General features: G+C 40.3%; 33 protein-coding genes and 2 non-coding genes across 62 annotated transcripts; 13 read left to right on the forward strand and 22 right to left on the reverse strand.

Moving 5' to 3' along the window:
- Positions 1-7,270: 7,270 nt before the first annotated feature.
- sp5a (Sp5 transcription factor a) lies at positions 7,271-10,380 on the reverse strand. The gene is made up of 2 exons (XM_046404997.1): positions 9,911-10,380; positions 7,271-9,535 (listed from the first exon to the last, which is right to left on the reverse strand). Exons 1-2 carry the CDS (start codon positions 9,959-9,961, stop codon positions 8,459-8,461), a joined length of 1,128 nt encoding a protein of 375 aa, XP_046260953.1. The 5' UTR covers positions 9,962-10,380; the 3' UTR covers positions 7,271-8,458.
- Positions 10,381-13,498: 3,118 nt separating this feature from the next.
- Positions 13,499-75,161, reverse strand: myo3b (myosin IIIB). Of its 6 annotated transcripts, none has more exons than XM_046404304.1 (38): positions 74,871-75,160; positions 74,474-74,510; positions 68,900-69,083; positions 67,110-67,244; positions 66,056-66,160; positions 65,684-65,783; positions 64,981-65,057; positions 64,116-64,261; positions 58,623-58,688; positions 56,035-56,190; positions 53,152-53,236; positions 52,940-53,056; positions 52,534-52,638; positions 52,302-52,385; positions 51,993-52,195; positions 51,817-51,915; positions 51,621-51,735; positions 51,412-51,538; positions 50,678-50,888; positions 49,721-49,868; positions 48,350-48,503; positions 48,130-48,218; positions 46,983-47,112; positions 40,255-40,334; positions 39,472-39,492; positions 38,287-38,364; positions 37,321-37,526; positions 34,520-34,631; positions 34,168-34,330; positions 33,622-33,702; positions 32,101-32,197; positions 30,728-30,782; positions 30,485-30,568; positions 29,692-29,815; positions 20,565-20,665; positions 20,141-20,187; positions 19,592-19,746; positions 13,499-13,633 (listed from the first exon to the last, which is right to left on the reverse strand). In XM_046404304.1, exons 1-37 carry the CDS (start codon positions 74,935-74,937, stop codon positions 19,638-19,640), a joined length of 4,098 nt encoding a protein of 1,365 aa, XP_046260260.1. In that variant the 5' UTR covers positions 74,938-75,160; the 3' UTR covers positions 13,499-13,633; positions 19,592-19,637. The 6 variants fall into 6 exon arrangements, with proteins under 6 accessions (XP_046260260.1, XP_046260263.1, XP_046260264.1 ...); XM_046404307.1 differs by lacking the exon at positions 74,871-75,160 and adding an exon at positions 74,693-74,852; XM_046404308.1 differs by lacking the exon at positions 33,622-33,702 and having other exon boundaries at positions 74,871-75,161.
- A 651-nt stretch (positions 75,162-75,812) lies between these two features.
- On the reverse strand, positions 75,813-113,107 carry ubr3 (ubiquitin protein ligase E3 component n-recognin 3). Of its 2 annotated transcripts, XM_046403332.1 has the most exons (40): positions 112,441-113,107; positions 111,324-111,463; positions 110,889-111,041; positions 110,275-110,430; positions 109,517-109,557; positions 109,207-109,273; positions 108,997-109,127; positions 108,513-108,741; positions 107,671-107,850; positions 106,537-106,670; positions 106,316-106,402; positions 106,171-106,236; positions 105,968-106,057; positions 105,746-105,874; positions 105,565-105,617; positions 105,329-105,462; positions 104,326-104,411; positions 104,108-104,249; positions 103,102-103,198; positions 101,903-102,044; positions 101,462-101,566; positions 101,197-101,367; positions 99,757-99,789; positions 98,372-98,817; positions 97,034-97,122; positions 94,278-94,427; positions 93,248-93,381; positions 92,197-92,307; positions 91,569-91,769; positions 91,173-91,309; positions 87,903-87,988; positions 84,796-84,901; positions 82,941-83,041; positions 81,695-81,819; positions 79,806-79,913; positions 79,460-79,585; positions 79,024-79,203; positions 78,227-78,436; positions 77,983-78,122; positions 75,813-77,791 (listed from the first exon to the last, which is right to left on the reverse strand). In XM_046403332.1, exons 1-40 carry the CDS (start codon positions 112,872-112,874, stop codon positions 77,674-77,676), a joined length of 5,568 nt encoding a protein of 1,855 aa, XP_046259288.1. In that variant the 5' UTR covers positions 112,875-113,107; the 3' UTR covers positions 75,813-77,673. The 2 variants fall into 2 exon arrangements, with proteins under 2 accessions (XP_046259288.1, XP_046259289.1); XM_046403333.1 differs by lacking the exon at positions 99,757-99,789 and having other exon boundaries at positions 112,441-113,106.
- A 339-nt stretch (positions 113,108-113,446) lies between these two features.
- Positions 113,447-115,769, forward strand: mettl5 (methyltransferase 5, N6-adenosine). Its single transcript, XM_046403335.1, has 7 exons — positions 113,447-113,732; positions 113,819-113,933; positions 114,011-114,195; positions 114,767-114,849; positions 115,076-115,127; positions 115,198-115,247; positions 115,649-115,769. The coding sequence occupies exons 1-7, from the start codon at positions 113,633-113,635 to the stop codon at positions 115,688-115,690; spliced, it is 627 nt and encodes a 208-aa protein (XP_046259291.1). The 5' UTR covers positions 113,447-113,632; the 3' UTR covers positions 115,691-115,769.
- Positions 115,328-121,458, reverse strand: ssb (small RNA binding exonuclease protection factor La). The gene is made up of 12 exons (XM_046403334.1): positions 121,277-121,458; positions 119,852-119,918; positions 119,661-119,764; positions 117,988-118,162; positions 117,295-117,402; positions 117,105-117,208; positions 116,857-116,928; positions 116,728-116,770; positions 116,495-116,635; positions 116,226-116,412; positions 115,975-116,097; positions 115,328-115,868 (listed from the first exon to the last, which is right to left on the reverse strand). The coding sequence occupies exons 2-12, from the start codon at positions 119,909-119,911 to the stop codon at positions 115,789-115,791; spliced, it is 1,197 nt and encodes a 398-aa protein (XP_046259290.1). The 5' UTR covers positions 119,912-119,918; positions 121,277-121,458; the 3' UTR covers positions 115,328-115,788.
- Positions 121,459-122,057: 599 nt separating this feature from the next.
- klhl23 (kelch-like family member 23) lies at positions 122,058-126,563 on the reverse strand. The gene is made up of 4 exons (XM_046404664.1): positions 125,566-126,563; positions 124,169-125,395; positions 122,963-123,115; positions 122,058-122,884 (listed from the first exon to the last, which is right to left on the reverse strand). Exons 1-4 carry the CDS (start codon positions 125,570-125,572, stop codon positions 122,574-122,576), a joined length of 1,698 nt encoding a protein of 565 aa, XP_046260620.1. The 5' UTR covers positions 125,573-126,563; the 3' UTR covers positions 122,058-122,573.
- A 123-nt stretch (positions 126,564-126,686) lies between these two features.
- phgdh (phosphoglycerate dehydrogenase) lies at positions 126,687-133,495 on the reverse strand. The gene is made up of 12 exons (XM_046404665.1): positions 133,243-133,495; positions 131,179-131,330; positions 131,037-131,102; positions 130,888-130,942; positions 130,601-130,699; positions 130,349-130,481; positions 130,104-130,252; positions 129,812-129,964; positions 129,177-129,315; positions 128,659-128,786; positions 128,339-128,561; positions 126,687-127,125 (listed from the first exon to the last, which is right to left on the reverse strand). The coding sequence occupies exons 1-12, from the start codon at positions 133,378-133,380 to the stop codon at positions 126,971-126,973; spliced, it is 1,590 nt and encodes a 529-aa protein (XP_046260621.1). The 5' UTR covers positions 133,381-133,495; the 3' UTR covers positions 126,687-126,970.
- A 1,229-nt stretch (positions 133,496-134,724) lies between these two features.
- cfap210 (cilia and flagella associated protein 210) lies at positions 134,725-138,137 on the forward strand. Its single transcript, XM_046403567.1, has 9 exons — positions 134,725-134,921; positions 135,539-135,747; positions 135,861-136,034; positions 136,119-136,324; positions 136,553-136,709; positions 136,789-136,928; positions 137,053-137,245; positions 137,376-137,540; positions 137,663-138,137. Exons 1-9 carry the CDS (start codon positions 134,873-134,875, stop codon positions 138,014-138,016), a joined length of 1,647 nt encoding a protein of 548 aa, XP_046259523.1. The 5' UTR covers positions 134,725-134,872; the 3' UTR covers positions 138,017-138,137.
- A 1,232-nt stretch (positions 138,138-139,369) lies between these two features.
- Positions 139,370-145,660, reverse strand: ppig (peptidylprolyl isomerase G (cyclophilin G)). Of its 3 annotated transcripts, none has more exons than XM_046403571.1 (13): positions 145,525-145,660; positions 144,814-144,897; positions 144,222-144,296; positions 144,016-144,123; positions 143,714-143,758; positions 143,538-143,625; positions 143,397-143,426; positions 143,166-143,305; positions 142,850-143,027; positions 142,245-142,430; positions 142,063-142,153; positions 141,766-141,905; positions 139,370-141,553 (listed from the first exon to the last, which is right to left on the reverse strand). In XM_046403571.1, exons 2-13 carry the CDS (start codon positions 144,872-144,874, stop codon positions 140,563-140,565), a joined length of 2,133 nt encoding a protein of 710 aa, XP_046259527.1. In that variant the 5' UTR covers positions 144,875-144,897; positions 145,525-145,660; the 3' UTR covers positions 139,370-140,562. The 3 variants fall into 3 exon arrangements, with proteins under 3 accessions (XP_046259527.1, XP_046259528.1, XP_046259529.1); XM_046403572.1 differs by lacking the exon at positions 145,525-145,660 and adding an exon at positions 145,309-145,445; XM_046403573.1 differs by lacking the exon at positions 145,525-145,660 and adding an exon at positions 145,099-145,243.
- Positions 144,758-151,567, forward strand: fastkd1 (FAST kinase domains 1). 3 transcript variants are annotated; one of them, XM_046403569.1, is made up of 15 exons: positions 144,758-144,903; positions 146,560-147,076; positions 147,162-147,230; positions 147,447-147,572; positions 147,665-148,063; positions 148,161-148,271; positions 148,736-148,867; positions 148,953-149,439; positions 149,520-149,634; positions 149,710-149,838; positions 149,951-150,082; positions 150,173-150,286; positions 150,785-150,929; positions 151,025-151,139; positions 151,249-151,567. In XM_046403569.1, the coding sequence occupies exons 2-15, from the start codon at positions 146,742-146,744 to the stop codon at positions 151,330-151,332; spliced, it is 2,493 nt and encodes an 830-aa protein (XP_046259525.1). In that variant the 5' UTR covers positions 144,758-144,903; positions 146,560-146,741; the 3' UTR covers positions 151,333-151,567. The 3 variants fall into 3 exon arrangements, with proteins under 3 accessions (XP_046259525.1, XP_046259526.1, XP_046259524.1); XM_046403570.1 differs by lacking the exon at positions 144,758-144,903 and adding an exon at positions 145,524-145,659; XM_046403568.1 differs by lacking the exon at positions 144,758-144,903 and adding an exon at positions 145,918-146,433.
- Positions 151,568-152,167: 600 nt separating this feature from the next.
- Positions 152,168-156,287, reverse strand: klhl41a (kelch-like family member 41a). Its single transcript, XM_046403574.1, has 6 exons — positions 154,485-156,287; positions 154,252-154,409; positions 154,057-154,164; positions 153,773-153,958; positions 153,042-153,188; positions 152,168-152,911 (listed from the first exon to the last, which is right to left on the reverse strand). The coding sequence occupies exons 1-6, from the start codon at positions 155,568-155,570 to the stop codon at positions 152,800-152,802; spliced, it is 1,797 nt and encodes a 598-aa protein (XP_046259530.1). The 5' UTR covers positions 155,571-156,287; the 3' UTR covers positions 152,168-152,799.
- A 112-nt stretch (positions 156,288-156,399) lies between these two features.
- On the reverse strand, positions 156,400-160,428 carry bbs5 (Bardet-Biedl syndrome 5). Of its 2 annotated transcripts, none has more exons than XM_046403576.1 (12): positions 160,065-160,428; positions 159,649-159,731; positions 159,489-159,554; positions 158,886-158,935; positions 158,477-158,604; positions 158,259-158,394; positions 157,887-157,982; positions 157,491-157,553; positions 157,266-157,400; positions 156,990-157,073; positions 156,725-156,748; positions 156,400-156,633 (listed from the first exon to the last, which is right to left on the reverse strand). In XM_046403576.1, the coding sequence occupies exons 1-12, from the start codon at positions 160,124-160,126 to the stop codon at positions 156,532-156,534; spliced, it is 1,029 nt and encodes a 342-aa protein (XP_046259532.1). In that variant the 5' UTR covers positions 160,127-160,428; the 3' UTR covers positions 156,400-156,531. The 2 variants fall into 2 exon arrangements, with proteins under 2 accessions (XP_046259532.1, XP_046259531.1); XM_046403575.1 differs by having other exon boundaries at positions 160,252-160,387.
- A 497-nt stretch (positions 160,429-160,925) lies between these two features.
- col28a2a (collagen, type XXVIII, alpha 2a) lies at positions 160,926-176,051 on the reverse strand. The gene is made up of 35 exons (XM_046404941.1): positions 175,865-176,051; positions 175,097-175,671; positions 174,690-174,710; positions 174,494-174,553; positions 173,409-173,462; positions 172,618-172,662; positions 172,504-172,530; positions 172,377-172,421; positions 172,228-172,272; positions 172,010-172,063; positions 170,919-170,987; positions 170,721-170,789; positions 170,520-170,588; positions 168,741-168,809; positions 167,794-167,862; positions 167,617-167,685; positions 166,565-166,633; positions 166,388-166,459; positions 166,220-166,288; positions 166,059-166,130; positions 165,774-165,842; positions 165,558-165,626; positions 165,386-165,454; positions 165,217-165,285; positions 165,037-165,105; positions 164,779-164,847; positions 164,482-164,550; positions 164,320-164,400; positions 163,960-163,995; positions 163,840-163,876; positions 162,859-163,416; positions 162,412-162,728; positions 162,046-162,301; positions 161,500-161,691; positions 160,926-161,399 (listed from the first exon to the last, which is right to left on the reverse strand). Exons 1-35 carry the CDS (start codon positions 175,998-176,000, stop codon positions 161,392-161,394), a joined length of 3,726 nt encoding a protein of 1,241 aa, XP_046260897.1. The 5' UTR covers positions 176,001-176,051; the 3' UTR covers positions 160,926-161,391.
- A 2,494-nt stretch (positions 176,052-178,545) lies between these two features.
- LOC124067521 (ATP synthase subunit beta, mitochondrial-like) lies at positions 178,546-181,916 on the forward strand. The gene is made up of 10 exons (XM_046404937.1): positions 178,546-178,731; positions 179,294-179,467; positions 179,580-179,754; positions 180,037-180,158; positions 180,256-180,440; positions 180,589-180,747; positions 180,848-180,970; positions 181,068-181,280; positions 181,374-181,575; positions 181,667-181,916. The coding sequence occupies exons 1-10, from the start codon at positions 178,626-178,628 to the stop codon at positions 181,762-181,764; spliced, it is 1,557 nt and encodes a 518-aa protein (XP_046260893.1). The 5' UTR covers positions 178,546-178,625; the 3' UTR covers positions 181,765-181,916.
- Positions 181,915-185,015, reverse strand: zgc:172182 (coiled-coil domain-containing protein 89). The gene is made up of 7 exons (XM_046404938.1): positions 184,894-185,015; positions 183,127-183,593; positions 182,771-182,901; positions 182,552-182,688; positions 182,378-182,454; positions 182,194-182,293; positions 181,915-182,095 (listed from the first exon to the last, which is right to left on the reverse strand). The coding sequence occupies exons 1-7, from the start codon at positions 185,008-185,010 to the stop codon at positions 182,009-182,011; spliced, it is 1,116 nt and encodes a 371-aa protein (XP_046260894.1). The 5' UTR covers positions 185,011-185,015; the 3' UTR covers positions 181,915-182,008.
- A 90-nt stretch (positions 185,016-185,105) lies between these two features.
- lrp2a (low density lipoprotein receptor-related protein 2a) lies at positions 185,106-232,206 on the forward strand. Of its 2 annotated transcripts, XM_046404935.1 has the most exons (79): positions 185,106-186,042; positions 190,824-190,931; positions 191,363-191,485; positions 191,892-192,008; positions 192,381-192,491; positions 192,606-192,719; positions 192,868-192,984; positions 193,569-193,712; positions 193,795-193,914; positions 194,382-194,510; positions 194,992-195,161; positions 196,833-197,056; positions 197,545-197,751; positions 197,915-198,117; positions 198,335-198,475; positions 198,741-198,944; positions 199,547-199,739; positions 200,094-200,219; positions 200,405-200,535; positions 200,750-200,887; positions 200,994-201,275; positions 201,595-201,834; positions 202,315-202,434; positions 202,846-202,962; positions 203,088-203,468; positions 203,819-203,833; positions 204,193-204,441; positions 205,075-205,286; positions 205,994-206,178; positions 206,286-206,514; positions 206,684-206,861; positions 207,011-207,139; positions 208,011-208,177; positions 208,450-208,593; positions 208,771-208,880; positions 209,249-209,426; positions 209,569-209,782; positions 209,890-210,129; positions 210,336-210,524; positions 211,191-212,123; positions 212,247-212,412; positions 212,493-212,651; positions 212,755-213,044; positions 213,134-213,334; positions 213,792-214,034; positions 214,122-214,247; positions 214,892-215,011; positions 215,581-215,712; positions 216,370-216,571; positions 216,661-216,956; positions 217,525-218,191; positions 218,853-219,023; positions 219,112-219,335; positions 219,542-219,719; positions 220,327-220,523; positions 220,642-220,887; positions 221,115-221,243; positions 223,024-223,143; positions 223,902-224,018; positions 224,329-224,445; positions 224,566-224,703; positions 224,868-224,990; positions 225,128-225,256; positions 225,978-226,109; positions 226,223-226,354; positions 226,473-226,616; positions 226,713-226,878; positions 226,966-227,094; positions 227,195-227,418; positions 227,534-227,713; positions 228,499-228,618; positions 228,799-228,889; positions 229,050-229,117; positions 229,577-229,694; positions 229,803-229,923; positions 230,137-230,247; positions 230,708-230,824; positions 230,909-230,980; positions 231,063-232,206. In XM_046404935.1, exons 1-79 carry the CDS (start codon positions 185,769-185,771, stop codon positions 231,231-231,233), a joined length of 14,193 nt encoding a protein of 4,730 aa, XP_046260891.1. In that variant the 5' UTR covers positions 185,106-185,768; the 3' UTR covers positions 231,234-232,206. The 2 variants fall into 2 exon arrangements, with proteins under 2 accessions (XP_046260891.1, XP_046260892.1); XM_046404936.1 differs by lacking the exon at positions 203,819-203,833 and having other exon boundaries at positions 185,107-186,042.
- Positions 218,546-218,709, forward strand: LOC124067683. The gene has a single exon (XR_006844791.1). It is a non-coding gene; the product is annotated as a U1 spliceosomal RNA (small nuclear RNA).
- Positions 232,207-232,358: 152 nt separating the features above from the next.
- On the reverse strand, positions 232,359-236,832 carry rdh1 (retinol dehydrogenase 1). Its single transcript, XM_046404939.1, has 6 exons — positions 236,727-236,832; positions 235,410-235,445; positions 234,931-235,261; positions 233,579-233,837; positions 232,705-232,868; positions 232,359-232,620 (listed from the first exon to the last, which is right to left on the reverse strand). Exons 1-6 carry the CDS (start codon positions 236,727-236,729, stop codon positions 232,397-232,399), a joined length of 1,017 nt encoding a protein of 338 aa, XP_046260895.1. The 5' UTR covers positions 236,730-236,832; the 3' UTR covers positions 232,359-232,396.
- Positions 236,335-240,629, reverse strand: dhrs9 (dehydrogenase/reductase (SDR family) member 9). The gene is made up of 5 exons (XM_046404940.1): positions 240,472-240,629; positions 239,259-239,575; positions 238,042-238,300; positions 237,783-237,946; positions 236,335-237,594 (listed from the first exon to the last, which is right to left on the reverse strand). Exons 2-5 carry the CDS (start codon positions 239,569-239,571, stop codon positions 237,377-237,379), a joined length of 954 nt encoding a protein of 317 aa, XP_046260896.1. The 5' UTR covers positions 239,572-239,575; positions 240,472-240,629; the 3' UTR covers positions 236,335-237,376.
- A 3,764-nt stretch (positions 240,630-244,393) lies between these two features.
- On the forward strand, positions 244,394-256,415 carry abcb11a (ATP-binding cassette, sub-family B (MDR/TAP), member 11a). 5 transcript variants are annotated; one of them, XM_046404778.1, is made up of 31 exons: positions 244,395-245,424; positions 245,507-245,527; positions 245,683-245,726; positions 247,235-247,317; positions 247,431-247,443; positions 247,547-247,595; positions 248,063-248,304; positions 248,385-248,469; positions 248,602-248,735; positions 248,829-249,000; positions 249,114-249,238; positions 249,348-249,522; positions 249,637-249,750; positions 249,881-249,991; positions 250,075-250,200; positions 250,296-250,499; positions 250,595-250,765; positions 250,880-251,063; positions 251,734-251,742; positions 251,847-251,916; positions 251,998-252,085; positions 252,177-252,344; positions 252,458-252,562; positions 252,673-252,834; positions 252,962-253,165; positions 253,248-253,489; positions 253,584-253,740; positions 253,821-254,018; positions 254,122-254,328; positions 255,074-255,220; positions 255,340-256,415. In XM_046404778.1, the coding sequence occupies exons 1-31, from the start codon at positions 245,224-245,226 to the stop codon at positions 255,538-255,540; spliced, it is 4,212 nt and encodes a 1,403-aa protein (XP_046260734.1). In that variant the 5' UTR covers positions 244,395-245,223; the 3' UTR covers positions 255,541-256,415. The 5 variants fall into 5 exon arrangements, with proteins under 5 accessions (XP_046260731.1, XP_046260734.1, XP_046260732.1 ...); XM_046404776.1 differs by lacking the exons at positions 251,734-251,742; positions 251,847-251,916; positions 251,998-252,085; ... (8 more) ...; positions 255,074-255,220; positions 255,340-256,415 and adding an exon at positions 246,811-246,940 and having other exon boundaries at positions 245,373-245,424; positions 250,880-251,095; XM_046404775.1 differs by lacking the exons at positions 251,734-251,742; positions 251,847-251,916; positions 251,998-252,085; ... (8 more) ...; positions 255,074-255,220; positions 255,340-256,415 and adding an exon at positions 246,811-246,940 and having other exon boundaries at positions 244,394-245,424; positions 245,507-245,726; positions 250,880-251,095.
- Positions 256,416-257,091: 676 nt separating this feature from the next.
- Positions 257,092-259,506, reverse strand: LOC124066660 (glucose-6-phosphatase 2-like). The gene is made up of 5 exons (XM_046403258.1): positions 258,632-259,506; positions 258,441-258,550; positions 258,239-258,353; positions 258,034-258,155; positions 257,092-257,936 (listed from the first exon to the last, which is right to left on the reverse strand). The coding sequence occupies exons 1-5, from the start codon at positions 258,847-258,849 to the stop codon at positions 257,425-257,427; spliced, it is 1,077 nt and encodes a 358-aa protein (XP_046259214.1). The 5' UTR covers positions 258,850-259,506; the 3' UTR covers positions 257,092-257,424.
- Positions 259,507-259,621: 115 nt separating this feature from the next.
- Positions 259,622-264,274, forward strand: spc25 (SPC25 component of NDC80 kinetochore complex). The gene is made up of 7 exons (XM_046403260.1): positions 259,622-259,766; positions 260,929-261,100; positions 262,003-262,068; positions 262,261-262,407; positions 262,512-262,637; positions 263,220-263,318; positions 263,976-264,274. The coding sequence occupies exons 2-7, from the start codon at positions 260,950-260,952 to the stop codon at positions 264,098-264,100; spliced, it is 714 nt and encodes a 237-aa protein (XP_046259216.1). The 5' UTR covers positions 259,622-259,766; positions 260,929-260,949; the 3' UTR covers positions 264,101-264,274.
- A 982-nt stretch (positions 264,275-265,256) lies between these two features.
- Positions 265,257-270,258, reverse strand: nostrin (nitric oxide synthase trafficking). Its single transcript, XM_046403254.1, has 16 exons — positions 270,190-270,258; positions 269,919-270,004; positions 269,737-269,820; positions 269,465-269,527; positions 269,281-269,362; positions 269,125-269,187; positions 268,140-268,238; positions 267,911-268,036; positions 267,720-267,818; positions 267,501-267,626; positions 266,994-267,102; positions 266,745-266,833; positions 266,517-266,642; positions 265,838-266,081; positions 265,666-265,758; positions 265,257-265,585 (listed from the first exon to the last, which is right to left on the reverse strand). Exons 1-16 carry the CDS (start codon positions 270,214-270,216, stop codon positions 265,449-265,451), a joined length of 1,653 nt encoding a protein of 550 aa, XP_046259210.1. The 5' UTR covers positions 270,217-270,258; the 3' UTR covers positions 265,257-265,448.
- Positions 270,259-271,579: 1,321 nt separating this feature from the next.
- cers6 (ceramide synthase 6) lies at positions 271,580-289,873 on the reverse strand. Of its 2 annotated transcripts, XR_006844636.1 has the most exons (12): positions 289,435-289,873; positions 288,244-288,349; positions 288,013-288,143; positions 282,315-282,372; positions 279,718-279,768; positions 279,513-279,605; positions 276,281-276,409; positions 275,926-276,032; positions 273,626-273,782; positions 273,444-273,467; positions 272,346-272,567; positions 271,580-271,979 (listed from the first exon to the last, which is right to left on the reverse strand). XR_006844636.1 is itself a non-coding variant. In XM_046403256.1 (11 exons), exons 1-11 carry the CDS (start codon positions 289,602-289,604, stop codon positions 272,403-272,405), a joined length of 1,191 nt encoding a protein of 396 aa, XP_046259212.1. In that variant the 5' UTR covers positions 289,605-289,873; the 3' UTR covers positions 271,580-272,402. The 2 variants fall into 2 exon arrangements, 1 of the variants encoding a protein (XP_046259212.1); XM_046403256.1 differs by having other exon boundaries at positions 271,580-272,567.
- A 1,597-nt stretch (positions 289,874-291,470) lies between these two features.
- stk39 (serine threonine kinase 39) lies at positions 291,471-314,403 on the forward strand. The gene is made up of 18 exons (XM_046403255.1): positions 291,471-291,793; positions 293,603-293,715; positions 294,034-294,142; positions 294,621-294,759; positions 295,200-295,255; positions 295,775-295,884; positions 296,110-296,211; positions 296,581-296,714; positions 296,862-296,910; positions 297,417-297,482; positions 300,602-300,724; positions 301,379-301,408; positions 301,821-301,877; positions 302,636-302,697; positions 308,657-308,709; positions 308,906-308,974; positions 309,302-309,366; positions 312,551-314,403. The coding sequence occupies exons 1-18, from the start codon at positions 291,688-291,690 to the stop codon at positions 312,623-312,625; spliced, it is 1,518 nt and encodes a 505-aa protein (XP_046259211.1). The 5' UTR covers positions 291,471-291,687; the 3' UTR covers positions 312,626-314,403.
- Positions 314,404-314,792: 389 nt separating this feature from the next.
- On the reverse strand, positions 314,793-355,150 carry b3galt1b (UDP-Gal:betaGlcNAc beta 1,3-galactosyltransferase, polypeptide 1b). The gene is made up of 2 exons (XM_046403259.1): positions 354,578-355,150; positions 314,793-317,390 (listed from the first exon to the last, which is right to left on the reverse strand). The coding sequence occupies exon 2, from the start codon at positions 317,153-317,155 to the stop codon at positions 316,169-316,171; it is 987 nt and encodes a 328-aa protein (XP_046259215.1). The 5' UTR covers positions 317,156-317,390; positions 354,578-355,150; the 3' UTR covers positions 314,793-316,168.
- A 634-nt stretch (positions 355,151-355,784) lies between these two features.
- Positions 355,785-390,799, reverse strand: xirp2b (xin actin binding repeat containing 2b). 4 transcript variants are annotated; one of them, XM_046403882.1, is made up of 10 exons: positions 390,670-390,799; positions 387,040-387,332; positions 370,997-371,161; positions 370,231-370,359; positions 369,535-369,624; positions 369,192-369,249; positions 369,008-369,096; positions 358,628-368,177; positions 357,428-357,557; positions 355,785-357,280 (listed from the first exon to the last, which is right to left on the reverse strand). In XM_046403882.1, the coding sequence occupies exons 3-10, from the start codon at positions 371,045-371,047 to the stop codon at positions 356,878-356,880; spliced, it is 10,500 nt and encodes a 3,499-aa protein (XP_046259838.1). In that variant the 5' UTR covers positions 371,048-371,161; positions 387,040-387,332; positions 390,670-390,799; the 3' UTR covers positions 355,785-356,877. The 4 variants fall into 4 exon arrangements, with proteins under 4 accessions (XP_046259838.1, XP_046259836.1, XP_046259840.1 ...); XM_046403880.1 differs by lacking the exons at positions 387,040-387,332; positions 390,670-390,799 and adding an exon at positions 373,497-373,642; XM_046403884.1 differs by lacking the exons at positions 370,231-370,359; positions 370,997-371,161.
- Positions 390,800-390,928: 129 nt separating this feature from the next.
- Positions 390,929-409,140, forward strand: csrnp3 (cysteine-serine-rich nuclear protein 3). The gene is given in 11 exon segments (XM_046403885.1): positions 390,929-391,066; positions 391,987-392,030; positions 404,466-404,634; positions 407,027-407,286; positions 407,475-407,771; positions 407,975-408,871; positions 408,874-408,925; positions 408,928-408,963; positions 408,966-409,023; positions 409,025-409,046; positions 409,048-409,140. Coding segments are annotated over 9 exon segments (1,878 nt in total). The 5' UTR covers positions 390,929-391,066; positions 391,987-392,030; positions 404,466-404,471.
- A 1,599-nt stretch (positions 409,141-410,739) lies between these two features.
- galnt3 (UDP-N-acetyl-alpha-D-galactosamine:polypeptide N-acetylgalactosaminyltransferase 3 (GalNAc-T3)) lies at positions 410,740-419,585 on the reverse strand. Of its 2 annotated transcripts, XR_006844672.1 has the most exons (12): positions 419,290-419,585; positions 418,421-418,960; positions 417,520-417,692; positions 416,777-416,926; positions 416,324-416,558; positions 416,118-416,235; positions 415,750-415,950; positions 413,895-414,026; positions 413,567-413,668; positions 413,319-413,471; positions 412,822-413,218; positions 410,740-410,876 (listed from the first exon to the last, which is right to left on the reverse strand). XR_006844672.1 is itself a non-coding variant. In XM_046403886.1 (11 exons), exons 2-11 carry the CDS (start codon positions 418,915-418,917, stop codon positions 413,105-413,107), a joined length of 1,875 nt encoding a protein of 624 aa, XP_046259842.1. In that variant the 5' UTR covers positions 418,918-418,960; positions 419,290-419,585; the 3' UTR covers positions 412,638-413,104. The 2 variants fall into 2 exon arrangements, 1 of the variants encoding a protein (XP_046259842.1); XM_046403886.1 differs by lacking the exon at positions 410,740-410,876 and having other exon boundaries at positions 412,638-413,218.
- Positions 419,586-420,684: 1,099 nt separating this feature from the next.
- ttc21b (tetratricopeptide repeat domain 21B) lies at positions 420,685-431,544 on the reverse strand. The gene is made up of 29 exons (XM_046404124.1): positions 431,358-431,544; positions 430,765-430,894; positions 430,568-430,678; positions 430,299-430,465; positions 430,024-430,146; positions 429,517-429,674; positions 429,005-429,089; positions 428,763-428,861; positions 428,440-428,632; positions 428,236-428,333; positions 427,663-427,863; positions 427,391-427,520; positions 427,155-427,312; positions 426,610-426,834; positions 425,917-426,155; positions 425,383-425,455; positions 424,681-424,791; positions 424,454-424,592; positions 424,062-424,168; positions 423,632-423,820; positions 423,301-423,411; positions 423,118-423,199; positions 422,848-422,998; positions 422,606-422,767; positions 422,321-422,516; positions 421,711-421,935; positions 421,420-421,540; positions 421,262-421,329; positions 420,685-421,179 (listed from the first exon to the last, which is right to left on the reverse strand). The coding sequence occupies exons 1-29, from the start codon at positions 431,379-431,381 to the stop codon at positions 421,102-421,104; spliced, it is 3,954 nt and encodes a 1,317-aa protein (XP_046260080.1). The 5' UTR covers positions 431,382-431,544; the 3' UTR covers positions 420,685-421,101.
- Positions 431,545-435,354: 3,810 nt separating this feature from the next.
- Positions 435,355-463,158, reverse strand: scn1laa (sodium channel, voltage-gated, type I-like, alpha). The gene is made up of 27 exons (XM_046404125.1): positions 462,508-463,158; positions 458,179-458,495; positions 457,700-457,818; positions 457,042-457,131; positions 456,827-456,955; positions 456,419-456,510; positions 455,358-455,597; positions 454,645-454,708; positions 454,403-454,544; positions 452,691-452,897; positions 451,150-451,419; positions 449,977-450,348; positions 448,089-448,212; positions 447,722-447,960; positions 447,449-447,622; positions 446,996-447,352; positions 446,358-446,834; positions 443,755-443,887; positions 443,489-443,643; positions 443,124-443,297; positions 442,799-442,921; positions 440,908-441,183; positions 440,688-440,744; positions 439,829-439,966; positions 439,583-439,687; positions 439,194-439,464; positions 435,355-439,081 (listed from the first exon to the last, which is right to left on the reverse strand). Exons 2-27 carry the CDS (start codon positions 458,440-458,442, stop codon positions 437,904-437,906), a joined length of 5,970 nt encoding a protein of 1,989 aa, XP_046260081.1. The 5' UTR covers positions 458,443-458,495; positions 462,508-463,158; the 3' UTR covers positions 435,355-437,903.
- A 1,384-nt stretch (positions 463,159-464,542) lies between these two features.
- On the forward strand, positions 464,543-468,744 carry slc38a11 (solute carrier family 38 member 11). The gene is made up of 12 exons (XM_046405135.1): positions 464,543-464,579; positions 464,655-464,775; positions 465,510-465,584; positions 465,690-465,824; positions 465,963-466,028; positions 466,178-466,284; positions 466,365-466,444; positions 466,621-466,691; positions 467,507-467,668; positions 467,760-467,872; positions 468,200-468,331; positions 468,438-468,744. The coding sequence occupies exons 1-12, from the start codon at positions 464,559-464,561 to the stop codon at positions 468,675-468,677; spliced, it is 1,323 nt and encodes a 440-aa protein (XP_046261091.1). The 5' UTR covers positions 464,543-464,558; the 3' UTR covers positions 468,678-468,744.
- Positions 468,745-469,029: 285 nt separating this feature from the next.
- Positions 469,030-469,215, reverse strand: LOC124067688. Its single transcript, XR_006844795.1, has one exon. It is a non-coding gene; the product is annotated as a U2 spliceosomal RNA (small nuclear RNA).
- Positions 469,216-469,675: 460 nt separating this feature from the next.
- On the forward strand, positions 469,676-490,732 carry cobll1b (cordon-bleu WH2 repeat protein-like 1b). Of its 2 annotated transcripts, XM_046403139.1 has the most exons (14): positions 469,676-470,130; positions 470,362-470,442; positions 483,262-483,450; positions 484,500-484,704; positions 484,788-485,013; positions 485,144-485,188; positions 485,280-485,374; positions 485,509-485,745; positions 485,861-485,990; positions 487,177-487,399; positions 487,490-487,575; positions 487,731-489,178; positions 489,981-490,121; positions 490,215-490,732. In XM_046403139.1, exons 1-13 carry the CDS (start codon positions 470,090-470,092, stop codon positions 490,086-490,088), a joined length of 3,114 nt encoding a protein of 1,037 aa, XP_046259095.1. In that variant the 5' UTR covers positions 469,676-470,089; the 3' UTR covers positions 490,089-490,121; positions 490,215-490,732. The 2 variants fall into 2 exon arrangements, with proteins under 2 accessions (XP_046259095.1, XP_046259097.1); XM_046403141.1 differs by lacking the exons at positions 469,676-470,130; positions 470,362-470,442 and adding an exon at positions 476,822-477,043.
- A 35-nt stretch (positions 490,733-490,767) lies between these two features.
- On the forward strand, positions 490,768-517,980 carry grb14 (growth factor receptor-bound protein 14). 6 transcript variants are annotated; one of them, XM_046403142.1, is made up of 15 exons: positions 490,768-491,018; positions 494,519-494,733; positions 496,129-496,258; positions 509,489-509,645; positions 511,198-511,319; positions 511,471-511,545; positions 511,679-511,816; positions 513,011-513,121; positions 513,230-513,325; positions 513,637-513,699; positions 515,153-515,269; positions 515,705-515,774; positions 515,870-515,957; positions 516,348-516,441; positions 516,610-517,980. In XM_046403142.1, the coding sequence occupies exons 2-15, from the start codon at positions 494,546-494,548 to the stop codon at positions 516,754-516,756; spliced, it is 1,596 nt and encodes a 531-aa protein (XP_046259098.1). In that variant the 5' UTR covers positions 490,768-491,018; positions 494,519-494,545; the 3' UTR covers positions 516,757-517,980. The 6 variants fall into 6 exon arrangements, with proteins under 6 accessions (XP_046259098.1, XP_046259101.1, XP_046259102.1 ...); XM_046403145.1 differs by lacking the exon at positions 490,768-491,018 and adding an exon at positions 491,054-491,150; XM_046403146.1 differs by lacking the exon at positions 490,768-491,018 and adding an exon at positions 491,075-491,128.
- Positions 517,981-560,407: the final 42,427 nt, after the last annotated feature.

Consider the following 560,407-nt stretch of genomic DNA (forward strand, 5'->3'; position numbering starts at 1 on the left):
GGTTTGAATGGCAAAGACGTAACCTACGACATTATGTGACACTGAAAGGACGGAAAACCGAAATCCACAAGGTGGCAGTGAGAAACCAAGAATGACTCCTGCAGGAGCACAGCACAAATGGGCCATTCCAGAAATACCTCATGGAGCTAATTATAAACCGAGTCATTAATCTGGAGCACATCTCCATCACACGTGTACACACAGGGACCCTGAGTGGACACATACAAGACAGCCAATCACAAGCAAACACCCATAAATCTGTGGGAGGTTTGTGATTCCATGTATCAAGAATCTGATTAAAGGTCACCGTGTCATGTAGTGACACTGCTGATAATAACACTCATAACTGTAGAGGGACAGTGTGTGTGAGTGTGTGTGTGAGAGGGTGTGTTGTGTGGTCAGCACTGGACAGCTCCACCCTCTGCTCATGCTGCCGTCCGGTCCCGACTTCTACAGATTCCCAGGGCTGGATTAGGATCAACATTCAGCTTCAGTCCCCCTTGACTTCCTGGTTCTTCCCTATGAGGGGCCTCCAGAACTGCTGTGTGTTAGTTAGGATTTGGTGATTAGGTATGTGCACCATGTGAGCACAATATTGAACGATAAAATAAGGCATAAATATATATTCTGAGTAGGGCCGCTTTAGAAGATGAAGCTAGTTAAAATGCAGGGTCTGCCTTAAAGGAGAGGCTCATGTATTTTTAAATTAATCTTAAAACAATGCTCACGTTTGCATAATGTTCTTTGAAAGAGTTAGCAGCTGCTGCCTTGAAGAAATTCCTTCCAAACATGATGTTCTGTTTTTTTCAGTTTGGAATTTCCTTTTTATTATTCATACACTGCAGTTTAGCACAGAAACACTGTGGGTGGAAACAGAAAGAGGGATTTTTATTTATTTATTTTACTAAACAATAAGTCTGGAAGATAACCCTGATGAAGACGCCTTTGCCTCAGCTGAAATAAAAATTGTATAGTAGCATAAAATGAGGACTAGATTTTGTGACAGCAATCAACAAGTCTTTCAACAATCATACAGGAATGTCTTTTAACCAATATCCTTTAAGGCTCTTATCATTTCAGTTTATATTGTGCTTCTCAAATTTGTAATAAATCAAATTACCATATAGTGTCACCCTGGTGTTTTGGGGCCTCTGAGAGTCTGGGGTCTTCGGTGGCAGTTACTCACTTTGCCTGTTTGATAGTCCAGTGTTGGGTACAGTCAGTAGTCTTCACCACGGAAGCATTTCAACATGCCACGCATGTATTTTATACCTGTCCTCTGTCATGAGGTCACCTTGTAGTGACAATGGCACACAAGAAGCTTTTTCTGTTTTTGTTGTTTGTTTGTTTGTTTTTAATTATCTGCAAAGGAGGTGTGTAAAAAAAATATAACAAAAGATGCAAAAACCAAAGGGAAAAAAAAAGGGGTGGAGCTGTTTTTCCACCAGTAGCTGTATGAAAGTGTCCACAAGATGGGGCATAATCCAAATGCAGACAGGGAGAAAGACAGACAGGATTGTGGGGGGGGGGGGTTGACATCAGGGAGACAGACTATTCCTGCATATGTGTTTTTGTGATGTTGGTTATTTTCACTACAATCTGCATACAAAATCTGACTTAGACACATCTAATCGTCCAAATTGCCTGTACTTGAAAATAAGCCAGTAAAAGAAACAAGAAATCTCCTTGAGAGAGACAAACGTTGCCCGACGCTGTGCTTGTTTCTCCAGAATCCAGCACCTCTCAGCTCTCATGTGGTGTCTCATCATGTCAATGGAGTCGCCCTCATCTTACAAACTTTTTCATCTTTTCACCCCTTCAACCGGAGAAGCACTAGTCATGAACATATGAAGAAACTTGAATAAATAATCCAATAACAACACACATCATTGGGTTTAAAAACAACGAGATAAATAAAGTTCTTAATGTAGGAACTGCATGTTACTCCACAGACAGCTATTCTAAAACTCCTCTAGCAGACGCCTGCTGTGAGAAGATGCATGCTGCTGACGTTCGACTCTTAACCGAGACTTCAGCACTGAGGATTAAGGATAAAATGGACTAACGCAGCACTGAGAAAAGCTCTGTCTGATCTTGTTAAAGCAGGTGAAGCTATGATAACATCAGCAGCCATCATCTGGGAGCCTTACAGGGCTGTAGCCAGAAATTTTAGAGGAGCTGGGGCCATGAGTCCAAGCTCTCACCTTTTAATTTTTTTTACTTAAAAATACAAAGTAGGACCAAAGAAAGAGTGAGGAACAAATCAGGGACAATACTGATAACCTGTGAACAGTTAATGAGTAGTAATGAGTCCACAGAGAAATCAAGTGCTGTGCTGCTCATCAGGAGCGCCTATAAATTAAATTCCTGTTTCATTGTTTGAATCCTATGGATGAGACAAAAGTCTCTATCCAGTAGGTCTTTGATTAGGCACATGGGACAAATTAGCCCTCAAGGCTTTCTCCCAGAAAGCTGTTTTTGACATTTGTTTAACATTGTGAAAAGGTCTATTATAACCTGAACTGAGATGATTCCTTAAACCTAACCCCAGTCTCCTGGGTGTAAGTTTGGTCTACAATCCACCCACCCACAGCCACATGCTGGTATTGTACACTTTGCATTTCTTTATAGTACATGTTTTCGGATAGAAAGACCTTTCTAGTTATAGGCTGACAATAAGTTTAGCGTAGAGACATAAAAGTGGTATTAATCTTCTAATCTTTGTAATATTTCCCGTCACTGTAGAATGTAAACTCCCCTTGTTGCTCTAACCCGCATCCCTTTGAACAAGGTTCAAGCTCAAAGAGTGTCAAGGACAGAGCAGATGCTGAGGGAATAAAATCACGTCCACAGGGTGTAGCTGCCGGTTCAAGTACTTCCACTGTGTTGTGTCATCGAGCCTACACTGTGGAGTCACGTAAATGCTTATCTGCATGCACATGTATTCAAAAAAGAGAAGAAAACTAACGTGTTTTAATTACATTTTAATCATTGTGCACTGATGTATAAAAACATGAAGCCCAGTGTGAGGTTGACTGCTGACTCCTTACACACAAACCTCCATTCAAGAGTCACCATTTTAATCAGAACTGGCATGAAATTTGCTCTTTATCACAACACTTTTATATGTCTACATATAACAATTCAAAGTTAGAATCTAATTTAACAATTTTTCATGGTTTAAATACCCAATACCCCCATTTTCCTTAAAAGCCAATTAAAATATGCAAAAGTGCAATCCTTTAATTTTCTCATAAAAATGTAAATGACTGAAAATGGCTAGTTAGAATCAGAAGAATTATTGAACAATGGAACTTAAATCTCTCGATGTCTCCGTGAAATTATAAAGCAATGACATCCCTTTCTAACGTAACACGTGTTCATTACATAAACCTGCCAAAAAGTCTTGCACTCTTTAGTTGTCGTGCTTTGCAGATGATGAGGCGACATCATCCTGGTTTCTCTACAACGCGAGGTTTATTATCTTGTTTATTATCTGAATTAATCTGTTGTGTAGTCCCAACCGCTGGGTGTATTCTGGTTATTCATAAGAACCTTCCATCGCCTTCTCACAGCTAGAGATGCTTCAAGATAAATTCATAGTTCAGTCTCAAGAGTATCTGCATAGCAGTTACAGGTGCCAGGTAGCAGGTATCATCTATATGCAGGTAAGTCCAGAGTACACAAATTGGTTTGCTGATTCAAATTGGTCATTTTAAAGAGTCACAGTCAACAGCACTATAGTTCACTAAGCCAGAGACAAAATGTGTTTGTCCTTGAGTTTTCTGATCATTACTCGGTTCTTTCTCAAACTTTCACAAAACACTTTAGAAAGTTCCATGAAAGTTTGGTTTAGGCACAAAAACGTCTTGGTTAGATTTAGAGAAAACTCAAGGCCTGTGTTAAAATAAGTACTTTATTCTAGGTTTGGGAAGCAATGTGGTTTGATTAAAATGACTACTCCACAGACGTTAGGAGACTTTTGTCGTCATAATAAACATGTTGTCTGATTTGAAAAACCAACAGGAAACACACAGAAGTCAGATTTTTTGCTGTTCCTCCCTACGTAGACTTTGTTACCTGACCTCCTCTTTTGCTCCCATTGGGTCTACTAGAGGGTTTTGTGATTTGAAGACCAGTGAGGGGAGCTCCACTGCTAAAAGCTGCTGATTCAGTCAGTGACAGTAATGATATTCAGTGTATCAGTTCTGTGTTAATGATTTGTTCACACGCATACTGAACATCTCTTGCCCAAGGCCTAGCATAGAGCCAATTTCCCCAATTAAAATGCCTCTTTCTGGGGCCAGCAAGACACATTAGTTTGATCTAATTGGCAGGTTTACCAAGCTGCTTCAGGGTTTGTCACTCTGCAGGTCAAAAGAGGGACTCCAGGAATAGACCTGGTCTGGGCTTTTTCATATGAGCCACAGCACAGATGCCATAACAGAGAAAAATAGCAAGAGTTATAGTAGAAAATTAACCTCAGATCCACAAGTGATGTGCCAGGAAAAATTTTAGGATGAAAGATTCTGTATTTTGTGTTTGTTTGAGTTGTGTCTCACTGTTTTGAAGTGGGCAGGTCTGAGATTGGAAAAAGGTGATGTCACTTATTTCAGTCCTGTCTGATTAAAGAGTCCATCCCATCAGTGACTCAACCTGATCCCCCAAATTCACATGACTGCAGTGAATTAATTCTTTTTGTTTTTTTTCATTTGAGGGTCTTAAAATCAATTTATCATATTATTATATGACCATTATTTGATTTCTCTAAAAGAAATTTGCTCCATTGTCAACAACAGTGACTTCTCCTGCCATCCACTAACTTAATTTTGACCCAGTATTTAGTGTAATTTTTAAAGCTAAAAAAAGGTTAAGCTCACATTTTACCCTAAATCTGTCAGAAATGTACAAAATGATTTGCGTATCCACATTGAAAATGGAGCTGTAAATACACTTCATTTATAATCAGTGAGTTTAAAAAGAACCATATTTTAGTCTTGGTTGAAAACCCAACAGCAATATAAAAAATAACCCCAAACTGGGTCAAAATAGCCCAGTGTCTGAGTGATTCTCTACCCATAATACCCAGATGAGGTAAACCCATTATTGCATTTGCACAATACTGACCCAAACTGGTCAGTTTGGACCCAGTGATTGTTAGTTATAGATGCTTCACAGGAGTTGAAGTTGTGGACATAATTAAAAATTTTAAATGTTTATTTGCTCACAGCTACATTACATTGTGTTTTAAACGTATTTACTAACACTTTATATACTGCGCAGACGAGCTATGAACGAGAAGCTGAAAAAAGCGTCACCCTGAAGGGACTGACATACAGAATGAGATCATTAGGAACAAGCCATAATGCTTACGCTAATAATATTAATGAAGCTTTTCTTCCTACTGGACAGTTGAGATTAAACGTTTTTAAATCCTACATGGACAGGCATTTGTGATAGGAATTTCTGAAGTTCTTAATTCTTTCATTCATTTTTTTTTTAGAAAATAAACTTAAGCCTCAACATATGATATCCTTCACATGAACAATTAAGCATCCTGCAATGTTAAAGAATAATGACTCTATCTTGGACAATGAAGCCATTTGAGTCTTCCGTTGGCATAATTTTTATAATAGGATCATAAACTGTGAATAAAGACTTCACAGTTCAAATGGTCATGTCTTATCATATTACTGTAGGTTTTTGCTCTTTCTGTGATGAATTTATGTTAAAATTCATGTAGTTTCTTCCTTAGGATTTAGAGGAACTGGATACAACTCCCACAATCCCACAGGCACTTATAGCACAAAGTGGGTAGCAGCACATGTATAACAAGGCTGTACATACAAAATAGGACAGTACAGTACAGTACAGTGCAGTTCAGCATTATACGTAAAGTCTGGTCAGCATACCGTGACTGATAAGTAAAAAGGAAATCTGACTTGCTGCCATTTACAATAATTACCTTTAACAACACTAGCAATCATTATATGACTTTGCTTCTTAAACATTTCTTTAATTTGTAAGCAGAAGAGCAACTGACATAATGTATACGGGGCATCTAGCTCAGACTCCCCTCCTTAATTAGCCTTTTAAATTCAAGTTGAAATCACTTTGGGATTGAACATGTGATCCCATATTTTGAATTCTGACGTGCAGACCACCAAACTGGCAAAACAATTTGGCTATGATTGTGGCGAACTCTATCACCATACAACCAGGAAGCCAAGAAGCTGTCAGATGAAGGTCAAGCAATGAGAGCAATAATAAAATTGACTAATACAAGCGCCCTCAAATACGTTGAACCTTAGAGGACAGAATGCGTGTCAACATGTATGGAAAAAGTCTTTCTCTGTCTGTAAATGTAGCTGTCTTCATAGCATGGACCTCTACTGTAATCTGTTACATTTGCCATATTTGCTTGTTCTTAACAGCCACTGAGGCGACTTGCAAAAGGGGGCGCTGTTGAGGCAGCAAACTGACAGTTCTAAACGCCAGCGAATGGCAGCAGCGGCTGTTCTCTTCATAAGACATTTTCAGTGATCTCTCATAAGACAGACAGGAGAAGAGAGTCACTGCTGGCAAGCAGCGATGCTACTCTCCGCATTACTGAGTTATTGAAGTGGATGTTTGGATCATCATAACTATCCTTCAGTTCCGTTAGATGCTGACAAGTTCCTCCCTTAACTCCATAAGGTCACTTTAAATCCACTGTGGGAGAAAATCAACATAAAATACTCATCAGCAAGAAGCAGTTAGTTTACTGCATTGCTGTGGCGCAGCAGTGATCAATATAACATGACACTTAGGGTAGGTGTTAGTATGTCATAAATGTGCAATTTGTCCTACGTTTGCAGTTATTTCTTTACTCTGAAAAAAAAAAAAAAGGATTTAAACAATTAGTTTGTCTGGAAAACTGGACTGTCCCACTGACACTCTGAGCGACTCTGTCAGACAGGTGAGACAATAAACTTTCTGCACATCCTGAGTATACAACATGAATCCAGTGACATAGCAGCCTCAGGGCAAAGTGCTCCTCTGTTAATGGGTCTCATCTCAGCCCACGACTTCAAGTCCTCAGAGGTAAAATGCAAAAACTGTGGCATAAAACTAACAGACCACATCTATTAGAGTGCATTAACAAATTAAGAGCATCCCTACAGTTGAGTCTAATGGCAGAAAATGTGAAGTAAATGTGTGACATTCCCCAAACAACTTAATGTAATTTTTTAAAAATTTTGTTTATTCTGAGGGTTCTGTTTTTTTTTTAATCCAAGAAAAAGGAGCACATTTTAAGTAAAACCTTTCACGTCATGATTTTAAGTTAAGACCTCCACAGTGAAGAGGCAGAGTTTGGTGTTTAATTAAATTATGTTTCAGAATATTCGCACCTTTGAACCGCTCAGGTCTACAGACGATGGAGACGAACCTCCATCATGTATCGGTTTTACCTCAGGTGGCGGCCAAATTTCAGGGATCACACAGAAATATTTCACTGTTTAAGACTGCATTGTAAATGTTTAAATGGTGGATGCAAATTATTTCTGTGAAGACAAGTCAAGTAGAATCCAGTCCAACTCAACTTCTGTCATCTCTGTGTTACTGAATACTGCTTCACTCATGTTAGAGGTTAAACAACAACAGCAGCAGCAGCAGCAGGGGAAAACATTGACTTTTCATCTTCACTTTAGCCAAATATTTAACATTGTTCTGTTATGGTGGGTTATGCATTTTCGACCATCACAACCAGCTGGAAACTTAATAATTTGCACACTTTTTCCTAGAAGTCCTCCAATGAGTTAAATTATAGATTCTACGAAACAAATTCTTTGGAAAATAATAAGTTTGTTTTACTGTTGTGAAACTTTGACAACAATCCACATGGCACACTAATCCAGCTAATACTGAGTATATTTCTTGACACATAAAACCTTGTCGCCCATAGGACTGAGATATTAAATGAATTATTCTGAGTTGAGGAAAATGTTATAATCTTTATTCTCACACAGTATTTGGGTCATATCAACAATAGCATATCTTTTCAAGAGCATGCTTATAAACACCCCATAAGGAGCAAAAAACGGACACTTTCATTCAACAAAAGCTATTAAATATAATGTACAGGGGAGTGAAATCTTCCACCGAAGACAATGATCAAAACACAAGTTGAAAACTTGTCTTCTTGATATGATATAGACAGTGAATTCAAACTCATGAGCTTTAACTTCTCCACGGTCCCAAATTAACTTATGAAACTTTATACATACACAAAAATGTGCTACACAGACCAGCAATGTTAGAAACTATTGTCAGGATGTAAGAAATAAACCAATTAAAAAAATAAAATAAAATAAACAAAATACCCTATAAAAATGCAGCTCACTGTGTACTTCAACTAATGTAGGACTGACTGTATTGCACTAGTGATTTCTACTATTTAAAATGACTACAAGTTGTGTTACAACATATTCCTGGTGTCCTCCCTTTTGACGTGCTCAAGTGTCTTGTCGTGGCACTTGCTCTTTTTGTTCTGGTGAGTTTTGACATGTTTTGCCAAGTGGTCACTCCTCATGAACCTCTTGCAGCAGTCCGGGCAAACAAAGCGCTTCTCCCCCGTGTGAGTCCTCAGGTGTCTCTGCAGCTCGTCCGACCTGGTGAAACTCTTGCCACAGAACAGCCAGTTGCACACAAACGGCCGCTCTCCAGAGTGCCACCTCAGGTGCGCTTTGAGGTGAGAAGTTTTCCCGTAAACTTTCCCGCAACCAGGTATGTGACAAATGTGCTGTTTCTTCTTCCCAGGCTCGTCGCTGGACGTGGAGGACTGGCAGTTCGGACACCTGCACCTCCTGCACCGCCGCGCAGTTGCAAGAGGTGACTTGGTGTGCAGCAGAGCCGCGATTTGCGTCTGATATTGCGCAAAGTCCGTATGTCCCAGAACCAAGCCCCTCTGCAGCTGGAAGCGGTGGGGACCCAGGGAGGAAGAGTGACTGACATGGTTCCCCTGCTGGAGGCTCCACCACGGAATGTCCTCTCCAGGGTTTGGGGACAACTGTCTCTGCTGCTGGTGCACAAGGCCGGAGGGTCCCGTGACAAAACTTGGCATTGCAGGCGGAATGGGAGTTGGGGCTGCGTAACTGACAGCGGGGACGTATGTGGGAGGGCAGGTAGACTGCAGAGACTGCATGGAGCAAGGTAACATCTTCACAGGGGAGAAGTCATAGGGGTACGAGGGGTCCGCCGGAGGGGTGAGGGGCAGTTCGTGGTGCGAGCTGAAGGAGCTCTGGATGTGTGCAGACAGCTGGGGCTTGGAGGATAGTCCGAAAGTAGAGTTGCTGGCCAAACTGCTCTGAGGGGTTCCCTCGTTAGTCCACGGGTGAAATAAACGCGAAGGGGAGCCCAGAGTCGGGTCGTAAGGGACCTGGAGGAAGTCTGTCGGGTTTGAACCGTGGTGATGCCCGATCCGGTTACAAGTGGCAGCCAGAAGAGCCAGCGGAGAGTGCTTACAGTTCTCTGGAGAGGAGTTTGGAGTGCGATCCTGAATAACCGAGACACACATTTTCTATGTTACAATCATTACCTGACACAGTTTATGAGGCAAAAAACACAATTAACGCGCCATGTTTTCGTATCAAAACAAGCGAGGAAATGGTTTGTCAAAACAGTTTGAATTTCGTCTCTAAATCGTTCCTGAATGTGACAGAAAAGTTGGCGTCATGTTGTAGCGGAAAATGCGCAAAAACAATCAAAGCAATAGTTCATTTTGTTACATGACGCTGGACTATCAAGGTAGCACGACTTTTATCTTTGCTGAATTTAAATGACTCGCAGCCAAAACGTGAACCAACCCGGACGAGTAAGTTTACCAGTTATTAAAGTCGTCAAAGTAAACAAAGTAAAGTTGCGCACAAACCTGAAGAAAAGCCTGGAGTGTTTCATTCCGCAGTACGGCCACGGCTGCCATAGTAAACGTCCTCCTCCCTCTCGATGAAAACAAATAAAAATAAAAGCTCTAATTTAGATAAATGTGTGCATTCGTAGTAAAATATCGTGCCGAGCAGGTCTCCACTCTCCAGTGCTTCCTCTCTCCGAGATATCCTTGGTCTATCTGAAGAGTGAGGGATCACTTCTTAGAATTTGATAAGGACTTTGGTGGGCCGCCAGCCAGTCAGAAATAAGATTTATTACTTTGAAGTTTGCCGCTGCCCAATCATCAAAGAATAGCGGCTCTTTGAGAGGGGAAAGCAAATCCTTTGAATCCACAAAGCTCCTATGGTGTGTTTGTTGGTCTGGATAAAGGAGCTGATTATTAGGGGGGATGGGAAGGGAGGAGATAAAGGCGGGACAATTAATGAAGTAATCACTATGTGGGAAATGTATATACACAAATAATTGGATTTTCTTGATCAAAGACCCCCATGCCGCCTGGAGACCCCCGTATTGGATGCTGTAGTCATCTGATCCTCTTTTTGTAATTAAGGATTTGTAGCAGAACCCTATGTGACAATGTGACATTGTTATCTCTGGAGATCTCCAAGAGCGTCGCCTGACTGTTTGATGGAGGAAAGAGACCGAATCAAGTGACTCAACACAAAGTTCTCATCTCTGAAGAATCTGCGTCTCTTTTACATTTCTAATTTGAATTAAAAATTCTTTGTTGTTGCTTTGAACTGCAACACGGCATTAAACACTTAATTATGCCCTCTCTGAATTATTTAAATACTTCTTTCTCCTTCACTCATATCATTCGTTTGTTTTATCACAACCTTAGTCCTAATTTTGATTTTTTTTTTTTTACCCCCCCCAAATGGTCTTTGTTGAACATCAAAATGCAAGCTTAGAGCCTCAGGGTATATCCCCGGCAGTTAATTCAAATTATAACATGTTACTTAACATGACCAAAAAAGGGGAAATCTCTGTTTTAAATCGTGTGACAAAAGCAGCACTTGAAACACTGATGTCTCAATTATGTTTCCTTATGAACTTGTCCTGTCAATATGTCTGGGGAGGAAGCTCACATTCTCATGCACGTAAGCATCCAAGCTAAACAGAGGCATAATGTGAGGGAACACAAAAGCTAGACTGGAACATTTTATTTTGTCTTTTTTTTTTTTTTGTCCCCCTCAGAACATTTAATGAAGGCAAAAGTATGCAGTTTTCATTAGATAATATCCAAACTTTTGTGGCAGAGCAGTAGAAATGGAAGTTGTAGTTTTCTGTATCAACTCTCTGATCTTTATCTGGCTTCCCTGCAGAAACAATCACTGTCCTCTCAACTAGTTTGGAGCGGCAGATTTTGAATTAGATCTGTTCCTTTGAAGGGATTAATGTTCCCAGTCCTCTCCCACGGCTTTACACACAGTCATGAGGGAAAGGGGGAGTCCTGCTGGGCTGCACTGGAGCCATGTTGAACCACAAAACTGGCTACAGGAGTGGTGTAGTCATACTGTTGACTGAGAAAACGCGTGGAGATTAACCTTGTTTACATCAAGTTATGGCTGATGAATTTTAATGTATATGTGGAGAACAGGAAGTTCACTGCTTTGAGCCACGTTGTATTAAATTTGACACATGCAGTGTGTGTGTGTGTACCTATTGGACTTGCAAAGGTCCCATTATATATTCTTGAGTTTGTTTTTTTTTTCAGGATAAGGAACACCTGTACCACCTGTTAAAACGGCACCCTATATAAGTTATAACTAATTACTTTACTAGCTGTTAATATATCATTTACTAAGGCTTTATGAGAACCAAACATTAGGATTGCCAAGTTGTGAATGTTTATCCTCCTCCAGGATAACATGGCAACATGCATGATGTTGCCAGGATTTCTGTAAAAAAACATTTAACGACTTATTGAAGTACTGCAGGCTTGACAGCTTAATTACAAAGTAGAAATTGAAGAGAATACGTGTTCATTGATGTTATACTCACATTTATAACTACATTGTTACTAAACAGAAAGGATAAACACCAACTGATTTTTTTTTTTCACAACCTGGCAACCCAAAACTTATTAAACATATTCACAGCTAGAAAGTGAAAGCAAAATATTTTTAGTGTGATGTACTTAACTGGTGTACGTGTGTTCACTTTATACATTTTGAGATAAAGGATTGTGACACAATGGGGCTCGAAGCAGGTGAAAAACGAATTCACTGACCAGCCCAGACGTCACCACAGCAAACACTTGTCTTGTCCAAAAGTTTGTATTTGTGCAGGAAAAGTTCTTTCAATGAATTTTTGCTTCCAGGTTTAAGTGTCAGATAAATGTCAAATGTTCTAATCTTCTCTCTTATGTCAAACCTGACAGCTGTTCCAGGAAAGGGGGAATCCACCCAAAAAACAGAATTAAGATTTTTCTACGATCCTGAGAGGCAGCAGTGATTTATGGATTTTCACTTAAATCTGCTTTATATGTGAGCTGTCATGCTATGCAAAGGAAAATTTCCAACATATGTGACAACTGCATGAATTTTGTGAACCATCAGCATTACCAAATTATTGATATCTTCCTTTGAGATACTCGGTTCAGCCCTACATGCAAGTTCTTACATTTTAATGCATCTCAATGGAACTCCAGCTGAGGGATGGATGTGGCTGAGGAGGACTTTGATATAGTTTGTAATAAATTCGTGACCGTGTGCTTGACACAATGTCCGGTCCCTGAGGTAATTTACTTGCTTCAAACCTTTACCATCCCATGGCCATGCCTCAGGTTTTACAGGGTAACCGCGGCAGTGGTTTGGCTAAAAGAAATTTTCCTGCGGCATGTGATGGGAAAACTAACTCGGAGGAACCCCCATTACAGTAGTTTTCTGCCCGTGTACCTCAAAGGTATGAAAGTAGAAGCAGCCTGCACCATCTGTGTATTTCATACAGTACTTTAAAACATACAGCAAGAGAGGTTATCAACAGTAATACTGTTAAGAGGCGGAAAAACTTCATTCAGGCATTAGCAGATTATCCAAAAAGAAGAAACAAAACTTGCACTGTTGTTCTATAAAAGGCAGGAAAATGAAGCAGGTGTTTTTCTAAATATATAAAATTCAGCTCAGCTTCCTATTTGGTCAGAAATCTGAATTTCATGTGCTTGAAACAAAATGAAACATTTTCTTAAAGTTCAACAACTGACAAACAGGTGCTTTGATTCCCAAAAACGTGCCCTTTCATTTCCTATCGACTTTGCTTTTTAACGCATAATCTGAAAATTATAGCAGATTTGAGACACTTTGTGTTCTAACCTGACTGTGGATTACGTCCCAGAAACAACACAAAAAACATTTGAAATGTGTTGCTGAGATCATCGCAATTAAAACAACAGCAGATATTACATAAATCTAAACTGAGACCAAAATATAGCGAAGTATGATCCCATGGCAGTCACCATAATGCTGTGGTAAGCAAATTATATTTGTGTAGTCGCTGTGTAGTCTTGCATAAGATGTGAAAAGGACCACTGATTATAGAGTGAAGAAAAAATGCAGTCAACAGTCAAAAGTCAGCAGTTAAAACACGTTTATTTGACTCATATAAAACAGCAGTTTACTAGAAATAAATAAAATGTACAATAGATGCCAAGCTTGTTGCTGAGATCGTTTTGGTTCAGGTCCAGATCAAAGTTGAAGAAGGCAATCTGCAGAAGAGAGAGACATGAACTGCATTCACAATCACATTCAAAATACTTTTCACTATTGTTGTTAGTGAAAAGATATCAGAGATGGGGTGGGTGGGGGAGTGAAGGGGGAGGGTGGGGAGAGAGCATGTGTGAGAGTGTGAGTGTGTGGGAGAAGGAGAGAGAGAGGAAGAGAGAGAGGGAGGGAGGGAGATGAGGTGGGGGGTGGGGGTTACGCTCGAGGCTACTGGGTACTTGAGCCGCTATAATGGTGTCTCGTATGAGAAAACATCTGTGAATTTCCTCAGTGATCTACAACAAAGTATAACTCAGAGCAGTCACTCAGCCGACCTTTGAAGTTGCTGTCTGACAGAAAGCTGCCATTGTTCGCAGCCCCCAACACACAGAAACTCCAACTTTGGTCTCGCTAATTTTCCCTGCAATGTGATACAACTCTCTTTTTTTTTCCCCTCTCTCTGTCTTCCGAGCCTATGAAGCTGCGGATCTCTGCATATTCAAGGGCAAAGAGCAAAGCCTTGGCAATGTGCAGGGTTGGCCTGGGGTCACGTAGGGCGGCACAGGTCATTTTACCTTCTCTCAGCCCACCCTGGATGCGTTAATCCAGCCCCAAATAGGAGAAACTCTCCCCCTCCATGATGATGTACAAAGTTACAGCCTGCAGTGCAGGAAAAATAGCAATAAAAGGATCCCATCTCCAATCATCATTTGTGTCGTGATGCCGTGAATGACACAGCTGGTTTCCCTTTTTTTGAAATCTACTTAATTTTTAAAATATTCTTTCATTTAGTGACTACTTTCCAGGTGCTATTGCGCCAGAGAACTTGAGCAAGTCAATAAGAGCTGCTAAAGGCTTTACACAGTGATGCAATTGTGGGAAATCTGAAATGTTGTCATCTTGTGCGCTTGAAGCACACACAACCTGTTGAAATCCCTCAAAACACAAAAACAAATAGCAAATATTTGCAAAACGCTATTCATGATACTTTTAAAATATATTTGTTCACATTTGTGACTTTCCTCAGTATGACAACAAGACTGCATGTTGTTATGGACTAAATAATCCGTACAAGTATGTTAATTGGAGTACATATTTAAACAAAAAAAATGTTCAGGAAAGAAAAGCAGTGAGAGTGGAAATAAGAGAAAATTGCAAGCCATTACATTTGTTAGTGAAAGACCCCTCATCTGGAAAAGAATTATGCTTCTAATTTAGCTGAAAAATATATGAGAGCAAGCAGAAAAGCAAAGAAAATACCGTGATTACACTCTAATATGACAGAGGTTGTGTCTTCATAGTCAACCACACAAATATTTCCGAGCTGCTGGACAGTGTTTAAAACATACATATCAGACTGTACTTTATTCTGACCTCAAACAAAAGCTTGTCTGTTTGAGTACCAGGTGATACGTGCCTGCTCCTCCTGGCAATGGCAAAAAGACAAGCTTTCCGTTAGGCATCCCAAACTGAAACAAGGACGTGGTAATTCTCACACTGTTACCCGTCCAGCGTTTATTCAATGGCAGCTGGTCCCACCATCTGGGAAACCAGCACCGGGGCAAAACAAAACAGGTTACACCTTTGGCCATGCCAAGTCTGCAAGTGTCCCACTCCGTCGACAAACTGAGAGGGGCTAATCACAATTTCACGCTCTGATTTGTCAAATCCCATCCCAGCACCGGAGGCACCGAGAAAACTTTTAAGTTAATAAATTTCACGGCGTACAGGATAACAGCTTTTCCATACTGTTTCTGTTGTTCTGTGTGAGCCTTTTCTAGCTTTGCCCCTCTTTTACACAAGGAAGCAGCTGAATGGTTACATCTCTCTTATGCAAATGAAAAGGAAGCTGCAGTTCTGACCAAAACATTTGGTCTTCACCAAGATTAGCAGTCTGGAACAAACTCTCATCTCCTCATGCATGCATTTTCTATTCATGCAAATGTTAACAACAAAACAGTGCACAGAGCATCCACAACAAACTGCAGGTGTGAGGAAGCTGAAACAAAAGCCACCGTAACCCTAATGGCATCCCTTGTCATTAAGGGACCTTTGATGTATGTACTCAACAGACTCTTTTATCTCCTTCTTCCTCTTTGCCTCTTACTCTCCACGTCTCTACCCGGCTCAACCAGTTTCTTTATTAATGCCGTCTTTAGGGAATGTTCTCTCGCTCAGAGCCCTCGACACACATCTGACATCTGGGCGACGCTCACGTTATGTCGCTTTCTTTGGCACCAGTCGTTAGCCCGCAAAGAGCATCACAATGCTAAGTTTGCAGCTATTCTGGGCGCCTTGTTCGTCCTCTGTCCTTGAAGTTGGTGGGAACAAAAAAAAACCTACTCCAAAAACAAAGGTTGGCATTAATTCTTTACTTATAAAACTGTGATGTGCAATCATAATATAGTGTGATATATTCTACCGTGGTGGAAAACTGACACATCTGGATATCAAAAGCACGTAAACTGCATTAAAACAGTATTTGAAAAGGCTGCACACGAAATACAGGTATTCAAACTCTCCCTTTGAACTCAGAGGATATAGAAACAGGACAATGTTGGCCTAATCGTGTTCTCTCTTTGAAGTGAGACATCACTATTAGGTGAAAAGGTAAGTATGCTTCTTTAGAAAATAAAAGCTTTTCATCATTTGTTAAGACTGCAGCTCGAGTGATTTTCATAAAGGTGGTTTAAAACTTTGGATAACGGTGTTTGAGGCTGCCTTGGATGTAGCTTAAATGAAAGCGCTGCACATGAAGCAAATAGCTAAAATGGCAAGAATAACACCAGCAGCAACGTTAGCCACATTAAAGCAGTCGTCTCTTGCGCACCAGATGTTGTCAGATTTAATGAGCAAAAGCAAGAGGGAGCTGGATTTACGAAGAAGTACTAAAGAGAACACAGGTGTCAGGGCTCGAATGCTAACTTGACGCCGCGTCTGTCCCTCGGCATCCTGCCTGCAGACCCCAAAAACACAACCAGGATTCCATGCAAACACAGGATCCTCAGTTCATTAGGTCAGAATGTCTTCCACGAGAGTGACGACAGGATTTCATAACATTTGCCTTTTGCAACACATAATCAGCTAACCAAGGCAATTACCTACACACCTCCGCTCACCTCCTCTCATATGCTAAAGCAGGCAATCAGCCAGGGAGTTAATTTGGCAGAGAAAAACAGGGGAAGAAACACCCACTCTGGAACCATTTGTCACCACAGTCCAACCTTGTTATTCAAACTAGCGAGCCTATTTGAAATTCCTCTCTGTGGTAAAAAAACAGGGCCAAAATAATCAAGGGAGCATGATCACACTTAATTGATTCAGTGTACTTTTAAGATGCACTACGGGGTGCTGGGGTGACCTATTTCAGACTGCTCTTCAGAGGAGCCAACTATCCCAGCAAGGGAGTAATGCACAACGAGGATTTTAATTATTGCAGGATCTGTGGCTACGACCGGAGGTGAAATGCTTCTGAACTAACTGTGACACCACATTAGAACACCGCCAGTGGTCCGGGGTATTACTCTTTGAATTTTCTTCAGAGTTAAATATGACAATAAATTGAAAAGACTAGAATATTATTACTGATGCATCTTAATTATGTGAGCTAATTTCATCACGGAAACAGCTGATTTGTCGACAGATCACTGGAACCAAATCTCGGGATTTATTGACACGAAACAAAATGACGTAAACACAATTTTTAGATAAATATTGTATTAAAATGTCAATATATAAGGGCTGCTTTTGTGTGTTACATCTTTTCATAGTCTTGCAGAGGCAGAGCTGGAATGTAAATAAGTACTTTTACCCAAGTTGTGTACTCACCGGTTAGTAGTTCCTTTGCAGATTAAGTTATTAAATACAAAGCCTGTGATGAGGTTTTAAATTACAATGCAAGCTGAAATTAGCTCCACTTCAACCAACTGCCACTGCTAAAATGCTGTCTACATATAATGCATCAGTAATAATAATCCAGTCATGAGTAGATAACAGTGTAACAATGACAGGAGCCAGTTTCTGCAGAAAAAAATCAGTACTTTAAGTACACTTCACTGCCTGTACTTAAATGACATGAATGCTGGACTTTCACTTTAAAGCAACAGATCCAACTGTTCTTCCACCGCTGTGTGGAGGTCGTGTCACTTCCAGGAGATGTTAACCTTTACAACAGTTTTGGTTTAACCATAATACCAGCACACACACTGTGGCTGTTCAACACAATGAACAGCGCAGTTATGGTTGGAAAATGACAGGGTTAAAACCACAATGATGTCAGGGGACAAAACTGACAGAGCTGAAGCCAAGTATCATCTTAAATTTCACATCTTGTTTTAATTACATTTGGGGTCTCTGAGGAAATGTCTTATATTTTCCATCTATAAAAAATGGAGAAATAGCACATATAACCAGTGATGTTTAGGCGAAGAGTCAACCATCTCAACCTGAGTCTGACCCTCACAGCACTCAGTGGGATTTGATGAACCAGGGTCTCTTTAAGCCAACCAGGATTCCTGTGAACCAGAACCTAAGTGAAGCCAGTCTTGCTATCGAGGCAGAGCTCTAATGTTTTCCCCGCTGAGTGTAAGGAGGATGAGATCCTCAGTCATACCACCCTACTCTTCCTATTAAGATCAAAATCTCCTCTCAGGCCCTCGGGTGTCAACAAAGGGAGATGCAGTAAATGATATGCAAATTGAAAAGAAAAAAAAAAAAAAAAGCTCCACAAATCAACTCGCCAGCCCTGCATTTCCGACACTTCACATCTTAAAAGAAAATTCCTGTATTTAGGGTGAAATTCAAAGTGAGGTCTGGCTCTGGCTCTGTGAGGCTATGTGTGGTGATTCCAGCACAAAGCCCCTCTAACTACCGGCAGCTCGCACTGGGAAAACTCGTAGGGAGAGTCTGGGCTTTCAGAGGGATTTGTCTCTGCGGATCCGTCTTAGACAATAGACATAACTCTGGAAAATGGGCAGATGTTTCCAAGTCAGGTTAACACCACCGAGTTTAGAAACTGCCTGCAAGATGAGAGGCTCCCAGTAAATATGCAGCAAAGCTGAAACCATAATAGACAAGTCAATCGACAGAAAACAATCAATGCTCATTTTAAATTTAAATTGTTATTGTTGTCGTTTATTGAGATAAAAGGCCACACGCTTTAAAAATCCCATGATTTGTTTTGCTTCTCTTCAGTTTATAGCGTTATAGGAAGATGTTTTGACAGAGGGTCAAACACAGAGTGAAAAGAAACCGTGTGAACACATTTCTTTTGTCTCACGCCTTTCTCATTATTTTATAGACTAGAGAATAAGTGAATAAAATAATTAGTAGATACATGGATAATAGGAATAATTGTTTGTTGCAGCCCTGGCATCAAGTTTCAACATCCGACTCAACAACATTAACACTTTAAATGGGTGCTCAGCATTTATGTGTTTTATTGTGACTTTGCAAATCAGTTTTTCCTCCCTACTTAATGAAACCTCCCCTCCAACCACATGATGGTGTTCACTTTGTGTTACGTGTACCATCATGTACTCATTTATTGATGCAACGTCTGTACCATTCCACAGCAGGTTTTAAGCTGAATAATAACATCTTGTTTAATATAAAACATGACAAACAAATGTTTGCCACATTGACAAGCAAGAACAGCACCAAGTACAGGTCATTAGATACACAGGAAGATGGCTGTGGCCCCTCTTCCTGCAACATGTATCTATATAAGCTAAGCTGGAATGGAGAAACAGTGGTTGCTTAGGTTAAACTTCTGTAACAATATCACTGATGAGTAAGTCGTTCCTGTAAACTCTTTTGGACCACTTTGGATTAACAGCTGAGGGCATCGCCTGCACGGGTCGCTTATTCTGCATTGCTGCTACTTGCTCCACATACGGCAGCACATCCAACAGCGAGGATGTTCTTTGGAGTGTCTGTCTACATGTCTGGTGCGTCTATCTTACCAGCTGACATGGCTGTAAGGCTCAGCTCTGACTGACGAGAGGCCCACTAGAAAGGGTGGGAGGGGGGGGCATTCGTGTAGTCTTCCTCGGGGATTGACTCCACAGTTGACAGTAATTTGTAGTACTCATCTTCTCCATCCAGCACTTTGATTTGACTGTGATGGGAGAGAAGATGAGAAAGCGGTGAGAAGTAACCGGGATGCAGAACGGTCTCGATGTGAACCACAAGACGCTTGGAGTAAAAACAATATTTGCAGATGCAGCGATGAGGCAGGCATTCATGCGTTTTCTTAAGCGTACCAGTATGAATCAGGATGTCGTTTATAGTACAAATACAAGTCGGACCTTCAACAATTAAAATTAGCATGCTGACAAAGCCCTTATATGTAAACCCCCTCTCTAATGACGCAGAGCATCTGCTCATAAAAAGCCTGTTATTTTCGGCTCTCCATTTACATTATAAGAAAACAACTCCATTTCTGGATTCTCCTATTCCACAAAGGGCCTGCTCTGTTTAGAGTTGCTGTAAGTAGGAAAGCAGTTATTTACCCAAGTTTTCTCGGCTTCCTCTTGCTCCCCTGGTAATCCAGAGTTCTCTGAGGAAAGGGCCAAGAGCACACAGTCAAAAGATGAGCAGAGAGTCATTAATTTTTAATTCAAAGTGATTTTGTGTTGAATGCGAGCAGATGCTGATAATATCAGAAGTCACAGCATAATTTTTTCTGATCAAAGGGCTCAAGTGAGTCTGATGAAGCATGCATCTTGCTCAGCTTTGATAAACCACATCAATTATTCACCGTGAAGGCAGACATCCTGACATGAAAGCAACAGATAAAGAGCATAAGCACATGTTCAAGACAAGAGGCAGAGAAGCGTGGGGGTGGGGCTCCAGGGTCTGGCACAGGTAGGTTTAATTGTATTATCATGTGGAACCAAAGTCAGACAAAGGCCTTTATCGGCACTTTGAACTCACATTTAGCTGGTTGTAGTACAGGCTGTCTTCGGGGCTGTTGAGCAGCTTGGGCTGCTGGCCCCGCCGGCGAGGAGTTCTCTGCTGCAGCTTCATCACTGGACCTGCAACAGAGGAAAAATGGGGGCAGTGATCCAACCGTGCAAAACAACAACAAGCACCGACATGATACCCACGGTGATGACAGCAGCAGCAGCAGAAAAGAGATTCTGCCCTCGACTTCGTAAATCTGCACCCTCGTGTGACAAAGTGGCAGGAACATTTTAAATTTACTTTGGTTTAGGTTAAAGATTATGCAATGTCATCGATGAGCTGACTCAATCACAGCTTAAGATTACATGAATCCACACATATACACCACATCTAATTATATCTCTCCTCACAGGTGCACAGCAGACGACAGTTTAATTTGCTAAATAGCTGTAATGGCAAGAGCTGAGACTGTGGTGTGTGGTATTGGATGCACTTTCACTTTCCTGTGAACGTGTTCACACTGAGGCTCAGATCTGATGTTCATTCACACTAGAAACCAGTGGAAACTAATGTAATACAATATACCCATGACAGCTGTGAACGTATTCACAAATCATGTACCTGGTTTAAGTGTGTTTTCTAGGACAGAAAACAACCACATATTGAGATGAATACATAGAAAATTCTCCTCCAGTAATTTTCTAACAGTCATGGAAAAAAAAATAACAGTGTCAAAGAGCAACGGCACTAAAAAGTGTTAAGTGTTAATAATACTTATTATTTGTCAGTTGAGCCAAGAGTTATAATAACATTGTCCGGATGTGTAATAATGAAATGTGTTGAGCATTTTTGTCAGGGCCTGAGAGTAAATCAAGTATATCAATAATACTTTCTAATAGGAACATAACATGTAGGAAGTGTATTTCTTTTATGGAGGCATCAAACATTTGTGTCAGTGAAGAGTCTGCTGATGTATCATGATGATGATGATGTAGATATCATGTAGAGTTCAAAAATAAAATAGTATTCTAATACCTGCTGCCATTTAAATACCAACCTACAGCCAGCAGCCAGTTAGCTTAGCTTAGCATAAAGCTGTCAGGGGAAAATGGGAATTTAGAGCATAAAGAAAAAAATATTTAAGGACCCAGAAAGCTCACAAATAAACATGTTACATATTGGCTGTTTTTCCCCAAACAGCTACAACTTTTTGCACTTGCTGGTAGGTGAATTTTGTTAGCACTGGACAGATCCAGGCTAGCTTCCCCCTGTTTCCAGTCTTTATGGTAAGCTAAGCTAACAAGCTGCTACATAAATAAGGTATGGACGTGAGAGTGACATCAATCTTCTCATCTAATTCTCGGAAAGGAAGCAAACAAGCGTATTTCACAAAACACAGAGCTGTTCCTTCAAATGATCAAAATCAGAATTTATCATGGGTTTTGGAGGTTTTAAGATATCTGTGTCTGAAATTTTTGTTGCCACCCGATACAACAGAAATTGATTCGCAGTGATATGGATTGTCGTAATTTGACTCTTTAAACTGACAACCACTGGCTGACCTGTTAAAATCTTGCACGCTTGAACAAGGACCAGCTGAAAATCCTACACTGACTTAGCAGATGTACAAGAGTCTAGATGTTCACCCTCCTACTTCCTACTGAAACCAGTGACATGACAAATGTGAGCCGCGGATAATCTGTTAAACAGAAGGAAGTCATTTACACATCCAGATTACCACCCATTCAATGACTCCTTCTCTATTCTCTGCTCCGTCTCTTCTGCAGATGACCAAACATTTGGAAGTTTTACTCCGTGATTATTCAAAACAATGTACAAAAGAATAAATGATTCTTCACAGCACAGAAAGTAAAACATTACTGATGACTTACTAAACATGAATTATTATTCAAACATAAGAAAACTACGAAGGTTTATTTTCCTCTTCTGCTACAGCACACTAAGGGTTTCAAAATTTATACATTACAAAAGTGTGTTTTAAAGCCAAGACACCTTTACAAGGAAGCATCTATATTTAATGTCAGATAACGTTTCATCTTCTTTGCCTACGTTTCGGGTGAGGCAGGACATTTCTTCATCATCTCTTGCTACTGCGGCTTCTCTACCTTGACTAAAGCTGCATTTGCTTTTTCCATCTTAACACTACTTTGTACTCACTTTGAACAGACCTCATCACATCTCAATCCTATACATCAAAGAGCAAAGCCCCCTCCTTCAAACCCCCCACCCCACCATCATTCCTCGGCTTTCTTGATGTTATTCAAACCAGCACAGGTTTACTAAAGTCACACTTTGTAAATGCCCAGAAAGTTCCTGTCAGTTCTGATATTAGCTAACTTTTACCGTGAATCTTATCTATCTGTGCCTCAGAGGTGTTAACCGTCCACTGTGTGAATCCTTGTCACCCCTGAGTATTTTTCTAGGATATTTGGATAGATCTCATGTATTGAGGGAAAATATCTGTGGAAAAAAATAGCTGTGTATTTTTCCTAATCAAGTAGTCTGGTTAGGCTGCATCAAAAGCCTGCAGGTTTAAATATTACATTGTGATGAACTGCACAACGTTGCTGCTTAGAGCTACTGTATCTTCAGACGTGTTGTGGTGAAAAGAAAATAAGCCAGCACAGAGAGAATGTTTGCACCTTATATTTCAGTTAAACAATGTCTGTATGTAGGACATTGTTCTGCTAATGATGCAAAAATGGATTTGATAAGCAAATGTTTAATTCCCCTGAAATTGCATCAAAGCACTCAATCACAAATAATAAATCTTAATGTCCTTGAAGTTCCAAAATTGAATCATATTGGAAAATAGACTGCACACTCTGTTCATGTGTTTTGTTTGTCTGGAGAAAATGAAGAACTGATGCTCTACTCTTGAATGCATTCAGTGGCAGCCTGACAGTATCTGAAGCCAGGTTTACAGCTGGCATTAACAGGCGTCTTGGGTGATCCGATCGCAAGAGGACAGCAGTAAGTACAGGTGTGACTGCACCCATTAAACAGCATTAAAGAGATCCAATCACTCAGACCACATCTGAAGGTGGTCTGGGCTGCATATGACCACATTCTTTTGGCAGCATGTACATGAAATGTGTCTGGGGCTACACTGAAGGGCTGCCTACTGAACTGATGAGACAGCAAGAAGCCACAACAACAGGCAAAATACACTCTGGGACATATGAAACATGCTGTCAGATTTCTATTTTTCTTTTTTTTTTATTGTTTGTTTTTGTTTGAATATTAAGTGTTTGGGCTCTCTTACCTGTCAAGGTATGCAGTGCATGTTTGTGAACAGACTGACTTTAAACAAAAAAAAAAAATCATGCAATTTTGAGAGCTGTTGATTGAGGAGAGAAACTTAAAAACCTTGTCATCCCTTTGTGGAAACTTGGCATTAAAAGCAATACATCAAGTTGTTTCTTTCCTTGTCAAATGCATTGTGCCAGATTATTGCTTCATTGCTGTGCTGGCCTGCTACACACACACACACACACACTAATAAACTCAGAGTCTGGCTCTGTCCTGCTTTTATGAAAAACTGGCCATATCGGTTCACTCAGCCCTGACATTTGTCAGACTGACTGGTGACATAAGAAAAAAACAAATGAACCCTGCGAGGTCCACAACAAGCTTTGCTTCTATTAATGTACACAAGATACATTTGTGAATGTTGTTGGTACAATCATATTTTGCTTCATACTACGTACACCACATACATAGGCCTTAAGCTTGTAGAAAATAATTTAAAATGCCAACTACAAAAATTTGGTTAAGAGCTGAATAAGATGTTTTCCTAAAAGTCACTCAGTTGCTGCAGCTGTGGAGTCCAAAAAAACATCACGCTGGGCTTCAGCATCACCGTTTATCCATTCTGACCTGCAGCGATTAGAGCATGTAGCAGATCAGAGGATGGGTCAGGCCTCCCATCTCCGTGCCTCTGTTTGGGAAATCACTGCCATTTGATCGGGGCCAGCCCCAGAGGAATGTTTCTCCTGCAGATATATTACAGGCAAGGACGCTGCCAAACTGGCTTCTGGCACAGGAGAGCGTGGCTTGGACATGGGCAGGGAGAGCTGGGAAGGGGTCAGACAGTGGCTCACACCGGGGGTTTGCTAAATGATCGTGGGTAATGTCTGCTGTTTGGGGTGGGGAGGAATAATGGTCGACTGGGAATACAGAGGCAGCATGGCTCATACAATATTGATTTCTCCGTATCAAAAGAAAGCCAAGCAGAGTTTGCTCTTCTTGGTGAGAGACTTACATATTGTACATGTTTGCTTCTTGAGATAAAAAGGGCTGGAATTCTTTTTGAGATAGGTATTTCTTTCATTTTCAAAGAGCAGCAGATGACTCGTATTACATCTCTAAATACCACTTTGAAATCCCCTGAAAATCAGAATGCTTCACAGAAACAACATAAAAGAGCTGCTAAAAGGGATTTTTAGTGGAATAAATTAGAGATGTATCGATTTACTTTCCAAATCACGTGCTGCAATCACCTGACTTTTCCCAGACCACAGAGAACCACTTGGGCTTTGTTTATTCAGATGGAGGCACCAAAAGGCATGGATTATAAGGAAAAATCATCAGCAGGGGCCTTTGATGTCTAAATGAGGCATGTGCAACGCAGACCCCTCTCTTTACCTCACAACCACCTCCTCACAAACACGCACGGGTGCATGCATACAAACTTGTGCACACAAACGCATGCATGCGTGCACACCAACACGGGCGTTATTCCTCAGCTGCAAACAAAGACTCCAAACAGATATCTGAAGCTGAAGAGGACTTCCAGAACTTCTCAGTAGTTCTGAGATTTATTACCATTCTCGTCATTCTGGACATCATACTTAAAGAGCAACTCATGTGTTTTAAATTATAAAACAAACTGGTCAAGTCCTGCAGATAATGCTGAAGAAAAAGTAGTTCCTGCATCTGTTTTCACTAATGCAAGCAGAGGATGTTGTTACTTACAAGCAATTTTTCACACTGAAATCAATCATTTCCCCTGACAGCAGATTTGGAACTTTGACTCCAAAAGAAATGTTTGTGTGCAGAAAAAAAGAAATCTCTGAACTTTGTGCAAGTCAATCATTTGTCTAAGTCATAATACTTGTACTTTGTAACTGTGACCCAGCAGGAGGAGTAAAAAGTAAGCAGTGAGGAAGAGGACATGAATGACAAGCAAACCAAGCCAAAAATAAATTAAATATGCAACTGAATGACATTAAGCTTTTTCTCTCTTAATCAGCGGGATCCATAATAATTTCATTACAGAAAATGTGGTTTAACTATATAAAACAGTATTTTGAAAATAATGACAAACTAATAAAAGAAAAACTTTCTTAAACTACATCAAATGAGTCAATTCACATGTGAAATTACAGAGAACTTGTAGCATCATTTTCCACCTTGATTTTACGTCTGAGGAGATTATTCTGTTGGAATTGTGATGATGAGTAGTTTGGAAGTACATCCTGTTAACTACTCCCACTGACATTAAGAGGATTACGTAGGTAGCGTCAGACAGAGGCAACTCCTTCCGTTAAGTTGAGTCTTTCCTATCCCTTCCAAATCTCTGCTGCCGCTACACTGAGCCTGTAATTTGCCTAAAACTGAAGGCATCCGGTTGAGACGCTGCGATATGTGGAGACAGACAGATAAATCAAAAGGCTGAGAGACAGCGAGAGGGTGGGAGCGTATTTGTGTAGAGAACACGAAGAGGGTGGATCATTTGTCTGGCAGATGCATGTTGATATGGTGATGCTACTGATGCTTTGGTGGTGGTGGTGGTGGTGGGTTGTGGGTTGAGGAGCAGCACCTGGTGGCTGCAAACCCTGTGGGAGGAAATGTGGGAAGACGTATAAGAGCTGAGGGAGCGAGCGAGCGAGAGAGAGGAGAGGAAAGTGACATGTTGTGGCGAGTGTGGGTTTGACCTCAGTGTGGGTAAAACAGCGTCCGCATCTCCAATGAGCTCTCCCAGCTATAAAGCACAGAGAGAGCTCAGGGCGACAAACAAAATCAATTCTTATTGACTGCACCATGTTAGGCACTGAGGGGATGTAACTATAACCAATAAGTCAAGATGAACTTCAACTATTCTTCGCACCCTTTTCATTTTTCTCTTTTCTCATCCCTTCAAACGACCTGGTTAAACACCTTCCAAGGCGCAGAGGTAATTGGACTCTGTGTTGTGGCTCCACTTCATCACCGTCTCTCTCTTGACATGTATGTTTACCACAACTATAATCTTCAAAAAGCCTGTTAACATAAGTAGCTCAGCTTTCATAAACCATAAAGTCAGCTCTGACTGATCCTCAGCACCATCCTGTTTACCACGCTGAGGAGCATAAGCAGCACTCTGATCGTATCAGCTGCTTGCTAGCAAAGGCTTTCTTTCTGCACATACGTCTCTGTGACTCATTTCCAAACATGTTGAATTAATATTCAGGCTCGGGAGACAGGTGACAGGAGGTGACACTGTGTTGAGTGTGCAGCCTACATGACTACACTGTGCATGTGTAACTTTTTCACTGACAAAACACGAGAATCAAAGGTTTGTGCTGCAGACATCTAAGAGCGCCTGGAGTACAAAGCGCTTTAACGCTCTCTTCCCACCATAAAATGCAACACTGAGGGTATTTTGCTAAAGAGCGAGAATAGCTGCATAGCCTGGTGTCAGATATTCAGTGAAAGAGACATCTATTTAAATCATCTCACTCCCTGGCCTGCTTTGTTTCACACATGAAAGAAACAAACTGTGCTGAGCACGTCACTTGCAACACTAGGCTTTGCTAAGTCACTCAGAAAAGACCCAACGTCAGTCAAACACATTGAGAGGTTCCAGGTCATGCCCTGGTGTTTTGGCATTAATGGGAGCAGGGTGCAGAGTGTGTGTGTGCGTGTGTGAGTGTCTGGAGGGGTGGAGTAATTCGATTTCCATGGCTAATTTTCTGTTTTTCTCCACTGGTGTCCTGAAACACTCCAGGTCGAGCTCCTGCCCGAGAGAACCAACGCGATCACCAGAGGCGACAGCAGGATGAGACACAGGAAGGAGCCTGGTCTCCAAACATCTGGCAGGGCAAGGCTTCCATGACTCGCTCAACCTCGGGATAAAAAAAAGAGGCCCTCAGATCTGCAGGGATCAAAGTGTGCCCTGGGTGCCTGAGCCACCGTGGCCTCCCCTCAACATATTCAAATGGGGTTTCCTGAAAGAAGTTGGAGCCATAAGCAGACCTTGGAACATAAACGAGGCAGGAAAGAAGCCAACAATGAATACCTGAATACATGTGCCCTCCACACAAAATAGGTAAAGCATTAGTAAAGCCCACAGCGGAAGAGCATTTTATGTTGTCACATAACCGAACTGTCAGACATGAAACACATTTACTCAGGCACCCGAGGTGAAGTCATTCAGTTTAGAGACTCTTCAAATTACCTAATAACAAATAGAGTGTAACAGAATGTTTGAGTTCAATGATGCAAATGAGATGAACTAAAAGCATTTAAACTGGACTAAGTTAGTTCAGTGGCTCCCTAAGTGACTAAGTGGTTCCCAATCTGAGGGTCCAGACCACCCAAAGGGGTCCCAAGATAACTAATCACTGCAAAAATCTCCTCATTTTTGCTTCTATCTTGAGCTCTTAAAGTATTGTCTTTTAAAAACAAGTGTAATGTTAATTCAAGAGAAGCAACCTGCTTCCTTCCTTCTTGTTGTAAGACACAGAAACTAATTTTTTAGAACATTCTTGTAAAAACAAGTTTATTTCAACTTGGAAACAAGCTGAAATTCTCATTAATTCTGAAACTGACTGAAATTCCTTTAGGGTGGAGATTTTCGAAAAAGAAAAAAACCCCACAAAATTAGATAATTGTTATTATTCAGATTTCTTTTGACATTTTTATTCATATTCAGATCAAAACCAGACACTTTGACATCGCCATGCCTCTAAAAATCATAAGAATATTAACTCTACGTATACAGAGGTCGGATAAAAGCCAACAAAGGTCTGTACAAAGTTGAGCATTGTGCTACATTTCATGGTTTCAAAGCTTTTAAGCAATGAAAACATTTAAATAGTGTATATTTACACTAATTTTAAGATAAACGGGATTGTAAGAGCAAAGGAATGTGGTTTTTACACATCAAATGAAACAGCCATTCTCATCCTCAGGTATTTGGATTTCCAAAAAACCAAAACAACAACAAAAAAAAACAAACAAGAAAATATTCGGGCTGTTCTTCAAAACTCTGACCAGAAGCTCTGTAGAAGCTGATGCAGGACAAAACATACATTTAAGCAAAATGCCCTCATAGTGGCATTAACTGCAACATTTCCCTCCATAATCACTCTTACATTATAAATTCATCAAACACCGCCTCCCTTCAGCAGCAGTGATGCCTGGGAGCGGGGGTCACCTGTATGCAGCATTACTGAATTAGCCGCTATCTAACCCAGACCTGCTGTGGCGTGCTGACACTAATCCCGGGCCCGCTAGAGAGTCCTGTCTGTGTTACATTATCATGTCTAATCCCCGTAATCTCTCAGCCGCGCCGCTAAATGCTATTTCACCTCCGTCTCTTACCTCATACCCCTCTAATAACATTAATGAAGGGCCGGGCACCCATTACCCAGGCTACCCCAGTGGTGACGGCCGTAATCGGAGGCCCCCTGCACAGCCACCCACTCAGCCTTCTAGGCAGCAGGAATTAATGTAATTCATCGCCTGGGGCAAAAAGCAAACCAAACATATGTTCAACAAATCAGGGTTTGTGTATTTTCTTGTCACCGTTACTGTGCAGGTCTATTAGAGTCACTGATGAGATCCTTAGTGAAGGGCTCGGCGTGCAGGAGAATGAAAGCTTTGAAATTCTCGTGCCACTTCCAAAGCCCCCCCACTTGCCATGAGACATTTATGATGAGCTGACCTGGGTTATTAAAATACCACAGAAATGATCACTCATAATGCTTCTCTCTTTTTGCTGTCAACAAAGAATGGCAGCACAGGATTGGCTGGGATGAAAGGTTGAAAGGGGCCCTGTATTAAAAATGGCACTTTATCCATTAAAGCGGGATTTCTGCTGTCTCTTTGTGTAATTACCTGCACCCGCCAGCTCTGTGCTCGGGCTTACCTTGTTTACACTGCATGTCTCGCAGCCTAGCTGTCTCCCTGCAAGGCTTCGTTACACTGTCTTCTGCTCTGCCTTTGTCTCTCTTGATGTCTTTCACTTGTCTGTCTTGGCTGTCGAAGCCAACCTTGAAAGAGGAGGCGTAAAAAAAAAAAAAAAAAACACACCCAGAAGAGCAATGTCAGTGAAAGCACAAGTTCCAGCAAGCCTTGTAATGTGTTGTTGTTGTTTTTTTTTTTTTTCAATTTAGTCATGTAGAAGCTGTATTCATTTATTTACAATTTACAATTTGGCACTCATATAACTCAAACCCATTAATGTGCTTTGCAATGTTAATCAAATGCTAATGCAATTGCATATCCCCCTTTACTAGCCCTACCTCCTAGCAAACAGCACCACACTGACTTAATTGTGAGGGTAAAAAACAGCTCTCATACAGACTTCCTCTCATATTTAATTTTATCTTTGAATAAAAGAGCTATAGGAAAGTATTAATCTGCTTAACATTTCTAAGTACATCCTCCAAAGGATTTTGCTTTTTTAATCTTACATATGCTCAGCAGAGTTACTGGCAAAAACTGTACATTTTCCTCATTTCATCCTTTCAACATCAAATGGTGAGCAGCAAAAATTGGATCAGACTTCAAAGACTGTGATGTGCTCCAAGTCACGGAGTGGCTCTTCTATTTCACATATTGAATCCGAGCAGGATATCAAAGTGCTACCAAAGAACCTCAGGTCTTTACTAAAAAAGGGGTCTAACATCTGTAGAAAGAGGAGCGCAAAGACAAATCACCTCAGGGAAGAGTGAGCATTTATTCTCAGCCGTGAATTTCCAGCCTTTTGATTCTCTCGTTCCCGTACCACCCTGTCTTCTCCGCTGAGATGGAGGTTGGAGCAAGAGAACTCTTTTGTCTCAAGGACTCAAAAAATTCCCAAAGAATAATCTGGGTTAAAGCCGCTTTGTAACGGAGGAACATTTTTACATTCACGCTAAAGCCAGGCATAAGAAAATGCTCATCGATATTCTGTTACTTACATTTCCTCTACGTATATGATCTGCATGTGCCTCTTTGCTCTTTGGGCTGTTAGACCTGTGAAAGTCAGAAGGCTTTTTAAATGAAATGAACTGCCACAGAACAACACACACAGTATCTGGTTATTACACAGCAATGCAGAGATGAGGATGACTTGTATTTGTCTTAATAATAGCTCTGGTTTCTGATTATGCAATTTGCATGGGGCCAGACAGAAATACGTTTCTGTGTTGCGTAAATTAAAAAAAAAAAACAACCAACAACAATAAAACAGAACAACAAAAAGACACAACATCTGCAAACACAAAGCTGCATGCCAGCTGCAGTCATGCTTCGAGTCTAGAAAAACAAAATCTCATCCAGTTTGGACTTGGTGATGCAACTAGAGGCTCTGCTGTTGGGATGCAAACACAGAATTCATGCGTGGCAGAGAGGAGGGATATCAAAAGGGAAAAGAACAGCATGTAGGTGAGAACATAGATCTTACAGGAGGAAAATGGGCCAAATCATGTCAAAATAAATCTATATGGAGAGATTCCAACACTGATTAAACAGAATTGTTAAGTGGAGGTTTGAAGTTTTTCTCACCAAGGAATATGATTGTAAACACGGAGAGAAAAATCCCAGATGAGGCTCCGCTCGGTTTGAGTATACAACAAGCAACACTTTCAGATGTGTAAATCCAGAATTTTGGAGTTTGAGTCTGGAGAAAGACGCACAGCGTTGACCAAAACTCATCCAAGATTTTGGATTTTTTACATGTGAGGATCATTTAAAGCTGTGCACTGATCGTCGCATCGTTTTTTTTAACACCCAAATGATTAAAGAATATTCCTCTTTGGCACACTTTTAGTAGGTAATGTCAGTGCTAACATTTAGGGAACTTGTTGTTGATGTATAGAGTTGTGAGCAAGAGAGAAACTAAGCTTGGAGCTAAAATCCACCACTGACAACACATATGCTGCTGTTCACTCAGTGGCTGCTCTCCTGCTTAGCACATACTTTCTTAATGACTGGCCTGCCCATATGCTGAATAAACACAAAGTCTTCAGCTCGTACATCTGGAGACCAGTGCAGCGCCCTGCCCCATTTGTGGTCAGACAAGTGTGCTATCTCGGTGGAAAGATATTTATTACGTTTATAAAACTGAAAGAGGTGGTGCTCAGGGAGGAGCTTTCTCTCCTGCTTGAAACAACACAACATCACAGGCCAAGAAAACTCGACTAGCAGGGACTAATATGAGTGATGGGTATGTGAGATGTTTTGCTCAAGACGCTGTCTCCAATGGTGGACACATTTTGGGAAGTATTTGAAGCTTATTGTACTACGCTGTAATAAGGACAGACCCTGAAGGACAAGAGATGTCGAGGCTCACCCCCTGTGCTCCTCCTTGGTGGTCTTTCCTGTAGCCTCAGGGTGACATCTGTGCCTCTGGGGTCCATGGTCCCGACGCACCCGATGGCCCCTGTAAGCTGCACAGGATAGGAATGTCAGACGTGCACTCTCATTTTCAGAAAACCACTCTCGTCTCCCTGTTATTACTTAAACAGCATACATGTAGTCCACTGAGGCAATTATTGAACATAATTGTTTCAATTAACACAATTCCCAGCAAGTTATTGAAGCAATCAAACAGCCCTGTAATAAAAAAAACTGCATTTGCTTGAAGAAAGTAAGATGTGTTGAGTGCAGCAGCGGGAAAACATCATCTGATTATTGAGACATCCTGGGCTTGGACGGATGGTAAACGCGGTCTGCTGACTTACTCCATCAACGTGCTTTGTGTTTTCCTTGTAAAATTATATGCGCAGGAAAAGAAAGCTCAAGTACATTGTTGAGCCATGGTTCTATTTTGCATGGTCTAATCTGATCGATGGTGAGCATGTCCCCCAGGCCCCGCTGAGATCTGAGAAGCCACCAGGCTCATACATTTGAAAGGCATCTGTTTATTTTCAGAATGCAAATGCAGCCCACCTCAAAGGCTATAAGCTGCGGAGAACACACAATGTGAATGTGCTGGAGTGCTCCGCCGGGGGGCTGAGGCCCCACTTATGTCAGGTTCAGGTTCTCCCCCGCCTGAACCCCAGCGGCCACACACAAACACATCTCTCTAAAGAGAAAGAAAGAAGCAACAGAGAGGCTTTCCTCACACCAAAACCATGTTTACCCATTCTGCAGCATTATTTACAAGGGTTTTAATGGAGGACATTTACACAAGGTGTGCAGGCGACTGAGATGCTCCATGTGCCAGATGAGGGCAGCCCTTAGGAGAGCTGGGGGTAACAATGCCAAATCTCCTCCCCCGGCCCTCCTCTCTCCTGCCCCTTTTGGCACCCTCCCTTGTCCTCCAGTGAGAGGCTCCAAGGAGGTGGGGGGGGGGGACCGGGAAGGTTAATGTGCCCACTTTGATCTTCGTCAAGGCACACTGAGTAAGAATTAATTTACATTTCAGATGAAAAGGTTGACAGTATAAAAAGGCATCTTGTTTCTGGTATGCGAGAGCTGTGTAATAGGCCAGGAATTTGAGAGAGGAAGTCGTGAGGAAACAGAAGGGATAAGCCCCTCTCTTGCCTTTACTGGGAAAGAGATGAAAGGAAAAAAGGATCTCAGTATGCACTGTTCTTCTGAAACATGGGGACCAAATGCTGCCCAAACTTTCAAAAGCCTTTCTTTATGCATTATTAATTAATTATTACTGTTTCGTAGGCCACTCATTGAGATCAAAAAGGTGTTTCTCAGAGATGTAAGGTTTTCAGGCCTTTATCCCTTTTCCTTTTGAAAAGAAATGAAAAAGTGGCGTGCATTTCCACCGGACACGGGACCACATGACAAATTCCAGAGGTCTGCACCTGCATAGATGTAGAACTTAAGAGGAAAAACGTAAACATTTCTTTACCTGACTGAATGCGGATAGCGGCCTCTTCCCGCTCCTTTTTTATTTGCTTGAGGTTCTGGCGAGCAACATAGCCCCTCCAGGCTAGAGACAGAAACAGAGACAGTGTGTCTGTGTGTGTGTGTGTGTGTGTGTGCGCAAGAGATTGCTGACCTGCCTCCATGAAACAAAATAGACTGCACATACTACACAAGATCCCACTTCAAAACACTGCTAAACCAGGTGGCAGAGGGATGGATCTCTTTGAACTCTCTGAGGTCTTATTGTCTGCTCTGAAGCATTGCTCTTAACCCTCGTAGGTCAAGCTGTGGTTATCAAACTCATCTCTTTTATGGAGACTCACTGGAACATAATAGACTAGAGGTCATTAAGAAACCAACGGTCACATTCCCACCAAATTTGCACCTGTTTCATCATTAAGCGATAAAAAAAAAGAATCAGAATTAAATCAGAATTTGCACTTTATGGAATTCAACTTCAAACTTTATTGTCAGTATATTTTTACAGTTTGAATACTTCCTTCTTACTCTTTTATCAATACCAGTGTACCTGACTGGATGATGATGGCCCCGCGGCTTCTCTTCTCCCTCTCTTTTCGGTAACGTCGGGCGGCCAGCCAGCCTTTAGTGTAAGCTTGCATTACCACAACCCGGGCTATCACCTCCCTCAGCAGCAGGTTCAGCTGCTCCACATGGTAGTACCTCAGAAAAACCTGCCAGGATGTTAAGCCCAGGTTAGAATATCCCAGTATCTCAGTCTAGATGTTGTTACTGTCATTTAGTAGAAAGTTTGGACTGTTTCCAGTACATGGTTTTTGGGTGCTTACTTTAATATAGGTAAGATGTATAATACAAAGACAGATTTCTTTGACGTTTCATGATTTTTGTAATGATCACATTACCTTTGTCGTCCCCAGCACCCAGCCTTCCAGTTTGGCTCGCTCCAGTATGGCAACAGCGTTCTCTTTGCTAGTCTCAGGCATCTGGTGAGCCCGAAATGCAAGGTAGTAATATCTATGAAGGGTAAAAACAACGAAAAATGTAACCTAATGTAGTTATATGACCTCAAGAGCAGAGTCGTGTTGGAGCTGTTGGTGTAATCAAGTGTTCACAAAAATGCACCACACTGTGAAAAGGTGGAGTAAAACATCAGCGTTAACAGTGGACTATTTGTTGTCAGTAAAATATCACTTTGCAGCAAAAATCTCACATGCAGCTGATTTATGACCTCAGCAATTAAAGGCTAAGGTCACCTTTAGCAGCAATTAAACTGTCTGCGCGGCTGGACATGAGTGAGGGCATGTGAAAAGATGTGAATATTGATGTCATTCTCATTGCCGTATGCTTAGTATTAGGCTACAGTCAACAACTAAGCTAGCTTAGCTTAGCATAAAGACCTGAAACAAGGGGAAACAGCTAGTCTGGCTCTGTCTAAAGGTGGGAAAATCCACGTACCAGTTAGTTGTCTAATTAACACGTTGTATCTCAATTGTTTAAAATGTCCAAAAAACAAACTGTAAAAAGCACCAGCTGCTGTCTGTTGCTGCATATACAGTATTTATTGTATGTACATGACATCTTGAATTTCCCTCGGGATCAATAAAGTATCTGTCTATCTATGAGTGTCATATCAATCTTATCATCTAGCAAAAGCAACAAAAAGGAGAATTTCTCAAAATGGCAAACTACTCCTTCTAATTTCTGCTATTTTTGTCCACTTTTGTATGCAAACTGTGAAATTTGGGATTACAAGAGGAACAAAAGATAATGACAAGATATAAACAAGATAATCTACAAGTATTCTGATCAGAGGACTCAGTTTTGGAAACAAAGTGCACTAATTTACTGATTCTAGGCACGGAGCTTCTCCTCAGTTACAAAAAACATGTAATTTAACCCAACATTGCTCAAGAGGAGAGACTAGAAATCTTAACACCTTTTTCCACAAAAGTCCTGGAAGCATCGCCACGGCTGGAAACTCGCCTGCTCAGTCAGTGCAAAAGAATGAGCCCGACTGAGACATGAGCCTTCAACAGAGGCCCTTTGTTGGACCTCTTCTGAATGGATCGTCGTCTCTTATTTCAGTGACCACAGAAAACGTCCATCAGCTCGGGGCCTATCGGTGTTCATCAGCTCCACTGCATGTTTATCACTCACATTGTCTGGATCCGTCCACTGATCCTCTTGTTGTAGTTTACAAAATACCAGCATAGGACAAAGTGGCTCTAACTGTTTGCTCAGGGACATCAAGGCTCCAAAACGACTGGTTCATCTCTTGTGTTCTGGCGTTGGTCAAAAAGAAGAACAACAACAAGAAGAAGAACTTCTTTGAACTCCCCTCCCCGCCTCAGTCTACAGCCTTTCATTCTAATTCCTGTTGATACCTGTTATTTCTTTGATGGTAAATACAAAGCACTGCTTGGCAACATCAGACGAGCCTTTGATATGAGAGCACAAATTTAAATCAGTTTTCACTAAAGGTGCAGTTTAGCCGCTCGGCTCTGTCTGCATGACTTCTGCCTGGCTCAGGTAGGATGATATGGACTCAGTAGCAGGGTTAAAATGTAGTCTGAAGTGGTAATACACCCTCTCATTCACACACTTCATGCACAGGTGTGGTAGAGAAAACAATAAAATCATCCTTCAAGTTCATGATGGTCTTCCAATAAACAACAGAGCTGTTCTCATGCCATTTTCCCTTCCCATGCGGATGTGCTTGAAGGTCGTAGTCATACTGGGTACCAGTATTTCGGGCAGTAGTGACACATTTTCAATACTGCTATTGGTATCAGAAAAACCCTAATAATCAAAGAGTCCTTAATATTGGCTTCCAAACTAGGACATGCCAGAAAAAAAACCCACACATGGTCACTGAAAGTTTTAGGTCACCAAAATTAAGCACATTTTTTAAAGTTTCCCTAAAGCTGTGAGACTAACCAACCATCTAAAAGCTTTTTTTTCTCCTATGGGCCACAAGCCCAAGTTAATTAAATTTTATATCATCTTAAAGTCTCCACATTAGAGGTGGCTGGAATATTTTTCAAAGGAAAATCAATCAAACATAAATTTCCTTGCATTTTCCCACATTTGTTTTAGTATGTGGACTTTTTTTTTATTAATTTGACCCTAACAAAGTGGATTTGCGGGTATACACTTTTTTAAACATGGGGTTGGACATTTGAACAGGAGTGTGTAGCGTGTATTAACAGTTATTTTATCCTGTCCCACATTTTCAAAAGCAAAAACAACACCCTTATGTAAACACTCACTAATGATGAAGCCTTGTTTTAATTGTGTTCTAATATAACACCAATGGGACATGGAGACCACATTCGAGCTTTTCCAGGTCACTGAGTTAAAGAACAAACTCTTTATGAATAGTAAAAGGAAATCCATTAAAATGCATCACCCCTTATAATCACAGTTCCTCCCTGTTTGAATTGTATCCATATTTTTCAGACTGGAGTATTCACTCACAGTTAAAAGAGCTGTAGGATTTAGTCTCGCACTATCACTAATGACTGCCAATTAGTCAGCCTCTTGCTCTGCTCGACTTGTACCCCTATCTAATTAAAGAACCCGTGTTTTTGTGTGATGCAGAGCATGGCTCACTTGTTCTGCACTATCTCTGGGGTTGTGTCGACGCTCAGCACGTGTGTGTGCGGCAGTGTCGAGGTGCCGCCTGTCTTGACACAGCTCTAACCTGTTGACAAATTCTTCAAACGGGATGCGGTGGGAGTAGCCTTGTCGGCGGATGTTCACCGTCTCCAGGATCCCCGTGTAGCGCAGCTGCACCATCACCCTCTCTTTAAAGAAGCACAGCGCCTGCCTGTCATCATTGGGTTTGATGCAGCGCACAAAGTGTGGCTGACCCACCACCATCTTAGACAGCAAGTCCATCAGCGAGTACTGCAGACACACAATGAGACACCCATCCAAACAGTGAGCAGAGTCAACACAAGAAAACCAGACAGCAGTTTTTCCTATGAATTCATATCATCAGTCCAGTGGTTCAAATTCGGTGATGATGACTCAAACTTCAAACATCCAACTTTGTTCCAGATGTTTGATGACAGAGTACACGTTGCACAATAATTGATAATGTTAATCAGGCCCGACAGGATCTGGTAGACTTCTCATATAACAGACGCAAAGAACTGAAATAGCAGAAGATTAAAAAACAAAATGCAACACAGCTACAGACTTTTCATGTTTTTTTTTTTTGGATCACCAGTTGTAGTGATGTTTAAATTGTGAAACTGAAATAAAGGCCTGTCTCAAGTCAATGTGGCTGTCTGAAGAAAGCCTAATAAAAGCATTGTCTTTTCAGTTAAGTTCATTTTTCATTTAAAGCTGCACTAATCAGCGATTTTATTGTAACAGTCAATCAGTATCTGTAGATATCCTGAGCTCCATAGAGCATTTTAGCATCTTGAAGCACATTGTTTTTGGTTTTGCTGTCTGCAAACCTGTCATTGTTAGCTGCTTTAAATTAAAAAAAATCTCTGATAAACCCACTGGCTGCTACAGCTACTACTGAAAAAACAAAAAAAAAGTAGATCAGTTTGTTTGTGTCGACACAATTTTCACTTTAAAACTGAACAGAGGAAATGTTCAAACTGTTAATTGCTGTCGGACAGACGGGCAGCATAGAAGAGAAAACACCCACACGAAAATAGGACGCCACGGTCTGTCTCCTCATGTTGGTGGTCTCTTCAGGGTGACGCATCATCTCCATGGTGTCCACCTGAACACAAACATTCGCAATGAACACGCCGCATTGATAAACAAGCCAGGAGCATCGCTGCAAATGCAACAGATTCAAATGAGATGCAGTATATTTGCAACCTGATGTCTTCGGTGAACTCTGTAGAGATAAAGGTATTATTACAGCAGGTCTCCTTCCTCTAAATGGGCCAGTTGGGAATACACAGCTGTGCTAACTGTGCCGTCTGTATAGCATAGCCCCATAAACACTTAAAGCTAACAATCCAGAGAATAATTCTGCACTGCTGTGGGGCATGGGAAAATTGCACCGCATTCTGAGTAATGAGACAAGCCGTCACAGAGCAGACAGTCATCCCGACGACGACGGATTAACGAGGACGCAGTATAAGCTTTCTAATGGCCTTCGCAGTTCATGGCTTCATCAAAATTAATGATGCAATAGAAATTTTATGGTAAGTCTGCTAGGAAAAAGTGCATATCGTAACACCCTTGTACAGTGAAAGAAAGGTGCGTCAAACATTCTCTGAGTTACAGGAAGGGACGAATCAGATGCTTTATTATTTTAAAAGTACAAACGGTTCTCTAGGACTCCACTATCCTAATAACCCACGGCTCTACTTGAACTTTATCTGTCAGTTTCTGTCAACTTTTCCCCCGACTCTGATTGAGAACATGACGGCATACATATTACATCAGTCACACTGAGCTGTTATTAACAAGCTCTTATCTTGTTCAAGAATAACTGAGTAGGTGCTCAGAGGAAGTTTGACAAAGTAGGGTTTTAATTCCACAGTTAGTTTGGTCTGTGTTTGTGTCCCAGATTAAGTATTTCTATAATATAGAAAGAGACATCACAGAGCATTTGTTTACAGTAATGATGCAGAATTGTGGCTGCCTGAAAAGAAATAGTTCAAAAGAAATGATTCACGTTCTCCGAAGCCAGACTGTGACTGATGTTAGATGAGTGAAGCTGCACACAGTTCAAAGTTAGTGAAGCACAGTTTCAGTATGGATTCCAGTGTGGTGACCAGCTGATTTCAGCCATTTGTCTATTTTATTTATTGGTCTGTGATTTAGAAATATATTTAGATTTAGAAAGTTGAACTATTTTCAACAGAAATCTTACCTTCAATAGGTATTTGGGAGACTTTGAGTACAGCACATGTTGGCGAGTGACATGGAAATAAAGGAAGAGAGAGTTGGGTATACAAGAAGTAAAGAAATGAAATTCACCTTTAAGGGGTTTTCAACTGAAAATCATAATGTGACAACGTATTTGCACAATGGACAAAATTTTTGTCAGCTACACATTTTACAAACATTATGATTTGACCTTCCCCTTAAATAAAGTCAAGTACGGTAGCTCAGAGATAAGAAAGTTAGAAAGCGATTAGGAAACGTTTTGGATAACAGTTTTAAAGTAACACACAAAAAGCATGAGGAACCTCAGTATGAACTTGATCAGTGCAAACATTTTCAGTGTACATCTCAGTCAAGCCTTTGAGTTTCTCTCCATCAAAAATTATTTTGGAATATAACACTGATGAAACCATCCCGGAGTGCGCTGAAGCAGCGATTTGAGCTGATTTTGTGAGGGCCCACAAACGTTTTACAATACTCTAGTGCCCATTAACAACAGAACAAGAACAATAGTTAGTAAGTCTGAATAACTACTTTTATGTTGTAGACACTGAATGCCAGATGGCGATGCTGCATCACCACAAGCAAGACAGCAAACATAAGAGGGTAGTCAATTAATGTGGCTATGCTTCGCGGCACAAGTTTGTTTTGCTTTTGTTTTTTTTTTTAAACTGGGTTTCTTATGGTGCAATGCCTGTGAGCAGCATATAAAAAAAAGCCATTATGTTCTCAGATGTGATGATTTGTGCTACAGGAGCACGAGCCTCACCTTGGTGCGTCCTGAACCGAGCTGCGGCGGCAGAGACCTGGACGCAGCCGTGACCCGGGCTCTGGACGTCGCCAGATTTCCTGTTCAAAACCAAACCACAAAGCAGTCGGAAGCAGTCATGTCAGGGGTTATTTAAAGCTTAGAAAGAGTTTGAACAGCTGTGTGAAATACTGAGAGTGAACTATCAAACACGGAGACGCAGTTAACACTCTGAGGTGATATTCTTATTCAACACGCGAGATACAGGAAAAACAAAGTGAACAGATAGACTAGTTGCTTAACAGTGGTGTTCATACTGCAGCACGGCATAAAAGACAGTTCAGAGGGAGACTAAATCTGAGCTGAATCCCATGGACTCAGGAGTGCAGCTGCGTGCACAGCAGTCCAACAGCCCCACACACACAGCGGAAAGGATATGAACATAGCATATGCAAGACAGTCTGAACATTTCAAAGTTTCTGCACAAGATGTCCAAATGTTTTCTCTGGCTATATCTTCAGAGGCTAAACTGTGATTAATAGCAGTGAAAGAAGCCTTTGAAGCAGGATTGGTGACATCAAAGTCCTAATCCATGGGTGGCAGGATTTTTATAATGAGTGGGAAGTATCTTAACACATTTCAAAGGGTTTACTCCATGAATAAACAATAGCTGCACAGATGTGCCACACACACCTTTAGAAAAATACGTCTGCAGACACAGGAGGCAGCATTACCCAAGCAGCCGTGTATGGCAAGGAGGAAAACCTTTGTAAGTTTTTTAAGATAAAGCTGAAGTGACAGGCCAACAATTCTTCAGTTCTAGATTTTCTACCGCACACAGACGAACTTCTAAAATGCAAATACGTAGTCGGCTTCGGCTATATAATTTCAAGACTCAGTCGTTAAAGACTTGGTCTGACAACGAGCCAAAAACGTAAAGACTGGATCAGTGCCTGCCTGCCTTCCTCAGAGGAGGCTGCGCTATCAAGTGTGTATTAGAAGCATCAATCAAACACTGGAGAGATCAAAATCAATTTATGACGGATTAATTAAGAGCCAGACCACTTCTAACTTTAGACAAAGAACGTCCTATTTGTGCCAAAGGTTTAAAAGTGAGCCAAAGCAATGTGGCGTCCCATGGGACAGACAAATACACACACACACACACACTGCTGTAGTCAAAACAAGCCAAAACATATGATGTGAGAGCACTTCAAAAGGACTCAAACAGTCTTTTAAGCTCGTGATGGTACCGCTTTAAGCATTTGACAGTTATCTTCTAATTTTTATTTATTTATCTGCTCGTTTATTCTGCTATTAATACATTTTGCATCTGGTAAATAAACAAAATTCAAGACATTCGGTCACATTAACATATGCAGTTATATATTTGTTAATAATGTGCTTGGAAAAACATCCACAGACACTGAAGAAAAGTGTAAAATATGACAATGTGGACGGATGAGCAGGTAATTGTTCGTTATGATCACATGTTTGTGAGGGGGGCATTGTGTCTAGGATCATGGCGACAGATTTTACAACCTCAAACGCCCCGTTGGCACAATCTACACACACACACAAAACCCCACAAAAAAGTAGGATCTTTGAGAAGAGGAGCCGTTAAACTGTGTCGGGTATATTACCAGCACACAGGCAGGGAGGGCCCCGCTCCAATTAGCCCAGAGTAAAGCTGGATGGATTAATTGGAGTGGGTCTTGTGCAAATGAAGTGCGCTCTCTCCTCTCCCCATTAGTGCTGCTGGGCCAGATCATCTGAGCACATTTGTCATGATGAATTAGCGGCTGCGAGTGGAACGGGCTCGTGGAGTGTCACTGTGCTTTCACGCCTCTCACTTCCATGACACCATCAAGGGGAGATGAAGGGGCTGCGCTGCGATGAGAGAAACTATGACAGTTGTACCTAAGCCTTGCAAATGGACACTCGCTGCTTTCTTTATGTATTCCTTGGCGGGTCGTATTAATTCATTCTTCTGGCGGGCTTCATATCCCCTCCTGACTAGATGATTAGAGCACGGGTTAATAGTCAGCATCCTCAAAGATTTCTGCCTCCTGAGACATGAAACCAAGGGAACACCTGTGATGTCCGGCCTGAAAGAAGACCTCCTAATTTAGATACAGTAGGGAACTTGTCTAATGATGTGGATTATAATTATTCAAATAAGAGACAGAGGAAGCAAGAAAAGGGAAGATTTGTTCTTCACCGGTAGATTCAGTTAAAGAAAAAGGCCACGTGTTTTTAGTTACAGCTGGAGGCACTTCGTACTTTTGTCAGTGCTCTCAGATAAATGTAGGATGAAAATAAAATAAAGAGAGTTTTAACATGAAAGCTTCATAATTAAAGGAGGAGAGCATTTGAGGGGAATATTTCCCATCAGGTCATTCAGTCTTGAGAGTCTTGAGAAACAGGCGGCGGAGGAGCGTCCCACTGATTGTTTCTGCTTCACGCATGTTGCTCTTGGCATGGACTTCCAGGACAAGAGTGAGGCAGTGCAGTGTGTGAGGAGAGGGGTGGGAGGGGTGGCAGAAAGAGAGAAAGCCTTGCTTGGCATCTGTGCGTTCACTTTGAAAATTAAGCCCAGCAAGAATCCTGTAGGAAAAAAAAAAAGCTCAAGCTGGCAGTTGTATTGGGGTTCTATTGACAAGAATAGTCAATGTGCTTGGGATTAAAAAGCAATCCTGCGTTCAATATGACACCTCCCTACACGCTTTTATGAGTCCCAGTGTGCGCCTTGTACTTCAGAAGCTGTGGATCGAGCTGTCGACACGGGGGACAATCAAAGTTGTAAGAGAGAGCAGCCTTCCCGAGCTGAGTGAGCACAGGCTTGCTGGATATCTCCGCCGCTCTCCCGCTCTCTTTTTGAAAACATGTGATCTAGAAACTCAACTCAGCAACCAAGCAAATGAGATTAAAGCACCCATAACCCCTCGCCACCCTCCCCACCCTCCATAACCACCACCGTTTATGCCTAGAGATGGCTCTGGGGGCTGTTGATTTAAATGCCATCCACTACTGTCAGAGCAGATCAATCATAAAAAGCATGGTGTAATTGGCTTTTAGTGACACAACACAGTGTTGCATTTATCAAAGGATGTAGAACCATGTGACTTAGGAGAGCTGGCTCCTCGCTATTGATGTGCGGGGCCGTCAAAAAAATCCCACTGCTGACTCAAAACATTCTCCCAATACTGCGATTAGGGGAGAAATTTAACAAAAGTATTACTTGGTGAGTGTCCTCTCTCGGTAGTGTGTGGAAGTCTGGTGAGAGACTGTGGTGTCTGCCCACTGGGATGAAAAAGGCTTCTGCTGGGAGAGAACAAAGAGCCAAATGTGTCATATCGCCGGGAGAAGCCTGTCATCTCTGCACAGGAGGATCTCCTAACATGAAGGGAGACGGAGGGAGAGGCTGAGAGGACGGGGGAGAACTGCAACTGTGGCTTCGTGTGAAGATGTAAAAACCAACGTAAATTATTTGACACACATGACCGACTTGAACTTAGACAACACTTGAAATCTCACAGGAGAATATTGAGCTTGTTTTGTTAACTCGCACAGTTTTACCGGCCTACAACACGAACAGGACTTTCCTGGAGATAGAAATTCATGTCAGAAAGCTCGTCACTCACAAGACATGTGAGGCTTGACACTGTGGACACTCGAGGGACTATACTGTGTATTATACTGTAAGTATACAGCAAAGTTTCACCCTGCTTTGCATGAAAAACTAAATACAAACAATGACTGGAGAAGAACTGGAATCCCCCACTGCAGGAAAAGTTCAGTGTTTTATACATGTATGATGTTAATCAATTATCATTACTGATGCACTACTGTAAAATTAACAGCGATTAAATTAAAGCTGAATTAATTACTTTGCTGTTGGATGGTGCATCATATCTTAAAAGTGAATCATGTTTTATTTGTAGAATCTTCATTTGTAAAGTCAACACCGGTTCCTGGCACATAAATGTAGCACAAAATTTTCACCTCTGATATGTAGTGAAGCATAAGTGTAAAAGTGCACAAAATGGAAATACTTAAGTAAAGTACAAGCACATGAGTACAGTGCTTGAGTAAGTACACAGATAAATCATGGCTGTCTGTCTTTTTTTATGGCTTTAGCAGAACACACAGATTAACAGTCACAGAATAAATACATACAATCTCAGAGAGGAGAGGAGGACGTTAAATGACCTCACCACAAAAAGTCATTTTCATACTAAAGTAGGACAGAATACATGACTCCAGGTGTAACATATTTTCCGCTACATACATACATGTAGCAGTACATCAGACACCTCTACATACGTGGTGCCACTGCTTGAGTTTAATCACATGAATATTTCAAGTGCTCAGCTGGTGTGCATGCTAATAATTCAAAATGACAACAAATTGCAGCAGCACAGTGCAGGTCTTGCTCATACCAATGATTCTCTTTCTACATACATTATAAAGTGTTCAAGCCCTGGAAAAGATAAATAGCGCATATCAATAAGAAACAAGGAAATAAACAGGAAATATGTTTTTACACTCCACTGTCTGTGAACTTATCACAGGGAACACATCACACTGCACATCCTCCATTTTCATTGTGATCTGACAAAGGACTGGCAGTTTTGAGGTGCTGTGCTATGAGCAGCGAGGCCAGGCAGCCCTGCGGCTACACACACACACACACACACACACAGACCCATACTGTGACCACAGGCTGCCCAGACCCTGGCAGGCCCTTCTGAGCCCAGCCAATTCAAACACTGTGAACCCCCTGATCTGGGAAAGGCCCTGGCTCTGATGAATTTGTCCATGCAAATACATCCCATTTCCTCTGACAAAACACCACCACATGTCCAAGCCTCAAGGACCCACATTCTGCAGGGCTCAAGTGGCCTCCCTATTCACAGCCTCGGAGCTTTTTACTTTCTGGGGCCCTCTTAGTTTCCTACTGTTCTCCAAACACAAACCGCATCGATACTCAGACCATCTCGTTCTCAATCTGGTCTGTGAGGTGAACAAGTAATGTACTGAAATATTAAATTAATGTGGATTGTATGTCTGCGTTAATCTTTAACAAAATATAACATGGCGAAAAAAAATCTGGGAGAAATTGTTCCTGTATTTTGTGTACCTGCAGAAACGGGAGCGTTTGCTGCATTTATGTGAGTAGTTTGACATTTCAGGTACATTATTTACTTCAGTGTCAAGCTGCAGGTCTACAAGAGTGCCCCCTAGTGGTGACACTGTGAGGAGGCGACCCAGAGTGTGAAACCACCCTGGTGTAAAACAGATTTCCATCAGATCCCCCCAGATAATGGTAATTTCACAGATAACAGTGAATCTATAATGTGAAGTAAAATGCAAATTAAATCCCCCCACAAATTTTACCCCGAAGAATAGATTTATAATTTTCTTATGCTATACTGTATCTCACTTTAAACTGCAAACTCCAGAATGATAAGCCGGAGCAGAGCGTTTCATAGCTTTTATCTAACGAGATGATCTGCAGTTTCTCAAACTGCAAGAGGAAAATTGGACCTCCAACTCCAAAGACATAACAGAGAGTTGACTGCAAGCCTAATGCAGTTATACAGCATCGAAACGTACACGCAAAAGAGCCTATAACTGTGAGCATTGGTCGAGCCCTTTAGGATAAAAAGGCTTAATCTGCGCACCACTCTAACAGTTTATTTCTCCGACAAATCATCACATTTACGTGATCCACCAGTCTGAATGGCAGGACAGACAAAAGTGCAGTGGAACAAAAAGGAGATAAAGAGGCTCTTAGACCTAAATGACACTATGTCAGCAGCAGTAAACATTACAGCACATCTTAGTATCTATTCAGCGCCTTTGTGCACTGAAATGAAGTGTTCCTTGAATTTGTTTTTATAGTGTGTACTCCTCTGAAGCTGTTAATTGCAAAAGGGAAGTGGCTGAAGGCTCCCTTGTGCACAACCTTCAATTGAAGTTTACAGAAACACCACACAGATTTCTACCAGAGTCTCGGCTAAGGTGTCTTTTGTGAATTGAAGCTTCTTTTAATGCCACTGGGACTGAAAGCAGGCATTTACAGGTCCCTAAAAAAAAAAAAGAAGTGAATCACATAAAGTGGCTTAGCTGAAATAAAGCAGGAAGTGGGAATCTGATAATTTAACACATCTATTAGCATTTCAGCTAAGTCAAGTGACCAGGAGGCCGCAGCCACGGCAGCTAATGACGAGCACATTACTCTACCTTCATTTAACCAACAGAAAAGAGGTGGGAAGAGTTGCTTTTGTGTTCTCTAAATACTATTTCTTCATCCCCTGGGTATTTAGAAACCTTATCATAAAAATATCCCGCTGCACCCACAATCTGCAGATAGCATTCAGCAGTGGGAAACCAAGAGGGACAGCTTAGTGAAAATAAAAACAGAGCGCCGTGCAAAGAGCTGAGCCTCTCAAGAGATAATGGAGACTGCAGATTTATCCGAGCACGGCACACGGAGGCTTGAAATGAAGGGGGACCAGGCGATGCCTGGGAGCCGCGTCTCTAAGAAACCCACTTACCTGAACACTTATGGAAGCAGTAGACACCAGCACAATACAGTCAGAACCCTGCATCGTTAACAATAGTTTGTCTCAAAGAAAAGTTTCTATTTCCATTTCTATTGTGGTTGGTGGTAGCATAATGTTAGAATATTCCTGTTAGTGGCTAAGACGTTCTACAGTGCTGAGGCCTCTATCACAGCATACCTGTTTTAGTTAAAGGGCTGGAAAACAGCTGCTGCAAAAGTTTGTTCTCCGATGTTCTCAGAACCACAACGATGTCTGCAGGAAGAGTGTCCCTGTTTTTCTCCAAAAACCCGTCCACACTGTACATCACCTGCAGGGTGGAACACAAGACATACACAGAATTGGTCTCAATGTTATTCCCAATCTGATTTGTCATTATTCTTGTATAGGGCTCTGCAATATTGCTATATTATTGACTTTTTGTGGGGGCAGTGGTTAGCACTGTCGCCTCATAGCAAGAGGGTTCCAGGTTCAAATCCCGGTCTGGGCCCTTCTATGTGGAGTTTGCATGTTCTACTGTGTGGGTTTTCTCCGGGTACTCCGGCTTCCTCCCACAATACCAAAAACATGCACATTAGGTTAATTGGCTACTCTACATTGACCCTAGGTGTGAGTGTGTGTGTGTGTGAGTGGTTGTCTGTCTTTGTCTTTTGGCCCTGCGATTGACTGGCGACCAGTCCAGGGTGAACCCCCTTCTCGCCCGTAGTCAGCTGGGATAGGCTCCAGGCCCCCCGCGACCCTTATGGATAAGCGATATAGAAAATGGATGGATGGATATTTCTGTGTGTATAAGGAAATGACACATGAGATCACATACAAAAATGATGTTAGTCGCAATTGACCTTTTTCAGACTGACATTTTGAATTGCTGAATTCACTTTAGCTGCTTCAGTTTCTGACCCCTTGAACAAAACAGAGTCAGTGTTCTCAGTAACACCTGTGATTTTCTTACCATGACAGGTGAAGAAAGGCCTTTGAGATGTGTTTAACTATTCTGCATTACATCAGAAGAAAACTGCTTCACACACATGTAATGCGCAAAATTTTCAAAGACTAATTTTGTTACATTTTTAATCATGGTTCACTTGGAATCATCCATTTAAACAACACATGATCATATCGTCACAGAACCTCCATAAACATGATCAATTATTTATTGCGCAGCCTAATCTTGAATATTCAAGACGTAATTCTAATTTGAACAGGATTTGAAACTGCTGGCCTGAAAATGGGGGACTGGACTAAATCACATGCTCCACCTTGATTAAGTTGTCTAAACACTGTGCATAGCATTAAAATTCCACACATTCAAAAACTCATTTCATACCTTTCCTGCATAATGCTGAATCCCGAAACAAAGCTCCACACGTTTTGGTATCCAAAAGTACTTGCAGCGCAAGTTGTCCTCAAATTTATCTGCAGGCAAGAAAAGAAAGATAAGAAAGCAAGTTAAAGATACAAAAAGATGCTCTGAGCAGCACAGGTAGAAAATGTAAATAAGTATGTTATTTGTTTGTTTGTTTGAATAGGAGCAGCTCCAGTCTTACCCACTAAGGTCTGGTCAGTGGCTTGAGGGAAGCGGCTCTCCTCGTCCATCAGGGACAGCAGACCCATGGGCTTCTGCAGGAACATGTCCAGGATGGGCCTGTTGTCCTCGTACTCCACCAGGCTGGCATCCACCCCCTCGCTCTGGTATTCCATCTAATTAGAACCAGTGAATGTAGCATAATCTAGTTAATGATTTCTCTAAATGACCCAATTAAACAATCTGGGCTAAATATGATTTGTGCATGTGTGCGGGGAAAAGATGAGTTTCTAATGAACAAAACCAAACAGCTGCAGCTGGCTGTGTGTGTCTGTGGCTGAAGTTCACAGCATAATAGAGTCTTTTACTGAATGCATAAAACAGAACAGCTCTGAACTAACAAATAGAGCCACTTACTTATTCATAATTTATTTCACTTTGCAAATAACCCAGAGTCATATCATATTATTGCATCTATTTAATTTCAGATCAAAAAGTTGTTTTAAATATATATTTTACTAATAAAGTGGAACCAATGGATCTAAACCGTCCTCATGTTTAAGTCATTAACTTAGAATAATCAGTTTCTGTGTACAGTGAGACTGAAGACATCCACACCAAAAAAAAAAGAAAAATCCTCTTTCCACTGAGCACCAGTCCTTCATCAGGGGCAGCTCGTGTTTGTTGTTTGTGGAAGACAAACTTTTCCTCAGGCATTATTTTCAATGATCACTGCTGTAATTCATGTGTAAAGGGTGCATGTTGTTTCCAATAACAGTGTCTGGTCGTGGGTCGAGAATACATACGATCAGTGATTATGTGTGAAATCCTGCCCCAAATCTTGTTTGTATCTGTAGGATTTATGCATTTAAATGTAAAGCAGGTAGAGTTTAGTTGTAATAAAAAGTGCATTAGGAATAAAATTGCCCTGTTTTACCTTGATTTTTCTTTTTCAAGTACTGTTGCAAAGTTGAGGCAAACTAAAAGGCATTATGGCAATATGGTTCTTGATTAATGTCTCTTCATTTCCATCAGGGGAAACAAAGACTTCTCGCACTTCAGGGTAAACAACTTCATTAAATCAATTAAGAGAGTCATTTGGTAGCGCACAAACAGTACAAACAATCCTTTAAACATCACAGCCGGGCTAAAAGCACAGCGTTCATGTTGAGAGCATCTCTGCCCTGATGGATATGAAAAACCATAAATATTATTAAAATGCCTGATCTCCTTGATGGTGTTTTAGAGGAACTTGTTTTGTTCAATGTGTTTCACTGCGGAGGCGTGTTGTTTTGTGGATGCATTCATTCCAAGCACGCTGCAATGACATCTTAAGCATGACGCATTTGCACAGACATACTGTCAATAACCACAGACTTTACATATAACTCACCTGTTCAAGGGCAAATATATGCTGGTTGAAGTAAAACTGGATCTGCTCGTTTGCAATATTGATGCACAATTGTTCAAAAGAGTTCTTCTTAAAGTTTTCAAATCCAAAGATGTCCAGGATTCCCACATTCATCCCGCTCTCTGCGGCACTTCAAAGCAGGAAAAGGGGACAAACAAACTTATTCTTCCATGTAATGGAACAAGCAAATCCCCAGCAGCCATATTAATTGATAAAACTTTAATGATAATCCACGTTCAACCCAAATACAGAGTGTTGATCTGGACAGCCTATGAGAAATAATAAACATGAGCTTTCAAAAAGAAAGAGCTTCATAAATGGTTTTATTTCAGTCTCTATTGATTTAACCTCGAGTCATTTTCAATATTTTCACAAACAATACTCATTTCTACAACGCAGCATGAAGACGTAACACCGTGCTTTTCATATTCAGCGCTCGGAGCTGCTACTTTTCATGATCAGTCATTACCCAGTGTATGCAGAGGTCACCTTTAGCCTGTGCTACCGGGTTATTAATGGCAATAAGGAAACGGCAGAGATGACTGGAATGCAGACAGGAACTCCGGCTTTTGTACATCTCTGAGAGACGACTCCTTGACAGCCGACGCTCATATTTATGAAGGAATTCTTTTGGATCAATGAACAGCCTCTTTGCAGTCTCTCTGAAGTCTTTTTAATCATCTGAACATTATTTTCTCTGCACGCAACTCTGTATCAAAAATTTATTAAAACTTTTTTTTTTTTTTTTTTGCTCTGCATTTACTTGTCTTGTGCTTGCCCATTGATATTCTCCTCTGCATGTTTGCATCTACCTCTGCAGACTTCCACAAAGGTCATCAGAGCTTTGCACAAACCCTGTGTGATCACTTGAGATAATCGGAGAACCGAGGGTAACAGTGCACGTCCACACAGATGTCCGTCACTAGAACACACACTCACCAGATATTCATGTCAGGCTGCAGCAGGGAGTTGATGCGGTTGACTATCCAGCTGAAGAGGCGTCCATACAAGGCCTTGGACATGGCGTCTCGGACATCGGCGGCTTTGTCCACGGTGTTGGTGCGGATGATCGTCTCGCCCCTGGTGACCACACACTGGGAGGTCAGTGCCTCCTGGAGTTCCTCAGGGCCGATGCTGAGGAGAGACGCAGCTGAGAGACAAGATGAAAGATGCTTTTTAAAATTTAAAAAGTAAATGCAAAGGGGTTCTTTCTTTTGGATATACTATACTTTCAGCCACATGAAGAAATTGTGATGTTTATCGCCTTTTTTTCTGGGTAAAGATATGACTGATTCAGTCTTTATTCTATGTACCACACATGAATGTCCTAACAAAGGCTTATATGGCATTCAGTACATTGTTGGTATGGTGAAACAACACGTCACTAAATATCAAACTATCAAACTAAACATAAATCATCTTATCTCTCATCTTAAAAACATAACACAGACGTGTAAGCACATTTCTCAAAAAGGCATCCTCTTATGCACAACTCAAGCCCCTTCAAAAAATCATCCACCCAAAAAGAAAATCTGCAGAGAAAGAGAGCGTTTAAACCAATTCACAGAGAAGAATTAAACATAAAACAGATTCTTTTTTTAATCTAATCTAAATCACAAAACAAACTAGGTCCTCTTCTGCTTGTTTCCTTAGCTAAATGTATTGTATCTCACCGTTCTCTAAGGCCTCTGAGTTAGGCACTTCACTCTTATCAGTCTGATGTTGGGATGTGATGGCAGCAAATTCAATATTGCCTGTGTTCAAAATGGCTGAGAGAATTCTGTAAACAGAGTTGAGCTCCTAAAAAAAAAAAGAGAAAAAACTATTCAAAGCAAGTAAGCTCGATCCGTGACCAAATGTTCTATGTTTGTTTGAATATTACCTCTTCGGTAAAGCCGATATTTCGGAAACACTCCTGAATTGCGTCAAACTGCTCCTTGTACAGTTTGCTGGAGACGATGTCTTGCATCACTTTGTGGTGCTGACTGTCAATATACCTGCAGATGCACATTATCAGAGTTAAGGCAAAGATGGCAGAATTACTATAATATATGTCCAATACTAACTGATGCGCTAACCTGGGGGGCGTCCTGTCGGGTAGCCTGTAAGTCTTCAGCTTGTTCTGGTGGTAAAGTCCTGCATATATGTAATAAAATATGTGGAAATTTTTCTCTCCCCTGAAAGAAAATTAAACCGAGCAGTCAGAAATATGACAAAAGGACCTCCAATCAGACCAAGCCTGAGCAGCACATACGTAGCCTGTTTGATGACTCGGGACTTCTCCAGGAGGTACTCGGATATCTTGGCCCCGATGACCGCGCCAGTGGGCGTGAACTTCATCTCCAAGTATTTGCCAAAACGGCTGGAGTTGTCATTGATGGCTGTGCAGGCGTTTCCAAAGGCCTCTACAAGAGGGTTCACCTGCAAGATCTTCTCACGCAGTGTCCGATTATTTGCCTGGGAGTAACAACATGTTTCTTTAAATAAATTAAAGTAAAATGTCAAGATGGTTTAGAGTTTAGGCAGTATTCAGCAATACTATTAACAAACATTGTTACTATACCTTTCCCAAGAAGGTAAGATGCTGAACAATCAAATGGGCGCTCTCTGTTTTCCCTGCACCGCTCTCCCCACTGATTATTATACACTAAAACAAAGAGAAACAACTCACTAAAGGTGACTAAAAAGTCACTAAAACACCATGCAAGGAAATCTCTTTCTCAAGACCATCCTGACCACTTTACAAACACAGGGTACATGTTTCCACTCCATCAGATGATTTTTCTACAGAATACCTGGTCTTTGCAGAACGTCACCATGCTTCTATAGGCTGCATCTGCAGTAGCAAAGATGTGTGGAGGGTTGTCAGCCCGCTTCACGCCGTGGTACAGCTTAGAGAACTAAGAGAAGGCACCATTTTAGTTTAGCATGTTGCTAATCGGTGTTAAACACAAAGTGTGTCTCTCTGGACCATGAATATCTGTACAAAATTTCATGGGAATCCATCAATAGCTGCTGAGATACTAAAGTCTGTACCAAAAGTGGACCAGCTGAACAAATGACTGACAAGTGATGCTATGGAAATAGTACTTTTAAAATTTTTGAGCCAGATTTTTGCACTGATATTTTGTGAATCAGATTTTCATCATTTTTTTAATTGTCAAAATGACGTACGGGGGTGACTGGGAGACTGGTCCATACCTGGGGAGAGTAGATGCTGAGATTCTGGAAAGGATTGAGAGCGATGAGGATGTCACCAACATAAGTGTACACTTGTAGCTCATCATACCTCTTCTGGAGATGGCTGATTATTGTCTCCTGTAGAAAAGAAAAAAAAAACCCCACACAAAGCATGAACAAGATTGTACCTTGAACCGATCAATGCATGATGAGATAAACACATTAAATCTTACCTCATCTAAGAACTCCAGGTTTACCAGATCATCATCGGGACAGCTCTCTATTATGAGGGTTTTACGAGTATTGATCCGCTCATGCCTGTATGAAGCCAAGGACATGATAATACCTCAGAAAGCTGTAAAGTGACCACCAATTGAGAGGCAGTAGTTTGACTGAGCAGATATAAGACTCAGTCACTTCCATGGTTTGTGTGAATCCCTTAAAGCTCTCCCAGTGGACAAAGCTCCCATTATCACAGGCTGTGATTGCACTTCATCTGTGTTTTGACCTATCACTCTCCAGTGAGCCCCAGTGGGCAGAGGTCAACACAGAGCCAGCTGGCTCCAGGGGACGGTGGTAAAGCTCGAGGGACACCAGAGAGAGTGTGTGTGTGTGTGTGTGAAAGACAGCAGGACAGGGCTGCTTCTGTTGCTTTATGTGTTGATATAACTATGTGCACATATGAACTTCTATGAAATTTAAAGGACAAAGTAAGTGATATTCCATACTTGTCTTATTATCATCAAAGCACATGAAAGACCAAAATCCACACTGAACTGATCCTACTAACATGTAGCCAAAGCCTCAAATAGCCTATTCGTCATATGGCTCTGGGCACTGTGGTTTATTTGGTTAGTCCCACACACACACCATCCTGCTGCTGTCAATACCCACCAGGATTGGGTTGGATCTGGGTTGTATCAGCTATTTCGAAATCATTCACTATGCAGCAAGTTTCAAACTAGTGATTTACTAAATTGTGGCTTTACTATGCGTAAATTTGCTGCTGGAAAAAAGATCTGTTTTGCCTTCCAGTGTAAAACTATCAATTAGCTTATGTAAACAGGAACTGTAACATCCATACTGAAACATCATGGGCAAAAATGATAAGGACACATTAGAAAAACATTTAGACCTGAATTTGTTTTACTAAAACATGCATAAATGGTTGATAATGTTTCAGAGTTTAGAATGAGGAGAAAACATCCCATCAAGATAACCTAACCAACACACTTTCATCTATTCATCTCTTTTTTTTTTCCACTATACAGCATTATATTGAGGTGTCAGCTCAGATTGTTCACCATATATCACCTCTTTCACTCTTAAATATAAACAGGAAACATATGGGCAAGCTAACATTAATCTTTACAGTTTGGTCCATAGTTACACCAGTTAACAAGTCTAAATATTCAGTACAACTAATCTTCTAAAATAACTGGTTTCTATGGTTTTCACTTTTGACAGTTACATTGTAATTAGGCTACGTTTAAGCATAAACATTTCAGTATGATTTGTGTATTGATCCTCAGCTAAAAATGGTCCACAACAAAGACACAATTCACACCTTTTTAAGTAATGTTTGTTCAATGTTACACTGCCCAGCTGTGCTTTACTTAAAAACAGAAAATTACATATTACATATATATTACATATATATATATATATATTAATGTCTTCAGTTGACACTTGCAGGCCAGCTGAGTGCCTGTCAGGAAATAGTGAAAGACGGACTAACAAATTGTTGGTTTTGGTCGTTTCATGGGATTTGTTGACAATTAACAAAAAAAAAAAAAACACCAAAGATGAAAAATCATCCAAACAGTTTTCTGGTTCAATCCACAATACTGCCAAGACAATAAATCTCATTCACGAGATGTATCTATATTCTATTATAATAAATAATGAATCATATCCAGAATAAAAATATTCAAGCTTCAGGTCAGGAATTGTTTCCTCCTCTGCCTTCGTATTCATTTTGTATTCTGAATATAGTGTAAATGCAACAGTGCAGAAATAAAGTCACACTCAATATGTGGTCCCTCTAAAGTGAATACTCGTCACCACGTCTCTTTAGAGGAGGACTTCAGACCTCTAGTTTCTACCTCTCTCCTGCTTTGAAGTAAATCACACTATTCCACCTACGGCAGCTACTTTTAAGTTCTCTATGTCTTTATTCTTATCTGGAGTCATTGTGTGCTGATCTGTGGCATGAGAGACTAAACCGGGCGAGCCCAGTTCTCGCCCTACAAGCTCCTAATCCCATTATCCACTTTCACTGTGGACAGGAATTCGGGATCAGGCTCAGGCACCGACTCTGCACACTCTCGGGAGTAAACAGAGCTGGCACAACATCAAGACTCTCAGTCAAGGGCAGGCTCAGCGAACTCCTTTATAATGAAGATTAAGCATTACCAAAGTCAGTATTTATACGGTAAATAACAGGAGACTTTCTGATCTGTCATTCCCTGCCATGACAGAGTGCACTCTTCATCATGACGCATTTTAAGATAAACTAACATCACTGTCTGTGTCTCTACAAATCTATTTATCCATTTATCTATAGATATTTCTCTGTACAATATATAAGGAACTTCTGTAGTTCTGCTAATATAATCTGTAAAGAAAACAATCCTAATTAGCTTATTGAAGACCGAGCAAAGCGAAGGCAGTACAGATGAAACGCCACCTATTTTCAGACGTAAATCACATTTGAAAAGAATATTGAGGATACTCCATCATTAGTTTAATCACACGGGTGGGAAAGTGCGTTGTACTCCCCACAAGAATGGCTGCCACATACACTGGCCTAAATGGCATTTATGAATCTAAGGTTAGTCAGCACAATCACTCCTTCTGAATTAGTCACACTCCCCTCAGTTCTCTTTAATCACATACTGTAATGTCCATTACTGGGGCTCACCATCAGCTCTGAGCTTAAGAAGATGAGATCCTGCCCCCTACTGGACAGAAAAAATATTGCCACTCGGTCAATGTCCATGTGCTGCAACAGGGATCTCCAGTGACAGCACACAAACAAGCCCACCAGCTTTGTCACTGCAGCATATTATTTCCTCTTCGTCTTCAATTTTCGAATGACAAATCAAGAGACTTACTTGGTTTTAGTTTTGCAGCCTGCTTCTTGCTGCTCCTGAACGAGAGCAGCCAACTGCTGTCGGAGTGCCACATCTTTGCCGTGGGCCTGCTTGATGAAGGGATGCTCCAGGAGGTGGGTTACAGACGGACGTGCCTCAAAATCCTTTATCAGACACCTTACATTCACAAAAACAAAGAAAACTTTGTACACTTCAGACAGACAAAGACGAGAGTGAAATTCACATCAGGTTAAGGTGCAACTTGTGCAGTCACCTGAGCATTGTGGAGAGCTGATTTGCCTGGACCTCTTCTGACACAAGTGCAAGTGTTTTAATGTCTAGGTCACTAATCTGTCGTTCTCCGTCTGAGTACCACATGGTCACTATCACCATGGCCCCAAGTCCAAACAAGCCCAGTTACGGTGCAGCAGTAAGTCCTATCTGTGATGTGCAGCGTTTGCCAATATGTGATGTGACTCTGCTGACTTAGCTGCTGATACAAATGGTTGCAAAACACAGCACACAACCAGGAGAGCAGATTTTTTCATTTCATTTCTGACGGTTTTGATATATTGTGAGATAAAAACGATAAAATCATAAACTTGCTCCCACACCGAACTCGACGATACATCAACAATGCACATTTGTACTCCTCAATTACTTGCACAGCTCAAGATTTTCAACGCCACAATGTGTGTGTGCGTGTGTGTGTGTGTGTGCACTACAACACCAGCTCCTGCAGTCAGAAGCGAGATAGCAGAAAAACAGCAATCTAATTCCTACCAGCTAATCTACAACGAAATTCTGTTTCTTTTATCAGTTTGTTCGACTCTGAAAGTTAATTCCTTGAATTCATTAGCGTCAGGACATTAAGCAGAGGTTGCTGCTATTAGCAGGGCTGTGCTGCCGGGATGCCGAACGGCAGGCCACTTTGTCACAGAAGTCAGCTCTTTGGCTGCACAAGTGCAGGCACCGGTGATGGATTCATTATCCTGAAAAACACCCCTCTACCTCAGTTTCCCTTACACACACACACACACACACACACACAGGCCTGAAAGGGCTTCACAAACAGCCTGCAAAGCTTGATAACATTGTCCAGCCTCCCCACATTGAAATCAGCTAAGCTTTGTTTGGGAAGATTATTTCTGATATGATATCACACAATCCATTAACACAGATTACAGAGCTGCTGTCCAAAATGCATCCCATGGAAATCATTGAAATTACACAAAAAACTAACATCACTACAGCATGTGTTGGCTGGTTAAATGGGTAATATGCCTTGACTCTGTCCTGACCAATCAATAACTTAAAGTGACACAAACAAAAAGACCTTCAAGGCAGATGGTCTGTTTGTTTTTTCAGTTACTCCTTTTTAGTTATTACATTTCACCACAAACCTCCAACATAAATGTTAGCCAGAAACATGCCCACACAAATAATTCTCCAAACAAATTGAATTTTATTTTCTCATTATGGTTCAGACTCACACAGCTCCGCACGGTAGATATTAAGGTTGTATATTCTGAACAACCATTACAAGCCACCGTGGACATTATTAGCTTTGCACAGCGGAGCAAATGATAAGTTATCTGGACCCTCAGATAGACCTGATAACTCAGGTGAATTAGTTTGTTCCTCTGTGGCAGATTTACACAAATGAAAGCCAATGACCAGCGAGTCAAGAGGGTTGATAGAATCTGGCTATAAAATATCAATTTCAATCCCCTCCATGTTTACATGCACATTCCCGCCTGCTGTTTGTTGTACTATAGCTAAGGCTGTTCCTGATTCAAAAGAGCTTATCTCCACGTGCGTATTATCATTTCATACTGTACAAGTGTTATATAAACATTTAATTGGCTTATGAAATTTTTAAGAGTATCTGCGCGTACAAATGACACCAATAAAGCAATATGAATATTTATCCTCTTGATCGTGTATGTAAACATCAGGTGTTTAATGTCACTTTCAGTGACAGATTCAAACGTCTTGCAGCAGATCTAACATTAACATCTTCTAAAAAGGTTTAAATAGAGTTACAGGTCAAGAAAACCATGCTCACAACCAGACACTGATTGATATATCTGCTGATAATATTAACAATATTGTATCAAACATTTCACAAATTCTGCATTACCGCATAACACACATCACTGGCCATTGATATGTTATTAAGTGTGACATGTGGGCAAGTAAGCAACAATAAATTTCCAGAAATAAATGATTTGCAGGCCGCATTGCCTGCATTACATAGACTGCATTACATAAGACTGCTAAAAGAAAAAAAAAAAAAAAACCCTCTCCCTAAACCACCCAACTCTACCTCCACATCTGCACCAGACATATCCTACCATTTCCCTAACCAAAACAAATTCTTCATTTACTAAATATGAGACATTCTTACCAACACAGTCTATTTATGTTTTGTCCATGTAAAAATGATTGAATAAATAGCAGCTAAAGAAAAAAATGTGAATCGGCCTCAGTTTTTCAGAGTTGATCAGACTATGTGTGCTTTCTCAACACTTTTTGGAAAATAACAGCTTTTTCAAAAAGTATTAAGACAGAAAAAGGTTGATAGGTTGAAGTTAGAGGACACTTACTGGCCAATGAAGTGGCTGAAACTTCTGCACCACTGCTCTGGATTCCGTAAAGTAGGAGAGGGATTTCTGAAACAAAATCACCCACACAAAAGTTAGCATAATATTTGAAGAACTGTGACTTTAGAAAATGGATTCAAATAGCATTCACGATGATCATCACTAAGAAATTAATGCCTGTCAGCTCATCTCCCGAGTCAGCTGACAAATGATCGCCAGCAGGCAGAGTGTGACTGTCAGACTCCTGTGAGAGTTTTTGGTCCGAGGACGAGCTGGTCGGGGTCCAGGTCTGTCGCTGCCACAGAAAAAGTGACAAATGATAACAGCTCCTCCACTGTCTGGCAGCAAGCATCTGCCATTGGGAGCCAAAAGTTATGGGAGCTAGTTATACCTCTGTCAGCAGCATTTATGGAGGCCATCCATAATGAGGCTAATACTTTTCAAGTGCTCATGATGACAGGAGGCAGGTCTGTATGGTGAGCCAAGGCTGGACGGGCCTGACTACAGTCATCTTCTCAGGGTGCTGCCGGTCTGACAGCTGGAGGCCGAGCCTTTTGTCACTGTCAGGCAAACAGTGACAAAACTGATCGAGACATTTATTAACCGTTTTAATTAGTCTACACGTGTTGCTTCACAATGTCATCAGACAAGAAGAACACGAAATCTCAATAGCAAAAGGGAGGAAAAAAAACATGAAAACTCACTTTGTTTATTGCAAACAAACCAGAGGCATCTACACATTAAACAACAGCATAATTTGCCATATTTTTAAAAAGATTTTTCTCCTTTTTTTTTAGGATGTTGGGATACAAAATCTGTCATTTTCCGCAGCACTAAGTTTGTCGAGTCTTTGATAAGGATTCAGACAGGCAATCCTTTCCAAAGTGCAGATCAAAGCCAGTAACTGACTGCTTCAATGCAACCTCTAATATGAGCCTGAAGACACGTTCTTGCCTTGATGTTGTACCATATTGCTTATACATTACAAAGTCAATATAGCAGCTCACTGCTGATAACACTGTCAAGGGCGCTCATTGTGCTTAGCAAATTCAGGCAGTTTTTTTTTCTCTTTCAGTATTTGTGAGAGTGCTGGCTCATATTGTAAACACAAATGGCTTATTCAAATCTAGGTCCAGGCAGAGCTTGTACTGTCAGACGTTCCTCTGAGTGGATTGAGGCAAAATCACAGGGGTGTCAACAGCACTCGACGGCTAAAACTAAGCCGTGACAAAAATCAGGCCAATGCAATGTTTGAATTAGATATTTCATACGCAGAATTCATAACTCCTCCATTTCCCACGTGATGTGAAACACTGTTATTTTTCATTCAAGAAATTCTTCAGTGCTACACTTAAGTCAACATTATCAGTGCATAATGTCACACAGAGGATTGTTACAGCGTCACATGGACCACTTCAAATACTTCCATTCAGCTCTCTCTGAAACAAAGACTGTAAAGGGTCAAATTTAAAAAAAAATTATAATTCAAAACTACACTAAAGATTCATAATAACTTGTAAAAGATTCATGTATTTTTTTGGTTGATAGACACACAAAAGCAAAAAACGATGTCCTAAAGCAGAAACACAGTGGCCTTCATGCAGGCTTGAAAGAAAATCAGGGTGCAAAAATAAAGACTTATTCAGCCAATGGACCACCCGCTTAAAATTTCAGCTCATCCATCACCGCAGCCACTTCTTTACGCATACATGCATGAACACGGAGAACTACTGCTACATTTATCATGTCTTCGGCAGCCACATCGCCAAATGCTGCAGTCCTGGACACCACACAGAGCAGTGAAATAACAGCATCAAAGGTGGAGATGTTAAGGCCTTTACTCGTGATAAGAAAATCATCCAACCAGACAGCAGTGATTTCTGGTCAGGGGGTCAAGAATGCATTGGTGTCTGACGATGGGAAATCTGTAACACTGAGCTGTATGGTTGCATCTCTCTAACTAAACATACATGTTTTATACATGAAATGGAAATCAAAGGCTTTTAAATGTTGGCTGGGTTTCACAGGAGCAAAGAGCAATTTGTTGAGAGAAACACTGGCAGGATATGCACAGTTTCCAAATGAGCATTATTAATATAAGGTCGACAAGTTTTCAATCGTAATCACCCAAAAGTAAAATGTTTCACTGTTCAGCTTTGCCAAATACTCTCAAAAAGGACCTACAAACACATACGGAGCAAATGCACACGATTCTGAAATTATTATTCACGCTTGTTAGTATGACTCTGGGGATTGTCACTTGGTCAGTCCACCACTTTGCTACTGGCCATATACAGCCTCTGGACCTGGCTGAAATCTAGAGTTTTTGGTGATCCCCTGGCTTTTATATGGATTGTCATGAAATCTGATCCACTTGTTCATGGACTGTGATGAGTAACATCATTTGGCTCATTAGCAAGTACCTGCAAAACTAATGACATTCCCATCAGCCTAAACTGCGCTTTGTGTTTTGTGCTAATTAGCAGGGATTAGCATGCTAATACGCTGAGCTAAGATGGTGCTGAACGTCAGTTTGTTAGCATTTTCATTGCGAACATGTTAGCATGCTAACAGTGGCATTTACCTAAACCAGAGGGCTGCTAGTATAGCTGTACACTACTTGTCTTGTTGATCAATAAAAGATTTTTGAACAACAGTTTTTCTCAGGAGAAAATCTGAAAATCTGTGTCAAATGCAAATACAAGACATAATTTTGGTTCACTCCAATTGTGATTTTTTTTTTAACCTCTTGAAAAAATCCTTTGTGTCAGAAAAAGTGTTGATATTTGTCACCCTCAGCTGTTCTGCTTCAAAGATTTAAATTGAGGCTTTTTCCATGAAGACCTGTCTGACTGGTCTGAATTTCTCTCCCTCAGTTTCATGATTTGATTAGCCTTTCTTGCCTCTGACAAGCCATCATTTACTTCCGCCTTCCATCGCACTCGTTCTGGCCTCCACTCAGACAGATACACGCACTGTTAAATACGTGGCTAATATCTACATGGATCTGGCTGAATAAACACAACCTTGGACGTCTTTGCCAATTGCCTATAACCTTTACAACACATTTTACACACACTTTGCTTTGACTTTACACGGACACACCAGGCTTATACAGCACAGAGAGCACTGGCGCAAGCAATTAACCTTCCTGCAAATTAAATATCACAGAGCATCTTTGTCTTTGAGTATCTGTAATTAATTTTGCACTTGATGATTTTACAACTTTACCCTCCGACATGCTCCATTACTTTCATCTATGATCACCATGGACATCACATATCTGTCATTTGCACTGGATCACACTCATTTACTTCTAATCGTAACAAAGACCAAACCCACAAACGGCTTTGATTCAATTTAAAATGAACAAAATTGAAGCTAAAAAACAAAAACAGCAGAATGGTCTATCTGAGCTTTACCCATATGCACGGATTGACGATGTGTCACAGCCCATCTGGTAACAAATATTTCTGAAGCACAAACAGACCACGCACCAAGGTGACCCTAATTCATGGAGCTCATCAGCGTCCCCTCTGACAGATATCAGAGCTCCTCTTATCGTTTAAAGCCGCCTGCTGGGACAAGAATCATTTCCACCTGTGCAGGTTTCTTGTAGCACAACCCAAACTGTGACATAATGGTTATCTGCCACTAGCCCCTGCAGTCAAAGCAGCAATAGCACAGAGTGTTTATTTGGTCCTCACCAGGACCCATTAAATCTTTAGCTTGACAAGAGAGACTGTCCAGCGAAAGCTTACAGCAGTATTCTCTGAACACACAAAGATGAATAACAACCGGCATCACACACAAGTGAAGTAGTGCCATGACAGAGGGCTGACTACATGCTGCTTGAACAGAAAACGCATAACATGAAGCATATTTTCATTGTATATCTAATGTTATTTATTGTATATTTCCTCTTTACTATGTAGACGTGTTTCTGAGAAGAGGAATGATAAGTTGGATGATATACACATGATGAACCACACGACAGTGAACCCTTTAGCCTGGAAACACATTATTGTGCCCAACTGTAAAATACCAGAATGGTGAAAATGCTTTTGGCATATTTTAGTGCTTGCATGGTTTAATAAAACATGTTTTACTCAAGGACAATACTTCAGAAAAGGCTCCTCTGGTAATGGTTTGTGATGTATGAAATAGAGAAAATCGAGAACTTTGCAATCATCAAAACCCGCAAAAATAAATCTCTCTGACTTCATCGTGAATCATTCTCACTGCCACTAAAGACCCAAAGGTGAAACACATTTCCCTATTTAGAAAGTAATTCACACAAGAGTCATACAACGTTTCCTCGTTATTTTGTCTGTCGCGCTGCAGCGACGGGAAAATATATTTGAGATAAATGACATGTTAACAGAATGATTTCATGGTTCGATGCATTCGCTGTGATTTATACCATAACCGCCAAGCCTTTAGGTCCCAATTCATCCCAAAAGGGCAAAATATCTATTTTGATTGGAAGAGAGACGGAGGAATGTCAGTTAAAGATATATGTCCAATTCCATCAACATCTTTGTTATCCCCAAAGTCAAAGAGTCTCAGAAATCTGCAGCAATGAAATAGGATTGGACACTGACATGGGATGCATATGCCCCCTCTTATTATGGCTCCTGTTTGATAAGGAAACATGCTTGTTACTTGTCAGAAACCACTCATCCAGTTCCAGCTTGCTCTTTCAAAATTTAAAACATAAGCTACATCTACTCTACCAAAAAAGTAACATGGTAGGTGCACGTCTGAGCAAAAACAAATTCTGAATTAGCAGCATTCATTTTACAGAGGTATGCTGCTTCTTAGCTGTCTTTGCACCCGTAATTATTTTTGAATTCTGGTTGAATTTGGTGCTGATGAAATGCTGCGTTAGCTCCATAATTTCTGCCACACATGCTATCCCCTATTCCTCCCCTGGCTTGGCAGGGAGGAGATAACATTGTGACGGGGAGGAGGTGACAGCCTCATCTCAATGTGAATGGAGCTAATCACCAATGCAAATTGCAATCAGAAGGGCATATCTCTACCTAACTGAGAGATAATTGCGCGATTGTGCTGATAACAAAAGGTCAACCGCGTGTAGCCACTAAGCTCTCAAGTGATCATCAGACACACACTGTCTCCAGCAGTGAATATTTTTACAGATTGAATCACTGCATTAATTTTAAGGCCAAACACTATCGCATTTTTTGATGATGAAGATTTTAACCACTGATTATTCAGCAGATGCTGCCTTTTAGATTGGAAACAAAATGCAGTGGCAACAAGAAGCATAGATCAAACCACAAAGATCCAGTTTAACTCTTTTCTAAATTTAAAGTCACAATAAAAAAAAAAAAAAATCAATTTGTCAAGTAAGCAGCTTTTAGCGAATTCGGGTTGCCATTGTCCTCCTTGACATAATGGAAAGCAGAATCCAAGTGTCCTTTTGTGGGCAGCTCTGAGCTGTGTGGTAGGAGCGCCCTCTAGTGGACTCACCGGGGGATCTTGAACAAGGCTTTAACAGGATGCATCTCAGCCAACGGGGGGTCTCCATCTGCCAGCTCAATGGCCGTAATGCCGAGCGACCACACATCACAGCGGGCATCGTACGAGTAGTCGTACTGCTGTTCACAGGCTATGACCTGGCAATATAACACAACAGTGACATTAATTTAGACTGTTAGTCCTAAAATCCATGTTTTCTCCATACACATGAGGAAATCTGCCAGTAAAGTGAGATTAATTCACTTTTACCTGAACACTGGATCAAATTCTTAAAACAAAGCAGTTTATCAATATCACCTTACAAGAAGCTCGTAATAATTTAAAGGACATTATGCTCAAAAGGATCATAAAGTTGAAATGTTATATCACTCTATTTCTTACTGCCTAAAATCTAGCAGAGTGACAAACATCATATATTTATAGATTATTTAGATACTGAAAGATCAGGTCAGTTCAGTTTCCTCCAGTATGAGCTTCTCTTTTCCACAGTCAATAATTACGACTGACACTACGTTTTACAGCAGAGTTTATTCTAATTGCCCCTGAGGTCCCTCCCTACAAGCCCAATCAGCGCACCTCATTTCTGCCAAGAAGTATGCCGAGGGGCCACAGACTCCCAGCTATTAACCTTGAGGCGACCTCGCGAGCTGCACCCGTGGAGGGGAATACACAATGACACTGGGGAGAGTCTCACAGAAATAACTGAGCGTCTCTCTCTCTCTCTCTCTCTCCGTGGTGCATGTGATGGACTTCGCTCATTTAAAATGTCCCATTAGGCACTAAAACATGTGTGTTATTTCACTAGTGCATTATTACAAACGAACACGTGTGTGTTAGCTGAAGCTTAGACTCTGACCTCAGGAGCCATCCAAAATGGAGTCCCGACTGATGTGTTCCTCCTCAGACGTGCACTGGTCAGTTGAGCTGAGACACCTTGAAAAAGAAAACAACATTCAATCACGTCTTATAAAAAATTAAGATTTACGTATTTGCATGTTTATCAGGGTACATTTTCTATGGATAAAAATATAATTTATGAAAGAGATTAAACATTTGAATTAATCAATAAAACCTGGCATATAATTTAGAGTGGCAACCTGCCAACAGTAATAATAATGGGCTATAATCACTTCAAATTATGTAGGACAGATTTTTATCAGCATGAGTCCACTTCATCTCCATGTCACAGAGGACATAAACATGCCTAGGGCCGTCTGTGAAAGTCATTTGCCATAACAGCTTTCTTTTAATATGCAAAGAATCAAATAATGCAATTTAAATGAGTAATAATAGCCTTGGGTTAAGGCTACGGTCCATGAAATAAAAAGATGTTAAAGAACTAAAGTGTAAGGCATATAAAGTCCTGTGCTTTTGTTTGATTTCACAAACAATGTTGCAGGGTCACTGACGCTTCCCTTTGATATTAATGAATTCTTATTTATTTAAGAATGAACGTCAGAGAAAAGCTTAAGCTGAGACACATTTCTCAGACCTTGGTACATTTGTCTCTTTCTAGCAGTCCATGAACTGGTTAAATTGCCTCCTTTAAAGACCATTACCAAAGTCAACCAGTTTGACTCCTCCTTCAGTTGTCAGGAGGATGTTGTTGCCCTTGACGTCACGATGGATAATCCGGTTGTTGTGCAAATGCTGAAGACCCTTTAAGATAGAGGACAGAAAACACAAGGTGCTTGGCATGAATCATGATCACCTTATTAGTCATTTGTCATTAGTATAAATTAAAAAAATGATGAATCAAAGGTTGAGGAGAACAAACTATATAAAAGAACTCCCACAGCTGTTCAGAAGGAGAGACATTCATTACCGCCTGTCACACTTCCCCTGCTGAAAATAAATCCTCTGCAAGCTCTCTGCATATTTGCATCCCACCTCCTCCCGAACATTAGCAGCTTTGCAGTGGGCCATCTTACCAACAGGGCACTGTATAAGATGTATGCGATAACGGGCTCCTGCAGACGCTGGCCTCGGATGAGCAGGCCTTTGATGAGTTCTGTGACAGAGCCGCCGTTGCACAGCTGGGAGGGAGACAGAGAAACTCCACTGACTCGTCCATCACTCACCGCTCTAGATTATGATACATGGGGAGAGCTAGCCCACACGCACAAGTTAGAGGAAGCAATGTAGCATCACATGGCAGCGTGATAGCATTCACGTAAATCGGTGACAAAATGGGGACCACTTGAACACTGCTTCTACATCTTAAATATCAAAGGGTTTCACTTGAGCAGGAGTTTTACACATTTGATATAATTTTTCAGGCTCACAGAAACTAGACCGCTGTATTTGGATGACAAGAGTTAAAGGTACCCTGTGGAGTTGTCTTATAAATAAACAGTGATGTTTACATTCGGTGTTACTCACCAAAACAGCTGTAGAGATGTCTGCCTTCTCTCAAATATAATGAAACTGGATGGCACATCATTTAGTGTGTTAAGTGTAGGCTTACCCAGCAAATGTTCACATGTTTCCAGCTGAGGAAAAACATCCTCAAGAGACTAGCTAATAAGCTAAGAATTGACTGAAGAACAACAACAACAAAAAAACCTAAAAGAGATGGTGGCAGAGCACAGGTGAAAACGTCATTCAACAGATGGGAGAGAACTGAGGGGTTGAAAAGGACTCAGAATTCATGCTCTTCCTCCTTCACAGGTATGTAACATGTGGAATGATGATAGCTTCAGCTTTCTCAGCTAAATTACTATTAGGAGCAACCAAATCTGTTAGACGTGGGTTTACACTTGTTCTACATGCACAAATGGTGCTAAAACTAAGTTATTTTGTTTTACCGTTGTCATATTACATTTCTGTGTAATATAATATCCAGTCTTTAATGTGCATTAGCAAATGGCATGCTGCAATAAAGGGGAGTTTGTAAGGATGCAAAGATGCATCTGGGAAAAACCAGTCAACTGTGATCCAGGTCCTGTATTGACACAGAGACAGCAGACATTATGAAGAGCTCACCTCAAGCACAAGCCAAAGTTGTCCACCCGATAAGCTGTCCGACTTGTAGAACATGCCGTAAAACTTCACCACATTAGGGTGGTTGGACAGGGACCTCAAGATGTTGTATTCTGCCTCAATCTCCTCATCCACATCCTTTAATCGGCAACAGAAAACAGGCAAGGTTGGAACACAGAATGGCCAAAGAGGCAGTAATTCAAAAGAGAAGCAAACAACATGGTGAAATGTAATGACAATAACATTCATGACCAAATATGTCAGTTTCATTCTGACACTGACTATAATTAGACTCCTACAGACAGGGTTATAAACTCCGTGACAAAAGAAGGGATGGGACCGAGTGCTAAACTATTTCTGGAAGTGCTTTTCTATCAAAGTAAATCTCAGAGGAAGGGAAGAGCAACAGTCAGAGAGGCTGAATTTCTCTTCCTGGATGTCTGAGTGATAGTGTCAGCAGTCTAATCAGGGAGAGGAATGAGAGAGGAGGCAGCTTCATCTTCGTGGCCATCAGGGGAGCATCGTGGTGAATAGCTCTGCCAGGATGGGGATTGTTCCATTGACACAATCACAGGAACGCCTCACACCAAGTTTCACTCGAACAATGCGGTGCCAATGCAGAGTCTACAGCATCCTTATCACACAGACGAATGAATGGACATAAGGGGAGGATACAGTCAATGCAGGAGCTACACTTTCTGGGAAGGGTGTGTTAGACTTAACGTGACAGGACATAAATGAAAAGGGGAGACGTTGATATATATCACTGGATCTGTACAAGTACAACTGCATCAAGATGGAAAGTAGGAAAAAGTACTGGCAACTTACTCTGTTTGAATGGCTCGCATGCTGAGACAAGTAAAATTGTTAAAAAGAAAAAGAAAAACACAGTGGTTTTGGTCTTTACTTTTCTCTTCTGTCACAATATTATGAGTTCTTGCAGTCATGAAAAAAACTGTCAGAATGAATGTCTGCGGGGCAAACCCTCACCAGCACTAAAAAAGGAAAATTTACAGGGAGAGGGGGGGCACCCAGAGTTTTGTTAGACCTGTGTTTGAATGATTCAATCAAGCCAGCAAAACAGTACACACACTCAGTCTGACGTCTGTCAATCAAGTTTCCAATTAAATGACATAATGAATCCCAAAGAGAACAGAATATTAGACAGTAAACAAGCACACAGGCTCAGTTAGAGAGATGCTAATTGAGAAGAGTCTTAAAGTTACAGAGAGTTTTTTTATATATGTAGTTTTTAAACAATTTTCTTTTGAGTTGATTAATCGACTAATAATTGCAGCTCTAGTCTAGGTAAAAAATGGAGTGATTCTGACATTGTCATCCATAGAGCCAAATTGCTGGCATGGCCAAAAATATCGATGCATAAAATTACATAACATTCCTCAAATCCTTGCTTTTCTCCCCCCCTTTATTTTACTTTTATTTAATTAGTTGATTGTTTTTCTTATTCTGGTATTAAAAAATGAATCAAATAAAAGAGAAGAAAAATAAATGTGGTTTTGGTCTTAACCCATGCAGCCTTTGATGATGGGTCGTTAGCAGTTTTTTGGAAGGGCTACAAGCCAAAAAGATTGGAAAGCAGTGCATTAAACACCTGAATGAATGAGTTTCTGAAAACTCTGATGGATTATATACTCAGATGCACTACGTCAGAGTAATAATCGTATAATGAAACCCAAGCTTGTTCTGTATCACAGTTTTTCAATGCTGGCAGGGGAAAGATGGTGCTAAGTCTGCAAAAGGCTCCACAGTAAACATGCTTTTATCTCACTTACATTGACTGGGTCTAGCACTTTCACTGCTGCCTGACTCCCATCCTTCTTGTTGGTCACTCTGTAGACTTTGCCGTATGTTCCTTTACCAATGGTCTCCACTATATCCCAGTCACCTGACGGATCGCCCAGGTTCTCTATGCCAATCATGCTGGACTTGTAAGGAAACAGTCCATACAGTGACCTCCTAGAGAGTAAACACAATATACGTAATCAAACATAGAATGTATTCATATCAATCACAAAGCAATGATGGAAAATGAACTCTTGCTTGAAATACTTGTGGACATTTAATAGGAACTAAGAGAAATGTTAATCCGTTTCTAATACCTGATACTTGGTCCTGCAAAAAGAGAACTTCCTGTGAATAACTTAACAACGGAGTCTCACAAAAGACCAGACGGACTTTTACACTGTCGCAGCAACACGTCTCGCTGTGGACATCACACAGAAGGAAGTAATTAAAAGGAAAAAGTTTGTAGCACACTGCAGTGCATTTATCCCCGCAGGCCTTCTCATTCAGCTCAGTGAAACGACTATATGTCCACCAAGGGAGCCACTTAACAGGTTTAAAGCAGAGGAAATCAAAGTAAAAACAAAGCAGACAGCTGTAGGTGAAGGCGACATTACTCTACTTACATGGCAAGTGTTATTTTCCTCTGACTCATCGGGGCTGAGAAAAATCACAGCTAAAGAGTCTCTAGTGATCATAATATAACAACACCAGTAGCAACAGCAATTGCTTCCCCAAGAGGACGGCAACAAGTGGCACTTCACAGAGACACTGAATTAGCTCTCTCCATGGGGACCTTGTCACTGCCCACTAAGAAGTGCAATCTCCTCAAGATCAATTGGATTGGTCAGAGATTAACTTGACAAGTGTCGTCCTGAATGAGCAGTGAAGCGGCACCACACCTCCGTCCAAACTGCTGTGAAACGATTATTACGTAAAAGTGTTTTATAAAGTGATTTACGTGTCTTCAGCCTAGAAGGCTGTTATAAGGACTAATATTCAACAGCCGTGCGAAACCCTAATATAAACCACTCTTTAAGTCCACAAGTGATGTTTCTGTGACCAGATACAACACGCAAAGAGCAAAGATGCAAAGCACTAAATGTCAGAACAGCATGATGGATTAGAAAGTGAGGTTGCCATGTTGGGATGCATATATCCTTTTCTTGCAAAATGACACATATTTGAGATATAAAACATGATGGAGAGGAATGTTTGTGTAAGATCTCGCGACGGCTCCACTTGTCATAAACGTGTTGTGCATCACAGAGGTTGTGTGACCCTGAAGGAGGAAAGTTGACATCGGCAGACTGATGTGAGTAAATGTGAATGATGTTTAAGCCTCGCGAGCCGCGTGAGGACAGATTTATAAATTGTTGTGCATGCAGGCTGACGGCATCCGGGTAGATATTGGATGGATCTACCGCTACTCTGTGGAGACGTTCAAACATGCAGCGCTGAGATCAAACTGATATCCTTCACTGCGTCCTTCAGGGAGCAGCATGTGGTAGTAGCACCATCCACAGCATCTTTTGTAAACATGTATTGTTACGACACACATTCAAATAAAAAAAAAAAAAATCAAGGTAACTGCTGAATCATTCACCTAAAATGATAGTTTCATCTTTAGTCTAATAATCGATCAGCGATGGTTCCGCAGTTGATCGCCCATCTTAAACTGTCCGTGAATAATGCACCACACCCGCCTTATTAATCAGCAAGATCCAAATCTGTTAATCTGCCATTGATGACTGTCGCTCTGTTTTGTGTCTGAACTGCTCTGCATCTACACCAGGCTTTGATCACATCCCCGGTCACCTGTTACCAAGACACCTTCACCCGCCTTGGTGACAAACAGCTCATATTCCTCTACGGCAGCTTTTTGACTCTCAAGACCGGCTGCAGCAGATACTTCCTCTAACATATCAACACATCTTATAAGGTTTGAACCTCTGACATGCAGCTGCAGATGACACGAGACTGATTATTATCTTTAGTGAATTACTGTCAAGTGCACGAGTGCGTTGTTGTGCAAGTGTTTTGCAAAAATTCAAAAACACGAGCTCTTAAAGTAAAACTGCAGCCAGAATCTAACATCAAATAGTCAAAGTCAGTCAATCACGATCTTAGGCTACACAGCACACGTAATTTCACCCACAATTTGAACATCAATCATATAAAAAAAAAACTTGACAGCAATAGTCTGCAACCACCAAACACTAATAAAAACTAATGTGGTAATTTACCGGATTGCATCTATTCATTCTTCAGAATAGTTTTCAAAAGATCAACAAAGCTCAGATCATAAAGCCAAAAGTGTCACATACCTGTCTCTGTGAAAGTGTCTGTCTCTCCCACACACCAAAAGGCTCCAGACTAATTCATGCTAATCTATAGGGATTAATAATTCACCAGTAATCTGTGACCTGATCTGCAGCACTGTTAAATATTCAGGTGGCAGATGTATCCACTCATAATGGTGTCTGATATGAAGCATCTCAGGTTGCACGCAGGTTACCAGGAACTCCACGGTAGTTGCTAGGTCACATGACTCGCAGTCCGTCTCCTCTCTGTACACAATGTTATTTGCACATTCAGCTGCATGCATTTTGTCTGACAACTGTGTATTAGTTTCTTGTATGTGACAAGTGACAAAAGTTTAATGAGCACCTCTGCCGCTACTGTGCACCAGTGCAAACTATCACGGGTGCGCTGTGGCAAAAAGAAAAGCACTGAGCTGAGGACAATCTGTCCATTAACATCAAACACAAGTCCAGAACTGCACAGGGAATTTCCATATTTAGATTCTTCATCCTGAAATGGCCTCCTTAAATATAAAACAGATATACAACAGAGTCCATATGACTTAAAAAAATAAGACATTATTCCTCCTGAAAAAACACAACAATGGATGTTGCTGTTGCCACGAGTTTAAAGCCCAGGGGATCCAATGAAGCGACAGTCTCACCAGCCGGAAACAGCATTAATATGGACAGAACTTGCTCCAAGAGTGGCTCACAATTTCATGTATGTTTCAAAGCTGTGGTTCCTAAAGTTTTGTTTTTTAAATCTAACCCCCCCTTTGGAAGCCAAATATAAGATAAAATAAAATAAAAGAAGTCAGTCCTTCCCATCCCTGCATCAATCCTTGGCACATACATAATTTATTATGGGGAACTAGTCCCAAAAGGAGAATTTCATTGAAATTTTATTATGAGAAACACAGACAGGTTTTTATGCATGCTTGCCTTTAGTGTCTGCTGTGCAAATAAAACATTTATAGGTTTTTACACAGAAAACCTACTATATACCTTCTATATAGTGACAGTGAAGTAAAGCAGGAGGTTCCAAACATGTGGTTTAGGTCCCCCTAAAGAGGTCATGAAATAAGTCTGACGGGTCACAAGTTGATGACAGCAAAAAAAAACCCAAAACATATTGTTGTTACATAACTAATATATCCATTTACATAATGTTTTTTGCTTATTGATGATTACTGGATAATTCTCCTCCTCTCTACCTTTAAAAATGGACCATTAATCTTTGGTTAACCTGGTTATAGTGCGTACACATATGCAGCCTGTGAAGAGGGGTAGTCAGGAGACACAGCACTGTTTTAAGGTGTCGTAACCAAAGAAGTTGGAGAGAGAAGAGAGAACGACAGGCTTCTTCATTATTTCTTGACTTCTGACTTCTTCTTAATATTTGAGAGGCCAGTCTTGTCTTATGTGCCTTATTGTCATAAAGTAAAGAAAAACCCCAAACGCTGTTCTTTTAAATGAACAGGAGAGTCGTCATAGCTGCTTTAGAACTGGACACCTCGGGTCCCGGATCACAACGCTCAGGTTACCCTTTGTTCACCTCGCTGTGTCAGAATACCTGAAAAGGAATACTGTATCTGGTGACACTGCGAAAATCAACAAACTACACATAAAACTGGGATAGCTGCATGTTTATGAGCTGACTTTGTGATGAGAATACAGATGCTTCTTCAGCTAAACATCATTCTACCCTCAATATTTGTATTTATGGCACACCTACATAATCCCCAGCTTCAGCGATGGTTGGAGGTGGTAACAGCTTTAGATGATGTCAACAGCTGCAGCACAGGGGCCGTCTTTGTCACCAGAAACAGTGCAAAGTAAAAGTGGGTAATCTAATTTTCTGCTTCCGTCAAACTCGCACAATCCCACCCTCTCTGGTAAGGCCTTAAGGGAAACTTCACTTGGTAAACCATTTGGTAAGTCTGTGTGGAGAGAGGGAGAAAAAAAAAAACTCTGAACTATAATCCCTTTTAAGGGGATATGAAGAGGCTTTGCAGTAAACCTCCACCAGCCGGGCCGAAAGCACTGTGCCCTTGTTCTAACCCTGGACAACCAAAGACTCACGCGACCACAAACAAACACTTTTCTTTTTTTAATAAGTTTTGAGCCTCATAAGCTTAGCAGTGCACCTGCATGATTAAAAGGTCTCCAAGTGACGATGTTGGATACACAAAACAGCAACCTAATTAACCAGAATCCAACAACATCATCAAAATAATCAGCCTAAAAACCTGAACAACTGTCACAAATGACTCCCTCGTAATCACAAATATCACAGCTGTTTCAGCAGCCGCTTGCACAGTGCAATCCTGTGCAATGCAATGCAATGCAAAGCAATGCAATGCTCCTGTTTGTGTGAAGGAAACAAAACTGAGTGTCATACAGTAAAGTGGATTAAGGCTGCACAATCTTGAATCACATCTTAAGATTTATGGGTATTTTTTTTTTTTCACCAAACTGTTGTGTCATTCAGACAAAATTGAGAATTATAAGTCCACATTTCAGTATTATAAGAGCACTTCGACTCCACTGACGCCTCATATTAGTTTATCTTTCAGTGTTTATCACTGAATCAACGCAATGGATTCACCTCGTTTCACATTTCTGCTGTCATTTTCTGCGGTCACCTACTTCACTGCCACAGGATTTGTTTTTCAAATGCAAGACACTTTGATTACTGTCAAAGTTCCTTATAACATGCAATATGTTAAAAAATTGTGGCCTAATAGTCACATTTTCCACTGTAGTTTAGTGGAGTTTTGATGGTTGAATCTAAAAATTACTGACACTTTTGAAATGTTTGATCTCCTGAAAATAACTTTGTGGTTAATACAGAATAAAAACAATTAAATCCAATCATACTCATCATTTTGTCTTGATGAATGTAAGATTTTCTGTAAAGTCAGACTTCATTAGACGTATTTACCCTGATACTCAGTAAGTAAAATGAAAGATCTGACAAATGTAATGTACAACGACTTTTACACAAAATGCACTTATTTCTTCACTATTCGAGGAGATACACTTTGTAAACAGATTTGATGAGAATTTAATTTAGAAATGCAAAAATGATTAACTGAGGAGTACAACTAGATTTTGCAAATTGATAATAACAATAAAAAAAAAGACAAAAACAAAACCAAAAAACCAAATTCCAATACTTTTGTATGGTCACCCACCACAAAGCCAGGTATTTTAAAACAGAGCCGAGGCCTTCTGCTGAGGAAACGTGAGTCCTACCTGCACTTTGCCGCCTCCGCGTTTCCATCTCCAAAATCTGCAAATAATAATAAAAAAGAACAAAAAAAGAGGAAACTTTTTCAGACATCAGCTGATCACTGATCAGTCAGGTACATCCATCTCTGTTTGTCTGGATCCACACAGACAACACTGGACATGAGCCTGACCCAACACCTCATTGTACTGGCATAAACTAACATATCTTTACGTGCAGCTTACCGTCCATAGCAACACGTCCGAACTGATTTCCCTGTTTACTCGGTGAACGGTTTTAATTATTAACAGCACAGACACCGGAGCGCGCTGTCCTACACACCACAAGCTCCTGGCTGACCAATAACACCTCATGGAGCCTTTAATGGTCTATTCATGCTCTCTGTAGCAGCAGTGTACCTACCTGGACAGGAAGGAAAAGGGGAAACACCCCATGATGCTCGCCGCAGCAGGGCCTGCAACACCAGCATCTCTTAGCAGGAAAGTATGCAGCCCTGGTTTGACCCGGATAAAATCCCACACTGAATTTTTTTTTTTTGTTTCTCTTTGGGTTAATTGGCAGAAAAGAAAGGCTTTGTGCGGCCATTGGTCATTAACCAGAGGGGCCTCCCTCGTTTGTGAAACCTCAACCCAATTATCCTCGAAATGCTCAGTCACATGGCAGTGATATTTCTTTGTGGGACTGTGAAGGGGCCAGTGGACCGCTACGTAACGGCGAAGACTAAATCAGCAACAGGGCTTACTTGTGTACAATCTTATTTTTTTGCATTTCCTCGAGTTTAAAAGCAATTTCTTCTGCAAGATGTAAATGACAAGCGATGAAAAATTAAGACTTGGCAGCCAGCTCGCTTCTATACCGACATACACTAATATGAGTTGAATTTCTAAAATATTTTTATAACTTTACACCTGCTGTATTCTAGAGACTAGTCACATTATTCTTCTAAAAGGTCATAGTGGTAGTTATCTGACGAGCTCCAGTGAACTGAGACCCCTGGTGGACAATCTGAGGTGGATGCCTGAAGCTCACCAGTTCACATTTCCTGATTACAGCACAGGACAAAAGGCTATTATAGAAAAAGTAATATTTAAGGTTTATGGTGCCGAGTTGATAGCAGAGTTATGAAATCTTCTAGTCTGCCCAGCACAGTCAGGTTTCTTGGAAATGACTTCAGTTACATCTGCCAGAGACAAAAGGATAGTGCTATCAGCTTCCTCTGACAGCACAGAAGGATGAGGGGATTGATATTTGACAGAAGAACCCATTCCTACTTTAACAGGACCAATACACGATCACAGCTCTCATTTGGTGTACGAGATATTGCTGACAAAAAAAGGGACACAATTCAGCGTGATTATATTTTATTCACATATGTTACATTTTGCATTAAATGTCCAAGTCATACTTTCTGGTCAAACCCAGAAAGTTTGAGTCAGCACCTACAGTAATGTACTGTATTCTCACTTCATTCATACAGGAGAACACACAAGAGCTTTCAGATACAATTTACACCCACTACTCGTTGGCTATTCGGTTGCGGTCATTTACAAAGTGGGTACTGCAAAATAAAGAGGAGGAGAAACTCAGTAAACAGAAAAGCAGCATGCATGAATTCAAGAGGAAATGTTTCAAGTGTTAACTTGCTCCTTAGAGTTTCCTCGTTGCAGCACGGCGTGGCTCAGCATTTGAAAACCAGAGATCAGCAGTATGCCGTTTATCACTTGAAAAAATGAATCTTGCAGGCACGACTGGATAAATTTCTCTCGTCCAGAAAAAAACAGATGATGACCAGGAAATTAAGTAGCTAAGACACTTAAATAATGGTGGCTTAAAGGATGTCATGCACAGTGTGTAACAGATACTCAAGCCTGATAATCTTATAATGTTGGAATGCAACTATAAATCACAACTAGATGAAGCACAAGTGAGGGATAGTCATCACAATAAATGTTCTACACTGCAGTTAGGACTCCACAATCAAAAGCATAAAGGGAAAAACTTCTTCTTTTTGACAGCACAGAAAGATGTTGAGTGTTGAGAGTGAGAGTCTTCATATACTTATACTTCATTGAGTTCATCTTTCCTGCTCTCATATGGTGCTCGGTTTTGCCGCTGCAGCCAGACACCAAATCTGTGCGACGAAATTTCACTTCCTTACAAAAGGTACACGACTTAAATTCTGTTTGACTTCAGCTTTTGGGTGGAAAGATGAGACATCAAATCTGCGATTATTTATTAACCGGTTGTAGCTTCAGCTGTCGTAGAGTTGGCGTTTGTGTTTCTTCTTCGGAACCAACCACAAACAAAAAGCGCACACGGGGCAGGACTACGAGAACTGTGGTGAGCGTAATGAGATGACCGCATACCCCCTTAAACATGAAAGCGAGTTTGAGTCAACATTCCCAACCATCTACCAAAAACTCAAAGCACAACCTTAGAAAAAAAGTCTTCACAAAAGTTAAAATTACTTATTTGAACAATGAGCAGCAGCATTTATTTAAATATCTAAAACTTATTTTAAACAGCAAAAAAAACAAAAAAAAAAATTCCTGAGGATGGATTGCAACTAGACCCATAAAAAGAGCCTTTGCTTGTTTGCAAAAAAACTCTAGTGTTGATGGGTGGACTTGTCCTGCCTACCATCACATGTCAGCAGACAATGAGTGCACATTGCAATAACATCGCTACACTCATCAGGAGCTTGAAACTCATGCCAGCACAACAGAGCACATTTCGATAAATAAAAGGGATATGCATTAACATCATCATAAATGGTGCAAAAAGTAACCAAACTTTGCAGGGACATTCAGCACTTGATAGATTTTTTTTTGTTGTTGTTGTTAACCCAAATAAATGAGACAAGTTTCAAAAACCTGTTGCAAACCAATTGAATTTTTTTTTTGGGCAAAGTTGTGCTTTTTAGTTTGACCTCATCGAATTCTGTTTATTTTTTTTAATTTCTTTTTTTCCCTGTCGAAAACCACACAATAAATCACTTAAACACACACACGTGTTAATCTTTAGGCATGATTGTACACCAAACTTCACATAAACCAAGGCTGTGGCAGCAATACCCTCACTGGATGTTTGTGTTTATCACGTGAAGAGTTTCCAAACATTTTGATCGAGGCAGACACAAAAGCCAGAAAAGAAAAAAATATCCTCTTCATCTTGGGTTGCTGTTGTCAGTGGACTGTGGAAGATCTTAGAGTCCATTATAGTGAGGCCCCCAACGTTTATTAATGTGATCAAAGGTGTGTGAAACCCACTGCTGCTCCAACACTCGATACCTCTCATCACATAAGAAGAGAGGTTTGCCACGGCTGTTGAAAGGCCAGAGGGGAAAAGAAGAGTGAGAGCGCTGTTTGTCTTCTCTGCAGCCAGTAAGTATTTAAATATTAATAAAGTATTTACACAGAAAGTATGTATAGTGGAAACTGGGACCTTGTTCAAAAGGTATTTTAAATGTTTTAACTGCATAAGCTCCCTGCACAACACTGCTGTGTGTTCATACCGTAAATCGCGGTCCTCCTCTCCGTGGGCATCGAGGTAAACAGAACCCCACAGGCAGAAACGATGTCCACGAATGATGATGATAACCGAGGCATTTATCAGCAGAAAGATGCCTGTAGCTGCGCCACAATGTTGGGAGTGCTGCCGGTGACAATAAATAAAACAAGATGAATTTAAAAATGCTCCCGGCACTGTCAAAGCTCTGTAAATTCGGCTTGCAATTCGGTGTGAAAAGAGTAACTCACCAAAACACATTCACAGGTACCCTGTTGTTTGCAGCACACGCCTTTGAGACAGACGAAGGCGCCACAAACAAGGCAGAGTGCAGGGTCTTTTGGCACCTTTTTGCAGGCAGTGCAGGCCTTCCTGTGATAGTACTGGAAGATGATATTGTAGTTGTCAGGTAGCTGGAGAAGGCGTGGGGCTGCCCATTGAGGATCCTGGACAAGTAAGGTCTTTAAGGGAGAAGAAAAGACAGAAGGATGTCAACTATGCAACATTTAAGGCATACATTAACTGAGCACTGCAGGCATTGATACAATCTGTCCTCCAACTCTTCCCAAACTTCCTGATCATATAAACTTTAGCCCTTTTAAAAAGAAAAAAAAAACATCACCAGGTTAGGACTGTGACTAAATTCTGACTGTCACACATGTCCAGTTATGAAGTCATGAAGACTATTTATTTCCAACTCCAAAGTCGATTAAAACCCAACTTCTCGTGTGACAATTTATGTCCAATTTAAATTCAAAATAAGACACACAGACTAACTGTTAAACCAGAGTAATCACAAATGCTTTATAATTTTAAATGTTTGGAAGTCTCATGCACACATGAGACGCTTCAGATACTGATAATAGCCCTTATCAAGACCAATAATACATGACAAAAATGTGTAAGCTGAGTATTTCACTGCAGCAACACACCTGGCAGGGTTCAAATACGTTTAAAGAATAAAATCCAGTGGGTTTCAAGAGACGACTTGTTATGTGACTGTCAGAATATACACATGTATCCTGCAGCCTGGCATTCACATACGTACCAACGATTGCTCAGCCTGCGTCTGAGAGAGCCCTGTGACCTCAGCGCACCACTGTGTCACCAAGTCAAAGGCGCTGACCGGCCACTGCAGGCATGAGGCGCCGTTCACAATGCCGGAAGGCTGCGGACTTGACGGCAAGAGACCCAAACACACAGCCAACGACGAGAACTCCGCCTCCTCCTGAGACCACACAAACGACAGAATGGCTGGTGAGGTCACTTCTCTTCGCTTTCATTAAAACCCTGTGATTCACGCAGGAGTTGAATGAACTACACTCTCATCTACTGACAAGCTGAAACGCCTCATGTTTCTTCTGTTGAGACGTCATGGGAAAACTGACAATAACGCACACAAGAGGAGCAGAGGTTCTTGCAGCTAGGACACAAAGGGGTAGGGTAGCTTAAGCAGGTAGAACGACACTTCTGCTAAACCATACCAGGCAGCCTGTCAGGTTGTCTCCGTAGAGGTGATGCTGCAGAAGGCAGGAGAGGCGAAGGAAGGGCAGGCAGAACTGCTGGAGGCTGAACTCGATAGACTGTGGGGACCACACGCTGGAGATCAACTGGAGAGGGAAACAACAGTAACACTTGATCAATAACCCGCCAACAGCTCGCTGATAATACTGTGATGTATATGCTCCCTGGAGATTAGTGGAGATATCAGACACCGTCTCTCGGGGTAATGGCCAATTCATTGTTTGAGAGAAAACAAAATAAGAGCTGAACAAAAGGGGAGCGAGAGCGCCGTCCTGAAGGCAGTTGTGTTCTGAAGTGATGTCTCACCATTGGGGTTTCCTCAGAGTTCACTTTGTAGACACTCCTGTCCTTAGAGAGCTCGGTGATAACGTGACTGAGCAGCGCTTCAAAAGACTTCTCAGCGTTTGCAGCATTCTGTGACAGAAAAAAACATAGTGTCAAATATATGTAATTGCAATAAGTAATCAGACATAAATGGCACAGATATTCACTTTAAACTGCCCTACAATCCTTTTGAAGGTTAACAGACCATCAAAAGATTATGAGACTGGATGCAGTTGGTGAAGAGTATATTTTAGATGGCTATGAAAAAAAAAACTCTTTCCATACTGTTACAGTTCCTCCCAATGCTTAACTATGTCCAGGCTCAAAAAGCCTTTAAAAAGTCTATAAACTGACTCAGTAGCATAACGGCTAAAGATGTTTAAAATTTGGTGGACAGCGTTGTCTAACACACAAGTCCAAAATCTATCAGGGGAGTTCAACGGCTGTTCAGGCGATATCTGGCACACGATTCACAGCACTCTGATACTCAAACAAAATGCTCTTTAGTCATTTGAATGGTTTCACAGATGGGTCGCTGCCTTTTCTAGCAGAGAACATGGATCATAGCCTGCAGAGCTTCACAGGCTGATAAGATGATCAAATGACCCTTAAACAAGGACATTAGTAGCATATGAAAGTCACACATTAGAATATAAATGCAGACCACAATACTTCACTTGTGTGTCTTCCTGGTCCTCTTTGTACATCTCAAATGCGCTGCACTGTAGAATACAATGACTTATGCACAACGAGCAAAAGACAATAATTCTTTCCTTACAATATAACATCTGATAAGAGGTAGAGACATTACAGACTGTGAGTTCTGATAAAAATTCAACTGGTTTGGCTAGTATTTTATATAGAGGAGAGGCTGCAAGCGTTTATCAAGCTGAAGGTAGAAGAATTTAAAACAGCAGTCTTATATCGTCTGCTGTCCTTTGTCATAGATTTATAGGGGAGGAATTCCAAGTCCATGGATTTCTTTTCTTGAGGCTCTGATCTTTGTTCAGACTGCATATTTTGCAACAACTTCAGCTTAATTAAAATGGCATTCGACCAAATATGGATGCCGATGTCATTGTGGTTTTGAAATCCATCTTAACCACGGCTTGTGAGTGCCTCGGCTACTGTTCATGACAGTGCAGCAGGAAGATACAAATCCACACCTCCATTATGGATGGAAACACCCTAAAGGGAAGGGTTTCAGCCATTTGTCTTTTGACAATCAAGGCAGCTACTCACTAATACAGATTTAATAGACTGAAGACAGACAGCCAATTAATGCAACACTCTCCCACAATCACAATTTTCCAGATAATGAAGATCGATACTCTCAACTGTGGGAATCACGTAAATGAAACTGGAAAGAGCTCAATTCATCTCAATACTAACTTGTGCAGCATGATTTACTGCCTTTGTAGACTGTCTGTAGGGAACAATCAGAAGATATAACAAGTTCAACAAGCACAGGATACGTGCAGACTCCTCACACACAGTGAAAAATGTGAAAGTGAGAGCAGAAAATAGAGTGACAGTTCCAAAAATTTCTAACAAATGGAGAAGTTGTTGATCTGTCATGGGGTGTCATTATCTTTACAGTATGACCTTATTTTTGTGACCAGTGTTTAACATTATAATTAAAGCTCCACAGATATGCATTGGCTAAAGACACCCATGCAGGCAATCCACACAAGAAGCAAGAATAAGAATAAATGAAGTCATCACACTAAATCATCATCAGGTGCTCTCTTTCCTGACCTTCATCATTAAAAAAACAGAAGATGTAGTGTAAATACCAGAAAGTAACTCTGGCACCTGCATTTCATTGTGAATCAGGTCTCAGGCTAGTCTACTGTAATTTTGACTTTTACCTTCTTAAGTGCTCCAGCTGTGCTCCAGGCCTGCCTTTCTTCTGGGCTGAACTTGGTTGACAGAGCAGCCAGAGCCTGGATGAACTGAAGGTTGTACAGCATCTTCACCACACAGCTAAAGTGCTCTACACACGGAGAGAAGGCGACCATTCAAATACATACAGATTATTCAAAGAGATAACATTACTTCAACATGTGAGCATAGGTTGCTTTCTTTTTAAAAAAACAAAGAAAAAAAAGCTCTTCAAGCATCACAAAGTGCCAGTTGAAAGGAGCTGGCAGTGATTCTCACAGGGTTTTGTATTTGGTTTCTCAGTTCTGCGAAGAGAGTGTGCAGGATAATTAGCAAAGTGTTTCAGGTGGAAAATATAGCCTGAAGTATATTTAAGTTTGGTTTAAAGAACAACAAAGAGCGTCATTTGTTTTCTTCTATAGCAAAGGGCTGCTGACAGCTCCACTGTCCCGGTCACTGTGACAAGTGTCAGGACACACAATTAAAAGGGAGAGCTAAAAAAGGAGGCAATCACCTTATAGCAGTCAAAAGCAAATGGACTGAGCAAAGGTATTGTAACCACATTTATCATGCTATGTGCATCTCACCCTGTTGTGCAAAAAACTGATAAATAAAATACATTTCATTTCACTGTCTTATAGCTATTACATTTTAATTAAATGAACACATCGACTGGAACAATGCTGTATCTTGGCTAAGGCTATAAAACACCATGATCTTGAGAACAAGCTGACAATAAAAGGTAAAAAAGCCCTTAACAAAATTGAAACTAGACACAAAACACTAACCCACTACAACTTCTAATGAATCAACCCTTCCCATGTTCTACAAGTCCTGACTGCCCCCACATGCAGTCAACCAAATTCAGTCATCATCAGTGAAATAATCTGCCTGCAGTGATGTGTCTCCCATTACGCATGACCACAATGTGTTGGGCCAGGTCTTTAGGTGGCCCTGCGCCTTTTCTAGTGAAGAGCTAAGATGGAGGAGATGCGGTGACAAGCCATAACTGTAGGGCACAAGAAGGAGGCGCAGCCCTCCCATCACCAGGGTCGAGTCTCTCTGATCCTCACAGGCAAATAACGGCATGAGGAGCGTAGATAAGAGATGTGAAATGCTTCTTTCCAGCTCTCAGCCCTGATTACTGCTGATAATGGGGCTGTCCCTGTGGAGCAGCCACCGAGAGACTCCCTGCTCTCTTGTGGTGTCATGATGCAGATGCAGGAACGGTACCTTTTCGCAGCGGCTGTGGCATTGTTAGCACAAAGATGATCAGGAGGGATGGGACATCGCGAAACAGCATAGGTACCTCAGGTCTCTCTTCATCACAGCCACTGCAAAACATGCAAAAGAGCTTTTCAATAAACAGAAGTACAGTATGTAGTTGGTCCCATGTCAGATAGCTACTGTGATGAGAAAAAAAAATATCATGAGAGACAGATGTATTTATTTACAGCAGAGGAGGTCAAAAATCCTTGTACTATCACAGTAACAATCGGACCATTTCTTCCTCTCTAAAGTTCCAGCTTAATGGTTTTTATTCTCCCATTGCAGTTGCCATGAATGAATAAATTCAAACTAACAACCCATCATTCCTTGCTTGTGTATGATGAGCTTCATAATTCAGACAGCAGAATTCACTCTTTAATAACTTAAATGATTGAAGTGATGGAAATGTTTCAGTGAATACGATGCCAGACGTGCTTAAAGATTCAAAGACAAAATTTATTTTAAAATCCAACAGTGACAGAGTCTCTGAGAGCAAAGAATTCACTCTTATTTCTTGCCATCATAATATTTCACTTGACTGTATCTCTCTCAAATACCACACAAACAGTCTCTTCCTGTCCTCTTTATGTTCACAAAGCTCTAACAAACATTTATGTAAAAGGCATTCCAAAAAGCCATGGCCAATAAATGCATATGACACTCATAAAAGCTGTATGAAAGCAGCAAAGTTACATACTACTGAAAGGACTTTCAGAAAAATTGTGAGAGCAAAGGTCCGGCTGTGTACAGAGTTTTAAATTTGCTTAACAAACACATGGCTCGAGAACGGTCGTTCCTTCTATTTCCTGACCAACTTCCTAAATGCAGCCCCAGTTACACGTTCACGTTGTGTGCCATCTCCATTTAAACGTCTTCTGTTCAGCGAGGTTCCATCCACTCTACTCTTGAAAGGCCTCGGGGGTTTTCAATGAGAGGAACTGCACTTAAAGAATAATGCCTTCCATTACCAAAGCACTCACCAGTTAATTCCACTGTGCATTGGAGAAAAGCCTCAGAGGACGGAGCTTTCAGCCGCTGCATACAAACCATACTTGCACACTTTAAAACCTTCATACATCGCTCTTTGGTTTATCCCAAGGTTTGAAACTGTCTCTCTGTCCTATTTAACTAGGCTACACGAGGTTTAGAACCCGAGGGTGTCAGTGACAGCGCTCCCGCCTGAAAAACCTTAACAAAGTATTTTTAAACACCAAATGGCTCCTCTGAGAATACTGTTAAGAGTACTTTAACAGTAACAGGTGTAAAAGCTGTCTCACAACACTAACAGGGAGGAAAGGCTGTTCAAGCTCATCCTGTACTGTTGGGCACAACAGCATGTTCTGACATTCTGCAGTGATTTGAGACAGATAAAGACAGTGTGTGTGGCAGTAACTATGTCTTTTGTATTTTGCTAAATACAGGTTTCTGTTGGAGTTAGCTGAGACCACTTGGAGCAGAGACGTCTTGCTCGTGTGGTGTTGGTGCGGTGCACTCATTCTCAGCACAGTGAATTTGACAGGGTCGTTTTGCTCTCCGTGGAGTGCCCGGTAATTTGCCAGATGCAGCAATTATCGGTATCTATGGAAACCACGCACGGTTCCTTTTCTGTTTTTAGGTCCTCTTTGTGTGGAGGAAAAGCTGTTGGGGGCAGGAGGAAATGGTGGTGTTTAGCGAGTGAGAGAGAGAGAGAGAAAGATAGGACAAAGTGGGATTTTGATTGCATGTTTACAAGAGGGAGGAAAAGTGTGAGGGGAAGAAGAGACTGGAGATGTATGAACAGATTTATAGATTTACTCTTAGCAGAGAGAAAGCCACTCACTCTGACGCTCTGCTTTGTGAAATCTGAGTCAGCTTAGTCCAGGGGTTGTAGGCTGAATCAATGCTGTACAGACGCATGTGCATGGCCAGCACATGAAACAGCTGATCTGAAAGGGGGAAAAAACAAAAACACATTGTTGTTAATTTCCAACAAGGTCTGACAGTAGAAAAACAAACAGCAAGTGCCTGTTAATCTCAGTGCCCAGCAAGCAGCATAGACTGAACAATGAAAGCAGTTAACTTGAACGGACTACAGGCTGGGCTTAGGGAAGAAAAAAAAAAAAAAAAAAAAGCGGGCCAGGCCAGATGGATACATGGCAGCGCTCGATAGCCTGGAGCAACTCTTCAGTCAGGTCACACCTGTTCGTTGTGAAACTAATGAAACATGGAGACAGACCCCCTGCACACACATGTACACTCTAGCTTTTAATAGCAGGACACTTCACAGGCTCAGTTGTCTTTAGACCAAACCTGTGACAAGCACCACAATCCGTGACATTGTGGAAAAATCCAGCAAGTTGGCCCACTCATTTTACCTGTTAAGTAATGTATTCCAAAATGGATAAATGTCCTTGTCTTTCTTTTAAGTCCAGGAATAAATTAACCTACTTATTCTAATTATGAACCCAGTTCAAGTCCTCTTAAATTCCAGAAATTACAGTTGCATAAGAGGTGTAGATTTAAATCACATATGAACCACAACCACTAAATATATCATTTCCATCCAGTGTAATTTTAGGTCAACGCAACAACCGTCTGCATAACCTAAACATTTTTGTAAAGACCAGCACTAAGCCTATCTGATGTTGTTTTACAGGAATTTACAATGCTGTAATGCAGCATAGTGATTCAAATCATCAGCTCTGCATTTTGACTTGTGTGAACTGTCAATACTTGGAGCAACACTGCCCTCCACAGGTAAACAGAGACACAGCACGAAGAAAGCTGTGCCAGTCCTTCGTTACGTCCCATTTGTCTTCTATGGGTTGTTTCCTCTCTTTCCTCACTACCACTCAGCTCTTACCAGGAATTAACCTGGAAGAGGTAAGGAAAGGCAGGGAAAGTAAATGAGAAATAGAAGAGAGGTGAATAAAATCAGGGCTGTCACACAACATATACAGACGGTACAGATTCATTACAAGCTTCAGGTCTCATATCTGACCACAGCCGTTTGTCCTGAGAAGAGTGACTGGTGTCCTGACATGTGAAAACATTTGCTGAAAGGTTTTCTTTTACAAAGCGGCGTCAAATCTAATAATAAAGAACATTATTCTGCTTCCTACCATACAGAGACAACTGGAGCACAAAGGAAAAAAGCAGATAGTAAAATAGAGGAGACAGTGACCCTTCACTTTAGTTCAGGATATCAATCATCTGCATTCTGGTCATAACTCGTGATAATCATGATCAGCTCTCATTTTCTTATTGTTGTGATTACAGAGTGTAAACACTTTGATATTTCTGGATTGTCAATATTTTCATTCAGCTGACAGACACGCAGTCTAGAAAATAAGCCTTTTTCAGAGCAAACTTTTGAATGTGGGTAAAGTATGTGTTCTTACAAACATTAAACATGACTGTGTGTGTGTGTGTGTGTGTGTGTGTGTGTGAGTGAGAGAGAGAGAGAGAGAGAGAGAGAGAGAGAGAGAGAGAGAGAGAGAGAGAGGGAGAGAGAGAGAGAGAGAGACAGCCAGGACCCTGAAACCGAAGTGGCAAAATGGAATTCAGCCAGCATTAATTTCATTATTTAAACATTTTTCTACTGTGAAATATGGAAAAACTCGTCTTGCTGAAAATGTACTCTTTTGCACTGTGCACAGCACTAGAAGTGCATTTTGATGTGTGTGCATGTTTCATTTACTACAAGTCTGCAAAACTGAGGTCAATGTGATTTGCCTTGCAACTCCCTGCACAGTGGCAGCCACACAGTCATTGTGACTGTAAGTATTTGCAGTTAAATAAGAACACGCTTTGGCTGTACATGCCATTCAGACCCTGGACTCTCTAAGAGTTGATTCAGTCCATTTCAAGGGAATAGAAGGCAGCTTGCCTCTTTGGTCCATCGTATCCTCATCAGCTGAACGGAAGAAGTGCCTACTGGGAAACAGGCTTAGGAACCCCATGAGCCCTCACAGTTAGCACACGTCTGCCGTTTTCCTTCAAATCCATTTCCCTAAGAAGAACCAACACTAATGTACTGCAACCGAGTAAATTTGGACGTCAGCAGGGCTACGCGGTTAATGTAGCTCACAAACAGCAAAACCCCGGTGTGAAATCTCTTTTCAGTCACTCAAGGATGACAGGCCATTTCACTGCAGCAGCCACAACTTTGACAGAATAATTAAACAAAGGAAATGGGAAGTCGTGTGTACAACAAACTTAGCCATGACACCTTCATAGTCACTTTCTGTTGCAATATGCGAAAAACATTTGAACAACTGATTAAACCTGAAGATGAGTGAAATCGTATTGGTTGATGTTCATCTTTTTCTTTGAGGTTCAATTTAAAATCAGTTTTCATCTTCCCCTAGACGCCTGCCCTTGTCAGCTGTCACACAATCAACTAAAACAGCACTTGACCCCTTTTGTCTGCTTCATTTACCCTGACTGCTCTCAACAGCTCACCTGGGACAACATCTGTCTTTGCCTGCCACTGCTAATCGACCCTTTGTTTTTTCCCTTTTAATGGTTCCGCTGCAACATGGAAGAATTGGTTTGATCTCTCAAGTCAGACAGTTTATTACACAGAGGCCCATGGGAAATGATGTACAGTCACCTGCAATAACACACGTCACTGCAACGGTCAGCTTAAACAACAAAATACATGTGACATATCACCATGTTAGATTATTTTTCAATAAGCCCTGAAAACAGTGCAGGTCACAAACAGTTCTTGCAAACAGTGCAAGAACCTGAAAAAAAAAGATGAAGGGACCACAAAATTTTGCACATTTTTAACTTTGTGTTCAATAATCTTTATTGCGTTATCCCACAGATGAAGTAATATGAGGCCATGGGCTTTCCTCTATATTGGACTTAACATACTGCATATCATGACTGAAGAGCAAACTGTATTTTAACACATAAAAGATAAGAACAAGTACTCACTGAGACATGAGCGTTTTGCAGCTGCACTGGCCCCTCCAGAGCAGAGGTTTCCTCCCCGGTGCACAAGTTCAAGCTCCAGGTTGGTCCTGAGGAGACACGAGTCAGGACTATTAGTACGCAAGCAAGTACACATATGCAAACAGTCTAACAAGGGCACGTAAAACATACAATCAGACAGGTGACAAGGTGACAAGAGCGGTTAGTGGTGTAGAAATCTGTTGTGGGGACGGGTCTGCAGCATAATTTAAGCACACTTTTCTGGCCCTATTAAGATATTTTTTAAGTCCAACTCAAATACATGCGAGCAAAGTAGGCCCTCGTTTAGGTACGAGCTCCTGCTTTTTGTCTTGATTTGTCAGAGTCCTCCTCTGCACCAATTTCACCCTCCTGCATGTTTCATGAATCTTTGACATGCAGAAGAATGCAAAGTGTCATCCAAACGCTGAAAAATATTGTTGTAAAGAGCACGATTTGCAACAACCAAACGAACGCAAGAGTATAATATGAAACGATACTTCTTTTTTTTTATATTGCTACACAATATACAGCATCATATCACACAGCCATAGCAAGCAGCATACATAACATTATACAAACAAATTAATATACAGCAAAAGTGAGTCATCAGTCAAAATCTGGTGGCCAAAGAAGTAGGTGGAAGCAGTTACTCAGCTAAATTACTTAGTGGACACAAGTGTGCAATGAAGTTGTGCATTAAATGGAGCGTGGACAATGTTTATGTAGCATTGTTCGCTGTTACATCTGTCATATTGCAGGTTATATGGGATGAGTCCCTGAAACAAAAAAACAAAAACAAAAAGATATATTTTGGGTGCAGTATTCCTTTAAAAAAAGAGCCATTAAAACAGAGAGTGTGCATGTGTCGGAGAGGGAACAGTGGTATTGGGATAAATGGCAGAGTGTCATCATATTCAGCATTTGGTTATGCCTGCCTCTTTTTCCAGTTTGATTAGGAAGATGAAAGATGCTGCCTAGTCAAGCCATTTGCCATTTAATGTGCCTGTTTTGCAGCAGCAATTCCATATCAAGTAAATGACAGCTTTCCAAGACTGATTCTGCACAAGCTGGACCATTAGCATAAAAGCTGTTCCCAAGCACAGTTCATGCATAATCCCCCAATGTGAATTTCCCATGCATATCCAAACACTTTTCACTTCTGATTTTTATGCTAAAATAGTAAAAAAAAAAAAAAAAATCAACTAAAACCTCTAATAAAGTACATAGATGGTGAAAACAGATAGGTATTATGAGAATAAGACTGATCAGGGTCTCTTTTTATGTCTCCACTGTCCATTTCCTTCTATGGGCCAGGGAGGTGGGGGCAAATCCTTGGGTTTCTTGGAAGAAAAAGCAATTTCACATAGATAATGCAGCCACGGTGAAGCTCCATCTGGCTTTTGCTGATAAGAGTGCCCCTGTGACAAAGGAATTTTCCACTCCTCAGGCAATTTGCGCTGTTCATTGAACTTCAGAGAGCCAACAGGCACCCAGACGCACTCAGGGGATCTTTCTGCTCAGGGTGGAGGGCTGAGGGAACTGGGTGGGCAAAAGGTCTTGATGGTTACGCTATAGGAAGGGCAGAGTTTCTGGAATAGGAGTGGTGAGAAGTTAGAGACCCCAAGGTGAACTGAAAGCCAGTCATTTCTCCAACCTGTGACCAGCTTGTGGAGAAGATACAAAATCCTGAGAAAGGACTGAGTCATTTTTTTCAAGATTATGTTTCTGGCCTTTTCACCAGAGGATGGGTGAAAGGTGACATACAGTTAAAATTCCTGTCCAAAATCGAACTGTGACACTGCAGATGCACCAAGTGCATTTTCACCCATTTGCTCAGCCAAACACAACAATGTAATGTAAAGGAACTGTGTTAAGGACCACTTAAAAAGACCAGCTGTCTTAAAATTCAGTCGGAGAAGGTGAAATAAATCCATACTCACACAGACCTAATAAGTGAAGACTGAGCAAGAGCCAATATCATTTTACTGTGGCCTAAAGTGATGAAGCTGCTAATGCTGCTTTAGAAGGGCGCTGTTTTTATAACACTTGCTGGACCAATGCAGCAGCATAATGACAAATATAAAGAAAACAAAGCAACACCTTCACAGCTCCCTGGACATATTTGGGGAAAAAAGCAAAGCAATCCATACATTTGGTGCAAATATTACGCAAGAACTGCAGTATTGAATTTCACTTCCATTTCAAAGCACCTTTCTGGAGTAAAACAAAGTCAGACTCTGACACTGAGAAAGGACTCTACTCTCTTTCTCTGCTCTCTTTTAGCAAGGACAATCATTGTTATTCAGAATGAGAAAGTGGCATTCAGAGAGAAGTAAAAGAGCAGGCAGACATTTATCCCACTGGTCTCAATAGTCAGTGATGCATGCAGTGTGTAAAAATATATGAGCTAGTGCAGAAAGAGGACCTCCAAGTTCGAGGACCACAGACACAGAGAGACAGACCAATGTGACAAAGGTATTTATGCACGTACACATGCACAACAACTTCCGAGGCAGTATTTTATCAAGATCCTAGAAAAAGGGCAGGACAAAGCAAAGGAGCCCATCAGATTATGAAAGTGGGTGCATAAACATCCCAGCTTGACACTACCTTGCATGTGACCATTTATGATAATTATATATATATATACCCATCCATTAATTTCCAGTCACTTATCCCAGCCTGGACAACACTGGCAGTGGGCTAAACAAGGTAGACTCTGCTGGAATATCCTGAGGCATTCTAAGGCCAAATGGGCTACAAAATCCTTCCAGCATGTTCTGGGCCTGTTCTGGGGTGTCGTCCCAGATGGAAATGCGTGTTGTGTTGTGCAGCAGATTGCTGTCTGGATCAGTGTGACCATCTGCTCTGTATATAATACAATGTCGGTATTTCTATACAAGATTTGATTGGCTGTATCGAAATAAGGTCTCCATCTGTGTAGGAATACCTAACAATCTAATTTCCCAGGAAGGCTGGACAGCATGACAGTGGAGTACATCCACCAGGAAACTAACATATCTGATTAGTGTTCCCTGTGATAGCCCTACCAGGAGTTGTTGCCTCCATCAACACACTCTCACAGGGTCACATTAGCACAACACCACCAACAAGAAGAGGCAGTGATTCTCAGTTTATCATTCACTTTTTCCTTGTGCTTTTGCTCTTCATCCTCACTTCATAAGCCAAATTTTCAATATACAACCAAACCCAAGTGACTACATGGTGTTTTAATTGCATGCATAAACTCACCTGGCCACCGAGTACATGAAGAGGAAATCATTATCGGGGGAGCCGGGGTTCTTGCCGTAGTCCATGTATTTCTTCTGAGTGGTATTCTTGATGTCTTTAATAACAAGCTCCATTTCTTTACTCAAGTTGGATTCCGTCTTAAGAATAAGAACACAATTAAGTCAAATATAATTCTACAGTTGACTTTGGGGAGCTAACCCAAACTAAGAAACACATGTGCTTGTTAAAAAAAAAACAACTAAAGATCTGTCACAAAAAAAATATTGCACGAAAGTTTTGAGCAGAAATTAATAACAATTAAATCAAGAATCCAATCAGTTTGCTAACAAACATATCCAGTAACAGTACCTAACTTTGCTTTTTGAGATTTACGCCCGAGCTTATTGTAAAACTTACAGGGAAAAGGCCTATTTTTTCCTGAAGATCTTCCACCTCCTTTACAAGCACACACATCTTCTTATTTGTGGGTGTGTGCCAGGCACCAGCCTCTGCGCCCCGCCCAGGGCGACAGGGAAGGACACTGTTGGCAAACTGTCGACACAGTGGGCACGTAAATTCGCCCTTGTCAACAGAGAAGCCCTGAAGGACCTGGTCATTCTGGAGGGAAAGAAACAGACATGTGAAAGTTAAATTTAAAGTTTAAATACAAAACTTTAAAGAGGCAACTGAAACTAGACTTTTTAGAATTAAATTTATATGCAACAGACAAGTTTGCTTCATTTTGGAAAATGTGACCCAAAATCTTTAGTTCAAACTGAATCTACACAACCACAACATCGACAAACAGAAGATCTAGAACTCTAGAACAACGATTTTCATACATTTTTTTATTTAGTATCAGTGGTGGTAGGAAAGGTCTAGTACTCATTTTTGTATTTGTTTTGATGAAATTTTATATTCACATGACTGATTTAAATAATAAATAAATTGTCAAAATTGCCTTTAATTAATTTTCTGTCAAATAACTACTACCACTACTGTAATTAGACAGCTAATCACTTCATAAGGTCACGCTTTCACTTACCCTCAGAGACTCCATGTATGACTTGTGGCAATCTATATGCAAAGTGTGTCCACAGGTCTGGACGTAGACGCCTCCATCCCAACCTATTGACACAGACTGCAGACAAGAGCTCTGCAGAATTCACAAGAGAAAAATTACATCAATTAGAGTATACAGACACGTCTTTAGGCATTCAGTCTCCTGGAACTTTTGTTTATTTGTGGTGCTGATGAACAAATAGATTTTTTAACTGAATTAACAAACTGCAATAAACATCACACAGATGAGATATTTTAAGGGCTGCATCTTTTTATGGGCAACTAAACTCCCTAAGAGAATTGGCAGCATTTTATAGCATTTTATAGATGATATCCAATTCAACTAGCGTCATCACTTTTGGTTTGGACTTGTTTTGGAAGCTAATCAATATGTAACTTTGGCATGAGAAGCAAAGGAAAAAAAACTGAATTTACAATAAAGACTTTTAGGTTTGAGTGACAGCCATTAGCTGACCCATAATGTGACTATGACAAGAATTAAAGAAATGTATTCTTTAACAAGGACCATCTAACATCCTATAGTCTCTTAGGGCGGGACAAATATGTGAGTAGTTAATATGGAATGAAGAGGTGACTGTTAATGAGAACTCTTAATTATTAAGCAGAACTACTTAGTATGATGTATCACTTGAAGGGACACTTGTTCATGCCACTTGGTGGCTGGCTCGTAGTTAATCCTAAACAACTAGTAAACAGTATGTCGATACGCACATCTTTATGAACTAATAATTATCTAATGATTCATTAATTTAAGATCTCCCAGTCTGTACTTTAATAACTCATCATTATCTACCTCTCTGTCCTCAAAGCATAGTTACTTAGGAAATACCGATAATTAGGATTCATTAATTATCAGGTCTTTCCTTATTCGTTCCTTACTCCTTTCTTAGTAACTACTCACATTTTTGTGTACCATACAGTGAAGTGTTAAACAGACAGAATGAATACAAGTTAGTGCTTTCAGCCTTTTCCCTCTGAAGTGTAAAGCTGCTGATATGGTCGGAGACACTTACATCTTTGAAGAATCGCTGCATCAGCGTGAGCCTGACGTCGTGGGCCACTCCACACGTGTCTGCGGCGTAAATGTGCTCGTCATCACTAGTCGGTAGTTTCTTAGCCTCTTTGCTTTTGCAGCGGTGCCCGAGCACTGAAAGCCGATCACAGAAGTCAGTGTTGAATTATGAGTTGACAGAAAACATTAACATTGATTGTTAATTATTAAATATTTGTTGAATGATAAGTCAGATTTTATAATATCTGAAAATATTAATTAATGCCTCCCATTATTTCTCAAATCCAAAGGTGACTGCTTCAAATTTTATTTTTATGCCACTCGCATCCAAAATAAAAGACATCCAATTAACAACGATGTAAATCAGAAAAAAGCAACAAATCCTCACAAGCAATGGATTAAGAGAATGTTTGGCATTTTTGCTTGATAAATGTTGACAAACATAGATGGGCATTAAGCATTCATCCATAGACTAATCAATCAGTCAGATAATCATTTCAGTTATATACAGTATGCTTTACAGGGGCATCAGATTCAGATCTTTATGCTTTTCATGATAAATCAGACACACACTGGCATTCAACAAAAATGAAATCAAAATAAAAAATGTACAGCTTGAAATTAAGGTTATTAGTCACCAAACAGGACAATGGGATTGTGTGCTATTATGGATCCACTTTTGGTCATTGGTGATAGGTTTGAAGAGATGCTTTTTGACAATGAGGTCAGAGTCTTCTGAACCGTTTTACAGTGTGACTAATTGCCAATCAAACATGCCATTTATTTGGATGAGAGTGAGCGATCCTCCTCTGTCCACACTGGAAAGAAATTACCTCTTACAATGACAGGCCCAATGTACAAGGGAGCAGGGATCAAGATGAATGATAAATGAGCCAATTAACACAACAGTTAACCCACCAATTGAGAATTTGGTGGGTTAACCGTTAACCGTGCTATGAATAAAAAACAACAGTAGTTAAACAAAGGCGTTCTGTAGATTATTAATTTCAGCATGCTTGGACATGGATTACCTGAAGATGCTTGGAGGAGAACCACCAGGCCAATGGGTCTGTCCTCGGTTGAAGGTCCACTCTGGCCACAAATCACGCAATCATAGAGAACCTCAGACTCCATCACTTCAGACGCTCCCAGGTCCATGGCTGCCTCAGTGTCAGGGGATTCTAACAAGAAATAAGTAGAAAGTTTACAAAAGCTTAGCCACACTAACTTTCAAACTTTTAATCATAACCATGAAATACACTGCAACAGCTGAAGGTAGTAATTGCTAAAAACCTGGAATATCACTGATATTCAGTTATCTGGAAGCATAACATTCACATGTATGTGAATGAAAAGCATCCTCCTCCGTGACAAACAAAAACTTTTAGAGGTAATGTGGTCTGAAATGCTTTTCTTAAGGTAAATCCGAAACTGAGGACCATGGACTGTCAGTCATATCTTCGACTTGAGCAACAAATACCACACTTGGTTACATAATACTACTGGTTTCTGATTTAGATGGAATAGCCAACTCTCAGAAGATACTGCTTTTGGTGCATTCAGTGATTCCTTTGCAATGATTCCTTCCTACAGTTAGAGATAGACTGTCTTAAATGGGACTCGAGAACTAAGGTACGCAACCTCTGTGAACCTACGTAAATTCTCTTCTACCCCTAACTGCATGACTGGCTGAGAAACATAAATTAATTACTGATGCAAAATTAGTTTTAAATGTTAAGAATGGTGTTCAATTTGTGCAGTAAATATTGCAGAGAAATGTCAAGCTGTGCTGGAAATTGATTTATTGCTTTTTGGGAGAATATGTTCTCAAGAGAGGTCACTGTGTTCCCGGGGAAATGAAGGATGCATTAGATGTCAACGCAACAGCTTTGGCCTCAGGCCATCCAAGCACACAGAGCAACCAATATGTGCACATGCGCAAAAGTGAACGCACACACATGCGAACAGTAAAGCAACAAGGACAAACAAATTGTTGGTGTGTCGATGTTTTATGCTTTAAGGTACATGTTGGTTTTGTAACTCTTCAAAGATAAGCCTGTTCTTAAACAATACCGGTAAGGTATACAGGTTTGAAATCATTTGTTTTGGCATATACAACATAGAATTTGGTCTGTGGCACATCACTCTGGATGATTCGCAGCAAATTACAATGAAAGCTCTTCACAGTGTAGTGTCTTTATTATGCTCAGCAGCAGGAAAAGACATGTTGCTGTTGAAAACCTGTCATTTTTTTCCCAACAAAAGAAATTCCATTCCCCTCCATTTCAGTGGGAAGGAGGCAGAAATCTCAGAAATATCCCAGAAGCTTGGTGAATAAAACTTCTGCACGACTAATTAATGAGCGGAGGCAAGTGAGACATTATTTTTGAAGTCATGTGAGAGTATGAATCCTTAACCATCAGCAAGTTTTATAATGATAAAATCAGTCCGTCACAGATTAAGTTCCTCATCAACATTTTATAACCCCCCCCCATATGAGCTGCACAAGCTATGTAAAAACATACCACAATCAGAGAGAAAAGCAGACTTGAAGAGAACTTCCTCTATTGTGTTACATTTCCTGAAGAAATACCCAATAATATAGTGAAGGCAAATTCAAAAATATCTACAAACTACAGCTGCATTGATTTGTTATAAATACTCATCTCACCATCCCATTTAAAAGCAGTACAGGTGATGCAAAGCCAAAGCCTTCAAAGCAGTGAGCTTTGAAGTAAAGCAACTAAAGTTACTGCTCAGCAGGAAATGTGCAGAAAGAGGTCAGAATACAGTCCTGCCATAATAGTCTGTCTGATCACAGCAGCCATTATTCATTCACTAACCATGCTGTGTCAGGGTGGGCCCTGGGAGTCTAGCCCGCCATTAGTGCTTTGATCCTATATGCCCTCAGCCAGAAGCCACCCACACTCCCACAGGATCTCTCTCCTCTGAATTTCTCCTAACAGGCCTGCAGAGACCACAAACACAGACTCGCCCACTGTCACCTTGCCCCGATGAAAAAGGCATTGCAATGATAGGTCTGTTTGAGCCTACAGCGCTTTTTTCAAGGGCTACAGTAGCAAGATGCCCTTCAAACAGAAAGTGCTGATATGTGTTCTGTGCTTTTGTAAGGCCTCATACACCGCTTTGAGATAATCCAAGTTTGGTTAACATGTTCTATCATGAGTGGCTAATGCAGCCGTATAACGTCAAATTGTGCACACTCGGTCGTCGCTGAAAGCTCTGTGCACATTGACAATTTTCATTCTAAACTTCATGTCAGTTTTGCTTGAATACACACAGGAGAAGGCCTTGAGTACACAAAAGACTGCCCAGACAAATTTGTTTTTCTCACCAAAATTAAACTGATAACACCTAAACAAATATTTTACTCAATATGTTTAACCAGTTGCACACAGCGCTTATTTCCAAACTGGTCTGATTAGAAGCAAATTAAAAGTTTTGGTGTGCTTGTTGAGTACCTCCACCACATACCTCACCTCAAGCATCTTATTCTCAGCTTGTCTGTGTGGCTATGCAGCATTATGTTACAGTCAAACAAATACTCTGATTTACAATTATGTTATGGTAAGAATACTAACGATTCTGTTGAGCCACATGAGCCTAACTACTTTTCTGCTTATGCAGAGCATCCTGCCATGACAGGAGGCAAAGTCTTGGCAAGCAGAATTTGGCAAGTGACAGCCATCAACGATGTGTTTCAAAAAGACCATAAAACTAATGCATAAAGTTGGCAAAAAAGACGAGCTTTGATGAGTTCTCCTACCAACATCCATGGCTGTTTCCATGAAACTCTTCTGCCTGGAGGCAAATTCAGCAAGCAGCTTCTGCTGTCTTTCTCTTGCTCTCTGACGTCTGAGGAAAGGACAGATGAAAGACAACTGGATGAAAATGCAGCAATGTCAACAACAAACCAGAATTTCACTTGAGTTCAAAGCAAAAGTGTGCATATACATGTGCGTGTAATTATACTGTAACCAACTACTGAAATGAGACGGTTTCATTTAATCTTAACTTCTACCAGTGAGACTGGGTTGAAAGAATTAAATCGTTTCCACGAGAAAAGAAACACTGAGTAAGAGAAAACATTTCTTACACTGACAACAAGCAGTGCTCCTCATACGTTCCTGACAAGTTCCTCCTACATTCACTTCACAAATGCATTACAGTATCCTGGGAATAACGTGTCATTCATGTCACCCATGTCCAACAGACTCTTCCATCTGGCATGACCTACTGATATCTTCACAGCTGCTGCCTGATTCCACCAAGACTGTGTTGTTAAAGTTGGAAATGCCGATTATTAAACTAATACGGTGGGTTGAGCCCCACTCTGCAGACTTACAGGGTGAGAGCTGACTGTAAATTAAGTCTCTAATAAGAGGACATAAACAAATGTTGACAGGAGCTTCACAGCTCAATAATTTTCACTGATGGCTTCGGGGGTGCAGACAACCAGCATGAGGAATGGGCAGCGGCTTTTCACTTCTCACTGCCACTGACCGCATTGCTGCCTAACGGTTGCCATGGAAACACCACTAGATTCTACCTTTACCTTTGTCTGTGGGGTGAAGCCGACCCCAAAAACAGGCAATTATTAAATGTTATAGCCCATTCCATCATCATTAGAGGTAGAAAATGGAAGACACAGGCTAGTGGGCGAAAGTGAGATGAAAAGCCACAACCCAGAGGTTGCCAATGGACCCCATTTTCACAGTAATATAAAAATGCACCACAGTGCTAATGGCAACACATATGATAAGTATGTTAATTATTTTTCTTTTCCAAGTTAAACAGCTGGTATATCTGTACAAGTGAATTAAAATTTTGTGAATTTAACATCTGCTGGAGCCACATATTGGTGGTGATATACAGTATACTAGCTTCCCTCCTCTCTGTTCTCCTCAAACAACCTTAATGAAATTTCTCAGTCAGAGAAGTAAGCATACAAGCCTTTGGTTTGAGCTGTTTTCATCGTGCCCTGCAGTGACTGGTGCAGCTGTTTAAAGATATATAGTGACAGTCGAAGATAACGAAGAATTATCACTTCTTTTGTTTTACACAATATTTGACTCAAATACTTTGCATTGTCCGTGCATGTTACCTCTCTTCTTTATCCATAGTTTTCTTGTCAGAAGGACTGTTCTTCTTTGGTGGAACAGGAGGACACACTTTCCCACAAATGTCCTGGATCGTACGCTTGATTTGGCAGCTGCGCGTGGCCGCCTTGGTGAGGATGCGCTCAATGGCCGTAATGCCATCTCCGTGAGCGTGACGGGTAGTGTCCATATCCTCCAGCAAGGATGCCGAGAGAGAGTTCTGCTTGGACGACAGCTTTTGGTGTAGCTTGATGAGAAGAGACAGCATACTTTCCCGGATTTCGAGGATCTCCGTCACCAGCTGAGGGGGTGTGCCTGGTGGGACCCACCGTGTTGAGGAGCTCTTGGGCCTGACAACTTGGGTGGCTTCAGTGCTGCTGCGGTTGATTATCTCCTGGAACTTCCTTCTGCGCTCCGCTACAAGGCTGAACACCTGAGCTTCACGCAGGTTCTAAGAAATCACAGAACAAAAAAAAAAAACAAAAAACATTTTTGACACTATTTTATTTCAATGAAAGTACTTATTTTTATGTGAAAGATAAACATTATCAAACATTTGTTTTGTAAGGACGAAGAAACCTCACGTCTGGCAGTGTTAATGCCATGCCCTGCAATATGGACAGACAATAAACACATTTGGTGCATAAATTAACAATGTCATACACACACACACACAAATATTCAGAGAGACAACCTTTCAAGTATCAAACCCACATCATGGTAGCAAAATATGCAAACAAACAGAAAAAAAACATTCAAATTCCACCTGCATCTGAGTGCTGTGGAAGATCTGTGTTTGAGCACAAACACCATCTCCTAAAACTGCATCACTAATAGTCTGATGGACTTTGATGAATTGGCGGGGTGCTTCATTACCATAGCCAGACGGGAACTATACACATAAAATTCTAATAAATGTCCATAATAAAATTTCAGCTGACATTTCACGAATACCTTTGCTGATAGCACTCATAACAACCATATTCCAGGGAAAATTCAAATCATCCTGATGTTAAAGCACACAAGGCATCTGAAGAATTGCCATGACCTGACCTGACAACGAAAAAAAACTTGAGCTGCAGTGTTAAATAAACATACATCATCCCAGCCCAGTCAAGGAAACATCAATCATACTGACATGCGGTTAAAAAGCATTTACCCAAACCTGCATTACACATGTAATTAGTTTCAGCAGTGAGGAGGGAGGGAAACTGCTGAAGCACAGCATTATACACATGCCTTAACACACAAAGGCAGATGTCCTTTGAAAAGCACAAAACAAACATGTGCAAAGAGACCCTTTCATAATAAAGATAAAAAGTAGACAAATACAGCTGCTAGTGGCATCAAAGCCATCAGCCTTTTTATAAAAATGGATGTAGATAGCTACCTCTCTCCAATTCCCTGTAAGACGCCTGGAGTTCTGTGGAGCAGGTAAAGCAAAATGAACAGTAATAAAGAGGATATGAAAGAGGAACATCAAAGTCCAAAAAAAGAAAAACAAAAACAAAACAAAAAAGCAAGGAAACAAAAAAAACACAATGTAAAGATGATAAACTGTATGCATGTCAGGGCAGAACTCAAAGAAAATATGAAAGAAAACCAATATTGTTGATTTCTGTTTTGTTTTTGCTGGTGTAATGAGCTTAAGTTATGATGCTATCATATTAAGTGTTGCACTTAGTATGGAAGAGTCAGGAGAGAACCAAAGTCGCAAGTATTTATCAGGGGATCATGAACATCTGTGCCAAATGTCATAGCAATATAAATTCAACACATGTTGAAACATGGATGTCAGACCAGAAATGAGTTTTTACCCAATGTGATCCTGAACTTTTTCCAACAACACTTTAGGATGTGTACTTATTGAGAACAAATCCCTGCACTGTAGGAAACTAATTAGTACTTGTTTGGTTAGTGAATTATTCAAAGCAATAGTTTGACATGCTTAGCAAAGAAACAGCTTGCCTAACTATATGTCCAAAATTTAGCAAAAAATGAAAAATCCGTCTACCCCTAAACTTACTCATTGACACATTACATCTGTTTGGTTTAATCTGTATAAAACTTCAAAGTAAAAAACTCCACTCCACTGGCTGTCCTGTGATGTCACTTCAACCTCTGATGGCAAGACCAAGCTGTTAGGCAGCAGGGGGAGGAGATGCTGTGGCAAACTTTAATTTTGTCTTTTCACAGTCTTTAAGTGTTAAGTGACACTACAGTATCTTTCGATTCAGTCAATACATACAGTGTGAAATGTGTGCTTATGAGACTGTATGTTTACAATGCTGTTGGTACTCGTGGTATTTTCTTTACTTGCTACACTGAGTCATCAGTTCAAGTTGGAACATGCCATGTGCCTTCGAACTATCCAGGGATTGGAAACCACAACTGATCAATATTACGCTGGTCCACAGATCACTGGGGGACAAAAAGACACTTAAACAAAACTGACAGCAACACAGGTCTGGCATGCTCTACGGCTCATTGAGTGTTTATAGCTAACCTTTAAACAGACAATCATTCATTAATGCAATCCAGCAGATACACCACAACACTGGCACTGAAGTATGTTTTGAGTACCTGATGGGCCAATAGTCCAATAATCATTGGCCTTTTTGCTTGGATTGCCTGAGAAAAATATCTGGGTCTTTTTAGACACTGAGCCACTAGCTTAACTCATTGCTGTTTTGTACTGGCAGGAAGCATACAGTCAGTAAGTGATTATAGTCACCAGAAGTTTCACTTCGAGTTGTTTTTATTACAGTGACATCACAGCGTAATTAACGGTATTGTTGACATATTGCCGATAGCAGAGCAACCTTTTTACCTGGCCATAAGAAGAAGCTTCAGTGCTGGTGCTGGCTGGGGTCTCTCTCTTGACTTCAGGAGCTGTCTCGGGAACCCGAACCCTAACAAAGTTAATGACGTGGTGCAGATTGGAGAGGAGGTTGGTGCCAGGGAACCAGCTGTCGTGGCAGTGCTCCTCGATGCAAGGCTCCTGAAAGCATAAGATCCTTTAAGTGACGGGTGGACACTTTTAAGTCTACACAGGGAGGAGGAGAGTGGTTGTAACTCAAACACACATATCTAACCTCATCTTCCTTGTTGTCTTGAACCTGGTTGTCCAAGCCCAGCTCGATCAGGTACAGCACCATGCACAGCACATGCTCGGACATGTTCTGATGATCCATCCATATCTAGAACATATCAAATTAATATTTTAAGCTGAAGAACACGTAAAACCTTTGGTGTAATTAGCATTTTGAATTTCCCCCTCACAACTCTGTCAATGTTCTCACAGCTAAACAACTGCTCACTTATCAATGCTTTGTCTTTTTGTTTGGGTGCTTCATTCACTCCTAGAGGTCTGTTCATTTTTGTAATGCAACTTGTAACATGTCAGCACCAATGAAGCACCAAGTCATATTACAAGTGTTCCAATTAAAGATGGCTTCTAATTTAGCTCAAGGAATAAATTGAGATGCATGGGCATTGCTGTATTATACCACAAGAATAGTTGTTGACAGGCTCACCTTGTAAAGGAGAGTGAATATCACAATGTGCAGTGTCTTGCAGTGCAATAGCTTGATTAGGCCTTTGTAACACGGATGCAGAGGAGTCCTCTCCTTGTATGGTGGCCATGGGTTGCCAGTGTGGATGCCTGACTGTTTTAAACTAGGTGACATCATCATCAACAAGAAAGGAAAAAAAAAACAGACATATCTGTAAGACAAACAACTCAGAGAGTATATCACACCCACTAGCGTAACCAGCTAGCTTACATGTAACACAAGGTGGACTTTCCATATTAAGCAAGACAATGAGAGAAATAACACTTTGATGAAGTGACACTTAATGTTGTTCAATTCACTGCACATAAGGTTTTAGTCTATGCAACAGAAGAGCCGATGGGCAGCGCAGTCGCTCACTCTATTAGTGATGATGGGATCATTGTTATATAAAACCAGGGCCAGCCTGACAGGCAATCCATCATATTCAAACAGTGTGAATGAGAAACATGAGGCGGCATCAGACTCTGAAGGTGGCAATGGCAGCTTCAATATGTTTCAAGGAGAAATAAAGTACCTTAGTTTCACCCGGTTTGTAACACCAAAACTGGCCTAGAAAAGCACATTCTGTATGTGAAAGTAGTATCCATTATCCATTCTTTCAATTACAGCTAAACCAAAGAAGTCCAGGCCAAAATCCCATTATAAAAAGGTTATCTTCCAAACTACTAATTTAAACACTGAAGCACTCAGTGAGGGACCCTTTTATTACAATTAGCATCTTCACACATTCCAGTGTCCTTCAAGAAAATTAACCCCGAGGTATCTCCTTCAGCTTCGCCAACACATTTGTCTTGGAAGACGTCTGTGCCACAATCAAACAAGAAAGATTTCCTCAATTCTATTACAATTTAGAGTGTAGTATTGATTTTTCTCGACAGCTATGTAATTGTAATCAATTTGAGCACCTGGTAGGCCTGACCTTTCTTATCATGTGCTGTCAAGTTCAGGTGAGTGAAGTGACCCTACGACACCATACAGAGCCTGATGCAGGTTGGTTTTTACACTCCCAACACAGAACAGACTGCTGTCATGTGCAGAACAATGTCATATGATGTGCAATGACAGAAATGTTTTAATGAAAATCACAGTTTTTTTTAAATACTTAAATATTACAAATGGACCTCACGCTTGGGAAAATTAAGACAACTATGTTGACTTACAATGCTGAGTATCTGTCCATTGCTGACTGGACGTCACGCCGATACACTGTTCTGAGAACAACCATGATGGGGTCAAACTCCTTCTCCCACACCTCGGCTAGATGTGAAAAAGGAGAGAGATGTTTGGTAACGTCTAATACTCACAGAGGCATTGTTTCACTTTGCTCTCATTTTGTCTTCTCTGTCTAGGTGGTGTAAGCCTGCCCCCAAGTGGCCTGTTGAGGACTCATGACACAGACTCAAGGCACTCAGGTTATATAAGCTTCATGCTCATCATTTTTGCCTCATTTCTATTCACAAATCAGAATAAAATGCATGCTCAAAAATAGATATCTATTACACAAGCAAGCTTAAGTTTAAGTTTGCTTCTATTATGTGTTAGACTAAACCCAATAAGAGCAACGCACCAAGGACTAGTTATTAATAAACTTGAAAATTTGTTGAAAGATGGATTTATAGAAAAAGGAAAACAATGCAGTGCTCTTCTTAAAGGAGAAAAATGTACTCTTTTGTACACATGCACATATTTACTTGTATTGAGGCACAAATTATGAACTTTTGCTGGATTTATTAATTATTTGTATTGACTCCAGGTTGTGAAATACAAATAAAATGCAACAAAGAAAGTACTCATGTGAGAAAGTACAGCCCAGTGATTTGCTTAATATCACATGGCACACATTGTGGGTTTTTTTTTTCCCTCAGTTGCCCCATTTTCTCTCAATCTCAAATGCTCAATCCTCTAAACACTGCAGTGCTTGTTACTGCTACTGATGGCCAGTGGAGGGCAACAGACAGACATATCCATGTCCTGACTGGAGGATCACAGTCATCCAGATACAAACCCCACTGTGGAAATGACAGCAAACTTAAAGGGGTTCAGCATCTCAGCTCATAAATTTTATCATCCAAGTGACATCATAGTGATTTTACCAGACGCTTCTGTGATACACCCAACAGCACTTTTCAAAAAGGTTAACAGGTTACTTTGCCACAAATATCCTACCTTTAGGTGTGTACATGCCCTGCTGCATGGAGCCTCCAGGCTCAAACACCGGTGCTTTGAAGTCAGCCACAGCAGAAAGCACCTCCTCAAAACTACAACTTCCTGGTACAATGCCGCTCTTTGGGTTGGGATTCTCAGGAATCTACGAAAACACTGTTAAGGAACAACATTATCATGACAGACTGAATTTAGTTCTGTTTTTAAGTACTGAAGGATACGAGGTCTAACAGCGCGCTGTGTGTGCGGTCATTCATACACAACTGCGAGACCATCTCAGCCCGAAGGATCTCATCATCCGTCATTCCTGTGAGAAGCACAACGTAAAGACAAACTGATAAAAATTATAACCATCAACACAACTCAAGAGAGGAGGTTGTTGGCAAATATTATTGTTTATATACCAAGTGACTTTTAGTCAGTTCAGGGAAGAGTCTTCTGAGACAATGGTTCATTTAAAAGAAAGCTTTAGGCTTTAGGTTATTAAGAATGATGGGTCAGTGTCATATAAACACTTTAACACTGTCATGAAGCTGGATCACAAGTTTCCTTCGATGGTTGATACCCTTTGGTTGATATCCATCGACAGGAGTGTAAGTGTGGACGTGTTATGGAATTTTTAGACAGGATTCAGAGAGCCTCTTTTTCTCTCCAGCACGAATCAAATACTTTTAAATTCAAGTTCAAATAGCATCGTCGACCACAGCAGCATTTTCATAGGTGCCGTGTAATCATCCTATTACCACTTTAGGCTGTAAAAAGCCATGATGATACATCAAAAATAACTGGGTCAAACTTGACATTTTGAACTGTCATAACAGAAACAAAAACACAAATGTTAGTACTAATGATGGATAAGCTACACACTGGCTAAATTTGTCTTGCCCCTTACAACTTGGTAAGCACAAAGCGATTCACCACTTCAGAAATCCAAGTACAGCCAAAAAAAAAAAAAAAGTTTTGAGACTAGCATTTTGGGATAGACCCACCGGATATTTTACTAAATACCCAAAAACAAAAATGATGTTGTCATATACTGTCACATAATTTCTATTTGATTTAATACTGAAGTTGCAGCTAATGATAATTTCCTGCAGCTGACCACTGAAGTGTACAGCAAACACATTATGAGCTTTATGGAAGTTAAATTTGCTGCATACTTAATATACAAGTAGATTTTTATTCCCTGTGGCTTTTGATAGCTTCCTCTATTTTACCACTTACCCAAATGAATGCGAAGGCTTGTCAATATGACCAGGAAGGTCAGTGCTCCTTCAAGCATCGGCCTCTCCTGCTCAGAGTCTAACACAGCATTCTGATGCTGAGACGCCATGGTCAAAAGATCAACCACTTTGAACCTGTGTGAGAGAAGACAGTGTATACGATGCTTCTAGTATGTGTTGACATAAAAACATAGAAACATACTATGAATGCATGTGTGTATGCATGCATGAGTGTACCTCTCAAAAACACTTGAGATAAAGTAGTCAGGGTCTAGTCTTGATGCACAAACCTGAAGGAGAAATTCAAAAGTTAATATTAACAGAAATTAATAATTAATTTAAAAATTATTGTTAAAACAACTGCAGTATATGAGTGATACTTAACAGGGAAGGCTGTTCACAATAAAGCAACACAAACCTGGAGTAGATAGATGTCTGGGTCAATCATGGAGTTGCAGAAGTGTGACTGCACATAAGTCATAGCCTGTCCCTTGATCTGCAGGCCATTCCTGACCCACATGTTGCTGTGGATTTCCGACAGGCATGCCTACAGCCAAACATGACAATATTCAAGTTAACATGCAGCTACAGACCTGTGGGGAGATGTATACATAAATACAAACAAGTCATAGCGTGATACCTGGATTTGGAGTGGATGCACCATGATCTTCATCAGCATCTCTTGGTCAGGCAGGAGGCTGTCCAGGTCCAGGCCTTGGCACTTCACAGCCTGAAAATTTTCAACCATACAATTAGCTTTAAAACTCATCAAAAAAAAAAAACACACACACACAAAAATATACTGCAGAGTCAGGTATTAAGAGATGAGAGCCACTGACATACCCTACTGAGGAACATGGCATAGTAGCGGTGCAGTGGCAGGTGAAATGTCACTTGATTTGGAGCAGGCTGTAAGACATATAAGAGCCGTGAGAAACAGGAGGAGAAAGCTTGCTTGTAAACACACTGGTTTGGCATTTTAATCTACCTCATCAATGAAGCCAATGGCATCAAACCAGATCTGCAGGGTCTCCAAGCAGTAGCGCACCACAGTTTTAGTATATTCCTGTGTCTCCTGCAGAGAGACAATGTTAAAAATTCATAAGGCATCACACAGGAAGTGTAGACAGCACTGGATGCTTGAGATGCATGTTCCATTGATCATTCATGATCATCATGTGTGTGTGAGAGTGTACAGACAAGACTTACCTTGACTTTGCAGTGTGTTAAGAGGCCCCACATTGGTTGTGCACAGGCCTCAAGTTCTGCTGCAAACGCTGCATAGTACGTCTGAGACTCAAATTCCACATGTTCATTCATCTCCCGCTTATTCAGGTTCATACCTATCACAGCAGGAAGTGATTTAAGAAGTCACCACATGTTACATGGTTTCTTAATGCTCATGAGCAAACAAGGAAAAAAAAATATGAAAACATTAAGTGTAGACCTTTTAACCTTTAAATATATTTTTTCTATGCACAAAATTCTCTTTGTATGTATGAGTGCATGTATGTGCTAGCATATTAGTAATTTCAATTCCCATGAACCAAATATGTCTAATGATAGCCAAACAAATCCATATTAAACCAGACTTTAAAGCAAAACCTAGGCAGCAGACCTGCATACAATGTAATAGCAACACTTGTGCACATAAAGTCAGCAAGAGGATACTCCAGTGCAATGTGCAGGACTTCGTGTTATTTTTAGGGCTGTGGTGGACAACACATGGCAAATGAGCAGCAGTAACCACAATTCTAACTACAAAGAGACGTACAACCCATAATCCATTTTTCCTACGAGGCATTATTATTATTACAGAACACATAAGGTCCGCCTCTGTCTGTACCCACAAAAAGTTAAAAGTGGTGAAAATCACTAGCAGACTGGCTAGCCAGTGAGACAAATGAGTTTCAGTCAATATTAACTACATCACTTTCACCACTGTTGGTTCTGTAGTCTTCCTAATTTCATATTTTCAGAGTGATACACTTCAAACGACAAACTGACTTGCAAAATCATTTCCAAATTTGGGGGGGGGGGTATTCCTATGGGATCCTATAGCAACAAGTTCAATGATCATTTGTCTCAGGAATAAAAGTTAAAAATGAATTATCTAAAGTGGATACAGCACAGCACCCAGAGTTCTGCATTCAAAGTTCGCATTTATCGAGGAAAAACTTTCCAAAATTGATGCACGAGTGACAAATTACTTTAAATGCCAACAGCTCGTCAGGTCAAAATGTCCTTTGAGTAAGCTCACTGAAGCCCCAACAGGCATGTGGAGCAATTTGTCCTGCTCAGGTTAAAAAGCTCTCTGCATTCACATATCAAACTATGACTTACCTTGGAAAAACGACACAAAGCTCATCCACAACATCAGCAATGAATGGTCCTCCAGGAACTTTTTCGCTACACTTTGGTGTGAGAGGATGTTAATAAAATCACTAACTAGCGGCCAGTAGGTGTTGTTCTTCAAAAGAGCCTCACTGCAGTTCACCACAACATGGCGACTGTTCTCTTCATCTAAAGGAGAGGAAAAAAAACAAGGCACAAGGAAATATACAGACATCAACTTAGTTATTTCAACCAACACATGAAAGACAATAACAAGTTACACAACTCAACACCTGGCTGCCAATACAACAATGTTGTCTGCACAGCATTTTAAAAAAATTTAAAAAAAAAGGGACTGCACTCAAAAATTAAAAATTCAAGCTTATTTCACTCAGAACCTGCACAATGCCAGAAAGGCCAGAGGGATGAAACATCTGTGCATGTTTTTTTTTCAGCACTGAGAATGATTAACAAATACAAAGCAAAATTAACTACTGCATTTATTCTTTAATTTCATTACTGGCTCATAAAAATAATGACATCCTGGTGTGATGTCATCTATGCCTGATGGTCCATTTTATGAGGATGAATCTTTTGAGTAGGTGCATAAGGTTCTAAGCTAAAGTTCAGTTTCACCATGCGTACTGCCAACGAAGTTAATGATCAGTCTGCAAGATCAACAATCACTTATAAAAACCTAGTCAAAATATCTCATGTGGTGCACGTAGGGTGTGGTGTGGTGATCCAGAGTGAGTATCATGTCAGGGATCTGCTTTGTTCTTCGCACACAATGTGTGAAGATCGATGAGGTGCATTCAATCAAAACAATTCGACACAACTACACAGCTTACCCTGAAGTTCACTTTTAATAAGGCAACTCTCCATCATGTAGAGGAGGACTGTGACCATGATGTCCAGCAGCTGGCACTCCTCTGTCACATGTCGAGCCAGTTCCTCATTGCTGAACAGCTGCACACTAATATGTACAATGCGGTTGGACATGGTGTCCGATTCGTGGCTTTTCATCAGTGTTTTCATGATGAATGCATAATGCTGAACAAATGTCTTCGTAAAAGTTATCTGGCGAACAGGAAGAGGAGAAAAAAAGATCAGAACACAATTAAAGGCTTACTGCAACGATGTTGTGACTTTTAAGAAGGATTCCATTTGCTTTCAAAACCTAATACATGTGACAAGGATTATTTCAGTTACCAGAGAGTCGATGCCATGACACACAAAAAACTAGATTACAACTAAAGACCAGACATGCATCTATAAGCGATAGGAATCTGTCGCATTGTTTGCAGATGAATATTAACCCTGAAGAGATAATACCTTGTAATCTTGATCTGGCAACATGTTTAGTAGGAAGGTGACCATCTTCTGAGGAAACTCATATTTTATTGTCCAAAACAGCAACTCCTCCAGAAAGCACTTATGCTTCAGAGATTCAATAATACAAGGGTCTGAGGGCAGAAAAGGCACACAATAAGGCAGGCAGTTCATGTGATGTATGGTAGTGCATTGCATTTTCTCTACATTTACCTTTGGTACTGCTGCTCAGCTTAACCCTCTTCCTCTGACCAACAGACTGTCCTGCATCTTGGTCCTCCTGGGGGGAAACCAAAACAATATGGTTTTAAACAAAACATTAAATGGCAATGAGCAAAAAAATAATTAATCAATAACCATTTGGGGAAATGTTCAATCATTTAATTACGTAAGTATCAAGTAAAAATATATCATCCCAAACATAAACTGAATACAAATCAACTTAGACTCTTTGGATTCTAAACTAAATTTAACTTGAAAAAGGTTCAAATGTGTAACGTATTCATTGTGTGATGGCACATACTTCTTTATTTGACTCATCTGGGCTCCCTGGTGCAGTGGTTCCTAAGAAAACCAAGAAAAACATTTGACACAAGTAGTCACGAGCAGCATCTTAAGCCACTGGACAAGCACATGCAGATGATGTCCGAGATGTCAGTTTGCAAAACCGACAATTTCTTCAAAACAGCAGAATTCAACATGGATTAAAAGTACTTTCTAATCCCTTCTTAATGTTGAAGGCAACATTTAATTGCTCTACAAATAAGTGCTGAGGTAGAGCAGCAACGATTTCTCAATTAACTGATAAGTCAGTCACAAGAAAATTAGTTGCCAACTATTTTGATAATTGACTAATCATTTCAGTCATTTTTCAAGCAAAAATGTCAAACATTTGTTGGTTAAATGTAAGGATTTGCTGCTTTTCTTTGTCATCTATAAACAGCAAAGCCTTTTGGTTTTGGACTGTTGGTTGGATAACAGAAGCAATCTGAAGTCGTCACTCTGGGCATTTTGATGAGAATTTTTTTTCCATTTTCTTCGAGAATTTATAGACAAAATGATTAATCAGTTAATTGTCAAGTGGTTCAACTGATAAATCGACAATGAAAATTTTGCGGTCTGTGCTCTTTGACAATTAAGTTTATTTATCTTAACCAACTGTTAAGTTACGTCAACCAAACATTGGTTACAACAAGTTCACAGGATTGTGGTGTGATGGAAGTTTAATGAAAATACATTTCATGAAAATATGTTTCATATAATATGTAATGGTTTTCTTACCCAATAGGACCATTGCTCCTGTGCCTCCTTCAGCACCGGCAGCGACATCAGCAGTAGCACCTTGGGCTTTCTCCTCCACAGACACAAGACCTGAATTCTTCAAGGCTGACAAATACTTGTCATAGTTCTTTTTAGCATACAAATTCTCTTCTTGGCCTGCAACAGTGAAGCAAAACAAAATTTACAACAATTACAGTAATGTCAAATATGAATAAAACTTGATCACAAGCAATTGTGCTTGTATTTAAAGTAGAGGACATCTGGATCAGGTATTCTGCTCCTTGTGTAATTTGAATGGATTGGATGAAAACACAAGCCAAAAGGATTTCTCCTTTCCATTACTTTATGGTTTCTCTGTGAAAATTAGATTTCAAATAGGTGCATTTTTATTTAATTTTAAGTTTTGAAAATCTTCACAGATGCTTAAATAAATCAGAATTCGTTGTTTCTCTGTGGAAAGTGATTGAAGTGTATGAGCAACAGGTGACAATGAAGAAACATCAACAAAATAACATTACTTAAGTCATTTAAAAAATATTAACCAAAACTAAGAAAAGTGCTTTGTCATTATAAACCTATAACAGCCTAACACAAACTCTAGTGCACATATTTACCCATGCTCAACTCCTTGAATGTTTGCTGATTGGTCAAGATCTTTGTCAGTACAGTCCTCATTGCTCCACCCATCTTTGTGAGCTCCTCCAGGAAGGAGATCTGGGGCTCCAGCTGCTGCAGAACTTTCTGTAGATCTCTCTCAGTTGAGGTGTCTGGTAAACCAAGATAAGAGATATAAGCCATCAGACTCGGTACATTATCAATGCAATTTTGAATGTAAACAGTTGAATAGCGTGGGTATCTGCCTTGCACAACAGATCCATGTCATGTATAAAATGTTGACATAAAAGTAAATGAAAGAGTATGGAAAACAAATAGTAGACAGTAAACAGTAGGTTTCTGAGGTTTTTCAAAGACGCAGCTTTTGCTTAAGGCCAGTGGGTCAAAGTAAATTATCTTTGGAAAGAGAATAATGGCATAATGAGTGTTCTCACCTGGTTCAATGTATCCATCTCTCAGATACTGTATGATACACAGGATAAAGCGAGGAAGAACCATCTCAGACATCAAGAGAAGGTCTCGAGGTATTGAAGGGACATTTTCCCCTGTCCTCAACCGATGCCGTCTGCAAAACCTGTCAAAAAAAAAACAAACATTGTTGGAGACCTCTCACAAACTATTTTTTTCAAATTTTGCTTGTTTTTAATAGAAGCAATATGTTATAAATGCAAGTTCAATGTTGAGTGTCATTGAGGATAAACATGGCTGAGATCAGGTGAGAATTCCAGGGAGCTCAAATGCTGGAGGTATATTTTATCTCCACACTGTGTAAACTATAGTCATCAATACTTAAAATGAATGAGACAAATCCATCAGCTGCAACAACACTCCAAATAAACATACTAAAACTGACCTGTTTATATATGTCCCTGCAATACTAGGACCAGCAAATAAAGCCGCTTGTCAATGACAATATTTGATATCACGATATTTTATTACAAATTAATCACATAAAAACCGAGACAAAAGCTTGTGTATAGCTTTTGACTCAATAGTAGATATGTTTTCTTATTTATAAACTATGATTGTATATTACGGTTTCTGAGAGGCCAAACCATCATCAAGAATGAAGATACATGATGAACACTCAGATACAGGACAGAAACATTCATCCTAGAGCAATTAAATTAAAAATATAGCTAGCACTACATTGTAATTCGGTAGTAATTGAGAACACGCTTATATCACCATAACTGAGCGCCGTGACCATGTTTAAGCAGTCGTATGCCGCTAATCTATAAAGAAATGACAGCTGCTGGTACAAAAACTACTACTGTCATTAGCAAGGCTCGCTAAGTCTCTGGGCAGAGCTGCTTAGCCAAGGGTTTCCCTTTAAACAGATGACAGAAGCACCGTAATTTAAAATTATTGCTGACTGACAGTAATTCCTAAGCATACCTCAAACAGAATTTATCTGGAAACTGTTAACCACTACACAAATCGATCATTTTTATTAGTTAAAATATCTCACTTCCCACCAAGACCTGTCAAAACAATACTGATACCGACAGTTAGCATAGCCAGCTTAGCTAGCAGCTAGCTTAGACTTACCCAGTCTCTCGCATGACATTACTGTCTCCACAGTCACAGGCCCCACCAGCCTGGCTTCTGAACATGTTGAAATCATGGCCCGTGTGGTCTCCGTTATTGAAACATTCAGCACACAATGACATGCACGGGGAGATGCCACAGCTCCGGCATCGATATGCCACGAAATTAGCCGTCCAAACCAAGCCGCACAGAGTCGCGTTGTCATAGGACCGGACCGTTTTGCAGAACTCCTCGAAAGCTTCGCCTCCTGCAATTAGACATTTACACCAGTCAAGAGCTTCTGTGTCTGCCGCTGGTTTTTCGGGATTTAGCACAACGTCGAGCAGCTCCTGAAGTTGTCGGACTCCGGAGCTATTGTCAGTCCGATTTAAGTCTGCCTTCAAGTGGGCGGCAGTAGCTTTCTTGTCCCGGCGCAGCAGTGACGCCGCCATCATGCACTCTGGCTTGTTGTCCACAAATTTATTTTTGTTGTCTTGTTTCCATGTTCTCGGGCTTTCTCGCGATGTGACCCGTTACGCGGTTGGTGACTGACGGATATTTAAAACGTAATCAACACTCACAACGTCTACAATGAGTGAAAATAAGTCCAATCTAAATATTTGATCTAATCACATGTAGCAAAGGCTAATGCGTGTAGCTTGTTCAACCAGCTCGGTTCATACACACTCACAAGTCCTGTTTTGTTTTCTCGTTTCTAGGTAACTGATTCCTCGTTCGGAAGTTTCCACCATCATAAAACTGATGACATAAATTTATTATCTTTGTGCATCAGTGCAAGACAGTGCTGTGCGGAGAAGTCCATAGCATTCATGTGTGTGGTTTTTCTTTACTAAATTATGATTAAATTGTGGAATTAAATGGAATTCTCACACTTTTATAAGACACTTTAATTTGCATATGTTTAATTTCACTTTTTATTTGTTATTGTGTGATTTTGTTCATATTTTATTCTTATTTGCCTTTTTTCATTATTGTTATTAAAATAAACGTGAAGAAACGCAGGAGGAACTACCAGCACGTTGTCCGGAATCACGGTCGGATTGTTTTGGTTGATGCACACGGTCTTGCGGAAGTCGTTCTCAGCCGTGCTCAAAACAAATACAGCGATTTTGGCCGAACATAACTATTTGGAATAACTTCTCGGGGTTGTCGCACAGGGGAACGCGGGTTTAGAACATCACATCCGTTAGTAATGAAACTAAAAGAGTTAGAGAGTTGTCTACAGCAAGTAGATGTATTTGAAGAGCCAAAAATCCTTCTTGAACAATATCCAACCAGTCCCCATATTGCTGGTGAGGTGACAACGTGTGATCATAGTGAAGTTTTTTGGAAATCGCGCGTTGTTCTCATTAACTTTCTACTACCTTCCTCCCCACAGCATGTATGCTTTATACCATCCAGAATACGTTTGATGACATCGAGGGTAAACTAGTGGCTGATCTGGGATGTGGCTGCGGTGTCCTCAGCATCGGGGCTGCGATGCTCGATGCAGGGTGAGCGTAATTGTCCGTCCTTATCGCATTGTTTTCAATCATGTGACCTTCATCCTCATTCACTTTCTCCTCTTCAGTTTGTGTGTCGGCTTCGACATTGACAACGACGCCCTGGAGATATTCAGAAGAAATGTAGAGGAATTTGAGATTTCTAACGTGGATCTGGTACAATGTGACCTGTGTTCTCTAAAGGCAGAGGATTATGCCAAAAAGTTTGATACAGTAATAATGAATCCACCATTCGGGACAAAACACAATCAGGGTGAGTTTATACGTGCACTCCAGTGATTTAATGTTTCCATGTTTACAACCTTTGAACATCAATGTCATTGGGCAAATTTGAGTAATTGCATGACTGCAGAATGCAGCTAAAAAAAGGACTTTACACATCTCCTGGTCTTCCTTGGTGAATTGGGTTTCCAGAGTATTTTATTTTAGTTAATATAATTTGCACTGAAAATGTTGACCAGTATCTATTAAACGTGAGTTTAGCAGGACATCCAAATGTATTTTGTGCTCAGGCTTTCTTGTATTATCCTCTGCAAAGTCAGATATCATCACTTCCTGACAAATTTGACTTTCAATGTCATAATCACAATGTTGAATTTTTACATTGAAGATATTTAGAAGTGGTAAACTAGTGGTCATCAGGATAACTCCCATACCACCTGAATGTGACATTATAAAGCACTTTCTGATGCTATCAGGTTGCCACAGGCTGATTAGTTCCCTTGTGACATGTTCACTGATCTGGTGTACAAAAACGGTGGAGTGCCCCTTTAAGTGGAGCCCATGAAGTTACACATAACTTTACATTTTATTCTATATTCAAGGCATGGACATGAAGTTTCTACGGGCAGCTTTGATGATGGCAAAGACAGCAGTGTATTCACTACATAAAACATCAACACGAGAGGCAAGTTCAGTATCTATGCAACTCACATTTACAATATTTTGGTGTTAAAGAACTAACCCATGGTCAGAGATGAGGTGATTATTAGTTACATTTGAGAATTTCCCATTCAAGCTGTTATTGCAATTCCACAACACTTAAGATTCAGGTCAAATCTCATGACTTTGTCATGTTTAGATCTCTGGTGTGCACAAATGCTTCACGTGCACTTCATCTCATCTCATTACAGCACATACAAAAGAAGGCTAATGACTGGGGAGTGAAGATGGAAGTAATAGCAGGTGAGAACAATACAGTACAAGTTCTCGCCAACTAAAATGTTCGAACGCTGACTATGTACTCCCTTTACAGAACTAAGATACGACTTGCCAGCATCTTACAAGTTCCATAAAAAGAAATCGGTAAGCTAATACACTGCATCTCGCTACAGTCGGAGGGAATAGATATTTTCCAGAAGAAACTCACACAACAGTCAAATAGATCTTGTCAAATTAGTTTTAAATGTTTTATTTGCTATTCACATATACAAACTTAAAAATAGCAAAGCATGTGATGTTATCACTCAATGTAGGAAATCTACAAGGAAAAACAATACAATGACAGATTCTAGATGTCACAGGTCTTGCAAAATCAAATTATTGTCCAGGTGAAATTAAATTACTGTCAAAGAGCAGATTTATGCAGAATATGATAAAACCAAAGACATCTTAAGAAGAAAAAAAAGTACACAATGTGAGAGGCACAATATACAGGGACTTAAAAGGCTGAAAACTGATGCCAAGCTTTGTCAATTGTTCTCTAGGTTGACATCCAGGTGGACTTCCTGCGATTCGCAAACGCCTGACGCTTTCACTGGAATGGACTCAAACTGCCTCTGCATTTTTACTGTTTATAATAAATGTTTTCAAAAAAAGAGAAAAAAATCTAGGTGTGATTTTGTGACTAAGATCCATTTTCAGTTTTGGCAACCTTTGCTGCAGGACCATCAGCTTCTTCTAGTTCTCTCTTTGGGGCTGCAGGTGCTAGAGGAAAATCACAAAGTAGATAGAGCATAATTAACAGCTTTGTAAACAATAAATATCTTGCTATCAAGCCAAATTCTGAAGCTCCAAATTATGGAGAACTCACCATCATCCTCATCATCACTGTCAAATTTTGTCTTTTTGCCCTTGTACTGAGTTGCACCATGATCTCTTCCGCCTCTTCCCCTTCGGCCTCCTCTTCCTCTGCCACCTGATCTTCCTCTGCCACCTTTTAACAGTGACAAGATGCATCAGTACTAAATCTTAAATACAGTAAGTTAAGCCCTGATAGTCTAAAATAGTTTAATGATTTCCATATACATTTTGATCAGCTGCTAGTTCAGCAATAAATTTTACCTCTGCCTTTGGACCTGCTGTAGGACTCTTGTTGAGCTTCGATAATCTTCTTCAGTACCTCTTTCTCCTCATCTCCCTCAAGTACCTGCCATGTAACACTGCCGTCCTTGACTTTCAGTTCTCCTCCGTTTGCCTCTTTGGCCTTATCGAACGCTTCCTTGGCGTTCCCATCGAAAAGGAGGGTGCCCTTTCAAAAGCCAAAAGGCACAAGTTTAAGTACATCGCAGCTCTTTAGGGTGTGAGGCGTGATTGGTGGACAGTTTACTTACCTCTTTGGCTCCTCTTGTAAAATCAACCCACTTGATCTTTCCATGGCCAGAGAACAATTCATGGAAGTCCTCTCTTGAAACGTCTTCAAGCTCTCCTGAAAACTTCAACAAGCAACCTGTCTGTTCGTCCAAAAGCAGGTCCTGCAACATAAACAACCATTAATTATTATTACTGTGACGAGAGCTCCTCTCAGTGAGAGAAACTATTCTTGAGAGCGCTTAGGGAATCTTACCATTTCTTTCTCTTCTACGTGTTTCTGCTGCTGTTCTTTGTCCCTGAATAATTATTTTTTGGGGTCAGTAATTTTTCATAAAATGAACAAAGTGTTTTTAGGACAGAAATGTACTGCTTGTGTACTCACTGTTTAGCTTTTGCTTTTGTCTCTGCTTTGAACTGTTTTCTCTCTTCTGCTTTCTTTGCATGGTAATCTTCTCTGCAGAACAGCAATGACATGATTGATATATATATATATATATATATATACACACACACAAAGATGTTCAAAGGTTTCTCCAGTCCAGGATGAATTAAACAGATTCCAAAAAAACATTTAGGTCACTGTGTGAAACACTGAGGATAAATCTTCATACAAGAAGCAGTACAGCTCACCTTGATAACACAAGCAACTCGTTGTCTTTGAATGATTTGATGTCTGAACGTTCTAGGAACTGCTTAGAGGACTCCTCTGTGTCGAAACAGATAAACACTGATCCCTGTAAAGAAATTTATTGAAGTAACTTCAAAAAATCTCCCCAAATTCACTGAAAAAACAACTGGAATTAAAATATATTCAAAATACCTTGAACTGCTTCTGCAGGTTTCTCCTCATCTGAATGTTTTCTATGGTGCCTTTCCCATTCAGCCACTCCTGAATCTCGTCAAGGGTGGTTTCGAGAGGAAAACCTTTCTAGATGAGGAAATGTGACATTAGAATGTCAAACAAGAATAACAGTCTACTTAAGATAATAAATTAAAATCTAAATGTGCGTAATGGCATTTTTTTATAGATTTATATATAAATATTATATTATTTAGCACAAATACAGGGTGTTGCAATATGTTTGCTAGGGAGAAAAAAAAAGACTCATCTATAGTTATAAATAATGAGAACATACACTTGTCAGTGTCTTAGGTGTTCCTGCTAAAACTAATGCATTCTAATACATCAGTCCTGGGCTAAACTTAAATTCATGAGGGTTATAATGTTATATCTTTGTTGTAAATGCTATAGATAAGTGCTAAATCCACTGTATGGGAAATATCAAAGAGGATGGGCTAAAACTAAAACAGCTCTGTTCAGTACCATAAATTGCATCCTCCAAAAATTGAACATGCATAAAAGATTTGCTGTTGTATAAGACTGCATTGGGTTTAGCAGGGTGTACCTAATATAATGACAAATGGGCTTGACTGACATCATGTAACTACAAAGGTAAATTTATACTTTCAAATAAGAATTGAGAATCAGTGTGCAGGCAACCAAAATGCTTACAATGTACACAGATTTGTGTTTGACAGCGTCTTTGTATTCATCGTTCACTTCAGGTAAGGGTTTGTTTGGGGACCTCCTGACTTTAGTCTTGTCTTCACTGATTTCCAAGAGGCCGGTCTTTGACTTCTGGACAGCTGCAACGATGACGCTGCTTTCTGTAGTTAAAGACTTCAGTCTGGGAAAAAATTACAAATGTTTCAACAAATACTCTGAACAACAAGGGAAGAAAAAAAAAATCAATATTAATCCTGTTGTTAGACCACGTGTAAATACTAATGATGAACATGCATTCTTCATCTCAGTGCAGTGACACAGCATAAAGATGGAAACACTACTTGGCATCTGAAGTCTTAATAAGGGTCTTGCCCGTCTCAGATAGCACAGATGTCATTCAGATGTCCACAATCACTCACAGTGAAGAATTTCAGTATCTACAGGACTCAATTTTTAAGGGTAAATGGTAAAAAAAAAATCTAATCACACTGGCAACTAAATTGCCACTTCAGTCCTCTTTCAGGCAATTAAGCTTGATTAGAAAATAAAACAGCTGACTCACATCCACTTCTGTCTCCATAACTCACTGCATTTTGCCAAGTTTTCAATAGGAGGGTCTCCGAGTCTAATGGCCCTACATGAATACCTCTCAGATTCAGCAAAGTTCTTCTTTGTTTATGTTGTGAGCCTGTTGTGGCTAAAGGTAATCTTGCCGGTCACGAGTGAACATTAGGGGTCAGGGTGAGGACATTCACTAATCTTGCTAAGCTTGTCATGAGTCATACAATGGGTCCACAAAGAATAGTCCTCACCATCTTTTTCTTCTTGCTCAGTCACACAACCTCCAGACTCCTCCCATCAGCCAATTAAAAACTCTACACCGGCTTTCAGTTGATTGTCACTATCTTATTATTGAGAAACCTCAGTACCTGATCTTGCCACTGCCTTTGAAATGTTCACAATCATTTGGCAAGTGTTTAAAGCCTGCATTTCTGAGATATGATATATTTTGGTCTGCAACAACCATCGTTGTTTTCAAAATTATTAATGAGAAAACAGAAACAGATAGTTATTACAATAGTCTAGTGGAGATAACACTTAGGACTCACTCTCACACACTCAAGGTTGAGGGTGCAGTGAGAATAGCAGAGAGCCACCCAAACAATACAGTAACAGTAGGGTTATTGCAGGTAAACACTAACATAACCCACAAGCAACTACAGATCCGTCCCGTTAATTCAAGGCCTCATCTTTCTCACTTTAAGATCCTCATGCACATGTATGGTGCAAAAAGTCAGCTACAACCTTCTAGAGGATGGTAAAACATGGGACTCGATGGGCACTGATATAGTACATATAGTATGTATGTAAAATTGCAAATTTGAAGTAGACCAACAAGTATGTTCTTCATGATTATGTCAGTGATATTGTAAGACATTACTTACAATTATTTTAAGTAACTGTAAATAATGTCAGTGATATTGTAAGTCCTCCATCTCTCCACGCTGGGTTGATGAGTTGTAAAGTTTGATTGCCAAATTTTCTTCCCAGCTGATTTGAATCTAATTTGATTTTATGCAAAGGATAGATATGAGCATATTAATGACTGAGATGAAGACAAAGTAGTATTAAAATTGTTTCACAGCAGTTGATCAGAATGCGATAAAGTATAAACAAACCTGTTGAATTTAAGCATCGTCTCTAAAGTCACCCAGCCATCATCAAGCTGGAGTTGTTCTTTGAGAAACCTGTCTCTCGGAAGATTGTGATCCCCAAAGTAGTACTGGAGGTTGGAATGAGACACATTTTCAGAAATGAATTTAACTGACTTTTACAAAATACAAATGTGAATATTAAAAATCAGGATTACCTCTATTTGTCGTGCAACTTTCATCTCAAGTGGAGACATCTCTACTTGATTCTCTGCCATGATTGTTCTGTGTAGAAAAACGGTAAACAAAATTCCTTGTAATTCCTTGTAACAAATCTTCAGTGGACAGGACACATTTATGAAAATTCAAAACACTGTAGTAATTAGTATGTATATAAGTATATCTATTATCTGTTGATAAAATAATTTAAAATATATATAAATAAATTTAAAAATGCACTTCTTTTGCTCTGATGCAGTATCTTCTCTCAGTCTACTGCCACCCATCTGAGGTCTCAATATCCCATTAACTATATTGTCTAATTGGTTACGTGTCATGTAATGTAAAGTAATCAAAACTGAGGAAACTAGTAGTCACTAGTAACTATGTTATCGAACAAATATAGTGGAGTAAAAAGTACAATATTTGCCTGTCCACCTGCTGTTCATTTGCACTGTCTACCTCACCCACTTGCACTATACTCCACCCTGCACTACCTTACTTTTGAACTACCTCCAGAAAAATATTTATTTCACTTATTTTATTTTGTGTTACCTTACTCTATTTTATTTTTATTTTTTATTTTATTTTATTCTTCAATTATATGTTACTGTTATGTTCTATGTATGCACCAATCACCAAGACAAATTCCTAGTAATGTGAAACCTCTTCACTTACATGGCAATAAAGTCTTTTCTGATTCTGATTCTGATACCAACATGTAGTAGAATAGAAGCAAGCCAAAACTTAAATTTTACTTTATTACATTCCATCAACGAACAATTGTAATTTAAACAAACTTAAAAGAATCCACTTGACTTTATTCTTTTAATTGTTTGTCCACGGTTTAAGAAAAGTGTCCCAACCCTGGCAGCATCCAATGTAGTTTAAATTAATGAAATCTTAAAAACTGGCCGTTCTTTTACCTCCAATATACTGGAGAAGACTCAGCTGTGTGGATATTTTCAACATATTTGCAGATTATCTGCAGGGCAGTATACCTGAGCAATTTAAGAAGCCAATTCAAAATTAACAAAATATGAAAATGAAACAATTTTCATAAATTCTGCTAACATGCTGCTAGCTTGTTAGCTAACAAGCTAGCATAAGCTTAGATGCCGCAGCTGTTTGTCCATACACTAACTGTCAAGTCATGTAGCTCATTGAGCCAAGTCACACTGACAGGACACATTTTATTCAGTGTGATATTAGTTAACCATAAATTATTTTTGCTCGTAATGTTTGATGATCTAGTAACACTCTACGTAACTCCATTCTAGCAAAAGCATGCTGTTCAAACATGCTAGACGCGAATGTCTGCTCTGTTCCTTTTAAAACCTGCAGAATATTTCTTAGTTAATTATAGGTCATATTTGGATAAACCATAAAAGCCCCTTCACACCACCCTGAAAAGTCATACTTACGATTTATTGAGTCGTTGCTAGCAGCACTTTTAGCTATTCAAACCAGAAGTCCACACTTTGTTGCTCCTCGCACGTTGTAGTGTGGAACTGCGTGCTACGGAGTAACCCGAGGACCAAAAAGAGTTGGTCTCAACGCGAGACAGTTAGAGTCTGAGCAGCTACAGTGTCCACATGAGGACGGCTGTGTGTGAGATGGAGGTCACAGCCAGCCCCAGGGTGTCGCTGTGTTTTAATCTAACTGCAGGGCAGCAGATAGTGCTGATAGTGATATGATCTGCCATTTACGATCTAGCAATTCTACCATTTTACAACTTCTACAAATTTTCTTTTTAAAATGTATATATTTAGTTTGTTTTTATCAGGTTTTAAGTGGGCTTATTTTTAATTTAGGTTTTTCCTGTGTGCGTGTACATTGAGAGGTTATTGCTGCCATATACTTTGTGCTTTGGCCAAGTCTATTCGCTAAAAAGCAAATAAATAAATGAATAAAAAATGCAGGTCATTATTTTGTTATTTTAACTCGTGCAGTGGCGTTTTTTTCTGAATTTGCTTTGGGGAGATGAACACCTTGTGGCAGAGCAACTTAAATTCAGTGTAGAACGAGCACACCTGTGATATTAGATTCCTTTTAGTCAATTTATATGGTCTCTTTTTTATTCTTATTAAATCAAACTCATACATATTGGATAGCACCTTAATATATCAAATTAATAACTTCTGAAGTCTAACAATAAGCCTTTTAATGGCTCTGTTGTTGAAAGTTGCCTTGCCTTTACACTAAAACCAACATGATGAACTTTATGTGACCGCTTTAGTGTCACTGTTTACATAAGGATTGTCCAATGTGCACCATTTGGACTTCACTCATTAATTCAGGCAGAGATCACATTATTAGAGCAGTGATTTATTCAATCAAGTAGCAGCCTTGGAGTGCCCTATAGTGCATCAGTAGTCTGAGGTGGATTCTGTGTTTATATATTAAATGGACTGATTAATACTAAAATATCTTCTTTCATTTTTCAGACTTTCCTTTCAATCTATTAAAACATAAATACCTAAAATAAGCTTAAATGCTAATTGTGAAGCCCCTGAGTTTCAACTGAAATTGCTTGTTCTTCATTATGTTCACAGTTTGGCCTACGTGTAGCTGTCTAAAGGCAATTACCTGGCGCACAACACAGGCTAACTTAACATCTTGTGTCATAGTGTAGCCTACATTTGCACACACTGACAAAATACAGTTCACCAATTGATCTATTTGGCACAAAATGACAACATTTGTGATAAGGGTTTGACACTAAACACCGAAAACACAAACACATCCATGTGACCTGGCCGGGCCGGGCAGAGTCCCCACAATCTCCCAAGAGTCCAACTGTGGGTCATATTTCTCAATGCTCTGCAGATAAGTCCCCTTTGAGTAGGAGTATCCCCCTGTTACATAAATACAACCATTTATTACCACAGCCCCACACTCCATCCTCCTCTCCTTCATCACTGATATTGATCTCCATTCATCTTTGTCTCCATTGTAGCAGTCTGCGATAGTCGTCTGTCCGCCCACCAAATACAGCATGTCCTCCAGAGACACAGAGCACAGCCCGTACTCTGAAAACAGAGTATTTCAGATCAGACTACAGTATTCAGCATATTTTAATTCTTGTCTCTTTTTTTTTGTTCTCGTACCTGGATGGGGACTTTTTGTAATGATGCTCCACTCGTTGACATCCGGCCGGTAGACTTGGATTTTCTCATAGGTGCAGTTTCCTCTGTACCCATAGTGACCTCCGCTCACATAGATTTTATCTCCCATTACACAGGCAGTGGCATTTCCTACACCTTCAAAGGAAACAGAGGTTAAAGATAATATTTGATCAATCACTCACATCTATAAATGTAAATGACTAAAAACCCGCATTTATTGATTTTATGACCATTTGGCAGCAGCACGACAAGCTGTATAAACACAACACTGACACATTATTGCTTAATATTGACTCTTTGTTCAGGTTTGCTCTCCACCAACTCCTGAGAAAAAATATCTGGCTATTTAGCTGCTAAATTCTCCACTATGTTAGGCTCACTAGCTACCCAACTTTGTCTGCCTGCCTTTTGGTGTTGATTTTTTTTTTCTCCACTAAGATGACAGCAGTGAAAATGAACTAAAACAACAAAGTTGTGGGCCATCAAATCAAACCAGTGAGCTGAAAGATGCTAAGATGCTCTGTAAGCCTGAACAGCACAACAGCAAAGTTGGATAATATTTCTGTGGGCTCATCACCACAAGCAACTGTTTTCACATATAACTATATGTTTCACTATGAAAATACTGTTTCACGGAGTTTGAAAAAATGTGAAAAAAATGTGAAAAGATGCATTACTTTGAACTCAGTTCCACCTACCCAGTTCAGCTTTAACTACATTCAGGACATTACGACAAGTGAATGGTAACTTAGCTCAGACAGAAGACCACTAAGAGAATCTCATGTTAAGATTTTTTAATTATTTTTTTTGACTACCATTTCCAAGGTCAAGGAATAAACTCTGAATTTCAATGTTTTCAGAAAAGCATTAATTCATTGAGGCTCAAAGTTCGTTCTTGACCTTCTAAACAGCAGCTGAAGCTAAAACTTCCTTTCCTTCAGCAGATGGATGGCTGAGAGTCAATCTCTGCTTTTAAGTCAGCATGGTCAATCAGTCCTTAAGGTGCTCAGAAAAAAATCTGCATTTTCATGATAACATCTAATGATGAAAATCAGGTGACATGACTGAGAGCTCGAGAACAGCTACCAAACTGACCCTGAACGGAGAACGATTTATAAACATCAATGTACTGTTTGTTCTTCCTCTTCAGTTCGTCAGCGCATATACTCCACTTCATATTTTGCATACCTTGGATCATTTTGGCCACAGGGAACCATTTCTTTTTCAACGGATCATAAAATTCTGTCTCCGGCTCTGGAGCTCCTCCCCTGTAGCCTCCGATAGCATATACGCAGCCATGCAACGCCACAGAGCAATGGTAGTATCTAGCTGTGATCATGGAGCAACCTTCTGTCCATTCATCATAGTCACAGTTATAAACTGACACTGTGTCCAGAGCCTCAACAGTGTTTGTCCTGTAACCCCCAGTCACATAGATATTTGCTCCAAGTAAACTGACGCTGTAGCTCTCCCTTGCATGGTCAGGCATATCTTTTCCTTGCACCCAAGTGTTGCTGACAGGGTCCCATATGTGAACCTCACAAAGAGGGTGCCAGTAGTATCCACCGATGACGTACATGCTGGCAGACATTTTTCTGTTCGCAGACACCTCTTTGCCATTGGACCTTAAAGCCTGAATGATCAGAGATTTAAATTTGCCTTCTCTTTTCAACAAGCATTGTCTGTGCGCCTCCACGGTAGCCTTGAAGTAAATCTCATCCAGGTCCATATGGATGAAGTGCAGCAACTCTGCAGCATGCTGAATACGATTATCCAAGTCATGTGTGACCCATTTGGCTATGGCATCTATCAACACCTCATCCCTCTGCACAGCGAGGGTCACAGCCAAAAGGGATCTCATCTTCTCGTGGTCCAGCTCCAGGAACTCCTCCTGCAGCATGAGCTCCGTTAACCTGCTCAGCATCACTCTGCGGGCCTCCCTCTCCAGCCCGGGGCACAGGTGCAGCTGGGCGAAAGCGTGCATCCCCAGGCAGTTGTCCACATCCAGGAGGCGAATGAGAAACTCCTCACAGGCCTGCTTCACAGAAACAAACTGCAGGAGGTCTGCAGCCTCCAGCAGGCTCTGCACGCTGCTCTCGGTGATGCGCACCTGAGCCGTGTACACATAGTCCACCAGAGCACCCAGGACAGCACAGTCCACCCCGTTCAGTTTGATGACGCTGTTTGACCTCTCCCTCATATCCGCTGTGAACATGACTTTGAAATAAGAGCTGCGGGCCGACAGCAGCGCCTTGTGGCAGTGAAACACCTGTCCGGACTCGCCACACTGCAGGGTAACGTCGGCAAACAGACCACTGATGTAGAAATGCCTAAGAGCATCCAGGACCTCTGCTGCATGGTCACCATCACAGAAGTCGTATGTGTAGATTTCGGCCTGCTCATGCGACATGTTACCTAGAGGAAATGCATGGAAACGAGTCCAGTTACACCCCGTGCTGGAGAGAAAATCAGAGCAAAACTGTGGTTCCCGTTTATAATAAACTGCACCGTTACGCTTCGACCCTCATTTACTACTCAATTCGAGAACAGGAGGCGACAGTCAACCAGAGAAAGCACAGGCTTACCTCTCATCCTGTTTCCATGAATGCACCGTGCTGACCGACACCGACACTCCACAGTGTCCTCTCTTTGAACGCTCCTCTCCCAAAACACATGAACCTCAATTTAGCTCATGCAGGACGGTCGAACTCAACCCTGTCCTATTTTGGTATTTATGCACAGCGGCCATCCCCCCTCCTCCTCCTCCTCCTCGTCTTCTTCGTCCACCCTCTGCTGCAGCACGCTCAAGTGTCCACCAGCAGGTCCTTGACAAAAACCAAGCCAGTCATTCAGAGGATTTTTCTCCCAGGGGCTAAATATAACCCTCCATCCACAAAGTCTCGTGATGCGCATTAGTTGAACCCAACAGGCGGGGAGGCACCTCTCACACAACACATATTTTCTGCGAAAGAGCATCGCCTTCGCCGGTACGGCACAAGAAGCCGCTGCGCTGCTCACTACTCAAGTGTTTTATCGCCCCCATTCTTGTCGTTGCCATGGCATTTTGAACCCAGTTTCAGTGTGGCCAAGGCTTTACCTAATCCTAACATGGATTAACAGCACAGTGCACAATATTCATCCCTGCTCAAAATCTCAAAGATATGACTGTGAGTGAGCTGGTCTGCGCAGAAAAGTAGTCTTTAAATACTTGGATTTAAATGCATAAAACACTGATGGAAACTGGTCTCTCAAATCCTTTACCAGTCAGCATTGTGCAGTCACAGTGAAAACTAGACTCTGGTGTTCGTGATATGCATTTAAATGTTAAAGAATAGTCATCAGCCCACTTCCGAGGGGTACATTTGCGCAGTTTGTAAGCTGTTGCTGTTGGTGGTCTGAGTTGCATTATGTCTCAGTACTTCATAGTGCAGGGTATTTTTACTGCAGCTGCGTCATATTTTAAGAGCTTGTTCTGCATGAAAAATCTGCACAGTTCCCACCTGTCTAAGAGGTATGAGGTATTATGTTCCCCTGTACAATGTAATCTACATTACTAAGTATTGTCTGAAATATAAACACAGGGCTGCATGTAAATAATGTATTGGACGGCATTAAACTGTAGGGAACATCTGGCCTTAAAATTTAAGCAGTTCAAAAAAGTCTCGAGATCACTGAACAAAAACACTGAACTATCAGTATTTTAAAATTGTTTTTAGTGTTTTTGTTAAGTGTACTTTATTTTAGGTCTTTAAAACAACAAACTGAACAGCACAGGACAGTGAAAACATTTCATTCAGTTTTACTTCAACAAAGTGCACGTAAAGCATCTAAACACTGGAATGTTATCAAAACGCAAGTTTTAAACTGCAAGTGTTCAACTTCTAAACAAGTTGTTAGTTGTAAACGCTAAGGACCAAGACCGATCAGTTATGTCAGACACTCTTTGAGAATGTTTAGATTTTCAGATGAGCGTTTGGCGGCTGCTGTCGTCTAAATGGCGAGCTGTGCTGCCTCCTTCACCAAAGGCTTCAAGGCGCTGAGGTCTCTCAGCAGAGAGGACACCCCCACGCAGTACCACAGATCCCCAGTGCGGTCTGCAGGAGCACTGAAAGACTCGATCTCCACCCCCTCTGTGGCCAGCAGTCCTAAAAGAGACAATAGGTCACCTCTCATCCAAACAGAAAGCACACAAAGAAAAACAGTGGGAAAAAAAAAATCTGGTGTCCAGCTTTTGCCCTGCTGAGAGCAACAGTGGCTGCAAACCGGTTTGCCACTGACCACTTGTACCCTAACAAATGCTGATATCTGCCCCTCTATTGCTTTGAGGTGAGATACAGTTTGTCCTCACACTCTGATGACATCACATACAATTCACTGGAACTGCCTGGTCCTCACTGAAGCTTTATTTAATTAAATATTACATATTCTTCCGACAGCATCAGCTTTCCATTGCATGGCTTGACGAATATTCTGGTGTATGGATGGTCATAAAGAGGGATAACTGAATTCTGAGTTTAAACTTGCTGACTTTGTCTCAAAAGGCTGGCAAAGAAGGGAAGGTGGATTATTTAACAAGTATTTCTCCTGATTTCTCCAGTATTGTACAGAAGATGACACTCAGAGATTTATGAATTTTGCTTCAGACATGAAGATCTGAAACTCTGATGATCAAGATTATTTTTTTTTTATTTTTAAACTTTTTGTAGTATTGTCTGAAAATGAATGTGCAATATTCTTGATCTGGCTTACCGTAATGTCTGGAGTATAAGCCGCTACTTTTTTCACACACTTTGAACCCTGCGGCTTAAACAATGATGCGGCTAATTTATGGATTTTGCCTCCAGACAAAAGTAACATTGAGAGCGACAACAAAAGAGAGACTGACAACGTGGACACCTGCGGCTCATAGACAATTGCGGCCTATATATGTACAAGTATTTTTTTTCTTTTTTAATTTAATGGATGCGGCTTATATTCAGGTGCGCTCAATAGTCTGGAAATTACGGTACATGACTTTGTGACATCTTCTTCATCCTTGCAGACTGAGCAATCGTGAAAACTTTATTCTTATTTCATGCTCAGTGAATACAAAATGTTATTTATGCACTATTATGTCAAATTACAAACCCTAAAAAGGTCTACTGAGACTGTTATTGCTCCTTGGCACAGTGTGTGAAAATTCTGAGGCTTGAAAGCGGACTTGAATTTCTTTCATCAGTTGAAATATCACTAATACGTTTTCATGTCTGATCCATCGAGCATGTACCCGTCAGTTATGACCTTGTTCTAACAACTTCGTTGCTGTAGGATCGACTTTCCCCTGAACGAGCCAAACTGCATCCCTTTAATGTGTCTTACCAGCCACTGAGGATAGGAGCTGAGGGTCTGGGGAGGCCTTGAAGAACAGCAGATTCCCGGTGAGACAGACCGGCTGTCTGAACACGCTGTCGCTCAGCTCCAGTAGGACTGGTGCGCCGCCTTGAAGCGAACCACTGGCTTTGTAACTGCAGCCACCGGCCACGATCTCCACCTTACACACACCACTGGCTGCCCCGTCAGTCGCACAGTGGGACTGGTTTACCTGAGGAGTCATTTCACACGTATGAAGGGATTATTATCTGAAAGAGGCACACATGTTCTTGTCATGCGTTGTTTGTGGGAATGACTTGTTGTTGTACCGAGATTCCAGACTCCTTGGCAAGGCTCAGTACATTGATGAGGTTGGAGCAACAACCAGATTCATGATTCAGCAGTCCGACCAGCACTGATGAAGTCATGTAACCAGTGGACGACTTCATGCAGTCACCTGGTTTGAATAAAAGAAACATAATGTTAACTGCCACTAACAGGAAGTAAAACATTTTGAATCAAAACTGTTTCAGAAAAACTGTTAAAGGCAGAAAGTGTACCGGTATGTCCTTTTTAAAATTTATTTTTCTAATTTATTTTCTGCAGCATTGTAGTCTATCATAGAGCAGACACAGTACAGGACAACTATCCCTTAACCTTAAATAAAACTCAGATATTGTTAATAATTTGATATGATGTACTGTTGCCCAGCTTCTATTTAACAAAGCACCTGTTTCACAAACAACCACTAGAGGGCCAAAAACCCACCATTCCAACCCCATCTTCCCATATGATGCTCGACTTCAGGTCTCTGGTTACACAAAACAGGCCAGAGCTTCAGTTTTACCTTGGGTAGTGATTTGAACTTGGCTGTAAGGTTTCTTAGTAGTAGTGCAAGACTGCAGCACAGCTCCAACAGCTTCTCCAAGCTTGATTAGTTGGTGGGATTCCTGGGAAAATGTGCTCGCCAAAACTGGTGCATTCACCTACAGAAGGGAGAAGAACCGAATGAGATGTGAATCCAAATTCCAGACATTGTGAGTCCCTTCTCTGAAGTTCTTCAATTTCAGCCTCCATCACCATCCAGTACATAAACATTTTCCATTTCACATTTGTTTTGTTGACTTTACAATGCTAACAAGTTTGATCATATAACCACAAGTATGGCATGACAGCACTAAAACAAACGTGACTGGCATTGTCACATGCCTTATCTATTGCATTTTGAGGCTCTCTTACACGCCTTTGATTTAGAATTTAGAATTCATGCTTTAGTTTGAACACTTTTAAACATGAAGATGACTTGACTCGACACCTCAGCCTGTGAAAACAGTTCTCTGTGGCTTGTACTCCAAGAACTTAATTGTAGGTTCACTATTAAATTCCTCAAGTGCCCCTTTAATGTGCTTTGCAACAACAACAAAACTCAAAGATTACAGAGTATTTTGTTTTAAAGCAATAAGACCACTGAGCAGAACTTACTGCTCCAATCAGCTTATTGCCCTTCACCATGTCCACAATCTGCACAGCAATGTCCTCTCCACAGCGAGCCTGAGCCTCCTTCGTACTGGCTCCCAGGTGAGGACAGCTGATGACATTAGGATGGTCCACCAAGGAGCGGTCCTTTGGAGGTTCCTGCAGCCAAACATAAACAGGAAGTAAGATGAAGACCATTGGATCTCTTTTGTTAATATTTATTAATCGGTGCTTACGAAATTTGAAAAACAATGAAAATGACAGATTATTTGTGCCGGGCGTGCCCCAATAGTAATACCTCAACAAACACATCAAGCCCTGCTCCTCCACACTGTCCAGACTCCAAAGCTCTGAGGAGGGCAGCCTCATCGATGATGCCCCCTCGCGCACAGTTCACAACCTTCACTCCTTTCTTGCATTTTGCAAATGACTCATCATTGAGCAAACCTTGGGGGGAAAAAATATGAAAATGAAAAAGAAATTCAACAATTTACTATTTGTAATGGCTATATAATCTTAAGTAATCTCCTTAGTAAAGCTCACCGGCAGTAGAGGGCAATAGAGGAGTGTGGACAGTAATGTAGTCACACTGGGGCCAAAGCTGCTCCAGAGACATCTGCTCCACCCCCCAGCTGGCTGATACCTCGGGAGGAGTGATTGGATCGTAGCCGATAGTCTAGAAAAACAAGAGAAAAAACAAAAGTCATCTTTGTTTATTTCATCTAATAATTAACATGGAATTAAACCCCTGAGAAATGTAAGCACAGTCTCTTCATTTCTAATGTCTTCACTTACCCTCATGCCAAATGACTGCATTCTTGAAGCGACTTCCTTTCCTATTCTTCCCAGTCCAACTATTCCGAGTACCTTGCCATACAGCTCTGTACCCATGAACTGTAAAATCAGAAACAAAACAATGACCCTGTGTACGAAATCCAAACCTGCACAGATCCAAGTGTCCCATCTGATTATTGACGACTGGCTGAACAATGGAGCCGACCATGCAAGAGTAACTGCTTTGTGTGCCAACTGCAAACACAGTCCATCAGGCAGCATAGGGGCAAACTACAATCTCTGCTCACCTTTTTACGATCCCAGTTGCCTTGCTTCATCGACATTGCAGCTTGAGGCACATTTCTGAAAACAGAATGGTATAATCGTGCCATTTGTTAATACTACTTAAGCAGCATTCAAAAGACAATAGCTCGTAACAAAACATGACTCATCTTGCCTTGAGAGGCTCATCAGCAGGGCACATGTCAGTTCAGCGGCACTGATCGTGTTACCACTTGGCGTGCTGGAGAAAACAGTCTCCGGTTAATGAACAGTATGTTAAAATGAAACCAATGCTGGCTACCAGACTGGAGACTTACTTCATGACAATAATACCCTTTGTGGTGGCAGCATCAACATCCACGTTGTCCACACCAGTCCCGGCTCTCCCGATGATTTTGAGATTATTAGCAGCATTGATAACATCAGCTGTTACCTTTGTTGCAGATCTAACCACAAGACCATCATAGTCCTAGGATGGAGAGAAGAGCACATATTTATATCTGTTGTTAATCTACTGACCATGCAAAGTGGTCCCATTGCCCCCATAATCACTGTGTTGCTTTGTGGCACCTCAGCATTTTTCTTTACCACTGCAGCATAAAATAAACTCACAGTATAAGGGCCTTAAAATTGATGATAATTATCTCACCTTCAGAGGAGCTTTGTGTTTCAATGCTTTGAATTTTGCAGTTCCTGTGTACATACCGTAGTACAGGGTTAAAGCTATTTGGGTCTCTGACGTTGGGGTGCTTTCACACCTAATGTGTTTGGTTATACCAATAAAAGGCATGTATCCTCTGGAATTATTATGTCATACCATATGAAAACCTACATGAGGTCCAGCTGTAGCCTTGACTAAAAAGGCACATAATAGCATAAGCTACTTTTTCATGAGATCTTTCTGGACACAAGAGAAGATAAATAAACTCATAAAGTGCAGTAATCAAAACCCGTCTGTAAATATGACTTCATGTTTATCCCTCTTTGTTCATTTCTAAAAATCCAACGAAAATGAAGTGGACCAGAACTAAATGGCAACAATGTGTAATTTTTACCTCGATCTTTCCAAATGATCTTGCTGTGTGTCTGAAATGAAGGTAACAGACACACACTGTGTGGTTTCCAGAGGTGGAAGAAGTACACATCAGATAGTTTAGTAAAAACAAAAAAAAAAAAAAAAAAAAGCCAAAACTACAATGTAGAGACACTGTGCTGCATTTTACTTGAGTAAAAGCACAAAAATACAAGTATCAAAATATATAAGTACAAAGAGAAACAGTGCCCATTATGAAGAATAGCCCGTTTAAGAAAAATATATAATAGGATTATACTGATGCAATAATGTGGTGAACGTAGAGCGGGTTAAGCTGAAGCTAATTTTAGTTATTTTCTATACTTCATCTGCAGGGTAGCAATTGTGGATGTGCTCAAATCCATAAGTATAACATTTGCTTCTGAAATGTAGTGGAGCACTAGAAGAACAAATGTAAAGTACCTCAAAATAGTAGTCTACAGTAGTTGACTGAATCTACCAGGGCTGAAGAAACGGTCAGTATTATCAAATTCACAATGTGGCTGAGAGCAATATTGAAAATGCAGAAAGTACAATTTTTTTGATAAGAAAGACAGTAAAATGTGTCACATTACAAATAATTATGCAACACAGAAACCCCAGGATACAGATTATATACTCCACACATTAAAGAACGCTCTTGTCTGTGAAATGCAAAAAAATGACCATTCACATGAATAGTGTGACTGTCAAAATAACTGCAATAAGCTTTACTTTGCAGATCTTTCAGACATAAAATGTACTTGAGCCTGACATTGTGTTAGTCCATCCCTTACTGCTAAACACTTCAGTCCATCCGCTATGATTGAGTGCCACTGCACTGCTTCTAATCAGCCAAATCTAATTTGCTCAAAGGCAAATATTTGTCCCCGTTAGACGCATGACCTCCGCATTTGGTTGGTTATCATAAAGAGCCAGTGTGGTCCATGTGGCTCTCAGACAAACTGATGGAGTGAACTGGCAAAGAGAGGGGCGAGTTGCATCAGCTTCTCAATGGGCGGTGCTAGCTTAACAACTCTCACACCTTAACCCGGCAAATACGTGTCAGACCAGAGAGGCACAGAGCCCAAAATCAAAGTGCACGCACCCGGCGTTTAAACTGGTTTAAAAAATAAACACAAGTGCTGCTTTTAAAGACAAACGAGGCGCCCAGTCATACGAGCTTTCTTAAAGATGATGCAGGCTAAAGCGGCTAAACTTGGGGGGAAAATAACTGCAAAAACTCCTGCATGCTGAGCAGAAAAGAGAAAACGATCCCAGGTGCACGTGAAAGCAATTATGTAACACACCCACAGTGTGCCAGCCCTACCTTAATCTCCGCGATTAATTCTTCCTTTTTCATATTCTGTTTTTCCGTGACTCGGATGCCATTTTCCTCCAGAATCTTCTTGCACCGGGGGTCAACACTTTCACTGATTAAGACATTCTTAACGAAGATAGGGGCCATCTTGGGGCTTTCTCCTCGGGTTACTGCTTCGCGGGTAGGCAGCTGGTAAGTGGCTAATGCCTTCGTCAAGTGAAGAGATGGAAACGGGATTTTTTTTTTCCCTCTGTTGGTTTTGAATGGTTATCTCGGATTTAAGACGGCCCCTTTTAAAGTAAACCCGCCTCTCGTGCATCTCCCGTTTTGACGTATAACGTAAAGATACTGGAGACCAGTTCGGGAAAATCAGCAAAACCGGTTTGATGTGAGGCCGTCAGCTCTGAAGTACTGAAGTATTTTCGCAAGAAATGTACTTAATAGATCAGAGATTTACGTAGGTCTGTCATTGTGCAGGCTGATACGGGATTTGTTATTATAAGAATTATATTACCTTTAATACTTTAGGAACATTTTCCCGATTATATTTAAATACTTGATACAGGGGTTTTATTTGTAAATGAGTATTTTTGACATTGTAGTATTAATATTTTTTCTTATATGTATTTTACCTATATTTTTGTATCTTATTTTAAAGACTCATGCTATGTTTATCATATTGTTTATGTTAAAAACTTAACTGGCAAAGTAACTGGTGACTATGTAAAGTTAATTGAGTAAAACCTACTAGGCCTATGTTTAGCTCTTAAATAAGATGGAATAAAAATATGAAGAAGCATGAAATGGAAATATTTCAGTAGTGTCAGGTGACAAAGAGAAAGCTTTCCCCTAGAGACACGATCAACATAAACTCACACACTGTATATCCATATGGAATTATTGAAATGAAATGGAATATAATATACAATGGCTGTTTTGTTGAGGGGAAAAAATCAATCCCGCAAGGAATAGCAAACTTGTTTGTATCTTTCTTCAGCAAGTCAGGTCAGGCAAGTCCATTTTTCAGTCTTAATGTAACCGACACTATTCACCACCTGACTTATTCGGCTGCACATGACAGCCCCCTTATCTTAGTGTGGGCTCAGTAATAAGACATGTCTGGAACAATCACACCATTATATCTGCTTTTAAAATGCAAGTCATTTGTTCCTGTGTAGAATTCATATAATTATTCTTAGATTTCACCAGTGTCAGTCAGCTATGATTGGCTGTTTACCTTCTAAACAGGAGTACAAGAAGAGCAAGGAAGTATGAATTATATTCTATTACAAACCAAAATATTTTTTTAAGTTACTCAGTTCACATACAGAGTAGGCAGTTTAGTCGCATGAATCTAGTTTAACCTGCTGGAAGGACATTTTAACTCCATACTCAACAGAAAGCACAAACCCTATAGATAAAAAAAGATAAAAACTAAAGCGCCACCTGTCGTCGAACAGCAGAAAGGCCTCAGACGTGTCCAAGCGTTGCCTAGATACCATACAACAAATACTAAACCTGACGAAGCCATATGTAACCAAGGAAACTAATCAGGTTTTTATTGTATGTGATCCAGAAAGAGCTAAAGCTAGCTAGCTCGTCCTAATCACAATTTCTTTCATTAATATATCGAATACAAATGGAATCGGTCGTTCAGTATGGCAGACGAAGAGGCTCCAGTAAGAGAGGTGAGAGCAGTTAACCACCCACACGGTAAGCTAGCAGTCATGGCTAACAGGCAATATAAGATCCTTCAAAAGAAAACTTCCTGTACGCTGGATATATTTGATAAGCGGGGTGTCACTCTACAGCAGTATTTTTTATTTATTTATTTTTATTTATTTTATAGGGGCATAGCCATGATTTTAGAAATTCAAGAGTCCAAAAAACATTTGGCTATAGCCATGAAAAGAGCCTGAGAATTTCCATTTTTCTCTAATTTTACTGCGATGTGTATTTTTATTTGATTTTATTTTTTGCCTAAAAACTGGCAAATTTAAATTAATTTAGTTAAAACAAAAGGACTGAAAATAGCCTTCAAACCTACGGACATTTGCATTGTTCATATAGTATGCAGCAATAAAAACTATCCACACATATCATACACAACAATAAACTGAAGACTACAACACATACTATAAGTGTAAAATGTTAAGTATGAACGTAAACTGCTCCTCGAGAAAAACATGAAATATGTGACTATTGATTTATTTTATTTTTACATATATACACATACACTCACACACACATGTACACACATATATAGGAGGTCTTCTTATGATCATTTCTTCCTTTTTTACAATAGCATCTTCAGCTGAGGAAGCCTGCTGGATGATCCAGCCACCAGACCTCCGCCAAATCACTGTGTTATCCAAGACTGAATGGCTGAGGGTTCAAGATGAAATGAACCAGGTTAATAAAGAGAAGGAGAGCATGAGAGAGGCAGCGAAACAGAGAGAGAGCCTACACTTGCAGTCAGAAGAGGTTGTGAAACGGTGGTCCAATACCATTGCTGTAAGTTGTAAATTTAAAGTATTACATTTAGGTGTGTTTGTGAGGTTGCAAAAAGCGTAATGTACTGCTGTCAACCAAAAGGTTAATGCTCTGCGTGGTTACTTTTATCAAAGGGTCAAAGGCAAAAAAAGCTGGAGGCAAAGAAAATTCGGGATGAGATTGAGGAGGAGAAAAGGAAACTGATTGATAAAGAAGAGGCCGCATATCAGGAGCAGAAGCGGAAAGAGGCCATTGAAAAAGCCAAGACTCAGCTGTATTACCAAACCGACCGTGTTCGAGGGTTACATGTCGGTGTCACTTGAAAATTATTATCACTTCTATGTGTTTAGCTAAAGTTTTGGCATAATTATTGACTATTCCTACTTCTACAGCGTGGGCTCTTGTTGTCAGAGGTGCTGAAGGAGAGGGAGGCTCAGATCGAAATGAAGCAAAGACTCAAGAGTGCCTCTAAAGATGTGGACAAAGACTTCATGGATATGGTGAAGACCAGAGAGGATGAAGCCTTGAGACAAAAACAGGAGGAAGAGCTTAAGAAAAAGGTTGAGAGAGAGGCTGTTGCAGAGGACCTGAAACAGCAGTAAGTCTCACTGTTGCCAGGTTCATCACAGGGTTATAGATATGAGGGTGCCTATTTCACATATTTTTCACATATTTTCATTACTGTAGCAGTAACTGTCAGTCTGATGATGATGATGTCAGTGTATGGTCTCCTGCTTGCAGTGGGCACAAATGAGCGTCTAACTTCCAAATGCAAACTGGAAAAGCAGACTTGACTAAAAATTTGCTTCACATTCCTCCTGTTTAGAATCAAGGAAAATGAGATGATAAGAGAGCAACTGGAACAAGAGAACAAGAAGCATGGAGAGGAAATTCAACGTCTTCACGAGCTGTATCAGTGGGAGCAAAGAATGGAAGAAGAAAGACAGTCAAAGCAGAAGAGAGACCTCATGCGATCTCATCTGGTATAGTCTTAGCAGCACTAGTTATCTCTTCATATCCTCATGACACATATGTTTATGATTATCTACTCTGTATTTACAGGAACATCTAAACAACAGGGACCTCATAAGAGCAACAGATGCACAAAAACAGGAGGCTGAAGAGGAGCAAAGGAAACTTTTTCTCTCTGCTAAACAAAAAATGATGAAGTTACGCAAAGCCAGAGAAACAGAATTGTTCAGGTGAGACCCAGCAGAACAGTCAGCACATAAGCCAAACAAATCCAGTTACTGGTCTTGACACCACAAGCATGCAGTAACTAGGAATCCCTGGTTATCACCTTTGTGACTGTGTTTCATTCTTCAGGGAGGCCCAGATGCGCAGAGAGAGCATCATGAGCAAACTGTCAGTCACACAGCAGGAGCTTGCAGCTAGTGAGGAGCAGAGGATCGCAAAGGCTGTCGCTGAGCAGGACGCAAAAAAGGCACAGCAGCAGAGGGAGGAGGAGGAGAAGAGGGCTGCAATGCTGAAGTCGATCATTGAACACAGAGAATTCAGGGTAACACGACTTCAGCTGTTACTTTTCAGTCATTTATGTGGGGGTCATAACACACAAAAACATGTTGAATTAATCCAGCTGCAGCTAATAAATGTTTATCGCACCCGTAACACAAAGTGTGTTTCGTCAGAGACAAGAAAAGGAGCAGAGGGACAAAGCAGCAAAACAGGAGGCCCAAGACAAACTTCAGGCCAAGAAAGAGGCTGACAGAATATTTTCTGAGAAACAACAAGTGAAGGCTCAGCAGATCAAAGAAGAAAGGAGAAAATTACAAGACTTCAATGCCACACAAATGGTACTGTTGAAACCGTTCTCGAACATATTACAAAAATGAGCAATTGTTTGGTGGTAGTTATGGTCTTTGTTCTCAGAAAAAGATAAAATAACTGACGTTTATGTTTCATCCTTCAAATACAGGCTGAGAAAAGTGCAAGGCACAAGCAGCTGAGAAAAGAAGAACATGAGTTTGAAGAGCAGAACGCTAAACTCATCGCTGAAGAGGAAAACCACTTTCAACAGTATTCACAGCAAGTCATCGACGCAGCGGCAGAGTCTCAGCGAAACGTGTTTCCGCTTTACAAAGCTGCAAGGGACGGCATCGGAGGAGGCCTTGGTCCCATTTCTAGCGGAGCCAAGCCCATCTACCTTGTCCAGGACTGTTCTGGTGCTGAAATGCCCAAGTATGTCTCTGTTGTCACCCAGAACATTAGAAAGCTCAATGAGGCTGTAGATATTCAAGAAGCAAAGAAGAGACTTGGATTTTCATGGTGACAGTTCATTAACAGCTGGTCAGTTTTTTTTGAACATACTGAATGTCTTAGTAACTTCTTTTAGCAATCACTCCCTCATTACACTACTCTAGTGAATAATAAATTGGGATTTTGAACACTTATAAACTGTCATTATGTTGCATAATCATTTACAGGTGTAGTGCTGCATGACTTTTATATTTACAAAATACACTGCATTGCATTGTGGGATAAAACGTGTCTTGGGGAATCTGCTGGCCTGATTGAAGTATCTTCATGTGTTTAAGGCAATGACCTAAACTGCAACAACCCTCGCATTCGTGTGCAGCCGTGGACCCATCTCAGTCTCCATGCCACTGCTGTTGTTTGGCACCTCAGAGTGCATAATTTACATCCTCTTGTAGTACATCATACACTGTGTAGGAAGCTTTTATACTATTTCACACATTCTGTTGTGAAACTGGCCAACAGCCCAAAAAAAAAAAAAAAAAAAACCATAGCAGAGAAATTGTCTCCGCTATTTCTGCTAAGTTGCGAGGTGGAGCCTCCACGGATCGAACATGTTTTTTCCAAATTTGGAGGCCAAGTCAACACCACAAACCTGTTGTGTGTCACAGTATCCTGCTGACAGAGGCCACTGCCATCATGGAATACGGTTTCCATGAAGGGGTGTACTTGGTCAGAAACAGCGTTCAGGTAGCTGGTACGAGTCAAAGTAACATCCACATGAATGACAGCACCCAAGGTCTCCCAGCAGGACATTGCTCAGAGCACGACATTGCCTCCGCCAGCTTGCCTTCATAGTGCATCCTGGTGCCATGTCTTCCCCAGGTAAGTGATGTGCACATGCCCAGCCATCCACCTAATGGAAAAGAAAATATGATTCATTAGCTCAGGTCACCTTCTTCCATTACTCCATCCAGTCCAGTTCTGATGCTCACATGCCCATTATAGGCACTTTTGGTGGTGGACACAGGTCAGCATGGGAACCCTGACCAGTCTGTGACCTAACAGTGTGTTGTGACACCTTTCTGCTGGACCGAGCATTTTATTCAGCCATTTGAGCGACTGTAGCTCTTACTGGATCATGCATAAGTGAACCTTAGCTGCCCATGACCCTGTGGTTGGTTCACTGGTTTTCCCTCCTTGGCCCACATTTGGTAGGTCCTGACCACTGCAGACGAGGAAGATCTCCAAGAAATCTCTACACTTGCCCATTTTTGTGTCATTTCAGATGCTGGTAATGTTGGCCAACAAATCATCTGAGGTGATAGTATTTAATAATACTGAAACACCTGATTAAAATGAAATCTGAGCCTTTTAATTTATTCTACACTGGAGCGGAGTTCTTAAAACCAGCCTGGACAAAACACAATTTATACAAATTGATTTTATGTTGTACTTACAGCATAACATTGACAATGTTTTTCCATTCATTCTTTAAAAAAAAAAAACAAAAAGACAAACCAGAGGTATCTCAAAGCCAATTAACAAATAAAATTACAGTCAAGGGTCATGGAAATACAAAAAAAAAAAAAACATGGGTGCACGCATTTTATTTAACATTAGCAGGGATAAACATGCAAGGAATTACAGAATTAATGAAGTTTTTTTTTTTCCCCCAAACTAATAACAGTAAAAATAACTTGACAGGTTAATGCCAGACATTTGCCAAAAAAGGAAGTCCTGACTGTTTTCAACAACTGCGTTAAATAACAAAACAATGAAATCAAACTCAGGAGAAACTGTCCTCAGGGACAAAGATACTAAATGAGTCTCTTGTTGCAGTAAAACTTTAAATCTGTTTTTAGAAACCATCTGAAATTTCAACTATTGTATGTAAAGCCAAAATATAATTTACCAAAGAATCCACAATAATAAAAAAAACCCCAAAAAAAACAGCCTTCGAACCAACTTCCTCTGGTCATGTACAATTAAAAGAATACCCAGTACTTTTAAATTCACTGCTAATGCAGTACACACTTCTGGCGAGCAGTCACTTTTCAGTCACAGATTCTCTTCTCCACACTGGCCATGCAGCCTCAGCTACCCATCAGCAGTGTAACACAAACACACAACTTCTAGTCCGGGCCAAACGGACTGGCTGCCCAGCAGACATTTTGACATGTCACAGCAGGAAACTCACAGGTGTATTAATGACTGCTGCAGCCCACTTTGAAAACATCCTGCTTTTGTTACTGGGACACTTAAAAGAAGTGACTGAACGGTCATTACTGCCATTAAGTTTACTTGTGTTTTCCCTGCTCTGACAAGTCCAAATGTTTGCTGTGAAGCCAGCCCCTAGAAGTCCACGTCAGCCAAAGCTTGCAACATTTTCTCTCTTCTAGCTTGACATCTGCTGCAATGTCAGTACTAAACGGTTTTGGAAATTCACTTTAACAGATCTCTGAATGATGCTGGCTTTGGCTGAGCCTTGGACTGGGTTTTCTGCCCGGAGTGATGAATGTGAATGAGTCTCACTGTAGATGGAAAGCTGTTGTTGCATACTACGTGTATAGTGGGTACAAAACAGGACTTCTGGAATCCTCACCCTACTCCTTTATGATATCAGTCACTGTCAGAGCTTGAGCTAGAGCTCGATTTATTCCTCTTGCTGTCGTTTCTGTCTTTGCCTTTTGTACTATCTGGTCTTGGTTTGACTGGGCTTCTTCTGTCTTTGGATTTGGAGGTACTATTGGCTCTGCTCTGCTTGGAATCTGGACTCTTTTCATTCCTCCTTTTCTTGTCTCTGTCACTGTCAGAGCTGCTGCTGCGTCTTCTCCTTTGGTTGGCGTCTCTGTCTCTGTCCTTTCTATAAGATGATCGTTCTTTGCTGTGGTCTCTCCTATTACTTCTGCTTCTGGATCGTCGGCTTCTGTGCGAGTCTCTAGGCTTGTTTCTGTCTGGACTTCTTGTTCGATGTTCCTTATCCCTGGATGTTCCTCGCTTTCTATTTTCTTTTTCGCTGTTGTGTCGTCTCTCCTGACTCCTGCTACGTTCTCTGTCCTTCTCTCTGTCTTTTTCACGTTTTTCCTCATCTTTTGATAATGCAGGTCTACTTCTATCCCTGTTCCTGCTGCTAGATCTGTGCTCGTCTTTTGTTGCTCTTTCCTTACTTTGTGACTTTGTCCTAGTTTTAACACCATTACTTCCTTTGGTCTCCTCTTTATGCTTTTTATCAGACTCGTGACCCTTATTTCTATCTTTACTATGATCGGATTCTGTCTCCTTATCTTTCTTTTTAGAATTTCGGTCTTTGCTCCTTGAGCGACCTCTTCTCTCATCACTTCTGCGCTTGTGACTCCTCTCTCTGCTTTTTGACCTCCTAGTCTTGTCTCTGCTTTTACTGCGGCTTTGAGACTTATCCCTTTTCTTTGCCTTGTGTTTGCTTTGCTTCTCATCCTGTTGGACAGCATCCTCTTCTTTGCTTTTGGATCTACGTGATTGAGTTTTCTTTTCTTTTCTACCCTCATCTGTGTGTTCACGCTTTGCACTGGAGGTCCGTCTCTCTCTTCTCGGAGTTTTAGCAGAATCATCCTTGGTTTCATTCATGTCACTTCTGTAACAAAACAAAAGTGAAGACTAAATGTCACTGACAGAACAAAACAACTGACATCAGGCAACATGATGAACCTACATGACAGAGTTCAATAATATACATGTGTTTGTTAGACACACCACTCAAAGGTTCACAGCACAATCTAATTATCTGCTTTCAAATTTTACCACAATTTAATGACACTCGTTAGCTCCAAAGTGAGGTTATCTTGCCTGTCACCCTTAATCCAGCGTTCTCCAGTGACCGCCCTCATCCTCTGACGGTGCATCTCCTGACGCCAGTGTGGAGGGGTTTCACTGCGCCGAAACCGATCTCTGGACCTAGAGCGAGAGCGCGATGGAGTCCGATACCGCTGGACAGGACAAACGACAAAGCACTTAACTAACAAAACTCTATTTAAAAGTGTTTATAAACGATGAAATTAAATTATGTATATAAAAACGACCTGACATGCTCAGTCTCAAACACAATATGAAAAGTGGAAAAAAATGCAGTTGCAGTGCACCTACCCTTGGACCCCTGCCTTTTATTTTCCTCCCAGACCGTGTCGTCACCAGTCTTCTGTGATATGCTGACTGAGAATTATATGATATGCCAGTACTGGAGAGATAAAAAAAAAAAACACATTAATTAACAGAGGAGAGCATTATTTGGGTATTTGAGATAATGAATGCCTATCAAGCTGACTAACTTCTCTCTTGTCCTCTCCTCTTTATTCCGCTGATCTTTTTCCACTTCTTCTTTTGACTTCTGGACTGCCTGGGGGCTCCTCCTCATGAGGAATCGATTCTCTGGGATGGGTGGAATTTCTTCAGGACGTACAGTAGATGTTACCAACTCTTCTTGTTCCTTCTCTTCAGCACTTTCAGCCTCTGACCTATGAAAGCAATGCAGCTCAGATCAAAGGCAGTGTTTACACTGTTGACAGTTAAAGGAGCAGGTCACCCAAAAATGAAAATTCAGTCATTATCTACTCACCCCCATGCCGATCAATATTCGGGTGATGTTTCATAGTCCACAAAACATTTCCAGAGTTTTGCAGTGCAATATCCAGCTTGTCTGGCGTAATCCAAGTCATTTTAAGTTGTTTTGGGTTGTTTTTTACCTTTTAAAACAATTTCTCATCTGCTTTAGTTGTTTGGGAGAATGCTACAAGGCTATTTTGCTGTCAAGCCCCAGAATTGCTTCGTAGATTAAGAAACCGCACCTGACCTTCCATTGGGATGGATGTGAGTAGATAATGACTGAATTCTCATTTAGGTGAACTATTCCTTTAAGGGATGATAAACTAGGTACCTTTTCTTGTCCTTCTTCTTCTGTTTCTTTTTAAGCTTTTTTGCCTTCTTCTTCTTCTTCTTCGATTCTTTCTCAGAGTCTTCAGAATCAGAGGAGGTTTCTGATGAGCTCTCAGATTCGCTGGAGCTGCTGCTGGAACTGGAAGAGGCTCGTTCCCTCTTTTTTTCATCTTTCTTTGCTGCAAATATTAAGAGTCTTTATACACCACTTTATAAAACCTAAAAAACATATTAGCTCAGACAACAGCAGAAAAAATATTACACCTGAAGTGGAAAACTGATTTTTAAAGTACTTAAAATACTGCATGCACACAAACCTTTAGATTTAGGGACAAGCTCTCCACAGTTCAAAACTTTCACATCAGCATATGGTTTGTTATTTGCGTCAGTTTTCTGGTTTTCCATGGTTTGAACAACCTCTTGGCCAGAAATTACATGGCCAAAAACCACATGGACACTGAAAAAACACAATGGTGTTGAGTCAAGCAAAACACACTTCTGCACTATGCAGTTAATCAGAATTTCAGATGCAATTAAGCAGCACTTACCCATCCAGATGTGGCGAGGGTTTTGTTGTTCTGAAGTGTCACAGCAAGCCAATCAAAAAGACAAATAATTATTTGTAAGGATAAAGTGTGAATTAATAAGGCATAATTTTTTTGATATGTAGGAAAACACACAGTGCTTACATGAAAAACTGTGATCCATTTGTATCTTTGCCCCTATTGGCCATCGACAGCAGGTACTCCTTGTTGTGTTTAATAGCAAAGCTTTCATCTGGGGGAAAAGGATAAGATTGTACTGCCATCTTGAAGCCAACGTCGGTTTGGATAACAACTGACAGCTCTGACAGTGGCCTCTTTACCTTCGAAAAAGCCTCCATAGATCGATTCGCCTCCTCTTCCGTTACCTATGACATCAGAGAACAGATAAAATGAGCTAAGCAAGAGGTCCAAATAGATCACACGTTGTTGATGCTTTCATTTTTTAGAAGCTGACACCATCTGCATGTATGTCAGGTAAAAACAAAACAGAACAGAACAAAAACTTTGCGATGCAAACTACAAAGAGACTTGCAGTCAGTATGGACCATATTTTGACCCATCTTGACCACAGGCGATCTGAGCTGAGTACATCATTCACAGCCTTTGATCTTTATTAACTCACCTTCACTGAAGTCTCCTCCTTGAATCATGAAGTCTTTTACAATGCGATGGAACAGACATCCTTTGTAGTGCAGGGGTTTCTGGGTTCCTTTGCCAACACCTTTCTCACCTGGGTGAAACAACAGTATTTATCAATATTAAAACTGAGCCTTGAAGTGAAAAGCTTCCTGGCATATTCATTTGCGGGAAAAAAAAAACAGTATTCACCTGTGCAAAGACATCTGAAGTTTTCACAAGTTTTGGGGCAGATATCTGAAAACAGCTCCACAACCACTCTGCCAACTGTGAGGAAAGAGCACTGTTACTATGTTATGTTTGTTTAGCACAATTACAAATTACCTTCAGCTGTTAGTTCATTAGGTATTAGGTATGTCTGGCCAAAGTTAATAAAGTCTACTACGACATCCTCGCAAAATATCCTATGAAGCCCAAAAACAAAGATGATGATTGAATGTTATGGAAATTTACAGTTGATGAATACTACACTATAATATTCTGTCTATTCCATGTATATCATTGATGGCAGACTAAACATAAAGATTTTTTTCTTCAACTAGACTACTACTTGCTATTTCAATGCTATACTATACAACAGCAACACAAACTGTATCCACCAAATTTACTTAACAGTTTCATTAACACTTCCCTAAAACTGTTTCAACAATAACTGAAAAGTATCACATTAAGGAAGGAAATTTATACCAGGGCTGTCAGCATTACCTATAGCAAAAGTTACCAAAAAATGGTGACAGCTGACTGAGTAAATGAGCGAAGTAGCCATAAAGCTGATGTTTCTTACCGAGCACATTACCGATTCCAATGTCAAGGAAGCACCGAGGACGCTGAACCTTGATCCCCATGATCACCTCTACTTATTAAACACCTGAAGGTAAAAACCAAAAATAGCACAAGGATCAATTTCAAAATAGCTAGAAATAATTTGCAAGTAGGATGTAGCTATAATATCCTTCAGATATGCAAGATTTGATCAAATTGTCCTGTTCAATTTTGAAATGCTACTAATGGCATGTTTTAAAAAATAAATCGTTAATGTGTTTACTGGAAATTATTTCTGATCACTTACAAGATATCCCATTAACAAGATGGACGTTTTTAACACAACTGACGCTGCGACGACAGCTGGATTGTATGCAAAATTAGACTTGGCTAGTCTTCATCTGTTTTACATTCGCTAGCGATGGCGAGCTAGCTAGCGCCTAGAAAGTCTCACTTCATATGTGGAGCCGATTGCGAAGTGTATAATAATTACAAATGCCCCAGCTCAAATACTCACCAGCCTGGATTCTATCGTTGTGGTTTCACATATGCACACGGTCACCCCCCATAGTATCTATCTAATGTTAGGCCTGCTGTTAGCATTAGCATGTTCATTTAGCGCCAGACAGACAACATGTAGAGGGCTGCCTCTACATAACGTTAATCGTACAATTTCGACGTATTAACTACGCTCATACATCGCTAAGATAGGGTGAATGCGAAATCACGTCACCTGGAATCCGAGCGATATCAGTCCATACAGAGATCAGCTCTCGCAAACGACGAAAATTAAGTTTCATTCAGTGTTGAGCTCACTGTTTTCTAAAGATGGCGCCGCAGGGACGTCAATGTATTTCAACGCAGCGAGGTGCGTAGCCGGGAACTCATGTGAAATTTTTGACCTGAAAGTTGCCTGTCAGGTGCAACGTTCTTTACGGCTGCTTGAATCAATCACGTCACCAATTAACGTCCATGTAATAATTCCGGCCTTGAATCTGCCAGACAGACCTGACGTGCCGACCTCGGTGGGCCAGACTTCAATATCTATTCTCATACTGGGGAATGGTGGCGGTCTTTTCGAGTTGGACTTCCCCAGCCTAGACTCTTGACTTGTGTCTGTGTGATAGAAATCATAACACGTCTAAACAATGTTTGTTATATTATGGGTACTTTTACCAGAAAATCACCCCAGTGGGTCCCCCAATCAGTACGATTTGCATGCTTAAAGATGCTGGGGGACTCCAGCGTTCATGAGATGTTGCCTGAAAGGCAAAACGAAGGGTTTTATATTCATCCACTTCATTATGTCACTCGCTACGGAAGTGAAAGGTTATAGCATACATGCTGGTTAATTTTGACTTTGAATGCCTGAATTTAATGACAATATTCTATTTGTGACAGAGATGCAAAGTTTGAATCGCTATAATCTGTAGGCGGCTATCTATAAATCCAGTTAGCAAAGTTAATCTGGGCCTGTCCGTCCTTTCAAGTGCCTGTTTCTCCATCCACGTGAATACTTGGTTAGCAAACTGAACTTAGCTACTGATAGCTCACTACTGTGTAGTGATAAGTTATACAAAAGGAAAGTCGTATGAAATGTCTGAATGGGGCGTCTTGCAAGAGGAAATCATTTGAGCCTGAGGTCAGCATGTCGCACCGAGCTTACTTCACTGTGTGTTTTCTGTGTCCTTACAATTAAGCTTATAACCAAACATGATTTAAGTTATTCATGGTGTGTTGTTTCTTCTGTATGGGTTTTCTTCTTCAGTTGACACAGGTCCCACTACAACCTCCAGACTGAAATTCTGTGGATGTGATCCACACTGTTTATGATGTGATCTAAGCTGGCTGAGCCTACCCTGTTGGTTTGACATTGAGGTGGACAGTGGACACTGTGTTGGTACAATGAAAACCCCAGTGCATACTTAATTTTAGCTGAAGTCTGTGGTAATGCATCGGCTCAGGTGTGCGAGTTCCTTTCTACGGAGGCACCTTCATGGTGGGACAGTGAACCGAGACCAGGTTCTGGAGCAACTGCAGGTTTGCTCTGCTGAAGACCAGGTGTTTGATGTGGTGGGCAAAAACAAGGCCAAGCTCACAGTGAACCATGTAGGCTGTGCTGTAGTTATGCTGTGGCAGTTTCAGAAAGAGAAACCACAAATACTCCGGACTGTTGAGCACACCAAGAGCCACCCGCAGTTCTTGACTCTCCGGGTTTTAGCGGAGAACAAAATCGCTCTGATGGATGATTGTATGTTGGTGGACACGCTATACACTTTCCTCAGGTACATTAAGATATAGACACAATCATTTTACCTGTGTTTGAAATCCAAGCTACTTATGATAACTTACTGTATTTTTGTCTTTTAGGTTCAATGTGGAACCACATGACTCTCTTGTTCAGCAGTTGGTTTCAGAAACATGGCTCAGATTAGACAGGTATGCTTGCAACACATTTTTTTGTTTTCAACTTGTCTTAAGTTAATGAGATGTCAGGCTACAGCTAACTACCATTTCCATTATTTTGTAATCTGGAAAATTACAGTGTCAAATAATTGCTTGTAAAATGCCAAATGAATAGAAGATGACACCCTCAACTGTTGTGTCCCAACCAACAGTCCTAAATCCAAATTTCCAAAATTTCGAATTTTGCAGAATTCCGATGACATCCCTGTCCAAGTTTGCCGTCTGTCTAAGTGATCAGCAGCTTCAGCACAGTCCTCTAATGGGCCACATCACCAGTATTGTGGATCAGAGGTTGTCGTCTATTGATGATCCCAGGTTAGTTATGAGACACATACAGAGTATGATCAAATACCTTCAAATATATGTACCTCATGTTATGTATTTACTCTCGGGCTGTGTTTTCCTAGGGTCCTAAGTGTACTGATGGTAAGCACGGCGTCTCTGGTGTCTCCTCGACTTCGGGATGCCCTCATTGACAGGGTAGACCATCTCCTGGACACCATGGATCCCTCAAACCACAGCAACCCGCGGAGAGTGGTGCAGTTCCTACGTCACATCAAATACTGTTACCGGCCTCTGCTGGAGAAGTGCAACAAGCTCCTCTTGGCCAACATTCCCAGGATGGACGCAGAAACTATTAGCATCATCATGGGGCTGTATCAGTCCCTGCAGTTCAACAGCTGTGACTTCAGGCTGGCTGCTAAACAAAGACTAACAGAACTGGTTGATTCAAGCACTGATCCTTTCTCCTTCACTAAACTGTTTGTCACTCTGGCTCCAATGGCCAGTCAGGAGATCAGAGAACGGTCTGTAACATAGTCAGACGATCCATGAGTAGAAATCTAACCGTTTACACCAGTTCTTGAGTCTCACAGATCTCCAATGTGATCTTACCTTTCTCAGGTTGGAGAACACAGCCCTCCTGTTGGCAGATGAGCTCAGTCCACAGCAGACCATGGCTGTAGCAGAAGCTCTAGAGGAGATCCAAAGCAGGAATCTTGGTTTACTGAACAAGTGAGTTTCTATCTCTGCCATTTTGCACCAGCAAAGCTCAAGACTGCTGCATTAACAGGATTACTGTATATGTCAGCTGTAATTTACAGCATAGGAATGACATAAATGTTTTTGAAATAGATATTGAACACTCATTCTTGGCCATGAAAATGGTGCGCACTTAGGATCTCTTCTGGTGATTTCAATATGCGACCTTCCTCAGTAGACACAACGTCTTACCACAAGGTCCATTCATTTAAAAAGTGTTTCACAGCTTGTCCATCAGAGAGCTCAAGTTTATTTTTTAATTGTTAAGTGTCCCACTCAGGGTATGTCTCTTCCACAGATCTTTGAAAAATCAAACGTAAGGTGTCCTTATATCATAACGTTGTGTGCTAATGTGTTTAAGTCTCTCCTGATATATTGAAATATCTATTTAAATATTTGTAAAATATTCCTCTTATTATTACTAAATTATTTTCCAGAATTGTATCGATAATCCAAAGGAACCTTCAAGACTACAAGCCAGTGGAATTGGCCAGAATCACACAAGCTCTGTTTCTGCTGCAATACCAGAACCCCAAACTCTTCACAAAACTTAGAAACATTCTGGTCAAGTAAGTGTTTATTTTAACTAAGCAGTCAATTTAGCTTCACACTTGGATTCAATAAAACATAGACTGATAACACTTTATCTTGCAGTTTTTTGCACCGCAGCGTCTTCCCCACTGAGGTGACCATGTTGACTCGTATTCTGTCCATGCTGCCCTGCTCACGGCTCGACAATGGCGTGATCTCACGGGTAGATGCAGTGGTGACCCAATGCAACCTCAATGACCTCAACACCATTTCTTTTGCCATCGCCAAGTGGGTGCGTACTGATCTCTCCTACCACCACAACACTCCCACTAAATACGTCCGTCTGCTGCAAACCCTGAACGCCTGCGGGCACCAGAGGCTGCGAACCGCTGACAGGCTGGACTTGGTGCTGGAGGAGCTCAAGTACATTTCGGGAGAGTGGTTTGAGGAGATGCTTGTCGGAGAGACGATGGTCACCCTGCAGCGGATGATGGACCAAATAAATTGGACCAATGTGCCTGAGTTGGCCCTCTTCTTAGCCAAGATAAATCACCTCTGCCCTCCCTTGATGGACCGTATTGCCAGTGTGGCCATTAAAGACGTTGACAAGGTGCACTAGGAGTCTTCACAGCATGTTAAGCGTGCAGCTGTTAAACATTTGTTAACTGTACTTTTCCTGTTTCCTTTAAGATTCACTACTCGGCAACGTATGCCACCCTGCTACCCTTCTCCGTCCTGAATTATGATAATCCACAAGCAGACGAGTTGTATGATGTTTATATTCGGCACTTCACTCCACACATGAGTAAGTGAATAAGTTTACACATTTTCTTTACTTACTTTGAGCTTACGCTAACACCCCTTCTCTCTGTGTTTGTAGGCTCCTTTGACCCACATCTGCTAGTTCTCCTGGCGTACTCTTTGGCTTTGGCTGACTGTTTCCCTGAAGAACTAGTCCGAGAAATCTTCAGTTTAGACTTTCTGGGAAAGCTGGACGTCCAACTAGAAAGTATGTCTCCACTTTGATTGAAATTGTGTTTAAAGCATAATTGTTAATATGCACTGGAAGCACAGCATTAAAGCAGTTCACACTTGTTGAATAGGACTAACTGTTCTTACAGCCCTACCCGATACCCTCAATATGCGCACCAGACTCCGCCTCATGGAGCTCAATCGCGCTGTGTGTCTTGAGTGTCCAGAGTTCCAGGTGCCGTGGTTTCATGAGCGCTACTGCCAGCAGATGCAAAAGAAAGGTAAAACGTTGTACAGGCTTGCGTGGCTTTTTATAATGGAATTGAAATAAATTAGAGATGATCTAAATTACCTGTCAAAATGTTTTTCAGGGACTGGCTTTGTCACTCCTGCACAACAGCAAATCCACAAAATGTTGGGTGAAGTTCTTGATGGCATAAACCGTGTTCGACTAGCAGTTGTCACTCCATATTTTTACACCATAGGTGAGTAAATTTTAATTTCAGTTTTAAACACTGATTTGATATTTTGTCACATCTTTTCTATTCTGTCCTTAATATTAGTACTTGAGGAAAAGGCAAATGAAGAATAATCCTTATATTTGCAATGTCGCAGGTCACTTTTTATGTATGGATTTTAATTTCTGAATCTAAACTCAATTGTTAAGGTTCAGTCACATTACATTTTTGTTCACTAAAAAATTTCTCAACACTCGGCCCCAAAACAGGACGTGTTATCGCATTTTTGCTTCTCTAATAAATAATGATCACAGTGATCACAAAAAAACTAAACATCTTGTTCTAAATACGGTGATAAAACACATTAGAAACATTTCCAAAGTTTACGTTGGCTAACCGAGCACATTCGCTTAGTCAAAAATGAACTCTGATCTGCATCATTCTGGCTTAAGAACACAAGAGAATAAGAAACGGGACAAATATTCACAGCAGGAAACATAATGTGCCCATACTTTTCCTCTTCAGACTTCGAATGTATACTCGACAAGAACCTGCAGCCGTTGACCTACATCGAGCCAAACACACTGCAGATGTCAGAGCAAGGAAAGGTCCACTGGGGGACAAGCTCACTGGAAAACATCAGGGATGAGCTGCCACCTGGAGCTCAGAGGTATGGATGTACCAGAAATCAGACTGAATGCTAACGATGACTAATTAGACCACTGACAGATTAAATATGTTTGATATTCTGTTCTTATCACTCAGAGTGGCTGTGGACTTTCTTGATTCAAAGTCCTTCTGCAAGAATTCTCGCAACATGAAAGGCAAAGCCCTCATGAGAAAAAGACACCTCGAAATCCTGGGATACCGTGTGGTTCAGGTGAGAAAGCATCGCTTAAATATTGTATGTGATATTGTTTATCTCTTGCACTGAATCATATTAAATTCAGCACTCAGGCAGTGAGATAATTTATTATATTTTTTCACAGATCCCTCACTTTGAATGGAACTCCATGGAGCTCTCATCACAGGATGCCTGGAAGAAATATCTTAAGAAGAAAATATTTGAATAGCTTTCTTCTTGAAGAATTTATTTATTGAATAATGAAAATAATGTTACATCCAGCACCGAGCTTTGAGTTTTTTCAGGCTGAAGTAGTTGAACATAGGTTTAAAAATTGTTAATATTCACCAAGTGCTCCTTATTTTTAGTTTCTAAGCATAAAGTTGGCATGAATGTACACCATTCATGTTAAGTGAGATTGTGTATCATGTGCTTTTGTATTAAAATTTATATTTTCAAGAAAATGTTAAGCTTCAGTATCTTTTTCAGTATCTCTTTTTTGCACTTTTGGCTACTTTTGCATATTGCTTGCGAATAACATGCTGTGAACAGCAGTGGACTGTAATCAAGTACTGTACTAAAGTACAAATTCATGGTACTTTTGTTGAGTATATCCATTGGATGCAACTTTATAATTTTGTCCAACAGCTTCAGTTATTCACATTTCTCTTCCTACCCATGGAAAACCATTTATCTCTGAACTGGGTGATTCTGAATGTTTTTGATGAAGTGTTCCTTGACGCACTGAGAAAAATTCTACTTCTTAAGCTAAACAACTATTTAAAAACCCTCTTGGTTTGTCTGGTAAATGCTTTGTCACAAAGCTGAAAACAGGCCTAAAGCTGACCTTTTAGACATACCAAAAAGTCATGCTACAAACATATGATGATATTGCTGTAGATTAAACTGGCCAACAGCACACGTTGTAGTAAAAGCATCAAACTCAAACATTCACGGCAGTAAAATACAACACACACACATTAACTCAGCATTAATGTTAATCCAAAAACATCAGACATTATAGCAAAATACTGACTGGGAAAAAATTATTGCACATTCAGTAGTTTCACTTTCACTACTATTTTACTGGTAATATTTATGTGCTTTTACTAAGAAAGGACTGAGTAAATACAGGACTTACACTCACGGTGAGGTATTTTTACTTATTACTGTAAAGGATCTGAATCTTGAACCACTGGCTGTGAACTGTGAAGTCAGTATGGTGAGCCTCAGCAGGAACCAACGTTTAAAATCATCAGCTGATACATCTGTCCTCTCTTGGTCGGTACTGACTAATAAGTCACACAAACGTTTTAATCGTGACTGTTGAGCTTTTGACCATGAACATCTGAAATTGTCCCAAGATCAAATTTTTACAAACTAATTGTTTGCATCATCATCACTGAACCTTCAGTTAGTTTACTCCAGTCTATGAAGGTTAGTGGAGATTTATAGGGTACACGTTATATCAACGAAAAAAATAGTCTTTCTATACAAATATTTAGCCATTGACAGCAATAATACTCAATGGGTGGGTCAAAGATTGCCACATTTCAGGAGATCAGGATCAGCAGTGACGGTTTTAGACTCCAATGACTTCAGAGAAAAAGCCAATTAAAATCATGAGCCACTAAATAAGGGCTTTTGCATAATATTCTTTCCTAAGGCGGTAAAGTGAAATGTCTCTGGACCGTTGTTACAGTCTTGGCATTCTGGCTGCATTCAGATGCATGGACACGCAGGAGGCTCCGGCTGCATAGCGCATCTCTCTGATCATACCGGTCCACTGTTTCTTGTCCTCCTCATACCTGGTGAGACGATAAAAACATGTCGCAATAACTCTCGGCATGACGGGAGAGATTGCTCTAAAAGAAAGCGAACAAAATAATTCTGCAACACACATGGTATATAATACAATGCAACAAAGTCAACACATACTGCCAAATGTCAATGATTTCACTGGGTGCACACTCTTTGTTCTCGTTCTCCACCATGGCAAAGCCTCCTACAGCGTACAGAGCTCCACCGCAGCTGACCAGGTTGACTGAACTCCTCTCCTGGGGGAACTCTGTGAAGGGTGACCACCTGCAACAAGGTGCACCATGTTATTGTTGTTGTTTACTTATCCTTACAAATCTCAGCAAGGGTTCTGTCACTTTTTTTCAGTTGGTTACACACGAATGAATTATGGTAAGTTTTTTTTTCAAATCAAGGTAACATGTTAGATTAACTGTGATCAAATGTGTAGTTACACAAAGTGTCCTCTTTTTTGCATTTTTTGTCATTTGTGTCAGATTTTTCCTTTCTTTCTCTGGTTTCTCTTAAAAACTAAAATCTTTCAAATCAAGTTATCTGAGGATGAAAAACTCTTCGGTTCAGCTGCTCAGAAGTCTGTGATGAGGAGACGCAAGCCAAAAAGCTGGGAAGAATTGATTTAAAGTATCCAAACAGAAAAAAACAAACAGCAACACTTGAATATTTGACTGTATCTCATTTGAACATGGTTAAATCAGATTTTAAAATGGAAATTGTGTATAATAACTAACAATCTAAACGATATATGCTTTCAACAAAGAAAACAAAAAATCTTTGAAAAACCAAATAATTACTTCCATCAAAACACAACAAAAACCAGCCTTGCACATCACTACAAACTGTAATCAACGTACTTGTTGGTTCCAAAGTCGTATGCTTCACATGCAGCAGTGAGGCCTTCTTCATTGACTCCCCCAGCGACGATGATCTTCCCTTTGTGGACAACTGCGCCAAACATCGATCTGGGTGTCTTCATGGAAGCCACCTCCTTCCACTCTGACCTCTTATGGTTGTATGCAAACATCTTGTTGGTCGATTTACTTTACCAGTGAGACAAAAATGATTCTCAAGAAGGGTTAATACTACGTGAAAATCTGAGCCTGACTACACATGGAAATTTTTGCCATTGCAGTCTTACTTGTCATCTGTTTTGCCTCCAATGCAGTACACCAGCCCGTTCTCAGAGACCACACAATGGCCGTGGATTTTCAAGGGCAACTTCTTTGTTTCAGTCCACTTCATTTTTCTGAAACGGGCAGGTAAAATTAGGAGTTCAACAGTGCTTTCAATAAGCAAACAGAACATGTTCAAATGACTGGTGTACTGAACTTACTCAGTGTCATAGCACATAACAGTGTCATGGGACTCATTGGACTGTAAATCTTTTCCTGCTACAGCAAAGATGAGATTTTCAAATTCCCCCATCGCAAACAAGCACCTGGGGGAGGGCATGGGTGGCAGGGCAACCCAGTCAGCAGTGAGGCTGTCCAACTGAAAGACACATTTTAGGTTATTTTGAAAAAAAAAAAAAGTTCAATATGAACAATATAAATTAAATATTTATACCTGGTAATGGTAACACTGCAGTGGGCTGTCTTTGTCCTCTTCATCTACAAACAGTCCCCCTAACACATACAGATTGTTCTTCTTTGACATCAGACTGACGTGGTTTCGAGGGATCTGCTCTGCCATTGCAGCAAGAAAACATTCATTCTCCTGTACATCGTAGGCCACAGCAGCAGTGTCATTAATCATCAGAACCACGTCTTTGGCGTACATGCCGTATCTGCGGTTATCGTTCAGGTACCCGGGCAACTTTGCCTCCTCTCCCTCATCATCATCTTGTCCCTTTTTCTTCTCAGGAATCTTCCCTGCAAAGGCTTCCTTTATTACTTTGATTTTTTTGAGAAGCTCAGGATTACTTTTAATGAGGTCATCTTTCTCCACCTTTTCCTTGAAGTACTTCTCTGGGAGTAAACGGAAACGAATGCACTCAAAGGCCTCTTCTAAGGATTTTGTTCGCTTCTCTTTGTCTTTCCTGATCCACTTCATGAGGGTCTCAAACACTACCTCCTCTTTTTCTACATTCAGTGCATCTGCTCCGATAATGGCAAAGAGTTCAGGTGGAGCTAGCCCTAGGAAATCCTCATCCTGGGCTATGGTCTCAAAACGATCTGCAATGTAATCTCGAGCTGCAATTGCCAACCTGGCGCAGTTCAGCATCAGTCCCAGCCTGTAGATGGCAAGGCAGTTTTTCTTTGACAGCCTCTTCTGGAGATAATTCACACATACTGTGAACACTGAAGGGATCTGGAAGCGGTTGGCAACAGCCAAAATATCCTGTACATTGTTGTCATTGATGTCAATCTCTGCTGAGTACATGTAATTTACAATCATATCCATGACACAATGATCAAGGTTCTCTAGAACAACCTCCTTTTTGTCCACTTCTTTGCCATCCTGTGAGAAGAACAGCTCCCGGAAATATGGACTACAAGCTGCCAGAATGAGCCGATGGCAGGGGATGCTCCTGTCTTCTACTTTGAGGACACAGTCAATCAACTTGTTCTCATTCAGAAGCTCTTTGAGTCCATCCTGCAGCAAAGTGGTCTGAAACAGACGGAGATCTTCCCTCAAGCCTTGGGGATCCATTCTTTCAGGACAGGAAGTGGATGGAAGCGGGGCAGCTCACTACAAACGGTCCTAGCTGGTCAAGACAGAGAACTAGAGGCAGCCAGGTCTGAGGCCACCTCAATATAACCGTACCCTTCTAAATATAGCCAAACATCCCATCCATGAAGAATTTGGGTTGGCCAAGTCAGAGAGCTCACACAGCTGTCATAGAGTAAAAACAACTGTGGAGCCTTGTCACCCTAGAGATCAGAAACAACATTGTTGTATGGCCAGTGGCCACACAAAAATAGCCTATGATCTTTTTGTTTCATTTACTTTTGTCTTTCTAATAGGGTGAGATATTTGGTTTTTACGAGGAAAACAGCAGCACAATGGCAGGACTATTTGTTCCAGTACTTTATGTGTTTAGATATGGTTGACATTTACTACAATAATGTTAGTGTAAGGATATCTATGTGTGAAGTGAATCATGGTTCACTGATAGAAATAACCGTTCAACTAAAGCATGATTCACTGTTTGTGTGAGACGTCCTGACAAGCAGACAGGGTCAGTGAACAGCTGCTTCCATGAGAGGTGACAGTTTGTACTCTTTTTAGACTTTTAAAATACTTTAAAGCATTGTGCAGTTGGGTGTTTAGCCCAAGATCACTGTGTTCTTTCCACATACAGTACAAATGAATACAGTACAAATCTACTGCAATAATACTAGTGAAATGTACAAAAAAGTTTACAATGCAATATTTATTTAAATCCATTTATTAATTATTATTATTGTTAAACTTCATCATGTTTCACATTCTGTTCAAGTGTTATTTATAAATATCCCCACAATAAATATGTCAATCATGTAATTTAATATTTTATTTTTATTAAAAAGTAGCTATTTATAAACTGTACAACTTTTAACCTATAAATAAATATTCTGTTGCCTTTATGATCCCAATATCTACACGGAGTACATACATGTCTCATATTATTCTAACCCATAACTTCCCACAGTCCTTGAAGTGTGAAGCCGTCCTTAAGCTTTTCAACGGCGAGGCCCAGCTCCTCAGAGAACACTGGCTCACGGTCTTGTTGCTTTGGACCAACAGGAAATAAATTAACAGATGTTTTAGTACAGCATACTTTACACTTACAACTGGTGATAAAATTAACTGTGAGGTTTTACCTTGTTTCCATCAGCAAAGTAAGCCTGTGGGAGAGCAACACACACAATTCATATATTTAATTAAAACAACATGGACATTGTAACAATAGCTTATTGTTGTCTGACAATCACCACCACGAACATGAGCGCCAGGAAACTCAAATTCGTGTTTGTTCATCGTACTGAAGGGCATGTACTGACAGCTATTCTGAGGGTCTGAAAACTAAACCGCTGACTGACTCCCAGAGGAGTGATGAGTGTATGGGTGACCAGCAGACACACTCACAGTGAAAGCATCAGTCTGCTCATCAGGCTCGATTTCCACATCATCAGGAGGCTGTTCCACTGTGAGTTCTTCCAATGGCTGGGGCTGAAAATGTTGTTAGGACAAAACAGCACTATGACAACAAGATCAGGTAAAAAAAGTGTTCTTAAACTATTTAAGGGAAGGTACACAAACATTAAAATGATTCAGTAAAGTACACATACTGTATATACTATGTTAAAGTTCTGATTTTATACTATTGAGGTGTTCAAAGTCATATTGTCCACGGATGCTTACCTTTTCTTCCATTTCATATTCCACTCCAAAGATGGGGTTGGCAGAGTACACCTTGTGCAACGAGTTGATTTCCTTAAGTGCATCCTGAAGCTTGTCTACAGGGTCAATCTTAAACCCAAGGACATATCCGCCACTCTGAAAACAAAAGTACACAGTATGTTTGTGTATTACAAGCAACTAAAGTCGACAAGGAACTCATGTCACAAGCATCAGAAAAACTGCTACCTGGCGAGAACTCTCTATCACCAAAGCCAAGCCGAACTTTGAGTCTCTTATTCTGATGGACCACTGTGGGGAAAAAAATATATAAAACATATATAAAAAATAAAAACAAAATGCATTCGTGGTCTCAAAGCGAAGTACGCAGTGATGTCCACTTAATCTGCTATGGCAAAAGATGCTGTACACAGAGCTGCTGAAATTAATCACTAAATAAATAAAATACTGTTTCTCTTTTATTGTACTTTCTGTGTACTGTGTAAAGTAATTTACACACATCACATGAATACTCTAATCTAAATTACAGTACCTGGTGACAACATTACTTGCCACTGAAATTTTGCAATAATGATTTTTGACACAGGACTGGATAGGAAATGTTATTTAGTGTACTGTGCTTACAATCTGAAGGTAAGGAATGCTGACATTGAAGCTCTCATTCATGTTGGCGTGCCACACAATGCGGACATTGGTGATAAAGAATGTTCCAAGGTTACCCTGAAAAAAAAAGAAAAACAAAATCAGTCAAGAAATCAAGAAAAGGAACTCAGTGATGCATACTGTAAACTGATTATTATAATAAAATTTTTAAGATTAACTTTCCATCTATTAGATGAGGACTCTTAAGAAAGAAAGATTCAAGAAACAATGTAATTAACGGAAGAAAACTACAATGTTATTGTCATGTAGAGTAAGTAAACAACAAAGAAACAAAGAAAGAAAAACAAAAGAAACAAAGAAAGAAATTTCCAGACACATTTTAAGCATCATTACCTGATCACTGGATAAATTCCAAACTCCGTTAATTTTATCATACACTTGCTCTCGGGGCAAGAGCCTTAGCTGTTTGTTTTGAATAAGAGCAGCTCGCAGTTTCAGGTCTCGGTACATTTTAGATGTCTCATAAGCCCTAGGACGAAACAAAACATCTTAAAATATTTAGTGGGACGTACTTTTTACATTTTATGTAGACTGTAATGAGTGTTGTCTACCTATGAACTGCAATGACAGAAGTAAAGAGCCGTGGACTTCCTGGAACCACATTTGTGAAGATGAACTCAAATCTTGTGTTGTTGGACTTGGTCAAGATGTAGAGTGCTTCAGTTTGGCCTCTCAGTTTCTGAAAAAGTGGATTCAATTAATAAATCAGCATGCTTATCTGTCTTCATCACATTTATTATTTGCTTTATTATTAACTTTAAATGGATTTTGAAACTGAGTAGAACAGATTACAGACATTTAACACAAACTTAACACAAATTTAAAACTGAGACAATCAAACATTTGTTGACAGTAAATGTGATGTGTGTGAGGAAATGTAATAAGATTATGGATTAACACTGGAAATGAAATAATAAGATAATAATAAAATAATAGTCACAGAGGCGAAACTATACTTACTGAGTTTGCTGTCCTTGTTGTGATGTTAATGATAGAGTTGTAACCCACAGCTAAAAAAACAACAGATTTGCATTTAGGCACGCAAGGTTTTCTCTTCTTAGTTTTTATTTTGTTTCTTCCCCTCATCTTGACTTAACTTGCTTTTGTCAGCATATACTTGCAAATATGAGCTCTCAAAGTAAAATCATAACCTTAAAACACAAAGCACACTAAGATCTAAGATATGATATCTCATGGTGATAATGGTTAGTTTCTTATTTTGTTTAACAGTATGATATTCATCATTATATTAAAGCACTAAATATTACTATCATGAATATTCATTCACTAAACACTTTTTAAAAAAGTTGAATAAATATGCAACATACATGACTTTAAATTTTGTCTACACGTAAGCAAAAATAAAAAAACTAAATGGAGGCAGACAGGAAAGTCCTAAGAATTACAATCAAATTGTTTAAATCCATTGAACATGTTCACATAATGTCTATATATAATTTGATAAGATCATTTAATGCCGGACATATCCAAGAGAGGGCAGAAACATGCAACTGGTGCGCTGCTGGTAGAGACAACAAAATAAAACAATGCACTGGTACTTACACAAATTGACTCTTGGCAGAGCCAAAGAATGCCAAATGATTCTCAGGTTTGTTACCAACAGTCGCCCTGCAAAAAGTGTGCATTTATCAATTACATGGTGACCAGACACACACAGGTTGCCCAGATAGTTTTAGCCTCCAAGGTAGCTAACTAACGTTACCTCGATCTCCGTTGTTTCCTTTTGTGTCTTCTATGGAGTCCAGGCAGTCTATTAGTGCTTCTCCTGGCCGTGTTTTCATCTGCCTGTGTACAGAACAGTTTGGTAGATCGATCGGTGAAAGCTGTGACCCTGGGATTTCATTTACCTCACTGTATCACAGCCTGTTAGAATGATGCTAGCATTAAGACGTTGCTACACTAAGACATTTGTGACATAAAGCTACGTAAAATGTTTCTTTTCCACGACTGAATATACATTTTTTAAACATATTTACCGGGAAACCTTAGCGTATTCACAGCAGGCGAGTAAGTTTATCTGAGGCTACCTCTGGTTAATCAATTAGCCTAGCTGACCTAACTAGCATGTACGACGGTGAAATAATCCCAAACGACTTCAGTGAGGTGACATTAACTTACTGTGCTGTTATGTCGAATCTAACGTCTCTGTCTTCCCAGAGAGCATCTAAAACTGACGCCATGATTGCTGGTTATCACTTTCTCCTGGATAGTTTAGTAACGTATGCTAACTAATTGCCGTTTGTTACCTAGCTTGCTATATGTTAAACTGGCTAATCTGAAAAAGCTTGGGTGGCGTCATAATCACCGTGGCAACAGACGGAAAGCCAAGAGGACAATATTGAGGACGCGTGTCCAATTTAAAGCTTGAGGAAACGTGTTTAATAGGCATTTCAGTATATATCGGCGCAGTATTTCACTAATTCCTGTATTTCTCCCCATTTTTGGCTCTTATCGTCATAAAACTATGTAAATAAGCTGACTCCCCGCCCCTCTATGGCTGCAGTTTGGAATGCTTCAAGACCTAATTAGTGTTTTATTAAAGGAAGGTGTCCTAGAAAACCTACCAATTAAGACGTTAAAAACACACAGAGAAAATAAGACGTACTTAATTTATATAGCATGAGAAGGTTAGTTCAGCAGATTTTTTTATATCAGCATTATAAATCATTCACAAAACATTTTTCAATATTGTCTGTTCTCTGTTCTATCTCATATAATTTCATCTGAATTTCCAATGACATTTCTCAAGACTGACTGATGGAAGTAAAATGTTAATAAATAAAAAGTTATATTATTTATCATATTTAGGCCCCTAACTCACTGTATCTTCTGTTACAACTAAGCATACAAAGCAGGATGTACACATGCTTATAGTGGTAATAGTGATTCTAGTTACTTTGCTTACAAAACACATATAAAACAGACAAACACCATGATTTTATATTTTATTATTAAAAAACATACAAAACATCTATTCAGATATACACACAATGCCCATAGAGACAGGCCTTTAATGGATGGATTGCAGAAAGCCTCATTCTTCATCATAAGATGACATTCGCAGTAGACACCTGAAAGTAGTACCTGAACAAAAATGGCTCTCTCTTACAGCTGCCAGTTATAACCCAAGTAGACTCACTGTAATAACAACAAATAAAATACAAACAAAGTACGGTACTATAGTACATAGTATATAGTAGTATATTTCAGCAAATAGAATAGAACTACTTTGAGGTAATCTTAATTAAGTGAGTCATTCACACTGAAACAGCAACATGTGTGGAGTTTTTCTTTTCTCTTTCTAGTGCTGTTATTTCATAAACATAAAAAAAGTCAATTTGCGTGTGAGGATAAAAGTGTTGGTGCATGAAATTTTCTGAATCCGACTGACAGAATGGCAGATTGTAGAGTAGTGAAGTCCACCTTCTGATGGTTTCTTCTTCTTTTATCCTGCTGGGGACAAAACAGTATTCAGACTTAAGAAAAAAACAAGGAAAAATGAAAAAAAAAGAGAAAATATTCACATTTGCTTTTAAAAATCTACAAAGGTTACCTGTTCTGAATGCAACGCAGGTCTTCTTGCATTCGTCTTCTGTTTCATAACGGTTGTCATTTCCACCACAGCCTCCGTACCAAAACTGTGCACAGGCATTGGCCTGTTTGTCATAATACCAGCGGATGCTATAGTTTCTGCAGGAGCCTTGGTCCAAGCTGAGGTTACAGCGTGGATCTACAGGACGGGCCTCTGCTGAAGAGACGGTGTGAGAGAGGCACATTTTCCAAAGAATATTTAGGTACTTAATGAGTGGCAAGTGACTTGTCATAGTAGGATCAGCGTAGATGTTACTAAAAACATTACAGTGTCTCTGTCCTATTCGAGTGTCAGTAATCCACAACAATGAGCCTGCATGCACAATGACAGGAAACCAAAGAAGCTAAATGCAATGCAGCTATCATTAACTTTATTATTTACACCTGTGGTTAAAGTGCTCCAATGGGTGTAACTACCATGATTGAGAACCTACAAAGACATTTACGCCTGTGCTTTCTCCACTGTCACATGCCAAAATGTCTTCCTAATCAGGGGTGCAGTACTCACCTTCAGGCAGGACTGGACTCTCCACAGGCTGCAACTTATTCGAGTTTAAAGATGAAACTGAGCTGAGCGTTGACAAAGTTGTTGCAGATGACGATGAAGATGTAGCAAAGGATGAAGATGATATGACCGCCTCGTTGGAGGAAGAGCTTTCCCTCTCAGTCGATAAAGATGTCGTTTTGTTGACTGCAGCTACAGCACTACCAACTCGTGCATGGGCTCTTAAGTCTAAATCTTCACCTTCATCATCTTCCACCACCTACCGTTAAGATGACAACATAACAATGTGTGAGCATTGTGAAGAGTTCTGTACCATCAGCAAAGACAATCACAACAGCATACTGTTGTTTTGGACTTTTCAGCACAGACCTGAACAGGGAGAGGATCAGCACTGATGGGCAGTGTGAAGGTGTCTCCACGGCCTCGGCTGCTGGTGCGTCTCTGATTTTGGATCTCCTCTTGGTAATTGTAAGCATTCCCATTGTTGCCATATCCATTGTTACCATAGGCATAACCATTATTGCCATAGCCATTATATCCATTGCTATTTTCCCCATGTCCATTGTTTCCATTAATGCCACGCCCATGTCCATTGTTGCCGTTCCACTGCCCATTTGTTATGCGATTGTAAATGAGGGCGCCATTTTCATCTTCACAGAACTGACTGACGAGTTTAGACTCCAGTGCTGAAAAGAAGAAATGAAAAAATCTGTTAACTTGAAGCCCTTTTATGGCCTTTCACCTGAAAGCTATTATAATAGCTATATATTTTGATGAACACCCTGCTGAAGACATGATATTTGACTGTATTATCACCTGGCAGAGTATTGAAGTCATCAATGAGGTACATGTGTTCACTGTCGGGGTCAGAGGCAATCAGATTGAGCTCACGCAGGAACTCAGCCTGCGTAGGATCAGAGGAATTGACGATCCCCAGGGCGTACATCTCAATGTTTGCAGCATGAGCTTCCCTTACAGCTAAGTCAAGTTTAACGGGCTCTCGTTTGTCAGTTTGACCATCAGTGATGACGATGGCTACTTTTCTGACTCCAGGTCGAGCGCTGAAGAAAGCTTCCTGTGTCGCCTTTCTGATCGCTGTGCCAGTGTAGGTGCCCTCACCCATGTAAGGCATTTTTCTGATGGCCTGCTTAACGTCCTGTTTGCTCATGTATCGTGCCAAATTGAACTCCAAATGGACATCCAGACTGTAGAGAACCAGTCCAATTCTGGTGGCATTGCGGCCAACTGTGGTCCGGTCCACCAACCTGGTGACAAAGTCCTTGATGATTTCAAAGTTCTCAGGGCCGACACTCTCTGAGCTGTCGATGACGAACACAAGTTCCATTGGTCTTTCTTTGCACTTGACGCCACATCCTGAAAACAATGAAATGCTGTCACTACATGAATATGTCCTGTAATCATATTTATCTCATTACTATCTGCACGTATTGTGAGATGTTTCGCTCATAAACTCTGCAGCTCCCTTTAACTCTCTAGAATCTCCTAGGATCTTTTGGCCATTGTTTTGATTTTATGGCCTCAAATTTTTTTTGTGATCAATGAAGTTCATCTTATCTTAAAAACTGCAGTTTAAATAAAATGGGCAATTATAGTCTGCACCAAACAAAACACGTTTTATATGTTTTCACAGTTTGGCTTTACATTCTGCTCATTTGTCAGTTCAAAGATATAAATCAGGTCTCATTGTATGTTATACATTACCATGTGCTTATCATTTAAATGCCAGCTACTAATTAAGAGCTATAACAGTACACTAGACTTGTCATGTAGTCTTACCACAGACTTCTTTGATCAGCTTAATGATGTCCTCTCTCTGTAAAATATGGGGACATTTACATTAGTACAACATCACAGTAACTTATTTCATATTCAAACAACAGTTGAAGATGATCTTACTGTGAGGCCTGGTTCTCCTTTTGCTCCTGGCCTCCCCTGGGATTCGAGAAAAGTTGAAAACAACATCACTAATATATTATTAAAAACATTTCTATCTAATAGGCCTGCGATGTATGCGTATGATGGGAGTGATGACAGTTATTATTTATTAGGAAATATTTTCTTGCTATCAAACAATTAATATGTTTTGACAGTTTGCTTGTTCTCATGTCCTGCACAGCAGTTTTTCTTGTGATTAATCTCATTTGTCCTGTACAGAAGTCGAGTAATGAAACAAATTCAGGCCAGTGTATATCTTTAAACATCAGCAGTTTGACTATTTATTTCAGGAAGTGCAGGGTATAAATTTGTTTTGCTTACCGCTTCACCTGGTACTCCAGAATCTCCAATGTCTCCTTTTGCACCTTTCATTCCTCTCTCACCAGGCAACCCACGATCGCCCTGTAACAAAGTGAAGAGTTATCTACCAGTCAAAGACCGGGTGTCAATAAAATCTTTAAAAGATACATGTAAAGTCATCACCTTAGCTCCAGGAAATCCATCTCCTTGTGGTCCTCTAGGCCCAGTCATACCTTGAGATCCTGGCTCACCCTGAAATTCGATTTTAGTTTTACTGAATCATAAAGGCGTGTTAGTTGTAAATTATTATGTTTTGTCCTGCAGCTGATTTGTCAGGCAGTTCTACACTGTAACATGTCAGCACCATTTATCTGCTTCACTCTTTCACTTGTTGGGAACAAGAAAGAGAGTTGTGAGTCTTGATTATAAAGAGCTTGGTACGAGCTTGAAAGACAACTGTAGAACAGTGGTAACATTTACCTTTGGGCCTTGGATACCCTCTCCTGGAGGTCCATTTGGACCAGCAGGTCCTGGCCTCCCAACATTACCCTTAAAATAAATGGTTAAACAATCACACCACGGGTTTATGGAAAAAAATCAACTTACAAACATGCATAAATTATCATAGTACATCTTCTAACTCTGTATATTTTCAAAGGTTTAATTTGTGTGTTATTAGTTATAATTCAGGTTTGAATATTCATTGTATCAAGCCAATAGTTAGAAAATCTTTCTTGCCGGTGGTCCTTGTAAGCCCTCTCCAGGTGGGCCGGGCAAACCTGGCAATCCCCTAAAGCCAATGTCACCCTGAAATAGACACAAATTTAGCACTATTTACTGCATGCATCTCCATAGGTAGACATAAATGCAAAGAAAAAAAGTCAAACAATCAAACTTAAAAAACATGTAGACAAAAACCTTGGGACCAGGAATTCCTATTCCTTCTGGACCCGGCTCACCCGGTAAGCCTTGCATGCCTGGGGGACCCTAAAATAAGTGCATAAATCAAGTTTAGACAATGTCAGCTTGCAGAGGATTTACTGGTTACAGAATTTAATTGTGTGTGCAAAATGTCAATGGTACAAACCACTGGGCCAGGGAGGCCTTCGCCTTTTGGACCAACTGGACCTGGTAAACCTGGGTGACCACGTTCACCCTGGTTAAACAAAATTTAGTGATGAAAACCACCAAGATTATGCTGATTAGGACAAAATGGTTAATAAATGTTCTAAAAACACACAGTGTTCTTAGGTGTTTACCTTTGGACCAGGTAATCCATGGCCTGTTTCACCTACAGGACCAGGGGGACCAGAAGGGCCAATTTCACCCTGGAAACAATAAAGTCAGCGTGGCAACTGATGCATTACATCACATCAGATTCTTTGTGGCATTTGTTCTGGATGCATGCAACTTATCTACTTGTGTGCCAAGATCTCTGTTAAGAGACAGCTTGATGATATGTTTTATTGGTTTACCTTTGGACCTGATATGGACCGCCCTGACTGCCCGGGCATGCCCTGTGTGCCTGGTAGTCCACGTTCACCCTGAAAGGTGAGAGTTGGAAAAAGACTTTAGATCCAATTCATGCTTGTCTTTATTCTGACAATACTTCTAAAGCCAATGACCTGCACAGGATTTGTTTTGTTGGTTAGGGTGGCACAAATCTTCAACTGCAAGGTATTCATCATAGAATAAATATAGAGAAGTGGCTTCTTCATGAAAGCTATCCCACCAAAAACACTTGTTCCTTTAATTCTTACCTTTGGTCCAGAGGGTCCAGAGATACCAGGGGGGCCATGTAATCCACGGATGCCCCTCAGACCCTGGTCTCCCTGGGAGGGATTACAGCACACGTCATCTGATTAATATTCGTTGTCGTATAAATTCTGAATTACAAAAGGATTTATAATCTAAAGCACACCTTCTCCCCTTGAGTGCCAATTCCTGGTGCTCCCTCAGGGCCTCTTACACCAGATAAGCCAGGTTCGCCCTAAGAGAAGAGAGGCAGATGAGAAAGACACGCTTCTTTTCTGATGGAATTGGACTACCGAATGGAAGCTTTCCACAGTGTTGGCGTAATGTGCTTTACCTTCTGCCCTGGAGGTCCATCCTCTCCTGGAAGACCAGGCAGGCCACCCAAGCCAGCAGCTCCAGGCTCTCCCTGTAACCGTTACAGTACGATATTTGATTTTTTGATGGACACAGTACATGGGCAATCCCCATATGCCAACCTGATTTGTTTGGTTCTGCTCATGTGATGTCTTACCTTTGGACCAGGCTCACCAATGCCTCTTTCTCCAGGAGCTCCCTGCTCTCCTGGTAATCCCTGGTCTCCCTAGAAATAGAAATAACATGATGACAGAAATATTTTTTAAAAGATTTACAAACTTTTCATCCGAAATAGATTTCGGATTGGCTGCACATTTAAATTTTTGTATTGTACTGTATACAGAATTATAATGTAAGACTGTCAATGTCGACAGATAAGTGGGGAAGCTTTACTCAGTCAGAAGTTATGGCATCCGTCACTCATGTGGGCACACATTGTGAGAGTGCTAGTAGCTGCTGTTTTTCCAATCTAAAATAAGTAACCACAGTTAGAATAGTTAAGTAAATAGGGAAATTGTGTTGGATAGTTGAATTTGTTTTGAAGTGTCCTTGGACAGAAGGGGTGCCAGGTGAGTTGGATAACATCTGGCAGACTGTGGTCCTTTGAAAAAGTCGGTGGTGAGTTAGGATTTATGTTTAACAAAAGGGTTGCTTTGGGAACCGTGCTGCATGTTGTGTGACTTTGGCTGCTGCTTTGTGCTCTCTCTTGCTGTGGTCTTAGTAGCCTAAATGCCATATTTGATGTGCTGCTAATTTGTTTTGCCTTGATTTTTCTGTTCTGGAAAGACTTTTGTGTGATGTTTTTTGGATGTTCTGTGTGTCAAGGTCTCACTATCTCTTTCCAGATGTACAGTGCATGAGGTTTGAAGCACACAGGTGTGTAAAACACTGACAGGGACCAATTTTCTGCAGAATGAATACTTTTACTTTTGATGCTTTAACCAAAGTTTGCTGATGATACTTACTGAAGCTCAGTATTTTCTAATAAATATTTTTTACTTTGGAAAGGTTTTGAATACATGGCTTTTATTTATAGTGGAGTATTTTCACCTTGTGGTATTAGTACTTTCACTGAAGCAAAGGACCTGAATACTTCTTCTGCTACTGTAACCTTGTCTGTGTATGGCAGCAACGTTAACCATTGTGCCAGCTCTTTTAGCACATACAGTCTCATTCACAGTGCACAATACAGTAAGTATTTAAACAAACCTTGGGTCCAGGTAAACCCTCTCCTGGAATTCCTCTGACTCCTGGTGGACCTCTTGGCCCTTCAATTCCCTGAGGAGTAAGGAAGATTAGAACACTGTCAGTGCACAGTATCCTACTGCTCTGTGTATATACATCAGTGGAACTTTGTGGAAACACAGACAAAAACATTTTACCAACCTTCTCTCCCTGTATGCCCACGCCTGTCAGTCCAACTGGCCCTGGAGGACCTGGAGGCCCCAGTTCACCCTGGAAGTAAATCAGCACAGTTTAATACATAAGTGAATACTTAAGAATCAGTTCTCAGTGACTCCCTTGACTACTTAGGTGTGCCCATGTAACCTATACCTATATAGTACTATATTTAACTGTGGTATTATTTTATATCTTTGAGTGGTTGGATTAGGTTGTCTTTTTCCCATTTCTCATTTTTCTTGTGGGATTTTTTTTAATACAATTTGTATGAGTATTGTTGGAGGGAGCCCAAGAACAAGAATTTAATACAAACAATGACAAATAGGGGGCTTGAATCTAGCAAGAACAAAAGCCAAGTGGAAAGTGCAGATCTCCACTGAGGTCTAATAATCCTCCCAGTCTGATATTATTTGCACTGTAAACACTGAGCAGATGACAAAATATTAACGTAAAGCTAAAGACAAAGTGTGGCACTTTCATTTATTAATTAATCAATTATTAATGCATTACAACACCTCCTTCCATTTCATACCCTGTTGTATGCTTTCCATCTGATCTAACCATCTCCTGCCTGCGTAAACCTGCCCCTCATTATCCCGCATTACATCAGGTAGTTCTGTTTGTCTATCTGCTGTTTTGTCTTCCTTCACTTTGCTGTTGTTGATCTCGTGTTTGCACAAAGACTAAACAAAATGCCCTTTTATGGGTCCCTGTTTTGTTTGTTCCACTGTTCCACTATTCACATTATTATACTGATCATGTTAGAGTAACAAGTCACACAATAACCAGAGTTTAATACTCTCCTCTCACCTTTTCCAAGAAGTCATCATGAAACCCAGAGGGCATTTGGTTTCCCTTGTGGATTTCATTTATGTGAAGACCAGAGAGTTTGCAGTATATTCTCTTTGTTAGATGACAAATTTACAACCTACCCTTTCTCCTTTAATGCCTGCACCCTGCTGTCCCCTTGGCCCCCTTGGTCCTGGAAACCCCCGATCCCCCTGTGGAGCAAAATCAGGTAATCTCTGTCAGTTACATCACAGCCACTTGCTTTTGGGTCACAGCCAAGTCAGGACTGTTAAAAGTAAAGAGAGTATGGAGAGAAAGCGTGTTGGCTCCTGTTACTTTCTTGTGATTGATAAAAACATGATCTTATGCACCAGGAACGAAACAGTTTTTTTTAAACTTTATTTTTCCAAGACAAGTGAATCACAAAATGAAGAGGTTACTGATGGAAGAGGTCTGCCCTGAGCAAGATCCAAGTGTAATGAAAGTCAAATGCGCAGACCTCATAGGACTAAGAGAGAGTTTGATCACCTCTGGGAGAATCACTCCGATCCCTTTTTACAACCATTAGCAGGAGGAGGAAAATCTATAACAGCTAGGAAGTCTGGAACATGTCAAACAGATGTGTAGTTGCTTGAGGACATTTCCAGTGTTCATTTTCCAAGACATTTCCTCAACGCATAAAGGTGTACTTAGATTTCTTTACAGACCGCATAAACGTGCTCCTCCCATAGTCATTGTTATCCACAAGTTCTGTCTTGTGAGGGGGTATTGATGCGATTCATTTTACTCTTGTATATTACATGCTAATCTCACTTCCTTGTGGTTAAGTTATTTTCTGTGCCCCTGCACTGTAAGATGTTTTGTCAGTTATAATCTCCATGCATATGGCCAGAAATCCCTGCTATCTCCTTTTGTGTGGGGTATCCACAGGCACCATTGTAACATGTATGGCGCATAGTGCAGCATGTTATAGCATGGGGAAAAAAGATACTGTTTTTACAGGCTCAGCAACAGAGTGAATAGCAATGCTACAGCAAACACCTGAGTTATGAGTCAGTGGGTTGGAACAGAAGGAGATCTGTTTTTTGACAGATGTAGGCCATGAACTGCAGAAAGGCCCAGAAAGCGTACATACAACTAAACTTAAAGATTCACTCTTTATATTCTGTACGAAGGTCAATACAATGTGCTTTTTTGTTTGTATATCTTTTGGGTCTGAGAGTTTTATCTATTGCACATGCTGTATTTAGCATCAATTTATGTTTTAGTATTCTAAATGTATGCATTGTTTGTAACAACAGATTCTGGACTCTGGCAGGTAGTTACTAATAATGGTTAATGTTGTAATAATTTATAATTTCTTTTAAACATGCAGCAAACACATTCAGAAACTGCCCCTAATTTTACATTGATATCAGTTTGTCATCACAGCTAGTGCCACAGTAATACAGATGTAAACACAGGCAAGATCACTAAATAAATTAACCTGCGATGTAAGAAAGGCAAAGCTTGTTGGTTCATTTCCAGGTGGGGATCTTTGCTTTATGTCATCCCAGCTGCTCTTGCACATGTTTCCTGTCAGCTATTAAATATAAAGGAAATGCCTCATCAAAGGTTTGAACCATAGCCTTAGAGGGGGGTTAGCAAGTTCTGGTTCTTCAGATATTTCCTGACTTATTTATCTCTGCTTAAGGGAAGTTTTAATTGTGAGATTTATGCATATCCACCTGTTCATACCTGAGCAGCTTCATGGGAGTTAAGTGCTTTGCTGAAGAGAGTAATCAGGGGTCTTTTTCTATTCTACGTTGTATTCCTGAAGATCATTGCTGACAAACTCTTTTCAAATGTGTTCATAGATATTAACATGGAAATTCATGGCTCTTGTTCTTGTTCTTGATCTGACGATATGATCAAAATAATACCTTTGGTCCCGGAAACCCCTCGCCTTGGGGTCCTTTATCTCCTTGAACACCTTGTGGTCCTTGAGGTCCCTATAAACAAAGCCAGAGTGAATAATTTGTCACCCAAAGTACTTGCATGTCACTGAAACTAATACGGACATCACAGGCATATAAGCATTCAACAATTCACCATAGCACAGATTCAGTTTCTGCTTAACTTACGGGAAGACCGGGTTCACCCACTCCATGAGGACCGGGAGGTCCTGGTCGGCCCTGGAATCCCATGTCACCCTGCAGATTTATAGGGTAACTTCATTTAACAAGAGAAATCCAAAGTAATGCTTATAGAAAATAAATCAAAAATACTTTGTGATTGCTAGGATGGGATAATCTACCGAGATAATCCACGGTACCACTTACTTTGGGTCCAGGTAGCCCTATACCCGTTTCCCCCTGAATTCCTGGAGGGCCAGGAGGGCCTCGTTCACCCTGTGGTCACATACATGATTACACTTAACACACAACCTCCTTTAAAACTGCTTTATTTTTAACATGTAAACTGTGCAGAAGCGAGACTTATTTGAAGCTGAAAAAAATGCTGTAAATCCTGTTATGTGTACTAAATTAGATAGTGTGTGACATATTTGATCTCTTCATACGAGTTAGGGCAGATAAGAACTAAACTTAAGCTCAAGAAATTTTCAAGTTCCAGAAACCCCAAATCAACAGTGTCTCAAAATAAGAACAGTTGGCTCTTCACCATCACATCAAAGTTTGGATTAATTACAATATTTACTTGGCATTTAGGTAGATTTTTAATCTGACCTGATGGAGAGGATGGAGTTCATTATCATGTCTTATTCCAATTATGCTTATTCAATCATGAGGACTGTAGAATGAGAGGTACTTAAATATATATTAAAAATATATTAAATATATATTAAATATATATTAAATATATGTTGGGGTTTTTTTCCAAGAAATATTTATAAATGAAATGAATACATGAAAATATGTTTTCTTACAGGAGTCTCCATCAGGCACCTAAAAGAAATTACACAACATAAGGACCACCAAGAGTCCAAGGACCACCAAGTCCTGCTAATCCTTGCAAATACTTCCTACATGTCCTCACACGACGAGACAATGAGCATGCACTGGATTTGTTTGCATGTTATTAAGTGCAGTTGGAAAGCCTGACAATGCTGTAGGCACTTCCTGGTCTGTATTTAGAAGCAGGATACATTAGGAGAACCTGCGGCTAGAAGTTTTCCTGATGGTTCAGCCCTATACGCTGGTGAATAACAGTAATGATGGGGAAGACTCTGGCTTACTGCCAAATGTTCACACAGGGGTCTATTACCAGATAGGTAACAGGCATCTTTGCTGTGTGGTAAAGACAGGGGTGGTAAAGCTTCAACATCTTGTTTAAACTAATCATAAAAGGAAATGTAAAGGTCACAGCAGATGTGCACAATGGGGTGAGTAAAAGTTGTTCAAAAGGGTCTGACCTGCTTTCCCTGAGGACCCTCTGGTCCAGCGTCTCCATGTGGTCCTGGTAACCCCTGGCCAGACACAACATACAGGTATTAATTAAGAAATATCCAGAAACAATACATATGGATATTTCTAATAATACACAAGCCTACAAATTATAAGGATACCTGCGAAGATTGGCTTTAGGCTTCATAAATACATTAATTGCACATTTTCCTAAAATATTACTGACCTGTAGACCTCTAATTCCTCTTGATCCTACTGGACCCTCAGGACCCTGAAGCACATCACACAGGGAAGAGAAAGACCGTAATATCAAACACAGTGTGTACAGTGAAAACATAAAATTCTCGTTGTGTGGTGTCAGCAGTGCGGTCGTACCCTGTCTCCTTTTATTCCTGGAGTCCCGCACTCGCCCCTCTCACCCTGTGTAGAAGTTACAAGTATTCTACAGGCTTGATTCTTACAAAATAAAATGTTCTTACGGTCATTAATCTGAATCAAATACCTTTTCTCCTTTGTAACCAGGTTTCCCCTGCAAATAAAACGTATGAGATGTTAACTGTGAATAAATTATAGAGACAATAAAGAATATTTCCTTAATGCTGTTAGTGACATTTACCTCAGCACCCTCTCGCCCGGGTAGACCACTTAGTCCTGCTTCACCCTGATATGACAAAAAGCACATTGTCTTATTATTATAAGCTTAACACAGAATAAACAGTCTCAAATAGTAGGTTTGACCAGTTTTAGAAGAGAAAAAATAGATCAGAAATGATACATCATCCACTTAAGTTATCAACATTTTAAAATCAGTGTGTAAGCCCTGTAAATAATGAGTTGATTTTGAATACATTTGTTGTTTATGATTGTTTATAATTCTTCAATCATATCCTAATATTTTTAATATATAATTCATGATTGGTCAAGTTATTTAAAATATGCTGTATGACATATTTTAAATAACTTGAAAAACAACAAATGGGCATCACCAGTTTTCCAGTAAAGTTACAACGACATATTAATATTGCACAAATAAAGAGAATAAAATATTTTTTGTTATCACCTTGCGGTACTCCACAAGGTGATAACAAAAAACAAGACAGTAATGTCATTTAGGTTCATTATACACATGACTGAGTTTGCTTTTAGAATAAATTTGGATCTTTTAAGCTTTTATTACTTCACGTGCACTACAGAGTTTGTTCCATTTTTAAAAGGTTTTACCAAATTATTTATATTTACATTATATTTATATTTATAATCTACAGATATCGAATGACCTAATTCAGAAAGCCTGACAAAGTTTTATAACATTGGAAGGATTTAAATGTACAGCACTCAGTATGTATTATATAACTCCTGAAAGAGCCAGCCGGCTAAGAAATCCCTTGTCCATCAATAAGCAGGCACCTTTTGCCCTTTAAGCCCTGGGGCTCCATCATCTCCAGGACGACCTTTTTTCCCCTGTAGAATGAGACAAAGTCTGGTTAAGATCTGATCATTTTCTCCCATTGACATTTTGCACTTTTCTTGGTGTGCACTGAAATATCTTTTTCCTCTTGACAGGCATTGTTTAAGAGAGACAGAGGAGGGAAAAGGTGTCTAGCCTGATGTCTGAACGTGTTTGATATATGTGCTTATGGATATGACGGCTGACATTTGACACCGTATGCGGACATGAGGCTTCTTGTCCACTGGGCTGGGGGGGGGTCATTGTCTTGGGCTGCACCTGGACAGCGTGTGTTAGTTGCTATGCACGAGAAATCGCTAGTTTGTGACCATTAAACTAATGAGAGCAATTATGTGAGCCTCCTAGTCTGAGCGTAAGAATCTGAAGAATCTCTCTGAGGAGAAAGCACCTGGTTAATTACCATGCAGCTGTCCATCAGCAACTGGATTCTCCACCAGGTTAGTGGAAAACTTGACGTTACCTGAGCTGTCTAGTATCTGAGGAGGAGATGGGGCTTAAGTGGAAGTTTGATAGGAGCTAAAATGTGCACCTATAGCAGGTGGAGTCATCTCATTCTGGTGCTCCATACTGCAGCACTCCCGTATCCAGCATAAGTGACTGTGGCAGCAGGGATTGTATGTGACATTTATGGTGGTCAAAGGTCCAGTTTTACAGGGATTGGAGCTCTAAATTCAATGCCTCTGGTTTCCATGGGGACAACTTATGTTAAATGAGTAATGCACAATAACTGGCTGAGACTGGGCACATTGAGTCACAGCAAACATATTTCTCTGGGAATATAAAACGACAGTGTTTCCTTTCCTTTGATGGGTTGCTATAGATTTGCTTTTAGAATGTGGGACAAGACCACTTATCCTCTTACTGTGCTTGTGCAAATAGCTGCAAGCGATGCTGAGGGTAAGAAGTAAGTAATTATCCTGATTGTTCAAAACGGCACAATTACCATTCCTAAAATATCATGACACTTCAAAGGCAACTAGTTTGGTTTTGGGGTATTTGGAAAAGTTTAAGGCAAAATACTCACCGCTGGCCCACTTGGCCCCCTCTCTCCTTTCTCACAAGCGCATCTCTGAGCCAGAGGGCACTTCAGAAAAAGAGACATGTTTGCTAAACTGTCATGAATGTAATTCTATACACTTCAGTTGGGCACATCCACCTAATCACACATCATTAAAGGTCAAAGATTCTGTAAAAGTTTGTCTACTTGTAATAGTACTTACTCCTTCATCAGCCAAGCCAGTCTGCAAAGAAAAGAAAAATTGATTTAGGTCAGAATTACAGACTCTGAACTGTAGCAATATTACAGTCCTTAATGAGAGACTATAGCTTGTAATGTGAGATTGCAGGGCAAACTAGCTTTTTTTTTAAAGTGACAAAATCCTTGAATCCCAGGGGATGTGCTCATGCAGATGTGAAATGGTCTTTTAAGCTGCGTAAAAGCTTATTATCCAGGGCTGCCATAGACATTCTGTCATCTGTTTCTCGAAAGCATTGTCATCATTCCATCTCTATACAAATACCTGAACAAGCCTGTCCCTGTGTCAACGCTGAATGGATGCTCATTCAAAGCCCATACATCACATTTGCTCTGAGTGTTGTCTGCTGAAAGACAAGGTATTATACTCACAATCTCAGTGACGATTTTTTGGACAATGTCTTCATCCTGTAAATTATGGAGGAAGTGTGAGGCCGGCGCGCTGGCAAGGAGACGGAGTTGGGCTACGTTGGCCGGCTCATTGGCTGCACGGGTGATGCCCAGAGTGAAGAATTTGATGCCCTGGTTCTTGGCATCAGCCACAGCAGAGAAGATGTCAGGATTCCTCGGGTGGGAAATACCATCCGTGAGCAACACGGCCACTTTGATGCTGCCAGGGCTGGATTCCTCCAGGTAGATCTTGGTCATGTTGGTGATGGCGTAGGTGGTGTAGGTGCCATGTCCGATGTAGACAATGGGAGCTATACGGGTCTTGAAGTTCTCTGTGCCCCTCCAGTCTCTGAAGGTTTGCTCTGTGATAACATGACTGCTGTACTGCAGCAGAGCCACCCTCAGACTCAAGCTGCGGCCGGTCTGCAGTCGTGCACCTTGGAGTCTGTCCACCACATTCATAGAAAACAGCTTTTCCTGCTCGTGATTGTCCTTGGCACTCTCAGAGCTGTCCAGCAGAAAGGAGAGCTCCAAGCTGCAGTCCTCGTCTAGGATGGCTGTGTGCACACAGAACAGGATGGAGGACTCTCTACTAGCAATACGGCATACTTTATACGTGTTACTGTTTTCACTAAAAGACTGACTGACCCCTAACCCTTTAGACTGGACACAATACTGTAGCAACATGATGCTGAATATCCTGCACAATAAATATTTTTCATTCACTGTATTTTTTATTCATTTTCCTACCTTGTCCATCATGAATGTTTGCAGCAGGAGGTCTGACTCTGTATTTCTTGTTAGTTTTCCTCTCTTCATAAAAGTCTTGGGCCCAGACGCTGGTCAGTGCTGTGACCAGCAGCACTGACGTAAAGGAGGGGAACATCCTTATCCCAGCTATGGAGAAAAATAGCAATAACAATTCAAAATGTTAACATCCAGAAGTAGTTTCTGTGTCGAATGAGAACAGAGCAGTTTGTGAGTGCAGATTTGAGGAACAGATCAGGAAACAGTTAGAGGTTAAAAAGAAATCTAAATTGCTGAATCTTACTATGTCTTTAAAGAGAAGCATACTATCAAAAATAACTGAAACTGTCTTAACATCAACTCACAGTCCAACCTCTTTGGAAATGGTGTAATTTCTAGTATTCCAGTATGCAGCCCAAAACGCAGACTTAGAAAGCGTAGCAGGACCAGCAGAGGACAGGAGTGCACGGCGAGGTCCGGTTAGCTCAGACTAACTCAGACTGTGCAGCAGCAGCAGTGTCAGTCATTCTGTGGAGCAGAAAGTGAAAGACCCTGAGACACTCACTCCTCTTTTATAAGGAGGCACCAACAGACCAGATCAGATGGAGCCTTGCCAAGACTCCCACTCTGCCCTCAGGGCAGGTGTAGGCTGCTGGGATATGTTTGCAACAGCGAAGCAATGTTGTGTGTTGAGATTTGAACTTTAATCACTACAATGAACTGTAGATGTACACATTTATTACATGTTAGCAGGTTTGTCACACTTGAATGTTGCAGAACCTTATGAACTAACAGCAGATACAGTTTAGAGATACAACAGCAATCTTTTTTTTCAGCTCACAATACACTTAAATACTTAGATCGCCTGTTTTATTCTGCTCCTTATTTCACAGTTTTTGTGCTGAGAGGTTTAACACTCTGTGAGCTTTGTAAAGTAAGCCTTACATTATATTGATTTAAATAAGGCTGTTTCGACTATAGCAAGCAGGGATGATTTGGATATTTCTTACTTTTCAATCTAAAAATTGGAGATAAAGTTAGATAAAGATGAAGTTTTTCTTTAATCTGTTAAAATAGCACTTCATGTAGATATAACTGTAACAGTAACACAGGATTAACAGTGTTTTTAAAAGTTGATATAAAAAGTGGCATTGACGCCTGCATAAATTCTACAGATGTGGGAGTTTTAGTAAAAAAAAACTTAAGGTTTAGAGGTCCTAATGGCAAAGGCCTGGTCACCTTTGGTCTGCACCCTGGACTTTGGAATGACCATAATAGGCCTGCCTGAGCATGAAAGGTTAAAAGGTCTGAGATTTTCTAAATTAATTTAAAAAAATACCCAAACAATTACACAGAGATGCTAGAAAATGGGTAATTAGATCCTGATTCTGTTTAGTTAACAAACAGTGGATAACTCTGTACCCTGAACAGAAACCAGAAGAAATCAATGGTTCTTGTGGAAAAGAAAGAGTTGTTGATTGGTGCATTTGAATGTTTCTTTTTACATTAGAAACAGATTTAAAGAGAGCAGTTAGAAAGGGGAAGAAGGGCCTTTCAGTGACCTCAAACAATGAGTGTGTGCTGTCGGTACAGTAGATTTAGAATATCTTTTTTATGACTGTTGTGATTTGTTTCTCTTAATTCCAGTTTTATAAAAAGGGGGTTACAACTAATAGGCGAGTGACATGCAATTTATCTTCCCGAAAACAAATAACTGAAAGCTGAAGGTGGTACTTCACCTTCCAGACCTTGAAAGATGGCCATCTGACCGTTGACTAGCAGAGATGACCTTTCAGTTTACTCCTGCTGGTGTGGTTTAAAGATGAGGCTGGTCCTGTGCAGACTTGGCTGAAAATTCATGGTGCTTTCTGCCTGCTGTGCTTGAGGTGACGAGGCTTTGTGTTGCAAAGCTCCGGGCAAGAAGTAATTAGAGGAGACTTTCTGACACAAAGGAATGTTGCACTGAATGATGGCTTGGCAAAATCTACCCCATCACTTTGCCCTATGATGAATGACAACCATTCATAGTGTTGCTGCTATATGCTGCAGCAATATTTGTGAGTTGTGAAAATAATGAAGTCGGGTCGTCTTTTCATGCGCTTCCATCACTCGGCAGAATGCTTTTGTTTACGTTCCCCATTGTGTTTGTGACTCCTAATGCTTGCAGAAGCTTAGAACCATTTGTAAATCAAACAAGCAAAGTGCATTTTTACAGATACAAGAGCACTTTTTGGCAGAAGTTTACTCTACCTTCTACTTTGTCCCCACATGACTAGAAAATTGTGGTCTACACTTTTTAAAATCCAGCTGTGTGCTTGTTTTCATGATGTTACTTGGGCAGTTGTGTGACAATAATCCAAATACTCCAACTCAAGAACTCAAGAAGGATATGCATGAGTACAGTCCACAGTATCTTAGATGAACAGAAAATTCTCAAGTATAACCACCTCAATTGGCCCTATTTTCAGTACTAGTATTTTAAGTGACATTCGTGTGGTTTTACTTACCACATTAATCATAATGTAAATATTTTATTACATTAACAAACACTACTGCAATATCATCATGCTGCCTGAGGGTGGCAGAAATCAGAAAAATCCTGAACGCGTCTGTGCAGTTGACGCAAACGGTTTGTGCTGCCCTCTGTTGTTAAGTAAGGGGATAAAGACACGACAGACCGCGCATGCTCAGACAAGCCGTTAGGTTGAGCGGACCTGGTTCACCCATAGCTGAGTGTGTGCCTTCACCTTCAGCCATCTTAACCATGTTGGGTGCTGTGGGACGGTGCTGCAGCGGGGCTCTGCAGGCTTTTAAGCCTGGGATAAACTCTCTAAAGACAATCAGTGGGAGACATGCGGCCCTTTCTTCGAGTGAGTGAATACGCTTTGTGATCATGGACCCACTTGTCAGCATGATATATCCTGTGGCTTGTTTTTAACGCTAACGTAGCATGCTAAGTGCGTCAGGCCTCAAAGTTACAATGAGATATCTCCATTCATTTGCGGCCAGCAGGGACATTCATTTAATTAAAGCAGCTGAAATAAGATAAAAGCAATTATTCGGTGATATTGTTCCTTAAACCGGATATTCTAACTACCGTCATGTGTTGGTTCACTGTCTCTGTACCAATGACCTTTCCAAGTACCTCAGTACAAGTCAACACGTTTAAGTTGTTCAGCCTGCGGATTTCAGAAGTGAAAATATGTGAAAATGTAATTGTTGAAGCACTAAAATGTGGAAATATATTATTATTATTGCCTTTTCTTTCTGTTGTAGTTTCAGTATATGATATGCTTAGACTTATCCTTGCTTATTCTGCTTAAGACGTTTTGATTTCTTAAATCCAGTTGTTGCTGTTGCTGTCATATGTTAAATCACTTGTAATATGTTGTCATTGATGTCATTGTCCTCTTTCTGTCCTTGTCCTTTCAGGCAGGGGTTACGCTGCCCCAGCTGCTCAGGCAGCACTGGCCAATGGCCGCATAGTGGCTGTGATTGGTGCTGTGGTGGATGTCCAGTTTGATGAAGGCCTGCCTCCTATTCTCAATGCGCTGGAGGTGGCTGGTCGCGATAGCAGGCTGGTGCTCGAGGTGGCCCAGCATCTGGGTGAGTGTGCAGGGATACTGGGGTTGAGACATTGCTCAGTTGGTCAGTGTTTGGATGTCTGTGAAGAAATTTAAATGGTGTCCTTACTATCCCTACTTATGTGTTTCCTCAGGTGAGAACACAGTCAGGACGATTGCCATGGATGGCACAGAGGGTCTGGTCCGTGGTCAGAAAGTTCTGGACACCGGAGCGCCCATCAGGATCCCTGTGGGCCCTGAGACCTTGGGCAGGATCATGAATGTGATTGGAGAACCCATTGATGAGAGAGGTCCAATTAGCACCAAACAGTAAGTGCTGTAATATTATTCTTGTTAAGAAATGCCATTAAAAGGCCAAAAACAATGTGTTAAGTTACTCTCTCTGTTTTTGTTTTTTTTTATGTAGCAGCTGCAAGCGTATTTGTTCTTAAGGGGCATGTAAAAGTCTATTAAAATAAAAAGATGGTTTTGCTTTATAGTAGTTTTTAGGAGTAAAGAGTGCAGACTATTTTGCTGATTTGGGTCTTTTTATAGCGCATAGCCATCCTTATCCTTATAACAGCCTACTTAAAAAGACTTATTGTTTTTCAGAACTGCTCCTATTCACGCTGAAGCCCCTGAGTTCACGGACATGAGTGTGGAGCAGGAGATCCTGGTCACTGGCATCAAAGTGGTAGATCTGCTGGCACCCTATGCAAAGGGTGGAAAGATCGGTTGGTGGATTATTTGACAACTGAGATTTTTTTCCCCACACATTTTCATACATGCAGATTATGATGTGTGACTACTGTGCGTGTTGTATTCCTGCAGGTTTGTTTGGTGGCGCTGGTGTCGGCAAGACTGTGCTGATTATGGAGCTGATCAATAACGTGGCCAAGGCTCACGGTGGTTACTCTGTGTTTGCTGGAGTGGGAGAGCGAACCCGTGAGGGAAATGACTTGTACCATGAAATGATTGAGTCTGGTGTCATTAACCTAAAGGACACCACCTCAAAGGTGACATTCTTAATGAGTGAGATTTATTTGCCAAATTGCCATTCAGCTTTTCTAACTCTGAAACAAGAATTTTCATGGATTCATGCAGATCTGTTCAGTGTAAACTCATGTTAAACTCCCCAGATTATACTCGTCTTCATGTTCTCAGGTAGCGCTGGTTTACGGTCAGATGAATGAGCCCCCAGGTGCCCGTGCCAGAGTTGCTCTTACCGGTCTGACTGTTGCCGAATACTTCCGTGATCAGGAGGGACAGGACGTGCTTCTCTTTATTGACAACATCTTTAGGTTCACCCAGGCTGGATCAGAGGTACACAATGCCAAACAGTTTTAATCATTATTTGCATATGTCACCAATAACTCTTTATTTATATTTCTTGTGTCTGAATATTCGTGTCATTCTCCTTAAGGTGTCTGCCCTGTTGGGTCGTATCCCCTCAGCTGTGGGCTACCAGCCTACCTTGGCCACAGACATGGGGACAATGCAGGAGAGAATTACCACCACCAAGAAGGGGTCCATCACATCAGTACAAGTAAGACAACACAAAATGCATGTCAGAATACTTTCCCGCTTAACAAGTCAGCACACTCTTCTGATTATTCATACATAAACTGCTTATTTTCTTATAGGCTATCTATGTGCCTGCTGATGACTTAACTGACCCAGCTCCTGCCACAACCTTTGCTCACTTGGATGCAACGACTGTGCTGTCCCGAGCTATTGCTGAGCTTGGCATCTATCCGGCTGTGGACCCCCTGGATTCCACCTCCCGTATCATGGACCCCAACATCGTGGGGGCTGAACACTATGATGTTGCTCGTGGTGTTCAGAAGATTCTTCAGGTAAGCTTTATGGTGGATGCTAACGGGTTCTGAGTGGCTGTTAACAATATCCATAATCCAAAAAGTGAACTAAAATCTGGTCTCTTTTGTTAGGACTACAAGTCTTTGCAGGACATCATTGCTATCCTGGGTATGGATGAATTGTCTGAGGAAGATAAGCTGACTGTAGCTCGTGCTCGTAAGATCCAGCGTTTCTTGTCACAGCCCTTCCAGGTAGCAGAAGTCTTCACTGGCCACTTGGGGAAGCTGGTGCCTCTTAAAGAAACAATTAAAGGCTTCAAGAGTATTCTTGGAGGTAGAGTGCTATGCCAAGGTTAAAACATTTCTTGAATGGGGTGAACTTAATGGACATTGAATGATATAAGTTTTTCTTTTATCTCTTCAAGGTGAATATGATGCCCTGCCAGAGCAAGCTTTCTACATGGTGGGTCCCATTGAAGAAGTAGTCCAGAAAGCTGAGAAACTGGCAGAGGAGCATTCTTAAGTGATTTGTTTGTAAGGTTGTATGAGTTAAACATTTGTACAGTAAAATTTCTATTTGAGGAACTTCCAACATGTCATGCAAAGTATGTTTTGTTGTGGTTCCATTTCTCTGGAAAGGTGAAAATGAAATTAAAAATTACATTGTGATATATACTTTTGTTGTCCTTTTTTATTGTTAGGAATGTCAGTGAGAAAACATACCGGGTGAAAATTATTTTACCTCGGTAAGAAAACAATGCTAACGTTTAGCCCATCATGTGACGAAGTTTCTTATTTAACTCTCTTTCTTGCGTAAGGAGATTGGTGCTGTGCTCTTTGAAGGCTTCAAACTCCTGTAAAATAATAACAGAAGGAAATATGGTCAGCATGTTATCAGCCCTGTGTGGACCACTGTCAAACACACTTTCCAATATTGCAGATTCCAACAAACCTTTTTGAAATTCCTGTATTTTATTATGGATTCATCGAGAGCAGACTGGAGAGACTTGACTTTGATATCCGTACTAACAGCTTCTGCTTCTTGTTCAAACCTGAGGCAAAAGTGGTCACAAATACAGTAGGCATACTTAAAGATTTTTCATAAAGCAGAAGTGTTTTGTTGATGTACAATTTACCTGTCCTCTGCTTCGACCCGGGCCTTTTTCTCTTCTTTCCATTTTGTCTCCAGGCGCCATATTTCTTCTTGTTTCTCCTGTGATTAAGACCAGTTTGTACGTGGATGATGTGTATGGTGTATCTGTGCAGAGCTGTGATTTTTTTTTTTTTTGAGTAGAACAAATACTCTGTACCTGTATGACTTTCCCTCTTTCCATAGACAGATACAATAATTTCTCCTTCTCTTTGGTGAGCCTTGTTATGCTTTGTGTCATGTTGGTTTCCTTCAAAGCGTACTCTTCTTCAGCCTTTTGGAGTTTCAGTTGAAGGTCTGATAATGAAAGGAAGACCACAGCATTATAAGTGCTTATATATGGGAGCACTTCTGAGAATGGTTAATTTAAACTACCCACCTTTGTGCATCTGTACAGCATTTCTCTGCTGTTTCTGCAAATTGTTCAATTGATCAAGAAGTGATGTCTCTTTGGCTTGATGTTCAGTTGCTTGTTCTAGAAGTTTTGACTGGCATTCAGCTAATTTCTCCCTTAAATGTAGATGTAAAATAGAGCACCAAAATTAGTTGTGACTGATGATTATTTCATTATTTTACATGGAGGGACTTATCAAGCCTTACTTGTTTTGTTCAGAACTCAAAGATTAAGTGATCAGCAATGAAAAGATTAACAATATTGTTGTTGATTAATGTTCTGTCAATTAACCAATAGATCTTTGAGCAATATTAATAACTGACACTGATTATTATTCTTACCGATATTCATTTTCCTTATTCGTGTATATCTCTGTCAGCTGTTTGCTTTCTTGCAGCAGTTTTTGAGCATGCATTTCTTTATCTTGTAATTTTTTGGAAAAAAGTGTTTCATTTTCTGACAGAAGCTCTTTGTTTTTTAGCTTTAATTGGTCATTCTGAGCTTTGTACTCATCCATGAAAGCAATAATTGCTTGATTATTGGCAGCTAAATCCATAAATCTTTTCTCTAAGAGCTCAGCTTTCTTTCTTTCACCATCCAGTTGTTTCTGGCTGTCTGTTACTTGGCTCTCCAACTCCATGTTAATTTTCTGAAGGGCTTGACATCGAACATGCTGCTCATCTGCTCTCTCTTTCAGTATGCAAATCAGACTTGACTGTTCATTTATCCTGGACCGAAGCACCTCTGTTGTGCCCTCCAAAGAAAGGCTCTGAAGTTTCTCCAGTGACTTCTGAATACTGTCCACATGCTGGGAACAAGAGAAAAAGCCCTGTGTTAAAAATTGACAGGTACCTTTGGCAACTTTTTAGTCATATTTGGAAAAAGGCCAAACTGTAACTGGCTTTGTTTAGCTAGCAATGATATCAACATTTATAGACTTATGATCACACTGCTTTTGAAATCTCTAAATAAAAATGTTGTTATTTATTTACTGATTGGGCTGTAGAGTGGATAATCACGGGAGGTAATAAGATTAATACAGTCAGTATACTTTTACAGCTATTTCATGGCTTTATTAAGTCAGTTAGGTATTTTGTGTGAGACTAATGAACTGGAACTAATTATACTACTTTTCTATTTTATATGCAGTTTTATGGTTTTTATTTTAAACGCTACATTATATTTAGTTAACTTTAACAGCCTTTAACCTCTACAGCAAACGATCATGCGCACTAAAGAACTGCATGATGGCATTATCACTGTCCTAAACTAAAAAAAAAAAGCAACTCAGATCTAACTCTTAAAAATATGTATATATTGCGATATCTTGCTAAAATCTTTTGCATATATTTTACATTATAAACTTACATTTTGCAGGCCTACATAAGGCCTACATACATACATGCTGTCGAACAAAAATAAAACAAATAAATGCAGCGTCATGGAGAGTAGGATAGTTAGGTTACCTCCCAGCATTGTAGTGGATTAGCTGTATGAAGGACAAATACTTAAATGAAGTTAACTACCTGATAAACTCAGGTTAACCCTAATTAGCTAACTTATTCCCATCACTGAACATAAACAATTTAGCTTTACACACGCGCGAACAAAGATATAAACTCCAGTATATACCTACAAATCGGATATTTTTTGGAAGAAAGTATTAATTATTTAATTATCTAATTATCGCACATCAGACTGGCACAACATAAGGATGTAAAATAGAAGAAGTTTAGCTTAAATTGAATCTAGTTAATACCGTTATATGATAGGCGTTGGCATGTCTAAGGACGAGAAGGTAACGTTAGCTAGACAGTTAACGGTTCCGTTTTTTAGCTCCATTTTACCTTGTCAATTTAACTCTTTCAGACACTTTTCAAAAAGTTTCAGGTTTATTGAAAAAATTTAAAAATAATTTTCATGGCACTGTTTGGCAATGAAACGCAGCGGGGCTGTCGCGCAAGTAAAATAGCTTGATATTAAATTTGAAGAAAGCGCAAATTAGCTAAACTAGCTTACGGTACCAGTTCGAGGGTTTGACAGTAAAGTTAACTGTTACACAGACTGTCAGTCAGTCGACGATGTTACGATATATTTTAAATGGATACCTCCATGTTGCCCTCCACCTTTAAGAAGTTTCCTGCATTTTTCTGTTGGCTTGCCATAGTGGCTAATGAAGCCCTTACTCCAGATTTTACATGGAAAAGCACTTCGTCATTCCACATTTCGTAGGAAGCATCTACAAGTTTCAGTTGCTCGGTCGCTAATGGAGACCATGTTTGGGCTGTCCTCTCCTGAGATTTAAGACAGTATCAGCGGCAGGTGAAACGCATGGTGTCTCAGCTCGGCCGCATGATGGAGGTGTTGGGCTTGTGATGCGCCGCTAGCACTGTGAAGCTGTGGATCATCTCGACAAGTCATGCTTATGTTGCTTAAATCTTGTTTCACTCTGTTACAGTGGAGCCATGTAATTGTATGGCAGTCGCCGCTGTTCATGTTTAAATCTAGTGGTGCTATCGGTTTAATTGTTTTAGTCATAAATCACTGTAATCTGTAGGGAAATACCAATATTCTTATGCGACTTGGAAGCGTTACGATGGTACCCGATATAAATTTACGGCATTTTTCGGTATTTTCATCTATTTTTAGTATTGGTGTAATTTGTAAAGCATCGTTACTGTGACTTAGAATTTCCTTGTTGTATCTTGGTGCGGGGAAGTGTGTGTTGAACATGCAACAAGGGTCTTCCGTCGGTCTCGAACTACAGGCATGGAGATTAGGCCTACGTGACTCGTCTGGGGCCTTCAGACGCATGTTTAAGCTTTACGCACTTTCACATTTTTATTAGTCCCATTATTATTTTCCCCCTCAGCGGCCGTCGCTCCCCTTGCTCTCCGCATATCCCAAGTACGGGGCAAATAAACAGTGATGATGGCCCGCTGTGAGTGAGAAATCACTGGCACACAGGACAAGTCGGACCTGCATGGCATTATGCAGATTCCAGGGCCAAAGGGATTTATCCGAAGGGCCGAGGCTGGCTTGGGGGAGCGGCTGTCCTGGCCTTTGTGCACGCCCCTTTTCATCAACTAGCGGGCCAAGAAAGACAGACAGAAGAAAGCAACAGCATCCCAGCCCCAGTCCCTACAGCTCCTCCATCTGCACAGCGGAGCTGGACGGACCAGCCATAATGTGGAGAGCACTGCTACTGCAACTCTTTCTCGTCTTCATATGCTGTGTTAGATGGTGCCACTCTGAAGGTAAGTAGTGTTTTGTTTGTTTGTTTTTTTGTTTTCATTCTCCATTTTTTTCTGTTCACTCAGGCTGTCTGCTGAATGATTCATTGAGGACCTGTAGAGTTGTTGTGCTGCTAGTGATTCACTCACTGCACTTGTTGCTCATCAAAACAAACCAGTTATTGGGTAACCAAAGCTGAATTTAAATAGCTTCAGAACTTTTACTTTAGCACAGACAAATAAAGTATCCACTCAATGAGTAACATTTAAGTTTTGATTGGAATCAAAGAGAAACACTGAACACATGGTAATAACCATGATCAAGATTCAAAACGCCATGTTAATGGCACCATACAGTCTCCTGTAGTAATTTTGGTCAGGCCACTAGGTAAGTAATTCTGGCTCGAGAGCTAAATGTTTTGCCACATAGTATTACTTTAAAGGTTGAGCACAAAGCCTTCCTCACACAGATTGGAAGTTCTCTTGAGGAACTTTTGCCTGAGCTTTACTGTTGCTAGGTAACAGAAAAGAGCATGTGACTTACAGACAATCTGTGAGGACTGAGAGCCACTGGTACAAATCTCATTCAGTGGAGCAGATTCTACACTGCAAACCACCGATTCACACTTGATCCCAGCTCGAGGAAGAACTTAATTTGCCAATGTAAGACAGAGGCAGACAAAATGCTCAGATACTACTCTTTATATACGACAGTCTTGCGTCTGTCTCTTGTGTTTGTAGCCCAGCTAGATCCTACTTCTCAAATTGTAATCTGCTTTCTTTTTGCTCAACCCTTAGTATGTAAGCTCCTTAGTGTGAATCAAGCAACTAATTACACTGCAGCTGCTGCAGAATGGAACCATTTCTACCTAAGGGGCAGTTGGGAGTTAAGAAAAGACTGTACCAAGAGTATGGTCATGGCTACAGCTTTTTCTATTTGTTAGTTATGAAATATCCTGGGTCTGTTTCCTCGCTGGCTAACAGAGACACAGAAAAACAAAAGATGGACTATGCCAAAAAGACAATATAACAATGTTGACACTGAGACTTAAGCATTTAGAAAATTCACTTGGTATTTCCTGTGAATCACAACAGTTGTAGTACTTGTAGCTGATATGTGCTGGTGGCAACTGAGCTATGCAAAATGATGACTTGGTTAAAACTGCAGAATTTGAGCAGACCTTGTCAGTATGTTCTGGTTGATCACTGACTTGGGTTTGTTGTGATTAACAGACAGTGATGTAGACTGCTTAAATGAAATTCAACGTTTATCTTTAAAGTGGATTTTCAACAACTATTTCATGTTATACCAAGTACTAAGTGCTTCACAAAGGCTATCAGGTGGTGTGTGAATCTGACTGAAAGATGTGTCACTTAATCATATGCTCAGAAAGATTAGTAATGGTTTATTTATGCAGTTTCACTATGAGGCGACAGGGTACTTTCTCTAATCTTTGCCTGATCCTCCACAAAAATCCTTTAGTTTGATAATTGTTTCTTCTATGACCTTCTGTAACACATTATCCAGCCTTCAGGGTTGATACTGCTTACACTTGCATTAATACCTAATGTGACAGTCTGAGGGCATTTCATGGTGCTGGTTTGTTAACTATCCTCTGTCATTTTTGCTGTTCCAGACATGTTTTAGCAGTTTATTTAGTTGTTTTTCCTGTTAATCATTGGCCAGTGGAGTCTTAATAACCCGTGAAGTGCACAGTAAGAACTTAATGGTGTTACTAATTCATTTTCTAATACTGTGAAACAGAATAATGACAGAATAAGCATCTTTGTTCATGTTCTCTCTCAGTCTGCTAGTGTTTCGTTAAGGTGTGGGGCTAGACTGTCATGATTTGATTAAAGTTTATTTTTTTTACAATCTGTAATGATGTGAATGATCATTAAAATGTATTCTGTGGCGTTCAGACTTTCTAAGACGCAGAAACTTGGCCAGCACGTGCACGTTAAACCTCACGCATGCCGGCTTCTTTCCGGTGCAGGAGCCTAAGTCCTTGTGCAACTGTTACACTGTGTTAGAAACAGGAACAGTTGGCACAAATAGAGAGCAAATCCTTTCTTTTCCCGCAACTCCCTTAGTCTAGGTTACAGACACTGAGTGCAGTTTAGCCTCTAGTAAACAGTTGGCAGGCTGAGAGTCACTGTACAGAGGAAGGAAGATCAGTTAAGTCCAGTGGCTTATTGCGTTGGGACAACTTAATTTATGTTTTTTATGATGTCATTTTTTTGTTACGGCAAAATCAGTTCTAACCAGACCAAGAAGTTATTCTGCACTGTTTATTTCTCCCTTTTGCTCCCACGCAGCTGCTAAATACAAATACCCATGTTTTTTCACTGTTTTGTGTGTAGCAGTAAGAGCCAAAGTCACTTGTTTGGCAATTGACTGCATTCTGCTGCATCGATTTCCATATGAAATAAGCAGCAGCACTCAGCTCTGACAGTGTGGACGAGTCCAGCGTTTCATGCTGCCAGCAGCCGTTTTCTCCACACACATTCAGTGAGTGCAGAGTGCAGGGCCAAAACAAGACGGTATTGAGAAAAGCTTGAAGACATCTTTCAGGCGCCCCACGTGACAAGAAAGAGATGTTTCAGCAGAAGTAGACAGGTGTTTTCTTAATGGGTGGCCGTGGGAGGGGAGTTTATGTTCCACTTTTTATCGCAGGAAGTGAGCCTTACTGTACTCTGCTTTCTGCTGTCCATCTCCAAAGTGGATTTTTTAAGGGTGACACTTCCAGTTATGAGTTCACATGCCTGCTGGCACCTCTTTTGTGCCATTGTAATTTCACAGTGGGGTTTAAGGCGTTTGGGAGGCTTCATTCTAATGAAAATTCCTCTACTGCTCTTCTTTGTTGGGCAATAGTAGGGCGTCCTTATCTTCCTGCCTGGATAGTGTGGTGCTCTCTCCTGCTGTGGGTTTAAGTTGTTAATTAGAAAAGACAAGGCTGAAAAGAAGGGAAAGAAAAACATTAAATTTCACAAAAACTCTAAACCAAAAAACGAAATAAAAGGCCTAGATCTTCAATCAGACTAAACATTCTTAATAGTAGAGTTGCACCACTGACCATGGAATTAGCTTTTTTCTGAATATATTGGCTGACTGATAGTGAAATTGTGACTTTGAACGAAATTTGTGGATTACGGAAAAGATACAAAGAAGACGTTCTTTTCAGAATGTAAGAAGAACCCTTGCACAAGATAGTGCTGTTGAAAGGTTCAGCTTCAGTGTGTCTGTCACCTTTCCCAGAAGTAATACTGTAAGAAAACACAGGCTGCATTTGAAAGCCTCCAGCAGATTGGTTTCTCCTTGGCGTAGATGGTTTTAACCTCGGCCTGAATGTATGGCAGCTGTAAACGTTTTGGTCTTCCCCAAAGCAGATTTTGTTTTTATTTTTTTCTGTCATATTCTGTAATAAGACAGTTTTTTCAGGGTTTTTTTTGTAAGCTTTGGAGTCCTGTATACACACAACAGTGACATCTAGACATTCGCTACTATATGCATGTATTGAATGTGCTATTCATTGTTAAAGGATGTTAAAGCATCTCTTAGCTGTTCCTTTACTGTATTCAACACTTGCCCCTGTTGCTATAGATGATGCTGAAACCTCGGGGATCACTGCCTTACAACAAAAGCCTCCTTTGAGCAGATCATGAGGAAAAAAAGGTTTGCCTCCTGGATAACTGCTGAAGGAGTTAAATACGCTGCTTGTTTCGCTGGTTTGCTCATAGAGCAGTTAGGTGGTTTGCAGGCTAATTAATCTGAGACATGAATTCTTGATTGGATCGCATGTAAGGCTTTACGGGCATTAGCAGAAGCAGTGACCATCCATCTTCAAAAGAAAACATTATATTAAGGACCTCTGACTCTAAATGCAATCAAAGTCTCATTCACCCGGCATTTATCAAACCAGTATGGTGTTGGTTTGTGGTAATTTGCTTTAAAGACATCAGTGTGTTTTTTTGTGCTGGTGAACACACATATTGGCATGGCATTATTTTCACAACTTGTCTGTATAATTCCTTATGACTTGAAGTCATGGGATACGGCATCAGTTGATTTTTGATAACTAACTCCATTATTTTGTAGGTGTAGGAAGTTCTTTGATCGAGAAGGAAGAAAGTCTCTAAAATGCTGGTTAAGGCAGGACAGAGATAGACCACCATCTCTGAGGGCAAACCACCAGTCCCCACCTCACAGCTATTCTCACGAAGAATTTAGGTTGAAATCATTGTGGTACCACCCAGTACCACTATTTATTCCAATTACATCTCAGACCGGACAAGAACAGCAACACCATAAATCAGGCTGTCAGAGAGACAATCAGAATTACACATTCCTATTTGGACGGGTCTGATGGAGTACTCTGCCACTGAACTATGCTGCCTGAATCAATCTCTCCTGGAGAACGTCTGGGAAGGTAGAGTGGTGCTACCTTATCTCTACAGATGCCACTCTGTGAGAACATCAAACGGAGGCTCAGAATGAGTGTGGTGAAGGTTGTGTAACTGCCGAGGGGGGATGGCTGGCACGCTTGTCTCCAAGGCTTGTCAATGCTGTTAACAACATGCTTCATCAGTGGAAGACTTCCCCACCTCCATGTGCCATGTTTTATATCACCTAGAGAGCGTTTAAAAATGTATTGATTCTCTTTTTTGTGAACATATTTTCACCTGTCTTCAAGGAACTAGGATGAACAGAATCACAAATTTTGAACTTAATAGTTATAATAATAATAATGATAAATTTTCTAAAATTTTCAAGCTCAAAATTAATGCATTTTAATTGTGTGTAGGATGTGAATTGGGGCAGTTTCGCTGTGGCACGGGCCGATGTATACCTGGTGACTGGCACTGTGACGGCACGTCAGACTGTGTGGATGATTCTGATGAACATGACTGCCGTGAGTTATTTTATCACATTGTAGGTCTGCCTGAGAGGGTTGGGATATTTAGTGGCGGAACAAATACTCAAATTGTTTCGTCCCTCTTCTTTACTTACAAAATACGCTGAAAGTATTAAAAGTGAAAAACTCCTTCTTTGTTTCATCTGTAACAGTGCATCCATCATATTTTGCAAGTTGATTATGTGTTGCAAAGTAAATAGTAACTGTAGTGCTATGAAATTTAGGGGAAAATTACAGTAAATAAATAATAAATTACAGTATTTTCCTCATAAATTAAGTGAAGTGGAAATATATAGTGAAAATTACAAGTAACAAATAATTGTACTGAAGTACTGTACTTCAGCAAAGGTACATAGTGCGTAACTTTCTTCCACTGGATTACAGTCAGCTGTTTTAGATAACAAAATGCTCTGTGTGTTTTCCCACAGCTCAAGTAACATGTGATGACAGTCATTTCCAGTGTTTGAGTGACGGTGAGTGTATCCCTGATGTGTGGGTGTGTGATGATGAAGAGGACTGTGAGGACGGCTCAGATGAGAGGCAACACTGCCGTGAGTACATTCAGCTGAGCTTATAAATGTTTCAGGGAAAACATTTTAGTTGTCTTTCAGTTGAGTAGTTTTTAATATTTTTAATCACAACTTTATCTACTTGGTTCAATGCCTTTTGTATATCACGCTTGCTTGAACTGAATTATTTGAATACTGGAAGTAATTTTTTATTGCTGTACCATTCCATTTAATTAAAAAATCTCCTGATGTTTTGAAGATGGTATGTGGGTTTGAGCTGTAACATGGACGCCCCTGGAAGGTCTGTGTGACAGAGGAAGTTAAGGAATTGGATAATGGTTCAGTAATATATCTACTGCACAAGTAGATACATTTTTAAGTATATATAAGTGCTATTTCAATAAAACATTTTTATATTCTGCTAATTTACTCTCCAATCTGTCCACAGCTGGAAGGACGTGCACCAGTGGCCAGTTCAGCTGTAGTAATGGGGCCTGCATCCCAGGAGAATACCAATGTGACCGTCTGTCGGACTGCTCAGATGGGTCTGATGAGAGAGACTGCCGTAAGTCTTCTCCAGGGTGGTTTCCATTTTTTTATTATTATTATTTCAGGCTCCTGTGGCATTTTAATCAATTTGTTAAGATTAAGAGGCTCGCTGACTGACAGAATGGGCCACAATATGCTTCTTGTTGTCAGAGGTTGATTGCAGATTCCTTGGTGGATTAGTCAAGCTGAAGTTCAGCTGCTATGCCATTATTGTGCCGACATGGTAGACTCAGAGCACTACACACTGTGGTAATCTCACAATTGCATAAAGAATGCTGTGGCGAATGCTGTTGTTATGGTGGTTTCACACTTTCAAAGCTGGAGAGAGCACAGTTACCAGGCTGATTTGAATGTATAATGTTGCCCTGATGATGATTTAATCTTTCAGATTACCCCGAGTGTGCACAGCTGAGGTGTGCTAATGGGGCCTGCTACAACCGGACCCAGCGCTGTGACCACATACTTGACTGTCGTGATGGCTCTGATGAGTCAAATTGCAGTAAGAAGCTAGTTTAGTGATAAAAAGTATAAGTCATTGTTGAGCCTTCCAAAAAAGCGATACCTTTTGTAACATGATTCCTTTTTTTGTCTTTTCCTGTAATGTTTTCTTTAGCACAGCACTGCAATGCGGGCCTGTTCCCATGTCATAACGGGGTGTGTGTTCCTCAACGCTACGTCTGTGACCATGACGATGACTGTGGAGACCGAAGTGATGAGCTAAACTGCAGTATGTAGCCGCTGTCTTTTTGTCATCTCTTCTCTTTTAATCATACGCCACTGTCTGTCTTATGACTCTTATGTTCACCCAGACAAATGTACTTGTAACTTATTCTCTGATCTTTTTGGGGCATTAATATTCTCCACTTTACCTGCAGCATACCCTACATGTAAAGGGAACTACTTCACCTGCCCCAGTGGCCGCTGTATCCACCAAGTCTGGCTTTGTGATGGAGAGGATGACTGTGAAGACAATGCAGATGAAAAAGGCTGTGGTATGGATACAAAAGCTGGACATGAGTTGTTAATGTAGTTAATTTTTAATGTAAGGACAAAAAACATTAGACATTTGGCTCTTTAAGGAACACTATAATGGGTTATAACTCAGGCTCTCTGTGTGGACCTGATTCATCAGTTCTCTCCATGGTTGGTTTAGGCTTGCAAGACACTATGCCTGTGCTCGTTTAAGTGTGTTATTCAAATGCCTCTTTGTGGCACAAGATCGCGCAGCCCCCCCAAAGGGCTTTAGAATTCCTCCACACGGCTGTGAAGAGTGTGTGTTTTTAGAGGATGGACTGCAGAAGCCCTCTGAGCCCCCATGTGACCCCCTCAAAGCTTCACTCCCCTGCATCAATTTAAAGTGACAGTAATTTCCCTGTCACTAAAGTCATAGTCACAATTTTTTGCCAGACAAACACCCCATTCCTGTGGAGATCAAGCTGTCTGTATTTGAGACACACTGAATGTTGTATACTGTAACTCATCTAAAACTCTATGCTGTCATGTTTTCTGATATTGTTTTTCTTTTTCTATGTGTAAGCCTACACAGGCAAAAGTAATGGGTTTGTTTTGCCTGCAGATAATGTACAGCGGGAGTGTTACCCAGGAGAATGGCCCTGTCCGTCCTCTGGCCTGTGTATCCCCATGGATCAGCTGTGTGATGGGACAGCTCACTGTCCTGAGGGAGAGGATGAAACCAACATCACTGCTGGGCGCAATTGCAGTTAGTACTGTAGCACAGTTTCTGAAATATTGAAGTAAATTGAAGTATAGTCATTTAGTAATCCGGTTTCTCTATTGATCAGGTATCTGGAAATGTGCCTCTCTGAGCTGTGAGCATCGTTGTAATGCTTCCCCTGATGGAGGGACCTGTTCTTGTCCTTCTGGATTCATTGTCAGCAACAACAATAGTCGCTCATGTATAGGTATATATTCTTCAGTGAAATTTCATCATCTTTGCCCAGTCATTGCGGTTGTTTCTTCATACAAACGGCTACAAGGATACATAGGCTTGTTTGAAGCTTTTTCCATGTTATAGAAATATCTATTTTTGTCCAGTAAATGAGAGACAGAGATACTAACAGACAGCACTAACTCTTCATTCTTTTCTCCAGAGCTTAACCAAATCAGGTTTGTAAGATCTTGAAGTGCATGTGAAATCCGCAAAGTTGTTTGGACTGAAGTACAGCACACAAACTACTTGGATTCATAGCTGAATTTAAAGAAATTAGGGTAGAGGCTGGGAATGTTTTGTTGATTTACACCTCATTTCAACTTTGTATTGTTGTCTAAAAATGTAAAAAGTATGTGACAACGAAACAACAAATCAAAACACAAACAAACAAATCAGTGTTTGATCCTCATCTGCCGTCACTTTGGTTTCATGCTGAAGACTTTGACGACTGTTCGATGTGGGGCGTGTGTGACCAGCTGTGTGAGGACCGTGTAGGCTCCCATCACTGCAGCTGTCGTGAGGGCTACATCCTGGAGCAGCACAGATACTGCAGAGCTGACATCTCAAGTGAGTGTCATTTCCCTTCTTTTTGAGTGGATTGTCTTACATACAGTATGCTCACATTTTGAGTGTGTGACTGATTCATCCAAACAAAGGCCATTAGCATAGAGCTCTTTCCTGTTTGCAAACCACCGCGGCTGCTTTTCTGAGCGTTTGCACTTCTTTCTGGTGCATTGTTGCATACTGAATGTTGTTTTAGTTAGTCTCTTTCCTTTGTGGAACAGAAAGAGTGTTGACTGAGAGACTGACCTCTCTGCCTCTAGCTTTAGTGAAAAGAGCATGTAATGATAGTGACTAGAAAGAACTCTACCTTCATTAATCAGCGATCTCAATTGATGTGCTACATTTTGTACATTTCTACTGATATTTTAGTTGAACATGCATACTACAACACTTCTCTTTTTAAATAGAGCAGGCTCTGGTACTAACGTGACATTTTCACGTTATGCTGTGTTTTGTAACTGGTTGTATTTTATTTCCTTTGCAGCTGGAGTCCCTCTGTTGATATTTTCTAATGGCAGAGACCTACTAATAGGTGACATCCATGGCAACGGTCTGCGTACTTTGGTTAATTCACAGAACAGAGGGATTGCAGTGGGGGTGGACTTCCATTATAATCTCCGCAGGATCTTCTGGACTGATACAATACAGAATAAGGTATTTTTTTTAATTTAAGATCTATATCCAATGTTATTTTATACCAATTTACTGCAGTGTGTGTCTCCATATTGTGCTATAGCTGGGTAAGAGTTTACAGGGAGTAGACCAGTTGGTTGTTTGAGAAAAGACTGGAACTGGCCGGGACTAAATTCTTTTGGTTATCCTTTAAAATATCAGCAATGTTGATACTATAATAATGGGATAGTTGTTGGCTCCTTTGCGGCTGGGTCATAATGAAGGGAAGTGGATGTGGAATGGAATCCAATGGCTTAATCTTGAAACCTGTCTGATAGGCTGGTATGATGTTCACATACCAGGGTGCAATTTTTGCAACTCGATCTTGCTGGAAGTAATTGTGCTGTATTTGTTTTCAGTGGCACTGTCCATCTATATGCATTCTTTGGTCCATCTAAAAAGACTTTGTTCGACCTATGTTTTGTCTCCTCAATGGTTTGAACTGTAGCTACTGGGCTGAAAGTCTAGGGTATATCTGTGACTGGGCATCTCTGTATATCCGCCACCTCCATGGCAGCATGTCAGATTAGAAGGAAGGAAAGCACAAACAGGGCATGTGAATGCAACCAGAAAGGTTAAACTACCAGGCTATTTCCACATCTTCAGTTTCTCTTTAAACAGGTCAGTTGAAAATCCTGCTTTTTAGAAGTCTGGATCTTGTTTCAAAAGAAGCAGAGCTGCTAAGGAGCAGTACCCCCCCCCCCCCCCATCCAGCAGCATGAGACCAAGACTTCTAGTCTTCTAGTGTCATCATATTGTGGGTAGGGTGGCAGGCTCAGAAAACCACTGTATAGGCTTACCAGAAATGGAACAGGACAGAGTCATCAGTCTAGAAAACTCTTGTCTTTTTCCTCTTTGTAAATTTTTCCCCTTAGTTTCATGGTTGTTGACTACCACACAAAAATCTGAAATCATTTTCTCTCTTAAATGATGTGTTTACATTCTTTCAAAGAGTACTCACATGCCCATATGTACAGAGAAATAGTTTTTTGTTCAAGATAATTTTTTCCTGTTCAGGCTGGGCACAAAGTGGTCCCCTCTTCAAGCAGTTTTACTTTAAGTGAATGGGGACAAATCCAAGGTCTGTGCTCTGTGTGAAAAAATATTCCAACATTCAACCAAGGCTAGTATGAACAGTCTAAATCAATCAAGTCAAGTAAGTTAATCAAATCAATTGGCCATAGTTGCGATAGTTTTAGTGCTGTTTTTTTGTGTTACTGTTACTTTTCAGAGGTTCAGCAAGAAAGCACTGTCTTTTGAAGTATCAAGAAGGAAGTTTGTATTAAAATGAGGTCATTATGAAAGATGCCTACTTGATGTGGAAAACTCAGACTGCTGAAGCCTAAAGCCTGATGAAATCTGCTAAACTTCACAGCTAATTTTTTACTCAGAACAATGAGTGGTTTTTGTTTCTCCTCACTTACTTTGTAATGTAAGAAATTCCTCATTCCATCGATTTCTCTTTATAACCAGTATAGAAAGAGGTAACAGTTACATGTATCAGTAACACTTTCAGTGTACCTATGAGCATGTGAGTATTGTATTACAATCCACTTGCAAAAATGTGAACTTATCATTTAATATCTTTATTTCTGGAGGCACTGCCCACCTAAGGGCTAATTTCCTGTCAACAATGGTGTCTTTTGTGTACAGGTGTTTTCTGTGGATATGGACGGTTCCAACATGCAGGTGGTTTTAAATGTATCGGTTGACTACCCTGAGAACTTGGCGGTGGATTGGGTGAATAATAAACTGTATGTGGTGGAGGCCAGCGTCAATAGGATTGACATGGTGGACTTTGATGGAAGTAACCGGGTCACGCTCATCACTGAAAACCTTGGAAACCCTAGAGGAGTAGCGGTGGACCCCACTGTCGGGTAAGCACATCTCCTAGTTTCCTTTCATTCATCTACTGGTATCCACCCATTCTCAGACCCCACATACAGTATCTGTCGTGCTCCATTGGCAAGGAATAATGGGGTGTGTGTGTGAGATTAGCAGATTGCACTGGGTGGATTAGTGAGGAGCAATGTAAGTGATGACCCTCATTGTAATCCAATAGTATAGTTCAAGGGGGAAGGAGAGCCAGGTGGCTACAGATGAATTACTTAACGTAAATTAATGTACAGCTCTTTGGTAAGATGCACAGCCACCCACTGTGTGACACAATACTGTGGTTGCTAAACTTAATTAACAAGAGAAACTTCTACTACATTTTTAGTTAAGTAAATACATGTTACGTTATTTATGAGGTTCCTGCTAGACATAGTGGTCCTTCAAACCTTAAAGTTTTGAAGTTTAAGTTTATCTAATAATCCCACCTCAGAAAAAACTGACAAATTAAACATTTAACCTGCTTTCACAGGTACATGTTCTTCTCAGACTGGGAGGCTCTGAACGGACAACCAGGCCTGGAGCGGGCCTTTATGGATGGGACCAACCGTTATGGAATCATTGGGAGTAAACTGGGCTGGCCAGCTGGTATCACACTGGACATTGAAGCCAAGCGCATATACTGGGTTGACAGTCGCTATGACTACATTGAAACTGCAACTTATGATGGCCTTCATAGGTAAATATGTCATGTGTTATTCCTCAAAATAACACAGCACATTTTTGTTGAATTTACAACTAAAGCATGAAAGCTAATACTTGAAAATTCTTTGGGGTAAGCAAGTACACAGATCTATACATTTATGTCCTAATAAATCAATGTTTTACATTTTTTTTGTCAGGAAAACAGTGGTCCATGGAGGTGCTGTGATTCCACACCCATTTGGCATCAGTCTGTTTGAGCACAATGTCTATTTCACGGACTGGACCAAGATGGCTGTAATGAAAGCTAACAAGTTCACTGACAGCAATCCTGATGTTGTTTACAGTACGTCTCAGACTCCACATGGAGTAGCAGTCATACATCAGCTGAAACAACCACATGGTGAGCCTTTCAGTGAGCCACATTTTTCCTCTTAGAAGTGCTCCTGTTCCAGATCGCAATGTTCTGTTCATTTTACAGTCTGGTGTAAATTTACTGAAATATACTGTCATGTAACTGTTGGCATTTTTTAAGGAAGAGCTATAAATAAATATAGTTAATGAATAAATTTAATATAACTTTGCAAGTTACTGGGAGTAATTTTTCTATTTGTGTCCAGTACCAAATCCTTGTAGTGTAGACAGAGGTGGATGTGAGCAGATCTGTGTTCTGAGTCATCGGAGTGACAATGGAGGTCTGGGTTACCGCTGCAAATGTCGCATGGGCTACGACTTACATGCAGATGGCAAGAGATGTTTTGGTAAGAGAGTATTTGTCTTGAAACTGTCTGGATGGGTTTCTGGGAACAGATCACACCATGTTTCCTGGTTTAAAGTTTAACACCCTAAAGATGTAAACTTGAAACCTGAAACTCGTTTGCTCGTTTTCGTTAATACAGTAATTCACACCGGTTTCATGTTGTTTAACCCCTTCTTTTTGTGTTGTGGTACTTTTTTGTGAAGTTGAATACCTTTGGCATAGGTGGGTATCTTGTTTAATATTGTGTTCTGATTTCCCATCTTCAGCTGTGAGGCAGTTTCTGCTGTTCTCCAGTCAGTTGGCCGTGAGAGGGATCCCGTTTAACCTTTCTTCTCAGGAAGACATCATCCTGCCTGTCACTGGATCACCTTCCTACTTTGTTGGAGTGGATTTTAGTGCTGAAGATGACGCTATCTTCTTCTCAGACACAGCCAAAGATATCATCTATAAACAAAAAGTGGATGGGACTGGTGAGCATCTTGTTGATTGCTCAAGCTGAATTATTTAGAATATGCTTATTACTATATGCATTTACAGCATAACAATGGTATGTTAATACAAAGAAAGATGTGAGGAGTATGAAGAACAATCAGCAGCTAATGTTTTTTCACTGCTACAGTGCTCACATCCTTGTATAATTTGTCTCCTAGCAGAGTTAGCATGTGATTCGACAAGGCTTATACTGGAAGTTAAGGGCGTATCTGATGCGGCTGACTTTTTCTGTGGGGAAGGGAGGGGATAGGAATATAGAAAGCGGAAAAAGGATCATTTCACCAAGATCTCAAACTCATGACCTGAAAATGAGTAGGACAGGCTTATCAAGAATGTTTAACTAGAAATTCTGACATTTTGTTTCAGATCTACAGAAGGTAGTTACTAATATCCATGAGCGGTCACACCACACGAAAAAAGAAAGACCACGGCTCTGATCAGTGATGTTGTTTTTGGAGCTGCTCTAGTTTTTTCTGTCCAGTCCACATGGGGAAAATGCAAGCTGACAGCCTATTTATTTAAATGTGTTCCTCTTTCATGTCTGCGTTAAACGGTGGTCTGACTGCTTTGATGTGCACAGGCAGGGAGGTACTGGCAGCCAATAGAGTGGATGGAGTGGAGGACTTGGCTTACGACTGGATTTCAAAAAACCTCTACTGGACCGACCCGCGATACAGGAGCATATCTGTCATGAAGTTAGCTGATAAGTCTAGAAGAGCCATCATACGTAACCTCAACAACCCGAGGGCTATTGTGGTGCATCCTCTCATTGGGTAAATCAAGAATATGCATGGAATTTTTGGTTTTGTTTGCTTTTAATTATAAGGAAGTTTTTGCAAAACTGACCATCACATCTAAAGATGCGCTCACCCTTCCAAAAATGTCCTCAAATGAAGCCCCCATCTATTAAAGGGATTCTTTTTTTTTGGACAAGCTGTTATCTCCAATAAGGGCAGTATTGTAGCGAACGCTAAGACTTGTTTTAACAGAAAAGATCTATAATGTGGAAGTATCCAAAATAAAATCTAAATCAAAAGGGATTTTGTCACGGTCATAAAGTATCCAAAGTAAGTACAGTTTGGAATGAAATATGACTTTGATGTTAATTGTTTATTGTACTTCCACAGGTATATTTTTTGGACTGACTGGTACCGGCCAGCTAAGATTATGAGGGCCTGGGGTGATGGGTCACATGCCCTCTCCATTGTAAACACCACTCTTGGCTGGCCAAATGGCCTAGCTATTGACTGGAGGTGAGTTCAAACATCCTATAGCCACGTGGTTAAAAGAACAGTCCCACAAAACACCATTTCACCTTCTTCTTGATGTCATTTTTCATTTTGCCCATAAATAATGGTTGATGTAGCAATCGTTTTTTTCCTGATTTTTGTCCTCTCAGTATTTCAAACTCATGATTTCTTCTTTGATCTCAACCCAGCTCAATGCGCCTCTATTGGGTAGATGCCTTCTTTGACAAAATCGAGCACAGCAATTTTGATGGACGGAACAGAATTTCTTTGGACCGCATAACCCAAATCTCCCACCCATTTGGTCTCACAGTTTTTGAAGGTAATAGCTCCTGGCATAAGCAGTAAGTTGCCTATAAAGTTCCAGTACAGGATCTTGTATTCAAACTTAATACTGAAATGAGGGAGATCATTTCACTGTGCCTTCACTTGCCAGCTTGCTTTAATGATACTCATGTCAAAACAGCAAGAATTGCCAGTAGGTGATGAAAGATAAAGTAACCAAGGTTGTGCTCTGTTGCTTCTCTGCCTTGAAGGCTATGCATATTTTACTGACTGGCGCCTGGGTGGCATTGTACGTGTGCGCAAGACTGATGGTGGGGAGATGGTCATTATCAGAAGAGGAATCAGCCACATCATGCATGTCAAGTCTTTCAACTCCAACTCTCAGATTGGTCAGTAGCTTTATTCACTGCTCTTCTCACTCCACAATTCATGCATAGCTGAGGCTCGCACTTGTCAGTCATATTCCTTGTAATTACTCTCCACTCTCCTTCTCAGGTTCCAACCTGTGCAACAGGCAGACAAATCCTAATGGAGACTGCAGCCACTTCTGCTTCCCAGCTCCAGACTCACAGAGGGTGTGTGGTTGTCCGTATGGCATGAAGCTGTTGCCAAACCAGCAGACATGTGTGGAAGACCCTTCCAGTGAGCCCCCCACACTGCAGTGTGGAGCCAACTCCTTCTCCTGTGGCAACGGCAAATGTGTCCCAAACAGCTACAGATGCGATGGTGTTGATGACTGCCATGACAACAGTGATGAAGTCAACTGTGGAATTAACAGTGAGGAATTTTTTTTGTATGTCCAGTTCATTTGACAAGGGTTAGGGTTAGGGTATAAAAAAAGTGTCATGCTCCTGGGTTTTTAAAATGTTCTGTCCAACATCCATTGCTACTAGATATTGCTCTAGAGCACCAGCATCCTAGTCCCAAACAAATGAGTGCTTCGGTCACAATCCCCACACAGAGGTTGTGTGACTTCATTCAACTATATCTTTACAGTTATTTGCTGTTATATGATTGTTCAAAACCTTCTATATAAAACATTTAAATTCAGTTTAACATTATGATGTTTAATCAATTTTATCATCCCTTTTTTCAGACACCACTTGCTCCCCCTCTGCGTTCACCTGTGCCAATAAGCGCTGTGTGCCTGCAGGATGGCGCTGTGATGGGCACAATGACTGCTTTGATAACAGTGATGAGCACAGCTGCCCGACACAGGTTCCTGGAACGTGCCCTGCCACTCAGTTTACCTGTTCCAACCGCCGCTGCATCCCACATACCTGGCGTTGTGACACCGATAACGACTGTGGGGACGGTTCAGATGAAGCTGACTGTCGTGAGTATCCATATAAAAGTCAAATTTATTGCAGAGAATTTAACAAATTATTTTAAAAGACAAACTACAAACAGATTTTTTGAAGAAAGAACACAGTTATTTAAAATACTGAAAAAGGTTGCCCAGTTAAACATTTAATGTTTACAGAGTGAGTTTGAGATAAATTTCTTTCATAATTTTTGATGGAGTGATAAATCTGCCTACATATACATCCTTAGTTATAAAAAACAAAAAACATAGGTGAAAGTTGGCTGGTTGGTAGGTTCCTTGACATGACTCAAGTATAATTTGTTAGATATCTCTAAATTTGTGCAGGATCAGACATACTGTATGGTGCATGCCCCACCAGGAGAAAGGCTTACTCAGAAATTATATATGGCTTATTTTACTACATATGACAGTAAAGCTATAAAACTATAAACTATACATGGCTGATATTAAATTAAGATTAGCTCATAGACTCGACAATTTGTGTGACAGATCTGGGAAGTACATGCCATCCAGGACAATTTCAGTGTCCAGACCACCGCTGCATAGACCCCAACTATGTCTGTGACGGGGACAGGGACTGTGTGGACGGGGCGGACGAGCAGGGATGCAGTGAGTACCTTTCTGAATTATAGTTCTCCATGGACATACATGTAGCCCCAGGTCTCATCTGGTGCTTTTACACATGTGTGCATTTGATGAAATTCTGATGTATTTGTATTTATATAAATGTGTGACTAGATTTCTTTGCATCGGGTTTCATGCAGACTTTCCTATGCTTGTAACTTTGCCTCAGCCCACACTCTCACTTCGAGATATGTTGAATTTGGAATCTTAATTCCCCTTTCCCAACAGAATTTGGAAAGTATTTATTAACTTTTCCAGTCATTCATGCATTCATCAATGCAACAAGCATTTGCTCAGCCTCTTAGTTTAATGATCTTATTGCGTGTTGCACAACAATGGAGCTCAGCAAACATACAATACTGCAGAAATATTAACACACTCAACTGGATTTTTCAGTTTACAACTGCACTGCGAATGAGTTTAAGTGCTCCAGTGGTCACCAGTGCATCAACTCCTACTATCGATGTGATGGAGTCTTTGACTGCAGTGACCGTTCAGATGAGCAAGCCTGTCGTAAGTATCTAAAGGCTGTTTATATTACTGAAGTACTACTCAGTCATGTGTCATTATGTACAAGGTTTTCTCTCATTTTGGATCATACTAACATGCTGCTCTTGATATTTTCTAATATATCCCAGCTACTAGGCCCCCAGGGATGTGCCACCATGAGAGTGAGTTTCAGTGTCAGTCAGACGGAAGTTGTGTCCCGTCTACCTGGGAGTGTGATGGTCATCCAGACTGTGAAGACGGCAGTGATGAACACCACGCTTGCCCACCTCGCACCTGCCCCTCTTCGCTCTTCCGATGTGACAATGGAAACTGTGTGTTACGCAGCTGGATTTGTGATGGGGACAACGACTGCAGGGACATGAGCGATGAGAGAGACTGTCCCACACCGCCTTTCCGATGTCCAAGCTGGCAGTGGCAGTGCCCAGGCCACAGCATGTGCATCAACCTCACAACAGTGTGTGACAACACTCCTGACTGCCCTAATGGTGCTGATGAATCTCCTCTTTGCAGTAAGTCTGATCTCTGCTTTCTTACTCAATCTGGAACGTGTTGTTTGTCTGTCAAAAGACTTTGTTTTTTGATTACATTTCTAAGTTTGCTGAACTCCTCAAATTCGATTAAATGTTTTATATCACATGACAAATAGGATCAGACGCTGACTTGGACAGATTTTATTTTATCTTCTTCTAGTACCTATATCCTGTATATAGGAGGGACTTCATTACACAGAATTTTGTGTTGAATGTTACCTGTTTGTCTTTGGATTTTTGAGTTAAAATCATGCATGTGTGTGATTCAACCTGCATTAACCTAAAAATTATCTGTGATTTTCCTTTCTTGCCTTTCTCACTACTTTCAGACGAGCCTTTGCCAGGTAGGAAGAAACCTTCAATCATTGGTAGAAATGCTGCAAATAGTTTTGATTCATTTTCAAAAAATACAGTATCTCTATTAACTATATTAATTATTTTAGATCTGTTTTTAAACATGATCAACAAAAAATTGTTGGTAGTAGAATGTGAATATTAAATACAAAGTATAGCACTTTTAAAGACCCTCACTGAATTAGTTGTTACTTACTTACTGTTATTTGTTAATTATCATTAGACGATGTATATCAATTGCATTAATTTATAGATTGTGTATTTGTATTGTATGACTTATTATTTCTTTGGTTTAATTTCCATTGCCATTTTTAGGTTCTAAATTGTGCTTTATCTGCTTTCATCACAGATCAGGAGAGCTGTTCGGACAACAATGCTGGCTGCACCCACGGTTGTATCCAAGGGCCATTTGGGGCCCAGTGCACATGCCCTTTGGGTTATCAACTGAGCAATGACTCCAAAACCTGCGAGGATGTTGATGAGTGTGATCCCCCTGGATTATGTAGTCAGCACTGCTTTAATGAGAGAGGCTCCTTTCGCTGCCACTGCCAGGATGGTTACACTCTTGAAGCAGACCAGCGCACCTGCAAGGCCTCAGGTGAGGAGGGATCTTGAATTTCCCTTGGGATCAATAAAGTATCTATCTATCTATCTATGACTTAAACATTCTATGCATGGAACATGTTGCTCCCTCGGTTGATGTAAATAACAACCTACATTTTCAGAACACAGTAACATAGGAAATAGGCTAATTATCAGTCCTACAGTAATTTGGTTGTCAAGATGACTTGCCTGTACAGCATATATCTCAGTTTTCTTCAGTGTGCTGGCAGGAATGAGCTATGATAAAAGGGGAGCTTGGCCACCAGACTGTGAGACTGACACACTGTCTTTCTTCTCCCCTGTCTCTCCTGGCTGCTCTGATTTCTTTAGATAAGACAAATAACATATATGTCACTCACTGCCCATCACTGGTATAATTAGAACATAATCACCAACAAAGGGCCTGTTTATGGGGAGCGTGCCTGACATGAGCTCCTCTTCAATACTGATAGCCTGCTGAAAGGCCTGGCAATACAATAGGTCATTATCTGGACAAAAGTACATTCCCCAAGGATTGCCATGTGAGCAGCGTCTAGAGTTTTGGTAGACAAGCAAAAGCTGATAAGGGCTTTTATTAGCATGAGAATGGACACAAAACAGGTAACAGAGATTTGATGTCTGTTTACAGATTCTCGTCAGGCATTCTTATTAGTGGCCAGTCGAAATCAGATTGTGCAAGATGACATAACCACTCAGCCCAATGTGGTCCGCTCGCTGGTTCGAGATGGACGCAACATAGTGGCCATAGATTTTGACTCCGTCACTGACCGTGTGTACTGGTCTGACACAAGCCAGGACAGAATCTGGAGTGCCAGCAAAAATGGAAGTGACAGAACCGTGGTGAGTTATTATGTTCCTTTTTGTCACCACAGACATATCGCACTAAAGGTTTTTGTGTTTATTTCCAACTTTACACTGCTGAACATATTTAAAGGGTAGTTCTGGTGTTTTTAAACCTAGGATCTATTTTTACATATTTTTATGTCTAAATGATTAATACATAGAAAAAGTTTTGGGATTGGTCCAGTAGATCGCCTTAGTCAGCAGCTGTGATATGTGCTGCAGTCTTTGCAACATAATCCTGTGCAACTGTGTTCATCAAACTCTGCCTCTTACTGGTTTATATGGTTATTCTAAGCTACCAGACCACATTTACAGAAAGAGTAATTTTACCTCTCAGATGTACACACTTCATTCAAACTGAACAGAAACAAAATAAAACTAACCAAAACTACTTGTTTAGTCTTTCCACTGTTCCAACAACCATCAGCTCAATCAGCTCTTAATTGACTGAGTTACATTTAAAAATATTATGGCTCTTCACACTCTTTTCCCTCCTGCCTGTCTGATACCAGACCTCCCTCTTGCTCCCTTACTGATATTTTGACATTGAAGCTGAAGCTGCGACTGATCTAGTGGACCAGTTTCAAAAGTTTTTGTACCTATAAGTCATTTAGACACCAAAATATGTAAAAATAGGGCCCTGGTATAACAATTCCAGAAATGTCCCTTAAGAATGATAATTAAGATTGAATCTCTTTTGACAGATATTTGACAGTGGAGTGACTGTAACAGAGAGCCTCTCCGTGGACTGGGTGGGCAGGAACCTGTACTGGACTGACTACGTCTTGGAGACCATTGAAGTATCTAAACTGGATGGCACCCACCGTACTGTTCTGGTCAGTGAAAATGTTACCAACCCCAGAGGCCTGGTGCTGGACCCAAGGGAGAGGTCAGTGACATGCAGAGAACCACAAACAGCAAAAACGTTTTTTGATTTTGTGTGTCTTCAATTTATTATTAAAGCTGTTGGTGTTAAGACGAGACTTTGTTTTGCAGTGCTCATCTTATGTTTTGGACTGACTGGGGGAGGAACCCCCGCATTGAGAGGGCCAGCATGGATGGGAAATTGAGGACTGTTATCATAAGCAACAAGCTGTACTGGCCCAATGGCCTAACCATAGACTACCCAAACAATTTGTTGTACTTTGCTGATGCCTACTTGGATTTCATTGACTACTGTGATTATAATGGCAACAACAGGAAACAAGTTCTGGCAAGTGACCTGGTGAGTGTATGAGAAGGAAGACCTTATTCTGATAACACGTTTCCTGAATTACCTATAGAAAGCATATTTATATTAACTGATCTAGAAGATGAACAGAGCATATTTCTTTTTCTTTTGAATAGTATGTGTAAGACACACTTCTTTTTCTTTTGCTACTCTCTATGAAAAGGTACTGCAACATCCCCACGCAATTACCATTTTTGAGGATTTTGTGTATTGGACCGACAGATATATCAACCGTGTGATGCGAGCCCATAAGTGGCATGGGGAGAACCAGACAGTGATGCTGTTCAACCTCCCTCAGCCCATGGGTCTGGTGACAGTACACCCAGCCAGGCAGCCAGCAGGTATGTCACCGGTAATCTATATTAACCAATTTCTGCAGCAGGTCCATTGCTTTTCTACATACATTTAAGAACAGAGAACCTGTGAAGATTACTCTGTTGACTCTTTGCTGGTATGTGTGTGTTTACATATGCGGTTTAATCTTTTTTAGGTGAAAATCACTGCTTCAGGAGTCCTTGTACTCATATCTGCCTGCTATCTGCTGTGGGACCGAGGTACTATTCGTGTGCCTGTCCCTCAGGCTGGACACTGGCAGCAGACCAAATCACCTGCACCAGAGGTATGCATCCTGCCAAATGGAGGAAAACACTCATCACTCAGTTTGATGAAAAAGGAAGTCAGGTCAGATGTATCTGATAAGTTGATATACTCGTGAGGTATTCCTCTTAGAGCAAACATATTATTGTGGAATCTATTATTTTTGTATGCTTTATTTGCAGCCATCTCAAGAAGAGAAATGTTTGAACACACCAAACTCTTATTATAGATTAATCCAAGTGCTTGTCAACAGCCTCCCATTTAGGTTCTCTTGTAAACTACTGTTCTAGTCATAAATAATAAGAATCATATCAGCATGTCTTTCAAGGTCTCAAGAAGACAAGGGACCTTTAATTCAAAGTCCACGGAGTCCCCCTTAGGTCAACAGCTTAACTCATATCAGGTTTCAGCCCATTCAAGCCAAGCAGAACACAGTCTCCCCCTGAGGCCGATGATTATCCAAGAATGAAAATGCCCCACAACCATTCATTGATTCTGATCTCTCATGGCAAAGCAAATCGGATTGTGGAAACAACTTTCACCAGTCAATGCTCTTTATAGATAAAAGCCTGTCAGCTCAGGAAACCTATTTTTGCAACAGATATCATAAACTGAAACCAACTTTTAGTTTTGGATTACCATGGACTAAATCTAGATCCTGGAAACATGGTTTTCTAATTCAGAATTAGTTTCATAACTTTAAAGTATTTAATAAATCACAGTTCAAGTGTTGGAGTATTTCTGATTGTGATTCTGATATTTTGTCACAAAGAGAAAGCACTTTTTTTTCTTAGTTTGTTGTTTTACTAAATGTAGAGCAGTTTGTGATGTATTCTTAGTTATTGTTATTGACTACTTTTGCATTCTGTTTTTTTTTTTTTTTCTTTTTAAAGTTGAAGATCCTTTCCTGGTGGTTGTGAGAGACAGCATCATCTATGGCATTTCCTTGAACCCAGATGACAAGAGTAATGGTGCTATGGTCCCAGTTGCTGGGCTTCAGAATGGCTATGATGTTGACTTTGATGACAATGAACAGACCATCTACTGGGTGGAACATCCTGTAAGTTACCGCCCAAAGACACTGTTGCCATTGTCATATTATTGTAAAAAGGGAACTTGTGTTGTGCGGAGACCCGGTGCTACTAAGGATACAACAGACATAGTGTATGTGTACTGTGACTGTACATGTCACACTGTTAACAGTGAAAATACACAATAAAAGTTATTAATTATTATTTTTATTAGAATTAATACATTCTGGGGGAAAAATAACATATGATTCACTCTGTACATTCACAATCAGCAGTAGTTGAGATGAATCTTTCCCATCAGGGTGAAATCCACAGAGTGAGGTCAGATGGTACTAACAGGACAGAGTTTGCCCCAGCAGCCATCCTTGGCTCCCCTGTCGGCCTGGCGTTGGACTGGATATCAGAGAACCTGTACTATACCAATCCAGCTACGCAGTCTATTGAGGTGAGACAAGTAATACTTTACTCTGCTGTTATTTTTTATTATTACTTAATTACTCAAATAATCAATGCATTTTTCTGATTGTCCTTGTAGTAGGAAAACAGAAAGCAAATGTGAATTAAGTGTGTCACAACACAGCTACAAAGTACAATAACTGTGTTTGTGTTTGTTCGTGGTCAGGTTTTGAAGCTGAGAGGGGAGGTACAGTACAGGAAAACTCTGATCACAAATAACGGCTCACCAACTGGCGCGGGCAGTCCTGTTGGCATCGCAGTGGACCCAGCACGTGGGTAAGCCCCATTTAACACAGCCCTGGCACGGCCACTCATCCCCACAGCTACTGAGCTCAAACAGCCTCCTCATCGCCATCTGCTCTGCTTCTAGAGAGAGCTCAACCGGTGTTACTGAATACCACACTGCACACTCAAACCCCAGCGATGTACAATAGAGAGCAATCAAGAAACAAGAAAGCCCTAATCCCTTCTCACTTTAACATGAAAACTCAGATTTAAAACGCAGAGTTTGGGTAATAACACTATCTCATATTTCAACTCAGGTTTGACTTGACTATAAATTGCATATAAGACTATTAAAAAGTAATAAGCCTGGACACTAAACAGACATAAACACTAACCTCCATTCTTGAATGTCTTCTTAGCAAACTGTACTGGACAGACCAGGGAACAGAGAGTGGCATCCCTGCCAAGGTGGCATCTGCAGACATGGATGGTTTAAACCCTGTCACCTTGTTCACCAACAATCTGGATCACATTGAGTTCCTCACTGTGGACATCAGAGAAAACAAGCTGTACTGGGCTGTTACAAGCACCGGCATGGTGGGTCTCCACAATCTTATCACCAATGATCACCATTTATTCATTTTATAAAGTTCTGACAATTGTAATATGATATGTGTATATGTAATTGTACAAAATCCAATGACATGCCACTGCCTGTCCGGTCTGTGAATCTCTGCAGATTGAACGAGGTGATCCAGATGGAAGCAACCGCATCACCATAGTGACAGGCCTTTCTCACCCCTGGGGTGTGGCTGTCTATGAAAACTATCTTTACTTCACTGACCGCGACTTTGAGGTCATAGAGCGCGTGGACAAGGCCACGGGCGCCAACAAGGTCGTGCTGCGAGACAATGTTTCTGGGCTCAGGGTTCTGAAAGTGCATTATCGAGAGAGTGAGTAACACAAGGACACATTGTCGTCCTTATTCACTGTTGTCTGTTTTTGGCTTGTTGTTGCTTTTTCTTGTGTTTGTCATGCTGTATTCCCTGTGCAAACCCAGCCTCTGCAGGTACATCCAATGGCTGCACCAACAATATGGGAGTGTGTGAGCAGCTCTGCCTGCCTCGGCCACAGGGTCTGTTTACGTGTGCGTGTGCCACGGGTTTTAAACTTAATGCTGACAACAGGACCTGCGCTCCCTACCAGTCCTACGTTGTCGTCTCCACTTTGTCTGCTATTAAAGGCTTCAGTCTGGAGGGGGCAGACCACTCTGAGGCCATGGTGCCTGTGGCTGGGAGAGGTCAGTGATTCTTGTAAATTACCCACTACTGTGCATTGTACATGAGCAAATTACCTGACAAAGCTTCTAAAATGTTGAGCAAATTCAAGAGTTTAGGTGAAATAATAAACCGAATTACTTGCTTAGTAACTGATTATTAAATGTCCATGGTTATTGTGTTTGAAGTAACAATAATGGCCTTTAATGACTGGGTTGTCCTCCTGCAGGCCGTAATGCTTTGCACATTGATGTACACATGGCTTCTGGTTTCATCTACTGGTGTGACTTCAGCAGCACTGTGGCATCACAAAACGGGGTCAGACGCATCAAGCCAGATGGCTCAGGATTACGTAGTGTAGTAACATCTGGAATAGGACGCAACGGGATACGAGGCATTGCTGTGGACTGGGCTGCAGGTATGCTATAGTGCCAGCTCATAAATGTTTTTGTCGAGCTATTTCCATTGTTATACATCCATTCAGTGCCCTCTTGGTCACATTTCCAATCTTCACATATGTCATATATTTTTTGAATTACTTTCACAACACTTACACTTTAGATGCAGGTTAAACATGGTCTTGTTGCCAAGGTCGTGATGCTAAAATTGAGATAGATTATGATTGTAGAATATATTGTTGAGAGTTACAAAATCAATTGTTTCCCGCTCCAGCTTTGGTAGCAGAAGCAGGAAAACTTCTATTAGAATGATATATGTGCTATATTCAGTCATCATGTTAATTGTTCAGTATAAGGCATAAGAGCATAAATCTTGACCTTGCTGACTTATTTTTGTGTCTGTAACAACCTCTTGATCTGTTGATGTAAACCATGAATCTAATTTAAACTTGCTCAGACAGAAGACTGCCTGCTACAGTCAAAGTTAAGAAGCTTATGCCAGTGAAAGAGTCACAGAACAGGAGATCAGTCCCACGCAGATAACAGGAGAGATAATTTCATTAGCTAGTTAAGGAAAAACTCATAACAACATGTGTAATGTGACACTGTGGCACTTCTACCAAACTGTGAACTGTCATGGTTACGATGCAAATTCAAACACTGAGCAAACTGGATTCTTCCCTCAGGGAATCTGTATTTCACCAACGCCTTCCTAACTGAGACATATGTGGAGGTGCTCCGCCTGAACACCACTTTCCGCAGAGTGCTGCTGAAGACCCAGGTGGACATGCCACGCCACATCGTGGTGGACCCCAGAAACAGATACTTATTCTGGGCTGATTATGGTCAAAACCCCAAAATTGAGCGAGCACTGTTGGACGGAACCAATCGCACAATTTTAGTGTCATCAGGAATTATTACACCACGAGGTCTTGCTCTGGACTGGCAAACTGGCTATGTCTACTGGGTAGACGACTCCCTGGATATGATTGCCCGGATCAACCCTCAAGGAGGGGAAACAGAGATAGTCAGATATGGCAGCCGCTACCCAACTCCTTATGGAATCACAGTGTTTGAGAATAGTATCCTTTGGGTGGACAGAAACCTCAAGAAGGTGTTCCAAGCAAGCAAACAGCCTGGGAACACAGAGCAACCCGCTGTCATTAGAGACAACATCAACATGCTCAGAGATGTTGCCATCTTTGACCAGCATATCCAGCCTACCACTGCCCAAGAGCTTAACTACAACCCCTGCATAGAGGCTAATGGAGGCTGTGCCCACTTCTGCTTTGCACTGCCAGGGTCTGGCACAGGTGGCCAGAACAAAAAATGCAGCTGCGCTTTTGGGGATCTTGCAGCAGATAAAGAGAGCTGCGTGGTGTCAAGGGATGATTATCTCATCTACACAACTGAGAGTACTGTGCGCAGCCTGCGCCTCGATCCTGACGACCATGCGTTGCCCTTCCCTGTGGTCAATGTGCCACGTACCTCAGTGGCACTAGATTTTGACCTCACAGACAGGAGGATCTACTTCACACAGAGCTCAGGTGCAGGAGCAAGCAAGATCAGCTACATCCATCTGTCCTCTCCCACGTCAGCTCCTGTAGTTGTGGCTTCAGGTAGGTTTTGGACCTTCATTACAACATACACTTTTTATTTGTTCCTCTTGGGGGTTTTTTGTGGATGTGGGTATTGATACAAACGATATTGCTAATCTGGCGTTGGTGCCTGTCTTTGGACAGATCTAGGGGCTCCTGATGGCATTGCTTATGACTGGATAAACAGAAGAATCTACTACAGTGACTACGTCAACCAGACCATCAGCTCCATGTCTGTGGATGGCTCTCAAAGGACTATTATTGCCCATGTGTCCAGGCCAAGGGCCATCATGTTGGATCCCTGCAGGGGGTAAGACTAACACAACAGACCCTTGCTTTGTACATTAGATTAAACTGAGAATGAAAGATGAATCCCCCCTTGTTTCACAGATACATGTATTGGACAGACTGGGGAACCCATGCAAAGATTGAACGTGCTACCTTAGGTGGAAACTTTAGAACAGAGATTGTCAACACCAGTCTTGTGTGGCCTAATGGACTAACCCTGGACTATGAAGAAGAGAGACTCTATTGGGCAGATGCCAGCTTGTAAGATCTGAAAAGTTTCACTATTAAAATGTATACTCTGTTTTGTCTATTACACCACCCAACTACATACATGTTATATATCATTATTTTTCTCTGTTGTCAGACAAAAGATTGAGCGATCCTCTCTCACGGGCTTCAATCGGGAGGTCATCGTCAGCACAGCCATCTACCCTTTTGCTATGACCATGTTTGGTCAGTTCATCTACTGGACCGACTGGAACACACGCAGCATCTATCGTGCCAACAAGCACGATGGTTCTGATCAGAAGGCAATGATTCAAAACCTTCCATCTCGGCCAATGGATGTCCATGTTCTGGCCAGCAGGAAGCAGCAGCAGTGTGATAGTCCCTGCCAGCAGTTTAATGGAGGCTGCAGCCACATCTGTACACCGGGTTCGAGCTATTTCATACTCTTGTTTTGTCTTTCAGATGAAAACCTCAAATAATTATATAAACTGTCTTATGTAATTTTAACTCGTTAGGACCCAATGGGGCTGAGTGCCAGTGTCCTTCAGAGGGCCGCTGGTACCTTGCTGACAACAAGTACTGCATCCCTGACAACGGGACTCGATGCCAGCCAGGCCAGTTTACCTGTATGAATGGGCGCTGTATTCGTGCCCAGTGGAAATGCGACAACGACAATGACTGTGGAGATGGCAGCGACGAGTTGGAGAGAGTTTGTGGTAGGGGTTATTTATTTACATTTCTTCCTCATTTTGCGCTTTGTTGAATTATCTCAAATCTCTCTGTTGATTCTTGACAGTAGTCCTCTTAGAGCCATTAGTCAGAGCCAGAACTCTCCTGTCCTCTCTTTACCTCCACAAATACTAACATATTCCATATTTTTGCTTTAACAAATTTCTTACTCAGGACCTAAACCTGACTTCAACTATGCTGGTGTGTATGCTTGTACTTCATGGTTACATTTCCATTAACAATAATAACATTAACAAATCAACACTAACAAATGAATCAATGTGCTTATATCTTTGCATGCAGTCCCTCAGGTGCTGTCATCTTTTATTGCCTTGTCAGGTAAAATGAGCTCCCACTGCATGTGTCTACAGTATCAGCCCCCTTTCCCCTGGCCCCACTCTCTATTGGCCAGATTTCTGACCTGCTCTTGATTCTGATTGGCAGCCTTCCACACCTGCGAGCCTACCGTGTTCACTTGTGGTAATGGACGTTGTGTGCCCTACCACTACCGCTGTGATCACTATGACGACTGCGGAGACAACAGCGATGAGGCGGGATGTCTGTTCCGACCCTGTGACCCGAACACAGAGTTCACCTGCAACAATGGGCGCTGTATCACAAAGGACTACGTTTGCAATGGCATCAACAACTGCTATGACAACGGCACCTCTGACGAACAAAACTGCCGTGAGTATCCACAGAAATCAAACAGAAGGAAATATTCAAATCAACATGGTTATTACTTTGATGTAATGATGAAAATGATCATTTCAGCGGAGAGAACTTGCCAACCAGAGCACACAAAATGCCAGTCTACCAACATCTGCATCCCACGTTCATACCTGTGTGATGGAGACAACGACTGCGGGGACATGAGTGATGAGAGCCCCACACACTGTGGTGAGTTCAGCCACAGTTTTAGGATTAAACTATTAGAGTGTCACATCAGATGATTTGACATGTTCTTGCAGAAAAGATGGGTATCAGTAATTATGACTGGATTCCATTTGGGTGTACCAGCTTCAGGTTTCTGATGTTGTGCATGCTACATATTATGATAATGATATATACTATATTATAAATATTGTTAGTAACACCTATGTTTTTCCTGTTATGACAGATCAAAATGTGGTCTCCAAATAAATGTCTATTTTCTTGTCACTAAGGTCATGTCCAAAATCACTCCCTCCCTTTCTCATTCACTAGTCCCTGCATAACAAACACAAAGTAGTTTATTCTGTTTTGAGAAGTAAATTTGATATTTTGAACACTTATCAGGTAATCACTATTGTGTGTCATGGTTGACTGGTCTTTCGTGTTCATCATCGTTGAAGCATTGCAGTTTGGGACTTCTAAATACAGTCCTCACAACCACCAGAGTACTGTCCCTTACTTAACTAAAATGGTTTTACGGATTAACATTCTATTACAAATAAAAATACCTGCACAAACCCCTTTTTTGTCATGAGAAAGATAAGATAAGATGTTAAGATTCCCACGACGACCTCCACCTGATTTCATGCCTTTCTTCCTCTTCTACATAGCTACATCCACATGTTCCCAGAGTGAGTTTCGTTGCTCCAGTGGCCGCTGCATCCCGGCCCACTGGTACTGTGATGGAGGGTCTGACTGTGCTGACGGCTCTGATGAACCCCTCTCCTGCAGTGAGTGTCGCACAACTCTCTCACCCCCAAAACGGGCCTGTCGGCTTTGTGTGTCTGCCCCCACCCCATTATCAGCTGCTCGGTTATTGTGTGTTTGTGTCTGTCCGCCAATCTGCATCTGAGTGCTGTGGGTGATGTAGCAGAGATTGCGAGTCAGTGGTGTATTTCTTTGTTGACGATGTGGTCAGTCAGGCCTCCTATTGTGCGCTGCATTCCTCTGTGGTGACGCCCCTCAGTGTCCTCTGACAAACAGCACCTCCCCCTCTCTTTGTCCACCAGGGGTTACAGAGCCTCACATTGGCTTTTGTTTAGATAGCTCACCATGCATGGGAATGTGGAGTTGCCATGACTATTTTGAAAGCTTTGCCAGTGTTGTATTGTGCCTTGCTTATTAGTTGAAAAGCAGTGGGGGAAGTACATAAGATAACTGGAAATCACAAAAAGAAAAAAAGGTTGTTTTGAGAAAAGAATATTAATTTGTAATGAACATAAATAGTCTGAGAGAAGATGTTAAATGACAGTACTGCATTGTGTTGTCCACAGCTTAATGTTATGATTTGTCTCTGCAGCCACACTGGTCAGAACCTGCAACACAGATCAGTTTCGCTGTGATGATGGCAGGTGCATTGCCTCATCCTGGATCTGTGATGGGGACAATGACTGTGGCGACATGAGTGACGAAGACCAGAGGCATAACTGTGGTATGCATCCTTTCATTCTTAAACAGTTTCTTTTCCCACTTCTTCTTTCTCTTTGTCCTCTTCTTCACCCTTTTCTACATCCTCCCACTTCTTCATCTCCTCCCCTTGTAGGCCATCCTCTTGTTCCCCATCCCCCCCCCCCCCCCCCCCCCCCCCCCCCCCCCGCGCGCTTCCCTCATCCTCTCGTTATTCAGGACGCTGATGGATTAGAATACACACCACTGGGGGAGTGTTGTGTGGGAGACGCTGGCAGTCAGTGCCCGGTATCTTAGTCTCCTGTAGAAGGTCTTCATTCCAAGGAGCTGACATTCCTGATTTCTCCTGCCTCAGTCGTTACTTTGTGCATGTCTCCTCTCTCTGGCTTCCTGGCTCAGGGTGGATCAAGAATCTTATGTCTCACCAGTATGTTCTCCAACAATAAGATGCCTGAAGCCAAAGACTTCAGCACTGCCTGAGCCTCTGTAGGAGACTCACTTCAAACAATGTGAATCAGTTGCATTAGAGGGATAAAGAAACTGAAGTCAGAGCCACATGTTTTGAAATACAGTCTGGGATATTTGGATTGTCAAAAATGCAGGTTGACATTGGGTCATCACCGTCATTACTTCATTTCTTGTAAATCTGTCTGCTTGGTCTCTTTTTTGTTTTTTCTTTCAGCCAATCGCACATGTTCAAGTGCAGAGTTTACCTGTGTGAACAACCAACCACCGCAGCGGAAATGTATCCCACGTGACTGGGTGTGTGATGGAGATGCAGACTGTGCAGATGCATTAGATGAACATCAAAACTGCACACGCAGATCCTGTGGCATCAATGAGTTCACCTGTAGCAATGGTCTCTGCATACGCAGTGCCTACAGGTTAGAACTATTAACTCCATAAAATACATGTGCTATCAGTCTGTCTGGCAATGTGAGTTCATCTTTTGTGACCTGTTGTCTAAAATCAGGTGTGATCGACGTAACGACTGCGGGGACAGCAGTGACGAACAGGGCTGCACCTACCAGCCATGCCCGCAGCACCAGTTCACCTGCCAGAACGGTCGCTGCGTGTCCCATGACTTTGTCTGCGATGGTGACAACGACTGTGGGGACGAGTCTGATGAGCTGGAGCACATGTGCCACACGCCGGCACCCACTTGCCCCCCCGTGGAGTTCAGGTGCGACAATGGACACTGCATCCCCCTGAGTCGGGTGTGCGACAGGAACGATGATTGTTCTGACAACAGCGATGAGAAAGGATGCGGTGAGTGAGAGGTTTTTGGAATTGTTCAAGAAATTGTGTTAAATAATAACATCCTTTTAACCTCTGAGTTTCTTCAGTGTTTGTTTGCTGTTGGGTGTTTCAGACTGGTGTATACTCCCTCTAGGGGAAAGACAGAGAAATACTACTAGTAATTTTCATTAAGATATTATTGCATGACAATTTCGACAACAACCAAATTGTTATAAATTATTATTCCTGCAATATTGATATTAACTAGCAAATATAAATTGAATGTAATGTCTGGAGATACAGCATATAGCTTTCTCACCACACAGAACTGAGGTTGGAACTGAATCAAGATACTGTTATGATCATGTCGGAGCATTTTGTATTTATTGTAAGGTAAGAATGGTTAGCCACAGTATAGGTAAAAAAGAACAAAACAAAAACTATTTCATCTGGAAAGACAAAAAAGAAGAAGAATTAGTTAAATGAAGAACAGAAATAATACTTCTCCTCTTTGTTTTGTCGCTCCATTAATAGAATTGTCTGATGAAATATGATGACCTTTTTTAACTTTGATGATGTTGTGCTTCTTCAACTGTAGGTGTCAATGAGTGCACAGACCCATCCATCCATCACTGTGATCACAATTGCACCGACACACCCACCAGCTTCATCTGCACATGTCGTCCTGGCTACCGCCTCATGTCTGACAGGAAAACGTGCGATGACGTCAATGAGTGTGCAGAGACACCGAGTGTGTGCAGCCAGGTCTGTGAGAACACCGTCGGCTCCTATGTGTGTAAGTGCGCCCCAGGATTCCTGCGAGAGCCGGATGGCCACACGTGTCGTCAGAACAGCAACATCTCGCCTTACCTTATCTTCAGTAACCGCTATTACCTTAGGAACCTGTCAACAGACGGAGAGGCCTACTCTCTGATCCTGCAGGGCCTGACCAGTGTTGTGGCCATGGACTTCGATCGTGTCGACAAGCGTCTTTATTGGATTGATGTGAGCCGCAGAGTAATTGAGAGGATGTCCTTCAATGGCAGTAACAGAGAGGTGGTGGTCAATGGAGTTCTGCATGGAGAAGGCCTTGCAGTTGATTGGATAGCCAGAAAACTCTACTGGGTGGACAGCTTCTTGGATTGTCTCAAAGTGTCTGAACTAGATGGACGATTTGTGAAGAAACTGGCCGAACACTGCGCTGATGCCAATAATACCTACTGCTTTGAAAACCCCAGAGCCATTGTGCTGCATCCCAAATATGGGTAAGTTGGAGGCAAGGAGGAATCACGTCCAATGATGATCTGACTGATATATTAGCACCCACGCAAAAGTGGTGCCAGATCATAAGGTTATCTTCAGAGAAATTATTGAGGAATTATGGAGCTATGAAATAAAGTGGGTTTTTTTTATTAAAGATTTATCCATTATTCATAATATTTTAGTGAAGGTACTAAAATATTGTATCTTATTGCCACTTTCACCTTTAGTGCATAACAATTGTTGTTTCACTATAAAATATCCTGCCTTAATTTAAAAATATAGATTAAAAATGGGAATATTTTGCCATATTGTCAGTATGAAAAAGTACAGTATCAGTCTTTCTTTTCCTTATCCTTATACTTACCTGGCAGGGGAGATACCATGATCAAGAAGGTGGTTCACCCAGGGCGAGGCTCAGCCATTGCACTCCGGTTGTGCTGACCCCTGCGAATTCCCCAAATGTGGGAATCTCGACTGCATAATTTCTGGTAGTGGGGGACTGCGTTCGCGCTCTCCCCTGATTTTTATATATGGTGAATTTCCCCACTGCGGGATCAATAAAGTTCATCTTAAAAAGTTTTTGCTCAGAAGTATAGATTCTCTTTACTTCAAACATATGCAGATGTCATTTGATAGAAATTCATTTTCTTGGTTCCCTGTTAGATTTGTATACTGGACAGACTGGGGAAACAAAGCGTTTATCGGTCGTGTCGGAATGGATGGAACCAACAAAACAACTATTATCACCACCAAGATAGAGTGGCCCAATGGGATCACTATTGACTACACTAATGACAAGCTCTACTGGTCTGACGCTCATCTCAGTTACATTGAGTAAGTACAATCTCTCAGGAAGTGTTCACACTGATTTTGCCTCCAGTGAAATCAGTGACTCTTGTAATACTTTTCTGTCTTTTGTCAGATACTCAGACTTGGATGGTCATCACAGGCACACAGTTTATGATGGAAATTTGCCTCACCCGTTTGCCTTGACTGTGTTCGAGGATACTGTGTACTGGACTGACTGGAACACACGCACAGTGGAAAAAGGCAACAAATACAACGGCTCTGGTCGTCAGATGCTGGTTAACACCACTCACAGACCTTTTGACATCCATGTATGTCATCCTTACAGACAGCCCATTGGTGAGTTGAGATGTCAAGAGTTTTTTGCCATAAAACTTTTGTTTAGGGTAAAATAGTTCTTTCTTATTTTGACGTGTCTACCTCAAGTTGATTTAAGGACTGGTACTGAAAGGTACTGACCACAAGCAGAACAATGCCGGGCCTGTATTTGCCCTGCAGTGGTGAACTGAGATTGTTTCACAGATTTGTGGCTCTTCCTCTGACAGTAAACAATCCTTGTGTGGTGAACAATGGAGGCTGTTCCCACCTGTGCCTGATCCGTCTTGGGGGGCGGGGACACACCTGCGAGTGCCCCGACCATTTCCTGAAGGTCCAGATAGGAGGTGTGACCCGATGCCTTCCGATGTGCACCAGCACCCAGTACAGATGTGCTAACAATGAACGGTTTGTCAAGATTTCTTCTTGTGTTGTTCCTTGTGATCTTTTTTAGGTGACATGCAACATTTTGAAAATTGGTATATTATTGTTGAGCTGTTAGTGTCAAAATAGAGACCAGTTTTCATATAATTTCCTTTCTGTCAACATCTCATCTACTGTCCCAGAAAAATCCTGTAAGCAGTATTTACTAAGGCCTTTTGCTTGCTCCAGTTATGATCAGTTATTTCTAAATAGTGTAATATACATTTACTCCCTTTACAATGAAAAACAGCACCCCCTGCTGTTTGTGTCATATTATAATCCCCCAGACACAAAATCCTTTTTTGTGCACACATGATGCAGCGATGTGCTCAGGAGAGGCTACAGATATTTTCTATAATTATAAATGTGTGTAAAAATGAATCTAGTAATGATTTGTTAATGTCAAATGCTACACATGCTGCATTTAAGTTTTATGCCCACTTATGTTTTTGCAGTCTTTCATAGAGCTATAAGTATTATGTAGGTCATGAGTCTTGAATGGTTAAACAGAATCCAGGAAATAATTTTGGAATAACTTTTTGTTGACCCATGATGTATATCTGCATTTTTGTCCCTACTTGTGCTCCAACAGATGTATTCCTATCTGGTGGAAGTGTGATGGTCAAAGGGACTGCAGAGACGGCTCAGACGAGCCCTCCACCTGTCCGGCTCGACACTGCAGACTTGGCCAGTTTCAGTGCAACGATGGAAACTGCACCAGTCCGCACTTCCTGTGCAACAGCAACCAGGACTGCCATGATGGCTCAGATGAAGACCCCGTGCTGTGTGGTGGGTGGTGTTGTGCTTTTGTTCAGGTTGTTTCTAATTTTTAACAAGTGTCTTGTTTCTTATGATTTCATGTAAAAGCTTGTTCTTAGTCAACTGATTTGACTTGTCCTCCCTCTAGCCACACACCAGTGCGAATCCCACCAGTGGCAGTGCGCAAATAAGCGGTGTATCCCCGAGTCATGGCAGTGTGACGGTGAGGACGACTGTGGCGATCAGTCTGATGAGGACCCAGCAACTTGCTCCACCAGGACCTGCCGCCCAGGACAGTTCAAGTGCCGCAATGGACGCTGCATCCCCCAGAGCTGGAAATGTGATGTAGATGACGACTGTGGTGACAACTCTGATGAACCGTTAGAGGAGTGCAGTAAGTAATGCACCTTTTTTTTAACACTACTCATGTGACTTTTTGTAATTGCACGAGGATAATCCGAGTTGCATTAGAGAAGAAACTTTGATTTTGATGAATGATCAGTTACTTCAGTAATAACTAATTGACAGATTTTGCCGTTGCATATCCATGCATTTTTATGTTTAGAAAACTGCTCCAGCCTTTACCTCCTTCACTTGATAACTGTGGTGTTTTGTCCACAGTGGGACCAACATATCGATGCGACAACCACACGGAGTTTGATTGCAGGACCAACTACCGCTGTGTGCCACTGTGGTCCGTTTGCAATGGCAACAACGACTGCAGAGACAACAGTGATGAGCAGGGCTGTGGTGAGTCCGTGACAGCTGTTCTTGTGACAGGATTGAGATTCTGTTCACTTCGTGGCAGTGATTTGAAGGCTGCTCTCAGACCTCATATTAAATCTTCCCTAGTCAGTCATGCATTTTATTTACTTACTGATAGTCAGATGATTCCTGCAATCTCAGAGAATTAAAAAAATTACAGCATACAAACAAAGTTATGTGTTCAAGGAGTGAGTGAAGGGCAATTAACCAACACCTCAGCCTTCTGTGGAACATTACACAGTGAGGTAGTGGGAGGTGGTGATGGAGAGGGTGTCACCACTCACCCTCCCCCGCCTTTTGCCTCCCCCACAGATTTATGAGCTGTCCAGTGGTATGGGTCTACATATGTATGTGTCTATGTGTGTGTGTTGTTGCTCTGTCCTTGCGTGGGGGCAGGGTTCACACAAGTCTCTTTGTACTTTGCTACGATCCAAACACACCCGCCGCGGCCCTCCCGTCTCTTATCGGAGGCCCTCGCTCCATTAGTGCCATGCCCGCGCAGGACGGGAGATCCGTGCTAATCTTCCCGTAAGAATGTAGCAGATGGGCCAGGTGGAGGGCTAGGAGGGCAGGACTAGCTAACACTACGCTATCTTTGACCCCCAGCACTGTGTGGTAGAGACGGCTCAGACTAGCTCTCCTCCACTCCTCTCCCGTCTGTGCCTCTCATCTCCTGCAGCCTTATCCGCTACAGACGCATACTGACATGGATAGAGGTCACCCATCTGTCCTAAGCATGCTGCTCTCCTTCTCTATGACTATTGCGGTTTAATTAAAAAAACAGGATGCCTTTCTTTTCAAACTGACAGTTTCATCTTTACTTAAGAGTCTAGAAAATTCACATCATGTGGATTTTGCTCTTAAAAGAATTGTCTACTGGAGAATCATCAGAGACTTTTCTCATCTGTTGATGTGCAGCACACATTCTGTGAGTGTTTATGAGAGTTTCCAGTCCTGACTGTGTCACTCAAAGTTTAATATACAGACATCTTTGTGCCACTGTGGTGGCAAATTAAAGAGCTTGAATCTTTTAAACTCTTTCAAAAATACACTTAATTTCCAGTAAATTAGTTAATTAGCAAGTTAATTCAGTTCAGTGTAGCAGCCCACAATGTTTTGTTGTTGAAACTGCTTTTCATTTTGGAGGCTGCAGTATGTGTTGTGGTTGATCTGCATGGTGTTATAATTACAGCTGTCTCTAACATTTTCATTTATTTCTAAGTAATGAGGGTAAACAAAAAATTCAAAACACATTTCACACAGTATAATTCAGAAGCACCATAAGCAACTACAGCTTCTAAAATGACTGTAAATTCAAATGAACACTTCTGTAACACAATTTGAACATTAAATGGAAAGCGTACGCTTCCTCAAGGTAGGATTTATTGAGGTGCATTGCATTGGACCTAATGAACTGGCTTCCCCATGTTTATCACAGTCCTCTGTCTTATGCAAAACAAATCATTTTCTACTTAATGTTCTTGTAGAGCACATTGTGTTGTCCCCTGGGTATAAAGCTTGACCTGACTGGGACACTGCATCCAGCAGATGTAAACTAGTCAGTTATTTTTATAAGGTTTTGCATGCAAGGCTAAATTCTCTCATGCGGTAAGTCCAGGGAACCTTTAGGTGCTTAACCTGATGAAAGGTCACATAACAGAATGTTTTTCAGGCATTCTTAGGCAGAGCAAATAGTAAAGAGACACTTTGTTGAACATTGTGGTTTAAAACGATGACCAGTTTCATGTACCTGCTACTTTCCCAGATGAGCTTACCTGTGATCCTACTGGAGACTTCCGCTGTGACAACCACCGCTGCATCCCGCTGAGATGGAGGTGTGACGGCGACGACGACTGCGGGGACAACTCTGATGAACGCAGCTGCAGTGAGTGCTGTTCACCGTCACAACTTAGAGCGTTCAGTCGTGTTCGAGGGCTTTAGTACTGACTAGAGGATGAAAAGCTGGGTCCATTGTTTTGACATCATCTAAGTGTCTTTTAAGTAGGTTTACTGTGGGATTTTAGCATCGTTCCTGCAAATTCTCCAACTGAAAAAAGAGCACTGATGGCAAAAAATAAACATGGTATCATTTTATCAGACAGCAGGGAGGTTTTGTAAGAAGCTCAACACTTCTGCCGACAGCAGAGTGCTGAGAGAGGTAGTCTTATCAGCTGCTAGAGAAACAGGCTGTCCTCAGTGTGTCAGAAAGAGGGAGTGAAGGAGTCTGTCACCCTTTGCCCTGGAGAGCTTAAACATGTTTGAGAACATGCCAGTTAATAGCGGTAATGCAGCTTCTCAACAGAGTAGCTGTGACTGGGGTTAAATCATGGTGGTACTGCTCCCCTTGTTCCTGTGCTGCTGATGCCAGGAGAGTTTGTCTCCAGTGAACTTATGAGCTCACCTCAGAGTAACGGCTGCACGTGCTGCTTGTTGTAGCGTGGTTGTCATAATATTCACTGAAATTATATTAAAAAACCCTTGACTGTTTTGAGAAATGTCTCAAAGCCGATCAAGAGCTTTTGACATCCGTATGACTGATGCGTACGAGTCTCTTATCTGGAAATTTAATTAAAACAAAAAAAAAGTTCTGCATTTGCTTTATCCCACGCTGTTTCATTTCTGTTTTTTTGGGTTTTCCCTCAGCTCCCCGCGCGTGCACAGAAAGCGAGTTTCGTTGTGATAATCTGCGCTGCATTCCTGACCGTTGGGTCTGTGACCATGACAACGACTGTGAGGACAACTCGGATGAAAGGGACTGCGGTAAGTAGAAGCTCTTTGTTGACGGGTTGTTTGTGAGTAGCAGAGGGCTGCTGCACTAAAATAAGAAACAATAAAACTAACAAAACATTTTGAAGCATTGTAGAGGCAGACAGGTTCACCAATACTAACCAAAATAGTTTATTCACTCTGCTTCTAACTGAAAATCACATTAGTATTTCCCATTCTGTAAGACTTTTACAACAGTCTTCAGTATTCATCTTGCTAAATATGCCTTTACTGTAGTTTCCTTTTTCCATGTGTGGAGCATGAAGTAATGGCTCACCTTGTTTCGGTTTGGCTGTTGTTGCAGAGTTGCGGACTTGTCATCCTGGTTACTTCCAGTGCAGCAGTGGACACTGTATTGCTGAACGCTTCAAATGCGATGGCAATGCTGACTGTCTGGACTATACAGATGAGACGTCTTGTCGTAAGTGCTCCACGTTTCGTGATTTTCCCCGTAATAAGTGTGATATGTGTTCTCCATCACAGAAAGGGATGTAGCACAAGTGAATCTAGCAAACATGCGCTCGTCTTGTCTCCCTTTCAGCGACCCGCTTTCCCAACGGTACCTACTGCCCCCCCTTCCTGTTTGAGTGCAAGAACCATGTATGTATCCAGCCTCACTGGAAATGTGACGGAGACAACGACTGCGGCGATAATTCGGACGAGGAGCTTCACCTCTGCTGTAAGACGTCCAGCACACCGAGAAATTATTAGATTTCAGCCAAGTTGTCATGCCGAGAACAACATCAAACTTCATACATGATCAGTATTTGGAAGTGAATGTGTTAAATCTGCTGATTTTATTAGAAGGTTTTCTTGAGACCAGCTGTTTCTGTTCATCCACAGTGGAAGTCCAGTGTGAGACTCCGTTCCGTTTCCGCTGCGACAACAACCGCTGTGTCTACAGTCACGAGCTGTGCAACTCAGTTGATGACTGCGGCGACGGCTCTGATGAGAGACAGGAAAACTGTAAGTATGAAAGTCTGTCGCTGATGGTCTCGTTTACCTTCTCGTTCTAATGCCATGTTGTATTTTTTTATTGTTGTACATTCATACCTACATGCATGTACAGCATCTCTTGAGTTAATGTGTTTCTCTTCATCAAGGTCAAAACCCAACTCATGGGCCCTGCACAGATGACGAGTACAAATGCAGTAATGGACACTGCATCCCTCTGCAGTACGCCTGTGATGATTATGACGACTGTGGAGACCAGTCGGATGAGCTTGGCTGCCGTGAGTACATAAACAAACAACGTATTCATCATAATGACTGCAAAATGAGAAAAAAAAGTTCTGTTTTTTCATCTCTCTCTTTCCATTTATCAAGCGTGCACAGCACAGTCATCTGTTCAGAGACACAGCGAAGACAAATGAATGAAATGTCTGAAGGGACAGTTTGTGAATTTTGGCTTCTTTTCAATGTCCATATATGATTCCAATTCTAAAAATAAAAACGTAGATCACATCAGTTGAAAAGGTTTGAAATAATTAGGGACCATTTAGTCACAAATACATCTGCTTAGAAGAAAAAATACCTTTTTAAACATTTTTAAATTATATTACATTTATGTTCAGGTAGTTACTGCGCAGTATGCCAGCAGGTGCGCTAAACGAAAATCATTTATTTTCGATACTGTTTTAGGTTGAAATATGTTGTTTTGTAGCCAAGATAGCACTAAAATGCAGGGTCATGGGTTCAACATTCTTTTAAGCATGGAAAGAAATTTCGCTGAATTAGTGAATTAGTCAACTCAGCCCATTTGTAGTAAGTGAAATAAACATATCTTATCATGGATTAATTCAGAACTACCACCATAGGTGTAATGAGGTACTTTGAAATGACCTCCACTTGACTGAATTAATACAGGATGAAACGTTTATCAGGACATACAGAAGGTGTCACACAGTCATCTCCATGAGTGTCTGAGTGTGTCTGTGTGTTTGCTCCTGTCAGACCATGGCAGTGGACACACATGCAGTGACAACATCTGCGAACACAACTGTACCGACCTGACGGAGGGCAGCTTGCTCTGTTCGTGCAGGCCCGGCTACAAGCCCAAAGCGACAGAAAGACACACCTGTGAAGGTGAAGCTCACATCACTTAGTCTCAGTCCATTTACATACTCAGAGACAGAAGTTTTCATTCACCTTATGTTTCTCCTCTTTTTTCCCCCCATTTCTTCTGCTTTTGGAAATAGATGTGAATGAGTGTGAGGTGTATAGCACATGTCCTCAGGAGTGCAAGAACACAAAGGGCAGCTACGAGTGTTTCTGTGCTGAAGGTTTCCTCTCCTATGGCGAGCCACACGGGACAGAGTGTGCCGCTCAGGGTAAGAGCTTGGCATTCACACGTGGGAGAAAATTCTTTGCACACGTTCTCTTTCTTTTTCCTTCTCACGTCGAACTTGTTGACTGAATTGAATTTACTACGCCTCAACCTCTGTACAGGCAACCCGCCAGTGCTGCTTCTGCCAGACAACGTTCGTATTCGTCGTTTCAACCTCTCCTCTGAGCAGTATTCAGACTATGTGGACAACGCTGAGCACATCCAAGCCTTGGACTACCTGTGGGATCCAGAGGGACAAGGACTCAGTAAGACTTCTGCCGTAACCCTTTCAATGCTGCGCTGAGTATTAAAAGCAACAACAGTTCTAAGATTGGACAACATTTACCCCTGCTGTGCTGTAGGTATTGTGTACTGGACAGTTCTGGGTCGGGGATCTGAATTTGGCTCTATCAAACGCGCCTACATGACCACATTTAACGATTACGGCAGCAACCCGGTGAAGGAGGTCGATCTAAACCTGAGATACATCGCTAATCCTGACGGCATCGCTTTGGACTGGGTTGGCGGGTAATTCACCAAGATTAGGAATTACCCTTTGCAGAATTTGCTCTACATTTTGGTCAGTTGCTCAGTGTTTATTATTACCTTTTACAGGCACATTTACTGGACAGATTCAGGCACCAATCGAATTGAAGTGGCCAAACTGGATGGGCGGTACAGGAAGTGGTTGATCCACACAGACCTCGACCAGCCCGCTGCTATTGTTGTCAATCCATCTCTCGGGTATGGGTCTACAAAGCTTCAGTATAAGAAATATGTTGTTTGCATCCTAAATTGCTTTGTATGGTGTAAAAAATAATATTTTGTTTTTTGGTGTTGGCAGAATGATGTACTGGACAGACTGGGGCAGGAAACCCAGAATAGAATCAGCGTGGATGGACGGTCAGCACAGACAAGTGCTGGTGGAGGAGGAGGACCTGGGCTGGCCTACGGGGCTGGCTGTGGACTATGTGAATGGAAATAGAATCTACTGGTGTGACTCCAAAGAAAACATCATTGAGTCCATGAAGTCTGATGGCACAGACAGGAGGATCATCGTATCAGGAGGTCAGAACCCAGCAGCCAGGTTGCAGAAATCCAAACACACATGAAGTTTCATGCAGCCTGCACTGATACATCAATTATGTCACTCAAAATGTGCATTTAATGTACTGTGTTTCAGACATTGGACATCCCTACAGTCTGGATGTGTTTGAGGGGCACGTGTACTGGACAACCAAAGACAAAGGTGAAGTGTGGAGGACTAACAAGTTTGGGAAAGGAAATAAAGTCAAGGTTCTAACCATCAACCCCTGGCTGACTCAAGTCCGTATTTACCAGGAGCACCGACACAACCAGTCAGGTCAGAACGCAAGGGGGATTCATGTAAAACTCCAATTAATCCTGTTAATGTAAGAGAGAAAATATTTTGGTCTTGTTTGTTATGTTTTAGGTTAACTGGTGTGGGATCTTTACTGATGTACTCTCAGTATGTTTTCAGTAAGTTAACACGGGAGATTTTGCAAAAATTAGTCAAAGCTGTCCGTTGTATGATCCAGTTTGTTTAAAATTACACTCGTCTTACTTCAAAAGGAAAGCTTCAGTGAGTTTAAAAATTCAAAATTCAGTCACATTTAGGATTTCATCCCAGACAACACATTAAAACGGCCCAAGAGCTGTTTAACATTCTGTGGCTATGTTGAATGCCATTTGTGGAACTTCAAAGCTTTGAAGCAATAAGGTCAACCCCATAAAAATACCAATTGAAAGCTACGCCCACTCCGACACACTGGCATCTAGAAGAACCGAGAGAGAGAGAGTTGAAGGGAAAGAGCACACAATTAATGCAGCGATGATTTGAAGTCACAAAAAGAGGCGAATCGCAGAAGGGTCCAGGCAGAGAGAGCAGCATACGCAAAACCTCAGTGTGTGTGTGTGTGTGTGTGTGTGTGTGTGTGTGTGTGGACAAACAGTGTAACATATTTTGTCATCCTTGTCCAGGTGTGCAGATGAATTATAATAACCACTTGCTGACTTGACAGTGTATCATGAAATGCCTTATCAACTCGCTATAGGTTCACATCAGAGGGGTGTGTTTCCAGGAGCTGCTCTAAACAGTCTAATAGTCTTTTGATTTTTCCTCTTCAGTGCCCAACACATGTAAGAACGTGTGCAGCCACCTCTGTCTCCTCCGACCTGGTGGATACACCTGCGCCTGCCCACAGGGGTCCTCTCCACTGGAGTTTGACTCAAATGAGTGTGATGCAGGTAAACAGCAGGCTGAGGGCGTCCATGTCCGCGCTCTTGTGTTCGGCTGTCATGTTGTATCTTCATTTTGCATTCATAAATCCCGTGTTCACATGTGCCTGGCTGCATCTGAGTGGCTTTGTGAACCAGTGGTGTGATATTGTTGTTGATTCCGTGTGTGCCTGGCTTTTGCTCCTGCAGCCATTGAGGCACCTGTTGCAATGCCTCTTGCATGTAGATGCATGAATGGTGGAACCTGCTACACTGATGAAGGTGGTCTGCCCAAGTGCAAGTGAGTTCATTTGCAGGTGCCATTTACACCAGTGCTTGATTGATTGATTCTCCATCACTCATATGCAGTAATACCTGATATTTTTGATATTCCACCTTTTTGAAATACATGATGTCGTCCTCCCATATAAGAAAATTTTGTTTGTCATGACTTACTGCAGATGTCCGTATGGTTATGTGGGCAGCTACTGTGAGATGGGAAAGTCGAGGGGAGCTCCAGCAGGAACAGGTACTGTAATTCACTCATTATCTGACCTGTTATGTATTCCTTCTCATTCACAGTTTGGTCAGTTCCTAATAGTCCTTCACACATGTGCTGCTTGACACGTGGGAGCTGCCATACAGCAATAATCGTGATCTATCGGCTTTGCTTTAGCAGATCAGGGCCAAATGTGATGAAGCTACCCCTCTCATTTATCTACCTAAAAGCTACAGCAAAACAGCTCAGGACTTTTTACTAAAGATGCTGACAAGCCAAAATTTCCTTAATAAGGAGTCAAGTAATACTTCAGTTGATCATTGTTTAACTCCTCTAATGGTTTAGCAAACGAATGAGACATCCAAAGGACATTAGCAGTAATTGACTTGTCAGCACAGTTATGTTATTGCAGCAGGAATGTTTACATTCAGCACATTATTGCCAGTGTCCGTTATGTATGCAACTAAATATTTTATACTTTTTCTTTAGCTGTGGCTGTTCTACTGGCAGTCATTATCATCCTGATCACTGGAGCTTTAGCTGTTGGGGTTTTCCTAAACTACAAACGAACCGGATCTTTCATCCCCTCCATGCCTAAACTACCCAGGTATCTTGGTGCTGTTTGGCTGCATGTGTTTGTTAATAAAAACTGAACTCTTGATGCATGCAGACTTTAAGTATAAAGTCCAAACTGGAGTGTTTTGTTTTTGTCCAGCCTCAGCAGCCTTGTGAAGTCCGCTGACACGGGCAACGGGGTGACGTTTCACTCGGGTGATAATGTTGACCTTGGACCATCACATATCGGAGTGTCATTCATCGACACAGCCATGCAGATGGTAAGTCCTGCGTGGATGCTTACTGGTACTTAATATTTTCTGTGCCATCAGCGTTTTTGACTCACAAACAAAGGCCTCGGTGTGGTATTTATTGACAACTTTCATTTTGACATTCTGCCTAGAACTGCTTGCCTCAGCACCAGTTCAGGAACAATTACTGATGTGTTTAGAATGAATGTCAAAAGCAATCTTATCAGTTTAATATCCCCACAGGATGATAATTTTGCTATGGAAGCTGGGAGGCAGCCAATCACATTTGAGAACCCGCTGTACGCCACTGCTCCCGGAGCGTCCGGTGATCCCGCCGTCATTCATGCCACACAGGTGCGACATAATTTTAATGTCATACCATTTAAATGGTCCATCTCACATTAACAACACGTCAGTTATGTCACAGACTGTACATTTAGCAACTTTCAACAGAAAGTAATTATCAACAATTAGCTTTACATGACAACCTGTTTATAAAATCATGCTATAAAGGACAATATCATTTTGATGTTATCACGTACACTGCATATGCACGTCTTTGAATGATATGAACATATTTCATGAAAACATAGTGAATAAATGTGATGCCAGCCAAGTAACAATTCTGATATTGATTGCTCCTGTGGTTTCTCATGAAGCTAAGTTTGATTTATGATGTTAAGAGTTTGTTTCAGTATAAAGATAACAATTATACAACAGTGCAGCAAGTGATTTAGGTTAACATTCATGTATGTAACGTTCGGTGGCCAGGACAGCGAACAGGGTTAAACACAACATCGCACTTCTTCAACAGGTGACTGTCAATGTGAGCGGTGAACAGTTGGAGAACAACTTTGTGAACCCGGCGTATCGCGGGGATCAGAGCGTGGCCATAGTGAACACGTCTTCAGTCAGCACCAAACCTGTGCAGGTGAGTCTCCTGCATACAGGATGTCCACAGAAACACCACGTATGCCGAATGCGATGCCATCTCACAGTTTGCGTTTGTTTGCAGGAGTCAAAGTGGAGCCTGTTCAAGCGAAAACTAAAGCCAAGCACCACTTTTGAAAACCCTTCATATTCGGAGGTAAGTGTGAACAGACCCAAGATAGAAAGCAGAAAGCGCAGATGACCTTTTCAGCTTGTTCACCCTCTGCGTCTTTCCGCAGATGAAGGATGAAAAGCCTGTAGGAAGCAGTGAGGACCCTTCTGCCCCTGAGCCCTCTCCGTTTATCCCCCCCGCCAAACCTCACAAGAGGGATCGTCCGAGCACCTTTTCACCAACTGAGGACAGTTTCAAAGACACAGCCAACCTTGTGAAGGAGGACAGCGACGTATAACCTCTCTCTCACAGACGGGAATCGAAAAGAAAAGAAAAAAAGAAACACTCTTTGCACAGAATTTATTTTTTTATGCAGCCTGTGTACAAAACTCAAATTGTTTTAGGAAAGAGAAATACATTTCTATAGAATGAAGAGTCTGCTGTGACGATGCCTTCTGACATTTCTTATGCCAATCCTTGTGTTGATGTTTTCTTTATTCTGATGTACAATATGTATATCTTTGCACTGAAGCTGCTGATAGAAATGTTAATAAATAAGTTGTATATTTGTAAATTTGAACATCAAGATTTTGTCGGAAAATATCTTTGAAATAGATCCTATGAATAATTCAGCATAAACACAATGACACATAACAAGTGAGCTGCATTCTGAATGTACAGTACCTACGTGATCGAAGGTCATCGGAGATGTGTGCTGAGTAATTATGTTGTTTTGTTTTGTTTTATTTTTTTTTGTTTTTTTTTGCCATTGAACAAATCTGAAGATGTATTTGTTCATCTTCCATGTTTGTATACCTCATTTCATGGCGGGGAATGAATTAAAAGCAAGAATAATTGGATTTTAACTTAATGATTTTTTTTTTATATATATAATTTTTCAAACAAATGTGCTCAACTGGAAACAGATGCATGAGCTGACGTGTGCGTGAAGCATCCTTATTGTACTAAATCAAACTAATTTCTGTAAAATATTTCCTGACTTTGAATCAACATGATCATTTTTGTTTTGTTTTTTTTGTTTGTTTGTTTGGTTTTTTTTTTTGGCCAAAATTGTTTGGAAGAATACTTGAACGTGCCCACGTGTGCTGCACGGAAATGAACTTCTGTAGTTTGATTATATTGAAGGGCAACGCATTAACTTGGGGATGCAGTTTTATAAACACAGTGAATAAATTCTTCAACTCTACAGATTGATTTATTTTGTATCGTAATGAGGACAAATAAAAACTCGTGTCTGTGATCATCCACAACATGCCCAAATGGTTTAAATTGCTGCTGCTGAGACATAATGAATAAATTTCCTATTTTGTAACACAGTCTTGAAATGTTTTTTTAAACCGTATAACTTTATAGTATATTTTATTGCTTTCACTTGCCACGCATATATACACATATATACTTCAGACAGAAAAAACCCACCCGTGTCACGGCGGCAGTGGTTTAGTTTCTGTCACCTTTAGGTGATGGAAGAAGCACCCCTACGACAAAGTCTGACACAAACGAGGGGAGGTAGGACAGAGGGATCCAGAAAAGCTTGGCGTCCCAGCCTGCAGTATAGCGTGTGCGCGGGAAGCGAGCTGTCAGCGCGTGCTCCATACACCTGGTCACCTTGGAGATATCCGGACTACACAAGATGCCCATGGAGAAGTCTTGAGCTTTCACATCTGATGGGGAAAAACAAAGGAGAAAAGTCATTTGGAGTATTCTCACTTGACAGCTGCTGAACAATGACGTCCACTTTCACTCACAGTCATCAAAGTATGTGGGTCCATAGCTGTCTTTGACATCCTGTGGGAGGCGACCCCACAGCCTCCTGAGGTCAGCGTCGATGAGATCCAGCCGGGTAACAGCTGTCTTAAAGAAACCAGGCTCAATAATGCTCACTTTGATGCCAAAAGGTTGCATGTTCCTCCTGGACACAACAAGCGGATCATCTTTAAATGCAATTTTTCGTTCTAATTTGCAGATGATTAATTAGATTATTTTAAGTGCTTTGCAACTGAACGCAGGTGTGGAAGTAACCTCACATATTTACTCAAATAGTGTGCTGAAATACAACTTGTACTTGACTTGTGTATTACCATTTTGCGCTACTTTCCATTTCATTCTAAAGTTTATATTTTGCATTGAAAACTAGTAATTAAAACTAGCTACACCTCATTGCAGCTACAGTAAAAAGCATTAATGTCAATAATCTGATAATGTATTAATTAAATTTAATTTAATAATAATATAAATAATATAAACTGTGATAAAGACTGACTGGATGTATCTAAGAGATGTTTATTGTCCTTGTTCCTGGCAGTCACTATGAAAAACAAAAACCTTATGTACATTTAAATGGTTTTTGCTTGTCACAGATCATCTTGGTGGACTCAGAGTACTTTACATTGCGAATTTAATCAGCTGCAGTCAGGATGAAGGTTTTCCTTCTCTAGAGGTGGCAAAAACATGTAGAAGAGGTCTTTATTGCATTATGATTGTTTATTTCTCTCACAGGACGTTTTAGTGACAGCAGCAAATTTGACTCGTGGGTTTTTTTTCCTGTTGTTTTTGATAACCGTTTTACCGTATGTTCAAATATTAACAGCGTATGTGATAAATGTGTTCTGTTCCCACTACCTGAGGGAGTCGGAGAAGGCTTCCACTCCATATTTGGACAGGCAGTATCCTCCACCAGTGAGAGACAGTCTGCCCAGAAAACTGGCCACATTAACCACCCTGCCCTGGGCCTTCTTCAGCAGCGGCAGAAACTGGAGGGTCACGTCAATAAGTCCGATCAGATTCACATCCAGAACCTTTGTGAAATCCTCCAGCTGCATCCATTCTGTTGGACCGATGGGTGTGGACCTGCCAGCATTGTTCACCAGACCCCACAGACCTGCAGAGGGAAGAAACGAGTTGCTAGCTGACATCAGCTTGTTTAGCTGCTCTGCCTAAATGAAGATTAAAGAATTAAAGAGGTCTTCTTGAGTGCATGTAGTTTGCACATGTACCTTCTCTCCAGTTATTCAAACCACTGATTGTGCTGCCCTAATCTCCAGTCTCTGATATCTTTGCACACGTGGTCTCTGTCTCTGTTTGTACATTGAGCTTGCGGCCAATTATGATTTTTACTATTGATTAATCTGCTCATTGTTTTCAGTGAATCGTGTCCCAGAGGAAGATAACATTTTCAAATGATTTGTTTTATTCAAAGAGATTCACCACATACTCTCATTTATGACAGAGAAAGCATTCAAACCTCACACTGCAGAAGCTGGAACCAGAGAGCTGTTTGCATTTTTATTTGTAAAATGATCAATTGATCATCAAAGAATTGATTATGGGTCGATCAGTTTGGTTCCATGACATGTTTTTTTAAATTCTGTACTCATGTCCCATCCCTTATACACATGCTGCTGATGGATTTAGTCATATTCTCAGCTCATAATTATTTAATAATTAACAAATGAGACTGACTTTCCATTCAGAAAATGAATTCGATACATCTACAAAATATATTTGTTATTTTTTCTCTGATGATGATGATGATGATGATGACGGATTGGCACTTACCGATACAGCATTAAAATGACAAAATATCGCACAGTATTAGTGGATATTAGTATTGCTGTATAGTTGTACATACTGCGTGGTTTGAGAAGTTTATGTTCACTACTCAACCTAACTGATCCACAGGCAGAAGAGTCAGGCAGAAGAGTCTGAAAAGCTTCTAGAAAGTTTTCACTCTGGTGATGATTAACATTTTTTTCTTTAAACTTCAGATTTATGTTTGCGGGTTCCTGCCGGCTTTAAAAATTGTAGCATATGAGGTAAGCATTTTCTCCCCTCTCTTTGCAAAAAAAAAGAGCACATCAGTAGGAGGATGATGAGTTGATGATGGGATGGCCCAGGTTGCCTTTATCTCATCCAGTGCCTCACTCTGACTGGCACCCTATCAGCTCGTACCCCCTGCCGTCCACCCAGCTCACCTCGCTCGCCGACCTCTCTGCTCACCATCTCCACCGCTCCCCTGATGCTCGCGCCGTCTGTAACATTCAGCAGGAGGGTCTTCAGTCTGGGGGAGGTTGCTGCTGCCAAATCTGCTGCACCTTTCTCTGTCAGACATGCTGCTATGACGCGGAAACCTTTTCCATCCAGCTGCCTGGCCAGCAGATTCCCGAAGCCGCTGTCACAGCCTGTGATGAACACGTGCTTCTGGTGGAAGCCGTCGACCTTGTAGGAGTCTCTAATGTACCAGCGGACGGCAGCGACAGCAGCCACAAGTAAAGCACAGGTTAGGGCAAGATGTGACAGGATTACCTAAAACACAAAATCCACAGCTTTAACTTCTGTAAATCCTAAAAGACACATTTTTCATGCCTCTTTGTTTGAGATATATACTACATATTCTCTCTTAAAAGGTAAAAACAGAAGTGAATGTAGCGCAAACACAGAGAAATCAACTTACCTCTAATAAATATGACCATAGACTGTCAGCTGACACCTGAGGGGGGGAAACATGAGACGCATTTCTTGGGTTGGAAGATTAACACTGAAAAACCTTTTACCTCCGTTTTACTCCCACCTTGTCCTCATTTAAACTAATCCTTAATGGGATTAATCAGACTTAATTAAGGCTGAATTACCAAGCAGACAAAGCGTGAACCTGCCTCCCACAGAGGAACCCAAAGGGCCCACAGTCGTCACGTGTCAGCTGGTTAGCGATAATGTGATTAATTGCACATTTACTTGAGGATATGCATGACTAACACAGATCATCAGATGAAATCTTGAGGACATTAAAGAACAACTTGATTCACTGTTTGAACTTGAACGCACACCTCTTTCCTTAATGAAGACATAGAAAACAAGACAAACACGTGTGTCAAAATGAATATTCCTAAATATGTGTGTTTAACCAGAATGCCACAATAGGGTCAATATTTAACTAAAAGCAGGGTTTGCATATCTAGTTTTGTATACATATTCCAACAATTGAGGCCTTTTAACCCCAAATCAACTAAATAAACACGAACCACTTATACAGTCACATATGTAATAACGAAAAGTGTCATTTAGCTTTAGATGTGATGGATCGAGAGTTTAGTTTGTTGAAGTTTCATTTTTTAAACTACTTCAGCACAGTTTTCAGGTACTCAGCACTCCTTTTATTGTACTTTAAACCTCCACTACTCCAATTTTCAGAAGGAAACCTAATAACTACATTTATCAGACCGCTGTTCGAACCAGTTACTTATCAGTTTATAATTTTGTAAACAATACACAAGATCAGCTTATATGTTAAATATTAAACTATGGAACAGCAGTTAAAATTAGCTCCACCTCAACTAACTGTAAAATACGACTGACACATGAATGCATAACAACAATAATAACATATAACAACAAACTTTAATTCTGCTGAACATTGCAGTCCTCAAACAATTTCAATACAGATGTTTCCTGATTACATCTTTTGATGCTTTCAAATCCCAGTTCACCTCCTTAGCAGTGGAGGTCTGGAGACCTGGACATCCAGCCATTTATGTCTGTGTGTGTTTTTAGTGAACTAATCCTTTAAAACAACAAATTCTTTTTTTTCTTCTTGACCTCCAGGTGGCAGCAAGCTGCCTTGTGCAAAAAATACTGACTTCTTCACTTAGTGCCTTATTTTTTTTGCTTCAAAAAATTAAACACAATGAAGCTAAAATCCAGTTGTTTAATGACCATCAGAGCTTATTAACGCTAGTTTAAGTGAAAAAGCATAATAACAATGCAAACGTACCATGGCTACAGTTGTTTAGATGAAGATGTGTCTTCCTCACGTGCTCACTGAATACTGTAGACTCTTCAGGTGAAGCTGTATGTATGAGTGTATCTACAGAGTCAAGGTCCACAGTGATTTTAACAGCCGGGCTAAATGTTTCGACAGCATGGGGTTGTGCAATAGACTTCACCAGATTACATGGCCCCTGCTATTGATAATCACATTCCCCTTTTACCTCAAATCACACTCTGAAAACACAACATATCAGCCCAAAGGTTACAAAGGCAGAGAACAGACCGGATCTGGACTGAATTCTCTGGATCCTGATACTGAAGGGAAATAATTTACAAATCTGAAGAGCAGATTTAAAACGGAAACAGAAGAGCCTAAATTCTTCAAGAACAAAAGATTTACAAGCTTGTGAAGGTGTGACATAAGGTTAAACATCTATGACTTCAGAAGCAAAGGCCAATTCTGTGGAAAATTACCCGAGATGTATTTACATTAATCAATAGAGTAAGCATGATAATGTAGGGGTCCTGGACAAAGACACAGCGAAGAGGCAAACATGTTTTCCAGTACAAAAAAAATTTATATTGTAGTGCTGATGGTAACAAATTAGCCCAAAGATTTTCTCTAATAACTCATGTAACAGAATTTATGTCGAATTAAGATGCTTTTAAACTGGGGGTAAATGTAATGAAAAATCTGTCCGAGATGCAGGTCGGCATGTACGACAGAGGCAACCACAGGAACTTTGCGTCCCATCCAGGAGAGTAGCGAGTGCGAGGATGAACGGCAGAGATGGCGTGCTCCATGCAGCCGACCACCTTCATCAGGTCCCCGTCTGACAACAGCCTGAACCTTTCATCCAGCATCTCAAGAGCTGAAAGAGAAGCACACAGCCCTAATTAGTGGGTCCTGACTAGTTCTGATGAAAGAAGGAAAGGAATTAAAGGTAAAATACAGACACGGTTCAACTGCTGCACTGTCAAATAATTAATTACAATGAAACACACACTAAAGTATTCATTGAAAAACCAGATCATCCCCTCTAGGTTTGCAATAACTCACAAGACTCAAAGAAATGATGCCCGTAGCTGTCCTTTATATCCTGAGGCTGTCTCTCCCAGAGCATCCTCAGGTTATTTTTCACCGACACTACATCAGTCACATTCGTTTTGAAGAAACCGGGCTCAATGCAGGCCACCTTGATTCCAAATGGCGCCATGTTTAAACTGTAACACAAACAGGGTTGCTGCTGTCAAGTCAGGGCGACGCTCATGTTAATAACAATGTATGCACAGCGTGAAGAGTTCACAGCTCGTCTCACCGCAGACTGTCATTGAAGGCCTCCACTCCATACTTGGAGATGCAGTAAGGCCCACCAAACGGGCTGATTCGCCCAAACACGCTTGCGACGTTCACCACTCTGCCTCTGGACGTCTTGATGAGAGGGAGGACGCTCAGCGTGACGTCGATTACGCCGCACAGATTGACAGATAACATGGGTTTGTAGTCCTCTATAGTGAGCCAGTCAGTGGGACCAGAAGGCAGGGAGACTCCGGCATTGTTCACGACAGCCCACAGGCCTGGAGCAAAGACAGGAAAATAAAAACAAGGAGATGAAAAGAAACCCTGAAGAAGCCTTTTGGATGAGAGGTGAAATGTCTTTGCTTTTAAACTGAAGTCCAGTTGCCCCAACTTAAGCTCTTCTACGCAAGATGGCCTGGATGACCGAGAATCTACACGGACGGACAATCGTGACTGTCATAGTGTCATGTGTCAACAAGACACCCACCAGGACGTGAGTGTGCCCAGCAAAGCAATAATCCAGTGCTTCAGATTAACCTGTGATCATGGTTAGTGTAGGAAAGAATGAAATGATGAAAACAGGAAGTGAAGATGAAAGACAAGATGAGATGCATATGCAGTCACCACAAACAAACATCAACCGGTGATTCCCACCAGTTAATATGATCACAGATTAATCTTCAACAGTGGCACATCATTTCCTGCAAAACCACTAATTATAATATTTACGCTTTGATTTTTGAACATATTAATCAAACAGGATACAGTATGTCATGTTTAATATTGAAGGTGCTGGCAGACTCTTTTTTTTCTGCTGACAGAGCCAGACTAGCTCGTTCATCCTGTTCCCAGTGTTTGTGCTAAGCTACGCTAACTGGCTGTGGCTATATGTTAATCAGAAAGGTATGAGAGTGGTGTCAGTCTTCTCATCTTTCTCTTTTGGGGTGCCGGTTGGACGAGAATACTACCACTGTCACGTCTGCATGGTACATACAGTACGAGGCTATACAGCCAGCAGCTGGTTAGCTTAGCTTAGCATAACACCCGGAAACAGAGGGAACCAGCTAGACCGGCTCTGTCTGGAGGTGACAAAATCTTCCTGCTAGCACCTCTAAAACTCACTAATGAACAGGTTATGTCTTGGCTGTTTCAAGTACAGATTAGATTGTACAGATTAGCGTAACACAAATGAAGAGATAACCAATAATCAAGTGTTAATAACGCCGTGTCCCTCACCCTTCTTTCCAACCACTGTCTTGATGAGAGCTGCTGCTGAGCGGACACTTTCGTGGTCGGAGACATCCAGGTGAACGGTCGTCAGTCGATCTGAGGTGCTCTTCTTCAGCTCATCCTCGCCTTTCTCAGTGTAACAGCCAGCAATCACACGGTAGCCCAGCTGGTCCAGGTGTCTGGCGAGGGTATTACCAAACCCACTGTCACAGCCGGTGATGTAGACATATTTATCTCCCTGGTTGGGCACTCTTTTGCTTTCCCTGTACCAGCGATAGACGAACCAAAGAGCCACCAGCCCGAGGACATACAGGAACATTTTTCTAAGGCAATAAAAAAAACAAAACAAAAACACATTGTTATGATACTGTTTACAGGATGATTGGTTTTTTTTTGATCATCTCTGGAAGAAATCACTCATTGCATACACTTAGCATTGTAAAGAAAAGACACACGGTCTATCACGTACCACCTCACATTTACTTTTAAAAACTGAAAGCAAACAACAGAATCCAAATCAAACCCAAAACTGCACCCAAAGGGTGACTTTTTCAGTGCTTTAGTTATTGTGTGGTTGAGTAGTTACCTCTAGACTGACACACTGATAAGTCACAATTTGAGATGGTTGTGATAAACTGATACACTCCTCCTTGTTTTATTTTCTTTATTCATTCAAAGCTGAGCCTCACTTCCTGTATTGGGCAACATACAGCAAACCATATGGCTGACAAAACAATCTCACAGTTCTGGAGCTTAAAATTGAGCCACATGGACTCCCTCAGCGGACTGACTTTAGTCCAAAAGTGTAAAAACAGCTACTTTTACTCCGTGTCTGACAACGGGACAAACTCTATCAGCTGCTAAAATCAAAACAGGTTTTGAATGAACCTTAAGATGAGACTGTTATGTCAGCTTGAGTATATTATCTTCTGATCTAACTATTACAGAGCACTTTGGAGATGGTGCATGCAACTCTGAGCTTTAATCACGTCCGTAGATAATTAATCATCGATTAATCGTTTAAGCCGTTTTTAAAGGAAAAAGCCACAAAAACCTTCAACAGAGAACATTTGCTGGTTTTCTGAGTCTACGTTCATACTAGACTATTTCAAGATGTCTTTTGTCTTAGTTTTGTTGTAAAGTTTGTTCGAGCTGATCTTGTCCCGGGCTGAACCGGTTAAAGGTCTTCTCGGAGACCGCAAAAACATTAAAAACTTACATGAAATTTCGTGCGGTCCTTACAGGTTTCAGAGCAGCAGGACGTAAGCCACCGGAACAAACATACAAAGGAGATGGTGGAGGGGAGCAACAAAATCTGCTGTCCTTCTCCACCTAATATTCTCCTTTCCTTTTTTTTTTTTAACTGTAACTTCCTGGAAACTCTTCCGGTGTATATTATTTAGTGTGATGGAAGAGCGCCGTGTGGTGGACACTGCGGGATAATGTCAGACAAACAGATTTAACGATGGGCCACAGCGTGAACCCCACTGACAGATGAAGTGAACAACATTAGTCAGACGTGAGAGCCCCCTCCTCCTCACCCCCCGCATCCCCATGGCAACGGCTCCTCCCATCAGCATCCCTCCAGGCTGAACACTGTAGCCCAGGGGTCGGGAGCACTTTTAAAGTACTATAAGTCGTAATAAGCATGAATGTTTTGGCATACTCCCCATCTGTGAATGGCTTTCCGCTTCTCACAATGGCTAAAGCACCAGCAAAGGCTAGCCGAAATAAAGTCACCTTGTTGGGTCCAAACACGGAGTTGCTGCTGACTAGCTTGCACTCTGCACAGTCGCTCTTGTCCCCCTGTCCCCCTGTCCTGACCGTTTCATGGATGCAATTTTATCATTGCATATTAGACACACTGCGTAGCCTGCTCTCTCCACAAAGGCGAATTCCTCGTCAAAAGCAATGCAATTAGCTAGCTGACTAGTAGATTAAAAGAAGGGAATTTTACTGCCTGGCTTTTTGCGCATGCGCACATCGACCGTCACCTTGGACAGCAAAATAGAAAGATAGATAGACTCGGACCGGACTGTAGATCCACCGTAGCGTGCGACGGTGACTGTTTACCGTTTCCATGGCGACTAGAAAGCCGGTTCGCTATGAGGGCTATCCGCGAGCCATCAAAAGAGCCACATCTGGCTCGCGAGCCCCTGCTGTGGCCCGTCACAGTAAAGAAACTGCTCAGGATTGTCTCAAGGACCACAACAATGGCCCCCAGAGAAGTTAGTTTGTCTTAGCAGCTGTCTGAAAGTGAAGTGTTTGTTTACGTGTACTGTATTTTCTTAAAACGTACTATGAAAGGTGTTTAATAAACATGTTAAGTGCGTATATATTCCCTTCTTTCTTGAGTCTGTTTGCTTATGCAAAATGAAATGCAGTTAATATAGATTAGAAATGAGTGATATTTAATCGTGGTTAATTGAAATTAATCCACAGCAACCCTGTGATTAATCAGATTAAAAATTTTAATTGTTTGTTCTGCACTACTATGAAATGAATAAATGGCGCCGCCTTCTTATTTTCTTCTTTTCATCCTCCTTTCCTCCTGTGTGTTTATCTGCCACTTTTATCTCCCATCTTTCTTTTTTCTTCTCTGTACCTTCATTATGTGCTTCTCTCCTCTCCCTTCGCTTTCAGCAGGCCCATACAGTGATTTCAGATTTTCAAATAAAACTCAGAGGGAGAGAAAGGAAGCATTTAGGAAAACACAGACACCGTTAAAACAGAAGGAAACTGGAAGGTAAGTTAGATGGGGATAAAAGGGAAACGTTGCAGCCCTTTCAGAAGGAAAAGCGAGAAAAATGTGGAGGGAGTGGATGAGTGAGAGAGACAGAGTAGACAGCAACAGTGAGCCTCATCATCATTATGCAAACAGACTTTCAGTTGAACGTTGGTTCGTTGGGGACGTGATCGGGGGTAAACTCACTCCACCGGTTTACTTTTTATTCCAGACAAGAGAGGAACAGACACACACACACACACACACACACACACACATACAGTTTCTGGCTTACTGTTACATGGAAGAGCTTGCCTATATGTTACAAGCACATGCATGTCCACACATCATTAGTCATCCAACTGCACACCTCACGCAATCTCATGGCGGGAGCCAAAAGAGTCTGAAAACGAAGGTCCTCTCCCTTTGGCATTGATATCATGCCTCAGACTCCAATTTATGTAATGTGGACTGGGCAGTTCTCCGTGTTACATAACTAAAAGAGCCATGAATTTTCTTCTTTGCTCTTTTGTGATTTCCCAAACCAAATGGAAAATATAACAGAAATCAATCATTAACATTGAAATCAAGCACCACTACAGTCCTATGAAGTGTAAGAAACTTGAAATATAACACTATATTTCTATATCTTCTATATTTATAACAGTTTTCATGCTGTACCGGCTGTACTTTGCCAACATGATGTAACTTGCTAAAAGTGCTTACTGATTTAATGCATGTTCACATTGTTCATAAAAAAAGCACACATTGTCTTAAGTGCATGAGTCATAATTTGTTGCCAACAGCCTTTACCTGTTTTAGTGTGTTCTGAGTCTCTGCTTACTCAAGAAATGTTCATCGTGATGGGATATTACAGGGGATTTAAGTCTTATAGCTGTATTTTCCTGTTAAGAATAAAACTACTCTCTTTACATCAGCGGGGGGAGAATATCATATTTAGCTCTTAAAAAATGGTTTTTGGCATATGTATATGTATCATATCACACTATTAAGGCATTTTTTGGGTCATTTCTTTTCTCTGTAATTTTAAAGCAAATCATATTAATTTTATATATGTGTGTAATTTCACATCTAAACTGCAATTACATTTGTGACACATTATATAAAGATTATAAACTTGTTATATATATATATATATATATTAATCTGAAACAATAACTAACCTGTGTAATGTAACCTATGTGAAGACCGAAAAATTGAAATTGGCTATATAAGAAAAACAGCGGACGATGCCATCTGTAGCCTGCCATGACTTGGTCCTGGTCATATAGTAAACTAACAGTAGCAGAAAAAAAAAGCCTGGATCAGATTAATTTTAGTAGTGTCATGTAAATGCAAAGGCAGTTACAGTAGTTTGTACACAGACCTGCATATGGTAACCTTGTTATGAATTGGTAAAATTTGTTACTTTACCAAACAGGAGAGGGGAAGTTCACTTGGAGGCCTAGATTATGACTACCTTCAACATCGTTTGGGCTTCAACAGTGAAAGACCGATGTCATTAATTTTCTTTTATTGATTAACTCAATACTTTAATGTAAATATACTCAAAAGCACAGATCAGACATAACCTAGAGCGAAAATGTAATGCATTTGTCTGTGGGTGGGGGTCAAAAGAATTTCATTGCTTCAAATGAATTACTGTGAAAAACATCCTTTCATGCCCTGTTTATTGTTTTGACCAGAAATATCCGCAAATGCTATACTTATTGTAATCTCTAACCTGATACAAGTAGTTCAGCAGAAGGTAATGTTATGGATTTAATTTTCATAAGTATAATTCTGATTCGCAGGTAGTGTGAAGTTTATTTATCACCAGCACACAGAAAATCACATGGTAACAATACATGCAATAATACATGTCATGTATAAAACAAACAAACAAACAAAAAAGCCTGCTTAGTTCCTGTGCATGGGTCAATAAAACGCGCGACAACAGCCTGACTAGACTTCCCGCGTTTAACACATAGCTGGCCAGTGCTGTCAGCACAAATGGGTCATTGTGGGTTTTCAAATTTATGGCTGTAGCACCCAAAATTTAAAAACTAGATCGCACCGGACCCCAATTCCAACACAAAAGTGTATTGCCGAATCTGTGCTAAAAACCTTGATATTGCCAGCATGGGAGAGGCAGCACTGGTTAGCCATCTACACAGTAGTGGTCTCTGGCAATTGAGCGTTTCCTTTTAATTGCACTCTGAATTCAGAGAACAAATTTGACGATATTTTGACTAATTTTATCCTTTTGTTAAATATTTTATTTATCTTGATTTAACTTTTATTTATCTTGATTTAACTTTGCCTAGTTTCCCGGACACTGCTTTTATTGCGAAATCGGTTCGAACTCGCTATTACCATAGTGTCTCATATACTGAGGCACTCGAAAACATTTGGGGAGGCTGGCTTGACCGCCGGTTTGGAATCGCAAGTGCTCTGGCTGCCAGTGCATTAAGGTCACACCCATTGTGCGGCTTTTTTATGGCAAGAGCTGCTAATAGTCCAGGTGAGATGGTTCGTAAAGTCACGTTAATACACTGTAGAAGACATGTTCATAGCTCGTTTATTATGGTTCTCTGGTGTAACATGTCTCACTCTCTATGAGACTGTGATCATGTTAGCTGTAGTTAACTTTATAGTAACACCTGTTTCAGTTGCTAGTTCATTACTAAATACTGTTTTTGCACAGAGAACAGTCTTGCTCAGTGATATAAAGCCTCCCCTTTTGCCACACGATTTCATTTCATTTGTGGTGATTGGTTTGATTAGAAATATTTTTATTTTAAATTACAGTAACACTACCACCAAGTGTGTACAAAGAAGGCTCACCCAGCTACACTCTTTCCCAGATTGTGTGTGAAATCATGACGTGACATGACAACGTGATGCCCTATTTCAACACTGTTATAAAATTAATTAAGATGTGTTTAGTTTCTGCATTTAACGAACGCAAGAAACGAAGTTTGATTCAGCAGTGCAACTATATTGTGGTCTCTAGTTCCACCTTGTGGATTAGTATAAATACTTAATTCATGGAGACTTATGGACCAGTCAAATACGATGAAGAAGGCTGCCAAAGAAAAGGAACATGGGCTTAATGATATCCAGAAGAAACCGGATTTGAAGTTAAATTAAATTAGAAATTAGATAACTATTTTCCATTTGCAATTTTTTTTTTGTTCTAAACACATGCGGTTGGTGAAATGTATGCACTTTTGTTGAGTTGAAATGAGAAGATGGTCCCCCATGTGTCAGCTGTTTTCTCCCTGTTATTTGTTTCTTGTGGTTCTTGTTTGTCTTGTCTGTCTGTGTTCTGGGTGTGGCTGCCAATCAACTACAGCTGCCAATCTGCCTGCTCACCTGAGATGCAGCCACTTATCATCTCCAGCAGTACAAATACCCAAATATCTGCAGTCTACTCTCTGCCAGGTTGTTCAGTTTACCTTGTTGTGCCAACCTTGGCCTGCTGGCGATTGTCTTTTTTGCTAAAGAATTGTCTTTTCTGCTGCAGATCGTCGCCTGTGGGCCAATTGTGAGTCAGCCACTTCTGCCAGCCACCTGTTTCCAGCCTTGCTCTGCCTGCCTGCCTGCCCGCTCCATGTTTCCTGAGGCCCCAGAATCACTGAAGACGTCCTTTCTCTGTTGTTTAAAGAAAATAAAGCCACTTACAACTGAACTGTTTTCCAGGTCTCGCTTTTGGGTCTCTCCATGCACTGTGCAACAAAGATAAGGTAATTTTAGTTGTTAAGGATGGAAAGGAAGATGTGATACCCGTGCACTTTTTGTGATTTTCATATGTTTTGAAAACGTTTCTGTCAGTAAAACATAATTAACTGCAAATTATGCATTCATTCATACATTTATCAAAATGAACTTTTCGACCAAACACAAAAGGTACAATCTCAACCAAAAAAGTAGGCACGCAAGTACAAGTAAAAGTACATAAAGTCAAGGTCTTGGGGAAATAAAATATCAGTTTTGAAAAAACTGATTGAAAAACTGAAAAAAACTTTTGTTTGGATAAAGAGCAAGCACCCTGAGCAGAGCAGTCGTTTTTCACACTGTTATCGCAGCGTGTCTTTGACTGGCGCCCCTCCTTCCTGTCGTATTATCAATCACCTGATTTATGAATAATAACTGGCTGTAAAGAAGGAGCAAATTCCTCCCTGCTGCTTGTCCCAGCGGGCATTAACCCCCCAAACATCTGCTTGATTACTATTATTGTGTCTTATGTTATATAAATAAGGAAATTTGTGAAATAAGGAAACTCCACACTGCTGGGTGGTAAAGAATGACAGTGATGGAGACAAATGACACACAAAATTCAATATAGTATGTTTAGAAACTATCTGGACTAACTTTAAACTGGTGAAATAAAATGTATAAATATAATTCACTTTTCCTGGACAGCAACTGTTTTGCTGATGCAGTCTTGTAAATATGAGTAACCTCGTAAAACGTATTAATTTATTAAGGTGTCATAAAGTGAATGACTGCTAATGACAGATAAGGACCAGACTTTTATTATTCATGACTTTTGATTGGATTATGTATGTACAGACACAGCATCCGACCATAACTAATGGTCTCATGGTCATTGAACCCGTTTTACAATAACTTATGATAACATGCTAACACATTCATACACAGAGGATTTCTGTAGCCATACAAAGTTTGTAAATTCAGTCTTTTAAGAATCTCACTTGGTTTGTTTTTGAAGATAACTACAGCAATAGCGGTCCATGCGCAGTAACTTTGTTTAGCCTTTTCAAGGCACTCTAGCAAAGGTCATAATGCTGACACAACCCTTATCAGTCCAATGGAGAGGTAGATAATGGGAAAGAACAGGCAGAGGTTACCTGAGAAGAAGACAGGAATTTACTACGATGAGCCTCAGCGGTGCTGCTCAGTCTCTGAAGAAATCAGATATTCATGAGAAGTCCAGGTACAGTCTCCTACATTTTGATTTTCTTCCAACATAAAATTCTGTGCTGCGTTAATGTTAAATACACAGTTATTAGCATCAGTAACCATCAAACCGCTGGGTAAATGTTGACTTATTTTACTGCTGTCAAAGCTATGGACAGATGTTTTGGGAACTTACTTTGTAGAAGTCTACATGTACTGTTTTTGTTTTGAGTTTGAATACTTTGCTCTGTTAATCTTATTTTGAACTGATACTCATTTTAACTGCACGGATCCAACTGATTAGAATTATAAGTTAGACTTTCTCTCCAAGTGAGGACACACCTGCCTGCATCACAGCAGCAGACATGAAGAAATCAATCAAATTTACAACTACATCAGCTGAGGCTGAAAGAGGTGAGTGAAGTATTTTTATTAAAAACAAGAGTGAATTAAAAATTAAAATTAATTTTTAAAAAGCAAAATAAATCATGGTTGACACTAATTATACTTCCCCCTCTTTCTCACAGATGTTGAGAGTGGGTAAGTTTGTATAGCAGGACATTTTCCACAATATGCTTTCAGACCGCGATATACTTGTAGTGGAATATTCCTGGAGCTTACTTTTTGTTTAAATGTTTTACAGAGATGAGAAGAGGAATAGAAAAGCACAAAGTGTTGGATACTTTCAGCTGGTGAGTAACTCAGTATGTTTTACACAACTTTACGTTGATTTGTTTCTTTTGTTCAAAGTCTCTCACAACAAGTGAATTCAAATTATAGAAGCAAGAGGTGGATTTGATCCAAAATGGGGACTGTATACCTTTAAAACAAACATCAAAAGGCTTGTTCAGTGTTACAGTACAAGTCCTTAGAGATTTAGCTTTGACTTTTTATTCTTTTATTTAAGAAGAAAAAAAGAAACTAATGTAAATGTGTGTTGTTGTTTTTTTAGGGAGATGAAGATAATTTTTTCTGTAGTCCAAGTACAAGTAAATAAATACTGTACTTCAGTTTTGATGTAATTTACATTTCAGAGGGAAATATTATACTTTAACTCCTACAGTAGTTGCCAAATAAATTCAGTGGAGATCATCTCAAATGTATATGTGCAGTTTGCAGATGCAGACATTGCAGACATTTAAAATGATCCTTTTTGCAGTTTCGATTTGCCACCTGGAAAGACACCGTGATGATGGTGACGGGGGGTTTGTGTGCTCTCGTACACGGTGCAGCGTCGCCGCTCATGCTTCTCGTGTACGGCATGATGACAGACACATTTGTGGCTTATGAGCGTGAAGTCCAAGAGTTGAAAGATCCCAACAAGGAATGCAACAACAACACCATCTATTGGATGAATGGCTCCATATATGAAACAGATGAAAATAATACTGTGTACTGTGGGTAAGTCAGTAGTTATTTGTTTTGATGTGACTTACTGTTAGTGTGAAAAGCTGCTGTTACACATTTTATTCTCTTGGCAGGGTGGACATTCAAGCTCAGATGACCATGTTTGCGTATTACTATGTTGGAATTGGATTAGGAGTTCTGCTTGTTAGTTATTTTCAGGTAAGGATTTGTAATTGCCATTTTCAGCTTTAATTTTAAACCCACTTAAATAATTATGGCCCATAACAGCGTGGCACATTCTGTCTGACTCAAAGAAATAATTTTGTACCACTCTAATTATTCACACTGCAGATTTTCTTTTGGGTGTCAGTGGCTGCAAGACAAATCCAGAGAATAAGAAAGACTTATTTCAGAAAGGTAATGCAAATGGAGATCGGGTGGTTTGACTGCAACTCTGTTGGTGAACTGAACACGAGGATATCAGAGTGAGTCATGGCTCTTTATCTGCAGCTCAGGTTATCAGTGCATCAGGGGTGGAGGAATGTTTCACACAGAGTAGTGTTTCTGATGTTTTGCAGTGACATCAACAAGATCAACAATGCCATCGCTGACCAGGTGTCCATCTTCATTGAGAGGATCTCTACATTCGTGTTTGGCTTCATGGTTGGCTTCATTGGTGGATGGAAGCTGACTTTGGTGGTCATAGCAGTGAGCCCACTTATTGGATTAGCTGCTGGACTTATGGCCGTGGTGAGGGGCCAGTTAAATAAAATACCATGATTTCTTACTAGTCTATGTTTTTTATTTTTTATTTTTTTTTAGATATTTTTGTGTGATTTCCTTTTTTGGGTTTTTTGCTGAAGGCTGTGGCCAGGCTGACTGGACGAGAGCTAAAGGCCTACGCGAAGGCAGGAGCAGTGGCTGACGAGGTCCTATCATCCATCAGAACCGTGGCAGCGTTTGGTGGGGAGGAAAAAGAAACTGAAAGGTATTTGATCATTTTCTCACAGGAAGATGTACTGCTTTGCAGCTGATGATGAGACATTACTCAATGCTTTGAAAAAAAAAAGAATAAATAATCTGTGAAATTTATACAGATATGACAGAAACCTTGCTGAAGCTCAGAGCTGGGGTGTGAAAAAGGGCACAATCATTGGCGTTTTCCAAGGATACCTGTGGTGCATAATATTCTTTTGTTACGCTTTGGCCTTTTGGTATGGATCTAAGTTGGTCATCGACACCCAGGAGATGTCTCCCGGTAGTCTTATTCAAGTATGTAAAGCTGAAATGCTTTCAACATCTTATATTCTGATCTGATGTCTTATGATATTTGCATATGAAAGCAAGCAGCCTTTATTTCACCATGTGGTTACCGTGTTTTTTCAGGTATTCTTTGGAGTACTCATGGCAGCTATGAACCTGGGCCAGGCCTCACCCTGCCTGGAGGCCTTCGCTTCTGGCCGCGCTGCAGCAAAGACCATTTTTGACACAATCGACCGGGTAACATCAGGATGCTGTCTGAGACTTTATAGCAGATACAGATACATAATACAGACTGGAAACAGTATATTTTAAGAGAAAGAGACATCAGCATAAAGTGAAGTACTGTTATGTGCTGCTATGTTCACAGGAGCCAGAAATTAATTGTTTCTCAGAAGAAGGTGACAAATTAGACGTAGTAAAAGGTGACATTGAGTTCCATAATGTCACTTTCTTCTACCCGTCCCGGCCTGAAGTCATGGTAAGTTTCATCAGCTAACATTTCTTCATGTCCATTTCTCAGTTCTCAAAATTCAGCAACATCCTACACTCTACTTTTTTCAGATTTTAAATGACCTGAGCATGCAGGTCAAAGCAGGAGAAACGACTGCTTTCGTGGGACCGAGCGGATCTGGAAAGAGTACCACAATCCAGCTCATCCAAAGGTTTTATGACCCAGAGGAAGGAATGGTAACAATCTGAGATCCTGTACAGACACACAAGACAGATCAGTGCAAAGTCAGAAGGCTTCAGTGTAACATCATGTCCATAAAACTCATTCTCAGGTGACTTTAGACGGCCGTGATATTCGCACTTTAAACATCCAATGGCTCCGATCGCTCATTGGTATTGTAGAACAGGAGCCGGTGCTGTTTGCTACAACCATTGCAGAAAACATACGGTTTGGTCGACCCGGAGTTACCATGGAAGACCTCATTCAGGCGACAAAAGATGCCAACGCTTATAATTTTATCATGGATCTGCCCCAAGTATGTCTACGCATTTAAAGATAATACATAAGAATTGCAGTACATACACACTCAGAGCTGTTTTATAAATTAACATGTTGCCACTGATCCATCAGAAATTTGATACTCTGGTGGGGGAAGGTGGAGGGCAGATGAGCGGAGGACAGAAGCAGAGGATTGCAATTGCTCGGGCTCTGATCCGAAACCCCAGGATCCTGCTGCTGGATATGGCAACATCTGCCTTAGACAATGAGAGCGAGGCTGTCGTCCAGGAGGCCCTGGATAAGGTGAGCCAATCTCTGCCCACTGACTACATGTTTGGCTGCACTTTGACTACAAAAACTTCAGCAGATTTTGTGGAATGACATCCTAAAAAGATGTATATGTGTGTATACGTACAGGTTCGCATGGGCAGGACGACAATTTCCATAGCTCACCGTCTTTCCACAATTCGAAATGCAGATGTCATCATCGGTTTTGAGCATGGACAGGCTGTGGAGAAGGGAACACACAGCGAACTAATAGAAAGACAAGGCGTCTACTTCACCCTGGTCACCCTGCAGAATCAAGGCACATCTTCTGAAGGTATGATTTATGTTTGACTGCTAATCATGAGATTAGGGCTTCTGCTATTGATTATAATTATTACAGATAAATCTAGTCTGAAAAGATTAATAATTCTCTAGAAAAATGTCCATCAGACTTTCCTAGAGTGCAGACAACGTCTTTGAATGTCTTCGTTTGTCTAACCAACAGTCCAAAATCCCAAATTTTATAAACACATAGTAGTTGATATGTTTGCCTAATAAATGATTTGAATGATTATTTATCAAAATGGTGGCAATTAATTTTAAATTCATCAACATCTGGCTTAGTCGGATTAAACCTGTATGAGATATTTTGACTTGTTATAGCAGGAAAAACAATATATAAATAGGTGTTGCTGGTATCTTTAACACCAGTCCCATTCCATCATGTTGTCTTGTTGAGCATCACCACTGAGCCAGTATAAACAACACAAGAGTGCTGGAAATGGTGACTCTACATGTAATGTAGCCATCTTTGATATTATTAGTTACACCCATGCTTTTTCTGCTATGACAAATCAAGATTGTTTGTTATAGAGAATATCAGAAAGCAAAACTAGCATTGTAGTCCATGTTCTGTGTACACTTTGTAACCCCGTACTCACAAATTCCTCCCAGAGTCACAAGAGATGATTAATTGATGAAACAGCAGACTTCAAAGCACTCAGCAGTTGACAGTGGATGATCCTATAGATTGTTTGAAGGTCTTTCCTGTCTCTGTTAAAGAGCAACAGACAATTCAATACTTGTGGCAACTGACTTGTTATTTTTCCTCTGCTAGACGTGATCAGTGAAGCTATTGACGACTTTGATTTTAAAGTGAGGAGTTTTAGCTGCAGATCCAGTAAAAGGTACAGTAAACAAAAAATGCAGCAACAGATATCATTGTACGTGTCTAAAATAACTTCATGTTCTGCATGTTTCTCATGTAGGAGCTCTGTTCGACTAAGATCTCAGAGCAAATTATCAAGTGGTTTTGTCCCTGACACATCAGAGGGCTTGGAGATCACATTGAAAGATGTACTGAGGTTCTCTTTAACGCACCTTAATACATTTACTTTATAACGAAACTGTCCCTTGAAAATTAAAAACACCAATGCACATTCATTAGCAGACATGTGGGGATGATCCAGACGATCATGTAGAGCCTGCCCCATTTGCACGTATCCTCAAGTACAACCAACCAGAATGGCCCTACATGCTGCTGGGCTCACTGGGAGCTGCTATCAATGGCTCTGTCAACCCCATCTATGCTATCCTGTTCAGCCAAATTCTTGGGGTAAGAGGTTGCGTATGTTACATCCCTCCACTGTTTGCAGTGGATGTATGTTCTGATGTAGTTTGTTGAAGTGTAGGTGACTTATATGACTAATGTGATGTTTGTATTTACAGACTTTTGCCATTGGTGATGTGAACGAACAGAGGGAGCAGATCAATGGGATATGTGTTCTATTTTGCATTGTGGCTGTGACAAGTTTCTTTTCCCAGTTTTTACAGGTTTGCATGCAATTTCCAACATAATTAAGACATTTGGAGTGTACAACTGGATGTAGAAAAAAAGCAGAACAAAACAATCTAGGATGCACCCATCTTATCGAATGTTCCAGGGATATGCTTTTGCTAAATCTGGGGAGCTGCTGACCCGCCGTCTAAGGAAAGTTGGCTTCCAGGCCATGCTGAAACAGGAGATTGGCTGGTTTGATGACCCCAGAAACAGCCCTGGAGCGCTGACCACCAGATTAGCCACAGACGCATCCATGGTGCAGGGAGTAAGTAACAGATTTACAGGTTACAGGCCTGTGTCCATATTTAATGTTATGTATAGCACATAAAAAGCATAGGTTTGGCATTGCAATTGCAACAACATTTGGTATGCGACTGCTGTGGCTTCTGCAGGCAACAGGATCCCAGATTGGCATGATCGTTAACTCGTTAACCAACATTGGAGCGGCTTTCATCGTTGCTTTCTACTTCAGCTGGAAATTAACTTTGGTCATTTTGTGCTTCCTGCCACTGATCGGGCTGTCTGGGATGATCCAAGCCAAAATGCTAACAGGTTTTGAAAATCAAAACAAAAAAGCCATGGAAGCAGCTGGTCAGGTAAGCTGCACAGAACCCTGGCCTTGTACATTTCTCTGGAAAACCAAAAGCTGCAGTATAAGAACTTAGCTTTCTGCCATAGGTATCCAGTGAAGCTCTTGCCAATATCAGGACAATTGCAGGCTTGGCCAAAGAGAGCTCATTTGTGGAATCATACGAGCAGAAACTTGAGGTCCCGTATAAATCTGCCAAGAAGAGAGCCATCATCTATGGGCTCTGTTTTGGTTTTGCCCAGTGTGTCATCTTCATGGCATACGCTGCTTCGTTTACATATGGAGGCTATCTGGTTAACAATGAGGGATTACAGTATATGTTGGTTTTCAGGTTGGTAAAATTATTTCTTTCATGGGAAAATGTGCCTTTTCAGATCCTCTGTTAAAATGCGTTTTGAGCGCTCAACATGTTTTTTTTTCTCTAGAGTGATTTCAGCTGTAGTAATCAGTGGGACGGCACTGGGTAGAGCTTCCTCCTTCACTCCAGATTACGCTAAAGCCAAAACTGCTGCTGCTCAGTTTTTCAAACTGTTGGACCGAGTTCCTAAAATAAGCATGAGCCACACAGATGGAGAAAAATGGGTTGGTGATACACACATAACAAAATGTCCTTTAGTCATGATGTTACTTTCAAATGATTGAACCTAATTATTCATCTTCAGGATAACTTCAAAGGTAAAATAGAGTTCCTCCACTGCAAGTTCACCTATCCAACTCGGCCAGATATCCAGGTGTTGAATGACCTGGTTGTGTCTGTGAAGCCTGGTCAGACTTTGGCGTTTGTTGGGACCAGTGGCTGTGGGAAAAGCACCAGTGTTCAACTGCTTGAAAGGTTCTATGACCCCGATGAGGGTCAAGTGGTATGAAGACTGTTGTAGACTTTCACGTCAGAAATCACACAATGGGTTTAATCTCTTCCAAGGCCATCAACTCTGTCTTAATTATGGCGTCTTTTATTTTCAGTTGATTGATGGCCGCCCCTCTCATACAGTCAGTGTACCCTTCCTAAGATCTCAGATTGGCATAGTGTCCCAGGAGCCGGTGTTGTTCGACTGCAGCATAGCGGAGAATATTCAGTATGGAGATAACACGTGCAGTGTCAGCATGGAAGAGGTTATTGAGTCTGCCAAGAAGGCCTACCTTCATGACTTTGTGATGACTTTACCCGATGTGAGTGAAAATACAACTTTTATATCTATATGTATTGCCATTGTATATCCTGGTTATTTTTCTGATATTGATGATTTTTTTGTATTAGTAAGTTCTTGACTTTCTCTATGCGTTGACAAGAGCGCTATGCAGAGAAAAGGCTGTTTATATCTCAGTGATAGACCCCCATCAGTGAAAAGCACTACACACAGGGAAAAAGCTCACTGTCCTCTTACTGTGAAAAGATCCCAGCCTAGTACGGAGTCGCACCTTACACACAGATAGAATTTCAACCTTTTGGCAGTCTCAATCAAACATGTACAATAATATTCCATATAAGACATCTGTATTTGTGTTGATGGGTAGGAAGGTACAGATCCTGCATGTGTGAGTCTCCATGATGAAGTGAGTCAATTTCAAGTCCTCGAAATGGTCAACTCTATGACTCCATCTGCTGAGGAAGCTCACATGACATGATAGAGAGCTCCCGAACAGCTACTCAGTGACAGCTAATTGTGGTCAGGATGTATGATGTATGACCTTTAAATCTCAACTCTCAGCTTAATGGTTGAAATATAAATGCATGATCTGCATCAGTGTGACTTTAAAGGAACATCAGGCACATCAACACAACAGCCATAAATCCAGGAAGTTAATATTGTGGTAATAACAGAAAGCACTTTATTGAGGTGTGAGATTTACAGCTTTGTTGACCTTGTGACCTTTTGCTTCCTCCACTACTCTCAATACATTTACAAATTTTAAGAAATACGAGACTCAAGTCGGTGCCCAGGGCTCCCAGCTGTCAAGAGGACAAAAACAACGCATCGCCATTGCCCGAGCCATCGTCAGAAACCCCAAGATCCTGTTACTGGATGAAGCTACCTCTGCCCTGGACACAGAGAGTGAAAAAGTAATACATCAGACAGCACAGTATTTCTTTCTATATACTTTTTTCATGATAAACACCAAATTACAGGAGACACTAAGAAGTTACTTTAAGACTCCTGACAAAGCTATGTCTTCCTGCAGACAGTCCAGTCTGCTCTGGATGAGGCTAGAAAAGGCCGAACCTGCATCGTCATTGCTCACCGGCTGTCGACCATCCAGACTGCTGACATCATAGCAGTCATGTCTCGTGGAACTGTCATTGAACAAGGCACACATGATGAGCTCATGGCCAAGAAAGGGGCTTATCACAAACTTGTCACAACAGGTGCTCCTGTCAGCTAGGCCCCTGCAGGCTGCATATAATAAGAACTTATTTTGCATGTGCCTTATTGAACATCTGTATGAATGGTTTTATGGTATTACACTGAGCAAGTTTTTGATGATGAACTGACATTAGATTAACGCAAAGCCCTCAGAGAGAAGCATCTTCTCTTGATCATCTGGTTTGAAAAATCAGTTTTAGTAATCACTGATTATGGGAAGATGAAACTATTTATTGTATATTTATTTGTTTATCATTAGTTTCTTTGTATAGCTCATGTTTGCATTGCTGGTCTACATGTGGGGCACCAGCACACCAAAAGTCATAATGCATCCATAATGAAACAGTTCTGAACCCTGTTTAAGCTTAAAATACTTTTATTAACCAGTACTGTATGGTATGATGCATAATACACATCTACACATCTGTCACGAAAACACTCATGGGCAGGTAGAGAAACTACTGTTCTACCATGTAGGGTACCTTATATGGCACTGCATTGCGTGTTTGCCACTTTTACCACTTTAGAGCATCACGCATTAATTTTTTGCACTTTTTCCTTTTCTGCATCCATTAATGCACTACACCATGTTTTTTCCAGGGGCACTTGCGAGATCACTCACATTTTCTAGAGCACCGGGCCACCAGAGAGGGCATTTGTTTTCTTTTTATCAAAAGAAGAATCTCTAACTGGAAAAAAAAACTCACCAATGCTGATTTAATGACAGGATGTTGAATTTAAATGGTTATACTCTTTTATGCCTGGATATGACCACCTAATAAGTCCTAAATGTAAAATTTACAAAGAAAGAGTGAAAGTAATGTAAAAGAATTGCATCCTAAGCTAAACTCAGTGTTCTACAAAGAATGTAATTAAAATGTATTTGCTCTCAGATTTTTTACAAGTTAATGCCTTTCTTCCTCATTTATTCCTAAAATTTACTTTTGGAATAAATTTAAGGGATGATGCTGAGTGGTTCTGGGCTGTCTCTCCCCTCAGCACCAAGGCATAATAAAATAATTGGACACACAGATGTTTCTTCAAGCTTGGTTTAGCAGATAGCCTACGCACTTAGGACAGTTACATCATTTCGCGCCAGGCCTCATGTGCCACTGGATGCTAAGCAACCCACAGGCAATGGATGTGGAAATGGGTTCTGCAGGGGAGTTTAACTAATCTGCCTAATCTAGTTACATCACAGACTCTCTTATACCTCATTACATTTTATCTGATTAATATCTCAATTTGCCTGAAGAAAATAAGTGACCCATAAGAGATTATGTAATTTGCACAGAGCAGGATATACACACCCACAGTTCGTACTAGGTTGCTGAGTTTAACTTGTTTCTTTAAAAGACGTTTTAAAGGTGAAGTATGACTATTCACTAAAAAAAAAAAAAAACATTTTCAAAATCTTACATTGAAAATTGAAAATTTTCACTTTGGGCTCAAGTGTCACCCAAATGAAAGTAGTGCAATATAACTTCCCAAATGAGCTCTTTAATAAGAAAACTATCAATTCCAAATTGATAAAAACAGTATGAGTTTTATTTATAACAATCACATCATGTCATCAATGTTTCACATATACACTCACACAGCAGGTTGTACTGTACATGTAAAACAAAACGCAGACAAATCTCATGTCTCACACATCATAATTTACTATGTTCATCACATAAAGTCATACATCATAAAAACACATTTACCAGCTATAACCAAATGCTGTAACATATTTTCAATAATGTTTCAGTGCTTATGTGACAACTGTGGATAACAGTTGGACAGGTGGTAACATGTATCCTGGCTGTAGACGGGACCTAACCCATGTGATATCCTTTAATGCTGATCAAAGAGTGCAACATAACAAACTGTTACAAAACTTCATAATTCCTCAAGTAATCTAAACTAATTTCTTGTCCTCGTCTCCAATCAGCAAGTGAACACAGTAAGGAACAACAGCAACCACACCAAGAGGAACTGAAGCACTCTTACAAAATGATAAAATGTAAAACAAAAGCTCGTTGTGGGTGGGCATTTTGACAGAGTCGTACAGTTGCAGACATGTGAGAGTTGCTGTCACACACATGAGTTTAAATCTGGCTTTGTAGCCGTTCTTCCCCTTGCAGCTTTGAATGAACATCTGAGAGTTCAGTGCCAGGCCCAGACCAAACAAGGCTCCCAAGTTTCTCACCAGACCAGCAAAAGGTGTGGTGTCAAGATGGATCCAGTCAGGGTTAGCGCACCACTTCTTGGCTTTAGTAACTGACCACATAGGATCAATATCGATTGATTTGAGGATCAGATAAAAGCACACAGCAAAAGAGAAAAGGAAAATATTCATCTGGAGGTACACTTTCAAGCTTGCATTGTAGACTGAGAAGATGTGATCAAAAGTCTCAGCAACCAGCATACCTACAGAAAAAAAACACAAAATGATTAACTATAACATAAACAAGTATGATAACATAGCACTAGTCCAGGAAATTTGTGACGGCAAGAAGTAACTCACCAGCTAGAAGACCGAGGATAACCTGATGTGGGAAATGTGTTGCAATAAAAACCCTGGAGAAGCAGACGCTTATCTGAATTACCCAAAAAGCCATCCACAGGCAAGACCTCAGTAGACGAAATCTGCAAGGATCGAAATATTTAGATAAGAACATTAATGAAAAAATCCCCACTGATGACTTGGTATGATATAAATAGTTGACTACCTCTGAAAACTCTGCAGAGGACTGACAGTGGAGGACGACCTGGTGAAGTTGAGCGCAGAGGTGATCATCACATACCACACGCAGGATGAGCCCATGGCGTGACCTGATGGACTTCCTGCATGAAGAACCAACAAAGAAAGTGTTTGAAAACGCTAGACAACGTTACTTTTGATGACACTAGCTCACAAAAATGCATGCTAACCTGGTCCTGTTTCACATGTGATGTGAAACTGCTCCAAGTGTGGGAATGAATCATTGCGGTAGAAGTGAGTTTCTTGCACCCACCAGTAAGGTCGCTGCCCAAACAGAATCCTGAAAAACAAATATTGGATTTAAATCTTAAAATACACAAAAGATCAAAAAATTCAATCAGTAACCTTGAAGTTGATTTACCATTTGAAAATAAGGTTGAGCCAGTCTCCAATAACTGCCACCCATATCATCTTGGTGCCCACCTCATGACTAAGATGGAACCAGAGGGGGAAGTAAACAGAGAAAATATTACGAGGGTCTCCCACACTTGACATAAAGCTGAGGAAGTCGTGGTATTCTCTGTAGTTGTTCTGTAGGTGCTGTATGACCAGCACCCCACTGCTGTAGACAAAATCCATCTGAGGTTTCCTTTCTGTGCAACAGCTGCTTCTTCAGCACCGGTCAAAGCACCATGCACCCCCTCTACACCCAAGATAGCTTTATATCTCAACCCGACATCATAAATCATTAAACAGAGCCATGGCAACAACAGGGAGCTCTCCAGACTGAACCCACAAGGAATAAAATAATGTGTTCCCAAATAATGAGAGCTCAGCATTTTAAGAGATGTTACAAAAACTGTTTACACCCTGACTGTGTAGCTGTCAGATGTTTTACAGACCATTGCTTTTATGGTTGTTACATATTAGCCATTGTACACACTGAAAGAGAGAGTGACCCGGGTAACCCCGTGCATCCCTTCAGCCACATTAATATTCTCTTTCTCAGTGAACATGGCAACAAAATGGGCAAATTACTGTAACTGAACTGAAAAACACAGCCCACCTGGCATGCATAGTTCGGTTTATATAGTGGCTATCATGATTTTGACTTTCCAAAACATTAAAACCATGAAACACATTGAAACCACAGTCGTCTTTTTAACAGCACTGACATGCAGAACATTTGAAATATTGATTAACAGTCTTTTGTTTTGTAGTTTGGGTGCACTTGAACCACCACAGATTCACCACAAGGTGGTATAAAATAGCACTAAAGACATTGTCTGAAATAATAGACTTGAAAGTTTAGCAGGAAACAGTTTAATGAAATAGTATGTGGACGTAAACGGAACAGAAAACACTCTTTCTCAGAGTTGTAAAAAGCGCTATGACATGTATTTGTAAACGGAAGAAAAATAAACACAACGTTACTTCCGGTGTTCAGTCCCCGCCTCCTGTATGCAGACCGCGGATTTTTGAAAATAAGGACGGGTTCAGCAGGGACACATACCTCACATCACAAAGACCCGATCAACTGCCGCGCATTAAAACTTGTGAGTATTGCTACGGACTTTAAATGCAGCTGCTAATCAGTCTGTAAACGAGTCAGTTAGTTTAATCTGTTTGTATACGTAACATGAGTTCTGGCAAAGCTATGGCTAACTAACAGCTAATATTTGTGAGCTAACGTTAGCCGTAACTTGCTAATGTTGGCTATTGGGTTTATACGATCAACGCTAGGCTAATCACTCAAACTGTTTATGCATTAGCGTTCACAGTTGGTCGGTGATGTTCTACAGGGACACACGAGCTCCATTTGAGACCTCGACGCCCCGTACTGTACGTTAACGTTAGCGCTTCATATCAAGCGGAACGACGTACATAAACGTTACCCGTCACCTTCAACGCAGTACCGTTAACGTACGGAGCGGTGAGGTCACAAATGACGCTCGGACGGTGAGCTGCTCGTGCTCTTAAAGCCCCAGCTGACTGTAATAAACGCAATCCTGTGTTATTGTTAAGTGGGACTAACAACGACATCGGTGACGTTAACGCTTGTCTAGAAGCACTAGAACTAGCTAACTAACTAGAAAAACTAGCTTGTCATTGAAGATGAGGCTTTTATACATTTTGTAGATGTTTGACAGAACAATCCAAACTCGAGGTTTATATCTTTATATTGTTTTCGGAGCTGTCAAATGTACCATCAGCTGTCTTCATCAGCGGATGGAGTTTGCTCAGATGTCAAGCAGCATCTGCTGACGTGGTGTCCCATTTGCTCTGATGACATTATCCTCACTAGGGCCTGAAAGTAAACGTCTTTGTAATTTCTCAGCCTGGGATCAATAAAGTATATTTATCTATCTATCTATCTATCTATTCATAGCGCGTCTATAACCGTTTGTCTTCTTTACCATAAGCATAACTATATCTGAAGGTTGTGTCATACGGTCTCTTCGTCATATACAAGTCTGAAATTACGTTATTAGGTATTAGGTTATTGTCCTGAACTAAGGAAATTTTGTTTGCTTTCAAACATCGGACACGTAAATCACAAGAATACACTGATAACTATGAACAGCTACCACCAAGTACCATAAAGTCAAAAACATGCAAGCAGTATAAAATATATTTTTGAAAGGTGCAAGGTGAGATTAATGGTGTTCTTTTAAGTGCACTTGCTGAACATTGTCGTGTCTGTTGTTTTTATCGCAGATCGTCTGTCATCCAAACATCATGATGTCCATTACTGATCCGAACATGAGTGACAGGTTCACCAATGCGATGGAGGACATCCACAACAAACACCTTAAAACATATGGGGAGATTATTGACGCAACTACAGAGCTGTGCCAGTCCCACAGGCAGTTTGTCAAGTCTGCTCTGGGTATGTTTGGAATATTGTTGATTGGGATCCCCTTTCAGTTGTTGCTTTTGTAGAAACTAGGCCACTTTACCTGTAGCCCACATTGAGATAAATAGTCAGTGATGTTTTCATTGACACTAATTGCTGGAACCCATTTTGTAATGGCTATATTGTAGAGCACAGTTAGGATTAAAGCTCTTTTAATAAATATACACCTTATAGAAAAAAACTATCCAGACACACCTCTTTATAGGGTGAACTGGAACAGAGAGTGCAAACCAGGACTTTTTGTCCAACATCAGTGTCTGACCTCACAAATGCTCTACTGCATGAATGGACAAAAATTACCACAGAAACACTCCAAAATCTTATGGAAAGCTGTTCCAGATGAGTGGAAGCTGTTTTAGCTACAAAGCTGTCTCTGTATAGAGAGCAATGTCATTAAAGTCCCCGTTGGTGTAATAGTCAGGAGCCCCAATACTTTTGACTGTATAGTGTATCTTTCTGTCAGATAGATTTTTGACCACAACGGGTTGTGCTCCAGTCAGTTTTTTTTGTAACTCCTGAACTGGTGGTTTTCACAGTAGCATGAAGGAGTGCAGACAACACTATTAATCACTGTAAAGCATGGTAGCAGGTGGCATAGTCCTTTTCATGATAAAGAATAAACATGCCTCTGTCAGTGAAGGGATGGTATTATACTTCTTGAATTAAGAATACTTTTTGTATCTAAATGTAAGTCTTACAGTTTCACTGTGTGGCTTGGTTTCTACTTTGACAGGAAACAGGTGGTCTACAGTTGTCGGGTTGTGCTTTTCAAGCATTTTTAAGTACACTGAGAATGAGTGTATATCACAGCTGAGGGCCAGATGTGTTATTTCTTAACAGTTATTTGAACTGCTGTTTTTTACCTTTTGGTGCAGACACATGTTTAAAGAAATGTAAGGACGACGAGATGCTGTTTGAGACAATACAGACATACAAGAGCGGTGAGTTTATGCATTAGGTCACAAAGCATTGCATCTGTGCCTTACTGTGCCTTTTGGCTGTGTGTTTGTATGTTTATTAGATCAATGAAGTTATTGTATTTTTGTTCCAATAAAAAACTATTATGTGCTGTATAATATATATTTCTTTAAATGTGAAAGCGTACGAAAACTCATTCAGTGTTTGTCCTCCAGACTTGCAGCAAAAAAATGCATCATTGAAAGAGAAACGGCATGCCATTTCTGAAATGATATCTGAGATCCAGCAGAAGGAGATGCAGAAAGACGACATAATCCAGAAGATAGAGAAACTTAAAGAAGAACAGGGCAAGAGAAAAGAGTGTAAGTTGACATGTAAAATTTTAATTAATTGTTTCGATCACAGACTTTAATTTGGGACAAATTTTAGTAATTGATCTGTCTCTCTCGCCCTCCCATCTTTTCAGTAATCGAGTCTCAACATAAAGCAAACAAAGACAGACTGAGGAATCTCCAGAAAGCCAGACTAGTCTTTCAGGATCATTTGGGGTTGGAGATTCGAACAGTCGTCAGCAAAACAGAACTGGCTAAAGGTATGTCAAACACAAAAAGACCATCTTTATTACCCCCAAATGTTTTTGTACATTAATCAAAATTAACATGGATATTTTGGCAGTTGCTCTTCTGTACTGCTCAGTGGGTCTTCTGTCTGTGAGCTCCTCTTGCTTGACGCTTGTGGGCTCTAATTCTAAAAGGGGAATATGTTTGTATCCTGATAGGATCGTGCCCTGGTGTGTGTTGTAATACCTCCCTTGCAAAGTCACAGTCACATGTGTAGAAATAACAAGCCCTTTAAGTCATATGTACATCCACTGGAAAAAAAAAAGCGGTTTAATGACATATTGTTCTTTACAAGAGTTTAACCATATGTACTTATGTAGTAGCAGGTGGTATTGCACATCAAGTGAGTAGCGAGGGTGCCACAGTAAGACTAATGAACTGCTATACCAGACTGCTGAGGAAAATGGAGAAAACAGTGTCACAAATACAGCCATGTGTTTGTGAAACGCATAACAGTATTTGTAACTTGGTTCAAGCAAAGCCTTGACTCTCTTCAGCTGAAGTCAAGATGACTTCAGAGTTTACTGAATGTGTTTGTTGTTGTCCTTGTGAAGGTGAAAAGCTGCAGTTTGTTTTCCGCAACATCAACCGTTCGGCTCAGGACAGCGCCTACGTTGTCACAATGGGGATCAAAGAGGACGGCTCGTACCAGAGTAAGTTGCACACATACTGTGTATGTCAGGAGACTATACTGCAATAGCAAAAAAATATTACAGTTTAGAGAATTTGTGATGATCAAACTAATATCAATTTATCACCTTCATTGAAAAGATAAAGCTGCTACAAACATTGTATGCAGACCAAAGCCAACAATGGATTTGTCCTACTATGGTGTACTGCCTGTGTAGCCAGAACCTCATGTAGTACACTGTACTACTAAAAAATGTATGACTGTGCCACACCGTAGCACGAGCTGACATTTTCCTTCATTCTCTTGAACATGACCACTGAAGTGTATTTTTTAGTTGATCCTATATTTGGTACAACATCCTGTTACCCACCAAATATTTATTAATCCACAAACTGAATATGGTCCCTAACAAATGCAGTACAGTGCTCACCTAGTTTGAGAAATTATTTAGCCTTATTTGAAAATAAATCCACATATTTCTCACCAGTTTTTGAATTTCTGTCCCAGGAGTTTGGGAAAGTCAAAAAGTATCACGAGACAGACTAATTCGCTGTTGGTTTTGGTTTTGAAGTGGGATTTATTGACAATAGTTAAAAAAAAAAAAAATCTTAAATATCACCAGTCTTGCCCTGCAGGTAGCACTGTTATCAGCTCCTGTAATATAAGGTTTCAATTTCAGTTGTGTCGAGTGACCCAGTGCTGGAGTGTTTGCCAGTCTTGGAAAGCCGACTCCAGGAGACCAATAACTTACCGGCATTCCTGGCGAACATCAGGAAGGAGTTTATCTCTCAGGCACGCCGCTGAGATTGGCAGGTCTTGCTGTAATACGAACTAATGTCAGCGAGGAACACAGCTTTCGGTCTGTATGTACTGTACAGGTCTGTAAACAAGCATCGACTGCCTTGTCAAAACTAACAGATGTAAATTTAACATACACTTATACAACTTTTAACTACATAAATACTGATGTTAATTGTATGTGTCCTGTATCATTCTTTCCGAGCACGGTCCTGTTACAGCTCACTGAGTATTTGACGTTGTTTTGGAGTTTGCCCCTGAAAGAGCAGCTGTTCTGGTGGGAATGGTGACGGAGCCTCACTGGATTTTGCGTCTCTCTAAATCCTGAAGTAAATCATTAGTTTACTTTAAAAACAGGGCTGTGCACTTGCAAAAGTCATGTGATCACATACTTGTTACAGGGTTACAGTTCATCATATTGCGATGTAACGAGCAAGGCGTGTATGTAGTTTCACAGACATCAGTTCTCCGTGTTTACACTGGTGTTCTGTGCCTATTTCTTCCTGTCTCAGTCGATGTTGCTACAGTGAGACCAAAAGACTGACGACAGATTACAAAACTGAAACCTGGCAGCCAGGGGTTTGAACACGATAAAAAATTGCTGCCACAAGTCTTTGCATGTAACCTATTGATTAAAAATCAATATACTGTTTTTGAGAATCAATACAGTATCACAGAACATAATACTGTGATAATCAAGTGTATTGATATCTTGTTACATCTGTTACACCCTAGTGATTATTGTCATTAGCGATTAATTGATTCATTCGTTATTTATTCTATAAAGTGTCATAAAATGCTTTTGTGCACCCAACAGTCCAAAACCAAAAGACATTTATTATCACAGTTGACAAAAAAAAGCAGCAAATTCTGGACATTTTTTTTCTGAAAAGATTAATTAATTATCAAAAATGTTGGCAATTAATTTTCTTTAGATGGACTAATCAATTATTCAGCTATTCATTGCAGCTCTAAGTGAAATAGTCATTCACAGATTATTATTTTCTCATGTCATTAATCAGTTTGGAACTTCGGTGAGGATTAGATAGAATAGAATACATACAGGAATAGATACAGTTTTTGAAGCATAAATAATGAAAGTATGAATCCTGAACAGCATTGAACCGTGACAAAAATCATAGCTCCTGATTGGCAGCAGAGGAACATGTCTGCTTTTGTTTTTATTAACCGTCTTAAAGTGCTGGATATCATCAGTCAGTACAAACACAGAATTTGTATTTTTAGTTGTCATGAGGCTTCCAGGTGTTGATATTAAATGTATGGCACAACAGACATTTATCTGTTTGATTCGGTTGTGAAGTTTTGATTTTTGCTGTTACATGAATGAAGTCAATCAGGCATCAGATGATTGGACTTCGGTCAACACGGGCAGCTCCTCCACATAAGCTGATGGGAAATGGCCTTTCTTCCCGTTGAGCTCGCCAAACCACCAACCGTTGTCTTCTTTTATGTAAATGTCCAGAAGATCTCCTGTAAAACAGAACTCATTTTTGTTAGTCCTAAACATCTCCCGTTTTAAGATCCTCTGTGCTTGAAGGCTTGCCACTTACCTTCTTTCAAAGTCAGTTCATCATCTTCTTGGGATGTGAAGTTGTACAGGGCCTTGCATTGTCCTACGCTGGATGTCTCTTGTGTTATTTGACCTGTTTGAAGTTGATGTTTTTCATTACTTTGATTTCATGTTGAAATGAATGGAAATAAATCTTTGTGTTGATGTATCACCTTGTTCTTTGTCGTCATCAGAGTGAGGCAGGACTTCGTTAACGGTGCTGTCGCACTCTACGACCACGGTCTCGTGTGTTGCGGTTTGGTCAGCGGCGCCGGGTGCAGCCTCCACCGACTGCTGCGTCACGAACTGAGCAGGCCCTTTGTAAATGATGGAAGCTCGCAGTGACTGTCGGGACCTGAACGGGTTCTTCCTGAGTTTCACTGGACGAGTCAGTTGAACCAAACTGTGCTCACAGTCCTTTTACAGGAATATAAAATATAAAAATAAAATAAAATTGGTTTGACCAGACTGAAATGCAGCATCCGGCTTCTGCCACTCAAAGTGGTTGTCGTACAAGTGAAAAATTGCTAAAAGAAAAAAGGGACCAAGTCACACACTGACAGTCCCAGGATTACTGTTTCTCAGACATGGGTACAGTATCCATTTTCCGTAATTAATAAATTGTGGGCCATAATATTCAGTTTAAAATCAGTTCAAGAACACATTTGAAACATGACAGGTGGTGTCAGTGTTGGGAATTACACTCCTGTAATATGAGATCCCATGCAGCTGTTGTTTAATTCAGCAAGAAAAACAAAATAACCGTAAAAAAAGTTGTTACAATGAGCAGATACTTCTCACATGACCTCCACCTCATGACCTTGAGACGATACACTGTACATGTCTTCTTACCTTGTCTTTCCATTTCACAATGCTGTCTCTAAATCGGCAAAAAGACACTGGTGTCCCTTCCAATTCAGACAAAGAAGCAGAGAGTTTGTAGTGAGTGGCCTCGAGGAGATCCAGTTTTAAAGTATACTACAGGAAATAAGATGACATCAGTTAGCATTCCAGGAAATCTAATTTATGATCAATATAAACATCCCTCCGTCCAAGCGACACACAATGTGCATCGTTTACCTCGTCAAGCTGCTGTTCGGTTTCCTCCAGGTTCTTTTGGTTTGAAAAAGATGGATTTTCAGAGTACGTCTTCATCAGCTTTTCAACTCCTGCAGCGAGAGTATCAAATGAGACACAGGAACAAAATGAATGACCTTGTGTAGTGCTGTCCATCATGAACGACTGAGCTATGCTGAGAGATTTTCATCATCAGATCAAATTATATTCCGATTCTAATGCATTATGTTTTGGATGATGTTCCGAACTCACCTTCACGATCTTTCTTTGCCTTTGTAATGCTGTCGTCCAGACGCTGGAGTTTGAGTTTGATGGCCTCTTTTCTTCGGTTTTTGTCCATCAGTGATTTGTGGTCCTCCTCCTGATGCAGAGCACAGATAACATGGATTTATCACGTTAGTAACTGTGATGGTCCTGGTTTAAAAACTAAAAGCCATGCCTGTATGAGCCAAAGTTACAAGATCATTCACTGAGGATGTTACAAATGTGCTATTGTCGCTATAGCTCTGCACATTCATATACAGTAAATAACATTAAATCAGGTAAATCCCATTCAGGTTACTATTGTCTTTTCAAGGGAGACCTGAGTGCAACCAGATGTTAAAAAAGGCGCCTTCATTTTCATGCCCTGTTACAAAAGGACAAATTCATCTTTTATATCTGCCACTTGGACACTCATTAAAAGGCACCCCCTGCAGAGATGACAGAGTCTTTGAACGGGTTAGTCACTGAATGAGTCTGTGGCTTGCGACAACTTACAAAATAATCAACCATCAGAAACTCTGCTGTGTTATCCTCAGTTGTGATCCTGTTTTCCTCCTCCAGAGCTTGTATGTCTTTATCCATGTCCACCTTTTGGACCACCTCTTCTATCTGTCGTTGGCCCTGAAAGTGGAATAAAGCGAACATATAAGTTCTAATATCCATCAAGGGATTTAGTGGATGCTTATGAGCAGGACACAGGTGAGGATGTCTCACGTGTTTGATGGTCTGTCCAAAGCTGGAAATGTGGAGGATGTGTCTGTTCAGAATGTTGCATAGTACTTCAATTCGCTGTTTCTCCAACTCCTGGATGATCTGAGAAAAAAAAAAAGCCACATTAAATCCTATCCAGACATTCTGGAAAAGAGGAACAGCTAGGGGAAGTAAGCAAAGCAAAGATTTCCCACCTGGTAGCAGGCTTTTAGTGTGTTTTCCAACTTGAGTCTCATCTGATGACCCTCCATGTTGATTTTAAAGTACTCCTCATCCGACCGCGCCTGCATCTCCGCCGACTTCGTCAGCCTGTTCAGCATCTGTGTGCAAGAACAGGTTGACAGGTGTTCCCACTTATTCATGCCCACTTTACAAAAACATGTATGTGGTGGTGAAGAACAGTTTTGTATTCATATGCTGTACCTTTTGTTTTTCTTTCTCTGTGCAAATCTGCTTGTTGTTCTCAACAAAGTTGAACAAATCTTCGTGCTCTCTTGTTAGTCCAACCAGTTTCTTCTTCATCTGTTTTGGAGGTGGAAACACAAGAATCCACTTAAACATCACTGTTGAGTCTGCATTCAGCACTTTACTGTGCCATGTGTGAGTGAAGCAGGGCGGATCTTTTTAGAGAAGCTGATTTGGAATTTGAGCTGATCTTATGCTCTAGAAAGTCATTATACTCATATAACACATATAACTCCCTGCTGAGTCATGTATATTATGAATATGTTTTCACAGCTCTATAAGAAATTGCTTAGAAGAAATTTTAAGTTTGCATTTTATTAATTTATTCAGTTATTGCACATATTAAATATGTAATGTATATTTTCTAAACTGGTTTGCAAAACAATAGCAGTGGTAGTAGCATAATAATTATTAAAGCTTTGTATGAATTCCTCTTCCAATACATCAAACATTAAAAATGCAGTGTAGAAGCTGCTATAAACCTTATGAAATTCGGTGTTTCGTCACTTACGATCAATCCACCCATTTTGCACGAGAGGTTATAAAGTCATATGAACATCATGGTCTGTTAACATAATGAGCAAAGAGTGTGGTTATAGGTCGTCATAATGCCATTCTAACAGAACCAAGATGTTTATAACCTTTGTAACCTTATAAAATGGGCAGACTGAGCACAAGCTGTTATAATCCTTTCATCTGTTACATACTGTGATCCTAACACTTCAAAATGCACACAAGCTTATACCAGCTCAATAGTACATTATCCAGCTATTTATAGTACATATTATATATAGTGTAAGGGCTTGGCTATAAAATGTACCATAACATAACAGGTGCCGGAGGGATCAGCATCATAATAATAACTGTCTCTGCAGCAGCTTTGTTGTAGCTGATTCATGTCTGCATTATTTGTTTTTTTTTTTTTGGAAGAAGGTTTACTTACCTTCAGTTGCTCACTCCAGTTAACAGTAACAAGCTTTCCAGCTCTTTCGATGGCGCTGTCAAGCTGTTAAAGCACAGAGAAGGTAAAGACATGTTATTACAGGAAGTTAGAACAGACAAATATACTGAAACTAAAGATGAAGAATCCATTTCATACAGGCCTCTTCCTCTTATTGTGCTCGTCTAAGACTTGTCGCATTTCCAGAATGGCCTCTTGATGAAATGCGTTTCCTAATGATCTGTAATGGGAACAACACAGGGCATTTAACTCCAAATCTCCCTAACATTTGCTCATTCTGTGGACAGGCACAGTTATGAGGTGAACTCGGCTTGAAAACTACCTGTGGGCGTCTGCTCTTGAGTACATCTCATCTGACACATGACACCAGGCGCTGTAGGTGGAACTGAGTGGGGAGCCAGCATGAAAAGGTTAGAGCTGTGGGCTAATTGGCATGGCACCTGCCAATGTTTTGATCTCATCTTACTAGCAATGTGCATGTTATTTCCCATGATACCATTATTTCTGTACACCACCAGTCCCCAGGAAGAGGTCATGTTTAACACAAACAGACAAAAGGCAGAGCCAGTTAAAATTCAGAACTGTGTCTCTCACTTGATTGACATTCCTTTGGAGGCCCTGATGAGTTTGCCAGCGAGTTTTTGTAGTCCTTTAGCATAATTTAGCTCCAGCTCAGCCCTGAAACAGGAAAAGGTTGCAGCAAGAGACAATAACTGAGTCAAACAATAACTTTTCCTTAAAGTTTAGCCTGAAGGGCATAACTGCACTGAACCTACCTTTGCTGAAAAACTGTCATAAGTTCTTTGCAGAAGTGCTCCCCATTTTTTGAAAGTCTTTTCACCTTTTGATACAGCTGGTTGTACTGAAAGACAGAGAAGGCTCCATGAGATGTTTACCGGCGACCTGAGTTCAAACTGATTCAAATTTTTCCGTGACGGCTGTCAGATGTATTATCTATAACAATGAAATTCACATTAAAGGCTCACCTTCTTTTCCGGTGCATTTAGAGAGTAAACACTAAACTGTATTTTTCAAAGAAATACTCACACAGCAGGTGCTGATAGGATCCTTCATCTTAAGACAGTGGCAGTTTGTTGACTTTGGAACCTGGAACTTTGACCACCCTCCTCCCAAAGTCACTCATGCGGAAATCACCTGCGCTTTTTTCAGTGCAGGATACAAAGGAAAATTCCAGTGTGTGTGGGTGCGTGTGAGTGTGTGTGTGGTTGAGGGGGGGGGGGGGGGGGGAGTACAAATGTAAACTCAAGCAGGATAACAAGCCAATGATACAAAGAAAGGCAAAGATATAAACACAAAACAAAGGCCTCCCACATGTGACCAAAAACAAGTTCTGGGACAAAATAAAAATTGCTCTATTATTTCACAGTGAGAAGGAGGACACTAACTGGGTGCCACTTTCTAATGGGTTACCTCTTAGAAAGGTTTGTAAAGTGTAACTATTGGCTTTTATTTTTTGTTATTGAATAATTTACAGTTACAAGCCCTTAATGTAAGGAGAAAGGGCAGCGCAGCAGAACCAACTTGTTAGCCTAATTGATAAACCAGCAACAACTGTTTTTTTTTCCAACTTGGGAGCAAGAAAAACACAACACTGACACCTTTTTTTTTTAAGTTGATACAACCAAAAGAGGTGACAGAGGGGAACTTAAGCAGTCATTTGTATTCTTATAAGACTTGTATTAGTAAAATATTGTCTTTACTTTTAGTTGTTTTTATCCTGTGCCAACTCCTGAGGGAAACATTTCACTATTTAGCTGCTAAAAGCTCCACTATGTTCAGCAGCCAGTTGCAAACAGTGTCTGTCTGCTGTTTGGTGCTGAGCATGTCGTGTACAACGGTATATTTATTTTGTTATTTTAGAGCTTTTTCACCACTGAGAACTGCCTGCTGCAGCCAGCACTATGGAAGCTGTGAGCTTGAACTAGAACAGTGAAGTTGTGGGCAGGAAAACAAACAGAAAGACGCTGAAATGTTCCTTAGAGCGGAGACACAGACACATCTCCATTTATAAGAAATCATGTGATTCGTTGTTATGGTTTGAAAATTGATTACAAGTGCTAATGCCGTTAAATATTCTCTCTTCTATATAAGTGTCCCAAGTAGTCATGACAGTGTGACCCTGAATATGAAGCAACTAAAAGGAATTTAGCCATTATTTGGAAATTACACTAACTTTATCTATTTTTCCTAATGTGACACATTAAAATGTCTTCTGTGAAAACGGCCTACGGTTGTCATCTATTCAGAGCACATTTCTTAATGTTTATTCATGAATAATACAAGAATATAAGTCATTATTTATAGCAAAAATAATTTACAAAGTTACAGTCCCACCATCAGGGATTGATGAACAGCTTTTCCTTACTGATTGAACTTAATGAGAAGCCCCACACATATTTTCAATCTTCATGTTTTGTTTTGTTTTTTTATTGAATAATTCAAACAACTCATGTCTGCCCCATAAGAGGACAAATGGCCTTTAATGAAATGCTAACCAGAAATGTACCAGAATACTTAACCAAAATGGTTTAATAGGGAATACAGCTTCTAGCCAAATCTGACGCACACACGTAATACTGTTATTGACATCTCATATACAGTTTGAGTGGAGAATGTATTTCAAAATGTGAGTAAACTTCACACATTTTGGCATATCTTTGGGGGTGTAGCATTAAAAAAAAAATCCAGGTCTTCAGCATGTTGCTTATAATCATTATTGTGACGTGTGGTGGGAAAAAAACAAAACAGCTGCTGTTGTTCAGGATTATTTCGTCTTTAACACTGACATCAGAGGAGAACAGATGTCCGACTACCACCTGCGAACATATTTATAAAAAATAAATAACATAGAAAGACACAAACATAAGAAAAATCACACCCCCAGTATGCCAGACTACTGTATGTTAAAGTAGCATGCTTACACCATAAAGTGGAACGCTTTCATTCATTGGCTAAACAGAGAGTGGGCTGTACCAACAGGAGTGCTTGGATATTTCACCGAGTGCAGTTTGATGCAAATATAGAGATCAAGAGAAGAAATCATGAGAGGAAATTAGTAAAGACCCCAACTGATGACAAAACTGCATTCACATAAATCTATCATGATCTTCCAGTACCAGAGAGGCAATGTTGTTCATGTCTCCACCGTACACGCAAATACACACACACACACATACACTCACACACAGATTGATGGATGCTGTCTGTAGCATGGCTCCGGTGTTGTGATATCAGCTTAGTCAGTGTTCGTCGGGATACGGGGCTCCTGTGAGGTAGCCGTTGGTCCCGTGATTTTTGTTGGTCCCATTGGTGGTGGTGGTGCTGCTGTGGTGCTTCTGATTGGGTGGGGGGCTGTCGTCCTCATCAGAGCTGGACTCGATGTCACTGCGGTCGTCTTTAGACACCTGCAGAAATGAGAGGGCGGGGGGATGCAGAGGAAAATTTTCTCATTTAAATTCTTATCTGTGTCATTATCTGTGGCAGCCATGCGTGACGGTGCTACTGAAGAGCTTCTGGGAGGTTTTCTGCCAATCAGCATCAGGCAACACGCTGTAAGGGCCGTAAAATCTATTTACAAATATGGACTATCTCATATCTCAAAATATGGAAATATAAGGTAATTTATGCTGCAGCTTGATTATTTTTTATTATTAATTGTCATTTATCAATTAATTTTGCTGTACTTTTTTCCATTTAATCTCTTAATTAATGAGTCTGTGTCAGAATCTCATAAAACATTTTCTCAGAGACTAACCTTGTTTTGTCCTACTAACAGTCTAAACCTCATAGATATTCAATTTACAGTTTTATAAAACAGAGAACAAAGAGGCCTCACATCTTAGAATCCAGTGAATGTTTAGCAGTTTTGTCTAACAAATCATAATTGATTACCAAAAGTAACATGAATGTTTGTACCAAATTTCACAGCAATAGATCCAATAGCTGATGAGACTTACTTAAAGCCATGGGTAGTTGGATTAGTTGTCTTGGAACCGCGAATGTGTGTACAATAAGTTTGTGCCAGTCCATAGAGTACGTTTTGAGATATTTTACAGGGAAAGTGAAAAATGTGTGTCTGGAGATCATCTTGATCTCATGAATGTCTCCAATAGTTGTTGAGAAATTTCATTATGAACCAAAATTGTGGCTCAATGCTGATATTTGCTAACTGACAATCAGGACAACGATGAATGCAAATTAGGACGTGGCTGCTAAAGACATGAAGTTAAACAAAGCACTACTTCATTTTGATTGGGAAGTTCCCCTTTAAGGCGACTTACATGTAATGGATTCCATTTTCCCACCTTGAGAGTTGCAGGTTGGCATAGAGAATAGAAAGAGAAAGTCAAAAAAGGCTATTTCAAAATACTAAACAGTATTTATTTACATGTAGTAGCAGCAAAACATCCTATGATGCAACAACAGATACAAAGGAAAAGGGAATCTGAGTGTAGTGACTCACCTTTCCTTTGGAGATGGCTCGGCACGCCGTCTTCACTATGAGGTAGGACCAGAAAGAGTGAAGAAGCTGCAGCAGGATCAGAAGCAGGTTGAAGACCCACCAGGACGGGTAGGGCCCTACAATCTCCCAACTTTCGAACAAGGTGGTATTTAAAATCCTTCCATAGCAACAGGGGGAGAGAGGGAGATAATTAAGATGACATGTTTTAATAGGTTTAAAAACACGCTCTCTTAAGACAAAGAACAGACAAAGCCAGTGAAAAGAAATGAGACGTGCTCTGCTCCAGTTCTTTGTCCTTCATGGAGCACAAGAGGCCTAAAACTGTGTGGATTTATGACTGACAAAGATAGAAATATGGATACACATTCTTGTCATCACATAAATAAAGCTGTGTGTGCGTCTGATTCTGTTTCTATAAATCTCAGTAACGGTAGAAACTGCCTGTTTGGCATATTAATAGTTTTGGGTTTGACACTTAAACTTAAAATGTTCTTAGTAAATGTCTCTTAACTTACAGTTCACCTGATGCTATCTCTAAAAACACTGTGTGTACATGTGGTCTGAAGTGCGTGTGAGATTCACACTTTCTCAACACACAATCTGGACCCTGGTCTTTAACGATGATGACGATGATGATTTTTCTCTCCAAACAATGCAACAATACCTTCTTTTCACTGTTGGTCATATGAAATCACCCGTACAAAAACAGCGCTGGTACACAGTTGTACTGTTTGTATTCTACAATGTGTGGGATGCTGTTTTCTTTTATGTAAGTTTTTTGTTCTTGCAAAGTGAGGAGAGCACCGACTAAAAGTGTTCATCTTTCATTTTCAGTGTAAATAAAAAGGAATTAAAACTCCATCGTCATCATAAAAAACAGAAAAAAATGGACAAATATTATAATACATAATTTTAAAACTGTGACATAATTTAAAAAAAAATCTTTCTTGATAAAGTAATTATAATCTAATTACACATTTTTAAATGTAATCTGGGCTGATTATAGTTACTTATTTTTTGTAATCTGATCATGTCATCCTGATTACATGTAATGCATTACTACCCAGCCCTGTGTATCGGCTGACTTCACGTCACCGGCAATCAAAATTTCATGCATCTGTGTTAAATTTATCTCCGTGCAAAATCTTGTAAATGGCTGTTTGGGAATCATCCCCCAGATACTGAAACCATGGCAACAGCTTTACAGTAATAACAACTTTACTACTGGTGTGGTGGAAGCTGACTAAAAATGTAGTGTGTGATCATGATATTACAGCGTGGAAACAAAGGTGTGTGTGTGTGTAGTCGTAAAATGCTGCTCAGGTTAATCTGAAAACCAATTTCACAAATGCTTTCTTCAAATTAACTTTAATTATTGAAGACAACGAACTTCTAGATGCCCAAAACAGAATTATTTTTTGCTGATCAAGAATCGATGGTATCTCAGCGACAGGCAGACAACTGGAGCTGCCTGACTCTGAGACTAAATCATGTTGCGAAAAGTGCGATAACACTGCTGCTGATGACTGCTGTGAACACTTTCAAGGGCTGAAATGGGTTTGTGGTAACTCTGTAAATACAATCAGAAAAGCATTCACAATCTACTGTGATTTGACTTAGATTGATTAAATGTCTGTGGAAAACAAAGAAATGAATTGACATGATTTAACATGCCTCTGTTCTCTGGTACCACAGTTTGAATGGACCAGCTAGACCCTGAAATAATGAATAAATGCGAAGTGATTGTATGCATTCTTCATAAGGCATTTTTGGCTTCCAAGGCCTCCTACATGATGTTCAAATGTCTTGAATTCTTGCTGTCTTTTTTTACATGATGTGTATGTTCAACAGCAAGAACAGCAAAAAGCAACAGCACAGAATGATAAAAGATCGTCCATGAGCAGGAAAGCCTTTGATGTTTTAACAATCAGGTGGAACTGTAGACACTGTTTTCAATGATAAAGCAATAGCCATAATGATCTGCTTTTCATTTGTTGATTTTGTTTGGCTTTCTTTGAGAGGTCAAAGCTGCTGTATCCATAGTAACTATTACTTAGCAACAAAATTCACAGAGATGTGTCTGAACTGCGAACTGTTGTGGAGAAAGTAGTAGTTTTAAAAAAAAAAAAAAAATCACCGAGAGCTCCCTGGCACCGACACTCATTTTGAGTGACAAAAATACAGAGAAGTTCTGCAGAGAAGCTCAGGCCCCTCCTGTCTCTGGTTGACTGTATGGACTGCACTGTACGCTAAGCGCAGGCTAACAGTGAATGATACGAAGGCAAGTGAATTCCACTTACCAGACAGGGTAAACTCCCAGCCTGGAACTTACGAAGAGAACTGCAAACATTGCGAACAGGAGGTTGCAGAGTATCTGACATTTGGCATAATTGGCCATCTTGGCAGCCTTGGCAGAAAAAGAAGAAATCATAAACAATTGAAAAGCTCTCAGTGTCCAGCATTACTAAGGTGATAACTAAACCATAACATAACACGAGGACAAAATGTTCATAACGTAAGGACTGCGGCTCAGTTTAGATAAAGATGGATAGCTGAGTATGTAAACTGCACACACTCCTCCCACACACCCAACCATCTTTGCCTTCATCTCCCATCTGTCCATCCGCAGCATTTAATTCTCTCACACGTCCTCACCTCTATCAGCACGTCGGCTGCATCATGGAGACACATGACCAGAGTTCCCACTCGTGCCATGTTGTTCACGTAGGAAAAGGTGATGAGGGAGATTGTTGCCACATGGTGCAGGAACATGATCAGGAAATCCTGCGGACACAGTTGCCAAGGAAATATCACACAACTATAGAAAGTACCCTCACACCTACCTTATGGCTGTTTGAGTCACTGCATGCGGCACATGCCAAGAGCATCTAGTGCAGTACAGGCATGTGATAAAGTGAAAGTGACATGACTGCTGTGTGCACATACAACAGCTTTGTATGTCGGCAGTAATGCATAACAATTTATAAAAATTATTTCTTTTAAAAAAAGGACAAAGCCCCTGTGGCCGACTAACATTAACTGAACACGTGAAACCTGTGAATATTTAATAATAAGTTAACACTACATGTGTGTGCGTTTTCACAACCTTGAAGTAGCTGCACATGTGATCACTGTGTGGCTTAACGTCTTTCAAAATAAAATCTCTATTCTGGTGAGCCATGTTCGTCATGTTGCCATTGCAACTGGCGCAGCTATTGAAAAGATATAAAAAGTTATGACAACATGGTGACTAATCTCCTCTAACACGAACACACATAGCTCATAGTTCATATTCATGAACACTCTGTGCTGTTGCAGTTGTGTTGCTGAGACGTGTTGTCCTACTGAACGTGTTATAGTTTATTCCTCGTCTGATGCTGCTTATGTGTCAAACTGCATTAGAGCTGTTTTAAAATATGTTTGAAAGGAGCAGTGGGGAAGTAAAAGTAAGAATAACATGTTGTAAAAACACTCCTTTACAAGTAAAAATAAAAATACTCCTTTCCCCATTGACTGTTATATTATTATATGTCACATCTTTAGATCATTATCACTGATACATCAATGAATAAATCAATGAGTAAAATTTAGCTGTTTTTGGTTGCTCTGGAGCGACTTTTTAGTGATTTTATAAACCGTTGGATAGTTTCATGGATGAACTATTCATCATATTTTCCAAACTCGTCATACACTTGGTAGGTTAAGTCTGCAGTAGTTTGCTGGTATTTCATCTACATTCATATTTGCATGATGATTCTAGTAGTTCCATTTTGCCATGTCTTGTGTAGTTAACTCCTAAAATACCCCTTACTGTAACTGAACCACCTTTGACCAACCCCACCCACGTTTGAGATCATCATGACCGCAGTGAAGGCATACCCTGGCAAGGCATTCGTCAAGCAGCCACCACATATTGACCTTTTTGGTAGTTCGTGTGCAAAAGGGCGGGCGTGGCTCACTGCTCACACAGCGACAGCGTCATCAAGAACAGACCTCCTGAATCTCAGCCTCATGATGAAGCATCACAGAACTGATGGATGCTGTATCCACCCCAAAACCGACGTTCCTTGCACTCTCCCATGAACAGTGGGGTATTTTATTTATTTGGTTTATATATGACTTGTAAACAGTAGGTCACTTTTTGCAATAAACTCAATTCAGTGTGTTTTTTTTAAATTATATTTTGTTATAATTTCATATCACATGTACACTGTCAATTTAGCTTTAGAACACCAAACTAAATGTCTGTTTCGGGTACCTTTGCAGTACAATAGGTCAACTCCCTCCACCATTGTCTTAAAAGCCATATGTTCAAAGAAGGTTCCCCGACACTCAACCTCTCCACACTGCAGTGGAATACAAGTATAAAATAGTAATAAAGGGAAATACTATGTTAAATGCACATAGTCACACCCCACAGTTGTTTGAAAGTGAGTAAAAATCTTTGTTTCTTCAGTGGAAATCAAAGTAAAACAGACAACCCATTATCATCTATCATGATGAGCCACTAAGTTTGATCAGAGCTTGGGGCAGCTAAAGATTCAGGCAGGCAGCATGGGGAAGCATTCTTCTAGCAAATCTTAAGCTACTGAAATGTCTCGGCTCAAAGCAACCAGAACTGGTCCAAAATGGCAACAGAATGAGAAGGAGGATGAGAGGGAAGAGTAATGATGCAAGATACAGAATGAAAGCAAGGCGAGAGTGTGCAGGGAGAACATACTGGAACTGGCAGGGGATGCAGAGGACCTCCTCAGTGTAGTACTGTGCATGAAAAAACTGAAAGGAGAAACAAAAACAGACAACATGCCAACAGTCAACAAAGAGATGACAGAGTGAAGGCATACACAGCATGGCATCATGGGGGCTGCTGTGAGTGCAGTGAGTGGAGTGTGTTGTGGAGAGGGAAGAGCTGGGGATGGAGTGGAGACAGGAGTAAGATCATGACTGGAAAGCATGCAAATTGGTCTCAAATTCATTTTCATTGCAAGAAAAAAAAGAGAGAGAAGATGAAAGTGAGTTGAAGTTGGTCATTCTTCATTAATCAAGCTTGTGCAAACTGGGACTGAATCTCAGTTTTTGCAAACTCTGACCAAGTTGGACCCTTTAAACTTCACGTATGGTTCAATGTGGTGTAATGCATACAGCACAAGGTGATATCCTGGTTTGTTATTCTGAATTTAATGTTAATGACACCAGCAGCCGCTTGGTGGAATTATGTGTTATATTTAACTGTTTATACAAGTATAAATGAGTCATAAAACAAGGCCATTCCTACCTGGATAAATTATTGTTAGATTTAATTATTAATATAAACAGACTTAACTTGAAAAATGAATTCAGTTTTACTTGAAGACAAATCATTTCAGTTCATGTGTTGTCTCCAAATGTCTGTACGATATCTGAGTATAATCTGAGTATAATCGTATAACAGATTACGAAAGTACAATAATTGTCTGAGTGTAATTTTCCAGAGTTAACAACGTTCCCCCAATATTCGAGGAAAGTTTTTTTTTTAGGAAGTTTGACCAAGAATGCTATTTCTGAATGTTCAAAAAGTGTTAATCCTTTATACCTTCCCAGAGTTTTGTTGTTTCACACATCAGTGAGAAGACACTGAGGCGGAAAGCAAATGTTCACAAGGAAAAAGACTTAACGTCGTAGAGACGTGGTGGCAGTGATGAACAGAGATGGACACTCAGGCAGAGGTAATGACGTCTTTTCTGTGACAGCACTACTTGTAATGGCATAAACAGCGCAAAGCTTTCCGGCTTCAATACAAAAATGTCACTAAAAGTGTCACTTTTCACCTCACAGAATATCTATATATAGATATACTGTAAGGTGAAAAGCATGCAGATGTATGATGAATGCTTGCCGTCATTCTTACCTTCCTCCTGATGTCTGTGAACTGGGAAAAGATTAAGGACAAGTAGAAAGACAGTTCCAGGATGTAGTAATAATGGATGTCCACAGTCAGTGGCTGCATAAACACAAAAAACAACAAGGTTAAAAGAAATGACCGAGTGATACGAGTCATTTTGCTGTGCCATGATTACCGAAGATCGTTGAACATGCTTCATTAAGACTTTTACCTGGTAAGGGTAGTTGTACCAGCACTCCTTGGTGTTCCAAAGCCATGGAGTCTACAGGAAAAAAATCAAAAGTTGTTAACCTATGTGAATCAAATAAAACTATCAGTTTTATTATTAAATGTGCGGCATCATAGATCAATATAAAACAGAGTGCCTGAGGTTAAGACAACACTGTAACACAATTTACTATGAAAACTCCAGTGACAATGATGGACATGAGTCTAAGACTTGGTTTTTTTATCCCGGATGAAGTCTGTTATCAATTAACCAAACCAAACCAAATCAAACAAACAAAAGGCCTTTCAGTAAAGCCTAGAAAGAGCAGGCTCCATTGAATAAAACATTGTTATGCTGTTCCCACACATTCAATATGAACATTCAATTCATTCAATATTTCCTTGTCATTTAAGATCTAACACATGAATATCAATATGACCACTGAAAAAATAAATAACTGAATAATGAATGGATAATAAAGTAATGAATAACAGATTCTGACAGAAATCAAAGTGGTTCATAAAATACTAAAAGGGTGTCACAGAGATTTTGCTACAGAACACATGCTGACAAAAAAAGGAAGCTGGATTGCCAAGAATCATGTAATGACCTAATGAAATGAGGACAAGAGAAAAGGTAACTGTGATACATAAGAATGTGTTGAAAGCAAACAGTGACCCATCACTGCGACTGAGTTTACGTCTCCCGCACTCCTTTCCAGACCTGCTCTATTAATAAACACCACAGGGACTCCAGGCTGCAGAGAGGACTGCCAGAAAATGAACTGTTTCCACAAAGTGCTTTGTCATGCAACTTGTGTCTGGCAGAGATTTTTCCTACTTTAATATCGCTTTCATTTTATGCCACTTCATATGTCTACGCTACATCTCAGAGGCAAATATTGCACATGTGATGATCTCTTAAGAAATGATGCACTGCTGTAGATTAAAGTATTTAACAGTATACATTTAAAATGAGCTCAGCCTTAAACATCTACAGCCGTAAAATGCAACATACAGATTAATTCACCCGTAATATTAATCCAAAATCATCACATGCAGTATACTGGTAAAACACTGATTACTAACAGCACTAACACTGAGTACTTTTACTTTGATACATTAAGCACATTTTGCTGTTAGTAGGCCTACTTACATAATTTTACTTAAGGGAGATTTTAAAAGCAGGACCTTTTGTTGGAGTGGCCATTAATTAATTAATTAATTGACCATTAATTAACTGTCACAGCTTCTGGGATTTCAAACTTTCTAAACAGGGAGGGTGGTTTTAGCAAGTACTGAAATACTCAAATACTCTATTCTATTTAACTCTACAAGGTACAGCAGCGCACTGTAATATTATTAATTTTCATAAACTGAGTGAACAATGGCAACAGCATTTTTACAGGAAAATGTTCATTATGAAAAAATGTTAAATTGGCATTATGTTTGTTAGACAAGTTAGCTAGCAAACAGGCAGGAGCTAATGTTAGCTTAAGCTACTGTTCCCCTGCATTTAATATAACATTATCAGTTATATTAAATGCCAGCATTGTATTATTGGTATTTTAGGAAAAATATGTATATAAAAAAAATTACAATCTGTCACTATTTCTTGTCTTGATGTTTAGAACAAGAATTTGCCATAAAATGTTGACTAAATGTCCTATTACATTTGGAAAAAATAAATAAATCTTGAAATAATTCCAAGTAGCATTTTCATTTATATTCATCATTTTTAAACATTGGTGTTGAGTAACATACTTGTTTTGGGTGAAGTGAAATTTCTGATCTGTAATCAACATATAAATGTTTTAAAATCTGCACATTATTACACACCAACACATAAATGAGTCAGTAGTTACATATAATGTTCTGTACATCCCTGTGAGGCAGCACATTATTATGGAGAGGCATAAGGAGAACCTCTTTCTCCATCCAAAATAGCACTTCATCCACAGATCAGTAACTGTAATTAAGTGTTTTTTTGAAATTAAATACCTGGCAACATGTATTTATTTTCACAAATTTCGTTGTATACCCAGGTATATAATGACAATAAAGGCTTTCTGATTTATAGTCATCTGAACTGTCATCTTTTTGCAAGCAGGCACTAGGAGGTGCCATTTAAAGTAATCATTAAAATTGCACATCCTATAAGGGATAACATGACATCCAACGTGGACACCGACTTCAATCAGCTTACGTTCACAATCAAACGAAGACAACTCATCACTGACTACAACATACTTTGTGAAAAATGGATTGCATATCTAATGGATGGCTTAATTTAGCAAAGAGAGTGTTATTTATTTGTCAGCTGTTTCCCTTTCCTCGAAAAGTTCCAGTAAAATCCATTATTAATGAACTCCTCTTGTACTAGGCTTCATTACGTCCTTCGTAAAATAAGTCCCTGACAAGCAGAACATCCGTTTTACTTGTCAGTCCCATGACAAGTCACCAGCCTATCAGGAAGCCACAAGATTTGCATAGTAGACATGTGCCACCAAAGGTGCTGTAGTGTGGAGAAGTGGCTCAAAGCTCATTCAACTTCAACCATCATAACAGGTGGCAGGTGCATTTGAATTTAAGCAAACTTACCTTTTTAAGGAAACGCACTCCATAGGTAAATATGTACAGATAGAATGTAAATCTCCACCTGAAAGCAATAAAGAATACACGCATAATGAATATAAAACCCAGAATGAATTAATATCCAGCATCAGACTTGTTTACCTTTGTTGTTGCAACAAGCCTTTCATTACTTCTGCAATCTTAACCTTTTTTGATTTTGGGCATAACCTTGAAAATTCTGGGCCTGACGGTAATCACTTCCACTTTATTCTGTCAAGTCTATGCTATCATTTTAGATTAAGGTTAAGGGATCAATTCTTTAAAGAGGAAAAACAAAGTGTTTTAATCTGGTAAAACATGTTTCTAGAAACTAAGCAGCTACATCACACCTAGAAGCTATACAACATCACCAGGTCCAACTTGGATAAATGTGCTTAAACATGGATAAAACGTGGAGTCCCTTGGTGCAGCACCCTCTGGTACATGATGTGGCTGTCATGCATGTAATCAGAAATGTGAAGTGGTATGAGGTCCTACATCACCACATCTGCAGTTTAGGGCGGGTCGCTGAAAATGGGACATCAGTGACTTCACACTGTCCAGTTTCAGCCCATTTTGCTCTGTACTTTTATGTAAAAGTAGACCTAATTTGCATAACTACAACTACACAGTGGTAGGGAAAGTAATCATGGGGTCTGCAGAGAAGAAACTGCTTCAGCTAACACTTCAGTGATCAAAACCTTGCAGAGCTGGGAGATGTGGATAAAGAGCCATCTTATAACAGTCAGCAACTGGCAGTTGCTATCGAAACATGTATGGTGCGTTATTGAATTGTCATAGCCATTCACAAATATGCAACGAAATATTTTTTTCCCCCCAAGTGGAGCCTCTATTCTAAGACACAGTGTGAAAGCCTCCTGTAAGTAAAGAAAAAATCAACCGATAGCTCCCACGAGTGTGACACAATCTGTATAGCCTGTCATGTGAAACGAGGTTTGCATAATTTCAAGGTTATGCTGAGTGGTTGTTCCGACTGACCTCAAAATAAACACATTTTGACAGCCACAGCCCTGAAACACAACATGACTTCAACACTGAAAAAGAGAACAGGGGTAAATCCATATCAGCTTCTCAGTGCTGGTACTTTCAACAGGGCTGGTCCTTCCATGTGGATGTTTGTTCAAGATAGTCAGTTAATGAACACCAGAGAAATTATTAGCAGGTTAACACAAGGCCTGCAGACGCTGTCGTTACCTGCTTTTTGTGCACGATCAATAGTATTGTAAGACCAAATTAACTGGACCAGTTTACCTGGCACACAGTAAAGACTGTTGCATGGCAACTGGTTTGTGAAGCCTTTTTCAAGTGCAGTTGAATCGCCGCTATATATGTCCAATCACAATGACTCACAACTGCTTCCTGTAATTTTTCCATTTTTTTTTTTTTCATAAGTCAACTACAGATGATTTTTCTGTCATTATGAGTTATGTTTTTCACAGCGTTGATAATGATTGCTGGTGGAAAAACTAAAATGTCATGCATTTTAATTATTTCCGAACTCCTGCTATTTGCACATGATGTGTCAGCAGCTCACCATTACACTTTAAATTAATTAGCCCTGTTTAGTAACTGTGGTTAACAGGATTATGTTTATGTGTTGTGATGAACTCATCCTGTACACAACTTACAAACTGTGGTTTATACGGGACAATAAATGTAGGCTTTTGTAATGTGTTATGGGACACAGAGAACCGCCATGCTTCCGTAATAGCTTGATTAGACATTAATGAATCATTCATGATATTTGATGAGACTGTGGGTTTTAAACTGGAGCAGATCCACCGATCACGATTAAATCAAATGTGCCTGTTTAGTCAAAGCATTTTCCGAGGGAGGAAAAAACTGCAGCATGGCAACCTTGACTTTATCCAATAATCCAGTGATGAGGCTGACTTTATTCTCTGCGTAGCACCCTACTTCGGAATAAAATAATAATAAATAAAAAACAGCTCATGCTGGCTCATTTAATTCCACTTTGTTACTTCTCCAGGTGGGTAGTTTGAGCACCAGCTGGCTGCAACTGTTTGCATTTGGATGGTTCAACATAACAATTAGTCATGATGATGATCAGTCGCGTGGATATATCCCCGTCTGCTGTTAAATCAGGAGTAACACACACACCTCAGTTACTCTTCAGGCAGTAATAGCTGTCCCTTACACCTTTGCGCATTTGTCAAATTTGGATTGATTACAAAGTGTGATTTCAAATTGCTCAAAAAGTTATTTTAATGTATTGCTAGAACACCCTGTTTCAAGAACACATGTAAATGGATCATCTCACAGCTGCTCTGTAAGTATCTGCCAATCACAAACGTGCTTATTAGTTGTTGGCTTGTCTGCTGAGCTGCGTCTGAGGAGGTGTGTTGGTTAACAGGTATTAAAATCATACAGCAACATGTCGAAAACAGGCAGAGCATCAGTGTATTAATCTCAGCTGCTATTGTCAGCATGTTTCTATAGAGGCTAAAAACCTTAATTCATTTCTGGAAAAAACTATTGCAGACTTTAATTGTGCACCTGATGAAGATAACTCTTTATTTTCAAGGAATGAAAAATTAAGAGATGATAATAATGGGGCATTAGTTGTTAAGATATTTTTAGTTTTTTAAATTAAAGTACTTTAAATGAAACTATTAAACTGCTGGCAGCTGGACACTTAGCTTAGCTCTGTATTAATGGGGGAATGGGGAAACATTATTCGTGGCTGTAGCACACATAGTATAATGCAATGCAAAAGGAAGCTTATAAAAAGCAGACACTATTATAGACAAAAATATTGGGCCACTTGATCATTACACCAACGGGGATATATTGATATCACACAGCTAAATACACAGCTTCCACACTTCTGGGGAGGCTTTCCACAAGATTTTGGAGTGTTTCTGCAGGGATTTTTGCTCATTCGTGCAGGAGAGCAATAGTAAATTCAGGAACTGATGTTGGACCAAAGGCCTGGCTCACAATCTCTGTTCCAGTTCATCCCAAGATGTTTGATGGGGTTCATGTCAGGGCTCTGTGTGGGCCAGTCAAGTTCTTCCACACCAAACTCATCCAACCATGTCTTTATGGACTTTGCTTTGTGCACTGGGGCACAGTCATGCTGAAATAGAAAAGGATCTTCAACAAACTGTTGCCACAAAGTTGGAAGCATAGCATTGTCCAAAATGTCTTGGTATGCTGAAGCATTAAGATTTCCCTTCACTAGAAGTAAGGGGCCGGGGCCGAGCCCAAACCCTGATAATCAGCCCCATCTCAGTGCTTCTGTCTATATAGTGTAAGTCAACCCACTGAAGACCGTTTTAGAACACACCAAATATTAACTCGAGCCGAAGACAGACACAACAAGATGAAAACAGTCACTAAATTTAGTAATATTAAATCTTGCCACAGAAGTCTATATTTCTCTTAAAAACAAGCTGTGAATTACACTGTTTTCCTTATGACAACGTCTTTGTTGTCACTGAAAGCAGAAAGAGAAAAGATGGAGGAAGACAAGATCAGACAACAGAAGCTATTGAGGACATCAAAGCATCAGGCCTTCCTCAGTCTGCTTTAACCAAGGAGAACTGATGAGAGGAGGGGCTCTCATCTTAATTTGTCATTTAGTTTCGGTCTCTGAATTCATGTTTCGTAACACAAAAACTCTCTCCTCTGTGGTTAAACAAAACTATTTGTATCCAGTGATTTTCCATTTGTTTCCCATTGTTTCTTGCTACAAGTGCAAACACCTATTTTAGGAAAATTGCAGTTTCTGTAAAAAAAAAAAAGGTTACTGTAGTTTAAGAAAGTAAAGGAAAAAAAAGACAATACTTGAACTTCATTGGAATGACCTTTTTTTTCTGTGCCTCTTGCAAAAAGAAATGCAGTAACAATGGCTGGTAAACAAACTCTGTGCAGAGTCTCCATTATTTCCAGACCAAATGTGTACTCTCTGTTTGCATAACGAAAAGAATAGACAACAGATCAGCTTCCCTGACGACTGACGGACAAAGAGCGCTATCAGTCTGCAACAGCTGTGCATGAGGGCCTAATTAGAGCACAATCGCTGCTGGAAGGACTGAAGCCGGCCCCCTCTTTGGAGAACTGCACCGTAAGCAACTGAGGCAGACACCCTGGCCAAACTACGGCAAAGCCCAGCGTCGTATGCAGTCAATTATGCAGATAACAGCGTTAGCACAGTTGTGCTTAACAGAATGAATGCCAGCTAACATGTGCAAAAAGCTCACATATAATCCAATCTCTTCTTGTGTGCAAAGGAAGGTGGTTTGTTTTGTTAGATTTGACCCTCAAGTTGCAAAAGGAGTACAGTGGTCTAATCAGCCAGCAGTGTTGTCCTGGGTGAACAGCAGCCTCAGGTGGATCAGAGGAAGTGAGGCTTCCCGTGTATCAAACTGCCAGACTGGCTCTGCTGGTGTCAGACATGACTCTGCTCTGACAGCCACACTCACTCGCTGGCCTTTAACATCACACTGCTAAGTAACTACAATCTCCCTGATGGCAAACGCTCTACTGCAGATTAGCCAGTTCTTTCTTACAGACTGAGTGGGTTTGTTGGTTCGCACTGGGACACGTTCGACTATTATCCCTCAGCAGCACCAGCATCCACGTTGTAATCAGGATAAGCCACGTAAGATGGAGCAGCCGTTAACCAAAGCTGAGGTGTGATCGTAACTACTGTCAGACGATCACTGCAACATTTCTGCTTCTGTCCACAGAGTTTAAAAGATTAGTCGATTAACTGCAGAGTCAGATTAATTTAGTCCAGTTTTTTTTTCCAGTTTCTCAAATGTGAAGATTTGGTGTTTTCCTCTCTGTTGTTGAAAACTGAAAATCATTGAGTTTTGGATGGCTTGTAAGACAAATCAAGCAATTTGAAAACCGAACTCTGAGGAGTTTTAAGTAGCATTTTATCACTGTTTTTCAAATTTCAAAGACTAGATAGGCCAGTTAAACCATCCATCTGTAATCTATCACCACTTATCCTGTGCAGCCTATCGCAGGTGACTTTTCATCACAGGGCTAACATATAGAGACAAACAAACCTCACACCTATGGGCAATTTAGCATCACCAGTTAACCTACACTGCAAGTGTGGGAGTATGGGAGGAAGAACCAGAGAACCCGTGCAGACGTGGGGAGAAGATACAAACTTGCCAGGATTTGAACCAAGAACCTTCTAGCTGCAAGGCGACAGTGCTAACCGCTGTGTCGCCCCTAGTTGATCCAATTAGTTAAGAAAATAATCAGCAGTTTAATCCACAATGAAAGGAATTGCTAGTTACGGCCCAAAAAGTCACTTTTTACTAGCCACCATTTACTCGAGTCAAACACGTTGTTTTGTGAATGTTAAAGCAGCCACAGAGATTTACCCTTCATTTCCACACAGCACGAAAATGAACTTGTTCAGATAAAGTTATCAGTCACAGTGAACATCGTGCCCACTTCCACTACTATCACTGTGATGTCTGGTTATGCAGCCTGTTTAAATCAGTCTTCACACAGAAACAGTACACATGACAATAAAGTAATGGATTACCTGCCTACCTCAAGCAAGGTAAAAGTTTTTGCAAGTTCATTTTCGCACACTTGGATGTTGTTTCATGCAACTGCTCGCAACAAGGTTGAGTATACCGTGCGGTGTGGTGTTTAACGTGCTCAGACTTACATGCTTTCACAGAACCGGGCCAGAGTGCTGGGTTTCTCCTGGTTGCGACGCTGCCTGAACCAGCGCTGTATGGTTCGCACATCCCAGTCGAGCTGCTTGGACAGGCCCTCCAACCTCTTCTCGTCTGGGTGCTGGCAAGACAAGATAAACACCGATGTAAGATGTGGCTTTCATCGTGGCACAAATGTTATTGAGTGAAACAAGAAATAAAGAAGAGGACACGTGCGTCACCTTGGTTATAGCAGTGAAAACCTTCTCCAGAATGGCGTTGGGTTGCGCCTTCTGTGGCCCGTTGGCTTGGATCTTCAGGCCCATGGCACATGGTCTTGCAATGAACCTTCAATTAAAGTGTGAAGACACCCTTCTAGATCAGTACAGAGACATTATCTTTGAGGTGAGGTAAAGGTGAATTGTTTATATTTAGGGATGGGACACAATCTGTTCAATCGCCAGGCGGTACATGCATATTCATAAATCCTTTGCGGTTATCAGCACCTGAACATGTACCTCTTTTATTAACCATGCAGAATAAAAGAGGAAACTGAGGAAATTGGAAACGACACAGCAGTGTAAAGCTAACTGTTTTTGAGCAGTGTGGCATCATAAACCACTTTATAAATTACGAGGAGTCTGCTAATTTACGACTGCAACTGGTAAAACACAAGCAGTAATGGGCAGAATAGACAGATACTCAGCAGATGACTGTGTAAACCAACAACACATACTGAATGCATTAGGGATATATGCAGCGCCTCATGGATTTAAGCCTACAAGTCGTTCATTGGGGCTGTTGCACCCTCTGTTACAGATTTATTGTTCACGAAAGTGTATTTTCAGGGATTAATACCGAGCACGAGTGAAGGGTTTAGTGAAGTAAACTACTCACTGGCTCCTCCGTAAAGAGACCCCTGACCCACAGGGTGCGTGACCACCATGGATCTGTGCCATACTGTAAATTGATGACTGTATAATAATAATATAGTGATATAAAAGATGATGCAACATGTGCCTTGTCATAACTGTAGCAGGGCAGTTAAAAAAAATTTAAAAAAAACTACCAGGATCAATAAAAAGAACATGCTTTCACAATGAGGCTCTGCTGAAGTCCAGGTTTGAGCTGAGAGGACAGTAACTGGATTTTGGTCAGGTATGGCAACTTGGCCGCGCTGTGTGTGTGTCTGTGTGTGCACGCACTGACAGATGCATCAAATGCAGACAGCGCGGTGTGCTGCAGGCCTGCGGAAAGAAGGATGATCAACCCTGGTGATTTGTGGGCTAACCAGATAAGATGCCATTGTTTGGGTAACAGACTGACAAACACGCACAGAGGGCAGCGCCGCACCATTCACAGGAACAATTCACAGGGACATTAACAAACCGCATCACAGCCACCTGGATTACCGCGTGTGCACCGAGACCCACCTTTCGAAAACCAGCCGTATCATAAAGATGCAGAATGCTAAAGGACACGCCAGATAGAGATCCTCGGCTTGCGGGAACGTTGCCTCATCTGTGTTTTTTAAGTCAGCCCAGGTTACATTGTGGGGGAGCCAGAACCGCTCGTTCCAAAACCACGCCAAAATACCGGCCATCTCCCTGCAGCAGACACCGTGACCGGGTTGAAAGACGAATCGATGGCCCGCTGGATCTCAGAGGTCTCTCGTAGGGCGATCTGGCCGTGCAGACTCGGCTGAATGAGATATCCGAGCGAGATCGCCGTCTGTCCGTTTCCCCTCAGCTAGCTGTGTAGGGAAGTAGACTCAATCAGCTCCTCCGCAAGTGATTGGTGCGTTGAAATGTCATGCAGGACAGGCTGTGTACGTTATGCCGGCGGTAGCACGTAATCAAGGTAAACCACTTCCAGTATCGGACCTTCAGAGTAACCCTCAGCCTAACAGTCCTGAACTGACTATAAAGACTGAGTGGAATTTATTTCGTTTATTTCGTTTGTGTTGTGTATTTCTCGCTGCTATATTATGATATGAATTCCACAATAACATGCTTAACACATGGCGTGTCACCGTTAATGTGGCATTACTGCCAAGCCAAAAATGATCGTTAGTCAATTTGATTAAAACAGTGAAATTAAAGCGCAGTTAAGATGTCAACACTAAAGCAATGTGCTGCAGGACTGCACCGTGATTGGTGGACCCCGCCACCTACTGACAGTTTTGATGTAGTAATCAGTAACTGCAAACCTGACCGTGTAAATTGCATTTTTCATAACTTTTATAACCTTGTTAAGTGAGTTGGCCCATTTTTATATTTTAACGTGGAAGAAAGCCTCTTATTAACATTTGGGTAAACAGCTTGGGACACCTACAAAATATATTTGTTTATAAATATCATATATGGCTGTGGTTAGTGGTGCTCTTGATCTGTGTTGAAAGGGCAGTTGGCAAAATATATTTTAAACGGCTGTACAAAAACTTAATATCATCACCTTCATTAAAGTTGTTTATTGCACTGCTGGCGTATTAATCTGCGTTAGTTTGAACTTGGTCTTAACTGGCAACAGTGTATTCATCATACACAGGCCTGCACCATGAGCATAGTACAAAACCACAACATAAGATTTCTTTTATGTTGTATCGTTCAAAATAATCATTACTTGTTATTTGGTATTACAGTAGAAACACGTCATGTTACCTTTATGTCAGCAGGCAGGCAATGATTTTATTTATGATTTATTTATTATTATTATTATTATTCAATATAATCTGTTCGTTATTGTCTCGATTAATCGATTGGCATGTGCAAAAGAGTGAAATATTCTGTCCAAAATATCTTATAGATGTCATCTTCAAATTACGTTTTTTTGGGGGTCCAAAACCATACAATGTTATATTCACTGTCTCGTAAAATAAACGGAGCAGGAAGTAGTCATATTTGAGATGGTCGATTCAGAGACTCGTCTGGCATATTTGCTTGAAAAATGACTGAATCGATCTTCAGAATTGTTGCTGATTGATCTTATGTCCACTGACAAATTGATTTAACCCACTAATCGTTTGTGCTCTAATAAATTCTCACGTATGTTCACTTCTGCAGTATGGTTTCATTCAGTATCCTGTGGAGCTATTTTGTCTCCCGAGTCATACTAGACAGTATAAAGATGTGTTGGCGCCATCTACTGGCTAGTGTTAACACTTCCTGCAGTTTTGTCTGCATGTGACATATCAAATCGTCACACACACACACACACACACACAGAACTTGTTACTGTCTTACACAAAGCAGCCGCCAAGTCGTGTTTACCTGATATTAACAGATCAAGACAGTCAGTATTGTCCAGACAGCACTTGAACACAGCAGATACTTAAACATGAAGTTAACAAAAAAATAAAAAAAAACAAAATGAATCTCTAGAAGTCTTCTTACATGATCGATAGTGATTTTGACGGACCGTGTCACTGCCTTGGCATAGCGAGCGCGTGCGTCTGCGCATGTGCGCGCGCACGCGTGCGGTCCGTTATTTTCCGGGTTGTGCTCATCGCTGGCGGTAGTTGCCCAGCCTCAGCTGCCAGCTGACACTCGCGCTGAGTAGGTGAGGTCAAATTGGACCGTCTCTCCCTCTCCTCCTCTCTCTCTCCGTGTCTGTCTGTCTGTCCGTCAGAGAGAGAGAGAGAGAGAGAGGCTGCTAACTAGCGCAGAATCATCACCATCACCATCATCATGGCGGATCAAGGCGAATCTCCGGCTCCTGTCCACCATCCGCAACCAGCGCTGACAACCAGCTGGCCAATTACCAGAGATTCGTACGAGCTGCAGGAAGTTATAGGTTAGTACGCTGGGATGTGGATGATGAAAGCTCCATATTATCATGGAAACACATGCCGCGGCGGGTTATCAGCTGTGAATGACGATGAGGGCCTACCGGCTTTTTTTTTTCATGTGGAGCAGCCTCCTGCAATGCTTTGCAATGCGGATGTTAACAAGCACAGTTAGAGACTACCGGTGTGCCGCGGCTGCATGTGTGACTCAGACGGAGCCGAATTGACCACAGCACAGGTTACTGCAACATGCTGAAAATGTCACATGCCCTGACTGCGTTTGTAGAGACTCGGATGATAAAGACCCACTCGAGCTCTGCCGGCGTATGGCACGTGTCCAGGTTATTGGCCGTTAGTGAAATCACAGAAGCTGCGCCTGTCATAAGCCACAGTGCGTTATTTCAGTTGTGTGATGACAGGTAAGCAGAGTTAAACTGCCTGTCACGTCATCTCGAGTAGGCAATGGGACTAATGTAGCATGTTCTTAACGTAATAATAATAATATTTAAAATGGTTAGAGTGATAATAATAATGGCAATGGTAGACCTTGTTGAACTGTTAATTTTAACACTAATAAAACCTACCCTTTAGAGAAAAGTGACAGACTCAACAGCTAGCGGGGCTATAACTAACTATTATTTTGCATTTTCTTAGTGATTAATTTGATGATTATGTTTTCATTAATCATATAGGATTAGGTGTATAAACTCAAAATTTACAATCACATAAAGCAGAGAAAAGCAGCAAATTCCCACACTGGAGAAGCTGGAACTAATCAATATACTATTTATGCTTACTGACTTAAAAATTAACTGATTACCATAATGACTGGTGATTAATTTTGTAGTTTGAGCACTTATCACTGGTCACTTAGCCATTAGTCAAAGGCAGTGGATTAATAACGTGCTCTCTCAGATAGTAAGCCCTGTTTGCACATACCATATGTATGTATAAACAAGGCTATGAATGTTTTATACATGTTGCTGTTATGATTAACCCTGTGGGTATGTGTTGTCTGCCACTATTACTGGGTCTGTTGTAAATTTATAGAAAAATTATTTGTATGTCTACTGTAGGGCTTTTCCTCCTGTAATGTAAGGTTGTGTGCCCCAGCATAAGTCACAGAATGTTCTGTTTTCATGTTGTCATACACCATTTCATTTAAAACAAATATGAATTTCTAAATACAACAACAATGACAATTTTAAATGTGCTAAAAAAAAAAAGTTCCCCGAATATTTTTGACAAATGCATGCAATGTGCAGATGAGCTGACAAGTGTTATCATTACTGATAAGAGAGAGGACCACAGCTGTGTGCTGCTGACTGTGTTGAGTTAGCGGGACCCCCCCCCCTCCCTCTCTGTTTTCATTATCATGTGCTAAACAGTCAGATCTCACGTGTCTCTACCTCTCCTTATCTGTTACTAACAGTTGTCCAGCAATATACTGCGCATCACAGCTTATTTTTGTGAACAATTTCACTTCTCCAGTCTGGTCTGATTTGTAATAAACCAATAAAGCAACTTAGGTGGGGGGATGAAATACTTCACTCAGAGTCGGCTTAGGTCATTATGAACGTCTGATGTTTCGGCCAGCACGCGTGAGAGGGGAACACCATTAACATAAACACAAAAAACTGAGCAACAGAAGGCCAGACAAATGCCATAATGTCACAGGGTGATGCTCACTTTCCAGTAAGCATCATCTTCCAGCTGTGTGTGTGTGTGTGTGTGTGTGTGTGTGTGTGTGTGTGTGCCGTGAGTCCTTCTCTGCTCCCGTCCACTTTGTCATGGCTCTGTTGTGGCTGTGGTTCCAGGCAGCGGGGCCACAGCTGTGGTTCAGGCAGCTCTCTGTACCCCCAGACAGGAGCGCGTCGCCATAAAGAGAATAAACCTGGAAAAATGCCAGACCAGCATGGATGAGCTGTTGGTGAGTGCAACAAATATGAATAAAAATAGTTTTTTTTTCTCAGTGTGTTTTTGTACCACTCTCTGATGCTGTACTACTACTGTGCTACTTTCCCTCTAACCCATATTATTACTTCTGAGTAAGTCATCGATGTATGTAAGAGTGTGCTGTAAGGTCATATATACTGAAATGTGCATCAACTTACTGATTCCTGTAAATATGATCTCTTATAGATTATTCCAATGAAAAAACAAGTTGTGATTAAAAGCCACGAAAAATCTTTCTGGTTTAGCATAATTTGACATGTCATGCGTGCTGTGTTGTTTCCTCTCACAACAGAAAGAAATCCAAGCGATGAGCCAGTGCAATCACCCCAATGTTGTCACCTACTACACCTCCTTTGTAGTGAAGGATGAACTTTGGTTAGTCATGAAGCTTCTGAGTGGAGGTGAGCCTCAGCTGCAGAGCTACATGGAGCCAAATGCTACATCTGCCTTGATAATGCATGAACGCTCAGTGAATGTGATGATGGTGCACGTTGCATGTGCTTTGATCTGATGATAACTAGGTAACAGCTACTGGTGTTATAATTCACTTATTCTGCAGCCGTCTGTAGTTATATATATCATAGAGACGATGCTATGATTTATAAATATCAAGTTATTTATAGTGACAATGATTGTTAAAAAGTTTTGGGTTTTTTTGAGCGTTTTGCATGAGATAATCCAACAGAGCTACTCTATCTATCTATCTATCTATAACATGTGTGGTGCGGTGATGTTCCTTTGTACAGCCCTGAGTAGCAGACACTGCAGTAATTTGTGCCTGGTCATAGGTATTGATCATGTAATGAAGCTGATATGTGTTTCTCATTTATATGTGAAAAACAGTCTGGGTATGTGTGTTTTTATCTGGTGTCTTTTCAGGCTCTATGCTGGACATAATTAAGCACACGAGCAAAGATGAAGACAAAAATCGAGCGCTAGACGAGCCTATTATTGCTACTATATTAAAAGAAGTCCTAGAGGGCCTGGACTATCTGCACAGAAATGGACAGATTCACCGGTAACACTTAAACCTTATAAGTTAATAAAACGTCCCTCTAACTGAATGCTGCTTTGATTTTATTTTAGTTTATTTCTAACAGTTAAGAGGTTTAAGAAGCTCATTGCACGAGAACCCTGCTGTCATTCGGGAAATCAGACGTTGTCTCTCCACTCTAATATGCTCTGCATAAGAGACTTGAACAAATGGCTTTAGTTATAAGAAAATGCAAAGTTAAAACCAATGAGTTAATTGTATGCGTTGACCAGCAGTGTTGCTGTCGTGCTCTGTAAAGTCCCTGCATTTCAAGGTCACTGAGATGCAGGCGCATTTCCCCATCAGCCCCTTGGGCAGAGTTCCAGATGGTGGTGGGTGGTAGGGCTCGTTCACACAGATGGAAGAATCAATGCTGCTCCATATGACTTTGTTGTCTGACTGTGTTCGTGTTTTGTTGACCTCAGGGATGTGAAAGCTGGGAACATACTGCTCGGAGAGGATGGATCCGTTCAGATTGCAGGTGTGTTGGATGTGGTACTACTGTTACACTCACACTCTCCTTTAACAAAACTGAAAGCATGGATGTCTAAATGGTGGATTTGAATTCACAGACTGTATTAATTCACAAAGAAAGTAATGCATATTTAAATTATTGATAGACAAGATAGATTTTCTCTTAGGTTTCTTTCAGTTTAGTTCTTAAGCGTCGCATAGCAGCTTTTTTAACCCTGGTGACTGGGATGAATTAAAGACATTACTGAACAAATAATCAATAAAATACTGTTACAGCTATTTCCGCACGAGTTGTCAAGGAGGCGATAAAGGTGGTGATATCTGATATAAAATCAAACTTAATATGCACCCAACAATTCTTTTTCTTGTCACTTTTTACACAGAGTTTTAAATGAATAAAATGCGGTATATTGTTCCTTTTTTACATTTGCTAAAACAAAAAATCTTGATTGTGTTCCTTTCAGCATGTCCAAATTTGTCTGTGGTAGATATGAACGATGTATTGTTTATTCATCTATATTTTTAGATTTTGGAGTAAGTGCGTTCTTAGCCACAGGCGGTGATATGACTAGAAACAAAGTACGAAAGACCTTTGTTGGCACGCCATGCTGGATGGCGCCGGAGGTGATGGAACAGGTGAGTCTATCTCTATCCATACAGAGAGGCAACAGCTCATTTCAAATGTATTTGCCTGAGCTCGCCTCTGTCATAGTTGGTGCTAATCCACTTCTTGGTGTAACGCTATAGGCAGATGTGTTTTAGACATATTAAACCACTCAGATCCCTGCATTAGCATACAGTAATGCTCCAGAGACTGAAGCGTATTTTATATTACAGGTTGTTGTTGTCTTATACTCGCAGGTTCGAGGCTATGATTTCAAAGCAGATATATGGAGTTTTGGGATCACAGCCATAGAGTTAGCCACAGGCTCTGCACCCTATCACCGCTACCCTCCTATGAAGGTGAGTGTTCTGGATGTTAATAATGGGTGTTTCATCACTGTGGTGTACGCATCATAGTCCTTCATCGACACAAAGTGTAAACGTTTGGCTTACTAAACCTTGTCTTAAACCAACTTGTTTTTCTCATTGGTAGCAAGACACATTTTGACATACTGCTGGTGCCGTAATTGGGAAACCAAATGACTGGTTAAGAGCCAACCTTTTTTGTGTAAAGGAACCTCTCGCTTTTTTTTTTTCTTTTTGCTTTCCATGGCCTTTCCTCTGCAAACAGTTTCCTGCTTTGAGTTTCTTTTCCTCATCTGCATTATTTGAGTTGCTGATGAAATGTGAGGGCGGTTTTGACCAATTTTTTTCTTTCTGGCCTTTTAGGTTTTAATGCTTACCCTGCAGAATGATCCACCCACTCTAGAGACGGGCGTAGAGGACAAAGAAGTGCTAAAAAAATATGGCAAATCATTTAGAAAGCTTATAACAATGTGCCTTCAGAAGGATCCTGCCAAAAGGTGAGCACCACATTGTAACAACCAAATGTGTCAGTAAAGAGAGCTGATGCAATTTGTGATCAACAAAAAGGCTCCCGATTAATATTCAGGGAGTGCTGTGTTGTGTTGTGATGTAATTTCAACAATTGTACTTTTCTTTATCTCTAGGCCTACAGCCGCAGAGCTTTTGAAGTGTAAATTCTTCCAAAAGGCCAAGGTAGTTCTTTCATCTGAAATATTTGACTTGCCATCTTTGTTCGGGTTTGTAATTAATGTGTGTAAATGTTTTTTGTTTATGATGGTTATATGTACTTTGTGACAAACAACGTAACAGTATCAAAAGTCCACAAGGACACTGTGTTTGTCATAATACAGTATTGGAATAATAAACACAACAGAAAAGGACAAGATTTTTAAGTTTTCCCAACACACATTACTGTGTCTTTATGGACATTTTATGGTTGGATGGATAGTATTTTCTGCTTTGATTATATGCAGTGTAAAATAGAATAGTTCTTTGTATGAGTTAGTATAGATTGTTTTGATTCGATTGATTTTGCAACTTTAACTAACATATAACATCAAGTAAACTTTCATATATCTTTTGTACTTTGAGCAGCTCTGTTGATTTTTGAGGGCTATCACATAGAAAAAACATAGATTAATTGGTTCGCTGTGTTGTAATGATATTTTGATTTGCATTTTTTCATATTGTCATTGCAGAACAAAGAATATCTGGTTGAAAAGCTTTTGTGTCGTGCACCAAAGATTTCGCAGAGAGCAAAGAAGGTATGTTTACACAGACACTCCTCGTAAAATAATTCTTATTGACTAAAAACAAATTATGGCAGAGTGCTGGACCCGACTGGAGTATCCCTCTTCACCAGAGTGTTGCATTTACTGTCAACACGGCTACGCTCTCTGACTTTCTTCAGTACCTCTAACACTTTCTACACAAACCATTGTGTTGCAGATTATGTAAAAAATATGGGTCACTACAGCATGAGAGTTAAACAGCATTGATGTAAGGACATGTTGTGTCAGTGGCTCCCTGAGCAGCTGGCACACTGAGGACAGACAGGATTAAATGAATTGTTAATATTAGATAACAGAGAAAGGACATTACTGTTCAGTTTGCTTGCTCGGTTGCCCACTGGTCACAGTTTAGTGGGAGGAAGTGCGGTTTTCAGGCTCAGCTGAAATTGGCTTCACGTAACACTCCGCCTGGATGGCCAGAACAGAAATGGGGACAGAGGGCCATTGCCGGAAGGCAGAGTGGCCGAGTGGAGGGGTGGAAATTCACTGACTGTTCGAGTAAATGAAGGGCATAGTGGATAGCAGGGTTGTTACTGTGTGTGACGTAAATGTTTACGCACAGGCATGGCGGGGTGTCAATAAAGACGGGGGCAACTGTTGTGGGAGTGCACATTGTTGTTGAGATTTGTTGATGGTTAATGTCATGACCGCAGGCATCTCGCAGTCATGAAAAAGAATGGACAAGTGCTTAATAGTGTGGATTTCCTATAGTAAGGGTTGTCAATACTGGTGTAAAACAGCCAGAAGCTAATTATGTCAGATAGGATTGAAAAAGTTGCAGCTTCATCAATGTAGTTTTACAGACTAGAATCTATGTGCTGTGGAGCCATTTTCTCCCAAAATGGAAATGCAGATTCCAGACAATTACAGAAGCCTTACTGTAATGTGAAATCCTGCTAAAAGTGCAAAGGAGACGGCATGCAGAGTATGTACAGCCAGGTAAAATCTGATTCACTTGATAGCTCCGGTGGATGAAATGTAGAGCCACAGTGTCAGTGTGTCCTTGTCGTTTTGTGCTGATTTGACCCGCAGAGTCTTCTGCATTCGACAAACTGTACACAGAGCTTGCAGAGACCAGCAATACTGCAGGAACATTGTTATCTCAGGATGCTGTGATCTCTTTATATCAACACCATAGTGGCCTTGCCCTCCTGAGATCTTTTCCAATTGGTCCCAAACATCCTGGTTCAGCTTCTTTGTCTGCACAACCACCTTCAGTATCTCAACCTCTTCAAACTGCAGTAGTCTCGATCTCCCCTTCTGCACCTCTGTTACTTGGTGTTCTTCCTCTGTTTTTTGTCCTGTGTGGTATTCTGTAGTGATGGTAAACACAGGCGCTATGTGGGTTTAAGAGACAGGACTTAAATCCAGACAGCTTGTCTAAATCCTTGGTCTTTAAATGGGCCTCAAATCTACCAAACCTCTCCTTGAATGAACTCCAGTGAATGAAAAGGTGATGGCAGATCCTCCGGTCAGCTGTCACCATCAGAATAATCTTAAAATGAATTGTTGTATCGAATGAAAGGAGGGAGGAAGTCAGGAGTGATTTCTTCTGAAATAAAAGAAGGAAGTGAAAAGTAGAGGAAATGACCTTTTACAGACAAACAAGGATATCATATCTGATTGTCAGTGTAAAAAAAAAGATCACATTCAGAGTCATACAGATTAGTATGAGCTGAATAGCCAGCAGAGGGCACCATGAGACCCAGAACTGAGCTTCCCAAATGAGAAAACTGAAGGCTTTATTGTTTAAAGATTAAATGTTAGCAGCTTAGAACCACCGTGGGCTTGAACTATTGATTTGTTACATGTGAAGGGGAAAATAGAAAAGGATTGATATTGAGTTCAAATGTACGGTCCAGTGCACAAATGATATGAAATACTGATTGAGTGCACGGATGCTTTCTGAAGCCTGATTTCAAAGTACAGGGCACTTTACCTGGTCGTTTCTATCCTCAGCAAACCCTAATGTCAGCTATTCCCAACGCTTTCACATTCTGTCCACTGCATGTGTGGTAGGATGTGCGTCTCTTCTGCTCAAAGACTCTGAGCAGAACTGGTGGTGTGTTGGTTATCGGTCAGGTTTGGAAAAAAAAAAAAAGGTTTGTGCTATTTGAAACTTGTGCCTAACTGCAGCCAATTACAGGCTTTAGCTCAATGACTGCTGTGCTTATCTCTTTGTGTTGTGCTTGCTTTTAGGGCGCTTGGATTCTCTGAAAGGTTTTTGTTGTGAGTTGGTGCTATATAAATAAACTGAATTGAATTAAATTGAATAAATGTTTGTATATTTTGCTTTTTTGCTGCTTTAAATCAAACATTGACTATTCATTTGTCTATACTGCGGTTATATATATATATATATCCCAAATGAGACCTAAACAGTAACTTATCAATGAGCAAAGTCTGCAGAGAAAAAAATAGCTTTCCTGTTTTTTGTGCTCACATTCTCTTAGGGAAGCACAAATGCTTGTTTTAACAAGATCTCTTTTATTTAATCACATTATGATGACAGATTTCCTCATTATTACTACATACCACAGTATTATTATTAACATAATGTGTTATCTTTACCAGTGTAAGCTACAATGTCATCTCCTGATGTTTTTATTGTATTAACAACAGTTTTTTTTTGTTTTGTTTTGCTTTTTTTTATTTCAACATTACATTTTACCGGGTTAAATAATAAAAATATGTTTTGATAAGAAATGTGGATTGTGTGAAGGAACAAAAGGACAAAGTGTTGTTATAATGAGAAAAGTTTCTTTTAAAAAGTGAGCAATTTTTCATGTAGTAACAGCAAAGAAATACATCAGAATAAAGTGAAAAACCTTTTTTTTAACATGAAAATGATGCTGTAAAAAAGACAAAAAACGTTTCAAGTTTCTTTTTCTGTGACATCACATGTATTCAACAGAATAGATGACTTGAATGTTGCTTTATATGTTTTTACCTAATGTCAAGGGGATGAAGTAAATCAGCTCATCGCAATGGTTCCATTACTCCTGCTCTGTTACAAAGGCATGTAAAACCCAGTGGAATCATGGGTAAAGCACAATGATGGCATTAACATTAGGTGTGCTCACTGCGTCCAGGTGAGGAGAGTCCCGGGCTCCAGCGGCCACCTGCACAAGACAGAGGATGGAGACTGGGAGTGGAGCGATGATGAGCTGGACGAGGGCAGCGAGGAGGGCAAGGCAGCAGTGAATCAGGGCAGGGTAGGTGAGACGCCATAAAAAACAGCTTTATCAGGTGTTATAATGCGCCATTCATCATCAGCATTATGCTCTAGATACTTTATTTGAATTTGTGATGAAACTACACCGTGTGATTGGCAGAGCTTGAGTTATTAAAGTGTTGATGATTATTGTTGCACGTTATGTCTTATCTGTAGATCAACGTTTTACGTGACTTCCCCTTCGTCTTTGACCCTGTACATTCCTTTCCCACCTGATCAGTCAGTATGTTTTGGATAGCAGATGGCTTATCTGTGAGAGAGCCTGACGTGAGGTGGCTGTAATGAGCTGGAAGATCGCTGCAAGGATTTGAGGCATGAGGAAGTAGGCAGCTAATGATCAAAGAGCCCTTTGATGAATTTGCCCAGCTTTAATGTATGACTTTAATTTAAGAAGTAAGTTGTTGCCAGTATTATTTGCACAAGGTTGTGTTTTTAGTTTCCTTTCGTCAGTGTGAGGTTGCACCATTCCTTTTTCATTTAAGTGAATAGGTTTGGGCTGATGGAGAAACAGACTTGAAGGACAAGAAAAGTTTTATTTTGCTCTTTGAGAAACTGAAAAAGGAAATAAATGACTGTTATTGCTGTGTACCTGTGAATGTAAAAATGTTAACTTGTGTTTGATTTGTCCCTCCAGTCACGCAGGGTCAAGGACGCAGCCAAAGATGTGAGTTAGCACTTATACACTAATTTTAGCATGCAGTCTAAATGATCCATATCTTTCTATATTTTGGTGAGAGACAAATTTTCACAGACAGTTTTTTCTGCTGTATAATTTGATAACTTGGCAGAGGGGCATTTTTGGAAATGCAATCATGTTGCCTGCTTGGGATTAAGTTTGCATCAGAATCATGGACTCGAGTTATGAATGTTTATTGCCTCACACGTGTTTTCATGCAGTTTAATGAAAACAGTCAAGCAGCTGTTTTAAACTGTGTGACGAAGCCAGCAAATTGCTCCTCTTTGATTGTTTAGAATTGACTTCCCTGTGTTGTCTTTGTGAGATGTGCTCTGATTTGATATTTACTAAGGATGTAATAGCATTTGCACAATTCTTCCTCTCATTTTGTTCCTCCCAGAATGAGGAGAATGCCAACAATGTCCCTATTGAAGGGTTGTCTATTCAGCATCCCCAGGTGAGGGATCCAGCAGCAGCAATTTGTCATGATTCAATGACCTTGATGCCACACTGATTGTCTGTGTGTGTGTGCATGCGTGCGTGTGTGTGTCGGTGGGCAAATATGTGTGTGTGAGTCTGTGTGTGTATGTGTGTGTGCACACGTGTGAATGTCGGCTTCCTGGAGCTCCTGGATGCTCTCAGCAGTAATAACTCAGAGTAAATGGCTGTCTGCCTGACAGTGCCAGCTCAGTGCCTGGGTGTATCTCATCTAAAGACTCACTTCCATTGCAACCCATTTTCTAAGGCTATTGTCATTTTGAAAATGAGCCAAAGCAGTTTGAGGTGTAGTCTTGTGCTCCAGTCAGGAATTAACTCTGACAGCTACTCAGCAGTCATTTCTTACCTCTAATGCCCATTCTCTGCCATACAAAGAGCACATTTGTAAGATGGTAGTGATAATGTTGAGAGAGTACACCTCTATGTAGTGTCCCTTTTCTTTTCCCATACAGCTTTCCCTGCAGCGTCAACAAATGGAGGACGTTTTTCAGAAAAAATAAACCGCACAGGCTGAGTGTGCGGTCACTTCCACGCACACACACACTAGTGGTTTATGTTTTCTGACTCTGTGTTCATCTTGTAGTTACCAGAAGCTCTTGCTCTGCAGTACGCAAAGCTTATTTATTCTTTTCACAGAAACATTTTTGTTTGTCTGATCTCTTAACTCCATCAGCGTACCGTGCAAACTGATTCATCCTCAGATGTTTTCTTGTGCAGGTTGAACCGTATGATGATGCACCCTACATTCAAGGTGCTGTGAACATGGTGCTGCGGCTAAGGTGAGACAGATGTTTCTTTCATTTCCGCGGTCATCTGCTGACACATGAGGAAATCTTAATGAGATCGCTTGTGGCAACGCAGACTTAGAAAGCTGTTTTAAACTCAGAAGTGCACAGCCGATATACCAGTTACGTTCCTGGATGCATCATCACTCCACTTTGTCCTAAACATGCAGGCTATTAATACAACTAATGATCTTTGCCTGTTATGGAGGGGGGCTGGCATTGCCATGGATCCCTTCACCTCCCTTTGTCTCACCGGTCGTGTCGCAGGGAGGAGGGTGTTACACTCCATTGGTTGTCTGGCTGTGCTCCCCAGTCTGTTTTCCTCCTTTCACAACACTCTTTCCTTCTTTGCTGCAGGATCTGCTGTTTATGAACACAATTCAATGGCAAAGTGAAGATTTTTGATTCAGATTCAGAATGATCAATATAGGTACATCCTGTCAGACAGAAGCTTCATTTAGCAGCCTTTCACTTGTTGTTTTGTTCCTTTTTGCCTAACTTTCAACTTGGCACCTGCTCTTTTTGGTTTGGGTCTGCGTGCATACTCCAATCTGTAAGGCGTTCAAATGACAAATACATCATCTGTGTGTCATACTCATCATCATAGGGGAAGAGGGAGGACATTTTAAGGGTTGCAGTGACAGACAGAAAAAGGAGAGTCTTTTGACAGCTGAAAGTGTGCCTGTCGCTCCATGATGAGCTGGTTGCAGTGCACAATCTTGGTCGAACAGACATGTGAAGGTCCCTCCCCTGGCATCCAGCATAGCACAGAAAGCCATCTTAATCCGTGCTTACTAAGAAAACAGCGGTCTGGATGTAACTGGAGATGACTAACTGACTGGTGGCCGGTCAAGAGTTATTTTTTTCTAACCCCCTGATTAAAATAAATTGGCAGGTTTTTTGGTTCCTCTGTGTCACAATTTATCTTTGGATTCGATGTTTGTTCAACCATTTATTAAATGTGTGTTAATCTTAATCCTATTCTGGTGACATCAGAATGAGTTTGTAAAAATGTGTCAGACCGGAGTCGAGCAGAAAAGGAATTAATTACTACAGAGCTACGCTTTCAGCGCGTTTAATATGATCCCATCATAAGGCTGTCAAGTCGTCTCTCTTTTTTGTCAGCTACAATATTCAGTATTAGAGATGCTGACATGTGATGGGTGGCTTCCTAGATGTAAGTCCATAAAGCGTTATGGCATTTTTTCCCTACAGAACCTTTCATTATAGCCTCTTCTTTGACATGCTCTCCAGTATGACACAGAGGATATCTTAACAGAGGGATTTTCGTATTATGCTTTATGTTCCCTAAACTAGAAACGATACACTTGACAACACATTATATCTGATGTCAACAAAATACATGAAACCCACAGAGAGGGTAAATAACCGCAAGCCCCTCTTTGAGCACAATTTATCCTTCAAATGCTGTTTCTGATACTGTCAACAAAGTTACCTCCATTTGAACACCAGATGTTATGCCAAATTAGAATCAGTCATTTTAGGAGCTTTTTTTTTTTTTTTGCTTTTGCTTTTGAAATAAGTGCAAGGGAACATTTTCCAAGCTATTTGCTTCTGACTCATTCTTTAGGAGAAAATTGATTTTTTTCTTCAGAAGGAAAACAATTTGGCTGGCATGTTTTAAAGTGAAGCGGCACAGAACAAATTATAAGATGAGAGCCTGTGTTTGTGTGTTTTGCAGGCAGATGTATTTATGACCACAAGTAGTGTGAGGCTGCATAAAAAGTTGGGTGACTAAAGGAAAGATTTGTCTGCAATACCAAATATAAAGCAGACAAGTTGTTTTTGCAAGGCCTCAATGTAAAGTAAAAAAACAATTTCAAATCATGTACGAGGTATTTAGTTTCTCAAGTAAAATGTTATACTAGCATATGGGGTATGCTAGCAAACAACACAACAATGAAACCCTTATTTTTAAAAAGTAATAACTTATTGCAAAAAATAATGGTCCTTGAGAATTTGTAAAAGAAGTTAAATGGTGAATCCATAAAAGTAATTGCTGTGAGAGAGCGAAATAAATAGCTAATTGGTCTCCTCTCTTGGCTAATAAGGGAGTTCAGCTGATTATCATGAGTTTATGGTAATATGATGCCCTCAGCAGCAGAGACAGGAGAACAGAAGCAGCGTGATTGGATTTTTGTCAACGTTTTGCTTGGATCTCATTCAGTTTTTATTACAAAGGCACTGCAGTCTCCTGAGGATCGTATTGTCAGCAGTTTGAAGGGGAAGTTTGGACTTGCATAATATGCTTGCTATTGGTGCAATGTCACTGGAGCTTACATAGCCGAACATGGCACAGATGTAAATTGATTTCACTGAGCAGTTCGGTCCAGCTGTGACATTTCCATGTTTTTTATCTAAAGGTTCTTCTTCGTAAAGGGTAACTAGAAGTTGACAAATGTCAGGGTGGTATCTGAAATCCCTTCATGAGTTTCTGAGAAACAGTAATAAATGAATAAACAATAAATAAATCCCATCTGCCTCTGCACAGGTATCTCACCAGGTGTTGAGTACAATATTTTGGGGGTTTTAGCTTGATAGTTTGGCAGAGCAATTTGAAGATATCACTTTGGGCTCTGGAAAACTATGATAGTCATTTTTTTCTTTTTACCAATTTCTCACATTTATGTGTATGTAGATTAAGGGAATTGATTACGGGCAACACTGTAAACAACATAAACAGTAAAAATATGTTTTTCCCAGAGCCGTGATGTCCAAATAGTTTCCTTGAAATAAATATGTAATTTGGTTCTAATTATATCAAAAATAGGATTTTCCTTAACAGAAAAACTCCAAGTAAATATTTATTCAGTGCTCATTTATTATCGGAAACTATGTTCTCTACATTTGTTGGATTTTAACTTTGCCTCTGGGCAAATGCAACATTCTGCATGTTTAACTGACCTGCTGTTCACTGACTGAAAGACTCTCCAGGTTACGGTAGCAATTAGTCAGAATTAATTAACTGATAGCCTGCAGACTGAACACTGTCTTAATTCCCCTATAATTACTATGATTTTTTCCCCTCAGGAAGGTTCTTGGAAATTATTAGGAAAATACTTTGAAATTATGAACCTGTAAAAGAAAGAGCAAATTGCAGCCTTTTTAACATTTTAACAAGCACTATACATTATTGTTATCCATGTGAAAGCTGTAATTGGTTGGCCTTTCTTATGTGCTTTCAGCCTTGTGATATGCCATTAAGATGTGAGTGCATTTTCCCCTTACATATAACTGAAAACCTGAAAGAAAAACCTGCCTCCCCGTCAGTGTGACTTAAAATATTGAGTAAAAAAATGTGGTCTCAGTAGGGCATCTGTTTGTTGGCCTTGGCTTCACAGTGTGTTGTATTTTTATATCTTTTCTTGTGTATGTTTTCTTACCTAAAAATTACTAGTGGGCTCCACTGTCAGTAAAGTGTGTGACTGCCAACAACGCACGGCTGTAATGTGTACTGACAAACACCATCAGGCAAACATGTGGCGACATGTTTAAAAAGCTGCCTGAGAGATTTCCCCGCCACCATCATGTTTGCAAGTGAAATGCCTAAAATTACAGACCTGTCTTTATTAGTGTGAAAGCAGTCTGCCCACTAAGATTACACTGTGAAAGTTTATTTATTTATTTATTTTTTGGAAAACATATGTCATAAACCTGCTATTGTCCTGCCACAGTCATTTCACATTTACAAGTTAGTTCACAATTTGTCAGAAATTAAAAGGAGGTTGATGGGTGAAATGTTACTAATGTTTAACTATGGAAACATTTAATCTTTAGGGCCAAATCTATCAGATCAAGTAAAGGATCCTGACGTAGTCTGACAGAATGCTTTCTGAACACTGTTGGGTTTTCTACAGAGGAGGCAGATTAGCACCGAGGCAGATAGCCACAGTCATGTTACCTCTCACATACATGTCGCCTTGCCTTAGCTAGCAACATGCACCCTCTGCTGCTCCCACTGTTGGGAATAGAGATGTTTTTTATGTCCATTTGTTTCCAACGTTTTTTGTTTTTTCCAAATGTAACTCTCTAAAATTTGAAAAAAAAAGTGAAGTGGACTCACAGCTTATCTGATAGTAACCCCTCACTCCCACTGTTTTGTTCAGATTAGCTGCTAACAAACTCACTGCATGTCTTTGCTTATATGTGTGTGTGTGTGTGTTGAATTATGGCTCTAATCTCATCTGAAATGAGGGTCGTGGGCTGGCTGTGTGATTTATTTACCTTGACTACAAACCAAATTAATCCTCTCCTATCACAATTCTTTTGGGTAGCACTGACATGTCCTGCTTTTATCAGCAACTGGTTAGTCCCCTGTCACGCAAACATTTTTAATATGAGTTATGCAAATGAATTCAGGTTGATGCTCTGAAGAGGGCACATTTTATCAATGCAATCACACAAGCTCAATTTATTTTTTTTTGGTTTTACATTTTCCTGCAATTTATAATTGAGGATACACACAGTTACTGTGACATTACAGTAATTACATTAAATCACATTTAATCTTAACTGAATCTAAACGGGTAGATGCACACAGATAAGCAGATGCCAGCTATTTTGATATCCTCTCCTTCACTCTACAGTATTTATCCCAGTGGATGCAGCAGGTAGGAGTTATGCAGGAGAAGCAGTTAGGCAGCTGTTACTTTCACACTGCTCAGTATGCAGAATACTACTGTGACATGTACTGTGTACATTTCATGTACTGACTGATTCACCTGCTGCTACATATACTATATAGACTAAAGTATAGGGCCACCTGTCCATGTCACCAACAGGGACTTTAATGACATTGCATTCTAAACACACAGACAGCTTTGCAGCTATAACAGCTCGCACTCTTCTGGGATGGTTTACCACGAGACTTTGGAGTGTTTCTGTGAGGATTTTTACCCATTCATGCAGGAGAGCATTTGTGAGGTCGAGCACTAGTGTTGAACGAAAAAACCTGACCAACCATGTCTTTATGGACCTTGTTTTGTGCACCAGGGCACAGTCACGCTGGAATAGAAAATAGTCTTTCCTTTTTCTGTTACCACAAAGTTGGAAGCACAACATCATCCAAAATGTCTTTGTGTGCTGAAGCATTAAGAGCCCAAACCCCAAAAACAAACAGCCCCATAAAGAAGTGTGTCTGGATACTTTTGTCTATATAGTGTATTAATACTGCCGGTGTTCTACTGTTGTGTTAGCCACAATATGTGACAAGCAAGTTGCTTTTTTTCTTTTTAGTTACTTGGGGAGTAGGGATTGACATTTGCTGTGTATTAAACAATGGATCAAAATGAGAACGCACTGTGAAAGGTGTCATTTTAGTGCCTCTCAGTTCATTGTGTTGGTTTCCTTGCTGCTACTTTATCCTTTTAAAAAACAAATCAACAAATCTGACTGGAACCAGTTGAGATACAGACAAAGCTAGTGACTAGCCAGTGAAGATAGAGGAAAACAGAGTTTTATGGAGAGTGAGTTGAATATCAGACTTCATACATTTGGTGAACAGTAAGCACAACACCAAATGAATGTTGCTGCTTCATGATTAAATATTCTACTGTCAACTTATCAAGATGATAGTAGGTCACAGTGGCTAAAAATCAATTAAAGATTCAAAAGCAACAGTCATGCTGACACATAGAAACACAGCTGTCAGGAAAGAGCTGAAGCAAACTTAAATCTGACATTTTAGATCAGACCTGGGAATTTTACGGCCCGCTGGCTACGTACGGCCCTTTGGGCATCCCTGTCCGGCCCGCTGGGTCAGTCATAAACATGAACAAGTATTTTTGCTGTGCATGCAATACAACTGTGTTGCTTTTATTTTGAAAAGACTGTCGTTTTTATTATCTATGTATGGACGCATGTAGAAATTAATTGCCCGGCCCTGTTTCAGCTACTACTCACTCAGTCACATCCTTTTTTCCTCATATTTCAGGAACTCCAGAAAGGAGCTGAATGACATCCGGTTTGAATTCACTCCTGGGCGAGGTAAGAGCTCTGCCTTAGTGGATTTGAACATGCTTTTCCTTTTGTGATAACATCTTCAGGCACTGTGAATTGTTGTGTGTATAGCGGGTAATGGTAGTGTTTGTGCCGATGACAGCATCTAATTCAATATCTAAAGCAATTACCCGCTAAGTGGAATGTTGCAGGTCCAATATTTGTCATGTTATTCCCTCACAAGACACCGCTGATGGCGTTTCCCAAGAGCTGTTCTCGGCCGGCCTGGTCAACGGGCACGACGTTGTTGTTGGTAAAGTTCCAGCTCTTTATTCTGGAAGATTGAGTTGTCTGAATATGCACTCATCCAAATCCATGTATCATAAACCATTATTTGGACAATGTTAGGCTTTTACTATAAATACTGTTATCAGAGAGGAATATTTTTTTAATTTGGTGAGTTCACAGGATTTAATATAACTAAAACTGATTTCTGATTTTGAAATCATACAATAACCTAATATGCTATGGGGACTGGTCACATATCTTATTTTTCTTGTGCTGGTATTGACTCTAGACGTATCTTGTACTGCTGTACAACACATACTGAACATGTTGTCGTATGCCCTCTGTGTTACAGTTGCTGCTAACCTTCAGAAGATTGTAGATGACCCAACTACCTACAAAGTATTGACCTTTAAGCTGGTGAGTTTCCAGATGATTGATGACACCCACCTGGGTTTGTGCGGGCTGACAACGTCCAGCCATAAACAGCTTGTTGATGAAATGTTCGGGGAGGAATGTGAGAAGCTGCAGTTATTAGTAAGACCACAAACAAACCAAATAGCTTCAGCATGATAACAGTGTTTTGTTGTTGAAGGAGACTGGAGAGAGAATAGATTTTTGCACATCGTTATTAATAGTACATTCCCTGAATGAAAATAAGCATAACTACGCAGTGCAGGACCCAGACGATATACAGAAATACTGGATAACATGTTAATAACAACACAGCTGAGCAATTCTCTTGGAGCAGAAACTGTTAAAAACTTAATCTTTTATTTCATTGTTTTAATGCAAACAGAAAGCTTTTGACAGAAATCATTATGCTCCTTAGTGCAGTTTACCTCCTTTAAATAATAAAAGCATAATCAAACTTTGGTCAGAAAGCAACAATTATGACCACTCAGCTTAACAACCAGTCACGTTCATGTTGCATTCAGTTGGGTAAGCCTTTCTTTCAATATGGACCTAAAATGTACAGACGTAAAATATTCAAGGTTATGGCCTTTGATCCACATTACATACAGCAGGTGCTGTAGACACTTGGCTGAAAAAGTAATCTTTTGTTTGTATCTTATTATTGTCTTATTATTGATGAACATATACAATAATCCAGTAATATAAGATATACACTGCAGCCAGCCTATTTAAAGTAATCGTTATATGTTTAAATACACATATGTGTATGTGATTCATATAAAGGTTTGTGTAGGTGGACACTTTGAGAGGTTTCCAATCATAAACTGGCTCCTGGTTTGCCAAGAGCTTTGACACAATGACGAAAAAAAGCTTCAATGGCATTTTTTGGCATTTTGAGTTTTCTGATATTGAGTATCTTCCTGAGTACGATCCAAAATCTATTTTTGTTCTGTCCATTTCATCTTGTGTAACACAGCTGCAAGATGTACATTTAGCCCACACGGGGCCTACGTTAAAAAAATAAGTAATCAAAATATGTTTTGCAGCTGAACAGCTCTGCATCAGGAAGATATTCCTTGTATCACATCTTTCATTGTTTTCTTTAATAATTTGTGTGATGCCTGATTTTGTTTTGTGTAAGATCTCCGAAGAAGAGCGTTAGGACAACCTCTCTTCATCTCATGCATGGAAGCGTGAACAAAATACCGAAGGTCAAACGTGGTTTTCAACTGACGATCAGGGATATGACTTCATAAATCATAATTGATTATTGCTGGATGCTGTCTTCTTACTTCATGTATAAAGAGGACAGACAAGGCGAAGTCCATGAAGTCACCTTATAAACCTTATTCCTTCTGAATTTGACAGATTATGTCAATTATGTTTTGTTGACCTCTCTGTATTTGTGGGTAAACAGCATCTGTGCTTCGGGTCACAGTGCTTTACAAGGTGACCTTTTTGCAGTGTTTGCCTTAAAGGCAGCCAGCTGAGTGTTGCAGGTGGACCGGTCTCTGGAGAGTGGGAGTGAGCGCAGTGCTGGGCACACCATGTTATACCACCATGATATATGGACATGCTTCTATTTCCATATGTTAACTCCGCTCTGCCGCCGACAATGTGAAACTGCCTTTTCAAGCCAAGAGTTATGAGTGTCACAAAACCCAGGGAGTGAGAATAATTACCTCGCTAGGGGACCAGTTTGTAACATTTTATGCAGACGAGTTATCAAGTGGGTGGCACCAGAGCAGCTTTATGACTTAACTGCGCAAGGGTTCACTATAGACTCACTGTTTGCATAACAGTTCCTCCATGCTGATCAGACAACTACAGGGCTCTCACACTCCCAGAGAGCTGGAGTCTCTCTTCCTCATCAGGTGTGAGTTGCTAGAGGCCGTCAGATTTTAGGCCACCTATTCACACTGGCTTTTCCATTGGAGGAGATGAATGAAAATGACAAACACCCTGGTTTTCAGGGGACACAAACCTAAATACATGTGGCCTTTAATACCACCCATATGAAGAGCGCGTGAATATCTGAAAAACTGCCATGATGTGAGGAACTGGATGGCTGAACTTGAGTAAAATAAATACTCTGCTTTGTCACTTGAGGCTGATAAGTTTAAGGGTGATGCACTACATGGCCAAGAGTACATGGACACACAGGCGTAGTATGAGCTTGCTCAAACAGTCTACCCATTTGTGAGTGCTGAACATCTTATTCCAAAATTATGAGCAATAATATGCTGCTGTGACAGTCTTCCTTTGGGAAAGGTTCCTGCCAGATTTAAGAACCTGGCTGCTGGGCTTTGTTCCCATTCAGCCACAGGGGCAGAAAGGCTGGAATCAGATTTTGGGTGATAACTCCTGGCTCGCAGTCGGTGTTCCAATTCATCCCAAAGGTGCTGGATGGATTAAGTTCAAAGACTCTGGGCCAGTCGAGTTCCATTCCTTTATGGACCTCGGTTTGTGCACAGGGTTATTGCCATGTTAAAACAAGAAACGGTCTTCTTCAAACTGTTGCCACAAAGTCAGAAACAGGCTATTGCCTAAAACGTCACTGTATACTCTCATGTTAAGCTTTGCTCTCATTGAAACTCGGGGAACCTGCCCAAACCATGAAAAAAGGCCCCTGACCAAAAGTATTGTGTGTATGAAATACATTTAAGTTTCAGTGTATGCAAGATACAAATGTATTCATTTGAATTTATTATTACAAATGGTATTTTATATTCACACATAATCCAATGCTCTGTCCTGACATACTGTAGTGGAAACGGTATCAACGCTGACCTTATTAAACAGACAGGGTTTTGACAAGATGTGACTCAGCCACATTAAAATGCTCTCGCTGTCTTGTAAAAACCCAATTTTATAAACCCCCTAGAACAGTATAATTAACATTTGCACATCCTGAAAAGGTTGTTGATGTCTCAATTTATAGTTCAAAAATAAGGCTGGCCATATATTACATTTTCTCATTGTCAACAAAGCCTGTGAAAAGACCAAAACTAACAATGTGTTAGTCCATTTCTCAAGTGCCTTCTCTGTGCCATTCAGTCCCCAGCTCACTGTTTGCACTACAACTGTTGTAGAGATTTTACAGGATTAGTTCTGTCGATGGAAATGAGAGTGTCAGGACGTGAACTATAGCCCCGCTGACCCTCTTGATGTCTTCCTCCTCACGCAGGCGTCCGGGTGCGATGACACGGAGATCCCGGACGAGGTGAAGCTGATCGGCTTTGCGCAGCTAAGTGTTAGCTGATGCCCTCTTCATGCTTGAAGCAGGTGAGACAGGGGAGACAGTTCAGGGCACATAGACTGAGGAACACACCACCACTTCCTGCAATTTTTTTCCCAACACCCTTCCTGAAAACTCACCCCCTCACCACCCGCCTCCATCCCTCGCTCCTTTTCACCTTCCCTGAGGCCAAGCTTCACCACCGCCCCGCCTACCTCCTTAGCGCCGACCTCCCTGCTCCGAGTCCCCTGACCTTTAAAATAGCATTCCACCGCCCAGCGCACAGACCGGGATCAGGATAAAGCCCAGGAACCTAAAGATGTACTCAGGTGGTGACATAAGGTGATTAAGATGTAGCTTTGAATGTTTTATTTATTTTTTTATTTTTTTCTCTCTCTCTTATTTTGTTCTATTTGCGTTCAGCAAAGCTCTCATTATTTATTGAAATGAGAAGGTATTTTTATTTTAGTTTTCTCACGCTGTTCTGTTGCCACAGTGAAAACAAATTTGCTTTGACTCGCATCTCACAAACCCACTCATTTGTGATGTCTCCCTGAGGTCTTTGTCAGAATGTGAAGTTTGGTTAATTTATGGGGAAAAGCACATTTTCATAATAATATAATGAATGTCTAAAAAGAGAATGAATTGTATTTCTGTCTCAAGATGTGTTTTACATTGACAAGAAGGGAACACTTTGCTTGAGAGTGCAGAAAACAAAATGAGACCTGGATGCTACTGTGTATAATTTGCTGCTCTCGACAATGCTTCAAAATGTTAGAGGTGCCTTGTTCATATTTTTTTCTGTGCCTAAGAAGGTAGTCAATGAGTGAGACCACACAAAGAGCGGAACCTGCTGATTACCATTTCACAAATGTGCTACTATAACAGCAATCACACAGTTCAAGTCAAATATCTTAATGAGACAAGCTACAGTGCACTTTTGGGCCGAGTGTGAGCACATGACAAGCGTATGCTTAGCCCGTGGAGACAAGTTAACGTGTGCTTTTGTTATCAGACACATTAAACATAACAGAACCTGTAGTCAATTAATCTGCTCTGGCTGACATGTATGCAGATGCCAGGTTAATAGACAAAGACACAGTAGTTTAATTTTCTTGCTCTGTCCAGCTGCACTACAAAAACGTTTTGTTCCCAAAAATACAGTAGTTTCTAAAGCGTACTGTATGACAACGCATCCGAGGATGAAACCAAAAGGCAACTATGGAAAGGGTGATGAGCCATTTGTTTGTCCCAACAAGTCCAGTCGTACTAAATTATTTTTAAGAACTGAGGTGGTAAATATAAACTTCTACTAAATTCTTTATTATGGGGTAATTTATTGTGTTTTTTTATGTACAGTATGTGTACCATTTCAGCATATAACCCCCCCCCCCATTCCCTCTGTAATCGGCTGATGTCAGATTTCTGACGAGGAGCAACAATAAAGAATTGCTATTATTTACAAACAGTGTGGAGTGTCATAATGTACTTAATCATAATTTGATGATAAACTTAATATTTGATTTTGAGGAAGATGTTGATTTCTTTAAACACTTGATTTAGAAGATATTCACTACAGGCATACATCTACCACTGTTATCTCTTGAATTTTAATTTTACCATGGACTTAAAGTCATGTCAGCTTTTTTTCTATGGTCCAATATCACAGATCACAAATGTGCTTCATCAGGCTTTAAAATCTGTGCAGCACTCAGCTCCCTCTGTCATCAGAGTCTCTATTTGAACTGCCCGAAAACCCCTTAACGGGGAATAAACTAAAAGGTTTATTTTTTTTGGCTATGGCATCAAAAAGAAAACTAGCACTGCATTTACTGTTACTGAAATGGTTTTCAATATTTCAAATTCTTCTCTTAGAAATGACAAGTTGAACTCATTACCAATAACATGCGGTGTTGCTCAAATCACTGCAATCAAGGGTTTTAGTTGCGATGACCTTCCTTGGACGGGTGTGATCAGTTGCTTAGAGTAGCATGTTTGACAAATAAAAATGTAACTGCCAACACAAGTGAGATGGCTGGCTGCATGATACCTCACTTGTGTTACTGTTAAACAATCTTTCAGTGTTACTTACTGCAATTTCAAATTTGAAGTCATAGTTTAGCAAGTAAAACGAGCTGCTCTTTAATTACAGATACAACACTAAAAGAAACAAACATAAAGTAATCCTCTCCAGGGAACTTGAAACAAGCAACGAGTAAAAGCAGTAATATTACTTTAATAATTCAAGTATTTGTTTTTTAATATAAAAAACATACAATATATGACAACAACCCCTTATGGGATAGATGCTTTCACAGTAAATGTCACATTAGCTTGTAATACTACAAAACTTTTGGAAAAAGGAAATGAAAATTTGGCAATGAAAGCCACGTTTTCTGAGAAAAAAGAAAACAAAAACCTGATGTCAGTAATCATTGATATGCCAGATACATATGATTATACATCCAGTCTGTAGCTACAGTTTAACTCATACGAGCACAGCATGATATTGATGTACAGCATACATAACCAAGAGCAGCAGCTGGAGTAATGAGGTGGTGGTAGCTGAAATACACAATTATATAAAAATGTCAAAGAGGGGAAAAAAGGTTATGGCGCTAAAGAAAACAACAAAATATAGATCTGACTTGCAGAGAGAAGAGGCAGTGAAATGATGACAATAAAGTCAGGCAAATTCCACAAATTCCAGTCAGCAAAAGGGCATCCAGCGATTCAGCTACAAGGTGCCATTACTACCAATGAAAAATATCTACTGAAAAATATCAAACTTGGTCTGTTTGGAGTCTGATAATACACTGCAGCTCATTTTCAGCTTTGTGTCTGACCGTGTTCATGATAAAGACTAACAAAGGGGACAGCAGCATGAGTGTAGGTTAGTTTTATCTCAAAAGATGACCCAGATAAGATTACCATTTGTATTCTCATTGTTCTCTCAACTGCAAAGAACACTTTTAAAATGCATAATATCATAGATGTAATTAGGTAATTTAATACCTTATTGATTCCTGCACTGAATTCCTCTTCTGAATTGCACTCCTGCAGGAAGCGCTGGGTGCAAAGTCAGCAGCCGTGCAGCTGGCAGAGATTCAGTGTCTTGCTCAAGGACACTTTAACAGAGCGGAAAGTTGTCAGTGTTGGGGCTTGAACCAGGGACGCCTGGTTGAAAGACAAAGTTAAAAGGTTTCAGTCTCTACCCATTAGGCCACAGTACTTTATACTTCACGCTTACTGACTTGACGCTTATAAAAAAAAAAAATAGTCTTAGCAACACCACATTTTAACTATGCATGAGAATACGTGCTTTACAAGCCTCATGCATCCATTAACAACCGTGAGGTGTAATCAACAGAAACAGACATAGATGGATGTTAATGAAAATATCTGTCATGAAATAGAGACTTACAGCAGCCCTCAATGTTTTTACATTACTGTGTGATGAAATTTGAAAAGGAGGAAAAAGGCAACCCCCCCCCCCCCCAAAAAAAAACAAAAAAACAAAAACAAACAAACAACATTTAAGTTGTTTTACAATGGTCCTCATGTCCCCTAACATCTCAGGTGCTTCTTGCTGGACATGTCATTCCAAATGCGGTGCATCTCCTCCGGGGAGATCTGGTGCACAGTGATAACCCGCCTGTACCTGCAGAGACTGTAAGCCATTTTCCAGTGATTAAAACCACTGTTCTGATACGGGTGTATACCCAGTTTACGCAAACACAGTCCCACGTACACATCCTCCAGGTGCAACAGTCTTGTGTGTAATGAAGTCTTGTAGATTAGCTCAGCTACATCTGCTGAGAACACGTAGCCGGTGCCCGAGCAGAAAGGTGGGTATTTACTCTCAGGATACAAGTCCCTGGACATGTACCACTTACTACGCATGTCCCTTATGGGACCACCGTTTATCACATAGCCAGTAAAATATCTCCTCCTGGGCTTGGTGGTGGGCTTCAGGAGCTTGTAGATCAGATTGTCCATGTTAACAAAGATGTCGCTGTCAGTCTTCATGACATACTGTGCTTTGGGGCAGAAGGTGGCCACCCAACGCATGCCCATCATGGTCTTGAGGGTGAGGTTGTGGTAGGAATCAATAAAGTTCTCGACCACAATGTCATGAAAGATCTGGCTCTCCTGCTCCACCATCTGGTTCAGGACGGCGTCCGTGTTCCTGCCCAGCAGAAAGATGGTCAGGATGCGGACGTCGGTGAAAGTGCTCTCATCCCCCCAGGTTTCCCGGATGGCCTGCCGAGCGTCAAACTCCTTGTGTGTGGTGCTAATGAGGATGACCAGAAAGGGGGTTACACTTTCGCACTTCTTCGGCTCATTGATGACAAATTCAAAGGCATGTGGGTTAAGGGGGCGGGTGCGGATGTTGGTGAAGGTGATGTTCTTGTGGGGTTTCACAGTCTTACGTATAGGTATGGACATGTGGCCGACGTAAGTGGTCGTCGGGCGAGATATGCTCAAGTACCACAGAGCACTCGCCCAGCAGACAACCGTCAACAGGTATAAACATGACACTTTTGAAGGCATTATGCTGCATTTAGGTGTATTTTGATGAGCTGGATCTTATAAGGCTTACTTTCCATTAGCAATGTTTCATGCAGCGAGGCAGCATGAAGCTGCTCCAGCGTGCAGTTTGACATTAATTGTCAGTAATGGATTACTTCAGGGAGAAGTGATGCTGTTTGCGTTTTAATGCAGGGCACTTTAAAATCGTATGGACGTCCAATTTCTCTTGGTGACACTTCTGCTTCTCCATTTACATCTGAAAGAGAGAGAGAGAGAAAGAAATTATATATTAATATTAAGATATATATCACATACGCCCAATGAAGTATTTTTTTCAAATCTAATCAAGTCAGCAGTGGCTCTCAAATATGAATAAAAGGCACATCACTTTGCTTTCAGTAACTACAGCAACAAGTCAAACGATTCAGGAAATACTGCCAGACTATGAGTGTTATAGTAATACAATAAATAACCTTAACTACTGAATAAACACTGCAGAGAAACTGGAGACAGAAATCATCACAACAACGTTTCAAAAGTTAATTTGCTTCTTTGGAGTAAATCTTATAGGAGGAAGAAAGGAAAGGACTCAGATCAAATCAATATCCAATAAATTACAAAAGTGGTTGAAACACATGGGAAAACCGCAGTGCTCTCAGTCGTCTGATGTGACTCATCATCCGACTCGCTGAAATAATTCATTGCTGTTTAGTTATTATTCAGAGGCAGCACACATTGTGATGTGCCCCACATACTGTGTTACAGCTTTGATCTGCAACTGGCCAAATTCGCTGCAATGTTGATTATAACAGTGATTTTCAATGAGATTTTGTACTCACATTCAATTACAAACAACACAGAATAGATGAGAGTTGTGACCATGTAATAATGACATTGTCCATTAGTAAAGTCCTGCATTGAACATGTTACTAAAAGTACAGAACTACTACCAAAGTGTGTCGCCTGGCCCCTGTGAGTGCTAAACCATTAGAAATTATTAAATTATTACAGCCGATTCATTCATATGCAAGTAGTATTTCACCATTGTAGTTGGCAGAGTTGGACGTCATCTATACAACTATGTGCACTATTGGTTGGTCTAATCTACAGCAATGATTCATATTCTCATCATACTATGCTTTGCGTGAAAAATCATGATTAAGTAACAAGTGATTGCACCTGTTTAATAAGTGTTAATGGAGCAGAAAGCACAATATTTCTCTTTGATTTGAAGTGTAACAGAAATATAAACAAAAATGAAATGGAAAAAAGCAAAATACCTAAAAATACGTCATATAATCTATTAACTATAGATTAACTACTAATAACTGATTGACATGTTTGGTTCACAGCTGCTTATTTACGCATCCAGCAGATACAGAGTAACATTATCATTAATTTGTTTGCGGTCATCGGTTAAGTTCAGTGTTTTTCATTTCTCTGTTTACTCTGGTCTTTCTAGCCGTTAAATGTTCTCCAGCTAGTCACTGACCGAGTCTGTCTGCCATTTGATTTCTGAGCAGGTAGTGTACAGTGGGGTTTTACAGCTTTGTCATGGAAAACAGCTGCCTGCTGCGGACCAAAGTAGATGCTATGAGATTGGTGCAGGTGAACCACAACAGTGAATTTGTGGGTCCAGCAGCTTAACAACGAGCTGAAACTCACTCTAAAAGCTACAAAGCTGCAGACTGAGGTGACAATTCTCTGTAGGCTCATCACTATGTCATTTGACACTGTCAGGTGAAAAATGCCATATGTAATCAATGTAAAATTATTGGTAGCTACAGCTTTAAGTTGTATGTTGAATTTGCTGAGTTAATAAAAAAAACATGCACGACCCTAAGTGCTATAGCAGTAATGGTTTCTATTTCACATAGCAGGCAAATGCCCTTTTAAACTCCAACTAAAAAACTAAAAAGAGCTGTGGCGTTGGCAGCATTCTGCATGACATTGTGCCATGTTAAACCTTTCCCCTGTGGGGATTTTTTTTTTCCCACCAATTTGTTCAATTCTGCACTGCTACACTGCCTGTCTATTAAAGAGCCAACAGATATGTGTCATGCCTATTTTTTGAAAAGTCGTTCTGCAGTGTGGATCCTGAGATGTCGTTTATTTGTGTTTCGCAGGTGGTAGCTTCAGTATATGATAGCGGGCTGATTATACATCCTGGCTTTTGAAGGTCTCTGTGACTTTTCTTTTCACTCACGGAAGGCAGATCAGGCGGTGCGCCTCGCAGAACAAAGACCATAATGCAATAAAACTCTAACTCTATTTCCATCTTCAAAGCTGGAGAGTAGCAAAACCTGGCCTGAGCATACAAATGTAGCAATAATGACATGGTTTGAATCCCATTTAAAGATGGACTGCAATCAACTGCAGTCTACAGCGAAATTGTAAGCGAAGATAAAAAAGGATACACACATGCTTTGAAAACAATGCCCTCCTCTATGTTGCATTAATCAGTGCTGGACTTTTATGCATGTGTACGATCAGAAATAAACCTCATCGTGACTGCACCTACACTTCTTTGTTGCAAGTTTCGAATTAGATTTGGTAGCAGCAGATTACCAGTCTGAGACTGTCTTACAAATTATCCGTTTATTCTGAACTGAACCCTTTCCTCGAGAGTCTTTAAGCCCAAAATCCTATGTTCAGTGTTAACTCAAGTTATCAAACTTCTCCTCCTCTTGTGAAATTACTGTGAGATCTCAGAGGATTTAGAGAAGCAAACAATCGTTCTTTTTAACAGTTTACTCAGACGCAAGATATACACAGAGATGCCAATGTTTTCCAGTACCAGAGGAGGGTAAAGGGTGAGGTACAGTGAAGAAAAAATAACCAGGGAAGACCATGTAATGAGTCTCTCCTCGAAGGTTAACAATAGAGTAAAAACAGAAACCTACAGAAAAACAAAACAAAAACAAGGCACATACAGTATGTACATTTACACACGTTAAAATACACAATAATCGGGGCCTGCTGGTAGCAAGCAGTCACTGTGTCCCACGTTGTCACTTCGAAATCTCACTTTCAAGTTTTTAAGGAAAACATTTATGACACAGAACTGAGGGAATGTTTATGGTGACAGTTTATCTGTCTATAAAACCTCCAGTGGCTTTTCAGAATATTTTTCAGAATATTTCTAAACTGGTCTGATTCAGCCATGTGGATATACACCACCGCTCAAATTGTCCCTGACTCTGACTGACACAGAAGAAAGTGCATTTTACTACATCTGAAGGTCTGCCATTAATTAGTTCCTAGTTAATAGACACTGTCTATGAACAGCAGTGACCTCTTTACTGACAACCGGTGGCTCACAAGTCACTAATCTGTGTTATCATAATGACTGTGATGATTGTGCATCACTCACTGCATCAATTTTGATCATACTTTTATCTCTGTGGGTCAGAGTGATATAAATGCGTCTCTTTGCCATGGAGGATGGTGTAGCGGTGGGGGTGGGGTGAGGTTTATACAACACTGAGCTGGGACAAGAGTCAGAGAGGTGGAGGTCCTGGTTATGAGATTATTATTGAAAGGCTGAATTTAGATGCTCTGAACTCTGAAAAGAGTAATTATGTTTTCTGCTACGCTGCCACTTCACTGAGCAACAGTTTCCGTAGAAACATCTGACCTGAGACAGGTGAAGTGGTAAGATTTGTACAGAAAGGCTGCCATTCACTATGGTATAACCCTAAAGTCAGGGTTAGTTTATGAGTTCAATCTGTCAGTCGCTCAAATGGCATTCACCATCACTCTTAGTGGTAAGATGCTGGTGAGGTACTTTGTTCCAAAGGCCTTTCAGATTTCAGTCTCCGGTTGTCTGCATGAGTGGAGGCTGAAATGTGACTCTAGCTTGTGTTTAGATTTTTTTGTAGAGTGAAGCAGAGCACACAGGCAGACCACCAGACCTTTGCATTGCTATTATTCCAATCAGTCTCCATAATACTGAGTGTCACACAGAGAGTCAGCCATAAAAACCCCCAGTCTGTGTGGCCAGACTGGGCTGATGGCAGAAAGGATAGCATCAAACAGCCTGTATGGGGAGGATCACAGTCGCTCTGCCAAGCTCTGGATCTTCAGGACATGAAGCATACTCAAGAAACATAACAAAGAGGGGAATAAAATGAGGAAATAATTAGCCTATACTACCAATAGAGACCCAATTTATCATGATTTATTATATAGCAAGAGGTAAACTTGTATGGGGAGCACTGCGCAACTCAGCCATTCATCAAGACATGACATTTCTTTCTCAGAGCCTCTGGGTTGAATGTTTGGCAGACTAGTTTCTAAAAAGGGCTATTACGTTCTCCTCTGCACACGACAAAAAATGTTTTGATTCATGGCCTCGTGACCATCTATTGACAGGTCTCTAAAGTGTTTTTCCAATAACAACATCTCAGAGCTAATAGATTGCCAGATTGAATTAACTGGTTCATATGAATCTGGAGTATTGAGGAGAGCCTGCGCCCAAAATTTAAATTGATTACATTGGCTGTCATTTGACACGACACCCTATGAATATTGCTGGTTATATTTTTAATCACACAGCACACTGTTCATAACATTTGGAGATAATAAGATTGATTTTAATAATACTGTTTTGCATTTTTGTTGTCCTGACAGTATACATCTACACAGTGCTGTTTTTAAACAAATACCCCCACTGTTTTATAGCCAGTGTTCTATAGTATGTGGAGGACATGTAACTGTTGGATTCCTTCACCTCTCTCCTTGGACTTATAATTTTATATAAGGACTACAACCCTAGCATGGAACAGACCTATGTAAATGTTTTCACAATAAGAAATAATTCCATGACAGACCAATATGACATGCTGATGGCAGAACCTCCTGATGGAGCAGAGATGTGCAAAAAAAAAAAAAAAAAAAAGACATGAAAATTGCAGCGCAGCAAGTGGTAAATTCTTAAATCTTCTTGCCAGCATTATGTTGCTGAAAGCCACGTCCACAAGCTTCTATTTGAGATTTCTTCAACCTTGGACATGAAAGCAGAAAGACCATGCACACTTTTTCAAAGCCATTAAAATGTATTTTTCATAACATTTACTTGAACCTCCCTTTACTTTACAAGACATTTTTCCTGGTACTCTATAATAAAACACAAATCAAACAAAAAAGTCAAGTCAAGTTGAAAAGACAATTTATCAACCATAGTGCCAGATCCCTTAAAAAAGAATGAGCCCGTAAAGCTTTTTCATCACTCCGTCTCTATAAATCTCCATTCCAGAAAGACTGTTGTGCAACTGTAAGATCTGTCGTCTGGAAACACAGATGGCTTCAGTATATCAACTGAGAAAACACTTAGAAATACTCTGGCATCACTTTTGATGACAGCTCTCGTAGATAAGTCATGTATTTGCATACTGTAGCAACATTTATATCATCTTTATTTGTTATGTGAAGTGCTATTACTCTGCTGCTGTTAGGTTGCTATGGTGACCTAAAATGTTCCATACTGAATAAATCTCATAAATCTTCATAATTATGAATGCACTTTTTTCAAAGTCTGTTTTTATTCTGCAGTGCCATTCATCAATCTTTTTTAAATTACTAGTAGAAAAGGTCTTTTTGATGAACAGTAACATCATGAAATAAAAGAGTCACTGATTCTGCTACAAATTATTGGAATGAATAACCAAAAAAAAAACTGCTTGAATGAAACAAAAACAACCTGCAATAAACTCTGTTAGTGAAAAATGAAGGAGAATTAAAAAAACATTTAATAACAATGAACTCAAGTATTACAAAATATTGTTTTTTACAATTTTATGTTTACGCTTTATACAGTATTTTGACTCTTTATCTGCTGGACACTATGTCACTGAGAAGTGCATTTTTAGTTTATATACACTGAAGATTTCCAAGTTACCACATCAACACCTGAGTAAGCAAACTGGAACACGATTCACCTCCAAATCAGTTGTGCTGTCTGTCTGAAACTGAAGTTTGGAGCCTCTCTATCTGTCTGAAAGAGATGCATTTCTAAGAGTCTGTGTGAGCTCCAGGCAGGCAGGCAGGCTGAGCAAAGGCACACAGGGAGAGGATGAAAGGACTTTGACTGTATTAACACAAAATCTGGAAGGTCGCGTGGTTGTGTTTATTTGTGCGTTAAACGTAACTGCTGTGAAACAATCAAAAAATGACTCACTGCTTTGTACAAGCTTACTGCAGCTGTCTCTCTCCATCTCTCTTTGAATTGTGCATTTACAAACAGCAACCGAAATGGTGTACATATCATACCTTTCAGCAGGAAGCTTACTGATACTGAAACAAAATTAACTTTCAACTAAAACTACTATTTTTCTCGAGCCTGAACCAAAATGCTTTCGACGCAAAAAAGCTAACCACATGTGGTATACCTGATACAATCTCAGTCTGTGGTGTTGTAGATGGCATCCATCTTGACCACTTCACTTTGCTGCATATGGTACAATGAAAGGAGCAATATTCTTCCACAAGTCTCACTGTGCTGGATGATTTCTAATTCCAGTGTTTTAATTATTCATTAGCATGACACCACAAAATATTCACTTCTGTACTTTTTAACAAGCCAGAACAAGATTTTGACGGACTCCCATCCTTCAGACACTTGCTGGTTAAGCTGTTGTTACTAAATTTAAGCCTGGCCACAGTGGAGGCTTTAAATAAAAAAAATTAGCTGTGTCTGAAACAACAAAGATTCATGTCCTGGTTTCAGTGGAAGATGACAGGCAGGCAGGTGGTCGGTGCCAGAGGAGCAATAACAGTGACAGAGGAACTAGAGGAGAGTATAAAGAGGGGAGTCAAAGATCCTGACTCAGTGGTTGCCACGGGGACCGCTTGCACATTTCTGCCATCAGGCATTGCCAAAAAATATTAGCGATGAGGCAACATGAGTTGAAGGATTTCAAAGAAGAACTGCAGACAAACAGGAAGTTGGCATCCTGCTGGGATGATGCCAGCATTCTTTCTCCCTGAACAGATGCTGCCAGTGTCCACTATTCTTTGTTCCCTTCTTCATACAAAAGATGCACAGAATACAAAAGCTCACACTGATGCTAGGAAAGGACACGATGTTGTTAAAAACAAACAAACAAACTAACAAACTAACAAATTTGCCAGTTTCACACCACCAAAAACTCAATTTTTGATGAGCTGCTTTGAACATACTCTTTGCAGAGAGCTACTTCTAAATGCTTTGCTTCAGAAAGGCTCAGTATAAAGCTGTAAAGCAAGAAATGGGAGAACTAAAATGCAACCTTCCTTTTCTGCCAGCAGTGGGATGTAACTGAGTACACTTAGCAAAGTACACTTCTCAAGTATTTTGATGTACTGATACTTCAACTACAGTACAATTCAGAAAAAATATTAAAAACTCTACTACATGTTTTTGACAATATAGTAACTTTCAGATTAAAATATAAATCAGCTAATACTTTTTGATGTATTATAATGGAATTAACTGAAATTAGCTCTAGCTTTAAGCATGTCATGGAGCATCTCATGGGTCCATACAACTATTTGGGTGAGTTTTGGTTTCACACTTTCCTTTCCCTGCTATGCCTGAAACTTTCTGATGCTCAGCTCCTTGAGGCTTTCCTCACAGAAACGAGCGATAGGCCTGACTTACTCACTTAAAGTTACTTGTGGTTGCCATTTTCTGTTTGGACAGCAGGGCTATTTCAGTGTGCTGTCTAACAAACAATTCCTTGCAGGAAAATACGCTTCAGCTAAAGTGTCTCCAGAAGAAAAGGCAACAAACACCCATTACTTTACTTGAAAACTGAAAGTACAATCTTTTTCAGTGGGTACTTCAGCGGGTACTTTTTCTACATGCCTGCAGTACATTTGCTATGAGCAAATTATTTATGATATCAGTGCTGATATTGCTGTGTGTAGTTTTACTGTGTTCTCTGGATCGAGTGCTGTCCTGTCCTGTCCATTTCTGTATCTTGTCCAAAGTAATACGATGTGAAGGACCCTCATTATGGAGGCCAGGATGCTAAATTAAAATTAAACTAAATAAAACAGGATGTGGCATTGAACAGAGCAGCAATGAAACCTCTAAAACTTATTGACTGCCTGCCCAACAGAAAAAGAAAGAAATACAGATGAGAATGCCATATTTTTACATGCGCAATGTGCTTTTGTTTTCAGCACATCCGATATCATGTATGCAGATGTGATTAGAATTTTTTTAAGGTTTATATTACCCCTTAAAAATGATTCAGAACCTCAAGTGTCTAAGGTAAGGTGCTGCTAAAGGAAAGCCTCTGATGTGTCAAACAGACAGCAGCTCAAAAGATTCATTAAATTTATGGCTTTGAACTTCATCTAAATCCGACAAATTAATATGTGAGTATGTAAGCTCTGGCTTTTTTCAGAAAAAGCACCAGACAATTTAGATGAATGGGCTTGTCTCAGCATAGGGATGTATGAAAGCACTGAGAGACAAACTGTCATAGCATCCTTTGTTTTGGTCTCTTCATGCAATTAGTTGACAATAAGAAAAATAGAGAATCATGGCAGCCTTAACCTTTATATCTATAACAAACAGAAGAGTTCACACAGCAAAGAGAGAGCAAGGCTCAAATGAAATGTTTGGCAAGCCAGTGTAATATATCCCAAACATGATTGACATCCTTTGATTAAGTCTTTAGTCCATGTTCTAAATAATGAAAATAATGACACATACAAGAATTTTCAGAGCTTCCAGCTAGACATTATTATGCAGAAGATTATCTTACACAAAATGCCAACTGCACATATAAGAATCAGTTCTCAAATGTCAAGCAAGCACAACTTTGAGTGACATGTTCAGTGTTACAGAGAGTGCCCTGGATATTTGGCATTAACACACAGCCAGGGGATAAATTGGATCGGGTCTAACTGGGCATCAGCCCTGTAACACAGGCTCTCAGACATCATCAGGCTCAGCTAAGCCCTGACATATCCTGCATCAGCAGCCAAAATTATTCACTCATACTTTTCTACTGTGGAAACAAAGAAGTATTGTTCACATGCTAGTCATTAAAACAAACTAAATTTGGTTTTAGACTGACAGTCACTACTAAACACCCACTGCGTACTGTGTCAACACTGATATGATTAATGCGTGTCAGCAGCACCAGTCAGTTACACACACCGTCAGGGCAAATCTTGTGAAATTTATTTACATGAGCTCTTAGTGCCGCTTACAAACTATGCATATGGTAGTTCAAATTTAAGTGGAAGGATTATAAAAATGATCATAAATATTTTCAGATGAAGATTATGGGACTAAAGCACAGGGGTGTAGTTCAATTTTAACAGGAAAACTGAAAACAAAGGAGGATGCTGTTCACTTTTTGCTGTATACATGGATAGAGCATATTTTTGTGTGTTTGGACAAGAGAGGTCTGATCATGTGTCATCAGTGGCACAGGTTTTGGTAGAAATGCAGAGACTTAATGAGAAGATGTTTGCTATGGAGCCTCTCCAGCCAACCGTGTCACATCACAGAGCAACCAGGTAGTCATTAGAAGGACAGATGGTGCTACGGCTGATTGGGCTCTCTGCTGACCTATTTGAAGGGGTTTTTCCTCATCATCTTGTCTCTCCTCAGAAGTGGTGAGAAATAGTGAGGCTCCAATACAGACAGAAATGCAAAGTACACTTCAGTAATCTGCAGGATGCCTATTGCAGCTTTGATGTGTGGGAGACTGCAAGGAGCTAAATGAGCTTGTGAATGCCTTGTGAATAAATGTGCAAAACATGTCTATTATTACATGAAGCCATATAACTGGGAGTTAGCATATAACTAATGATGACCGAGGGAAGAAAACCTGCTAGAATACATCACTTTGGGGATTGCTTCCTTGCAAGACAAATGTGAAGACCTTTTCTCGAAATGCTTGTTAACACCAATGATGCTGTCACAGGTAGGGTGACAAGAAACCCTGCATGGTCTCTTCTCCTCAAAATGCAGTTGACTGAGCTGGAAGGCTGTAAAGATCTTGGATTTTTATAGTAGAAAAGGACAGATCTTTTGTTTCCAAGTAATTGTTGAAGAAATGTAAAAAAGAACAATCCACCACAGAGCTTTGGAAAGGAGTAATACTCCTCTGATCAGTTTTGCATTTGGTGAAAAGGTGAGGAGTGACATGAACCAAAAGCTTTAGGTCCACTGTCAAGAGGCAGTCCCCTGGTTGAACGGACCACATCACCAGCATCCTAAAACTGAAATTTCTTATGTACTTGTTTAACATACTCAGGTTCAAGATTGGTCAGAGACCACTGTTTCTTTTGGTGTAAAATTTGTAAAACCTGTTCTGATCTTGTAGAGGAAAAATACACACTCATTTGGTCATGGGTGATTCTTCTCGCATTCTCAGCTTTGCCTGAGTGCTAAACACTCAGGGATTGTTTTTATGCTAACTCACAGTCTGCTTCTGCACACCTCTTTAGTGAGCTCATGCTAAACAAATGTCACCGGTCACGGTGTCACTGACCTTCACTGATGCTTTGAAAGACGTTGGTCTTGTCAGGATGTACTGACCAACTTTTACCACCTTAAAATGTTCATTTTGGAAGCAAGTGAACTTTATTTAGCACAGCACCTTTCACAGTGCAAGGTCACAAAGTGCTTCGACCAGTGTAGAAATGATTAAAAATAATTAAACAAAGATCACCATCATGCAGTCACATCAGATGGACTGCATGCAAGATGAAAATGTCAAAGCTGGGTGGTAAGAGAAACTAAAGATGTTTTTATGTAGATCTGGGCTGAATGAAATAACAAAAACAGATCAAAAGGGGGAAGGTGATTTCAATATCTCAGCAGCCAGAAATCCTTATCATCACTTTAACAAACGATTTCAGCATGTACAACATGTAGAGATAATATAAAGCAACCTAATGCCAGTAATCTCTCTTCATTATGCCTCTGATGTTCCAAATTTACATTTGAAGCCATATATTTTCACTTGCACTATAGAAATAACACCGCAAGGACATGACTTTAATGTTGCAGAACGCCTATTGAGTTTCATTTTGCAACATTCAGAGCAAGATGAAACAGGACGCGGCAGCGAAGGCAGGAATAATCAAGGCTAGATGGAGGAGACATGAATTATGGGTCACTTCTATGATGGCTGTCACTGCATTTCTGGCATCAAAAGAAAGAGCGAGTGTGAAAAAGCCTTTCTGTCAAAGCTCTGATACTCACACATAGTGAATAAACTGAATGAAGGAATCTGTAATCTTCACTGTCTGCAACAAAACCACAAAATAAACAACATCTTGTGAGGGTGAAAACAAGGTTTTTTAGTGCTTGGCAAATAGCCAAATTACTCATGGATGCTGTTTTCAATAGGATGCACCTTGTGTGCAAAGTATTATATCTCAGGATTGAACTAATTATATTTTAAATTTAGTTGCATTTATGTAAAACTCAATAAGACCAGGTACAACACAAGTTATCAATACAGGTTTTAGTCTTCCAAGATCATGTACAACTTTAAGAAGACTGATTTTAATCAATATGTTCAACTGCTACTGTGTGGATAATTTCTGGTATGATGTTAACTTGAGGCATTTCAGTATTCATAACATAAATGAGCAAATTAAACAAGCAATAATAAAAAAAAGTTTGTCTTTCTCTCAGGGAATTTCTTTCACTACTCTTTAAGGATGGATCAAGGTGTTAAAAGTATAGGCAGTCAAGTCCTTTATAATGGATATTTCTTGAATCAAAGGGATAGTGATGAAACAAAAAGACCAATCATAAGATAAACAACTGCATAAAGAGAAATAATGAACAAAAAGCACAGCACGGATCAAAATGTCAATACTCTCTTTTTCCTTTCTTGTTATTTTGCAATGACAACAATGTGAGACAACTGTGTGAGAGATCAAGACAAAACAAAATCAATGGTTTTTCAAATGAAACTTTTCTGTATAAATGGACAAAAGCCTTGGAGTTACTTGAGGCAAACAGCTTGAGTGAGTTGCTATACTCACAAATGAACTGCAATAAGGCTATGAATTTAATCTGTCAACACTGTGGCCACAATCTTGTTTTGTAGCCAATGCTGCCTGGGTTGGGGAGTGCGATGCCTCTAGTTTAATTACATGTCCCAGCAGTGTATGAATAAAGTGCTTTTCTTATGGGTTAATATCTCAAAGAGTGAGCTACAGTATTTTAAAACTAAGTAATGGGGTCGCATGAAATACATACTAGATTTGTTTATCATTTATTATTCTTTGTCAGAGTAGCTTGTAGTTTAGATTCCTCTGTGCAAACTGTGTTACTGCAGCTTAACTTCTTCCAATGAAGAGGAGCATGGGGTTCCAGGCAGCAGCTCGTGCTTCACGCTGAAAGTAAATTGTTCTGTTGTATTTGACTTGATCTTGTTTTGGTGATGGCCCACTCTGCTGGGTGCTAGTCTCTGCATGTATGCTGCTGCCATTTATCTACTGACAGCATTGCTATTGTTAAAAATTTTTAATGACCATATCCTCAAACTGAATCTTAAGTACGAGACTGTTTGACAAAATACGCCCTTACCATAGACAAACATAATGTAATACAGAGAATGGCTAACTGAACTTCCTCTTCCTCATCCTCTAATTGTGGCAGTTATTTCATTCCAATCACTCACAGCCATGTTTTAGGCGTCGCTGACTTCATAACTGCATAGCAAAGCCTGAGATACGTAACATTAAATTCACATATACCTAGAAATCTCTTGAAACTACACTTGAATGCTCCTGATGCAGTGGGTTGGGAGGTAGCAGTCGAAGAATAAGCACCAAACTTGTTTATATGGACTATCTTGTTGTTTGAGATCTCTTGAGACTTCTGCAAGCCTCCACCGCATATGATGAAAGCACTGCAGATTAGACCAGACCAGACCCGATTAAGTGACATAAAAGTAGATTTATGTTCACTGTGAAGACACTGTGAAGACGCACCCTAATTTTATGTCCGCTCCCATCACAATATCTAAATTGTAATAATTGTAAGAACAACATCGTCACCCAAAATTACAGCGATGAAATTTTGATCAGACACACAAGGTCAAGCTATTGATTGTTTATTGCACTAGATACAAACTTAGATTTGTTAGAAGGATATGCTTTTAAAGGGAGCTCTAGAAAAAATATAAGCAGCAATCTGTCCCCAAGAACATTAAATTTTAGTTAAATCAATAAAAGCAAAAGCTAAGCACATACAAAGGAGGTTCGGGTCGTGAAGGGATCTGAGGTGAGTGTCAGGTGGCATGAAACCTGAATGAATTTGTTTGGATGTTATCTGTCAGCTGCTAGTGACAGTGAAGCATGAATGAAGCAGCTAATATCAATCAGCTAATGCAGTCACAACTTCCGTTCTCTGCCTGAACTAATGCTGTCCTCCGCGGCACTTCTCTTAAATGTTTTTGAATTGTTTTACTCAGCGGTGAAACTGCTTCATCCCACCAGATGATAAAATACAGTCTGTATTATATTCCTTACATTATCCTCTCTTGCCTACAGCCGCGACAGGCTCAAACAATTACAGTCCTATTTTAAATTAATTCTTAAAAAGCGTCAAATGCAAAACGTGGCATTTGTACAAGAACCGCTTCCTTCGACGACTCAGATAGTGGGGGAGTCATCTGTCCAGATGGCCACAGGAACACTGACTGACCTGCATCATTTCAGCTCAGGTGGCAAAATAGACCATGTGCTTTTCCAGTGTGTATGAAATGGATGCCTCGCCACTTCACGTGGGAGAATCAGCTACAGATCATCAACTCAGGAGCTGGCAGTGATTTCTCAAAGCACACTTCCACAAGGCAGATGCTTTCTCGACATGGAGCAAGATCCCAAGCTGTCCAGTTGATACTCGTTTGATGCACAGATATGAAACTGAAATATTCAGTAACTTTAATGGAACAGCAAAGTGAAATATTATATTATATTATATCATACTAATACCAAATAGCACAAAAATTATGTCAGTATGATATCACAGGACAGGTTTTAGACTGTGAAGCAGCAGTTTAATATTCACTTTGAATGTAAACAGAATTAATAAGAAGGGTAACCAGACGCTGTACCTTGCCTGACTGATTCAAAATCGTTTGATATGCTGATCTCTGGGAATAGTAAAAACAAAAAGTAATTTATTTAGTTGACTGTATAAATTGGTGCACCAAACACTCTCCTAATGAGGTTCTCATCTCCAGGTTAACAGGGGTCTGTAAATGTGTGTTTATGAAGCCAAGCACTGATGTATTGAGAAAGTAAATGCAGCTGTGGGACCTGCACATGTGACAGGAAGTAATTAAGCTTCCATTACACAGAGCCGCTCATCTCTGCACACCGTTAATGCGTTCTAAAGATTTTCCTCTTGCACGCTCCAAATGCAGCGTCACAGATAATGTAAATAGCCAAGCATGACCCTCCTGTCACCACAGCCTTCACCTTCTATGGCAACATCAGCATTAATGATGAATCATTATGCAGGGGAATCTGGAACTGTTGTCTCATTATCTGACAGGAAGCAGCTCCCCAGTCATCCGCAAAGACACCTCTGTCTGAATCCTATTATCTCCCTACTCCTTCAGCCCTGTGGCATCGTGAAGAGGATCGCCCAACCTTCTTATAAAGCACTTCACCAAGACACATGCTGTTGACCACAGCTACACCTGTGATGTTCTGCACTTGAGATCAGACAACGGAATAAGGAAATGCATTGTCCACACAGAATTTGATATCTCACTGCACTCTCACACAAGCACACACAGGCCACGCAAAAGTGTTTTTATTATTGTATGCACCAACCCACACACACGCACACACACACGACACACTTTTCTATTGTGACAACACTGCTGCGTCTCTGTGTGTTACCTCTCAAACAGCACAGGTTCTCTTCGATTCACTGCCCACCACTCTCCCTCACTCCCAAAGCTCTGTCATGAAATATGCATTCTCATTCAATACGTTGTGATCCAGAGTCCACACACAGAACTGACGGACTAGCCGGTTTCCTTTTCCATGGCAGTGGCGAAACCTTCTTTTAGCTTCCAGCCCCTTTTCACCAGTACAGTGCTGTGGATAATTTATGACCCAGGTTGAAGCCATGAGGCAAACACAGTTACTGCTGGCCACCCAGAGTCAGTCCGTCACAGACTAACACCTTCTGTCTCCATTGACAATCAAATGAAGAAGGATCAAAGAATCCCACTTTTCAATTTACAAGGTCCAAAATTCAATCTCTTATTGAACCTGGACTTGCTCACCACTGAATGCCTATTTTTCATGTATCATATATATATATCATATAACAGTGAATGTTATAAATGTATATTATATAAATATGTATTTTTATACATATCTGAACTGTTGCATCACGCAACTTGGCTGTGTGTTTTTCCAAGCATGACGCAGAGAGCCAGCAGACTCATTTTAGAGACTCACCAGCACAGACAGACAGCAGGACGTGAGGAAGGATGATGGGGAATGTACAGCTCTAGGGCTCCTATTACAGGTACAGGATATCAAAAGATAACACAAGACAAGTGTCTCTGGAGAAACTGTCCAAAAAAGTTCTGCCTGCTCTGAAAACTGTGGGTCAGTGCCACGTGAGGTGAAAGAGACTCTTATAAAACCCAAAAGAAAGCAAACAGATCCAGTATGAATGGAGAGATAGAACTCGTCTTCTGAAAGATTTGTCAAAAAAAGAACTATTAGCCACAAAATAAAATCTTCATTTATTTATTTATAAATGCAACTAACTGCAGAACCTGTAATAATATTGTTGTTTCTGTCTAATATGTCTCCTCTGCACAAGCAGATACCTGCAGCTGCCAGATGAGACAGATAAGCTAATTCCAGCACAAGAATGTAATGGACACCCAATATTCGAACCAGCTTACAGAGACATCCTGACAAATGACAAAGTCACTGTCATAAAGCAGATATGATTTCAGATTTCTAGGTATCAGTAAAGTGCATTATGTCTCCTCCTTCAAGAAAAGAAACACAGCAAGATACAGAAAAAGTAAAATCAATATTATCTCCATTCTCTGTGATGCAACGACAAAGTGATTCATGTCCACATCATCAGAGACAAAGCTTGCACCGTCTGAAATGTAGTTCAAGGCAATGTATTCAGTTCAATGGGCGCAGTGGCTTATGATGATGAATGAAAAGAAAAGCAGGGAAATACATGGTAAATGTTGCACCAAATACATGTATTCTGTTCTATTTTCTTTTACCTGGAATATCAAGGCACGATTGAGCACAAAGTCTTCAAATCAAACTGAAAGTGACAGAACCCATGAATAGATCTTGGTGATTCTTGTGCACTTCATTTGAATTTTCAGCCTAGTCGATATATATAAACCTGCTGCCACTGCTGCTATTTGCTACTTTCGGTTGTTAGGGATTGTAGTTATTGTGCTTTAAGTCAAAAGTGCATGCACGCAGTAATAATATATGCATTCGTTAAGCTATTCTGGCTTGGAGCCTCAGACGGCTAAGTGGTTTGCAAATAGAGAAAGTACATTAACATAATACCACGTTTCTGATGGTGGTAAGAGGCATCAAGGACATGGAAACATGCAGCAAAAATAAAAATGCTCATGTGCTGAGCCAACAGCTGTTCCCAAATTCTGTTTACATTAAAGAAAGTTCACAGAAAGTTCTGTATATATGTGTGGCCAACACACTAACGTACTTAAACTATAAACATGATTAAATCTGAATAAAAGAGGGCAGCAGGAACATGCCGTGAACACAGCACTGACATGTTACCACCTTTTACCCGTGCAGAAGATGCAGAGCAAAATTAACATCATGTTTCTGGCCACTTAATGAATGTAAGACCAAATCTCAAAGTTAGCCTCAATGTGTCCAAAACTCATTCAAAGGACAAAAAGTTCTTATTAAGTCTGCACATCTGTTTCCACTCCTTTAAATTTTTATGTAAAGCTACATTAACCATCTCTTGGCTGCAGCTTCCCATTTGGCTGATGGACATTTCCGCTGTCTGGAGAACACTGCATTTCCTGAAATGTCAACTATTCCTCTAATGTACACACACCTTTCTTCATATGAACAAGCCTGTGAGATTTCTACACGTGAAAGGTTCGAAAAACCTGACGGGTATCTGACTCGACAGAGAAAATCTATATCCATCACAGCGGGGAAAAGAAAGTCTCTTACTTTTCAAAAGGGAGAGGCTACAGAACTACCGCCAAGAGGAATAACATGCAGAGCACAACAGCCTGCCATTTCTCAAATGCCAGTGCTTTAGGTGTGTCTGAAATAAAAGACAATGCTGCTGGTTTGTGTTGCTTAAAGGAATGGCAAATAACACGCACACCACTAAGTTCACATTCATTTCAGAGAATCGACAGCCAGAATCGTCACCACGTGAGAGGTGAGAATGTTTCAACAAAATTATTCAGCTGGACAAAAATTTTACTCATTTTCAACAGCCTACGTGGACTGGCGTTCGCTGCTCTGCATGGCTTTGTGGTGTTCATCCAGTGTGAAGTGAAACATCCTTTGTACTTGAAAATACACGTTGCCATTTGTTTTCATTTGGCAGTTTGACTGCACATCTGAGCTTACCCACAGGAACAGCTAAAATTTACTTCTACTGAGCACAGAGAATTTAAGATCCTCTAGAGACAACGTGCATCTGAGACCTGGCATATGGTGAATTATTTAGGGTATATTCAACTGATAGTTATGAAAAGCTGCACTCAGATACACTCAGAATCTTTACTTAGAGAATTAAATGTCATTAATTAATCTCTAACCAGGGTTTTAGACATGAAAACAAATCTATATCACATATACTACCTAAAACAAACTTAAAACACAGTGATATTTGGGATGAAAATAAAAATTAAATCAGTTCAATACTACAAAAACAACTGTTGTTATTACTCAAACGAGCAGCTAGGCGTGTTGTATCCTGTCACAATCACGGAAGGAACAACTGAACAACTAATGATTCTCGGGAAACAGAGAAAACTGCAGGTTTCTATAATTATTGCTGATGTTTGTTTGGATTGTGTGCAGTCTGGAAGGAAGTGCTGCTGTGTTTCCACCTCTCCTCGAGTCAAAATGGTCTGTCATCCTGAGCAGCCTGCTCCAGTCTGTGCTCGACGAGTCAGGTCCTTTCCCAATTCAGGGTCTGTCATTGACTAAACAATCTGCCATCTTGTACCGTTTATTTATGGCAAATTCTGTTTTGATATTATTTATGTTATTGTGGTTTTAGTAGTGGTAGCAGTCACTGAGCTGTTATATGGTGGTTATAATGAATTTAAGTGGGTACAGACCGTTTCAGCCCTGCGTGCAAGTTTTCTTTTATAGCGAGAATTCATTTACAGAAGTGTGTATGAATTAGCCATTAAAAATCTTTTATATACGATCCTTTAACTTTGCTGGCTCAGAAGACTGAATTTAATTAGTGTGTCTGCTTCTCTCTCACTTTTACTCTCTTATTTACCACTTCATTTCGCCACTTCCACGTACTCGTTGACAACTAGTTTCACTTTCAGTCAGTTCTTTTCAGTCAGGCTTTTTGCCTAGAGCTCAGTAACAGACACTGTTAAAGTTCCTGTTACATTGAGATGACATAGCAGGTGGTTGTCATGCACTGAAAAGATTGCCTTTACCAGAAAACTTCAAATTCAAATGTTATTCAAATGCTTAAAGTATAGCGTAATGCTATTTACTACAGTTTATTTCTTGTTATCATATAATCCTAAAGTGTTGTTATTGTTGTTAAAGGTCAGTATCTGATTATCTGCCAATGAATCAAAAATCACAAGTTCTCATGTGTAGGATTTAAACATTTTGGAAGTTGGACAAAAAGTCAATATTAAACTTGATAGTATGTGTTATTTAACCACGGCTCCCAGAGAGTTAATGTGAGTGAATTACTTGGACATTTGGTATACAGTATGACCCTCCTCATCAGCCACCACTTAGTTCAGAGATTTTTTTTTTATTATTATCATGTATGTCCAAACAGGATCTTACATCTTATGAAACTATAAATGACTACCTACTCTCAGCTTCGCTAAAGCCTACTGATCTTGTTCCTATCTTGCTTTTCCCGCTCTACACGGGACAGATCGGCCTGCCTACACGCAAACTTAAGTAGCCTCAACATCTTCCTTTCTGTAATTTAACACTTCAGGACCTCTTGTGTAAAAAGCTCTGAAATCAGACTCAGTCCATAAGCTTCAGTGCTCCACCTTCTACCCTGCTGCTAGCTACCATCAAAGACAAGGTTCTCAAATGTCTCTGCCTCAAACCAGACAGCCCTCCCCCACAGCTGGACTGAAATGTACTATCATGTGTCTGATTGTAGCCATAGCTTTTTGAACAATCCTCCCGTGAAGAGCAGCAGCACATTTCTCCGTGGCAGCTTTACAGCGGAAGCACCAATGTCCCAAAATGTAACAGGCCTTCCACAATGCCCCCCGGCCTCTCTGAGGGCCCACTAGTGTGTTTGATCATCGCTGCCAAATGGAACATGGCCTCCCTGCTGATCCAAGGAGAGCTCAGTGGCTACAACTCCTATCCATTGTCCATTATTCAGGGAAAGGAACCTTTAAACCCTTAAAAATCTGTTTTGGTAAGATGTGGTGTTTGGATTGGCATCTTCCAAATGGGAGGACCCCTGACTGTGAGGGCTTTTCCCCCCATCACTGATAAGACTGAGGGGAGAGAGGGATAACATGTGACAAAGACTGGACCCAGACTGGACACATTGTGATAACATGGTCATCACATCAAAGGGATAGTTTGACAATTGAGGAAATATGGTTATTCGTCTCTGCTGGTGACCTGGCAACCTGACATCTGTTCAAAAACTGCAAACTGCAAACACTGTATAACATGTTATTTAATGAGCTCTACAGGTGCCGGTAGTTGGATTTTGTTGTTTTGATTTTCAAACATGTTGGTAAATTTCTTTTAGCTGCTAGGTCGCCTGGGCGCACTTGTGCTCCCCCAACCCTTCTTATAAGCCCTGCGTGATAGACAGATAGACAGAGAGAAGTAACAAATGTTCATATCTTGGTCTAATAAATTCTGCCAGAATGAATCACAGATGCTGTTAGTGTTTTAGTTTTGTTCCGTTTTTTTCTGAATCTGTTCCCCTGCAAATGGGGAGGTTCACTGAGTAAGACGCTTTATTAAACAAGCCAAAAAATCACTACAGACAGATGGAAGTTTTAATGGCAATGTCTTTACAAATAAATCAGATTAATGAATTTGCTTTAGTCAGATGTGACAAAAAAGTTCTCACTTCACACTTATATTACCCTCTGAATGCAATATTGCAAAGATATGCATTTTATAGTTTGACCTAATTTAAATCTCTCTCTCTCTAACCTTTCAGTTTGTTTACATTTCTCCTTTAATTCAAGTTAGAAAAGACATGAGCTGACAAAAGATTTCTTGAGTAAGTTATGATTATACATAATTCCTCTACAGCACAGCTCTGCATTGTCCAAAAAAAGCATCTCATTATGCAGATAACAAGTGGTGCTGACAGTCAATGATGAGTGAAAGAGAACTGCAGCGTGATTATAGAAGTAGATTCATCATAGTTACTGTCTATAATTATGTCTTGGCAGTTTCACTGAAAGTCTGACGAGACAGCTTGCAGAGTAGAGAATGCGAAAGAGGCTGCAGAAAATACTCCTTTCAAAATCTTAACAAACACTCAGCTTGTGCAGTTCTATCACGTGTGCAGATTTCCATATGCACTGTGGGGAAAAGGGAACATAGATATGGGCTCCACTGTGCGTGCCGCAGTGTGTGAAATTGAGATTGAAACCTTTTCTGGAACTTTTCAACATCAGAATCAAATTGCTGGACCTGATTTGCTTTAAGTCAGTTATCTCAATTTTAAATGAATGCTTTTATCTCATATTAGTTTATTCCAGACTACAAAAAAAGGCTGTGATACCACAATATAATAGGAAAATTCAAAAGAACAGCTTCTGTTTTGGGTGAATGTTTATTCACATTTCTTCAAGGCCAAACTGTCAGCAAGACAAAAGCAGACCAGAAACAAACCTGCAAGCAAGAATATGAGAGCCTTAAATCTCAGAGGCACACAAACACACTGTGTACTGTACAGTTCTGCTTTTCTCTGCATATGCCCAATTAGCAAGCTTACGGTACATCTGACTTTCCGTTAAAAAAAAACTGGAAGAATCCTAAATAAATTAAAAAATGAATGTTAAAAGCTTAATTCTTCAAATCCAGGCACCTTGGTTTAAAAAAGCTTCCGTCTAACCAATGCTGGCACAGGCTTGCGTGAGAGGCCTGATTCTGGCAGGCGGCACGGAGGTGTTACACTTTCTACAATGAGGCTTTGAGATACATGCTGGAGTTAAACTGAACAAAACTACAAAAAAAGTACAAGCTGTGATTCACAGCGCGTCGCTTCCTCCTCACATTAAAATGACCACAAAAGCTACAGAAACAATCCCGGTATGATAAGTTGAGGCCAATGAGATACGAACCACAGATGGCAGGTGTGTTCACTTAATGTTCTACACACTGAAGTGTGACGCGACTGCTCATCTGACGACAAAAGTGAACCATTTGCAGTCAGTGACTATGAACCTCTGAACTGAGCAAAGTGATTTGTGATTTCCACCTCAAATTCAGTATGTGTTCGTATGTGTGGTTTGCTGTTGATCTTTTGGCACTTAATGTGATGGTTATGAATCAAACACAGGATTTACTGGCTGTATCATGCACAACTTGGATTACGAAAGTCAAAGCGCGTGTCGTAAATGTTTGGTGCTTTCTGCGTTGAAACACAATGAATGTCCCCCTCAACTACAGAGATATTCTGTTGAAGGACTAATAGTTTACTTCTAATTTCTTGCTGACGCTTGAGATTGTCTCCGCGTGTTAGAAAAGCCGTTTTTATTTTGGAAAAACCTATGAAAAACACAGAAAGCTGCTCACAGAGAACTTTTCCATACATTTTCAACAAAGTTGCTGCAAAATGAACATAAGCTTTAAGAACTGTTCTCGATGGAGCCAAACTCATGACTAACGTCTGCAAGTTTCGCAGAATTTTTTTCAATTGTGCTGAAATGATTAGGTGATCTTTAATGGAATACTCAAATAATTGATAATTAATTGATAAATTGATAACTGATAAAACAATTTGTGTGACTGATTGATACTATTTTTGGTATCATTATTAAAACAAACACCTCTTTTTGCAAGCGAGCATGTTGACAGCATCACTTCCACTTTCATTTTCTATTCAATTATTAACTGGTCAATCTAAATAAATAAATAAGTAAATAAGGCATCTAATCCAACATAATAAGTCTGTAGCTTCAGCCCAAATTACGACAATTACTGAATGAGCATGAGAAATTATTTGACATCCTTCAGAGTAAATGCCTTTAACGCTGAAGCCATTACAAACACAACACGATATCCTTTATCTATACTATGTCCTGAAACATTGCCCTTCTACAAAGCAATTACACAGGGAAACGAGGAGCCGCAGGTACTCCTTTGGAATACAAAGGATGGCAGACTGCAGAAAAGGATTTGGGTCTTTGAGCACTTAGACACAGAGTGATTAACCTTTATCTTTCAACCTGTCCCTGTCAGACATCATTAGTGAGTGGACGTTCACAAGAAAAGATGGCATGAAACACAGAGGAGCAATAAGTATGTACATCCTGCCCATTTTATTACAGAGTTTTACTTTAAATAAAGTGATGGGATGTGCTACAACAGGTTGATAAAATTCATCAAAAAGAATATACCAGTGCACCACGCTGCTAAAAATAAACAGTCATAACCACCATACTATTTCTGGTCCGCTTATAACAGCGTTTCATTTGAGGTGTTTTTTAGTGCACTTACTGTATTCCATTATTTCATTATTTTCGCCGTCACTCTAACTAAAGGCAAAGCACAAAGCAGTTTAGGAAGGTGTCAGCTTCCTCTCAGCTTCTCCCTGCGTGGATCCCCACTGTGCGGCAGCTCGGCTCACGCTGACCTCAACGAGAACACGTCATGACTTGCATCATACAATGCGACTCCATAACCTCATGGGCAGACGGGGCCATGCTAATGAGAAGGCTGGAGCAGGTGAATGCACTTTTCTTTCCACCACATTCTCCCCGGAGATGTGCTCATTACAGCCGAGCTGGGCAAACACATCCTCGACGTGGCCTCTTAGGTTAGACTTGTATTCTGTGGATATTATTACCACTTATCCAAAATCTGCAATATAAAACCACCTACTCAGTACAGGGGTTTGAATGGTTGACACAGAATGCTGCATGCATGGATCTCATTTTTTCCAATTACAGGAATAGACTATTAGCATGATACGCTAAGATCAGTCTTCATGTACATCTACATGGTAACTGTACCTACATGACATTTCCCATTTACTGAAAATCAATTTTCAATCAAACCTTTCAGCCTCATGGCTCTCAAAAACACACACAAAGCGAAAAGCAGGTCAAACAGACAGGAAACACTACGCACCAGCATATTTAGAAATTCATAAGTGTTTCATCCATTGAGATAATACTTTATTGAGATAATAGATGCAAAAATGGCGGAGGGAACATTTGCAACATCTAAAAAGGAGCTTCCACACTAAATCAGGCTGAACTCTTCATAGGAAACAGGCTCCTCACCAGAACCTGTAATCTGCAAATAAAGAGCTTTGACACTATATTCACAAATAAATCACTGTGCGAATAAAGTCAATTTGTATTCTACTGTGGACTGGACGTGCAACCCAAAGCTCTGTCTTCCATGGACTTGCTGCTGGCCTCTACAGCTGTGACCGAAGGGACAGCTGGTGATTTAATGCATGATGCTGATCACGACATAAACCAAGGAAAGGAGGAAAAAAGCCTCTTACACCCAGTCTCTTACACCCATTTTCCTGTCCTGCCATATGGAATACTGCATCTGCTGAAAGAGTATTATTGCTATGAATGTCTTTTATAATTTAACTATCTCAATGGAATATTTCTTCTTTAATTGTCTGAATCCCAGAGAAACCAGCTTGTCAAATAACGATTCTAAGGAGACTAAGCACACATTTAATAGCAGAGATTTATAGATGCTGTATGTTGTGCCTCTGTGCATTTTCTCTCTTCCTTTACAGGAACATTTCTGAACTGATAAAAACGAACAAACAAAAAAAAAAACCTTCTGACAGAAGTTAGATTTGATTTTACCTCTGTGGGCTCGGTGCACATCAGTTCATGTCACGTTTAATGTAGCTGAGAAGAAAGACTGAAAGCAAAGGGAATCAGCTAGCCTAGCTTTGTCAAAGTTGTCTTTCAGCATCCCAAAATCCAACATACTTACATGTTATATCCTCTGTATGTTACGCACCCCCCCCCACCCACACACACACACACACACACACAGAATAATGAAATTAGAAATTAGCCCGCATGGAAAAACATAATTGCTCTTAATTAGCATTGACCGATTGAAAATATGAAATATAAGTTTAAATACAATGTTTTACAGGTACAAGTTAACTTCAGAAAACAGTACAGGTAGCATATGACAATTTCACAGGCACCGAATATGCTAATAATGAAATCTCCCACACCTCAAACTGAACAATCTCTACACTGAATGTGGAGATGAAACATAGTAGAAACCCACTACAAGCACACTGCCTGCAATTCTGGAGTCTTATTACTGTTTCAATGCTTGATTTTGTTGTGACTTGACTACCTGAAGACTTGAAAGTTATTCAGATCTCAAGGTCTGATCTGATAAAATCCCATGATCTGGTAAAAGCACGATTAGCGCAGATTTGAAAGGAAAATGCTGTGCCATGTAACAGCATACTGAGCTTCAATTCGCTTATCACTATTTACTTAACACTATTATTGATGGTTGCTGTTTTCAGTTGTGACTGAAGCCTCTGGGTATGAAGGAGATACATTTGGAGCTAATATTCATAAATATGCGACATTGGAAATGTAGTATGTGTACACTTATCTAAATATTCCAGTCTGTTTTAAAGGAGTCGCGAAGCTTCTTTGTGTAGAAGAGACCTGAGAGGGAAACATAATGTGTAATATTTCCATGACAATTTTTGGCTTGGGTTTCTTTTTTGTTTTCCCTGTCAAATAGCTTTTAACATCGCTCTCTACCCTGGCCATAGACTTGTGCATGCTTTTTACATTTTTAGTGTGCTGAATATGTTAATGAATAATTCTTTGATCTGTCAAAGTTATTTTTCTGCTGCCTACAGTGGGTGTCTGGCCTGCAGAAATGGATTTTTGTACAACACTCCAGGCTGGTCAGGCAATCATGACCCACAACAGCCACACAGCTAAATTTGACTCAAAAAATATCCTGTTTACAAAAGATGTTTTCATTTGGTTAGAGCTCCTTTAAGCTAGAAAAAGACATACTTTCCCTCTGTCTCAGACTCTTCCATCCAGTCCCGGTAAATATTCTCCCAGTTCAGCTTTCATTGCTTTAAATACTTCTTATCTTATTGCAAATGGACCCATGAAACCATGTGTGTTTATCTTCCTCTGTCAAATGCCACCATTTTGTCATGATAAAATGTTCACTGCTTTTGCATTTCTTTCTTTCATAATTAACTGATACAATTATTGAGTGACTGATGGAGAAGAAGCAAGTATTAGTTCATCTTGCTGCCTTCTTTCACACTGAGCATTGAGCAAACAGAAGAGAGGACGTGTTTTTCCTTAGAGTCATGACACTACACTTCTACAGTTCCCCCAAACAAATCACGTTTTCTCATTTAGCAAATCTATCTGGAGAGCTCTACGCCACAGAGAAGAGAAACAGCAGAGGACTCGTCTGTGATCTCCCTCCCATCGAACAGATGTTGCCTCCCAAGTTGCAAAGTAGCTGACCTTTTCTCTCCTCTGAGGGAGAACATCACCTCTTGAATAGCAAGTTGTCCCGCTAAAGAAAACGGAACGATATCATCATATTATATATATATATATATAATGCATAATCCCCATGTTTTAAGTTGATAAGGTGAATACGTTTTTATGAAGAAAAGGAAGCACAATAACTTCCCTGGAGCTCTTCACTGGCACTGCAGAATTACAAGTGAAAAAAAGCGCTTGAGGGATGCTTCAGGGAATGATCGAACAGTTGGGTTTTCTTAACTCTCTTGGCTAAAATGCTTCTATTTCACTTGTGTTTCAACTAAAATCTCTTTTCAAGCAGTCATTGCAGTGACAGCTCCAGTGCTTTTGGATATATTGATCTGGGACACCGTTCCTCTTACACCAATACAAAAGTCAAACTGATATGGTGCTTAAAGCACATCGTCCTGTATGTTGCTGGACTGAAGTACTTCTCATCTTCCTGAGCCATGCCTCATACTTTTTCTGCATCCACCACCAAGGCTCCACTTCAGTAATTGGCTGGGGATTTTGTGGAATATCAATTCCAGGCAGGCTGTGCATTGCTTTGCTGAAGGTGCTGGTTCAGTGTCACCTTCACAGCCTGTCCCGTCGCTCGGTGCCCCCGAGACGGAAGGAACAGCACTGAGATCAGAGGCATCACGTCTTGTTTTCTCTGATAACTGCCCAGGATCAAGTGAAAGGGATTCAGAAGACGCCTTTGACTTACTCTGGTTATAGTGCAGGGCACAGTGTTGACTTAATATTGTTGACACTAACGTCATTATAAAGACAGAAACACACAGCACACTGCCACATATACACACAAAGAAAATAAATCTACTTTTTACTGCCATCACAAAACACTCACTCTCTTCATGGCAAGCTCTGCTCTCTGTTCTTACGGGCAGCTTTGTTTTCTTTGGTTGCCATGTGGGGCCTAGATGACACAACTTTGAACATGGATGCAGCAAGACACCAGCTCTCTCTTTCAATGCATGTTTTTAAGACACGAATGGTTTTGATTTGAGGCTGAGAAAAAGCACCCAACAACTTTAAACTACCAGTGGGAGATGGGCTTCTCAAATGGCTTCTTTTTGTTTTATCCTACTCATGTGCATTGCGCCTCAAATGAACTGTGATATGCTAACTAAAGCATAGCATGTTTTGCTACATTAGAACATTTACTCAACTGTGAAGTCATCTCTGCACCATTTTGTGGTTGTTGCTCACATTAGTGTGTCTGTATTATGCATGAGATCCTGCTGCAGTTTATTGTGTACCTCATGTGTCAGTCCTGCATAGTGTGACTTGTAATATCTCACTGCCGGTCAACCGAGTTAAAGTCATTTTGCACCTCTTTCATAATTCCAACACATCGATTAGAAACACCTGTGAATTTCACAGTTTGGCTGTTAAGCTTTCTTGTGTTCACTGATGGACAGTCTCTTATTTGCTTAAATGTTAAGGGGATAAAGACATGTAAAACGCTATATTGTCTTCTTGCACAGCACCTACAGCAGAACCTCCGTCAGAGGCACAGCTACCTGTGGGTGATAATAACTTTCAATGACCCTGAGAAGTCAGCATTTCAAAAGAATGTATTCTCCACAGAGTGGTCGGATATGAAGGGTTCAATAAGTTGTGCTAAGTTGTGCTTTTTTGTGCACTCAATGGAATATCAATTGAACTGCTGTTGGTTTATTAATTTTAAAAATGGCTTCTATCTGTTATTCATATGCATACTGAACAACAGCGACAACAAAAAGACTCAAATAAAGGAGTGTCTGACTGAAGAATATAACCATCTGTGTGCAGTTTGGCTTTTTTGTTGTTATTGGCTTTTAGCAAAAGCACAAAACTATGACTATAGGAAAAGGTAATGCAGAATTCAGTTCTTCATTGCCTCTTCTGTTCTCACTTCATAGTACTGGAATACTATTAAAACAAGTTAGCTGTGTGGGAGCAAAACTGATAGACCATTCAGACGTCTTTATGTGAAACTTGGACGCCTGATTTAAAAGTGTTCCCAAAGGATTTTGGTATATCCTCACATTTGAGAATCTGGCTCTAGCCAACATTTACCACCTTTGCTTAATTAATAAAAGTGCTGCTAATAATTTCCTGTGACAGACTAAACATTTTGGCACTAAATAGGCAAACAGGCTTGTGATCTTGCGTGTGGGTACAAATGTATCATTATTCGGCTCTGTAAAATGAACCAGGCTAAACCAAATCCAGTGAGATTAGGACGAGCTCCAGAGAGCAGGATGAGCAGGGATGATGCAATGAGTGAAAATGGTTAACTGGCTGATTTGGACACTAGGGTACCATAATGCATATTCAAGCTGAGTACTGTGTGAGCCCTGCGAGCGTCCACAACACTGGGACTTGGACTGAGGGAGTTTAAATGAGGGGAATCAGCTCCAGAGGGACTACTTCCTGCTGCCAGACAGAGAGCTAATTTATTCCATGCCTTAAAATCACATGCTGCATCAGATAAAATTTTGCTTTTACAGCCCTCTAAACTAATAGGAGCCCACTGTAATTTGAAACAAATTACTCCTAAACATTCAGTGTTGAACCTTTACAAGACAACACAACGCATAAGTACCTCCAGCAGACAACACTATAATGAATCGACAGATTTTGTGTTTTTAGCTGAACTAGTTATTAACTATAGCTAGCTAACTGTTTGGTTGCAACAAACTGGTGATGCTGTTTTGCCCTCGTTGTTCACTGTTAAGTTTGCTTGAAATGATGTAATGAAGCCCCAGTGAGTTTTATATGGAAGTGTACCGGACTAAAATAGTCTTTTAATACTGCATTGTATGTCAGCAACAGGTCACATGGTGACTTAGGAGGCGATCTGACCTTGAGTGTTTTGAATAGATTGACGTGCAGTTAACACATTGGTCATAATTTTGTTTTAATGAAGAGTCAACTCCTGGTGTTTGCGCCTGGTTAACCCTAACCCCTAACCCTAAAAAGGCATGATGCGACGAAATGCACTGTTGGTTAAATGCAGCCCAACCTAAGCCAAAGAGGAGAACGATGGCTTTGAAATAATGAAATAATTAAAGTACATGACAAAAAACAAAATGTTCTGAGTAAATAAAGTAAAATACGGCAAGACTTGTGGCTCTTTTAACTGTTTGGTTGTTCAGGTCCAAACGTTAATTGTAATTAACTGGGTTGGCACTAAGTGAGGTTAGTAGAAAAGGTGAACGTTAAGTTACAGATCTGTGGCAGCAGGATGCAAAATCCAGTCCCTTGTGATAAAGTCAAACGCTGACAGGGGTAATAAGTCATCCTGTACGAAAAGAATACTGGGCTACGTTGAAAGGGCTACATATAAAGTAAGACAGCATCATAACACCTCTGTAATAAATGTCTCACATTAATTCACACAAGAGTTTCAGTGAACTCTAAAAGTCAGCTTTCATACTTTCAGTGGTCATTTATGTTTGTTGTTTCAGAAGGCAGAAAATGTAGCTCTTTCTGCATATACTTCCGCATCGGCCCATTTCTTTGCCCAGGAGAGCAGTTTGGTACCTCTGAACATACAAGATTTTGATGCATTTAGAGTTATAGAAGCATAAGGAAAAGAAATCAGATACGGGCTGAGCTCGGAGACCGTTAAAGACTATGAAGTTGCTCAGCTGACTGAGACTGCAAGTTAAAGGATTACAGCTCTCTTATGGTAGACCACATATTATCTGACTGCACCAGCTCTGCAGGAGCTATACTTAAGCAAATTCTGTGAGCCAAAAATAGCAGCAGATGCAGAGTGAAAAACCATTAACATTGATTGAATGACTATTCAGTCTGAAAATATTACTTTTACACTGGTATTGGTTTTAGCATTATTGTGTATCATAGTAATATTTTTGTTCAAATGCATTAATCAAACATGTATGGTATTTATTCTGTAAGGACCTAACTGAACTTTCACTTTCTTTTAGTGCTGTCATGTGTGACATCTTATATGCTGCTAGCAAATAGATTTGGATGATTTAGTCTCTCTGCACCATATTTTAAAGACAAACACCACACAAAATGACACACTATTTCACAAAGCCGTCAAATATGCTCCAAAATATCATCTGTTGTCTTTAAACCCACAGCGATGGATCTAAAAATATCCTCCTTCTCTGCTTGTAAACAAACAATGCTTAAATTGTATGAGTCAAGATGCTGGCTAGTGGGTTAAAGCTGCTTTCCCATATGAGGGTCATGACTCCTGCAGAACTTGTCTTGTCACAGCAATAAAAATGGTTAGATCTGCTGGTCCCTGGGGAAATCAAGTCAAACTTCAACAGGCCCGAGATCAAACTCATTCTTCTAATAAGGTAGCTAGAAGTCAGTCATGGGCTGGAATTGTTCCTCAACATAGTGTTTCCCCTATAATTGCACAGGTCTGGTGGGCTGCCAACGGGCCAAACGGGAAGCCCTGACAGGCAAAAAAAAAAAAAATGTTTTTACTAGAAAGTATAATGTAAAACATCCTTTAATTTCCTTTTAATTTCTTTAAATCCTTTCTGTTGTGCGTTTCTGCCAGCACAATAACTCAATTCTCTCTGTATTTTACCAAGTTGCACTGTCTGGTCGAAGGTAAGTGTATTTATTGAACCTCTGTACTGTCAGTTGAGACCCATTTTGATAATTAGCCTGTTTTGAAATTAGCCTTATTGAGCGTGAAACTGACTGCAACTAACTGTACCACTGTAACTTACTGAGAAACAGAGCAGAGCGGAAAAGAGGCATGTGAATGAAGGTAGCATTACTGGAGCTGACAACATGTTGCATTACTGTGAGTGCAATAAAACAACAAGAGTGAATGATGAATATGATCTGTATTAAACCAAAGACGGACAGATGTCGACCTCAAAAGGCCCCTCTAAAACTAAAAACGGACAGACACCGACACAATCCCCACCACGCTTGTCCATCCACCGGCAGACCGAAGTCTTCAGCCTTGAGGGGAAAAGCTGCCTCCCAGTAAAACACATTTCTTCAGTCTCATTAAACAGATGGAAAAGGATGAACGCTGCCCACCACTCTGCGTACTCATGATGTTTTTTTCACACCAGTTCTTCAACAGATCTGTCAGTAACTGCTTAACAACACAACATGAAACACTGTAGGTTTGAATATGGATGAAACAAAATTGCCAATAATGTCAGTATGCAAGAAAATATTTCACTCTGCTGTGAAAATATGTCATAACTGAAGAGCAGGAGCCAATAACCAATCAAAAGCCTACTTTGATGTGCACAAAATCACATTTAAAAACTGTGTTGTGTTGTGCATTGTGTGTCTAATTTAATTGATGTAATGGTTTAGACGGTTCTCTCTGTTAAGTGAGAAGAAACTCATTAATGAAAAAAAAACCAAAAAACTACAGCTGTGAGGCTGCTCCAGAGTCTCGTTAAACTGTGGATACAAAAAGTAATTACAGAATGTGTGTGGGAGGATCATAATGATTGAAGCTGGGGACGGATATGGATGCACGCACGCTAACAAGACAATAAGAAGCAGGTGAATGCTGTAGGTGCTAAAAGCTCCCACATTTAATGAAAGGGTAATAAAATTGCAGCAGGCAAAGGACTGTGAAAACCTTTAAATTTAATATTCAGATATTAAAGAAGTTTTCTGCTCTGTTCTCAAAACAAAGGTAACTTTTCTGTAATAGTATTGCTGGTTTTGGACAGGCTTATAGTGGCTGTATTCCTCTTGAGACCCTAAACAAAGGTAATGTGACATAATTTCAGAGTTATTTCAGCTACTTCATTTTGCTAGACAGATCTGCGCTTTCAGAAAGCACGAAAAAAAAATAGAAGTTTCATTACTGGAAAACATGTTTAATTAGGTCCTGTAAATAGGATGTGGGGTTGGAGGCTGTAATCGCCTGGGGTTCTTCAAAACACAGAAAAGGCAAGCTTTAATGCCAACAGATAATTTGAGGCGCAAGAGGCCTAATCATCCCTTCTGAACCATTTTGGTTATTTTCCCAGGAGGAAAAGCTCTTAAGCTTTTCCTCATTGTATGAGAAATGGGCATGTAAACAACATTCAAAATTTTATTCCTACATCTATCTGTTCAACTTTTACTTTCTGCTTAATTGGAAAGTTGGGGGTGTGATCCCCAACTCCGACTGCATGTCGACGTGTCCTTGAGCAGGATACTGAACCCTGAACACTGTGTGAATGGCTGTGCATAGAAATGCTGTGGTGCACATTGGATAGAAAGTGCTGTATATCAGGTCAGCAACCTGCACAGCAGCCGCTGCCATCACAATGTGTGTGTGTGAGAGAGAATCAGGCATGTGTTGTAAAGCGCTTTTAGTAGTCAGTAGACTGGAAAAGCACTATATAAATGCAAGTCCATTTACAATTTACTATTCTTTTGTTGGCAAAGTTTTCATTTCCTTCACCCTTGTACCCTTCCTCTTCATCCTTCACATTATTCATCTCCATTCTCCCTCCCCCCTTCTTCTCATGTGCATCGTATCTCTCCCTTCTACCCCCACACAAACTCTCCTTCTTCCTGGCCTCATATTTGTTTTCCTAACTGGAACTGCCATCAGTGAATCTGGATTTAAGCTGGGAAAGTATTTGTCAATATATCAGTTTTTGATTTTGATAATAGATTCATTGTAAAGTCTTTTTTCAAGAAAACATTACATAATTGCTGCCTCTAAATTTGATGCTTTTTTGTTGTCTTACCTGGTAGAAAATTTAATATTTTGGGATTTGGACTGTTTTTGCATTTTAGGGCATTAAATTGCAAAATGATTGATAAATCTATCAGGAGATTAATCTACAGTGAACATGATTCTTACAGTAGCTGCAGCCCTAAATTACATACTGATCGACCATATTAAATAAACAACAGGTTATGAAAATCCAGTCTATACCTGAGCATCACCAAACTCATCAAACCAGCACTGCTACCAGTGGAGCATATGTTCAGTGTATATACCACATGAATTATATATGTAACATCCTGATGGGAAAACCCATATATTAATTAAGTCATGTGTCACTGAGTCCTATGATCAATTGCCACCCAATGCACACATGCAGAAAATGATAGGATAAAAGATATGGTATGCTGCAATAAGATTATCTATGATACACGATGGTACCTCTATAAATGAAGAGGAAAATATGTCACTAACAAGGCAAAAGGGGAGATTGGAGTTAGTGACTGTAAGAGATTTTAGTTTTAAAAGAGTTTTGTAGACAGCTGAGATGAAGGTGTGTATGAAGTGTAGCAAACTGACTTCTTCTTATGGCTACATTTTCATTAGATTTCATTTTCATTTCATTTCATTTCTTTTCTGTTTTCAATTCAGTTTTAGTTTCACTTGAATTCCATCTACACTACCAGTCAAAAGTCTGGACACACCTTCTCATTCAGTGTTTTTTCTTTATTTTTTAATTTTAGATTACTCAAAGTAGGTGTCACTATAAGGCAGATGGGTTGACGCAGAAAAGGGCTGAACCCCAATGCAGACTCAAAAGGGCAGACAGGCGAGGTAGAGGTCCAAGCCATAGTCTTTATTTTAATAAAGCAAAAAACTCAAAAAGCACACCCACTGTGGCAAAACTGTGGCAAAACTCCTGGCAAAAACACAACAGGACATGGCAAAGAAAGGCAAAAAGAGCCTGGCATGACAAGAAGACATTCAAGAAATAACACAAACGCTCTGACAAAGGTGGCTGGGAAGACAAGGACTAAATAGACATGACAACGAGACACAGGTGACACACATTAGGAGGGAGAAAGCAATCAAGAAAACTAAAAGTAAAGTTACCTGAAAACAGGACACACAGGGGAAGTGACGCTTTTCAAAATAAAACACACCTCCAGACTGTGTAAGGGCTATTTGACCAAGAAGGAGAGTGATGGAGTGCTGCGCCTGATGACCTGGCCTCCACAGTCACCTGACCTAAACTCAGTGGAGATGGTTTGGGATGAGATGGACCGCAGAGTGAAGGCAAAAGAGCCAACAAGTGCTCAGCATCTCCTTCAAGGCTGTTGACTACCTCATGAAGGTCATCGCAAGAATGCCGAGAGTGTGCAAAGCAGTAAGGAAAGCAAAGGGTGGCTATTTTGAAGAATCTAAAATATAAAACATTCCATAGGTGTTTATTCATAGCTTTGATGCCTTCAGTGAGAATCTGCAATGTAAATAGTCATGAAAGAAGAACCATTAAATGAGAAGGTGTGTCCAAACTTTTGACTGGTAGTGTGAGAGTGTGTGTGTGTGTGTGTGTGTGTGTGTGTGTGCACCGATATTTACATAAGCTACACAGTTTGGTTTTTTTTTTTTTTTGCTTTTTTGCTTACATTTTTTCCCCATATGTTCTTCCTGCCACTAGGAGTACACTTATTATTTTTAGTTAGTTTTGAAAGTCCACAATATCACTATTTTTATTCAGTTAATTAAAATGCTTCACACCTAGTTTTAGTTTTGAGTTTAATTTTATTTAAACTGGCAATAGACATATTTTTTGCATGAACGTATCATTATAAATGTTAACTATAGAAAATAATGATTACTGAATAATGATACCATCAATGTTTAGATTGGTTCTTTATAAATCCCTTATTCACTATGCAATTTTGTCTGCCACCAGGCATGAAAATATCCAGAAAAATTAAGGCTAACTTGCAATGTTTCCTGTCTCCATTATAGACTGAGTGAATAAACTCATGCTTATGTCTTGTGTTGTTAGTCAACGCTACTCTGAGGAAAACACAAAGTGATCCATTTGTCTTTGTGACAGCCGCGGCAACAATAAAAAAATACTTTTTCACACAAAAGCACAAAGGAAAAGGAAACACACAATAGATCATACCACAATAGTGATGCCTGAGGATCAGTAAAATTTCAGCAAGGCTAATTAACAGACCTACAGCTCAGTTTCATAGGAAAACATGCAGGGAAGTAATGCTGTCATGGAGTGACATTAAAAACTGCACAACATTTGCATAAATTCCAACATGCAAAATAAAACTGTTCAATTTCTGAGGAACACAATACGCAGCAGCCAAGCAGGAACGGCACCCAGAAGAGCCTCTCACATATGAACAATGAAACAAACAACTACAAGTTCTTCACAGTGAATCACGCATGTGTTTTAAGTTAACCATCCCCTCCACTCTCTTATGTAAGTTGTGTTGCATTTGTTACCACAAATAGCGCTTATTTAATCTTTTGAGTCTGTAGAGTTGATTTATCCAGTAGTTTTACAGCACTGCTGCATCTAATTTCAACCTGAGAAGATATGCAATCAGCCAAAACGTGTATAGCACGTTCTAGTTAACACAATCCACTGAGTGAAGCTTGGACTCACTCACATGAACACTGGAATATAAATGTGCTAATATTTTCACGTATTAAATTTGTGAAGATTTGTTGATATATATCTGACAAATTTGGTTACATCTAGAGAGTCGACATATTTAGACGAGTTGCCTCCTAGCAGTCACTGTGCTCTTTACAGCCCACACACAGAAAGTGATTTAATCCTGCTTGGTTTTGAAGAAAAGGCAAAGTTTAGCCATAACCCATTGTAATATATAATTTTAGTTGTTTCTAATGACTTTCTGCTCTAATTATTTATTGTGAGGCTGCCAAGGAAAGGCTGCATTATGTGTGTGTGTGTGTGTGTGTGTGTGTGTGTGTGTGTGTGAGAGAGAGAGAGAGAGAGTGCGAGGGAGGAGAGGATAAGTTCTATCGAAGTCGCTGCCATTCGTGCTGGCCTTCTGCTCATTCTCAAATAGGTCAGGAGATGCTGCACATTTCTGAGTAAAGATTGTGTGTCTGGCTGTGCTTTGAGAGAACAGAGCACGCTGGCAGAAAAACAGCAAGAAAAGAAGCTGCACACACGTCAGCCTATTTTAGCAAGTCTCTACCCAGGCTGTTTTGGACATGTAAATACTGTGACTTGATAGAATAGCTATCATTGACCTAAACAGGCTGGATTGTGTGACTATTAAGCAAATAATAATGTTTTTCTTAGTTTTTAAACGAACAGTATCAGATAGAATTCAGAGTTTTTGCTGGTTTGCTTGCATCACACAGACCTTCAGCAACAGACATTTATTTGAAACAAATACTAAATACAAAATACACTGAAAACATGCATATAAATGCTAGTTGTAAGCCTGCAGAATCAAGGGAAGCAACAGTGACTAAGCAAAGATACAGTACGCTTAAACCAGGGATTAAGGCTTTAGATTCCCTAGACTAATTACACCTTGCAGAAATGTGATTAGTGAGAGCAGCCGCAGTAAGCAGGGCGCAGACACAGACGTGGAGTTAAAGCGTGAGCACAAGCTCTGCAGCGAGCAAAATAAACATAAAGATGCTTCTAGACAAACGGGCAGTCTGGCACACAGCGTTATTTACTGTACAAGCAGATGGTCATGTAATGGAAACCAATCATTTGGTTGAATGAGAGAAAGCATTAGCTTTTAATCCACATAATGATCTCGCATGTCCCAGTAATGGCAGCTCCTCCAGAGAGCTCGCTCCCTCTTCACTTTGAACTTTCATTCACACTATTTTTCATCCCACTGTCTCCTACGTAAGTGGTGAAGTGACATTCCTAGGAAAAATACCTGCATTCAGAGGATGCATATCTCAAAAAGAGAAATAAACAAGTACACCTGATATCATGATAAACTAGTGCTATAATCACTTGTTGGACTCTTTTCTTCTCTGGAAACTTTTGTGTTGGTGCCTACTGCAGTAAATATCAAGGATCAAAAAAAGCTTCTCTTACTCGTCCAAACTACACAAAGCTGTATGTCTGAAAAAACGCTCTCTAATTCTCTGTATTTACTGACTCACTGCACATCAGTCCACATGGACCCACAATAAACAATAATTAGAAATAAAAAGACAAATTATCCACTGAAGAGGGAACACAAAGAGACATTTTAATTTATCCGCCACTGGATGTTTCTCTCTCAAGTGAAATGCTAAGCACTGAAATTCAAGCATTTCTAAGGCATAGTAGCACTGCGAGGGAGAGAGAGAGAGAAAACACATTAAAATGAATAAATACATCCGTTTAAAGTTTGATAAGCCACTATATGTGACTTGGCCAGCTGAACCTTCCATCATCCTGGAAAACCTACGCATCTGCAGAGGTGACGGCTCCTGTCAAACCGGACTGAGATCAGTATGTGCCCCAAAGGAGGGGCGGATTGAATCAAAGTAGCTCCATCACTAAAAACCGGGACGAGTGACTGCAAGCTAAGACAGAGATCAAAACCCCGGACACCCCAAAACCTGCGGATGAGCGCACGGAAAAGAGGATTTTTTTTTTTTTATCTGCAGATAAACGAATGTTAAAACATTCCAGAAATTACACAAAAGTAGAAACATCACATCGCACCGCAACTCGCAAGATACGAGCAGCCCAACCTGCACGGCAGACATCATGTCGGATAGAAAAGACACCCTGGTTGTGCCTACCTTACTCAGTGTCTCCATCCCACTCAGACTTGTGGTCCTGATGAAACGCTGCTGCTTTGCTCCAGCATCCTGAAGCACTGTTATTTCCACTAGGAGGGGGAAACATGATGGTAGTGCAACTGGGCTGACGCACCGCCTGACGAGCCGGAGCCGACCAATCAGAACGTAAGCCGGTAGACTCCTTAACCAATCAGCTGAAAGCGAGAAAATGAGGGCTGCACGCTCACGGTGGTAAGCAAGGTAGATTGACGCTGTGCGAGAATTTCCAGTCAACTCCTGCAAACTGTCTTCACGCCAGACAACCACGTACAGCTCCGAGCATCCAGAGAGCCTGTGCTGAGCTGTTTTGTTGTTTGATTATTATACTGTGTGTTAATCCTAAATAATGCACCTTTTAAAGCTTGTAAGAATATCTCCACTGTTCATAGATGCAAGATTCAAAGGTTGACTCTAATCGACTAATAATAAAAATGATAAGAATAGGAGTAGAAATAAGAATTAGATAAAGAAATATGAAGAACAGCTACAACCTCAAAGAAAGTATTACAATCAGTGAGCAACGTAGGTGGGCTGTGTAAGTTTTCACTATATGTAAAAGTGGATATGTACATTTGTAGCAGCTGACAAAAGACAAAATTGTAACCTGTTTATGTGTCCCTAGTTGTATATAGAGCCTTAATTTTAATACTTCACTGCTCTTGAAGTTTTATAAGTGGTCAATGGCAGCAAGCGGTGCTAAGCTGGTGGACGTCCACACTGAGGAGCAGTAAGAGGATGAGTAACCACATTTGGTCATAAGCTTATTTTAGACTGGCTGTAAAATTTATCTAAGACATGTGCTTTATCCTCCGCCGCGGTCAAGCTGCGTGTCTTCAAGCTGTCCCACATCTGACTTTTTTTTTTCTTCTTCTTAAAGCTCAACTTCCACCTTTTTCCCCACAAAGAAACAGTTTCCTTGTCTACTGTCAGCACACCTGTGGTTTGAGGAAAATCCCCTCCAGGGTTGGGATAGCTTCTAAAGGAGATTACACTGATGGTGTGAAAGAGATCTGCTGACCCGCCCCTGTCTCCTATAGGCAGCTTCAACCAGACACACACACACACACACACACACACACACACACCTGACAAACTGACACAGTACTTCTTTGTATTTGATATGATGCAACAGAATCGCATTTCACTTTCAAAGAGACGATTGAAACAATTAAATTCAATATTTTATTGCCCTTAGATCAGCAATAAAGTAAGTGAACCAGCCTGACAGCATGACAGAATCAGGAATTTTCTTGTACAAAGCGAGGTATAATTATCTAATCTAAAAAATAAAATTCTTCATTCAAAAATATTTGTTGTTCAAAACAGGAAACAAATGTCCAAAACAAACATCACCAGTCCACCTGTTCATATTATATACTTTCAATATTATAAATAAAATAATTCCAGGATGCTTTTATGTAGTAGTCTGCACACCAGGTGCTACGAAAAGGCAAATGCAAAAATGTTGATATGCTGAAAGATAAAAGCCTCGACAAAATAATACAACAGCAAAGTCCACAGACCGAAACTGTTTTCGTGAATTGTGCATAGAGTAACATGAAAAAAATTAGTGAATTGTACAACAACCCAATTGATTTTAGAATAAAACAGGAGATGAAATAGACAGTGGGCCAAATTATATTTGGAAAGGACATAAATTTCAAGAGCAGTGGGAATTTAACCAAGGTTTAGTCTAAACCTGACTAGACCACCCAGAAATTTAGACTGAAACAACATTTACTGCGGTTAGTATTTTATTTGATCCAGAGCTTAAATTTGTTATGATGCTGTTTCTAGCCATAATGATTAAAATGATCTTTTTGTTGTTGTTTTTAGATTTGATTCAATTTCTAGTGTCACATGTTAAATGAGCGCTGACTACTGAACGGAACAGGAAAAAAGCAAACTGAAAAATTGCACATGGGACAAGCTGCTAGTTCGAGGCACACTGCTTCATCTCTACATCCGCTTTCCACCCACATCTGTCTTTCTAGCACTTACTTTCTTACTTACAATTAATTACAGCTACAACCTGCTTCTCCACTGGTACACCATTTACAAGTATATACACAACAATTTTCCTTTCATTTTCTTACGTTTCATGTTCCCTTATATCACTTAACTGCATGACCTTCATTCAAACACTTCCTCAGCTATGCCAACAGGACACTTCTTTCCTCGTTTCCTATTCATTCTTATGTTCTTCTTCTTTGCTTTTTTTCTTTCTTTTTGACTAAACGGTGTAGTTGGTTGACTACATTTCAAAGGACACTTCTGGGAACAGCCTTTCTGTGCTGGTGTGTGGGTGTCTTCGGGGAGTTGTCTTGAGGGGGCCACTGTGGTTTAGTTAGCTGAATGTCTTCTTCTATTTTAAAGGCTTTCTTTGGGAGATCAGCCTGTGGAGGCCAAACTACAGATATTTTGTTGTAGTGTGGTTTGCTTTCATCACACGTTTTTGTCATTTCAATGTGTGTTTTTTCTACTGAACTTAGGCTGCTCATGGAATATCTATATTCAAGTTTCTCATCTGAGGGGATAGGTCCACCACTTCCTGTGGGAGGTTTCTGCCCAAGTCCATTATCGTAGCTCCCTTTGGACTTGAGGAGTTGTTTGTAATGGTGAAGACAGTAGAAATGTCCATGGAGAGAGACATAATTTCCTAGGCTGCAAGAGAAAAGTAAAGTCTTTCTTTCAGAGGTGCATAAAATCTTAAAATAGCCTACAGTTAGTTTACATCTATTTATGAACTGTAAAGCCCTTAGTTCCATGGTTTCCATGGTGAGAATTTATTTTAATAAAAGCCATATTTACCTTAATTTACTTCTGCAGTGCTCACAGCAGAAACAGGATTTATGGTACTTTTTTTGTCCACTATCAGAGCATCCATCGGATAAGCTCTCCTCCGACATACCGTGCAGAGCTCCGACTTCGGAACTCGAACCTGTTTGAAAAAGAGATAAACTTTCAATTACCTTTGGGTCGCTTTACAATACAACAGCTGCAGCTTTTTATTGTGGTTAAGTTGTCAGTACAACACGGGAAAACAATACATTTGTATTCAAAAACGGCTCATATATGATCATTCATTTACTCTAATAAAACATTTACAATGGACATGAAAATGATTGGTTCAGTGTTTACTTCTTTAGGATTTCATTTTATCCTTTCATTTACCTGCAAACATGCAGGCATAGATGGCCATGCATCTCTCAACTGCACTTTGGCAGTGTTTGTGAGCACTACAAATGAGCTGTCATCCAGTTCAGTGCAAGCCCTCAAGTAATACTGGTACAGGTAATTTCCCTGTTGGAAATGTACCTTATATGCTAGCTTTATTCTGGTAAGCTAATGGATGGCCTCTTGAAAATATAGTATGACTGCTGTCCTTATCATGAGAATTTAGACCAATTAAACTAATTATATCTGCAATTACATCATTCATGTTCATCATTCATTGTTGTTTTAAGCAATGTAAAAAAAAAAAAAATCAAAAAATGAACGTAGGTCAAAGTCACAGTTTTTTTCCAGACCTTTCCATTGAATGCCACAGTCTTTATTAATCAATAAAGTTGGATGAGTCATCATCAAGTAAGTTGTTAAAGGTTGGATGCCAACATGATGAAACTGGAATAATTCCATTTATGTTCAATGGCAAAGACCATCCTTAAACCTCATGACAACTCAACAAACTCCACAGAATGATGAAGATCACGGGATTGGGTCAAAAGCTTCAGAAAAAAAGCTAGTAACCAGCAAAATAACCTGAAGATAAGATTATCTAAACATCAGCATGTAATCATTGCCACTGAGCGCATGTTAGCATGCTAACATTAATATTTAACCCAAAGCACTGCTGTTGCTACACTAAGTAAAGCTTCACAGAGCTGCTAGCATGGCTGTAACCTTGTTAGTTATTACATCCACTTCCTGTTTGAAATAAAAATGCAGTGTTGCATCCATGCTTAGTCCATGCCATTAGTTTGTGTTGTTTCATGCTGCTTATGTCTTTACCAGAGGGCGCAATGTTCATGTGATGCGACACAACTTGTGATGTTGCCTCCTCAGAAACAGTGTAGCCAAGGCTCTTGAAAACTGTCTCACTCTCTGTCCACGTTTTGTGGAAATTCCTCAGCAACTGCTCGGTAGCGTCGGCATCGTAGGTTTCTGTTCGCCTCACTGCTTTTTTCTTAACGGCATCAGCATATGAAAAAGGAGCCTGCTTCGTCGACACACTCTCAGAGTGTTCAGTGACAGCTGTCCTTGTTCCAGTGACCTTGTTACCAAACTCATCAACATTTGAGAAATGTTCTGTGATTGATTTGGATTCAGAGAAGACTTGTGGTAGCTCTGCTGGCACAGTTTCTACATCATTTTTCTGTGGAGGGGAGGAGGTGCTCTTTCGTGAGCCTCCCTTTGTCTCTTGCGAACTTTTCTGCTTTGAAGTGTCTGTTGGTGTTTTAGTCAGGCTTGACACAGTCTCCTCCTGATCCTTTTTCTCCTCCCTGAATGAGGAACTTTGCTCACCCAATTCAAAAACATTTTTAATAGCCTGAATGTCAAAAGTAGGCATTTCCTGTTCCAGGATGTTTGCTTTCTCTTTGTCACAATCTGTGCCTTCACTGTCATTGTGAAGCCACTCTGTGAGTGGGATAAGCTCTGTTCTGGAATATAATTTCTCTTCTGGTGATTCAAATTTGTTTACAAGACTAGACAAGTCCGCCTTGGGAAGCTCATCCTTTTCTTTGTTCTTGTTTTCTTCCTCATATTCCTCCATGTCTGGGCCCAGTCGTTCAGGGATCACAATGGGCTCCTTTCGCATATAACTCTTATTAAATCCAGCCTTTTGTGCCTCTTCAAAAAATTCTCTCTTTTCTTTGACAGATGCAGATGATGGCTCTGAAATATCTGCAGCTTCAACAAGTTCAGGGTCATTTTGACACAAAGGCATACTTTGTATTTCATTTGCATCCAGATTCTCTGAGATATTAGCCTGATCTCCCTTCACACGTGCAGAATTTACATCAGTCCACTGAGCCTCCCCAGTTACACTCTTTGGGGGTTTTTCCATTTCCACTGCTTTCCCTGAGGACTTCACAAGTTGGGAGTCGATTTTGATTTGCCGATGGAACGATGGAGGTGATTCCACAATCTCAGATTTCTTCTCTGGGATTTGTTGGGGAAGTAGTGGCGGTGGGGTGACGCCACGTGAGAGCTTGGCTGTTGTGTCTTTGAGTCGAGCCAGATTTTCTGCTCTGTCAAAAGTTGGAGAAGGTGTGATTCTAGTGAGGCGTGATGTCGGGGTGTCACACCTGCGTGGCGGCGGTGTGGGAGGTGTAGGTGGTCTGTGTAGCAGGGTAGGTGACGGAGTAACTCTTTGAGGGGAGCCATTTCGTCGTGTGGATTCGATGGTAATAAATGTCGGCGAGGGAGAACGCATCCTCAGTGATGGCGAGGCAGCCCGAAGGTCAACAGACTTGCACTGAGTCACTTCTTCTTTCCTTCGTTCATGGGAGGTCTTTTTCTTTGTTTGGTTCTCAACTTTGGCAGAACCAATACTGATCTTGGATATTCTTGGCACTGCCCCACCAGAAACACATTTCTCAGAAACTGATTCACATTCATGCTTCTCCATTGTTTCATTATCTTCTAGATGGGTCAGCTTAGGCTCTGCTACTTTCGTCCCACTTGAAAGAAATTCAGAATTTTTTGGAGCATTTCTTTCCGCTATTTCTGAACTCATTAGCCAATCCGAATCTGTGGTGAGCCGAGATGTTTCAGATTTAGAATCAGTCTTTTCTGAAATGCGTTGTATCTCAGTGATGTGAGATATTAATAATTGGCTGTGAGATTCTTCTGTTCTCTCTCTTGTGGACTTTACTAGTTCATTTTGTTCTGACTCACTTGTCACTGTAATTGGGACATTCCTACTTTCTCCTGGTGGGTCCTCTGCACTTTGCCGTGTGACTGTAATTTCTTTCTTCTTTTGTGATCCCTTCACATGTTTCTGAACTTCTTTCCCTTCCTGTGAATTGTGATCGTCTATACTTTTTGTCATATTGACTTCTCTCTTCACTTGAATGTGCTCCTCTTTTACATTTGTGTTCACTTGGGCGAATGCAATTGTATCCTGAGCTTGTGGGGATTTTTCATATGTTGCTGTCTTGGTTTCTATAATGTCTATTTTTGAGTCAGTGGAAATATCTTTACCCTGACCTTGCTGCGCAACCCCTTTAGACTTTTTGGACCTCTTTTTCTTCTTTGATGGAGTTGGAGTTTCTGGTTGGCTGTCAATTATGCCAACAGTAACAGCAGGCACAGAGGCAGCAGCAGGAGAGAGAGTAACACTCTTAATCCCCTGCTTTAACTCCGTCTTTACTTCAGTGGATTTCCTGATCACTTTCACCTCAGTAGCTTCCTTCACTTCCACCTCGAAATCTTGTGAAATGCTCTGTTTCTCATTCTCTTTGGATGTTTTTGTCTCTATGTGCTTTTCTTGTTTATTGATCTTGTTCACCTTTTGGTTTGCTTTACCCATTTTTCCATTTGCATTGGCAGCTGGTTTTTCTGTTTGCATTAGCTGATCATAAACAGTCTCTTGGCTCTCGGTAGAAGAATGATCAGTTTTCTTCTTGCCAACACGCTGTGGGGATCTGGACTCCTTTACATTTTTGTCTGAGGTGACATTTTCTATTTCGAAGGACTGATTGCGAAGGTTAATTCCGATGGGTAACTCCGATGCTGTGTTATCTTTTTTCTTGTTCTCATATTGTGTCTTTTGTGATTTTACATTCTCCTCAGAAGTAACAGCAGGCTCAGGTTTTACTGTTTTAACAGGGATTTTCTGACAACGCACTTCATCTTCGTTTTTATCTTCGGATTTGTTGCAGCCCTTTGTTTTAGAATGCTTCTTTCTGTCAGTTGATATGTTTTCTGTTTTTACTATGTCGGTGACAGAGGTCTGGACTTCGTCAGCCATGACAGACTGAATTGACTTCTTGGAGGAAACAGAAACTGTTTTCTGTGTAGTCGTTTGCATCTGCTGCATCACTGTAGACACAGCTGAGGTATTTTGAACGGAGACAACCTCAGAAGACTCATTAGAGACTATTTGCTGTTTAGCGGAAGACATAGCCATTGAATCTGTGAGAATTTTCTGATGACCAGCACTGCTCTCTGTGGTACTGGAGACAACAACATGCTTGGATAAATCACAAGATCGGGAATCTGAATGAACATTCAGTGCTGTCTTTCCAGCTCTCAGTATTTCTGATGTGTTGTTATTTGACTGCTCTGTGTCTTTGGTGGAAAGCATTTCAAGAGCTGCAGTAACTGAGTCATGTATGTAAGTGGGTGTTGGAGTTCTTGGGGGTGTGTTGGCCTCCCTCAGCTTCCGGTACTTTTCTTCTGCTTTTATTAATGGAGTGTCGAATTTACTCATTGGCCGTCGCATGAAAGGTGGAGGAGAGGGTGGAGGGGTGAATTTCACAGGAGAGGTATAAGCTTTCTTTAGTGGTTGTGGTGACTCAGGTGGCGGGGGGATTTCACAGGAAACTGTTTTTGAAGTATGTGTTGTTGTTTTCGATTGTTTTTGGCTCATTTCTAACACCTTCTCTGATGTAACCTCCATGTGTTGTGTTTTACTTAATTCGACTTTAGGCTCCAGCTTTGGGACCGGGTGTAATGTTGGACCTTTCACTTTTTTAACTGTCATCTTTTTTGCTTTTGCTGGTGAAGGATGTGATGCCTGTGCTGGCATGCTGTCCAGTTCCTGTTGAGATGGAGGAGGTGGGAGGAAGTCCTGCTCACTAGTGAGAGGTGGTGGTGGAGGAGGAAGGTGATCAATGTCAGAATCAACAGAAGGAGGAGGAGGAGGAAAATCTGTGTCTATCACTGGCAAAGGTGGAGGTGGAAGAGGAAGCTCAGGTTCCGACAATTGTGGTTTAACTTTATAAACACCAGTTTCTACTTTGGTTTTATTTACTTTTATCATTCCCTTTGGGCTTGCCTTTAGATTACGAAACTCTGTCCTTAATGTTTTGATGCCATGGTTTTGGGTGATTGTTTTATGCTCCACCACAGTCGTTGATTGCTGAGCAGACTGTTCCTCAGAACTTGATTCCGTTCTTACTATTTCAGTGTGATTAGAGATGGACTGATTTTCGTCTGATGTTTCAAACTGATTAGCTGTTTTTATCTTTTGTATGTTCCTTTGTGCATCAGCACTGAGGTTTTTGACTGGAGCACACTGCTTTACTCTAACTCTTCTGTAAGCTCTAAGTTTGACTTTGGGAGTTTCACGCTGTGCAGATTCCAACAAAGATTTAATAGTGCCTTTAACATCACCCTTTATCACTTCTTCTTTGTCCAGCTGGGTCTGCTCCTGCATCTCATATAATGACTTAATTGACATCTTGACGTCACCCTTTACGTCACCCTCTAGGCTTGGGCTCCTTTGCATGCTTGGTGAAGGTGGAGGCTCCATTAAGAGCTGAATTGTTCCTCTGACGTCTCCCTGAACATCTGTTGCCTGTTGACACTTCCTCCTCTCAGTGGAGGCATCTTGTAGACTTTGCATGGCTATGCGAATATCACCCCTCACGATTTCTTCCTTTTCAACTTCCCTAACCACTTGCTTTGCCAGCTCCAGAGATTTTAGCGTGGCTTTCACATCTCCGGGAACTAAATCCTCGACAACAGCTTCAGCTCTGGATGTTGCAGACTTCTCAAGCGATCTCAGAGCCCCTTTGATATTACCTGGTATGATATCTGGCTTCTCCACCTCCTTGTACCGCTGTTGAGCCCTCTCTAAGCACCGCAGGGCTTTCGGTATGTTGCCTTTCACCACTGCTTCTTTCTCTACAACAACTGTCTGATTAGCTGATTCAGACAATGAATTCAAAGCAGCTTTTAAATCACCTTTGACTATCTCTTCCTTTTGGAGTCTTTCCAATGAGATGGCTGGCTCGGACATGAAAACTTTCACAGTGTTGTGAACATCACCAGGGATAACATCCTCCACTGTACGCTCAATCTGTGTTTGATTACGGCCAAGGATGCGTTTTGTGCCCTTGATGTCGCCTCCAATGATTCTCTCTTTTTCAGTTGTGGCTGGTGGGCTCTCTTCAGGTCCTAAATGGAGCTGTTTAAGATAGTCGAGCGACCCCGATTCAATGCATGTGGAGTAAAAGTTGACATTTCCTTTTTCAGTGGCATCTACCTTTATCTTGACTGCCTGATCAGACTTTTCTGAGCTGGACAGTCTTTGAAGAGCACTTTTTATATCCCCTCTTACAATATCTTCTTTTTCAACATTAACATTGTCTTGTTTATTAAGAAGGGAATATAATGTCATCCGTACGTCACCTTTCTCATCCTCCTGGATGAGTATTCCATGTTTTGCTGATTGGTCCTGATTGAAAAGGTTATTAATAGCTTCCCGAATGTCACCTTGTAGTATTTCCTCCCTTTCAATTCTGCCGTCTCTCTCTTGGTTGAAAAGTTGCTGCACTGTTGAACTGATGTTACCCTTCTCTTCTGAATCTATGACTATCTGCCGTTCGTTTCTTTCATTTCTGTTCAGAAGGTTCATCATAATAGTTTGCAGATCTCCCCTAATGACTTCCTCTCGTTGAATCTCTGGAGCCTGCTTATTCATTAGCTGGTATTTTGCCATTCTAACGTCTCCTATTTCATCAGCTTCAATGAGTATTCCCTTTGACTTCACCATTTCCTGACTATAAAGTTCCTCAAGAGTTCCCTTGACGCTCTTTCCCAGGATTTCAGTCTTTTCCATTTTTGTCTCATTAAAGTTGTCAAATGGTGTTGTCTCAAAGAGCCATGTTGTTGTCTTTACATCTGCTTTGGAGATCTCCTCTTGAGTGATGTTCCGCTGATATTCGTCCTCATCTACCTCTTTAATGTGGTCAAGAGGGTTTTTCTCAAAGAGCCACACTGAATGTTTAACGTCTCCCTTTGCAACTTCTTCCTTTTTAACTGTTTCAATCAGATTTTCAGAGCTCATGCTTCTTATTTTGTCAATGGACTGGGTTTCAAATCTCCATTTTGCTGTTCTGACATCACCTTTGTGTATTTCACTCACATTGACCGTTCTAACAGATTCCTGTGACAGGGCATCCGACTCAAAACGATCTTTGTTCATCCTAACATTGCCTCCTTGAATATCATGTACGGTTTTTATTAAAGCCTTACTTTCTTCAGCAATCCTGTCGAGGGGCTGAGTCTCAAATTTCCACTTGGCAGAGGTGACATCTCCTTTTTGCACATCCTGTTGTGTGACAGATTTAATTATATGAACCTCATCTGTGTCTATGATAGCGTCAAGAGGCTTGGTTTCAAACAACCATCGAGTTCCAACAACATCTCCTCGAGTTACTTCTTCACTTGTAACAGTAGTGACTTCGTGGTAAAGGCCCTCTTTGTCCTGAATGGCATAAAGAGGCTGATTTTCAAACATCATGGTGTAATTTCTCACATCTCCCTTCTCATCCTCATCACGGACAATTTTTTGCATTTTTATCAGGTCCGTGTTTGTTTCAGAGGATTCCTCCTGAATTTTATCTAAGGAGTAAGTTTCAAAAATGAAACGGCCCTTGTCTACATCTCCTCCTTGTACATCAGTCACTGTGCGGCTGCTCATAGATTCCTCTTGGCTATCATGTATTGTATCTATAGACTGATTTTCAAAGAGCCATTTACAGTTCACTACATTTCCCTTTTGTATGTCCTCAGTCTGAACTCTCTTGAGCTTTTGCATTACTTCCTCAGAGGTTGATGTCATGATATCACATGCTTGATTTTCAAAAATGTACTTCATCCTTGACACATCCCCTGATGCAATGTCTATCTCTGTGACACGCTTAAAAGAGCCTGTCTCTTCTCCAGTGAGGTTCTCCAGTTTCTCTGTCTCAAAGAGAAAACAAGCCATTCCCACATCTTTTCCTCTAATGTCCTCTTGATTCACAGTGCAGGTCTTCAGAACGGTCTCTGTCTCGTTTTGAATAGAATCAAGTGCTTGTGTCTCAAAAAGCCATGTGCAAGTTTTGACGTCTCCCTTTTGCATTTCTTCAGATTTGTTTTCATCCCTTAACTCTACTCTTTCATACAGGATGTCCATTGGTTTAGTCTCAAATAGCCACTTGCAGGTTTTCACATCACCCTTGATGATGTCAACATTTTTACTTGTCTCCAAAATTTCTTCATCTTCAATATTGCTGAAGTACTTAATGCCATCAAGAGGCTGCGTTTCAAACAACCACTTTGCAGTTTTAACATCACCAGACTCTATTTCCTGTTTGGATATGCCCTTGATAATTTGGTATTTATTAATGCTTTCATCAAACTGGTCGATTGGTCGCGTTTCAAACATCCATTTGCATGTCGATACATCTCCTTTCACAACCTCTTCACGGCGCACTGTTTTCACCTCATGGAAGTGCCCTGAGCGGTCCTGCATGGCATACAGTTGAGTAGACTCAAACAGGTTTTTGTTTGATTTCACCGAGCCTGATGTTACACCCTCTATGAGAATCTTTTGAGATTCATCCCTCCTATTTAAATCTGTACTTTCAAAGATTTGCTTGTAGTTTCGGACGTCTACTTTATCAATTTCTTCCAGGTCGATAGTTCTGAGGACATCCTTCTTTTCCTCTCTTATTTCCTCCAGGGGTTGGCTTTCAAATCGCCATTTCTGATGTCTGACATCACCCCTCTCCTCATTAAGTGCTACAGTTTTTTTAAGTTTGCCCACCTCCGCAAGGTCTTTCAACTCCTCAGTCGGAATCGTTTCAAAATAATGTCTGGCTGATCTCACGTTACCTGCAATAATTTCCTCCTTTGTCATGGGCAGAGAATTTGAATCATCTTTTAAAGTATCCATTGGCTGGGTCTCAAATACCCAGCAGTTCTTGCGCACATCTGCCCTGCAGCTTGTGCCATCCTCCTGTGTGAGGTCATCCTCGACATTCACAGTGCGAGTAACCTCCTTCTTGTCCTCTCTTATGTGCTCTAGAGGTTGACTCTCGAAGCGCCACTTTTGGTGTCTCACATCCCCTTTTATTTCTTCATTCATTGTTGCCTTTTTGAGTTTTCCGACCTCAGGGCCAGCTTTCCTCTCTGCCTGAGGGCTGCTTTCAAAAAAGTGTCTCGCAGATCTAACATTGCCCCCAATAATTTCTTCAGTAGTCTGGGGTCTTGCATTGGAATCATCCTTCAGAGAATCCATTGGCTGAGTTTCAAACACTAAGCAATGCTTGTGTACGTCAGCTCCAATGATCTCTTGATTCTCAATTTTTGAGCTTTCCCACTCACTGAGAGAGTTCAATGTCTTTATCTCAAACAACCACCTGCCCCAGTCACCCTTATTGCTGTCCTCCATGGAAAGACTACACACAAGTTTCAAAGATGTAGGTTCTCTGTTTGTCATGTCCAGGGGTTGGGTATCAAAAAGCCAACGTGAAGCAATGGAGTTCTCTAATTCAGTTTCAATTTTACGCACAGACTTAATCTCCAGCATTTGGCTTGACTGTCCCATAATGATGCATTTAAACTGAGTGTCAAAAGTGGTTGTAACAGTTTTCACTTCACCATTAATTTCTTCTAACACTGACCTTAGAGTTAACAGGTGGCTCTCGTCAATGGTCTCAGTGTGCCCAAGACTTTCCATGTACTTATTGTCGATCATATAAATAGTAGCATGTCCATCCTCCTCTGTGAAGACAATCTCTTTCGTTAAATCCTCCTCCTTATGCATTTTATTTAGAGTGTCCATTGTTTGGGTTTCAAACAACCACGCTGCAGCACGGACATCTCCCTTATCAAATTTGTTGAATTTGTTTTTATATTCTGTTGAGTTTATATTGTGTGAACTCAGCTCATCTACTGGCTTGGTCTCAAACATCCAAGCTGTGCGTTTCACATCTTTTCCAAGAATGATTTCCTGTTGCCTTATTTTGTTGTTGTCGTCATCCTCATCAGGAACTTCATCTTTAATGGTATCCAGTGGCTTATTTTCAAACATCCAACGCATCGCCTGCACATCCCCAGGGAGAATCTCTTCCCATTCCACATATTCTTCATCGTTGATATCGTCAACATCATCCTCATACATGTAGTCTTGGCTCTCTAACTGGTTGACCTCAGTTTCGTTGTAATCACTGTAGTACTCCTTCTCAATATTCTTCCGAACCTCGGGGTGAATGTGCTTGTAAAGACGTTTCAGCTCATTCATTCTCCTCTGCTTGAGGTAAGCCTCTCTGCTTTGCTCTGAGTATTTGGAGGGGTTTGCTGGTTCTGGAGGCTCAGGTGAGTCATGCCATGCTGGAATATCTTGACTGTCTGATGGCATTTGTAGTAAGTCTGGAGGTGGAGGTGGAAGATAGTCAGAATCTTCAGTTGGTGGGGGCGGAAAATCCTCATAATCCATCACAGCTGCCAGTGTGTCTTCTGTGGGCTCAGTAGTGGTTGCTTCACACACCTCACTAGTCACTGTATTGTTTTGTGTCACCTTTGAGGACCACTTAGATCGACTGATGTCACGTTCAATCTTTTTAAAGAACAAAAACCATATTTGTGGTTAAATAAATATAACTGATCACAATAGTTCATAGTAGCATGCTCTTTACATTTCACCTTGCTGTGACACTTGCAAGTAAGGTGCAAAAATGACGAGAGATGAGATTATAAAACATGAATAATTCTACAGAGCAGAACACCTACCAGTCTAAGGCTTATGACACTGTGTGAATACATTATTCTGCACAAATCAATGAATCAATATCATGAGCTAAAGTTAAAATCCTTAAGATTTTCATTAAAATCAGACCCTATTGTTAATACTTTTCATGGACTGAATTTTGCCTTCTCATACTCTTAACTGTTCACAGTTCACTAACTGTACACTACCGCAGCATCAGAACTATGTTAAGTTACTCCTAATACAAAACATTGGGTGGCGTTTATTGTGAAGCAATCATAAGAAATGCTGTGTATTTGTTTGCGCTGATAAGACAACAGTACCTTTCATTGGATCAGGAGCCCAGTTCCAGTTGTTTTTGACTAATTTCTTTATTAAAACAGCATGAGCTTGTTTGATTACACTTGCCACCACATGTACCAGGTGTCTGGTGTAGAAGAAGGTACTGTACTCCATGAGCATTTGTGCAGTATTTAACCACACTTGCTGTTACCGCCAGTAACCACGGGAGTCGTCAAACTAACCAAGACTAAAATCTTAAGGATCGCAATTTTAACACATATGATTTATTTATTCAAATTACACAGAGTATAGTCTTGAATACCCCAAGTCAAATTTGTAAACTTTTGCTTCTTATTCTCAATACTTATGTCTAACTCAAATGAATGAGAAATGCTCACCTTGATTGGTTTGTGCGGAGCAGCCTCTTCTATTGTTCTTTCAAAGTGATCCCTCAGTTCTTTTGTAGTGTATCTGGGAAACTCCTCTTCTAAAAGTCAGCAGAGGCATAAGTAAAAGGTAGGCCCCAAATTTGTTAGGCAAAGACAGCGTACATGGCGGAAAATGCAAATTTAAACATCTTACCTGTTTCGTTTTGATGGTTTTCATAACTTGATTCCAAGTTATTGTTGCTGTATGACTCCTTTGTTTTTAAAATGAAAAATAACCGAAAGTTATTAATGATAAACTGCACAGAGAAATTCAGAAATCCAACCAGTTCCTTTCTTTTGAATGCTACACATTTTTCCACTTAACGTCATGTCTTAATCTCAAGCCAAATTCTTAGAGACTATTAAACAAACGTCAGTTACACCACAACTGCAATAAGTTACAGTTTTTACTCAACATGGCAATCAAAGTGTTTAGCTCAATGGCAAAGCCTTATGCCACTGCCTACAGGAACACAGTAACAGAAAACATTTAATACCATCATTTCTTGATTGAAGTGTAGCTGCTGACTGCCTGGGACGACCTGACTGTTCCTGCTTGACACTGTCACTTCTGAGTTTGACATTTCCTGTGAAGATGGAGACAGTGACATCCAAATGTGGTAATATAATATGTGCATGCCACACTATTTTTCATTTTACATCCTTTCCCCCTTCTCATGTGAACTGAAAGTTACTGCCAAAGCTTAATAGCACACAACTGAATACCATGCAGAGACGATGCAAGAACAGATTGCTCACTGCAGTCTGAAACGACTGATCACAGATGGAAGCAAGATGACAAAGAATCTGTCAAGCTGTTCACTCACACCATATCATTTTTAAAAAAAAGACATTCTTTTTCCATTGCTTTGTTAAGTTCCTCTTACCCGAGTGGAGCTGCAATACAAGAGCTGTGAAAGTTCGAAATGTCAGGTTCTGTCCATAACCTAAGCCCACGCACTTTTCTCTGGTATCAGAGCAGCAAGACGTAATGGAACCCAAACTCTGTCTAAATGTGCATACTTTCACTTGCAAAGCTCCCCGTGCAGTGACCCAGCTGGAAAGCTAAATGTAAGGATGCAAACAGAGCATGCTCATCTCAGAATAAACGTTACCATCCTATGACCACAGTCATCTCTTTCATGCTCCTAGCTTGATGAATGTACAGTAGATACTGTGTTCTACATGTGTACCTGTACAGTTCTGTGATGAAAATGGAACTGGGTTACATGGTGTGAGGTTGTATTTTCCTGGGTCTCAAACTGTTTCCTCACACTGACAAGTCCCCCTGGCAGGGAACAGACCTCCGACTCCTCCATGACCTAATGAAGCAGGAAATATCATTAGCTGCCTCCACTTCTACATGAACTGAAATCAAACTGATGTTTTATAGGCCTATTCCTTTCTCGTATGCAGGCAATGCAGACTGCTGTCAAGTGCATCGCAGCTAGTGCCCTGTGTAGTTTGTTACAGACCCCACATATTATTTTGACTACATAAAAATTTCAAATTTACAAGGGGAAATGTAAGAGCACTTTCAAAGCAATGTCAACAATATTTTATGTTTTCTGCAACTGTCCTCCATGTTTTGCCCTATCTGTGCAGAGAGTCTCATGTTTCAACTCTATTTATATACATGTGTGTAATATATAGGCAACTGCTGACCCCTTTCCAGGCAGCAAAACTGCCAACACCTTCCCTAATACTACATGACAACACCGACAATAATGGTGGCAATACCAGCTCTGTGCAGATCAGCTACTGTGCAACCCCTGGATGCTCTTCAGCAGCTAAAGACTAGACTATAACAGCATATAACAGGAAAGCCATTAAACCAAGATAATTGACCATAGAAAGTTGGCCCCTAATTACACAAATGTTCTTTTCACTGCAGGCAGTTCTGGCAGGTAGTGTAGCTACATGTTGCAGTTGGAACAATACATGCACAAACTCAAGTACCCCGCTGGGGATAGTGTTGTCTGCTCGCTTGGAGACAGCTGCCTGGTACATGGCCTCACAGTTGGTCAGTGGGATGACCTCTGAGTCCACAGAGCGAATCCGGTTCCTCTGGTTTAAATCTCTTTCAGGAAGTCCTGCCCTGGTTCAAACGTGCGCTGCCAGCAGCTATGGCACAAACAACCAGTAAACAGTATAACAGCCAGTTATTAAGTGGTAGTGGTGTAAACACTTAGCACTACTCAGATCCCTTTGTGTTTGTGCGGCAGTTTAGTTTTTGATGTCTGATTAGATGAAGAAGAGTAGGCATAATGCATTATAAGCCCCATCAGAGACTTTAATAATATAAGCCTGATTTAATATGCGTCACTATATTGCAGACAACATGGCTTATATAGTGGTGATTTTATATGTCTCTATTAAAGTTATTCAATCTAAATACACACAAAACCACCAGTCTGTTATTAAAGCATTTAGATTTTTTTTTTTAAATTGTTCAGCTTGTAAATATATTCAAAGAGAAAACAAAATCTGAGCCACAGAAATGCTTTAAAGATGCTCCCATAGGGCAGCTGTGCTAAATGAGTGATCAAAATGCTCTGCAATGACATTATTTAAATCTGTCTCATGACATTCAGGATGTGCAGGATTTATTATTGTGTACAGCCTTGTAACTGTCGAGAGTGACAGTTGTTTCATTGTGATGTGACTGGATTTGCCTCTGCTCTTAGACTATACTTTCAGTCACAGAAATGCTCCATGGGGTTTCGGTGATCATCCAGGAAGCGGTTTTAGTGTTAATTAAGATTTTTTTTTTTCATTTTCATCTTAAGCATAATTAGATTTAATTACAGTCTAGGCCTGGAATTACATTAAGCATCCAGAAGCAAATGAACATTATTGTCCACCTGCAGGGTATTGCAACGCGCTTGAATGACAGTTAATAAAATTATTAACACTTCCAAGCATTTACATCTACAGACTCCATATCCTGCCTGCAAGTTCACACACTATTTCTGTTCAGTATTCACACCTCACTTCTTATAGACATAAATGTGCTGATGTAAATGAGAGCAATGAAATATAAATACAGACTGTTCTGATTTTTGTTTAGTGCAGCATCATAAGACTCTCCATTACTCTAAAGGCTAATACCACATTAAAAATCTTCATCTCAGCTCTGTGGTAAAATAGTACTTGTTGAAACCAACTGCAACAGCAAAAACTGGCAGACTGGTGATGTGAGATTATATTTCACATCTGTAATATTATGGTAGCAAAGGACAGACTTAATCACTGCATGTCATTTCTTGAAGTATTGAAAACTTGATAAAGTATTGAAGTCAATGAAACACCAAATCAGATTATTATTATTTAAACTGTTTTCATGAGTTACAGATAGTAGAAAGTGATAAGCTATTTAAAAATGAACTGAAACTGAAACCCATTAATACTACTCTCTAAATTTCGAAGAAGGTTCATAACAACTGCAGGCACATTACACTGTTGTTAGCTACTTTCGACTAACATATAGCCGTTTTTGTAGATTACCAGTCCAGGATGATAGAATGGTGTGTATGTTTGTGCAAACCATTCAGTCCTTTAAAGCAGATAAATGACATGAATTGCACAACTCCGCTTTCGTTCAGATTTTTTCGGTTCAAATATTGATTTTAGCGGTTCAAAATCCTGCACTGCCGCATATTCCAGTTGAGGGTTTTAGGGCACTGACTGTAAATTATTGTGATAGGAACAAAATTTGTAGCCAAAAAAAATCTGTCAACAGTCTGAGGCTTGTCTCATGACACGTTAGGATGGGCTGCGAGCTCAAATAACAAGAAAGTGAAGTAATCTAGGCGCCATGTACGTGCAAAAATAAATCAAGCCTATTTTAAACTTAACCACGAAGGGTCGTGTTTCTTAGTGAAATATAGAGGAAAGCTGGTAGGTCAAGGTTTTCATTTCCAAAATGATTTTAAATAGCCTGCATTGATTGTGTTTGTGCCTTTATTTGTAATTACCCGTCGGTATTGCTCATTCAAAGCCTGACTGGCAACAACAAAGTAGAGCGACAAGCACCTAGAGGTACTTGCCTTGATACAAACAGCTCAGAACTCCACATATTTGGAATTACTTAACACAATAAATCTAATCTCTCCTTAAGCTAAAAATCCAGAGCTAATTTTGTATTTTAGTCACACTTCATTTTCCTGCAGGTCTGACATAAAATTTACATTTTGCTTTAGTATCTGGTATTATGAGTGAAACTGCACTAAGATGATGATACTGCTGATGAATTTTAAAGTACAATCAAGAATTCATTGCCAGCCTTGTATGTGTTTCTCTAAAGATACCAAAAAAGATATGTTCTAATGTCTGACATTTTTTGCATGCAAAATTTTTTAACATAAAAATCTAATTTAAAAAGCCCAAATCCCGTCTGGGCTACAAAATTCCACTCAACACAAAGGCAAACACCTCTCTTGGAGTCCTCGGCACCTACCAGGTAAGGAGGATGATGACTTATAAAAATATGCACTCAGCAGGTAGAAATCCCACACAAAGGCCACTGCACCCCCGGCCTGCAGGGTCTTTCCAAGCCAAAAGCAAATCCCAGTCAGTGTTGGAGACCAGCTCCAGTACAATGTGTTCACCTCTGTCCAACGAGCCCACAGTGACAGCTGATTTTATTTTAGACCCTCCGCCCACTTGCAAAAGATGGGCCTGGGGTCTTTTTTTCTTTAGAGAGAGAGAGCGAGCGAGCAAGGCCTCCGTGCCTCCAATGTCAAGTCCCCAGAAAATCTATATGGAAGTACTTCCTGTGACTTCTCTGTAGACGCTTGTGTACTAATAAATCAGGTCACCCTGGTTTCATCATCACGGCTTCCATCGCTGCATTCACCAGCAGCTGTTACCACCTGTCATGATATTCCAAACTATGCATATACAGATCCACAACAAACACTTTAAGGGTCTCTATATGAATACCTGAGCAGTGTGAAGTGGATGTCGAGCTGCTTAAATTGAGAGCAAATGGTGGTGAAACCTGTTATCCATGAGCCATGCTTTGCAAATGGTCTGAAATGGGGTCAGTGATGTAATGCTATTTGTTGAGGAGAGGAGGGTTAAGGGGGGCTGTAAATACAGCAAGAGACACTCCTGAATGTGGAGGAGCTAGCCAGCTCATCTTGTTTGGCTCAGCTGGAGTCAGTGGCGCCAGCCTGACTCTGGTATCTCATGGAAGCAGGGCCAATGATCGAGCAGACATATCTGCCAGGCATCTGCACGGCCCCGTTCATCCACAGCATGTGTAACTCATACCTGCATTTCCACAGACCACCTGTTTTAAAGAACCACTCTGGGATCCTGCTACCACCAAATCGCACCAGGCAGAAATGCAAAGGATCCTGCTCACCTGTTTTCCTGATCATTTAAAATGTGGGTTAGTGTGATACTGCTATTACTTTGGAGAGCACAGTGTCTATTGTGAATTCATTTCATGAAAGTAACAATTATTTTCTGCCAAATTTTTAACAAGGGCAGTATGTCAGTGTTTCGAGGTCTCATGTTCTTTTCATGATGGTCCTGTGTTATTCAACTCGAAGCCAGTCCTCCGTGAACCGTGGCAGAGTTAAGCCAAGCAGTCTTGGTGAAAGTAAAGATATTTAATTCATTTTCTGTCTCTCATATTCAGATAAACAAGAAGTACAGCCAACACAGAAGAGGAGAAGTGATTTCCATCTGCTACTATAGTCTAGAACAGCACCGTCTCTGAGAAATCATCTTTATATGCAACTAATCCACAACAGCAAACGCATGTGTAAGGGAAACATAATGTCCATAATACTCACTTCTTTTAAATGCATGAAATTTTACTTAACCACCAACAATGAAACATTACAGTAGAGACTGCATTATTATGGATGCATCAATTTGTACTTCATTTTACTTAACACATGCAATGATAACTTATGTTACTGCATGGAGCATATATGCAACAGTATTTATGGAGTATTTATGCAATTAACCACAGTCAGGGTCTGACCCCACAGACCCTGGCTGCTGGTATCAGATTACTGCACTTTGTACTCCCTCCATCCACCCCAACCACTTTACTTACTCCAGCTCAGGTAATGCAGTGTTTCATTCAGTTATTGAACGTCTCTGAGCATAATCCAGACAGTGATTACATTTCCCTTATAAATGTACTTTGTGCTGCAAATTAGTTGTGTATTTCGGGTAATTTTCAGGAGAAAGGATCATCTTTTACATGTTAGCAGACACTTACACACAATGCCAAGAAGAAGAGCACAATCTGAGGAATATGAAGCTAAATGTATTAGTGACAGCTTCTTTCAACACTCCTCTGGCTGTTCGAGGAGTCCGTCCTTTCAGGATGAGGATACATGTGGAATACAATTACTAAATGAAACTACAGAAAGCCTAAAGAGTTCAACAATTCATTAATCTGATGAAGAAGTGTTGCTATATCTACAGTCAGTTGGACAGTTATATATTATGTATTAATTTATAGTTATTGACTTGCTGCTGTTTTTCAGGAAAGGCAGTGCAGCAACTGTAGGAATGCCTTGGCAGCAGGAACATGAAAAGGCTGCATGTTCACCAAATATGACACACTGAAATCTAACATGCTGGAGTATGGAGCCAAAACAAAAAATGTGTCCCGATTCTAGAAGCTGACCGCCTCATGCTCAGCGGTGAACATAACATTCAATGATGGTCAATACTGGCTGAAAATATAGTGAATGTGTCCTACATGGTTAACAGAAACAGGTTTTTTTAGTTGATGGAATGTGACAAAAGCATTGCAATGAATAACAAAAAACAAAAAATAATCTACAATGAATAATTTACAATGAATCACAAAAGTAGAATAATTCACAATGAATAAAGACAGGCTGGGTGAGTAAATCCCCCTTTCTCTCAACATGCCCTTAAGCAAGGCACCAAACCCCTGGCTGCTCCCTCCCGAGAAAAGGCTGATTGCCAACCAGCACGAGTGTTATGTGGAGAGTCTCAGAGTGTGAATTTGTAAACCTCACTCTTCTTGCAACTACTCACCCAGAACTGTTGCTGTAAATATCTCTGAGCTCTTTGTCACAGTGCCTGATTAAATAAGAGTGAAGCCCAGAGGAGAAGCCTCTGAGCTATTTATGTTACAACGTACAATTAGATTTCCGAAGAAACTAAGGAAACATCACATTCGCAAGGGCTGACAGACATTTTTGCCTGACGTATTCTGTGAAAACAAAAGTGGTTTTCATGTCAGAAAAAAAATGAAATAATGTCAGATCCTAATGGCGGTTTTATATATTCACTAACACACTATAAAAATGCAATTTAAACATAAACATCTGATATGATGGCTGCTAAATTATGCAGTTGAAAAGATCTTCACTGAGCTGCACAAAGTACACCAGTCATATTAGAAAGCAAATTAACAACTCTGTCATCTGTATCACACATTTATGACAACAACTGTTATTGAATCTGCAATAACAGTGAATAATAGCATTCACCGGACGTCTCTCCCTGTTCTATCGCCTCTTTACTTCATAACCGCTGACACACAAATGCATTTTAATCTGAGCTGTGTGGCTTCATCCATAACTTGGGCAGCTTGGATGGCAAATATTTCTAATTTTTTGTGAATTCTGTGAAAATATAGAGAACAGTGTTTCATTTTGATGCTCTCCCCAGCAGAGGCTTGGTGAGGCTCACATAAGTGGGCGCTGCATGTGGACCACAGGCAGATAGCACCATGGGGTGCATGACAATGAGCCACATCTCTGCCAGATGCCATTAGAAGTGAGGCCATGAATCACAAGGATTCTTGCATTTCCACACTAGGTTTTCTTTATTTTCACAGCAGATTTTGTTCTTTAATTCTTTCACTGGATCTGCGTTTAGAGTGATGGATAGGAATACCTTGTTATTAACTGCCTTTACTGCAGCTATCCAGCTAAAAGAAGCAGAGGCACTCCTCATTCACTCTGACATTTCTCAATTAATTTCTTATTGCTTTGGCTTTTGATCATCTCAAGTGGAGGAGTTTAATGTGTAATATATGAAGTGAGATGAAGAGCGCAGATCGACAGTGAAGCCCAACAAGCCTAACAGATGATGTCAGGTGCGAGAGGCCAGTGATATGCTGTATTTTAAGAAGTGGTATGAGGCAGCTCCAACGTGTCTGTACACTGAGGCGTCACGCAGAGCAGCAGAGGCTTCTTTAAGCTCCACATAGCTGCTGCTCTGTGTGTGGTGGCCTCTGCTACACACAGAAAGTATCACTTTGTGCTTTTGACCACAGGCCACCTGGTTGCACTGAAGGGAACTACACACACACACACCAAGCCTGTTGGACACATGCATGTCTACTCAAGAGAAAGAGAAAAGAAAGAAAGAAATGTCGAGTTTGTATAGGTTTATAAAATGAAATGAGGGGGAGAACGTGGCCTCTGCCAGAAAAGTGTTGTACAAACAGAATGAAAGAAGTGCAGTTTTCGAGTACGGCAAGGGAAAAATAATGTAATGGTGTATGACGCTGATTGGTCCTAACCCTATTACTGCAGAGGGAGAAAGCCAAATATGAGAGGAAGCTATTTGTTCATTATCAGGAAGGCCATTATCTTTGACAAGCTGGGTCTCCTGTGGTCCACCGAAAAAACAAAACTTCAAGACCTAATTTGTACCAGACACACAGTATACACACTGCCTGACGATAACAGTTCCTTCACTTTGTCCCAAGAGAAACGCAAAAATGAACAAATGAACACCACTGGCAAAAAGCAAAATTTATGCTTCTAAAATCTGTTAACTTTCTGTTTTGTCGTCTTTAACTAAACAAAACAAAGAGTTTACAGCCATACTAACTGTGCTTAGTCACAGCAGTGCTTCAAGCTAAATCTTAATATTAGCATGCTAGCATGCTAACATGCTCACAACGGCAATGCTAACAAGCCGACATTTAGCAATGTTTTTCAATATTCACCATCATAGTTTAGCTTGCTAACATTTTTAATTAATAATTGGTGCTAAACACAAGGCGTAGCTGAGGCTGATGGCTCCGTGCCATAAACAGACAAGATAAAAAATTTCGACCTGACAGCGGTGCTACAGACTACCAAAGATATTATTAGTCATCCTTAGAGGAACATAAATATCTGAAACAAATGATTGATCTGAGAATTGTTGAGATCTTTCATTCACAACCTCATGGTCAAAAACAGAAGAAATTGTCTGGCAAGAGTGGAGAATGCTAACCGCCATGCACATATTAATGATACAGTATCATAGATAATAATATGCATACTTCTTTATGGATGAAAATTCTCTCAGGGGGCAGCAGAATGAAAGCATTGAGGATATACCACTTAGCTGCTAATCGGCACCACAGGGCTCATAAACAAACCCTGAAGGTCCTTCTCCTGCTGCTTCTTTGGAAAATCTGAAATTGATGCAGTGCCACCCTTCTGCTTGGAACCTGCAGCAGGGAACTTTCTCACACAAAGCTCAGCCCTCACATCAAAAACCTTTATGGAATGAAATCAAATTCTGGTAAGAGAGAAAATGCTAAACAGGCATCTGAGAGACAAGAAACAAAACTGAAAGCAGAGATCCTCGGGAGGCTTCTTCCACCGAATCAAAATGTGTCTTTCCTGACTGTCTTCAAGATATTTATGCTCACTTTAAATACTGACACTGTGATCTCATACCACTCACACTAAATAATGCAGGTGTTATTGCTTGGGGTGTGAACACAGAGAATCTTTACAAATTGTCATGATATCATGACTATTTTTTGACATTTTAGTGCTGCTGTGCACAGATTAGATGTTCATTTTAGACGTGAAGTAGAAGGCAATTAAAGCTTCCCAGACTCTATGTTTGTCCCTGATATATTTAGTGTGGTGTTGGGTCACTGGCTGCTGTAGAAAGGTGCTTTCCAACATGATCACTGAATAGAACACACACACATACATACGCATAAACTGAATGCAAAACATGACAAGAAATTAAAGCAGGTATATGATTTGATGCATATGCAGAATTTGTTGGTTGCTGGTCTCTAAACACACCAGTAAACTGTTCCAAAGGAAGATATGTGATTGCTGAGTTTCATCCCCAGGGTGGTCAAGCTGCTTAGTAATATCAACAATGTGTTGCAGTGACTTTGAGCCTGTGCCAAATGCTTCTTAAAACAACAGTCCTCTGTCACAGGCAGAGGAGGCCAAAAGCTAGACGCATATCCACACAAGATAATAAATCTGTTTTGACAGGTAAACTATTTTCGCGTTACACAAATCATCTTGGGATACCTCAAAATCAACTTAAGGGTGAGAGTCAATAATTCAGCACAGTGGAAAAAAATGCTTATTGTCTTTTTTTCTTTATTTCGTTGTTAGATGAGAGGATCAATAAGCTCTCTTCTCTGTGAGGTGAGTGTGCAGGTCAAGCAGTGATTAGTTTAGCATAAAGACTGAAAACAGGGGGAAAACAGCTAGCAACCACTTGCAGTTTTAGAGGTAATCAAATTCATAGATAATACATACATATACATACATAAGGGTACTGATCTCATCTCGCTCCTGGAGAGAAAGCAAGTAAGTGTATTCCTACAAAAATGTCAACCTGCTCCTTTAATCTATTAAATCAGGTATCAAATGGAATATCTCCAATGGACGTTATCACACTGCAGATTCACACAAAGAACATAACGCTCCAAGAGTTTACAGATTTGTCCCTGCAGGCTTGCGGTTGTTATTGTTTACTGTACATTACAAGGCCAGACTGAGCAGTGAGTGTTTGCGACTCATAAGAGTCTGAAGACAGGGATTTCTGTGAAAGCTCCCATTTCTTGCTCCCTGCTGTCCTAAACTGGCCTTTAAGAAAAGTTTCATTGGGGAATGCTGATGGACAGCTGGACAGTTGCTCATGTGTTTGTGATTTTCTGATTTAGATTTCAGCTCATTCATGTACTTATCTTTTCATGCGTAATTGCCTCTGTGTATTCTTTGCGCATTTAGCTCTCTCTCTTGGTGTCTATCTCACTGCCTAGAATATATTAAATTTCTTTTAAAAAAAATCAAATATTACTCTGGCTACTGATGTAACAGCGTTCAAACACATCAAATACTCCAAATCATCAAATAACCAATATACTTACTATATTTACTTGCTATATTTAAGACCATAATCCAAATTGGCAACTAATGAGGAATGACGAAAATGCATCACTGTACCTTAGGTGGTTGCTAACAAAAAAACAAACAAACAAAAAAAAAAACACATTTAATTAACACATAAAAGTGCATAAGCCAGATTTGCTGCTGTGTTAGACAGTCTGTCCAAACATTCCTCACATGATGGGAAATTCATTAAAAAAAAACACTTTGAAAAGAGAGGAATGTCTCTAAAATAAAGAGACACTTCATTAGCCTGAGGTCTTTGATGCACAGACACAAGTGCCCTATGGAGCACATAATCAATTCTTCCTGACAGTGCATGTGCACACATACATACACACAAACACACACACACACACACACACACACATGCTTTGTTTCTTCAAGCCTCTAGCCAGCCAGCATAGCTCCCACTACAGAGAACAAAAACAGGCAGCACTTTATTTCAGATGTTCAGCGGGGAGGGACCTGCTTCTGCCCGCCACGCACTGTTTGTGTATGTGTGCTTGTGTTTTTACAGCCATAGGTGTTTGAGTGTGATGGTAATGCGATGTATGCTAATAAAGCTGTGTTGCTGCTCTTTCCCCATGACTGGAGTGAGGAGCAGGCAGCACAGAGAAGGCTTTGAGTTGGTTCACTACACTGCAACAAAAGAGCACAAACACACACACACACACACACACACACATATACACAGGACTTCTGGGGACTCCTGGCCTGGCACAGCAGGTCCAGCACTGGGCCTTTTGGATCACTGGCTGCCAATCAATATGACATTAGGTTTGGAAAAAAAAAATAGACATTAACTGAGTAGCACACCACTGAATACAGTTAAAAACAACATCACTCAGTCACGCGGCAAAGCCAAAGTCCCACACTAACATCAAGAGGTCTGCAACAAAGTCTGCTGTTATGAGATTAAGAGGCCATTTTTCCCCAAGAGCAGCCAGCATGAAATGAATGCAAATTATATCCTATGTTCTACACTCATGTTTCACTCAATTCATTCATGTTATGCTTACAAGGACAGGCTGAATTCACAGTTATGATAAAGCTAAAAGGAAATTTGACTCAATTTGGCATCCCTTGACTTCACATTAAGATGAATAATCAACACTTATTATGAACATTATGAATTCAGTCATATTATTTCACTTTGCCAAAGATTTGCTTTTGTGTCGGTTGCCTTGACATCTGCTCATTTCTGTCAGACCAACTCTTAATACCAGTACTTTACCATGGTAACCAAATATTACTGAATGGGACGCGTCTTTGAAGTTTGTAAAACCTTGATCACATGTCAACTTTTAATTAATACATAAGATTTAAAAAAGCATGAGAAAAGCACACACACACTCACACACACACACTCACACACACACACTTACACACACCCAACCCATCAGTCTTGTGGTGAAAGGCTGGCCCTTCCTTCCTGCCTCCCTGCTGAAGGTTAACGGTTAATGTGACTGGAAAGCATCATTTTAAATATTTCAACATGTTTACTGAATCAGGGAATTGGCAAGCAATGACCTCCATCCATAAACCAAAGAAAGCCTTCAATAACCAGTATGTGTTCTCTTTTCCTATAAAAAGTACATTGTTTATTTCAAATATGTTTAAAAAACAAATCTTAACCTTTCATCTAGAGGTACAGTAAACTAAGAAAACCAAGTGCAAGTACAAACTGACCCCCACCTTAATCACAACTGTGGCATATAAACAAGCATTATCCTAATGTTTTTGGAGGGTTACTCTTTAGGATGGTGAAAATGTCACAATATCATAGTAACTGTAAAGAGGGATTTCTCAGGATTGTTCTGCCCTACACATAACACCACAATTTGATCAACTTAACTTCTATGGAGAAAAATAAATCTGCAGAAACAAATATCACCGCTTCGGTGAATCTGGGTCATTCTTGCTGAGGGCGAACGTCATTAAAATGGAATGGCAGGTATGTGTTTCCTCTGATCATCATGTGCGAGTTTGGTGAGTGATACTGTAGGTGGCTCCTGACTGCCTCCACCCTCCGCTGTCCGTCAATTAGAGTATCGGGTTTCTTCCAAAACACTTTTACCCTGATCTTTCAACACTTTGTTCCACAACCTGTGAGATTCTTCAAAAACAACAAGCTGAAGAAAAGAAGGAAAAGATAACAGCACGCTAAAACTCTTCGCATAGGTTTCTGACAGATCCAACCTGAGGGGTAACAATAATCAAGGCGTATTAACGATGACATGACGGTGCTGAAAAATGGTCTAAAATGGCTAATATACCATTCTGGTCAATATGTGTGAAATAAGCTGCCGAGACAATGACACAACCAGTTTGCAAAAAACACACAACATCAGCAACATTCATAGCAACAGGGCATATATTTAGCCCCTGCTTGTCCTATGACATAGTCTTGCCTGACACCCAATCTCGGCACCAAAAGACACGATGGAAATTCAAAAAGAACCTAAAAATAACTGTCTCAAGTGACAAAAGACTAAGCACCATGACTCAAAGAAGGGTGGCCTACATTACTCTCAATAAAACCCTCAGTGTCGCCAAATCATCCTAATGACATACTTGACCATGTGAGTCTGAGGGAGGATACAGTAGATCCATTTGTAAATAATGTAAAAACTTGAACAAGAGGGACTCTTTGCCCAGTGGTGAAGGAAGTATTCCGATCATTGACATCAGCAAAAGTACCTCAACACCACAGTGTAAAAGTCCTGCATTGAAAATGTTACTTAAATAAAAGTGTGTAGGTATAATCAGGAAAATGTACATAATGTATTAAAAGTACTCAGCGAAGAAAAATCTCCCCTGTGACTGTTATCCTCAATCCTCATATTTGTAAAGCTGGAACCATGTAATGTTAGCTGGATTAGAGATGACAAAATGAGCTTTCTTTGTCAGTGTTGAGCTCTACTGACCCTCCTTGAGTCCTCTCCTTTTCACACTATGCCAACCTTTTCACACTCATCGGTCAAAAAATCTATTTACGCGCCGTTGTTCCATTTCATTCTGGTCGTTTTTCTGCCGCATGCTGCAGCAAGGCCAAGCAGCTCGACCTCCTGTCTGGTTAGTGTATATATTCAGCTGCGCTTCAGTATCAGGGTGAAGCCTACTTTGTTAGTCATTCTCTGACTTAGTATGCTGACCTACACTTTAATGGAAGAAACAACAACACTGGACACTCTAAACCAGAATAAATTCTGATTTTTGTCTCCAGAAGTTGTTGAAGTTGCTTTATGTTCGTAAAGTGTCTACACAGGGCAGTGATGCGGTTTCCTAAATAAAATCTTTGGGATGTACTCCTCAAGGCTTTCTGATCTCTTTTCCATTTAGGGTCTACCAATCTGCTACAACCTAATTAACCATTACATGTAACCTGAATGAGTTGACTGAGATTTACGAGATCCAAATCAAAGATCTTTACGTTACAATTACGCAACTATACGTAAGTACAAATACATAAAGGGATTTTCCATACGTGAAATCAAAAAGAATTAAGATTAGAAGATAGATAGATTAGAAATAACATAGAGTGCATTCATTTGGCAGCTAAACAGATACTGATACAGTGCTGTAATGATTCACAACATTTATGACTCCATATCATACATTCCTGTCATAATTTAATACTTTTCAATAGAGAATGAGCATGCCTCAGTTCGAGCATTTAAATCTGAGTCTTAGTTTAATACTATATTAAAGTAAACTAAGGTTTTTGTGAAGGTTAATTGGGGAATATGCCTGTAATTCATACTAGTCAGGAAAATTACAATATTATGTGCATAAAACAAAACATTCAAAAAGACCCAAATCCAAACTCAAGTCAGCTGCAGTCACTAATCTGGGGAGCAACAGTATTAAATTATTAGTCATCTGAGACTATGTGCACTTCATTAAACTATGGTAAACTTGAAGTATAGGGTTGAATTTAATAAAAGCATTACATCTGACACGTAACACTTTGGCTCCCTTTAATGAATAAGGCGGTCATGAGACTTTCTAATTGGTATAAGTGAGCAACACAGACATAACAGCATAAAGGTGGAGTAGATGTACCCAGCAGACTGTGGAAAAGAAAACCTTTCGTCCTGCTCTGCAGCTGTTGAGGCGAAGTGAAAGATACGCACAAGACAGATTTTTCTCCCTACATCAATTACCAGACCGCTCATATTTGGGTGATTTATGTTAACTGAAACTGTTTACTAAACACAAGTGCCCATTATGCAAACTGTACCATGCTTAATTAATCTTTGTTGCACCGAGAGAGCGTTGCCGTGCAAGCATATTAAATCATAAGTCACATCAGTTTTAACTAAAGTAGAGACACATCACCAGGATGGCATGGAGTCACAATGAATCAGGTTTAGTCACGTTGTTTTCCAACAAACAACATGCTAATCTGGTTTCAGTGCGTCATTGTGGTATACGGGAGGATCAATAATTTGTAGAAACAGAAAATCAAGGATAAACAGGCAGTTTTAATGATCCATTAATTTAAGTATAATTCACCCTGCTGTAGAAGAATGTCAGAGAGCCAAGAAAACATCCTTCTCAAACAATGGCAGAGTCTCCTTGTGATTTCTATGTAACTACAAGCCATCTTGTGGTAAAATACAGTTACTACAACATTAGTTTGGTGTCCACGGCAGGCAACGAAATACAAGGGATTCAGTAATTTCCACTGACATTTTAATCAAGGTTTGGGTCTTTTTCCTGCATGTTTTGCGCTGAAGGCACAGAGACAACTGCCCCACAAGGGTATAACAAGAAACAGACAGGATTTCTCTGTCTTCTTGGCAGTTTTGTCTATTAACCCTAAACACTAAATATAAACACCCTTTAATTAATGCTGATCACACAACACAACACATTAAAGTTCTAAGCTAAAAATGTTTCCAACCGCAGGGCTGGAAATTTGTGCATATATCAGCTATAATATCTCCTACAGTAGAGTCTGTATGCAAATGAGCATAAAGCCTGCCAACTTGCTGAAACAATAATTCACTGCTTCTAAGCCCCACACAGTGTAACACTCATCCAATACTTCTGGTTTGGTTATTTGTGTAAAGAAATACTGGCTGTTTACTGTGAGATAGTCTGAGAGATCTGAAAAATATCAATCCAGGAGGTTGATATATCACATGTCTAATCATGAAGCACACACATACTGGTTTCTTTCCAACTGCATGAGGATTTACTATTGTGCACACACCCATTTGTTACAGTTGTCATGGAGACCCTGTCATTCAAATTCATCAGCGGTTCTGCACTGGGATCAGTCTATGCTGGACTGGAATATGAATCTGTTGGACTGATTATGCTCATTGTTCATCTCACAGTGTAAAAATTAGTGAGAACAATAGCATCCAATCAGAAGTTTGCTGCTTATCATACCTCATGAAATTGTGCTAGCAGTGGCACATTCATCAAACTCTTTGGCAGGGATTCTGCTTCAGTGTAAAACTTCCCCGACATTAATCATCAAACTCTGGTGAATAAAGAAACCTCACAAAAAACACAGGTTACGCCTGGTAACTTTGCCAACTAGCACAGGCCATTTGCTACACTTTTCTTTATTTAGACATAATCATGAAAGCAGCATTGATTGATTTTGGCCACTTGAGAGCAGAAAAAAAAACATTTAACACTGCATTGACATATTATCACCTTTAAAGTTTATATGGTGAACATGTTAGCGAACCATATCCTGTTTATACATCCAACAGACAGCTAGGAAACATCAGTCTTAAATGCAGTAGTACTCCTGGCCTTTAGCTCTTTAGCTGCTAAATGCCCCTCCACTATGTTCACCAGCTACATGCTAACTGTGCCTGTCTGCAGTCTGATGCTTTTGAAATAAATAAAAACAGCTGCTGACTTCAGCTGAAAACATGGGTTGCTGAAAGTGGTGAGAGCAAACTGTGGGCCTTAAAAAAGCTGAGCTGGGGAAGACTACAGAGACGGGTAGAAGTTCAAGCCCTTTCGCATTACACAGAGTCATTAAATCAATTGTTAACACAAAAATAGTAATTAATGTAGTTTTAAAAGGAGGATGAACCATTTATTTTATAGCAGGTGTTTGTTTGGAGGAAATTTATAGACAAACTGCACATAATACTGAGTAGTCCAACAAATGATTAAGCAAACCATTTATCAGTATCCATGGTGATGGATGTCTCCTACTAATGGCTGAGAGTGGTGAGTGACTCCTACAGTATATCTGTTTATTTATACCCTCCCATTAATGTGGAGTGGGCTCCACAGCTGTGAGAGAGGCTTCATACAGAGTGACTCTCTGCAGTGAAGAGCTAGTGAGGATCGATCTGTTCAGAAGAATAAAAACATGGCAGGTAATTGTTCATGGAGAAATTGCAGTGTGTCTTACTGTAACAGTTTAAAGGCGTTCTGTGTTGCCTTGTAGCTGATTCTTTTATGCTGAATAACCATATTGTTGTCTTTTTCCTCGCCACCACTCGCTAAAATACCATCTGGACTGCGTACTTTGTAATGGCCACAGGTGGACTTTTCTGATGTTGTCACAGTGTAGGACTGCATACTGTAACAAAGCATCGTCTGTCATAGGTTAACCATTTCTCTCGCCAGTATACCTTACTTGTAATAGATGGTTTTGTTGATGGCTGAGCCAAAAAAAAACTCCCACCAATTTATCACTGTCACTATTAATTTGACACAATCATCACTGATAAAGCACATGGTATTCGTTATGTTTTACTGCTTTGGCTGCGGGTGGTAATTATTACACATCACTCATCATTTGACGCCATTAGCAGCTTCACTGCAAACCTCAAACAGAACAGTCGTACTTACATTTGGTGACAGTGAAGTGGATGATTTTCCCTCCAAGCCACCTTCCAGTACTGAGATGTCTTTAATCCAGATGTGTTTGAAGTCCTTCTTTGGACGAATTCATCGATAAGCAGGCCAGCAGGGGAGAGACAGGAGAGCAGTTGCTACTCACTCCGATCCATCTCGTGATTGAATTTCCATTGGGGTGCAACTGTATCACCACGTACTGTGACTACGGGAGGGAGTGGATACGGGTCACCACATTCGACAGGGTTCCACTTTCTTTGCAGCCTGAGGGGCCTCAGTCAGCAGGTCTGCAGAGGAAGAAAAGTGACAGGATGTGCACAAAAGCTTTCTTAAGCCTCCTAAAGAGAGACACGCTTAGTGACTGTGGTCCTCGGTACGGCACAGGCCTTTCACACACACACACAACACCCCAACAAACACACACATGTTCTCATAAACACCGAATGAGACAATGTAGAAACAATCTCCCTGGCCTATCAGAAAGAAGCCTTTTATTTCCTTAAAATGGATGAAAATGGTTCCTGTGGCTGCTGGGGGGAAAAAAAATAAAATAAAAAATAAGGAAAATAATAAAGATCTGTCCACTGCAGTGTGTTGAATGAAAGACATCGGATAACCACAGATAACCTGAGAGGAATGCATAATTCAGAAAGGCCAGAGAGGAGTATCACATACAGCCTGGTCCTTCATGCATTCACAGCCATCAGGTTACACTGATAGGAGACCACAACAGAGTGCTTTCCTGCACAGTAAACCTGGACTTTTCAGTAACACATAAAGAGGAAAGCAGTGAGTAACATTTTTTTCCTGAAACTGACCTCAAGTGAAGGACATTTTCATTAATATTTTCTCTTTTTTTCTCATTAGCACTAATGAGGATACCAAAACAGAGTCACACTCAAATTAAATAGCATTTGGGAATATAAAAGCATTAAAATACATCTGTATCTTGTAACGTCACAACAGTTGGTGAACTGCACAAAGCTCAGAACACAATTTACTGGCAGTGTTTACTTATTTATTTTGTCCTGCAAAGCAATAAAGGCTAATATTTCAGAAATAATTGTGCCGTTTTGGTGCAGCTCTGCTAAGACTTTGTAAGTATGGTATCCCTCTGAGCACAGTCTATTCTCTAAATCCTCTTTGATTATTAATTATAATTAGAGCAGTGCTTTAATTTGACATGAGAAGCGAACAGTAGACCAGAAGAAAGAAAGAAGGAACAGGAAATCTCATGCACTGATTCAATGCTCAGTATTCAGCACAGCAATGCTCCCAAACTAACTGATTCATATGTGTATTAACTAGACTTTTAGCTCAAATCACAACCTGATATTTGATGTTTGCTTGCAAACACACCAGTAACTTCCATTACTTCATCACTTCCACGTCATCAAATAGCATCAAACCCAAAACACTGGGATTTAGGGTGTATTTTTCCAGAAGGGTTGATGTCCAGACATGTCTCAAACACAGAAAAATAATGAGAAAATGCAGGCAGAGGGAGATATTAATGCTGTGTTGTGGTGCTACCTTGTTATCTGTTATCACCTGAAGGTGGCGCTAACTTCCTTTGGGCCCCTCAGCAGAGTGAATACAGTTTTTGGATTTTTCAGCAGCTTTTATTTTCATTTCATTCTGATTCATTTTGTTGTCACTTCAGTTTAGTTTCAGTTCATTGCCAGAGTGTGTTTGCTCGTTTCAGTTTCATATTCATGGTATACACATGTTTTAGAGTTTTTAAAATTATTAATATGAGAGATATTTTATTGATATTTTATTTTAGTTAGCTTTAGAAGTACATGGCATTGTTTCAGCAGTTTTTTTTTTCTGGAATTTTTATTTTTATTTCAGTTAAGTAAAACTTTCACACCTAGTTGTCATTTTTATCTTAGTATTATTTAACTATAATACCCAGGGAGCTGCTGGAGCGCGGATGTGTGTTTACCTCCTAATAAAACAGCCATCCTTGCTTGTTCCTCTTGTTTTTTTCACACAAGATATATTTTTGCCACAACATTTTGTGACACACAATAAATTTTGATGGATGCTTGCGGTTGCAACACATTGCCTTACATAATTTTTATGTTACTACAGTACTGCAAGTGCTGCCTTGCCTTTTCTTGCTCTCTACAGGGAAAAGAAGCTGTCATAGAAGAACCTCCACCTTGTTAAACATTTAATGTACTCCTTAAAATTAGTAATGTAAACAGCGTGTCTCTGTTTCAACATCACATGATCACTCTGCTTCAGGCAGCCGGATCTTTGCATGACTGACACAGTTTACTCTCTCTGTTTATGTTGTCCTGTGTCTTGGCTAAAATCGCTTTGAGGTATAATGACATAAAGGTTTTTTCATAAAGCTGTCTAACATCTAATACTGCTCTTTGTGAGAAGCACAGGAACCCCCCCCCCCCCCCCCCCATGCCTGTTTGACCACATCTGTCTAAAATTATTCAGACATCTGTGGACATGTGACATCTAAGTGGATGTGATAACAAGGCATTATATTGCACTTGTGAAGCAGCTGATTTGGTTGCACTGAGAAGCTTCGCTTATGAAAAGAAGTGACGGTATGTCTTTTTTCACGGCAGACATTTGGACATGTCACAGCAGGAAAAGCACAGGTGAAAATAATCAATTGCATGACGGCTGAATTTCATTTAGCTGTTTCAGATTCTGAGTCATTGGCACTCTGCATGCCTGCTCACTGTCACACTGTCATCGTTTAGTGGGAAATAAAAAAGAACCTTCATTAATCGTAAGAGGAGCAAAAGTCAAAAGTCGGCCGTGAAAAAGGTCCTATGAAGCATTTATGACAAACAGCACAAATATGTGCCGCTTCACTTAAATGATAAGGAACACAAGCATAAGTTCCCCACGTCAAACTTAGCTATGCCCACCCAAAGATTGGTCTCTGTTTGGAAATGAACCTGAAAAGAGAGTTTTGATTAGGGGCCTGCTGAACATCTGTAGTTCAGCACTATGGCCACAAGATGGCGGTGCGATTCACAGGTTTCTGTTAGCTCTACCCAGAGATATCCCATATTGATGCCTTGATGTTGAGAAAACAGACATAAAAACAAAGCTTTCCTGTTAAACTCTGCTCTAACCTAACAGGGACCCTTTACATTTGGCTGCTGTAACAGAAAACCCAGCAGGGCCTAATTAAATCTGATGTAATACGGCTGTTTGCCAAGGCAGCTGTTTGCTTTTTATAAGCCTCTGAACTTCATCACTCTCAGTACCATGTGAGGCTCTGTCAGAAAACCAAAAACTATTAAAGAGACCACAGTAATACAATGCGTATCAAGAGGACTGTTAGACAAATGTTGCAGCAGTGGTACAAAGTTTATAAAATAACTTATAACCCAGTGGAGACAGCAGTAACACAACACGGGAGAAGGCGGGCCCGTGTAGAAGTCAAAATCAGCTGTAGTTTCTTGTTTTAGTCTAGAATGAAGCAACAAATCCAGCATGTGGCACACTTTTAGACACCCTTTCAACCGAAATGACTGAGAATATCCATAAACAAACGACCAGTCGTATTATTTAAAACACACTGCTGCCTGTTCAACGCTATAACTCCTTAAAAAGATGTTTTAAAGTCCTAATGAAGCCCACCTTGGCTGGCGGCAATCATGAGCACACGGTGCGATTTGCAGCCCGCAGAGTGACAGGCAGGCGGGCGGGCAGCGCTCTGCGGCTCATTCCAGCTCTAAGAAACCACGATTGGACAGAGTAAGTCACGTTGTCCGTGGAGCTGTCAGTCTGATGCTGCACCATTGTTCCCCGAGCAGCCGGAAGGAGAGCTTGTTAAAGGCACTGTTATATGCGACAAATTGTGCCGGTGAGTCCAGCGCTGTTTGGGAATCCGGTACCGGTTTGTCTTCACTGGTCTCACACAGCCGTGGAGGATTTCCGCAGAGGGAAAGCGTGACATGGTTCAGAGAGAGGATTGAGAGAAATCCATTGAGAAGGGGCGTCATTGACGGGCTGGGTGATAGTAACGAAATGAATGGTGAGTATGACCACTCTTAATGTGATAGGCCTGGTATTTAAAAAAAAAGAAAAAATAAATGAGAACGGTGATTAGATGGGAAAACGCAGGCTTGTGATCTTTATTTCTGACGTCTTTTCTCTGTTGCATAAATTATGTTGTTGTTGTTAGGACCCATCCCTGAATGGTCCATTTGTCAAACTCCGTCAGGGCATCACACCCCAGTAGTCACTCTACTTAGGGTATCTGCTGCAACTAGATGGTCATTCATATTTGAGAGTTAAACTCATACTTATAGACTATGTTTTCTTTGTTCCTCCTACACCTTTCTATTGCACAAAAAAAATAATAATAATAAAAAAAAAAATCACCAAGTAGACCCTAAGGGCCTAAGGGCTCCTGCATGTTAGAGCTCCAGAGCTCTTTGTGTATTATTATGGATGTTGCACATGTGTGCCATACAGGGGCTGCTGTACCAGGAGCCAGCTGACTGGTACATGGCCAACTGGCTGAGGGGCTCTCATGTACGGTGCAGGGAGAAGCAAGTGTGGTTCCCTGCAGAGCCTTCTGCAGAACAGGCAGAGGAGGCAGAGAGTCTGTTCCCCTCCTGCCTCCCCCGGGGATGCCCCCCCCAGCTATAAAAAGAAAGAGTGGCTCACAAAGAGATTTAGATAAAGCTCTGTCAGTCATCCATACATCAGTGCTGAAATGGCAAAGTTTCCCTGACAAAAACCTGTGTACTGCTGCCATGGTAACATGTGCATTGCAAAATAAAGGCTTTGTATTTTTTCATGGCATCTTTTGTTAGCTGGAAAACGGGATAAAACATCATTTAAAGCCACCTTATATATGATCTGATGTAAGTTTAGATATGATATAATTGATATTGCATTGGCTGCAGAGGAAACATAATTCATGTTTCTCCTCTCCTTTCTTCACAGAACAGATGCTAGTCGCTGCAGTATAATATACATTTTTGCTAAAGGTAAGACCACCTCTCCCTCATGTCTTCTGAAATATCATGCTGGCAGTCTTCACAACACATTATTAACATGCTGAATTCACGCTTGTGAGATAGACGGTTCAAAGCTCGCACAACTGTTGCTACGCTGCCACAAAAGACGCTCTGATAACAAGATATGATGTGATCTTGATGCAGACAACAGTGTTTAGTCAAAACAGACAGCTGCGCTATTCTCACTGGATTATACCAGAGCGATGCCTCTGATATCAAAATGATGAAAAGGGGACATATTCTGTGCGGAGTATGTTGTCTTATATGCTTCATATTTATTTTCTTCTGTAAATCAACCAACAGTGCCAATGAAATGAGGAAATCACGGGCCTTGACACATTTCCAAGGCATTTTCAAAGACTTTTTTTTTTTTTTAAACCTATGAACCCATGTAGCTAGTTACCTTAAAGTAATCCCAAAAAAAAATGCAGTAATATCCTTGCGTGAGCTGTCTGTTTTTACACATTAAGCTTGATTATTGTCACCATCGTTATCCTTCCCTGCCTCCTTTACCCTCCCTCTGCCAGCCTCTTTTGTCGCACAGAAAAGGCCGCACCAACAGTCCATCGTTATGTGCTAAAGCATGCACTCGAACATGCAACAGTGCGCACGCGATCACACGACCATTTTCATCTTTGTGACTGAGATCTGAAAGGTGAGAGTGGGGAGGGGTGGGTGATGTGTGTGTCTTTGGGGAGTGGGGCCTCTCTTCCAGTGACTGTGTGTTTTTCCACCTCAGTCCATCTGTCTCCTCAGTCTATCAGCACCCAGTCCTCAGAGGAGCACAATTTAATTAGTACATGTGGCACCGTGGTAAAGGACGCTGAAAAATTAAGTAGATGTATTTACTTGTGAAAAACAGTATCGTTAAATTGGCTTATTTGAATAAGTGATTCAGCCATGCTGATATTACATACTGTAGCACAGATGGCTAAAGCTTTATAACAGTGACTGCGGTCCATTAAAGATTCACAGGGAAGGTGTTATGGCTTAACAGCACCAAGGCGAGTCTCTCTGCAGGAGTCAAACATTATTATCATTATTTTTTATACACTAAACTGTATCCCATCATACAGAGAATATGATTCAGTATAGACCACTTTATATTTTTCCCTTTGAGAAAGTCATTCAGATATAAAGACAATTACTCATACATATAGAAATAATTCTGAGCAGACTTTATTAATCACTCCTCCTTTTACCCCAGTAATCGCTGTCAACTGCATTTTCTCTAGTTTTGAATAAAATGTGACATGTTTCAATTAATTGGGACAAGATGACAAGCTAACAGGCAGGTTAAGGCCGCGACACTGAGAGCAGACATTATTCTCGGAGACTATACGGACTGTCACTCTGATCGCTTGAAATGTTCTGTGTGATATACACAACTTGTGCTCTTGCCAAACAGCCACCAGTGCTCTCTGCACTCACATTCTCCATCTATCGTCACTGTACATGTTTCATTTATCGTTCCTCTTCCCAAATGTGGAGTTAAAAATTGCGAGCAATCGATGAAGTATGCAGTAGGTTTGTAGCGCAAACTAATATCAACCTTTTAGATTACAGAGCAGCTTTGTGAGTCTCAGCAGGGTTCATGGTTCCAATTTAGAGGCTTTTGATGTGACTCTTTTTGTGTCTTTGGCTCCTTCCTGGCTGAGCTCTGGGCTTTCACGGTTCAGGATTGTGCTCTCTTGAGATGTTGCCATGACACCTATTTGGAATCTTTTGTCTGTTGCCAGCTAATTAAGTGCTGAGGAAAAAAAAAGACATATTTTTCGGCCTTAATGACTTTTATTTGTCAGTGCATGGTATTCCACTACATAAGCGCTTTATACAGCAGGCTTTACTGGCTTAGTTGGAAAAACTTGGTATCACGCACTTCTGTGCACCAGTCCAAGATTTAGACTTTAGATTTCCATTTAGATTTTAGATCTCAGTGAGAATCTAATCCCTGATGGTGGGTTGTTTTTGGTAAAATTCTTAACAATATCTAAGGATTTATTAACTTTTGATCGTTGCTTGTTTAATCTTTAAGTTTTTAATATTTTTCGGGGTGTGAGACCAAATTAAAAAAAGGGGGGGGGGTTGTCTTTAACAGCTGCAACAAAAGATTTGCCAAATTTTTGTTGCGTGTGTTGACACAGTTTAGCATGATTGGACATGAAAGTGTCCAAAACCTAATGCGCTTTGCACAGTGGAGATAAGTAGGTAGATTTTGATTTTTAGTCTCTCTAGCATGTCTGGTTATTTAATCTATGAATCTAATATTTACCTTTGCATTTAATGTGTAGACAATGAAGAAAAAAGCCTATCGCTAAGTCAACACAATTGTAAAAATAAAAAAGTTAAAACTCAAAAATAAATACAATCTGTTAATTCTAACAGCTTTTTAGTGTTTTGAAGTGTATAATTTGAATTACTGTTACCAAAGGTAATACCTCCATCACATTTTACAGAGTAAAGCAGAACCATACTAACCTGTTATGAATGTTTCCATGATTTATAGATGAAAATTAACATAATATGACCTATTTCACACTCTTACAACCTCACAGACTGCCACATATATAACACATGTTACAACTTTACAATCTTAGTTAATTAGTTAATCCTGCTTCAACAGGGTTGGTTTAACCGACAACACGCTGAACCCTTAAGGACATTTCCATGCTGGTTAACGACTTAATAAACGCACTTATTCTTCTCAGAAACTATTTTGTGTCACTTTGTTTTTTTCTATCACTCTAATACGCCATACTTTAATCACATGCAGGGCTGGCCTACTTCCCAAATTTTCTCAGATAAGTGCATGAATGTTTTGCATATGAAAAAATGATTCAAGATCTCGACATGATACTGGCTATATATAAATGATAAGGCTTGTCTGCAGAATATGAACCCCACATCCCACAGCTTTCCCAGCCTGTGTGAGAGATGAAAGCAGCTCTGTCTCTATGAAATGCTTTGGCAGCTCTGTTTCTGCCAGCAAACCAGCTTTTGCGAACTTTCAGGTGGCATGGGAAAATATAGTCATAAATAAAATATAGAGCCATGAATAATTTAGGGGTGCATTGTGATTGACATGAGGGTGAGAGCACCTGATTATGCCTCCGCACTGTGTGACTTGAATTACAGCAAATCAAAACATTAGTCTGAACGTGGAACTCGCTCGTTCGCACGTGTCTGCTACGACATATTTTGATCAGCGCTTGTACCAACAAAGACTTTGGAGGTGCTGGATGGTGTGCCTTCTCAGAGATTTACGCTTCGATTTAAGCATGTAGCTCTATTTAATTAAAACACTGTTTTAATGCTGTTTGGTGTGAAAGGATTAAAAAAATCCACACAGCATCATGTCAGGAGTTCACAAAACAAGAATATTCTCATTCAAATCATTTTCCCCAATACAGTTATACACTACTAACACAGGCAGTTATTTCCAAGGCCTTAATATGACTGTAAAATCAAATGGAGGCACCTACACATTGTAGTATTAGAGTAGCAGCCACCCTTTGCTCCAGACGGATGTGGTTAATAAGGAGCCATGCTTCCTCTATTGTTCTATGAAGAGGAAGAACAGATCAATGATTTCCAGCACTCGGCTGTACTGTAGATGCAGGAGGGAGGCTGCAGCAGGCATCACCAGGCTGCACCTCCTCCGTGTGCTGAGTGCTGAGCAGTGGGCTGCACTCCCCCCGCTCCCAACACACACACACACACACACACACACACACACACACACCCTCTTTCATGTGTGTGGAGCAGATCTGTCTGCAGCCTCAGGCAAGTGCAAGTTAACAAATGTACAGAGCGCATGTGAAGTCTCATTTGCATAAATCTGTAGATGTTGCTACATTTTCCTAAATGGATTCCTTTGTGTTTAATTGTTGAATGTTTTTCTTTTTTCCTTGTGCATGTGGAATTCATTCCATGTGTGAAGATGACTGAATTTGACAATTTATGTTATTTATATGCGTAATTTCTCCATCAGGTCTTCGTTGCAGTTGTAGTTTTCTTGCTGCTCCGTACTTCACATCAATAATGACAGGCCAGCTGACAGATAAAAGATTTTTAGATAAAACATACTATAGCTTCATTGCAGTATTTCCACAAGGTGTGGTTCCACATGTTTTCCGCAGACAGGATGCAAATCACAGTTTATTGTGTTATTCCTGAACATGATGGTAGCACATACAGAGTAAGGCTGATGCCCTCCACCCCCCGAAAACACATTCCGCCATGGCCTTGTGTGTTTGTGTTCTCTCAGTGGCAGGGATCCTCCACTGACATCATCTGTAGCTGTATAATCATCCAGGCCACAGCCTCTCCTCAGGGGAGTCCAGCTGAGACCAAGCCTCTTTCTCCATATCTATCTATTTATCTCTCTCCCTCTCGCTCTCTCTCTTGCTGCCTGGCATTTTCTCCCTCGTTCAAGGTTGCTGTGTATGGCTGAGTGTGACACCAGTGATGGATGAGTTTTAACACAACCTCAGACTGGCTGCGTGGCCTGGGATCTTTTGTGGTTTCAGGGGTTTGCGTTTGCTTTGTGATCCCATCCATTGGTTCCGCTGGAATGCACCCGCAGTCACTCGGATGGGGTCCACTGCAATGAAAAAAATTATAGATTTCTCACAATTAAAAAAAAGAAAAGAATTTTAAGAAAAGATCTGCCAAGCCATCTGGGCTGTATAAATGTGTGCTTCATCACTGTGGAAACACTAGTAGTCTGTGAGGCGACCAGCCATATTGAATGGCATCGGCATTTGGCAGACGCAGATACAGAACAAGGAAGCAAATTTGCAATCTATATCAATCTAGACCCACCCAACATCACCTGTTCTCCAACACATACACATTTGGCAGTCATTCAAAGAGTCTGATGATCCTCCTTGAGGAACTGCGTTACCTAAAAAAGATATTTATATGCAAATAATAAGTCTACACATATGTAGCGAACTAATTAGTGACTTATGTACACCCACCTGCAACATTTCGTACTGCAGGATGTTCATATATTGAGAGGATATCATGAGAACCATGGGACTCCACTGAACCAAAAAAATGAACCTAAAGAGGCTCAAAGTCTGATATACTCAAAAAATGACTCAATGCAGGTCTAACCATGACCAAGATCTCCAAACTTAATCAAACGCATTCTGTTTTGTTTTTGTTGGTTCTTTATATTGCTGGAACCACAGATTTTACTGCAGTGGGTGTGCAGTTAATTGAACATGGATCTGGGTAGCTGCTTTAGTCAGACATTATAACTACACTGCCAACCAGTCAATCGATCTGGCGTTTCATGATTGAAGAAGAAATCTAGTAAACAGCTGTTTCCTCTTACATGCTAACATTTGTGGATCTCTTGCCCAGTGGATGATTTACAGGCGCCATCTCTGGTATGAATTTTGAAGGACTCTCAGATGTCTGTACTGCCACATAAGCAAACTGATCTATACATTATAGATCTATCTATAGATCGATCACAGAATTTCTGTCTACTTACTGTTGTACCATGGGTAGTCCATGTAACATTCATGCTTTTGGAAATACACAATGGGTGCTCTGTAAATCTTATTTTCAATGACAGGCATCATGATGTGTATGCTGCAGCCTCATATTAGAGCTGCAGTATGCAGCTGATGGAGAGCAGATGGAGAGGCCTGGCTTTGGACTTGAACATATAGGTTGAAGAGTCTGCTTTCTGGTCTGCATGATATTTGAACCTACTGTGAGATAGCTGCATTGGGGGTGGAGATGGATAATGGCTTTGATGAAGGTGATAAGCAGGGTGGGTGCAGTGATTCATCCTTGTTTCACTCAGGCTCTGATTCATGACCACTGCTGCTAAACAACTGCTAAAATGAAACCAGACAGCGCAGAGTCAAATGTTTTGGTGAGATCAGTGAAGGCTCCATGTAATGACTGCTTTTTCACTTTTAAATCAACTCTTTCAGAAGGTCCTGCGTCACAAATGCAATTAACCCTGGAAATATCTTTTGCAGGAAACTTTCTGATTGGACAGGTTTTGTGTCAGCGCTCTTAAATGATTCTTCTCCGACTTCCAATCAAACAGGGTAAATCAACCTGTATTTCATGCTCTTCAAAAAGCTATTGAGTACTTGTTGCGAAAAATAACAAGCCTTCCTGTGTTTGTTTTCAACAATACGACTGTTTGGAGATGTCATTAAAAGCATTTTTTAGAATTTTGCTTTCATCTATTACAGTGAGAGTTGAGCAGGTCTTTTGCATATGACCTCGATTACAGTATGGGTACACAAAAGATTAATTCTAATTCCTTGTCTTTGTTTATTTTTGCCAGCTGTCTTCAATTTCCCCCACTGAAATAGAGAGCCTCTTGAAAGTCAGAGCAAATATAGGTCATCATCACTGGTGCAGTGGCGTAACAAATGCCATCTCTCCAGCTTACGTTTTGCATTTTCAGTGCAATAGGGCGGCATGTATGTGTGAGACTCATGAGTGAATCATTGAAGGAATGCAGATGAGGTCATCTAATAACACTTTTCAATAAAGGTTGTGGGAGAAGGGATCAGAAGAACAAACAGGGTTCAAAAATGAATATATTGTATTTGTATTATCCTAAGACACTCTCCTGGTTATTTTTTTTTTTTTAGGAATTTTAATTTTCTTTTTCATTTTTATTAAAAAGAAATTGTCATTTGAAAAGAAAAGGGCTGCAGGGGAGAGTTTGGTCAGGTTGCTTTTGCTTGTGTTTTAAGTTAACAGATAAAAAGGTGGAAAATGTAGACATTTGTGCCATCCAGACTTGTGCAGTTCTTTATTTTTCATTCCCTGTGTGGATGTTTTTCAGATAAATCTAAGCAGAAAACTTTTGTAACAGAATTATTCCACCATTCTTGCATATTTAACAGCTTACTCATGAGTTGATATTGATTTGTCATAATTATTAAACCTGCTGGGTTGGAGGTATTCAGTATTACTTAGTACAGCAGACAGATTTTAGTCTCAATACTTAATTTAGAAGCTAAAAGCCTGAAGAAATTTTGGATCTATTAAAGTGGTTAATTCATTTAAGTTCATATTAAGTATAAAATTGGTTATAGGAAACAGTTTAAGAGACAGTTAGACTTAGGCCAACACATTTCCATTACACATATTTGAATACACATGTTACTAAAGTTAAGACTGATAATAGCTTTGCTTTACACTCTTGACAGTCAGCAGAACTAAACCTTTAGCAATAATTTAAATTGCAGAGTCCTTTAGTGGAGAGAGAGTGAGACACAAACATGTCGACTGTGACATGAATAACAGGTCTGTCATTTAGAAATTAAGAGTATGATGATGAGCATATCAGCCTTTACACCAGTCTGGTCAGCACTGTGTAAGAGATACATGCGGAGAAACATTTTCTTCCTAACGTACTGAGCAGGTGTTCCTGTCTATTCGCATGCATCTTTTTCCTGCTGCTGTTGTGTCCGTATGCTTGTCCGTTCTGTTTCTGATTCAGCCATATACCAACTGTAACGTTTGAGTCTGTCGGCAGGCAGTCAGTACACTTCCACTTCCACTGGCTTCCTGTGAGCAAACCCCATGTCACTGTTAGAAGGGATATAAACCCTCAGATGACATACTATTCCAAGTACTACTACTCTGACTACATTTGCACAGTACAGGGTAACCTCTTACTGTTGCTAAAGCTATGACTCAGATGATCTTTGAAAATATCAAATGAGATCAAATGTACTTGCTGCTTGCTAACGTGTCTTAGACTGTGGCTGGATGATGTTACGTAGTGCACGAGAGAGAGAGTAAGAGGGAGAGTACGAGCAGTGTTACAACAACAGGGACGGGATGGGAGTGCAGCGCTGGCAAGGCGAGGTTCAGTGAGGACACTAATGAGGATGCAGAACACTGCAGGATCGAATGGCAGTTATTTTCAGTTATTTTCAGCTCCAGCCAAAAAAAAAAACACCCAAAAAACCAACATAAATCATTGCACATGACATTGTCAATAAACACTGGCTGTAACAGACGTTGTATAAACTACAGTTAACTGATCTACAATTTAAAGTACATTAACTCAAGAGCTATGATAAGGTAATGTGAGGTTTTGACTGAATGGTGAGCAACAGTGTCACTAACTACAGTATACTATTCTGATACAAGGCACAGAAGTGCAAGAATTTTAGTATATGATTCAAAATTTAAAACTAACTCTTGGTCATGGTTAGACCTCAAACTAAATAATAAACCCGACATTTTTATTTTCCTTATTAAACAGGATCAAGTTTTTCTCTTTTACTGAAATAAAATTGACTGAATTTCATCTCATGGTAAAAGTCCTGATCGTAGCGGCTGTAAATCACAACAGTACAGTATTTCCTGTCAGCACATCACTGGGAAGCGCTGCACCCAGATTCGGGTGCCCAGGTTTGCCTGAGCTCTGAAAACCTCCTCCTCCCAGCAGTTTGAATCTCCACAGTTTGTGATGTTAACACTAATGCTCTCTTGACGCGCCAAGCTGTACCTCATGAATGAGCTACAGTTAGCAGTAGTTAAAAGTTAGTCTCGTGATACGCTGCCTCCTATGTGTTTGGAGTGTGAATTCGACAGGTGGCCGGTTATAACATATTGTGCCTTTAAAGTTATTCTGAGGACATGTGGGACAACGTATGTTGACATCCAGTCCAGCTGAAGGCAGTAATGATACAGTGGCTCTGACTGCACAGGCTGAGGCCCCACTAACTCTTCTGCAGAGCTTCCTGGCATAGGAAGTGTTGTGTGGACCACATTCACTACAGTGCTGACAAATCTCATTTCCTGTAGATGAAGTCGTATATGTTATTTTCTTGTCAGTCTCTTCCAGGTATTTGATTCTTATGCTAATTGATTCCACTTTACAGGTGGATAATTGCTAGTTTTGCCAACATTTCTACATAAACAAAGTGTTATGTTCTGTCATTCAATTTGAGTTCTACTTGATTTCTTGTCTTAATAAGTCATTCTAGATTTTATTTTGTAGTGCTATTCTCTCCTCGTGGACCCTTTATGTTGTTCTTGGCATCACATATTTCCGTTTTTCCTTTTCTTTGCCCCTCTCTATCCTCTCCACCTCCCTGCTCCCCTTCTTGCTCCACCCCTTCCTCATTCTCCCCCTCCTCTTTACTATTCCCTCTGAATCCCCTCCTCTCGGCATCTCTGTTATACCCCCAGCCCCTTTTCCCACTGCCCTACATCTCCCACCACCACCCCTTATTCATTTCTCCCACATTCTGTCCCCCCCATACCTCTGCCTCCTCCTCCCCCCTCCTCGTCCCCCCCTCCCTTCCCCTTCCCCAGCTCATGTTGGTAAAAATATCTGCAGACAGCAGGAGCAGAGGCACGCCTGACTCTCTCTCTCTCTCACAGACATCCCACCCATGTGATCTCACTGCCTCTGCTCTGCTACACTCTGCTCCAGTCAGGCTCTTGCCATTCAGCCGGCTGCAGCTAATGAGGCTTTGTGTGGCCAAAGAGAGAGAAAAAGAGAAGGAGAAAGAGAGAGAGAGAGAGAGAGAGAGAGAGAGAGAGAGAGGGTGGGTAATACAGTGACAGACAGGGAGCTGAAGTGAGGAAGACTATTGTCTTGCAGCAATAAAGCATATGGCACCGACAGTGCAGTAAGAGCTGGAAAATTGCAAGTCTCTCTCACACTCCTGCACCCGTTTTTCTTCTGGTGCCCGTGGAGCTCAGGGGTCGCTGCAAGTCCGTGGACTGAAACATAATGGGAACCTCATCATTTCAATCATCATGTTTCACCTTTTTTTGAATCGCCACATTTATGATTGTGTGGCTGTGCTGCTGTGAGAAGAGGTGAAAGGAGTCAGAGATCTTGCCAGTGGATACAGGTCAGTTGTTCCTATGAGGGCCGGCACACACAGGGAAGTGGAGTCTGGTCATTGTAGGACTAATGTGTCATGACTTGCTCCAGATGCCATAGGCCTGTTGACATCACTCGGGATGACTGTTTTGAGCCTTGTGTTGTCACATCAATTCACTGTGATTGTGGGAACCCTGTAAATGACGAGGACGAAAATAATTGTGTTTAGAATGCAAGTGTGCCACAGGGTCACAAGCGCTGTTGATTAAGGACAAGAGTTGGTTTCCACAGTTGATGTGTGTGCACAGGGAGACAACCACAGGGAGGGGCTTTCCAAGCTGGCTTGTGCTGCATTATTTTCTCTGGGATTTTCTCCCTTGTACCATAGTGTATGCTGCCCAGCCGTGATTAGTGGTAAGGCAACAGTGGAGACAAAGAAAGAGCTATTGGAGAGGAGCAACAATCTCTGGTTCTTATTTAGCCACGATGTACGAGGTTCACCCCAGATTACCCACAGCTCTGTGGTTTACTACGTCATGCTCAGCCATTGTCAAGATTTTTAACTTTTTATGCTGTCATTATGCAAATCAGTAATGCGTTAATCTGAGAGAGGGACTGTGATAAAGGTATAAGCATCCTGTGCTTAGATATTAACTTAATTTGCTCTAACACTGACGCTTTACATACAGTATGTAACACTGAAACACTGTCATATGAGAAAGCACTAGTTCGGGGAGTACATTAGAATCTCCATGGAAACCATTTTTGGCATCAAAGCCTAGTGCAGCATCAGCTGAGGGCTAAGCATACAAATAGGTTTTCAACAATGGTATCTAATTAGGACCCTTGCTAGGAAATGGACTAAAATTGCACAGGTCATTTCTGGTGGAAATTTCCACTGCTGTTGGCCAACACATGAAGTGGATTGTGAAATAAATATGCCTTTGCTGTATGCATTAGCAGCTTGTGTTTATCAACCGTTTGGATCTCAAAAGACTGATTTCATATATTTTAGAATTAGTCTATTAGTTAATATCATTATATCGTCCTCATCATTCAGAAGAGAAAATAGATTGCTGATTTCTTGCCAGCTTGCTGAGTTACTGGTTTTGCACAGTCTAAAATAACCCTTGCTCAGGATACAGCTTCCTGCAGATTTCACTTCCAAATTAATATCAGGTCTTCCTGAAAAGAAATCTTTTCACTCTCTCCTCCACTCTCACCCAGATGGAGGATGCCTCACATTCCTCAGTTGTAGGTAGAGATGTTGACTCTGGAGCTTCTCCAAATGCTGGTGGTGCCATGTCACCTCACTGAACAAGCACAGCCTCCTGGGAACAATGACCCTCTTGCTGGCAGCGCTAGTCCTCTCTGGGTTGCACCTCTTTCTCTCAGGCGGCATGTCTCTCAGGCAGCATTTGCATCTGTAATGACTCGATAGCAGAGCCCAGATGAAACACTGTGGCTGTCTGTGAATGGAACTCCCCCACAAGCTGCTCTGGCAGATAGACAGAGCGGGACTGGGTGAAGATACATGCTGTCTTTACTGATTTCCAGTTTCCAAGAAAGAAAGCAGCGAGCAAAAAAGCTGCCAGTCATACCAACCCTTGCTGTGCTACAGCAGCACTGTTGTGTTATTGGGTTTATTTTGAAATGTGACATTCGCGTTCGAGCTGCATTCCAAGTCCTGCAGTATTACAATCCATTACACTTTGAAGAATACTGGCAGGATGTTATTGAAAGGGAAGAAAGCTGTAATCAAAATAATATATTGTTTGACAGTTACAATGCCGTAGTTATTAGAGCCAGTTCCAATGTGATGTTGATTAGTTATAGTGTAGCTGATGAGCTTGTTCTTGTTTATTTGTCTAATTGCATCATCAGTCAGAGGGAGTTAATGGCCTCTCTCAATTGACATTGAAGTGGTCTGTAACACTTCTGGTACAACAGCCTCTGTAGTGCTGTAACCACAAACATTTAGCTGCACCGACCCACTTATAACCGAAAGGTCTGTAGCAGCAATAAAATCTATTGGTCCAATTTTACTGTGATATTTACAGTTTTTATGATGCATGATTATTGACTGTAGCAGATTATAAGGCACATTATAGCCCATGATGTGAAAGATTTTTTGTCAGCTCTGCAGTGACTGGAGCTGCGTCTAAATAGATAGATAGATAGATAGATAGATAGATAGATAGTATGTAATTTTACCCTGACCGATAGCAGTGCAAGTAGCTCCAGTCTCTTTTCCCTCTAGCCTCTCAATCAAAGACAGTGGAATGAACTTCCTGTAAGGCAGGCGTAGCATGTAATTAGCAGCTTTCTCCTTCCATCTCAGCTCCTTTGTGCCAAGGTGATCAATCGCCCAGGGAACGCCTGGGAGCTGGGATAGTGGCAGGAGATTGTATGTGCATGTGAAACCAGGAGGTGGTGGTGGTGCTGGTTGGGGGGGGGGGGGGGGGGGGGGTCTCATTGCTAATTGAGTGTATTGAGGATTATGAAGGCTCTAAACTGGATATTAAATAATGTGTGGCCCCTCTGCTGTCTTTCGGTTTCAGGTGCAGATGCGGCGGGCCATGAGCGGAATACTGAAGAGGAAATTTGAGGAGGTGGAAGCCTCCTCCTCCCCGTGCTCTTCCTTGCGGGAGTCTGATGATGAGGTCTCCTGCAGTGAGAGTGGGGATAGCAGTGACAGTGTCAACCCCTCCGCCTCAGGCCCTTTCACCCGTGAGTGCATGTGCCTCTCTCATCCATTGTGCTCAGTGTGGCTAACATGGTCTATTGACAGCAAAATTAATATTATCATTTCATTGCAAGGAAAACACAAGCTAAAGGGATTTTTAATCAAGATGGGAACAATGGTCGGAGACGGCCTGATTTTGTAGCTCACAGTCAATTGAAGGTGCAAGGCAAAGAAAACAGATCTGCACGTCTGTTGTTAAAGGCGTGTAATATGAATTTACAGTTCTAACTTTGCTAAAGAGAGAAGAGAGGAGGAAAGGAATGATGCTGAGAGTCTTGTGCTGTAAAGGGGAAGGACACACAGGAAATCTCCCTCCTTATGAGGAGCATCAGTGTACAGGCTGATCCAAAGGAATTAACTGATGCAACATTGTTGGTATTGTACATGTAAATATACAATTTTCTAAGAATGCTAAATTGTTATTTCCCTGCTGATATAAATCATGTTTCAGATGAAATAGGCCTTTTTTGAGGAGGGGCAGTAGGATAGTTTTTTTTGTATAAACAAAGAGACATGAAAAAATGGACGCTCAAAATTAGACATGAGGTACAGTGGGCTGCAACTTTACTATTTGCTGAAATGCAGATTATTTTCTTGATTACTCAATTGATCATTCATCATCTTTCACAATTTCCCCAAGCCGGGAGCAAGGTCTTCAGATGTCTTGTTTTGACCAACAGTCCAAAAAAACAAAAAAACAAAAAAACAAAAAAAAAAGTAACACGAGTTTACAGCAATTCAAAACAGCAAAATCTACACATTTAAAGATTATATATATTAACAGGATAGATGTGCATTCACTAAAAATGGAGCAGCGGCCTGCAGATGTGCAAATCCAATTTTGGTTTACCAAGATAAGCTCACAGCTAAGAACAGTTTTAGAGGTTCCACAGTTCCATGCACCTCAGCATGAACTGACTTTGTATAAAAGAATGCAGTCTGAAACGAAGATAAACCAGCCAGGAAAGACGCGTCTCCTGTGGGTTCAAAAGGACACTGAAGTCATCTCTAATAAATAACACAGTGCATGTGTGAATCTTAATGTCTGTGAGATGAGACAGAATGTGAGTGAAATAGATAATACAGTTGTAGCATATTAAGACTTCTGGGGGATTATGAAAGCATCCAGATACTCGGTGCCAAAAAAAATCTTAATAATGCAATTCTTAAAGAACAAAAGAGAGGAGTCGTGTTTGGACAGCACGTGTGCACAATTTGACCACTTTTTTTTTTAATTAAAAGCCAAGTCGACAGTAAATGTTTTGATGATAGTTTTTATCTGTATGAATGACACACAGATGGGTGACAGTCATCCCCCCCACTCCTTACTGAGACATAAGTAGGGTGCTGCATCCCTAAAGGCTGAGCTTGGTCTCCGTGTCAGCTGCAGCTGCTGGTAACTAACAGCAACAAGGGAGCTGTGCAATATGAACACTTCCCTCCTGTGAAGTGACATGTGAACGTACAGCGATTTAGTGCCTTGGCGGACAGATGAAACAGTTACGGTCCTGAGTGATTTTATATCCTGTGCTGTTCTGTTCGGGGGTTTTTTGGTGGTGGGGTGGGAGTCAGGTCTGAAATTTAAAGGAACATTTGCTGATAATAGCTTGCAGAACTGTGAAAAATACCTGTGAGATATTGTGTGTGTGGGTTTTTTGGGGGTTTTTGTTGTTTTTTTTTTACATTCTTTAATATACACACTCTCAAAAGACCTGATTACACAGACCTTAACATCTGGTGGCTGTTTGTTACCTAAAACAAGCTGATAGCTGTTTGCATTTCGTAATTAAGCCCGTCTCTGCTCCGTACTCTCAGTCTGACAGCTCTACATCTGTAATGAAATGCATTGTCCTTCCTGCGTGGGGTGGAGCGCTATAGGAACCAGATGGTTTCTATTTGTCTGATATGGGGTGAACGCTGGGAACACTGCTTCTGTGAACCAACACTCTTCATCTCTGGGCCAGGCAGGAGATTATTTATGCTCCACCGTTGCCCTGCTCTCTGCCCCTCCCTCTTGTAGAGCTCTCCTTAAAAAGACACACTGAGGATTCGCATGCCGAATGGAAGCACAGAGGTGCGATGAAATCCTACAAAGCTGTCCTAAGATATATAGAAGCTCACTGTAAAGCTGGCAAGAAAGAATTTCATGTCATATATCAGGCGTGAAGGGACAAAACTCTCTGAAAGCCTATGTCCCACATTTTGCCGTAAAAATGCCACTTATCTTAACAGGCTCTTTACATGGCTACAAAGCAATTCTTCTCCAACATGAAAGAACATGTAATTGATCGACTCGGCTGTAAGTGTTCTTGATGCAGTGATTTTGCCATGTTAGCAAATGGTGGTACATGCGATGATTCCCATTTTCCCTTGCAGCTGGCTCAATATTGAAGAGAGAGAAACGTCTGCGGACGCGGAGGGTGCATTTTGACAATGTGACGGTGTACTACTTCAGCCGACGGCAGGGCTTCACCAGTGTGCCCAGCCAGGGAGGCAGCACGCTGGGCATGTCCAACAGGCACAGCTGGATCAGGCAGTATTCCCTGGGTGAATTTGCCCTGGAGCAGGAGAGGATCCACAGAGACATGCTTAGAGATCACCTTAAAGAAGAGAAACTTAACTCCATCAAACTCAAGGTAAATGCTTTCATTAAAGGATTTTATAAGAATCTTCCAACAGATATCACTATCAAATATGTGAAGAATTTGGTCTGAAAGATTCTTTGTTGAAGCAGCATTTTGCCCTTTGCCCAATGCCCACTTTGTCCATTATGTTCCCTCACTAACACAAATACATCTTGGATGTGATTCCTTCTTGTTTTCAGCTGACTAAGAATGGCACAGTAGAGTCTGAAGAGGCTAACACGCTCACGGCAGAGGACATCTCTGACGATGACATCGATCTTGACAACACAGAGGTAGACGAGTACTTCTTCCTGCAGCCTCTTACCACTAAAAAGCGTCGGGCACTGCTGCGCTCCTCCGGGGTAAAGAAGATTGACGTGGAAGAGAAACATGAACTGCGAGCTATCCGGATGTCCAGAGAGGACTGCGGCTGTGATTGCAGAGTGTTCTGCGACCCAGAGACCTGTGCCTGCAGCATTGCAGGGATCAAGTGCCAGGTAAATCCCATGGCGTGCATAGCTTTCAGTTTTATCCTTGCACATGTAAACAGAAAAACATAACGTACATTTAAAGAGAAGGTGCGAGGATCAATGACTGATAGAGTTTTTAAAGAAAGCACTTCTTCTTGTCATGATCACATTACACAGGTCAGCTGTTTGAAATAAAATGAATGGCACAGTAAATGTTGTGTTTACCTTAGGTGGACCGTATGTCATTTCCGTGTGGCTGCACAAAAGAGGGCTGCAGCAACTCAAGTGGAAGAGTGGAGTTTAATCCCATCCGTGTTCGGACCCATTTCTTGCACACCATCATGAAGCTTGAGCTGGAGAAGAGTCGTGAGCAGCAGCAGGTGTCCCCAACCAACGGTTACCGTGGTGAAACTAATAACCTGGGAAGCGGAAATCCTCTTGTTCAGTCCCAGCACAGGTTGGAGTACTCTCTGACTGACGCTGTTCCACAGACGGCCAGCATGCACCTGCAGGCTGCCGACGAGATGGAGGAGCCACTCGATGAGGAAGATGAGGAAGAAGACGAAGAAGATGAAGAAGAGGAGGAGGAGGAAGAGGAGAATGAAGATGAGGAGGAGGATGAGGGGGATAGTAGCAGCGTTTGCAGTGGACTGTCTGACTCCAGCACCCAGAGCTTAGCTAACAGCGACTCGGAGGATGAGGAGGAGGAGGAGGAGGAGGAGGATGAAGAGGATGAAGAGAAGTCTGAGAACTTTCAGGAAGACATGGAAACTCCATCAGTGTCTCACACTGAGGTGGTCCCCTTGTCCTCTGTGCTGTGTTACAGCGATGGCTCTGTGGCGCATGATAACCACATGAACGGAAACACTTATTTAATGAACTCTTCTTCAGTTGAGTACTATCAGCTGGGGAGCTCTAGTGCCATCTCTAATGGCCAAACCAGCCAACCCAGTAAACCTTACGGGGAGGCTTTAGTATTCCAAGATCCGGCCAGCACGACCAACGGTAGCGTGGCTCAAGGACCTTTCAATGTGTCTGCCGAACAGTACACAGACTACTCGAATCCGCCCGAGGAACAGTACGCAGCTAATCACCATTTCACTCTGACCAATGGTGCTCCCGCCACCCTCCTTTGTCCTGCTACACACCTGATCAGGAGAAGAAGCTGTTGTCCAAAGCAGCGTTGTGGAGCAGCCTGAAAACCAGAACCAGACACAGTTTCAAACTTCCTGAACAATAACAATCAGGGTTCCTACAGCGGCCACACCTCATGTATGACCTGAACAGCCACAGCAAGAGTCCCAGCGTTAATGGACATTCTGACCTGACCTTACTAGCAAGCAACACTAAGAACCACTCCTTTATCAGACCATTGCCCGAGGTCACAGCCATTTAGTGGGCCTCACCCTTTGAAGTGTTCTTTCATTATTACGTCCTTAACTCGAGCTTGACCGAGTGGCATTTTAAGGGAACATAATCATGGCCTTTTTGCATTATCAGACCTTAAATTTCAAAGCAGTTAGCAGCACCATAGTAGTTTTTGTCTGTAACCATAAAGCCATAGGTTCAAGACGATTCGCTCCCGAAGGTTTCTCCACCACAGCTTGTGCTTCACTGCAACACGGAAACAAAAACACTTAAAACATCGGTTATGTCATGCTGTGCAATGTATCTTGTAATTTCAGATGTAAAAGTTCTAGTTTTATAAGCAGATGCTGTACTGTAGATGGAACTTTTCTATGTCTACTGTATGTGTCAAATGTGCAAAAAGGTTTATTGTCAGTTTATTTATTGTTTCTGAATTACGTGGTATACTTATATATTGTAAATGTTTTGATACGCATAATAATACGCATGCTGTTTTTGCGAATCTCAGTAATGTTTAGGAAAACAATTGCCATTGTTTTATATAAAAATGTGTTGTATACATAATGTACATTTCTCTTCTTCTTTTTGTCACTATTAATATGCTTTTCTGGGGGTTTTTGAAAAGCATGAAAAAGCCTGACTTATTATTTGTATGTTTGGAAAAACAGTATCAACAGCATAAAATGTCAATCAATTCTCTCAGCCTTTTGCACTTACGTGTGGGGGTCCAGTGGCATGCAGCTGGGTTGTAACTCATAAATACTTGAAAGGTGGAAAAATATGGCCCCTCGCTTGCTTTCTTCTCCGCTGTTCACTCTTAGAGCAACATGATATGCAGGAGTCGCTACAAATCAAGATTTATTCTTTGAAGCATTTCACTAATACAGGGATATTAATAAAGTAGCACTTTTCTGACATATGTCCAAGTGAAGCATGAAGTATGAGAAGAACAGATCACTGTCTTTATCATTAAATTAGTGAAATAGACTTAATTTGAAAACCCATCAGTAGCTAGTCTTCATCAAAGTTCTGGAGACAAAATATTGACCCAAACTAATGTGTCAGTATTTAAAAAATTACTGGCTTTCTGTTTCTGAATGCTGTATAAGCTACATTCCACTGTCTAATAAGTGAGATGTTTATTTATGTGGACCCAAGAATGATGTCAGCTTGTTCTGTTGAACTGTTAAGTGCAATAGTTTGAGGGTTTTTAATCGGCATTCCTTTTTAGAGAAAACCCTCAGTGAAGTGGACTGAGATTACTTTGAATTGACTGTCGCAGTACTTACTATATTGTACTTAAAGCACCAGAACTTTAATAAAAACATGCCACTATTTTAATAATTGTATATGGGGGGGAAACAAATATTCAAGCTTGACAATCAAAGCTTATTATTAAACACGAGTCATATCAGTAACTAACAGCTACGCTATACGACTCTCAAGTCCCGTGAGCCTTTGAAAATGACTTTAACAGTATATGATTTTTTTTTTTTTTTAACCAAATATCTGTAAATCTTTATAAAATCACTGACACAAAGGAAATTATAGAGACTGCTCAACAATTGGGGGACTGCAATAATTAAGCGGGGGTGTACGACTGTATTATGTGGCTGAAATTCTTTACCTTGAGCTTTTGCTCCTGCATGGGTACAGATATTTGTCCCATCTTTCAAGCTTGCAAATATCTGCCGCATATTTTATAACCAGAAAGTTCAGTGCTGGAGTCTTGGGGTTTCTGTGTGGCTGTCAGGTAGCTGGGACCTGGTGGTACAAAGGAACAGACTGCTTTCAGGCAATCAGTGGCATCAACATGGCCTATAGCACATACTAGTTGTGCCAAAGCATACAGTGTGAGACGGCTAGATACAACAATGACACTGCATCCAGTTAAGAATCTTGTGTTTGATTTTATTTTGCAGTATTTATTATGAATGATATATTGAAATGTGTATTTATTGTGGTTTACTAAAAGTCTGTATTGAGTAAATTGATTCACTATCTTAAAACTGGCTTTTGTTTCATGCTGGTTGTGAGTTGTAAAGCTTCATGTGCCTGATTTATTTTGTTTTATTTCTCATTCTGTGAAACACATACATTTTGCACAAAATGGTACATTTGTTTTTTCCCCAGCGTGTTTCATTTTCCAAGGTGTAGATAGAGCCAACTTTATTTTAATTTTTAACATGTTTTGAAATAAATTTAATTAAAACTGCTAAAATTGTTAGCCAACGTTGCACTGTTCAGTAATTTCTTGGTTCAAAGCGCCCCCTGCAGTTCAAAGGGAGAAATGAGACAAAGTGGTTCTCAGTACTATCCAAATGAATTTATTGACCTAAAAATAAGACCTCTTAATGACAAGGCAGCCTGGCAACAATAGGCAGTCTCAGTTTCAGACGAGCACAGACATTCTATTAGTTCCTCATGTAGCCTCAAACTTAAAGTCGTTTACAATATTCCACAGCCATCTCAACACTAGTGCCTGCACCAGGAATTCATTAGTAGACTCCAGTTTAGGTGTAGAGGGAGAGTTTCAAGGCATTTGATCAACAAGTTCCTTCGGTGCATTAACTTTACATTAAAAAGTTCAGCTTTGATAGGCATGACTGAAATAATACAGGTAAACACTGCTGCAATTATAAAGAAGAGAACGAGTCATCTTAAAAATCAGTCAGATCATCCCATAAAACATCGTGTGAAGGTCAAATACAAATACACTTCAGTCAGTAATGCCAATCTAACTTTCATCAGCAGCACTTGAAATGAACGCGTTAATCCCAAACTAACTGTAGACTATTTAAAATGCGTTTAAAGGCCATCTCACCAGTGGATCCAAACTGGTATTCAAATGATTGTTCTTCATGTCTCCACGCTCAGCTGCCAGTTTATTAGGCACACCCAGCTAAAACTGATGCAGTCTAACAGAGGTGTTGACTGAACCTCATGACCAGTTTGGTACCTTTGTGCTGAGAGGTGTTTCAGTTATTTACTTTACTTTCACTGATGCAAACATGTTTGGACGTAATTTTAAAAACACCTCTCACGGAGTGTAACAGCACTTCAAACTACAGCCTCCAAAATAACCATCAAATTGAATCCGAATCTTTCTACTGAACATTGCAACCTTCATGGAGGTAGGATTTATTACAGGGCTCTTCATTTAAGACTGCATTACTTTTAGCTAGATGTACGTAATAACTTGACAAATTAGTGTACGGAAATAATGAAATATGTTTAACGCTACAAAGGATTACCTCATGAAATGAATTAAAGTGTATCCAGTCATCCCTGATCTGAAGTCCCATTTGATCACCCCACAGTAGAAGCCATTATTGTGCATCAGCAGAAAACTCCAACATCCCCACCACACTATCACCCATCCCTCCACCACTCCATTACATCTAAGGCACCAGGCGGGAGCAAATTAGAGGTTTTGCATTATTTAAGAAAGAAATTTTAACAAAGGGACAATGTACATCATACTTGTGTGTTTCAGGTTTTCACTTTCAGTCTCTTTGGTGCAACATTTGAGGGTTTGTGTATCCCACCTGAACCCTGTGTTTCTAACATATAAGCGACTGTATTTTTTTTTTGTATGATGTTTTAGATTGACATGTCTCACTGGAAAAATGTTCAGTGTTGACACTGTATACTTAATACTGCATGTGTAGGTTGTGCAGACTTGGAGTGGTAAAAAAACACCACTCACAGTGAAACACAGTGCATCTTCATCGTCCTCCAAGAATCTCAGTTCACAGTCAGATTGGGAGCACCGTTTCAATGCTGCCCTCCAGCAGTGGCACACTGTGGTTTCTCTCAAAGTCCAGACTTCCCATCAGCAGCAGTTCAATTCTTCTATGTATAAAAATAAATTAAAAATCAATGTCAGTAATCTAAAAAAATGCCTGTTCACTGCATACAGTACAGTATACACAATCCTAGTATGCCTATGCAAACAGAGTGGCTATTTTGTAAAGTGGTAGTTTGGGCACTCAGATGAAGGACCAGAGCTGGTATCTGTCTGAGGGGCTGCAAGGAGCCAGAGAGGGGTGCTCATGACGGGCACTCAGACACATGTTCCATCCTGGAATGTAGAGTAACTGGTTCTGTATGACGAGAAGACAAAACTATTACTTTCCTAACAAGACGACCCAAGTACCTGAACTCACAAATTAGTGCACAGAGAATCCAAAAGCCCATACTCACATCCTTCAGTTCCCATTTTTGCTCTGCTCCTACAAATGTGTTCCTGCCTTTATACTGGCAGTCCTCCAGCTTCACAGCCCCCTCTGACCCGTGCAAACATAGCTCCTTCTGAATGTTGTGTCTAATCTCGTGATGTGTGGAGTACTCAAAATACTACAGCGAAAAAAGACAGAAAAATATCGTCGACCACTGGGTTTAAAATGAATTGTATTTTTGTTAAGATATATGAGGTGCACTTTCTTACTGACCTGGTTGCCTCCTAGTCCGTGACAGGGATACATGATCAGCTGTTTCCCGCCCTCATTGTTCTCCCCAGCATCCAGACATGAGTCCTTGCCGACATTTTTCACCTACCGAGAAAGTGGATGGAAGGGGAAAGCAGTGAAAGGAAACAAAATGAAAAACTAACATCCAGTGCAAGCTGTTCAAACAACTTGAGTCTCTGGAGTGCTTTCAGTGGTGTCAAATTGGAACTGCTCAGTGCCCTCTGGAGATCCTAAGTGGAAACCCACAGTGGCTAGACAGAGCTCTGAGGTTTGGAAAGAGGAGAGCTGGTGATGGGGTCTGTGATCTTACTGAGCCAAAGTGGAGTGGGTTGAGATCAGGCATGAAGACTTCTGGGTAAACGTTCTTCAAATACCACGAGAAGCTCTTGCACTGCAGTTGCGCACGGAGGTCCACGCGTTTTGAGATATCTCCAAAGGCCCTCTGTTTAATCAATGGCAAGCAGAAGAGCAAAGCAGTTGCTTTACATTGTACATCAACACACTTCAGACATGATGGATACTAAGGTAGAAAATACAAGGTTTATTTCAGATATGTTGTTTTTTCTACTGAGATCAGTTGAGATCTTATCTGAGGTTGATGAGAATGTTATTAGGCTTGCAGATCAGAAACCAAAGTACTGGACAAAGTAAAATTGGGACGTGGTGGTGCAGCAAGAGGAAAAGCTACAATTAAAACACTTCAACCTGAAGGTGATGTGAAATGTCTTCACTAAATTTCACAGCATGTCATCCGACAGTTGTTCTGATATTTCATTCAAAATCATCAGGATTCGTCATCAGGACATAGCAGCTACCTGCACCAAATTTCTTAAAATTCAATTTAATAGTTTTTGAGGTAATTCAGTTTGGACCAAAGAGGTGGACAACCAACACTCACATCTGTACAGCTATCTACTGATGGTAGTGCAATAAAATGTCGTCCGATTACAGAAATAAACTAGAAGGGCACTCAGAGAGAGAGAGAGAGAGAGAGAGAGAGAGAGAGAGAGAGAGAGAGAGAGAGAGAGAGAGAGAGAGAGAGAGAGAGAGAGAGAGAGACCTCCCCGAGGCCAGTAATCTGCAAACACAAGCCCTATGTACTATATATCTGGCTATATTTCCAAAACTAAAGGAATTCTGTTAAAATATGTCTGTGAATTGTTGAAGACTTGTCATCTCATTTATCTTATATTACAATGTCAATGAAAGTGAAAAAAATATTTGCGTACCTGCCCTGTCATTCGGATGCACTTCAAGTTTTATAGGTTCTTCCTTGGCCCATGCTTAAACCTCCCAACAAGTTTCAAGAAAATCGGGCTGGAAAATCGTTTTTCTTTAGTGCATGTAAATAAAGGACTCCTACACACATCCTCAATGAAAATTCTATTGCACTCCAGACTTTATTTTGCTTTGAATATCATCATCAGTTTATTTTTCTAAAGTCAATGACTACCTGCCAGTGCTATAATGACTCCTTTGTTAAACAAATTAACTACAGACAAGTATTCTATCAGTGGGTCTTTAAAACTGAAGCGTAAAGGCACGTTTAAAAGAATCTGCAGGCACCTCATGCTCTTGAATAATGAGAGCACTTACATAATGACGCGGATGCCGCTCGCGCTGATAGCTACTACAGTGGATTCCTCGAAGCTGTTGAGGCTGGCCTGCCTGTTTGAAGCCAGCGGGAAAGGGCTGGTCCACTCTGTGAGGTAGAGCCCTGAGGGAACTGTTTATGGCACCTATGGGACCACATGTTGCTAAACGCTGAGAGCCTGTCATTTACCACAGCTTCCTCCAGGCCCCTATTTTTCGGTTAACAGCTTTCAGCTCCTAACAGTCTGTTTATCTGGATTTGGAAAGACTGGGTTTCATCGCTACAAAATTTGTGCACTGATGATTACAATAGTGAAATCGTGTGTGTGACAGAGCAATTCTACGCTTTGTTCTGCCACAATTTTAGACTTAATGCAGACTGGTATGTGAGCTGGATTTAATCAAAGGCATCTTAAGGAGGTGATAATAAGTGGTTTTAAAAGCCACTTACATATGACAATGAGAAGAAGGAGAGAAAGATGAACCCGCAGAGCAGTTTGCTGCATTTGAAAGTATCACAGCACAGACACATAGATTTTAAGAGGCTCATTAGAGTCACGGGCAGTACATACGTCTCTTGCCAACTGTGCAGCTTGCTGGTTACGTCGGTAAAAAAGCTCCTTGTAGTCATCCATCCAGACCTCCGCCAGTCGTACCTGGTTACGAGCAATCACTTGAGTACCCTTGGGAAAAGTGTGGGGGCTCTTGGTGCGGAAAACATGACCAACAATGGAGCAAGGGATGATCTCCAGCTGGCCGCCGCACTGCCACACCTGCAGGTTAACGGGCAACAGCAAAAGCAGATGCATAATGACATCACTGTCCGACAAGTCTATACAGCTGTTTGGACAGTGGAACGAGTCAAAAGGTAAAAAGCCTTAATGAAAAATAACAAAACTGCTGCACATTGATGCACATTCAAAGCTTAGTGACAACTTACCCGAAATGACATTTCAATGTTCTCACCGCCCCAGATTTCCATTTCTTCATCATAGCTTCCAATATGGTAGAAATATTCTTTAGAGATGGAGAAGAGCCCGCCGGCAAATGTGGGAGTCCTACAGAAATTTAGTTAAAGGTTTTTCATGATTTCCCACAAGAGACAAGAGTTCATTTAAAAGCCGATATTCTATAATCATGAATTACTTGATAGGGTATGTTTCATCCTTTCTTCTTTGTTTCTCATGATCGGGTAGACTCTCCCAGCCGAAGGCGAGACTCCAGTCGAAGTTTCCCCGGTTGTGGTTCTGACCATATGGGGACGGTTTCATGAACTCAAAGGTATTGAGATCAATCGTGGTTATATCAGGACTCACTACTGCAGTGTGGTTCTCTGCTATCCTGGCCAGCAGAGGTTCCAGCCATCCATTAAAGCATTCACCTGTTCAGACACGCAAATCAGACGTTGCACCACAACATTTTTCTTAACAATAACACATACACACCTACACATAATACACCGAATGGCTAATTTTGGAATTTAAAGCCCTGCTGATGGAAAAGTAAACACTGAGTTTTGTGCTGTGGGTGCGTAACTAAAGCTGAGTCAAGCATGCAACCGGTTTTGATGTTTGAGTAAAGTCAGTGGTGTTGACTAACAATGGGCATCCAGAAAGGTGAGGGTGTCACCGGTGGCAACGGAGGCACCCAGCAGCCGAGCAGTGATGAGTCCTTTCCTTTCTCGCTGGCGGACCACACGGACAATGTTCAGCTGCTTCAGATACTCGTCCAACTCGTCCTTCAGTACATCTGAAAGTACGGGATATTCATTAGACAGAGTATTATGAAAAACTCTGATGAAATAATAAACACGTTAATGTTCTATAAACAGTCTCATAAAGACTCAGTTATTGCTAAATTTATAAACAGATAATATTCACAGTCCTCAGCCTGGAAGTTAAGACTCAAACAGATGGAAAAGAAAAAGACAAAGCTGTTCTGCTTTCATCTTCAACGTGGCTGGTTGTCAGGAGAGCTGTTGTACAGCAGGCATCCATCTGCGGCCTGCTCCCAACAAATAACTGAGTATAGACAGTCAGATGGACTGCATTCCCCCAAAGCTCTCTCCTCTCCAGCATTTTGCTTCCCTCCTAGATCAGACATATTTACAAGAGTTAACTCTGAATCATTTCTAAGCACCGCCACTGCTAATTCCTAATAGGAAAGTATTCACTAACAGCCTCACTTCCTGTTGTAACCCACTTCATGGCCCACAGACGGAGCGGGAGCGGCTCCACTCTGCACATTTCGCAGCACACCCAAGAGCTGCCCACCCAGCATGCCATATGAAATCGAACCCAAGCGAGAGCAGGGCGGTCCAGAAGGACCCTATTGAATTTTACCATCCACGCTGGCATCGTCCACCAGGATGATCTCCTTGAGCAGAATGGCAGGGGAGGTGTGGAGGACACTGTATACTGTCCTCAGCAGAGTGCTCCAAGCCTCATTGTGAAACACAATTATCACACTGGTGGTCGGCAAGGGGGGGCATCGCTTGAAGGTTTGCTCAATACATCTGCAGCAAGAAGGAAAAAAAGCACAAAGATCTGACTGTCCTATACAGTTCCTGAATGGCACAATAGTCTAGTTATTACATCTGCAGACTCTCCCATGTGGGGTGTCCATTTCAGCTGTGCCACCGCATGTGTGGCTGCCTTTGAAATAGCTGTAATATCAGAGTGGGGGAAACTTTGTAATTCACCCCAATAAGATAGCCAGTACATGGATTGGCACACATTTACTATGTACTGACATGTACTTGGACTTACATGCACTTGGATGTACTGTAATTAGCCATACATAAGTGTGTTTAAGTCTGAACTTAACTGGGTATGCATGATGAAACAAAGTCCCAGACAGAACAATCATCTCTGTGGTTGAGGTGAGTTGCAAAAAGCAAATATGTGTTTGGGTTAGACAGTCTGTTTTGCATGCCCACACCTATATTACAGTGGTCTGCGTGGGTCTTTTTCAGCGTGCGACTTTGAGTTACACTCTGGCCCAGTACACCAGAGTACTTCTTCTACAGCAACAAAGCTGCACGCACACCCACTAGGTGGTGCAAGTACATATTAATTTTGTAAATCAAAATCATTTGGACAATGGAAATGATTTGTGCACTCGCGCCATCCAAGTCTTGAGCTTTTTTTTTTTTTACATTTTAATTTTTTTTTGTAAACGTAAAGGGATCTTGCACAGCTTTATCACAAACACAAAGCACAAAGAAGATACAAACTGACATACTCTGGTGGTCTGGTATCTGCGCCCAGGTCTCTGCTCAGGGAAATGCGGTCACTGGCATACAGGTTAAAGCAGTGCTTCTCCTCACCCCTCTCCTTCTCCTTCTGCTCTTCGGGGCTCAGTGAGTCCGTGTGGAAAGGTTTCCCGGCGGCACCGGGAGCCAGAGGGTTCTGATGTGGCCGCTCCAGAGCTGGCCTGAGCTCAGCGGCGGTGTAGTGACCGGACAAACAGGACGCGCCGTTTGCGTTATCCCGCTGCCGTACAGGCGCTCTGATCTGCATCTTTGGCATCGCATCCCTTAAGTTATTGACAGCTCCCATAACCATGCCCAGCATGGTCTCACGCTTCACTGCCACCTCTTTCAGCCACGGGTCCTCCTGTTGGCTTTGGCTCCCCACTTCCCATTGTATGAAGAACACAAAAGTGACGAAGACAAGGGCCACTATCACCAGTTTAAGTGGGTGCAGTCGCCTTCGGAGCACTCTGCGAAGAGATGTCATCCTTCTTGACTGGACAGCAGGCTGGCTTTGGACTGGGATTCAGCTGAAATAAATGTATATATTTAATGATGTTAATCAGCAGTCATATATCGCTTTTTTAAGAGAGGTTTCAGAAAAAATACAGGCAACATAGAGATACAGTCCATGTCCTATTACCCCATGAACATCATTTAAAGCGATTGTTTTTTGTTTGTTTGTTTGTTTGTTTTTTCACTTTTCACGTTTTTGAACTACAACTGGCGTGTGTAGCAGTTCCTGCGCAGGCTATAAGTAGTGCCAACAACTACAAATCACATACAGTCGGCTTATGAAATCAGCAAACAACCACTGCTCTGGATTCCTTCAGAGAGGGAGAGAAAAAAGACCACGTACCATAAGTCGCTGAACTACAGATTTAGGTTAGAAAAGCCTTGAAATTGTTCTGGTAAAGTTCAACGATTGGCATCCTGTTTTGAATGGAGATCCTCTATCTGTTTGATTGAGCTCCAAAGAAACTTTTCGCGGAGACAAAAAAAAAAATCCCTTGTGTGCCTTCTGACTTCGCTAAACTTCCGTCTCGTTGGATCCAGGTGCGCTCCTCTCAGGTAGAAGGCGGTGACGCGTTGGCGCGCTTGCGCAGAGAGGACTTCTGCGTGTCAAAATCCATGTCAATAAGACAAACATTAACAAGAGGAGCTACCAAAAAAAAGAGAGAAAAATAAAAAAGCTTTGACGAATACACTGACGAATTCTTTGTGGCAATGTCCTGTCCTTTTTAAAAACAGAATTTGCCAACAGTACTGCTGAATAAAGCTCGAGACTAACCTCTTGATAAACGAAGTGAAGTGGTCTGCGGGGACTTTGTGCTGAGGATTATTGCAGACTGTGTTGTCCACGGAGTCCCTCAGATTCAATAAAGGTGTCATTAATAGGATTTGTTCAGCTGGTCATTCACTGGGACAGTTGCTGGGTTACAATGAGCGGAGGAACGCGCGTTACCCCACCGTCCAACCCACCGCATCCAATCAGCGTCTCGCGCAAAACAACACATCTTGCACATGAAACTTAAAACACTTAAGGGTAAACCAACAAAAGCACCTGGTCCAGCATGTTTTCGGAAAAGTTACGCGTCCCTTTCGCGTGGACAGGAAATCTCCTCCTCGGAATTGTTAATCACATCTGAGCTGTCGCTGATAGAAGCCGACACTCACCGACGGAAGCTGTAGTTATTTTCCTAATCCCTTTAATTTTCCAGGTTTCCCCACGGCGGATGGTCTTCATGAAGAGACGCGGACTCCAGCCGCAGGGAGCCTGCTCTGGAGCCTAGTTTAAAGTCTTTCTGCTTTTGACTCGCACAGTGACTCCATCTGTAGTGACTTCCTATCCACGGCAGGCATCCAGTTTATTATGTCCATTAAAATGTTCACTGTGTCCCACATTTTTTTTCACCCAATCAGGCTTGTTAGTGTTTGTCTATGTGGCATTTGTCTGTGAGGACACTGATAATATATTGATGGTATATTTTCTATTTTTTCTTCTAACTTAATCAGGACTGTACGATTAAATCTTTTTTGAGGGAGCAAAGAAATCAAGCCACATTTTTTTTATATTTTGAAAATAAAAGTCCGACAGTAACAAATATCAGAAAGTATCGACATAGCAATAATATTCATCACAAGACATTTCAATATTGATTTTCATATAAATGAACTGTTGGAGAGCATTTCATAGTCAATATGAATATTTCATGAAACAAATCAAAGACAGGTTGTGTTCACACACAGGGGATCACATCTCAAGTTTTTTATAAATAAAACTGAAAGGTTCTTAAATTTAAACAGTGCCGATCTACAAGACCCCTTTGTTTCTATCCTTGTTTGGCTTTGTGAGGAAAGACTGAGAAAATGCTTTCAGCTGAGCATGTGTCTGAACCAATTTGCACTGTGTTTTCCCACAGGAATAAAAGCATCCAACTATTGATAAACCAAAAAAAAAAACGGAAAAAAACAAACACAGAAATGTGTTTAAGTTTTCCAAAACAAATAATACCAATAACTGCTTCTTTTAACTTGATAATGAAAGCCAAAAATAAAAGTGGATTCGAGCAAAGTAACAGAACTGCTGGCTTCAACTCTCTCTCTCTCTCTCTGTCACACACACACACACACACACACACACACACACACACACACACAGTTCCAACTCTTAAGATCTCAGGGCAGCACGAGCCTTGTCCAAGATGTCCTTCCTCATTCTTGGATAATTTGGATGAGCAGCCAGAACCTGCGGACGGAAGCAAAAGATGATTCGCGGTATAAAAACAGGTCAAACTGACCAAACTGTAAACATTACACACACATCTCACCTTATGACACACATCTATGGCATCAACATGCCTCTTTGCTTTTAAGTAGTTGAACGCAAGCTTGTATCCTGAAATAAAAACAGACATTACATGTCAGGAATAAAACTCTCTTAATCCCCTTATAAATACAACTGGACATGGGATTTTGGATGACACACCAATAGTTGGGTTAGTTCGATTTCCATATTTCCAAGCCAGTTCATAGTTGAGTGCTGCATCACGGAACGTCTGCTCTTTTTCCATTATGTAGCCCAAATATTCATAAGCTTTACAGCACGACTGCAGAAAAAAAAACAGCAATTATTATCACAAAGAAACATACATAAAAGATGGCCACTACATTATAAAACAACATAAACATCCAAAATAAGGGGAGAAAAGTTTTGTGTGAATTGGACTGCTCTGTAAGCCACATTATGTACAAGCGGTGAAAACATTTTCAGGCAAACCTTGTTATGATTGAGACATCTCTTTAAGAGGTCCCCGGCCATGTCATACTTCCCCGAATGGATGTAGATGTCTGCCAAGAGCAGCCAGCTCTTCTCAAACTCATCAGCGTCAACAATGCTCCAGTTCATCTTAGCTATGCGTTTGAGCTGGTTCCTGGCACGGGGGGTTTGTTTCAGCATCATATAAGCTGTCGCCATGGCTAACAGTGCCGGTACGTGGTCTTTCTGAAATCCAACCACAGAATCCTGGTTAGAGAGGATGGATCTGACACCACCTCCCCCAACCATCTAACTTCCATTTGTTTACAACCACTTTGACTTCACTTCAGTACAACTAAATACTAACATGTACAAGTTAAATGATAAAACCTTAACACATTCAAATTTAATAAATAATCTTGACAGTACAAGCAATGAATGATACATATTCTATTAAAATTCAGCCTTTTACAGTGAAATGTGCAGTTTATAATCGAGGTGAAAGACTGACAGAGAGAGCCTAAAATAACGCAGGATTGCTGGTGCGGGTGTATTTACCCAGGAGTGATGGTGTGCAAGAGTTAACATCATGAGTGACGCAACTCATGCACACCATCTGGAGTTTACTTACCTCATTGTTTGCAATCTCAGTAAAAACACCGAGGGCTTTCTCTACGTTGCTCTTCTGCTTAGTGGCCAGAAGGCAGTAGTTCTCCAGGATGCGGAGCTGTACGTGTCCGCCCGGTGTCTGAGGTTTTAATTCCTTCAGCAGCTTCTCAGCTGTTCTCACAGCGAGCTGCTCTGACTCCTGCTTCTCTGTGGAGTTCCTGATGAGAGACAAAGGTGAGCATTACAAGTAAACGTGCCGGTTGTCCAACAAATGAATATACACTGAGCGTAGAGCACTAACACTCACCCGATTTCACCATCTAAATTCTCAAATACTTCTCCTCCCATGGTGTCATTGTCAGGGTTCAGGTAGATTTCAATCATGTTATAAACGGCATTTTGACCCCAATCGTTGTCTTTTCTCGCTTTGTTGAAGTGTCGCAGAGCGTCGTTAGGTTCTCCGGTGAACCTGACAGGCAAGCGCAAGTTTAGTCACTAATCTTAAAAGAGATGTTGTCATATTCTGAAGAAACACTCTTCCAAACTTACCAAAGATAAAGTCCTTTGCAGTAATTGAACCCAGGGTCAAACTTTGCCCTGGAAGAGTGCTTTTCTGCCATATCAAGGAACCTGGGAACTTCTTCTAACTTCCCGGCCCTCCTCAACAAGTCAACAAGACGTGACAGTGTTGGGTAGTTGTCTGAAAGCAACAGGGGTAAGTTAATATGCTTTCCATGTAAAGAGGGTCAAATTATCAATTCACATTCATATTCACTAAAGATTTATGAAAGGAAAAAGTGAAACGTGGCTCTGCTACACCTGGTTTGCGCTCCAGGAGCTGTTGAAAGTGGAAAACGGCCTGTTCGTAGTCCTGCTTCCGAAACATAATGTCAGCCATCATCTAAGGACAAACATACATAAGAAATAATGTTTATCAATTAGTGTTAAAAAAAAAACAAAAAACATCATAATCAAAATTTGCAAAAGACAGGCAGAACAAACCAGAGTTGCGTCTTCGTTGAACTGGTCGTTCTTCAGAATGACGCTGCATTGCTCCTGGCATGCATCAACCTCATCTAGTGTAAGGTACAACCGTGCCAATTCCAGCATCACCTGGGAACAGGAAGTGCATTCATTTGGGTTCATGTGACAAAGTTCCTGGTTGAATAATGGAGAGCAGACAAATCCGACTCTCTTAAATTATTTAATTCTCTTCAATCAACTAAGATCACAAAATATCACCAACACAAGCACCAGACTCTAAAAGATGCCAGTGCTTGTTAACCGCAGCTGCAGTGAGTACACAGGACGTTTTTGATTCAGCTGCACTGACCTTGCGATCAGTCTCACAATACACAAGAGCTTCTTTGTAGAATTTGACCGCTCTCTCATAGCCCCTCTGACTTGTGTAGTGTTTAGCGATCTCGGCGCAGATCTCTGCAGCAAGCTGCTTCTGCACAGGAACGGCGTCAGGCTGCTCCAACTGCACCCGCTTCAGCACCTTGGCCTGCACGTCTCGGGCCTGCGGGCAGCAAAAACACAACCTCATTTTAAATATAACAACCACAACAAGCATCATCCTTATCACTGATGTAGGAACATGTTTGAAAATGAAAGCGAAACTCACTATATTTTACATATTTTTATGTTACTCTATATTTTTTTGTCTCTAAGGCAGACAAGCAAGTTCTGCTCAGGAATAATCCTGTAAAAGATTTGATACAAAATGTATGAGTGATAATAACATAACTGCAACAACTTACTTTCTGTAAGGAAAGTAAAGCCTCTTCATTTTTGTCAACCTTATTCTGGACCTTTGCCAACAGGACCAGATAACGGCAATCATCTGAGAGTGCCAGCAGTTCATTCACTGTAGAGTTTGAAGAAAAAAGTTACACACACATGGAAAAAAATGAATAAATAACTACAGACAATCAGTACTTGAGATATTTTGTTCTATAATGTCAAAGCAGTTTGGCATTACCATGAACAGTATTTTAAAATATTTTCCTTCCATTTTAACATCTAGTTGTTCATATTTTATTGTTTGTATGTGCGGAAATTCTTGTCAGGACTAAATTCTCTTATTCTTATCAATTGTGGGGTTTGATGTCAGGGGTTGACCATGTGTGAAATACTGTGACGTTTTAAATACCCGGTTCATGTGCCAGAGCTTCGTGCAGGACTCTCTCGCAGCGCTCATATTGCTTCATCTTCATCAGCAGTTCAGCCAAGTCATAACGCAGGAAGTTCTGTTGTTCAGTCTTCAGGGCAGCTTCATAGTAATTTATTGCCTACGTGACAGCAGCCTTGTGTCAACACTGTGTTTTTTTTCCCTCTGAGTCAATCAGGTTTATCATTAAAAAAGCATACAACACAAACCTTGATGTAGTTATGAGTCTTGACCAGGGCTTTTCCAATCTTGCTGGCTAACGCACCATCCTTGGGGTTTTTCTTCAGAGCATACTCATAAACCTCAATGGCCTTCTCTGGCTGAGGATAAACACGAGATAGGCGGTGTTGTTTTCAAGTTTTTGTAAATATTATTCCAGAAGTCAGATACATTTCAGTATTTACAAATTGTTGAGAACATGTGGTAAACACCTCCACCTTATGCTACTCATCCTTCAAATTAAGAGCGGAATAAAGACAAGATTTATGCGGTTGGGAAGATCCATTTCAGCCTTTAACGACGTCATCTTACCAAACATCAGAGTCACATCCTGTCTCAGAAATACGTGCAGTGGCATTGCGGACTGTTCCTTGCATGTCTTCTGTGTTTACAGAAAAGCGGTCCTTAAAAACATGTGGTTATTTTTCATGTCAAGGACCCCTAAATTGACATAAATAAGACCACTGACCCTCATCTGATATGATTTTGTCCCAGGGTATCTGATAAGAATTTTCCTTTCAAGTCTCCTTTACACAAATGTTAAGAAAAGGAATGTCGAATTATACTGAAACAGAACAGTCGTCACATTATACAGAGGTTACAAATTAGTCTAAAGATGAAGGACACACAAATCAGTGCCTACGGGATAAAATAATCTCCTATGACACAGATGAATCACATCTCCCACTTACTTCTTGAATGTTAATGTAGGCATCACCTAGTAAGAGGTATGTGTGAGGACTGGGCAGCTTCTCCACCATTTCTCTGGAGAAAAGACAGAGATATCACATCACATATGGTGTGCTTCATTATGTAGGCATACAGTATGTCTCTGCTGGTCTGAGGTTCAGTCATGCTTTGCCACATCTCAGCTGTTGATACAATTAGCATCGGAGCAGCAGAGGACTGGAATACAACTGTGCACATTTCTTCTTTATTGCATGAATGGCTTCAGTTAAAATTCTATTCGATTTACTTTATGTTTCGTGGTCTTCTAAATCCAACTACAGACTCAGCTGGATGAAATGTTGGTGCATTATGGCTGAATATCCTCAAGTCATGTATTTAATTAAGTTTCAGCCATTACTGTTCAGACAAACATTTACGATGAATTAGGTTTCAGATGGAGCCCCTCATATGTTCTGATACTATTGTACATCAAGATCACTTTAGGATTATAGTATGCTTTTTTCTTTTGCTCGTTTGGATTCAGATTTACTGCTCACCTGTAACAGCTTGCATAGAGACGTTTCTCCTTTCTGTGGTTCAGATATATGTCTCCCATTTTCTCCTTGGCTTGGATGTAGTAGGGTTGCTCAGGTGTAATGTTTCTGAGCATACTCAGCGCCAGCTCAGTGTCACCTCGCAGCAGGGCCAGGTCCGCATTGGCAATAGTGACACGTAGTTCCTCAGGGGTTCCCGAAAACTCATTGATGGCGTCCTGCATCACCTTTGCTGCTTCATGCTAAAATATCAAATCAGTACATATGTGTGATGTATTTGGGGCATGTATATATATTAAGCTTTAAAAGGCCCAACTGATAATTTATGGCCCAGAATTCAGAAATACTTTTCAAATATAAGGGATAGCATGGCATCAGAGTAACTATCAACTGCTGCTCACTATAATCTTTGCTGCAGTAATGTCTGCCAGGATCGTGACCTCAGATTGGGGGGGGTGGGGGTTGTTGGAGGAGGCTCAGCTCAGCTCAACAGCCTCCCATTGAACATGTCTGGGACTGGGACCGGCACACAGATGTCTTTGTCAAAACTATTGTTAATACTGTTGTTTTTCACATTACGTTGATAGTGTTTGAATGTTTCAAACTAAAATTCGGACCATATCTTTCATACTGCACCTCTGAATTAAACAGGATAGTATCGTGTACAAGTCTTCTCACATCAGCTCACTATTTTACCTGCTCTCCGTTGAGCCACAAGGCCTCAGCTAACTCCAAGAAGACAGAGACACAGTCAGCAGGGCACAACTCAATCTTCTTGTTCTTGGATTTGGATGAGGAGCCAGCTCTGCGGACACCTGGAAGACTCATGGCTATCTGCAGTGTCTGAATAGCCTCTGACAGTTCACCCATTTTCTTCTTAGCCTGAGCCTTGATCAGGTGGTACAACGGATGTTCTTGGATCTGGAATTGAGAACAAGTCATGACCCATTTGGACAATACAGACTGACATCTTGTCAGTCTGGCAAGATCTTCGTCGTTCTGACTGGAGAGACAAAGTATATTTACTTTTTTTTACTATTTATATTTTGAAAATTTCTTCCTTTTTTCACCTATATTCTTCCCTTAACTGAGGACAAACTGGCATACTCCCAAAGGTTACATATAAAGGTGGCACAACTGTATTTGCACATTTGTTGTGGGTCAAAAAAGAGCCTGAATGCACATGGTCTCATAAACATTTAAGCAGCCAATAATACTGTGCATGTTGATGATGATCTTACCTCAAAGTTATGGCTCAGACAGAGTTCAAGAGACTGGGTACATAACATGATGTTACCCTGCAGCAGATGGATCTGTGCCATTAGCAGATGAGCATCTGCATGGGAAGGACACTGGTCCAGACAATGCTGTAGACTGCTCTGGGCAGCATCGATATCACCTGAATGAACACAGAAGTAATGCATCTTAAAACAGATTTTGCAGATAAGAAAAAACATATTTTAAATGCGGTGCTCACCAGACTGATATCGGACTTTGGCAAGCAGGAAGACCCCTTGAGGGAGACCTGGGACAATCTTGACCACAGTATCCAACAGTGTGGCACAGTGCTGGAGCTGAGGAGTGGGAGGCTGGCCCTGACCTGGAGGCTAAGACAAGAATCGTAAAAGAACAGTTAAAGTTTTGTTTTTTCCAAACGTTTTTGATGATGAGTCTCATTACACAAGCAATAAATGTATATATCCCTGTCACACCATCCCCAAATGTCATTGCTGAGTCACCCAGTCTTACCTTAGCAGGACACAGCGCAAGATACTCTTTGACTATCTCTAACAGGAAGTCAGGGTTCAACTTCTCAAAGTACTCCACTCCCAGAGGCAGACCCTGCAGGTTGGAGAAGTGTGTGTCCACTGCATCATTCAACAGATTGGTCATCTCTTCCTGGGGCCGACGTTTTTTTACTGCCAGAATGGCACGTAGGTACAGCAGCTCCTAATTGGGTGGCAAGAAAAAGAAATGAACTATCAGAGGAAGAAAAGGAAAAATTGTAAGACTAAAGGAAAGAGGTCAAGCTGGAGAAGCGGAGAAGAAACCTTGACGATGACTTTCTATACAAGATGGATTAAATACACTACCATGAAACAAAAGTGCCCAGGAAGAATAAATGAAGAGAGAATGCTGAAACCCTCCGGAGCAGCTGCTGCCTATCCTGCCAGGTGACTTTGCCTAATGCTTTTTACAGTTTTTAACAGTTTCAAAGCATATTAATGATTTTCAACCATGATAAGCCTCTCCATCTGGGATAGTCTTAGTGCTGTTGAAGACATTTTATGTCATCCATCAGAGTTTCTAAAAAGACATTACCCCAGATTTTCCAATAGACTGTTGAATCTCTGTGAGAAATTCCAACTGCTGTGCTGCATCTTCAAGTTGGCCTTCTATCAGCTGGCAACGAATTATACCTGCGGGAAAAAAAAATAAAAAAATAAATAAATTTTGTCTTCAGAAATAAAAAGTGTACGTATAGACTCTTAGTATCCTGTACACAACAGATCATAAACACGATACCAGTCAAAGCAGCAACGCTTGTCTCATCCAAAGTCATGGCGGTCTTGTACCACTTCATAGCCTCCTTGATTCTGCCCTGAAGCACCATCTGGTAGCCCAACTCTGTTGCTAAATCAGAGTCCCCTGATGCCAAAGAAAATGCTCTTTCCACCATCCTAAACGTCTGTTCAATCAATTTCTCATTTCGTCCACACTATGACAGAACAATGAGAAAAACACTCTAAATGCTGAAATTCAATGCGAATCAAACAACTCTTCCAATGGAAAAAGGAGCAAAAAGTGGAGAATTATGAATTTAGAAAGAATTCTGAAAATTTTCTTACAACACGGGTGAAGGCTAGAGACATCCTGTAGAAAAGCTCTGGGTTCTGTGGTTCCAGGATCTCCAAGCTGCTGATGAGGTTTGAAAGCTGCTTAACTGACTGTCAAGGGGGATATAAAAACAGTTTCTGCATCACGATCAGCACTTTGCCACAACTCCATCACAAATGCCAGTGTTTATAATTCTATTTGAATTGCATCCCTGAGGGATCAAAGCACGAAAGTGTAAAACTGTTAACTTTACCTCAGTAATATCTCCATCTCTACATAAAGAATGTAGAGCAAGCATTCGTTGTGCCTCCAGGTTATTTTTATCCTTTTGTAAAAGCCTGAAATATGACACAAGGTACTATGAATGAAGTCCATCTTCTCCACTTAATAAGCTTGTGAATTTCTTTGATTGATAGTAATAGAATATCTGATACTGCAGTGATTCTTAGACTTCTGCACTTTGGCTCAAAGGCCTTTTTATGCTGTCTGACACCGGCCAAGGTCCAGAGGGGCAAGCAAAACAATGGCTTAATTACATACACTTGAATGCTGAGCTGTTAGTGAAGGCAGACTGCATTTTTTTTGTTTGTTTGTTTTTGACATCCCTGGTGGTGACTTTAAATGTTTTTCTGTGTGTTTCATGATCTCACCACAGACACTGTAACCCTTCCTTAAGATTCTTTTAAGAGGTTGGGGAAAAGAGCTCAGATAAGTTTGCACTACAGGAGATGTGGGCCGTATATGATTAACCCCTTCATCCATTACCTGTGTGCTGCATCTATGGTTTGCTCCCAGTCTTGAAGGCTGAGCAACAGTTTCATCTTCTTGACCAGGGCAGGCAAAAACCCCGGAAAACTAACGATGACCTGGTTAACCAGCTCCAATGCTCCGGAGTAGTTCTGACGATATTCATAGTATTGTGCCTAGGATGGGAGAAATGTCTCTTAGTCATCACACAACATTGGCTGTCACAAAATTTTTACATGTCAGTATGAATGAAATATCTAAAAGTAATAAAACCGTCAAGAACAACAATGTTACCAATATTTCCAGTGTTACAAATAATCTACTAATCTAAAGAACTGCAAGATATTTCAAATGGTGAACGGGACACCTGAAATAAACACTAAAATCCACATGACAGTGATGGTAAAGGATACATTAAGTAAAGAAAAAAGTGAGTCAGTTACAAACACACTAAGACAGAAAATATGAAAAATTATAGCATTAGCAACATTTTCAGCTGTGGCTGAGTAAGAATTCCCATCTCACCTTTCCCATTAGAGCAAAAATATCTGCTCTCTCTTTCAGTGCCTCATCAAAGTATTTTCCAGCCTTTCTGGCATAGGCATCTTTACCAGATGTCACATCTATCCAGGCTTTTAGTATTATCCCCTAAACAAAAACAACAACAACAACAAAAAAAGTGCAAATTTCACAAGAGAGGAAATATATTGCAAATCAGAATGTCCTTCTTATCATGGCATCCATTCCAAGACATTACATGAAAATGTATGCTTTTCTCAAACATATGACAACAATCTCACCTCTCTAGCGCCATTGGAGAGTTTGATCATTCTCTCTGTGTATTCCCTTGCCTTATCATTTCTTCCTAATAACCAGAGAAACATCCCAGCATAGTACAAACTCTTGGGTGATGCACTTTTACGATCCTCTTTGACCTTAGCATCAAGTTCTTGAATGACTCCTCTGTCTGTGAATGCAAAGACACTTATTATAATATAGTGCGAGCAGCCTTTTAAAAGAGTCTGTGCAAATATCAGCGACAAAAAATAAAAGAACTATGCTGGTTTACCTGGGTTTGTCTTTTTCTTCTCAGCATAAACAAGGGCCATTAATGTGCAGAGAGACACATCTCGATTATCCCTTATTGCGTCCAGTTCTACTGAGGCTTCTTGAATTTGATCTGCAGTAAAATAATGACATAACTCCAAGTATATCAAATGGCAAAGAGGCACTACTAACTAACTATCTGGGTTCTTTCAAGCTTACCTTGCATCAGGTTAGCATATGCATGCAGAAAACTGTAGATAGGAACATTGCCGAATTTTCTCTGGGCAGCGGCTGCAACGTTTACAGCGTGATTGAAATACTTTTCATAGCAGTAACACCTGATCAAAGCCTGCGGGAAAAAAACACAGATTAAACACTGAGCTTGGAGGAATTTAAAAGTATAAATTAGCGGCAAAAGCAAAGTAGCAAACAACGGATTGTAGAATACGTTACGCTCTTTTCACAACAGAACGAATTAAGATGTAAGACAAAGTCAAAAGACGAACCATGCGTTTAACTTCAATAGCAAAATGTTAGCTTGCGTAGTCAGCGTTGAATAATGTCAATAACGTTAGCCGATGTTATGCTTAGCTACGACAAACGGCTATTTTATAACTGTTAAACATTTTGAAAGGTTTGCAGAAAGGTTCCCTCTCTAAGCTAACTATGCTACGTCTTTGTGTCATTTCACCACAACCCAGACTGGCTAAACTGTAACATTATCGTTAAATTCACGCTAATAAACAACAGGGTCTCCAGGTCGTTTTCACCTGAAGTCTTTAGTTCTGTATCATTGAAACGTGTTTGCTTACCAACGCTGTCTCTTCATCCTCCATCTTGGTTGAGACGTTTTGTTATTAAACACCAACTAACGCGAAGATAACTGCAAATTTACACTGCTTGCATTGTACTTTATCACAACAACGATGTTATTGCAGTTTTCCTAGCGTTTACGCCATCTTGTATCAACTCCAGCGTTGCCAGGTAACTGAGTAACAGCAACTATGGAGGTGATTTTATGCCCTAAATTTTGTCTTTCAGACACCAATTGCTCCCGGGCTGCCTGTATATAATCTGCCACTATGTGTGATTGGTTGATCCAAACATCAACCATAGTTTATGCTGCATCCTGCATCAAAGATCTGACTAGGATGTTTTGCCAGGCAATGAGGCGGTATTTAGAAAGCCTAGAAGGCAAAACTCAGGGTTTTTTAACAAATCTAGACGCCATCTTTACTGTTAAGTCGACTTGTTTCGCTTTTCTATCGCCAGGTGGCGTAGTCATGCTCTTATAAAATGTGGCACTACTGCTATTACTGCCACTGCTACTACTATTACTACTACTACGACGACTACTGCTGATAGTCCAGTAATAAAATCGTATTTACCAAGTAATGAAGGTGTGGAGGGAAAAATTGTTCGAGTGTTTTACCATGATTTTTATTATGCAATCATGTTTTCAATTCCTGGAAATTACATGTCAAAGTAAAACCTACTTTGAATATATGGAAATGATTTCAGGATTAGACTCACAGTGGTTGGATTAATGTGGTTTGTAGCTTTGCTGCAGGGCTGGCAGACCTACACAATTTGCGATTCTCAGTTTAGAAGAAGTTGTAATGTCAACATCATATCTAATTTCTGTTATTCTGTAACATAAGCTGTACACTATTATTGTTCAGCTCATCCAAACAAAAAACAAGAATGTCTGCACAAATTTTCACTTGTTAACACACCTTTACATGTTTTATCATGCGCAGTGGAAACATGTTTCCATCCAGTCAGTGGTAACTGGCAGCCCAATGTTACGCAATACCATGCATTGACTGTTAATTATGAACTTTTGTTCATATGTCTACAGTGCTGAGTCTATGGCAACAGCAGCCAGTGTCCAGTGTGGGTGCAACTGTTCCAAGAGAGGCTTTTCCATGCCTTGTCAGATACTATTTAGCACTAACTCTGGCACATAATCATTACTCTCTGCAGCACACATCAATGGAAGAGTAAATCAGGTTGTTATCGAGCTCTGAGCATGTGCAACAATGGGGAATGTCTCTGTGTTGTATCACACAATTTAGCTCACAGTTTTGACCCCATATTATTAATAACCCCTAGTTATTTTACCAGAAAAGTACACAAAAACATAATATTATCTATTTAGTATGATCCATTCTGTATAAAATATGTAATTAATCCAAATCAACTATATCTTCACTTATACTCATGTGGAGTAGTTACACGGAAGATGATGAAGGTGTTGTACTTAGCAAAGAGCAATAAATACTTCATGTGTTGTTGCACTTACAAAGAATGCATTTGAAAACCTATTAGAGGGAAGACTGTGGAATATGTAGCCCCTGGGATACACTGCTGTAGCATTCTAATGGCTATATCCATTGTGGTTTGTACAGACCATTATTGATCAAAGAGCCATGCACAATAATACAAGCAACTCACTTGCTAATGAACTCTTTTTTATTTCTTTTTCCATATGTGTTGCAATAAATAAAAAAAAACTTACTTGAAATTCGATGGCTCACATGCATGTCCTTTTTTAATCCTTGTAAATATAAAATAAGTGTTATGTTGATGGCCAGGGATTTCTGTTTTCTTACATAATTGCAGTAATTTTCTTATGATGTCTGATAAAACAAACAGAAAACTACAATAAATTTGTGCCATCTTATTTTGAATTTCTACTTGACAAAGTGTAAACTGTCTGTAAACTGTGGCTTTTGTGTTTGGGTGTTGTGTGAATTACTGATGGAGTGGTTCACTTGAGTGTGTGTATGTATGTGTATGTGTGTTTACGTGTGTGCGATTTCGTGGTTGAGATGAAAAATGAGCATGTGTTTGTCTGTCTGTGTGTCTGTCTATTAGCACACTGGGAAGGTATGGGGGCACTCACCACTACCTATTCTAATGGGATTTTCTTCCCATCTATCTACAGAAAATAAAATTATAGAGCTGTTATGGGTAGCATTCTCAGATTTCTCCCTAAATTGTTTTTCAGCCTGCTCCTTCATGCATGCCAGTGGCGAGATCCCAAACCAAATAGACATCCTTTCACATATAACATGTCCACATATTATTGCCTGGCTTGCGAGACTCCTGGGGTGGGGACGGCAGACCAACTTCCGACCTTCCCCCCTAATGCAGTCTAACAAAGGAGCTTGATGTCATGTTGCTGGGCAACCAGCAAGGAGAATCTGCAGAATCACTCTTGATTTACTGGTCATTAAAAAAGGCAATCTGTAGCCCCACCTGTTGCCATCAGTGGATGTATGCTGGTTTTAGTCACAAGATACATTAAAATTATATTACATCAGTTATTGGATGGCATTAAAGGCAAGGATTTTTTTTTTCTTTTACAGTATGTTTTGACATTTACCATGTAAAAAATTGGCCTGTTTATTTAAGGTATGCTGTCTTGAGTTCTGAGAGCATATTGGCAAACATTTATCCAGAAACAGCTCAGCTCTTCTGCTGACTGGCTTCTCAGGAAAACTACGTGTGAGCCATAAAGTAATGTGAGTGGGTGTGGCACAAGCTGATAATCACCTCATCGTTGTGAGACAGAATGGCAGGAATAATCAGCACTTTGCCATCAGCCTCCTGTTTACTGCCATCAGGATTCAGCAGCCACAGTAGGTAAAAGCAATGTTGAACTGTAATGAATATTTGGACTCTTATTAATAATTAATAAAATGTTCCACCCACTTAAGATGCTAATAGTTTCCGGCAGGAACCACAGTGCGCACACAGAGACCAGTTTCTAGCTTCTTGCACAGATGTTTCCTAAAACATGCTGCACACTGAAATGAAAACAGCATAAACCTGTTCAAGTTTTCATTTCTGAACCTCGCTTCTTGGCCAGGAGTGACTACAGTATTTAGAAAAAAGCTTTATGCAGAACATCATCGTGTCACTCAAAATGATTTGAAGTCACACAGTTCACTGGTAAGTGCTTTCAGTATCTTAAGAGATTCGAGAGATCTGTGTAAATTGAATCATTTACAGTTAAAATGCTCAAATGGTCACAATAATTTCAACATTTTACAGGTTCTGAAATGACACTAATGATGCTGCTGATTGCGGTTCGGTAGGCATCAGCATTGAAACTAAAGCTTATACTGTAACTGTAAAAGCAGATGCTTAATGCCTCTAAATGTGAGTAGCACTTTAGGTCCATTTTTCAAAATTAATTCCTCTCGCTTTTGACTGAAAGCTATTACACAGTCATGTGACTTACTCATCATTTTCTTTCAACTATGAAAAGGCATCATAAATCAATTCCTGCATGATATCAATGATAATAGTTTAGCAAACAAAGATGAAGTTTGAGCAGGGCATTGGTTCCTAGAAATACAACTTTAGCTTCTGACAAATAAACACAATGAGAATCTCAACATAAAGAAATAGGTGTTTGTGAATTCTATTGTACAGAACTACACACTTAGGTGTGCTCTTGCATACATGTTTTCATTTATTCATATGGGGGCCAACTTTGACACTTTATTTTTAATGAGTAGCCCTCTCTGAACCAGATGGGCGCAGTGCTCTTCTCACTGATCTAAAAATACAGTGGACTTACTGCAGCTCATTCAATATAATGTGGCCTAAGATCTGACCAGAAAAACTCTAAAAAGGAACATGTTTTTGCAGTTCTAAGATTTTTTCACTGGTTTACTGGGAATAAAAATGTGCACATCGCAGTATTATATAAATTACGGTACACTCATTCAGTGTTTGAGCAAGAAAATCACTTCAAACTTCAATCACTTTGCATGGGTGAACAAGGCACACGCTGTACCTGTACATAACAAAAACACAAAGCAAGCAGACAGTTTCAGAGACGCTCCCTCCCTGAACAAAGTGTATAATAAATGATTGAGCTTGCAAACACTCGCAAACAGCTTCTCTCTTGTATACTGGACTAGTGGCGCTGAGCAACAGATTAACATTTTTGTTTTCATCTGAATCACTTAATGATTGAACTGTAGGACGAACAATGAGCTGACAACAATATGGATCTTAACCTGAGAGGCATTACTGAAATCACACATCTACTACATTTAGAAGTCCACCCACCACTCTTTACTGACAAATGATCTGAAACGACAGATCGAGACAGAGAGAGACAGACATAAAGCAGCACACAGTTTCATCAGAACATAGATGGTAACAGGGTCAGCATGATGAGCAAACCTGTGGGCAGTCAGTCTCGCTCTTGGAGACATTTTTCCTATAATCCACCTCTGATCAGAGTAACGAAATCAAATACAATATTAAGTACATATAAAATATAGAGAGGTCTTTTATATAGCATTATAAAATAAATGATGGTTGAAGGCATATTTGAGGTGCATGTGATCTTTATTCTTTTGGCGTTTCAATGAAATGCGTTATAAGAGTGTCTTGCATGCAGTTTATTTTTACACTACAAGCATTATGCATATGAATGACGGGAGATGTTAAATTCTGTGTGATCAAAACATTCTTTCATTATGCATAAAGTTTAGTGTTAATTAACTAATTACATGCAAACTATACTTACATGAATGTAATTATACTTTTATAACATGGAACAACAGATGTAGTTGTGACATAGTTTAGGGTGGATGTTAAAGCTAGTGGAAGACCTGACAAAAGTAACACAACTGCCACTACATAAATGTAAACAGAAGTAGGAAACAGCCATGGGCACATGAGATGTGTGATGACATGTCCTTGAGACAATCACTGAGAATATTCTGAGTCTTCATTCATCCAGTTTCGATATTTATCATGATAAAGCCTGAGAAGTAAATTGTAAAAAAAAAGAAAAAAAGCACACAATAACACAATTACCCTTTTTTCAGTCACAATTTCCAAATGAAAATTGGAGAAAATGTAAAAGTTGAATAAAGCAAAGCTTAGGCAGCTGAGTCATATAGCATCACCAGTAGTCAAACACAGGGATGTTTGCCTTATCAAGAAAAATACAGTTCTCATGGGCATTTACATTTCTCACTTCTTCTTCTTTCTTCTGCTGAATGTATAATATCCCTGTTAGCCTGAATGCAACAAAACATGGATAATATATTTGGTTTCATATCACAGGCAATATATAGTAATTGTTCCATAAACACCACCGTAATCACTACAGAATACACGCTGAGGTTCATCATCAAAAGAGCTAAGAAAGACAACAGACAAACAGACAAGATAAGAAAAAGATGGCAAGGACTTGTATTTTGGAAAAGTAAAAGAAAAAGTTAAGTAACTTTTCTGACCTACAGATAGACAAAAATACAGAAAATCTCCTCCTAAAGCAAACTGTCTGACTGAGATTTGTTGTTAAGAGAGGTAACATATATCAGGGTCTGTGACAATGTGCAAACAACATAGGCTTTTTCTTGAATGTATGGCTTTGAAAGACAAACTTTCAGTTGAAGACTGTTTTTAGCACAGTTCATTTATGCACATTTGTGCATAATTAGCAATATTGTAAATGGTACATATACATAGCACACAGCAGACTGAGAAGGAGCATGTGAATGATTTTGATGACTGTAATGTAACTGAATGTGCAAAGTATTTCCGCCAAGTGTTACTGCACTGACACTGATAGTCAAACATAATAGATGCACTTGGCTGGATTTGTTGGACTGTAGGCTAAAGTCGCGTTTTTGTAATGTATAAAAAACAGCCAATTCCCGACTGTATCGTTGCATCATGTGGCATGATGGACAGGGAAAGAGCTACATTCCAGCATGCATAATCATGGAAAAAAATTCATGCAGGTGTATAATTCTAGTTAAATCCACCAACTCCGGCATGGTCTCTTGGATTTGTCAAGTATTCTAAGTGCTATCAGTTAGCAAGACTAGGCTTAAAGCAATGCCACTCACTGTAAAGAGTACCCCTGAAGGAACAACCCCTTTGAAGAACAAATAAAAAAAAAAAAGTGTACAAAAAGTCAATTAACCAAACTGTGAATTTTTAAAGTAATGAACAGTTCTTCTGCTTGAAAAATAAGTACTTAAATTAATGCAACAGTCAGTGATATAACAATTCAAGACATAGCAGAACTAGCTGCAATAGAAGTTTAAGCTTTTAGTGAAGTGTCTTTTAGAACACTTGCCCATCCCCTCATTCAGTCAAAAGACATCTATGGCTGAGCACAGCCAAGGTGGTGCCACTGCAGCCTGAACGAGCCATGTTTCCATTTTAGGCACTAGTCTATAGAATCAAGCATTTGGCATAGATATCCATACTAAAGAAGGGAGTCCAATGGATGTCTTAGTCACTTTCAAAAGTTGTAAACATTTTATCATTAATTAAAATGTCTTTGTTGCATCACCATCATCTTCCTCTCAGACGTCTTTACCTACAACCTCCCTTTCAGTTTTGTCTTTTTCATATTTGTTTTTTCCATTTGTTGTCACGCTGTTACATGAAGGCTGTGGGACCGATGGAGGTATCAGTTCACCTTTATCAGTGCTAGAAATTTCTTCGGGTTTGTCCGTGACAAGGTCTTCTTTGTCAATGATTATTTCATCCTTTTGAAAGTTATCACTTGATGTGACAAATGGGTCAATGGTAGCTTTTTTCTTTGCATACTGTCTGAATGCTCTCTGGATGACAACAGCTGAAGAGTCCTCCTGTTTGCGGCGGAGGGTGGTAGTTATGGGTTCATAGGACACTTTGGAAGGATTGGAGGCCATGAAGCGCTCCTCCATCTGCCCCCGTAGGATGTCCATTTCCCCACCTTCTCCCAGAACACGTTTAGTGAATGCAAACAGGATGTCCAAGCAGTGAATACGTTCCCCACTCACCATGGGTAGATCCATAGAGATCAGTTCAATCTTGTTAGGTTTGGCTATGCGTAATGGTGGGTCCAGAGCATCTGCGAAATCAGACAGTTTTTTGTGCTCCATGAACTGTGTTGCATGAGGATCAAACTTTTCCCAGACCTCATAAAACATCTCAAAATCATCCTCGCTTAGAGGGTCCGTGCTCTCCTCAGTGGCCACACTAAAATTTTCCAGGATGACTGCAATGTACATGTTCACCACAATCAGGAAACATATGATGATGTAGCTCACGAAGAAGGCAATTCCCACAGGAGGATTTCCACAGTCTCCTTTAACATAACTGCCAGGATGCTCCGTGCTATTGCTGCAATCATCTTTATGTTTGTTGAGAATGGGAGCTAGTAAAGTATCCCACCCTGCTGAGGTGGTTATCTGAAACAAACAGATCATGCTGTTGCCAAACGTCTCGAAATTGAAAAGGTCATCAATGCCTGCTTCCTTCTTGACGTAAGCAAAGTTTGACATGCCAAAGATGGCATAAATGAACATCACCAAGAAGAGCAGGAGACCAATGTTGAACAAGGCAGGAAGTGACATCATCAAGGCAAACAAGAGTGTGCGGATTCCTTTGGCACTTTTAATAAGGCGGAGGACACGGCCAATCCGAGCCAGTCGGATGACTCTGAACAAGGTTGGCGAAACAAAATACTGCTCTATTATTTTTGAGAAAAACATACCTTAGGAAAGAAAGAAAAACATATTAGATACACTGTGAGCAATACATGTATATTAACAAATCTAATTAATTTAATTAATATGAGTATTACAGTGGACAGAAAGGAAACATACCAATGATTGACAGGATGACTACGATGAAATCAAACACATTCCAACCATTTGTGAAATAGTAATGGCGGAGCGAGATCATCTTCAACAAACACTCTCCAGAGAAGATGACGATGAATACTATATTAATGTTAGAGAGAATTTTCTCTGTCTCTTTTGTTTGGTCAGCAGTTTCCACCATCATGGCAACCATATTAAGTGATATCAGAACCATTATCACAATATCAAATGCTTGTTTTGTGGTGAAGTCAAAGATGTATCCTTGAATTTTGTTCTGAAATGATACAAGGTGGGGAAAACAAAAAACAATTTTAAATCCAATTTAGGTACTATGAAACAAAGATCAGATTTGTAAAGCAGATTAAGATGCTGTCGTGATTGAATTTACATACTGATGGTCTAGGAATAGGTTTTTGTGGTTTCTTTGACCCCAACTTTTTCATGGCATTGTAGTATTTTTTCTGCTCTTCAGTCATGAAGATGTCTTGTCCTCCTAGGTAAAGAGAGGATGTGAGGCATGTTAAATCACTGCAAAAGTGAGAAATGAGGTGACAGAGATACAGTATTTTGTTTAAAAATGTAAAAAATTAATCAAAATTTTGTTAACATTTTGTTAACAATGTAGATTTGATACTTATCTTTTTCTTTTGCTGATTGAAATTGTCTATGATGACACCAATAAAGAGATTGAGTGTGAAAAAAGCTCCAAATATGATGAAAACAACAAAATAAAGGTACATCTTCAGGTTGATCTCATACTCGGGTTGTTCCTCTGGCTACAATAGTGACAGAAAATAAAGAAATTAGTACAATAAAATTATAATTCTTGAGATTTCAGTTGGTTGATTTGGCAACTGGAGGCTGCAGCATGCTTTTTGAGTCATTCCCTTTCCTTCAGTGCAATATACAGCTTTTTATGGATGTAAAACATCAGCAAAGCCCAAAGTCTACACTAAAGGGGTTTACACTGCTACAGAAAGCACTGGTCATGAACTGCCTGAGATGCCTAGGCTTTACTTCAGTAACTTATCTACGTAACTATACAACACAGTACCACCTCTTCCTAGGTGACAATCCCATCCACCTTTCACCTCACTCAGGCCTGTGTGACTGACCAATCAGAACAGACTGGACTTTTCGATGGGGGGCTTTAAGGAGGACTGAGCTAAACTGAAGCGTTTCACGGGGTCAATATGATGCTGCAGCAAATGACAGTATAAGTAATATTTTTTTTTAACATTAAACCATAGAAACATATTCTAATACACAACCAAAATGACCATAAGATGTGCAGTCAATAAAATAAAATAAATTAAACATCAAGGGTAAAAACAATGTAAAAAACAATGTTTAAAATGTAAAAAGCAAAAAGCAAATTTATAACAGGATCTAAATACACTGATTACCTATTGGTGAAAAATTGATGACCACAAGTTGAAGAAAAAACAGGGTTTGATTTCATGAAAAAATTATAAACAAACATGAAAATCTGATTACCTTGCTTTGAGAGTCCACAGCAGCATACATGATGTCCATCCACCCCTTGAATGTAGCCTGTATAGAATCAATCAATTTCCAGGAAAGATATTGTAGTAGCCCTTTGATCTTTTTGTCATGGCCAATTTTCCATCAAAACAGAACGTGACATATGTCCTCAAAGTTTAAAATTGCACACATCGCTCAATAATCTGACGGCAAAAAAGATTCAGGTACTTACAACTTGTAGCAGTGCAAGGTACCCCAAGCCAACATTGTCAAAATTGACTTTGAGGTTCCTCCAGCGGGCAACATCGTTGCCCAAGTCCTCACAAGCATTCTTGTGTTTCACCTCTGATGGAAGGAAAGGCTTATCTGTGGTTCTGTTGATACAAGTGTGGAACTTCCCTGCAAATAAATTGACTCCCATGATGCTGAAGATGAGCCAGAAGATGAGACATACCAGCAGCACATTGAAGATGGAAGGAATGGCACCGAGCAAGGCATTGACAACCACCTGCACACCAACAGAAAAACATAACCCATCTGTACAACAGGCAGACCAAATAATGCAGAATATATGCACAACATGTTATACTAATGGTAATGGTAAGAGTAGGAAAACACAAGAGTGACTGTTTTTAGAGCCAACATACACATCAGCATGAGCTCACCACAGCTATGACTAACATGAAAGCTCAAATACAATGATGATTGCATGGTAAAGGTGGGAAAAGAAGCAGGAGAGGTGGCTGGAGATTGATACTATGTTTCTAAAAGTGGTTTTAGTGGGTTACAACTAAATTTTAGAGAAACATTGAAACAGAACACCTTGAGGAGACAGGACGATGCCACAAAATTTGCTTACTGTAAACAGAAACATAAATAAAACATGAAGAAATCAAGATAAGGAACCCAACAAAACAATATCCAAAACAATGAAATTAAAATACTGATGCACATGAAAAACTGTTCATGCAAATGAGGGGATTCACTGGCTACCACGTGGGGAAAGACCATCATCTTAACAGCGCTGGAAATTTAGACCACCACAGTATGAAAGCAACTGATCAATACATACTACATTGATTTCATAAGCCAACAAGCCCTCCTACTTCAGTTACATAAGTTGCCAAACCCTGTTTACACCATACTTGCATTGCATAGTAAAATATTGGAGTAGCATGAGATAAAATATAATTTTATTTTTGTTAGAACAGACATGGCGCCACTTACAGAATAATTTGACATTTTCTTTCTTGCTGAGAGTTAGATGGCGAGATCAATACCGCCTGATATCTATCTGTTAAATATGAATCTATAGCCAGGAGAAACTCAGCTTAGCTTAGCAGAAAGACTGTAAGGCAAAAGAGCTAGCCAGACTCTATGCAAAGGTAACAAAATCCACTTACCAGCTCTAAAGCTTACCAGTTAGCATGTTTAATGTGTATAAAAGTGTTTATGGGTTGTTATGTGCTGAACAGGTTATTGGTGTGAAACAGTGACTTCTGTCATGGTGAGATTTACAGTCAGCCACTGGAGACTTCAGATAGTTACTGCTCCCAGTCAATACAGCCCACAAGTCACCACAAAATGTATGGATTTCAAAAAACTTTAAATGTTAACTGGGGACTTGTAGACGTGCTGGTACTTTTGGGTCGAGCTAACTGCTTTACCCTGTTACCACTCTCTATTACGAAACTCAGCTACCATCTGTTGGCTCCAGAATCATATTTAATCAACCTATACGAGACCAGTATCATTCTTCTCATCTAACTCTCAGTAAGAAAGCAAATAAACGCCTTCCCAAAAATGTTCACTGTTCTTCAATCAAAATCCTGCATCACTGGTGCATAATTAGATAGTAATTTAAAGAATGTGATCTACCATCAACGTTGTCAACCCTGAGGACAAATATCAACTGGAGAAAGAGGATTAGGGAAAGACAGGAATGCTTCATTTACATGCAACATCTTTTGGGGGCATCTGCTCTCTAGGTCATGCAAAGACATAGAGATTTATGCTGTCATTTGACAGACTGCAATATGCCTGTATTCTCTCCAAGCGTATTTAGCTGGTGTTAGACAGTGCATTGTGACCCTGAGTGGGTGGGGCTATCAAGTGGCTCTTACCCTCATGCCTTCGAATCGTGACAGGGCTCTCAGGGGCCTCAAAGCTCGCAAGGTTCTCAGAGATTTGATGGTGCCAAGGTCAGAATATCCCATAGCATTGGCTACCAAACTGACCAGTGAGACCTAGAACACATGCACACACACACACTCACATCATAAGCAGAGGAAATGTGCTACCCTCAGCTTACAGGGAACATTTTCAAATTTGTCACCTGCTACCACATGACAAAACAAACCCCCCCCCCCCCACCAAAAAAAAATAAAAAAAAATAAAACTAAAAAAAAAATTAGTGTATGCATGTGTCTCTGTGTAAGCAGAACCTACATCAACAATGAGGAAGTCCAGCCAGCACCAGGCATTTGTGAAATACTTGGCAAATCCATATGCCACCCACTTCAGTAACATCTCCAGAATGAAGATGTAGGTGAAGACCTTGTCTGCAAACTCCAAAATCGTCTTAATGATCTTCCTTTTCTCAATGTAAATGTCTTCAAAGGCCTGGATGTGAAGAAATCATATTGTTAAATACATTATATTTGCATTACTTTGCATAGAATGAGATTTTTTTAAAATTTGTAACAATCTATAGTAGTGAGACTAGAAGCTCACCAAATAATATTTAACAAAATTCTCAGAACATTAATTTGAGAATCTACTGCCTGACAAGATTTGCCAGACTTGTTTCTTACCAGTGCTCCACTGCTAAGCAGGATCATGAAGATGATGAAGCTCTCAAACCAGTTGTGCTCCACTATCCGGTAACAGGTCTTTCTTAGTGTCCACCACATTTTCCACCGGCCCACCTCCACATTTACCTGACAACACTGGAACTTTTGCACACAGCCTGAGCAGAGACAGAGTCAAAATGGTAATTTACCAGTGTAATACGCAGTGTCAGTTTCACACAAAGGCTGTAGTAGATTGAGTAGGTGGCAGTGGTTGTGATAGTATTCACCATCAGGAAAGCAGGAGTCAGGTTCCATTGATTCTTCCAGTTCAATGTCTATGGACTCTCCTCCCTCGCCGCCTGGGAGGCCATCCACTGTGCTGCCCTCAGAGGAGCTGACCTCGCCATCGTCTTCTATAATCTGCAGATTAAGACAAGTACAACTAGCGTTATAGCAAATATAAGAGAGTGATGGAAAATATTAAGGGGCTGACATGTTGAGCACCCTTCTGTAAACACACACTAAAGGTCTTCTGATACAAAAATAGTCATAAGTAAGTATAATTGGCATGTTTGAACTGCTAATGGGACAGATATCTCCCATGTGTCTTGTGTAAGGATGTTGGCAAGATGGACATGGCATTCTGTTCAAGTTTGAAATGTTTCAAATGTATGACAGCAAAATGAAAGAACATGCGTGAATCAGTATTTGCTGTAACAAACAAATTTAACAAATGTCATGCGTAAACACTTGCATAAAAACCATTGGTGTGCCCTTTTTCTGAAGCTGCAAAAAACAACAACAACGCTCATTTATTGGTTTGACAGCAGAAGAACAGTTGAGTGCTCGTCAACAGAGAAGGCAATAAGGAGTCCTTGTCACTGGTGTCTGGCCTAATCTCCACTTAATATGGAAGAGAACACCAGACTCTCAAAGATATGACAAAAGTGATGGTGACACTGATTAGTCAGTCCCATTTTAAATGTTTAATTATACAGTTACTATACATTTAGAAAAATAAGACTACAAGATAAAATCATACTACAACTGTCTGCAGCAATACTTGTTCTATGACATCCAGTCCAATGAAATATAAAAACAAAATACTTTTAATGAGGCGGCAATATCTAAGGAGATAACAAGATTTGAAGCCTGGTGTTGTAGTGTAGCCACATGATTTCTAGTTCAGCCTTTCGTTGTGTGGCTTTCTACAGGGTGTGTCTCCTAATAGCTGGCATATGAGAAAGGCTTGAATGCATTCCTGGAGAATGCAGGAACACTTGGCTGTCCTGGGACCAGCTAATGCAGTACAGGGAATGATGTAAGCATGTTTCTACAATATATACTGTGAAGCAAGTCAGTGTGCTGGTGGTTTGTCCTACAGTCCATCTTGTGTCTTCAGTTCATTATATTTCTATTTCAACAAACAACACTGAATATATTTCTTTTGGAATATTAAGTGTTGTTTTGAATATATGTATGTGCTGGAATCAGAAAATCACTGCAAACCACCTGGATTTGATGTAATGACTTTCAAAACCCCAGAAAATTAAACAAAACAAAACAAAAAAGGAATTTAAATCAAATTAGTAAACTCAACTTATCAAAGATTCAAGTCAAAGAAAAATATCAAATGTAATTTTGCATCAGTGTTTGTGAAGGGTTTTCACTAATGTTTAAATCAATTGAAATATTCCACCAAACAAATTCAGAACTAGAGAGTACAGAAAAAGGATGAGAAATCTCCTGAAAAGGTTATTGCATGGTTATTTTAAATGAGGCAGGCAATCTCAGTGATTAGTATAATGTATTGTAGTGTTCTTGTGAGTCTCCTAAAACAGCAATGAGTAAAGCAGTAACGACAACTTCGCTTATAAATCTTCACATAAATATTGCCTGTATGTAAAATTATATAAAGATTAGACACACTCTGAAAAAGTAAAATCCACAAAGTAAATTAGAAACAACAACTTTGCTGCACTATATATAATACATATAATAAAAAGTTGGTGTTTCTTTTTATTCTTTTGTACTGTGAGTTTTTCTCCTACACTAAGCAGTATTCTGCTACTAAGCACTCAGACATAAATGGCACATAATGCAATCTACATGCTGGTATTTTCCTGTCTATATGGCCTCTACTTGTTAAAGGATCATTGGTATATGGGCTCTGCAGGGGAGACATCATGACACATCCTCATACCATACCATGGACTATGGACAAAGTGCTGTAACATGACCTCTGCGACAAACCATGCCACTTGGCTACAACAACAGATATCTTCCCCAAGACCAACACTGAAATCCTGTGTCATCCCCCACATATCACTTAGGCTGATTGTGACATACACTATATGGACAAAAGTACTGGGACAAACCTCTTTATTACTGAAAATGCAATGCTTCAGCATACCAAGACATTTTGGACAATGCCATGTTTCCAACTTCGTGGCAAAGGTTTGGTGAAGGCCCTTTTCTATTCCAGCATGACTGTGCCTCCATGCACAAAGCAAAGTCCATAAAGACCTGGTTGGACAGGTTTGGTTTGTAAGAGACAACTGGCTCACACAGAGCGCTGACCTCACCCCCATCTAAAACATTCAGGATGAACTGGAGTGGAGATTGTGAGCCAGGTCTTTTCATCCAACATCAGTGTCTGGCCTCACAAATGCTCCACTGCACAAATGGGCAAAAATTCCCACAGAAACTCTCCAAAATCTTGTTGGAAAGCCTTCCCAGAAGAGTGGAAGCTGTTATAGCTGCAAAGCTGGCTATGTATTTAGAATGAGATGTCATAAAAGTCATGGTTATTGTAATGGTCAGGCTTATACTTTTGTCTATATAGTGTAGCTGATAAGACTTTAGGACCAATACACATGAGCATACTTACCACTTGACATGCTGCATCAGACGAGGTGCTGCTGAAGTCCTCCGTGTTGAGGTTTTCAAAGTCAGACTCTCCCACAGCGATAGGAACAGTGACAGTCAGACTCGGATTGTTGATGAAAGACATTATAGAGTCATCACTCTTGCTGCTGACTATGTACTTGTCTCCACTTTTGTCCACTCCAATCACATCCCCATTTCCATTCTTAGGAAAGTCTTTGATGGTATGGTTGGGGACACCATTCGGCCCTAAAGGTTTGTGAAGCTCATCCAGAGTTTTGTCCTCACTCTTCCCTTTCTTCCTACCACTGAGACAGGCACAGGGGCAGCCACTTCGAAGCATGGACTTAAAAAAGGCAATGCCTCTGTGAATCCGTCCAATGGCAATCTGCAAATTGTTCATGTCACTGTCATCTTCCGTCGCTGCCAGGTTGTCGGCACTGAACGAACTCAGCAATAAGGCCAGGAACAGGTTCAGCACCTATCAGATAGTGAGATTACTTCATGTTATATTTCGTTATATTTTAGCTGCTGTACTTTATGACCACAACACAAAATGTGTAGCTATCAAACTGCATCAGAGAAATGCAGTTTAATAGATACAATGGAATCATGAATTGACCATAAGAGATGATAATGTACCACAAGATTTCCAATAACCATGACCATCATGTAGACAATGATGCACATGGGCATCCCAGCCACTTCCATACAGTCCCACATGGTCTCTATCCACTCTCCACAAAGCACTCGGAACACAATGAGGAATGAATGGAAGAAGTCATTCATGTGCCAACGGGGCAGAGTGCAGTCTTGAGAGATTTTACACACACAGTCCTTGTAGCTTTTTCCAAACAGCTGCATGCCCACCACAGCAAAGATGAACACGATGATGGCCAACACTAGCGTAAGGTTGCCCAAAGCCCCCACCGAATTACCAATTATTTTGATCAACGTGTTAAGAGTGGGCCATGATTTCGCCAATTTGAATACTCTCAGCTGTAAGAAAAAAGAAAAGAAAAAGACATTGTCACACGCTTTTGCACTCAAAATACGTCTGAACATATTGACTGTGACATATATATTTATACTCACTAGTCTGAATGATCTCAGAACAGACATGCCAACCACGTTTGCCAAAGTGAGCTCCATCAAGCTTAAACTGACAATGATTCCATCAAAAATATTCCATCCCTTCTGAAAGTAATAGTATGGGTCTAAGGCAATGATCTTGAGGACCATTTCAGCAGTGAAGATGCCGGTGAATACCTTAATAAAAACAAACCCATACACTGACAATGATGTATTTGAGAAAAAAACCAAAAAGAAAAACCATTTTCACTCCTCTGCTTTCTACAGTCCACTCACCATATTGCCCACAGCTAGCATTCTGCTGAAACTGCCAGACATTGGATAATGTTCCATGGCCATAAACAATGTGTTGAGTACAATGCAGATGGTTATGGCCAAGTCCGCAAATGGATCCATCACTATTAGTTTAACCACTTTCTTGATCTTCATCCATAGTGGACAACATTCCCAGATGAGGAAGGTGTGGGCGAATTTATACCAGCATGGAGGACACTTCTGTCTTGACTCTTCAAGCTCTGATATACACAAGTGAAAGCAAAACAAACCTTTTTTTTAAAAAAAAAATCAGAAAGTACCATTTATCTTTTCAATAGCCAAGATATGATCATGGCATAATACTCATGCCATGGTGTACAATACATACCCTCCATTGTGCTGGTTATGACACTAGCTATACTTTGAGCTCTCTCTCTGACCTCTGGGCCCTCAAGGAAGTCCATAAACTGGTGCGTACCAGGGTGTTTGCACTCTGTATCAGTGGTGTCAGCCTGCAGATAGAAGCAATAGTTACAGATGCAACTGTGCCGCCAAAAACAACTCCCATGAATATACTGTACAGTGGCTACAAACATGAATACATGAAGTGTCAATATTTTGCAACACAGACAAAGCTGCAAAAGTAAAGGGAAAGCAAGCAAGCAAAGTTAATTGTGCATTATAAAGCTGCATGTTTCTATACCAGGTTGAACCCAAGTGCTATGTGATAACTTGGCATGATCATGGCAACATGGTGAGAAGATCAGAAGAAGCATATATGTATGTACTAATATATACAATACTTGCCAATAATAATGGATTAAAGAACAAAACATTTTGTCCAAATTTGTATATTTTTTCTTCAAATTTCGAAGAAATACCTGCAAAACTTATGACATTCCTTGCAGCCTCAGCTGTACTATCAGATATTAGTTTGCTAAAATGCTTAACTAAGATGCTAACTAAACACGCTTAACAATATACCTGCTTAACACTGGCATGTTATCATTGTCATTATGAGCATATTGGCATGCTGATGTTGATTGTAAATTCATTAGCACAAAGCAGGAATGTTACTTTGACACAAAACAATTAAATAGAAAAGGAAGTTGACAGCATTTCCTTTCAAAATTAATAGAATGCAATGGCAGCTCTTTAACACACAAATCATTCTAAAACCAAAAAACATGCTTTGCAATGATTTAAATATGTGTAGTTAATGGGTTTTAAATTTGAAAAGCCACTGGTATGGCTTTTAACTTAATTTAAAGGTATGCAGTACAACACACAGTTGACCTTAAATTAACATGCGTCCTAAGTGATCCAATCACAAATGACAGTCCTAAGTACATGTCTGAACACATCCAAGATGCCCTGAGGACACATTTAAGACACATCTAATCCCTCAAACCACATTCGAGGGTGGTCCAGGTCGCACGTGACCACAGTCTTTGAGCAGTTTGTATGCAAAAGTATCCTGGACCGCCTGCTTAACTGATGTCCGCTCCACAGCAAGAAGCCACAACAACAGGCAAAAAAGATTACAGCCTGTCAAATTTCCATTTGGTTCACTGTAATGCTAATTAAATATTGGGGCTCTCTTACTTGCCAAAGCAGAGGCACGCTTGCGAGACTCCCTTAGAAATTGCACAGTTTTGAGTGAGGAGAAACTTAAACTTTAATAAACAGATACGGTAAATTCTTAATCATCCATTCCTTTATGCAAATTCATCACTGAATGCAATACATTAAGTGTTTTCTTTCTTTGTGCAAAGTGTTTGTAAAAAAAAGTTTGCAAAGTTTGTAGCAGCAATGCTCTACCAGCCATCTACCAACCATTTAGCAGTTGTTTAAACACACTGTTTCAGTTGATTCCACCATTTATAGCAAATCTATTAAAGAAGAAAACATTTTATAAGTGATAAACATGTCGAATTTTACAAATACAATAAACACGAACCAATATAGGCTATGGTGTTGGCTATGGGGAAAGTCCCCAGACTCACTTGAAATAGTGCTCAGTTTTGTGAGTTGCTGAGTTTGGGGGAAACAATATAAACCTTCTTGTAAATTCTGCAAGTGCATAAATTCAGCTGTTTCTTTATTTGTATCCATCTGTCCCACTGATGTACACGTTCATTTGCATAGATTCACTAATGTAGTAAAAGCTGTCCGCTTGTGATTGGATCACTAATGACACATATTAATAGTAGGTCTGAACAGGCTCTGTGAGGCAAATGAAACATGGCCATCTAGGCCAGACAACCCTTTCTTACGTTATCTCCAGTTGAGGCCATATCTACCATCACTTTAGGCAGACGGGCCCCCCCAGGTGACGATGGGAGTGAATTCCCACCCACCAGAGACACAACCCCATTGCAGTCCACCGAGCTGTGTTTGATCCCATTGGGTGGAAGTAGGAAATGCGACAAGAAGCTGCATTGGCTCATACTACTGCTGCGTCGATCATGACTCCTGGGGAGAAACACAGAGCTCCTCCGTCTCAGGTCGCCCTCAAAAATGCTGTTCTCATCATCTGCAAACTCATTTTCGGAGCCCACGTCCTGCGCTTGGCTTCGAAAACTGAAAATGCTGGTCCTGCTGTTTCGTCTGGGTGAGAACAGGGGTCCACGAAAACTCAGAAAGGACTAGGAGAGAAAGATACTCTTCAGTCGATATATGATGCATGCCGACCATAAAGAGGAAAGACTGGTGATAATGAAGAAGATAAAGATGAAGGTGATGATGATGGAGATTATGATGATGATGATGATGATGGCCATGGTGATAAGTATTGTAAGAAGGGCAATTGTAAAATAAAAATGCATCTTGGTGATGACAAGAATATAAGTGGTTGATGAAGACAAAGAAGATGATTATGATGATGATGACAATGATGATACCGATGACGATGAAAAGAAAAAAAAGGCCACTTTGACAGCATATAGAAAATAAAAGTTGCACTGGGCTTCACTGCATGACATGAAAGCAATCATAACATTTGCTAGTGATGCATGAAGGATAAGCATGAAAAAGCATGAAAGCAAAGACTTATCACAGAGTGAAGTTTTGATTTTGTCTGATAAAATTTTAAAAACAGATTTGTTTTCATACTGTAGTCACTGGAACAGACGTGAGCTTCAAGCACTGTTGCTATCTGAGAGGCTCAGTAAATGAGCCAGTATTTTTACATTATTATTATGCCTATTGAAAAAGGAATTGACGTTGAATTTGTAATCTCTAAGACTGTACATATTGATGTATTAAGCTGAAACATCGTAGAAATTTTATCGTACGAATAATTCAACACAGAATGGAAAATGCACAACAAAAAAGGAGCTTTAGAGGTGAGAAGGGACAACCTGAAAGCAAGAAAACTCTTCAAGGGACAAAGACAGCAAAATATCACAGTTTTCATAGTCAGATCATACTGTGAGAGCGTACTGAACCTGATGTGCGGATGAACATTTCATGTCATAGCTGAGCAGGTTTGCATCCACAGAGAAGCGGCAGCGAGCTTTCTTTATACTGTCCTGTGACTCGGATTTAGGAAACTTCTGATCAGCCCCTTTGCCCTCCTCTTCCTTTCTTTTTCTTCTCCTGTTGCGTCTCTCTTTGGCACTTTTGGAGCTGAGCTTGGAGATTTCAGAGGAGCTCTCGGTTCTTGCGACTTTTTCACTGAGCTCTCCGCTCTCTGCAGCAGCCGCGGTTGCTACTGCCTAGAAGGGGAAAGGTGGAGTACAGGTGGAGTAAATCTTTGTGATCTTTATATTGTTTAGTTTTTGCTGACAATTAATCAGAGAGGAATTCGTGGAGGAATTTGAATTCAGTTTTTTTGGAATATCCCATGAAAAACTGGAGTTTTATCCAGCTTTCTGATAAGTGTCTGCTATCTGCTCAGGTGTACATTTCTATTAATTGGAAGCTCTCAATTGATGGCAGCAGCAAAGGCAAAAGTCACTTTTGGATATATATTATATCTGATGGTGAAAAAAAAAACAGTTGGGTAGCTGCTTATTTGGAAGAAAACATCAAAATGGGAGTCCCTGTGGGTCTATAGGGAATGGTTTGCAGGATGCGAAACAGGTTGAAGAATAACCCAATTACAATGCAAAACAATCTAAATGAAAATGTGGCTTTGATCCAGAAAGTTTGACTTCCAATTGTCAACTGCAGAAAATGGTGATGAAATCTAGTGGTCTAATGAACAAAATTACTTAAGTACTATAATTAAGGTGTAAATACTGCTTCAAAGCCTGCAATGCTGGTGGATTGCTGAATCATTTATTTATTTAATAATTGTTTTAAAGTAGTTTAAGCGTTTATATCTAAACATACTGAGTTTGAGCACTTTTGATACTTAAAATATATTTAGCTAATAATACTTATGTAGATTTCCAAAGCAGTAATGAAGTATCTTCACAGTATGAAATTTCCTTCATGTACTTCCCCCACCACTTATTTATCATGTACACACAGATGTGTACTGTATGCCTGGTTTGCTGTTTGTTCCATGTAAACATCATATGAAAGACTCATAACAACGACCAGTGTGCATGCAAACATTTCGCAAGTAGATTAAAGTAAATTACTATAAGCCCCTTTTATGCAGGGTTCCAGCAATACTGCCATAAAGAAGTCCTGTCATTACTTTTTACACTAAACCAAACAATGCTGGTACAATGCCACTGTGTGTTCTTAGATAGCACGAATCCGTTCTGGAAGCAAATGAGGTGTGACATGCAACACAACAGCACGTGTACCAGCATGTGTCCCATCCTGCCCTGACCAGGCTGTGGAAAAGAGGCTATAGAAACATCTGCTAGAAAACAACCTTAGCCCAATGCCAAACCTTAGCAATGCATCTCAACTTTACGTTATTCAGCTGAAATCAATCGTTGTTCAGAAATAATGTAATAATGTCCTGGGGTGATGGTGTGACATCGTGTTACATCATACAAGTTACATCATAACTTGGATTGTCCTTTACCTGAACTTCTTCTTGCTGCTTTCTCAGCTGCTCAAGCATAGCCTGAAACTCCTCCTCCTTCTCCTTAGCCTCCTTTATGGTAGCCTGGCTCTGCTCCTCGTAGGCCATAGCTACCACAGCCAAGATCAGGTTGATCAGATAGAAGGAACCAAGGAAAATTACCAGCACAAAAAAGATCATGTAGGGTTTCCCTGAAGCTCGCAATGTCTGGAGAAAAAAAACAAAACAAAACACCAGTGTACTTAAACTTATTTTATACAGGTATATTTAATACTTTATGTGAATTCCATTTCCTTTTTTCCTTTTATCCTTTTGGCTCATGTTTCTTATTCCATGCCTTTCTGCTTTTCTGTAAATCATTTGGTAAACTGCAATACATGCTGTAAGTCAAGCACATGACTATGAAGCCTGATTAGAATGACAAACCGATTCCCCTTCTCAGGAGTAAGAAACTAACGATTGTACAAGAGATTTATGGACTAAAGAGTTTGCTGTGGATTTTCATGCGCCATGTTAGTGTCACCTCACATCAATCTTGTTTATCCAGTATAATGTCAACTGGAAGTTCTCTGACTAGTTTTGAAAGCATACGGTTGACTGTTTTCCTGCTTCTGCTTTGGTTATTGTACATATTTTTACATATACATACAGTATATTCACGTACTTTTTCTTCTATAAGGAAATGATCACTTTTAGTTAGAAATGGTTGTCTCATAAAGTAAAAAGAAAAAAAAAATATAACATCTATCACTGTTTCGTATCATGACCGAGAGATCAGACACAGAACAGCATGTTGGTAGGCTCCCCAGTTACACACAGTGTTAAAAAGTATTTCACATGGGAGCTTTGTTGTACAACTGTTTGCTTAACAATGTCCAGTGGTCTATTCAGTGGACACCCATTTGCCTTTAGGGCCATTCAAGTTGTGTTTGCTTGAGTCACAGTGAGACTCATTTTTATTCCTTCTGACCAAGATGCACCTGCACTTCATTTAGAGGTTTGTTTGAACACTTTTAATACTGAAAGTGTAATGTGAGATTGCTTTGTCTTTGACAGAGCCACTCCTTAACACAGCAAGCAGTACAAAGCAGTACAAATACTGCATCCACTGCCCCACACAAGGGCAAACATTTCATCGACTTGCCACCAAACACGTTCTTCTCACAGGGTCATCGAGCAAACCAAAAGCCAAACATGAGCCACAATGGCACTTAAGGTTAAGTACAGCTAAACAGCCAAATGTGGATTAAATTAATAATTGAATACATCACACTGCTCACTTAATCAATTAGAAGTGTGAGGGATCTTTAATTTGACTTGCACCAACTGAAAAAAGACACAAGAAAATTAATTACTCATCCTGAATATACACAACTAACAGTCCTGTATGTACCTTTAAACAATAGGTAGGAATCTCTCTGTTAGATGTAAATTTGTTGTATTTTTAATTTTAAAAAGAAAATTTTCTCTTGTTATTAAGTTCAAAGTTCCCCATGTTCCCAACTTGAATGGGATGGGATGTGAATTTAATTGTTAATGAACTGTCCCTATATTATTATGTTTAACTTTTGTTGCATGTATTGTGCTGCATGTAAAGAATTTAGTAATTCTTCTAATTTAGCTATTCTTGCAGCTTGATCAAAAAAGTGTTTACCGAGTATGGTTTATGTGCCTGGAAGAGCTCTTCCAGTCTTTCTGATTCCAATGCCTACCTGCTGGTAAAGGTTTTCCCAGTAATCCTGTGTCATCAGTCTAAACAGAGAGAGGAAGGCCCAACCAAATGAATCAAAGCTGGTGTAATCATAGTCTGGGTTCCTTCCCACTCGAATGCATTCGTACCCCTCTGGACACTGCCTGCAACAAACAGAGTGTCTGTGAAGCTCAGAGGGAAACGTCCTGCTGTCTATTCAAACTGTATGTTAATGTCAGAGCAGACGGCAGGGAATAAGCTTACCCAGCCTCACTGCCATTTCCACAAAGCAATGGATCTCGTTTGCCTGGGAGGTAATAATGATGACCTGATGTGGAGAGAAGAAAAGTCACAGTTTTGGTAAATGTGGAGAGGACGGTGGCTGTTGGTCAACAAGTCCATGACAAGCACTGAATTGCAATATAATTAACAACACTACAACCTGATGTAAAAACAAGAGTGCTGCGATACATAATCTCTCTGTGAGCCTTGTGGAGTCAGAAAGGTGTCAATTCAAATATATTTGAGTCAATTTTTGACTCTGTAGTGGTGTTGTTGTACTTGGTACAATTATTTGTGAATGGTGTTTCTACTTTTTCTAATATTTTGTCCACCACTCAATATAATGCAGTCCAATACTGTACAACACCACCATTAAATATAGCCTAATAAATTCTAACTTTTGCATCTCTGACAAGATCCACATATTACATGATTGCTGTATTGACATTAGACATCACATTAGTTTGTAGAGATGTGCCTAAAAAGTGATATTTCAGTGTGCACTGAAAGAAAACATGAAAAATAATGACATGTGATGAGTAAAATCTAAACTGAAATTGTTAAGAATATATCCACTCCAAATCCCAAAACATCCCATTGTTCCTTTACATAAGTCACATCTTTAATTAGCTGAGCTTTTTGTGTGTTTTGTTGTGGCCAAATCAAAGTACAATATATGAAAATTAAATACTCACTCTTATTGAGAGAATACTCAGTCCAGTTGAAAAAGTTTTCATTCATGTAGGTCCCATTATATGTCCCATTTATGGTGGAATTGTCATTTATTGGCATCCGTACACACTTTTGCCTTAAATGGCCCATGAACAGTTGTAATCCTATCAGAGCAAAGACGCTCAAGCAGAAGACAGTCAGGATCATCACATCCGCAAGCTTCTTCACTGACTGGAACAACGCACCAACAATGGTTTTCAGGCCTGCCAGATACGATATCATTTGTTACTCTAGTAGTCAATTAAAAGACATTGTCAGCATTAACATCAGACAAGTACAAACAATACAAACAGATGCCAGAGAGCTCTGTCTTAATACTTCACGTTGGCATTTCCAATAAAAATCAAAGCATGATAGAGCAGAACCAAAGATATTGTCTTTTTTGTTCCATTCAATCTTCTTCCGTGTCAACATTTGGGCTATATTACCCACGATACATCTCTACTGTTGGAGATTTGGTGTGTTATGCTACTAGCAGCTAGCCTCAGCCAGATGCCAGTGAGCTCAATTCTTTTTAACTTCATGTATATGCATACATGTATGGAGGTGTATAAATAAATATACACATATTTCCAAACTTGTACTCTTTAGCAACCAATAATGCCCCAAGAAAAACTGTCTCATGTGACATCATCTAAGGCATGAGATGAAGATGTTCGCACTACAAATACTAGCAAATGGCAATTAAGGAATAGTCCATGCAGAAGCATCCGTGCAGGAAAGGCATAAGCAAACAGCAAACCTACACAATCTACAAATATACTAAATATTGTTAATTTGAGTTCCTGTATTGTGCATGAAAGTTGCTGGACCCACAAACTGATCCACTGAGCATCTGAAGACATACACATCTGAACTAATATCACTTGGGATGCCCAGGATTGCTTTAGGAATTGTGGATGTTTAGTTTGCTAAAACAGCTCTATGACGAATCTGTGACATCGAGTTGGTCAGGGAGGGGAGGTGTTGAGGTGCAGCAGGAAAAATCATGCAAGAGACAAACTGAAGTGTGCCTTCTGCTTACCTGGGATGACTGAAATAGCTTTAAAAGCTCTCAGCACTCTGAATGTGCGAAGAACTGAAAAATTGCCTAGATTTACAAACTCTGTTACATACCTGCAGGGAAACTCAGAATTACTAGAGAATAATGGCTGAGACAACAATACATGCATCATGGATCAAAGCCAACAATATTAATCAGATTTTTACAAGTATACAGTATCAGGTAAAGCAGTCAAACAATGTGAAGCTTGCACATTGGTGAAGATAAAAAAAAACTAGTAGAAACTTAGTAGAACAAATAAGTAGTAACTTGTTTGTTCTCATCTTATACACCCGTAACTCGTGTTCTATATGAAGGCAGCTTTGGGGAAAAGATGTAATACTTGTTCAAACATTGTTGTAATTGACTGAGTATGTGGCAAGTACTTACGCCATGACAATGACACTGAAATCCAGCCAGTTCCAGGGATCTCTCAGGAACGTGAACTGCCCTATGCAGAACCCTCGCGCTAAGATTTTAACGAGGGATTCAAATGTATAGATTGCAGTAAATGTGTACCTGTGGGAAACAAAATGTAGCTGTCAAACTAAACTCAGTGGGTCATATGAGAGTGTGATTCAGTGTGAAAATCATGGGGAACTCACTCTAGATTCTTTGCCCAGTCAGGTGGTCGACTCAGTGTCATCAATGCACAGTTGGTGATGATAGTGCACATGATCCCAAAACTGAACAATGTGCAGGCAGTTGTCAAGGAAGCCACTTATTTTTTGGGAACTGACACATTTTATGTTTTTAATTCATCATATCCGGGTAAGGGCAGCACGGTGGTGCAGTGGTTAGCACTGTCGCCTCATAGCAAGAGGGTTCCAGGCTCAAATCCCAGTCTGGGCCCTTCTATGTGGAGTTTGCATGTTCTCCCTGTGCCTGTATGGGTTTTCTCCCGGTACTCTGGCTTCCTCCCACAATACCAAAAACATGCACGTTAGGTTAATTGGCTACTCTACATTGCCCCTAGGTGAGAGTGTGTGGTTGTCTGTCTTTGTGTGTTGGCCCTGCGATTGACTGGCGACCAGTCCATGGTGTACCCTTCCTATCGCCCGTAGTCAGCTGGGATAGGCTCCAGCTCCCCCGCGACCCTGACTGATAAGCGGTATAGAAAATGGAAGGATGGATGGATCATATCCGGGCAAGTTAGCAAACCATTCACCCTTTGTTGACATTGGACAGTAACCACAGATTTAGTGTGCGCATAGCCTAAAAATGATTCATGTTTATCAGATCAGCATTCTGAAGAAAGGATATGAGTGTACCAAAATCCGAATTGATATTCTTCTGAGAAGGTTGAAGGGGCTCAGGAGGTACAAGGCAGGAGTGGCGTTGAAGCGGAAGATGAAATTTCCCTTGTCTAATACTATGAAAGTCTGACAGAAAAGGAGAGAAATGTTTAAAATAGCCTTATTTCTCTTTGGCTAACTAACATCACATTATAATTTAAAAATACTTACCTACAACTACTAATCAAAGTAGACCACGCACATTTCAACACTCAAATTGCTAATCACATTTTCTATATTGCTTTTAAACTCTTCTTCGCTCACCTTTTTCTGTAATCTAAGACTCAAAGCCTCTAGATGACAACACTTCCATGATAACAACTGCATGCAGCGTCCTTAGCCGCTTTATGAACATCAAGGCACAGCGTGATTGTCTATTCTTGAACTTTGAAACAGTTGTTTCATACTTAAAACTTCACGCTCACGTTAAAAATCAAGCAAACCTACTTTCTGATTGCGGTAGTAGGGATCCAGGTCCTCCAGTGGCGTCGAGACCATGCTCTTGGGAACATCCCCATACAGAAGAGGGAGTGATTTGCCCGCCTCCAGGTCACTGCTGGGCTTGAGCTCATTCTCGTCATTGCGTTTTCTCTTCTCTCCCTTTGGCTTCTTGGTTTTCTCCTCTGCGATGCGTTTCTCGATAGCTTTGAGGGACTCACGACTAAAGGGGCGGAAGCTGTCTGGACCTGGTGGTTCAAGCAGCTGTGCCATCTTTTCATCCTGCACCTTCAGAATGAACAGCTAGCCTCCAACATGAGAAAGGCCTGAGGGGTCAGAACAGATAATGGGCTCTGATTAGAGGTAGACAGCTTCTTAAAAAGCTGAGGTATGTCTTCGGTCATCTAGTGTGAAATATAATGTAAATGGAAACAAATAATTGACAGTATTTAAAGCAGGACAAGAGTGTGTCGAGGAGAGGAAGGTGGGTGTGGTTCTGTTCTTTAGTCAGAGATCATCACCTCAGGAAGTGGCAGGCTATAATGAGCCTCGAGATGGCTGTCATATACATAAATTTCTGTCAGCTATGGTAAAATTAGATCTAATTATCAGCCCTTCTGTAGATAAAATTAAAATTTGACATGACAATGATCAATTCCAGGTGAGAATCTTGCTCCTCTCCTCCATCCCTCAAAATGAAAAGAGTCCGATTTTCCCTCGGAGCCTGAGACAGAGCGGCGGGAGGAAAAGATTCATCCTACTAATAGGCCTGACTGGTATGATATGTTAGGCAGACCTATGCAGTATTAAATATGAATGCACTTCAGGCTGAGCTGTGTCTCTGCGGGTGCCCTGCCACTGAGGGTTTTTGCCTGATCTGAATGTAATAGTGTAACAGAACACTTCCACACTGTGTGATGCAAAAAATCAATCACAGATACCCTGGTCAATCAACTGCCCACAGCACTGAGCTGCACATGTGTGACGTAATTGTAAAAACACAGGAATGTCCAGCTACTAAAAAAACACATTTCCTTAAGTTCGTTTCATACACAATCGAAAAGACAGACAAAAGATGAAACTCAGTAGGGAGTTACTGATTTAGATAAGTTCCTGGTATTAGAAAATATCAGTATCTTGCATACAGAATACTACAAATCAGTAGCGTTAAAACCTCCTGTTGATGTAAGGTTCCCCATTTGTCTGTTTGCACAGCCGGATAACCATTTGTACATGTGCATCAATGCTGCTGACATTTCTGGAGAGAAAGATGGCTTGTTGTGTATTATGTTGTGTTGTGTTGCGGTTGTAAACATCCACACCCACTGCCTGCATCATATCCAACAGTCTACCATAAATGTACAATAAACCTGAGAAATGAAACCCCATAAGTTTGTTGTATTCTCAGTCTTTATGGAGTTCCTAAATACCTGTTATCAAACGTTGTTTAAGACCAGATATACTGGCCTCTCCTGGACGCACACTTTAAATCACAAGTGTCCATCTCTATACGACAAAACCACCTCCAACATAAACACAGTGCAGCAATAAGAAATGTGAAAGTGAAACACTTGGGATCAGAGTTTTGTATAATTTCCAGCCACTTTTAACACAAAACACTAGTTATTTGTTGATTTTTTTTTAAAAGATATATAGCAAAGTGCAAATCATAGGACATGAGTTTCGATAAGTGTTGCAGTGTACTTCAAATACTTTAATGGATGCTGTGGTTTATAGTGCAACTAATCTGATCTGCTGTGCTGTGGCTATGACTCAAACATAAACATAAATGTGATCAGTGTTATTAGAATTTACAGTAAAGGATGTGGCCCATCAAATATTATGTTGATAATGCATGGCACAATAAGGACTGAGCCCAGAGTTTTCCTCTGCATCAAGTGCACTAATCATCTAGAAAACCACAGTCACTCCGTATAGCTATAGCATGTAACAATTTAGAGGAGGACTATATAGTGTTGGTTAAAAGGAACAATTGAGGAATGATACTAGAACCAATCAAGACAAACTTCATAACTCTCTGGTAACTTTCTGAAAACATAAAACAGCCCGTAACCTCGATTTGATGTTCACCCAGCAAGGTCAACCTGCAGTGACCAAGAGGTATGCGTGATTCTGTCAATCCGTTCCCAACTCGTTACACACAACTTGAGATATGAGCTGCCACTTTGAAACTTCAAACAGGCCCACTTCATTTTATCTGCAACCTGTCGGCATCAATGACCTTGCGTTGACTAACCCCAAATGGATACATTAGTTTCCCTCAACTCTCGCTCGAACAGAGTGTCAACACATTTGTTTGGTATTTGCTGTTCGCCGTACATTTTAACTGTGTCCTGCTGGTGAGTTTTAAGACATGACTGACCTTGGCCCTTGGCCTCCTGAGTCACCTGCAAGTATGTAAAATACTCGTGCAGTGTCAAGCAGGAGCTCAGCTTGAATATCTAAGGTACAACACTTATTCCAAAACTTAATTTCAGTGACCTCAAAATGTTTCTTACACTTAGATGAGGTTAAGAGATGGATTGTGACAGATTGCGGCACATGGCTTCCTGGCTTCCAAATAAAACCAATGGAACCAATGCAGGGTTGAGCCTGTGCTGATATTTTGTCTTATAAAAGCCTCAGTTCTGATGCCATTAAATCGTGTGTTAATTTCTGAACACAATTCTGAAAGCAAAGCATGATGCTGGCTCGATCTGCATTCAGAATTTTGTCCACATCTTCAGATATTGACAGCAGACCTCAAACTAGTCTGAGCCACAAGCGTTGGGAAATAAAGAGAAGTAGAACTTTACAAAGACAGAGACATAAGATGTACTGTTGTACTACACCTTATGTCCATTTTCAAATTGTTCAGTCACAGCTATTGTCCACAGTGTTTCCATCACAACAAAAAGTGGTGTGGCTGGGTTTCTTTGAATGGGAGGTTAAAGGAGAGGTTCACATTTTTTGAAAGTGTGTCTCAATACAATACACACTTACACACATGTATGTGAAAAGACTTAATGGTGATGTAATCATTTCTTCTCTCTGTGCTGGCTGCAAAAAGATCCTTTCCTCTCCAGGCTGCAGTGGTGAGACGGTGATGCAATATAATTTATATAAATTTGAAACGTCTGTAACTTTGGTAGGAATTCATTCAATCATATCAACACGGGGTCTCTATGGGAACAGTACGGACACAAGCAGCAACATGTACATGTGGGTATGTGACTGTCGTTACAAGACACACAATGCGAAATGTGAACCTGTTCTTCAATTTGGACTAACGCAAGGATAAAAGTTTCAGTTGTTAACTTGAGGTTATCTTCTGAGAGATATACAGTACAGGTAAAGGAATCAGGAAATACTTTTCCTGATTCAGTTTTGGTCAGTCCTCGTCTGTGATGCTGATCACAACAACGGGCCTACGACTGAGCTGCGGAGCTGCAACACAGGCAACAAACTGATTAGTGATTAGTATTTCATTAACGAGTAGGACTGAAGATCTTTCCTCTTAAATATACCTGTATAGCGTGATCACAGTTCAGTTTCTGTGGGCTCCTACGGGACCATCAAACTCAAAGCTCTTAAGTGCTCACAGCTAATGCTCGCTGCTGTCTCTTCCAGACTACAGGATCCAGATTAGATCTCGTTCATTCAGGGCGTTGGCAAAGTAACTGGTGATGAGAAGCTGTTAAGACGGTTCACTCTGGGATAAATTCTTTTTATTTTTGTACTCACAAACTGCCAGGTTGCATTGTGTCTGTACAGTCTGAACAGAAAGCAAACAGGACAGTCTAATCTCTAATTGACAGCAATCTAATAAAGATGTTGACAGTCATGCAAACAGGAAGTCTTCAAGGATGGAGTGTGGGCTAATAATTGCTGCCATGCCCATTAACTTGTGTAATATATTGTAGCACACAATTTGCACTCGAGTCCATCTGAACAACAAGAGATCAATCAGTTTGTTTTCCTCCACACAGGCCTTCTAACACAGTTACTATCATAAAAGATGACATTTAACGATATGATATGATGTGAAATACAGAAACTACTTTGTATTGTAAAGTGTGAAACCTCACCAGCACAGTTATTTAATTATAAAACCATAGATAAAAGGAAAACCACTCCAGTCTCTTCATCCAGATAAAACTGCATGTAGATAGACAGACAAACAGACAGATAGACAGATAGACAGACTAAAACTAAATGACTTTTTCTCAGCTACTACAACTTCCATAAGTCATTCACAGAAATAATCGAACTTTTCCATCAATTTCAGCCCCGTTTCCGGGGAAAAGACCCAACTTCTAACAGATTGTATTAACTCACCATCAGTTTTCCATCCTCGACAAGTGAACAGAAATGCAGTGGAAGAGCTTCAGGGGGGATAAAACGCGGTTTAACTCAAACTCGTCCGTCAGCTGAAGGTGTTTGACTTGCTTCTCCAGATATTTTTCTACGGTTTCGACAGGAGAAGCCCGAGAGAGAGAGAGAGAGACAGAATATCTCATCCGCCCCTCCGCGCGGCAGAGTCAGAGGACTGTGCTGCCCTGCTTCCGGATGTTCCTGGGTACCAAGTGAGAGCAGAGATGCCAGACTGACTGCGGAGATTATATTGTGGTGGACGTTATCGCGCGAGATTGTCGGGAACATAAATGTTTGCAGTCTGCCGTGTATCAGAAACTAAAAGCTAAAACCACAACTATTAGACCATCAGATTGTGTGTGTGTGTGTGTGTGTGTGTGTGTGTGTGTGTACGGAAGAGGTTGGGGTCAGTTGCGGTAGAGTTTGCATCCTGCAGTGGTCCAAACGTCCGGACCGGATGAGTACGCAGTCATTACAGCAAGTGTGTGAATCACCCAAAGTCAGTGAGAAAACAAAACTGCAACATAAGCGAATCACAGGAATATGTACCTGCTTTTCGTGTGTAGAATCACTTATGTTCATTAAGTTGGGTGGGTGACCTGACTGAGAGCCGTGACATTCTCTGTGGGCCGGACGCCACCTGGTGGACACAGACGGCATTACTCTATATACTCCGTGAAAAATATTTAACAATATACTCAACAAATATATAATTAAAAACCCAAATAAAAAATTAGACCATAGAATTCTTTAAAGATTCAATAGCTTTAGCGTAAAATTCGAATTATTCTCATAAAACAGAACATAAAGACTTTGTGTAGGCCTAAATAGAAAGTATGGAAATCAAATAGCATGACAAGAAATTATTTTAACCCCACCCGTTCAGCATTTACTAGTTATGAGTATCTGTAAGTGTTTGTAAAAGACTTCCACTTCACTGGATGCTGATATGATGTACTCACAACAAAGCTGTCTTCATAGGAGAACTCATAAATGTTCACAAATATTAAACATTAATAAACATCTCAAATGGATGTAAATCTGTGCAGAACTCCATCATGTGTCTTAAATAATTTATGATGTATTTGCTGCTGAAATACATGCTGCAGAGAAATTATGAGTTCAAGTAAAGTTTTAATTACAAAATAAGTCTGAAGTGTTTTAGAATTTAGAATTTTTTAAAATTTTTTAACAAAATGAACAGTTCAGATCAATATCAGGTTTTCACTTTGTCATGTAAACTGTTTCTTGCTTATTTTCATATGTTTATGTGTTGAAAATTGTTTGATTCTGCTGAGGTGGCCACTGTTTTCTCTACCATGAACATAATTTATTATTATCAGAAAAAAAGCATCAAAAAGGACAATAAATTTCACAACTCTCCAAACGGTTCTCCTTCTTCTTAATGTGCCGTGTATCTCCAAAAACGTTCCTGTCCCTGAACAAAGGAGTCTTTTAACCGTCAGCTTTAATCCTTTAAATCCTTTAAATCCTAATTTCAAAGATATGTTGTACATATTTTGGCATCAGGGTCAGAGTACAACCTGCTCCTCAGAATCTGTTTGACAAAGTGTCAACATTATGTGTCAAAAGTTTACAGCACTGTGGATTTGTGTTTCATGACGATGTCCAGAGGTCTAACTCAGCACAGAGAGGGATTAAAGACAGTGGGACTGTAGAGTCTCTGTTGCAGACGCTTTGTTCTGTGTGTGTGTGTGTGTGTGTGTGTGTGTGTGTGTGTTGGAGGGGCAGACAGTAAGGGACGAGGCCGAAGCCGAGCTGTGATGGGTGGCGATTCAGAGATCAGCTGCGGTCATCTTCGGCCAACTTTTTAAACTCCTGAGTAGGTTGAGTGGCCCCTTGACCAACCGGGGGCGCTGTTGAGGTGTAAGGCTTTTGCTAAGTAAAATTTGGAGGCTTCTGACAAGCTTATTCAGTCACAGGCACACACACATGTGAGAGTAAAACACCGAAGTCACAGAGGAAAACACACATCCCACATCCGCGACCAGCAGATGCTCACAATGGCTCAGCAGGTAAGTTTAAAGTGATGCCGTGAGAGTTTTGTTGTTTGTTTGTTTTCATTGCTGCTTTGAGCTCTCATTCTCCAGCCAAACAACGAAGAAGCGGCCACATTAATTCCTCCACAAAAAGTTTCAGGAGAGGCAAGAAGTTCGGTGATATCTGCGTCTTTTAATTTCATCAATTCCATCATAGGATCTGGAATAATAGGTAAATACCCATTCAATCATTCAAACATTTCAATTGCCCGACAAGACCCAGCAATTAAACTAAATGCAATTGTTTATATGGGTGATTAATCATAGCATATCACAATCTTAATGCTGAAATGATTCACTTAAATAATCAGCTGTGTTTGCTCACTGTGGAGCTTTCATACCGTTCAGGCCCTGCGGCGGTGAAGCCTCCGCATCATATGACTACCGCCTGTTGCCCCTCTTGTTCTCCCCTTTAACCCCTTCGTCGAAGTCAGTATGCAGTTTCACAAACAACACACAAGGAATCAGCAGGTCGTTTTTAAGATTCAGTGTTTATTCTAACTGGAACTCATTTTGTGCACTGCAAAAGCATCACAACACAAAAACAATCTGAGATAAACTTCTGATTTTTCCAACAAAAGGTCGTTTAATAATCTTTTTTTCTAAGTATGCTGTCTTTAGTCTGTAAATTCATTCTCCATTTAATAACATAATCTTTTGTTTTTAGTTTTTATTTATTTTTAGCTCTTTTTTTTACAGTCATAAGTAGCTCTTATTGCATTTTTAAACAGCATGATCTTCCTGAATCTGAGGGACGAACAAACTGTCACTCCGTGAAGTTCATGTTGTCATCCTGTCCTTAACATGAAGTTGTGTTAAGTGTGTGTGTTAACGTTTGACATCCTCTGAAGGAATTCTTCAGCTGCACTTGTGTGTATGTTTACTCGTTTGTGTTTTTTTGACCAGGTTTACCTTACGCACTGAGCCAGGCAGGACTCCCCTTAGGCCTTCTGCTGCTGATAATTGTTGCATTCATCACGGGTGGGTATATGTAAGCTGTCATTATGAAAAGACACAAATTTGTCAAGTGAATGAAAAAATAAAAAGCAAAAACCCTGATAACATTACATTTGCATTTTGTGGCAGACTATTCAATAATCTTACTCATCAAAGGAGGCGACATGTCAGGGACAAACAGCTATCAGTCGCTGGTTCAGAGCACATTTGGTTTCCCTGGATTTCTGATCCTATCTGGACTGCAGTTCCTTTATCCTTTCATTGGTAAGTTGCTTAGTATAAGTAGATCAATCCAAAGTTGCTTCTGTTATATAATTGATATACAGTTTTATGGTTAATAACATAGTCTGATTTTGTCCTATTTCTTCCGTTCTATTTTTGTTCTTTTTGTTTTGTTCTCAGCTATGATTAGCTACAACATCACAACTGGCGACACACTGACCAAAGTATTTCAGAGAATACCAGGAGGTTTGTTGCATGAAGTTTATTTCACCTCAGATAAAATCCACACAGCGACACGTGACAGTAGATCAAGCTCGTAATAACAACACTCACAGCGGGTATTGAATACTGAAGTGCTTGAAATGATGGATGTGCATGTCGCCATGTGTTTGCAGTCGGTCCTGATCACATACTCGCAGAGCGTCACTTTGTGATCCTGCTGTCAACCATCGCATTCACGTTGCCTCTCTCGCTTTATCGAAACATCGAGCGACTCGGGAAGGTGAGTCTGATTTTGAAACAGCTGTCAGCATCGTTTAGTGATTTCAAAGATGCCTGTAAAACATCCATGTGTGTTACCAGGTGTCCTTCCTGTCAATGGTGCTGACACTTACCATCCTCATCGTTGTAATCATCAGAGCAGCTACCTTTGGACCCCAAATGTATGAATGAATATTCTGCAATTCGCTAATCCATAATGATTTTAATTTAAATGTTTGAACTCTGTGTGTGCGTCTGTGTGCTTTTTGTTTGACAAATACCCAGTAAAATGCTATCATACAAACAGAATCATTTGTTTCTGTGTTTCTTGATATTGAATGTGAATGTCATTCTCCAGTCCCCCTACAGAGAATGCATGGGCATTTGCAAAGTCAAACGCAATTCAGGCAGCTGGTATCATGTCTTTTGGTGAGTTTGTCTGCACAATGCTGATGATAGAGTGTAAACGAAGGGACATTCGTTAAGACATGATTTCAGACACGTCTTGTCCCTGCTGTCAGCAACTTGTCCAGCACCAAAGAGCTGACAAAGTACCTGCGGAACGAAGTCAAACCTAGCAATTCAAAAATATTCTTCTCAGGGCTTTTATGGAGACCAGAACAAAGCTAAAGGACCCGTGAATGTTGGATTTTCTCTATGTCTAATGGATTTAATGGAAGTGATTGTTTGCTAACATGTTCGTCATAACAACTTCATTTAAGCAAGAAGATGTCAGGTGTACTTAAGCTTGTTTTGGAGTTCTCCTACTCCTTAGTGGATGTAGAAATCGATTAATGCAGCTTTAATCTAATGTCGTTAAACTGACGTCTGTTGTCATCATCTCCTGAGCGGCACATCAGTGCATCCTGTGAGTAAAGCTCGTCTCTAAGTGCGCCTTTACACACATTGTGTTGAAAATTATGGCCTTGACTCTCTAGTGCCTTGATGACAATATCTGCAACCGCTGCAAAGAGGGCCTTTCAGATGTGCATGCCCTTGTGAAAATACAGTGTTGTACAGCCAGGGCTAAGACAGTCACAGCTGTCAGTCTCTTTATCTTGAAGCGGATGGATGTTCTTAATTTGCCATTAAATCCATTCAGCAGTTAGGGAAGAGACTCTCTTGGTTCATTCAAGGTGGCTACAACTGAGACAGATATTTAATTGCGTGCAAAAGTTCAGTCTGCTTATGTTATTCTGTATATTATCTGAGCTCTGATTTTCTGCCCCTGTTTGCCTCTCCAGCCTTTATATGCCACCACAACAGCTTTCTCATCTATGGTTCCCTGGACCAGCCCACACTGGCCAACTGGTCTCGGGTCACCCATGTGTCTGTAGGCTCTGCGTTAATGATCAGTGCCACATTTGCTGTTGCTGGCTACACCACCTTTACTGGCTACACACAAGGTATGAATATAAGAGATCTTGAACTACATACCTCTAATTTCTTCTTAATATCACAAATGTGCTTTCCTGAACTCACATTTTCACTTTTAAGGAGACATATTTGAGAACTACTGCAGAGATGATAACCTCGCAACATTCGGTCGCTTCTGTTTTGGCCTCAGCATAATAACCACATTTCCACTGGAGTGTTTTGTTACACGAGAGGTAAGTGATACTTTCTCATATGCCGGCCTAAGAATTTAACAGTTAAACGTTTACATATGTGAGGGAAAGTGGTGTTTGCAGGTTTTGAGCTTCGGAGGCTTTCTTATAAAATCACCAGAAAGAAAGTATATGACATCCAGTTGTTCCTGCAGAGTTGCTCAGTGTGTAAAGAGTGTGCAAAAATGTTAGCTGTAGAGGCTTGTCGCTAACTGGCATTGTCTCAGTGCTAATGTCAGTTAGAACTGTTTTGTCTAATTGCAGAAAACACATAAAGTCAAGTATGTGTGCAGTAGATCCACTTCATTTTTATAATCTCGTTCTTCTTAGGTGCTGTCAAATGTCATTTGCAGTAGGGACCTATCAAAAGCCGAGCATGTGGCCATAACGCTGCTCATAGTTGCAGTTTGCACGTCGATATCTTTGGCCTTTGACTGTCTGGGAGTTGTTTTGGAGCTGAATGTAAGTCATATCAGCCAGTGTGCACTTATCTACATTTCACTTTTTATGTATGAGTGTTTAACTCAGTGTGTGTTTTATTTTAATGGTGTTCTCTTATATCATCCAGGGCGTTCTGAGCGCCACACCTCTGATCTTCATCATTCCATCCGCATGCTTCCTCAAGCTCTCCACCGGCAGCTGGTTCCAGGGTGAAAACCTGATATCCACAGCGCTGATACTAATTGGCTTGTTTGTCATGATCACCGGCTTGATCATGACTGGCCTCTACCCTCAGGACTGCTCACACGGAAAGGAGATGTCCTACTGTGCAGACGCCAATGTGTCTGGCACCGTACCGCCTGTATGATATGATTTTTATTCTTTTTATTGTTAACAGAACTGAAATTACATGGAAAACTGTGTGCACATGGATACCCCTGTCTGCATACCTTTTTGTATTTGGAATCTTTTTCATGTGCCTCCAGCATGACAGTGCCATCACACAAGTCATTAAGAATCACTTTATTGGCAGTATATATATTTTTACATACACACACGGAATTTGGCTTCTGCATTTAACCGATCCTTGAACACACATGCAACACCCAGCAAATTACATGCAGTGGGCTGCTATCAAGCTGCCGGGGGAGCAAACTGGGGGTTAAGTTCTTGTTCAAGGGCACGGGGGGGGAATCCAGTGGGGGAATCGAACCAGCGACCCTCCGATCACAAGCCCGGCAGCACTGCAACACCGGGTCGATGCGTGGAGTGAACGGAGCAATCCCCTTTTTCAGCTCCCAGTACTAAAAATCCATTTAATATGCTGTCCCTTATAGAGGACGTATCAGACATTAAACTGAACACATACTACACTTGATCTTAGCCAAAAGGCCAATGTCAGCGATGTCATGATGCGATGAGAAGTCGTGTTCACAAAGAAAGGTGTTGTCAAGGTCGGTGTGGCAGAGGCCTGACCCGAACCACATCCAGCACTTCAGAGATGAAAGTGAACATTGAGCATGAACAAGGCCTCACTGGCAAACATCGTTGCCCGGCATTGCTAACGTTCTTGAACCTAAATAGGAGCAAATTGCTGCAGCCGGGCTCCAAAGTACTGCTGTTGTAGCAGCCTGCATGTTTTCGGAATGAGATCACATACAGTTGTAATGTTAAGGTGTCCAGTTACTTGAGGAATTATTTGTTATATTGGATTATTTTTATTACACAGGGGAGGAAATGGTTGTTTCCTAATCCGACCACACGATGTCGCTGTAGACAAATAAAGCATTTATCAAAAGGAAGTACAAAACAGCAACGCTTATGATTGTTTTTTGTTTGTTTGTTTGTTTGCTTTACAGCTGATTTCAAACCAAATGAGTGGATTTACATGTGCTGTTCTTACGGCGTGTTGGGTTGTGCAGTCTTTCCCAGGATGTGAAGTTAAGCAGGGTTTTCGTTATGCCGAACGCCTCATGAGGATCCTGGAGGGAATGTAAACTGGATCTGAGAGAGACGCCCCAGTTTTACATCTCATGTTGCGATGAAGTGTCTCTTGGATGTACAGAGAAAAGTTGGCAGTCTGGCTATGGTGTCAGGAACGTAGTGATTTAGATATGTCTGAATGCGAAGTTTGAAAGCTGCAGAGAAATACTTTTCCACACTGGAACGGTTTGCGTAAAAGGCGCAAAACGCGGAACTTGAAAGCGGAATTATGGATCATTTATCCTAACAAAATCTGTTTGTAGCAGTCTACAACTAACGTTACTCTACTGAAGACTGATGGAAGTTGACAGCCGCGTCGAAAACCAGCTTTATTCAAGGTAAGACGCGATCAGTGAATACTTTTAACAGTTGAGCCTTTTTCCAATAAAACGAAGGAAAAAACGGTTCATATGACTGAAAAACTGATGACCTCATGTGGGATTCGCCCACATTTCAGTATTTGCCCGGTTTGCATCACTTGAAAGCAGCACGTTAGACCGGCCTTTACAACATTTAGTATGTAAACTCTTACTAAAAATGAATTGTGCTTTTTGTTTGTGTTTGTCTAGTCCGAGGGATTTTGTTAAACCAATGAGTTTAGTCATGGACGATCACGGATCTCTGCCCCATCCACGGAGCTCTGGTCTGAGGTATGTAGAGCTGTCACTTGGATTACCGGCTGTCATATGTCTGTATTCTATCTGTCAGTGATGGAGAAAATCCATAAGACTTGGGAAGACCATGTGTGTCATGTGGCCTTTTCTTGCTGGAAATTAAGAAATATTTTTAATTTAGTTTTAGCCAAGCTAAAGCTCCAATGATCCTAACTTTATTGTTTGTAAAATAAAAATATAGAGAGGGTGATGTATAAAAAATAGAAAGTCATTGAAAAGTAGGTGTTTGCTTTTTTAATTTTAATTTAACCCAACTATAATGCACCAAAATTAAGTTTTTCCACCTGAGTCTGGTTAACTAATGTGGTGCTGACAACAATTGGGAGCAGGGAAGCAACCGTTTAAGGTAGCAGCATAAACCACCTTTGTAAAATAATGCATCTGCACAACCAGCTCTCAAACAACATTCTCCTCAATCAGTGCATCTCAGTAAAGTCACAGTTGCTGCAGACGTTTCAACCTTTGAACTCGCCTCATTTCCTGCTCTCTCCCAGTTTTACTGAGAAATTGCCTTGACCATATGTAGAGGTCATGGGAAGTATTTTGCAGGCAAAACACTCTGCCTCCTCTGTCTCTGACTGTGATGAGCCTGAATACCCTCCCACCCCTTTTTTGTGGAAATCATGCAGCCTTGAAACTGATATCCTATAAAATACTGATTCGTCATGTCCAACAGTCAGAGTAAATCACGGTAAAAAGTGCTCAGAGTATATGACATGATGGAATTTCCCATCAGTTTTGGTTCAGGGACTTGGAGATGATGTCAGCTGCTTGTATTCCAGTGGTTGGAATCATTAAAAAAGGAGGGAGTGAGTTTCCAGAGCTTTTTTTTTTTTTTTTTTTAAACAGAGTCACTGCTCACTCCTCTGGCATTAAAATGACATCTGCTGAGCTTTTCAGATTTAAATTAGAGGTGAGATGGAGAATTTGAACATATGACAGTTTCCAATCCGATATTCCATTATGAGCTATGCAAAGTTTCCAGTCCTTCCCTGTGCACTGCAATTTCCCCTTTGTAAAAATAGCATTCAAGCACATCATACACAGTCTACTAAAAAGAAAAAAAAAACACTCTTGGTGTGACTTGCATTCATATTTCATAAGCACTGTGTAATGTGGGAGCACAGGCTCTCTCCCTGGCAGTGGAGAGTAGCAGACTATCTAAATCTCTCTGTGGTTTGACTCTTATTTGGAAAAGTAAACCGCACTCCTCCATAAGCTTCTGGGTGTGTGGAGGGTGGGGTGGGGGGCACATGTTCTCTGTCTTATTTGTGGCTTCTTGTATTTGGAGACAATAAATCGCCGCTTCTCATTTTTACAAATGCAGTCACATGTGAAGATTTCACGTGACCCTTAAAGTTACGCTACATTTGTTATCCAAATGCTGACCCTGCCAGACTGGCTGTTACACAGCAGACACAGCAGTAGCTAACAGAATTACTGTTGTTTTACTGTGGTCCTTAATTGTAAATCTTCCAGAGGCATATTCATTTATTCATATCTCAGTCTAGCAGCGCACTGCTCGGAGCTGGCCTCCACTAATTGGACACACCTTAAACCATGATCTCACATGGCTGGCTTTCCTCAGGGCAGAATGTGGAATTAGTTAAGGTATTGTGAATCCCCACAGCTGTTTCCCCACATGCAGGCAGTCCTCGGGCACAGCTGCTCGCATGAGTCTAGAGATAAAAATTATGGCAGGAGTGACTGTGGAAACTCGCAAGTGTTGAAACTCGGTGACGGTCACTTGTTGTTGCGGTGACATTTCACAACACGAGACCAGCCTTTAGACTCCTATCCTGTGGACACCAAAGACAAGCTAGACAAACATTGCAGGGCTTTCTCCTCAAAATTATCCTGAGAGACAACAGGGTTTTGTTCGCTCAGCAAAATATATAATCTGGTCTAAAGCATGTCGCCCTCAGAAAGCCCACTCAGATCCTCTGCTCTCATAAAGGGTGTCATTCAAACATCTCCTCCCACTAGATGTAATAAAGCAAGAGCAAAATCAGCATTATGGCCCAGCAAGCTTGTCCTAGCAAGGAGCTGGTGTGTCTTCTGAACACTGGGACATTTTATTTTGCGAATGCTTTCAGCATCACAGGGCTAAAACAGACGAAATCCTAACATCCAGGCAACGGGGCATAATGGGCTGTCTTTGTTACCACAATGAAGCCAACGCATTGACCGTAAATACCAGTCGCTGGACCATTAGAAGCATCATAGAGAAAACACGCTCTGTTGGTTATTATAGCTAATTTCTCCTTTTATCTTCAAAGTATTATGATTATGTATTTCTATAATACTGATGGTGCGCACAGCAGCTTATTTAGACAGAGTGGATTCACACGTTCCTTCCTGGGCTCTGGATAAACAGGCTGAAGGTCTCAGCCTCTCTTTGTGTCTGTTCTGCACTCTTCCAGGGCATAACGGTTGGATGCCTCCCACTCTCAGCCTGCGTAACATTCAGAGCGACCTAACATGAATTAGTCCTTTGTGTGCTCTCAACAGGAACTTTTACTTATCTCCACTCAGACATTTTATGTGACAAAGGAACAAATTGCCTTCATTTGCTTGACCTCCATTATCAGTGTTTGTCTTGTGTCGATGAGATATTTATCGAAAGGGCATCTGTTGAGTTCCCTACAGGTCTGTGCTGCGAGACCTTGACAAGCTATCTAGCAGTCATTCAACCAATGACAAATCCTAAATCCAAGCTCAAAGCAATATTATGACAACAAATAGGAAATACAAAATTGCACACCTTGAGATGGCTCTCTAGATGGCACTATCACTGTACATGTGTTCATACTGTTGTATCCCCCCTGGATGTTTGGGCATGTAGATATAGCTGTGCTGTAATAGTCTCTGTGTTGGAATTTCCTTAAGATCAGACTGGTAATGAGCTGAACCTTATGATCTCCTAACATGCACAGTGAGGATATTCACACGAACGGCAAGCATTTAGTAAGTAAAGTAAGCAGAGCTACTTTGTGTTGCAAACCTGCTCACTTTGTTTCTGTTCCAGCTGTATTTCATTATGCAACATGCCTTTGAGGTGCTGCTTTCTTTCTTTTTTTTTTTTTTTTTTCTTAACATTACAATTACAGAGCAACGGGCCTACATTAAACTTGTCACAAATTAATATAGGTTATAAATGAGCCACACAGAGAGAAGAAGTTGAAGAAAAGACATTGAAAATCAGATCAGCTGTCAGAGCGAGTGAGCAACATGAAGGTACAATTAGGTTTTCTTTTTGAAGTCTTGAAACACTGAATATTCAGTGTACACAATTTGCAACAAAATAAAACACTGAATGTGCTTGTTTTGGTGCCAAGTTACTGTGTGCATACTCACTTTAGAAGACCTCAGTTCATGTGATCAGCAAAAGAGGGAAAGCATGCTGGCTTGTCTTTTGAAAGATGCCCCACTGCAGACAACGCTGCGTTGTTTCGGTGAAAGGACACAGTGAGATAGTTATAATTATGACTCGAGGGGGAACTTTCTTTCTCATCAGTTTATTTTATCTAAATGTTTGTTTCACTTAAAGAAAAGCACATTTGGTCATGTCACTCGGGGTTAGAGTGATAATCACCTTATCTTCTCCATGCATGTTTTTCAACTTGTGTAAGGCTCTCTGGAAATGAATACCCACAAACCCAAGCACCTTCTTGGCAGATTTATTAAATTCAAAGAAATGTATTAATGCATAAACAGAGACCAAAACACACACTGTGCTCTTTCATTTATTGCAGAACCATCTGTTTTGCAGTGTTTAGAGTAAAATATATGGGCTGCATTGAGATAAGGTCAGGCTAATGTACCATAGCAGACCCCAGTTCCCAGACTGGAGTGATTGAGGGCAATGCATACTGTTATCGCAAATCTCATTAGCAAACCGGCTGGCAGACCTGCCAGCTTACTCTGGCTCTACAGAAGTATTAGAACAGCATATAATGCAGAAGTGAACACTGCAGGGAGTGTTGATACCGAGTGAAAATGAGGCAGATCCTGACAAACTTATGCCGTACTGAGAAGCCAGTTGTCCTTTAAATGTTCATCAGAATTATATATAATCATTATCATTTGAGGATGCCCTGAGACTTTGAGTTTAAGGGTGACTGCGCTGGAGGATGCTGTGGGAAAAAGTTTTTGTTTTGCCTGCCATAATAAACAGTACACATAGGAAGTGGGAAGTTCTCATAGGGTCCCTGTGCTTTCTCCTTAATCTCTTTCCATCCCACACTGCTTATGAAGTAATGTCCTTTCCAGACCCTCTTTTAAAAGCTTGTGTTTACTGTGAGTGACCTCTCACCAAATTACCAGCTGTGGCTCTGGTCCTGTGTTTTGTCTTTCCTCAGGGACCCCCACCCCCACCCCCCACCCACCACCACCCCTCTCCATCTCTCCTTCTGTGCAGCTCCTTAACTCCACCCCTTCAGGCCTCATTCTACGCACTAACATCTCCATTCACCACTCAGCCTCCTTATCGTCTGCTGGTATTTGGCGGTGGTGTTTGTTGAAAGGGACGCGCATTCTTAAGCGAAAGTGCAAGGATACTGATAAAGGCCTGGCAACGAGTGCTGATTTCATAAGTCACATTTGTTGTAGAGCCATAGCTTTTAAATTGCTTCAAGCTGTAGTGAAAGAAGTATTAAGATTCTTTAAGTAAGTAAAAGTACCAATACATCAATGTAAAAATACTCATATACAAGTCAAAGTCGTCATATTAGCAGCAAAATGTAGTTTAAGTGTGATGTAGTTTAAGTAAAAGTACTGGTTTGGTCCGTCTGACTGATATGTTGTTATTATTTAATATGACATCATTAGATTAGATTGTTAATACTGAATCATCAACGGGTAAGCAGCCTGTTACTGCTGTCTCTGCTGCAGACGGAGCGAGTTTTAACTTCTTTATTGTTCAACATACAGGGACAGCAGATGAATCTGAGACGTCTTTAGATGATTAATGGGACAAAAAGAGAAGAAATACACAAATCTGTTTTCAGTTTTTGGACTTTTTCTCTAAGCGACTGAAATGAAACAACTTAGTTTAGAGGGAAAAATTACTACTTGGTCATGCTGTTAGCAACTGGAGACCTGTGAAATATGATCCCAACAACATACTGCTTTTTTAAAGATGTCAGAAGCCTAACAGGTTAGAAACCACGTGGTTTTGTCTCTGATGATGTGTTGTGTTTTAAAAAGCTTGTTGTAACATTCATCAGGTGGGTAAAATTTTCATCTTAAAAGTAACTATAAACTAAAGCTGTCAAATAAACGTGGTTAATATTCCCTTGTGAAAATGTAGTGGAGTAACATAAGAAGAAAATACTAAGTATTGTACAAGTACCATTTTTTAAATGTACTTCCACCATAAAATCTGCAGAAAAAAGCATTTTTACTCTACATGATAGAGTTCAGGAAGTAAAACTCAACTGATTAAATCCAATGATTTGTAATGTTATAATATCCTGCTCATATTGCTTTTGCTGTCTTCCTGTCATGTTATTCTTCAACTCATTGGCAAATGATACGTTTTCCCATATTAGACCGAATGCTTTTTAATCTTGATCTATTGTGAAGTGTTGATTAAGATAACAATGGCATGAGAAAAACAAAAGCTGTGTCTGGCTGTGGTGTTACAGTAAGTACAGGGCGCTGACAGCCTCTTTTGACGTCTTTTACTAGCATTCGACCCAGCTGTTTTCATGAATATGTTTGTTGACTTTACAACGTGGTGTTAGACACAGCTTTGTGCCATGTTGTCTGAAAATAGTTATTGAAGAATTTTACCTTTTATATCTGCATTCTGCAGGTGAACAAAGTGAGGAAAACTAACCAAATCATCTCAACCCAGATGAGAGCCTCCTCGGTTTTCTATGAGGAAAATATATGTTTTCTCACGCCTTTTGTCACTGTAACTGTCATTACATTCAACTGACTTTTCTAACATGACTGTGGAGTGAGTCAGCTCTGCTGAAGCAAGGTGTGGTTTTGAGAAGTTGGCAGCGGTTTTGGAACAAAAAACAAACACAGAGGAGAAGTTTACCTGATTAAATTAAGGAGTGGGGAGGTTTCCATTTTAAAAGACAAAGCAATTAATGAAAAAGGAGCCCCCCCTCACTCCCCAGCTTCTCTTCACATCATCACTGGCATGTTTTCAATTGACACGATTTGATTAAAACACATTGTGATAACTTAGCATATTGGCTCTCCGTCCAAGTTTCCAAAGTGGGCACATGTGCGCTCACGTGTGTTTCGGTGCTGTGTTGCTGCTCTGGCTCCACCCACAGGTTCATGTGTGCAAAGGGAGGAAAAGCTGCTTACCTTTCTGCTCATGTCCACGGGGGGAGTGCTACCTATGGAGTGTGTGCTGAAGCTTTCAGAGACGCTGTCAGGGGGCCGACAGGATTTCGGTGGAAGGGTTAGCTGATTTCTGATGTCACAGCTGGGGCGTGGCTTTAAGGTGGGCCCTTTGAAGCTATACTGATTAGAGTTTAGTACGTCTGACTACTCATGGGAGATGCAGAGCAGAATGGATATTATTTGAGCGGAGACAACCTTATGCAAAGAGGTAAGAGTGTGGAATGAAATGTTGGCAACCTGAGAGGAAAAGCAGGTCTGTAACACCTGCTCTCCAAATTTCTGCTACTTTCTTCCTGCAGTGCTCATAGCGTTATATTTACAGAACCACAGTGCTGTCACTGGCTTCCTTTAAAAGAGCTTGACTGGTCCTTGATAGGTTTTTCTGTCCTGAATGTTTTCATTTAGTCTGTTGTGTGTCTGTGTGCTTTGACTTGAAGTGTAGGGTGTGTTGGACCTGCAGCTCTGTGGCAAGTTTGAGCCTGTAAATTTTGACTGTGTAGCTACCTACTACTGCTTCCAGAGTCCTGGGAGTGTATTGCTCGTCTTTTTTAAAATAATCGGGGTGTTGTCTGAAATTGTGACTGAGCAGAAGGGCTGCTTTGAAAACTTGTTTGCTGCTTTGTGCAGCAACCCAACATCCCCCAAGGGGCCGAGCTGCTCTCCAGCAGCTGCTAACATACCACAGTGGGCATGTTTGCTAATCCTGCACTTTCTCAGAATCTTAAAGCAAAATTACATTCAGCCAAGTTCTCGGTCTGGTTATTTTTCTGCGCTGCTCTCACCTGTCCGTTGTTGCTTTCGATTCAGGATTTGCCTACGGGGATTTTAATGGGCTGGGTGCAAAAAGTACAGAAAAGTGACTGAAATGTTTCTGGTCAAAGTCATGCCAGCTGGATCAAGGTGTAATGGAATTTAGGGAATCTGGATGTTCTTTTGTCGAGCTGTTTGACTCCTGCTGATATTACAGATCTCACCTCGGTTTTTATCATTTATAGTAAAGGACACATGTATTTCCACCATTCTTCAAGTTCTCTCTCTTCTCCAGTCTCTCACAAAAACACAAAGGTATTTGAAGTATTTTTAGACCAGAAGCAGCATCTGGATATTATACTATCCTGAAGTTTTCCTTTATCATTTTGAGGCTAAATAAAACTTTTTTTTCATCGTGCACATGTTCACATCAAACATGGGTTGATAGTTGCAGGTAAACCAGGAGGCTTTTCAACACATCACAGCATGCAGTATTTATTTATAACTGTGCATATTTGTTTCAATTGTTCATTTGTTTGCGCTGCTGCTGTGCGATGATACGTAACAAATGGAACACTGACAACAGGCCTGTTATTTCCTGGTAGTCTGTGATCATGTCTGTCGAGCACGTCCTGTGGTATTGAATGGGCCTGTTTGTGAGTGTCAGACCTCCCAGGGAAACCACGTGAGTGAGGCATCAGCACAGTCAAGCTTCAACACGTCTCTTCACATTTCGCAACACATCCCGGGCCTCTGAGAAAACCCAGGCTTAGATGACAAAAACAAGCCAGCCTGTGTGTCCATGTCTGTCATTTGCTCAAAGTGTCTTGATAAAAGCACTGATGACACACCTGTACAAATTGGGCTGGCCCTGAACCTGAGGCCTGGCTTTTGTGTATTTTTTTTTTCCATACTTATTATTTATTAATTATTTCTATTTGGGGCGTTCACAGTCACATATCACATGATTTTTCTTTTTTTTTCCATTGAAAATCCATTAGAACTGTAGAAATTAAATGCTTACAAGGCCAAATTGTGGAGAATTAAAATATGTGGAAAAATAAAAAGTTTAGACACGGTGCTAAAGGATTATAATCCTATTGCCAAATAGAGCTAGGGCCATGAATCAGGACTTTGTACACAGTGGAGACCACAATGTGAGCGTCTGTTTAAACTAGTCTGTCTGTTGACATATGTGCAGGGAATGCAGGGAATTCATAACGTTCATAGTCATATTTGTTGGTTCCACACCAGCAGTGTGTAATCTGTATATTATTGTTCAGCACTGTCCTCTACACCCTTTTAAACTGTCCAGCTGGGGATGACAGGGCTTACTTTTCTACACGTCAGTATTACTCACAAGACGAGACTGTGTAAAGCACCACTGCTGGTCCTTTAGAGGCGGCAGTGTTACAATTACAGCACTACAATTACATCCCATAATACTGTATGACTGTACATAGTGTCATATTAGCTGTTTTTAGACCTTTCAGGAGGCTAAAGATTAAATGTTGAGCCTCAGACAGGGACTACCACTCTGCTCTGTGGAGCATCTGTGTGCTTTGCAAATGTTATGGAAATCTGCCTCTTACATTATGCAGTTGTTGTTGCCGTGTTTTGTCCTTTGGGGACAATAAACATTACCAGCAAATCTCATGGTAATTCTGAAATGAGTGAGTTTTCTGGTGGACAGCATTCAGACTGAATGTGATACAAAAATAAGAGATGGCAAGATTGCATGCAAAGGAAAGCCACAAACACACACAAACTGATGATTTGCTCCAGGTTGTGTGTCATACTCAATTATCAGTCTGGAAACACGGATAGTGGCCAGTGTGCATGTCAGATTTCTGAAGATAAAGAAGATATTTATTCATGCATGCCCAAAAAAACAAAATCAATCTAATAGCCGTGAGGATTGGACTAAAGCAAAATTCACATAAGGCCAAAATAGATTCTCAAGGTAGCATTGACATGTTTAGGAGGTTTTATGGTGATTTTTTTTATTATTATTTTGAATAAAAAAAATTGAGTCAGCATAAAGTTCAGTCATCTGCAAGACTTTGGACTACATTGATTTGTCTATCCAAACCATCAATGCTCAGAATGGCTTGTAGAAAACAAATCATTACTTTGGCAGATTCAAATACAAATATCTTATCGCCGGCTGCAAAGTATCAACAGAACTGCTGAAGTAATTACTGTTGATTGATAAATCTGCTGTGTTTTACCTAAGGGGACTTGGGTGATGCCTTTGCACATGTTAGCTATTATGACTAAATTTTAATTCATTTATTATATGTGTCAAACGTTGAATGTAGATGTTTCAGTAGTGCAACTTATGTCTACCTCCTGCCAGCCAACACCTTACTGGAACAGGTTTGGTTAGGTATATTTGGTGGAACTAGTGACAGGCATATGGAGGCATTTAGTCATCATACTCATCAAAATAATATTCATAAATCAAATTTCATGTACTCGAACACAGATGAACTTCAGAACAAGCTGACACATAGAGAAAATAGAGGTATCAAGAGAGCCTTCCCTTATAGTGCTGTTATGGCTAATGTGTTAGCACTCAGTTGCCTTTTGATAAATGATCTGTTCATTATTCACTTCTAACTCTGGCTGGTTTCCAGCAACTCCTGAGAAATATTTATGAGTGTCGTTTGCTAGATGTTCATCTGTCTTTACGTGAGTTTTAAATAACTCACTCTACGCACACTAAAGTTTAACGTTACGCATAATTAAGTGCACGGCTGCTGTGAGTGACAGCTCGTTACAAGCTGTCTGCTAAGCGTTCAAGTCTGTGAACTTGACCTCTCAGTTGTGTTTTTAGCGTTGATCCTTTTTGAAGAATTTTTCATGCAGATATCAGACTAATAATAAGCTATGGCTTGCTGTACACTTCATTTTACTAACAGTAATAGCAGACGGTCCTGCATGTGTGGACTCCACCTTTTTTGCTCATTTCTGGATTAGTCAGGAAGTAGGCGGAGTCAGGCACAAACCTATGGGTGACATCATGGAGACTATGTCTGTGTTTTACACTATGCTTATGTCTATGCTCACACATTACATAAGCCTTTGTGAGGTTAGGTTTTACTGGCGTGATCCGATTTAGTAACTCACTAGTTTGAAACTAGTTAGTAGTTACTAAGAAGTTAAGAAAAGCTAATGGAAAACATACTGGATTTAGGAATAACTGGAGTCACCAAATCCAGGGATCTCAAGAAGAGAAGTCTGCATCCCTAGACCATCGTGGTACACTTGATGTTCTGTATTTTGCCAAGAAAGTTTCAGGCTTGTTACAACAAGCAGTTCACTAGTCACAGCAGTAATTATTATCGTCTGTGTTTGATTGTGTGGCTTTATTGTCCTGGCTCTTGTGCTACTGGCTCAAAGATGAGCAGATAAACAAGCATGTTTCTGTTGTGTCCCATTGCATTCTGCTTGTTTGGTTTTCTGGAACCTCAGCTTTTCTTTCAGGTTCTCAAATTATTGTGTATCTTCCTCTGCAGGCGGATACTGCCTTGTTTGCTGCTGATAAATTCCATCTAGCTGCTTGAGGAATAGCAGACAATAATGCATGAAAAAAGCTGTTTCTGACATTTGTAGATACGACTGAGGCTGTGACTGAAATTATTAAACATCTAACTATGCACTAGAAAACAAATGTAACAACTAATAACAACTCTGGTTATTTCATATCAGATAAAGGAAGTACTAGGAAAATAAATGCTTAATGATATCAGACGCCTCCTGAGTCTTGAGGCAGCAGGAGCTACTTTAGCAATAGCATGCTAAAATATTAGCCCCATGAGTGTGTGGGTACAGCTACCTTCACTCACTTCTTTCAAGTGTAACGAACTTCAGTTAGAGTTTTGTGAACTTTTTCTGTCAAACTCGTACCATCCCTTAAGTAACGGATTTTTCCCAGCACTCTCTAGTGTAGAACTGCAGAGTTATTTAGAAACATTGTAGGCCTTTTGTAGCACTTTGTACACATGAGAAGGATAATTAGATAATGTTGTCGAATTTGTATTTGGAAGGTAATGAGTTTTCTATCATGGTAGTATAATGTAGTTGTATTGACACAACAGTATTTTTCCCAACTTTATACAATTAGGCTAATTATTAGCAGAATGTTATTTGAGGTTACTTTTTTTCTGTTAAAATGACACTTAGGACTCTTTGATCCAGGCAGATACCTGATCTCTGAAAAGATCATTTCTAATAACATCACTGAGACAGGAATTCACATGATAGTTGCTCATGGGGTTGTGCTGATGTAATTTTGTACAATATCTATGGCAATTGCTGTGTATTGGTGTTATGATCAGCACATGTACATCAAAATATGTGTAAAATATGTGTGAAATGTGTCTTGGTGTGTATGTGAGTGAGTAGATGTCATAGTCATTGTGTTAAAGAACAGCTGCCCCCATAGCAAGACTAATAATCCTTTGCGAGACGTGCCTCAGTGGAGACTGTGACCTTGCATTGCTCAGATTCCTCTGTTTGAATAAGCAGTGCCCCCACGTGAGACTTTACAGGCTATAATTCTGGGTCTGCAAAACCCTTTTTTTTTAAACTGTATGCTGACTGAATTATGTGACACTTGAAAGTTTTTAAAGCCATTGATTTCTTGGCTCACTGAACAACTTGATGAAATTGCAGTAAAATCGTGAGACGTTTACTCGCCTCGCTGCGTTATCGTAACATCTACAGCGTTTTAGTTCGAGCGCACAAAACAAAATGTGTCACAGCTAGGCCTTAAAACCTTATAATCATGACCCTGTTCAAATAAAAAAAATGTTTTTGTTTACAGACATCTGGTTTTTATCACAAGCTCAGGTGTATTGTGAGAATGGTGTAATTGTCAGAAAAAGAATGCATCAGAGATTTAACTTGCATGGCTGTCTAACAGCTGGCTAGCTGACACAAAACTATGTAATATTTAGTGAACATTTATTTTTTAGGATTTTTGTGTGTGTGTGGTCTATTTGTTCAATTTGTAACTCTCACATGACTGCCACTGTGCTCTCCCACACTGTATTGACACAGTTTTCAGGAATGTTAACCCTAGACAAACACTCAAAAACACACTTCAAAATTGAACTGCATTTGTCACAGTCAGCCTGAAACAGGACAAAACACACACACCAAGGGATGTTTCACTAATGCATGGGGTATTGCCTCACAAAGAAGAACATGCACTACACTAAAACATTTTTTCCATACACTATGAAACACAGAGTCTGCACATACAGAAACTGTGGGGTTTTTTTTGATCAGTGTCTCTCACATGTCTGTCCATTCCCAGCCATTTCTTCAGGCTCAGTGAGTAAATCTGTCCACTTGGTTGTCTTGTGACTTGTTTGCAAAGTGGACTTTCAGCTCTTTCATGTAATAGCCTCGCCGCTTTCTAAAACCTGAGGAAGAAAGGATTCCTTTCATGCTGTCTGGTGCACTTTGATTTTCAATCAGATTATTGTCTGAGATAGTAGAAACAATTTTAATGTTTGTTGTTGTTGTTGTTTATTAATAGCCACTCGTACGTAAGTGTAAAACCATTCCCAGTGTCCGAAGTTTTCATTTCTCTGGCTGTGCCAGAGGAAAAGTTAGATTTTATGCAAATGCTGAGAATAATTTAAACGTCTTGTACAACTACAGGGTGTCAACCAAAAGCAGAGCACCATCCCCGCCAGGACTAAAGAAGCTGGATTCCCCAGGTTTCTCTCAGTGGTATCCAGGAAACCCTCATTTAACCATGGACCAGAAGGAGAATCTTATTGATAAAGAGCTCTCCCTGGTTGTGGTTCTGCCTGGTGGAGAAGAAAAGATGACCACAGTCCCTGGAAGGTACGGTGTAGACCACAGCATCTAAATCAGTATCTCTTCACCGTGATGTGTGATGTTTAGAATCACACATGTAAGACATGACTACATTTGGTCTTCGAGCAAGAACACCATTGCGCTTTTGTTCATGCTGAACATTACAGTATTACACTTAAACTGATGTCAGATGAAGTTCAGTTCCAGTTAGATTGAGTCAGAGAGGTGGAGTAGCTGAATGTGTGGTCTGAGTTAATAAAAACTGATTGCATCTCTTCATTTTTGCTCTCCCAGGATAGTAAGGATTCAAACTTGCTAGATTATCACTTGATTGTATGCTACAGTGCAGCGAGCTCGTACAAATCTTATTGTTCACCACTTTACCTGACTGCACCACTTAATCAGACCAGCATGCGTCAACATACCTCTACGTCAAAGATTTTTTAGAACAAGCTCTGTATGTACGCAGCTCATACTTTCCATCAGCAGAGTTTACTTAAGATATCATTATCTTTCTCACAATGCATTCAGTTTACAAACATTGGCTGTCTTTTGCACCTTGGCCTGCTGAGAAAGTATGGAGACCAACCCAGTGTGAAAAGATTAAGGCCTGAATTCCTTACCTTCTTTTCTCCTTCTAAACTTGATCGAAGTGCTTGAGCAACACAATTAACACTAATGTTAATGTTTTGAGGATTAAGTTTAAGGCATTATGCTTAAAGTCTTTTATCGCTGTCAGGAAAGCTTCGTGGAGCTCCTGCTGCTACTTTATCTTACTGTAAATGTGCTTTGTATTGTTTCCACATGCTCCACTGTGCACAGCTTCTTTAATTTGTAACTTTTCAAACAATAAATGCACTCAACTTTGATATCCACGATTAGTTCATCAACAGTAAATTAACCTGCATTAGCATTCTGATAATCGATTAATTTGTTGTAGTCATTTTTAAAGCAAAATGCTAAAAAGATTTCCCTGTTTCATTTTGTATTGTAACTGAAATGTAACCAGATTTCTCCCCTTTTATGCTGAACAAATGTTACTGGTTTTGTTTAATCGTTTCTTTCATGTTTTTCAGCAAACCTCTAATGGATTTATTAGTGACGCTTTGTGCAAAGTATCACTTGAACCCATCGAGCCACACCTTAGAACTGGTCACCGCTAACAGAAAGAACACCAAACTGAAGCCCAATGCACTCATAGGAACTCTGGATGCGGAGAAGATCATACTAAAACCCAAAGGAGAAGATAAAAATAAGAAGATTAGTCCCCAGATGCCCAAGGTACATTAAACACACAAGTTGACAAAACTGTTTGCTGTTCTTGTTGAGATTTTTATCAGAGTGGCACATTTTGTATTCTGCAGGCAACCGTTCGAATGGTGATAAACTACAAAAACACCCAGAAAACTATACTACGAGTCGACCCCCGAGTGCCCCTGGCTGAACACTTACCAGCCATCTGTGAGAAATGTGAATTTGACATTGAGACTACAGTTCTATTGAGAGATGTCCAATCACTGGCCCCTTTGGACCTGTCCAGCTCTCTGAATGATTATGCAATAAGGGAGGTCTATGCAAAAGACACTAAAAGTGAGTAATAATGGATTAAAAAAGTCAAACCATGCTGTGGCTGCCATGAGATTTTGCAGATTTTAGCATTTTAAACATTTTGTGTTTTTCTGCGCTAAATCTTGTTGCTTGTTGCTTGTTGGCTCTGCAGGACAACCTGCTTCTCCAGTGTGTCCAGCTTCACCGACCCATGCAGGTATTTCAGTTTGTAAACTGTGTGATTGATATCAACTGAGCTGTCATATCTCTGACTAATGTTATCTTGCAATGGTGTTTTTTTCCCCCAGGAACAATCTCACCAGGAAAAAATAAAAATCAGAAGGAAGAAGAAAACAAAGGCCTCTTCAGCAAGTTTAGGAAAAGCAAGAAAAAATCTGACCAGGTAATGCAGCATTAAGTAACTTAAAATGTTCAGAGGGAGGTTTGTTTACTTTGGTTTGCCATTGGTTGATGTGCACTGTGTTGTTTGGCAACAGTTCTCTTATCAGGTTCTGATTGGATGTTTGTTCTTTAAAGGCAATGACAGCCAGTGCCCCAGCTTCTCCTGTGCTTGTGAGCAAACCTCGACCACTCAGCATGGCCTTGCCGAGCTCAAATTCTTCTCCGCTCAGCTCCCCTACGATACTCGCCGATGTGCCAAAGAAAAGACGTGCACCCCAACCCCCCATCCTCGTGTCTCAGAGCTGCTCCTTGGACCTCGGCACTCGCCGGAGACTCCACTCTGAACCTAGTGCTCAAATGGACAGTGACCTGGTGAGTGGACCGAATATTAAGCTCTGACATCTTGTAGCATAGCTCAGAATGTTAGATTGACAGCAGTGTGATTTCTGTGTTTATTAACTTTATTAAATCCGTTGATGTGCCATAGATGGCTGGTTTAAGTCGTGGGTCCTCAGCAGAGTCTTCACTGAAGAGAACCAAACGGAAAGCTCCTCCACCCCCCTTGTCCCCTAGTGCTGCTGTCCAAGAAACGGTTCCTCTAGATGAAAATGTGCAAGGTTTGCTGGGTTTACAATTGTGCAATTTCATTGTTCTTTTTTTCAGTAATACATTCTGAATGTTACACTGCTATATTGAAAATGACATAGTGGCGTTTGTGTAATGTTCTTTCATGTGGCCTCAAAAGACAAAGACAGTTCTTGTCAAACTTTGCAGCCAGAGCCTACATTTTTTACTTTAATTGTGCCACCTAGTGGTCATTGTTGAGCAGTGCATAATTTTTACAAACATACATTGTGAGAAAACATTTACTTTCAGAGAAGCTCGTTTTTGCTGCGTTATAAATTATTGTAGTTTCTAAATTCCCTGGAATTTTTCCTTGGTGGGGTATAATTAACTTGCTTTGATATACTTTCCTGTAATTGTGTAAAGACTCATTGTATTGTCTTGTGAGGGAAGCTCCACCCGTCCTGTATACAAAGCATTTTAAAGAAAAAAACAAGAATATTTGTCCAAAAAGAAAATTAACTAAGGTTTGAAAAACAAACATAGATCATTTATTTTTCCTCTTGTAAATCCAACATCCCAAACACTCCGTGAAGATAGCAGTTTTCTTCCTTGTCTTTCTTCTCTCCTTTAAATTACTGCCAACATTCGTCATGTGTTTTTCTTTTACTTGTTTTCCTTACATATTTGTACTTACTGTGTTTTTGTATCCAAACAACGCTCTGCTACTTTTACCACTGTTATCTACATGTATACACCATTTTTCCATCCTCTCTTTGCTCGTATTTTTTCAAACACAGAGAAAGATCACTTCCTCTGCTGTTTCCTAAACAACCCGTTGCTGCTCAGTAGGTATAGAGATCAGAGGCTGAGTTTTGTTTAAGTAGCCTTGAAATTCCTTTACTACTGTGATGCACATCCTTCAAATGCTAAATTAGGAGCTGGACAAGGGAGACTGAAATGTAAAACAGAAAGTGGAATTCAATCATCGCAAGATCCTTGTGGTTTTTTTTTTTTTGAAGAGGGTGAATATGTGTAGTATGAGAGAAACATAGCTGGATGCTTGGTTTCTCATATGGATATGACAGGGAAACAAAATGACTAAAACAAATGAAAAATACCTTAAAGGCAATTACATGACTTTAAAAATTGTCATACCATTTCTAAAAGCCATATCGACAATTGTTTACACAACTTCTTCCCCATAATACACATTTTCTTCATGATGTTGTTTTACAGGGGGTTCAGCTGCTAACACACTGGAGGAGATCATGGAGCAAGAGGAGTCCACTGCCTCTGTAATGTCTGCAACTGCTAGTAATACGCAGGGAGAGGACGGCAGCCTCAAAGCGTCAGCTGATGTTTCACTGCAGTCCCCATCCCCAAATACTGAAGCACTGAGCACAATGTCCGTCGAGGGCAGTGGGGAAGATCAGTCTTGTGATCTGTCCTCAGATGGCAAGTACGAACTCTAGTGTGACTTCTCGAGTCATGTTTTTCCATTAGTATTAGCAACACTTTTAATTCCCTCTTTTGGTTTTGTTTTTAACAGTCAACTGCAGAGCACAGTGAACAATTCTGCAGCTCTGAGTGATGTCAGGATCACTGATGGCACAGGGTCAACCGAACTGGCAGATAGTGGGTTTGAAGATGGATTATAGTGGTTCATATGTGTGTCGCACATAAGATACCTGCTAATATGTATTTTTGAACTTTGCCTTGCGATGCCATGTATGTGTATTTTCACAAAGAAAGCCACTTATCTCACATGACAAATTTTGTTCTCTGTACAGGTGATATTCCATGTGAAGTTGAAAATGTTAGCAAACAGCCCACCTGTGAAGACTCTACACCTGAAAGTGTTAAAGGTGATTGCAGCACTGTACCCAGCAGCCTCCCTGTGCCTGTGATGCAGGATGTGGAAACGCAGGCCTCTGTCAACGCAAACACTGAAACCCTGTGGGAACAGACTGACAGGTTGGAGAGCCCCGTAGCCACCAGCACATCACGCCCCACTGGAGAGGATGCTCAAGTGCAAACAGATGTCACACCACTACCTGTGCCTCCACAACAGCCTGTGGACAAAGGTCCTCCGTCACCTAATGCTCCTGCTTTTGAATCAGCAGGGAAGAAAGATATGGCTACTTCGACTGAGGAACTGGACCCGCCTGACCTCAAACATGCCTTATCCCACACCTCTGAGACCTCATCATGCCAAGACTCAACACCAAGTGCCCCCGCCACGACAAAGGCACAGTCTATTTATGCTACAAACTCTGAGCCAAAGCCCAAGCCTTCCAACGAGCTGACAAGGGACTACATCCCCAAAGTGGGGATGACGACGTATACCATCGTGCCTCAGAAATCTCTGGAGAAGCTTAGATATTTTGAAGTTGCACTGACACTGGAGACGCCTCACGGAGCTCCAGAAGAGGGACTTAATATTGATTCTCTTCAGCTGGAGGATAGCACAGCAGCGAGAGAGCAGACAGACGTCTCAAAGGATAAAAGTGAGCTGCACTCTACTGCACCCAGGGAAGACTTTCTGACTAGCACTGTGACTACTGCTACCCAAGACACTGTTAACGGAAGTATACCTGAATCCATTCATTCCTCATCACCAACACATTTACCTAAAGCTGATGTCAAGACCTCATCCTTGGCTGATCAGGCATCTCAAGCAGGTTCACCAGTCAAGGTCAAGGAGGTGAAAATTCCACCCGCAACTAAACCTAAGCCTGGTTCTTTCCGCTTGGCGCAGCACAAAAAAACACCTGGGTATTATGTAACGTCAGCAGCGGAAAAGAGTCTCACTGGCAGTCCTGCCTCTGGCCAGAGGGAGGCTCAAGCAAGTGCAGAGAGAGCACAGTTGCCACTCCCTCCTCCTCCTCCTCCTCCACCTCCCGTGTCATGTCAAAAGGACACAGCAGGGGCCGCTAATGTTGAGCTGAGTCCCACAGGGAAAAACACAGCCATTATGGGAATCACTAGGCAAAGTAGTTTGCCATCTAAAGAGCCAAGCTTAGGGTTAAGTTTGGAAAAATTAAGGAGCTTTGCAGCTCCTAGGCCCTACTCTCCTGCAACCCCATCACGCTTTGCTCAGGCAGTGTCCTCGGCTGTGAAAAGAAGCCAGTCCTTACCCCATGGGCCAAAGTCTGCTTGTTTGCCGCTTTCAGCACCCGTCTCCCCAGTTACAAGTCACCCATCAGTCCCAGAGTCAAAAGGACTGTCTAAGCTCAAGGTGAGTTCAGACAGCATTACATAGTTAGATTTAAATTTCTGAATAAAGGCTGTTAAAGGACTGTTTACTGCTCATGAGATTGCTGTCGGTTTTCATAGCTTTTTTATACTCATACAGCGATATATTAACGGTTGAGTAGAAGAGCACTCTGCATTGCTGATCTAAGCACTCTTTTTGGTTCTCCCTCAAAAGAGTTACGTAGAAGTGGATAAGAGTATGACTTAACCCAGCACTGCTTTGGTTTGTTTTGAAACTAAAACCACTTTTGCAACCGCTGTGATGCTTCTTTCTGGTGCTTTGTCAGCCTTTTACACTGTGACCAGCGGGGAGTTATTGATTCTCATGAACATTCATTTGATATAAAGGTTTAAAGACTATTTTTAAAAATTATTTTAAAAAGAAAGGTGAGATGAGCTGCAGCAGTCGAGGGGAAGAGGGAGTGAGGGGCAAAATCCACCTACAGCGAATATCTGTGAATAATTAGATTTTAATTACTTAATGTATGGTAAACCGGTGACCATGTGTATCACTGCTGGTATACATTGTACATTATGCATTACACAAATAGACTTTAATAATTGATATTAGACCTTCATATTATGATGCAGTATATTTTATTTACTTCTTGCTTTTTTTTATATTATACTGTACAGGGACAGTCCTTTTTTTCTGCCTTCAGTATAGCTGTTTTTATTCATCCTACTGGTGCAGACTTGTTTTTTCCCCCTCTTTATGTTGTCTGACAGAAAGTCTTCAGTGTGTGCACACATATGTCTCTCTCTGTTAAAAAAAAATATCACAGGATGGTGAAAAGGTGGATGGTGACAAAAGCTCCACTCTGCAGGGCGTAGAGGGTGAAGCACCATGCGTAAGTGGGATTGTTCTCATGGAGGAAGAGAGCTGTCCATAGCAGTGCCTTAATTCTTCTGAAAACATATCTACTGTAAGCAAAATCCACCATTTTTTCAGTATGACATCATGTAAATGTGTCCACAAAACTTGCATGAACCATTGTATTTTGTTTTTTTTCTTCCAGGTGGAGTTTATCCTGTCTGCTTTGAGTTCTCTAGAACCCTTAAATCCCAGGACACGGAAGCAGAAACTGTCTTTTGGTTTACCTCTTTTGGTAGTCTCCGACAATGTACATAAAATTATGTATGATGATGATTAATAATTGCTGTATTTCAGTTTATTTTCTCATATGTCAAGTAATATCCCTGGCTGAACTGCATATTTTAATGCTTCTCTTTTCTTTTGTGTGATGACTATCTTGCATTTAATGCATTACTGTCGTGTGTGAACAAAACCATTAAATGAAAACAATTCTATAAATTATTAGACTTTTTAATGTTATTGGGTTTATAAATAATACTGGATGCGTAGGACAGACCAGGTCTGACCTATGGTACTCAAATGGTCCTCAGATTATATATCAAATATATATTTAAGTATTACAGAGTTTTGATTAATGCAACAAAAATACACTGATGTGCACAGTACACCTGTTGTTCTTGTCAAGCAGTGTTGTCATGAATAAAGCTTTTATCATTTCAATTGTCTTTATTAGAGTCATTGCCTTCAGATGGGGGCACAAACGACGCAGGCTGCTACGTTTCCTGTGCAAACCGCTGAAATCCCGCTGAAAACAGCATGTTTTTCACAATAGGTCAAACAAACAAACAAACAAAAAACGTCATCACGGTTTGTGACGCAAAGCACGTTACAGTAAGAACACCTGAGCCACACGTGTGAACAGAGAGCTTCATTTTCCCACCGGAGCAGCGTTATGAGGACCGGGTTTCAAGGTCCGAACTGGAGACTTAACTTAAAGAGGCACGAGGTAAGAACAGCTGGGAAACAGAAAGACGTCAGGTGTGTCATTTCAGGTATTTCTCCTTTAGTCCACGCTGGTGTTGAGGGAGCGAACAGAAAGGACTGCGACACTTTTCAGTGAAGAACAACGTTTACCTTCGTATGTAACTTAACCGAATGGCGTGAATTTGCCTTGGAAATCAGTCACTTATTCATCGTCAATTTATTAAAGTCGTAAATGTCTCTGAAATAGTTGGACACCGGGACAGTGTTAACGAGGCGGTCCACTGACTTTCTCAGGTTTGTTAACGTTAGCGGTGATAGAAACACATGAAGGTCGTACTTTGTCCCACAGGTTTCCTCGCCTCCCGTACACGCAGAGGTTATTCTCAAAGCATTGATCCTTCAACATTTAAAGTTCAGTTAACGTTAACATCGTCTAGTTGTTCTCCATTATTCCTACCAGCTAATTTCTCTGCTTCCTCCTTATGTCACTATAACAGCTTTAACGCCCAAGTGTCGGTGTTTACACTGTAAATTAATGTGCATGAGGAGTTTTTTTGCGCTGTAGCGATTAAGTTCATTTAAACGACTAACGGATTATTATAAGATTACAAAAACTACGAGTGAGCATCACCTCGTAGACATGTTCTGTGATTGGATTATTGAATTTAAAGATGTATACATTTTCTCATTATTTAATTCGCTTTAATTCCTGTCGTTCTAAAAAAAAAAAGTTCTTAGCCAGTTGAAAAAGCATGAATGAAATTGTTTTTTGAGAGAAATAGGATTGACAGAACACCCAATTGAATCCTGTGCAATTCTCTTTTTCAGCAGCGTATCATATGTTCCTTCAGCCATTGAGAGAGACAAAATATTTACATCCTTTTGAGGACAAGGCAATTTTGTCCTCGTAGCTTTTCTTAACACGCTACATGTTCTCGTGATGCAATGAATTCAGCTGCACTAACAATCTGAAATGACAGGATCACTGCTGTTTGACATCATGCAAGAGCCAGTGAGGATCTCGTTTGTCTGCTGCAGCTGCACAAGTGTTAACCAACCACTCTGTCCCTGCACTTTCCAACAGCTGCTGTGCCATTCTGCATAAACTAACCTTCTGAGTGCACAAATGTTGTAACCTTTCCATTTCATTAGATGGATAGGGTGCAGTGACCTGAACCGGACAGCTGTAGCTTGACTTGGGCTCATGATGTTCTATAGCATGACATGTTTTGTCTGAGTTGTAGCCTACCACTCAGGCCAGTAGGTGGACCAGCTGAGCACAGCATTTTTGTGCCGTCCTAGAAGTTCTGTCTTCTTTGAAAGTGCTGGAATGACAAGAGGCTGACAGAGATGGGTGCTCTGAAGAGTTCTTATAGTAGCCATGGAGCACCCAGGAGGTCTTCATTGTCCTCATGCTGGAGGGCAGTTACACAGCATGAGCCATATTGTAGCCTATGACAGGCAAAGTTATTCATTCTCTGTAAAATTAACCTCTTAACTGATAAAGAGGTCAGGTCTTGTGGTTACAGATGTGACAGGGACACATCCAGCATCTGCAGGTTGTTGACCATCATTGGCTACTGGATAGCAAGGTGAGATATCAGTTTCCACCATCTCCTTGTCCATGCTCTGTTGACAGATGTCCTGCAGGATTTCGGTTAAGCAAGGATGAGGTGCTACCTCACTTTGCTTTACTTTGAACTATATTTTCGAACGACAGTGGAAGAACTTTCTTTTTTGCATTGTGTCACATTACACAATCAGATATCAGTTCGCGGTGAGGGAATTGATTTAGTATTTGTGATGCAAACTGTTGCAATAAAAAAAATATTGATCATGCAAATTTTTAAAAGGTTTTCCTTTAATTCTTTGCGGAGCTATTGATATAATTTTTTTTAAAAAAACTGTGTCTCTTGTTATGTACGCTGTGTAAAAAGTGTAAGCACTCCTATTAAGTCCCTAAAATAGATTTGGTGTTCATCCTACACCAGTGTAATTAGCATTTGCATTGACTGATACCAAAAGAATGTGTTCCAGGCTAAGGGTTATTTCTGGCACTCTCCTGCTACTTGGGGTTTCTTGTCCTTGTATCAGTCCACTGTAGGACCCAGTCTCTTAATGCTTTGTGCTCTCAGAAATCAGAACAACACAATATATTTTTTGTAAACATATGCTTATTCTGAATTTGACGCCAGCAACAAAATTTGAACCAGTTGGGACAGGGTCAACGAAAAACGGGGAATTCCAGTCTGCAACATTGCACACATAAACAGGTTAACTTGTAACAGGTTATATTATCATTACTGGGCATGAAAGGGGCGTCCTCAAAAGGCTGAGCTGTTCATAACAAGGATGGAGCGAGGTTCACCTCTCTGTGAAGGACATGAATGTATAGAGGACAGTACTACATGGGACTGGGAGCACTTTGTAAAAGTGTTATTGGTAAACACAATTTGTTTGCAGTTGATTGTTTTTTTTTTCAATGTACTTTTTATACAATGTACCAATTGTGGTTGTCGGTGCAGGTAGTGGATCAATGGTGACAGAGACACAGGTCGGAGACTTCGGTCCATCTCCTAGCAAGAGACTTCCCAGTTACAAACTATTTCCTTTGATAATTAGGCCACATCACACAAAAGATAAATATGGTCTTTTATCATTTTGGGATCTGTATTTCTTCCTTTGGAAAGTAAAAACCACTGGGTTTTCACCACTGCACCAGCTTGACATATTTACCAAGGTAATCAAGTTAGCTTTGTCTTCTGTTAATGTAGTGAGGTATTGCTTTAACCCTGTTCTGCCTGTTAGTCTGTATCTCCAGTAGCCTGTCCTACCCTGTCCAGACTCTGTTACACATTACCTTTCAGAAAGATGTTATCATCCCAACCATCCCCCACATGGAGCCTGTCACTGAATGACACAACCCACAACACAATCAGTCTTCTGGGCTGGCTACCCCCGTACAACTGCATGCCTTCTATGTTGTACTCTGTGTACTAAGTTTAAAGTGCAGTTTGGATCTCTGTGCAAAGTCCATGACAAAAGTACAGTTTATTTCATGGTGCTGCCAGATTCATTAGTGAGCAAAAGACCCCCCTCCCCGCCCCTCCTTGTGAAAAAGTGCTTTGTGTACACTTTTGCCTTCCAGGTGGCAAAGGGAACTATGTCAAAAAAGGAGGGAAATTAAAACATGAACTTGAGGCTTCGGGAGGCTGAACAGATTAGTGGATTCTTAGTATGCTGTTGTGTCAGAGCAAGGATAACTGTTTAGGGAGACATTGCGTTAAAAATATCTTTATTGTGGTGGATCATGTTTGGGTAGGAGGGATCGTTTTGCCCCACTGGGCCAGCCTCATGGGCAGCAGATGAGCCAGAAACACTGTGTGTGTGTGTGTTTGCGTGTGTGCGCGTGCATGTGCACGTCTGCTGAGCTGTAAGCAGAGAAGCCCCGCCAGCCAGCTTGCTCTAACTGTGCTCTGCACACACTCCAGTCCAACAGCTTGTCTCTTCTCTCTGCTCCAGATGATGCCTTGGATTTAGCTGGTCCACATGAGTGATATGAATAACACACTGGACGAAATACACACTAAAGGAAGCCTCGGAGAGAAAGCAGAGATTTTTCACAGTGGCAAGGGTAATGTGAGCGGCTTTCCCAGCTCAGCCCTCATCCCTTTGCGAGCTCCTTTATTAACACCAAATGCCCAGAAGATCAGGACTACGCTCTGCAAGGGGAACAGGTATGACTCTTTTTTTTTTTTTTTTCACACTTGCCATGAAGGACACCAGTCTGTAAGATTCAATTAAGATAAATTCAATTGCATGAAAACTTAAAGTATTTTCTACTCTATTTTACAACATGACCTGCTTTGCAGAAGAATAAAACACTCTAATTCTAATTGCAGGAGAGAGATATGGAAGTCTGTTTAAAAACTGTAGTGTAGACTTAGTACTGGTAAACACAATTGGCTCGGCCCAAACGCAGCTGTCAGTGAAGTGTAATGTATTATTTCAACAGTGCAGTTAAAAACCAGGAATCAAATCAAGCACCTGTTAGTTTGTTGGAGATAATTAGTAACTCAGTAACTGCTGTGTTTACAGAGCAGTAAAAGCGTCCGTCAGAGAGCAGCACCTTTCAGACACTGAGGCCTTCTCATATGCAACTGTGCTGAAATCTAACTCCATCTGAACTTATTATGTTGATTATGAAATATGGCATTATAGATGACCTGTTCACACTGTTGTTTTTTCTGATTCATTCAGATTAGTCGGTTCACTGCAAAGGCATGCTAAATGTATTTTAGAACGAAAATATCCAGGCTACTCCCTGCTGTCAGACATTTCCACATGAGAATGATGCATTTCTTAGGGGATGGGATGAGTCACTCATAATTAGAATATTATGACACAAAAATCCCTTTACTCATTGCTTGTGCTTTTTTTATTGTTATTAAACATAATTTCCTCTAGCCAGCAGTTCAGGTAGTTTTATGTCTTTTAGCTTGTGTATTATTGTGGCGAGCTCACATATTCATTATCTGCCACCTTATCAAAAGTCTGCTTATGAGTGGGGTGTGTCGTCTGGTAGTTGAGATCAGGAGGGGACCATACAGAGACAGCTTTGTGTCCCTGTCAGATCTGTCAGTTTATCACCTGCTCCATTTATACTCTCCATTGCATGGGACACACGCAATAGAGGAACCAGCAATGTGTTGTAACGGCTCCCAGGTATAGATTGTGAAATATGTCTAGTATGAGGTCTAATACTAGGTCATAAAATTTCAGTCTGGACTGACACTTGCATGCAAACTAGGGGAGATACATGAACCATTGTTCATGTAAATCACAGCTTGATTTTGCACAGAAAAAAGCTGTAATTTATGTATCTGCTTGAATTTACTGAAGCGTGTGTATATCAGTATGATACTTTAATGTTGCATAAAATACAGTATTGTAGATATTTGCATCATTTTCTACACATTGCCCAAAAATTCAGTCAGATATACATATTTAAAAACTCTGTAATCTCATATAGAATTTGAAACAAGCTCTGAATAACAATTGACATATTTTATGCAGCATTTGTTTCTTTCTCTCTGTGTTTTTTTTTGTTTTGTTTTTTTTTTGTCCTTCAGGAACAATAAAGAGGGAGAGGAGTCATTCTCTTCCCCTGCTCCAAACCCTTTTCCTGAGCTTATCCCCTCAACCTTCTCCCCCTTTGTCTCTGAATGTTTATTACCATGGACCAAAAGTAGTGCAACTCAGGTGAGTTCTCCATTTACAGTATTTCAGGGTGACACAAAGAGGCATATTGTTTGAAAAAAAGCTGGCCTCTGTTGTAAACCTTTTACACATGCTACCTCAGACACCACAGTCTCGATAACTGGATAATTAGAAGAAGTGCCAGACAAATGATGATGCGTGGCTTGTGACTTGTCTGAAACTTCAGAGCAAATGGATAGTAGTTATGTGAGTATGTAAATTGGCTGCACTGAGGAGAGAAAAAGTCAGCACACTCAAGACTGTCCATGCACACAGTGTCATTATTTCTAAAAGCCCACATTTCTACCTACAAACAATCGCCACAGAACATTATAAAAATGGATAATACATGTGATGTCTCATATCACCATGTAGATATTGCATTTCAGATTTGATTATAAGTTCATAGTTTATCCAGGAAGTACCTGGCACGGTGCCCAGCAGCCACTCTTGTCCGTTTGTTTTAGCATAGGGTGTGTGATTTGTCATGCACTAAATGTGGGGAAGTACCTGCTGGTACTGGAAAAGCATTCCCTGCTATCTAGATCTTGAGACAGTTATGGCAGTTTTGTTGTAGACTTTGTTAACTTACTTTGGTCACCAACTGACCATTTTTTTAAGCCCCACCCCTCTTATGTATTGTTGCTACACCTGTCAAGCTTTCCAGTTTTGACAATGATAACCACTGGAAAAACAGGATCTTAGATTTCACGCTGGATCTTTGATTTCACGCAGAAGTAGTAAAAATGCTACAATGCTGGCCAACAACAGTTTTGTCAGCTGTAGTTACAACCATTGCTATCAGACTTAATCATCTGTAGCTTGCTATCTAGCCATCTAATTATTGCTACCTTTTTTGGAGTTAGCTGGCTGCAAAAATATGTCTGTAGCTGACTTTTACTGTTTCCACTTTGAAAGAACCCTGTACAAGGGTCTGTATGCATCCTCAAACCAAATAGAGTTAGACAAACCTGTTAACATCACCCATAATTTGCATAGCCACTTCTGATATCTTCCTTGGCTTTGGAAGTTACCATTGTTGATTGTAAACTAGAAAGTTAGTTAACTGGGCATGCTGACATTTACAGCCTACATTAGAGCAGACGAACACATTGTTTAATACATTCCCGGTTCTTTTGTTCTTGTGTTTTTGGTTTTGAAAAAGTCATGAAAAGACACAACATTTGAATACTGCTCTTACTCCAGGTCTTTTGCTCATGTCTACGTAATCGTTGCTAAGTTATGATTTGACAACGGCTGTTTGCAGTTAGAGGTTTAGCGAAGGGTTACTTATAGGTGAAACTGAACAACAGTCTTAGTATTCTTAAATATTTGATATTTTTCCTTACCAAGAACATTTACGCATTAGCACATTTTTGTTTCTGTCATTAGCACATTGTAGTATTGTGCTTCTATTGTATTGACAATAGATCAGTCCAGGAAAAAGTTGCACAGGCACAATGCAGGAGATCCGCAGTTCATGATAAATAATTGTTATTTGCTTCTGCTCTTTTAAAAAATGAGACACTCAGGGGAAAAAAAATATTATGCACAGCAAAAAATTATTTAATTTGACCTTGTGATCTGCAGTTGATTTGTACAGTTTGTGCAGAACTCACTGCCAAATTCTAAAAAGAGAGCACATTCATTATGTAGGAAAGCTAACAATTATGGGTCTGCTTCAAAAGTGCAAGGGTTTCATAATGGATTTTGTCTATACATTTTCCAGGGCTGTTAAATTAGTCTGGTTTGTCAACCACTAGATGTTTCCTGGATGTGGATCCCTATGCTGTATGCCGAAGTTGATTTCAGGTTTTTCAGTATCTCTGTGGTGTGTGTGTATAAATGTGTGTGTGTGTCTGTGTAGCAGCAGGGGGGCAGCTCAGAGCAGTGACTCATAGGAAAGCTTTAAATTACAGAGCTCAGCAGTTACCAAGGACTATTGGCAGTATTAGACCTCTGTGTGCTTGAGTGTTACTCTCATGCTGAGAATAAAAAAAATACATACAGAAAGTCATGTTTTCTAGTTTTTTCTGAAGCTTCCCTTGTTCTCAGTAGTATGTGTGTGATTGGCCTGAGAATGTAGTCAAATTTGTGTTTATTCCTCTGCACGTGCTGCGGTAAGATTGGTCTCTCAATATACAATGTCTCAAATGAGCCCTTGTATGCCATCCTCACTCAATTCAAGGTTTCACATCAGAAAATTACATAGTGATTGCCAATTCTCCTGTGTTCTCAGCAGCCTATTGTGAAGACAGGTTAGGGATTTGCATGGATTTGGCGTTTTCTTTGATACGTGCGAGAATAATCCTCAAGTTCCTCAGTGAAGGAGCAAAAAGACACCTAGTTGACCTCATTCTGCTGCAATGTGGTTCCCTTGTTAGCAAATCTTAAAGCGATCCTTATGTATCTCACTGATGAGGCCTGTGCCTCATGGGCCTGACAGCCTCTTACTTAGTCTTTTCATCAGCAGCAGCAGCATTGGGAAGACAAAGAGAGTGTGTCAGACTGACCAGCTGTTTTTGTGTTACAATCCTCGTGTCACAGGGTTGACCTTCTTTCAGTAGCACACAAGAAACCAATGACATCATTGTTCCAACTGTACGACACTCATCCCCTCACCCACCCTTATAACTTTTCTATGAGGCTTTGGGCTTCCCAGTGTATCTTTTGGGTAGTAATTTTCCCATCAGTTACAATTATTTGAAAATAATTTTCTACCAAGGACAGGCTTAGATTTTTGAACAAGCAAGCTAGGAAAATGGCAGTGACGTCTGTTGTTGTGGCATCTCAAACAACTCGGCGTCTAGCTGACCATGTTTTCCTTTTCCTTGATTTGCATGGCTTTGCTGAATTGTGGCAAGATTCTTTGCTTGATATTGTTTGGTTTTACACATAATTTAAAACTCATGATAAACCAGTTTATCTGAGTCCTTTCTCAGCCCCGTGTTTTCGGTCTAATGGTTGCATTTCCATAACAAAACCACAATCCAGACTGCCACATTATGTTATTGTGAGAAACCTAGATTTGCTGTTAGCAGTCTTCAGAAATATACATTTCTAAGTGCATATGAAGTGATTAAAAATTACTGCTTATATGTACTTATATGTACAATAGGTTAAATTTATAATATGCAGCAGTTTCCTTGAAAGATAATGTATAGATTCACACAAAAGACTGAGACTCTGCCTGTATTTCCCTATTTTCTTACTTCGTCAGCCTTTGTGGATCTTCCATCCAATAAAAGCGCAAAGTCAAGGCTTCATAAAAATGTAGCGACCAAGTTTGCTGTCTTCCTCTGTCTGTCATAAAGAGACACAGACACATCTGTGTGAGCTAAACAAAGGCAGGCAGGCTGAGCAGAGGCACACAGGGAGAGGATGAAGTGCACTTGGACTGTGTTCACACAAAATCCGGAGGGGTTGTGAGGAGGTGTGGGTGCATTTATTTCTCTGATTCACTGCTTTGTTTTCGCTAACTGTAGCTCTCTCTTCATTCACTGTCTAGCTCACTTGACTATTACTGCTTTCTCTCTCTTTCTCTTGAACACCGATGAGCAGTCAACTTTGAATTGTATTTTTGCAAACACCAGCTTATTCTACGATATTCTACATATTATGCTTTAAGATCATAGCGACTGTGAAGACAGATCGGTTTCAATGGTGAATAAATCAAAATATGCTGTATGCCTGTTTCAGGCATACAACTATGACATTAGAGACAAATAACCTTGAAAAGGAAAAATATCCTGCACTTCTGAGTTTGACCTCAGGAAAAGATCCCATTGGCAGTACCATTGGTTTAGCTTCTAAGACCATTGGCTCAAACACAGCACCATGCTACTGTGGACAAAAACACACAAAATGTAGCAAGACATGAAAGTGCTGTAGGATTGATAAACCTATCCTGCTACCAGTTGGTCATTGCGAAGACAATTCCTTTAGTTTGATAAAAGGCAGCTTAAGCTTACTTTGAGTGTAACATCATGGAAGAACTGGCTGGTCTTCATGATACAATGGCAGAATAAACAGTTTTTCTGAGGAAGTCCAAGTAGTTGGCACAGCCTCCACTCTCCAGGCATATAGTGGGCAGTCATGCTTGGAGTCTCACCAGAAACCAGAAGCAGACAGACAGTCTGCGTCCAGACGGTGTTGAGTTTTCAGTTTAGCCATATGACTCAGAGGAAATGCCTGCTCCTTTAGAGATGTTATTTCAGATGCTACATGCACCATTTCCATGTTCTTCATCCCCTTCTCTACAGCAGATGTAATCAGGTCTTCATGGTCACACTTAATAGACATAAAGCATTTGATCATCCATTCATAACTACTTCACAATTATCAGTTATCTGCTTACTAATACGTCAGTGCTGTACTGATGCCATTTCTGCCTGTCTTCAGAAAACAATGGCAAAGTTTTCATTTGATCTGAGTGGTTAATAATGTGATAATGAATTGCAAAGCAATAGTTTAATCAGGAGTAGTATCAGGAGTCATAGGGTTCGTAATCCATTCATACAGCTTTGTGCCTAACAGATGATATGTGTTATATATTGGAAGTCATCTGGAGATGCACGTGGAGCTCATATTTCTCTTTATGTCTCTCTATCTCACACTCCTTTCAGACAGACAGTCATGTGAGATAAAATGATATTTGTTGTTGGTCTGAATGCTTCAATCAAGATGCATTGTCTGGCTTTACAGCCCTGATTTTGTCCAAGTTTGTCGAGGATTTGGCACCACTTGGCTTTGACATACAGTACAAGAGTGAAGGGAAATTTTAACTATATATATAATAACTATAGGATCACTGTATAGTTGTTGTAGAAATAGTAAAATTATTCTAAAGTAGGTTATAATTTTACTATGAGACCAAATACATTCTTCAAAATGGACCCTTTTTTCTGCTTTGTTGCTGAATCTCAAAACATTTATGTGAATGTTTTTACTGAAACTTGAAGTATGTCCACCAAACAGAACTAACAGTGCTAAATACTGTGTGAATACACCTAAAAATGCAAACTTACTTGAGTCTAGTCAGTCAAACTATTGATTGTTTTTTGTGTGGATCAAAGTTACTATTGTTGAACTAGTTGATCTATCAGAACCCATGTTATAACCCCAATGAAGCTCTTTGGTTTTGGAATGACAAAGAAATTTAGGCACTTCTGTTTCACCATTATATTGGAGGACTTTCCTGGTCTCTTTCCTGGTGTGGTGCTGTTTTAGGGGTTTACCCATTTCCTGTGTGGAGGCACTGCCTTAAAGGTTAAAATCAGGGAGCAACAGTCTTCAGTAGATAAGACTGTAACATAACTGGTTGTCCTTGCTCTGGATGATGGGGTGCTGATATACCTCTGATTGTTTTTAGACAGATATACTGTGAATCCCCCTGTACAGAGGTGGGCATATTCTGCATGTCGGCATTCACGCACCACTGCACCTCTCTTGTTACTTTGACAGAGCCTGCAAGGGGTCTTGATTGAACCAACCCTGGTCAAGGACAATGTGTCTGCAGCGGGCGATGTTATGGGAGTTGTGGAGACTCTGTTATCACTCTGGCTCCATTAATTCCAATTCATTTTAGCTGTGCGATAACTGGCAGCGTCTACTTGTCTGTGCTCTCACAAGTCAGTGTGCTGTGTTTCAAGATAAACATGAAATCTGTTGTGGGAGGTTCTTCTTTTCCTGTCTGTTCTCATGAGTTGAAAGAGAGGACAACGATTGGTACCGAACTTCCACATGCAGTGCCATGAAGTTAAATACAATGGCATGCACTCCAAATGTATCTGTGGAGATTAAATGAAAACAAATATAACAGGATTTGCAACATAGCTGCTTTATCTCTGATGCCCAAACATAGCAAATGAACCACAGTATTAATTTATTGTTATTATTCAGTATATGTCATTCAGTTAGCGCTCACATAACACCACAGCATGTAATCTACAATAAAGAGGCATAAAGTTTCAGCCCCACTGTGGTCTGTGACCAGTCCTTCCTTATAAATTCAAACAAATGCTAGCTTTATTCAAATAGTATCAACAGTATCTGCTATCTTTCACACAAGCTGTTCATACTTGTGCTTACTGTTCTCAAATGGCAAGTTCAGTATAGTTCTATTTAGTACGTGTAATTCTCAACCTTTTAATTTTTTTAAATTTTTTTTTTAATTTGATACTGGTCTCTAATTTTTAATAGTGTAATGGAAAAGATTGAGGCTTGAAAATGGGCGTGTCCTGAAAGGATGGCACACTTATATTCACAAGGCCTCTTTGTCTGGTCTTACAGTAAAACAGATGTGGGTTGTGAATTGTAGCTGTGGGAGTAAGAGCTATTTTGGACCTCTCTTTTCTTCCTAAAAGGGCTTAAATGGCATGACCATATTACCAAAGCAATGTATGAATATTGACACAAGCTTACAGAACATTGTTAAGACTGAAATATATAGTTATTGTTAATTAGGTTTTTTATTTCCATGTCTACCAAACATGTTGCCCATGTATTTGCAATAAAAGACAAAGAAACATGTCATTTAGGCGTGTGTTATAGTTGCAGTAGTAGCAGTAGTGTCTAATATCAGCACACCTTGGAAATTCAACATTAATGTGAAAGGTTCATAAGTTTGCTTATGAATATTTGTTTAGAGAAATGTATTCGCTGTCTGAGACTAAAAATAGCCATGTTGTGTCTGTCTACAAAGTATGCAAACACAATGTGATGCATGGACTTTCTGGGAAATCTTCAGCTCCTTTGCTGTGGTTTTACATTATCACCAGACAGAATTTCCAAACATTAGTGCTTTTTCAAGACTATATTTTCACTCTGTTTGCCATGTGAAAATCTTTTTTTTTTTTTTTTTTTTTTTAAATTTTGTTTATTGGAACTGCCTTTCTAACAGGGGAGAAAAAGGAAAAAGCTTTCACATTCCCAAGGACAAAGGAGGACTTAGCGTTGAGGGGAGGCAACATCACTTCGTTTCTCACACTTTCATTGTGAAGGATGTCACCGTTAACAGTTTTTCTATAGTTTCTTTAACGGTTACCATACAGAAAAAAGTCCTCTGTATTAATTATTGTATTAGATATTATTAATATCAGGTCGTTAGTTTGAACATTATCCTGATATTCAGTTACTATGTAAGGCTATTTTTCACGTTGCTAATTGTGCACCAAAGGCAGAAGCATGAATTTCCATGCGAGAAGAATCACCTTGCCTGCCATCACACCACTTTGTCTTCAGAAGCGGGTAGGAATCTTACTTGGATCTCCTTTGTACTATCGCTTAGCTTTTGAACATTTTCACTCTTCATTAGTGAACCACTGCCCTCTGATCATGTTTACTAGTCATTCTAAATTTTCAGTCTTTTTAGATGGTGCTGGATAAGATCCATCCTCATGTGAGCACTATTTAAGAAATCACTTTGTGTAAAAAAAAAAAAATGTTTTTATCTTTTTTAAGTTCATATTCTGTTGACATATTCATAGTAATTTTGCCTTTGCTATTTTTACTTGAGCTGACTCACTTGACTGTGTAAATGCAAAATGTGCAGTTCATGTCTACAAGGAGCGTAAATGCTTGTAAAGTTAACAATAGCAATAGACCATATTTTTCACGTATTCTGTTGTAATGATTAGTATCTACGGAAGCCCTGAGAGGGAAGAGAGAAAAAAAATTGTTGTGATCCATTTTCTTTCCATCTGAAGTGCACCACTAACCCATGTTTAAGTCACAGTCATATCTTTCTTTTGGCTAAGAATGTATTTTATTTGGTGCCAGTTTACCTCATACTACATTTATGTTGCTCTACTGTTTAATCCGACTTGCTAATAATATATATTGATCCGTGTGTCAGTAATAGCAGACTAACACAGAAATACACTCCTAACCAAAGAAAGACATGACAGGAATGTTAGGTAACTTGCAAATTTACAATATGTGTGTTTAGGGTGCATTAAAACTCACCTGAAAAAAAACAACATGTATGTACAACATGTACAACATGATTGTACAACATGTACAAATTCTGTAGAATAAAAATGAGACCAAATTTTTAGTAGTTGTTACAATATATAATTACAATATACAATGTTACAGTAAGGCCGCACCAAACAGTCATTTTACTGTGTAAAGTAGCAACTAGCTCTCCAGTATGCTCATCAGGCAAACTTTATAACATTGTCTCTTATTTTAATTGTTGCATCTGGATGAGCCATCAGGGAGACCGCCTACATGAGGATGAGGCCGTCAGTTTTTTCAGCCTAGAGGACATTTCTCAGTGGTTTCTGAGACAGACACGGCTGGAGGCCACCCTTCACCAGCACTCAGTGATAGAGCTGCAGCTGTGGGAGTGCAGTTCAAGGTTAAACCAGAGCCGTTTAATTGGCAAAATGGCTCACACCGTCCTGTCCTTGAGATAAGAACGTCTAATAGTGGAGTTTATGTTCAACAAGACTATATGGAGTGCTGCATACTCAATGTCTGGATTCACTCTGCCTTGTCCAGACTGTTTTTATGCCTCCATGCCATCCAAGGCGGGAGGCATTATGTTTTTGGATTGTCTGTTTGCCTGTTATCCCATTTTTGTGAATACCGCAGGAATGCCTTAGGGGAATTTCTCCAACGTTGACACAATAGTCCACTTGGCCTCAAGGATGATCTGATTAGATTTTAGTGGTCAAAAGTCAAGGTCACTGTGACCTCACATTCATCCCGTTCGTTTGAGTGCGATATCTCAGGAACAGCTTAAAGGGATTTCTTCGTATCCGGTTAACTTCACTGTGGCATCCTAGACTGTTCAACAAATACTGGACTGAGCCACCGTGATGTAGCCCATAGGTTTCTGATGACCCATTGTAATGCTAATTTGCTAATCCCAGCTAATTTGGGTGGGCCATTATCGTCTCAGTTTATTTGCATTGTTTATTTTGTGTTATGTTGCACGAGTTTGACCACATAGGTTTATTCACCCCAAGCAGCCAGAACACGTTACTGTACATTAGCTCTTGGCTCTGCCCATGGTTCTCTCCTCCATAGCTTGAAGCTATTTTCTGCTGGAGGCATCCGTCCCTTTGCTCTGGTCTGTACAATGAACCACACAGCAAATTATATTATTAGTTTCATATTTGCATGAAAACTTGTCATCAACTGGTGCAAATGCAAGAATTCCTTGGTTATTTCAAGTCTGGCTGTAGTCTACAGGGCTTTTCAAAATAGAGGAAAAAAAGATTGCAGTTAGATTATGAATTGGGTTATTGTTTTTTGGCTCAATCATCCAACTCTACTATTACTACTAGATTTGTAGATAAGTTTAGATGAATTTCTTACATTATAGTAGTTGTAATACAAAGTTATATAAAAACAAAACTGTCTGTCTGTACTTTGAAACAAATGGTTGCCCTAGTAGTCAAATGAGGTTGACTTTGCCACTGCTTTGTCAATGTTGTGGTCTCTTGTTTTTCCATGAATGCAACAAAGATTTCACTAAAACAAGAGACCACAACATTGACAAAGCAGTGGCAAAGTTGTGGTCTCTTGTTTTAGTGGTCTCTTGTTTTTCCATGAATGCAACAAAGATTTCACTAAAACATCTCAGTATATGAGGTACTGAAGCCAGTTTGCTCTTTCTTCTTCTCCATAAAGTGAGCAACAGTAATCAAACTTAAAATTAACTGTCCAGGTAGCATTCTTTTATTTTTGTATGTTTCAGCATAAAAGGTGTATTTAATTGGCAGAACATAGACAGACTTGAATGCTTTTCAGGTGAATGCATGTGTGCATTTGGATCAGGGTTACTCGCTGATGAATGCAGCACTGTGTTCACTGATAAAGACAGCAGCCATTTACACAGCATGCTACCTTGCCTGGCCACTCATTAGAAACTCTTTATCAATGATTAACAGTACCTTCCACTCAAAGTTTTCAATTACCTGGATTGGAAAATGGTGCATAATCATGATACAGTGGTTTGTTTGTAGAAATAATGACGTTCTGAGTTCTGTAATTAGAATTACTGATATTCAACCTCCTGGTATTGAATACAATATATGCTCTATATTGTACAGTATACCTGTGTAGTATGCTTGGCTTTCTGAGAAAACAACATGAAGAGAAGAATAAATATGACCAGTGTGTCCTGTTTGGTTTGTTGCTGTGATTCACAACACTGGCTGATGGTTCCACAAGATTTCCCAATATTGTAAAAAGTCAAACACATATGACTGCACTATTGAACCAAATGAAAAATCCTAAATGTTTTGTATAAAATTTATACACCTTACTTTATGCTGTAATATGTTTTTTTACGTTTGCAAACAGCATTTCTGCACAACTTAGACATCCTTTAAGTTAAATAATGAATCTGCAACAACCTGCTGAGTAGAATCCATTCCTCCTTGGTGCTGTGCTTTTAAATAGCTTTTGGTAGCAAACCATGTAATGACCATTTTAGTAACCCACTATCAGATATCAAATATTTGGTGATAATTATGCAAATGTCACAAAAAAGTAAAACTATCACAGTAACCATGGAGACAGCACAGAAGACTGCTCTGCTTGTGTGGCATAGATGTTCAGTAGATGCAGCAGCAGCAACATGGTGATAAAGCACTTCCCAGAAAACACATTTGTTTCATCAGTCGTTTCATAGATATCCTAGATTGTCACAAGGACCGTGTGTCACATCAGGATACTTCCCATGCCCTCACACTGTATCATGCTACTAACATCAGTCTGTCCATTTTACTTTTGAATAACAGCAAAGGGTAAACACAACACTTTATGATTGGGAATTTGGCACCTATGACATCCTGTACTATTCCTCCAGAGACACAATCTCACAGCATGATGATGGGATGGTGTGTTTCATTGTTGCATTTGATGCCAACAAAAGTTTAATTTTTCATATCTTCAAGCAGAATACAGTAGTTCCCTCAATTGCTGTTATGTCTCGGTATAGATTCTATTTATTCTCACTCTGTGGTTGTATGTGTGGTTGTATGTAACCGATATATCGATATTAGATCAATTAAGGATTAACTAAAATTTGCACAAAACTAACACTTTCAGTTGGTCTGAGCTACATAATGCAAACACAAAGTATCACATCTGTAATGCTTATGCACCAAAACGGTTTCCTCGCCCTCTGACAAACCTACCCTACCCTGTTCCTGGTGAAATATGATGCCTGAATGATTTGATTTGGCCAGCACTAAAGAAGCCACTTCCTCTCAGCAACTTAAATGAAATTTAGAGCAGATGCACTTATCAGCAGCAGTGCAGAAAATGCACACTTTTTTTTAATTTTTGCAGTATGGTGTCAGTTTCTCAGCGTTGTTGTCTTTGTCTTTGGTTTAAAAGGATTTTAGATAATTAACCTGCAGTGTTATGATGCAGTGTTATTGAAACACTGTCTGCTTCAGTAATCTGTTTAATGTAGGCCCCCGTCTTTGTAAGACATCCACAAACAAAGGTATTTGTCTTGTAAGGCTCCTAGCGGGCTGATTAAACACTAAAGGGTTTACTCTGAGAGGTGATGTCATGGCAGGAGGCTCCCATTTGCTGATAGTTCCTTGAGGACTCAAACCTCAGCCCCTGTTGTAAAGCTCAACCAGCCCCCACCACCACCACCACAAAAAAAATCAGCTGTAAACTACTAATAGAGCTCATTAAAACATTGGTTGGCAAGAAAATTTGGCTCAGTAATAACTGTCAATGTCCATAGAAAAAACTATACACTGTTTTTTGCCAGTCACCAATGTTAGCATAAGCCTATGACGTGCTGCATAAATGAGTGCAAATTTCTTGTGCACTACTGTTACACAACAGGTCACCACTGCATTTTACAGCATATATATATATATATCCTTTTATATAACATTTTATATATTATAATGTATTTTATTTATTTTAATTCTTTGCTGAGTCAAATTCAACGAATTTTGCCATGCCCACACCTCTGCACACCCCTCCAGATTTTGCGTGAATACAGTCGAAGTGCAATTTGGCTGCGGCTCAGCTTGCCTGCTGCTGTGTGGCTCACAGACCAGTATTTCAGTATGACAGACAGACAGACGGCGACAGACAGTTCTGCACAAAGGCTTATGTCCAGAAACATACAGACACAGCAAAGTACCTGCAAAATAAGGGAATACAGACAGAGTTACAATTTTAGCCCTTTTCTGTGGTCATATAATGAAGAGAAAATTGAAAATTATTTTTATAAACAAATCTGATATGAGAAGACAGATCTCCTCAACCACTAAAAATAGACTGTTTCACAGTATTTCCTAGTTTTCTAAAATTGATAAGAGATTAAGATTGAGATAATTTATGACAGTCATCTTTGAAGGTGGCACAAGATGTGCATGTAGAAATTACTTAAACAGTGATTTTGCTTTTAAAATATATATGTAATAATAAATATTTGAAAAAAACATAAACTCTGTTGAATACTGGAACATTTTTAAATGAGTGTGTATGTGTGTGTGAGTGTACAGTGTGTGTCTAGGACACTCGCTCTCTCACTCTCGCTCTCTCGCTCTCTCTCTCTCTCTCTCTCTCTCTCTCTCTCTCTCTCTGTCTCTTTCTTTCTTTCTCTTCCTCTTCTTAGTGGTGGAGAAAGGTAGCAGGTGATTTGGTATCAAGCCCACATATATGTGTGGAGTCAGGACAGCCCTGTGCTAAGAGGCAGTTCTGTCTTACTGCCTGCTTTGTAGCTCCTCGACAGCACAGAGAGAGGGAGAGAGAGGCTTGTTGCTTTCCACTTGACACTTGCCGTGCTGTCTTTTGGGTATTTTATGTTTGTTTTCTTTTTAAGAGAAGCTCTGTTTTGCAATGCTGTGCACTCAGCCGTGCATAGGCTACAGAGCTTGTCCAAACTCTGAACCCTGCCTGGCTCCAAACAGGGGGGTAAGTTCTACTTAAAACTGGATACATTTTTTTAAGTGTTTGATGTCTTGTGGTTTTCGTGAGATTACTAGATGGTTTTCTTCTGTAACATGCTTTGAACATGGTCAGGTTTTCCTCATCCTCATCTCTTTCATCTTCATCATCTCTTAACATTTTGTTGCTGCTATAGAAAACAGGCTACATAACTGCTGTCCGGGGGCCAACAGGGTTAATTTGTCCAGTACTTGTCCTCATCTGTTCATTGCATTAATTCAAGCCGATAATAACACTCAGCTTGTACTACTTGAAGGTTAAAAAGTCTCTGATTAATGACTCCTGTTGCAGGTAATCAAAGTTTATAATGAAGATAATACTAGCAGAGCAGTAGAGGTTCCCAGTGATATTACTGCCCGGGACATATGCCAGCTGTTTGTCTTGAAGAACCACTGCATTGATGACCACAGCTGGACTCTTTTTGAACACCTCTCCCACCTGGGAATAGGTAAGATGTTGTTTTTGTCTTTGATGTTCCCTTTGACATATTTATATCGTTGTTAATTTCTTGTGTGAGTCAGTGCTTGTCATAATCTTAGCAACAATAAAGTTTTCTTCATAGCAGCAAATTGTAAAATATGGCAAGAAGGTTGCTCCAAAAATATGGGGAGGCAGCAAATCACCACAGTAACTGCCAGTTGCTGCTCACTGTACTCTCTAGCTACTGTGCTATAGCTGACTGCAGAGGCACTTCACATTAAGTGTTATTTGTCAAAATATACATGAAGCACACTTCATTTTGACATATTTATTGTATGCACTGGTATTAATCATGTGACGTTCATGTTGTTAGTCCTGAGGGTGAGGTCTGCTTGGTTTTAATGGGAGGAGTGGCGGTCCGTAATCAGGTGGTGACGTGTAGATAGAGTGGAGCAGAGCACCCTCTGTTTCCAGTTAATTTCCTGGGCATCACATGAAAAACGATTGTGAGGGAATCTGATGTTGGTACTGATTGTGTTTTAATCACTGTGAGGCATCAATTATAAATCTCCCTTGCAGAATATTATTTCTCATCCAGCAGTGAAAGGAAGTACAATGCATGTATGAAGACATCAGTGTTTACATTAGGGTACAGATCTTCTCCCACTCAGCTGTAACTGAATTGTCTACATGGCTTTTAGAGGTGAAACATGAGAGATGGCTGTGAGGTCCACATTTCAAAGCAGCATTAACCTGCTGCTTCTGATATGAGCCATTTTAATTTTAAAGGGCCACCAGCTATTAATCTGACTGGTATTCTCTGAAAGTCATGCACCAGTTGTTACAGAGGGGTTTAACACATTTTAATCCAGAAAATAACTTGCTTTAGATTCTGTAACATATACTTTGCCTTGAATTATTGTACATTACATGCACATTTCCTCCATTAGCATTCAAGACTGGTGTATGAATGACATAAATTACAATACTTATTAAGCCAACGGTGAAAACACACATTTGTCAATGATGTATTAACACTGATCTGCAAGGAGATGGTGTGACTGCATAAAAGATTTATCAGGCAAATTTTCACACTATTGCACACATTACATAATTCATCCATCTGTTCTGTTCCAGTGTTTTTTTTTTTTTATTCAAAACTACATGTTATTGCTTTCCAGTGACAAGCATGCTTTTAGACATTTATTTTATTTGTTCAGATAAAGTAACTGTTTAAATCCTTCTTTTGTGTTGACAAAATGCAATGCTTAAAGCTTAAATTTTTTGCTCCAATATCGGCCTTTGAAAATCCACCGGCTGTCGACCTTTACTAGTTATATACTCATTCAAAATTCTTGTTTGATGTCAGATTAAAAACCAAACTCAATAATCAAACTGAAAGTAAAGAAATATAACCTTTGACTGGACATCTTTTGATGACTTTTTTGCATTGTGATTTTATAAATATCTTTAATGTTGGTTTGGCTTTACAGGTGATTCTACTTGGCCGTCATTTATCCACATAGCAGTGAAATGCAGGTTAATCTGTCATTTATTTTGTTTCCTCCTGGTCTCACCAGAAAGAACCATTGAAGACCATGAATCTGTTATGGAGGTGCTGTCAGGCTGGGGGATGGACTCAGACAGCCGACTGTATTTTAGGAAGAATTATGCTAAATATGAGTTCTTCAGGAAACCACTGGTGAGTTTGTGATGGAATTGTGCTCATATATACGTCATTTTGCATTTGGTATGTTCTCTTTTTAAACCAGGCCACCTGTGTTCCCAGCACTGTGTGAGTGGTGGAGTTTAAACGTTGATGTTATAACTGATGTTGGCTTTCATACTGGCAGGACTTTTTCCCAGATCACATGGTCTCCATATCCAGTGAAACCAATGGGATGGTGGATCATTCTCAGCTTATACAGGTATCAAGTTCTCTCTGTTTACGGTGCCCTCTCTTTGCCCTTGTGTGTCAAGTGTGAGGCTCTGAACCTCCGTCTAAATGTGTTGTGTTAAGAATCTACTGTCTATGGGTATATATTTCTCTACCCATCACAGACCTTTCTCAACTCCAGCACCTGTCCAGAGATACATGGACACCTCCATGCCAAAGAACAAAGCAGGAAGTCTTGGAAGAAGTTTTACTTTGTGCTGCGGAGGTCGGGGCTTTATTTCTCCAACAAGGGAACTTCCAAGGTCAGTGAAACAAAATAAGCCATTTCCAAAATGAAATATAAGAAATCTGGGTTATTTGTTGCATACAACCAAAACAGCATGCAGTCCCATTGTGACATGTAATTACATTACGCTGGTCCATAATGCTTTCTCTTTTCTTGAATTGAATGCACATTGTGTTTAGTGTACATAGTAATCATCTCTGACAAAAAAAAAACAGTGTTTGTGCACTGTGGGGTCACCAGTTCATCATCTGTATTTATCTCAGTCCTGTTGTGAGAGGGCAGTGGAACAGGTTGAGCTTGATTTTCCTTAGGTCAGCTGGCATAGCAGCCAGGCACAAACAGAACTTTCAATGCTGCTGGCAAGTGAAGCTTATACCTAGACACCAGCCACGTCAACATACCATTTCTCAACTGCCTTCATTTCCTACAACAGTAGGCCTTTTGTTGTTGGGTGCAGCAAGGCTTTGGTATGGCTCCCACTTTTGCTCTTGCAGGTTTTACCATTCATCTGTGGTTTTTTTTGTGAGACACGTTGGTAGTCAATCAGCAGAGACACTAACATCTGTGGCTTTACTTTATAATGAGAAAGAAGGAATGGTGTGTGACTTGAAAGCAGAACAATGGTAGTCTTTGTGGGATTTTTTTTTTCTTAGAAATTTATCTTTAGCACAATGTGGCTGTTGATACTGTTTCCCCTATCAATATGTTTAATTTTATCCTTATCTCTTTCATTACATTTATAGGTCAACCACACCCAGAATAACTGATAACGTTGCTATTCTATTGATAAATATGCATTGTTTACATGTGCTCCACCTTTGTCCAAACTGAGTTACTGTGTTCCCTCTCCCCAAAAGATTAGACTGCAAGTGTGGTTTGATTCTAATGAAGGAATGATTTATCAGCCGTTCATTTTTCATTATATTTTCATTATTTTTTATATGCATGTCCCATTCTCTTCCAAAAGTGACTTTCTTGTGTCTTATTCTTTTTGTATGATGTTCCTCAAATTAGTCACTGCATCATAAAAGACATCAAAGAGACAAGACAAGACAAGACAGACCTTAGATGAGTCTCCATCCTTCACATACAATTGATTTTCAGAGCTGTTGTGGACAGGAAAACTAGACTCGAATCTTTGTTTTGATGTTGCATGAATGTTTATATCTTTGATGTACTTTCTGTTTTGTGATGACCTTTTCTCTGTCAGGAACCAAGACATCTCCAGTTCGTTGCTGACTTTAGTGACAGTGATGTCTATACAGTGTTGTCAGCCAAAAAACTACATGGAGCACCTACAGATTACGGCTTCTGTGTCAAGGTACCACCACTTTCTAGAAATGCCAAGATCATACAAAAGGAGCACAAGTACAGTATTGATTCTCAGCATGGTGAGCTTCTTCTGTCTCCTTTTAAATTCTTTCTACAGTCCACAAAGTGTAGTTCAGCCCGGGACTTGAAGCTGCTTTGTGCGGATGATGAGCAGACCAGGACCTGCTGGATTACAGCCATGCGCTTGTTAAAGGTTGGCTTTCCGATAACTAACTGCAGTTGATGTCTTAGAAGAGGAATGCTGAGTCAGTGCTAGAATCAAATTTAGCTTTGGGAGGAGGTCAAGGGAAACTACTGAGTGATGGTGGATTAGCACTCCTGCTTTTTATAGAAGCAGCATGTGTTCATTGTCTGGATATCTGCTGGATACGGTTTAGAGCGTTAGTCACTCTCCTGCATGTCTATAAATAAAATACAGTGAGTAAAGACTGATTTATGTCTATCTGCCCACTTTCATCAGTATGGCCTACTGACTTTAATATGCTGCCGTTTTGTCTGTTTCAGTATGGGATGCAGCTGTACCAAAACTTCATTCAGCCACACCAGAAGCAAAAAGCTTCACCTATGGTAACCTGAAGGATTTATTTTTATGTCATGTGACTCACTTGAAATGGCTTGAAATGGTCACATCCTCACATTGAAGATACTTTGTTTTAACAATAGGTAAAAAGACTGTCAGCAAGGTCACTCCTTGAGATGAACCCACAGAGCATTACCACAGCCTACAAACTATGTGCTCATCAACCTTGTTTCTTGCCTCAGGCAGCTTTTTTTTCCAGCCAAAAATCAGATAAACTCACTTTAGCACCAAACAACAGACTGATAATGTTACCAGCTGGCAGGGGAACATGGTGTGGAGTGTTTAGTAGGAAAAATCCAGATATTTTGCTCAGGAGTTGGTGGAAAGCAGACCAAAGACAAAACAAAAGTGAAAAAGAAATACTGGACTTTTATTCATCACATAGCCAGAAAAAACTCGAAAATATGATAGTGCTTGCGCAGGCTAATATACGACAGTGTAGTAATATAATTTCATAGGACAAATGAGGCACCTTCGGTTTGTTAATGTAGTTTCGGTGTCCCAGAATAGCCTCAGACTCTACTGGGAGTATTTTCGTTGCAGTGAACACAATCTATTTATGGCTTTTGTACATGTTCATGAACCCTCTGCTTTCTAAAAATACATGTTGATCAGCTGCTCTCAGATTTAACAACTCATCACCTCTTCTCTGCTGTCAGAGGGTCATATGTGACCAACAGCCTTGCCAAGAGGATTATCTAGAAAGATAGAGGAGCACATGAATCTGCCAAATGCAGGGTCAGGCCAGGCTGTTGAATCCTTGGTTGTTTACTTGACAGATTTAGCTAAACACGTTTCCTCAAGTAAGCTGATTCATGGGGTCTCTGAAGAATAGATAAAAGCTATATTCAGTACCATATTAAATTACATATTAATAATCAATGATAGGTGTCTTAACATCGTTTGAATAAGGACAGAGTGGATAAGATGGACTTGAATCCCCTCTGTCCTCAAAGTAAACACTGCTCACATTGTTTTCACCACTCGATTAATGCTTAGTAGGTGGTATTGAAACGAATGTGGTAATTTAAAAGCCTCTTGGTAATCCTGATAAGACGAATTTTCTTGAGTGTGTGCATTGAGCCACTCGCTATATGGCAGCTTAGAGGACTAAAATGTGCCCGTGTGTCATTCTTTTCAAAAGCCACTTTAATCCCTTTTCAATGCAGTATTCTGTCTGGAATCATCCAGAAATGATGAAGATGGAATCACGTTACTCAGACACTAGATGGCAATACAATACCATAAGACAACAAAAGTCTGTCTCTTCCACACTATACAAAAACATATTATATATATATATTTATTTTTATATATTTTGACACTGTATTTTTTAGAAAGGAAAGCAAAAAAGGAGAGAACTGAGGAGTGATTGGAGCAAATATGAAACTCAAATAATCAATGAAGAAATGACATGTGAAAGTATGTGTGCAATTTCAGAGAAGCATCTCGGAGAATTCACTGGTGGCCATGGACTTTTCCGGACAAAAGAGCCGAGTGATCGAGAACCCATCTGAGGCGCTGTCCGTGGCCGTGGAGGAAGGCCTGTCATGGAGGGTGAGTCATGTTGATAAAAAACTTTGTCTGCCAGAGAAACAACAGTAAGAGACATTTCCCAACACTGTAAACAGCAAAAAAAAAGAGGAAACTGGAGGTTTTGGTGAACATAATATTAATTTTTTCTTTAAATAAATGGTACTAAAAATGAATCTCAAACAAATTCTTCAAAGCTAACCACATGCACTTACAGTTTACAAGCTCATCATATCTATCAATATCCATGTAACAAGAGTTATTAAGAAACTAGTATTTACTTTATGTAGTACTACAAGTATTTTTGAACAATATAGAACATATTCAGACAAACAGTGACTTAACAAAATTAAGCTAAAGCCAAAAGTTGTAGGTGTAAATGCAAGAGAAACTGGATTAATCAACTACTTGTCACAATATGTCAGCTGAAGTTGTGGCTGTAACTCATTTCTCCCGCAGAAGAAAAGCTGTCACCGTCTGAGCGGCCACGGGAGCCCCTCCACATCACAGAGCTCAGTGTCAAATATTGGTTGGTGTGACCCTTTCTTATTATTTCGATTGTCTTGCTGCACACAAGCGAGATAAATAATTTGTAATATATTGTCTCTTCTCTTTGCGCTCCAGGCCTACACTTAACTCAGTCCTGGTTCCACGGCAAAATGTCTCGGGATGAGGCTCAGCGGCTCATCACTCAACAGGGTCTTATCGATGGGTAAGCAGTTAGAATCCTTTCTTTTTTGTTAACATTGTGTCAGCAAGGACATTAGGTGTGGTGGTCGTAGGCAGGCTGCTGGGCGTAGAGCATTTGCTGCGTGATCCTCAACAGTGAGGTGGCAAAGAGCCACTACAGCTGCCTTATTTTCATCACATTATCATGATGTCTGAATATATCCTTACATATTCACATCTGTCAACATACTGGCACCAGATTCCAAAAGGAAAATAGAAGAGAGCTTAATCCATGTTCTCTGGTGACCCATTTTAGGTTGGACAGACAGTTTAGCGTGATGTTTTCAAAATTGTTTTAGCTAATCAATTTGAAGAAAAACGGTAATAAGGTGAAAAGGTGAACAACAGTTTAAAGTTTTCTCTCTGTTTTCAGAGTATTTCTTCTGAGGGACAGCCAAAGCAACCCTAAGACATTTGTACTGTCACTGTGCCACATGCAGAAAATCAAACACTTTCAGATCTTACCTGTGAGTACAGTTTGCTTCTGTTTAGACATACATGCAAGTTTTTCATTCACATTCCTTCATAAACTACTTCCACACGTCAGCAATATGTTCAGTAAGTCACCCATCATTTGTGTGCGATGGCTTTTTTGTGTGTGATGTGTGTGTGTGTGTGTGCGTCCTCCACTGTAGATGGATGATGAAGGGGACGTATTCTACAGTCTGGATGATGGTCACACACGGTTCACTGACTTGATCCAGTTGGTGGAGTTTTACCAGCTAAATCGTGGCGTGTTGCCCTGCAAGCTCAAACACCACTGTGCCCGAATCACTCTGTGAACAAGGGACCCAGGAGGTCCCCGAGGGGCCCACACTCACCCTAACTGCGAGGCCTTTCTGGACAAACACTCTCACTGTTCTCGTGCCTTGAAGAAGCGAGTTATACAGACTAACAGGACAGCCATGCTAACTGAAAGCACTTTGACCATCCACTATTGTCCACATTGTGGTACACACACCCTCCTTATTTTTCTTTTTGAGAAAAATCTGAATTTGAAGTTAGACTGAATAATAACTGATTGCATGCGCTGGAGATGATGTGCAGTTTTATCCAGTGAACGTTATTCTTTGGCCTTGTAACGTGTGCCTGTATGTGGCGGTAAGGCCAAACATGACTCTTTGTACTTTTTGTCCGCATTGTAGGGCTGAATGTGTGCTGCAAACAGCTGGTGATTCCAACAACATAATGACACCAATGAAAGCGTTTTCACTGAAACTGCAATATTTATACAGCTATTACCCTCTGTGTGTGCGTGTGTGTGTGTGAGAGAGAGAGAGAGAGTGTGGGTGTGTGTATGTGTATGTGTGATCTGTCCAAGCTAATGATGGTTGAATCCCAACAAGGGCATCATTTTTTTTTTTATTTGAAACCTGTATAATACTGGGGATTGATATACCACAATCCTGTTAAATTTGAGTAAAACTAAGCTATCTTACTTTTCTTTGTCATTGCATCTCTAAGTATTCAGGTATATATATATTTTTTCTCTGAGAAAATGATTGTTGTTTTCTATTTGAGAGATGAACTTTACTCTCAGGAAGTGTCACTTTCTGCATGCCCTGTAAGCAGGACTGAGACTGCTGTATGGAGAAAAGAAAGAGACGTGTAATGTACAGATGGAGGGAAAAGGCACACAACCTCACTGGCCTGCACTGTACATTCATTTTAAATGTATGTGATTAAATGAAATGTTTGTGTTTCATGAAATTAGTTGTGAGCTCACTGTAGAGCAGGAGCAGTGAAATAGATTTCACCAATTTTAGATATAAGCCATTAAGATGGAAATCAGAAATGCTGCGTGGCTGATTCTGATCATATCTGAATTCATTGTATATTGAAATTTAGGTCATATTTTCTCAAGATACAATTTGCAAACCCTTTGTCGGTTGTATTTTGCTGTTATTGCCACTCCTATGGATATACAGTGTCAGATATTGTGTCTTAAAAGGCATCAGCTTTTTAAAAACCAAGATAATTTAAATCAGTGACATGATTGAAATTAACACCTTCTGTTGGTTTCTTTTTTTTTTTTTCAGCTGGACAACAGTGCATTGAACAATGAATGTCGTGGACTGCATAGTTTTTTATACATATAAACAATTGTTTGTAAAGTGTGACCTTTTATGCATTATTGTCACCTTTAACAGTAAGCTGTCAGGTGAACATGCTGTTAGTTAAACCCACATTACATTACAGTCATATTTAAAAACTGCCAGCAGTGTGTTATTCATGTGGGGCAGCATGCAGCAGCACAGTAAACTCTTAACTAAGATGCCTGGACGAGATCTGGGACAGTGCGAAACAATTCATCACCAAGCTGAAAATCTCAGCCTTTATTTAAAGTATAATACAGTACACATTATAGTCTTTGTATGGTAAATAGGGCATCCAGGGTTATGATACAAATGAAAGAACAGACACTTAATCTCACTATAAAATGAAATGTCCACCTGAGCCATCTCATCAGCACACCGTGGGGTGCTTCCCTGCTTACAAAGATTTTTATAGTGAATACATAAGTCATGATTTTCTAATGAGATCCAGCACACGGTTAAATTTAGTCACACTTTACGGCCTGTGTATGGGACACATTAGCCTAACATTGTCAAGTATGATTTACTGAAAGCTGTGGACATGCAGTGCATACTCAGTGTACACTGCGCCATCACATAAATAATTTTTCATAACCACTAGATGGTACTATAAGCATTTTGCTTTTGCTCCTCCAAATTTATGTTTGCAATCACAATGTGTCCGGTACAATTTAAATTACATAATACATTTAAAATGTGTCAAAGATGGGAGCTGGGTTAATGTTGACATAGAAAAAGTTAAGTTACTTTAAAATTAATTGTTGGACATCTGACATTTCACATGCAAAGAATCTGACAAAAAGCATATTTACAATATAGAAGTACATTGCAAAGAGTAATTCTATTTTATAATGACACCAACAACAACCCCTGCTTGCCTCTCTGATGATAAGACATTTAATATTTTAGGTGAAAGTAATGAATTTAATGTAAACCCATTCTGATTTTCAACTGACTTTTAAGGATCCACAGACTATGAATAAAATAGCAACAGACATGATTGCGGTTCCCTCCACAACAGCAAACAGCGGAGTGTCTTGTCTTGAAGCATCCGTGTTAAACAATCTTCTCTGTTGTGATACAAACACATTGCCCCTATACCTCCCCTGCTCTACTTCAATAGCACATTTTGAAACCGTGCACTCATCCAGGGGAGATGTGCGCACACAGAGAAGTCTTAAATGCACCCCTGCTTCCGAGGTCTTGTGCTAAATGTTGTTTTGGATGTATTCCTGCCATTGATCGGAGTCTGGCTGCAGGGGTAGAGATGGCAGCTGGGAGAGACTGCGCTTCCTTTAATGAATTCATCCAGCTCCATCCTGCCCAAACGGCCTGTGGATACAGCATCTCTCCCAGTAAATAAAGCCTCTCTCCGCTCTGTCTTGGGCCCTCATGGACAACCACCACTGTTAGCACTTCTCACCACTACACTGGATTTACTCCTGCCTGCACTCTCTCACTCTTATGACTTCAGGTTTTACACTTGAGAGTTTCGACTTCACTCTGTTCTTAAAATGCCCCTCTTGTTGTATTCCCCTAGTCTGTATTCAATTATCTGGCTTTTCTGTCTTTAGCCAATCACTTATTATCATCGATGAAATGAAGACCTTGCTGTTTGCGCTCCTCTTGATCCACAAAAGTCCAGGCAGAGAGGAAATGAGGCCAGGTTTGTTTATGGGATGCACTGTAGTGAAGGTTAGAGGCTTTAAGTGTTCCATTGCAAAGGGCTCTCCCAGGACTCCCAGGACTATCCAAGCCAGAAGCAAATCCAGCCACTCTTTACAGTAGCTATAGTGGCCACAGTGGAATGGAGCGAAGATAATCTTAGGTCGATAAGAACAAAATATTAAATAAGTTCATCTCTTTTCAGTTTTTCCACACATAACTCACATTGATGGTGAAATAATACACCAAACAATATTGAACTAATCATTTTACCTCAGACTGTGACTAACTTTGGGGTCTGATGCACACTTGTGCTTTAGCTTTATTCTCATTTTGCTGCAGTAGACATTCAGTTTTCACAGCGGTTAAACAGATTATAAATCAGAAGCTGCAGGCAGGGGAGTTAATGTAGGTAGAAAATTCTTTTTCTGCCATCATTTTTTTTATATACCTGTGGAAATTTTTGTAACTGCCCTCCGCACGATGGTGCCACTCTGGTGTATGGTGTCGCCTTTTTTAGACTGAATTGGCAAATGTGACTTGTTTAAATTGAATCCAGCAAAGCTGTGCTAGTTATTTTCTGTAACGCTGAATTAAATGTCTGGTCACTGGTTAAGTGAAAAAAACAGGTGCAAGACCACATTCTTTGATCACAGGGGTTCACCACATGGAGAGCTGTTATATTCCACATATGAACAATAAAAAAATTATTTCCACATTTGTACTTTCTGTTTGTAACATTAAGGCACTCTGGAAGCCATTATGGGTATTAGCTGTAATTCATTTTGTCCACTTCCAATTCACAATCCTTCCAGATATTGTCAACAACATGGAGCATATATTGTTGAAAAATGATGAATAAAAAATCCAAGCTACTGAACATGCCTTAAAACTGAAGATACTGAAGTTTTTGGGGGTTGAAATCTTCAAATCAAATGCAGTCAATATATATATATTTGTATGCTCCCTAACAAAGCGTTAATGTTATGCAGATAATAGTAAATACCAGGGTTTAAAAATGTATTAAATTATATACCACAACAGCAGTAATAATGACTCGTTTTTACACTTTTACACAATGCATGGTTTGCTGAGACTATGTTTGTGTTGTTGGAGCGAAGGGAAATTTTCTCGCTGTACTGGGCATCTTTGTTAATGTATTATGTCTCAGATAATTGCCCAGACAGTGCTTGCTCTAAAAATCGCCTTTCTAACCTCTGATATATTTTTCTGGGGGTCTTGCAACTGGCAAACGTTAAGTGCCAAGCTTTGTTAATTACAAGGATAACACATGCACTCGTCAAATAATGGATGTGGTTTGCAATTTCAAGTTTTAATAATCAATTACTGGCAGTAATTCTCTGTGGAGTCACAGGATAGTCATTAAATCTCAAAAGGCGAGACGCACGCGATGTAGCTTTTTCCAAAGCCCTATTTTTAAATACATAAGGGAACAGGGTCTGCTTTAATCCTGTGCATTTTGTTGCCTTATTACAATGTAAAGTAGCTCAATTAGACCAAGACAGTGTAGCTTGTAAAATAACTGTTTAAGACAGTGAGTGATGAATGATCACATTAATGCCTATTCCTACAGGAACTGAGCCAACAAGGACAAGCCTGGAAACTGAAGTAATACTGCAGATCAGCTTGTTGTATTTTTTTGTTGTTGTTGTTTTTGTTTTTTCTTTCTTTAACCTGAGTTACTGCTTTTATTATCTTGAAGCCAGAAGTTTCATTCAACACCAAGTCCTGTATGAACTCACATTAAGCAGACATATCTGTCTTTTGTTGTTCGGCCTGAAACACCTCTGTAAGTGGCCTCTTTGATCTTAGCAAACAGGTAGATGTAGTGGAATCGAATCAGTGTGTTCTTTTCTTCCCCCTCCATACAGCAGGGTTCCTGTTGTTGTATTTTCAGTCCACCTTCAAAGCTGAAACATTGCACAGGTTCCTCTTGACCTTGAGAAATTAACATGGGAGGACTGGCTTTGCTCTGAGGGAGCCTTATAGAGGCCACGTCCCCTCCTAATCCCCAGTTGAAAGGCATACCTCTGCTTGTCAGATAAAATAGCAACATCCCAGAAGTGTTTACATGATGATAGTCTAACATATACCAGAACATAAAACATTTCATTCAGATTATTTAATTTGGAAATGTTTTCTTTATGACAGACAGGTTTGTGAGGGTGTGTAGTGTTTGAGGGTAAGTCACTATAATGTGTGTATGTATGTGAGACAGGGGGGGGGGGGGGGCTGAGGAGTCTGGCCCTGCACAGATGAACAAACAGTGAATCTGAAGTGCAGCGCCCTGTGTGGTTGCCCACCAACTGAACAACATTAAGGCAGTCCTCCATGTAAAACCTGCTCACTTCTCCTGCAAACACTTGAGTTTGGCAAACGGGCAGCGGCTCAGCGGGGAGGAGCTCTCCCTGGAAGGCAGACAGTGGACAGCGGGGAGACATAAACCACAGCTTCTGGTAGTGATGGACTGATGTTTTAGGCGATCAAAAGGACGGATAAGAAAAGGAAAACGACAGGGGTAAAACCAGGAGGGGGTCTTGGAGAGGAAAACATTTTTGACTTTAAAGGTAGAAAGACATGAAAAGCAAAGAAAAGCTGAGATGTTTGACAGTACAGCACTTGGGGTGAATATTATCGTATATGCTGTGAAAGTAAAGCCAAACTCTCAGATTTACTTTCCTGTGTTTGCTGTCATTCGCACCATCACATGTAGTCCGTCAAAAGTAACTTCAAATCAACATGTTATATATGCATATGCATGCATCATGGGGCAGTTTACTTCAAGGTTACAGAGAAGAACTTGGGATGATATATTGTTCTTACGTTTTCTGTAAAATAGGTCAAAATGTTCATAGTGGCACACATGCATACACGTGTGCGCATGTGCCCAAGCACATTTACACACGGATCAATTTACATTCCTGCCTACTTTTTTCTCTCATTTACATCGTGTGCGAGTGACTCCTGAACAGAGTAGGAAGCCTTGTGGAAGAATTAGGAAATGGTCCATTTCTGAGAACACAGTGGAATAGAAGCAGAGCAGCATATGTTGGGATTTGAATGGTCAATCGATGAATAACCCAGAGCGGTGTTTTTCTGTGCAGATTGGCAGGCATTGTGTTGTAGTATCTCTCTGTGTGTGTGTGTGTGTGTGTGTAAGAGAAAAGTGAGGGATGGGGGGCATGGAGGAGTGGGGATTCATCCTTCCCCAAAGTATTACGCAGTGGTCAAAAATATTTGCAATGCCAGGAGGTATTTTGAAAAATATTTGAAAAAATTCAATACCGTGCTGACCTTTTGCTGGGCATTTGTGAACAGATTCACTCTGCATCTAATCTGGCTCAGAGTCAGGGAGGATCTGTGTTACTGTACCATGCTGTCGAATCTAAATTATGTTAATCTATTCGGCTTGTACGTGTACTTTGATGTCTTCATTAAAATCTTTTGTTTTAATTTTGCATGTCATGATGTTTTACAAGTGAAGTTGGTATATTGCAAATTTAACAAAACAGGAATATGAAAATTTAACTGGCAAGTTGCTCTCCATGAAGCAATAGTCTGCACAATTGAAACCGAGAGTATCCAAACCAAAAGTATTTATTTCTCTTTCTTATTTTACAGCAGTGCCTTATATGCACCAAAATGCTTCTTATTGTTGTTTATCTCATTTACATGCTACATGTCTTCATATTTATGCCCCAAATTATTACAAATGATTTCATTTCTTAGCATTTAGATCTTCTTGCTGATGATTTGATGTGAAATGGGCCTCGTTCTACAAAGCACCACCACAAGAGGGCAGAAAGTATCCAAACACACAATCTAATGAATCTACAATTCATTATGGTCCTACAGCTTTTATACCAGAGATCTACTCATTTTTTAAGATAGTGCTGTTATATGAGAAAATGTCCGTGATTCTTCATCAGAGCAGACAGCCAGCTGGCAGACGCGCTCAGTGTTTGTTTTAAATGATTTTATTGGTCCTCGTGGAGATGGAGAGGATGCTTTTAGTTTGCTGTCAAATAACAGCTGTATGCTTCTCAAATATTAGAAAATATTTGAACAGAAGATTGACAGAAATAAAAAGAAATGTAATACATAATAACTAAACTCCCAATTTAAATTAATTAAATTTAATTAGAGGACAATAGTTTCACTGATTTATGCAACAAAATTTTTGGTTCACTCATCCACAGATTGTCATCCATAGAATAAAATCCTTAACAGAATAAATAGACAGATGTATAAAAGAAGCACAAAAATGAATTGCAAAATGAAGTCTAAAATCTGAGAGTCATGCTGTCAGGTGTCTCACAGGACTGTGTCTTCACTCCGCAGAGCCGAGACTCTGCTGACTAATCAGCTCTCTAATGCTGATCGATGTGTGCTGCTGTGGATTTTGTCCCACACATTCCACAGCAGCTGGTAAGAATGACAGTAGCACAAACACACACATAGTGGTACTGACGTAATGCACACTATATTTGTCATATTTTGTTATTCATCAATTTAAAGTCAGTGGCTGGACAGAACACTTTTAAACTATTTTTGATCACCTTTGGCGCCAGCATCTGGAGATAGGAGCAAACTATCGTTCTATCATGTTTTGTCATTTTCTTGTAGCTGACACAAAGTTTAGAGAGGAGAGCTCTCTCTGCTGTAGTCACCATGAACAAAGTGAATTATCTTCTACAGCATAAATTTGAAAGTCTCTGTGTCAAAGAAAAACTGGAGATTAAACACCTTGGTGCCAGCCAACCGCAGAATATTACTAAAAATCAAACCTCTGGAAAAAATAGCAGAGAATGTAGACTGGTTCTCCAGGGAAAAAGTGCTAATCTGGTAGCTTCATCATACAAAGTACTGTACTGCCTACTGTGTGTGATATTCAGAATGGATGGTATCCAGTCAAGAACAAGCTTTCATCATCTCATGCATCTTTCCATGAAGAAAGCAGCAAAAGTCCTCCGGACAAAGTGGTAAAATTGAGCTTGCTAGGCAGAGCAAACATACCCAAACTGACAGCATATACAAGAAGAAGAGAATAAACAGGAGCACTGAAAGGTGATTGGGTTTGGGTGTGCTCATCTGTTTTCACTGAATCCCAAATCTAATTTTTTTTGTTTGTTTTTTGAATCTGGATATGCCTTTTATACTTTACATCATATAACAATTATTTATTATGCACACGCTTTGACAACTTTTGCCAATTAAACAAAAACAAAATCAGAGTAGCATTCAAAATAATGCAAAGAAAATCACAACATGAATTCATAACAATTCAATAACAAAGACAATTATTGTATACCAACAGTAATTTATTGTAGGATCATTTTACCTTAAATAGTCAATTCTAAAGTAGCTTTCCTCTCAGCAGTGGTGCTGAGAAAACTCCCTCATGACAGCCTGAATGTCAACATCATCCAAATGCCATTGTGGACATGCAGCACTGCCAGATAGTTAATCTCCCCTCAGTGAAAGTGATAGGGAGCCAAGTTTCCAGCCAATGAAGCCTTGAGAGAGATCTCTGTGAGGATGCAGTAGACACAAACACAGCTGGGATTCCCCTTGTTTGTGGCTGCATCTTTGACATAAATTCTCCAATCTCATGGACTGTTATACTTTTCAGGTATAGTGAAGTCACACAGCAGCCTTAGTTGGAGGCATAAAGAGACTCCATCAACGCTGTTCATCAAGCTGAAGGAAGCCAAAGTCAGACCCAGGCACATCTGTGACCATCGTGAAATTTACAAGGATTTGTCCCATTTGTGCTGCTGTTTTCTTCTCAATTTGATCAAACTTGTGCTCAGTTTCTGATCATCACTCGATCATAAAATTCACATCTCCATGTTTTCCTGTCATCAATGAAATGATGATGAATGAAATAAAACTGTGTCCCGGTTGTTTAGCCTGTGTTAGACCACTTAAGCTCAAGCGAAGCTGCACATTCCCAGGTGTTTGCCAAAATGTTTTCCTTCTGTCTTAGCACTGAAGTGCCCCAACTGAGGTGGCTTGTTCACTCTGGGGGATTGGAGCATAACAGTGAGCAAAAATGCCTCACTGAACAGGAGTCCAAACATGTTTCTGCTTTCCTTGACTTGTTTCAGAAGCCCTGTGTCTCACCATGAATACTTTAGTCCTTCTTAAGTTTGTGAGAATAAGAGGACAAAAATCACAAGAAATTCTTGAAATGATCTTTGTCCTGACACGCATGGCTGTGAGGGCAAATGTCTTTACAAAAGTGTCAAAACAGTATCCTTGCACTTTTTTGACAGAATAGCTCAAATGTAAAAACTCATCTTTCAAGCAGGAAAATTGAGTTTCCAGATATGTGTCAGTTATATTAGAAAATGCCCAGAAACAGTAAGACTGTAACATTTACGGTCAGTTGACCAAGACAGTCTTGCACTGTGCAGTGTGTTTTATTTCTTCACTATCCCACTGTCTCTCCCAGTCATGAGCTGATGGTAGTTAATGCTTAAGTTTAAGTTGCCATGAAACACTGTCAGAAGCACACCAGCCTCCTTGATGTAGTCCTTCATGGGTAAAAAATCTGACAGACCTGAAAGCCAGCGACAGAACCGCCCAAGCAGTGATCTAGTCTTTCCTTACAAGGTTCAACAGCAGAACATTAAAGGCTTTATTGCTCAACAAGCAGTCTTTTTCACAGCACAGCTAAATGAAAACATGACTTTTCATGCTTAAAATTTTCCCCTAGCTTTGTGCCAGTCTCAGAAGCCTCCTTCACAAATGTGTCATGAGCTCTTATCCTCTCCTGGTTAAGAAGCCTCCTTTCAACAGCAGAGCAACAGTTGAAATGAGGCTTGATCAGTCTCTGCCACACAATGAAGCCTGAAACACTTCCACTGTTGAAAGTTTCTGTTGCCAAAGTGCCTGAATGAAAAAAACTAACTAATTTTGCTTGAAAGGCTCAGTTAGTTGACCATCTGAGGTGTGAGCAGAAGTGGGTTGGGTAGATGAGTAGATGCAGTCAGGCTCATTTAACTGAACTGGGTTTAGCTTCGGGCGGCACAGTGGTGCAGTGGTTAGCACTGTCGCCTCATAGCAAGAGGGTTCCAGGTTCGAATCCCGGTCTGGGACCCATCTATGTGAAGTTCCAGGTTCAGGTTGCATGCCTCTCCTCTCAGGGGAGAGGATAGGGCAATAGGGGCGATTGACTGGTCGCCGGTCAATCGCAGGGCCAACACACAAAGACAGACAACCACACACTCTCACCTAGGGGCAATGTAGAGTAGCCAATTAACCTAATGTGCATGTTTTTGGTATTGTGGGAGGAAGCCGGAGTACCCGGAGAAAACCCACGCAGGCACAGGGAGAACATGCAAACTCCACATAGAAGGGCCCAGACCGGGATTCGAACCTGGAACCCTCTTGTTATGAGGCGACAGTGCTAACCACTGCACCACAATGCCACCCAACTCAACCCATGATGTGGTAAATAAACCAAGTAGAAAAAGACCACCACAGAACTTCAGAAGCACAATGAACTTCTATTCGAGTAGAGAGAGCTTGAATAAGTTGCTGTTTTGAGGTCGAAGTGAGTGAGGTTGGTTGACAGCACTTTGTTCTCATACTCCAACATTGCTGGAGTTAACAAGTTCCAATTTAAAATCAGCTGTAGCAGTCTGGGCTTTACTCAACACTAGCTAGCTATCTACCCAGCACTGGTGATTTTCTAAGATGACACAGCACAGGAGGGAAAATGACAACTCCCAACATGTTTTGTTCTGTGGCAAACCGCCTGTTGAGGCATATTCTCTGTTCATTCTAGATTACACATTTCACAAGCTGGAAATGCTGCTACAGTAAAAGGACCCATCTAGTTGTACCTGGTTTTTCTACCCATGCGATGTTCTCATCTTTATTTACCCCAAACCTGTTTACAAGCCTGGCTACTGAGAGCCTCACACTGGGAAGATGACCTTGGATGAGAATTCTGTCGAGACTGTCAGACTGGTAAAAATCCCATGACAGCATCTGAGTTTGAAAGAAGTTTCTGTACTCTGACGAGAAAAACTTCAACTTCATTCTCAACACTGCGGAACAGCAATGACTCAATGCACTGTAGGTTTGTATCGTCAAAAGTGTGACTGTGTCCCGTAAGACATTTTGGGAGTAGAGAAATGTCCATAAACTCTCTTATCTTTGGAATGAATCTAATTTTTCTGATGCGAGGGTAGGTTGGTAGTTAAGCCTTCTTCCTTGGTTCCATCACTGCTACAAGCTATAATGTAATAACAGCACTGATTTAAATCTAAATCAATTGACTTTAAAGAGAACAAGAAAATATTTGCCTCATTGTGTGTGAAAACATTGCAATGACCAGGATGTGTCTATAATACATACATGCATCACAGTGATTGCCTCTAATTAGGTGTGCATGTGCGTGTGTGTGTGTGTTTGCGTGTTTAGTTTACACTACCTGTGCATCCTCCAAACATGACTAAACACCAGAACAACAACAGTAATATATTCTGTGGCTGTTATGAGGAAAGAGAAGGGCTGTGAAATGTGCAGTGAAGTGAAACATGAAAGGTTTGACACAGGATCTGACACCGCCAGTCATTCTGCACAAATAAAAACTCATTTGTCACTGGAACTCCCCGTATTATCTGCAGAGAACCACAGGAACACAAGTACAGTACAACGACACTGAGCGAGCCCGCCACAATCAATCAGTATGTGTTTCCAATTTTGATAAAAAAAAAAAATAATAGGATATTAAACAAAAAAATGTGAAGACAACAAGGACAGTATCAAAATTCTTGTAAAGTATTCTAAATAAGATACAGTATAAATCACCCATCGTCCCTCCGCTGTCCCCTCTGTCTCTCTATCATCGCCCGGAGGCTTTTTCTTCCCTGAGACAAAGGCCAGTATGAGAAAGTGCTCGTCCTTCAACTTAGAGATTTACAGCACAGCTCACCGACTTATTCAATTCATCAACAGGCGACAATGTATAGGCATTCCAAACACTGATCTCGAAGACAGCAACGGTACGCGTGTGCAAACAACATTTGATGTTAGCGAAGAATATGAGGGTTTGTGGACAGTTTAATACACAGAGAAGGTTTTAAGAGCATGCTATTTTGCTTAGTGCTTCCTTTCATGCTGAGGTTGAATGGAGGCTAACGTCAATCATAGCTCTGAGCCTTAGTTGTGTACTGCTAACTCCCAGTCTTTGCCCCTTATTATAACACAAGTTAATTGAATCTCAGTCCGGTGCAGGCTTCCAGATGATTCTGTGTGTATAAAGGTACAAAAGTGATGGAGAAGGTGCAGCAATATTTGCACTTAGAGTATTTCCACTGAATATCAGTTTGCTCTGGTCAGACGTTTAAGAGAATAGTTCTAGCTTTGTAAACCCCTTTCATTTTGTGCTGGGCAGTATTCCTATCTTCCTGTTTTCAAAAGATTCCTCTTTGACCCATATATACCAACATCAGAGAAAGATCGCCGTCTGAGCTGCAGCACACGGTTTGGTTGGCTTGCTAAAGATACACCAAGAAATGGGATATGGACAAAATGGCCATGACCTCAGAAATGACTGCACACTAAAAGGAGAGGAATGCATCTTTGTCCATAACAGACTGTTGAACACAGGGATCACAACATATTTATGTGTAATGGTTTGCAGAGGTGGTCAACTAACATGGTGGTGGAGTAATTGCTGTCATATTTCCTCAACGACTGAAATGCAGCAATAAGAATTTACTAGTGAAAGTCTGTGTGTGTGTGTGTGTGTGTGTCCCACTGGTGGTGGATGGATGTTTTTGGTGCTGAAAACATCATTGACGCATTGGGGGGGAGCACATACACGGAATACAAAGAATATAATTGTCAAAGTTAGTAACCAGCAGGTCAACACAGATGAGCATTTAGCAGCTGAGGGGCCATATATTCCCCTCAGGCGTTGGTGGAGACTAAATCAAAGAGGAGTGAATATTAGACACCTAAGGCCAGATGTATAAAAATGTTTAGTTAGAAAAACAATGTGTAAGCCTTTTCCCACACATAAACTGGTATTTTATGGAAGAGGAATGTGCAGTGAGGATGTGAGCAGCTCTCATTTACTTTGGACCAGGTGTACACACAGATAGCTGCAAGCAATATAATGTGGACACGACGTGTGAGGTGAGATATGCAACCTTATAGCAAAACATTTTCACTCATTATGTTTTTATTCAGGGTTCTACTTGCCTGAAGTCGGTTTTTAAAACTAAAATTGATTTGCATTTGCAGTTTAATCTAATCCTTCTTGTTCTTAAACTTGTGACAAACTGTGCAGTACATCATTGGAGTTTCACCTACATCCTCTAAAACCCAAATGAACTGCTTTTTTCAGGGTAATTGAAATGTTCAGGTTTGCATTTTATCACGCATGCCTGATCAATACTGCTCATATGCATCTTGCAACTAAGATGAGAAGGAAGAGAGATGGCTCACTCCTCAGGTACTTCCATCATCAGCTAATGTGTACCCACATCTGGCAAGTGAGTTGCTAGATTTACCAGCCCCAGGGGGCATTTTACTTGCCCCAGGCGAGCAGGCAATCCATATTGTTGAGCCACGAGTCAACACAATCTTATATAAAATGTTACTCAGATGCAAATTTATAAACTAATTTCATCTTTTTTTTTATGACTCAGGAGTTTTGTCTTTTTTTTTAATTATATATTTTTTTTCATTTTATCCTGAACTGTGAAGCCAGTTGCGAATTTTTTTTCCAATATGAGCTCTACAGATTAGTCATTGATTATCCTTCCGATGTTTAATAATGATGCTTAACATATCACCACCCTGATGATCAATAGAAGCATCTAATGCATTAGTCTTATGGCTACTATATATAATCACAGCCATGCGTAATGATCGAGTGTAATGACAGCTGTTTTGGTACTGAACCCCTTGCTGGTGCAATACAATCAGATGAACTGACCTTTTGGATGTTTGAGGGCGTTTCTACATTCATTTTGGCTAACTGTGGGAATGGAGCCATTAATGTGTGAGTGCTCTGTTTCTGTTCGTATTCATCCTTAACCCAACCGTTTATAAAATCTATTTTTCAAGATTTGGATTGGGAAATGTGGAGCATCACTGGGCGCCATTTTCCAAGGAGTAGTGTACTAGATGTCATTATGTCATCTGTCACTGTCATCTGTCAGTTGTTCATCATCAGAAATGCATAAAGTATGAGTGAAAGACAAAGCTCTCAACAAAGGAAAATAGAAATATATCACAAAATGTAATTAATTAACGATTTAGGGATAGCTGTGGTGATTAGTCATGCATAATTATCTGTCTAAAACATGAAACACATTGGCCTGCATTTGTGTCGGACTGCAAGCTGCAAAATTTCATGTTTTGAATCTTATTCGGGGTGTAGGGTTTTGTATTCTTTTTGACAGCTACAGCCAGCGGCACTTCTTACTCTTGTAGATAAGCCAAGATCCTGAGGAATATTATTCAGTGTAGACTCTCACTGTGTAACATCTCATAGCCTGCATAACTGGTAAGATTTATGTCAGTTATTAGTCACTAATGTCTGAGACTAAAGGGACATGACATGAGGATAGATCAAATTAATCCTTACAAAGTTAAATCTTACATTACATTACATTACAATTTACTTGACGAAGTTGTTTTAAAAAAAATTAATTATGGTAGTTTTCTATTGTTTTTTTCTTGTAGCACTATTTTACATTACAGTCTATAGTGAGTGGCACTTATCTTCTCTCAGAAAGAGTCAGGGATATGTTCCTGAATGTACCAGTCTGATCTAACCTCCAAATACGGCCAGTTTTCCTGTTGATGTCATCACATTCCCATTCATTGTAGATTATGCGACATTTAACTCTATAAAGTAGACACAGCTAATGTAAATCCTGCATCAAAAATACAGCATTTCAAAGAATGTCTTGGTAGTGTAATTTGTACTGTCAATGTGCGTTATCAAGCTTATTCTCTGGTCATAAAACAACTTGGTAAATCTTCAGGTGAATTTAAATCACACAGTTGGAGTTGCACCACTGGTACATATATAGTACTGAACAGATGATTAAACTCTGATGATGGTGATACTTATACTTCTGGCTATACAGAACACTGAGCCCTTAATCTATTGAGTATACTGTGGGAATGTGCATGGAAATAAAGCTGTGGACAGAGAGTGTAGTCACAGTATATTCCTGCCACCATTCTCCTAATAAAGATGAGTCAATAAATAAACTATGTGTTCTCTGCTGCTCTGCTGGGAATTGCATCTCGCTGCCCGAGATAGAATTTCTTTATGCTGCAATACTTGTATCGTGCTGTGTACTGCGCATCTCAGTCCAGACTTGACTTCATCAGTACATGCTTTCTTGGGTGGTACGGTGCAGAACCAGGAAGAAATCTCACCATCTCACCTGATCAACCTTTGCGTAGTGTACAGCCGATTTATGGTTGGTTTACACTATTTACATTTTGAGATGTGTTAGCTCTGTTATTTTTGTGTGTGTGTTAAGTAATTTTTAATGTATGTTTTTATTTTAATCTTTCAATTCATTTTGGTGATTTTCCAGTTCATCTATTTTGAAGATGTAACAAACATATAAACTCATATGATCCTCTTCAGGCTAAGTACTGCATGAGTGCTTAAACAGCCTCTCTTTTTGCATGGACTGGAGAGCCATGTCACAGGAAATTGAAATTGAAAGATTGACATTGTACTTTTTTTTTTTTTTTTTTTTTTACAAAGCAGGCTGCTGCTCATATCTATGAAGCAGTACTTGAGATAAGGATAGCACAATTTCAGCACAATTGGCAGAGGACTATTTCCCCAAAGTGAAGACGTGTATTTCACTTACAGTGCTGAGAGTACAGATTTCCAGCACTTTTGAACATTTTGACCATTGTCAGTGTGGGTACACTGCATCTTACTAGACTTATTCAAAACAGTTGTGAGCAGGTCTACTCTTCAGTGTTTAAGACAGAGAGACCCAACATTCCCCCACGAACAAGCACTTGACGACAAATAAGTCTTTTGCACCGATGATTACATTAGAGTCAGAAATAAGCATTGATTTTATTAAAATATCTTAACAAGTGGGTAGGTTGTATGTGTGCACATTTTAACAAGGAGTAATTTTATAGCTGTAGAATCCATGCCACAAAAATCTTCAAATAAATTCCTACTGAAATGAACGAAAAGCATTATTTCATTAAACATGTCAGCCCCATCATTTAGACTGTATGGCCAAGGACAAGGTGTTTATTAAGTAACTAAACTACATTTTTATTATGACGACAACCTTTGTGGAATCATCATCTCAAACTTAGCACACTGAGCTGTCAGTGTGGTATTATAGTAAAAGGAACAGCGGCTCAGTGTAAGTCAGTTGAGTGATAATAAATTGTCTGGGTTCACAAATCAACACTTCTGATATTTACATATAATTTAGTGGTTAGTGAGCTGGAATACAGAGAAGATTCACTGGAGGTGAGTGTGGGGGGGCTGTTTGAGTGGAGCATCTTATCAACGCATCAGGTGGTTTCAGTCTTTCAGTCTCAGAGCTACTGTGCATTATTGTCTGTTTCAGGTTTTTACGAGCACACAGCCGAGCCCATAATCCTCCCATCGGGTCAAAAAGATATGTGCTTCGACTGTCTGTTCCCTATCTGATCTAGTCTATTTGACAACTGTATGGAAGCCAATGTGGAAAAGCCTTACCTTTATGTAACACATTTTCCTCTCCCTATTAATAAATTAATGTACATTTTTTCCACAATAAGGCGCTCAGTGTCCAGTTTCCTTCTTTAAGTGTATACAAGCATATGGATATACAGAATTCACACAACCCAAAGGTTTATATGTGAAATAGGGGTGAAATGAAAAAAAAAAATCATTTTTCTTTTGAACAAATCAGTCTTCAGGGAACATATTTACGTATATTTTCAGCAAATAAAGCATCATGGCCACATGACATATGAATATTTTGTTTAATTATTACCTTGCAAAAATACCTATTTTGGCATTATAAACTAGATGTTTTACTTACAGCAAACCCAGCAGTTTCCATTGTTATACGAAGAGCCAGATGAGTAAATGATAGGGTGGTGCTAGTGGTCTTGTGCTCTAGCTGTTGGAGCAGTTTGGCTTGGAGCGATTACAGTGATACCTGTTTCACTGAGAAAAGGAATGACAGGCTTGCTTGAAGTGCATGGTATATTATATTATGGTAACTTGTTACCTTTAACTAACTTAACATTTTGGCAGATACAGTACAACGGTTTTGGTCATTAAGATCATTATATTGATCATCTGATGTTGTTGTATAATGAATCGTTTGAGTTAAAGAGAAAGAGATTATTGGATGTTTAGCAAAAATCTCATCGGGTCACATGACCAGGACAGAAAGACACTTTTGAATATTTTTGTATTTTTGTGAATGTGAAGCTTTTGAACGAGGAAGCATAAAAGGATGCAAAGGATACAAAAAATAACTGCCAAGGGGCTTTTTGAGTTGATTTCTGTTTGTGAGGTATATTGTGATATTGAAATAGAAGTAGTTTTCTCCTGAGAATTAGCACTGCCATAATCATACTGGAGGAACATCGGGGATGTTATGTGTCTTAAAAACACCACTGACCTGAAATGAAAATTTAAGAATACATTTACCCATTATGCCACTCCACTGTATTTTCATATTTCTGACCTTTTTCTTCTATTTGTTCCCAAAACACTAAGCAAGTCTATACAGATTCCCATCATCAAATGGCATTACCTGTTGAGGTCCCCCGTGCAGACTATGCACTCATCATACTAATGAATTTGAATAAAATACCAAATGTCATCATGTCAAACAATATTGCACTAGTCTGTCTCCTTTCAGCTGTTATATGAATGTAATGTGACCACAGATTTGCCCTAAAATAATTTTTCTACTTTAGTGCATTTTAATTTTAATGTGACACAAGAGAAAGGGAAAGAGACAAGCCAAACAAGCAGTAAAAATACATATTTAAAAAACTTAAATTACAAATCACTTTAAGCCAAGTTTAAATATACAAGCCCCACAAAGGAAATTTTACTAACTGTACTTAAATACTTCCCTGCCTGACGTCTCGAAATCCTCCAATGTGAATACATTTTTTTTTTTTACAATTGCTCCTTACCAAATACATATTTACAGAGGAAGTAATGTGGTGTAGGTAAGTTAATGGCCTGCGTTGGCAGAGTATCACACAAAGATATTCAGTACTCAGATGCACTAATGCTGCTCAAGCATCCCAGGTGTCCCCCTCTCAGCTCTCAGGGTCCCCTGATGTTGAAGAAATGGAAATACATGCAATCAGGATTCAACACATGAAGTCTCTATGATATAAATTCAGGACCATAGAGGTGAGTGAATAATAACATTAATGAAATTTTTACATTGACTAAAAGTCAGAGTTCCCCTTCATTAATTTTGCACTCGTGCTTTAGCGCAAAATTCCTGCTCCTCAGCCTGTAAGCCGCTGGCAACAAGGCTGATTTCGTCCACTGGGTTATTTTCAATAAATTACATCAACTACTACTTTGGAATAATGTTAACATTGTGTGAATGAATGCACATCATCAGGTAGATAAGAGCTCATAAGTGCAATCAATGCCTTTGAAATGAAGATGACAAAGCTGCAGGAAAAACCCTGAACACTGATTATGTTCTAAAATTGCTGCTGGCTGTCCAGCCAACTGTCGTGCTGCTAATCTTTTTGCATCTGAAGGCTTTGTATTTGAGTAAAACACACAGTCATACAAATAATATCCTTATCTTCTGTTCCCTCTTTGTGGCTAAATGGAAGATGTAGGTTTTCATTGCGATGCTGTTCTGCTATGATTAGGGTTTTGGATAAAGATGGACTAGATCTGCCCGGAAGAGGAAAAACAGAGAGGAAGAGAAAATACAGGATTTCCTTTTTGCATGTAAGAGCACATGTGCTCCATGTAATTGAAAATATATGATTTACACAGTAGATCTTCCAACAAGATGTTACACACTGAGGTTGTAAAGCATTGATTGAATAATTCAGATATCACTTTCTCTTTCTGTAAGAAGCGAGCGTCTTTATTTCTATAAGGGACTCAGGCTTTACATACAATTCTGAGATCTTCTTATTTGGCCATTAATAGTGCTTTCCTCTGGAGCCTTACATTGTTATTGTACAGGATGGCCTTATTCCTGTTAAAGGCCCAGAGCCCAAGCTGGGACATCTTTCCTTTAAATCAGCTTTGGGATCTCATAGACTGCACTGATTTCCTTGTAGGCCTTTGTGCTCTTAAGAAGTGATCACCCTCCTTCAATGCCCCGTGGATTAAACAGGGCAGGCCGGTTCACTCCTCTCTCACTCGGCTTCACAACGACTCTACCTTTGTAGCCAATAAAAGACTAACTAGAAAAGAATGAAGCGATGGGAGAATCAATCTACTGGAAGCCTCCCCACAGTTTTCTCATCATTTCTCGTGTCGTATGTCATCTTAGATTGTAGCACAAAAAGCAAAACTCAGTATGAGGGATGGTTTCTCAGCTATTCAATGTTCAGAGAAGCCAGAGCGTGAAAGGGTTTCAGAAAAAGTATGAGATAAGTTGTGTTTAGGAGTTAAGTGGAGAGCGTAGTTGTTTGTGGATCAGAAATGACAGCAGTAAACTCCATGTTTTTTTTTTCTGTTCAGCCAAAGTGTTTGTTATATCTCTTATCCATGATGGTTTTCTTTCTTTATTAATACAGCTTTTTAAATCCACATTCATTACCGAGAAAGCACTGGAGCCCAGTCGACATTATTGTTATCTAAACGAATTAGTCCAATTATGACCAAAAAAAAAAAAAACAACCTCCAAAATGTTTCATAAAAAATCCAATGCAGCCAATTTGCAAGCAAGTTTTGCTGTGACCCTGATACTGCTCATAAGAGAGTCTGAGATTCTTCATTGGTTATAATATGCATTTCGCCATAATTAATTCATCTACAGTCACACACAAACAGGTCAAATGCTTACTGAAATAATTTTAATTAGTGCTAGAATTTCACTCTTTGTTTTAGGAAAAAAATGACAATGATACAGAAGTTATATATATATGCATTTACATACAATCTGAAACAGTTGAGACATTGAAACATTAACTGTCACAGCTTACAATTAAAAAGGTGGACTGGAAAACTAGTATTGCATTGTATGTATCCATGACGGCTACATATTGTGCTTGTTACGTGCTTATCGCTTTATATATCTGCACATCGCTTTATATTTCTGCGTAAGAAAAACATGGTGAGACAAAACTTGCTTTTAAATGAAAGAGAATTTAATGTGTAAGAGGGTAAAATCTCCATATTTGGGGGCACTAAAGTCTACAAGAAAGAAACATTTAATCTATCATTAGAATATTAATTTACCATTTGATTTAGACTCAACACTGTAATGTAAACGTGAGTAAAAATGTTAAAGTTGTTAATCCACAGGCTTTTCGCTGTTATTTTCAGTATGATGGCTACTGTAAAGCACTATTGTATTTCCTTTGGTCTGTTTCACTCTGCTGTGTGACTACTTCATATCAGGGGATGAAGCTGTCTGTTCAGGTGATTGACACAAGCCTACATTAAGAGGTGGTTTTGGAAATTAGTCCGTGGAGACCCTTTGGAGCCGAGCTGGAGAAGGAGGGCCGTCTGTGAGAGGAGCCGTGCCTTTTTAACCCCACTCATTGGTATGCCGATGCGCGAGTGGCAAGCTGCTCTCTAAATGGCTGAGGCATCCTGGCTGGTACCCCCTCGACACGTTCCTGCACAGACAGACCCCGTGGAGAGCTGCCAACAATATGCAGCCCAGAATCCTCAAATTACAATGGGCCCAATTAATAATCACATAGTTAGTTCATATTTTATATCTCATAGAGAGCTCAGCAGAACAAAGCTTCCATCAGAAATTTATAGTCTGACTTGGTTTTTTTTTTCCTAACCATTACCAAGCTTTACCTTAACACTGTGAACTTCGTGTTTGCTTTTCCTACAAATGCTAGAATTTGGGATTTTTTTAATGATGTGGAAGCTTGACCATTCTTTCACCCTCCTTTTAATTCACTATTATGGGCAGATGTGTACAAAATACATAATAATGGGACCACTAAGGGATGGTCATGAAATTTGAATGAGTCTGTCTAGGATGAATAGACCATGAAATAAGACGTATACTTAAATCAGTGTAAAGCACTCCTTTAGAGCCATTTTTTTTGACCAGTTAAGCCTTTTCCAAAGATGGAGCAGTTTAGTTAGTCTAAATTTGAGCTTTAGAAGATGTAGTCAGGAGAAACAAGATATTATTCTTGCACTGCATTCTGATCATTTACCCTCTTATAAGTCAAATACTTCCTCCCATCTTTGTTTACACCAAAAAAACATGAAATTAACAAGATGTTATAATTCACAGTAACTCCATGAAGCATGTGCATATTGCAGCCAATATCATGTCATTCTAAGCACTGTCAGTATTAGCAGTGTTTTGTTACATTTCAGTCTATGGCACAAAACCTCTCTATGTCAGTGATGAACAATTTTCAGATTTTGACATGTTCATTTAAAGTTGTTAATCAGATGTAAATATGCAAAGTGGCTTCCCAGGGGCTGCCTTTGAAATGCAAATACAGGGTGCAAACAAAGGTGGGGTGGATATAGGTTCTGATGCAGCAAAATCATAGAAGTGTAATACTGTTCATATCTCATTACAATATGAAAGACATCAGCTATGTTCCCTCAACCTTTTATTAATGGACTTCCTGTGATTTGGGGGTCATTTCCATCACTCAAATACAGGACGCTTCCATCTGTCTGTATCTCTGTCTCTCTGCGACAAGATGATAAAATAACATTTGTGACACGGCACGTTGAGGTAACTCTTACCTTGTATTTTAAAAGGTAGATCTGCTAAATGTACAACTGAGAAGCGTTTGAAATCAGGTGGGAGGTCTGTGGGAGGTTTTAAGTGATTGTATGAAAGCAATTTATGAAAAGTGCCCCATTGTGTGTGATGCATTATATTAACCTGATATTGCTTGCATTATTTTTATATCATTATAAATAAATACTCCCTTTGAAATCTTTTCATCTTTGAAGCCTAAATGTTTAGAGGGGATTCTCTTTTGCAGGACAGATGAACGTTTGGTTTGCTGTGTGATAGGGATGGTATATCACTTGAGGCCACATCTGACTAGTTTGAAAATGAAAAAAAAAAAAAAAATCTCAGGGGTCTGGAGATGGAAAAAAAATGAACTTGCCAGACCTTTGTCGGCGGTCAAGTTGCAAGGTTTTGTGAAAGAAGAATATGTGGAATAAAAAAAGAAGATACCTCTGGTTCTGCTGCATGGACGAGACCAGACAAGGCTCTGCTCAAGGAGTGCAAGGCCAAAACAGTGCAGTACTTTTTTAAACAACCAAAACTCCACTGACATTATAATTTTATCCAAAGCACAGAAAATGTCTGCATGTAAGCACTGTGATAGACACATAGAGATATGGGGACAGTTGGATGTAGCGCTGCACCCTGCCACTGGTCAACCAAAACTTTGTTGATGATTTGCACCTCACTCTCGTGTCTACACATTTCCAATTTCAGGAGGAAAATTGGGATTCCTGAGTGTCTGAAGTACCATTTTCTGACTCTATAAAGTGGAAAATAGGATTCAATTCCTGTTCAACACCTCTTCATTAACTAACCACCAAATGCCAGCCACAAAAAGTGCTTGTATCAAAGAACTCTGATAACTGCATTTCTATGCTTCTTTAAAACATTTTGGTTGGGTGTTTCGCACATTTTCTAATGCTTTGTAAAAGAAAAAGTGCACTGCAACACTAGAAAAGTCAAGTTTTGTGTAATTATTCGTTATGCCTTTGCAGAGACTGGTGAATGCAATTTTGCTTAAACAGAGTAACCCTGACCAATCCCTCTAGAGAGGTGTTCCAGCTGCCGGTGTGTACAGCCACTTAACCAGACTCACAGACATTAGCCACCCATGACTTTGCTGCCAATCCAGATTCGACACCCACTGTACTCCCCATTAAAATTTTACAGGTCAAAAATTTAAAAAGCAGTTAAAGAAGTGTTCTTTTTCATTACATGTGACAAAAAAAACGAGTAGGTCAGCCTGTGGCACAATGGCACGGTAATTAGAGCCTCACGCTTTGATAAAGTGTGACTGTAAATCAATGTAAGACTAATTAATCAATATTTTAATTATTAGACCTTTTAATGAGCATTTTGTTGAATTCCCCAGGATCTTGCTGCCATATTGGCCTCCTCTGTCATCATTAGCAGGAACACTGAGGTTTTACCATGCTGAATGTGCCATCATCTTGCAATGAATAGCGACATGAAAGAGCTTTAATTCTGGGCTTTCTTACTCTCGATGCTTAAGCAAGCCAAGAATCAAAGCTCTGCCCAGATGTCTTCTGAGTCAGTCATCTGTATCATTTTATCCAATACGTCTTTATTTTAAAAAAAAAAAAAAATCAGCACCTACTAATTACATTCTTTTGTACAATCACCCACTCAAGTGGTTGAACTGTGCGTTTCAAGAAGGAAAAACTCAAATTATAAGACAATAAAACTGTTCGCACATTTGACAGCTACCTTTAGTTGTTCTTGTTGCTGTGTAGCTGTCAGTTTGAGTTCATTTAACACCAGGAACTTACCTATACACTACGTGAGACCTTAGTGTCTACATAGAAACTCTGTTGCTTCCTGTTTCCTTTCAGTGTCTTTACATGACAAATGTTGACTTCATTCTGCCACAGTTTCCGATTTGAACACAGCTCCTCCCTTCCTCATACATGACAGGCACTGTTATGTTACACACACACTTACGCTGCATGGAGTAAATAAATGATTCACAGCATCTCTATCACAGCTCATAGCCCTCAAGTTGAGAAAGTGTGTAAAACCTACATAAAAACACAGTGCAATCGTCTGCCAACAAACTGTCAAGGTGTTCCTGTCGTGATGTCCTTTATACAATCATGTGTTTCACAAAGTGGTGACCCTCGCCCCATCTTTCCTTGTGAACGACTGAGCCTTTCGAGGATGCAGCTTTTGTACCCACTCATGATACGCTCACCATTTACCAGCTGGTTGACCTGCTTGAAACATGTTGCTGGCATCGGAATCAGGATAAGAATGTATTTACAAAAATAAGTGAGGTTGATGAGATAAGACATATTGTGTTTCAACTGTGTATGTGTCGACAAGGATTAACAAATTATCAAATTCTGTTTTACTGATTTTTTGATTCACATCAAAACCATAGCAGATAACATATACAAAAACAATTTTAATTAATGCGCACATCTGTGCTGTCAAGCTAACCTCTTTAGCTGTTTCTTTTCATTAGATTTTAATATGGTAAGGTAATAAGTTAACGTTATGTTGCAAGTACTTTCAGAAAATATTTTTCAACACAGATGACTTGGTTAGTAGATATAATGACATTAGTAAAGTACATCTTAGGATCACAGTTTGTCAGATTAGTTTTAAACAATATTCAGGTGCCCATATGGACAGTGAAACAGGTTTTGCTTCCGGGATTATGTACAATATACGGGGACAAAATGCACAAACCTCGTTTAGTTAATAGGAGGCACTTAGCTTGCCACTTAAAGTAGGAGTCTTTTAAATTTACAGTTCTTTTTTGTGTAATGTGTTTTGTGGTGGCTTCAGTGAACTGCATTTGTTTCATTTATCATATTCACTTCATAAAGAAGACTAATTCTTTATTCTATGTTCATGGCTTCAGCTATAAATTGAGCACTTAGCCTTGAACAAACTATAAATTTAATTGTTTTTGGGTAACTAATTTATATTCAAATAATTTATGTGTTTGAATGCTTTATGAATTTTTCACATTTTTCACAAATCATGCATGACAAGTTAACATAATTCCAAAATTACAGCACACTAAAGAAGTGTTGAAGCAATATAAATGTGTGATAGTGGAAGAATAAAAACATGCCTTGGTGAGCAGCTACAAAATTCAGAAACTACATTTTTTTTACAGGCAAGATCACTGGAAGAAAGAAAACATCGCAGTGCTGAGCACATAGCTTAAGCGTGCAGGAAGAGACTTTACACAAGAAAACCAACAATATACCCAGCTGAAGTGGCCGTCAATATTGAACTATTCACAACATATGCCACCATAATTGAATTTAATTTGTTTTCTGGTAAAAGTCAGTTATTCCTGTCATTATCAGGTTTAACTGATGACAGACTGAGAATGACACAAATGTGATAACAATCAGGTTAGAGGTTTTGATTTTGTTCCAGCAGTGGCCCTCGGGGCTGTAAAGACTAATGAAAAGTTTTTTTGTTTGTTTTTGTTTTTTAATCATTATACCTAATTTACAGATCATCAGTCATGCTACATCTCATTACAAAACCAAACATGTATAAGCATTACTAACAAAAAAAGTACAAATCATTTTAAGCTGCTGCATCTCCACCATCAAACGAGCTGCTTGAGATCTGCAATTTAAAGTGCAACAGGAAGTACAATACATCTAACAAAACAAAGACAGAAATACAAGACAAGATAATCAATTCAAATTGGCACTGGGTGAAAGGTTTGCGTCTGATTACACAACTGGTAATAGTTTAAATGTAAAAAGACGAAAGGGGTTAATTGTAATGACAGCACTCAGGTCTGGCTTGTGCAGTTGCTATGGTAACTCACATGCAAACAGTGGTGTTTTTGCACCTGTACAGGTTGGCCATCATCTGGTTTGGTCAGTACAGGGAACTCTTTGACTCTCTGTAGATTATTTTTGATTCATAAATATGTGTTGCCAAGGGGTTTTCCTTGCATGTTAAACTTGAAGCGCATTCAATCTAATTTAATAATTTCTTTTTTTTGTGTCAAAGAAATGAAAAGTGATCCTCACTCTGAAAGATCTGTGTTACCAATTATAAAAACCTAAGTTAAGTAAAGCACCACACCAGGTTATTTTATTTTGCTGTGGGACACTTGAATTTAACCCCTAATAACCCACAGTAACAAAGGTGTCAGGCACAAAAAATTCACTATAAATGCCCAATGTAATGTTACATTACAGAGCCAGGACACAGGGGGGCTTTTTCCAAAAGAACTTCAGAAATGTATACATGTGATCTATCTGTTTTATATTCCCCATAATTCTACTATAAAGAAAAATGGGTATGGGCTCTTATGGCTTATGTGTCATATAGTGCAATGAATGACAATAGTAAAGTTTGTTTGGCTCAAGAAAGATTGTAAGACCACAACATCACTACAGGAAATGTGATTCAGAAGCTCAGATCAAAGCACATGCAAAGAAACATTTAGACTTGAAGAGGTTAGTCATAAAGGCTGTCATATTTAGCTCGTTCTTCCTCAAGAGTTTGCGCCTCCGTCGACTGTTCTTTGAAGCAACTGGCTGTCTTTGACTGTGTCAGCAATCAAACCAAACAGCCAATCAAAGGTCATGGTCAGTATTCAAAGTAAGCAATCAAATGAGGGTACATCAGCCCCTACCCACCTCCACATCTCTACAGCCAGCATCGAAACCAAACCAAGTTTGGTTGACAAACATCAATCCAGGTAAGAGGAAAAATATTGGGGATGAATTATTTATACATGTTTGGGGTGAACTGTGTCTATAAGTGAGAGCTAGATCAACTGAGAAACAGAAAGAAAAAGTCATCACTAATATAGCATGTGTCAGTATATAACAAGTCTTATACCCTTATGATTACTGCAGAACAAATGTAATCAGATCAAATCTCACATGCACAAGCACCCGCGCATGGTTTCGGCTGAGCTTGCCGAGTCGAGTCCAGTTGAAAGTTATTTCCAGTGGAATCCAATCACTGCACAGTTACAATGCAAAAACTACCTCCTTCCCTTTGATTATTCAAAGAATTTTAGAGTCTTCTCAGAGTTGGAGGGGGTGGGGGTGGGGGGTCGTATTAGGAGGGCTACGAAGTGGAAGAACAAGCAAGGTTAATGAGCAAGAGTAGACAGAGCGGTGCTGACACTGGTGAAAGAAGAAAAGGCAGCGAGAGGTAAAGAGGGAAAGCTTTTGTTTTTTTGATGGTGTGGAAAAAACATCAGCTTACACACTGCAGGTCTTAAATCTAATTCTACATTTAATGTGTTGTTTACAAATACTAATATCAGTTTTGGGAATTATGATTTGCCTGTGGGATGTGCTTCTTGAAATAGGATTATACAACTCATCTGAGTGTGGCCAGTGAGTGTCAAACTACTTCTTAACCACGACTGGCAAAACTGTGTGGAGCTCATCTCCACTGAGGCAGAACTAAAATCTGGAAATAATCAGCTAGTGGGGAACATGAGAAATTCTCCAGAAAACACTTTAACGCCACTGGAGCCCACTGCTCCTCAAGATTGGATTCAGGTACCTAATCCCAGGCGGCAGCTGCCCCCCTCCCCCACGCTTTTCTTTCATATGGTGGAGCGGAGCAGCCATGGGGTGTCAAAGGGGGCAGAGAGACTGCTGTGGCTGACACCTGCTGGGCGCTATAAATATAAAAAAAACTGGAGCTGCCATTGTTAGTTTGTACTGTATTTCTCTCTCTCGGGCCACTCTCTCTCTTAGGCTGATGTCTACTTTAATGCAGGCTGAAGGCGTCTGCCATCACCAAAGCATTAGATAAGCAAGGCATCCAAATGACTCAACTGATTCTAGCCAACAGCAAAGATCTCGGACTAGATCGCAGAGGAAAGCTGTCGCTGTGGCTGGTGTTCCACAAGACAAGGAGCATACAACCAAAAAATGAATAAATAAATAAATATAACACACTGTCTTGCCATAAATTGGACATTTCAATTCAATTGTAGATGCTGTATTGAAAAACCTGTAAATCTGGAACGGAGTTGGTCATTCCTGCGCTGGTTTTAGGGTTGCAGTCTCTTCTTTTTCGTTGAATTATAGCAATCACAAATCAAATATACAACCCATAGCTGTGGTGTAATCAGGTGTGTTATTGACCCATGAACAAGCTGTCAATCCTTTTATCAACAAACCAAACAAGCTTTATAGTCTGTAATGGAATGAAGTAATGCCTCGGAAATCCCAAGATATTTGTTTGTGATGAAATGAACTCATAACACGGTTTTCCCGCTAAGAGGCCAATGCGATCCTTCCAGAGGAAAGTATTACTTTAATACATGTAGTTAATCTTTGCATCTGACCTGGTCAAATTCCTTCAGGTGATGCAATTTACCCCACATGTTCTAATAAATACTCCGGGAACCTGGTGAAACTCACCAACCCAGCAGATGTCATAGAGATGGCGAGTTTTTGTTTGAAGATCAACGAGATGTGAACCACACACTCCTGACAAACAACTGAATGGCCACAGATGGCGCAAAACCTGTGCTATGTTATATTCTCTGGGTGACCTCACATGGGAAAATTGGAATTTTTCCTCTGAAAATTTCCCACTTAAATCCTACTAGAATGGCTGAATTGCTTTTATTTGTTTTATACCGGCCTGTTTGCTTTCTGTCTTTCTCCTCGTCTCCGCTCTCTGACTTGGCTGTACCCTACACCACCGGTGGACGTGTTCTTTACAGATGATCTCCTCTGGATTTCCAATTTGCAGCGCTCTGACTGTTACAGGCAGCAGCAGTGCTTTAGCAGGGCCGTCAAAGCCGAGCTGCCCCCTGCACTGCCTGAAAGTGTGACACCTCCATTCCATGCTCTTGTCAGTCTATAGAAGAAAAAGTGGATTAATGTCAGTTTCAGGCAGCTTCGCAAGGCAAAGTGTAGCTTCGAACATGAGAGTGATTCTTGTTGATACGGTCATCTGCAGCATCTGTCAAAAGGGAGGGAAAAACAGGATGGTGGAGAGGGGTGTGTGTGGGGTGGGGGTGACTACAGCACACTGAATACACACACCAGCAGGGTCATCAGACGTAGCCTGTTTAGAGGCAGAGGCTTAATCACATGTAAGCAGCATCAGACAGCCGACTCCTCGATGTGTTTTGGAGATGTGATGGCCGTGTGTGTGTGTGTGTGTGTGTGTGTGTTTTCTGCCAGACCCTCCCCCATGGCCTTCCCCTCCCCTTGATTTTCCCAAGAGACACCCTGCTGAGAAAAACGACAGGGCAGCAAAAAATGTACAAAACCAGCTCTCTGCTGGCTTACACCACCTTACTCTGCTCATAGAGAAAATGCCTGAAACAAACCAAAGGAATAAGAAAAAATAACGAGCAATTCTCTTTGCTGTCATGCAAATAGATGGAGCTCTAATATCCCAAAACATGACAAAGCATGAAGTGAGATGTTTGGGGGGGTTTTTTCCCCCATATAATCCTGTTTCTTTTTAAATTGTTTTTTTTTTGTGTCATTTTTTTCATTTTAGAACAAATAAGAACAAAATAAGCATTGTGCATTCGGACAAACTGCAATGTTTTGAGAGTCCAAAACCAAGCAGATATTATTATCAAACATCCAAAAATCAAAAAATATCTATATAATTTGAACATGTAGTTAACATTTACACACATTAAAATGAACATAAAAACAAAAAATAAAATCAAGTCTTTCAAAGCAAAACTAGACTACACAGCATCAGAATCTGCTGACTGTCAGCTGACTGACAGATCTTCTTCTATGCAAACCTTTCTCCATCACCAGAAAACAACTTATCATCACTACTAGTGTATTCCGGTGCTGTTAAAGGTTTATCTTAAGCAGTAATATTTGGTCTAATTAAGCAGGTTTAATTTTCAATTATGACAGCCTGATTGAGCAGGAAAATACTATTTTTCATATGTAAGTTGAACTACTGTGACTTCCTGTAATTTCCATCATCCAAAAAAATGATCATTTGACTATCAGCAGATGTGAAAGGATTAGAAGTGTTTCTGACTCATATTCAACAAGAGTGGAGGTGAAATGTGCCAATAAATATGTATTAGACTTTCCTGCTCTCGACTAGGTCATATGTTATATGCTATTTATATCCCGACGCTCTCTGGATGTCATCAGTGACAGCTGTGTAAAGACGACTATTAATCTGTAATTGTTTAAAAAAACACATTCATTCAGGCGGCTGCACGGAGGGATCTGCTTCTAGGCTGCTTGACATAAAGGCATGTTGTTGGCATGGATGGTCCACTTATGTTTATGTTTTTATGCTTTTGTTTTTACCATCTGTGCACTGAATGTGGTGCAAACATTCTTTTCACAATACTGTTGCAATTGTGAGCGAGTCAGAAATGAGTGCATTATTGAGCCGCCCCTTTACAGACTTAAGTGACCTGTTTTCACCGGCACTGACCCCCCCTCACACACTGCATGAACGACCATTAAGACAGCTAGGCTCACTGCTGTTATTCCTTTGCATTTTCTTTCAACCATAAATAAATAAACACTATTAAAGGGATGTACAGTATGATTTCTAGTAATATATTATTGTTTCAAAGCAGGTCTAAGAGCAGGTGCAGTGCCCTGCATAGTGATCACCACGCAGTGTATGAAACCATTAGAAGTGGTCGATTTAAAGTTGTGACAGTTCAAGGGAACCTCAGGCCATAACATATTCAGAATGGTCCGGAGCAAGGTCAGTGTTTTAGTACCTCTTCATGTCTATGCACTGAAGCAGACAAGGATGCAGCACATTTCATTTGGGACCGCCGGAGAAGACAATGTAGAGCCATGACTTGTCTAGACGCTTGGTGCTCGTCCTTAGCACGACGGCGCAGTAACAGCCCCATGTTGAAATAAATCTGGGAGCCAGGCTGCGAATGTATTGGTGAACCAGCGGATTCTTTTGCAACCCAACTAAGCAATGCACTTCATCTTCTTTGTAATGCATGCACTTTACATTGCAACGTATAACATTGGCTCGGACTTGCCTGATTGACCTGCATTCCAGAGCCAGCCAGGCTCTCTGCTCACCACACCTGGGGCCCGGGGCTGGTGTGTGGCTGTCACCGACCATCGCCACGCCATGCGATTGATGACAGCTATTCACTGATGAAGCTGTATTCATCATTCCTGTCCAGGGCTGCACTGACCAGATGGACCCTGACCATCCATCCACTGTCAGGGACACATCTGTTCCCGTTGTTGCTCAGAGTACTAACAAGTCACCTGCTCCCTGAAAGGCTGCTGTCAGCCACAGAGGGATGGATGCTGCTACATGCTGCCTGTTAAAAACAAGAGAAGAGAAGAGATCCCCAACACAAAGCTACCGGATCTTTGTCCCATTCTTGCAGGGGTCTTTACTCAGCATGTTGATCAAGGTACAGGTGTAACTCAATGTCCTTTGAAATTGTACAACAGTGCATCTTGCTAAAGGGTGCGTTATTTATCCTGCCAATGTTAAATGATTGCATTTATTTTTCTTCGTTGAACAGTTGAAGGAGTGGGGGGTTTGCAAAAAGAGCCCATATTTTCATGTGAAATTCTCTTTCCTGTTCTCTGACACGTGGACAACAGCACAAAAGAAAAATAATTTAAAAAGAAATTAGTTTCCCAGCTTTAATCTTTAACCTGCCAATCGTGCATTATCATTTAATTCTTTTCTAGAAGGCAATAATTGTCTTAATTTTCTTCAGAGATCATGTTTAAAAAGGTTCAGCACTGCCTGGAAAAATTGTATCAACTGTCAAAAGACATTGCCATACGTTAGAAATAGCATGTATAAAAATACTTTATCCTTGTCCATTTGTCAGAGAGAAAAAAAGTTTTCTCTTTGCCTGTTCTGTGAATATACTGAAGGAAAAGCCATCAGGCTGACAGTCTGACAGTCTGTTGTTTGTGATCATGTGTCGTAACCTACTTCCTCTCCAGAAGAAAAAAAAGAGTGCATAATGTTTTTGTATATTATACTGTGAAAGGTTACAGTTTTGCTGCTGCTTTTGGCCTAGTGCATGTGCTTGTATCTACACGTGTGCACTGTGTATGTGCTCACAGGTGAGAGCTGGTAAGTGCGACAGCGGTGCAACAGTGTCAGTCTCTCAGGATTTGTGTTGAAGTGGTTTGGAGGCTTATTTAGCAGGTCTGAGTTCATTAGACTCCCTGCAAGGAGGCTGAGTGTGCCTGAGGAAGCCCTGCGAAGTTCTTCATTGTCTTAAGACTCAATTGTAATCACCTTACTCAGTGTGACTGACAGAAGAGCTCTCTGGCATGATTGAAAGTATTGATCTTTTGGCAGTTCTCTCTCGACAAGTCAGAGATGCACAATCACAGCTCTCTTGCTTTCAAAAAAAAAAATCTCTTCATCTGCTTTAATCATCTGATCAATAATTAGAAGCAGGACAGTGGGGTCTTTGGCCGTGTGCTTTCAGCCGCCTCTCCTCTGTTTCCCAGCGGGGAGGAATTTGCTGAGTAAAGCTGATCTGGTGGACTGGGGCAGTGAGGGCAGGGTGGAAGCCCAAACAGCAATGACTTTCAGATTCATAAGCTCCACCCAGCCGGCTCTGTCCATCCCCCCTCACCGTCATGCAAGATCGGCAAGATTTCTGTCACCTTCAGCGATGGCAACCAGCCAAGTGCTCTTGGAACCAAAATTCACTCTCACAGCATCCTGTCGTAGCAGCATGAACTTGTTAATCTTCTGATAATTGCAGCTTTAAAGGAATATCACAACTCAGGTGGTGGGAGAGCAGTGGGCATACTTGATCACAGTGTGTCATGTTGGAAAACATCTTTCTGCATTTAATTACTGGTACAGTAACCTCTCTATGGCCACATAATGATGACAACTTCTTCTTTGTGTATTGTGCACAGGCAGTGATATTTTGTTTTCAAGGAATTCATTAAACGAGCTATGGAGCAGTGCTGCAATCTGGCCCTGTTACAGTAGCTCAGTCAATAGTTTACTGAGCTGTACACCCTCGTTAAAACTGCATTTGTGACACATCTTCTCCATGGTAACGCAATAATGACAGGCTCACTTGCTGACCAAGACCACAACAGTGTTCTTTGGTGCTGCCGCCCCCAATGCAGCCACCCTCAAAGTACGACTGGGCTAGTGCCTGGTGACAGTGTTTGTCAGTGTCCAGAACCACAAAGAGGAAATCTGGAATCCATTTTCACAAACATCCTACTGCCAAACATTTGATTTGAATAAAGCTGCTCAACTCTATAGCTGTGCAAACACCTAATCACTAGTTTAGACAGTAATGAGTACAGTCTGTTGTCTGATAGTCTGTTGTTCTCTGGACACTCTCTCTCCCTCTCTGTTTCTCCCCAGGGGGCAGTTTTTTGGCAATTTTTATAAATACTTCAGCAAAGTCAGAAAATGTTCATACTGACCACTTTCAGCAAGTAAAGCGTGACCAATGTGGTCACATTATGACTATGTTTATGTTTTGACCGGGTTAACGCAAATCAGGTTAGGTAAAATCAGCGGTCAATCAGTGGCTCAAATTGGGCACACCTGGGGAGCACAGAGCAACTACAGAGGGTGTGTGGATGACCAGGGGGAAAATATGGAATGAAACCAAACCGAATGATTAATGGTGGGGAAATAAAAAACCAAGGGTTTGCTGGTGCTATCATGCTGACCTTAATGTCACTAAGATTCAGCTTGGATGCTTTTTATTAGCTGCTTCGAGTATAATTTTTAATGACAGGGAAGCTTGTTTGCGTTTAGTGCTAAGTAGCAAATGCTAGGATGCCAGCATGCTAAACTACGAAGCATTGCCATTTGTGAGCATATGAGTTTGCTGACATTCACAATTAGTACAGCCTCACAGAGTCACTAAGATGACTTTTACTCTTGATCAGTATTTAATCAAAATCACTGTCTTTACCTGAAAATGTTTTAATAGCCTGAAGCTAATTGCATGTGGAGTCTGGATGCTAACCCTGGTGTCACGCTGTCCACTGTGTGTAGCCTACACAACCCATCCTTAAGCATCCTGTGGAGTCTGCACAAAACCAGAATGTAGCAGTTCCTGAGCTTGAACAAAAAATCTCACAAGTAAACACATAGAATTGAAGGCAACACTCTATATTTAGGTACTTGTATTAAGTATTAATTTTTCGAAAGAGCTGTTTCAAAGTGGGACTTTGTGTTTCACCACAAAAACAACAAGTTGTTCTTTATTCACATTTTATCAAATGACGAAAACAAGACTGTGTGTGTGTGTGTGTATGTGTGTGTGTGTGTGTGTCTGTGGAGATTATGTATTGAGGAATTCTTGATATAATACACATTTACAGCCTTACAGCCTTAATTACAGGTATAAAAATATAAAAATGGTTCATTCTGGTGATTCTGCTGTAGCTCTTGTATACAGCTTCTACGTTAACATTTGTTATGTCCCTCCTCTTCATCAGACACCATTTGATTATTGTTTTGTAATTAATAAAACGTAGTAAGTTAAGGGTCCTTGAATGCCAAGCGAGTACCTCTTCTGAAAAGCCTCCTTGTGTTTGCCTTGATTACAACCCAATGATCGTGACCCACAGTACAGACAAACTCATCAGCTAATTGCTAAGGGTGTATAGAAAGGTCACTGAACAATTAAGAGAAATTGAACCTGCAGTGGACTGTGACTGCACATAGCTCCTGAAAAAAAATCAAAAAAAATCAGAAGACAAACATTAAAGTGCTTCATCCAAGCAAAATTAAAAGTACAGTATATCTCATAAATTGGATGAAAAGGGGAGAAAAGGTAATTATGGGGACACCAAGCACTAAAACTTAAATTTCATCTTTATTTTTTTGATGCAACAACATCAGCGTACCCCGTGCCTCTTGTAGGATATTACTCGGGAATTGGAGGTTCTTCAAGCAAATTCTTGGCTGGCCCCTCTGGAAGCTGTGCCACACCTCTTTTCTGCACAATAGCTGTGTAAAGTGTTTCTGCTTTGGATTAAACTACTCAGAACCTTTTATTTACCATTATCTGCTCTGCAGTAAAAAAAAAAAAAAAAAAAAAGCATGTAATTTTGTGGTGTGTATCCAGATCGTGAATCACCTTCCCACAGGGCTATTCAGCACCGTATTGTCAGTACAGTGATAAAGCTATTGATGATAAGAATGCAAAAGAAAATCAGCCCTCTTTTAAACCAACCTTGGGTATTTCTTACACTCAGATTTGTTCTCCTGCTATCATGGCAATGACATCGCAAAGAGGAAGAAATTCTTTTTGCTGTGTTTGGAATTTCAGAAAAAATGTTTCTTTGCAGATTTTTTTATTTTCTGTAAACTAATTTAAAAACATTCAACTCATAATAGAAAATCCACTGAAACATATGATTGCTTTTTTTCCAGGCAGGCAGGTAGGCTTTTTCCTTGTGCCACCAAAGACGTCGTAAGACACAAGCATTTCTATTGTGTTGGTGATGACAAACAATTGAGAACAATTAGTGCTTTTTACATCATGGAACAGCTGAAAGAAATCCTACTGTATGTATCTCTCTTTGTTTGTGTAATTGTAACGCTACTGTGGCATTGCCTTCCTTGAGGCCATGTCTTGTTGGAGATATGCCAGTGGTGTTTTACTTGTTGAGTTCATTACCTTGTTAGGTTTAACACAAGCAAGAACACACAGATGGACTTGCCCCAGCACACCCAGCGCCGTCTCAGAGGCCTGGAGGGCTGCATTGTTATTATCACTTATTCAGGAAAAACAGATGACTACCGTATAGATAAGGTCCTTCTCAATATCCTTATGCCGCTGAAATGTGGTTCTCTCATTATACCTTTGTCTTTTTGTGAGTGTTTAAAAACACAGTTCTGAAAGCCGTGGGATTTTTGGCTGATGACTATGTCTGTAATACACTGGATATACTTATATGCTTATATACTATATAGCTGTTTGTCCCATTTTATTTTATGCGTCAATGTATGTTCTGGAGATCTTTATGAATGATTTGCCAAAACCTTCATAGTGTAATGTGTGATACTAGTGGTTAGTTTGTTTCTTGCATAGGCTGTGGCCAAAAGATTAAGAAAGAAGCAGATATTTTGATTGGTTCCTTGCACAGCAAGAAATGAATCAGTGTCCTACAATTTGTCAGGATTATATTGAGGTGGACGATTTTTCCAGACAGTCACTTTTAGTACTGTGTGGAAGTCCTTGATGTCCTCAAGACAGTCATCTCTCTCTTATCTGAAGTGCTTTGAACCTGAAAATGTTCATCATGCTTCATTAGTATGAGAGAACAAACTAAGTATTGACATGTGTTTTCATCAGATATCATCAGTATGCAAATTTGGCAGTTTACTAGAATGACCACTAATTAGACTGATAACACATGAACACATCCATCATATTGTTGCATATTGTTGCATATTAGTACTATATAAGCATCATTTCTAGGGCACATGAGAAATAAGACCTGAGACAAAAACGGTGTTATCAGAAGCTAGACTGTCAAATAAATAAATGAATACAGTCAAATACTGTAAAAATACATTAAAATAATACTAATAATAAGTGTAACACCCGTGAAGATTCATATTTTTCTGTGAATATGTGAAGATGTGGTTTGTGTGTTTACATCAGTATATGTACCATGCAGGAATGTGACACACGTGTGTTGATGCCCAAGTGTGTGAGCGCATGTACATGTGTGAATGGGTGATTCTGTGCATGGGCTTGAATATATCTGTTTGTATGTGTGTGTGTGTGTGTGTGTGTATCAGTGTGTGGATGTGTTACTTGATGCCTGCTCTGTGCTCCTCTGCTCATGCACAGGCACTCCAGAGATGTCTGCACTAATGGAGGCTGAAGCTGTCGTGGCTGTATTGATTGCTCAGACCTGCAGATTATTGCTCTGAAGTGTGACCAACAGCAACCCACTAAGGTAAAAACTTCTCTAACCAACAGGAGTCCGGCTGCTCTACCCCGAGAAGCAACATGTTTAATTGTTTGTGGTGTTCTCGGGCCCCCACTGCTGAGGGCCCTGGGGGAGAAAGGCAAGTCAGGGCCTGACCTTTTCCCTTCCATAGCCAGCCTCATTCGCACATGGACTGTGAAATGTATCAGTGCTCCTCACTTCAACATTGCTCCAATTACCAGACACAAACAAAATTGGAGCCCATATCAACTGGATTAGGAACACTGTATCCTTTGGAGACTATGAGGCAGCTTATGCACTGAATTCTGCAAAAGTAAGTCGGAGCGAATGAGGTGTTTTATAGTCTATATTTCTGAACATGTATCTTAATTGTTGTGCTGTTACGGCACGTTGGAAGCATTGTATGGAAATTTCCTCTCCCCGCAAAACTGTCAAGGGCTTACTGCTCAAATGGAAAAATGAGTAAAAGTCAGGTTCTGTTACTGACACCTTCCTAAACACCTTACATCTAATGTTGTACACATGAAAAGAGGAGATACATGAGAAAAAAAGCAGGCTTGCGCTGGCAACCGAACACACTCCATCAGCATTCAGCTCAGTAGTTTGCAATTATAATGAATATTAATGACTGTTTTCTCAAACATAATATTCTCATAATGACTCTACAAAGTAAATGCAGCCCTCTTAAAACAACCATTTATCATAACTATGTTCCAAAGCAGTAACACTGTCAACCACTGAAAAAATAAAGCCTTCAGCTACGCTCTTTAAACCCTAACATGTAAGCATATGACAGAGTGAAGAATTAATCCATTGTCTTTGAGAAGAAATTACATTTTATATTAGCTTATATTTTATATTAAATCCTCTGCTGTAATATCCACTGTCTTCCTTTTCCCTTTTTTCAGGCTATTAACTGGCCGAGTTGTGAGGATTTTGGCACTGTATTCGTGTGAAACAATACAGGTCAACCGCTGTAATGTTAAATCATTCACACACCATTATAAACATCCTCTACTGTCCAGAAACTAAAACAAAATGAAATTCAGCGCTGTGCATGTGCTGAAGAGGACTTCTTCACTTCCGTCAAATACCTTTTCCCATGGGCCATTAAAACAACAGAGGAGCCTGGCTCAGTCCTCACAGACATTACCTGTGAGCGACTGAACCGTGTTTGGGAATTGGTAAAACGTACAGAGAAATAGACTTGGGATAGAACACCCTGGCAAATTCCATTTCACATCTGAAGTGGTCTACTTGTGAAAGATCATTTGGTTTGGAGTGAGTAAACAGAGGGGACTCCATCGCTCTCAATGACTTATGTGTGAAAGCTGGGGATTACAGCCGATCAGGAAGTCTTGGAGCTGTTTGGAAAAGCATTGCCTTGCAAAATGAATCCAACTCCAGGCAGTACGTCTCACAAGCCTCTGCTTCTCTCACATTTGTCTGTGCTTCACAAGGCTGTTGTGAATGAAGCTCCACACAAATTGTGCATAAAATGTTGTTGAGTGTTCGTGTTCTGTTTGTATTAATAATTCTTAATTATTTTTTTTTTACCACTCTGAAACAGAAGTATAAGAAAATAAAATAAGAAAGAGTTTAGTTTCTTGTGCAATTTGGGATTCATATTAATTTATTTGCTTATGATGAAATTTTACTTGCTCTGGATGTAGCTTTAGTTCACAGTACAGTAGGACAAGTAACAAAAGACTCTCCAATTTAACAATATTATTTTAACCGCTTTTTTAGATTTTAAAACCAGTAAGAAGTAGAAAATTTCCAATAATCACTTTGAGTAATAATTTGCATATTTCCATATGTTTCCATATTTTCAGAACCAAAATGAACAGTATATGCAAACTTGTTGAGAATGATGGCTACATTAAACTAAAATAATGCTCAATTTGTGTAAAAGAATAAAAACATTAATTATTTCTCTTTATTTTCATTAAACAGATTTTTACAAACATAATGTGATCATATCGGGGGTTCAGTTTTGGCCATGAAAGCACTTGAGTGTGATGGGCAAAGTGGGAGTCAGTCACTGTGGAGCTACTGAAGCTGCATACAGGGAGAGACAGTAATTGAGTGACCTTGGCATCACTGGCTTGAAAATAAAATACTTCAGTTTAAGAAGTGTAAACTAGACATGCTATTTTAGTTATCCGAGGTATGGTATTGTCCTTCAGGAGTATCGGGAAATGAGGACAAATGGGAGAAAACACACTCAAACCATAACCTGTTTTAGTCATACGTTATTGGTGGTGAATACCTGAACCCCAGCTGAGGGCAGACACTGGCTACTATGACAGATCCATCAAAGCAGCGGACGCTGTCTCTCCTGATGTGGACCCTGGCATGGGCTCTGCCTGCTGCTGAGAGCTGAGGCCTGTGCTGCATTGTCCACTGGCACCCAGCCAAACTGACCCTGCTACTGTTGTCCTTCACCCTCCAAGCTCTGAAACCTGCTATTCAATTAAGACACAGTAACTTTGTGATGCTTCAAGAGATGCTTTAAGTGAAGTCCCAGCATCGGGCAGCTTGCATTTAAATGAATGAGCGAGTCACCGTGGAGGCTCTTTAAAGTTAAGAGCGATGAGGAGAGGGTGGACAGGCTTTATGAAACTGTTTTTGTCATGCTTTCTTGCAGACCATATGACACCGTGCTGTACAGTATGCCTTGGACCAGACTTTCGAACAGTCCCTGCATCATCTGGTGTATCTGTCACATCCACAATTACATTATTGCTGTTTCACTCACACGAGCCACTGTGTCAGAGCTCTCAAAACCAAACAGATGGAGCTAGTTGGCAACAGAAGGCATGCAAATCATGGATCATTTGATTGGAGATCTTATTTAATTATTCAACCAAGTGGCCATCTTGGAGAGGACTCAATACATGCTGCCTACTGTACAATATGTGTAAGCAACTGTTGCAATATTCAACTAATAATGAGTTACACAAAAGATGAAAACTAAGACACTGTGTTTTTAAGGGGTCTTTGGAGTATACATGAAATATCTGGTAGAAGGCTGGACATTTTACGCTCTCTGTTGCTTTCATATCACTGAGTCCAATTTATGAGCTAATGAGATGCTTCAACTAAGAAATGTTGCCTTCATTTTTACTCTGTAAAACATACATTTTTTTTTAATTCTTATTAAATATTAGGGAGCTACGGCCTTTACAAAGTGTGCATTGATTTCAGGTGTTTGATGTTCATTTTTTGTGAGGCTTATGAAACCTTGAATTGCAGGGGGTGGGGGGAGTGGTAGGAGAGGGAGTTGTGACAATGAACCAAAATTATAACCATGCAGAATAAGACCAAGGATTTCTAGTGAAGTAAATTAAATGAAAATTTAGTGTCGACTGAAATAGTTTGCAGAAAAACAAAAAGAGCTGTATTTAACATTCAGGCACAATGCTGAAAAGTGACAATTGCTTATCTCCATGGAGATCAATAATGGCTGCAGGATCATTGTCTAAAGTGTCTGCAGGTTTAATGCAGATAGGATGTCATTATTATTTTCTTTCTCCTAATGACCATCATTATGCATGGACACTGATTGAATTCCATTTGTTACCTACGTTTGAGCCTGAGTGGAATAATTACCACTTAAGTATCTCCATTAAAATTCATGCACGGATGTTCATACTCAGACCATCTTTGAAAAATAACTAAAATATTCTTTGAATACAAAATGCATCACATGTAACCGGGTCCTGCTTTAATACTTCAAGTCTAATTACATGTGAGTGTTATTAAAGCATGTCTTCTCTTTTAGTTTGTATAATTTTTTTTCAATGGTCGCAACAGAAAAGCAAGAAACAGTTGCTGCTCAGTTGCTATCAATGCAGCACGCTCTCTTAATATTTAATTAAAATGGATCTGCTGGTAAGTGTGATCAATATCCAGCACCCTGTCTAAATTGCTTTTTCAACCTCTTGTGCCACATACAAAATAAATATGTTTTAATAGTTACATACTTTTCTGTTACGTTCCAGGGTATTTTTTTTTTCCATTGGATACAGGGTGATGTTGCTGCATTAAGACATTATTGGGTCTTTTTCTGCTGTCTAGACTTCACACCGGTGAGTTTTTTTGGCTCTTAGAAACACAGGCGACAGCTTAAGCTGTGATTTCTTCTTCCCAAAACAAATTCGTCACAGGTCTATAAGCCTGTTTGTTTGTCCATTAGTGCATGAATTCAGCACCAACAAGAACACGTCACATCTTGTTTCTTGGTTTACTGGTGGTCATCTCGTGTGTATAGTCACCCAAGTGGAAGTAACTATGTTTATGTTGCAGGTAAATGAGGTGGCCTCTTCCCTAATACAGCCATCTTTCTGTAAATACACAGCTGTGTGTGAACAGTGAGCCAGTAGAGGAGAACGGAGAGAGGGGATTTGGCCACACCTAATCAATCACTGACAGATTACTGCTAAAGCCACTTCCATACACATTAAAGAGGGACAAATGCAGAATTGCAACTGAACAAGTTCTAGTTTTAAGCCAACAGTGGGACTTCCTGGTGATTTATCAAAGTCACCACCGCCGAGCAGCACGCCTGTGTGATTGTAGTTCACAGCAGACAGAACTGAGGCGCAGCACTGAAAGGAGTGTTTATGCCCTCAGCTGTGGCACTGTCAGCCTTGTGGAATTTACTGTAAATCACATTGCTTTTATTGCAAGATTTAGTAGCTTATCCTCTGTGGGCTCTATTCACTTCAAGCTTGTCCCTATTAGGATTTTAGCCCTGGTCTATACAGAGACTTGGATACAAATCTTGAAATAATGTGGGAATTAAAGCCTGTGAATTTTTTTTTTTTCACTTTTTGCACATCTTTCTCTTCACAAATGCTATTTCATTGCTGTGACTGGACTCAGTCTTGGGCCACAGTGTAGGAATTATTTTTTCTCAAAGATCTCTATTACTGATGAGAATCACTGCCTCTGATAGCCCAGAGACACAGTACAGCATCTCTGCAAATTATGTTGTTTACAGCATTACTCCATGAAAATCCCCAAATCGGATTTGGTTAAGTTGTGTGATGATAGAAAATATAAACACAGTTTGTAGAAGACAAATCATTACTTCTCAGTTCCAGTGGAAACACTCAATATACATTTTTATTTGGGTTAAATGTCGACACTACGTACTGTGGTTATTACACAATGCTTAACAACAATCGCTCTGAAGATGAGTAAGTAATTCGACAAATGAGATCGAGGGAAAACCTTTCCTTTGTTAAATCAAGATGCACGCTCCAGTGAGTCAAGGCACAAAGCAGTTGGTTTCTCCAAAGTCAGTGTTTCATGGCAGAAACAATAAGTGCCCAGCTACACCGCTGAAGTGATCACACATGACACACGAGTCTGTAGGCAGAGGGTTAAAAAACAGCCAGTCACGTGCTGAGTAAACCCCTCATTCCTGGGGAAATGAGCAATCCCACTGTGTGAACGTATTTGTGTGCAGGACAGGAAGTGCTCTACATTCATTCAGCTTTTGTTCTGTCAGTGTGTAATAAACCTGATATTCCTCGCTAAAATAGTCAAGTAAGCTTCCTGAAGAGAGCTAAGATGCATATGCTGTTTTTCTGAAATTCAACAACAGCTTACAGATTTTACAGCTTTCAGATCTTTATAGACACTCATAACAAAATGATACCACAGCAGAAATTTTGATCTGAAATCGCCAGACGCCAAATCATAAAAACTGGCAAGCTTTTTTATTATTATTATCATTATTTTTTTAATTCCTCGAGCTTTGATACGTGTCAAGGAGGATTCAAGTGTGTGATGGACATGAACTGTGATCCCCCTTGCTGTATGTGCGGGTGTCTGCATGATGTGTGTATTGACGTGCTGTAGCAAGAGTTCAGGGAGGCAGCTGAGCAAAATAATTTCGAATGTCCTGCCTGCTGACACAAGGACAAAGGCACAGACTGAACATGCCCATATGAGGAAGGAGACAATGGACGTGGCTACACCTGGAAATGCACTGCTGTTGTTTTCACTGTGACCTCCACAGCACACCGAGATTCTCACAGGCTGTTCCTGTAAATCGTGCACACTCACTTCTGGCCAGCTGTGTATTAACATTATTCCATCATATTTAGTAAATTCTGACTAGCACTGTTACCTTGACATAATTCAAATCAATCAAATCGAACACATACAGTTGGAATCATTATCTCTGATCCGCACCCTTTCATGTTCAAATCTTGGCAAGTTTTGACAAAACCTGCAGTTACTTTTGCCTCAAACCAGCAATACACAGTACAGTGTACGGAAAGAATTACTGAGAAGAAAAAAGAAGAAACACTCTGCTTACAGGGACAGCAGCCCTAAATGATATTGGGGTGTACGAGCTAAAAACCACCATTGTTCAGAGCAGCTTAGTGGCTACTCCGTGTCCTGCCTTTTGGGTAGGATTTCTCTAAAGAGCTCATGCAGTTGGAATTAGCATGGTGCAGCCAAGGGAGTAGTGAAGGCTGAATCGATGCATCACTCCGAGGGCCTTGGGTGAGAATATGAGAGGGCATGATGGGAATCTTGGTGCTGATCCTCATATCGTGTGTCTAACCGGGGTCTTCGTGCAATGTTTCCCCAAAGAAGAACAGATCATCCCTCTTTTTCAAGGTAAAAGATAACAGAGAGACTGAAGTATAACCTGCAAATGTTTGTGTCAACCAGAGAATGGAATTAAGCACAAATGTTTTTGTTTTGTTTTTAATGAATCAGGTTTTCTGGACAAAATCCAGAAAAAGGTAGATTCACGTTTTGGGAAACACTTGTTTGCGTTCTTGC

This window comes from Scatophagus argus, chromosome 11 (assembly GCF_020382885.2).
Source record: "Scatophagus argus isolate fScaArg1 chromosome 11, fScaArg1.pri, whole genome shotgun sequence".
In the NCBI taxonomy this organism is placed as follows: domain Eukaryota; kingdom Metazoa; phylum Chordata; class Actinopteri; family Scatophagidae; genus Scatophagus; species Scatophagus argus.

Bases quoted from the DNA above. Each gene is read 5' to 3' on its own strand.
- sp5a (XM_046404997.1), bottom strand. From the start codon at position 9,961: ATGGCAGCCGTGGCCGTACTGCGGAATGAAACACTCCAGGCTTTTCTT. The intron at 9,536-9,910 runs GTTTGTGCGCAA...TCGGTTATTCAG, and splicing joins CACTCCAGGCTTTTCTTCAG to GATCGCACTCCAAACTCCTC.
- myo3b (XM_046404304.1), bottom strand. From the start codon at position 74,937: ATGCTGGTGTTGCAGGCCCTGCTGCGGCGAGCATCATGGGGTGTTTCC. The intron at 53,057-53,151 runs GTAAGATTTAAT...TCTTTTCTACAG, and splicing joins ACCTGGAGTTCTTAGATGAG to GAGACAATAATCAGCCATCT. The intron at 30,569-30,727 runs GTAAGTAACAGA...CCTCCATCTCAG, and splicing joins ATCATATACGTAGAGGAAAT to CGGAGAAGACAGGGTGGTAC.
- ubr3 (XM_046403332.1), bottom strand. From the start codon at position 112,874: ATGATGGCGGCGTCACTGCTGCGCCGGGACAAGAAAGCTACTGCCGCC. The intron at 93,382-94,277 runs GTAATCCATGTC...ATCGGCTTTCAG, and splicing joins TCTCCTCCAAGCATCTTCAG to TGCTCGGGCACCGCTGCAAA. The intron at 79,586-79,805 runs GTGAGACATCAC...TTCCCTCTCCAG, and splicing joins ACTCTGAGGAAACCCCAATG to TTGATCTCCAGCGTGTGGTC.
- mettl5 (XM_046403335.1), top strand. From the start codon at position 113,633: ATGAAACTAAAAGAGTTAGAGAGTTGTCTACAGCAAGTAGATGTATTT. The intron at 113,934-114,010 runs GTGAGCGTAATT...TCTCCTCTTCAG, and splicing joins GCTGCGATGCTCGATGCAGG to TTTGTGTGTCGGCTTCGACA. The intron at 115,248-115,648 runs GTAAGCTAATAC...ATTGTTCTCTAG, and splicing joins AGTTCCATAAAAAGAAATCG to GTTGACATCCAGGTGGACTT.
- ssb (XM_046403334.1), bottom strand. From the start codon at position 119,911: ATGGCAGAGAATCAAGTAGAGATGTCTCCACTTGAGATGAAAGTTGCA. The intron at 117,403-117,987 runs GTAAGCATTTTG...TTCCTCATCTAG, and splicing joins AACACAAATCTGTGTACATT to AAAGGTTTTCCTCTCGAAAC. The intron at 117,209-117,294 runs GTATTTTGAATA...ATTTCTTTACAG, and splicing joins ACCTGCAGAAGCAGTTCAAG to GGATCAGTGTTTATCTGTTT.
- klhl23 (XM_046404664.1), bottom strand. The intron at 123,116-124,168 runs GTATGCAAAATA...TTTCCTTTGAAG, and splicing joins TGTGGCCAAAATGATCCAAG to GTGTAGGAAATGCCACTGCC. The intron at 122,885-122,962 runs GTACGAGAACAA...CTCTGTTTTCAG, and splicing joins TACAAAAAGTCCCCATCCAG to AGTACGGGCTGTGCTCTGTG.
- phgdh (XM_046404665.1), bottom strand. From the start codon at position 133,380: ATGGCCCCTATCTTCGTTAAGAATGTCTTAATCAGTGAAAGTGTTGAC. The intron at 130,253-130,348 runs GTGAGCTTTACT...TTTCCCCCCAAG, and splicing joins TCTATTGCCCTCTACTGCCG to GTTTGCTCAATGATGAGTCA. The intron at 129,965-130,103 runs GTATTACTATTG...GTTTGGCTGCAG, and splicing joins GGCTTGATGTGTTTGTTGAG to GAACCTCCAAAGGACCGCTC.
- cfap210 (XM_046403567.1), top strand. From the start codon at position 134,873: ATGGAATCGGTCGTTCAGTATGGCAGACGAAGAGGCTCCAGTAAGAGA. The intron at 134,922-135,538 runs GTGAGAGCAGTT...TTTTTACAATAG, and splicing joins AAGAGGCTCCAGTAAGAGAG to CATCTTCAGCTGAGGAAGCC. The intron at 136,035-136,118 runs GTCGGTGTCACT...CTACTTCTACAG, and splicing joins ACCGTGTTCGAGGGTTACAT to CGTGGGCTCTTGTTGTCAGA.
- ppig (XM_046403571.1), bottom strand. From the start codon at position 144,874: ATGGGGATCAAGGTTCAGCGTCCTCGGTGCTTCCTTGACATTGGAATC. The intron at 143,759-144,015 runs GTGAGTTAATAA...CTGATGTCATAG, and splicing joins AGGAGGAGACTTCAGTGAAG to GTAACGGAAGAGGAGGCGAA. The intron at 141,906-142,062 runs GTAGGTGCACTG...TGTCCTGTCCAG, and splicing joins TAAAAGGCAGGGGTCCAAGG to CGGTATCGGACTCCATCGCG.
- fastkd1 (XM_046403569.1), top strand. From the start codon at position 146,742: ATGCATCGGCTCAGGTGTGCGAGTTCCTTTCTACGGAGGCACCTTCAT. The intron at 148,064-148,160 runs GTCTGTAACATA...TACCTTTCTCAG, and splicing joins AGTCAGGAGATCAGAGAACG to GTTGGAGAACACAGCCCTCC. The intron at 149,440-149,519 runs GTGCACTAGGAG...GTTTCCTTTAAG, and splicing joins CCATTAAAGACGTTGACAAG to ATTCACTACTCGGCAACGTA.
- klhl41a (XM_046403574.1), bottom strand. From the start codon at position 155,570: ATGGATCCCCAAGGCTTGAGGGAAGATCTCCGTCTGTTTCAGACCACT. The intron at 154,410-154,484 runs GTATAAATATTT...TGTGTCTTTCAG, and splicing joins TGCAGTGTTACCATTACCAG to TTGGACAGCCTCACTGCTGA. The intron at 154,165-154,251 runs GTAAGTTCAGTA...TGCCCGTTTCAG, and splicing joins GTTATGTGCTATGACACTGA to AAAAATGAAGTGGACTGAAA.
- bbs5 (XM_046403575.1), bottom strand. From the start codon at position 160,385: ATGGGGAGAAATACAGGAATTAGTGAAATACTGCGCCGATATATACTG. The intron at 157,983-158,258 runs GTAATGATGCTT...TTTTTTTTTCAG, and splicing joins GGAATTTATCCAGTGATCAG to GGTAACCTTGGAACATTCTT. The intron at 156,634-156,724 runs GTAAAACCTCAC...GTTGGTCCAAAG, and splicing joins ACTTTGCTGATGGAAACAAG to CAACAAGACCGTGAGCCAGT.
- col28a2a (XM_046404941.1), bottom strand. From the start codon at position 176,000: ATGTTCCCCTCCTTTACGTCAGTGCTGCTGGTCACAGCACTGACCAGC. The intron at 175,672-175,864 runs GTAGGAAAATGA...GTGTGCACACAG, and splicing joins AAACATTCATGATGGACAAG to CCATCCTAGACGAGGACTGC. The intron at 172,273-172,376 runs GTACGACCGCAC...GATGTGCTTCAG, and splicing joins CAGGAATAAAAGGAGACAGG to GGTCCTGAGGGTCCAGTAGG.
- LOC124067521 (XM_046404937.1), top strand. From the start codon at position 178,626: ATGTTGGGTGCTGTGGGACGGTGCTGCAGCGGGGCTCTGCAGGCTTTT. The intron at 179,468-179,579 runs GTGAGTGTGCAG...GTGTTTCCTCAG, and splicing joins CGAGGTGGCCCAGCATCTGG to GTGAGAACACAGTCAGGACG. The intron at 180,159-180,255 runs GTTGGTGGATTA...GTATTCCTGCAG, and splicing joins TGCAAAGGGTGGAAAGATCG to GTTTGTTTGGTGGCGCTGGT.
- zgc:172182 (XM_046404938.1), bottom strand. From the start codon at position 185,010: ATGTGGAATGACGAAGTGCTTTTCCATGTAAAATCTGGAGTAAGGGCT. The intron at 182,455-182,551 runs GTACAGAGTATT...TCTTAATCACAG, and splicing joins AAAGAGGGAAAGTCATACAG to GAGAAACAAGAAGAAATATG. The intron at 182,294-182,377 runs GTAAATTGTACA...CTTTTGCCTCAG, and splicing joins CGGGTCGAAGCAGAGGACAG to GTTTGAACAAGAAGCAGAAG.
- lrp2a (XM_046404935.1), top strand. From the start codon at position 185,769: ATGGCATTATGCAGATTCCAGGGCCAAAGGGATTTATCCGAAGGGCCG. The intron at 204,442-205,074 runs GTGAGGAGGGAT...GTCTGTTTACAG, and splicing joins GCGCACCTGCAAGGCCTCAG to ATTCTCGTCAGGCATTCTTA. The intron at 224,446-224,565 runs GTAAGTGCTCCA...TCTCCCTTTCAG, and splicing joins TACAGATGAGACGTCTTGTC to CGACCCGCTTTCCCAACGGT.
- rdh1 (XM_046404939.1), bottom strand. The intron at 235,262-235,409 runs GTAAGTTGATTT...TTTGTGTTTTAG, and splicing joins TATGGTCATATTTATTAGAG to GTAATCCTGTCACATCTTGC. The intron at 233,838-234,930 runs GTGAGCTGGGTG...TTCCCTCTGCAG, and splicing joins CAGAGAGGTCGGCGAGCGAG to GTCTGTGGGGTCTGGTGAAC.
- dhrs9 (XM_046404940.1), bottom strand. From the start codon at position 239,571: ATGTTCCTGTATGTCCTCGGGCTGGTGGCTCTTTGGTTCGTCTATCGC. The intron at 238,301-239,258 runs GTGAGGGACACG...TCTTTGCTCCAG, and splicing joins GACAGTGGTTGGAAAGAAGG to GCCTGTGGGCTGTCGTGAAC. The intron at 237,595-237,782 runs GTGAGTTATTGC...CTTCTCTTTCAG, and splicing joins GCATCATTTCTTTGAGTCTT to CTCTTGAGATGCTGGATGAA.
- abcb11a (XM_046404778.1), top strand. From the start codon at position 245,224: ATGAGAAGATGGTCCCCCATGTGTCAGCTGTTTTCTCCCTGTTATTTG. The intron at 248,470-248,601 runs GTAAGGATTTGT...TTCACACTGCAG, and splicing joins TGCTTGTTAGTTATTTTCAG to ATTTTCTTTTGGGTGTCAGT. The intron at 255,221-255,339 runs GTAATACATCAG...GTCTTCCTGCAG, and splicing joins TGGACACAGAGAGTGAAAAA to ACAGTCCAGTCTGCTCTGGA.
- LOC124066660 (XM_046403258.1), bottom strand. From the start codon at position 258,849: ATGGATTTTGTCTACAGCAGTGGGGTGCTGGTCATACAGCACCTACAG. The intron at 258,156-258,238 runs GTAGTCAACTAT...CGATCCTTGCAG, and splicing joins CCTCTGCAGAGTTTTCAGAG to ATTTCGTCTACTGAGGTCTT. The intron at 257,937-258,033 runs GTGAGTTACTTC...TTTTTTCTGTAG, and splicing joins TATCCTCGGTCTTCTAGCTG to GTATGCTGGTTGCTGAGACT.
- spc25 (XM_046403260.1), top strand. From the start codon at position 260,950: ATGATGTCCATTACTGATCCGAACATGAGTGACAGGTTCACCAATGCG. The intron at 261,101-262,002 runs GTATGTTTGGAA...CTTTTGGTGCAG, and splicing joins GTTTGTCAAGTCTGCTCTGG to ACACATGTTTAAAGAAATGT. The intron at 262,638-263,219 runs GTATGTCAAACA...GTCCTTGTGAAG, and splicing joins CAAAACAGAACTGGCTAAAG to GTGAAAAGCTGCAGTTTGTT.
- nostrin (XM_046403254.1), bottom strand. From the start codon at position 270,216: ATGAAGGATCCTATCAGCACCTGCTGT. The intron at 266,834-266,993 runs GTGAGTTCGGAA...CTCTCGCTGCAG, and splicing joins GGCAAAGAAAGATCGTGAAG to GAGTTGAAAAGCTGATGAAG. The intron at 266,082-266,516 runs GTAAGAAGACAT...TTCCTGTAAAAG, and splicing joins TTGTGAAATGGAAAGACAAG to GACTGTGAGCACAGTTTGGT.
- cers6 (XM_046403256.1), bottom strand. From the start codon at position 289,604: ATGGCCGGTATTTTGGCGTGGTTTTGGAACGAGCGGTTCTGGCTCCCC. The intron at 279,606-279,717 runs GTAAAAGTCTTA...GTGTTTATGCAG, and splicing joins GGTACAACTACCCTTACCAG to CCACTGACTGTGGACATCCA. The intron at 276,033-276,280 runs GTGAGGACGTGT...TTTTCTGCCAAG, and splicing joins CAGCCGACGTGCTGATAGAG to GCTGCCAAGATGGCCAATTA.
- stk39 (XM_046403255.1), top strand. From the start codon at position 291,688: ATGGCGGATCAAGGCGAATCTCCGGCTCCTGTCCACCATCCGCAACCA. The intron at 300,725-301,378 runs GTAGGTGAGACG...TTGTCCCTCCAG, and splicing joins CAGCAGTGAATCAGGGCAGG to TCACGCAGGGTCAAGGACGC. The intron at 308,710-308,905 runs GTAAGAGCTCTG...TTCCCTCACAAG, and splicing joins TGAATTCACTCCTGGGCGAG to ACACCGCTGATGGCGTTTCC.
- b3galt1b (XM_046403259.1), bottom strand. From the start codon at position 317,155: ATGCCTTCAAAAGTGTCATGTTTATACCTGTTGACGGTTGTCTGCTGG.
- xirp2b (XM_046403882.1), bottom strand. From the start codon at position 371,047: ATGTACCAGGCAGCTGTCTCCAAGCGAGCAGACAACACTATCCCCAGC. The intron at 369,097-369,191 runs GTAAGATGTTTA...GCTGACTTTTAG, and splicing joins AAACCATCAAAACGAAACAG to AAGAGGAGTTTCCCAGATAC. The intron at 357,558-358,627 runs GTAAAGACATAA...TTTTTCAAACAG, and splicing joins CATGAACATTGCGCCCTCTG to GTTCGAGTTCCGAAGTCGGA.
- galnt3 (XM_046403886.1), bottom strand. From the start codon at position 418,917: ATGACATCTCTTCGCAGAGTGCTCCGAAGGCGACTGCACCCACTTAAA. The intron at 415,951-416,117 runs GTAAGTTGTCAC...GTTAACCTGCAG, and splicing joins ACATTGAAATGTCATTTCGG to GTGTGGCAGTGCGGCGGCCA. The intron at 413,669-413,894 runs GTAAGATCACAG...CTTTCTCGGTAG, and splicing joins ACCCACTCCACTTTGGCTCA to GTGAAAAATGTCGGCAAGGA.
- ttc21b (XM_046404124.1), bottom strand. From the start codon at position 431,381: ATGGAGGATGAAGAGACAGCGTTG. The intron at 430,895-431,357 runs GTAAGCAAACAC...TTTTTCCCGCAG, and splicing joins AGGATGAAGAGACAGCGTTG to GCTTTGATCAGGTGTTACTG. The intron at 422,999-423,117 runs GTGTAGCAGAGC...TGTTGCTTTCAG, and splicing joins GCTCCTGGAGCGCAAACCAG to ACAACTACCCAACACTGTCA.
- scn1laa (XM_046404125.1), bottom strand. From the start codon at position 458,442: ATGGCACAGCTGCTTGAACCACCAGGTCCAGACAGCTTCCGCCCCTTT. The intron at 452,898-454,402 runs GTAGGCATTGGA...TTTTTTCTCCAG, and splicing joins GGGAAAACCTTTACCAGCAG to ACATTGCGAGCTTCAGGGAA. The intron at 443,298-443,488 runs GTAAGAAACAAG...CTTCACATCCAG, and splicing joins TGCTTAGCAGTGGAGCACTG to GCCTTTGAAGACATTTACAT.
- slc38a11 (XM_046405135.1), top strand. From the start codon at position 464,559: ATGCTCACAATGGCTCAGCAG. The intron at 465,585-465,689 runs GTGGGTATATGT...ATTTTGTGGCAG, and splicing joins AATTGTTGCATTCATCACGG to ACTATTCAATAATCTTACTC. The intron at 466,029-466,177 runs GTTTGTTGCATG...ATGTGTTTGCAG, and splicing joins ATTTCAGAGAATACCAGGAG to TCGGTCCTGATCACATACTC.
- cobll1b (XM_046403139.1), top strand. From the start codon at position 470,090: ATGGAAGTTGACAGCCGCGTCGAAAACCAGCTTTATTCAAG. The intron at 485,746-485,860 runs GTGAGTGGACCG...GATGTGCCATAG, and splicing joins CTCAAATGGACAGTGACCTG to ATGGCTGGTTTAAGTCGTGG. The intron at 487,400-487,489 runs GTACGAACTCTA...TGTTTTTAACAG, and splicing joins GATCTGTCCTCAGATGGCAA to TCAACTGCAGAGCACAGTGA.
- grb14 (XM_046403142.1), top strand. From the start codon at position 494,546: ATGAGTGATATGAATAACACACTGGACGAAATACACACTAAAGGAAGC. The intron at 515,775-515,869 runs GTTGGTGTGACC...TTTGCGCTCCAG, and splicing joins GAGCTCAGTGTCAAATATTG to GCCTACACTTAACTCAGTCC. The intron at 516,442-516,609 runs GTGAGTACAGTT...CCTCCACTGTAG, and splicing joins AACACTTTCAGATCTTACCT to ATGGATGATGAAGGGGACGT.